Source organism: Pangasianodon hypophthalmus, chromosome 4, assembly GCF_027358585.1.
Source record: "Pangasianodon hypophthalmus isolate fPanHyp1 chromosome 4, fPanHyp1.pri, whole genome shotgun sequence".
Lineage (NCBI taxonomy): Eukaryota > Metazoa > Chordata > Actinopteri > Siluriformes > Pangasiidae > Pangasianodon > Pangasianodon hypophthalmus.
The window spans coordinates 11244428-11804345 of NC_069713.1; the positions used below are offsets into that span (position 1 = coordinate 11244428).

At 38.5% G+C, this 559918-nt stretch overlaps 26 protein-coding genes and 2 long non-coding RNA genes across 55 annotated transcripts in view; 19 read left to right on the forward strand and 9 right to left on the reverse strand.

Annotated features, from left to right (window-relative positions):
- Positions 1 to 5119, forward strand: part of rgp1 (GP1 homolog, RAB6A GEF complex partner 1) — a 7249-nt gene extending 2130 nt beyond the window's left edge. For all 3 annotated transcript variants that reach the window (XM_026936783.3, XM_034303266.2, XM_034303267.2), the window contains exons 3-9: positions 655 to 788; positions 2150 to 2233; positions 2419 to 2568; positions 2971 to 3117; positions 3219 to 3346; positions 3578 to 3755; positions 4499 to 5119. In XM_026936783.3, the coding sequence (XP_026792584.1) occupies positions 655 to 788; positions 2150 to 2233; positions 2419 to 2568; positions 2971 to 3117; positions 3219 to 3346; positions 3578 to 3755; positions 4499 to 4722 (1045 nt within the window). In that variant the 3' untranslated portion in view covers positions 4723 to 5119. The remainder of the gene's footprint in view (positions 1 to 654; positions 789 to 2149; positions 2234 to 2418; positions 2569 to 2970; positions 3118 to 3218; positions 3347 to 3577; positions 3756 to 4498) is intronic.
- Positions 5120 to 5186: 67 nt separating this feature from the next.
- msmp1 (microseminoprotein, prostate associated 1) lies at positions 5187 to 12021 on the reverse strand. Its single transcript, XM_053233390.1, has 4 exons — positions 11587 to 12021; positions 6503 to 6809; positions 6039 to 6147; positions 5187 to 5913 (listed from the first exon to the last, which is right to left on the reverse strand). The coding sequence occupies exons 2-4, from the start codon at positions 6591 to 6593 to the stop codon at positions 5745 to 5747; spliced, it is 369 nt and encodes a 122-aa protein (XP_053089365.1). The 5' UTR covers positions 6594 to 6809; positions 11587 to 12021; the 3' UTR covers positions 5187 to 5744.
- Positions 10560 to 30696, forward strand: pik3c3 (phosphatidylinositol 3-kinase, catalytic subunit type 3). 2 transcript variants are annotated; one of them, XM_053233389.1, is made up of 26 exons: positions 10560 to 11043; positions 13403 to 13591; positions 14063 to 14206; positions 14327 to 14456; positions 14654 to 14680; positions 16524 to 16610; positions 17660 to 17755; positions 17925 to 17996; positions 18768 to 18872; positions 18965 to 19057; positions 19514 to 19699; positions 19940 to 20079; positions 20444 to 20522; positions 20616 to 20683; positions 21848 to 21953; positions 23357 to 23473; positions 23615 to 23746; positions 23874 to 24002; positions 25062 to 25131; positions 25225 to 25289; positions 26105 to 26189; positions 26356 to 26430; positions 26568 to 26736; positions 28526 to 28616; positions 28712 to 28837; positions 29431 to 30696. In XM_053233389.1, the coding sequence occupies exons 1-26, from the start codon at positions 10979 to 10981 to the stop codon at positions 29443 to 29445; spliced, it is 2661 nt and encodes an 886-aa protein (XP_053089364.1). In that variant the 5' UTR covers positions 10560 to 10978; the 3' UTR covers positions 29446 to 30696. The 2 variants fall into 2 exon arrangements, with proteins under 2 accessions (XP_053089364.1, XP_026792546.1); XM_026936745.3 differs by lacking the exon at positions 14654 to 14680.
- A 156-nt stretch (positions 30697 to 30852) lies between these two features.
- si:dkeyp-75h12.7 (uncharacterized) lies at positions 30853 to 37262 on the reverse strand. Its single transcript, XM_026936780.3, has 8 exons — positions 37153 to 37262; positions 36921 to 37047; positions 36651 to 36771; positions 34733 to 34902; positions 34127 to 34347; positions 33119 to 33257; positions 32650 to 32777; positions 30853 to 32550 (listed from the first exon to the last, which is right to left on the reverse strand). Exons 2-8 carry the CDS (start codon positions 36970 to 36972, stop codon positions 32095 to 32097), a joined length of 1287 nt encoding a protein of 428 aa, XP_026792581.2. The 5' UTR covers positions 36973 to 37047; positions 37153 to 37262; the 3' UTR covers positions 30853 to 32094.
- Positions 37263 to 37402: 140 nt separating this feature from the next.
- On the reverse strand, positions 37403 to 66592 carry tesk1b (testis associated actin remodelling kinase 1b). 2 transcript variants are annotated; one of them, XM_053233644.1, is made up of 11 exons: positions 66366 to 66592; positions 65348 to 65941; positions 49444 to 49565; positions 47919 to 47967; positions 46560 to 46706; positions 46374 to 46456; positions 43170 to 43260; positions 42928 to 43011; positions 40917 to 41003; positions 39876 to 39972; positions 37403 to 38947 (listed from the first exon to the last, which is right to left on the reverse strand). In XM_053233644.1, exons 2-11 carry the CDS (start codon positions 65516 to 65518, stop codon positions 37893 to 37895), a joined length of 1986 nt encoding a protein of 661 aa, XP_053089619.1. In that variant the 5' UTR covers positions 65519 to 65941; positions 66366 to 66592; the 3' UTR covers positions 37403 to 37892. The 2 variants fall into 2 exon arrangements, with proteins under 2 accessions (XP_053089619.1, XP_034159113.1); XM_034303222.2 differs by having other exon boundaries at positions 37403 to 38950; positions 66366 to 66589.
- Positions 66593 to 71276: 4684 nt separating this feature from the next.
- faah2b (fatty acid amide hydrolase 2b) lies at positions 71277 to 79647 on the forward strand. 2 transcript variants are annotated; one of them, XM_034303242.2, is made up of 12 exons: positions 71277 to 71557; positions 73196 to 73278; positions 74305 to 74441; positions 74688 to 74897; positions 75292 to 75411; positions 75750 to 75885; positions 77687 to 77815; positions 78334 to 78451; positions 78541 to 78660; positions 78814 to 78925; positions 79054 to 79230; positions 79324 to 79647. In XM_034303242.2, exons 1-12 carry the CDS (start codon positions 71378 to 71380, stop codon positions 79497 to 79499), a joined length of 1698 nt encoding a protein of 565 aa, XP_034159133.2. In that variant the 5' UTR covers positions 71277 to 71377; the 3' UTR covers positions 79500 to 79647. The 2 variants fall into 2 exon arrangements, with proteins under 2 accessions (XP_034159133.2, XP_026792574.3); XM_026936773.3 differs by lacking the exon at positions 77687 to 77815.
- A 68-nt stretch (positions 79648 to 79715) lies between these two features.
- Positions 79716 to 93014, reverse strand: nelfa (negative elongation factor complex member A). Of its 4 annotated transcripts, XM_026936769.3 has the most exons (12): positions 92939 to 93014; positions 92206 to 92415; positions 88738 to 88909; positions 87230 to 87391; positions 86979 to 87068; positions 86684 to 86808; positions 86423 to 86492; positions 86240 to 86328; positions 85933 to 86044; positions 85037 to 85332; positions 84845 to 84944; positions 79716 to 82282 (listed from the first exon to the last, which is right to left on the reverse strand). In XM_026936769.3, the coding sequence occupies exons 2-12, from the start codon at positions 92413 to 92415 to the stop codon at positions 82098 to 82100; spliced, it is 1611 nt and encodes a 536-aa protein (XP_026792570.1). In that variant the 5' UTR covers positions 92939 to 93014; the 3' UTR covers positions 79716 to 82097. The 4 variants fall into 4 exon arrangements, with proteins under 4 accessions (XP_026792570.1, XP_026792569.1, XP_034159137.1 ...); XM_026936768.3 differs by lacking the exon at positions 92939 to 93014 and having other exon boundaries at positions 92206 to 92439; XM_034303246.2 differs by lacking the exons at positions 92206 to 92415; positions 92939 to 93014 and adding an exon at positions 90607 to 92197.
- Positions 92668 to 98272, forward strand: c4h4orf48 (chromosome 4 C4orf48 homolog). Of its 3 annotated transcripts, none has more exons than XM_026936819.3 (5): positions 92668 to 93035; positions 93251 to 93463; positions 93766 to 93887; positions 95821 to 95909; positions 97319 to 98272. In XM_026936819.3, exons 3-5 carry the CDS (start codon positions 93788 to 93790, stop codon positions 97388 to 97390), a joined length of 261 nt encoding a protein of 86 aa, XP_026792620.1. In that variant the 5' UTR covers positions 92668 to 93035; positions 93251 to 93463; positions 93766 to 93787; the 3' UTR covers positions 97391 to 98272. The 3 variants fall into 3 exon arrangements, with proteins under 3 accessions (XP_026792620.1, XP_026792619.1, XP_053089535.1); XM_026936818.3 differs by having other exon boundaries at positions 92672 to 93035; positions 93251 to 93467; XM_053233560.1 differs by lacking the exons at positions 92668 to 93035; positions 93251 to 93463 and adding an exon at positions 93529 to 93550.
- An 18071-nt stretch (positions 98273 to 116343) lies between these two features.
- On the forward strand, positions 116344 to 130100 carry nat8l (N-acetyltransferase 8-like). The gene is made up of 3 exons (XM_026936800.3): positions 116344 to 116834; positions 118475 to 118639; positions 124374 to 130100. Exons 1-3 carry the CDS (start codon positions 116528 to 116530, stop codon positions 124739 to 124741), a joined length of 840 nt encoding a protein of 279 aa, XP_026792601.3. The 5' UTR covers positions 116344 to 116527; the 3' UTR covers positions 124742 to 130100.
- A 147-nt stretch (positions 130101 to 130247) lies between these two features.
- Positions 130248 to 184207, reverse strand: poln (polymerase (DNA directed) nu). Its single transcript, XM_053233432.1, has 27 exons — positions 184093 to 184207; positions 183492 to 183579; positions 183277 to 183369; positions 182163 to 183127; positions 179980 to 180101; positions 177694 to 178263; positions 176727 to 176893; positions 176483 to 176595; positions 174863 to 175011; positions 172513 to 172581; positions 172353 to 172413; positions 171985 to 172049; positions 171522 to 171605; positions 171298 to 171393; positions 170208 to 170264; positions 170030 to 170083; positions 168691 to 168756; positions 151937 to 151994; positions 150205 to 150282; positions 144630 to 144741; positions 143021 to 143103; positions 136835 to 136966; positions 134480 to 134590; positions 133906 to 133984; positions 133189 to 133256; positions 133026 to 133087; positions 130248 to 131462 (listed from the first exon to the last, which is right to left on the reverse strand). Exons 1-27 carry the CDS (start codon positions 184205 to 184207, stop codon positions 131367 to 131369), a joined length of 3813 nt encoding a protein of 1270 aa, XP_053089407.1. The 3' UTR covers positions 130248 to 131366.
- Positions 184208 to 184586: 379 nt separating this feature from the next.
- haus3 (HAUS augmin-like complex, subunit 3) lies at positions 184587 to 191449 on the reverse strand. 3 transcript variants are annotated; one of them, XM_034303224.2, is made up of 5 exons: positions 191300 to 191449; positions 187755 to 189019; positions 186630 to 187084; positions 186194 to 186428; positions 184587 to 185086 (listed from the first exon to the last, which is right to left on the reverse strand). In XM_034303224.2, exons 2-5 carry the CDS (start codon positions 188712 to 188714, stop codon positions 184874 to 184876), a joined length of 1863 nt encoding a protein of 620 aa, XP_034159115.2. In that variant the 5' UTR covers positions 188715 to 189019; positions 191300 to 191449; the 3' UTR covers positions 184587 to 184873. The 3 variants fall into 3 exon arrangements, with proteins under 3 accessions (XP_034159115.2, XP_026792560.3, XP_026792559.3); XM_026936759.3 differs by having other exon boundaries at positions 186146 to 186428; positions 191300 to 191448; XM_026936758.3 differs by having other exon boundaries at positions 186146 to 186428; positions 187755 to 188758; positions 191300 to 191447.
- A 296-nt stretch (positions 191450 to 191745) lies between these two features.
- Positions 191746 to 196932, forward strand: ptgr1.1 (prostaglandin reductase 1, tandem duplicate 1). Of its 4 annotated transcripts, none has more exons than XM_026936790.3 (9): positions 191746 to 191819; positions 192725 to 192849; positions 192931 to 192976; positions 193396 to 193455; positions 193607 to 193774; positions 194397 to 194670; positions 194775 to 194880; positions 196475 to 196593; positions 196742 to 196932. In XM_026936790.3, exons 2-9 carry the CDS (start codon positions 192744 to 192746, stop codon positions 196850 to 196852), a joined length of 990 nt encoding a protein of 329 aa, XP_026792591.1. In that variant the 5' UTR covers positions 191746 to 191819; positions 192725 to 192743; the 3' UTR covers positions 196853 to 196932. The 4 variants fall into 4 exon arrangements, with proteins under 4 accessions (XP_026792591.1, XP_053089776.1, XP_026792592.1 ...); XM_026936791.3 differs by having other exon boundaries at positions 191754 to 191866; XM_053233801.1 differs by having other exon boundaries at positions 192725 to 192976.
- Positions 196933 to 197082: 150 nt separating this feature from the next.
- On the forward strand, positions 197083 to 207996 carry ptgr1.2 (prostaglandin reductase 1, tandem duplicate 2). 2 transcript variants are annotated; one of them, XM_026936788.3, is made up of 8 exons: positions 197083 to 203329; positions 203430 to 203475; positions 204224 to 204283; positions 204507 to 204689; positions 204803 to 205076; positions 205892 to 205997; positions 206237 to 206355; positions 207094 to 207996. In XM_026936788.3, exons 1-8 carry the CDS (start codon positions 203224 to 203226, stop codon positions 207202 to 207204), a joined length of 1005 nt encoding a protein of 334 aa, XP_026792589.1. In that variant the 5' UTR covers positions 197083 to 203223; the 3' UTR covers positions 207205 to 207996. The 2 variants fall into 2 exon arrangements, with proteins under 2 accessions (XP_026792589.1, XP_034159160.1); XM_034303269.2 differs by having other exon boundaries at positions 206237 to 206413; positions 207094 to 207173.
- Positions 207997 to 208525: 529 nt separating this feature from the next.
- txn (thioredoxin) lies at positions 208526 to 212330 on the forward strand. Its single transcript, XM_026936814.3, has 5 exons — positions 208526 to 208679; positions 209535 to 209639; positions 210021 to 210086; positions 211855 to 211920; positions 212069 to 212330. The coding sequence occupies exons 1-5, from the start codon at positions 208656 to 208658 to the stop codon at positions 212129 to 212131; spliced, it is 324 nt and encodes a 107-aa protein (XP_026792615.1). The 5' UTR covers positions 208526 to 208655; the 3' UTR covers positions 212132 to 212330.
- A 15-nt stretch (positions 212331 to 212345) lies between these two features.
- On the reverse strand, positions 212346 to 300400 carry svep1 (sushi, von Willebrand factor type A, EGF and pentraxin domain containing 1). Of its 5 annotated transcripts, none has more exons than XM_026936738.3 (48): positions 299301 to 300400; positions 281582 to 281837; positions 279151 to 279327; positions 262669 to 262827; positions 262362 to 262541; positions 258724 to 258903; positions 256124 to 256318; positions 254985 to 255103; positions 252809 to 252938; positions 252475 to 252582; positions 249420 to 249551; positions 247119 to 247310; positions 246825 to 246946; positions 246601 to 246706; positions 245494 to 245685; positions 245114 to 245347; positions 243889 to 244050; positions 243488 to 243649; positions 243118 to 243279; positions 242460 to 242548; positions 241893 to 241989; positions 241000 to 241113; positions 240553 to 240666; positions 239945 to 240146; positions 238584 to 238741; positions 237985 to 238186; positions 237550 to 237725; positions 237256 to 237380; positions 235895 to 236018; positions 235167 to 235337; positions 234703 to 234876; positions 234445 to 234564; positions 233010 to 233094; positions 232660 to 232851; positions 232392 to 232559; positions 231594 to 232266; positions 228735 to 231457; positions 228391 to 228619; positions 228101 to 228256; positions 226078 to 226141; positions 225120 to 225290; positions 224863 to 225039; positions 223473 to 223661; positions 219057 to 219227; positions 218306 to 218401; positions 216966 to 217061; positions 213855 to 213948; positions 212346 to 212669 (listed from the first exon to the last, which is right to left on the reverse strand). In XM_026936738.3, exons 1-48 carry the CDS (start codon positions 299775 to 299777, stop codon positions 212639 to 212641), a joined length of 10626 nt encoding a protein of 3541 aa, XP_026792539.3. In that variant the 5' UTR covers positions 299778 to 300400; the 3' UTR covers positions 212346 to 212638. The 5 variants fall into 5 exon arrangements, with proteins under 5 accessions (XP_026792539.3, XP_026792538.3, XP_026792540.3 ...); XM_026936737.3 differs by having other exon boundaries at positions 225120 to 225293; positions 299301 to 300399; XM_026936739.3 differs by lacking the exon at positions 219057 to 219227 and having other exon boundaries at positions 225120 to 225293; positions 299301 to 300398.
- Positions 252935 to 253737, forward strand: LOC117596985 (uncharacterized). Its single transcript, XR_004577939.2, has 2 exons — positions 252935 to 253022; positions 253196 to 253737. It is a non-coding gene; the product is annotated as an uncharacterized LOC117596985 (long non-coding RNA).
- Positions 300401 to 321405: 21005 nt separating the features above from the next.
- On the forward strand, positions 321406 to 341621 carry slc7a8a (solute carrier family 7 member 8a). The gene is made up of 11 exons (XM_026936772.3): positions 321406 to 322300; positions 329010 to 329214; positions 330180 to 330331; positions 335126 to 335251; positions 335764 to 335917; positions 336829 to 336952; positions 337334 to 337437; positions 337786 to 337882; positions 338051 to 338200; positions 338884 to 339061; positions 339182 to 341621. The coding sequence occupies exons 1-11, from the start codon at positions 322159 to 322161 to the stop codon at positions 339340 to 339342; spliced, it is 1593 nt and encodes a 530-aa protein (XP_026792573.1). The 5' UTR covers positions 321406 to 322158; the 3' UTR covers positions 339343 to 341621.
- A 1978-nt stretch (positions 341622 to 343599) lies between these two features.
- nedd8 (NEDD8 ubiquitin like modifier) lies at positions 343600 to 346818 on the reverse strand. Its single transcript, XM_026936817.3, has 4 exons — positions 346459 to 346818; positions 346113 to 346160; positions 345601 to 345683; positions 343600 to 344049 (listed from the first exon to the last, which is right to left on the reverse strand). The coding sequence occupies exons 1-4, from the start codon at positions 346474 to 346476 to the stop codon at positions 343929 to 343931; spliced, it is 270 nt and encodes an 89-aa protein (XP_026792618.1). The 5' UTR covers positions 346477 to 346818; the 3' UTR covers positions 343600 to 343928.
- Positions 346819 to 347545: 727 nt separating this feature from the next.
- LOC113540353 (GMP reductase 2) lies at positions 347546 to 354135 on the forward strand. Of its 2 annotated transcripts, none has more exons than XM_053233503.1 (11): positions 347546 to 347751; positions 348243 to 348296; positions 348800 to 349002; positions 349180 to 349299; positions 349467 to 349550; positions 350177 to 350350; positions 350479 to 350560; positions 350769 to 350875; positions 350985 to 351027; positions 352546 to 352705; positions 353281 to 354135. In XM_053233503.1, exons 3-11 carry the CDS (start codon positions 348916 to 348918, stop codon positions 353468 to 353470), a joined length of 1047 nt encoding a protein of 348 aa, XP_053089478.1. In that variant the 5' UTR covers positions 347546 to 347751; positions 348243 to 348296; positions 348800 to 348915; the 3' UTR covers positions 353471 to 354135. The 2 variants fall into 2 exon arrangements, with proteins under 2 accessions (XP_053089478.1, XP_034159159.2); XM_034303268.2 differs by having other exon boundaries at positions 348262 to 348296.
- Positions 354136 to 354258: 123 nt separating this feature from the next.
- LOC113539892 (butyrophilin subfamily 1 member A1) lies at positions 354259 to 375233 on the forward strand. Its single transcript, XM_053233501.1, has 9 exons — positions 354259 to 355194; positions 356207 to 356263; positions 360424 to 360774; positions 363498 to 363776; positions 364035 to 364136; positions 366734 to 366766; positions 368428 to 368454; positions 369914 to 369940; positions 374458 to 375233. The coding sequence occupies exons 1-9, from the start codon at positions 355191 to 355193 to the stop codon at positions 375003 to 375005; spliced, it is 1428 nt and encodes a 475-aa protein (XP_053089476.1). The 5' UTR covers positions 354259 to 355190; the 3' UTR covers positions 375006 to 375233.
- A 4214-nt stretch (positions 375234 to 379447) lies between these two features.
- Positions 379448 to 398179, forward strand: LOC117596975 (butyrophilin subfamily 1 member A1-like). The gene is made up of 10 exons (XM_034303248.2): positions 379448 to 380240; positions 380340 to 380399; positions 385807 to 386157; positions 389049 to 389327; positions 389533 to 389634; positions 390388 to 390414; positions 390550 to 390576; positions 394682 to 394708; positions 395035 to 395061; positions 397326 to 398179. The coding sequence occupies exons 1-10, from the start codon at positions 380237 to 380239 to the stop codon at positions 397865 to 397867; spliced, it is 1446 nt and encodes a 481-aa protein (XP_034159139.2). The 5' UTR covers positions 379448 to 380236; the 3' UTR covers positions 397868 to 398179.
- Positions 398180 to 399672: 1493 nt separating this feature from the next.
- LOC117596976 (butyrophilin subfamily 1 member A1-like) lies at positions 399673 to 427013 on the forward strand. Of its 2 annotated transcripts, XM_034303252.2 has the most exons (10): positions 399673 to 399760; positions 399872 to 399931; positions 407160 to 407510; positions 413765 to 414043; positions 415094 to 415195; positions 418106 to 418132; positions 418726 to 418752; positions 423951 to 423977; positions 424470 to 424496; positions 426196 to 427013. In XM_034303252.2, exons 2-10 carry the CDS (start codon positions 399877 to 399879, stop codon positions 426741 to 426743), a joined length of 1443 nt encoding a protein of 480 aa, XP_034159143.2. In that variant the 5' UTR covers positions 399673 to 399760; positions 399872 to 399876; the 3' UTR covers positions 426744 to 427013. The 2 variants fall into 2 exon arrangements, with proteins under 2 accessions (XP_034159143.2, XP_053089475.1); XM_053233500.1 differs by lacking the exon at positions 413765 to 414043.
- Positions 427014 to 430922: 3909 nt separating this feature from the next.
- LOC113540335 (butyrophilin subfamily 2 member A2) lies at positions 430923 to 453697 on the forward strand. 3 transcript variants are annotated; one of them, XM_053233498.1, is made up of 9 exons: positions 430923 to 431927; positions 432045 to 432104; positions 437315 to 437371; positions 445333 to 445683; positions 448325 to 448603; positions 448856 to 448957; positions 450271 to 450303; positions 450967 to 450993; positions 451891 to 453697. In XM_053233498.1, the coding sequence occupies exons 1-9, from the start codon at positions 431924 to 431926 to the stop codon at positions 452430 to 452432; spliced, it is 1455 nt and encodes a 484-aa protein (XP_053089473.1). In that variant the 5' UTR covers positions 430923 to 431923; the 3' UTR covers positions 452433 to 453697. The 3 variants fall into 3 exon arrangements, with proteins under 3 accessions (XP_053089473.1, XP_053089474.1, XP_026792575.3); XM_053233499.1 differs by lacking the exon at positions 448856 to 448957; XM_026936774.3 differs by lacking the exons at positions 430923 to 431927; positions 432045 to 432104 and adding an exon at positions 434302 to 437195 and having other exon boundaries at positions 451891 to 453696.
- A 4086-nt stretch (positions 453698 to 457783) lies between these two features.
- LOC113540371 (uncharacterized) lies at positions 457784 to 460454 on the forward strand. Of its 4 annotated transcripts, none has more exons than XR_008301637.1 (6): positions 457784 to 457876; positions 457964 to 459640; positions 459743 to 459801; positions 459882 to 459929; positions 460104 to 460160; positions 460240 to 460453. It is a non-coding gene; the product is annotated as an uncharacterized LOC113540371 (long non-coding RNA). The 4 variants fall into 4 exon arrangements; XR_008301636.1 differs by having other exon boundaries at positions 457784 to 458344; positions 459463 to 459640; positions 460240 to 460435; XR_008301638.1 differs by having other exon boundaries at positions 457790 to 457876; positions 458033 to 459640; positions 460240 to 460454.
- A 67-nt stretch (positions 460455 to 460521) lies between these two features.
- LOC113540343 (putative nuclease HARBI1) lies at positions 460522 to 462361 on the reverse strand. The gene is made up of 2 exons (XM_034303278.2): positions 460998 to 462361; positions 460522 to 460895 (listed from the first exon to the last, which is right to left on the reverse strand). Exons 1-2 carry the CDS (start codon positions 461035 to 461037, stop codon positions 460522 to 460524), a joined length of 414 nt encoding a protein of 137 aa, XP_034159169.2. The 5' UTR covers positions 461038 to 462361.
- An 11791-nt stretch (positions 462362 to 474152) lies between these two features.
- LOC128317040 (butyrophilin subfamily 1 member A1-like) lies at positions 474153 to 495293 on the forward strand. Its single transcript, XM_053233538.1, has 9 exons — positions 474153 to 474156; positions 475909 to 476259; positions 478685 to 478963; positions 479059 to 479160; positions 483590 to 483616; positions 483849 to 483875; positions 485855 to 485881; positions 486186 to 486212; positions 493851 to 495293. The coding sequence occupies exons 1-9, from the start codon at positions 474153 to 474155 to the stop codon at positions 494393 to 494395; spliced, it is 1389 nt and encodes a 462-aa protein (XP_053089513.1). The 3' UTR covers positions 494396 to 495293.
- A 13315-nt stretch (positions 495294 to 508608) lies between these two features.
- LOC128318141 (GMP reductase 2-like) lies at positions 508609 to 509778 on the forward strand. The gene is made up of 2 exons (XM_053233504.1): positions 508609 to 508749; positions 509336 to 509778. Exons 1-2 carry the CDS (start codon positions 508610 to 508612, stop codon positions 509523 to 509525), a joined length of 330 nt encoding a protein of 109 aa, XP_053089479.1. The 5' UTR covers position 508609; the 3' UTR covers positions 509526 to 509778.
- Positions 509779 to 510314: 536 nt separating this feature from the next.
- On the forward strand, positions 510315 to 548043 carry LOC128318140 (butyrophilin subfamily 3 member A3-like). Its single transcript, XM_053233502.1, has 7 exons — positions 510315 to 510418; positions 510537 to 510596; positions 521382 to 521732; positions 525741 to 526019; positions 528524 to 528556; positions 544617 to 544643; positions 547095 to 548043. The coding sequence occupies exons 2-7, from the start codon at positions 510542 to 510544 to the stop codon at positions 547640 to 547642; spliced, it is 1293 nt and encodes a 430-aa protein (XP_053089477.1). The 5' UTR covers positions 510315 to 510418; positions 510537 to 510541; the 3' UTR covers positions 547643 to 548043.
- The last annotated feature ends 11875 nt before the right edge of the window (positions 548044 to 559918 follow it).

Sequence of the window (559918 nt, forward strand, 5' to 3'; positions counted from 1 at the left end):
TTAGATTCTAATATTGTCTTAGTGTTTTTTTGAAGCAGCATGTTTAATAGCCAGGATGTTATCTTTCATCTTACACTGAATCTCTCATTCTGTCTACTTCACACCAAAAATGCTTGGTATTATACCCAGTATAATCTCTCTCTCTTGGATGCGTCAGCAGAGATAGACTAGATGTAAGTTTAACACTGTTCTGTGTCTGTCCGGTGGCCGGCAGAGTATTGCAAACCATATTTTCCATACAGTGACATGTTGCTGATCTTTGCTCCAATGGAATCTCCAATGGAATCTCCACATCAAGATTTACATTTACCTCATCTGGCTTTGGCATTTTGCTCAGTGCTTAAGTCATTGGGCTGATCAGAAGCTATAAAACTGTGATTTAGAAGGATTTTCATGCAGAAATAAATTAATCTGAAAATAACTAAGAAAATTCTGTATAGTGGACTATTGGGAAAGTGATCTTTATTTATTTACCACATTCTTTAAAAAATTAAAGCTCTGTATTAATGCAGTGATTTGGATATGAAAATCAAAAGAACTCTGACAAATTTTATTCTTGAACCCCAGTGTGAACATTCAGTGTTTTATTGGTCATTATTACTATATTTTGCACTGCACTATATATAATATCTTCTTTATCGTCTTTATCTTTAGTGAGATGCTTGCATGGGCCAGTGCTCAGATCCACTGCCAGTTCCACGCCAGTGAGAGCCGTGTGGCTCTGCCCACACAGGGCACCAAGCAAGATGTGCAGGCAGAGAATGACACTGTGCTCATCCCCAGCAGAGGTGAAAGCCACACCAAGCTCAAAGCACTTTTACTCCCAGTTCTTCAGGGCTAAAGTTAAGACAAGATAATGCACTGTAACACACCGAGCAACACTTACGGGGAGGTGTTTGTGTAGGCCTACAGCAGCTGCTACAGTATATATGGGAGTAAGATGTCAGATCTGAGAAACTGCTTTATTTAGATTCAAAGCTTTATTTGTCACATGTAGCTGGTACAAAGGTGCAGTGAAATGAAATTCCACAACTCTGAAGATGTGCATGACAAACAATAAATAGACTACACAGACAGTGTACAATAAGTATAAGGTAAGGGGGAGTACAAGACAGCACACACAAGAGCATACCAAAAATACACATCTGAAAAGGAATGTATGTATCTTTTTTAAGTCTAATAATAAATAATCTAAGCCTAATAATAAATGGCTTCAAAAAGTGTGTTGTTATTTAACAAGGAAACACATGTAACTGTTGATATTGTGAAGTTATATTTATTTAATATTTGGTCCCTAGAGGACTAGTGGTTAGGCCACAGCACTCTTACTGCTGCAGCCCGGGTTCGATTCCCGGCCAGGGAACCATCCCCAGCCACTGGGGTTGCGTGCAACATTGTGCTCTCAGTGCCGGTCCCAAGCCCAGATAAATTTGGGGATGGTTGTGTCAGGAAGTGCATCCGGCATAAAAACTGTGCCAAATCAAATACGCAGACCAATGATCTGCTGTGGCAACCCATAACAGGAGCAGCCGAAAGAGGACCAACGGCAATATATTTATTCAATATTTATGGAAGGAGTCTCCAGTGTCAGCATATCAATATGTTTTCCACCATGGAAAAGTCATCAGGCATAGTATTTTGTGGTTTCTTGGTAACATGAGAAGCTGCTTTTTTGTCTTATTAACAAAAAGAGGAGTAAAAAGGAAAAAAGAGGAGTAAGTTATGGAAGCTAGTTCAGACTACCCACCTATAAATAATCATTGCAGGATTGAGGTGGAAATAATAAGTGGCTGAAATAATTTGTCTACTTGTGTAGTGTTTAATTACCCATGCTTAAAGGTCTTTATTTCTTGCAAGGATTCATGTGATGAGGATTGGATTTGATTTAACTCCAGCATATTTTCCTGTCTGGTGTAAAAACAATCTTCCTTTTGTTTCATAGAAGCGTTCCCAGACATTTTAGATTTACTTTAATAATGAAGCTGTATAATTTCTCTGATTTTTCTGATCCCACCATAATGGGATCAGAAAAATCAGAGAAATTATACAGCTTGTGACTGCAATCAGCTTTGGATATTTTCTACTTTGTTTTACAATCCTTTGGTTGTTTTAGCTATTGAGCTATAATGTTTTTTCTCTGCTTCACTAGGGGAGCGAGGCCAGTGCATGCTGGACACTCCGCCCAAGATCCTGTTCTGTGACCTGCGGCTAGACCCTGGAGAGAGCAAAACCTGTAGGCAGCTGATTTAATCGTCTTTATGATGTAGTCAAATATTTACTAGTCAAATCTGTATAGGAAACATTTCAACATATGTTACAATAGCACATAATCAAGTATACTATTCTGTCCTTTCTTTTCTCTTTCTTTCCCTCTCTCACATCTTTTCACTTGTCTGTTTATGCTCCTCTGGGGTACAGACACTTACAGTGAGCTCGTCCCCATGGACGGTCCTCCTAGTTTCCGTGGTCAGGCGGTGAAATACGTATACAAGCTGACGATTGGCTGTCAGAGGGTCAACTCTCCAATCAAGCTGCTGCGTGTCCCTTTCAGAGTGCTCGTACTGCATGGTAGGCTTCATATTTATAAATATTGTAGCAGAGATCAACAGGAGCATAATTATTGCCTTTCAGCCTTTAATCAATATTCTGTTCTAGTCTGAGATAATAGGGTGTTGTACTCCAAATGTAGTCAAGAAAAACACTTACACTCACACAGAAAAACACAACAGTAAACCCATTTCTCTGTGGCACCATAGCCAAAATCACTTAATATACCTTCACAGTCATTTTGCAGTGCAAAACATGCAATCTACAGTATTATTTATTTATATATAATTATTTATGTTATAAATGAATAAGAATTGCCAAAATAGCTTGTGGTTTAAGATTAGTTTTTAATTCAGACATCAAGATAGTATTCCTTTTAGTGGGTAGTATCTACGATTGGTTTTCTGTGGTTGTGTGTTTTAGGCATGCCTGAGCCCCCTTTCCCACAGGATGAGGAAGTGTCACCCACAAACCCTTTCCTGGAAGAGGAGGAGGGAGGAAGAAGAGACACGAGACCACTGGAGCGAGCGCTAGACATGCTGATGATCACTACCTCACGCCGCTGTCCACGTCAGTAACTAATCTTTCCATGTCGCTGTTATATTCATACTTTTGTGCACATTTTATTTTGGCAAAGCATTTACATTGGCTTTCTTCTCACTCCTCTACAGATCTGTTTAATATCACTAACATGCGAGGGAAGGTGGCCAAATTCTGTATCTTTAAGACTGTATACAGACTAGGAGAGGACATCATTGGCACATTTACCTTTTCAGAGGGAGATATCCCATGTCTACAGGTACAGATCACACAGAAACTGCAAATTCTTGCAGACAAATTGTATGTTTTCCTAAAAACAGATTCTTCAGGCAGAATAAAACCATGCATATAAATCTGTACACTGAGCCATATATCTTAATGTAATTATAATTATCCATACTGATGGGTGAGAGGTCTGTGTATTCTCATGCTCGTGTATATGTATGCGCACAAATCTAGCCCAGCATTGATATGTTGCGTGTGATCTCAGTACTCAGTGAGTCTGCAGAGTGAGGAGGAGGTCCATGAGCAGTACCAGAGGCGACCAGCTCAGGCGGTCAGTGTCACAAGTCATGGCCGGCATCTGGAGTCCTGCCTCCACACGGCCTCCAGCCACTTCTCCCTGCCTGTTCCTCTCAACGTTACACCTGGTTTCAGCACCGACATTGGTTAGATCACCTTCTCGTTCAGTTTATTGGTCATCAAAAGTTTTATGTAATCTGCAAAATATAACGCACAGCAAAATGGAGCGCTATGTCATTTTTGTGACCTGGTTTAAAACAAGTACACAGCTGAAGTATGTTAAACTGAAAAAGAAAAAAAAACCTTTGTCTATATCAGGGGTCATCAGCTGGCAGAACCAGCAAACTATTTCACATGATTCAACCGAGCACTCAAAAAATACTGTACCAGTGCTCATCAACGTATGAAAAAAAATAGCCATACTTCACCACCTCCAGTTAAACATGAACCATAATGGCGTCTGTAGCAAATCCTTTGTTGAGGCTTGAGACTGTCTGGTCTGATTAGTGAAGTGATGACATGGCTCATATAAAATATTTAAAGATGATTGGCTAGAGAAAAAAATGTGTTTATTTTCTGCTTCAATTTCCAAACACGTCTCATCTGTTCAGAATCTCTTCCAGTCATGTTAGTTGTTTATCTGGTCTTTATAAGTAAGAGATTTATGACCTGCACAAATTTTAGGTGAATACCCCTGGTTTATATTTTATAATTTTAGAATATGAAAGAGGATCCAGAATCAGATTTCTCCTGTAATATTGTGATGAATACATGCAAATTATCTATTTCTATATTAGCAAATATTTTAAGCATAAAAATTAAGCTGTTCAATCTTTACTCCTGTTAAATTGCTGTTTCTTGACAAGCCTGTACATTTCCCTCTCTTTAGTAACCCTAAGATGGCGTCTACACTTTGAGTTCGTCACAGCAAGAGAGCCAGTGGAGCTGCCTACTGTTCTTCAGAACCAATCAGAAGTCACCGTATGGACTGGGGCAGAGCAGGTGGACGTGGACACCTTCAGCTGGGACCTGCCAATCAAAGTGCTTCCCACCAATCCGGCACTGGCTTCATATGTTTCTCAGTTCACAGGGACGAATAGTATCAATATCTGAATTGCGTGTGTTTTTGTGCTTCGTGTGTGTGTGTGCGTGTGTGCATGCGTGCATGTTCTGATTTTCCTTTATCTGTATTTCCCGATCAAAAACCAGCATCATGATGTTTCTGGTCTTTTATTTGTTTTTATCTTGTGTGTATGTATGCGGACCTGATTTTAACATTTCAGACATTAACATGGGACCTTTTCCATATTTATTGTATTCCAACTTGGTGAGCTAATGTATATGATTTTACATGAATTCTCCACGGAGGAGTTGCTCTATTTTTTATATACAAACGTTTTTTCTGTTCATTGTTCAATTCTCTACTCGTGACAAGCTGACAGATTCTCTATTACAGTTATTAACAGTGTTTGAACTCTTGGCAAATAAAAAGAGTAGAATCATAGAAAAACTTCTTTTATTTTCCTCACTACCATTAAGAGACAAGGGGTTACTTTAATGTATTTTATTTAGGTAGATATGAAGTGGTACACATGAAATAAAACTGTAATATGTATATCATTGAAGGCGCAAAGCTGGGTATTTACAATAGTGCATTAGGTAATATTAACATATCATGACCATGCTATTTGAGTAGATGTATGAATTAAATCAATGTAATGAAGGATGAGGAAGTACCACTCCAAAACAGCATGTGTCCTTTCCAGGCTATAAGTGCTGATTGAGGATTAGTATTTGTGTTTCAACTTCATAGTGAATACTATAGGTGAATCACCTGTACCTAGACTAGAAGTCTTTTGCAATTATTACCAAATCTGTGCTCTGGAGGGTTCTTTCATCACTGCATAGTCAGGCAAGATATAAAACCAGTACGGTTTATTAAAGCAGGGGACAGAAATGACCCCTGGACAAGAGCAGCACATGACCAACCACTTTGTCTAACTTTCAGGGTGATAAAAAGCAAATATTAGTTACTTGTATCATTATTACAGATCGTACAGATGAAGCACAATGACAGCTTAGGCAGACAGGCATGATGCAGGTTTGGCAGATGGATCAACTGCTTTGTTGTCTTGTTAACCTGCTAGTTTCATGTTCATTTCTCCATGACTGGGGTCCACACTGTTCCCCTCTCCCGGAAGGCAGGGCAGACGTGGGTCAGAGGTCAGCACCAAGCTCACCTTGCAGGTTACAGATTCAACTCGCACCTGGCACCAAGGTGGGAAGTCCACTGGCTGCTCCACACTGAGGATGAAAGAGAGCTGAACTCAAAAGAAGATCAGATGTTATTTCAATAAAAAAAATTGCTGTCACTATACTAGACTTAGTGTTAGATTAGTGTTTCTTTAAGACAGAAAAGGATCACTGACGTTTCACAACAGCCCACCCCAAAAGGGTGCAGACAGGTGCACTGTATGCACCCCTGTTCCATCCAGCTCTGACCCAATGAGTAGTGCCTTCCCTCATACTCACACAGAGCTGCAGGGACAGAGAGAACAGAGGAGAAACAGGCTTTTAGCTTCCAAAAAGATGCATTAAGCAGATAGCAAAGGGCTTTAACCTTTGTCTTTGTGGAAGGTGATATAATTAATGCATAAGACACTGCATTAATTAATCAGCCGATTCTCTCAAGGCTGCAGTGTGTACAGGTATTTATATGTCACATTGCACATGCACCACCTAGGCTGCCTACTTTGTTGAAGAAGACAGCTCATTCGTGCAATCAGGAGTGAATATTGGACCTGTGCATACTGCACACTGCAATCTATTAGGTAGTGAAATTACTTTGTTTCCAGACATGTCTGCATTTGAGTTATAAAAAGATTTAGCTCACCTTGAGAGTTGAAGTGGCATTCGGTTGGAGCTGCCAAGCAGGTCATCCCCAGTGAAACACCAATCAAGATCATCATCCACTGTCCTGCCATCTCTTCTCTTTCTGTCACTTGTTGTCTGAATCACTCTCTGTTTCTGTAACTCCATTTATACCCCCCACACTTATGTGAGCTCGAGGTGCAGCAGAGGTGGGAGGGGGAACCATTGGCGTGTTTTTTGGGGGGGTTGGAGAGGAAAAAGGCTGTGGCTTGGCACCATTCGATCTGTTTCTCCAGCGATTTGCCATTCTCTGCTCCACTGGGCATGACCTTGAAAATCAAAATACTGACATATAAAATGACTAAGAGTGAGAGAAGGAGGGTGAGGTGAGAGCAAGAGGAGAGGTGAGAAAGAAGGAAAGAGAGACGGAGAGAGAGAAAAAAGCGATGGTCACTGACTACCCTGCTTATGTACATCTTATACCATTACATCAACTTTACTGATGTGTTAACACCTAATATACTTGTCACCTGGCTGGCCAAAGCATGGTGATTCAGTATCTATATGGTGCTCCTGAGGGTGGTCAACTCCACATCAACAACATCAGTGGACATTTGCTACTGTTCTCTGAGGACTGAATGCACCCAGTGGTTACTAGGTAGTCCTCAAACACACAAACAGACAGGGCTAACTTCACGGCCGGAGGATGCACTGACCCTCATCTGCTTCCCCAGACTTAGCTCATACTGATGATGTCATGGACGTGTCTCTGTTTTGTAAGCTTACATGGGCCTGGTCCAGTTGAGGCTTCAGTGGTTGTTTGGGAGAAGGAAACCCATAAAGAAAGAATTAGACTTTTATTGCACCTCAGCTGCAGGTGTGTGTCTGCGTGCATGTCTGTATACGTATGTTCAGAGAAATGGTAATGTCTAATTTGTAATGTTTGTAGTATTGCTGTATTTTATTAATGTATGTTATGGTATTAAGTGAGGTTACTATTTTGTTATGTTATATATTGTATGTCGATATGAAGAACTTGTCAAAGATTTTTCCATGTTAAGCTAAAAGTTAAAAGTAACAGATGTGTGTGTTTGTGTCTTCCACAAGAATAAATGTCTGTCTGTGTGTGATGAGAAGGCTTACCTAGGATGCAAGGAAGGTAACGCTCTTTGAGCCAGAACCAAACATTACATACTCGCCCTCATATTAGCTCATCTCTCATCCCCTTTACAGAAATTGCAATAAGAGAAATCAGCTTTTAAAGGGCCCTGGGGCCCCACAACTCTCTGTTTGGAGCATTCATGCCTGTGTTACCCCACAGTAGTTTGAGAGGTGTTGAAAGCTGTGTTGTGTCATGCTTGTGGTGCTGCTACTCAATGGCTGAGACACGCGCCACAGTCCGGACAGAGTGACTCACCACTGCCTATCGGCATCTCTGAGGAGCTCAAAAGCACATAGTACCTTCTTGCCTGCACATTAAAGAGTTGTTTCCTAGGAATATAATAAATCTTCAGACCACTAAGACAAAAGAAGAGACAAAGATATTTACAGAGTTAACTGTAATGTAAAATAAGCATTTCACTGTTGTGCGCTAGTACCATAGAGCTGTGTCGTAATAAGGTTTATGTGGCTTAAAGTGCAGCAACACCATCGCAACTGCACTTTGATCTGCAGAAGCTTCTGGCAAGTCCTCAGTTCTTACTGCTGGAATCAACAGATTCTTCTGTCTACTAATATTCCAAATGGAACAATTAATTTCTGCCCCTGTTACCTTCTAGTAATTATATAGTTTGACTCAGGAAGATACTACACTGTTGTGGAAGACAATTCATGTTGTATCAGTTAACAACTCATTTACCTCAAGGCTCTATGCTTGGCTCTCTCCTGCTCTCATTTCACACCACGTCACTGTGAATAGGTACATATCTCCACTTGTCTCACAGATATCTCAGTCAAGATGAACAAAAAAAACTCTCCAATTCAAATCATCAGAGACAGTGCCTTGGCAAGTGTTTCAATTTAGAGGTGTGCATTGGGACTGGCAAAAATATTGCAGGAATGGCCTGTGGACATATTCGAGCAGGCAGATATGAAGCTTGTGGAACAAAAATGCCACATTCATTAACATGGAAATGTTCTAGTCAAACATCACAACTTTGCTAGATATAATTGTGTATAATAATTGTAATACTATTACAGGCTCCTTCAAGATCATACAAGTTTTGGACTTGTCTGTAGTCTTCCTCAGTAACAAATTACTTTGGATAAAACTGTCTCAAACATAAAGTTTAGGTGTAAATTGTTTAAATTATTTAATATATGCAATATATGCATACAGCTAACATCTTCTCAACCTATTGAAACAAGTAAGTTCAAGCTCTAAGAATTTCCTGCTTTTGTCTTTTGAATGTCTAACCACTGGACACTGATACTTACACACACCTTGGCTTGACCCTGTAGTTTTTGTGTCTTGTCCAGTGGCTGGAAAGCTTGACCACCCACTTCCCCTCAGTATAAAAGCCCAGGAATGTGGGTTTGCGTAAGGGAGAAAGGACATAGCCTCTGCTGTGAGTGTGTGGAGCACACAGTGGGAGAGCAATGGCGCTTGTCCTCTTAAACAGCTCTTTAACACTGAGTGGAGCATGTAATGGACTGAGGTGTTGGGCTGGTATGAAGACTGACTCATTCACCATTTTATGTACATAACTGCTGGCCAAGCCACAGAGAAGAGAAGTTCCACAGTTGTGTTTTGATCACCAGTGAGGCTGAAACCAGGCTTAAATGAAAGGCTTAAACATGACTTAAATGAAAGAACACTGTGGTTCTTTGCTGGTTTTAATGGCTTGGCTTGGTCATTCAATGGAAGGCTAGAAAGCACATAATAATTACAATGATGATGATAATGATGTTGATGATGATGATGATGATGATGACGTTCATTAAAGCGTATTTACACACAGTGTTTGTATTGCCTGTGTAAACAAAACTAAAGCTTTCCACACCAATGCCAGAGAACATTTGTTCTCATTTCCACATTCCAATGTGGTTACAAAATATGAATTCAGCTCTTTATCAGACCAGTGCTTTCAAAAAAGACCAAAAGGGGGTCAAAAAGATTTCATATTTTCATATCATATTTTTTTTTCATGCAGCCTTTAAGAATGCCTTTGACAAAAGAAGAACGTATTGAAATCATTCTCATGGCTGGGTCAGGAAGCTGTCGCAAGGTTGCGAAGAACATGCAATTACATGCATAACACCAGACATGTTAACACGAGTTCATCATGAGTTGGAGAGACGACTCCCTGTGTGTTTACAAAGAAATGGCAATCATGTAGAGGATGTTTTTTTAATAAAATTATATTTTACTAAAAAGTGTTAATTTTCCATATGTATGGAGACTTTTGGGACACCCTGTAGTTAAATTTACCATTAACCAGACCAGGATAAAGTGTTCCTGAAGATAAATGAATGAATGATGGAGAAAGAAAAAATCACTTATGACCAATCTTACCCTCAAAGGGTCAGTGAAATAAATGAATATAAATAGTCAGAAGTATCTACCTCAATCAGAAGTATCTACCTCGAATTAACAAACAAACAAACACACAAGTTACCATCTGTTGAAGTAAAACAAAAAACCGTGAAATTAATCTAACATTATTTATAAAAGTGTTAAAATAATAAAACAGACAAAAACAGATCAGTCCACACATTCTAGTCTAAACTATGACATATTAGAGTGTTTATTAGTTCAAATAAAATTAGTTTCAATTAAATTTAGAAATAGTTATGGGCTGAATATAATATGCACATCATAATCCAACCACTTCTATAATAAGATAAAAGATGTGTAAAATAATATATAAAACAACAACAACAACAGCATAAGGGACTTCTTATAGCAAACTATTGTTTTTATAACTCTATGGTACATATACATACAGAATTATATTACATTACATTACATGACGGATCCTGACCAGGATGAAGTGGTTACTGTACTATTACTGGAAACGCTAGATAAATTTGTCCTACTTTACTTTCCGTCCATGGATCAACCCGGAAGCGACTCAGGCTCTGTAGACAAAAGAAGTGGTTTCCGATCAGCCCGATTGTATGTTTTAAACGCCACTCCGATGGAGCGATTGGTATCGATTGCTTTTGCCTGATATATGATTTTTGTTGTGTTTTCTTCGGAAAACGCACTATGGATATACACATATTGACTCAGACTTTGTCCCTGCAGTGATTAGTTGTTACCAAAGCTGTTGCCACACTGATGTTTTTATAAACAGTGATTTTGTGCAGTGTGGGACTTTATAGAAATAAACCCAGCAGTCATTCTGCTGAGCTGGAAGCCACCCTCAGTGCAGTGCAGTACAGAGGGCTTTCTCTGGCAGGCCTGCTGCTCTGACACCTCTCAACTCTTCATTTACATTCTTTATAGTATTGTTTGTGTTTGTATTTTTTTAAATCGTTGTAGAAGTGGCTGGAGATGGATACGGACAAGTTTAACTATGTTTACAGTTGTGACCTGGACATAAATGTCCAACTGAAAATGTGAGTACTTGTTCTTAGTCATTGTTTTGATAGCAACGCGCTGAGTTGAACCTTAACCTCCATGTTAGTAAAATAAGTAAGCTTCGGTGTGGGTTAAAAACTAGATCTGTCTCTAACAAATAACAAAGTGGCCAGCTGCTATTGCACAATTAGATGCTTTCTTGTAGATAATTATTAGATATTAGTTAGCGCTTTGTGAGTCTTTTACATCTCTTCTGTTTTTAAGTGATGCTTCTTTTGTGATTGTTTTAATGATTAATAGGAATTAAATTAGTTGGGCGGCTCTTCATCTGTGTTATTGCAGTGGTTGGAGCATGACAACACACGTGACTCAGCTGAACAAACTCTGTGACTTGGAGAGATCAATACACGAGAAGAAATAAGCTCTTTATAAACCAAAGTTTCTACATTTTATAAATGACTTTGAATTTTATATATAACCTTTCTGAAACAAACTAAAAACAAAAAAGGACTGAAAACATGTAACGTTTTAATTTTGTCTGACAGCATTAATGTTGTAAATAATGTGACTCTGTTCAATACCTCTTGTTCTTGTGGCATTGAATTTGGGGGAAAAAAAGAAGTCTGGAGAGACACTTCGGCCTTTTCCGTGCACTGACGTCATTCCCGTCCGGACCACCGTCGTGCAGCGATCAGTCCTCGATCAGGATCATAAATTATATCATCATGAATAACGTCACGATTCCGGTAAAGCGGTTAATGAGAACCGATTACGTGTTTTCATTACGTTAGTCGAATCTCGGGGCGCCTGTAAATAATCATGCAAAAGGTATTAATCGCTCATGAGCGGCTATTAAAGCCCAAGATGTTAGAAAGGAAGAGCCGCCCTGTCATTGTCCTCTATAAACATTCTAGAGGTGAAGAGTCAAAGAGTAAAACGGATCTGCCCTGTCCTCTCACAGCCCATCCCACCACAGGGCAGGGGCAGACTCAGGACTAGGCAAAGATAGGCAACCCCAGAAGCCAAGGGCCCCCTAAAAATGTAAAGTATATGTATTTTTAATTATTAATGCTAAATAATGTATGCAGATATTTTAAATATTGATGTTAAAACACTGAAATGAGGGCCCCATTCCTATATTTTGCTTAGGGCACCCAAATCACTAAATCCGCCCCTGCCCCAGGGACCTGAGGACTCATTGTGATAAATATGAGTGTAGTGGTGTTTTTCTTCACTGAATCATTTTGAATATCTGGAGGTCAAGGTGACTGGACTTCACTTCTTCATTTCAACATTTTCAGAACAGTCCTGGATTTTTTAGGGCTCTTTCACATTTCATCTTTCACAGGTTCATCCAGATTAATATACAGTACTGTGCAAAAGTCTTAGGCACATGCAAAGAAATGCTGTAGAGCAAAGATGCCTTCAAAGCTAATGAAACTAAATGTTTCTACATTAAAAAATACTATAAAGAGCAGTAAACAGTAATAAATGAAACAAAGTCAATATTTGGTGTGATGATCCTTTGCTTAAAAAAAAATAGTAGTCTCAGGTACAATGTGTGCAGTTTTATAAGGAAATGAGCTGTAAGTGTTACTGAGCATCTTGCAGAAGCAGCTACATTTCTTCTGGAGACTTTGACTGTCGCACTTACTTCTTATTTTTGCAGCAAAACCCAGCAGCCTTCATTCTGTTTTTTTGTCTGAAACGTGTCTCTTATATAATCTGCTGCTTTCTTTACTGACATACAAACATTTTTATGTATCATTTAATTTTGTGCTGGAAAACTAATGTTTGGAATTCAGTTTTTGTACTGAATCAATAATGTAGAAGTCATAAAATAAACATTTATAACAAAGTTTGTACTAAAAACAAAAGGTGCCTAAGACTTTTGCACGGTACTGTGTGTGTGTATATGTATATATATATATATATATATAGTACAGTGGATTGATGGTGCAATTTTATTTAAGGTTTAAGGTTCTTGGAAAAAAAAATAGGCTTCTCCTGGACCATTGATCAGTGTGAAGAAAAGAAACACTTATTAAATAAATACATATTTATTAAATAATTGTACTTGTAGTCATGTGCATTTTAATGCCTTCTTAGCCTAATTAAGTATCTGAACACCCTCCGTTTCATCTGAATACAACATGGAAATAATGTTCAATCAAACACGTAATTTGATGCAAAGCGCCTTCACATATTGTGCAGACCACATCTGAGTCGACATGAAGAGAACCCCAGACCATTATTATTTTAGGTGGACCAATAGTCCGGTCACCTGAGTTACAGTTTTCAAATACAGTTTTCACACATGAAAAAACTCTCGTCTGGTGAAAAAATGCAAGCGTGAAAACTGCACTAAAAGCTTAAATTTTTTTTTGCCCTTAACAGAGGTAGTTTGGAAGGCAAGCGGGAGCAGAAAAGCTACAAGGCTCTGCTTGAAGACCCGATGCTGCGATTCTCTGGCCTTTACCAGGAGAACTGCTCAGACCTGTATGTTACCTGCCAGGTGTTTGCAGAGGGGAAGCCACTAGCGCTGCCTGTTCGTACGTCCTATAAAGCCTTCAGTACCCGCTGGAAGTGAGTACCTCTCAGTATAATGTTATGCAAGTCCAGTATATCTTCATTCCAGTTTGGGGATTTTCTTGCTCTAACCCACTTAATAAACATTATCTGTTAGATGTTTGAACAGTGAAATCACCAAAAAATCTGACTTTCCTGGAATCGGCTGGAATTGTCCTCTCCTGATTAATAAATCAAGTTTTCACTGTGATATATTGACAGGAAAGTGTTTTAAAGGAGCAGTTTGTTATGTTTACAGCCCTCCAGTGTCTGGGAGATGAATCAACTTGAAATAATAACATTGCAATAATAACAAACCCAAACTGCTGAAACTGTATTTATCTTTTAAAAAGAAAAAGCAGGCAAAAAGATGAAGCTAGCCACTCATTACACTGCAATATTGCATATAAGTTTTCTATGATTATTTATAACACATATTAAAGGTTATAAACTGCAGATTACATGAGAACATGTGTTATTTGTTTGTAGCTGGAACGAGTGGTTGAGATTGCCAGTAAAGTATCCTGACCTGCCACAAAATGCTCAGGTAGCTCTGACTGTGTGGGACGTTTATGGGCCAGGACGTGCCACTCCTGTAGGGGGCACCACAGTCACCCTTTTTGGGAAATACGGGTGAGGGTCTCTTGATTGTCTTTACTAGATCTGTGCAATAGTTTTTACCATTGTGTATGCTCATTTTTGATTTTTTGTTCACTTTGTTTCTGTTTCTGTCTGTGTTTTCCCTTTTTACAGAATGTTCCGGCAGGGCATGCATGATCTGAAGGTGTGGCCGGGGGTGGAGGGTGATGGTGGGGAGTCCACATCGACACCGGGCAGGACCAGCAGCACTCTGTCTGAGGATCAGATGGGCAGGCTGGCTAAGGTGAGAAGAGGGATGTACATCAATAAAAATTGACAGTGAGAGAGGAAGAAAAAGTCTGTATGTTTTTGTGTATAAACGGACAAATTGAGTGTATCTCTGTGGAAGGAGGCAGTGAAAGAGGGAGAAAGGGTGTGTGTGTGTGTGTGTGTGTGTGTGTGTGATGTAAAAGGACACATTTTAACTGCTGTCTGTTCCAGGGTCCTGACCTGGAGCTACTTAGTGATGTGAGTATAAAAGGGCAAGAATGCTGAATGTCCATGAATATTTGTAAGTCTGTGTGTGTTTGAAAGAATGTGAATGTTTGCAGAGTGTGTGAGTAGGGTGGTGTGTTTGATGGCATATCGTCATACTTTTTTCTCTCTCCTAACTTCTCACATGGGGAGAGACTGGCAAATACAATCACCCTTTCAGACTTTGCCAGTTAATCAGCAGAATTTAACACCTGCTCTTAGACTTGTATTATATGTTAGTTTGGAGAAAACAGGTTGTTTTCTTTCAGTGCAGGGAAATTCTTGACTGTGGCATTTATACATATGTTACACATGTGGCAGATAGAGATTAGTATGAAAAATGCTGGGTTTTTTTCCCTTTACACTGATTTGCAAATTCCCACCCACAAGCTAGCTTTTCCCTATCACAGCTACCAACTGGTGAGGGATGAAGACTAGCATTTGCTTTCTCTGGTAAATATTAGGGTTTTTTTAGGTCTTAGTTTCCTTCAATGTATTGTGCTTAGTGACTTTTTACTGTAATAATATAATTTTATTGTAATAGCTGGACTTTGACTTTGTCAGCATGTCTTTCTTGACACTTTCTTGGCAGTAATAGCCAAGGAGGCCAAATATGAATTTTTATTTTCAGGAACAGTGGGTGGTCAAATCCATGTATAATGCTGCATGTGTGTAAAATGTTGTGAACACTCACAATGAAAATCGTCTGCAACAGCAGCACATTCCTATAAAGTCCACTCTGACAAATTAGAAGGTTAAAGTTTATAGATAAATTTTGATATTGGCTTGACAGAGCCCGATAAAAATGCTAAAAGGGTTAAATGATATTACAGTATTTAATTCTCACTGATTTCAAAATGTTGAAGGCATGCAAAGTTTTAAGGCTTTAAGGCTCTGTCAGGAAAATATAATTATAATAAGAAGAATATTATGCAGAATATTATACATAATAACACGGTGTAAGCAGAAGGGAGGAGAATTGTTGCACATACAAGAAGATTATATTGCACGACAAATAACTAATAATGAGACACGAAACATAGCCTAAGAAGAATGTTATAAAGAAAAACAGGCTTAAATGAACTCTTATAGAAAAGTGCAACTGAATCTTGCTACTTCCTTAGACTATTGAGTCAGGGTTGCAGTATTAAATTTTGCTAATTTTTCAACCATAAATTCAAAACCTCCTGATCTGTTCATCTGTTCTGTATTGGCAATCATACAAATAATTTAAGTTTTTCTAGTTGCCATGGTAACAAAAAGAAGGCACTGCCTTTTGTGGTGGAAGTGCAGAGGACAGTTTCAGATTAGTCACAAGCGCCAAGGACCAGCGCTTGTTCGGTGGAAATGGGCTACAAGTGCCATTAGTATATAAAAATGTTGCTTGTTAAAGAGTTTTGAACCAACTTTTTAAAAACTGATTTTTTGTTGTATGGTCACATAACAAAAATCTAGTGTCAAACAATGATGTGATTAACCTGCAGTTACTATAAAATGGAGCATAACCTGCTGGCTGCATGCTTTCTACCTGTGACTCTTGGGCACTTTAATAAATGTAAAGTTCACTAACTGCCAAAATGTGAGTGACAGGAATATTCCTAATGTGTGATTACTTTGTACTGACTACCCACTGTGTGATATACTTGGCTATTTGAGTGTGAACATGTACACAAAGCTACCTTTGGCTGACACACTGATGTTTGGCTGAGTGTTAATGCACAGCACAACATGGGTCTCCTACTTTTCTCTCTTATTCATTCAGATTCACATACTCTCTCTCCTTCTTTCTTTCGTCCTGTCCCTCTCTCTCTCTCTCTCTCTCTCTCTCTCTCTCTAGTTGACGAAGGCTCATCGTCAGGGGCACATGGTGAAGGTGGACTGGCTGGACCGGTTGACCTTCAGAGAGATTGAGATGATCAATGAGGTGAGATGGGTGTGGGATAAATGAGTGGGATAGCCGAGTGATTTTCCTGCTTAAAAACACCTGATTCAACTCTTAGGTTTATTAGCAGGTTTGTAGCGCAGGCAGTCACTAAATGTTTTGTCCTCTTGTCTAAATTTGAAAAGAAAATTTAAAAATTAACATACAACAGTCTTCCATTTATCCCAAATCTAATCAGTCAGCCTTGGTGTTTGAAGTTTGTTTCTTTAGCTTTTCCGCTGGAACTACAAGGCAAATGTAACTAACAGGTAATGGAAGTTTCTATGTGTGGCAGTCTGGGAAAACCTGTTGGATATTGCTGTGTCTGATTTTGTTTCTGCCAGTAATATACTAATAATTTACCAAAATGACATGGAAATATTTATTTAGGTTATTTTATAAGCCTGCCTTGTCTGATGATCTATGTGGTATGCTGATAATCAAAGTAATAAGTAATTTCCCATTGTAAATTGTAATTGTAATTTTGATTTGATTTTATTTTATTTATTTATTTTTTTTATTTTTCAGTGAGTCATTTTTCCAGGAGTAGATTAGGTGATAGACGAATCTTTCTCCCTATTCACTTTTGGGGGTAACTAGATTTAAAATTGCAATAACCTGTAGTTGACATACATTAAATATAGAAACAGGTAAATTTGTAGTTTTTAGAGCTATATATAGTAGAAAATTTCAAGATTTCACCATATGAATGGTTTTCTGAGGCTGACACACTTCAGGTTAAACCTAAGTCATCACACATTTGTTTGAAAAGTGAAAACCTAAAGAATCAAATGTCTGACACAGGACATGTTTTGGCTGATCAACTACCTTTCATTTTATTTATTAATTTATTTATTTTTACATAAAGCACTTTGAATGACCTTTGTATGTGAAAATGCCTTGCCTTTGGCATAAGTGGAAATTGTGTGTTTGATTTTTGGGGCAATTGATTCTTTAAGCTTGCAGCGTAAAATCATAGTGCTGTGTGAATATCCAGAACTGTTGTGTGAGGTATTTGTGACCGTTTGTGTAAAAATCTGTCTTCTCTATAGAGTGAGAAACGTAGTTCCAACTTCATGTACCTTATGGTGGAATTCCCTCGAGTCAAGAGTGGAGACAGAGAATACAGCATAGTTTACTATGAAAAGGTATGTAGGCTTCTGCTCAAAGACTCTGTGTGGCTTTGATAGATATTTGACAGAGTTGTGTATGGTCAACAAATTCACTAAAATCTTTTACACTGATAACTAGCTGTTCATTTCATATTGAACAACAATACAGACCTGGTTATCATGTTATTCCCCCTGGTTTGTGCAGGATGGAGATGAAGCGTCCACTCTACTGACCAGTTCAGACATAGTTAAAGTCCCTGATCCTCAAATGTGCATGGTGAGTGATGAATTTTGTAGACCACTATTACAAAATCACACCTAATATCGTCTCTGATATTATAGTTTTCTGTGAACAACAGTATCGACTGATAAACATTCTTGAAGATATTAAATGATGTGTGACACTGCAGAAGCAGTTTTATTTTAAGACAGACTTGTCAAGAGGTTTGTCATTCAGTAGTTTATTACAGTCTCAAATTGCACTGTCACCCGCAGCACAGGTTTAATTTATTTAGCTATTTAAATATTGGGTGCAATATTTTTTTATATTTATTAGTGATATTAGAGATTTTTCTTCCTTAAGAAATTAAACTTTTTTTGTTTTACAAACAACCCAAATCTGTTACACCAGTTAGAAACATGCAGATTAAACATTTTGATAGTGATCATCACATTAATCATGCCTTTAAAGAAATAAGAATAAAATATTGTGGACCTCTGGCTATGTGTCATGGACACAACATGGAGAACAATGGGTTTACCATATAAATTATATAATAAAAATGTCCAGAAATGTCTATTTTTATGGCTTCTGGCCCTTTAAAAAGTGTAACACATGCATCATATTTCAATACACACCATCTGTAATTACCTTCTGATATAACTGTTTTATGTTTGTGAAGTTATTACATAGACCACTGTATCATAGCGTTAATAGTGTATCCTAATTCAGATTTTCTCTTCACACCCCTAGAAAGAACTCGCTTTCAAGGTGGTGTACCAAAACTGAAGCTTATCTGATTAAACCCTGCATTATACTGTGTTTTAGGAGAATCTGGTGGAGAGCAAACACCACAAATTGGCTCGGAGTCTGCGGAGTGGACCATCTGACCATGACCTGAAGCCCAATGCTGCCACCAGAGACCAGCTCAACGTGAGTGAGGCAGAAAGATCTTGGAATAAATGTGTGTGTGGGTGTGAGTAATGAAAGGACCAGGGATTTTACTAGTGTTTGTGTGTCCACAGATCATCGTCAGTTATCCTCCCACCAAGCAGCTGACCTCTGAGGAGCAGGACCTGGTGTGGAAGTTCAGATATTACCTCACCACTCAGGAGAAGGTGTGTTTGTGTGTGCATGCGTGTGTTCTTTGACTGTGTGTTTCAAAGTGATTTCCAACTTATATATATATATATAATATGCTCTCCTGAGATTTTCATACACAGCAGTCTCTAGAGTTTACACGGAATATTGTGAAAAACAGAAAACATACTGTGTGCGGAGGATCTGCAGGCTTGTTGATGATGAGATCAGAGGAGAATGGCCAGACTGGTCTATAGTAACCCAAATAAGCACTCTACATTAACTGAAGCTCTTGACCTGTATCTGCATGTTTTTATCCTTTGTGCTGCTGCCACATGATTGGCTGATTGCTTAAATGAGCAGGTGTTCCTATTAAAGTGTACTGTGTGTGAATTATACATACATTATAATAATAATATATAATTAATAATAATAGTATGTAAAACTGCACTCATAATGTCTCTTGTCTGTGCTTGTTTATGTGGGATTCATAGGCCCTGACTAAGTTCCTGAAGTGTGTGAACTGGGCGTTGCCACAGGAGGCAAAGCAGGCACTGGAGCTGCTGGGGAAGTGGAGACCCATGGATGTGGAGGACTCACTAGAGCTGCTCTCGTCTCAATTCACCAACCCCACAGTCAGACGCTATGCTGTGGCCCGTCTGCAGCAGGCTGATGACGAGGTGAAATTCTAATGATAGGTAGATGACGCATAGGAATCAGTGCTGAGTGTATTCGTGAGCTTCAGTTAACTTAAGAGTATATTACTAAGATATTGTAGAGAATTTCATATTTACATCCTGGAATCAAAGCTGCCCTGTGACACATTATGAGCATCACTTTGAAGAGATATGGTTGGCTGGCTTCATGTATCTTGGAGGAAGCAAGTGATTTTATATATATATATTTTTTTTTCCGTGTAGGATTTGTTGATGTACTTGCTGCAGCTGGTTCAGGCTCTGAAGTATGAGAATTTCAATGATATCCAGGGTGGTCTGGATCCTGGCAGTAAGCGGGACAGCCAGGGCCTGTGCGAGAGCACCACACTGGGTGATTTGGACAGGTGAGTCACAAAGTACAGCATGAAGGAAAATACAGTAAGCTCACCTGTACACACACCCTCTACACTCAGCAGTGGCCAAGTAGTTGTTCCAGGTTCCAGTGTGCAACATGTAATCTTCAGCATATCCAAGTAATATGTCTACATTTTGTGCTCTGTGTGCGTGTGCGTGTGTGTGTGTGTGTGTGTGTGTGTGTGTGTGTGCGCGCAGTAATCTCCTACTATACTGAGTTGTTTGTGATACTTTTCTGCTCTTTCAATCAAAACTAATAGATGAATAGTTTAATGATATGTTTTAGCAATGTGGGAGAGAATTTAAAGCGTCATTTGAACTTGAAGTAGTGTTAACACAACGATGTTTAATCAGCTCCCAGATAACCTCGGCTGCTATAGCAACCACCAGCACACAGAAAGGCAAAGACGGGGCAGATGGAGAAAATCTGGAGGTAAGAGAGTCAGAGTTTAGAAGGAGGAGGAGGAGGATGATGATGGTGGTGGTGTGTAACTGTGTGTGCACATGTTGTGTGTCTATTGTGCAGCAAGACCTGTGTACTTTCCTCATATCGCGTGCCTGCAAGAACTCGACACTAGCCAACTACTTGTACTGGTGAGTATCCGTGCTCATGCAAAATAAGTAAACTGTAGTGCATCCTTGCGCAAATGGTCAGTAAATCGTTTCTGTGTTTGTACTTGAACTAAAGTTTGCATGTCACTAGTCAGCATTTAGCTAGCATTTTGCCACAATACAGTAAATAAAATAAATCAATTATTTAACCTTTATTAAATTATTCTGTTGGAACATACAACAATTCAGTATTTTGTGTATAGGTGTGTGTAATTGCTGTCTCGCTAAATTGGATGCTAAATAAGCACAGGTGTGCTACACTCATTTTGATAACTATAAATGATGTGTTGTCTGGGCAAAACTCTCTCATGTTTTTCTTTGAAGCCATGCTTTCTTTTTCAATTTTTCTCAGTAGTTTCCTCTTTGCTGTCTTTTCGTTTCCTGTGTGTTGTCTGTTCCATCACTATTATTATTTGACTTGAACTTTTCTCTAACAAGCTATGTTAGGAATAAAACATGACACGTGCTGTTATAAGAAACTAATCAACAACTGTTGCCACCTCAAAGTTGATTAATTTTATATTTCAGCAGTGCTTATACCTTATTCTTCTTATACCACAGCAATTTATTATCTAAAAATGACACATTGTAATTTTTGTCCATTTATAGTTAGGTTTAGTGTTATGGAATGTGCATGATAAGTGCACCCTGAAAGTGCAAAGCCCTCCAACCTGAAAACTGTACCGTACCCAAAAACCTAAAAGAAAAGCTCTGACTGTTACATAGCATAACTCTGGAGACTCTAAAATGTCAAATAAGCATCTCCTCAATGAATACTTAAACATATCAATAATTATACATTATAAATCCATTTATGTGGCACATTGACCCAGTTTATGTTGTTAAAAAATGAGCATATTATATAAAGTAATAAACCAGCTTGAACTACCATCAGAACTGCTGTTGTAGAAAATTAATACACAGTCTCACTGATCAGATTTGAGAATTCAACAGAGCTGTGATATAAACTACCATATTTGTGTTCTGCAAAAAGAAATATACAGCCTAAAAACCAACAGCACAAAACAAACAGCATGTTTATCCACTGAAGTGGAGTTAACCACCAGTGCCAGATTTTTCCCCACATTTGGCCAGTTGGTGGATGGTAATGTTGCTAGCAGGACTTGAAATGATCTTTTTCTGCAGGTATGTAATAGTGGAGTGTGAGGACCAGGACACACAGCAGAGAGACCCAAAGACTCACGACATGTATCTGAATGTAATGAGGCGATTCAGCCAAGCTCTGCTCAAGGTAAATACACACACACACACTTCCTTTTTCATTTTTCCCCACTTTCACACTCTGTCCACATCCACACAGTTAAAAGATAATTAAGAAACCATACTATCGTCACCATAGACTTCATGCTGCTTCATGCATGGTTTTTGTCAGATATCATATAACACATTCTACCCAGTGTGTAATTTGTAATATATGAGGTACTGGAACGCCAAGGTAGAGCGGCAGGGAGGGGAAAATGTGCCAGAACATTTAGACGCACCAGTACTCCAAAAATACTTTTGATGCCATAGATGTCGTGGGAGGACTGAAGGAGTCAGCTGCACATTTCCTGTGTGTTAAGCTTCACAGTATGCACTCAGCCTCACAACAAACATTTTACTCAGGGTCTTAATACACAAAACACAAAAAGAACTGAAACTAGGGGGAAAAAATGTTTGGGCATTGGAAAAGAGACGAGTTTTTCTCAGTCTTTGTGTGTGGAATGAGTTCATTTTGGTGCGTGTGCATTTCTGATTTGCAGTATTTGCAAATACGCCTTTTTTTATCCACTCTATAATCCCCTTTTTGCACTCTCAATCTTTGCACTACATCTGTGCTTGTGGACATTTATTAGATTTAATTCCCATTATTTACTTCAAAAAAAGATCTTGTTGGTCACAGAATATTTTTTAAACCAGTTTAAATAAACGGCGGCTATGGACTTGCTTTTTCCACCTGCAACTTTGTTCCAAAACTAGTCTACTCTAGGCACCTCTGAGCAATTGTGACTGATAACACAAGTATGATTACTTGTTACCAATTAGTCATCATGGAAATGAGCCAACTGTATTTTGGGAAAGTGAGTGATACTTCAAGAACGATCATTCATTAAAATTGTATTTCTAATTTTTAAATTATTATTATTATTATTATTAGTAGTAGTAGTAGTAGTAGTAGTTGTAGTATATGATCCAGCATAAATGAAGTACTAATTTTACTGCCTGTTTATCTTCGTACCGGGTGGTTTTAACAGTATGAATGAAACGCTTGTAAAAATTTGTGATGTGCATAACATAATAACATAACATAATATCTGCTGTGATGTAGCACAAGCACCAAGGTGACTGATATTTACTTTAAAGTGTTGCTTGTTGCAAAACTGCTACACTGGACTCGTTTGGGGCACTGAACCTTTGGTAAATTTGTCTTTTTTTTTTTTTTTTTTTTTTTAAAGACAGCATTACTCTTACAGCTTTTCCATGATGTGTATACCATAATATAGTTCAGAATTCTGAAAATATTGTCACATAACACTTTGGTTTTATCACTCACACCAAGTTTCTCATATTGTTTTTTTCCTCCAGATGAAGTTACAGAATCACTGATGATACAGAAACATTGCAGATGTCTCTTTTTCTCTTCCTTTCCCTCAGGGTGATAAGAATGTGAGAGTGATGCGCTCTCTGCTCGCAGCACAGCAGACATTTGTAGACAGACTCGTGCAGCTTATGAAGGCTGTTCAGAGAGAGAGCGGCAATCGCAAGAAAAAGGTACACACTTGTGCACACGTAGCCCTCAGACACCTCACCTGGAGTGATGGAAAAATATAAAAATTCTAAATTTCCATCTATTGTGTGGCACTTCATGTTTGTAAATTACCCTACAGTGTTGTGTTTGTGTGTCTGAGACAGACGGAGAGGCTGCAGGCTCTGTTGGCTGATAATGAGAAGGTGAGTCTGTGTGAGATCGATCCCATCCCTCTCCCTCTGGAGCCCCAGGTGCGCATCAGAGGCATTGTACCAGACACTGCCACGCTATTCAAGGTACACCACTATCACAATCATCCATCCAGCTATTCTTCTTTGGTGTGATTATGAAAAAACCACACATCACCTTCTTTGTGTGTGTGTGTGTGTGTGTGTGTGTGTGTGTGTGTGTTTCTGTATTCAGAGTGCTCTGATGCCAGCTAAGCTGATCTTTAAGACTGAAGATAACGAGCTTTATCCTGTGATCTTTAAACATGGTGATGACCTGCGACAAGATCAACTCATCCTACAGATCATCTCACTGATGGACAAGGTCTGATATGCCTGATACTCCCATGTACACATGTACTTTATTCTGTACTGCTTTTTTAAAATTTGGCAGTAATGAATGTTATGTAAGAAAGGCCTTATAATACACACAGTCAATGGACAACTCTGCACAATGGGTGTCCAGTTCAGGAGTACAACAAATATTCTTAAACATAAACAGTAACCTCAGCCAGCTACAATAAAGAATAACAGATGGAAAATCCATATAAATTTGTAGGGGGTGTTTCATAATAAAGCAACACAAAAAGATTTATATACAAATTGATATGTAGATTTGTTGTACAGTTGATATTATATAAGCATAAAGCAAGCCACGATTAGGCAAAATGATCAAAACAAACCCAGAGATAGCAAAAACATTAGGTGTGGCCAAATCAACTATATGGTACTTTCTTAAAAAGAATGAACACACTGGTGATCTGAATATATTAAGAGAGAAGTGCAGAATTGCCATTCAGAATAAAAGTGTGCATTCTAACATTTCTAACATCATTAAATAGCTACAAACTAATCTCTATGGCATATCTTTAAGAACATTTTAGAAAGATTTGTCCTGTACCCATATTCTTTGTGGACATAACTAATGGCTGTGCAGTCATTAGAATATTTTTTACTGTAATCCCCAAATGCATGTTCTTATGGTTTTAGTAAACTACTTCCAGGTGCCTTGTAGGCCTCTAGAGACAAGTACATGCCAAGACAAGTGCAGCCTGCTACACTCTGCACAGATACATGGCATTAGAGTTTACTCGGTAGTCTTCAATCTGATTTATATAACATTCTCTTACCAACACCTCTTTCTGTTATCTTGCAGTCTTTTACCTCCCTGATTTATTTGGCTGTATTGATATATTTTATATTTATATTGTTGGCATATGTAATTTAATTAATGACAAAAGGCAAAATAAATAATTGCCTTGTAAAATATAATCAAACATGCTAATGACAGATAGAATTGAATACCTGTACCCCCCACACACAAGCATCCTCATTCTCTAGACATTGTTTATAGTATATCTCAAGCCTTTTATTTTCTCCACAGCTGCTAAGGAAAGAAAATTTGGACCTAAAGCTGATGCCATATAAAGTGCTGGCCACCAGCACCAAACATGGTCAGTGCTAACACACATGGAGCTACAGAGCCTGCACCAAAGAGCCCAATGTACACTTGTGCATTCTTACACCCGCTGTGTTTGTGTTCTCAGGTTTTATGCAGTTTGTACAATCAGTTCCTGTGGCAGAAGTTCTGGCAACTGAAGGCAATATTCAGGTTGGACAGTCAGATACACTATGACTCATTCAGTGCAGTTTGTTATTGGACAGTGGCAGTTTTAGGTGTTTTGGCTCTACAGCACATTGGATTTGAAATGAAACAAGGAGCATAAGGTTTTACTTACTGAAGACAAGACTGATGCTAAATTTCCTCCAAAACCATCAGGAACTGAAAATGGGTGCATTGTATAGGAGAATATTATTTAAGATTGTTAATTTGTCCAAGTGTATATACTGAAATACTGACATTATATACTATTTACCCAGTATATGTGTAAATGCCCCTGAAGTAAATATAACACTGTGCACTATAACCTGTTGAGCCCAACAGTAAGGCCTTGAAAGACATTATATCAGCATTGAACCATCTGGATTCTCCTATAAGTAGTGCTTGATGTGGGGATGCCTCCACTGCCAACAAGACTTGTCATTTCAGACAGTTGACCTTGCTGTGACCTGGACAGCAAGGACCTTGACCCTGTTTGGATCAATTCTAAAATCTAATCACTTCATCTGCTGGTTACAATCATAATTCTATATAAACCTGAGATATCTTGAGATATCACACTAACGAGAATCTTGGACAGACAGAAAGGTGCACAGACAGTCCAAAAACATACCACTTAGTGGCAGAGGCATAACAACAACAAATTCCTTATTATATATGGACCACACTGTATGTTGTGATATGAAAAAATCTGATATAAGCAATGTCTTATATGATTAAGAGTTGAGTAGAAGTTTGTGAACTATATAAATGGTAAAGATTTAAGCAGAGGGATTTATCAGCTGACCTCTGACCTGTTCCTGCAGAGTTTCTTTAGGAAACATGCCCCTAGTGAAAAAGGACCTTACGGCATCAGCTCTGAGGTGATGGACACCTACGTGAAGAGCTGTGGTGAGACATGCACCTGTCCGGCTGTGAAAATTCCTAAACGGGTCTTCTTTTGATTATTGAAAATAAAAGCGGCTTAAGAAATAAAAGTAGCTTATCATAATGCTGTACAGCTGTAGAGTGTGTGGTCTGTGAATTTATTTTTGTGCATTATGTGTGCATATCACAGCTGGCTACTGCGTCATCACCTATATCCTCGGAGTTGGGGACAGACACCTGGACAACCTGCTTCTCACCAAGACTGGTACAGTTCTGCATTTTACTTTATTTTATTTCATTTATTAGCTTTAATCTATAATAAAATATAATGCTAAATTCTACTGTATATAGTGGAGTACATACACACTGTGGTCATGGTTGAACCCTTCTTTTCTGCCTTAGGAAAGTTGTTCCATATTGATTTTGGCTACATTCTGGGGCGGGACCCCAAACCACTGCCTCCTCCGATGAAGCTGAGCAAGGAGATGGTAGAGGGCATGGGGGGCATGCAGAGTGAACAGTACCAGGAGCTTAGGAAACATTGTTACACAGCCTTCCTGCACTTGCGCAGGTAACACACACACAGACAAGATGATGGACTCCCCACATGTTCTGCATAAGTTCAGTACGCTACAGAGGTGCCCATATCTACAGCCTAACCACAGCATTTATGTTTTTTTTTTTTTTTTTTTTAAGAAATTCAGATAATTATAACTGTCATTATGTTATCATCATTATTCTATCCCCAAAGCTACAATAGAGGTGAGCATGCAGAGAGAATGGAGAGAGAGAAAAAACGGTACAGCACAGAAAGGAAAAGACAGTAACAGTTTAAAATGAGGAAGAGAAAAAGAAAATGAAAAACAAATGTGCGATGTAACTATTAATAAATGGGGATGATGATAGTTAACAAGCTATATGAATACATATTTTACCTAGAGAAGGTCTATGAAGTGGAATTAGTGTAATGTAAGAAACATGACTAGGTGTCCTAAAATTATTTATTATTATTTTTAGCTTTGCTGTGATTCTTTCCAGGGTAGAGAGGTATACCAAGAGGTTGAGCCAGTGTTTTATAGAAATTTGCATTCTGTGTTTCTAGTTAAATAGTATAATATTTTTAGCACTTGTGAGTGATATTAGCATATAGGGTCTGGGGTCTGATAATGAAGAAATGTCATTAAGTAGGGCTAGAGTGGGGCACAGTGGGATGCCGAGTCCCTGGATCACAGACAGCCTGTCCATGATAGCCAAGCAAAATTTATTCATGTAAGAAAACAACCAGAAGGCATGATAGTAATCATCTGTCAATGCCCATACGGTGCAGTTTATGGGTTGTAATGTGGGTTATTTGTAGCATTTTATATTGTATTAACTGAAGCTTTTAGTTGCTAGTCATAGAGAAAGTGTTATTGCATGTGTTTTGCCAATTAGGCTCCCATGGTTGTTTTATATCTGCAGTCCATTTTTCAACTGGACGTGATATTGGACATCTTTAGATGTTATAAGTTTAATTTTGAGCAGTAATTTTGAGCAGGTGTGGAGAAGGATTATATAAGTTTCTAATTTTAACTGGATTTTTTAAATTCTTACTTTGTATGTATTGAAAGTACCAGTAGTCATTTATTCTGTATTTTCCTTTGATAATGTCAAAGGTCATGAACAAGCCATCAGTATATTGTATGAATATTTATGATTGAGCATGAGCATTTTTGATTTATGACCCCTCATTGTGGTGATACACTTGAAAACTATGCAGTTCTGCTTTTTCAGCCAAAGCAGAGGTCAGTCCAAAACCGAATCAGATTCACCCAGTGGAAGTTGACTGAAGGGACATGAAAGGTGCATTTGGGTATCAGTTCATTTTGCTACATTCTGGGTATATCTAGGTGAACTTTGAAATGTGAATTCACAAGCCTCAGGCTTGTGAGCCAGTAGAAACTAAGAGAGTGGTACTGTGGTCTCTTTGGTCTGTAAAAAAAAAATGGTGACACTGCTTATAATTATGTAGTGGTCAGGCTGGACATTTGATTTGCTGGTGTCTTACTGTCGCTTGGTGCATATCTGAAAAAAAAAAAAAAAAGGCATCATGTCCACCGATAAAGATGCTAGGTTTTTGTGGTAAAATCCTGTTTTTCTCTACCTGCTAGGAATTACTTATTAGCAATGTGGCATCTCTGGCCCTAGTTGTATGCATCCTCAAAAAATAAAAGTTTCTACACAACAGACTGAACCATCTCTGACAACTGAAACGTTACATAGGTCCTCCCATTACATAGGTCATTTTAACATCTAAGCTGTTAATTTGTGTCCTAATGCAAACTAAGTTTTATGGCCTGCACTGTGTGTGTCGTTATCAGATATTCAAACCTCATTTTAAACCTGTTCTCCCTCATGGTGGATGCCAATATTCCTGACATCGCACTTGAACCTGATAAAACAGTTAAAAAGGTGTGTTTACTTGTACTTGGTCCAGTCACTCAATCTTTATTTAACTCTGTTGAAGACTAGAACGTTGACTTTCTCCTTGTCTGTTGTCTTTTTAGGTGCAGGATAAGTTCAGATTGGACCTGTCAGATGAGGAGGCGGTGCACTACATGCAGAGTCTTATAGATGAGAGTGTGGGAGCTCTGTTTGCCGCCGTGGTGGAACAAATACACAAATTTGCCCAGGTATAGAAGTGTGTTTAATACACAGTACTCTACAGCAGGGGTTATTAAAGTTTTTGCACCCAACGACCCCATTAAAAGAATAAATAAAAAAATAAAAAAAATTCACATAGCAGATTTATTTATAAACATGTTTGTGAACATAATCTTTAAACATTAGGCTCATTATTTAATTGTGTAATTTGTTATTCTGGAGCCATAGAGCTTTTTATTCCTAAATCTTCCACTCCCAAAACACATTTTTATTAAAATCAATTATTTAAATTAAGTTGACTGCTTGTTTTTGAGTTATTGAGGTTTGGAATAAACCCATTCAGTTCAACAGGATAAAAGAACTTAGATGTTTCTATAACTTAGCAATAAATATTATAATAATATAATAAATTTGGTAAATTATTTTGGTGTGATTTCCACCACTGTAACTAGATTTAAAAAACTGTGGACAACACTTTGAGAATCATAGCTCTAAAGAACTAATGATTGTACCTTGTTGTCTTTCACCTGAAGTGAAAGTATTACACAAAACACTATGCCTCTTGATCTGCTTAAATGATTAATGCTTTGGGTTGTTTTTGTTTTGTTTTTTTCCCCGACAGTACTGGCGAAGGTGAGGAGACACATTGGTGCCTGAAACGTGTAGCTGGACAGACCCTGCCACAGTAATTAAAGCAAGATAGAACAAATGAAAGTGGAGGAGAGGCAAGACAGAGGGGTGCCAAGAGTGTGTGTGCGGCGTCATCTTGAGATACTTATATAAGGAAATAACTCACAATTGGGTGTGCTGCTATAGGAAAATAATCAGCGACAGAGTGATGAGAAGCTGAGTTAGTATCCCCCCCTTCCCGAAGTTGATTATTTTCCTATAACAGCATGTTCCAAAGTATTTTAGTCCTCTTATACCACAGCAATTTGCCAGTGATGTTTAATAAACATTTGTAGTTAATGTTGTTGTACATCTATGAAACAAGTTAGTTCCTGTTATTACTTACATTATAGCAGCTATAAGCAGTCGTTCCCTAACCAGTCTCTCTTTTTCTCTCTCCTCTAAAGAAACAATAATGCATCAGAACAAGCGCATTCATATAAATCTGTGATTTCATATACGGATGGAACTACTATCAGAGCTGCTGTTAGAAAATTTAACAACACTGTGGTATAACTGCAGTTCATTTAATGCAAATGGAAGGATAGTAAGTTTATAGCTAAGTTATATATGCTTGTTATATATGATTGTTATATATGATTGTTCTGTACAATGAACTAAAACAGTGAACATTTAATATAAAATGATTTGAGTGACATGTCTACAGTTTATGAATAAGAACCATCAAATATTTCACAAAATTGGTAGAGCTGTTGCTGCACTTAAAAAAAATGCTTTATTATAATAAAGATATGGACCTCATATAAGCTACAGAGCAGTTTCTGATCAGCTTATCCTCTTAGTCTCTTCGTCCTCTGCAACATGTTTGAATCAGACGCTGTATGTGTCTTTGAGCTGGCACTGAATCACAGTGAGTCAGTCTACTGGCAGAAAGAATATTCAGAAGCATGTACATATTGTTAAAGGTGAAAAATATATATTTTTTAAAAATTATATAAAATAATGAACATCCAACTGTTCATGATTTTGCTCACACCTGTATCAGATATTTGGCATTCTTGATTTTATTAATGTTTAATATTTTATATATTTCTTATTTAACATTATATTATTATATTATTCAGAGGGTTTTCTCACTCATGTTCACCCTTTTTGCCATCAGTCTCTAGCTCTTACTCGCTTGCTCTTGTTTTTCAGCATGTGTGTTTCAGGGTTGTGGGTTGTGGCTTTATTAAAGCAGCACATATTTTTCCTGTCACGCTCCTTCTTTTCACTTTGGTCAACTTGAAACCTGACATTTAAAACTGCAACAGTGAAACCTGGTGTCTTTATATTTTATTTATGCATTGTATACATTAATGATAGAATAATTCACTACAGGCTTCATCAAACTCATACATGGCACAAAACAATAAAACCCCTACTGTCAAATTACAGCTCAGTGAAAACGCGGTACTTCTTTCCACTGGTCTACCTGGTATAAATCAAACAGACCTCAGCTTAAACGCAAGAAGACTAAAGGGTGAAAGTTTAAAGCTGTACTCAGTAACAGGACTTAAAAGTCAGCACTGCTCCTTAGGGCCTAATTTTGGTTTGCAATACTTACAGAAATATACCAGCATCAGCATAAAGTGCCTGGTAAAGCAGTGCATTGTGTTGGCCATGAAAAACTGAGCCAAGACAGGCAACAATGAGTCAGTGAAGGGGAAAAAAAAAAAAAAAAGCTATAGCAGGCTGTCACTCCTGTCATCCCCTTCCCCCATCACCCCCCCTGCATACTGCCCACCACATCACCACCACCACCACCACCACCACCCCTTCATATTTGAGCAGAAGGGAGTCCACAGGGGGTAAAACCAATAGTTAAGGATTTATGACTGCCTACTGAAATGAGTCACACTGCTGTGTGGGTGTATCCCAAAATCAGCACCAATTCTGGATTGCGTTAACATCATCAACAGATTGACGGCCTTTCCTTCTGATTTATTTATACATAAAATACAGTATAGTACTGAGGTGACATAAAATGATTCCATATGTAACAAACATACGTAGTAAGTTCCATATGTACCTTAAACACTGACAGCATTAATAAGATCAGAGCAGTTTACGCTTTCTGGTTTCTGGGTAAAATGACAAGCTGCATTTTTGTCTGATTAACTTCAAGACAGAAATAAAGAGGTTGTTGCAGAGATGACCTGTGTTGCATACATGAACATTACTACCCCCAACTCTCCATATTTTGCTCTTTTTTAAAAAACTAGTAACAGGTCTTATTCATAGCTTGGTTATGGAAAGAACAAAAGTGGGGACCATCTGAAATTCCTGAGGAATTATTTTGACAGTTTTTACCAAACAAACAGAAAGAAAAACAGAATAGAAAGTTTTTATCAACAGCTAACTGTGAAATCATTCCGTGCCCTGCTTTGGAAGCATAGCAATCAGAGCAACACTAGCCAATCACGAGCATCTGCTAGCTCATGTATACAGAATAGGGCAGTTAGGCTTCAGGGATCTTGGAAGACGCATATCTGGGCAGTCACCTTTCCATACACATCAGAAATTGGAAATGGGTTAAAAAAAAAACAAAGAAAACACACAAATAGATTGGCTGGGCTGAGAAACAGCTTGGATTAAGTCAACAGATATCTGAAGATTAATCCCCATCACTATACAGGATTGGAGAAGACTGATCTGACTCAGTCTTGGCTATCTGTGCTCCAGCTACTCTGACTGAGCTTAAAGGAATCCCTGAGCCCTCTAAAGGAAGAACGTTCCCCAACAAACACACCATCCCTGTTCTGAGAGCAGGAAGTGATGACCAACGTGGCCATTGATAGTAAGCTGGAGATGCAACACCACCAGTTTCAGCATCTCTGGAGTGGTAATCTGTGTCCTCATTTCCATCACAAAACCGGTCTTGCAGAAAGGCTGTGGTATAATATCTGTCCCCAAGACTCTGCAAGTGTGGATAAACCAAGTGAGAGTCAGAAGAAAGCATGTTGTTAAAGGAGATGATGGAGAGATGGACAATAGACTCCTCTTCTTCAAAGGCTGCCTGTCTGGGTTCATCCACAACAGAACCCTCCTGATCCTGACTCTGAAGAGACATCTGCACAAACACAAATGTTTAATATCAGGTTCCAAAAGCTCACGCTTGCTATAGACCCAACTGCTCGATCTGTGAGTGTAGCTATGAAGTATACAATACCAGAGATTTAGGGAGTCTGAGGTCTGTTGAAGCACACCAACACCTCCATCTCTTCAGCACAAACCCCACAACGAGAAGAAGTGCAATGAAGACACCACACAGGGCCAGGACAAAAAGGTGTGGATTTTCTGAAGGGCATGCACAAAGACACACATCCATGTTACTGTAAGTTAAGTAGTCATGATAAGCTCAGAAAATGCATTAAAATAATAAAAAAAATTTTTTTTTGAAATGTTGAAATTGTTAAAAATAAAAACACAATGGTAAAAAATAAGCAGGTGACTATGTTAACTGATCCCTACATGGGCAAAGTGAGAATAGTGTACTTCATCTCAGGAAGATTTTCCTTGCTGCTGTCACCTCTATCATGCTTGTTACAAAACTAAATCTATATCTGCTGCTTTGTGACAATGTCTACTGTTAAAATCACTATAAAAATAAAAAATGAATTGAATTGAGCACTGTTTACCCAGCAGTGGGACGTGGATACACTGTGGGTTAGAGAGGGGAGAGGAGGCAAAGTGGGCCACAACGCAGTACTCCCGACCTGGAACGAGCCCAGCAAACTGCGCCTTCCACGGACTACCATCCACCTTCTCAGTGAGAGTCTATGAGAAGAACAGACCAGTCAGTGAGTGTAATGATAACACAATAAATGCAACTAGAACCCATTATAGAAACATCAACAGAATCACAGAACTGATTTCCAAGTAATTTTAATAAGCATGGAATCCAAATTGGTGCTAGGAACATTTGTGTTCGCAAGATCGCAAGTTTGAATCCTGACAATGTCCTGAACCTTTGGTAGGAGGGATGGCCTTGTTTTCTTGTTAATCACAATGATACTTGCTAAATACAGGCGTCAGGTTGCTCTGTAGCATCAGCAAGGAGGAAGCATGACCAGAAAGCACAGATACAAGAGCACAGCAGTATACCTGGCACTTAGCCATAGAACTGGCTTAATACGGGGAAAAGCTGGCAGTGGTGACAACTCACCATCACATTAACGCTTGCTGTACTGCAGTGTAATGACACGTCAGTATACAGTAGAGCAGTTAGCGCTTTCTTCCAAGCACATTCAGCTGCAGTTTTGATTGTAAACTTGTTAGTGTTTCCCCTCCCAGTTGTCTTACAGTATGGAAGAAATAGCTACTGGGAGAGTATTGTCAATGACTAAACTAGAAAATAATGGGTTAAAATATATTTGATGAAAAGGTTCTGAAGCATAGCTTTGCTACATTTTCAGCAACTTTAAAACATGTTGACATTTAGCATATTATGTCTATGCAATAATAAGACTCACATGCACAGAGCAAACACGAAACCTGCCAATCAATTCATGCATTATTTCATAAGTATAATAAAGTATAATAACAAAGCCTGTGCTACTTCTCTGTAATGCTTTAATATTTCTTCAATATGTCTGTGTGATATATTGCTTTAAGAAAGAAAACAAGAGCATGGCAGAGTTTATCACCTGAATATCATTCATATCATGTTTATTATAAAGAGTCACTGTGGTGTTCAGCAGCAGGAAGTCAGTGAGGGGACAGCAGGTTGGGATATCCTCTTCATCACCCTCCTCATCCTCCTCCTGGTTCATAGCCGTACAGACAGCACATGGAAAGCTCACCTCCACCCAGAGCTGTTGCTCCTTCAGAGAGAGGGACACAGAGGGGGGGCTAAAACTCGCATTTGCTGGGGAAACACAAAATACAACAAAGTCAACATCACACATACCATAAAGAGTATTTACATTAGTACACTATATTATTTTGGGAAACAGAATCGATTTCTTTAGAAAATATTGCAGGCAGGTACAAACAAGAGTGTGAGCAGGATTGGTCAAACTTTCTGAAGGAGTGGGTGGGAGTGGACAAGAGGGCATGCAGGAGCAGATGGGAATGGGATTTCAAAAAAAAAAAAAAAAAAGTCCTGCACACACCTCTACTGACTGTTGAGCTCTCCATTGCAACATTGTATGCATTTAAAAAGCTCTTTATAGTAGTTTTAGTAGAGTAGTAGAGAAGAGTAGAGTAGAGAAGTAGAGAAGCTAATAGCCTAATAAAGCCTTGGTACAAACGGTGATTGACTGGGTCACAAAGCTGTGGTGAGGTCCAGTTAATTTTTCCATGTCCCTGGTTCAGTCCCAGCATGACAAAATTGTAGAGATCAAAGTCCCTGAAGACCTGAGACAGATCACAACTATTGGAGGAGATCTGGACACAGTGAGAGACATTCTGCCACTCTGCCCTGCAAAACATACACACACACAGCAAGTCAACGGATTCCATTGTACAATGTGATAGTATATTATATATTTATGTATATACTGTACGTGTGCCACATAGCTATCCAACAACTTGATTAATTCTGACATTTAGTGTAGTGTGAAGAAATCACATGTAGCCAGCGAGATTTTAGACATCTTTAGGCAGACTAACTGTTTTTACTAACAGTTTACCAGCTGTGTTTGTTAAACTGGCTCCTTATCAAACATGATCTTTGCAGGCATCAAGGCATGATTTTTCCAGGTCAATTTGAATATATTTGTGGTTTCTTAAAGTTGAGGTGCCAAAGTATGTTCTGAGCAGAACAATTTCAATTCCCAGACCACCACATATACATGACAAAAAAGATATCTAACCAAATGAAAAAAAATCTTGAATGTGGGCAAATTGATGCAATATTTCTAATTTTGATTATTGTAAATCAACTATAAGATCATTCAATCAGTTTTTAGATCGAACAAGCCTTTATTCATTTCAAGCTTTAAATTGTAATTTTCTGTTGGCAGAAGAAAAAGTTTATATCTTGAAATAAATGCTTAAAATTAGAAAATTATCTGCCAATAGAACAAGCTTTTTTGAACCTTAAAATGGGTAAAATGTCTAGAAATAGGTTTAGTAATCATATATTTGGTTTACTGTAATCTTATAATAAGAAATACTAGATAAATCAGACTATATTCAGGATAGTTTCACTTGCTAAGATGTTTTGCAGTGTATTTAGGGTTTTTTATATTTGTATATATAAGAAGAGTATGATTGTTACAGGACTGCTATCGATCATCAGCAGCAGCTTTTCAGAAAATCTTCAAAAGACAATTTATCCTAAATCCTATGAATTTAATAGCTACTGTATATTACACTATTGTACTACATAATAATGATCAATTAACTTATTTGAGATAATCCCAATACATAACATTCCCAAGACATAATCCTGGGGTGAAAAAAAAAAGAGAGAGAGAGAGAGAGATTATTCTCACCTAATGCACCTTTAAATACATAGAATATTTGGAATACAATTGCAATTTTACAATCTGGAGTCTCTGTCCTATGACCGTTTTTATTTTGTTACAGGCTTTTACAGAATATTGTGTTTGTCTTGTAATGTAATTTTACTGTACTGTAAAGCCCAGAGGAAATATTAGGTTGATTAAACAGACACGCATTTGCCGATGTGACAATTTAGTTCAAATGTGTTAATGTTAATGTCAAAGTTTATAACACATCATCATGATGTTGAATCTGACTGATATACTCCATTTCCTCAAAAAACCTCATTTGACTCGTCTCCGCTCTTCACGCAGGCATGGCCGAGTCAGAGGAAACTAAAACAAAGGGTTTTTTTTTCGTTTCTGAGACAATGAGACAAGATATGCGCAGGGATGGTGCCTCTGCTGTGGTGTCGAGTTAAACCACATGTAAGTTTCACATCAGGTCCCATGCATACTGTGTTCCAGCTGTTGCTTTATCGCTCACACTCTCTTTTCCACCATCCAGCATGTGTGCTTCTCACACACACACTCTCATGGCAGTCACCTTTAGAGTGCACTCAGGCTTCTTAGTGAGGTACACTCAGTGAGGTATTTAGTGGCTTTATCCACTGTTTGACAGATGTGACTGTATCTATCATCAGTTCAACATGCCTGCAGTAATCTGTGTAAAACTGAAACTGTGGCTAACGACTTGTGCTTGTGTTTAAAACCCACCCACCCTTGAATCTTTGTCTGGACAGTGAAAGACGTGGTGGCGGTGACATCAGAACAGCTCCAGTGCATGTGGCAGCCTAAATCCTGAACACTCACACTGGTAGTGCAAGAAGAGAACGAGGGCCCTAACACCCCCCCACACACACAACATTAAACACACAGTTAAACATCGACAATCAAATCCATGTGTAAGCAGCATTTTCAAGCTTACCTAATGCCATTTTTATAACTTGAGATATAACATGAATTTAGAGAACTAAATAAATCCACTCACCTACATTTAGCACTAAAGAAATCACCAACAAGATTAGAGGAACAGCCGACATCACAATAACTGCAGCGTGAAACCAGCGGAAAAACTGATCCAAATATCATTCTGCCATTCGGTAGATTACTCAAACCTAACCAAAGCCATAATACACATCTCAGCTGCCATCCGTTAAAAATGTTTTACTGAAAGAATTTATCACTGGCAGGTTTTAGATTTCTCCCTTATCAGTACTTACCAGCAGAAGAGTAGAGCGTTTTAATAAGCTCACCTTAACTAGGATGAGTGACAACGTGAAAACAAAACCACACATTAAGTGCTCAAAATAGAGCTACAGAACTGTCATCATACCAGAGAGAGAGAGAGAGAGAGAGAGAGAGAGAGAGAGCGAGAGAGAGAGAGAGAGAGAGAGAGAGAGAGAGAGCAAGAGCGCAAGAGAGAGAGAGAAACAGCTCTCTCTGGTGGAATTAAACAACTTTATACACAGATCATCTTTTATATTTTAATGCAATTTAATTTCCTTAATAAAATAACATTTAACCTTTACATCCCCATTTTTTTCAAAACAATAACAATGACATTCATCTATAGACTTCTCAGGTGCTGTTACAGAAAAGCAAGGCAATAAAGACCATACAGAAAATAAAATAATTTACAACTCATCAGATTTGTCTCTTTCTTTAAATATACACACAGGCATAGTTAGGTATACAATGTGCAGCACCTCCTAATTTTATAGTTGTTATTAACAGCTCAGCTGTGTAATCAAAATAATTTTTACAATATTCTCAGTTTTCTTGAGAAAGTTTCCATTAAACCCATTGAAGGGCATAATTATGTTAAACAAAGGGGCGTTTTAACTGGACAAAATAAGCCCCAGCGCAATTCCTCAACACTTTTTCTCTGAGCAATGTGCAACAGCAGCAGGTTTTAAGGCATAGGATAAATGTGCAGTGTCCTCTCTCATGCAGTTCATCATTAAGTGTGTGTGCTGTGTGCAGGAGGTGAAGGTGGCTGCACTCTGCACAGCAGCTCCCTCGTTGCAGAATCACCGTTTAAGTTCTTATATGGGTTGTGGCGTGTCCCACGGATGCACAAAGAGGGAAAACTGAATCCTGCCAGGCAGCAGCCTGAACACGCTACAACCTCATCCTGTTCTGGAGGGGTCACAGGGGTTGTAGCACCATGGATACCATTGACTGGCAGATTCAAAGGTTGTACAGGACTGTTGTTGTTGTCCAAATCGGGTAAAGGAGGTAAAAATGGGGGTCTGTTTGATACAGGTGGGCTCCAGCCATTGGTGAAGGGTTTGGGTGAATCACATGGTGTATTGGGGGAGCTGATGCAGTCCATGGCTTCCTCTACACTCACCTCTGTCAGGTGATCTATGGACATTAACTCAAGATCTATGGGAACACCAGAGTCGTCTGCTAGACGAGCATAGTCCTTTAGCTTCTCCATGCAATCCTCCTCTTCCAGTTCTTCATGAATTGAGTCTTTTATGATCCTGCGCTCATTCTCTCGTTCCTCCATTGAACTCAGACCATCTGTGTGAGCGCTGAACACATGATCATGTTCAACCTCTGTGTAAATGTTCACCATACTATCACTGTCCATGTTGGGAAGATTAACAACGCAAGCCGTCGTCTCATTAGCATCTGCAGGTGTTATGCTTGGGTGAGCGTCACCATCTGGGTTACTCCTTAATGACTGGATGTCCTCTGGTGTGCAGGGCAGAGACTGGCAGCGTCTATGGGATCGGGGTGGGGCTTTCCCACAGTGGGTGGGGCTGCATGGTTCAGGGGGTGGAGGAAGGGTAAAGGTGAGGGAGATGACCGATTTGCTGGGTGTGTCAAAAAGTTTAATACGGCCACCATTGAGGTCATGCCTCTGGGAGAAGGGGTTGACGCGTACTGGTGTGCTCTGGACAGGAGATAACACATCTGATTTACTCAGGGACAACCGATCTTCCACCATGGCATCCAAAGACGATCTCCTCACGCTCAGGGACCTAGAACTAGATGTAATTGGTTCTGCTAAAAATGGAAAAGAAAAAACAAAAATCTCATATCAGAACAGAGGTCAGGCACCTCAATGTGAAATCTTTGTGCAGTCATCATGTAGACATCATGTGCTGGAGATTAGAGTATTCTGGATGAATATTTACCTCCATACTGAAACCACATACTTGTACGCTACACAGCCAAAAGTTTTTGGACACCTGACCATCAGACCCATATGTGGATCTTCCCCAAACTGTTGCCAGAAAGTTGAAAGTACACAATTGTATAGGATATCTTTGTATGCTATAGCATTAATATTTCCCTTCACTGGAACTAAGGGGTCCAAACATTTCCAGCATGACAATGTGGAACTTTGTGCACAAAGTGAAATCCATGAAGACATGTTTTGCCAATGTTGATGTGGAAGAACTCGAGTTTCCTGCATAGAGCCCGGACCTTAACCCCACTGAACACTTTTGGAATGAACTGGAATGCAGACTGCTCTCCAGGCCTCCTCACGCGATATCAGTGCCTGAACTCGCTAATCTTCTTGTGGCTGAATGAGCACAAATCCCCACAGCCACACTCCAAAATCTAGTGGAAAGCCTTCCCAGAACAGTGGAGGTTATTATAACAGCAAAGGGATTAAATCTGGAATGGGATGTCCACAAACTTTTGGCCATATAGTATAGATACAAATAGTTCTTAGTTTAAAACCCTTGACTGAGAACAGCGTTTAAAATATGACAGCATAGCAATTTGATTAGGAATTGCAAATACAGTGAAAATACATACACAGTCTCTCAACCATCAGTTAAACCATGGAATCCTTTATAATGACTCAGTAGAAAGACACACATGTGGGCACGGGTGTGCGCACACACACCTCCCATACAATGTTTTTCCTTGAGAAAGTACATATTTAAAAGGCAGAGGATAGATATTTTTCCAGACCCACCCTCTACAGGCCCTGTCTGCTCCGCCTGCTGCCCAGCACTGATTCTCTCCAACTCAGACACTATCTCAGAGAACGGAGGGCGACTCTGTGGCTTCATCTAAAAGGAAAAAAAGACACAAGGCTTTAAAGTAGACATTATGGCTGTCAGAACAAATGTTATTTAAACTTCACATATTCAAACAAAACACACCACCCAAAGGTTTTAGCCCCCTAACCCGAGTCAGTTGGAACTGGCATTTCTTAAACTTTCTGGCCAAAGTCACCTGAGATAAGAAAAGAGGTATACTTCATTTTCACGTTACAAACTCAATTAGTAATTAAATATAAAACAACTATAAAATATTAACAAAGTATGTGTTCCTCCACAAGATTTTATTTGCTTAAGAAATCAACAATTTTCACATCATGTGTTCTAAATAATATTCAAAAGCATATTTACAAAAATTAAATTAAGCTTCAGGAGAATGACAAATCAAAGGGAAAAAATGGGTCTGTTATGCTATAGGGGGCACTTATTTGTTTTTGCTGTCATGGTTTGGGTCCATTTTGTCCCTTAAGGAGAAGGGGTCACTACAGTTCAAGACAAAGTTCTTCTGACTGATCACCTTTATCCCATACTGAAACATTTCTATCATGATGGGAGTGGTCTCTTTCAGGATAACTCCACCCTCATCCACTCAGCACAAGGGCTAACTAAATAGTTTGCTGAGGATGAAATGATGTAAATCATATGCTGTGACGTTCACACATACCAGATCTCAACTCCGCTAAACACCTATGGGGGATTTTGGAACTCTGTGTTAGACAGCACTCTCCACCACCACCATAAAAACACCAACTGAGGGAATATCTTTTGAAAGAATGGTGTACATCATTGTTCCAATAGACTTGTAGAATTGATGTCAAGATGTATTGAAGCTGTTCTGGAGGCTTGTGGTGGACACCTTACTAATCTGTCACCAATCTGTAGCAGTGTTTCTGCAGGTGAGTACTGAGTTGGAAATCTGTGTGCATGTGTCTAAGGATGAAAGACAGACTTACACAACAGCAGGTGACTGCTAGGCTGAGGAAAGCAGGAGGACATTCTCCTGCCATAGGCTGAAATGCATCCACATCTAGACCAAAATCCTGCACACAGATACAGACACAAACAGATAATCACAGAGGAGTTCTTCTAATCCCAGACAAAAAAAGCTCAATTTATTCACACTTTCACTTTTGATAGATTAGTAGTAGCAGTAGTAGTAGTAGTAGTAGTAGTAGTAGTAGAATAAGTCACCATCAGGGGGCACTGCACACACCCAGAAGCTACAGCCACATCCACTAGGGGAGCAGACAGTCCACAATTAGGTACTAAATGCACTGGCTCAGTGCCCTTTCCTTATTTGAGGTTCTCATTTGACACTGCAGTGCCTTTATAATTAATGCTAAATAACTGTGGGGGAAAAAGACAACACCTTTAATAATAAGGTGACTTTCAGAATGCTTTTGTGTGCACACGCATGCATGAATAACACTAAGTTTGCATATCCAAACACACTCTACACAGGTGTTCTGAGTTCTAATGAAGAAAACTAAAGCCAGATTACACACACACAGTTCACACACACATTGAATTTTGTTTCTCATCACTGATTAAAAGATCAGGTCAACAATAAACTGTGTCCTGGATTCTAAACTAAGCAAGTTTGGACAAATGTGATTGGCTTTCCACTGTACCCAGCAAAAGTCAGACGTCAATCAGATAGCAAGTCAATAAAGTGCTTTATCACATTGCCTGCATTACATAATACTACTCAGTGCAAGACAGTCCAATATTTAGATGTGTGCAAAAGTGCATCATTTAAACACAAAACATGCACTAACTTTTTTTTATTAATGAAAAAGTATTTTGCATTTTTTATTCATTTATAGTTACATGTTGCCTAACTAATGCTGTTGTGAAACATCCACGAAGCACGTTAATTCCTGTTATTACTTATATTACAGCAGCTATAAACAGTCATTCCCTCACCAGACTCTATTTTTCCCCTCAGTGCCAGTCTGCATCTTTTTTTAATAAAAAATTTGCAGCTTGCCATGTTACCAAGAAACCTAAAAGTCGTTCTGAAGACTCTCATGTTGGAAAAAATCAAACAAACAGTTTTACAGCTGACATTTATAAATTGCTGGAGAGGCCTTCCAAAAATGCTAAATAACCACTGCCTTACAGAAGACGTTTAACAATTACACATGTTTTTAAATCCATTTATGCAGAGTGCCCACCATGTAATTCCCTATGTAAGATGTTACTATAGAAATAATAATGTATTAGAACAAGGACATTAATATAAAACATTGCAGTCAGCCTTTTTGTCAGAGCTGTGGTGTAAGACGATATTGTAACAACAAACCTATATATTGTGATGTGCTAACAAACCTATATATTGTGATGCATATCATGTATCACAGAAAAATGCCTTCATTCATTGTGGTTGATAATTCTGTTATACTGCCCACCCATACTAACTACTGACTGATATTACTGATTGATATTACCTCTGCATTCTGTTAGGCCAAATAGTTATATAATGCAGCTTTAAAGCATAAGTTTATGCACAATGGTATTTCACTAGTAAACGTTCCACATTAGCACCAGTGTATCACTGTTGGGTCCAGCTGACTGAATTGGATTCTGTTGTTTTGGATAAAATAATCTGATGAAGTATGCAATCCTGGGTTCTGATAACAACTACAGCTGAAGGCTGAGAAGGAGCAGCACTGGTTGATCAAACAATACGCCATCAATATCGCATTTATAAAACGCCATACTTAACTTTTAGGTTAAACAAGGTCAGGTTTTGACCCAAATTTAATCACATAAAGCTGCACAGTAGAACAGGTCAAACAGCAACAGGAAAACTTGTTTTTATACAAAATTTTATATATGTTTATATTGTTTTATAAGGTTTTATATACAGCTGATGTTCTCAAGAACTTCCCACTGATGCCACTGGGACCAGTTGGAGGCTGAGCTCTGAATAGGAGAAACATATATTGAGGTTTGACTTGCCTCTGTGCGGGGCAGGAAGTCTGGATCTGCCTGAATCCGACCAATGATCTCACAGAGGATAATGCCATAGGCAAAAACATCCACCTAGACACAGACACACAACAATAGTAATACGCTTACTAAAATGAATAAAAGCATGTGTTGTGACAAGTTGCAGTTTTTAACCTTCAGTGATAAGAATTGCATTTTTAGAAGGTTTACTGAATGTAATATAGCTTTTTTCACATCGTAACTCATCCCACCTTTTCATCATACTGCTCTCCTCTGAGCACTTCAGGAGCCATCCAGTATGGAGAGCCCACGATGCTCAGAGGCTGCTTCTGTGTGCCATCACTATAAATTGAGGAAGAAAGCAAAAAAAGTTTAAAAGAAAGGAAAACCAAGAGGTCTAATTTTATTGTTTAAAGTCATCCCATGTACCTACAGCCTACTCTGATGATTTTTAGGCTGCATTAAAGAGGGCTTTTGGTACAGGTCAAATACATGACAACTGTTTCAGCGCAATGTATTGCATGTTATGTCCCGATTAAAAAGTTCACAATAGCTGAATTTCTAATAATCAGCCAATCAAAAACAATCTGGGGCAGAGCATCCCTGTTTTAAATAGTCTTCCTCCTCACATGAAAAGGAATCACATGACCAAAAAAAAAAAAAAAAAAAAAAAGAGTCCAGCACATTTTGTGACCAGCTAGGAGTTTTTCTATTATTTTTTAATGAATTTTCACCCACTCTTCCTTGTAGAGTGACTTCCTTGTCTCTGCAGATGACGTTCAGGTCAGGACTGTGAGTACCATTCCAAAAGCTTCAGCTTGCATTTCTTGTAGTAGTTCATACAGGATTTTGAGGTACGTTTTGGATCATTGTTCTGTTATAGAAGCCAATCTCTTTGCAGCCTCCATTTTCTGACTAGCAGGGTCCTACCAGAATTTGCTAATATTTACTGAAACCCACTCTTCCATCTACCTGTGCAATGTTTCCTGTGCCACTGACTGCCAAACAATACAGTGGAAATTCTGAGCTAGGAGCGCTTTGATATCTTATACCCTTCCCCTGCATTGTAGACATCTATTACCTTCATTTTCAGATCCTCAGTTAGCTGTTAGCACAAGGTTTGAAGAGTCAGAGAATTCATTACACTTTGGAATTGTTATTCTTGATGACAATACTTGACCTGCCTAACAAGTTCTAATGAGTGAACTAAGGCCTAATAAGTCCTATTTTTTAAGTTCATCCAATATAAATTAACTGTGCAATAACATCTGCACTGAAAAAATTAAAAATACTTTGCTTCAGCACTTGTTTTTATGTCTTTTCATTTCAAAAAACATTAAAATAGGTAATTTGGCCAGGGATTCTAAACTTTTGCTTAAAACTGTATCATCATCAATCTACTCCACTGTTACTCAGATGAAACGACCTAAATAACATCACAAATTTCCACCTTGTTCCTTTTTTATATTGTATTTTTGTAATATCCTTGAAAAATAATTGATTTCTTTCTTTTGGCTAAGGTTAAAGCCAGAAGGTGCACAATGAATTAGAACATCATGATGCATACTGTACTTCATCAAAATGCATCAATGTCATTAACATACAAAACATCTTTAAATACTAAGATGCAATGTTTTTTGCAGTATCGCCCACACCAATCTGACAGATATCAAAATATATTTGTGAATTCAGCATTTTGCTCTTAATGTGTTTTGTAAGCATCTGTCACAATGTTTGTGTGGAAAGGGAAGCAAAACTGTCGCCATAGCAGTCACCACAATCACCATAACTGGCAACCGGAATCTGCTGAAAGGTTCTTCCTCAGAGATATTTTGGACTGGTTCAATAACACACTATAAATAAATCCAGCAACATCAATCATGAGAGAGAAGTAGGAAAAGAAGAAGTAAAAGAGGAGAGAGCAGGCAAAAGAGGAAGGCAGATTCATAGATAGACTGACATCGACATCGAGAGAGAGAGAGAGAGAGAGAGAGAGAGGGGTGAAAAGTGTTTTCAGAGCAAGAAAGCTGCAGAGTAAACAGTGTTTGGGGAAGTGCTGGTGGAGGCACAGTGCCAGTCTGCAGCCTCATGCTGGAATAGTTTGACCTTATTAGGAAAGCGTTCCAAAAAGTTTTGCATCTAACCCCCCTAATGTGTTCACACACAAACAAACACACACACTTCAGAATAGAGTATATGTTATTTGAGACACCTCTAAATTACACATACAGCCAAAGGCCTGTGAACAAATATTAAAGAAAAAAGGCCAAGATTCAGTACATTTTCTAGTAGAATAAGCACTGCTACATACCCAAGTATACACACACACACACATAATACACACTTATGAAAATATTAGGAAGTTATACACAAACGCAAAACGGAAATGGAACACGAGTGACACTCAAAATACACACAGCTGCCTGTGCAACAACAGTATTATATAATTGTGGAGGCTGCTGAATGTGTGCATGCGTCTAAGTGAACATAATGGTAAAGTCTGAAGATGAAGAGCGAGTACAGTCACTACAAGTAAATGTCAAGGCCATAAATTAACACTGTTAAACATTCACTGAGCAACAATCAGAATACTGAGCCTGCATCAGAGACACACATCATCTGTGCAAAGAGCAATTCACTTTGACTAATCATCCCATGTAACCAAACACACAGCAGTTACAAACACTCAAAAAGCATGCATTCTCTCAGTCCTGTTCCCAAATGCTACCGTTCCCTCTCTCCCTGCTCTGAAACAGATCAGGATGTCAAAATTCTAACTTTTAAGCAAGTTTATTCCAGTCTTTAACACAGCATAACAATCTAAAAGAGTCATCTCTGTGAATTTCTTTTATTCATTTTATCACTAACTAGTAGTTGTAATTTTGACTCCACAATCAAACTATTTAATTTTTTTCCAATACCAGGGAGCAAGTCACACCAAAACATGTTAAGTGCAAAAGCAGTGTTTGCTTGGTTTAGGCCGTACAACAATAATATTTCAATTGGTGCAGTATCAGGTTTGTTTATAATTATTGTGACTTTTTTTTTCTTTTCTTTTTTTTTTTTTTAAAGGCAAACAGAGACCACAAAATGGGTGCCCACTGCCTAATCCAGGTTGCCAGGGGCAACCGAACAAATGTTAATATTGTGCCCTGAATGTGAAAAACTTCATTTCACGTTTATTCTCTCTCTCTCTCCCTCCCTATTGTCCTCTTCTCATGGTACTCAGGAAATTCAGATGATTCATCTTCCTGTTGAGCATGTGGAATATTCCAAGTGTTTTATAAGGGTGAATGTGTCCAGGTAAAAGGTTGAGTGAATGTTTTTCTACACAGCTAAAATGCAGATTTTTCATAACCTAGAATGCATGAATCCTGGATAAAGATGTCTGAAGCATGAGATGTTAAATGGAGACACACATTACACTGATGGAGTTCAGAGAGGAACTGACTGACCTATAGTCTGGAATTTTCTCTGCCAGGCCAAAGTCTCCAACCACAGCAGTGCAAACGCCATTCTCCCAACGCACCAGACAATTCTATACACACACAAATAAATATACATTAACATCTGGATGAGAACACAGCCATATGTTTTGTTTGTGTGTGTGTGTGTGTGTGTGTGTGTGTGTGTGTGCGCACCTTTGAGGTGAGGTCTCTGTGGAATATACCCTTGCTGTGGAGGTACTGCAGTCCTCGTGCGATGTCCAGACCAAGGCAAATCTTCACCGCCCAGGAGAGAAACACATCACTGTCCAACAGCTGCTCCAGGTTTCCACCATTAATGTACTACACACAGATAAGATACACACAGATGTTTAGAAAAATAGCAAGTCAGCTCAGTGGCTCAGCTCTGCCCCTTTACCAATTAATAACTCCTCATAATGCATATGTAATTTTGACAGAGAAGATAGACTGGTTAAGGTTATGGGGTGCTACTAATTTCTTTAATTGTGCTTTCTGTTTTCCTTTTCTTGCTTTCCACCCTCATGTCTTGGGTGGTCCCTCTGAAAATATGAAGTAAGGAGACAAGGACAGAGGAATTAACTTATTTTCCAAATACTCACAGAAGCACCACTTTAAAGCAACTTGATTTGGTTAGTTGTAAGTCATGGGACTGGACATATCTTCCTGCAAAGAATCTTCCTAAAGATGTCTAAAACCTAGCTAAGTGTGATTTCCTCACTCAGTGAATGCCACACTTAGATCAAGGTGTTGGATAGCTGCATGCCATAGTGAAACAAACTTAATCCTAGATTCAAGATTCAAAGTACTTTATTAATCCCAGGGGGAAATTGCTTAATGAATAAATTCCTAATGAATTAAGCTTGTAATCAGATACCAGCTGTCAAATGTGTCTGTGACACTCCTGCACTGCAGGTGGAATGAAATCTTGAAATGTAATTTAAAACGCCAGAACTTTACTTGTGGTTGAGATACATGCAAAAGAGAAACAGTTTGGCAAAGTCTGTAGTTTTCAAAACTATATATAGTAGAAAATGTCAAAATGTGAATGCTCGTGCCAGGCCACCACACATGTTAATTCTTTAACATATCCAAGATTCTTAAGCAAATATGATGATGATTCTTGATCGATGATGATTATTACAAGATTTTTATATATTTTTTTAACTTTTTGAGAGGTGACAAAAAGGCATGTAGGAAGCACCCGAGTACCCTCCCATTGCCTTGTTCCTTGAAAAAAAAAAAAAAAACTGTTAGGTCAGTAAAGGTGGATGTAACATGCTGAAAACTGTAGGCTCAGGAGACTCCAGCCAGTTACAGGGAAGCAGCCAATATTCCATTAGTTATTGCAGAGAGCTGGTGCAGCAGAGTGATCTTAAAACGACAAACTAAGGCACATCACGTTATAATCTTCTTCAAGCTGACAGTCTTTTAAAATGTCTTGTGTGAAACATAATACACTACTGCTTTGGTTTTCCACTCTGTACTGATTTAGTGTGCAAATGTGTGTGGTGAATTTAAAATATCAAACAGTACCTCTGTGAGAGCATGGAGGTGTCCCTCATGTACACACACTCCCACAAACCTGAGGAAACACACACACACACACACACACACACACACACACACAAAGAAAGAGAAATGTTCATAAGAACACAAGAATACCTACAACATGTTCTTGCAGGAAGAACCACAAAGATAATGTGGGCGTGTAAACAAAACAGCACAAGCTGTAGCAGGTTATGGGAACCAAACATCTCCAACCAGGAGTCAAATGTTATATTATGGGAGATCCATTAGTACAGATATTAGCTGCTGTACCTACTCACTAATCCAACACTACACTTCGCTACACTAGGCGACATTGCTGAACCACAGCCCTGGCAGGATTCCAACTCTTAATGCACAACACAATGAGTGAAGAATGTGTCATTACATGTCATCCTCACCAGTACATACAGGAGATAAATACTTAAAGAGATGGCTGGTTGTTATAGAGAAAATCAGTAGCAAATGGCAATTGTTTAAATAATAAATAAATAAACATACCACTTTCTGATCTATAGAACGAGTTATTTTGTTTTCCATAGGCAGCAATCTAGTGAATAATGTGGAGCATTGTACATATTATTATTTTTGCATTAGTCTAATTGTTGTCACAAAAGAAGTTGTCACAACAATTTTAGTGTACATTGTAGCACTGTGCTACTCCAGCAGTTACAGGGAGATTATGGGAAAGTAGAGCTAACACAAAATGGAAAAACCCACTGCCACACCAGTGAAAATTTGCATAACAGTGTGAGAGATCAGACAAATAAATACCATTATTGGGTTTCAGCATCAAACATATTATATAACCAGTTTGTAAAGATAGACTACTAGTGGAAATGTGCATAGTGCAAGAGATCAGACAAATAAATGACCTTACAGAGTTTCAGCATCAAACGTATTAAATAACCACTTAATAAAGATGAACTTCCCCCTTTCACGTGTGTCACGTCTGGCTTGGTTCCTGACTAGATTTTAACCACGTACATTTATACTTCTAGTCAAATGCACCTGAAATCTGATTACTGACCATGTGTAATATGCAAATCAGCAAATCACACTTGACAACCAACTTCCAGTGGTGTTTCTTGTTTCTAGTTGTTTAGGCAAAACATAATTGTTGCATGGAACATTATCATTTTTGAATGACATACGAATTCTCTTTCGTAAGAACAAGGCAAATTTCCTAAGAACAAGGCAAACAGTCGGAAAAAGTTAAATGGCACCAGTGTTATTGCGTGACTTTCTTTTCCGTAGCCTAATGGCAACGTGAATGAAATGGCCTAATTCTGTTAAAGTAGGCTGTTCTTGTCCACATTTAATGATGAAAAGGACTGAACTTTCTAGTGATAGCTAGAAACCTGGGTTATCGTCCATAAAATACTTGATTTACCTAATTATATCTTTATATGAGTAAAGTCCATCTTGATGTGATTAGATGTAGATGTTAAATATTAGCATTTCCATTTAACATTTCTAGATGAAGATGCAGGACAGTGTGTGGTGGATGAACCTGAGGATGTTGGGGTGGCTGAGACGGTTCATGAGCTGCACCTCTTTCAACATGTTGGCCCTGTTACTGGCCAGAGTGTTCATCTTCAGTGCCATTACCTGCCCGGTCATTCTATGTTTCACCTAGAAAGAGAAAGAGAGAAAGAAACTGAACTGAAGTTTCCTGTCACAGACAGACACTTTAAAGTGTCCATTGATGTCTACTGCAGCTGGGCACATGCACACACACACGCATATACATGTACACGTACACGCAGATGCCTTTCATTCCCAACATCCAAGAGAGGCAGTCCTCAGACAGACCATCTGGGGAAAAGCACTATAGTTTGACTGAAACACAGAAATTAACCAAGCATCCAAAAAAATAAGTAATAATACATAAAAAAAAAATAGAAAACAAAAAAATAAATAAATAAATAAACAATGGCAGTACTTGTACAATGTATGGAAGATGTTCTTTAGTGCCAGGTCTGTCTTCTGGCGTTCATTTTGCATCTCATCAGTACGGATGCTCTCATCCCAAAAAAAAAAAAAAAAAAAGGCCACTTACAACCAATAATGCACAGCATGTTTGTTTCACCCTCCGCAGCTGGGCCAAAACCAGTTCTTGATTTGGTCCGCACAAGCGAAACTGATGTGTCCAAAAAAATTAAAATAAAAAATAAGGATACAAATAAAGAGATAAAAGCACCAGGTTTTGACTTGAGCACTGTGGATATTTTGACATCCAGTTTCTGAATAAAAACTGAATTGATTAGGATTTGTTTCTGTAGAGCACATAGCATTCTCAGAACTTGATCAGAGGGCAGCATTCACTGTGTGAGGAAATCACACTCAGCTAGCAAGGTTTTAGACATCTTTAGGCAGATTGACTGTTTTTACCACTGTGTTTATTAAACTTATTTTTTACCTTATAAAAACATTTTCAAATAATCATAGTGAAATATATTCATGGTTTCATAAGTTGAGATCTCAAAGTATGTTACAGGCAGAAAAAAACAAGTTTTAGCTAAAGCCTTCTTCTTAATGGGGAAGAGTTTTCATCATGGTTCTCTTCTCCTGAGAGTAAATATACTTATTTAAACGTTCTGGTCATCAGGGTGACAGTGCTTTGTGTGTGTGTGTGTGTGTGTGTGTGTGTGTGTGTGTGTGTCTATAACTTACACATGTGACTCAAAGTCAACATCCTCTTTTTCCCCGTCTTGTTCTAATGTGACTGTGCAAGATTGTGTAGCAGCATTTCTGCTCCGAGAGAACACTCAACACACCACCACGTGCACATGCTCACGGACACACACAACAGCAGCATTAAGAGAGAACGGCAGAAGTGTCTCTCACATCCCCTCTTCAATGGCCCAGAAATCTACAGCAAAAGCAGGTTATAAATGTCCTCAGGACCTTCTGGATACCAGAGACAGGTGTGTTAGGTCGCTGGAGCAAAACTCAGCAGGATGCCATAGATCTCCAGGGACACACACACTCACCTTTAGGACAGCAGTTGCAGTGCAATCTATGAAGACATCAGCTGTTACATAGCTCTCATGATTAAATATACTGCCATTTCATGCAACATTTCCGTATCTTCTATCCTATCTTGGGCACACTGGGTGCAAGGCAGGAATACACTCCGGATGGGATGCCAGTCCATCACAGGGCATAAACCATATAATGACAAGTACTATATATCTGAGCCTAAATAAAGTGTTTATGTACAAAGGCATCTGGACATTCTCCTCACTTACTGAACAATTAGTTCCACTTCATTTCTCTCTGACATTACATCTGCAAACTACCGAGCACCTATGAAATCTATCCTAGTGTTTCTACAACAGATATGAACATGTGACACAGGATGTGACAATTTATTATTACCTATATCACAATGTTTGTTAGTTAACTGAGGTGGGCACTACAGATAAACAGTAACTTTCATAACCTCTAGATTAGTGTCAGAACAGGAATGAATGACTATTTTAAGGAGAGGGTATAGCCTATGCATCTGTTTGCTTGCTTAAATCAGTGACTCGAATCTACAGATGGTCAGCTTTGTTTAGTCCAAATTTTTCATACAAAAAGAGACACAATGGGCCTCATTTACCAAGCTGGATATGAATTAATTTGTTTGAAGGAGCATTTATACAAGAAATGTGGCATTAATGAAAACTCAAGTAGTTCAGAAAACGTTTGTATCCTAGCAGAGCTGCTGATTAGCAGTTTGGTTATTTCAGTGGGTCGCCAGCTTCATGCAGTTATTGCAAGCAAGGGATATGCAACCAAATAAGAGTTATTTACTTTAATTTTACTTTAAGACTCAGTTCTCATACTTTTTCTCACCTAAAAATTGAGTGGTCTGCCACAAAAGGTGCCATGTTCTAAGCTGTTTAACACATCATAAATATCAGAAAACGAAAGATGAAATTCTGATCCATCATTTCACATTCATCTTTTGATCTCATACTCAAACGTCTGCAGCGTAGTTAAAAAAACCCCAAAAGAATTGGCCTTGTAGTTCCAATACTTTCAGATGGGACTGTACATACGTACGTACACACACACACACAAAAGAGATGAAAAATTAATTTTACAGATTAAGTAATAAATTAACAGCACATCAGCTGCTTCCAGTCAGTTTATTAAAAAAGTAAGTAAAAAAAAAACAAACAAACTAATAAAAAGATATCACAATATTTCCTTAATGCGTATTGTGAAATACTCACTGAGCACTTTATTAGGAAGACCTATACATCTACACTTTCATGTAATTATCTAATCTGCCAATCATGTGGCAGCAGTACAATGCATAGAATCAGGCAGACATAGGCCAGCAGCTTCAGGAAATGTTCACATCAACCATCAGAATGGGGAAACAATGTGCTCTCAGCGATTTTGACCGTGGCATGATTGTTGGTGCCAGAGGAGCTGGTCTGAGTATTTCATTAACAGCTGAGGCACACAGATGGTAGGGTCAGAATTTGGCGCCAACAGCATGAATCCATGGACCCAACCTGCCTTGTGTCAACAGTCCAGGCAGGTGGTGGTGATGTAATGATGTGGGGAATGTTTTCTTGGCACACTTTGGGCCTGTTATTACCAATCAATCATCGCTTGAATACCACAGCTTATTTGAGTATTGTTATTGACCATGTGCATCCTTTCATGGCCACAATTTACCTTCTATCTACCATCTTCTAGTGGTTAATTCCAGCATGATAATGCACCATGTCATCTCAAACTGGTTTTATGAACATGATAATGAGTTCAGTGCTCTTCAGTGGCCTTCCCAGTCAACAGATCTGAATCGAATAGAACACCTATGGGATGTGGTTAAACGGAAGATTCACAGCATGAAAGTGAACCAGAAAAGTCTGCAGGTGTGTGATGCCATCATCATGTCCTGCCGTCTGGCAAACGGTACTGAAGCATTCAGGCCCTCATGGCCAGACTGTGTACCAGTTTCTTCCCCAAGCCATCAGACTCCTCATTACTCAGAGACTACACTGACAAAACACACACACACAATCAACTGAACACCATGCCACTCCCTTTGCAATTTTTGCACATTTCTGTATTTAATACCTACATTTTTTTGCTGCTACCATATATATAAAATATTGTATATAATTTCTTGTCATTACAATAGTCTCTACCTGGCTGCTACCTCAATAACTGCTATGTTCATATATAGTATAAGCTTATCTGCCGAATACTATGTCATAGTAAGATATGTTAACATTCACAGCAATTTATTATATTGTTATTCTTTTGGACTACTGTTATACCTGACACTTTCATACTAGGACTGTGTACTGGTCAGCACTGCACTCTCTCTTACTGTGCCTATTGTTCTGTTTTAGTAGTTATTGTACTGTCTTAGTTATTTTACTGTTTTAGAATGTTTCCAACATCTTGTGGAATCCATGCCATGAAGAACTGAGGCTGTTTTAAAAGATAAGGGATTCCCTACCAAGTATTAGTACATTATAGTTTTCCTAATAAAGTGCTCAGTGAGTGTAATTCATCATGATATCAACATTATATGGTCATATCACCCAGCTCTAGACTGATTTAACCTGATCATCTCCAAACATCATGAAAACATCCACCAATCCACTGAAGTCCGATAGCCTGCCTGCCTCGCTCCATCTCTCTCTCTCTCTCTCTCTCTCTCTCTCTCTCTCTCTCTCTCTCACACACACACACGCGCGCGCGCATGCACACACACGCACGCGCATACACACACGTCATAAATTCCAGGCTGAAGTGAGAAAAGGTCACATCTGTGCAATAAATTTGTGGCGAAAGAGAAAGAAGAACATGATGTATGTATCTTGTGTGCGGGTGGCCAATGGGACAAAGTGTTATCAATATCGCAATATCATGTCAAGATAACTTTTATAACAGTGACGAAAAGCATTATTACTCACATGAACAAGCCACTGGCTGACAACTGTTTATAGGTGATAATGTAAGTGATAACAGAAACTAACCTGTCTCGTGGACATTCCACAACATTTTTAGTTTAATGTTATTTAATAAATTATCACTATAACTGCTGAAAAATTGCTGGAATATTAAAGGAATGAATCAAGGGCAGCTGTGGCTCAACAGTTAAGGCTCTGGGTTACTGATCAGAAGGTCGGCAGCCAGCACCGCCAAGCTGCCACTGTTGGGCCCTTGAGCAAGGCCCTTAATCCTCTCTGCTCCGGGGGTGCCGTATCACGGCTGCCCCGCGCTCTGACCCCAGCTTCCTAACTAGCTGGGATATGCGAGTAAAAGAATTTCACTGTGCTGTCATGTATATGTGACAAATAAAGGCTTCTTCTTCTTCAAATCACTTCAGGATGGTGGTAATAGTAACTCCATTTTGTGTCGAGTTGCACCACCCCAATATTGATGATTTTCCAATTACAGCATTACCAATCATGTTTTATTCCTTACATACTGCCCATCTATTATTCCCATTTCTAGCATGTACTCAATCTTGTGTGTCTAGAAAGTCCTAAGTTGCCTAAAAACATTCATAAACTCATAACTTTATAAAACTCATAAAAACACTTTAACGTTAGACGAGAACACGACTGCCTCCTTCTTCTAGGTTAAAGCACCCTGTAACAGATGATACTATTACTAGGGTTAGACACACCCTTGGACAGAGTTTTAAACACACACACACACACACACACACACACACACACACACACACCATCTGTGTATGTCCAAACACTAAAAGTGTACAAGTAGATTACACATAGCTCCATCAGGACTGTTCTCATATTGCTACTCCAGGCTGTTTAGTCTAATCCTGAGAGAGTGCATCACACCCACACACAGTCACTGTAATCATACGGCATTTACAGCAGTATTTGTGTGTGTGTTCTTTAAGCTAAGAGTGGAGTGTTGCAAACATCTACAGTAAATCATACACACTCCTGTTCAAACCCCGCTTTCTGGCCCTACTCCTGCTGATCAGCCACACTACACAGTTAATCTCCTGCTCTGATAGAACACACCAGACTCTAACGTACCTTTACAGAGACCTCCGTTAGATGCAGGGCTCCATTTGGCTCATTTAGTATATAACGTCACTACCACAGGTTTAGCATACCTGTCTACGGAATTGTTTTTCCTATGTAACATGAAATTAAATTATAGTTTACAAAGTTTAAAGTCTCACCTTGCTTGGAAAGCACCAGACCAGGAATATGGTCAACGAGTGCTGTGATGATTTATGACGATCAACAAAAAAGCTGATATCTAAGATGATAACACTTTACATTAAGGCTCCCTTAAATGACATTTAACACATTAGTTAACTTATAACTGTGGTTTCATGTTAGCCTATCATATACGACCTATTATTAAACGTGTACAGTGATATTACAAAGACAAATAAAGCTTGGAAGGAAGTAGCAGAGATTGCTGTTGCCTCTGGCTAGTTCAGTTAGCATGCTTTGCTAATCTGCCAACAAAGCTGGTACGAAGCCTAGCACATGTAAATCAAACAACCAGTTTTTCACAATGATTAGTGTATTATTTAATTTGCGTTTAACTAGTTAGTTTTAGAAGCATTTACATTTCAGCTACTACTGCTTCTCAGAAAAAAAAATCAAATAAACAAACAAACAAAAACACTGCAAGTGGTCTCTACATGCCAACAAGAGACAAACGACAACAAGAGCGACTTTACATTTGCTAATCTGAATGCAGGGTCACACAGTAACTAACTTTTGTAATAATAATAATAATAATAATAATAATAATAATAATAATACAAAATCAACACTTGAATTAACCAAAGTTCATCTAATCAATGAAAAAATTAAATCCACCTACCAGTTTTGTAGGTGACATAAATTTCATTTATTGAGTGAGCCAAACATTTACAATCACATGTAAAATATTATTAATTGTACAGCCCTAGCTAGATGTGCTAGCTGAGGACTCCAAAAGCAGATCTGGCCTTAAGGCAACTTGTAGCCTGTGACATGAACATATGGCCCATTATCTGCAATCATTTGATCATTTGCAATCGTCAGTTAAAAAAACAGGTAGAACCCGCAACACAAGGATGTGTTCTTTGTCACAAAAAATATTTCTGTGTAAATTCAATCAGATGTTTAGAAAAAAAATGCTTTAAGTTGCCTATGGGAGTCTAGCTTTAAAGTCAACGTACTGCAGATAGAAAATAAAGAGAAGGTTTTACTAATGAAACATGCAAACACACTAAAAATCTCTGAAGCATCAGTGATAAGGGAAAGAATTTGCATCGACATGCTTCTGAGAATGCACTTTGTCTGCAATGTGCTGCTTCAAGCTCCGTTTCCATGCACATCTGATAGACCTGAATGTGGTTTCTTATCATCGCTGTGCACTCACACTTTAGAACTGGACATGGATTCCATCATGTATCCCAATGATGCAAGTGCTACATTAACTCATAATAATCGCTGATTAAAGCACAGATAATGCAGTGATTAGGGTATGCAGCTTGTCAGACTTGTTTCTGGCCACAGCCATAGCCCAGTTGAACCACTTACCACTACATTAAAGTGTTCCTAGTGTGACACACTCCCACACACCAAGCGCACAACATGCAGACACAAGTCAAACACAAAGCATGGAAACACTACACTGAAATTGTAACACACACACACACACACCTCTTCTGCACCACTGGCAGTGCAAGCCCAGACGAGAGAGAAAGAGACCAACAGATAGTGACAATGAAAAGGGGAAAGAGAGAGAGAGAGAAAAAAAAAAACACAACTCTGCAACTCGTGTCAAAACTAGCCCACAAATATTTTTAAAACCTAAAAACTCTGCGCCAATCTCCAATCAAAACACATCTTCAGGCAGTGGAATTGACCAGGCTCCTGCCACAGACACGTGACTGATGGGATTGCGATATTTTCCTCTACAAGCAAAATTCCCTGCTACACACTGCTGGATCTATATTTAACGAAAGGCGAGTCAAGCAAGCTGGAGCAGGAAGCTGACCGCTTGCTTGTGTGGAACAGCTGAGGAACTCGTCTTCCGCAAACTTGTCGTCACTTTTCTGAACTGGCAAAGCCCCAACACACACCACTGACCCACTTCAACCCAGAATAAACACTTTACTGAGGCGCTGCAAGAATGTTTGTTTGAAATTTAGACTTTTTTTTAAAGTGTGGGTTTATTAGTGTTTATTTTTTATTTAGTTTGTAGTTTTCTATAGTTTAAACACTGTTTTGAAAGTTCCTCCCTCATTACATCAGTTCCTACTTGCTGTTTAATGCAGAAAATGCAATAAAAACTTTGTACTGTAGTGTCATCTTATCCTGGTGTGTGTATATATATATATATATATATTTTTTTTTTATTATTATTATTATATATATAAATAAATATTACATATATATATATATAGACATTAAGAAAAAAAAAAGTAATGCTTGGGATAAAGTAGCAGAGATCGTTAGTGAGTGTATGTAACCTGTACAGCTAGCTTGCTTTGCTATTCTACCAACAACGCTAGTATGAAACCAAGCACGTAACATGTGAATAAAACAAGCCAATCATTTAATCATATGGCAGCAGCACAATACATAAAATCATGCAGATACAAATCAAGAGCTTCAGTACATGTTCATATCAAACATCAGAATGGGGAAAAAAGTGATCTCAGTGACTAACTGTGGCATGCTTAAAAAGAAAAACAAAAAACATCCTGTGTACGGACGGTCTCCTGGCTGAAACACCTTGTTGATGAGAGAGAGATCAGAGGAAAATGACCATGCTGGTTTGAGCTGACAGGAAGTCTATAGTAACTCTTTACAACCATGTTGACCAGAAAAGCATCTCAGAACACACAACACAACACTCCCCTCCGAAACTACCGGAACGGCAGGGCCAGTTCATTTGTTTTTGCTGTAGACTGAAGACATCTGTGTTTGAGATCAAAAGATAAATATAAGAGAGTTTAGAATTTCAGCTTTTATTTTCTGGGATTTATATATAGATGTGTTAAACGACATACAACATAGCACATTTTGTATCAGACCACCCGATCTGTAGGCGAGGAAAAGTATTGGAACATGTGACTGACAGGTGTTTCTTACACCCCAGGTGTGTCCTGTTAGACTGATTGCTTAAACAATAAATAGGTCCGAACATCTACTCTTGGATTTTGCCGTCAGTTTCACCTGTGAAGACTGCATTTGTTGTTAAAAAGGATAAGCCAACATGAAGACCAGAGAGCTGTCTACAGGAGAAAAGCAAGCCATTCTGAAGCTGAGAAAAGAGGGAAAATCAATCAGAGGCATTGCACAAACATTGGGCATAGTCAATACAACAGTTTGGAATGTCGTGAAAAAGAAAGATACCACTGGTGTACGGAGCAACAGACAACGAATGGGCCAGCCAAAGAAAATAACAGCTGATGACAGAAACATTGTGAAAGCTGTGAAATAAAACCCAAAAACTACAGTCAGTGACAGCACCAACAACCTCCACAGGGCAGGGCTGAAGGTATCACAATCCACCGTTCAAAGAAGACTTTGAGAGCATAAATACAGAGGCCATACCACAGATGAAAACCACTCATCAGCAGGAAAAATCGGAAAGCCAGATTGGAATTTACAAATAAATACAGATGACCCACAGAAGTTCTGGAACCAAGATTAACATATACCAAAGTGTGGAGAAAGAAAGGATCTGCTCATGATCCAAAATATACAAGCTCATCTATGAAACATGGTGGAGGTAATGTCATGGCTTGGGCTTGCATGGCTGCTTCTGGAACAGGCTCACTAATCTTTATCGATGATGTAACTCATGATAGTAGCAGCAACCAAGATGTGATTGAAGTATAGACTTTCAGCTTTACTTCAAGAGGTTTAACAAAAATATTGCATTAATCATTTTAGCCATTTCTCAATTTTCACAGGCTCAAAAGTAATTGGACAAACTAAATTATAAATATTATAAAAAATTATTTTAAAAAATCCCTTGCAGTCAATGACTGCCTGAAGTCTGGAACCCATGGACATCAAATGCTGAGTTCCTTTGAGAAGCTTTGCCAGGCCTTTACTGTAGCTGTCTTCAGTTGCTGCTTGTTTGTGGGTCTTTCTGCCTTCAGTTTTGTCTTCGGTAGCTGAAAAGCATGCTCTATTAGGTTGAGGTCAGGTGACTGAGTCAGCCATTTAAGAACATTCTATTTCTTTGCCTTAAACTCACGGGTTGCTTTAGTGGTACGCTTTGGGTCATTATCTATCTGTATCTATCCTATCAGTTTTGCAGCATTTGACTAAATCTGAGCATAAAGTATAAGCTCTATACACTTCAGACATCATCCTGCTAATTCTATCAGCAGTCACATCATCAGTAAACACCAGTGACCCAGTTCCATTGGCAGCCAGACATGTCCATGCCATAACACTGCCTCCCCATGTTTGACAGAAGCTGTGGTATGCTTTGGACCATGAGCCTTTTCTTTCCTTCTCCATACTCTTCTCTTCCCATCATTCTGGTACAAGTTAATCTTGCATCAGAACTGGTCAGGATTTATTTATTTATTTATTTATTTTAAAGCAAAGTCTAGTCTGTCCTTTCTTTTGAGCGTTACCAGTGGTTTGCATCTTGAGGTAAACTGTCTATATTTACATTCATGAAGGTGTCTCTTGATTGTAGACTTTGACAATGATATGCCTACCTCATCAAGAGTGTTCTTGACTTGGCTAGATGTTGTGAAGGGGTTTTTCTTCACTGAGGAAAGAATTCTGCAATCATCCACTTTAGTTGTCTTCCATGGTCTTCCAGGCCTTTTAGTGTTGCTGAGTTCACCAGTGCATTCCTTCTTTTTAAGAATGTACCAAATTATTGATTTGGCCACTCCTAAAGCTCCCGCTATCTCTGATATGTCTATTTCATTTTTCAACCTAACGATGGCCTCCTTCACTTGCATCGACATCTCTTTGGACCACGTATTGAGAGTTCCCATGAACAGCTACCAAACGCAAATTCAACGCTTGGAATCAACTGTAGACCTTTTATCTCCTTAATTTGTCATGAAATAACGAGGAAACGGGCCATATCTGGCCATGAAACTGCTCATCAGTCAATTGTTTTGAGCCTGTGAAAATGAAGGGACTATGTAAAAAAATGGCTGTAATCCCTTAACAGTTAATGCAATATTTTTGTTAAACCCCTTGAATTAAAGCTGAAAGTGTGTGTGTGTGTGCTGGACAGTGCACACCCACAAGTATCAAGAGTAGAGACAAACTACAAGCGACTTGTTGAAAACATAGGGTCACACACAAACTACTACCCAAATCCACTTGCAGCTCCAGTATGTGGCTGGATGAAGGCTACTCCTACATGAGTCAACATATTCAAATACAGAATTATCACCAAATATGTTGACAATCCTCACAGCCATTCGGCATCTCATTACAGGAACTTAACGTCAGAGTGTGAGCTGAATTACAGACAGCTTGTTTAGGTCAGAACCTGATTCTTTCCACAGAGAGGGCACATCTTAACTGCTTGTGCATGCTGGAGCTGTATTCCGTTACTTCTTCTTCCATAGAAATCTGAGCTGTCTGAAAACCCAGAGAACTATGTAACGATTAGCCAAAAGTAACAAAGAAATGTTTTCACATTAAGCTTTCACGCATCAATTATCTACTTAACTAAACCATTCAGATATATTAATCCTGAATTCATTTAATCTAACTACAAATCTCACAGAATACAGCCAGACATTTGTGTAACCAGGATTCAATCACTATCCTGGTATTTACAGGATGTAATCATCCACCCATTCTTCCAGGTCTACAGTGTTATCATATTGCTTTAAACAATGATGTTTACATGTGTCCATCTGGCCTAATTGCTTCTCAGCGTAACTCTTTAAATTTAGCTCATGTATCAAGAAGCTCTACACTAGCTAAATACTCCAAGCCGGCTGGTCCATGTACGGTACATTCATTTTCATTTCAAAATTAATATTGCAAAACTAAGAAACAGCTTTTTATTTCTGTTTTTCTTGATAGGAACAAAAAAATTTTCATTAAAATGATTGTTTAGAATAAAATATTAATTTATTTTTAATTGTTCTACTTGGTTCACAACATAATGTTTAGAAATCTAAAAACAAACAAAACCCCACTGCAGTACATTTCAGCGAGAACAGAGTCGATCTAGAAGTACAAGTTAGCAATTCTACAAGTTCTTTTCAAGATGTGTACTCTTAAAACTTATTCCGTTTTCATAAAAGATATAATTTAAAAAAAGGATCAACATATGGAAAAATACATTTTGGTTGATTCAAATATTCTTAAAATCACATCATATGGAAAAACCTACTGATCATTTCAGCCATCATGTTGTCCTGCTTTAACATTGTCCTCTTGCTGTTTTTAAAAAGCATGTAGTGATCCATATTAGCAGTGTATCAGGCACTAACACAGTCTTTATCTACCCACTAACTACAGCTGTTTGCTTTCGGTTGAAACTCAGACTTTTTTCATTTTATTTGAAGTGTATTTTATTTTTAAGTGTAGATTTGCTTGTTTTATTGCTAGTGATTTTGTTTTCTATAAACAGATTAAAAGAAGCTATTTTTTGTGCCAATATGTACACAAAATGTTACTCGAACCAAACTTGTGCTTTTTGGGGTGAGAGTTGTATTCAGACTATTTCTACACAGTGTTCAAATCTCCGACGGCTGTTTTTCTTTCATTTCAGTACATTATTTCACATCAGGTTTTTTAATTTTGCATTTTTTTCCCCCTTATATTTTGCTGTTATACAAATTGGGTTTAACAATGTAAATAAGTGACCAAAAAACAGTAACGTGTATCGAATATCACAATATATTATCAGCAATTATCAGCACACTAATTGTCACACATATCTTTAAGCCACAATTTTAACCTTAACACTCGTTTAATCTGCAAGCTTTCCTGATTGCTCCAAATCTTAGACAGATCATGAATCTTGCACTTCATGGGGAAAATATGTTTTGTTTTGTGGCTGGTTGGCACTCATTAAAGCAATTCACTTCCAGTAAAGAGGAAAACTGGAGCCAGAGGAACTGTATGGGGGAGGCAGCATGCAGTATGTTGGAGGAGACTGCAAAACAAACAGTACCTGAAGTATGTGTCATGACAGGCACAAGCGCCTCGACGGTACTCAATCTCTCCATGGCACAAATTCATCAATCCCACAAAAGATCAAAACCTGATTATGTTGCAATAATTCAAAACAAAGTACATTTAAATCTTTTGTATTGTCAGTCGAACTGGACTGCCGAGGCTATGCAGAATAAAAGACGAGGTATTATGAAGGTATCTGTTATCACCAGCCTGACAGGAGAGAAACACCAGCATGTTTGCATGCATACTGAACTCATCAATGGTGGTGATCTACAATGTGGAGTGTTTTTTTTTTTTTTTGACAGGAAGGTGTTATATCATCTGATATTCTAGATCAGCAAACTGAAGGTGAATGAAAATGCCTTGTCATATATCTCTCACTCTTTCATAAACATCCAAATACCAACCCGCCCACACGCACACACACACGCACACACACACACAAATTCGGTGTCCAGTGCACCTGCATAGCTTGTCATCAGGTATCTCTTTTCACCTTTTACACCTACATTATCATTCACACTTCTCACACTTCACACACCCTGGGCCAACAGAAAGTGTTATAATGTAAGAGTTCATAGGTGTCCATTTCTTGATAGAATGTAATACAAAAGCAAAGGCGTTGGGGCAGCAGCAGTACTGATGCTCCTGCATCTCATAGAGCAGTGCACAAAACTGTTTTCAGACCCAACACTGTTAAGACAGTTTTAAAGACCACAAAAAAAAAAAAGACCAACTGATATCACTTGCAACATATGGGTTTCCTGCTTAAATAACAAGAAACCGGACAGAGCTGTCACACTGAATGCAGAAAAAAAGGTTTAATGTTGTTTACTGCAGAGTTCATGTGAACTTCTAACACAAATTCGAAACCCGTAAAAGCATGACCGAAAGAAAACATGACACACCATCATGGAATAAATCACATATTGCAAACACAATTTTGAATGATAGAGGCAACAACAGAGGACTAAAAAAAATACTTAAAACACTGATAGTTCCACTCAAAAAAGTAAAAGAATGAAACAATGCAGTATATCCAAATAGCAGAATATTGCTAGCACCTGAAACTTTCTGTTGGATGTTAGAATGTCTAGTAATTTCATAGTTTTGCCTGTGAAAATGCCTTTGCCTCCAGAAAAGTTTTGCCTGTGAAAATGAATGACAAGGCAACATCTGTGTGACTTAGTCTAGTTGTTTTTGTATAAAACAAACTCTTTATCAAAGTCCTTATTAAGCAGTTTAAATTGGTTATTGTTATTGGGAACAGGGGGAAAAATCATTAGATCAGCCCTAGAGGAGAAAGTAAGTAGGGTAAAGATATGTCAAACATTGTTCCTGAGAGCTGCTTTACATTATATTATTGAAAAAAAATTGCCGGATATCTGTTACCGTCCTTCCCCTTTATAGTTAAGCTGATTAAGCCATTACTTAATTAATTCACTTAATTAAGTCTTAGTCAATTAATTCACATGAATAATCGCCTATTAAAATATTTATTTTTGCAGTCTCTAGTGTCAAATTAAACATGAAAAGCATTCATATGATCTCAGAACTGCATCAGAGGTCTGAGCATCAGCCCATACACAATGTCTGTCCAACACTGGTATCAACTTTCACAGAAAGTCAACTTTCTGCAAGATTCTGTTGCCAAATTATGTGAAAAATCAGAAGCATGATGGCAGCATTCTCTAAGACACCAATTCCCAACCCTGGTGCTGGAGAAACCCCTGTCCTGCACATTTCAGTGTTTTAGCTGCTCTAACACACTCCCTTCAACACAGGAAGGGCTCTTAATCAGCTGAGTAGTTGAATCAGGTGTTAGAGCAGGACAAAACACTCAACAGGGGAGGACATGGGGTATTCCAGGACATGGGGTATTCCAGGACATGGGGTATTCCAGGACATGGGGTATTCCAGGACATGGGGTATTCCAGGACATGGGGTATTCCAGGACCAGGGATAGGAACCTGTGCCTTAAGACAATTTGTGTCTTATGTTTGTGTCTTATGTTCATGTGTAAGATCTGTGTTGTGTTAGTGAAATCAAGCACCCAAAAAAATAAAATCAATGAATCAAATCAGGAAATGTGTCAAATCTGACCTGATAGCAGATACCAGGCCAGTAACTGCCTACAGATAAACAGTATCAGATCGGTGCATGTATTCAGGCCTATGCATGGGTTGTAATGTATTGGATATGTTAATATTTCCTCTATTGTTTAAAAAGGTTTGGTCTGCTGTGTTTTGATAGCAAGAGCTTCAAAAAACACTTTTTAAACTTGTGTCTAATTACAGACATTTTCTCTTTAGGGAATCCCTGCCTATTAGGTACTTTTACTCATGCTAGTGTGCCAAGATGTTGCATAACACAGGAGCACATAAAAGAAAAACAAGAAGGGAAGTACTGGTTAACTCAATGGAGCATATGACAAAGTTAAAGCAATATTGAATATCACATTAGAAGGACTCTGATTGGGAGTTACAGCTGTTTACATTTGAGGGGTGTGTATAAATGTGTGTTTTTTGGGGACCAGTTTTTTGGTCCCGGAGCAGGCTATATGCATGACGGGTCTGTGCATCACCTACAGAGCTTTTTTCTTCAGGCAAAAAGAAAAATCATACACTATGGGCTCAATATATAGTGATGCTCTTCTCTTACACAGTGAATTAATGATGCATATCAAAATGATTGAAGTCCCTCATGTTTCATGCATGTGACACTGTGTGGCCATTGATGCTGTGTGTTTGAACCACTTCATAAAAATCAGTTTGGAGATGAGTCAGGCAAAATATAGATGGAGATGATGAGGGCAAAAGCATAATACCAAATAGTACAAAACCCCATACTGCAGTACACACTCATAAATAAAGGTGCCAGACTGCACTCTTCCTTGTTGCTAGGGTGTTATCACCAAGGGTGCATGCTTTGTACCTTTAATTTCTCTTTCGACTGGAAATGTGAATATTGTATAGCTTTACAATGAATGTAAGGACATAATTAGACCTTCGATATTTGAGAAGCTTTACTTTAAAAGTTCATTAAGGTAGACCATTAAAGGTACAACTTTTAGCTGGGAAAGTGCACATCGGCTTAATTAGCTTTGAGAGTCCTTAAGGTCCAATTATGTACCTAAAATGAAAGGTTTCCTGGTTTAAAGGCACAAACACTGACAGCACCACCACAGGGACAAGCAAAGTACAGTTTGGTAGCTTTATTTCAGAGAGTGTACGGTAACCGGATGCAATGCGGTTGTGGACGTGATGTTACCTTAAACACTTCAGAGAAGAAGCCTGAGCCGATCTTCTCGCAGACGAAGTCGTCGATGCGCGCTAGGCTGGACACGGCGCTGCGCAGAGCGCGGTATGAGGAGGGCCGAAGCCTCTGCGGCCCGTGCGTTCCTTCCGCTTCCGGCTCCGCGCGCTCCATCCCGCCGCTCATCTCCCTCACTCCCTCACTCAGTCCGCGACACACAGCCAGTGTTTACATTTCCCGCTGCTCGCCCAGCTCACTCCGCAGACAGTCGGGCCCTCGCACAAATGCAGGCTATGGACATGCAGGGATGCAGGAAGGCATTAATCCCGGTTAGAGGCGTCTCTCTGGTTGAGGACAGCACAGGAGAGGACGGGCACACAGAGTGCGCGCGCGGCAGGCAGGCGCGTTAATCCGGCGCCGTTTGTTCGATTGATTGATCGACTCGCAGGATGTTTACAGATTCTCACAGCTCCTGCAAACATTCACAAACGCCGTGCAAAGCTTCAGGCCAACCTTCTGAGCTGCTGCACACTCCGCACCGTGGTTACATTTGATTTACTCCTCACTGCGCTGCTATCCTGCAGCCGGGCGGGGAGACAGCATACACCACTGCAAAACAGAAGTTCACTGCAGATTTTTAATCAGCCAGCACGCGCGCGCACACACACACACACACACGCACGCACGCACGCACGCATGTCCTTCTTTAGACTCGTGCACGCTCGCCTGCAGTTTGTAATCGGTTTGTTCAGTGAGGTTAATTTCAGAAAACATGAGGCAACTGCACGAGTCTGTCTTTAATGAAGTTGACTTTTGCAGCTCGTAGTGTGTGGCAGTAAACATAGCACAGAGACGCCGCTACAGCATGACCGCACGCGCACTAAAAAATGAATAATACATGAGGCTTAGTGAACGGCGCGCGAGCTGCTCCAGTGACTCCGAGCCCGGCTACAAATAACATCCCACTACATAATAAATTACACTGGTGTGGCTTACAGTGTAAAGACCGCAGGAGATAAACGCGTGATTTTACCTTTCCGCAGTCTGCACGGCTGTGGCCTTCCTGTGAGCGGGGCAAATCTGCAGCAAAAATTCTTGCAGGTTACCGCGGCGTTTTGCTTTTTACCTCGCTGTAGGTGCTCCAGAAGCGTTCAGACACACCGCCCGCTCGCGCCCTGTGTCAGTAACAGCAGGAAATGAGTGTAAAGTGGCGGTGAGATCTGATTGGCCGCGAGTGCAGCCGAGTGGGCGTGTCCAAGCACGCAGCAAAACTTTACCTGCAGGAAAAGCGCGGTAAAAGGTAGAAGGCGTGACCTAGCCTACTGTGAAGTACGGTAGTATATACTTTATTCACTACTTTATACAGTGCACCATTTAGTAAAGTAAAATATCTAGCCTAGTTCACTCCTGAAATCCCACAATGCACTGCACTGCAAACTATACAGGCTAGTAAATGTGATACACTCATAATACACATTATTGTAGAGAATAGGGAGTACAGTGCCATTCCGGACACTGGACATGGTGTCATCTAAGCGTTGTATAAAATAAATGCTGATTAAAGGATATCAGTATGAATCAATGAAACATATGATGACTTTTTGTTGATAAAAATGAATTCATTCATCTTCATACTTTATACTGGTCAGGGTTGTGGCAGATCCCAGGAACACACCCTGGACCGGACATCAGTTCACTGCAGAGCACCACACACATACACACTCAATTTAGAATAACCAATCTACCTACCAGCATGCTTTTTGGGCATGGGAGGAAACCAGAGAACCTGGAGGAAACCCACACAAGATAGGCGGAAAGCCTCCCTGGAGCTGTGAGGTGGCAGCGCCACCATGCTGCCTGCTGATAAAAAATAAAAGTGATAAATGATGATGCATGCATTTGCTGAACAAAAAGTTCTACCTGACGTTTCAGGAAAACCTACCTTACATCAGCTATACCTATTATACATTCTTTTTTATCAGCTATATCTATTATCATTTATCAGCTATACATATTATATAGGTTACTTTATAGGTATAGTGTGATAACTCGCTTGTTATATTTTTATATACCAGTACCACCCTGAGGGATCACAACTGAGCAGATATTATTTGGGTAGTGGATCATTCTCAGCACAGCAGTGACACTGACATGATAGTGTATGTGGTATGGGTGTATCAGAGGTGAGGTTCATAAACTGTTCACCAACCAAAAATATCCAGTCAGCAGCAGTGCTGTGGTCAGAAGGCAACAATCAGGAGGGGATGATTAACATGAAAAACATGAACTGTACACCTATAAGGTGGACCAACAAAAGAGATGTGTTTAATAAATTAGTCATTTAGTGTATGCTATTGTGCCTGATACACACATAGCAGTGTCACACACCCATTACAATGTCAGTGTCAATGCTGTGCTGAAAATAATCCACCACACAAATAATATCTGGTCAGCGGTGGTCCCTGTAGTGGAGGTGGGGGTGGGGGCTAACATATTGTGCATATTAACACATAGGATAAACGCACTAATTGTAGCCTAAGTTACAAAGTGACCAATTAGTGTAGATTAGACTGAATTCAAGTACACTTACAAGACACTTTCTGATTTTTTTTTTCTTTCATGATCTGTTGTTAGAAATAGCTGTCAGCATCATATCATAGTATACATTTCTAAAATTATTATGGAGTTTTATATATAATTATGTATTATATTATTATATAGCCTATTATCATAGAAATAAAAGGGGAAAAACATCCATATAAAATAACAAATGTAGACCAAGTTTCACAAGCTCTTCATTTTAGTATTTAGATACCAACATTGTTGTTGTCATCCTACACAAGATGGATGATGTGCCTGTGAACCTTCTTCAGGCCCAAATGGACCCTTTTACTCAGCTTGTGACTTAAAATCCTGCTGTATGCCAGCAAATCTGAGAGAGGAGAGTGCACTGATGGATTAGTTAATAGCGTACTGCTATATATCACCTCGTATCCACATTCCTGAGATTATAACACAGCATTGCAATACTTTGGCCCTGGTATATTGCTCAAGGTCATCATTCAAAGTGCACACGGATAAGCAGTATCTCCCTGTAACGTGCCATGAACACAATATATTATTAATCGTCTGCTTTGTTGGCCTGCTTATTCATGGCTTGGTAGCTTATAAAAGCAACGTGAGAAACGTAATGCCAGGGTGACACCATTGTGTGGACTAAGCAATCAAGTATAAATTATTAAAGAATACTGTTCACTTATTTACCAGCTGTAAAATAGTTTCTATTTTGGAGACATGTCAGAATGGAGATGGGCTCCGAATGCATATCTGTTATCCTTCAGATAAAGATAATTAGTTTGACTTTTTCATATCGCTGCAGTGTTTTGACCAAAATAGTCAGAATGCTGACAACAAAAGAATAATAAAAAAAAAAATCTGTCTCAAAGTTAGATGACTTACTTCTGCAATATCAGGAGTGCAAGAGAATATTGTGAAAGCGATTAGCAAACCATGTATTGTGCAGTGCTAAAACTGTTGACTCACATATAACATTTTGGCATTGTACAAAACAATTTAGAGTCTACAGAGAGGAAGTTAGGATGCCAAACCACAACTAACTGCCGAATGGAGATGCCATGTGTTAAATGAAGTATGTGTTTGCTATCCTATTATAAAGAGACAGATGCGAATGCTCAGAGCTCATTAAAATCCTCCTCTAGGTGTTACAAACTGCAGGTTTCACTTTGGCTCACTGGAAATGTTTATGCATGTATGTTAGTTGATGTATTCACCACTTAGATGATATATATGCATCTAAGTGGTGAATACAAGTATATATCGAATGAATATACTATGTGAGTTTGTAAATGGAAGTGAAAATTGTGTGTATGCAGGTGTAAGTGTTTTCTCTTGGTCCTAATGATCCCCAGCTGTCTGAGACACTTGAGGCTCCCACTGGGATTGTGGGAGTGAAGATGAGCACCTGCAGACTGCTGGTCCCAGCTGGACGTGTTTTTTTTTTTTTTTTACCCTGGAACAAAGTGTGTGTGTGCTGAGAAACAGGCTTCACTGAGGATAATAATGTACAGTAAGTTAATGGCTTAAAGAGACACATGTACAGCCATCTATCGCTAAAACATTTTTTCACTTTTCATTCACATATATATGTCTTCTACAGTTATTCCTTAGTAACATACATATTTTTCACTTACACTGACACGAACACACAAACACACATTTGTCTTACCATCCTTGTGTCTAAGCCAAGTATCTATGATGTATAACGTGTATTATAGTACTAACGCTAAACTAATGTGCCATACCTTTTTCAACTCAGGGTGAGTTACAGACGTTGGTTGCAGAAACAGCCTGGCAAACACAATCCAATACATATGTGTTTTTTGTAGTTGTTCTTTTAATGTCTTTGTTATTTTAGTATCAGAACTATCCTTCTTTTTGCAGTAGTTAATGGTTAGGTTTTAAAATATATGAGCATTTTGTAAAGCACAGTTTGGTGGCTCTCAAATCCTATGACTGAACTGTTTAGCTAATTACCAAGCCTGAACTGGGTTGAAAGAAGGGAGACATTAAATTGTACAGCACGAGGTTATTCCAGGACCAGGATTGAGAAATACTGGTGTAGGGACTGCTTGTGGAAGGAGAACGGGGAAAGATATCTAGCCTGGCCCATCATTGCAGAACATTTATCTACATGATCAATATAAACTATTTCTGATGGAGTGCATACTGATAATATGAGCTGCAACGTTTACTTCGAAACAGAGGTTAAAGGTATATACTGATTACAGGAAAACAATTACCACCATGAACCACCAGAACCACTTTACTGTGCCTTGGCATTGAATTGACAAGTCTCTAGAACTGTACAGGATGGATGAACACCGTTCTTACAAAATATAATCCTTCATATGTTGTTTTGACGATGGTGGGAGAGAGCTGTCTAACAAATTGCTCCAAAATCTCCCATACATGTTCAGTTGGGTTGGATTCTGGTAAGTGTGTTTATTATTTTTTTTTTCAAATTCTCATCAAACCACTCAGTGAACCCTTACAGATGGGAATGTGTGCATCCTAGAAGAGATCACGCCCATCAAGATAGAAATGCTTCATCATTGGATAAAGGCGATCAGCCAGAATAACATTGTACTGATTTGTAGTGACATTTCTCTCTAAGGACGCAAGTGTAGCCAACCCATGACAGCACAAATAAACGTCCCCACAGGTCCTTTGTCACATGTCCATACATGGGTTTAAAATATAAGCAGGCATTATTAGGTCTAAAAGGCAGTATTTTCACCAAACCTTAGGAAAAAGTAAAGAAAGTCAGACAGAGTAAATCTCATTTTTAATTCACTGGCCTGAATAACTGAATTTGACCACTGACCCAGAAACACGCTTATAGCACACAGAAGAGGTGAAGCCATGTTGCCACCTGCTGTTTATAATCAGTATTGCAGTTTTCATCATATATATATATATATATATATATATATATATATATATATATATATATATATATATATATATATATATACAATCCTCTCTCTCTCTCTCTCTCTCTCTATATATATATATATATATATATATAGAGAGAGAGAGAGAGAGAGAGAGATGAAACGGCACGGTTGAAAGAGGTCTAGCTGATTTTATGGCCATATTCACTACAATTAAACACAATTCCTGGTTCTAGGAGTCCTGTCTAAGGACCACAGTCTTGCTCTTTGTGCTGTATGCCCTTCACACAGCCTCCTGTGCGTAACAGCAGAATAAACTCGACTGCAGTATGGCCAGTTACATAACGAGTATAAACCACAAACCACGGCGCTCAATAACGCGCATGAGATTAACATGAGGTTAATCAACAACCCCATATTCAGCATTTATGCCCTGCTATCAGTGTAAAGTTTTCTGCACTGCTCATGCTGTCATGCCTTTGCGCATGAAACCTGTCCTTCCCGTGTTGCACACCGTGACTTCTCTGGCTTCGCACTAAGTACACACGTATATATAGTATATATATTTACTATGGGTTTAACAGCAGGAGAGAGGATTGTGCAGTGGCTCTTCCGTGCAGTCTCCAGCTTTTTCTGCGCGCTTTTTGTTTTGGTGTCGCCGCGACGCAAAGCAGGAAAAGTGGCGCCGGTCACCGAGTCGCTGCTCCTCATCCCCGCCGTGCAGCTGGCCGAGAAAATCCGCCGCAAACAGGTCTGTACTTCCGCTCACACTCCTCTCATCACACCGCAAACACAGCAGAGAACCAAACGAACTTGTGAAACTCAGTCCAGCCGGGTAGCGCACTGCTGGTGATGTGACTGGGTCACAGAAGTACAGCTGAAGACCTGGAAGTGTAGTTTTCATAGTGGACAAAAGGAAACGCCCCAGATAGTGAAAATCTGCTGTGTACTAAGACACAATCCGCTGCAACTAAGGTTATCCAGATGTAAAGATATAATAGTTGAAATGGCTCCTGATCTGCCATATCCAATTTCAAAATAATGTCAGGTACATAACTGGACCTTAAATGGCAAATCCAACCTGAACGACTTGCATCTTCCAATATTTATTTTGTAATGAAATTCTGAATAAATATTTTGTAGTTTCAACTTCTGTCATCAACAGATTGGTCTATTTTGACGGTGACTAATTGTTTCCTACATTATATATGAAGTGACTGATGCAGCAGCGCTTTAGTCCTTTAGTCTTCCCAGCTCCCTCGCTTCCTCGTCTATACACGCTGTCCAAGCAGATCAGGTTCTAAAGACTTCAGCTTTGATGCTAATACCACTGTCCACACTATCACGCTTGTCATCTTGCCGAGCCGAGCCTGGGCTGTAACCCACAGCAGCTGTGTCGTATAGCTGCTTTGCATTCTGGAACTTTTGTTCTCTCCACTCCTTCTACACTGGATTTCTCATTCATATGACATTGAACATTGCAGGAAAGTAGTGAATGAGAAAAGAAACTTGTGAAATCTGACTTATCATTTACAATTGCAGTTGCTGAAAATTTTTTATCTATTAAATGCCATTGTAGCTGCACTGGCAATGTCCCCCAGTGATATCAGAACTTCTTTCTAAAATTATGAAAATACATTACCCACCAACAAATTAGCACCAGAATCAGTAAACACAACACAAATATTTCAATAACGTAAGTGTTCCACGGTGGAGTTTTCCTTTAAAACACTTGTTCCAGGGTCTCATCTATTGTTAAATTATTCAAGCCCCCTGGGATATCTTTGAGAGGTTGACCTCTTGCTTTCTGTAGCCCTGTGTACTGAGCTGCTGTTGTATTGCATGTTCTATCGTATTCTTGAAGGTACAATGTATCACACTGTGGGTGGGACGGCAAAAGTGTTGAATGTGCAGATATTCACTACAGAGAATGATCCCTTGTCTGCAAGTAGGACTGGGCAGTATGACGATATGATATCAACATTGTGATATAATAACATCATGATACACTTTTCTAAATATCTTCATTATCAGATGTCAGTGCTTTTATTTCATAACATCTTCATTAATCTGTTTATTTGTCCTCCTTTTCTTCATTGGATGCTTTAAATTTTACTTTTAATTGCTGGACAAAAATCGGTGAAATGCAAAATGATGTACCATTATACATATTGTTTATTGTGTATGTCTGAGGATGGTGTACATGATATATTTGCCATTTCACTCGCCCTTCCCTGCAAGAACACTGCTTTGGAGTGACTAAGAATGATAGCACAGTTTTACTGTTTCTCTGCAGTGAAACCAGACACTGATATTCACACAATTCACACTGAGACTGTTAGCATGGTTATTTTACACACACACATGCACCTGTTTGTCCTGAACGCAGGTCTCGTGTGTAGAGGTGGTTCAGGCCTACATAGACAGGATCCAGCAGGTGAACCCGCTCCTGAATGCTATGGTTAAGGACAGGTGAGTCCTCACCTTTACAGCCTTAGTGTCTGTTTACACACAACCACAATATTCATACATTATCTGAGCTTCACATGACATAATACACACACCCCTGATGTGACTTCACTGTAAAGTCAAAGCTAACCAAGCAGCACATTGTTGTGTCATGTGTTTATTAAAAGCTTGACCTAACTACCCTCACATTTGCATCGACGCTTTATTTACATTCATTTAAATGAAGTTCACTGCCATGATTACAAACTGCATCTGGTGAAAAGCTCTGAGCTACATTTGAATGTTTCTTCTTTTTTTTCCACCATCTGATCTTGTCTATGATACCTATGCATACTATGACATACATATGTTTTAGGTGTACATATCAGGTTTTTTAAAAAAATACAGTCAGGTCCATAAGTATTTTGCCTCTGTACACCACCACAGTGGAGTTGTGTGGTGGAGTTTCGATACTTATGGACCTGACATACATACACCAATCAGCCATAACATTAAAACCACCTACCTAATATTGTGTAAGTCCCCCTTGTGCCACCAAAACAGCTCTGACCTGTCGAGGAATGGACTCCACAAGACCTCTGAACATGTGCTGTGGTATCTGGCACATAGATGTTCGCAGAAGATCCTTTAGGTCCTGTAAGTTGTGAGGTGGGGCCCCCATGGATCGGACTTGTTTGTCTCGAAGTTGATGTGTTGGAAGCAGGAAAAATGGGTAAGTGTAAGGATATGAGCAACTTTAACAAGGGATAAATTGTGATGGCTTGGCCTCCAAATTCCCCAAATCTCAATCCGATTGAGCATCTGTGGGATGTGCTGGACAAATACGTCCGATCCATGGAGTCCCCACTTAGAAGGACTTAAAGGATCTGCTGCTAACGTCTTGGTTCCAGATACCACAACACACCTTCAGCGGTCTTGTGGAGTCCATGCCTCAATGGGTCAGATGCAGATTATGGTTGATTATGGCTGATCAGTGTGTATATACATATATATAAAATCTTTACCTTCACCTCTTCTAATGTCTCTCAGATTTTCAGCAGCTTTGGCAGAAGCAGCTCAGGTGGACAGGCTGATAGAGGAGGAGACCGGGGGGGAGGAGGCTCTTGCAGACCGACTTCCTCTGCTGGGGGTCCCTTTTTCTGTCAAAGAGTCTTTTTTCTTACAGGGTAAAACACTTTACAGTGTTGATACAGTGTCATTGTAGACCAGCGGTGTTCAACTAAAGTTTGTGAAGGTCAAGCTATATAAAACTGCATTTACCTTTTAATACTCATCATTAATGATCAGTTTATGGCTATAAATAACAACCACTTCAAATAGTCTTTTGTGTTTCTTGTGATCAGATTTATTTGTGGTCAATTCAGTGAGTGGGTAGCTGTACATTCTTCTTCCTTCTCATGTGCATGTTTCAGGTATGCCCTGCTCCACAGGCCTGGTCTCTCGGGCTGGTTTTGTTGCCAGTAAAGACGCCCCTGCCGTGGCCCTGCTGAAGAGAGCTGGAGCCATTCCTCTAGGAGTGACCAACACCAGTGAGCTGTGCATGTGGCTGGAGTCTAGCAATCACCTGTATGGCATCACCAATAACCCCTACGACACGACCAGGATATGTGGAGGAAGCTCAGGTGGGCCAGCAATTCTTAAGGCACAGATGTGTAAATATGGAGAAATAGACAAGTTTGTAGTTTGTACTGCTGTCGCCAGTTCGGAGAGACTCATGTAAAACAATCATGTACTGATAATATGAATGTATTAACCCTCTGAACAAAATGCATAAGGATCAAAGGTCAGAAGATTAAGGCATCTTCAGAATATACACAGAAAGCTTCACAGAGAAACATAAATAGATAGATGAATGGATGGATAGATATACAGATAATTATGTACTATAATGTTATAAATCTATAATGTTATAATATCTATAAAGTCTGTGTGATAGTCTGAAAGTGTGAAAAGTGTGTGAAAGTCTATATGATAAAGCTGTGTGTGTGTGTTTCTCCTCCTTTCTTCCCCCTGTAGGTGGAGAGGGCAGTATTCTGGCCAGCGGGGGCTCTGTGATCGGGATTGGTTCGGATATTGGAGGCAGCATTCGCATGCCCTGTTTCTTTAATGGCATATTTGGACACAAAGCGACTCCAGGTGTGTGCGTACACATGGCAGACAGCGGTTAAGATTGTGTGCATGTATGTGTTTGTGAGGCACATGTTTGAACTGTGTGTTATATACTAAGAATACATTTATTTGCTGGCTAAGAATTGGCTGGGAAGTAGTAAGCATGAGGTTTAGTAAGAAGTATGAGTATGAGGAGTATACTGTGTGTGTCATATTAATCCATGGCTTATAAGAGTGCTGAGGTAACTGCAGCCCCCTGATGCCCAACATCAACAGCTTGCTCTGACACATTTTGTACATTATTTTACAGCTCTAGAACTCGACCTTATGATAGGTAGGCTTGAAGGACTGTGTGTGTGTTGCAGGAATCATCTGTAATGAAGGCCAGCTCCCTCCTAGCTCTGGGCTTCAGGAGGACCTTCTGAGTACAGGTCCAATGTGTCGCTATGCTGAAGACCTGCTGCCAATGCTGAAGATAATGGCTGGAACAAATGCAGACAAGTAAACACAATATGTAAAAAAATATGTTAGAACTATATAAATGGGGTGGCCAAAGCCACTTTTGGGGTCCAAACTACAGGAGCACAAATGTGTGTAACTGCCAATCAGATGTAAGGGAGAGACTATGCCACCCTAGACCCTCTCTCTCATCAATCAGCTCAAAGTAATACTGAACTTAAACGATAAACTCTTCTCAGATGTCTGATTCAGATTATATAGAGTAGTGTCAAATTTAACACTTCAAAAGTGATTCAACAGTCACAATTTTGTAATCATTTATATTTCTGAGGGTTACATATGAGCTCAGTTTGTGTCACTATATAAGCTCTACATTTTGGACCAATCATTTCTGACATTAGAGGAAGAAGTTGAAGATAATTAACTAACTAGTGACTTAATGTTTGTAATGAACAAAATCTTAGGTGTTGTAGTATTTGACACGTTTGTCATTTGGTGATGTGACAAATCTCAGATACTGAAATACCATGTGAGTCTCCCAGTGGAAATCCTACTATTTTTAATGAGGATAGAAGTATAGATATATTTCTATCCCATTTATGGTAGTTTAGTGAATATTATTCAATGGTTTAAGGGTGTTTTCACACTGATCTCAGATTGATGACTCAACATTTTTTTGTGCGTACTATATGAACACAACAAATGAGCTGAGACCTCTCTATGAACCATACTCGGACGTCTTCTAGAAATAGTCTCAGATTTGTTTGTGGTTCTTTTTGTAGTCCAATTTATTCATGTCTAGTGAAAACAAAGTGATCCAGGTCCGCTTCACATTTCCTTTATGGCTAAAGTACTTGTAGCTTGCTGTCCATACATATGCAGTACAGTGGCGTGCGGTGGTGTTTTAAAATGAGGAGGCAGTATATATATATATATTTTGTTTTACTTTATAAAAACGAGTGACTTTTATACTTTTAATGTCATTTTTAGTAATATTTGCGTCGTTTTATTTTTGCAATATCGATTATTTTCTCATCCAGTTTTTTGAGGAGACACTGCCTCCCTTGCCTCCTCAGAGGAAACGCCCCTGATGCAGTAGCTGCAGTTTTCTCTCAACTCACAAATAAAACCCAGGTTGTGAGGTCCAACAACAAAGTAGGCAATGTTAGGACAGACTGATACAGGCAGATGTAATCTTAGTGACGTTGACAGTGGCATGGTTGTTGGTGCCAGAAGAGCTAGTCTGAGTATTTCAGAATCAGCTGATCTCCTGGGATTTTCACACATCACGCTGTCTAAAGCTTAAACAGAATGGTGTGAAAAACAGAAAAACAGAGTGAGTGGCAGTTCTGTAGGCAGAAATGCCTTGATGGGATTGTTGGAGAATTTTCTCTATTCCCCAAATAAAACCAGAAGACAATCTTATAGGTCAAAAGGAGAGAAAGTTATTCTTCCTCTGCAGAGGGAGCCCACCTCAGCAATACAGCAGCAGCAAGTTAACACTTCACCTATACCACAGAAGCGAGCCCAGGCGTAGCTCTTTTATAGTGAGGCGTAAACAATAGAATAATTTCTCATAGGTTACAAAATAATGAATATTCATAACTGTATAGAAAGGGTATATACAAGTTTCTCGTTAGTAGGCTTCAGAGGTTGGTTCCTTATAACCACCGTATAACCATAGCTAATCTGCACAGGAACAAAAATAAAATCATCATATATATAAAAAGTGATTAAAGGGAACACAGAGCAAAATTCTCCAACAGAGAGGTCAGAGGAGAATGGCCAGACTGGTTCAAACTGACAGGAAGGCTACGGTAACTCAAATAACCACTCTTTACAGCTGTGGTGAGCAGGATAGCATCTCAGAAAATACAACACGTTTGAATCTTGAGGCAGATGGGCTACAACAGCAGAAGACCACATCAGATTCCACTCCTATCCTTGCCAACCCCCTACATGAGAGTCACAAGTAGGTCTACGGCATGAAGCATGAGCTGATGGTTCTGCAACAAAATTCTGGTATTTCAATTAAATTCTGTTTCTATTTTTCATCCACAGCCAAACGACATGATGTAAAGTAACCATTTTGATATTATCCATAATTCAGTGTTACACAGCTGGGCTCTGAGTTCTAAAGAAGTTGTGGTGTGAACAAGTGGTCTGAGAGCTCATCACTGGTAAAAATGTCCAGAAAGAGTACTGATCACTCTTTTGAATCCACTTGTACTGTGAACAGCAAAAGTACTGAGTTCATTTCCAGATAGTTCCTTTTGAGGTCCACTTTCAGAGGACCGAGTATGGTTCATTTAAAAGAACCATCTGTGAAAACACCCTGAAGTGTCATAAGACATGAAACATGTATTGACTTATCAAAGGGAAAATTATGTACATTTTATTTTTGGCAGAACTGTATTTCTTTAATTAGTGGCTTTTAAAAATATTTCTTTACACTGCATGCTAAAATCTTGCCCTCATGTGTCTTCACAGACTATTGCTGTCCTCAGAGGTGGACCTGAAGAAGCTGCGTTTCTTCACAGTAGTAGATGATGGTGGCTCTCCGTGGACATCCCCTGTGGACAAACAGCTGGTTGAAGCACAGAGAAAGGTGTGACAGTGGGCAGTTTCTAATAATTCTGTAACAATTACATTGAATAAACAAATGCCAAAGCCCTAGTGTGCTTTTGTTGTTTGCAGGTGATTCAGCACCTAGAGGCAGATTTGGGAGTCAAAGTTAAGGAAATGAGCTTTCCACAGCTGAAGTACTCCTACCAGATCTGGGACACATGCATGGCTCTGCCAGATAAAGATGGCAAGGTTTGTTTCTGAATGCTCTAATACAGTTATAATTATTTTAAACATACTTATACACCAAATGCATTATAGATTATATCAACAATTACTGAGGGAAGGATGATTGAGGGGCAGTTTTACCAAATTCTCTCGTGTGTGTGTGTGTGTGTGCTCCAGCCACCACAGCCTTTTGTGGAGCTGATGGCAGATGGAGGCTCGACCGTGTGGCCTGTGTGGGAACTGATCAAGTGGATTTTTGGCAAATCTAACCACACAATACCTTCCATTGGTAACATGCCAAATTAAATCACAAGCCTGTATACTACAAGACAACACAACCCCACACACCAGCACTATATAGAAAAGGTTTGAAGAACTGCCCTTGTAATAATCCACTCCTCCATATGGACTGTTCAGGTCTGGCTCTAATGAACAGCAAACCATCACCGTTCTACCTCAAGGAGAAGGAAGCATTGCAGCATGACATGGACAAGGTGTTGGGGACAGACGGTGTGCTGCTGTACCCCTCTCATCCTCTCCTGGCCCCTAAACACCATCATCCATTATTCACAATATATAACTTCTCTTACACAGGTGACACCGCGTGAGGCATACACATGAATAAGGAATCATATTCATTATTCAGTCATATTCATGATTCAAGCATTGTCCCTTACCTTTTTGCAGGGATCTTCAATGCGCTGGGCCTACCTGTTACCCAGTGTCCTTTGGGGCTGAGTGAGGAGGGTTTGCCCCTTGGCGTGCAGGTGGTGGGAGGGAAGCTGCAGGACCATCTAACGCTAGCTGTGGCTCTGTATCTGGAGAAAACTTTTGGAGGCTGGAGAGACCCAGGAACCACTTGAGAAACTGGACAATGTGGAGCTGGTGGACCCATGCTACTTTCATTAGAAATTATTAAATATATTAAACATATAATTTTCCTTGTGTTTACTGAACATTTAATAAATCAGTTTGAGTTTTTACAAAACTAGGGTCACTGGAGAGTTTCTAATGGATTCTTGAATGTTTCGATTCTATCAGAAGCACAGTTTTCAAAAGGAGATAAATGAAACAAAACATAACATCTTTTGTTTATTTGCTTAACAGCCTCATTAATGGCATTATCGAATGGCTTACCAATTTTACATCAGCTTGGGATCAGTAAAACTGATCTATTCAAATCAGTTTGCCATTAGCTGAAAAGAAACACACCACCTGTCACAAACAGGAACTAGAGCTTTTCATTTCATATTGTACCTTTTTGTCTGCCATTTATGTTAAGAGCTCCATCATGTAAATGCTGTTAAATTATTAGCCTATCATTTATCATCTAAGGTGTAAAATAAGCACCATCCTAAAAAAACAGAAAGTGCAGTAATGTATAAGGCATGAGGAAGAAAGGGCTGTTGCAGGGCAGTGATATTAATTGCCAGTACTGCATCATAAGTCATTTTGTGACTTTGCTGAAGGTTATGGCATGCATTCACATGCAAACTCTAAGGACTCCAGGTGACTCTTACTGGTCCTGGCACTTAGGAAGGGTGAATAGTTTAATTAGAACTGTTTAATATTTTGACTTAAAGATCCAATTAATAAAATATATTTGCCATTTATATTAATTAAAGTTGGACAGATGAGCGATATAGATCAGACCTTCATGTATGGTCCATGTGAGTCTACTGAAAAGTTTTTTTTTTTCATTAGTACACTGTTCACAGAAAAAAGAGCTACTGGGAAAAAGCTGACAAGTAATTTTACTAATAATTGCCTTTTAACAACCCCCAAACCACCCAGAAAATGAGCTGCCAGGCAGTGGAAAAGAAAACAGCTTGCTGGTCTTAATAAAGGTGGATTTACACCATATGACCAAAAGTATGTGTACACCTGACGATTACACCCATATGTGGATCTTTTCCAAAATATTGCCACAAAGTTGGAAGCAAACAAATGTACAGGCTGCTTTTGTATGCTGTAATATTACACATTCCCTTCACTGGAACTAAGGGGCCCAACCCCACGGAACACCTTTGGGATGACTGTGCACCAGACCTCCTCACCAGACATCTGTGGCTGAATGAGCACAAATCCTCACAGCCATGCTCCAAACTCTAGTGGAAAGCCTTTCCAGAAGAGAGGAGGTTATTATAACAGCAAAGGTGGCATTAAATCTGAAATGTGATGTTCAAGCACATATGGCTGTGATGGTCAGGTGTCCACAAACTTTTGGCCACATAGTGTATTTCATACCCTGAAATTCTACAAAGAAGCTAACTCATCAAGTGAGAGATACAGTTTGCAAAGTTTGAAACTGTTCCCCAAATATTTAATAATCATATAAATGAAACTACAGCCTCCAAACTGTATTGTCAGGGTTATAAATTTAACAACTTAATTTGTCTGTATGCTGATTGTTCTAAAGCAACTAAGACAGCATATACAGCGTACCTCATTTAAAGGTAAGAAGTGCTACTTTAATTATTGCTGATGCTGTGAGCAGCCATGTTGACTTGGCGTCACATGCTGAACTCAGGGTTGAGGAGACCGTCCCAAGTTTACAATTAGGAATTTCGTGTTAAGGGAGCTTTTTCTTTGGACTTTCCTATTTGGAGGTTGGAAATTCAGAGCTATGTATATTGCAACATATCTATATTGAAGAAATTTGGGTAAGAGTTTGTCAGTGTATTCACTGCAACCACAGCTCACCTTGCATCAGCAGAAGGCACCTCAAATTACAGAATGCTCCTTTAAACCTTCACTAAACTACAACAATAGTTCAGGTACATATGTTAAAATCAGGGAACACTCATTCTTGTCCGGACATGGATCAATTTATTTCTTTCGTTCTTCTGGATGACTGAAACACACATCCTCCAGAACATTCAAAAAAAAAAAAAAAAAAAAAAAAAAAAAAAAAAAAAAAAAAAATCTAACCAGCAAACAACCTACATTTTATATTTTTTTGCAAATGTAAATATTTTCTTACATTCTCACATTGAAACAGATGGACATGTTTTTGTGTTTTGGAACATGTACTGGCGTGCAAGGCCAAACATACAGGTGTCAATCAATGAAGCTAAAAGCATCCTAGAGCAACAACCTCACCTCTATTCCAACCCATCTTCAACAACCGGGCAATGATAATTAAAGAACATATTACAAACCACAAAACAAAAACAAAAATATAGAAAGTAGGTCCCTGACTTTTGGCAATACAGGAACACGGACAGGAAGTGAGCTTAACAAAACAAGAAGTCCACCTCGCTCCTCTTAAACACCCCTTTACCATCAAGACAGTTGCTTAATCTGTCATTTTGGCCCAGATAGAGTGAGTGAGTGTGTGTGTGTGTGTGTGTGTGTGTGTTTGTCTGTCAGAGCAAGGGTAAGATTTGTCTGTGTGTTGCCTTCTTCAAAAGACAATGTGATGGATTTGTATGTATGTATATGTGTGTGTTTCCAGTTCCTCAGGATGCATTGGTGATGGGTTTGTATTTTTTGAGGCGGGTCCACTGGCCTGTGGAGTAGTTCATCTCAAACACTGTGTCCACCAGCATGGTGGTGCTGCCTGTACCGTCCGCTTTAGGAAGAACCTCTGTGTGCTCACTCAGCTTGATCTGGATGATGTCACCCTGCTCCGGGCATGGGTTCTCTGTAAGAGTGAGAAAGAGACAAGTTTGGAAGTCTGCACGACAAGCTGACAGGACAGACACCACTCCTACACTGTGTATCAAATCACATATCGTGACCTAACGCATAAAAATATTACATATTTACTAGAATCATTTTTTATTAATCTTAATATATAATGGATCTGTACAAGAGAGATTGATTGATTTTCTATAATTGTTAATATTTTGAGGTTGTCTATGAGGAGATGATTCTTTAACATTCTTGGAAGGAGTCTCCAGCGTCAACACTTTGCAACGGTCAGAGATAAAGCTTCCTGAAAGGTTTCTGAGCAAAGCGTTCAGGACAGAAGTCTTTGTGCTTTACAGTTTCTTGGTAACACAAGCTGCATTTTTTCACCTTATTAGCTTCAAAACGCTCTTGCGGGAATGACTTTGTACAGCTGTTATATAACGTAGGTGACATTCCACAACATTAAATGTAACTATAAACAGCTACATAAAACCCGTTTGGAGAACTGACTTCCGGGCCAGGATGCTTGTTTTTCTGGGGACGGAGCTTCATGAACATGGGCAGGAATCATTTGAATGTCAAACCCACCTAACTGTTAGAGACCTAATCTAACCTGACAAAAGCAACAAATTTCATTCATTATAAATAGCAAGTATTAATAATTAACTAGACTATGTTATTCGCCAGTTTATTAAGAATTAAAGAACCTATTTATTAAGAACGCATCAGTGTATTAGCTTGTCTTTTTTGCAGTAGACAGTGAGAGCTTAGGTTCAACTGGTGTTACCAGCAGCCTGCAAAAACGTTTAAAACCAGACAAAGCTAGCACAGGAGCAGTCGTGGCCTAACAGATAGAGTCTCGGACTTGCAAACCAGGGGAACCTGAAGGTTGTGGGTTTGAGTCTCGGGTCCGGCAGGGATTGGGATTGGGGGTGGGGGGAGTGAATGATCAGCGCTCTCTCCCACCCTCAATACCACGACTGAGGTGAGACCCTTGAGCAAGGCACCGAACCCCCAAACTGCTCCCTGGGTGCCGCAGCAAAAAAGGCTGCCCACTGCTCTGGGTGTGTGTTCAAGGTGTGTGTGTTCACTACTGTGTGTGTGTTCACTACTGTGTGTGTGTTCACTACTGTGTGTGTGTTCACTACTGTGTGTGTTCACTACTGTGTGTGTGTGCACTTGGATGGGTTAAATGCAGAGCACAAATTCCGAGTATGGGTCACCATACTTGGCCACAAGTCACTTCACTAAAAACCCACACCGGAAGATAAAAAGACACAGCTCAAGTGAATACAGAGCTTTTCCATTTATGATCATATCATGAGTTCTCTAGCTCAACTACTCAACTGGGTAACAACTCCAGAATGATGATAAATCAACTTTCATCCATCATTCACTAGCCTCACACCAAATTAGAGAACAAAATGCCTTACTAGACCAGTAAGAAAAAGCTAAACATCCATTAGTCTTGAATCCATTTCTTCTTACAGTATAAGGACTCTCACTCTTACACTCTCATGTTATCTATCTTGATGAGCTGCTGGCACCTGTCTGTCACTGCACAGTCAGGCTTCTTTTGTGCCTAAAGTTGGGGCATGATGACATTTGATGTGTCTGAGCTGGTGTAATAGCATATGAGTAGTGTGCAAAGTTCCCTGCTTCACATACAGAAAGTTTCCCCATTTATCAAGCATGCACATACTATTAATTTGTAAGCTACAATGCATGTATCTGCCGTTAATATTTTATAGTTTGGGATTAAGCTGTTGTGCACACTGTGGATTTCTTCCTGGACTTTGTTTGGTCAAATTTGTGCATTGCTGACCAACCAAGTGATCTACGTACAGTGTATAATGGCTGAATGTACTCAGGTTCTAGCCAATAAATAACAGTGTTCATTTTATATCAACCAGTCACCAATGCTACATGGATTTAAAGGCATGTTTGTAATTCTAATTTCAGTACACAAAATTATTATAGAATTATACAGATATAGAACTGTACAATGGTAGTATTTTTTGATAATCCACAGATTATGACAGGAAAACGTGTGGCTATATTTGAATTATATAAATATGACAGTTAGCCATGATTATCTGCATAGTTAAAAAAGCAAAGGTAACTTCACAGTGAGCGCATATTGTCAGCATCATTTATGGGGCTATACTGCCACCTAATGGCTGTTTACACATGCAGCATTCCTTATACTTTATATTGAGTCTGAAATGTAGCAAAGTATGCCATATGTTAATTCTGTTCATTATTTATTATTGTGATGTTATATTTGTATTGTTTATAGAAAACCATCAGCGCCTACAATGTGTGTGCAACACTATATTATTCATCCAACAGTGAATTGAAATTTTCAAAAGTTCATCTCTCAAGTTAACTGAGGATCAATTTATTAACTGATCTATTTTACCTTTAGGCGTTAATTTTTTTATTAGTGAAGCTAAGTTATTGTAGCTGAATGTGCATATATGCATATATATTAGCATGAATTTTATTACAACTGAGAGTGTAAAAGGTGATAAAGGAATAAATATGCAATGCGTGTTCCTGGTCACAGTACCTCTTGATCCTGCCATGAAGCCCAGGATAAGAGCTTTCTCAGGTCGGGTGACTTTGTTTGCAGTCTTAAACATTTCCTGCGCGGCGTACATCTGTTCTCTCTGTAGTGATTAAAAAACAAAACAAAGTAAAGACAAATGAAGAGAAGCTAAAACTCTGAGAGTGAGAGATCAGTGCAATATGCAGTACTCACCGTGAGTGACAGATTCTTTTTGGGCTGTGGCTGCTGGGGGGCAGGCGTGGGCGTGGCTTGAGCTGCGGTGGTGGATGGAGGCGTGGCCGTGTCCGGTTGTGTTGCAGTGGCAGCAGTGGGAGGGGCATTGTTGTGGGGTGTGCTGGTGGGCGTGGTGGGAGAGGTGGGGGCTGTGGGACTGGCAGTGCTGGCGTTGTACATGGGCGCTCTCTGTTTAAACTGACCCGGAAGTGTGGAGGCTGCGGCGCCACTCGCCGTCGATTCCTCTGGCTGCCGGTTTGTAGCACCTGTGCTGGCTAAAAGAAAGCAGGAACAAAAAAAAAAAAAGGGGGGGGGGGGGGGGGGGGGGGGGTAATAATGATTGTTCATCTGTTATAATGATGCAAGTTAAATAAAGTTACAAAACTGAATAACAGTGATTTTATTATTTTTCCCCATCTCATTTTCTGTTATTTTTATGACAATAAATAAAAACTTGGCAGAAATCAATTACATGTTGATTTTTTTCATTTTTTTAAATTTTAAAAAGTGGCAGTCCTAATACAGTGTGCTAGGCAAACTGAATATTGTGTATCATGAAATGTCTTTGTAACATGTGATATATTTACCATATTTTTTTACCATGTTTTTTTTTTTTTTTTGCAATAAAATGACAAATTCTTTCATTTCAAATAACATCTAAAAAATGCGTAATGCAAGTTCATTGTGTTTGTCTTCACTGGACCCAATACATTTGTTTACTGTAGTGGTGATGTTCTGTATTCTGTATTACACAGATATCAATATAATAACAGCTGTAGTAGAAATTAAATCTACTTTGCAGTAACATCTTTTGTGCAAAGCGCTATAAAAGAAAAACAGAAAGGCATTGAAGAGGTGAAGGTGCTGCGTCTCACCCTGCTGCGTCTCGGAGCTGGGAATGTAAGAGGAGGAGGGCACCATGCTGGGCGTGGCTGGGAGGTAGCTGGTCGATGGTAGTGCACTCTCGTTGTTTAGTGCCCCCAGTTTCTGACAGACAAATCAGTTGATTTAATTATTTATACTAATCACAGCACAAATCTATATTACAACAAACTTAGTTTGGCTAAATATGGGGAATATGATTTGAAAAGCAGACTGATAGCATGGCTTGCATGTACAGCAGACACTGTATCATACTTGACATTTACAAACATGTTTCTTTTTAGCTCATTTATTACATACCTGTGCGGATACCAGGCCGGCAGCATAGTCGGGGGTTGCGTTCTCCACCACTGCCTCCTCTTTGGCCGCCTTCTCTCCTGCTTCTGTGTCTGAGAGAGGAAGAGGAAGTGGTTGTCAAAAAAAAACTACAAAACCAACAGTTACTCACAATAAAGTGCTTTAAGTACTAAAACTCTGCAGTACCCAGTGTCTTTCTTCTCCTCTTAGCTTCTCTGCCTGCTCCGACCATGTCCAACTCCGAAATGTCTAATAACTAAAAGAAGGAAATTGAAGAAGACAGCTTATAATAACACAATAAGAAGAGGAATTTTTATCTTCTACATGATGTATTCCTCTTGACGTAAACTTTAACATGCGGTTGAACGAATGCCAAACACAAAACGTGTAGAACACCAAATGTGCAAACAGATGTTGGATAAATGCCGTGTGTGTGTGGTGCGTTACCTTGACCCCTCTCTCTTTGCGCAGCGGCGTGCGAGCCGGGGTGATGGGCGTCCTGTTACTGGAAGGGAACATGCTCGGCGCAGTGGGGCTGCGGAACGGAGCTTTGGGGATCCCCTTCAGTGGTGCTAATGTGGAAGTCAAAGAGCAGAATTATTGTAGTTTACTGTGTGTGTGTGTGTGTGTGTGTGTGTGTGTATAGGGGTGTGGCTTTATGTAATGGAAATTTATGTCATGTAAAGTGCACAAATGAAAGAGTAAAACAGCAGAAAGGGCAACATTGTGTTATCTATCTCACTTGTAGTGTCAATCTTCTTGACGAGACCTCGTCCTTTAGCGTGGAAAGGCACTCCTGCTGTTTTCTTTAGCTGCTGCGCAGTTTCTGTAGCTGCAAGATGAATATACAAACACTCACACATACAGATCCTAAATTAGGTTATTAACACATACTAGACTGAATGAAGCCATTACTTTGATGTGAGCACACGCACGCACGCACAAACAAACACACACACACACACACACACACACACACACAACAGCACTTACACTTCTGGAGAAGCTCAGCTCTCAGTGTAGCACTTTTGGGTTTTCTCTTGAGCTGGAAGTGTTTGATAGGAGGTGTGAGGGGACCCACCAGCGTGGTCAGAGCACTCTTATTCAGATACTGACACTCAAGAGGCAACATGGCCGACGCCTCACACTCACTCACTGAAAGGTGAAAATGAACACAGGCTCAACACAGCTGCACAAATGATAAGTCTACAAGCTAGAAAACCGGTTCAGCTAAAGATGAAATTTACACAGTTTCTTCTGTCACTCAACCAGGTGATACGCTTGCTGTTTGCTTCTTTAGTTCCGCACTGAATAATAAGCAAGGGAATCCTGTGGCCACTGTGCAAACGTCAAAACTAATTCATCAAACACTCGCCTCAAACTGTGTGGAGCTCAAACAGACTTTCTGATGTGATTTCTAACAGTGTATGATCACCTGTAATCTATAAAAATATGGCTAGAAAGACATTGCAGAGCTATAAACAGTACTAACAGCCATCTTGAAATTAAAATCTTTTTTCCTCAGCACAAAGTTTCATGTCACTTCTTGTGAACATCAGACTCTGGTGGAATTAGTTTAATCTATACATAGATTAAGTATGGAACAAGGAATAAAACACCACAGAGCATGCTGTTATAGGAAGATAATCAGAGACAGGATGGTGTGATGTGGCTTGACATTAAGCAGAGTTACTGTTACTACCCTGAGGTTGAGTGTCTTCCAATTACAACAAGACATCAATGAAAATAATAATAAAAATAAATAAATAAATAAAATAATTATTAAAACATACTTTTTCCATTTATAGTTATTTTTGATGTTGTGGAATGCCTGTGAAACAAATTAGTTCCTGTTATCACTTAGCAGCTATAAACCCTTGTTCCCTCACCCACTTCTCTCTTTTTTTCTCCTTTTTGATGTGAATTAGACACAGAATGTAGCTTGACATTTTACTCAGAAACCACGAAAGGCAAGCTGCTCTGTCCTGAAGACTCTCCCATAGTGGAAAATTTAAAGGAACAGCTTTACTTCTGACAGTTACAAAGTGCTGACACTGGAGACTCCTTCCAAAAATGTTAAATAAATTCCCCTCACAGAGAACACTGCTATATCAACTATCATACACGTACTAGTTGAGGAGAAATTAGGGCATTAATATAATATAAACCTGTGGTTTGAATTACAGCCGACACTACAATCAGAACTGTTGTTATAGAAAATTAATCAACATGTTCTGACCAATTAGATTCGAGGACTCTATAGTGCTGTTGTACAATGTTCTTTAAGAGAGACTTATCCTTCTATTTTATGAAACTGTCTATGTGCTGATAGTGCTACTGAGCCAAACTGTGTCTCCTGAGGTAAGCGTTTATACAATGCTAAATTGAACAATATCAGTAAGGTTTATGTTCTGAGATGCATCAGTGAAATAAAAGAACAGTTGATGGACATCATGTTAAGACCTTTCATTTCATGAAAGTGAACAGGACCATGCGCTGACCTTTTTCTCTCAGCTCTCCCAGGATGTCCTGCACATTGGGGTTCTGCTCCTCCAGGTCCAGGTTGAGAGAACCCGTCTCAGGGAATGACTTCAGGATATCGGCCACCATCAGCACCCAGGGCTCCGTGTCCACTGTGGCCAACTGAATGATTTCTGACAGAGCATCCTTCATCTGAGAAGTTGTTTCAAGGGACAAAAATCAGAAAAGATTAGACATCAGGATTGCTTTACTGCTTCAAGGTTACATTTTTTAATGAATTATAACCTCACAACAAACAGTAATCTGCCTCAGGAGAGTTCATACTGTATCAGATAATAAATTAACATGGGGTAGGCTGTACACATGACTCCCAGCTATTTTTCTTAATCTAGTTTGCATTACAGTTTATAAAACCCAGGATACACCTCAGTAATAGCATACTCACATATACTGCTCCTCAGATGGCCCTATTTTCCACTTGCAAAGCCTTCTGCTCAACATTAGCTAGCCTGATGTTGCTATGTTTGTAACGTTTTCCTCTTCTTAACATGTACAGATATTACAGATATAGGAAACTACTAAAAGGGTGTACTTAGAGGAATAAAGAATTATCTACCACTGTCCTTTCCATTTTTGTATTATAAAGGTAAAATTCAGTGACCAATCCGAAGCGCTGTTATTAAAATTATGCAACATTCCATTCATGTGCTACTGGAATTAGTCTAAATGCAAGCTGTCGACCTAAAAGTTGCACGACTGTCATTTCATGTAGTAAACATTTTTAAAAACCAAGTTTGTGTCACTTTACTGCTCTTCATATTTTTCATATTTTTTTAAGGTAGAGGAATGGATAATTTCTGTGTTCATGCCTTCATTTAAAACACAACCTACTTTTAGTCAAGTCAATAAATACACAGTACAAGGAATAATTCCTGTGCACGACAATGCATGTTCAGTAAACAGGAAAACTGGACACAATTGGACAGTACAGCTACCATCTCTCGACTGCAGTCTCTAAACTATCGTGCAGTTTAAGCTGAAACACTGTCTCAATAGCAGTGATGCAACAGGAAAACTGTAGTCACTCATTAATCCACAGACACTGGTCTACATCTGTAACCAACGATTGCATTATGTAATTTTTTACAATAAAGAGACATGTTACAATGCTATCATGATACAATGATTAAAGGTAGCTGGCTAGTGGATTTTAACATTTTACGATGCATTTTACAACTATATCTTCACACGTGGGAAACAGGACCTCTGAGGAGCATGTGAAGGCAGCATCGCTTTACAGATGCTCTAATTTGACTGGACTGAAACGGATTGGATTTGACATATCAATCAAACAATCCAATCCCCTGATGTATATTCTGCAGTGAATTTTTTTTTTTTTTTCCTTACTGACACAACACAGATTGTGCACATGAAGAGAGGACACAACTTAAAGCACAGTGCCTTCACACTGCTTAAATTCTTTATATGTCCCTTATAAACAGAGGTCAGTTTCAGATCACTACTGGATTGATATCCTGTATCAGCCAATCTGAAAACAGTATGGGACAGTGACAGATGGTGGTTCTAATCTAAGTTATCATCAGCAGCTTAACAATGAAACTATTAGAGTTGGGCAATATATATCACATCACAAGATCACATTGATGCCATAATAAGAATGATGTGGGGCAAACTACTACTACTACCACCACCCCACACACACACACACACACACAGAAGCAGACAGGCATTTGTGATTTCTAAATTGGTTTTAAGTCTTTCAAGTATGTAATGCTCTTTCACAGTGGTATTTCCTTTGAATAGCAAACACGGTAAACAGAAGTTATAAACCGAACCCTTCCATTCAAACCAAAAAACATTAAACTTACAGCTCTGTGTTCTGCCCTTTTGTGTAATTTGTAGTTTGCATGGACACTTTCTGCTTAGTCTATCTACTTTTACTTTCTCCACAAAAGACATTTGGAGGAAAAAAAAAAAAAAAACAGTATGTGAGAGTAATCCATCTCTTTTGCTTTCATTACACTGATGACATGTGCCTTCTCAATCACTGATTCCAGTGAAATGGAATGAAAATATCAGCCCAAATGGTAATCAAATCTAGGGAGTGTGTGTCTGTCAGTGGCTACGTTTACATGCACATCAATATTCCGATATTAATCAGAATTTGGCAATATTCGAATTAGTACTGAGGCGTGTAAACGCCGCAATCTGATTGCCCGATTGAGATTAAGACAATATTCTGATTCCCCAAATTCCAATTCCCACCCCTGGAACATGCCTGTTTTAATCGGAAATTTTCATCAGTCCGCAAGGAACTGTGGGTGCTAACAGATGCTTAGCTGTAGGCTAGGTATTTAGGAATGGCAACTCAGGCATACTTACAACAACCATGTATATGGGAATATTCTGATGTGCATTCAAATGTAGGCAGTGACAGGCTGCATGAATCTACAGTCTGGGCTAGAAAAAAATCAGTCTCAGCCTCGTTTCTTAACAGTTTTGCTGCTGCTGTTCTCATTTCCACAAAACTCCCAAATAATCTGTATTTATTCACAGCAAATAATCTGATGTAGAGTACAAAACTGAAACCTTATATTGATTTTTTTAAAATCTCTGAATGGCAGGGAGTTGTCTAAATATTGTTAATAAAGCTTCGCAGTTGGAATTCCACATTTAAGTGAGGTTTGTGTGCAATTTGCAGGTTGGGAAATTAAATCAACACAATTCAGGCAGCACATGAAGGCAACTTAATAAAGGGGGCGTGGCCAATGAACCCATTAACCACGACAATAAAGTCAATACTTCACATGATTGCAGTAAAAAATTCATTCATTAATATTATGATGGCAGTGAAAAAGTAACAGAAGATCATTTCCAGGTGCAGTGTTGAAAGTGTAGTGGAAAACTCCGCCCATCTCCATCAGCCTCACTGAAGCGCCAAGTTTCGGCTGTTAGTAACTAACTGAAAGCATCACTTTCATTTCATCACTAACTGTTCACAATGTCGACAACTTGCTAAAAAACTGAGCAGGAAATCATTTCCACATCACAAACAGCACTGGTGCCTTTATACGCTCCAAAAACCAAATGCCCCTCTGACTAGTTTAGCTGCCTTAGCCTGTTAGCCTCGGCTGCTCGACTGAAACTTCACCTTTTCAATTCTTTTGCACTGCGTTAATAAATGCATAAAGATTTATTACTGTTTACTGAACTGCACTGATCCTCACAGCACCCTAAATAACGATTCTATATCATCCATTTTTTGTTGCAAACTACATAGCAACTCTCGCACCTGGCTAATCCTGCTATCGCTTCTAAATCCCTCACCCAATCCCAAACGCATCGCTATTCCCTGTGCACGTGCACTACGCAGGTATTACGTAATGTCTCGTACACCCTAGGTAGTGCACTACAATGTTACACGGTGAGGCGTTTGGGATTGAGCCGCAGTATAACCTCAGCCCCACCTCGTCCACAGTCCTGCGCGGGAGATGCAGCATGCCGAGCAGCAGTTTAAGCTTCACCGGAGGAGATAAATTGGAGAAACACAGTCGGATGTTGTCGATAACCGACACTGTAAGCAGAGAGCCGATGCTCGAAGGCGTCCACAACTCGTCCGTCGAGCCTAGTTTGTTGTGAAGCCACAGGCCGGTGTCGCTGTCCCTCATCGACGCCATCTTGGAAAAAGACGAATAATTAGTTCCGGCATTTTAACAGACTACCTAAAAACACACACACACACACACACACACACACACACACACACACACACAGAGCCAGGACCCCGGACAAACACACACACATTACACAACACAACTTTATTTCATATATATATATATATATATGTGTGTGTGTGTGTGTATACAATGATATATACAATGTCCACTGTTTTGTATTGTATATATTGTAAATAATCATATAATCATTCATCATATCTTTGTGTATCAACATAACATGTACCTCTGCAGAAACCTGACTCTAACTCAGACTTCTGATTTAGTTTAGGTTATACAGTAGAGTGCAAAACTTTGCACACCCTTACACCACAATGGAAAAAGAAAAGTGTACTTAACATCAAGACAAACAAAGTGAGTGAGGTTTCAGCTGTTCCTTCATTATAATTATTACAGCAGTGGTCAAATATGTTGTGCTGAGGGTTTAAATTTTCTGGCAAGAAAAAAAAAAAAAGGAGCATGTTACCAAGAAACAGCAAAACGTCCTTCATCCTGAAGACTGCCCCAGTGTGAAAAACTTAATGGTACATCTTTACCTCCGGCTGTTAAAAATAAATAACGAAGTAAGTAAAGAGCTAAGTAAGTAAGTAAGTAAGGCTGGCACTAGAGGCTCCTATAAATGTTAAATAAACGTCTCCTTACAGAGAAAACCTCACCATATCAACGAATATACATTTTCTTTGTTAAATAACGCGTTTCTTAATCTGTTTATTATTAATTTTAGATTATGTGGATCATCCACAACAAGTCCCCCTGATTTATAACCTTATTATTACAGCTCGACATAACACACAGGCTGGAACAGGCTCAGCACCAGGATGGGGGTTACTGTCGCTGCCAGCCACGTGACCACAGCGGACGAATCAGAGCGCAGGACGCGGCCAGTCTGTTGAATAAAACATTGGGCTCCATGTTGTCCTGTAGGTTTGCAGAAGAGAAACTGGAGCATCTTTCTGTACAGCCAGCTGAAGTGCAGCATCAATTCCGTAGGGTTGGTTGGTATCTCTGGTCTCTTTTATTTAAAAAAAAAAAGAAGAAGAAAGAAATTAACGCCAGTATGTGTAGAGTTTATAATTACGTAGGGTTCGTGTTTTACACACTGAATTGTGTTGTCGTATCTGTCGCATACATTTATTTGTTGATGTCCGAGACAGACACGGACAGGTTTGTGTTATAGCTGCCCAGCATCTGGTCCGCATGAGATGGATGCTGTCATTCAGTTGGAGGATGAATAGCGCGTGGAAGTGCGTGGTTTTGCGTGTTGCCAGGCTGAGGGACTGTGCTGTTTTGTAGGCCGCTGGTGAGAGACAGGAGGATGAGGTCGAGCTGCGCTTTGGCTCCGGTGCTGCTGCTGCTGCTGGCGGTTCAGCTCATCACCGCACAGCCAGACTCGGGCACTGTTATTCCTGCTGAGAGTAAGATATTCATGAGCAGATTCTCTTTTTCTCACTGACTGCCATTATGCATGTGTTCATGATAAGAGAAATACTTAGAAATATTTATTATATGTGGGCAATTTCATACAACGACCTCAGCTTAATGTTGCACAGCATTATATTGCACAGAACAGCTGCACACATCTGCACTTTATCAGACTGTTGCTGCCACCATCTTTAAATCCTCATTCTATATTTTTATACTTTTTCTTTTAATACTTTCCCATTTTTAACTCTATGTAAATTCTATTTTATGTCATAGACAGTCATAAAAAGCACTTCACTACATGTTGTGCGGTGTATGGTTGTGTGTGTGTGACAAATAAAATTTGAATTTGGATAGACCCAGTAGGGTCTGCAATTCTTGCATTACCACATAACATAGAGATGGAAAATATACTTATGCTTCCTTTATCTTGTATACCAGTTAAAATCAGTGTGGACCATCCTTGCCCAACAACAATTACTTCCTAATTTTAAACGATTTACACACACTCTCAGAACTGGTCTAATATAAACTGGACATTTCCTTGCCATGATGTACCTTTATGATGTATCATTTACCTAGAAAGGTGCATGTATTGTACCATTAAAGCTTTACTCTAAAATGACGTACAGTCCATTTATGTAGCTTTTAAGTCATTTAAAAAGGACTTGTATGTCATTTTTAAAGGTACACTATAACCACATTTCCAAGTTACAGATACTACAGTGTGGTTGAATGCTTGAATCTGATTGGTCAGGAGGTGTGCATTATTTTGTATAACAGCATGCCTTGAACAGTAGTTCTGGCTCAAACATGAAAGAAAGGTTTATATTAATGCTCTTGTTCTAATACATTATTGTTTCTATGGTAACAGCTCATACACAAAGACTTATACGGCTTCATGTCATGCCACGTCATATAACTGCATGGTCTGTCATGTTATTACTTACATATTAAAGGTACAAAAGATATAGCCTTGAAGGTACCACCCCAGCAACAAGGAAAGTTGCATTTTAGTATTATTATTTCAGCAAGTGTACTTGGGGTTCCTGAGGGACTAGTGGTTAGGCCATGGCACTCCCACTGTTGTGGCCCGGGTTTGATTCCTGGCTGGGGAGCCAACCCTAGCCACTGGTGTTGCGCACAACCATACAATCCCAGTGCCAGTCTGGGTGGATAAAACTGGGGACGGTTGCATCTGGAAGGGAATCTGACATAAAAACTGTGCCAAATCAAATATGTGGCCCAATGATCTGTTGTGATGATCTCTAATCAGAGCAGCCGGAAGAAGAAGAACAACAACATTTCGGCAAGTGTACTTAAAGGATAAACCCACACTGAATGACTTGCAGATTAATCTTTGTAATTAACATGTGGTTTTCAATGGAATCCAAGCTTTATTTCGTAATGAAATTGACTTACTTTTTAGTTTTTTTTCATCATGTTGGTCTGTTTTTGGTTAATGGTTTTCTACATTACCCACAATGCTGTTCAACTACCTTCTGATAGTGGTGCCATTTGAATTAGAGACGGCACTACTGTCAGAGCTGCTACTATGGAAAAATAGCCAAGACATTCTGAGAAAGCAGATTTTGCAATTCAGCACTGCTGTGGTTTAGTCACAATTATCCTACTGTTATAGCTGTACACAGATGTAATATCCAAATTTGAATCCTGATTGGACATGTAGTGCACTACCTAGGGTGTTAAACTCATTTACTGTACTTAAAGGAAAAATAGTGAGTCATTTTAGGGAGTACCAATTAGAGCACCATGGTTGGGTCGTTTGGATATTGCTCCAGTGACCCATAAAGTCTGGTCCATTGGTAAAAAGAGACTGTTATATTTCTACATATACATTGGGAAATATTAGAACAGTTGTATGACAAACCTGGTTGAGTTGATGAACCTTTGCTCCTCTGTCAGGTCGGCCATGTGTGGACTGCCATGCGTTTGAATTCATGCAGCGAGCACTGCAGGATCTGAAGAAGACGGCCTTCAACCTCGACTCACGGGTAAGTCAGCAATAAAACAGTGGTGGTAATTTTTTAGGTTTACCTTACACTTGGAAAAAAGGATTTGTTTAAAAAAATCTGTTAAATATACTATATAAAAATGCTCTGTTTTGGATAAGATGGTTACTGTAGCATTTCATGGTTGATGGTGATAGTGAAAATCAGGCTTCATACCAGGCATGTATTTCTGATGATCTGTTTGTAATAAAAAAAAATTTCTTGGGGGATGGAGGGTTCAAATGACTAGGGGTCCACAAGTCATAATATTTAACCTAACTACATGTGAAAAACCCACATAAAACAGTTATTCATTTATTAATCGGTTATACATATCCAGCTTTCTAATGTAATAGCCTAATTATTGTAAAGAAATCCCTCTACAGTTTCTCGAATAAGTTTTCCTTTCCCTTGAACTTGCTCCCCATTTTGTAATGTTACAACCTAGAGTTGAAATTGACTTCATTGGGATTTTTTACCATTTGCTTTGCACAATATGTCTAGCATTTAAAGGTGCAAAATATTTTTTAGCATGACACAAAGGTTAATTAAACAAAAAAAGCCGACATTTGTGGTTGCAGGAGTATTCATTTCCCTGGGTCAGTACTTGGTCAGTAGAAGTCTTCTTGGATATGTCTCTCAGTTTTGCCCATTCTTCTTGGCAAAATTGCTCAAGTTCTGTCAGATTGTATAGAGACTGTTGGTGAACAACTATTTTCAAGTCTTGCCACAGATTCTTAATCAGATTGAGGTCTGGGCTTTGACAGGGCTGTTGTATCTCTTTCAGGTTGTTGGATTTGATCCACTCCATTGGGATAGAGTCATTTGGGTCTATCCATCTTGACCCACCAATTTCCCGTTCCCTGATAATAAAAAGCATCCCCACAACATCCACCACCTTGCTTCACTGTTGGTTTGGTGGGCTTAGGGTTATGAGCACTGTTGGGTTTTGGACAAACCCAAGGCCAAAATGTTCAGTTTTGGTTTCATCAGACCAGAGAACCTTTTTCCAAATTTCCAAATAAACCTTTTGGAAAACTCCAGACAGGATTTCATATGGCTTTTTTTCAACAATGGCTAATAACATTTCTTAATAATTCTTCTAATCACCATAAAGCCCCAGCTTCTGCCAATTGGGCTGTGGTTTTCTTCAACTTCTTCTGAGTTACCCTTGTCCTCTTGGGTGCTTCACTAAAATCTCCCTTGTATTACCAATAAGAAGCATGCATTTCTACATAACCACTTCCTTGGTTGGTGCACATTTGCTTTATCTTGATTGCAACTTCTTGGTTTGGCTATCGGTTCCATGTTTATTAGCAACTAGAAAGTGAAAATGATTTCTAGAGCACTAGATCAGGACTTTACCTGAAAGTAATTACTAACCTGTTCGCTGTGTGTGCTTTATTCATCAGACTGAGAATCTGGTGCTGAGAGCTGAGAGGAGGGCGCTGTGTGACTGCATGCCCATCAGCACCTTAAACTGAACACTGAGCCTCTGATCACCGTCACAGCGTCGCTGTAGAGCTTTCAGCCCATCACGCCATCTTATTGTGTACTTATTCATATAAAAACATGAACACTAGTCAAATGCAATTTTCTTTTTCTCTGTGGTCTAAACAACCTGTTTTGCAAACTTCTAACAGAACACAAGACTGGCATGTTAAAGTTACAGATTTGTATGAGCCAATACTATTCTGATCAGTATATAACGCTTTATCATACATTTCTATGTTTCTATAATAAATGTTGTGGTTATATATGTAATGTTTATGCTTGATTTCTTCATTTTTAGATTATAGTTCACACTTAAACGTGTAAAATATTATTTGCACAATATTTAGAATTACTGCTATTCTATGTCACACTATTAAGGCTTCTAGTATTACATTTTTAATAAATAACAATACATACAACTGAATAATATTAGAAATGCAGCAGATAGATGCATTTTCATGTAGAAATCTGTAGAGAAGAAATACGTTTTAAGAAATTTTATAATACAAATGTATAAATGTGTGTAGGAAGGGTAGTGTTCTGAGTATCTACACTTATTGGTAAGAAAAGGCATGATAAATGTAGTACACATTAGTTTAGCTGTTTTATATCGTCACTGGGCCAATCAAATCCCTGATTGTCATGTTGGTGTGTAGCTGGGTTTAATACAGATTATACTGTGTTGCAGAGCTGGGAGAGTCAATAAGCAGTGGCTCACTGAATGTAGCTGCAACGGTTATCAATTTAGAATATTAATAACTGCAATGTCCTGATGCTACTTTTTTGTCATTTGTAAACAGTTTTCATTTGAAGTTTCATTTCAAGTTAAATGTATCTAAAACAAAATTAAACAGCATTGAACACAAACATGAGAGCTGTCAGTGTCTTATTTATCCATGCATGTTAATGAGAAGAATGTTGACTCATGAAGTACAGTATTGACATATGACAGTGTGTGCTTTTCCTGGAATAGTTCTGTTGTTACAGCACACACTTTTCATCTGCGGCTCACCTTTTGAGTAACCCCAAATCCAAATCATAGCATGTACAAGTTCATTTTTATTGTTACATAGAGAAAGTAAGAAATCACAAAAGTGACAGACAGACACCTTAAAATTTAAACTGTCACTTTCATCAATCAAATTGCAGAGGGTGGGATCTACAGCATTCTGTGTGTTGATTGGTGCATCAACTTGATTAGCTTGTTCATGCATAATGGGTCCTTTTCCCAAAACAGAAGTATGTAGACACAGGGTAAAGAAGTTTCTGGTAAGCCTTACAGCTGACATTTTATCACCTAAGCTCTCAATGGAAATATTTTTCACTTCATCTTTCATCAACACCCCCGAGACTAAACTTCAAAAGCGTGTCCAGAATCGTTGGAGAATGCTCATCAATGAATGATTCCAAGAGGATTTAAATGATATAACCTCTTTGTGGAAGAATTCATTCACAGCTATCAGGGTAAGGTAAGACTAATTGATGTTAGCACTGATGATGAGTGGCTAGATATGTAGATATTATGCATGCATTATTTCATATTTAACACATTTCAATTAATTTCCATTAATGGCTTTACAAAATCATAAAATTGTGGAAAAGTGAAAAAGCTAGTAAAACTTTTATCACTGATAACATCGTTTCGCTAACATTAGCTAGCTGTATTTCTAGTTAATTGAGAGTTAACACTTGTAATGTGATAAGTGTTTCTGTTTGTTCACTGTCAATAGCCAAATGTCAGATGCAGTCAGCAGCAAGGTGGTAGTCAGAGCTAGATGAAGAGGAATGAACAGCCACACAAACCTGGGGTGAAACTTCGTTATTTGCCCTCTAAACTACTTAGGTGGATATTTCAGGATGTTTTCAACTGTGCAGTTCACAGTTTTTCTACAACACTTCTCATAAATGGTTTTCAACTTGGCCATTTTTGTTTTTGTAGTGGAAATAAAGTTATCCTGCACAAAAGCTACTTCTAGAACCCAGAAGTGTATAAAGGACCCATTCAACATGACTTCTCTCAGGGTCAAAGTATGCAATGAAGTTTTGCAAGAATTGATGCTAAAATACTTAATACTGCAGATGGATGGGATGCTGCTGAAGATATTACAGTATACAGAGAAGAAATTAAAGACTTTTTGGAATAAATAAATATGTACTTTCACACTAGCTGTTTTTTTTCCACCTCAAGTCTAGTTTTGCAGCAATTCTGTCACCAGTTTGCCATTTAAAATACACTATATGGCCAAAGGTTTGTGGACATCTTACCACCTTATCAGACTCACATGTGCTTGTTAAATATCCCATTGCAGATTTAGTTCCCCTTTGCTGTTATATTAACCTCCACTCTTCTGGGAAGTCTTTGGAGCATGGCGGTGGGGATTTGTGATCATTCAGTCACAAAAGCATTAGTGAGGTCAGGCAAAGATGACAGACGAGGAGGTCTTGGGTGCAGTAGGCATTCCAATTCACCCCAAAGGTGTTCAGTGGGGTTGAGGTTAGGGCTCTGTGCAGGACAAATGACATCCACTCCAACTTTGGCAAACCATGTCTTCATGGAGCTCACTTTGTGCACACGGACATTGTCATGCTGAAACAGGTTTGAGCCCCTTAGTTCCATACATCCATTTTCTGTACCGCTTATCCTACACAAGGTCGCGGGGAGCCTGGAGCCTATCTCAGGGGACTCGGGGAATAAGGCGGGGGACACCATGGACGGGGTGTCAACCCATACACATTCACACACCAATTCAGTCACTATGGACAATTTAAAGATGCCAATCAGCCAACAACACGTCTTTGGACTAGGGGAGGAAACTGGAGTGCCCAGACGAGGCCCCCAAAGCAGAGGGAAAACGTGCAAACTCCACGCTCCGCCTGTCTGGGGTGAAAAGCTCCAAATTTGGCAACACATGATGCGAGCGCTCCTCTCTGAGTGGGCTCGCGGGGGCGCGCGCACATCACGGCTCGGCTCCGGTGTCGCAGCGCTGCAGCATTTACAGCCGAGCAAGCAGCTTTCCAGCAAATACATCCACGCAGCAGCAGCAGCAGCCACTAAAGAGAACAGCGATACCCACAAAGCGCCATCGGCTTTCCTTTAAAACTGCAGTGTCCCGCATGCATTAGCCTGCCAAAAACTGGCCAGTATGTCGCAGTGAGAGGGGGGAAAGAAAAACACACTGTGTACCGGAGATATCTTGTTTTGGCCTATTTTCCTGCCCATAATTAGGCGCCTTATTCCAGATATTACAGTATAGTACAGAGTTTAGTTGAGGTATGAGACCATGATATTGGTGACATTAAATGAATCAGATTAAATGAATCAATCAGAAAGACTAGCACTTAATGTTTTGAGCACTTGACAATAATTACTTAATAAAGTTCACAGATGCCTCAGGTAAGCAGATTTACTGTTTGACAGGAGTTTGGATTAAAGTGTGTGATATGTTGCTGCATGAGACCCACAAGAACATGACATAGATAGATAGACAGATAGATAGATAGATAGATAGATGGATAAAGAGCTGAGCTATAATAGCCTCTGTGTAAGCAGCTGATTCAGAGCTCACTGATGCCTGCATGCTGGTGATGTGTCGTTCAAGAACGAGTCAACTTTTTGTGTTGATTCCCATTTCTGAAAAGTGGTAATAAATCCTTTTAGCATTTTTGTGTGGAAAAAAAAACAAAGAAAGAAAAGAAAAGAAAAAAAGCAGTGTTCTGTTTTGTTAATGCTGACAATCATGTACAATGCTTCCATGACGGAAATTCACAGATCAGCCACGACATTAAAACCACTGACAGGTTAAATGAATAACATTGATTGTCTCATAACAATGGCACCTGCCAAGGGGTGGGATATATTAGGCAGCAAGTGAACAGTCAGGTCTCGAAGTTGATGTATTGGAAGCAGGAAAAATGGGTAAGCGTAATTGTGATGGCTAGACGATGGCAGCTTAATGAAGATATTAAATAAAGAAATATGTTCATTTTGTTAATCACAAAGATAGACTGTGACTTTACTTACCAAACAATTTGAGCAATAGATAAAAGCAATGATCAACAACTTTGATCGGCTTTGGAAAAAAATCGACAAAAGAGTCAAAAAAGTCATCTCTTAATGCTGAGGTGAACTGACTTACTTAATATCTCACTGGTAAAATGACCAGGAAGTGAGTTGAGAAATGCTGATGACAAACCAGGACTGACCATTACCATACCAAATGTTATGGATTACCTCAATAGTAAGACAGTATTACACAGAGGTGTATAGTTAGATTGTATGCTCATGTTCTATAATCAAGAATGTTCAATTTAATTTCATTTCTGCAGTGCTTTTTGCAATAGGTATTATGAAAAAGCAGCTGGATGTACATTCAGATCCCTAATGAGCAAGCCAGAGGTGAGAGTGGCAAGGAAAAACTCCCTGAGAAGACATCTGGGTGACACCTGATAGTGTGAATATAAAGCATTACTGTATAAAAGTGTAGAAGAGTGAAGGCAAACAAGGCGAGTCCATGCAGCAGTTCTTAGGTACAAATCGACAGTATGCAGATGAGATTATCCACTGAAGCAAGAGTGAGAATTGGGCATAAACTGTTTTTTGGAGGTGCAAATCTTTAAGGTATCCAGAGCAGCAGAAAATTAATCACAATTTTCAGCTTCCGGTTTGTCAAATCAAAACCAGTAACATATACTGATGGTTGATTACTTTTGTTTCTGTATGTCTAGGTTGTAACAAGACCACATAAATATTCGACAGCCAAAAGAGATCCCTAACCAAAACTGAGCAGGAGAACCAAAATTTGACCTAGTGCATTAACCTACCACGAGTCAAAATTCATACTAGTGTCTCTCAATATATATTACTAACTATAGTAAACATCATCTGTCCAAGCTAGAGGAAACAGTTACACAAGTGGTGATACTGGTGAAAGCAGTGCTGCAGTTTCCCTCATAACTCTGAGACAACTGGTGAAATTAAAGTAGAGATGAGGTCTAAAACTCAGATTCCAGCTACCACTGCCACAGTCATACCAGCATACATGGCCCTTTGACACAAATACAGGAGCAGAGATGAATTGTCCAAACCAGAATTCAGCTTCGGTTCATATGGGTACAGGATGTTTGACCTTCAGTTATTTTTAATCCACAACAAAATCAAATGGTGAAAAATTTATGCCAAGGCAGAGAATGTAGAAGAAAATCTTTTTTTTTTCTTTCTGTTCTTGTATATGTTTTGGGGTTATGTCAATTTTGAGTAAAAGTCAGCTTTGTGTAACTTTAAATGTCTATTTTTACTGTTATAGATTTCCTCAAAGAATTTTGTTACTTACTACAATGTCAGGACTGATTTTGTTTTGAAAACCTGCAAAGGTAGGTGACAAAAGAATCTTCACATTGATATAACTGGTTTACAAATCTGGTGAGATTTTTTTTTCCAATAAACAATCAATTTTTGGCTGTTTCTTTCTGACAGAAGGGAAGGGAATAGTTATTTGTATGATTTCGATTTGGAAAACATATTGTTTGATTGTTACAAATGATCAACAGTTTAGCAGAGCTACAATGTTAGTTTGTCAGCTTTAGGCAGCTTTAGGAGGATCCTATCACCATTTCACTGTTTTTATACCCAGATGCTGTTGATAGTTAATCCAAGATTAATCCAATATGTCTGTGTGCATAAGTGCGCCATAAGTGCACTGTAACCAGCAGCGGCTTGTCCTCAAAGTTTATGCCAGCCACTGAACAAATGTTGTGTTATGTTATGTGATCTTCATAAAATCCTCAACTCCAATCATTTTAAATTCAGTTAAAATACGAATTACCTCTTTTGGGTGACCAACATTTTTAACAAAAAAAAAACAAAACAAAAGTTGCTATTTGACATGTAAGACATATTATTAGTAGAGGCCCACTGGGGCAGGAATCATGCAGAATTAAGTCTAATAAAGAACACAGTGCATTTATGATATACAGATATGATGTACAGAAACATTTCTACTGTAAAATATATTGCAAAGAATTTTGCAAAGGTTTTGAGATGTAGTAGGGCTGGAAATTTTGCTGAAACCTGGCAACCTGGCTAATGCTATTAGCTGTAGAATATCTAAAATTTTCACTACATTTTGTATAGCGATTATCTGATACTGCAATGTTGTCACTTTCCCATAACATACTGCACAAAGATTTTGGAGAATGCTATTTTGATCTACTGTATAGTATGTGTATATATCTAGAATAACAGTAATGGTCTTTTCTAAATTAGTTAAGTACGTACTTTAACCAGATACTTTAAAAACTGTTATTTTATAAACTGTCATGGCTTACAGCAGTAATAAGAAAGTTATATTTATTTATACTCAAATATACCTATTGGGTTCATTTTATAACACTGCCATCTTGAGGAGGCCCTCATGAATAATTAATACAGCTGATAATGCATTAATTATGCATCCATATTTTCCTGTGGTCTTGAGATGAATTCACCATTAGCAACCTGATCTATAAATAGTCCTGGGCTTAAGCATCTCTGATAATAAAATATTCACTTCACCCTGTGAGGTGGGAGTTTGTTGGCAGAGGGTTTGGAGAGGGCAGAAGAAATGGCGTAGTTAGTTAGGAGTGCATTAGGTATGAAAGAGAGCAGCCCTTTTATCAGGTCACTGTTTCATATTGCACAAACTCTAGATCTAATTTCTGTAAATACAGGCTGCAATATCTCTTATGAAAAAGGTGTTTATTTTCAAGAGCAGTCTCCATCCTGTTTTTTCTACCCTGTTCTACCCTCCTCCTCCTCATCCTCCTCCATCAGCACCCCTCAGCTCTGCCTGTCTGTCTGTCTGGCTCTCTCAGGTCACAGAATCCGGTTCCAGCCTGTTCTCTCTCTCTCTCTTTCTCTCTCCCTCCCTCTCTTGTTAGGTTGGACATAGTCAACCCCCTCACCCTCCCTACTCCTGTTCAGGGGTGTGCACTAGTGATGCCAGGCTGGTTGATGCCCATGGCACTGGTTCCAAAGCAGACACCGGGCATCCCAGGACACACACAAACATACATAGACACAGACACAAAAACACACACACACACAGACACACGGATAAAAAAAAATTCAGCTTATTTTTAGTGTGCAAACCAGGCTGTCGGAGAGCATTATGCTGGTACACACTGACACCAAAAAGCCCTAAATTCAATTAAATTTTATTTGTATAGCTCTTTTAACAATGGACATTGTCACAAAGCAGCTTTACAGAAATAAATAGATTCACAAAAAATATATTGTAAATATGTGACTATTTAAACAAGAGTAGCTAGGTGTTTTTCTCATTATGCAGGGTCAGCACTTATTACAGACCCTGACTAACCCTTTACAACATCTTAGAACATCTGGGTAATATACATGCAATGTCATGAACACATTTTAATGAGACATCATGTATATTACAGTATTTGGGTTTGCTCACATAGTCATTGAAAAAAAAAAAAAAAACAAAAAACAATGATATATTGATTCATTTCCAATAGCTACTTGTTACCATGAGTACTAAAGATGGTTAATATTAAAGATGTGTTGACAATATTTATTTTTATCAGCAAATTATTATATAGTTTTGCTGCCTGACTTAACTAACAACTGTACAAGTTTAACTGAGCCAGAGAAATGAGAGAAGCAGTGCAGCGTCACACTGTGGTGTTCTGACCTCAAATGACACGTGCAGTTCTAAATGAATGTGGATGCTACTAGTGTGTGTGTGATAAAGTGTACAAATCATACTGCTGTAAGTGTACATGCTCATACTTACATAGGAATAACATTCATGAAATGTATCAGTCAGGATTTAGGCCTCATCATAGCACAGAGACAGCGCTGGTAAAAGTTGTAAATGACTTACTACTGGCCTCTGATCAGGGTTGTGTCTCCTTGCTGGTGCTGCTTGACCTTAGTGCAGCTTTTGATACCATTGATCATGCTATTCTCCTCAATAGACTAGAAAATGTAGTAGGCATTAAGGGAACAGCCCTTTCCTGGCTCAGGTCTTATTTGACTGATCGTTATCAGTTTGTAAATGTAAATGGTGACTTCTCTTCTCATGCTAAGGTAAAGTTTGGTGTTCCGCAAGGCTCTGTTTTAGGCCCACTGCTCTTTTCTTTATATATGCTACCTCTGGGCAAAATTATTCGTAAGCATGGTATTAGCTTCCACTGTTACGCTGATGACACACAGTTGTATGTTTCAGCAAAGCCAGATGACAGACACCAGCTTAATAAAGTTGAGGAATGTGTAAAAGACATTAGAAACTGGATGCTTATTAACTTTCTCTTACTTAATTCTGACAAGACAGAAGTACTTGTACTAGGACCACATGCAGCTAGAAGTAAGCTTTCTGATTACATAATAACTCTGGATGACCTTTCTGTTTCATCATGTGCAGCAGTAAAAGACCTTGGTGTGATTATCGACTCTAGTCTTTCTTTTGAAGCTCATGTAGATAATATAACTAGGATTGCTTTCTTTCATCTCAGAAATATTGCTAAAATAAGAAATATATTGTCACTACACGATGCAGAAAAATTAGTTCATGCTTTTGTTACCTCTAGGTTGGATTATTGTAATGCCTTACTGTCTGGATGTTCCAGTAGATGCATAAACAAGCTCCAGTTAGTCCAGAATGCAGCAGCGAGAGTCCTTACTAGAACCAGAAGATATGACCACATCACCCCTATCTTATCCACACTGCATTGGCTCCCAATCAAATTTCGTATTGATTATAAAATACTACTATTGACCTATAAAGCACTAAATGGTCTCGCGCCACAGTACCTGAGCGAACTTTTGGTCTTTTATGATCCGTCACGCCTACTCAGATCAAAAGATGCAGGCTATTTGTTGGTACCTCGAATAATGCGGGCTACAGCTGGGGGTAGAGCTTTCTCATACAAAGCCCCACAGTTATGGAACAGCTTTCCACTTAGTGTTCGGGGCTCAGACACAGTCTCAGTGTTTAAGTCTAGGCTGAAAACATATTTGTTTAGTCAAGCCTTTTGTGAATAGTTTTCTTAGGTACAGGGGCAGGTCTGGAGGGTTTCACAGGCATAGAGTGTTGTGGTGAAATGGGATGTTTGGATGCTGTCGCCCCCCCACTCTCACACGTTCACTCAGGTTTGTCGACGGTGGAGTGGCTGGCTGCCTTATGTCCCAGGGTGCCCTCATGTCTGTGTTAGCTTCTGGCTCTCCCTTTCAGTTATGCTGTCATAGCTAGTCTTGCCGGAGTCCCTGCTTGCACTCTGCATGCAAAGTACATCGTGCTTAACCATTAGAGGACAAAAGCTCACCTAACAATCTCTTCCTTTCTCTCCATCTCTCTCTCTCCCTCACTCTCTGTCGAGCTACACATGCTACTTCTGAGATGCCAGTGATGCCAGTGATCCTGACCCCTTCTGCTCCTCCTCGCTGCCTGACTCATCCTGATGCCCTACTTCTGGTTGGAGTTCTCATCGGTTGAGTTCGCTCGCTGCTGCTGGGGGTGGCCCCATATGGACTGCCTGAAGAACTGTTTGGATTGCTGGGGATGGTGCCACCTGGGGGCTGTGGAGATGGCTTGGGGATCACATATGGGGAGCTGTACTGTAATGGCTTGGGACTGCGATTGCTGTAGTGGCTTTGGGGCTGCAGTTGCCACGAGCAGCTTCGTACTCAGGACTCCATCAGTGGACAGTGGATAGATTTTAACCAGCCGGACCTCTTGCAAATACTGTGATGAATTTATTGGTTGCACAATTGCACTATTTGTCCATATAGTACACAATAGAAGGGATTTATTTATAATTGCACTATCCGTTGCACCCAGATGAGGATGGGTTCCCTTTTGAGCCTGGTTCCTCTCAAGGTTTCTTCCTCATATCATCTCGGGGAGTTTTTCCTTGCCACCGTCGCCACTGGCTTGCTCATTAGGGATAAATTCACAGTGATAAATTTAAATATTTACAATATATTTTTGTGAATCCATTTATTTCTGTAAAGCTGCTTTGTGACAGTGTCCATTGTTAAAAGCGCTATACAAATAAAATTGAATTGAATTGAATTGAAATCAGATTGGGGTGACACAGGGACCCATTGAGCTCCATTATCAGATATTCCACACCACCGCACTGCTGGTTTTCCGCCAAACCTCACTACCCACTCCTCCCCCAACGTCTGTATGTCGCTGCTTTTAGATCAGTTTCAGCTGTACTAAACCAGACTGACTCCAGATTGCTGCCTACCCCCCAAGCTAACCACTTTTTTTCTTGTTTTTCTTGTTTGAGTTTATTGTTTTGGTCAAAACTTGTGGTAATCAATATTATGAGGTGACAGTTATTGTATATAAACTATGCTCCCTAACCTTCAGCCATTCTGTGTGTTTCCACTGTTGCCTCGACCTGCACAGAAGACTTAGTTTCAGTACTGAAGTGCTGTTGATCTGAAACCAATAACTGGTTACACTGGGGACTTGGCAGTGTGTTCCCAAGCAAGACAAGTTAAAATATAACAGCAGTTAAAATAAACATAAACAGTGTGGAAGCTTAAAGATTATTGTTGAAAAAAATTACACATATTAAATATTGCACCAGGAATTAGTAGTCTGAGAAGGAATCAACCAATTTATTGACAACTACAATGAACTAAACAGGAGCTACATAGTTAATGCTAAGTTCTAACTTCCTTTTAGCAGCTTCCCTGTCAGAATATATAGCTATATAGCTGTATATAGCTATAGCTGTGTTGATACTAATACGGGCATTGGGTATGAGGCCAACACTGTGCCTATTTACCCGTACTTGTATTCATACAAGAAATGCTCCGATACTAATATACAAGACTACATGATATTATGTAACATAGGCATTGTGTACATTGCCTAGGTAATGAACAGTCGACAGGACATGACAGCAATCTGGCCATATTTCATTAATTTCATTAATGATTAAATGAAAGCAGACTGCAAACTGTGCTCTGTGAGAATATCAAGAACAGGGACTCCAGGCATCATTCTGCAATACAAGTAACTTGATTAAACATCTTACAGAGTTTAAACAGTATGTTCAATAGAGAGCAAGAGGACGGCTGTCCTGACCGCGCCGAGCAGGATTAGTGAGTGTGGTCTCTAAAAATGAGCACAAGGTGCTATGAATTGTGTGCACACTATGGTATTCACAAGTGTGGAGAAGTGACATGACTGAAACTGTCGAACATGAGAGACAGAAGTGTGCGTAGTGTGAGCACTAAGACAGGCACATTTCTTTTCTCCAGGACTTGTATGTCAAGGTGTAATTCATGCCAAAACTGGATGATCTTAAACATAAAACCCAGAGAGGAGTTCATTGCTAGCAGCAAACAAAACTGCAGTAAATGCCTGCTAGGTGAGAAAAATGTCTATAGACGATGCTAGGTGAGTTAAAATAACAGCTCTTACCCAGTCTGTTCTTTTGACAATCAGCCACAATCAGTAACTTGCAACGAGGGATTCCGAGGCACATTTCCAAAATGGAACAGAACCTGCCTGCCACGGAAGCCCTACTTTATTCAAGCTACTTAACAATATAGCTAGCTGACAATATAAAGAACGAGTCTAGTAGGCTAACTGCATGAGCATGCACGAGCATGTACCTGGTCTGAAAAAAATGATACAGATGCATCCCTAACTATTACTGTCTAAGTCAATATTTCAGAACTGTGGAGAGATACAGAAGGATTAAGATTAGGTAGTAAAAGTGTTCTCAAAATCAAAACACTACATGCATTAGGAAACAGCTATATCTGATTATTTACTGGTTCAGCCCTCAGACTAGTGAAAATGTAGGACGATTACAGCACCAGAACTGGCACGTTGTCTGTGGGAAAGCGGTACATGCTTTGATATCCTGGGATATCAATGGTAAAAGTGTTGGAATGTTAACGACACCCAGAGAGAGCATAATTGGTCATGTTCTGTGAGTGGGAAGAATGGAGTTACTCTCCTGTCAATCAGAGCAGCACTAGCCAATCATGGGTGTCTGGTAACTCATGTACACCAAAGAGGGCAGTTAAAGTGTTTCTCTAGGCATCAGATTCCATATGATGTTGCATGAGCACCAGAATATGGAGGCTCTGTGTTAGATGTGTTAGCATCATCGTTATATACAAAATCCCATGTTAGTGAGTGGAAAATGGAAGGACATAGGGTAAAAATTCACGAAACAAAAGGAGACACGTAAATCATGGCTCAATAAGTTCTCTGATACAATTGTAGCTGGTGGTTGGGATGTAAAGCCTGAAGGGACACTGTGAGGGGTCAACTATAACCCTCTTACCTTTGACCTCTGCATAGTTGAAAGAAAACACACATAAAACAGTATCATGGAACGCATGATGTCACTCAGAAACTAAGAAACTGACCCCCAGGCAACAAACTAGTCAACTGCTGGAGTATACCAGAAACTTCTAGTCTCTTTCAGAGAGAGTATAACCCATTAGTTTTCAGCAGGGTATAAAAAGTAGTAGTATTTTTTTCATCTAAACATATATAAAGTATCTAAAAGTATATTGCTTGAACATATTAGCTTGAACCCATGAAGTGAACAGTTTATTGCCAAGTCTGGCAGTGAATAGTCTCATCTGGACACTGTAGATTCGGTACATAAAACCGCTGATCTGCACCTGGACTTCTGTAAAGCTGCAGTGGTACAATGTCTGTTGTTAAAAGCACTATTCAAACAACACTGAATTAAATTTTGTTGACCTGATGATTGAGTTGAACACCTACTACTCCAGCCAAGCTAATGTGTGTCTCCGTTATGATCATATAATTATAATTTAGTAGTAGATTATCCATAAGCATGTAGCAAATTAGCTTTGTATGTCTTCCTATTGTGTCTTTTCTTCTCACCAACTTCCCCTCCAAAAGTCGAGCTCACAGATTTGAGAAGTTTCCTCCAGATTTAAACTGAAACAAGCCTTTGAACTTTTCTCTCCCACGCCTTTGATCTTTCCCTCTCTACCAGATGTGCTGCCACCGACAGCCTTCATAGGTAACAGAAGCCAGTGACCTTCAGCTGCTTGATACAACCTAGCACACATTAAAACAAAACAAAATCCACCCTGAACCACATGCAATATTTATAATCTATATATGATTTTCAAATGTGAAAATGATTTATCTCATGATTCAGTTCTGACATTACCCACAATGCTGTTCAACTGCCCACTGATAGTGGTGCCAGTGGGATTAATGCTGCATTCGTGGTGCCTTGTACATAATTTGCAAGTTGTAGTAACATAATTTTCACGTATGGGCACTTTTCCTTGAATGCAACATAAGCCTTTGGTAATCTCTACCTAAAGAGAATGATGCAGCAGCACTTTAGTCTGTCCAGCTCTCTCACCTCCTCATCTGTACACTCTGCTCAAACAGCTTCCAAAACTTTCATGCTAATACCACTGTCAACACCATTGTGCTTATCATCTCATAGATTGCTAACTAGTAGAGTAAGATCTCTGCTGTAACTCAATGCAACTGCGTCATGCAGATGCATTATATTCTGGAACTGTGAGTCCAGTGTTTGCACTGATTACGCTACTATGGAAAAGAAGTTCTTGCTCTTTTTTTCCAGTAGCAAACAGCAAAATCTGACCCTTATGTTTGAGATTGTTAAGCACCATTGTAACTGTGCTAGCAGAGTCCTGCTGTGACCACAGAGCAGCTAACTGCTCACAGGAATAATTATTATTATGCTAAAATTATTAGCAGAATCACTAAACATATCACAAATATTTCAAAATAAACATATTTAATGTGTTTCAGGGAGGAGTTTTCCCTCAAGTTGGCATTATCCTAATTTCTCATTATTAAACTGAAATCATAAAGCTCACAGTCACAGAACTGTGATGAATCATGATGTGAAGAGTCACTCAGGTTAAAGGTCAGAAATAACTTGTCTGTATTCTTACTCAAACGTGACCAATGAAACTCAGGGGAAGGGTCATACAAAGCCTGACCACTCTTATGGAATGATTTTGAATAACAATTTTGGGGTTTGAGTTTGAATGTCAAACTCATAAAGCCATACACAAAGTGCTGATGGAGTTTAATAGACACACCTACATATAATATATCTTTATTTAGGGGCGACTGTCATGCTTTTTAAGTTTTTAGATGGAAATCACCAGCCCATCATCAACCACTTTTGGTCCTCTCAAGACTCTTGGTGTGATCAGTGATGACTCTAGAGGAGAGATTAGCCCATGCTCCCTTTAACAGCTTCCTTAAGGTGGAAAAAAGAAAGTGCATATTTTAAAGAATGATAAATATATGCAAGTAAGTAAAATGATTTTGGACACTTTGGGTCTCTATGTTTTATTGCAGTTTAGCAGTTGATCTATCAAATAGCTAAATCTTTGTATTTAAGCATGTTTAAAACAACTCGCATCAGCCAAAGTGTTGTACATTGAATAAATTGATACAAGAAGTACAACAGCATAAGAAATTTTAAAAAATCAAACAATAAAATAACACATTGAATAGCCAGACAAACAAATAGCAATGCAAAATAAAAACTATGTATCAGATGTAACAACAACAAATGTATCACTGTATCACAAATGTATTGACTGTACTCAAATGCCTGAGTGTTTAAAGTAGGTTTAAAGATGTGATTTGAATTCTGAAATGGAGGGAGGCTTGTCTAAATGCTGTTGGTAAACAGTTCCAGACTCTAGTGGTGTAGATGACAAATGTCCAGTCTCCGGTGAGTTTTAATTGTGACTTTGGAACAGCCAAGATATTTTGTGATCGATCAAAGGCGATAGTAATGTCAACAATATAAAGAGGAGAAAGACTATTAAGTGCTTTAAAAACAAATAAGAGCACTTAACTCTACTAAACTGAACTCTAAATTGAACTGGGAGCCAATAATGTGATGGGATGACTGGTACTGTATAATGTGCTTATTTTAGTGTTATTTGTGCTTGTGAACAACCTGGCAGCAGCATTCTGCACTACAGTACAACACAAACTATATGACCCCAATGTATAGTGAGTTCAGTAATTAATACAATGCAGACATGAATAATTTTCTGTAAAACGAGAAAAAAGTTTTTAGCTTTGCAGTCATTCTTATGCAGTAAAAACTGGCTTTGGATATGATTTGTGTGTCGGATCTGGACTATGAATCAAATATGACACCAAGGTTTTTCTGTAAGCCTAGATATGACTTACAATTGATATTAGACTGTTAGTATCAACTATAAAATTAATATATGCTGTGTGCTACAAGATATCTAATGAGAGTGATCCGGCCTTTTAGATTACTTTTCCCCAATAAAATAAAGTCACAAAGTTCACTTATACCTTTGTCATACTTAGATCTTCTAATTCTAGAACCAACTGAACCGATTTCCTGAAGTTTAATCTCATATGTTAAAAAGGTGTTCGAAAACTGCTTTTGAAACAATGAAAGACTTATAAACATAGAAATGGTTTTGCTCCAAACAATAAGTGGTCATAGCAAACTAGCTGAAATCATTAATGAATGTTATAAAATAATGAAGATGAAATGAAGCTTTCCAAAAGTCCCTCTGCAAACCATTAACAATTCTTGTTAAAATATTACTAACACAGAACAAACGAATTGGCCATTAAATGAGCTTTCATATGCTCTGGGTCTCTAAATGGTTGGCGAGTTGTAGATCAGAGATGCTGGTCATTTTGTGCTCACACATTACTTAATCTTTGGTGAAAAAGCTAAATGCAGGAAACCAATCAAACTCAGTTTTCACATACACTCCGATCTGACTGTGATGAGAATAAGATAAGATTATATTTAATTAAATATCACCAAACACACTATTAATGGGTTTCAATGTTGATCATGGTTGAATCGTTGATAAATTAAAAACAATTTTCAGCATATTCAATCATAAACAAATTATACTGAATTTTGGTCACATCAAGAAAATGGTTTGATGTTATTTGTTAATCTGCAATGTCAGTTGTGTCTTTCAGATATCAGAGTGATCTTGACCAATAAAATAAATCTAAAGGTTGCCTCTAAAGTGCAGGCTAAATCTAACATCAGCCTCAGTGTTTATGACTAAAATCATCAGATGAAGCCAAACAGAACAAATCCATAGCAGGAACCCACCTCAGATCCCTATATCCTACCTGCATTGAATAGGATTGTCTTATTTAAGCATGATATATCTTACTAATAGATACTCATAAAGAAACTTTTGTTCTTGAACCCGACTTAGCAAGTGAATTCGCTTCTCAGTAACACCACATGCAGCAATATCCATTGAGGTGTCAGGCGTTTGGCTATGAAATTTGCATTAAAATGCAAAGATGTTAAACTTGCACTAAAAGCCAGAACATTTTTTTTTTATCTTACTTTTGGTCATGGTGTTGTCCATAACCTTTCTTAGTAACATGCAACAGTAGAAATCTGTTTCATTTGAAAGCAGCACTGATAATGTTGCTTTTAAAACTTTCTCAGACACTTCCTTCTTAAGCCAGAAGAGAGAGAGAGACAGTTCTATAAACCTAGTTATTCTGTGTGTGTGTGTGTGTGTGTGTGTGTGTGTGTGTTTAGTGTGGCCTCATGCTGAGCTTGGCTCAATACACCCACAGGGCATGTATGCATGGTGCATACACATGTGCTCTTTCTCTCACCCACAGGCATTCATTCACAGGAGGCCCACATTCTTTCAGCAAGTTAATTTGCATCAGTCCACCTCAATCTCTCAAGTTTAACCCAGAGACCTCAAGGTCTTACACATGACAGCAGCTATTCAGTGATCTCCAGACTCAGTGAAGGGCACTCAAGGAATCATGGATTTGTGTTGAGAGAGAGAACATAAACGCTTTATATGTGTAACTTTATATTAAAGTTTTTTTTTTTTCTTGAAAACCTCTGTATGTATTGTAAATGCATTGACAGGGTTTCAATAAAAGTGAACCCACATGATTAATAGATTTCCAGACATCTTTCTGAAGGTTTTGTCTGGTTCCTTTAAGTGTGTCTCCAATCTCTTTAGGCTTTAGCCACTCAGAAATTTAGCCAAACTTCCTCTGATCTATAACCACTTTTTGTACTTTCTCAGTTGTGGATAGTGCAGCTGTTTTTAAATCAAAAAGCCTGTTCTACCGACAACTTGCGGTCAATGTCAATCTGGAATGCAGTTTGTGGAATTTTGATCACTCTGTGTGGCCTTTTGGGTCACGGCTTCCTTCCACTACGCAAGACAGAGGTCAAAGGTGAAGTGAGGAAACAAGAAGGACAATGAAATGCAAAAAAAGAGAGAGGCAAATATATTATGCTTTTATGGCTATAAGCTTTCTAAAGTATCAATCAATAATTATTTGTTCATTTGTCTAATTAGCAGACTTTATATCTGCCTTTAACTTGTAAAAAGGTGCATTTAATTTGTTAGCACATAAATATTACCAGAAATCTCTCATAAAACTTTAGGCAATAATCCTATGCATAACTAACCCCAAACAGATTCATAAGTGTACACTTGCTATATGTACAGCACGAGCACATTTTCATATAAATTATAAGGATCAGCAGTTCTGAGTGTCCAGGTTTATCAGCCTGACTCATCTTGGTGCTGTATGCGCATGCGCGCTGGCCCACCCGTTGCTCGCCGCAGGTGCTGATGCTGAGAAAGGGGAACAGAAATTCTCTTCCTCTTCTTTAGTGCACAAATATGTTCATTTGCTATATAAACGGCAGTGTATGAGACATGCGCGGGATTCCTTAACGTCAACCATATCACACGAGAAGCTCTCTCTCTCTTTCGGAGTGTTGATGAGGGGGAGGGAAGCATGAGGGAAAAGGAGGGAACGATCCAGTTTAAACTAGTTCCGTACAATGCGCTCGGAATGCGCCCTTATTCAAGCTAAAGCTCTTCTGAGGCTGATGGTCAGTTAATGGGCGCTAATGCATCACTGATATAACACATGTTCGTTTTATGCAATTATTTATTAGTTTTATTATTTATTTATTAGTTTTGTGAACAATGTAATGTAGAAATAACTCCCATATGTGCGCCTTTGGATATGCCATGTGGCGCATCAGACAGTTTACCCCCCTGCATGCTTTTAACATTGTGCTATTGTGTTCATGGCTCTATTCTAACAGTATAGAAGTGCGCTAGTGTGCACGTCTGCTTAATGCTTAATGTGCAGAAGCCGTCCACGAGGAGAGACGGGAACCCCGTGCTCGAGTCTTCACGAGGAGAAAAGGGCGGGTTTGGGTGGTGAACAAAAAAAATGGGAGGCACTGCAGTGCAGCAAAACCAAGCCGTCACACACACACACACACACACACTCGCTCTCTCTCTCTCTCACACACACACTCTCTCTCGCTCGCTCTCTCACACACGCACACACACTCGCTCTCTCTCTCTCTCTCTCACACACACACACTCTCTCGCTCGCTCTCACACACACACACACACACACGCTACACACAAGCGCGCGCCGGCGAGAAGCAATGAGTCACATCAAAGCATGCACTGGATTTAAAACCCACTCAGTTCATTACAGAGAGCACGCATCACCAACAAACCTTCCCGAATGATCTCCATTCCCAGCCGAACACTTTAAACAGCACCCAGTGTGCACTGCAAACACATCGCCCAGTGACGCAACCAAAACTCTGGAAACGTTTGTATATGATAACTTTGAAGAACAGGACGCATCCTGCGTTTACCCTCCCCCTAAACACACACACACACACACACACACACACACGTGTGGAATTTCGCTCGCATGCTCTGGCAGAAATTAGATTTTTTTTTTTTGGCAAACCCATCAGGACATAGCTCTTTTGAATGCGTTCCTCCTATAGGCGCCATGTGGCGGTGAGTTTGCGCCCAATCAGCGGCGGGAGGAGGCCACGCCCACCCCGGAACCTGAATGCGCCGGCACATCCCGCTATAAAGAACGCGTGAGCTACGCCGGCATCTCTTTGGTCGTGAGAGAGCTCAGGGTTTGCTACACCGCATTTGTCTTTTTTTTTATTTTCTTCCACATAAAAAAGCGCACCCATCATCCATTATTATTTCGTTTTTTTTTAAATTTCTCCCCGATTTCAGTTTATCCGAGGCCACTTGCATGCATTGTTCGTCTCCTAAAATGGTTTGCGAGACTAAAATAGTTGCTGACGACCCCGACGCCATAGCTGGGAACAAAAAAGATTCTCTGATCGTTTCCTCTTCGCAGATGTGGACGTCGGCTTCCGACGCGTTTGAGCGGAAAGACGCGAAACGGGAGCAGGTTTTAATCCGCGACTTCGAGCGCGGTGATAACGCAGAGGTGCGCCGCATCTTCAATGAAGGCATCATGGAGCGGATACCCAACACGGCCTTCCGCGGTCTTAAACACCAACCACACACTCAGTTTATTTACGCTGTGCTCACAGGTAAGAGGAGTAATGTAGACAGCCGGAGGAGTTATTCAATCACACACATAAATTAGTATTATTATTTTTTACAAAAATCAGAAATGTGTATAAATGCGGTTGAGTGTGAGCGACGTCTGTATCACCACACAAAGAAGCCGGTAGAGGAGCAGCGTGGGGAGAGAGAGAGAGACAGAGAGACAGAGAGAGAGCGAATGAATGAATGATTGTCGCTGCTGCACCGGAAGAGTATATAGTTACTGCGTGGGCGAACCATTCTCCTCGTTGTCGTTAACATTTATTATTTATCTCATAATTCGCTTAACAGTTTTTTTTTTCACTGAATCCGATATTGCTGAAATCTGAGAAATCCTGGAGCAATCAAATCAAGCATGGCTCCAAATTAGCCTACATGCCTTATTTATATAGGGCAAACTGTGTTTGTTAGATACCTCCTCTCCATCCCACACACACACACACACACACACACACTCTCTCAGAAAAGAAAGTGTTCCCCAAGCTTTCTAAATGGGCTCTTCGTGGAACCTGCTTTAGGGTTCTACATACACTCTCTGTCAGTGGCGTGGTAGATCTATTGTACCCTTAGTGTGTATCTTTTGCTTGGAAAGGTGCATGTACACTCTCAGGAAAAAAAGGTGCTAAACTGCACCATTCCTTGTCACGGGAGTGGTATCCTCAAGCATACACCTTTTGTATCTTTAGTATGTACCTTTTAATGCTAAAGGTAAGTACAGGAATAAGGAAAGGTGCCCTTTTATCTTAAATGATTTTAAAACATAAAGTACTTTTACATTACCAGGTAATACATACTAAAGTTAAAAAAGATGTACCCTTATGGATATCACCCCAGTGACAAGGAAAGTTAAGTTTAGTACTTTTTTTCTGAGACTGTAGAACCTATCAGGGTCTCTCCACAGAGACAGCCCAACGTGTGCTAGATGGAAACATAACACACACAAAAAAAACCCAAACAGCCTATACTTGGGCTAAAGTTTGAAGATGAACTGGTCAGATCTGCTCTCCTCAAGAACTGCAGGTATATGAAGAACATTCCACATTCAGTGTGTGTTTGCAATGCAATGTGGGTTTTTATTTTTTTGGTGAGTAGTTGAGAGTTGGGATGGTGGGAGTTGCATCAGTGTCTGTGTTGACAGTAAGCAGTGCAATGGAGTGAACCAGTATCACAACATAAAAACACAACCATGACCTGCGTCTCAAACCGCATGCTGCTCTACTAAAGACATGTCCACACAGCTCAGCTCAGTGTAGTATCCTCTATGGTTGTGTTGTCTCTGCTGAGTAAGGCAGCATGTGGTTTGGGTTGTAGCTGTATAGTATGGTGCACTATGTGTGCTCCTGAGGGCGCCCTCGTGTGTTCAAACCACACAAATAATGCTGCACCAACACAAGTTCAGATGTTCCACCCATGGAAAAGCCACATTAGTACTGCTGGCATAGCATTAAGCCCCCCACTGTTTCATCTCTGCAGTCAGGACAACTGTTTTAATACTGATAAAAATGTGGACTCCATGTGCTTTCCTGTTGTGTGTTTTTGTGTGTCTCTCTCCTCTTCCAAAAATCAAACTTTGTGGTTCTCTTTTCTGACAGGTGACGTTTATTTTTCTTCCATTTCTCCATAGTAATGTGCTTTGTTATGACCAAGTCCGTCATGCTGACATGCTGCACACCTTTCATTCTAATGGGAGCACGCTATTACTATAGCAGAAAAGTCATCCTCAGCTACTTGGACTGCGCACTCCACACAGATATGGCTGATATAGAGGCATACTACATGAAGCCCACAGGTAAGGGGAACGCTCAGTCATGAAAACAAGTAATTGTGTATGGAACTCGCTGAGTGCCTAACAGAATAATTACACTAATAATGCCATGCAGCACTGACTTTCAAACAAATCAGAATTACTCCAGCAAAAAAGGGCACTCCAAAATCAAATAAAATCCAAAGTAGCCGAGCATTGTAAAAACTAAAGGTTTTGCAATTACCACAGACCTATCTGTGCCTGTTTACTGCTCCAAATAATAATATCTGTATCTGTATTTAAAGTGGGTGTGGCCTAAACCTAAAAGACATTTTCTTTTCAAAATAGTGAAACATGAGCAGGACTGTTTTTATTCCATGATTATTTTTGTTTGTACTTGCCTGTGACATTTTCTAATGAATTTAGTTAGTTCTAGTGCCCAAAATATAAACTAATAACCTAATTTAAACCACCACAACCTTGACAAGGCAGTTTCTAAGTGTGAATGAATGAATGCTATAATTTCATCATTCACTTTCCCGAATATTTGACTGCTTTCTCGCACTCATAAGCTTCATATCTGACTGCTGGCCTGCATGAAAGCAAAAACCCTCCACCACATAACATTTTTGTTGCATCCTGCAGGATCCCAGTCCTGATGCACACCCCTAATCTTAACCACATCCCATTTGACACTTTACACCTGTAGAACTGGGTCTGTCTTGTTTAAATCCGCACCATCATTTTCCAGTATGGCTGAGCATAAATTATACACAAGCAGTTACGCTAGTACATCTCGGCTCTAGTCCTTGTCTTTTGCCACATTGTGCAGTTTTTCAGAGCTGTAACAAAGTGCACAAACTAAGAAATTCATAAGGCCTCAACTTACAAAAATATCAGCAGAGATGTGACACACAAATTATTCTCTTTAGTAGTTCTGTATGGGTTAATTGTCTGAAGTGCTGCTTTAATGCAATGGTTGTATTAAATATGCAGTAGCTTGGACCTGGCTCACTGCTCATGCCTCTATTGATCGTGGGAGGGGAAAAAAATTGCTGAAGCACTCTTTACTGCCGCATAGCGCCAAGCATGACAGGACTGGTTCCTGCTACATGTGTCTGAAAGATTACCAGACACCCATTTAGCTGTGTTTAATGTCAGTATTTAAAATTTGTGACTATGGTTCCTTGTTTTAGACCAGAGCAAAATTTTCGAGAGTAAATGTCCTGATCAAGGAAAGGCTTCATCCTTTAATCCATATGATTGCATGGGTAAGATGTGTCCTGTTAACATAATTGATTATAAAATGGCAGCGGTAATGATGCTAGCCTATTCTGACTGGCTGGATCAGAAATGGGGGGAGTTTACCATCATTATTTCTGTACAGATCTTTGCAAGTTCATCAGTGATTGCCTGTTCATTTCCTGTTGATGTGTCACTCTCCTGTGCAAGTCATCAGGTAGATGAAATGCTGTTGAGCATCTTCCCTTGTGTTACAGTGATAATTACTAATACAGGGAAAGTACACACTATGGCTCAGAAACAGCTTGGTGTTTATAGCAATGTGTGTGTCAGCATACGCAGTGAATCACTGGAGGCTTAGTCAGGTTGAGTAGCCCATGACATGCATCATCCAGTCCTTGCACAATCTATCCAATCAATACTCTAATTTTATCAGCATCATTAGTGTGTGGATAAAGGAAATAACCTATTTTTTCCTAAAGGCTAAGTGTCTATATGTTCATAACAAAAGAAAGTGTGGTGGGTGTATGGGGGCTGATTATGCATATCAGCAGGGCTTCTTTAAAGAAGTCATTTTTTGTTCTTGAATCCTTTCTATTTCAGTATGTCTACCAGTGGGAGAGTGATCACTCAAACAATGCATCCCCTGCTGGGGAAATCAGCATTCACAGCTGCAGCTCCAGTCTCACACATGGCACATCAGTAGACTTACTGCAGATGTCAACAGTGAAGTCTATAATGTCCAGCCTTTTGTTCTCAGTGGTCTCTGTTGACTTGTACTTGGAGTCAGTACACCTAAATTGTAAAATCCAAAGCATTGATGAGATTTAGATAATCTCCTAATTCTGACTGGTATCAAAGAAAAGCAGCAAAGCTGAGGCTGTTGAGGCTGTTGTATTTGTCTCCTTAACTATATCACCTGATCATTCTCCTCAGAATATCAGCTTGGTACAGGTTTCCTAATTTAGCACAGATAGAAGGAGGAAGGGATTTGAGTGTTGGGTCAGGAGATGGGGGAAGGAATAGAGTAGAAGCTGTGAAATGGTTTTGCATACTGGCAGCATTCAGACAAAGAGATCTCCCAGGGGAACCTCTCCCTCTCTGACTGTCTCCATCTCTTTGTTAATGTGGAAGCCTCAGTCTCTCCATCTCTTTTCTAAGCTGTGGCTGTGGCACAGGACTAACTGAATTATCCGTCAAGCTCAGAGCGAGTGAGCGAGAGAGAGTGTGGTTCCTTTAATGTTGCAGCCTTCCATTTCTTTTCAGTTCCCTTTGATTAGCTTTACAGAGAGCTAATCTGTTGGTTCATGGGGCAGGAAGAATAATGCAGTCCAGATAATGGAAGCATAATGGAAGAGCGTTTAAGAACAGAGAGTGTTAGTCTATTAAAAGTAATAGAGCAATATCTATAGAAATGTAAATGAAAACTGAGTTCAAGTCAGAAGAATAATGATAGATTATAATCAAATACACCAACCACATCTCCCTTGATGGATTTTTAAAATGTTTGGTTAATCCATACCCCAACAAACAGTGAGGCCATTCTCATATCTAACAGAAGCTGCAATTATTTGTGGCAAAAAAGATCACATTGGAGTTTTCCCAAGAGTCTTCAAAGATCTGGTTAACAAACTATAGGACTGTGCAGAATGGACTGCTTAAATCGACCCCTCAGGCAAGACAAGAAAGCACCAAAGCTGGCTACAGCTATGGAATGTAGCTGAACCTGTCATTAGCGTTAAAGCCTGAAGAAATCAGTAGGCTGATTTATATTCATCCAGCCCGTTTTGTGTTTTTAGCTTAAAGCTAAAAAAAAAAAAAAAAAAAAAAAAAAAAAAAAAGTAGTGAAAGAATAACAAGCCTAGTAAAATGTTTCAAAGCTCTTATTACTGTGCAGTAATAGGGTAATAAGCTAATACGGCTGTATGCTTTAATATATCTTTGACAGGTCGTGACCTATAGAGTAGGTGGAGTAGGCTCTTGAATTTGGGGATTGCCAGCCCTCAAGGCTACTGTCACACACACACATCCAAGAGAAAATAATGTTTGAAAGATTGGGGTTAATTTCAGGCACACACAAAAACAAAGTACCACCAGGGAATATACAAGAAGGTGTGAGACAGTACTCCAATTTATAACAGTACTGAAATTTAAAAAACCAAACAAAACAAAAAAAAAAAACAATGGTGGTCATAGTGGACAGATCAGCATGACAAATAAATAAAGCTATGTAGGAAATCTGTGGTGGTGTGTGCTCAACAGGAAAAAAATGAGCGCAATAAGAGCTACAGTGCACAGATATAAATAATTTCATAGTTTGTTATTGGACACATCACTTACACACCTACTTACACTGGAAGTGTGTGTATGAGTGTCCAGGTGGGTGTGTGCCATGAGATGGAGATGCAGAGGGATAGCTCATGAGGGAGGATCAGATTATGTGTGTAATAGCATGGGCAAACATAAGCCATTGCCGTTATGGTTTTATGTATAAGTTAAGGTATATCTGTCGGAGTTTGTGCTAATAACACTGATGTAGAATGGTATATAGTTACTTAAACCGTATGACACACTGCTGTATGTATTAGGCAATATGTACATGTGGGTTTTTGGTTTGACAGCATGAAAGCGCTGACTTGGCCCTGCTGGAGCGAACATGACAGGCTGATCCATACTAACACACACTCTGCTCCCTGGGGCCTACCCACATGGAGGGAGGGGCCTGAAAGACTGCAGAGATGCAGCATGATGCAGTATGCAGGGTGTACATTATAACACATGAATAGCAATTAGTAACAATATTATGAATGCAGTTTCAGGTCAGCAGTAATGTAATTATTGATAAAATTTTTCAAGATTTTTCAGTCCCCCCCCCACACTAATATCTATCTATCTATCTATCTATCTATCTATCTATCTATCTATCTGTCTATCTATATATATATAATGTGTCTGTGTATTCAGAAAACCCATTTCACAATTATGTAAAAATTTTTTACCACCAGTATGTCTCATTGTTCTTACACCCTTGTTTTACCACATGTCTAATAAGCTCTACACACACACACACACACCGGATGCATGGTATCAGTTTCACACTAACACTCTTCACTTGAGTTCCAGTAAGATCTTTACTTCATTAGTGACATTCCAATCCATCTTTACTGCATCTAGTCTGCATGTCTTTCAACTACAATATCTGCTTTCAACACCAGCATGCCCTCAGTAAATGCATGCATGGTAGCAGCTCCATATAAAAACTCCATGCGTAGATATGATTTTCCTGGCATGGATTCGTTCAAAGCAGATGGCGGGCACTGCTTCAAACCTGACCCATGGGCCCAAACTCTGCACAGTCTCCTTTATCACTGAGGTGACAGGCATGTTCAGAACCTCCTGTCTGCTTTAATCCCTGGGCTCTGAGATCTGTTGCTGGACACAGACATAATAGAAACAGCTGGGTCTCAGTGCATCTGCACATGTAGCCTCCACTAATTTAGTCCCCTGGGACAGAGGTTCTCTCATTACACACAGAATGTAGCATGATCTCATTTAAAAAGACAGATTACTGACAGCTTTATTTGACTTTTTCCAATAATTCTGGATTTGAATTTCATGCATCAGGTGTGCCACTAGCCATCTACCAGATTATCATAATGATGTTTTCAAAGTTGTTGATAGCTTGATGCTGCTGGTGAAGACTTTGTCTTTACATACTCCATGCGCCTATTATTATATCAGAGAGGTAATGTAAGAGATTTCTTTTTAGGTTATTAATTTTAATACAGAAACCATAACAACTGAAACATTACTTGGTCCACAGCTGAGCAAGCCTAAGAGGGGTTTAACCCTTTCGCACCAGAATCCTGTTATCATAGCACGAGTGTGACTGTTAAATGTGTGAGTGAAGGACTGTGAAGGACACAGGTTTCAGTTTCATTAGCAACTGGGAAAAGTTGTTTTGCTCTTTTGAAAGCAAACATTAACTGAGTCTAAAATGCAGAACAATAAATTATAGACAATGTTTAAAATGACTTGTCAGAGAAGCCATGCCTTTGGGGGTTTTAGGTAAATTATTTCTTAGCACAGGTAAAGGCCACATACATGTTAGTCATGTGATTTACTAATGATCCACCTGGATTGCCACAAGCCATACAAGTGCTTATAATAAAGGTCAAAACAATCAATTTGTATTAAAATGAGCTGTATGTAGTACACATGGGATTTTTAGTGTAAAGATACTCCTAGGTCTGTGGTTTATACAGAAATTGCTTATAAATCGATCATAATTATTGCAGACATTTTCCATTTACATTAAGTACCAGACATACACTATGTCTGGAAATCTTATCCTGTTTGAGTAATACTTATGATATTTACATTTCCTCATAGACAAGTTCATAATACAGTCCCTTACATCTGAACGGGTTATTGAATTTCTTTATAGTGTAACAGCATTGTGCTCTTTCATATATAGAAATAGGTCTCTACTGCTTTGTCTAGCACATGTTGAGTTTTTGCGGTTTTGTTTCTGCAGGTTCCTGTTTCTGGGTGGCAGTGCTAAACGGTCAGGTGGTGGGCATTGTCGCAGCACAGGGACGAGAAGAAGACAACACAGTAGAACTGCGGCGCATGTCTGTGGACTCTCGTTTCCGTGGGAAGGGCATTGCCAAGGCGCTGGGACGACGGGTCCTAGAGTTTGCTATGCTTAACAACTACTCAGCCGTGGTTCTGGGGACGACAGCAGTCAAGATGGCCGCCCACAAGCTCTACGAATCATTGGGTTTTCAAAAGGTGGGCGAGACTGAGAACTACACTCTGCCCGGAATGAGCCGCTCACTGATGGAAAGGCTCTTCTTCCAGATCCGCTACAGCCGCTACCGGCTACAGCTCCACGAAGAGTGAGAGTGTGTGAGAGTGAACGAAAGCATGAGAGAACGAGTGGACGTAAGAAAGCGTGTGAGAGTATGAACACCGACCACAATCCTTAAATCACCTAAACCCAATCCACCTCTTAAACCTTATTATTATTTTTTTAAAATCACAGATGTTATTTCTACCACTATTTCTATTAATTCCTTACCTGTTATGTTTTTTTCTTCTTTAACATTTTACTTTAATCATTTCTTTCATTATTTTTTTAAAAACTGAATCTCCCAATTAGTTTATTTATACTAATATATATAAAAAGTAATGATAAAACCCGTGTTAACAAGAGTAAAATGCCACACAACAAACCAAGGCAATAGGTCGGTCTTAGATTCTCTTTTTAAATCTGTTGTAAGGGCTGATCTGATAGCTAGCACTGACTTTTCTCAAAGATGGCAGAATGATTAGAGGGGTGTACAGAGGAAAGGAGAATGGATACAGTTAAGATTCTCTTTCCAATGTCACACTACTCTGTTAAGTGTACACAAATGCAGGTCTTGAACTTCATAAAATGGAAAGGCTGGTGACTCTAGCAGTCAAGCAAACAATATTGACTAAAGCACAGCAAGTTTTTCTATGTCTTAAGAACAAGAAGAGAAATAAACAGTGAAGTTAGCACTAAGTGAAGTAACTCCTAGTTAATCCTGCACAGTTTAACCCTGAGTTAACTCAAAAGTGGTGATTTTACTGTAAGGGAGGAGTCCTACTCTACATATATATAGTAACTGAAATTTTGCCTCTAACTCTTCCTGTCCCCCCCAATTACAGGCCAGTCTCTCAATCTTTCCTTTTGTGTTGCTGGAACAGATCAGATATTGCACAGATTGTATTGCTGTATAAGATCTTTATTGTGTTATGTCTTAATATTACTAAAATACCTACTTATATAAATTGGAATTAATTGGACCTAGATTAACAAGATATTAATTTGCAGTCAGTGAAATTTGATTTGACATTAACACAAAAAAAGAACTCATTACAAATTCATAATTTTCATTAAAACATTACCAAGTTTAAACAATGCAAATTAATACTAATGCAGTATTAATAAATGTGATGCACATCTATTATCGCTGCATTGGATGAAGCTTGGTTGGTCAGACATAAATCTGAGCACAAATTTGGCTTTGACAAATTGACTGCGCAATTATTCAATATATAAACCTTTATATTTTACATAAATATGGAATATGTAAATGTGAAACATTTGAATACATATCTGACAGATATAACTGAAAATCTCTCACCATATCCATTCTCCTATGAAAGTACCAGCAATGGGAGAGATACAAGCCACAACGAGCCTCATTTGTGAAATATTCTTGTATAAAGTTAAGAAACTAAATGTGATTAAAACTAAGTAATGTAGCGCAAAAAGAAAAAAAAAAAAAAACTTGATCCTTGCCAATTTTCCTTGACTTGACTTTTACCCATCCATGAAACTGACTGCAGCCCTGGGCCAGACCCTTCCACACCCTAACCCCACTCATTCAGCCCCGACCCCATCTCTGCATGCGCCACTGAGCCTTGTTGCGCTGCTTCTATCTCCATTTGAGCTTGTACGACTCCTAAAAACTCCTCTGTGATGTTATAGTAGCAGCGCAAAACATTTGGTCAATTAACTCAAAGATGATGGACTGATAACGAAAAAGTTGTGTATGACATAAGAGATGTACCTACCGACTCGCTGCTTCGATGACATCACAGCTGCCAAAAGTAGAATGCAAAAGCAATGCAAATATGTGGCATGCCTCTGTACCTGGTTCGTACGTACGGTGCCTGCCCTGGAAATGATGTAACTCTGTTTAAAAAAATATGTAGAACAAGCTTCTTTTTTAGCTGAACATATAACAATGTGTGTCTTTGTTAAAAGAAACTACTGTTTTGCATGAAACATGACTTTGAATGAAAAGTGTTTAAGAAAACATGATCTATCAAATTGATGTCTTAACAGTGGAGTTCTATTTTAATTTTTTTTTTTTTGGTTAATGTTATTTGTTTAACGTAAACATTTTAAATTTGTTTTTACCTTTTACTACTGGGGTGATGAATATCCTGTTTACTGTAAGAAGCCCAAAACCACCCAGCTAAATGCAGCATTACATATATTACAAGACATTAAAAGAACTTCTCACTGTAAACACCAGGACAACTCACTTGATGAAATCAGGTGAGCTTAAATATATAAATCACCAAATGAATGGCAGAGCTGTCTGACTCATTAACACTAAACTATTTAAACTCACTCATTAAAACGGGACAGTATACATACCAGATGCATTAAACATGGACTGTTAGCACCATACTGAATTGTTTTTAGACTCAGACACAGACAACCTAAAAAAAGAAAAAGAAAACTAGTGTGCGATACACGGATGGAACTTTTGCTGATAAATTTAGATTACAAAATCCACATAAAGGAGATACATGTAAAATTAAGCAAGTAATGAGGACAAGTAATGTTGATACAAACTAAAATGAGAGAATGCTTGCATGAATATATTTTGAACTATATTTGTTCAGTGTCACCCAATTTGGCATTAATGCAAGTCTGCTTATTGAACTATTAAAAATCAATTTAGAAATATGTGATAGACAGCTAACTTCACTTAAACTGGGTTTAGTAGTGACATATGATGGTAATGAAAATTAAATGAAACTTGCACGTAGCTCCTTTACTAGAACTTACTGAAAATATCGGTATGTAATTTCTATATAAAACTGGCTTTAACCAAATCCCACACTCACCTACACAGACAATGCAGATGTTGAGCCAAGTGCATATTTGCTGCACACACATCAGTTTGTGAGTTAACAGTGTTTTTTGTTCAGTACATTTGTTCAGTCTAAAGTGATGTTGGCAGATGTGGATGATTGAATGTAAAAGGCAAACTGTAATGTATAAGCTTCTGGACAGATCCAACACTAAATACTGCTTTACCGCTGGTCAGATTTGTCAGCCATATGATAGCAAATGTTAAAAGTGCAAAAAAATCCAACAACATAGCTACTGACCGCTTCATGTATAACATGGTGAAAAGTCCTTGGATGTGTTACTGGGCTTTGCACAAGCAAAAGGTTAAAATAACTCAACTTGAAGTGTATTGAATGAGAACGTACGCATGCTGCTAAGATTCAAGGATTATGACACAATGACAGCTGTAATAGTTAAAAGTTGAGAGGATGGATGGATGGATGGATGAAAGTTCTCAGCTGTGGAAAGATTTTGAAAAGAAAGCTTGGGGAACTCCTAGAGTTTATTATCAGTTATAATAAGAATCACAGATGTTCATTTTAAAAGAAGAAAAAAAGGAATTCCTACTAATTGATTCAATGAAACTTTTATGAGCAACTAAAATCCCCCTACCCCCAGCATTCAAGCGTGTCTTTTGTACATAAATATCCAGTGTCTGGAAATGACTGATAATGCAAAGCATTCAGAAGACCTGTGACCTGCATGAGAAGATGGCTGCTACAGGAATGTTCCACTTTTAAGAGGATGGGGGGATTTACAGTGGAAGAAAGCCTTGAGTGTCCTGCTTCCACAGTATGGATCCCTGGAGGGAATTTTGGTAGAAGCTAAGGCTGGATCCCCCTCCTACCTCCCTATTTACTCTTCTGGTTAAAAGCACTCTCTTGATTGTGGCTGGAGGTGCCAAGAATGGAGAAGCACTTGTAACAAATTGTATTTTTATTTTTCTGAATTTATTTTGAGGTTATATTTACTGCTTTTTTGCTAATAGCAAGTATGTACCATATGCAAATGTATGATAAATCAAAAGTGTATTCATGAGAAACCTTTTTTCATAAGGCTGAATTTGCCAAAGGTGGTTTTTGCTGCATTTGATTTTGTTTTTCAGTGTTCTTAACACTTGGAAATCATTTGGAGATCAAGCCCTTGTGCCATCTAACCAAGCAATAAAATGCACACATGAGAAAGTAAAAAGCAAGGAATTCAAAAGTAAAGATGCTGCATTCATTTTCTAGCCCTAATGCTGTATTGATGGTGAGCATTACCACTGGCAGGTTGAGAGATTATGGGGCATGACTCTAAACTGATTTTTTTTCCCTTTCTATTGTGATTAATGTTTTTATAAATGTGAAGATGAATGATGATAAACTAGTGCATATAATGTGTACAGTTTGGCAGCCCATGGAAAGACGTGACCACTCAAGCCCACTGTACAGAGTGATGCTACATGCCCTCTGAAAGCTGTTCCAGGTTCTAATCTCTGTTTGGTCAGCATCAAATCTCGACAAAGTCTCTTTCAGCACTGAAAACTACAGAGGAGTGAACTTTTCAAGATCTTGAATGTTGAACAGTAGCAACATGTTAACCAAATGATGCACAGTTTAACATCGGAGAAGAATGATTTTTCTTAAGAACAAGGAATTTATGTTTTTTTTGTTTTTTTTAAAGCATTTTGTTAAGTGTAAAGTTGTAAAGTGTAATTTACTGTAAATAGGGATATTTTGTGATCCTTTTATAACAGAAATGATATCTTTGGATGTTTACAAAAACAATGACCTGCAAACTGAGACACAATTGTATTCCACAACCAACAGCACACATTGATGTGAGAACAGCTTTCAGAGAGAGGGGGACATCTCCTCAGTACAACATATTCAGGCCTTTGATGTTTGCAGTAAACTGTTACTGCTGTAGCAAACTGAAGATAAATTCCAGTATTTTAAAAGAAAATTCATTTACAGTTTACTGAAAATTTCCAGTCTGAAGAAAATTCATTTTCTGTTTCCTGTGGTTTGAGTGGTGCTTTAAACAGTTTCTTGTACCTGTACTGGCTGGCAGGGAACGCTAGAAAATCCTCTTTATACATCAGCGATGGTAACCCCTGGATTTCTGTCTTTTGGTCCAGTTCCTGGGCTGACTGTCACTATGGAAACAAGCCCACTGAAAGCACAGCAGATAAAATTATATGCAACCACTCAAGGGAGCGGGTCACCTGGAACATGGGGTCAGGTTTGTGTGCTTGGCAAGTGTTTTAAATATGCCAATAAGGAGGCCAAGTAAGGGGTAAAAAGGGGGAGGGGTAGAATAGATGGCTCTAGTGTATGACAGGCAAAGGCCTTGCTAAAAACCTCTGTGTGGCTGCAGTGATCACCTGGATCCTTCAGGGTCTGTCATTATAAAAATGCCTCAGTTCCTTTAGATGTTATTTGTTTTTCATGTGTTCTTTTTTTCACCTGCTGTAACTATTTTTTTCTTTTTCTTTTGCTTAACAAATAGGAGCATTGTAAAGATGTAAAGAAAGGAGATCCTGCATTACAAAAGAAATGGCTGTACATATTGTATTAATTAAAGCAATTAAGCTTGCTTTATTTGCTTCTATAGTTTTTTTTATTCACTACATTAAGCATAATATCAACAAAACTCTTTTTATAGCTTTAATGATATCCAGATTGAATCATCCTGAATAATCATGTAAGAATTTCTTAATGTATTTATAATCATGTTAATGTGATTCATAAGCACATTATTATCTGTTGTGATAGACATTTTATAAAACCCCCAGAGTAATCATAGCATTTTGAAATGAGGAAACTACTATGAGTGGTTATAAACCCCAAAAAGCACAGGGTACAATGGAGGTTGTTACTGAAGGACACTTATTAGAAGGATTATTGAAATGCTTCTGCTGAAATGGTCTGCTGAAGAGGACTTTAGGGACACAGCACCTTTGCAAGACTGGGAAACTGGGACAGAGTGCTTGGCATTGAATTGTGTGTGTGTGTGTGTGTATAAGGACAGTGTATATTGTAATTCTAAAAATTATACAGAAGAAAAGGTACTGGTTTCATGTCTTAGTCAGGTATTGTGAAAGCAGCTGAGATGAAGAAATTTTATTCAATGTAATAGTAGCTAATGCACCAGGTCCCTTGCCATCACACTGCTAATCTGTGCCTTCATCTTCCACTATGGTAATAACATCACTACTGCAATTATCAAGAAGCTGCTGTAACAGAAGGCAAACGTAACAGGGATTTAAGATAAAATTAGCACTGTGACATTTTCACCTCAAGTTACATTTGGTTGAAATTGGAATATGTATTGTTAAAATATGACCAATAATAGATTTAATAACTGCAAAAATCGTTAAGAAAACAGTTAAATTGGTGACAAGTACAAAAGCTTGATGAACATGTTATCGCTTCATAAAACAAATTTATGATAAGAAAGTGGGACTGGACAAGAGATGGATAGAAACCAGGGCGCAGAACAAAAATGTAGACTAGTAGTGGTGAAAGGAGACAAATGCCTGAAGGAAGAGAAAGACACAAACTGGTGCAATCCAGTCTAGGCTCCTACGGTTGCCCCCGGATACAGCAAGCGAGGAACAAGAACCAGGAGCTGCGGCAGTCCAGTTACCATGGCGATGGGTTTCAGCTCAGAGAAAGACCTAGGGAAGGAGAGGAGAAATGAGAGGGGCAGGAAAATGAAAAAAAGAGAGACCAAAAAAGACAGAAATGAGCCCCTGAAAATGAGAAACACAATGAGGCAGTGAACGATCCAGGAAAAGAACAAGAGGCAGAGAGCTGGGCAGAGAATCACACAGTGGCACTGAGAAACCTCAAAGCGGGCTCAAACAGAGGTGTGTGTGGTAGCAGCATAGGGGAGATTTACTTCACACATGGAGCCCCATGATCGTCCTGTGGACACAGAGACCTTCAGAGGAACCTGCATACACAGCCATACAGACATCCATATCAGATCAACAGAACAGTGTTTACTAATCACTGTTTCCTGCAGCCTGCATTGATCTATCAGCACACACACAGAGACACATGCACCTCTACAGTTAATGAGGCAATAAATTGTTGGACCATTGACTGATTAATGAAACAGTTGCTGTGAGCAATTATTTGTGTACATTAGTGTGTTAATGAGCTCAATCATCAGCCAGTGCATTCCAAGACATTTAGTTGTAGAATTTAAAAATAGTAAAAGTGGTGTACACTGCAAGTCAAAGGGTTTTGAGCATGTGGAGGTTACAGTTTACCCATACAGAAGTCTTTATACTGAAGGAGGTCATCATCCATTCACACCACACACGCACTTGTGTGGTGATGCAGTTACTGTAAGTCTGGATTTGTCTTACAGTTGATACTGAACAGTGATAGTATTAACTGTAAGACAAACATGTCTTACAACATGTGCTACAATGTGCCCAGAGTGATCCAGATCAACATTTTTCCAGTTGTCTACTTTTTCCCAAAAAAAAAAAAAAAAAAAAAACTCAGGTCACTTATCCTTAGCTTACTCAGCCTTTCTAATTCTAGAAGATTTACCTTGAACAAATTTCGTGAAGTTTAACCAAAGCCATCAGAAATGTTTTTAATTACTCAGGTTATTGATTGCGTACTAATCAAACACCTGGATTTAATCATGGTTTAATCTTAGAGATGTCACAATGAATGAAGCCTCTCAGATAAAACCTTCAGTCGGGATGACCTTCTAGGGCTACAGAAACACTGTAGTGCTAAATTGTAGTCAGGAATGGGGCAGTATAAATATCATTTGTAATTTGTATGTGGTAAACGTAGAAACATTAATCTGTATGAAAATAGTTTTTGTGTATGCATGGGGACATTGTTTATACTGACAGCCATGCAGCTCTCTTGATTTTAAAGCAGGCCCTTTCACCAGAGCTGCTCTCTGTCTAGAACTTTCTTTGCAGCCCAAAAGACATGCAAAGACACCTTCTGTGTGTAAACAGTTCAGGGACAGTGCAACATGTTTTTAAATGACTCGATCATCAGGGAGGAAAAAGAGAGAAATCAAAGTGTCATTTCCATGTGTCTGGTTTCTTGATGTGAAGATTTTACATAACTGGTAATACTAATGATTTGTGTCAAGTCAGTTAAATAAATGTCAAGTTAGTTACAGCTAGTTATGTCAAATATAACAGCAGGTTAATGCTTTAAAAAATGCTATAAAAAATATAACAGCAGGTTAATGCTATAACTGATTCACTCTTCAGAATTTATTGCAGACCATCAGTGTGATTTCCAAAGAATGCCTAGCATTAGCCATCATATATAAGAATGCTAACATTATTCTTAGCATCTGAAGTGACATACTAATCTCATGCCCCACTACAAAATGAATTTCTTTGTTTGCAGAATACGAAATTTTATTTTTATTTTTTAGTTGCAACTTTTAAATTGTGCTTGTTTCGCGTTATGTTTGCAGTTTTGATATACTTTCGATTGTAATGAGATGGCTATTTTGGCTACTCACTGTAAGACTGACTCCGAGACAACCGATATGCTGAAGGGACTCCATTGTTTTCTTCACCAACACTGTTTCAAAGTACGGATACATTCTTATGAACATAAATGATTCCAGCAAGGCTCGCTAGATCCAAACTGAATGATCAGTAAGGAGTGTGTCTTGTGTTAACCTGCAAAGTCTTCCACCTGTGAGTCCTCCACCTCAAAGAGTAGTTCATCATGGATCTGAGCCAGCAGCCTGAGCACATATAATCACACAGCAAATATTAAATGTACACTTCAATTCAATTCAAATGCCTTGTGCTGCAGAAAGGTCTTAAATAGAAAAATATCTATTCCAAAAGTTTTATATCTTAAAGGGGACTTTTTTTCCACATGCTACTTAGTGCACCTTCAAAACGACTGAATGATAAAATGAAATAAAAAAAAAAAACGAATTAAAACATACTTTCAGTCTAAGACAGTTATCCAGAAAGTGGTTTGTAACCACTGTCTACAATCTACAGTAGACTGCAACCATAAGTATTATTAGATCAGTGGTCAGAGTCCATTTCTAAGAGAACATCTCTTTGGGTCACTGCTTTTTAATTTAATGACATTTTTAATCCATCTTATCTGAGGGTGGTAAAGAACAGGCATCCTAATGGGGAAAAGATGTTATGTAGAGTTGGACATAAAGATACAGAATGAAATGTAAAAGGCCACTTAACACATGCAGGCAGGACTGAGAAGTTAACCCTCTGGTAAAGCATATGTAGAAAGATAAATTAGAGACTGATGTTAGTGATGGGATTGTAAGGTCAGTTAAATGGGAAGATGAACAAAAGGGCAGATATAAAGAAGAGCAGACTGACTGACTGTTGGAGTGGATGCATGGATGGACATACCTGGCTGTGAGAGTGGTGGAAGAGGCCACGAGTGAGCTGATGTGTATCATGGCCATTTTACAGAGGTCTGCAGCAGAACCTGATTATTATACACAACACACACACACACACACACACAAAGACATACTATACAATTGTGTGCTTCCAAATTTATAGGGATAGCTTACTTTCTTTTATAGGGTAGAGTATGTGGTTATGTTACTAACATATTCAGTGAATTGCCCCAGTTTCAACCTGATTACATATATACATCACAAAACCTTTTTACTGCCTTGTTCCAGTGTTTGAAACTTAGACAAAACTATAAAAGACCAACTTTGATTAGACTTTCTCTCATGCCTGTCTCATCCCAACACCTTTACTGTTGACAGCAGAGTGTAACAGTTGTAAATCTTTGTTATATAGTCACACTGAATGTCTATTAACTGAGTTTATTAGAGATTAAGCTGAAAAATGTGGAGTATTCATTTATGACATAAGGATCAATTCAGACAGGACCCACATGTCACAGCTCTTTACATTTTAAAATGCATCTCTGTGTTTTCTGAGAACCACATGCACAATGCCATACTACCTTGCACTACAAAGTTGACGGCTTGTCTTTCTGCCTGGTTCCGGATGCCCCAGTCTGTTGAATGGATATGAGGGAGGGAGCGGCGCCGACCCATTATGGACTTTACGTAACCTTTGTGCACACGTAACACACACACCCACAAACACACCCACACACACACACCCCCACACATACCCACACACACCCACACACATATATACACAGACACAGTCTTACATAACTTTTGTCTCATGGGTTGTCATTTGCAAACACAGTCAGACCCATGCACACACATTGGCATTGTGTAACCCCCTCATGGTGCATTCCAACAGGACAAAGGCCTGGCTTTACTGTTAAAGCCTCCTCTAAAATGAGTCAGAGCTCTGCACTTGGACAAATCTCTTTCCCAGAAGCACAGTGATGCCCTGGAGCTACAGGTCACAATGGGACACTGATGCTGTGTGAGGAATGCACATGGCCTAGATGCGTGTGTGTAAGATGGCAACAATAGACAGATGAGCAATAACATACACGCAGGAATGTGTCTGTTTGTTTTGGTGAAAGCTGTCACAAATGACCTATTATGATGGTACATGTGTGTATTTTTTTAAATACTGCGTGTGAATCATTTACGGTTTTAGCACCTTCTAAAGTTTGATGTTTTAAACTTTGTTTTAACACAATGCCATTTCTAAACAGACAGACAGTCTTTAGCTGTCATCCTGCTTTGTGTTCTCACACAGTGCCCTGTAAAGCTATGTATGATGAGCTTGTGAGTTGTAAGCAGGAAGCAGGACTTGCACATCATCACTTTACTTCTGCACTACTGCCATTTCAATATAACAGAGATTGTGTCTGATGGGATACTTCTAAGTTACATGAAAATGACAGAAAAGCTGTGAAATGATATTGCGTTGACATTGTTGAATATGGAATGGAACAAGGCCCAAGCCCCCAATTTAAATCTTAAGTCACTGCAATTAATAAATTATGCTCAATAAGTTTCCTGTGTATTTCATAATGCCTCAGATATAATCATAAGTGAGGGAGAAGGTCACTGGCATGCAGGCAAACAGACATGCCATGTGCCAAAGTTGCCAGATGCTCTGGAGTAAAGCCACTCTGCCGTGTCCTGACTTTAGATTAGGTTTCAGCAGGCTGGCAGGACTGATTGCCATCCAAGATCTGGTGGCCATCCCCTGACCTTAAACCCTATGCACCTGGATCATAACACCAGGAGACAATGGAACCCTCTGCATTTCAAAGATAGCAACTTTGTTATCACCTTCTGATGGAATGGGAGATGATCACAGAAGATGCATATTCAGTGGCTCCCAGGCTTTCACAGGAGTCAAACAGATACATAGATCAATGATCACTGACATTAATTCTTCATGTCTCTGGAACTGTACTGGAGGAATGAAGCACCATTCTTCAAAAATATATTTGTTCAGTTGTTGTTTGGATGATGTTGTTGAGGAGTACATTGTCTAAACCATTGCTCCAAAATCTACTATATGTGTTCAATTGTGCTGTTGACTGTGAAGGCCACAGCACATGATTTATGCATCTATGATTTTTCGTCCTCATCAAAACATTCAGTAGGGCCAGGCTACTCCCATCTAATAGACATGTTTCATCAAAGGTAAAGGTGATCAGTCAAAAGAACTTTTTGTTTGCTTGGTTGACAGGGGGGTTAGTAGATATACAGACAGAGAAGGCACCTCTTATTGCTTTATTTCTGCCTTGGGAAAGCCTACTTCAGAACAAAATCTCCAAATTTTTGGCTCTCACTCTCTGGTCCTGGCATGAATCCCACTGAAAGACTGGATGCATAAGGTATATGCAGTTGATTGCCGCAGGTGCAGTGACAGTTTGCTGATCGTGTCATGAAGAAATTCTGTTTTTGGGGTCACAAAGGGATTAACTGGGGCCCAAGTTCAAACTTGATTACTAGAATTTTGGATTTAGTGATTTTTTTTTTTCTAACACCCTCAACATTCCTTCTAGTGTAAATGTGTGCATATTTTTATATCTACGTGTGTAACCTGTGCCAGTGATTGATAGTCTGTGTTCCTTACAGTTGTGTGTTTAACTATAAGCACTATAAGTTGTGTATGCATCTGCTGTGAGCATTGAGGATATTGATTTATGCACAGTCTCTTCTGCATTACTGTACACTTAGCTATGCTGGCATTTTAGCAAACGTATTGAGTGGCCACTTTCAGAAGGTATTGAATGTCTGTGGTTTGCCTTAATCCTTCCATGCACATTTTTCTCTCCACTTTACATCCTCCATCTGCAGGGCATACCATCCACCCTGCCCTGATACTCATATGCAATTATATAGTAACAAAATGACACACAGACACGCACCGTATTTGTGGCAGTGCTGTACAGTGCACTGGATAAAGGCCTGCACCTCTTTGTACTTCTGGAGGAAACTGTCCTGAAAATGACTGGCCTCTTCAGCACTCACACCCAGTATACCAGACAGCCGCTCCTTTCCTGCAGAGGGAAGACACAAAGATAGAGACAGAAAGAACAACCGTGTTGGCAATACTATATGAAAAGCATTTCAAGTGTTTTGGATGAGAAGGAGAAAATAAAGCAAACACAGGTGTTATTCTTTTTTAGCAAATGATTTTCAAGAACCATGACTAATGTACAAGACGGCTTTTCACATAAAAGGTAATTATAGAATGACTCACATCAGGCATAGTTAATAACTTACAGGTACATCTGTACAAAACTCTACATTTCTTTTTGAGTTGGAAATTAATGTCACACAGCTGGACCCAATATGGCTTGCTCATACAAGCAACTGATCAGTAACACATCCAACTTGCCTATGTGTGAGACAAAGTTTTTTATAAAGCATCATAAGGTGTTAATTATTTTTTTTGTAAGAGCAGCTCTGTCCTTAGTGCTGACCGTCATTCAATATTAATTATTCATTCTAATGTGTTATTATTTCTATAATAACACATTCTCCACATAAACAGATTTAACAGTAAGGACTCTTCAGTGTCAGCATTTTATAACAGAGGTAAAGCTGTTCCTTTAAATTTTCTGACACTGGAGGAGTTTGCACTTTGTGGTTTCCAAGGAACACTTTTTTGTCATATTAAGAAAGAGGAAAAAAGAGATTCTGATGAGGGAATGACTAACAGGAATGAATAACAGGGACTTGTTTCACAGATGTCCCACAGAATTACAAAGGATATAAAAAGTCTACGCACCCCTATTAAAATGGCATGTTCTTGTGAAGTAAAAGAATGACACTAAGATAAATCACGTCAGATCTTTTCTCACCTTTAATGTGCAATTGCAAAGTATACAAATAAAGTGAAAACCAATCAAAAAAAAAGAAAAATAAAAAACTTACAATAATCTAGCTGCATAAGCATGCACACCCCTAAACTAATACTTCGTTGAAGCACCTTTAAACTTTATTACACCACTTAGCCTTTTTGAATAAGAGACTATCAGCACGGCACATCTTGACTTAGCAATATTTTCCCACTCTTTCTTGCCAAAAACATTCTATATCCGTCAAATTGTGAGGGCATCTCCTTTGCACAGCCCACTTCAGGTCACCCCACAGATTTTTAGTTGGATTCAGGTCTGGGTCCTTTTTCAGTTGAGCCATTCCTTTGTTGATTTGTATGTATGCATTGGGTTATTGTCATGCTGAAAGGTGAAATCTCTTTTCATCTATAGCTTAATAGCAGACACCTGAATGTTTTGCACTAAATTTGAATGGTATTTGTAGCTATTCGTGATTCCCTCCAAATTAATAAAAGCCCCAGTACTGGCTGAAGAAAACCAGCCCTGAAGCATGATGCTGCCACCACCATGCTTCACAGTGGGTATGGTGGTCTTTTGTTGATGTGCTTTTTTTTGGTGCCAAACATACCTTTTGGAATTTTGGAATTAATATACCTTTTGGAATTGGTCTCATCAGACCATAACACATTTTGGCACATGGTCTGGTGTGATTTAGTAGGGCTTGGATGTTTTTTTGGGAGAAAGGGCTTCCATCTATCCAGCCTAACCCACAGCCCAGACATGGGAAGAATAAGGGAGATTGTTGTCAAATGCATAGAGTAATCAGTACTTGTCAGATATTCTTGCAGCTCCTTAAATGTTGCCGTAGGTCTCTTGGCAGCCTCCCTGGTAAGTATTTTTCATGTCCTTTTGTAAATTTTGGAGGGATGTCCTGTTCTTGGTGATGTCACTGTGGTGCTCCATTTTCTCCACTTGTTGATGATGGCCTTTACGGTGTACCACGGTACATCTAATGTTTTTGAAAAAAAATTTTCATACCCGTCTCCTGATTGATTCCTTTTGACAGTGAGACACTGTACAGGCTTTGTCAGTGCTTTGCAGGCCATGGCTTCAGCAGTCTGATGAAACCAAGATGATGTCAAGAAAATCCTACAGAAACAGCTGGTCTTTATTTGGGGTTAATCAAAATAATTTCACTGACAGCTGTATGATAATTACTTTTGAACATGAGATTGAATGTTTCATTCTGAACACATCCACATCCCCAATTATCAAAGGGTGTGCACGCTTATGCAACCAGGTTATTGTAACTTTTTTTATTTTTCCTATTTTTCGCTAAAATGTTTCTGATTGTTTTTCACTTAATTTTTAAACATTGTAATTTCACATGGAGGGTGGAAAAAGTTCTAACATGATTTATTATAGTTTAATTTTTTTCATTAGAAAAACTTGTCAGGTGTGTGTAGACTTTTTTTCCCCACTGTAGATGTATCTATATATGGAAAATGTCCACTCTGCTTTGCATTGGTCTGCATCACATCACCCCATCATTGATTATTTTCCTATAACAGTACAGTTATTTTTTTCCTTACATGACAAATATTGGTATTATAAATTAGACTTGCTCCTCCATTTGTAAAGTTACATGTTGCAAGAAGATGGTGTGTGATCATGCCATTTTTCTACCAGGTGCCCCTAAACTGTTTATCTGTCACTGTGACACTAAAGCAGAGCAAACTGCAACAGTTAGCCCTAAGAATAAATACTAGTGCATTTCCTTGTTTACACATATTTCCTTCTCAGATTTTATTGCATATAAATTTTAATAAGATTTAATTCATTTTCTCTTTTTTCCATCACAGGAACACTAGTCTATATACATCCAAGTTTACCAAGAGGTGGGGATCCTGCAAATATTGATACTGAATTGTGAGAATGGTGCAAGAGTGAGAATTTTGGTCTCCTTGTGTTGCTATGGCTACAACAACTACTACAGCTAATACGCTGTATCTTTGTGGCAAAATTACAGCGCTATTATTTCTATTCCCATCTCACAGTTCAGGGCTTAAAGCAGCTGTACTCTGTCACCACATTGTGGCATATCAGAGGTGCTCCACTGTTACCCAGCCAACAGGTCTACAGATGCAGGACTGGGTTTTTAACCCCAAGTGATCTAAAGCTCATCTCCCCTTCTGTGCTCAGCATTAGTGTGAAAAAATGAGATCGAATGAAAGGGAGACAGCCTGTGAGATGAGGGAGAGAAAGAAAAACAAATTTGGGGAAAAAAAAACCAGGTGAAAACTGCAGTAAATATGCACACTGCCTGAGGGCATGAGGAAGAAATCCCTGTAAGTAGCTCAGATTTATGTGCGTTCAAGATTAGTGTATTTACATGCATACTAGTAATCTGATAATTCAGTGTAATAGGCTGTTTTCATGATCATCATATTCAAGTGTTCATGTAAACTGCATACTACATTATAGTACACTGGATAACAGATCTCATCAGATTTCAAAATCTCTGATAAAGATAGATATATCAATAATCTGGCATCTTTCGTCTTTAGAAGAGGAAAACAGAGGAGAAATCTTAGCTAGTTTAGTTTTGGCTAGTCCATGTGTAATGTATTTAGAAAGACATGATTACTGATGATAACCCATTTTACATTTTACACTGATACATTTGATATCTAGGGACCTGTAAGCTTTCAAATGAATGCAAGTCTCTGTGTGTGTGTGTGTGTGTGTGTGTGTTCGTGTGCATGTTACAACAACACACGAACATTTTTATTAGGTGAAGTCACAGTCTCCTCTGAGACACCCTTTCAGCAGATTATTCATACCTCTCCTCTTCTCGCATGAACACTGAACAGTTCTTTATCTTCCGACCTGTGTGAGTGAGTGCGTGTGCATGAGCTCATTCCTCCCCTTCCTTTAAATGTGTGTGTGTGTGTCTTGTATGGCTTCTTTTTAGTAGTCTGTTACCATGGTTATGTACAGATCTCTGAACAACTATGTACTCTTGTTTTCATGACAGTCCTTCTACTTCTTCCAGGATCTCATCATACATGTTACAGTGACTTTTACTCGGTTCCCACAGGAAGCACAACAGTGAAGAATGCATTTGGAGGTCAAAGTGCTATAAAACCTTGTTGATAGACACAGCAAGACATGTTCACTGATATAAGCTCAAAATTAATAACAGAGGCAACCTAGTTAACCCCGATAAACAAAACAGAACAGTCATAATATCATTCCCCCCCCACACACACATGGCATAAACACAGTTTTTGCCTTCTGGTTAAAAGTTGTAGGATCCACATTCTGTAGTGTTCTCGATTAACACCTATTTAGTAAAAATAAATCTAAATAAAAGTAATAAACATAATTAAACACACCATAGTCTCTCATACCAGTCCTCAGGGCCCCCAAGATGGTCTACATTTATTCTCTAAATGTATTGTGTTGCATGATTTGGAATAGAGCAAAAAATGTGGGCTGTCTGGGATTGAACTGAGACTCACTGCCCTAAAATAACAAACCATCACAATTATACAGTACAGACTCAGAAAACTAAAACTATAAAGGTCAAAATAAGTACTTTATGCATCTGAATTAAAACTCAGTAGAGCTTACCTTCCATAGCACTATATGAGAAAAAGGACCTTCCATTGACTGAGCTGGAAGTGATCCTAGGGATTAGCCTCATCTAAGCTGAATGCTCTGAATTGGCTATAAAGCTTCACAGCTTCGGCAAGATATGCCAGAATCAGCCCATTAAAGCTTTAAATGTCAAGAACAAGACTTTATGGTCAATGTGAAACTTAATTGTAAGTCACTATAAATGGAGTATGACTGCAGTAATACATTCTAAATTCTTTCCACCGTAAAGGCTCTGCATTCTGAATTACTCTTATACTCTTTTTTAAAAAAAGAGATTTGGCTCCAGAGGGATGCAACAGATAATCGTCAGGAAATCACGAGTTTGAATCCACGATGCCACAGACATCCATGGCCGGGAGTCTAGAGAGCAAAATTGGTCATGCTTTCTGGGTGGGAGGGATGGCATTTTCTCTGTCAATCACAGTGACACTAGCCAATCGTGGGCGTCTGTGAGCTTGTGTATGCGGAAGAGGACAGATAGCACTTTCCTCTGAGTGTGTTAAGCTGCCCTATGTTGCAGCATGAACAGCAATTTGAATCTGTCTAAATAAACTCAGAAATTGGACAGAAATTACAGAGTACAGAGGGATAAACACGTAAACTAGAGCATAATGACAATTATATTTAATAAGGATCTACCATATCACTGATGATAACCCCAAAATTAACCTAAACAGTATTAAGCATTAAAGTGCTATAGAGCTTATTATACCCAATGAGGTAGTGATATATTACACGTGAACGGACCACTCTCGTCATATCCACAGCTTCAAAAAGTTGAAATTTCCTAATAGTTCTGCGTCTACAATTTGTTAACATGTTTCAATATGCTGAAACCTATGAAACTTTGGTCAGTGCTGAGTGTAATTAGAGTGTGATTTTAGTTTTACTCAGTGATTTATCAGCACACCTGAAGAAAAAGCAATATTCTTTATGGTTTGGTAGGGTTTCCATTTTCACTGTGACACTGTCTTTATGAAACTACTATGTGCTAGCTCAATCTTATTCTTATCATCATTCAAGTACCAGCCTGTCTCAGCCTGTTTATACTTCAGTATGTGTGTTCTTTAGTGTCACACTGTGAGTATGACACTAAAGACTGTTAAACAGTTTCTGAGTTATTTTAGTACCCCATTATTTCTTATTAAAATGAGTGTGATTCACTATTAAAAAATGTATCATAGGTTTAATAATAGGCATAGTTTCACATCAACTTTTGGTCCAACACTGATTCCTCTTGGGATTCCTGGGTGTTTCAGTGTAATTCAAAAACTGCAGGTGTCCATATATTTTGGTTGCATTTCAGCAGTGCTCTGAGACCTCAATAAGACCTGCCTAACCTCACTAATGCTCTTGTGGCTGAGTGGGCAAATCCCCACAGTCACACTCTAAAATCTAGTGGAAAGCCTTCTAAGAAGAGTAGAGACTATTATAACAGCAAAGGGGAGACTAAATATGGAATGGGATGTTCAACAAGCATATATGTGTTATGGTCAGGTTTCCACAAACTTTTGGCCATATAGCGTACCCCCGAGATTTTTCTGTACTTAGACATCTGTCTCTGTCTCCTGTGAGTTTGAGAATATGGATGTGCTTAAGAGAACTCACCAGCTCCATAGACCACAGAATAGACAATGCGTTTGGCGTGCTCTCTGTCCTCTGCACTTACACTGTCCTCACTTACACCCTTCCTATGGAGAGAGAGAGAGAGAGAGAGAGAGAGAGAGAGAGAGAGAGTTATATAAGAAAGTCCTAGACAGCAGTGTCGGTAGTGAGGGCACATCCAGGGAGTGACAGCGAGTCTGACTTTGATGTGGAAAAATCAGCAGCAAGTGGCTAATGTCAGGTCAACTTTCAGACTGAATTATGTCAAACTCAAAGGGTCACAGAGTGAACAATACACACACAACTCTTGTTATGCACATAGCACTATGTTTTTATGTGAAGATTTTCATCAGTCTGAATGAGTTCTTTATGCATGCTGATTGTACTAGGCAGGGGTTCAGAATGGTCATGTTTTTGATAAGTCTAAAATGATATCTGTCTCAGCAATACATCCTCCAGATGTCCTCATTAAACTGACAGCTAGAAGAAGCATTTGTGCACTGCATCATTGTGTGTCTTGACACGAAAGCACCTGTGAGATTGTACGCATATTTTAATTGCAAAAGTAATTAAATTTATCAGATTCAGGGGTTTACATAATGATTTTAATTTCCATTTAATGGATTATTAAAATTATTACCCACCACATTTTACTATTCAGAAATTTCATTTGCATGGGGCTCAATCAGTTTATTATGATTTAAGTGTATACATGAAGAGTTTATTTTTTTATCCCATTTATTTGATTATTAACAACTTACACCAGAGTATCGATCAATTTTCTAAAATAGTGTCTCTGACAGGAGTGGCTGTAATTCTAATCACAGGTTTATATTAATGGACTCATTCTAATACATTAGCACTTCTGTAGTAACAGCTCATTCACAGATAACATATAATACTTGTTATGGTGAAGAATTCAGAATGAGTTTATACAGCTGCCATAACATTAGTGATAAATTTCATTGGCATCATTGGCAAATTGCTGTGGGATAAGAGGAATAAAACACTTATGTGCCCCCAAATGCTTTATTCCTTACACTAATAACTGAAAACAGAGATCCAAATACATGGTAAAAAATAGTAAAAAGGGAAGGACTAAATAGTGTGTGCTCTTTATTTTACACAATGAAAATGCAAGCAGCTCATGTGCACGGGGCTCACATGACTTCACCATGTCAGATATTAAAGGCTCCGTCAGTGCCACCTGTTGGATAGAGTGGTTTATAAAATGCTTTTCCAACTTAGACTTTGCACATGTGAAGGATGGAAGCGATTTTTTAACCATCAGGTACACTACCTGTTTCTTTGGATTCTCGTTCATAATCAAGTGCCATAAAAGCAGACGAGTTAGTGTTTAGTGTGTCCAGGACAGACAGCGAGCCAAAACAAAACACTTGTGAGGCCTCCAGTGGGTCGTCATGGCAACAGCACTGACAGTGTGTGAAGGGATGCTAAGATCTGTTGCTCCACCCACATTACAGCGCATGCCCAGAACATGCCCGCAGAGGAATTGAGTATGTGTTTGTGTTTCTCCTTCATGTGCTGGTGAGTGGCTGGATCTGTGTTTGGCATATAAGCTTTTCAGGTATTGAGGTGAATGTGTACCCACCACTGAGAGGCGAGCATGTTAAAAACGTCTGCTTCAGGGTTCTGGAAGATTCTCAAGAGCTCGGGGTCAGACGACAGATGAGCCAACAGACGCAACTCCACCTGACAGAAATCTACATGTGAGAGAGAGAGAGGGAGAGAGAGAGAGAGAGAGAGAGAATGTGACATTATTTGCCAAGTGAGCTGTACTGTAACTAAGTAGTGGTGCCCTTCTTACCAGAGTGCTAGGGTTAGGGTACAACCTTTCTAGAATGACAGATAAACAACCACAAGCATCACAGTGTAGATGGTTCTGTATTAAGATTAGTGACCATACCATGGTGCACCACACTGTCTAGATGAAAACACTCTAAATCAGCACTTATAATTTTTGGTAAAGAAAGGAAAATGAGAGTAGAGAGCAAGAAACAGAAGGTACAAGTGTGGAAGTGTCTATATAAATTCTGTGTGTGCGTGTGTATGTGTTGGCATAGGCCTCTCTCTGTGAGCAGGCACAGTAATCCTCCCAGCAGCCTCTCTGTCTGATAAAAGAGAATGTTTGGGGTTGAGCTCACACTGCAATGCTAAGGGTGCTAAAGAATCTCTCTCTCTCTCTCTCACACACACACAAATTCAATCCATGGTTTGCCCCTCAAATATCCCATGTATTGTCAAGACAGAAAGAAAAAAAAAATTTAGCAAAGGTTTGCCCTCACAAATGCATGTTTGGTGTAGCTGTCCTTGTGTTTTGTTTGTGTAGCATTGTGTGGTGAGTGACACGGTAGAGAGACAGACGAACACACACAAAGAGAGAGAGAGAGAGAAAGCAAGAGAGACAGAAAGAAAAAATGAGAAAGAATGTGAGACAGAGAGAGAGAGAGAGAGAGAAAGAGAGACAGGGGATTTTCTGTAACAGGATCATGGGTTATTGAGTTCTTGTCTGACTGCACCGATCAGGGAGTCAGAGCCATCAGTGATTATAATGTCTGACCTAAACTGCTCATTATGAGAATGTCAGTACAGACAAAAATGCAAACAGCTGAGGACATGGACAGGATAGGCATAAGTGATGTCCTTCTTAAAGAAGTAGATTTTAGTCACAAGTTTCCAGAATTTTACATGGAATCACTTATTAATTACTTGAAATGTCTTGGATTTAAGCCTGAGACTTAAACTAAGGCTTTCTATAAGCCTCTATATGTGTGAACTTTGCACTTTGGACTTGACTTGGGTATGAGGTGATGGGAGACTCGTCCACAACAGTTAAAATAAAAAATAACATATAACACAACTTTACAATAAATTAACACATTGCTTGATATCAAGTTATGCTGGTTTCTGAAGTTTGAGTCTTTAGTTGTGCAATAATGTTATGTGTATAATGTAGCTAACAAGACGTGCATGTCAAAATCATCACACACTTGCCTCAAAAAAAGGATACTGGTTAGTTCAGTATGACCATTTGTATATAAGGAGTTTGCTAAAATAGCAAAATTAGTCTGCATTAAAAAATGTAATATACAATTCATATCAGAGCTATATTGTCATCTGGACCAGCGTGCACCGTCCTGTGTATTTACTGTATTTATTGTAAATTTTGCACTTGTCCTAGATCAGTGCACCATGCTGATTTATTGGTACGAGTTGCACCACAGTACACAAAGAAATGACATTTCATTATAATGTATAATAGCTATATGGAGGAATGACATCCTGTTACAGTGTGTCAGTGCCAGAAACCACATCAGTCTGTTTAAAATGAAAAAAATTGACATGGTTTGAGGACAGTGTGTGATGATTTACAGCTTTTTGTGATGTTAGTAACATGATGCTAACATTGAGTCTATAAGCGTCCCTTATTTATTAATTACATTAGCTTTAAAGCTGTAGAGCAACCCTAAAAAAGCAAACTTCTGACCCCAAACATGTCTCAGCTGATTTTCTACATTTGGAGTAAAAGGGAAACCTGTGAAAATGAACAGCACATATGGCTACCCTAGTTACTTTACAAATTGTGCTACACAACATTGCTTCTCTATTCCTATGTGTGAGTAAATATATATACTAAATACTAAATGCCTCTATTTTTGATGAAAGCATGAATTTATTCCTGTAAGTGTTTCTAGGCTCTGACAGGATGGCCACAATCACTCAAAACAAATGCTTGTCAGTGATGAGATCAGCCATTTTTGATAAAAATTTCATGCATATTCCTGAAACCATCAGGGTGTACATGCATATAAAATGGTACATGAGATAATAAGATTTCAGTACTGACTCTTAAGCACTGAATTGGATGGGATTTACTGAGGCATTTTGATCAAATCTCAAGATATTAAGGGTTTGCTGTAGGACCCTCTGCTTCAAGATGGTCTTTATGCTGGTCAAAAACAGCTTAGTATTGATCCAAATATCAAAAGGAACTCTAAAGATGAATGAGCATGTATCGATGTTCTCTGAGGCAGGGGCGAGATACGTGAGCTCTGAGGTCACTAAATCTGGTTTTTCTATCATTTCCCCCACCCTCTCAGGCACATAGATAAATTAATATTTGTACAGAGGTTCCATACACGTATTTGGATGTAGAAAAACACATTTACACAGGTTTCTAGAAAAGTCTAGCAAAATCTAGGTCTGTGCACTTGATTTCTATTGGCTCACAAAGCAGAGACTTGTAAATTCACAGTTCAAAGTTTTTTTTTTCCCTTTCAGTGAATTCCACTGGGCAAATTTAATCTCGTTTGATCTGTTTGTATAGTGTAAAAAAAAAAAGTGTAGTTTTCAAGTGGCTACAGTTAAATGGTAGATGTTGGCACCTCTGCATCCCTTTTGCTTTAGAAAAGCATTTTACAGGATACACAAAAACACACAACTTGTATACATGACAGCTATTGCTCCCAGAAGGTCATCATGAATAAAGCACATCTGCTGACATCTTAACAATCCCGTAATGACTAATACACACTTTTGTGTTATAAAATTATTTGATCAGGAGTTTTACTGAATTAGAAGAGAAATATAGGAGCTGACTCACAGTTAGTGATCAGTGGGTGATTAATAATAATTTTAATAATATATATTGATTTTATATTCTATCTTCAACATCTGTTGCTATGTCAGCCCTAATTAATGAAAATAGGGATCACCATTAGACTACTGATAGTATTTAGGTTGTACATCAATTCTCAGCACAACAGTGATAATGTAGAGTGTGTGTGTGTGTGTGTGTGTGTGTGTGTGTGTGTGTGTGTGCCCGCGCGTGCGTAGTGCCGGCAGGGTTTCTCACAGAGAATGATACTACTAATGAATATGTAATCTTTGGAGCTTAATTGCTCAATTTTTTCCAGAACCTCACTAATTTTATCCAACTTCTCAATTCCCATGTGCCTGGAACTTGTCTAAAAATGTACACGATTTCCAGAACATGTGAGAATCCTGTTTAAATTTCCATGACCTTTTTATATATCGATTTATTCACCCATGTAACTACCATTATGAGAATGCACACACTTCTTTTTGCAATAGTGAGATGCAGCATGTGTGTGGTACTGATACTGAAGTCTGCCCTGTGATCATGTGACTAGAACTGCGACAGAACTGCGATCAGAACTGCTGAAATGAGAAAGCTTCCATGATAACCACAGCTAAGTGTCTCTGAATGCTATCCACTTCCAGTAAAAGTGGCTTAGCAGCTGACTGTAAGTCACTACTCTCTCCTGCTAACTCCCACTGACCAGGGTGACACTATTAAAGCATTTTCTGTCCACAAAAACTTTCCACTATGTCATCAGGGACATTGTGAAAAGCTTTAAAGTAACCATCTTTATAGACCACCAAAAAATTATGTTCAGATAAACATGTCCATATGCTTTGCCTCGCGAGAGCAATAGGTAAAAGAACAGGACTTAAAATTATTGTCTTCATATATAGATATCAGCACTTTATAGATTTGCTTGATTAATTGGTATTGTGGTATGGTAGTTCTGAAGCTACAATAATAACAACATTGGGAAAACAGCTAGTATTACTTAATTTAGCATTATTAAAATTTGACTATTTACAATATATAATACTCTGCTTACTATATGCTGTTTCTTTACAAAGACTCTTCACAATAGCAGCTATTAGAATTGATAGTGAGCTATCACTGTGTCACAAGCCACCAAAAAAAATCCTCTTCTCCTGTTTGCATCCTATAATCAGATGTGTCAAGACCACTACAGGCCTCACATCTCTCTCACTCACACACACAAAGTAAACATGCCCAAAGCATACAAACACAGATCCTTTAGAGTGGACACACACTGAGCTGGTGTCCTTGATGCATGTTGGTAATGACAACAAATAGACCAGCCCTATTTTAATGATTCAACCATCCTTCTCTTTCTGTATCTTTTCCTCCTCTTTTTCTCTCCTTTTCTATCTCGTTCTGTGACACAGTTTTGAGACGGGCGTCAGGGTGTCTGTACTTAGCTGGGTCAGAACACTTAGAACATTCTTTTCCCATGGTGCCTGAGAACAGCAGGTTCACCACACACACACACACACACACACACACGTTTCACTCCTCTGTCTACTTCTCTCTCAGTTATAAAACATCCACATCCACACACAAACCCCCTCAGCACCAGGAAGAGACACAACAAGAAATGACAAGTGACATAGTTAGAGCCAGTGACAGGTTCGATGTGAAGACATTGCGCATGAGGCTCACTGGTCATTCTACACACTCTTTCTTGTGTGTCTTGTGTGATGTGTTTCATCCAGACCAGTTTCTGAGGTAAACCTACCTTGTATCTAATTTCACTGGCCCTTTTATCATATAAAACTACCATATAACTGCAAGTTGTATGTATATAATTACTAACTGTAGACCATGGAAGAGAATCACTGCTGGCCAGATATTATTTGGGTGATGGATCATTTTCAGCAGCAGACATGATAGTGGTGTGTGTGCTGCTGTTACAATTGTATCATGTACAATAGTGCTGCTAGAGCTCAAACAGCTCAATGTCACTGCTGGGTTGAGAAACAGTCCACTACCCAAAAATATCGAGCCAACAGTAACCTGTGGTCAAACTGTACTGCTGAAGGGTAGAGGATGAATAACACAAATTGCACATGTAAAATGATGAACTAGAATCTTGACCAACAAGGGAGGTGAGTTTCATAAAGAGGCTAGTTACTGCCTGATGCATTTGTGGCAGTCAGTATGCTCAGAATGATATACCACCCAAATCAAAGCTGCTCAGCAGTGGTACTATGGTGGTTCCTAAGGGGTAGTCAGTAACTGTATACAAAGTGGTATGTATAGCTGATAAAATAAGTACGTGTAGCTTTTCCACCAGTGTGTGGTACTAATCTATCCTATCTTGAAATTTTCAGGGGTTTCATATGAAGATACATAAAATAGCTGTGTGAACTAATTTGGGTTTTCCATTGCAAAGATAAAGTGAAGATTGCTGTGCTCTATGTGTCCTTATAAAAGCAATTGCAACCAATGTTTTTATAAAATGGCAGTTGTCTTTATATAGACAGAGTTGTGATGATTATGTGGTGCCTGTTTCAGTCACCGCAAACTAGTTGCCACTTCCCACCTGCAGAAAGGAAAGTCCAGCCCTCTTGTGGTATGAACATGGTACGTGGGTGAACAGTTACCAGCTCTGCCTCCTTCCCTGTAACAGCCAATCACAGGAAACACACTTTTATTTCTACAGTATGAGCGATTTCTGTAAAAATCACTGCATCAAAACTCTACAAAACAAAAACCTTTTCCTGCATAAACACATAGCACTTAACCTTTAACAGATTTTTAATTTGGACCAGCTTAGAGGACAGCAAAGAGCACAAAATTATTTAGAGAGAACAAGTGAGGTGAAGGCACTGCAGGAGCAGATTGATGGGTTTGAGTGTGTGTATTTGTGTGTGTACGGATGGAGTCTAACACACTGTTCTAAAAAATCAATGCCTCTGAGGCAATGATGTAGAGCTGCTGTAAAACACAGGAAACACAAACGCCTAGAAAAGGCACAGAGAGGAGGAACAAAAGAATACAAAAAAGAGCAGACAAACATGAGAGTCAAAAAAAGAGATAAGACCGTAAGAGAGGGAGACAAAGCAAAGAGACAGACAGAACGAACGTGGAGAGAGATAGACAGAGAGAGAGAGAGAGAGAGAAAGAGAGAGAGGAGCTAACTGAAGGAGGCTCTGGGGGCATATGAAAGTGCAGAGGTATGCACCCACTGCTGCATGCAGCTTCTGCACATCATTCAGACAGAGAGTAGTGTGCTGTATTACAATCTAAATCTTTATCTGCCAAGAGGCTGAGGACCGTGTTTACTTCATTAAGGCTTGATTTACATGCTGCAGATTTATTGTGCCATTTTTACACCTTTTATTAGACCATGGCAAAGTTATTATATATATATATATATATATATATATATATATATATATATATATATATAATGATGTATCTGACTACCAGATACATCATAATATATAATGCATAACATATCTTTGTCCCTCTTAAATGATCTTTCAGCTATCACATTAATTTATCAAAAGTTTATATTAATATTAATAATTCAAAATAATAACTGCATTAAAAATGCATTGTTATTTAACAAAGAAAAATACGGTGGACTTTTCCATGGGGAGACAGTGACTTACATTTTTTTTTACTTACATAGAAGTAGTCTTTTTGTTTTTCCAAAATGGGAAAGTCTTCAAGACAGGCAACAAAGTGTTTCACAGGTTCTCAGTAACATGCAGCATTTATCATCTTATTAATTTCAAGAAAAAGTGAGGGAATGACTGTTTATAGCTGTTTATAGCTGGTCTAAACTACCAAATACCGTAATAAGGGAAATGTAACAAGGGAAACGGCAAAAGAAGGAAAAAACAATTTAAAATACAAAGAAAGAAAATGTTAATAAAAGAAAGACAAAAAGCTTAACTGACTGCTTTAGTTCAGAGTAAACACTAACATACAACTCTCCTTCAGCTGGGTTGTATGATGATGAGGGTGATAACGCAGGAATGTATCTAACAGTTATTTCACTGAGACAGGAAATTTAAAAATTAATTAAAAAAAAAATCTTTAAACACGTTCTGAAAGACACAGGTGGGTAGTGAATGGATTTAAAGGCAGGAGTGAACTGATCTCTCTGGATGCTCGCAGTCGCATTACAAAGTCTCTGTGAGTTAGTTGTCGCAACATTTCTTGCTGTCAGCACTGTAGAGAACGTCCCTGACCTTATAGATATTACACAGATGATAGTATGCTGTCTGCAGACAAAATGTCTCTTACACTTGTAGCATATTTACCTCTGGCACACTGCTTCTTTGAGATCTGTACTGGCTGCCTGGGCAGAGCCTGAAAATTCTGCAAAATATATCAAGACAGAAAGAGTCACATTTATCCCCCTGATTCAGAAATATTGAGTGAACCTGGTCTTGCACACAATACTGAACAAGGTCCTTAAATTTAGCCTTGCTTCAGCAAACTAGGAAACTCAGTTAGGTTTTTAAAAACTACTAAACTGTACAGCCAACTCAGGGTTAAAGGACTGGACCATGAATGACTTCAAGAATGATGGAAGTGCTGAGAGGTTCTAAAGAAAAAGTCATAGCCTGCTATATGAGAAATGTTTCAAGCTTTTTTATATATATATATTTCTGATAGCTTATTATTGATCAGGTTTGAAAGAGCAGACAGTTAAGGTTACTTAGAAAGTCTAAAATAATCAGTACAAATATGTAACATGGCATGAGAATGAAACCTATTATATTTTATGTATTTATATATATATTTATGAGAGCTTGCAGAAATGTGTGGAAAAGAAAGGGGAGAATAAAAAGCTGTGTGTGTGTGTGTGTGTGTGTGTGTGTGTGTGTGTATAAAGAGGATGTGTAGTCTCAGTGAAGGTCACCTCTGCACTCCTCCTAGCACTTCATTAAAGCATTAAACCTGCATGCTGAGAGAGAAATGATAGTCCGCTTAGAGGCTGAACTTTCTCTCTCTCTCTCTCTCTCTCACACACACACACACACACACTTTTACCTTTTTTCTAATCTAGTATATTGTAACCCTACAATATAACAATTTGTATTTAGTGTGAATGCTCTTTGTACTCCAGTACATTATACATTACAGTGCTACGCAGTTTATTCAGGCTGGTTTAAGGTTTGAATGGGCCGCAGCTGTTACTGGATTGTGTTTAATGTGTTTTCTGGTCTGTGACAGGAACAGCAGTGGGACACAGTGTGAATGTGGATGGCAGGCTGAAAGTGTCTCGGATCAGTGAGTGTGGTGATGCTGTACACTGCGGCATGGTGCTGAGACATTACTGTCTGGGACAATATGTTATTGCTAAGATGCACAGGGGAAATTCGTGGGTAAGTAATGATTGTGACATTATTTGTTTACAGAGCAAGAGAGTCATGTTAGTGTACGTCAAGCTGATTATGCCCTCAGACACACTTAATGTTAGCTAGCTAGGGAACCAACGTATTAAAATAGTAAAAGAGAAGAATGACACACATGGTGTGAGGGAGTGAATGGAGCTCAGCAATCATTCTTGGGATTAATTACCCATCACTTAATGCTAAAGTCAGCACACGTTGTGAGAACAAGTGTCTAGCTCCCAACATTGATAAACACAATTATGATTATGATAATTATGATACTGCTGATGTCTTTTTTTCTCACAGTATATCATACAAAATTATTAAAAACCCATAAAGTGATGAGTAAAATTGTTTAAATATGGTTAAAGAAGCAAAAACAGACCCCTGCTTTTGCTGGAGTGCTGTTTTGCTCCATTACAAATGCTAAAATGTATTTCTTTAAACACAGTAGGAAAAGATATGCTGCTGTTTGATTGGCTGATAACTGTCAATTATCAGACTCTAGATAGAAAAGTGTCTAAATAGTGTTTAAAAAAAAACATAAGATGTCAGAAGAAAATGTGCTATCTATCTATCTACACTGTATTACCAAAAGTATTCGGTCACCCATCCAAATGATCAGAATCAGGTGTCCTAATCACTTGGCCTGGCCACAGGTGTATAAAATCAAGCACTTAGGCATGCAGACTGTTTTTACAAACATTTGTGAAAGAATGGGCCGCTCTCAGGAGCTCAGTGAATTCCAGCGTGGAACTGTCATAGGATGCCACCTGTGCAACAAATCCAGTCGTGAAATTTCCTCGCTCCTAAATATTCCACAGTCAACTGTCAGCTTTATCATAACAAAATGGAAGAGTCTGGGAACAACAGCAACTCAGCCACGAAGTGGTAGGCCACGTAAACTGACGGAGAGGGGTCAGCAGATGCTGAAGCGCATAGTGCAAAGAGGTCGTCGACTTTCTTCACAGTCAATTGCTACAGAGCTCCAAACTTCATGTGACCTTCAGATTAGCCCAAGTACAGTACGCAGAGAGCTTCATGGAATGGGTTTCCATGGCCGAGCAGCTGCATCCAAGCCACACATCACCAAGTGCAATGCAAAGCGTCGGATGCAGTGGTGTAAAGCACGCCGCCACTGGACTCTAGAGCAGTGGAGACGCGTTCTCTGGAGTGATGAATCACGCTTTTCCATCTGGCAATCTGATGGACGAGTCTGGGTTTGGAGGTTGCCAGGAGAACGGTACATTTCGGACTGCATTGTGCCGAGTGTGAAATTTGGTGGAGGAGGAATTATGGTGTGGGGTTGTTTTTCAGGAGTTGGGCTTGGCCCCTTAGTTCCAGTGAAAGGAACTTTGAATGCTTCAGGATACCAAAACATTTTGGACAATTCCATGCTCCCAACCTGGAAGAATGGTCAAAAATTCCTATAAACACACTCCTCAACCTTGTGGACAGCCTTCCCAGAAGAGTTGAAGCTGTAATAGCTGCAAAAGGTGGACCGACATCATATTGAACCCTATGGGTTAGGAATGGGATGGCACTTCATATGTGAGTCAAGGCAGGTGACCGAATACTTTTGGTAATATAGTGTATCTATCTATCTATAACTTTACTATACACACACATATGTATATATATATATATATATATATATATATATATATATATATATATATATATATATAGAGTCAGGTCTGGAAATATTTGGACAATGACGGAGTTCTGGTGATTTTGTCTTTATACACCACCACAATGGATTTGAAATCAAGATGTGATCAATAGACTTTCAGCTTTATTTTAAGAGGTTCCACAAAAATATGGCATTTACCATTTAGGAATTACAGCCATTTTAAGGAAAGTATTTCCATTTTCAGGGGCTCAAAGGTATTTGGACAACTGACTTACAAGAAGTTAATTGACCAGGTGCGGTCTATTCCCTCGTTACTCCAAGACAAATGAAGCAGATAAAAGATCTGGAGTTGATATCAGGTATTGAGTTGGCATTTCGCAGCTGTTCAACTGGAGCTACCAGTTCAAGGAGATCTCAATGCAAGTGAAGGAGGCCATCATTAGGCTGAAAAAACAACATAAATCTATAAGAGAGATAGCAAAAACCTTATATGTGGCCAAATCAACAGTAGGGTACACTCTTAAAAAGAAAGAAAGCACTGGTGAGCTCAACAACATCGAAAGGCCTGGAGGACCACGGAAGACAAATAAAGTGAATGATCGCAGAATCCTTTCATTGGTGAAGAAAAACCCCTTCACAACATCAACAGAACTCAAGAATACTCTGGAGAAGGTAGGTGTATCATTGTCAAAATCTACAATCAAGAGACGCCTTAAAGAATGTAAATACAGAGGGTTTACAACAAGGTGCAAACCACTGGTAACATTCAAGAACAGGAAAGCCAGATTAGACTTTGCCAGAAAACATCTAAAAAAAAAAGCCTCCCATGTTCTGGAATATGATTCTTTGGACTGATGAAACCAAGATTAACCATTAACTGTACCAGAGTGATGGGAAGAGAAAAGTATAGTGAAAGAAAGGAACAGCTCATGATTCAAAGTATACCACATCACGTGTCAAACATGGGCATTTATGGCTGCCAATGGAACGGGCTCACTGGTGTTTATTGATGATGCGACTGCTGACAGAAGTAGCAAGATGAACTCTGAGGTGTATAGGGCTGTACTCTCTGCTCACATTCAGCCAAATGCTACAAAACTGATGGGACGCCGCTTCACAGTGCAGGTAGATAATGACCCTAAACATACTGCGAAAGCAACTCAAGACTTTTTGAAGGCAAAGAAATGGAATATTCTTCAATGGCCAAGTCAGTCGCCTGATCTCAACCCAATAGAGTGTGCTTTTCACTTACTGAAGACAAGACTGAAGGCAGAAAGACCCACAAACAAGTAGCAACTGAAGGTGGCTTCAGTGAAGGGCTGGGAAAGGGAGGAAACTCGGAATTTGAGTTTTGAGAACATGAGCTTCAGACTTCAGGCAGTCATTGACTGCAAAGGATTTTTGTCCAAGTATTAAAATAATGGTTATATTTACAATTATGTCACTTTGTCCAAATACCTTTGAGCCCCTGAAAATGGAGGTACTTTGTTGAAAATGGCTGTAATTCCTAAATGGTAAATGCTATATTTTTGTGGAACCTCTTAAAATAAAGCTGAAAGTCTACACTTCGATCACATCTTGGGTTTTATCTTGTTTTATTTCAAATCCATTGTGGTGGTGTATAAAGGCAAAATCACAAAAACTCTGTTATTGTCCAAATACTTCCGAACCTGACTGTGTGTGTATATATATATATATATATATATATATATATATATATATATATATATATATATATATATATATGTATGTATAAAATTAATTTCCACGTCATTCTAGGAAAAAGATATTGCGCTGCCAGGGTGTGATCGAGTCACAAGTCTCAGCAGCTTTCTGCTTCTCTGAGTGGCCGCATCGATCTACAGCAATACAACACTCCCTCTCTGAGAGGAAGAGAGCAGAGATGGAGATAAAACTATGGATGATACTGCTGTGTGTGTGACTCAGCATTGTTCTCTGCTCTCTTTCTAATCCAGCTTAGAAGTACACCAAATGCAGGTTCTCACCAATGGACAGACTGACACTTGTTCTCACACCCACAGGGGACTAAAGTCAAAACCACTGTACATAATGAAGCAGTTTTCAAAACCTGTCTCTAAACATGCACTGGCACTTAAAGCAGTTTTGATATCTTAAATATACATTTGGGAACACATACAGGCACCGACAGTAAGCCATTTTATGAAGATGTATAGCCTGCATTTTCCTCAGAGTATCTGGATCATGCACACATGCACTCACTTTGAGTACAGTACAGTACAGTACGTTCACTACTAAACTGTTTAATTATTCAGTAGCAAGAAAGAGAAAGAGGAAAAGAGAGAGTCATCACCTTCAATCACACACTTTGTCTCAAAAAATTCAAATCACCATGATGACGTGAAAGTGTGATTGACTTTTCCATAAAATCTCTTACATTGTCAGCATTTGTCATGTTGTTGTTATAAGCTTAAAGAAAGAGGCTGTGACTAAAGGTTGCTCACTGAGCCAAAAAAATTTTGTTTAAGGGCAGCGAGGCAGAGTGGTGCAGTGGGTACCATTGCTGCATCACAGCTCCAGGGTACCTGGATTAATCCTGAACTTGGGCTACTGTCTGTGTGGAGTTTCTGTGCATGTTTTCCCTGTGTTCACATAGGTTTCCTCCAGATTCTCTGGTTCTCAAAAAAAAAACAACAAAAAAAAAAACATGCCAGTAGGTGGATTGGCTAAAATTGCCCCTAGGTGTATATGAGTGTGTTTGTATAGTGACCTGAGATGGACTGGCATCTCATACAAGTTGTAATCTTGCCTCACGGGTAGTGTTTCCAGGATAGGCTCTGGAACCACCATGACCTTGACTTGGACAAAGCGGTTACTGAACGTGAGAGTCTTTTGTTTAGTTCTGGTCAGCAATGGCATTTTCTTCTGTACATTTGATTGCCATCATGTAACATGCTTGGATTAGCAGCAGACGTAAAAATGTAATGTGTTTACTGCAGCAGCGGATTACACAGCCAAAGGGTTTACAGTGCAGAAATGTAGTGTGATTAAGAGGAGTCCAGAGGGAGGAGGTTGCAAAATCCAACCTACATTTCTGGGGAGTTGCAGCCGTAATAAGAACAACTAGAATAAAGAACTTGATTGGGTGGGAAAAAAAAAAGATGGTAATTGACAGGTATATTTTGGAAAAAAAAATTTAAAAAAAAGTCAAAAATCAATTCTAAGTTAGCCATCAGATAATACACCGTGTCTAACCGTGAAACCGTTAGACACGGTGTAAGTGTCATAGTAAAAGTTCTGACACCAGAGAGCAATAAGGGCTAACTGCCGAGTCTAAGCAATAGCGCGCAAACAAACACACACAACACACACACTACTGTGCTGCACATGGTGGGGCGGGCGAAGGGGGGAATGTTGCCAGGGTGACAGAAGGATGGACTCCACCCTGCAGGCTTCTCCTCCTAAGCATATGCTACACTAGAAACAATATCAGTGTGTACATAAGTACACACACACACACACACACACACCCAAGTGTATCCATATGGATGAAATTCGAGATCAATGAACTTTAGTTTTATGCAGCACTGTGATTTTGGTTTGTACATGTTGTGTGGTTTATATAGTTAATATAGCCAGAACTTCACTGTTGAAATTTTCATAATATTTTCACATTTAAGAGAAACAAAATGTTCTACTTGTAGTTTCCTAACTCCATCGAAAGATGTGCTTCTTAAAACTTTTGTTACTTAAGGAAACTAAATGCATGTGATTTATGAAATTGTTTATTTTTAAATATTTTCTAAAGCATGGATCAATTTTCTAATATAACATAAAAAACTAACACCATATGTGTCCTATTTTTGTGTTACACCATGTGGAAGCTCTCTCTCTCATTAGCAGTGAATAATGAGGCTGTCATTCTCCAGTAAAAACACTAATGTTCTGGGCTACATACGTGTGTGTTTCTGTGAGAGTGTAAAAGTGTAAGTGAGTGTGGTGACAGTTTGGCTCAGAGTGATGCCGTCTGCCTCACTGTGGTAACACAAACAGATGACTGGGGCAGAAATGAAGAAGCTTGGGTCAGCTCTCTGTGTAACTGCTGACACACACACACACACGAAATCAAAAGACATCAGTCACACACTGTTTCTGCAGGGGGTTTAGACCGGAGCTCCTTGACACATTTAGAAGCATTAATATGTCTATGTCTCTGCTAGTTAATCGAACTGCAGTGTGGCTCATATTAAATTATACCACAGTGCTCATGAATTCTCAAATCTGATTGGTCAGCAGGTGTTGATTAATTTTCTCTAAGAGCAGCTCTGACAATAGTGCCAGCTGTAAATTAAATCACAGGTTTATATTATTGCAGTCACGCTAATATGTTTCTATAGTAACAGCTCATTCACATTAAACTGGTTCCTTTAAGAAGAAAGTCTTGAGGACTGATTAGTTTGCGTTTTGTGGTTTCTCAGTTACGTGACAGACTGCATTTTTGGTGTTACTAACTTCAAGAGAAATAAGAGAGGCTGGTGAGGGAACAACCATTTACAGCTGCTACAACATACTTGTTATAACAACTTGTTTCATGGACATATCGCAACATTAAATGCAGCTAGAAATGGATAAAAAGTGCAGTGTGTCTTTCTTTAATGAACAAAAAACTGAAAGTAACTGATGGCATGTCGCTGTGTTACAGGAATGAAAGCTTCAATCAGCTTGTTGCTGATTATTCTCCTATAACAGCACACTATGTCGGGTTTTATTGCAAGTACTCTTACATAGTTAGTATCCTGATCCAGTATTTGGCAAATCTATAAAGATTTATAATGTGAAAAACTAGAGATTAATACTGCTTTGTACGAATGCTACAGTGACCTGGTCAGTAACTGAAAAGGACAAATTTAAGTGTGGACATAAATAAGTGCATAAAGTGGCAGGAAGTGTGAAGAAGTTTTGTCTGAAAAGGTAGGTCTGTACATGTTTGTATAAAGAATGGAGATACTGGAACTGTGGTGCTGCAGCGAAATCTCATCCTACTAGCTTAAATCTTCCTGCTAAGAGCTTTGCTAACACACACTCAAGTATTCTGGTGGCACACTGTTCATTGACACTACGCTATCAGAGTGAGAGTATGTGGCTCTCCACACAGGCAGTCCTTCATGTGCAGGAAACGATGCATTGTTTATGCCAATCACTGCTCATGCTGCCACCTGCTGGATATGTTTGGTCACTGCAAGATACAAAAGGTAGACTCACACTCGCCCACTCAGCTTCCTGGACTGGGTCCAGATCATTATCTCTCTCTCACAGACACACACAGGCCTTGGTAATAGAGCTGATGAGGGAGCTGTCTGTGCATATGAACCAGTGAGTGTCTGTGTGGGTTTATATGTGTACTGAAATGGAAATTGAGACATAAGAGGTAATTGGATTTAAAGGAAATACTCCAGGATGTCCATGTATGTGTGATTACCAAACAAGAATTTCAACATGAGAAGAATCCCCATCTTGCCACCTCTAGTGCAATACAGTAAAAAGTAACTCCAGTTATTGATTTTTTGTTTTAGTTTCTGTCAGGGAGAACCTGAGGCACTTCTGTGTTTACTTTGAGCTACTCTGCCTACACTCATAACCACAAATATTACCCTGAGAAAAATAATCCCATCTCTCAAAACACAAGTTATACACATTTAGCACTTAAATCACAAATACCACAGGCGAAATAATTAATTTAAAATTCTACAAAATGTTCTGCATAAACATTTATTGACAGACTTCAACACCTGCCCTTCAACTTCCATTAGAAGTGAGTAAACAGGTTTTCTGTTCTTTGCTCCGTACAGGGAAAGGTGTTGAAATTCTTGCCCATGGTAATCACACATGCTATAAATGCACTTGAAGATTAGGCTGAAAAATGCTGGTTACTCCTTGAATGATTAAAGAGATTCCCATGGAAGTGGAGTATTATAGCCACACAGCCAAGCATCCTGAGTCATCCTAACAAGCTTTTGGAGATTTAGGGGATAAGTATTCCAAAGCAAACTCAAAGCTGACAGATTTTAGATGGTCGACTGGAGCAGACAGCAGTTCACATGCACTAAAACTGGGTTTATTATGGGTAAAATAATTCTTTGGTCATGAGTTGACATTGGCAATCTTAGAACACATAATGCGCTCACCTTTGGCCATCACAACACATATGCTGGATTTAGTACCACTGCAATCAAAAGCAATCAAAATCAAAGTCAGAAATTTTTTATTTAAAATCATAGAGTATGAGTGCTGTTAGGCTATGTGTAGTATGTCAGAACTCACAGGACAGCTATAAATACTGTATTGGCAATGGCAAACCATAAAACAGAAAAAAATTCCTTATTATGTCAAGCCCATGTTGAATGTTTCTGTTTATGTGAGCCCATTTTTTGCATAAGCCTGGATCACACTGAATATTGACATAAGCAGTATATAGTAATTTTCTTTCATCAGCGGTCTAACATTAGAGGATGTTTATTGTATAATCTGACATTGAGAACATGTTATTGCACAGTCAGTCATAGAATTCTGCCAAGATTATTGGGATCATCTCATACAGTGTGACAACTGGCTTTAATAAACTGAGTTACTCCATCATAGCAGCAAAGAAAACTGGACCAATGTTACTTGCAAACTTCAAGACATAGACACAGAAAGCGTTAGAAGAGAAGGTGTGATCTAATTAGATAGCAAAATATGATCTACAGAAGTCATCTATCTCAGTACTTCTAAGCCCTACAGAGCCTCAATCTGAGTTCAATCATCCAAATGCAAATCCAGCCTTAAGCACATAAAGAGACAGTGAAAACAAAGTGGTGCCATGCCACAGACCTGCCTCTGTCTCAGAGACAAAAGAGTGTATTTCCATCCCTGCTGCTATCTTTGATCAAAATAACACCTTCCTTTTCCCGACACATTTCAAACCTAATTACCCACTCGCTGCACTCACTCGCTATCTAAGCTGTCGCTATGGCAACAGCACCCCTCAATCGTTCTGGCGATGGGCAAGTTCTACTGCCATCCCATAATGATACCCAGTTGGCATGACAACAGTGAAACATGCTGCATGTGCTTTTTATGTGGGTGAATTAGAGGCGGGAGAATTCAACACACACACACGCACACATACACACACACATACACACACACAAATTATCAAACAATTCAGCTTAAACCAACGGTCATGGGTTTAATTTAGAATAAAAATTGGGAGGGGGCAGGGGTTGCATGGTGGCTTAGCATGTTTGCCTCTTAGCATACTTACCTTTCCCAGTCTATTTAATTTACTCACTCACTCATTAGCATGCTGTTGCCATTTCTGTCTCCTCCTGCAATTATTGCTCATCTGCTGTTGTTTGCACTGCTTAACAAAGCACAAAGCACAGCATCACACCAGAAAACCCAATTAAACACTGGTGACTGTTGTTTTATAACTAATCAAATCCAGCACAGAGAATAAAACGTGACTGACTGGCTCACACTGACTGACACACACACACACACACACACACAGTAAAAGACCTGCAGTTACAAGCACAGAAGCACCTCACTGACTTTGAATAGAAGCCTGATATAGAGTGTGCTGTCCTGCTTTCTCTCTATTGTCTTATGCTCTAAAGGTAATATGGCAGCAAACCTGGTTCTGTGGTTTATTAATACTCTAACAGCTTTGCTCTGCCAGTCACTGAGTCTGAGCTGGTCTAAAATCTCTCTGCCCTGTAACAACAAACTAAACTTATTGAATACTGAGCACTAGTAGTTTCAGTGACTATAGCATTACTAATGTGAAATTGGCAGAAGGGGCGGGGCTTCCAGGGGTGTCAGTTAATATCGGAGAGTTAAAAACTGTCCGATAATACTGGTAATTGTGAATCATTCTACATTCATTCATATGTTGATTGGCTCTTGTGCCATTTTTATTTTAATAAAGACTATTATGTACTTTTTTGAGTGACAACTCATAACAGTGTACTCTGATGTTAAACTGTGGAGCTCCTATATGCAAAATGCATAAACCTTGGCAGATCTTGAAAAAAAACAAATATTACAAAAAGTTTTCTGACCTAAAATCACTGACCCCGACTTTAAATGGTGGGTGTACAAATACTTTTTGAAATAATGAAATACAGTTAAAAATGCAGTTGAAAGATTAAAAGATTTATTTTGTAGATATAATTAAGAAATTGCTTTCTGACTGTGAGCCAAATTTTCTTCAAGAAGCTGAAGATTTGTGTTGGGGGAAGCAGCTATACAAATTCTAGTACTGTTAGAGAAACAACTCTTAACAAAATCAATCAAGAACAAAAGTACAAACATTTACCAGAATGTTACAAAGGTTGTGGAATATACACTCACATATTCTTACTCTGTAGATTCCCCCCCTGCTATTCAGATAACAGAGAGACCTCACTGTGTGTAGCTGACTGCAGCGAGTTCACTATTAAGGTGAGTGCTGATGATATAGACAGCGTTTCAGAGACTTCTACCTAATACATTATACAACCAGTCAGGAGCTGACAGCGGAAAAGGACTGTGCTGACTTTACAGCTACACAACAGCAGAGTAAAGGGCTTTCATAAGAATTCTGGAGTCTGCATGTGTGAGTAAGAGAAAAGATTTTTGTAACTGTGAGTGAGTGAGTGTGTGAGGATGTAATGAGATGGGAGTGGGAGTGTATAATCCTGAAGGAAAGCTTACAGATGCATGTTAACTGACTTCATTAAACTGAACAGAGTCAATGATGCGTCACCAGAACGCAAACACACATCTAAAGAAACACACACAACTTATGAATAAGGACTGTTTTCTTTTTCTTTTTTTAAATCTGATTTTTCTGGAATAAACTGACATATGTATGTAGTAAGTGACTGCAGAAATCTACAGATAACATTTTATAAGAAAGAAATAAAACACCATTTTTCCACAGACAAACTGTTGGTGATGGTTCAGCAAACCAACAAACTTTCTTACAAACGGTTTCTAAAAATCTGAGAGCGAAACCATTATTTAAAATTAAGTGTGAGAATTTCTTTTTGCATAATAATAACAATAATAATAAAAATGATTAAAAACACAGGGAATTTTAAAAGCTATAATTCAGGCTTTAAAAGGAGAAGCAGAAAGATATCACCATAGACAATGCAGCTTAATTCTGAGTGTGTAGCTCTTAGGAAGTATTGAGAATGACTCACACTACAGAATAACTAGCACAGATAAACACTACATAGAGCTTTGCTTCAAGCCACATAATTAAATTAGACTGACAAAGCCAACCCCCAGCTCAACTTAAACCTAATTATTATCATTTTTACACCCCATTTCTGAATTCAGGATGCGGCATGACGTGCCAGCAGAGTGCATGATTTTCATTTTATATTTTCATATTTGCATTATTTTCACACCACGGTCTGGAGTGTGTCATTCCCCTTATACCACCATGATTTGCCAATTATTACAATGTTTAATTTATTCATGAAAGACACACCATGCATTTTAATGGTTTAAGTTACTAAGGTTTTCTTATAACCAAGACTCCTTCCATAAATGTTAAATAAATGTCTCCTAATAAAAACTTCACTACATCAACATTTATAAGAATTACTTTGTTAAACAACATATTTTTTACTCCATTTATTATTATTCTTAGATTATTTGGCATGTCCGCCATACAAGTTCCTGTGTATGAGTTGTTACTGTAGAAACAATAACATAGTAGAGCAAGCACATTAATATTAACCTATTGTTCATGTTACAGCCAGAACTACCTGTGCTGTTATAGGAAAATAATCCACACATTCTGACCAATCAGATTTGAGCATTCAACCACGCTGTGGTATACACCTATAACAGGATGCCTCTAAGTTTTATTCCTTACTAGATACATGTTTATATTCTATTTTCAGTAGAAAAAAACTGCATACAAATCAAGGGTTTTAAATAATGATGTATTTTCTAGTTAGATGTTATGGTTATAAAAGTTATTTCAGATAATTATGCACATATGTATGCTGTAATGGCACAATAAATGTCCTGAGTAACATCCTCCTCTGTTCTCTTTTTTACTGATCTGTTTTCAAAGTGAATACAAATATACTTTACAAATAATATATCAGCTATGCCTTTTTCAAGGTTATTCATATTTTAAACCCTTTATACAGTTTTCTTTCACCCTTCTCTTGGCTTAATGTTGGTACTTTATGGATTTTGCAAAGTTAGAATGACTGTCAAAACCTAGTTTAGTCATTCTTTGCTGCTTTTGTTCAGACAGATGATTCATTCTTTTAACCTATTATTTTATTTCTTATTATCTACAAATGGGCAAGAGCCATTTTTCAAAACAGTTCCCACTCTCACAAAGTTAAAGTTCAATCCATAAGTTTACACTTACTTTTCTTTCTATAGTCTATGCAGCCTTCTTTTTCAGTCCCTTATATTTTAATTAAAACTATTTAAGAAACCTACAATTGTTTTAAATATATCCCTAATTCGTACAGTAGTTTTCATTATTTCTGCATTGTTCATTAAGTTGGTTATCACTAGGCTGAGCTGCACAACTTGTTACATGACTTTAAAACTTGTACACACTAAAATAATTAAATTGCAGTCTGGTACTTTTGGTCTAAACGCAGCTAGAAATAACTCATTTGGTTTGGGTGTGAAGTTGCTTTGTGGTCACAGAAATCGAAACATGATTTATAGCTGTGTTTTCATCTGTGTATGTAAGTGACATGTTCATTATGACTGTGGGAAAGTTTCTTCCCTCCTAACTGACAAATGGCTGGTATGGCTGGCGACACAGAAGAACATCAGTCCCTTAGCTTTCTTAGTTTTGGTGCCATGTCTGAAGGCTGTGTTGCTGAATTTTGCACATATGTTGCTTTAAATAAACCTACATGAAAACAGTCTGAACTACAATGAGCCCCACTTTCACCTCATTTGTGTGTATGCAAGTTTCCTCTGTGTGCGTTGTGTGTGGGGGCAGAAGCAGTGATAATAAAGTCAACCTAAATAACAAAAGGGAGAAACAGAGTAAAGGTCCTGCTCATCAGGAGGTGGGAGAAGAAATCCTAACCTATGCTATACTATTACATTAAAAGCTGTGTTTTCCTGTTTGTGTTTTTTGCTGGAGACAAGCAGGTGGAGATGAAGCAAAATGTCCCCTAATGTCCACACTGTCCCATCATAATGGAGACATTTTTTCCCCACAAAGACACAAAAACTGACAAGCTTTTTGGTATAACTACATAAGGATTTTAGAATCCAGTGTGTACAGTTTACAATTTCCATCAAACAACAGACATTACACTATGGTATAAGTAAAAATTATTGAAGTGAATGGCTAGAGAGACTACAGCAGTATGTATGAATCTTCCCAGGCTTTTTATTTTTCTTAGTAATTATCTTCTAACTGGTAATTAGGTTATTAGTTCATAAGTTTTGGCTTTGGTCACACCTTGCTGTGTCGATAACTGATTTTACTGATCCTTTTTTCCCCAATTACGACAAAACCAGGTCTTATTGGATAGTTTGTAATTCAGTAGAAAAATTCTCTTATGTTATACAGAATGTAGAGTAGCATTGATTAAACTCCAGCATGAATATGAAGACAAATGCACTGTAGAGACATCAACACCACACTGCAGAGTGAAACGCAAATAATGGATTCATTTGTCTGATTAAAAAAGCAGTGCTTTTTGAGGATATCTGACTCCTGCTCTGTGTGTGTGTGTGTGTGAGAGAGAGTGAGAGAGAGAGAGAGAGAGAGAGAGAGAGATAGGAGAGTCAGTCTCAGCCTGCCAATTGTACAACGACCGAGAGATGAGCTATCGATCCACTCACATCAAACACACACACACACACGCACACACACACACACGAAGGAGAGGAGAACATTGTACAAGACACATATTATACTCTGACAATCTCTCCCACATCAGAGCAGAAGCACAGACATTTTTGCAGACATTTTTGCTGAAGCCTTTCCTCACTCCCTCGTCAGAGGAAAGAATTTGTAGTGAATGTAAGTTGGACAAAACGCCATATGAACAGTTTTGGTAAGACATTTTCTAAAGTCTGTCTCATTTTCATACCTTCATTGTTTGAGTGTAATGGTTGTTCTGAATTTGGGTTACTTAGATATATAGCATATTTTGTAACATTTATTGATGAATACAAGTGAACAGTTTTTCTGTTCTTTTCTTGGTACAGGGAAACATCTAAATTGTTGTCACACATACAGTATACACTAGAGTGGTGCATAGGAAGTAGGATAAAAATGCTGGGGTTTTTAATCACATTTTCATCACTGTTGTTCAGGAGTGGAAAAAGGAAAGAATGACAAAACTACTGTAGATCACAATCACACGAGGCTTTGGAGCACAAATTGAGGCCATAAATCAAGCCCTGAAGTTATGCGTACATTGAAAGAGTGAGGGAGTTCATAAAAGCTGAGTGATCAGAGAGGTCATAAAAGTGCAGACATGAGAGGCAGAAAAACAGTGAGCAATATAGTACAGGCTTCAGACCGACTAATACACACCACATAAATGCCACTCAATGTCAAAGCACATTAAGCGTGTGTATGTGTGTGTGTGTGTAACCCAGAGACTCAGAGAATGAGTTACCCCGTCTAGTGCTTAGCTGCTGTTCTGTGAAAATGATTGTGCTATAAAGAAAAGGCTATGCTGGCTAAACTACCTCTCTCTCTCTCTCTCTCTCTCTCTCTCTCTCGCTACTTCTCTCTCTCTCTTTCACACACACACACCAATTGTGATTGAATCTCGTCTCGCTTTTGTCTCCTCTGCACAAAGTGTGTGCTGGTTAATAAATATTTCAGTAGAACTATCTCTCTGTTTCCACACCATGACTAAAGCACTAAAGCCCTAACAACACGCAGTTGCTATATTTGTGGGCTGTTTCCATAGACTTGTGTAGTTCTGTAATGTTATGCCTACACTGTAATCTAATCTTTACCTTACAGCAATATTTTTTCTCCAACCTCAGCTCTATTTATATACAGTATATGGCCAAAAGTATGTGGACACCAAACCATCACACCTATACGTACTTTTTGAAAATCCCATTCCAGACTTAGTCCCCCTTTACTGTTATAATAACCTCCACTGTTCTGGGAAGGCTTTTCGCTAGATTTTGGAGTGTGGCTGTGGGGATTTGTGATCATTCAGCCACAAGAACATTAGTGAGATCATGCACTGATGTTGGGTGAGGAGGCCTGGGGTGCAGTCTGCGTTCCACTCTGGGTTGTGATTGGGTTCTGTGCAGTCTACTCAAGTTCTTCCTCACCAACCTTGACAAACCATGTCTTCATGGAGCTCACTTTGTGCACAGGGGCATTGTCATTCTGGAACAGGTTTGGGCCACTTAGTTCCAGTGAAGGGAAATTGTAATGCTACAGCATACAAAAACATCCTATACATTTGTGCGCTTCCAACTTTGTGACAACAGTTTGGAGAAGGACCACATATAGGTGTGATGGTCAGGTGTCCACAAACCATTTAGTGTATGTTCTTTTGTAGAGCATTAATGAGTCAATGAGTCACTAAACCTGTATAATTTGTCCGTTCTGAGATTAAACCTTTTCAGAGAAAATTTGTAGTTATGTATACCAGTAGCTGTCTTATTGTTCATGGAAACCACAAAATATTAGGGAAAGTGTTCTCCAGTGCTGGAAAACTGAAAAGAAAAAAAAAAAAAGAAGACAGAAAATGGTTGCATATATTAAACTTGTATTAAACTTGTATTGTAAGTTGCATCTATTATTTATTTATTACTATTAATGTTATTCATTTATGTTTTTTTAGTTAACAGGCTTTTTTTTCTCATTACAGGACAACGCAAAGACAGTCTGGGACATTTGTTCCCCACAAAGAGACAAAAAGCTAAAAAACCAAAGGAAAAGAAATGGCCATGGAAAAGAAAGAGAGGGTAAGCAGAAAAAGGTATCAAGAATGAGGGATGAGGAAAGAGAAATGATAAGAGTGAAAGAGGAATGGAGGACACTCACTGGATGTTTGGCAGACAGTCGACCACTCACAGTACTCGTCTGATTCCATGTGGAGGAGATGAACGTCTGAGCAACAAAAAGAGAGAAAGGCGGACAGAGAAGAAGAAAGAGCAAATTAAATACTATAAATTTTAATAGTAGAATGAAAATATTATTAGCGTCATTTAGGACTCTTTTGATCAATAGGGCACCCTGAGTTTGATATTTTTAATTATCTGACTGTTGCCATGCAGCGCCATCTGGTGTTGCTCGTTTGTGTGTACCAAAATGAAAATGAAATGAAAATTCTCCAAACAGCACTCCAAACAGCATCATGTCTTTACTCTTTCAACAAAGGTCTAAATAACTTCACACCTTATTTTCTTTACACTTACCTAGCACTGATTGCCATTTGTAGTATGTCTTGGCTTTTAATTTTTTTCTATTACAATTTATACACTTAGATCTGAAATCATCTTTTTCTTTAGTGCCTTATGTATTGTTAATGCACTTCGGCTTTAAATCGTCTTTTAGTCACCACATAGCCCACACCAACACTCTAACTAGCATTAGTCTCTTGTCCTTCAGGGTACACATTCTTGAAGGTTCACTATGTACTTTGTATTGCTATGCTTTAAACTGTCTGCAGGTTTTATAAATCTCTCTGGATAAGAGCATCTGCTAAATAACTATATATACATGTAAGTGTGAAAGGGAAAGGGACAGCCTTGACATATCTTGGCAGATATAATCATTAGCTAAGGTTGAAGGAGTGCTATTTTAATACACTCAAAGCATAATGCTCAAGAAAGTCACAAAATCTATTTAAATGTGTTGATTCACAGCTTACTGATTATGATCACACTAGATGAATATGCAGATAATACACTACAATATGCAATGTCTGTGTCTCAACAGCACAGGACAAAATTCATTAATATTTCCAGAATGTTTAATTGATTTTCTAGGGATTTTCCATGGCTGGAAAACTAGGTCTACATAATTAATAGGTTTTCCAAGATGTTTGGGAAAAACCCTTAAGATGTAATAAATAAATACAGTACTAAAAAGCAACTGAGTCAACTATCTCAAAAGGGGATATTACACTTAATAGGTACATTATTGTATATTTATAGCACACACACACACACACACACACACACACACGTGAAATTGGCTTGTTAAAGCTAGAAGAAAGTTTTCTGTGGGTGCAGTCAGTACAGTGTTACTGAAGACAGTTATGTCTGTTCTTTAGTGAAGATGTTTTAGTGCTTAGACAGCATGAGAGGGGTTTTTCTCTGAAGGCTACCGATTCAATCAATATGCAACTGGAAAGATTATACACTATCAGTTGGACTACCTTTGTCATACAAGATAGAATTCCATCCAGAAATGTAGACTTGATCTTGTGAACCTATGAAGGAACACAAAAAAAGGTTACACACATATAGACTGGAGGTGGGTAAGGGACACACAGAGAATAAAAGCACTCAAACAGAGCTGCAGGCCAATACAAACACACGCAATGTTACACACACCTGCCTGAACTCCAGAACGATTTTGGGAAGGGGGTGCAGGTCCTGGAGCTGTAAGAGCTGTAAGAGGCAAAGAAATGCAGCAAAATATAGGTTTTGTTTGTCTAGTATTGGTATGTTTACCTAACGAACAAAGCAGGCTTTCAGGGGTGAGTGGAAAGTTTGACATGACAACTGAATAATCTCCTCTACCACATCCTGAACATGAAGCTGAAACTTAAAGCCCTTAACAAGCAGCAGCTAAACATGCAGTTTAGTCTATGGGAAGATACAGTATATTTTGAGATTACAGGATTAGGATCAGACTGTATTTAAGGCACTTAAAAAAAATTGTGAGCATAAAACATGATACAACTTCCAACATGTTCATTTGAAGTGAGTCTTTCAAATTAAACATACCAAAGCACAAAAGCCATAATCACAAAAACTGCTATAGTCCAAATACATCTGAGCACAGAACATGGGCATAGTCAGACCAAATTTATTCTGCATGATGAGGCAGGATAATCAAATCTTTTTATTTTAGACATCTCTGATTTTTCAAGCAGATATTGCCTTTTGCATTGGAAAATACTTTTTTGCTCACTGCAATATTTAGCTTTATGTGAACATCCCCGGAATTTTTCAAATAATTCCAGCAATCACAAAACAGTGCTTTGGAAGAGCCTCTCAAACATTTAGTTGCTATGTGTTGCATCACGTTATCTCCCAGTCTTCACTGGGAGCACAAAAAAATTGTGTACAATTTCACAGGCTGATTAAATGGGTCCTTAGAATGACATATAACCTGTGCAAAGTCTCCCTTTATATTTGCATGAGAATATCATGACTGTGCTGTTTTATAAATAAATTCACGATCAAAAATGATATAGGTAGAATCATCAAACGACTGTGTGTAGTGCAACCATCCAGGTTTGTAGCTAAAAACTCTCTCACAAACAGTTATGATATAGGAGATATGCAAATATTTTATTGTAGACATCACCCAAAGAAACAAACAAAATCGTAATAGGGTGTGTGTGTGTGTGTGTGTTTCAGGGGTGTTAAAGTAGATTGCAGTTTGTAAATTGCATCTGTGTGGATGCGTGTGTACCACAGCCTCTGAGGTAGACTGCTGCTGTTTGAGCATTGTTTTGGGTAGCTTCTTATTCTCACAGCGTTCATGCAGGCGGAGCTTCTCAAACAGAATCTGACAACAAGAGCTAGATATTACTGTGTGTATATACAGACATCATTCTGCATAGCTAGCATTCTCTATACATACGGTGAACATTTGAATACTGCTTATCTCGTTTTCATACAAATGCGAACCCTGACCAGTCGAAGCTGAGAACTGCTGGACAACAGGAACTTCTGACCAGCAGTCTGGTGAGCCTTCTGCTCCAACTGCTTCATCTTAGTCTGAGATAGATACATAGACAGACAGATAGATTGAGAGAGAGAGAGAGAGAGAGAGAAAGTCTGATAGAGTTTAAAAGGAGGTGGATAATTTTAGAGGCAGAAAGAGGGAGGCAGGTCACACTGTACTCTGTGAACAGGTAAGTGCCAGAAGTAGCAGGTCCTGGCATCAATATTAAATCTACAGCATAACTCTCTGGGGCAGAGTGTTCCTCTGAGAGCTTTCTTCATCACAATTGCCCTCTCTCCGTCTCCGGTGTACATGTGTACACTATGTGCTAGATATTAGCACTTGGCTGGCATTGCAAAGATGTTATAGTGTGAATAGGCACTGACAGACACTGTCTCTTTCTTACATAAACACACACACAGACTTTATTACCCCCAGCATCTCTGATGTCTTCTTTAAGGCATCTCTGTCCACATGGATCCTGTGGCTCTCCATAGCTGAGAGAAATAGATACATAGAGAGCACTTAGGTAAACTAGACTGGAGTTTCCATCTACTCAGAGTAATTAAATGTGCAGTATATCTCCTATTATAAATGGCTTCCTTACATGATACTGTATTAATGAAGATAAATGCATCAGACCGTACTTGTGACTACTCATATGCACTCTAATATTCCCTTTGCCCAGATCTAAAAGTAGAACTGAACTGAAGTAGCAGACACCTCATTGAGTGCATAGAGTGTATCTTTAAGCACATTTAAAAAATATATTTTAAGTTTCCTGTCCTTTAACAGTGTACCTGCTAAAACTGGAATCATTTTCTGTTCCATGCAGAAGTAGAGCTCCCATAAGCCCTGTGTCTACCGAGGGAGAGGAGCAATGGTGAAACTGGTGAAAAGTGCAGTTTTTTTTTTGTTTTTTTTTAAATAAAGGTTATATTTTAGGTCAAAGGAATGTACCTCCAGCTTATTCCGAAGCTCCACCATTACCCTGTGTAGGTGAGACAGACTGGAGATCACATGGGTTACCTGAATTAAATTTGGAATAGAGGGAATAGGGTTAAGTGAATTAAATAATTTAAAAAATATACTTTTAAACTATTACTTGAATTAAACATTCACACTGTACCAAGACACAAACGTGATCTATTTTTCCAGCTCTATATAAAAGTGTGTTTAAATTCTGATCTTATTGACTTTGAGTTCATTCTGTGAAGGTAAGGGTGTGTGAGACTCAGGGTGCTTTCACATGCAGTGTTTAGTCTGTTTGACTCAAACCCTGGTGCACTTACCTCCTTGGTTCATTTAAGCAGGTAAAAACACAGCCTATGTGAAGTGGTCTTGGCCCAAATTTAACCAAGCCCTACAGCGGTTTGACTGCATTGAAAACATTATTTAAACCCTGAATCAGCTCAACCGCAGACATTAAACAAAACAAGCTCTGTATTATGAGTTGTAGAAGGCATTGTTTTTAAATGTAAGCTGTCAGACAGACATAACAGGCACAAACTGAGGCTAAGGACAGAGCTGTGGCACTGCAGAAATACGACATGTTCTGGATATCTGACCCCCTGAAAAACACAATGGAAACAGTTTACAGAATGCTTAATACTAGTTATTTATATAAGTATTTGCTCCTTTGCTTTAAGCTGAGCAGGAAAACTGCGCATACTAGTTACTATCAGTGATGCTGGGATTTTTAAAAAGACCTGAAGCAGATGTCAGTGTGCTAGCAGTCAAAAAATGATGATGAGGTAAAAAATGTGAACAAAAATACACCATTAATGTTAAGCTACGCACATTTTTAAAGTAAACTACTCTGGTTCATTAGTTCAGTATGTTTTGAGTGACACAGTGGCTAGATTACATAGCTAAGTTAGTTAACTGTCAGTTAACTTATCTGGTGATGGAAAGTGCTCTTTCAAGTTTTCTGCCAGGTATGTCTTCCATGAGTAGGCTAGTAACACTTATTCATATCATTATTTGCTTATTAATCTGTATGACAGACTTTGAAGGCATAATGTTTATATTAATGAATTGGTATCGACTATTGCCTGATCAAATCCCGATGCAGTTATACAAGGTTAGAAATCTAGGCTTGAGCTCTCCAGCTCACATCACAACTGCTGATGATATACGAGTTGAGAGAGAAGGTTCCCTCAACTCGCCATCAGTATGTAAATGCCTGACAGTGTTGTGGTTGCAACCAATCATTCCACTATATTCCAACAACCAATCACGGATCAACACTGCCCCACTAACGTCACCTTGTGACTTTTTTCGAGCGTGCTTTAGCTATTTTTCTTCTGAAAAGAGTTGCCAACAGTGGTGTGGCTTTTGTGTTCCAAGAGTGTTCCAAGCGTGTTCCAAGCAAAGAGAAAGGAGCAGACTATTTTGTACTTTAGAGCAATCTGAAACAGAAAGTAGTGTATTCAATACTCCATAAAACTGTTGTTTAAAAAAAAAAAATCAGTTGTGAGTGTGTGCGTCAAACCATACACAAGCTAAAGGGGAGTGCTTTTACTGTAGCATTTTAAAGTAGTCTGCAGCATACTTTGTTTTTTATTCATTTGTCTACTCCCTTGTGTATAATTGCATTGTGTGCTCAGAAAATAAATTTTATATAATATGTTGTACTTATTGCTGTCTTTGTAATTGTTAAGTTCTTACCAATGCTCATGCTTATTTAGTCATAATTATGTGAATATATTCAAGATAATCCAAAAGCACCTGACAGCTTAAGTCATTATAGAAGTAGACGAGATTAAACCAAGAAATAAATCTAACTCTATTGTTAAAAAATAAATAAATAAATAAATAAATAAATAAATAAATAATGATGATGTTGATGATAAACAAACAAACAAACAAATAAATAATATTAGGGAAGGTCAATTTTCAGTTTGGGATGGTTGATGATTCTTGTACGGTTCTTAAAAAGATTAGTCTGAGCCCTGATTTATTTGGTGCTGGCTTTGTGCTCAATTGATGCACTTGCCAAAGGTTCACCCTTATTCATTGCTGTATTACTGAACAATGAGAAAGAGTTTTGAGTATGTTTTCAGCCCGTTAGCTTTCCACAATGCACTTTAGATGTTTTGTGCTTTTTGATTCATTTAATTATGTACCATGTGAAAGTGAAAGTGAAAGTATCACTTTCAGACTGACTAATGATTGAGAAGGCCTTACTCGTCCAAACTGTCAGTGCACAATATGGAAAAGTGCCTCTATGTATGTGTGTATATGTCTGTGTTCTGGCTATATGAGTCGAGATGTACGTTGTGGTAGAATGTAATTTGTGTGTTCTGACCTTCCTGTGTCTGAGCTCTGCCTGTGCAGGGGTGTGTGTGGTGGTCCGAGTACAGTACTTGTTGAAAAGGTCCTGAAAGCAGGAAGCAGAATCAGCAGGATCTAGTAACCAGGCAGCAATCTGAGGATCCAACACCTGACAACCTGCCACTGACAAAAAATGTACACAAACCAACATGTATTCAATGACCAGTCGCAGTATCTAGTTGCAGTAAACACTGTTCATACTGTACATACAATACAGTACATCACAGTATCTTTGACATTCCATAAATATTAATGATCCAAGGAAAATTCAGTTATGCTGTTTCAGTCAGTGTATTCTACCCTTTAGCCATTAGCAAAAAACTGAGGTAATTTTTTTGTGATGTAGGTTTATTAAATTGTATTATACATTTAGCAGGTGAATAATGTGTAAATACTGATACTTCTTTTTATTATACCTTCCTAATGCTCAGTCACTACAAAAAAAAAAAAAAAAACATGGAATAAAGGTACAATATTGAACAATACTGAAAGAAAACGAACAACAACAATGACACAGATATTGTGGAATGGAGACGACAAAGTTCTGATTTTATAAACCATGAGTAGTGCATTACCAGAGAAACTGAGTTTGTTAGCTGAAGTGTGAGTATGGGGAATCTCTGTGAGATACGGAGTGGATACAAAGTGCTTTATATGTAAGAAGTAGTGCTTCATTCAGGAAGAGACAGACAGACAGCCAGTGTATGGTAACTGTTCAAGTAGAGAGGTAACTTCTACGTGTGTGGATCCTGGCAACTAAACTGTAAACACACTACAGCCTATTTAGATGTTTACTGGATATGTAAATGAAGAAAGAATTGCATTTGCCTAGGCACGAGTTTATAAAAGCATAAACCAGGGTTTCTGACTCTTTCAAATTAAGTTATCTTCGAAGTAAAGAAATGTTATGATGCTACAGAAAAGCTTTCAGCAAACTTTCACTTTCAATTTAACAGTTCATTCATAATTTTTCATAAATCTTGAACACATGCTGTTAAAGATGTGGGTGGTAGAGGTATGATGGATCTTAGACACATCGCAGATCTCAGTGTCCTGTGCAAAACAGTGTAAGCTAAGACTGTGCTGCCAAATTATCTGACAGAGGGGGAGAATGGGAGGGGGGGAGACGAAGAACTGATCCCTGAGGCACGCCTTTCGTGACAGGAACAGGAAAAGGAGCTACCTGAGTTTTAAGAATTGATGAGTTCAATAAGGAGATTAAAAATGAGGTGATTAAAGAAGAAGAGCATATTGACAGGATTGGAGAGTTAAGTAATGTCAGTAAAAGGAGGAAACCTTTCATGTGATTTTTAACAGTAGTTTACAATTTTTCTTTTACAGATCCTTGCTTAAAAGTTTGCAATTTAAATTTTTTATTTGCATGTACTCTACATATTTGCAAATAGTTATTCACAGCTACCAATCATATTTACAGTTTAAAAAATTACTTGCAAATAGTAATATACAATTACAGATCAAAGGCTGAAAATAAATGAAGCAGAATGATATTTGTACCATCTATAGTCTACACCGCGGCTAGGGAGCTCCTGCTGTACAACAGCTATGGTGTGTGTGACATATGTTGGTGTCTTGCCTTGTTTCCAGCTCAGTTCCTTGTTGAAATGCCTGAGTGCTGTTCGGAGGAAATCTTTAGATTTATAACACACTAAAGTTTGAGTTCCACACACCATCTTCAACAGTATCTCTCTATAACAAACACAAACAACAACCATCTGTGAATGAAATACTAAAAAAAAAGCATTAACAAGTTCCATGGACTCCCGTCTAGTAATGCTGTGGGAGTCCTCTCTCACACGCTGACAAACACACACACACACCTGGTGAATAGATCCTGGTTGTGTGGGTCTTGCTGAGCCCAGACAGGTCTCTGTTCCAGTCTCAGAAACAGCAACTTCTCCTCAACATCTCCAGTCTCCTCCAGAACAAGTGAATCTAGACTCTTCTTCAGCAGTACCAAAACTCCACACACAGCAAGGGGACATTTCTGCATGATAAAGGTCAAAACACACCTCAGTGAAATTGATTAGGCAGGGAAATTTATTAAAAATGAATTCCACTGTGGATTACTTTAAATATTTTTACTTGATTGTATGATTGAATTGGTGTGTTAAAGAGCCTCTAATTTTATACTGTAATTTCGTTTGTAGCACATAAAACAATGCAAATGAAAATTGTGTACTTTTTTAAGAAAATAAATTATGAGAATGTAAATGTAAATGAGAAGGCTTCTTCAGCACACAGTTCCTATTCACTGTATACTCTCACTACACAGGGCATAACATAATGCCATTGTGAAACCTACACAGTGTACTACATGTCCAATGGAGCACTGTTTGAGATTCAGTGCCTAAGTCATTTTTGAAACTTGGCTTACACTGTTCATTTTTATAATTAAATGTATACTTAATCTGAAAAAAAAAAAAAATGATAATGAGAACCCTTTTTATACAAGAGTAATTTGAGGGAAAAAAATTAGGAAACACTTTCTTTTGCCCTTTGACAATCATGTATTTTTAATAGAGTTTGTTGTGAAAGCCATAATAGACACATGGAGACACAGTTTCCATTCACTGTCTGGCAAAACATGTTTTATGTCTTGACAAAACGATAAAATCATGTAAAATCAGTAGAATGAAAAATGACATTGAATATTGAGAGCAGTTAGCTGGGAGAGTCATTAGACAAATGCCTACAAACAGCAGTTTAAAAGAGGAAAACACGAAATGTTTGAAGAGCCGATGTTAAAAGGCTGTATGCCAGAGTAAAGCTGGTTTCTCAGCCCACCTGCTCAGGGTCCAGTTGTGTGGTTCCATCCTGATATACCATCGTAACCACCAGCGCCCTTGCTCTTGCAGCCTCCTCCAACACATACATCCTCTCTTTCTGTGAGAGACAGCTGGCATCACACACTCGGGGGTCAGAGGTTAGGGCTAGAGTACGTTTGGTAGTCTCTAAGGTCTTGTCCCCATCCCTGTCTCTCTCCGGGTGTATCTGCTCATTCACCTCTGAAGCAGAGCACCTCTGTTGGGCAGCTTTAGGGATGTCAGAGATGATTTCCACTTTTTCTTGTTTCTTACATTCTCTCAAAGGGACAGTTGTCTGTACTGGCATCTCCTCCTGATTACTTTTCAGTGGATATAGGAATTGCCTTCTACCTTTGCTCTGCTGTAACTGGTGAATAGGTTGCACTTTAGTGTATCCACTGATGTTTGAGGTTTGATTAGCGCATGGCTCCTGCGACAGTGTGATTTGAGAAGTCCCTTTTGACGATCGAGGAGGCTCCCACTTTCCATGCTGCTTGGCTGGAAGGGTGACGTTCTGCACACACTCTACTCCAGAACTCCTCTGACCTACCTATGAATGAATGGCAAGAAATGAGTGAGTGAATAAACAAATTAGTATATGAGAATGTAGTTGTACTGAATTGAATTAAAACCGTAAAAAAAAAAAAATAATAAAATAAAAATTAGAAGTTAGATATTAAACATTGAAAATTTGTTTTAAAATAGCAACAAAAAATTTTCAAAGTCATCAAAAGTCATCAGCGTGACTTTACTCTAAAATCTATACTGTGTATTAGAACCATATCTGCTTATAACTTTCTCTTTACCCTCTAAAAAACTACACATTATTGTCCCTACAAGATCATTGACAAAATGTGTCTTTATGATACACATGGTGTCCAACTTATAAATCTTCTCCTAGATGAACTTGGTGCAAAAGTAACAGCTTTGAAAAGCAAATCAATTTTTATTTTTATTTTTTTTAATTAAAAATTTTATTTAGGTGGATTTTATTGGTGTCTGGTCTGACCAATGCATTTCTCATAGTTTCCGATATAAATTCATTAATTACTGAACTATCAATGTAATGAACTTACAGAATTTTCTATTTTTTAATGTTCTTCTTTTCTTTTTTCTTTTTTTTTTTGTGAGAGCCTGAAAAACTGTTTACTGATGGTTATACCATTTAACATGACCAGGGAGTATTGACTCCAAGATTCTGTTGAAAATTAAAGTATTTAAGAACACATGAAACCAACGTGAAGATGGTTGAGATTACATTAAACAGAACTTTTTTCTTCCCATTTTGTCACAGACCCATAAACAGTCAATTCAGTTTTAGTCAGTTAAGCGCTTTGCCATTATTCATCAGGTTCAGTTTCACCTTGAGGTAATGCCCCATAAATGCATATACAAAGCACTAGAGATCCTGTTAAGTTTTTCTTTACAAACAGCCATAGGTGATGAATAGCAAGCATGTCTTTGCTTGCACACTGTATGTGCTTTTTATGGATCCATATGGAGGTCTAACAAACTAATATCACTATCTGAGTAAGACTGGATGTGTTTAAATATTTTATGCTGAAAAATTTTAAAATCTTGATTTTAGCACTTATTCCCCAACGTAGAGAAATGCTATAATGCTGCACTCAGGGTAGGATTGTCTTTTTTTTTTTTTTATGTATATACTGAAGCAGCATTGGTTATGAATATGCATCCTTCTAGTCAGCATGATATATTCACGCCCATAATGTACTGCAGTGCTGAGGACTGCAGTGTAGCCAGCTCTGCATGAAAAGAATGCAAAGGTCAATAACTTTAACTGCTCCTGAATGTACCACTACTCCCTGGGCAGCATGTGTGAATAACTCTAAAGCTCCTCATATTATTAAAACCCCACATACGCATGCACGCACACAAACACAGACACTCTGATGATGTTGTCAGCAAATTCTAGCGGTGTTACAAAGCAGATTAGAGAGGTCAGGAAGATCAAACGAGTCAGCTGCTTCTGTTCAAAGAGGTGCAAACTGTATAAATAAGATTCAAGGTAAATCTCAGAGGTGAAATTTATAGCAATACAATTCAAAGGATTTGTTAGTATGTCTAAATGTAAGTGAGAATTCTGCTGATTTATTAACATATCCAAGACACAGCTGACCTTCACATAAGCAAAGTGAATCAACTGCATAAACATTTAGTATTAGACTGATTTAATATGTATACACATCATTGTCTGCAAGGTTTGATGTCATACAAGGTGTCAGCTCCCATCCCGTCTATATACCTGTGAAAAGGTCTGCTGGCTGTGATGCGTTTCTGTGACTTTAGGAGCTGCAATGTGCTCTATGCTACGCTCCCGGGTTTCCATCTGATTATCTTTCATATCGGACTGATGCACGTACAGGCCTGCAGAAGATACAAGATTGTGTGTCAGTGTACAGATACACACCTAACACAGCTACTGCGCAAAAAGTAGCCCGGTAAAAAAACTCTAAAATTATGTTACAATTTAAAAGAAAAATATAAGAAAAGAAAAATGAAATGCCACACCCTGTGTAGCATCTCACCTGTTAACATCACAGTCTGACATATTTTAAAGGAAAACATTGTGAAAATTAAATAAACTATCAGGAGTGTACTTCAAAGAAGTGCTATCCTTATTGTTTATGTTATTGTCATTTTTAAAATCATATCCTGGATCCCAGTTACTGTCAGTGTGGAGTTTTGCATGTTCTTTCCCCCCATCTGTGTGAGTTTCCTAGGGGTTCTCCGGTTTTCTCTCACCTCCCAAAAACGTTAAATTGCTACTAAATGCAGATGAATGTGTGAATGTTCGTGTACATGGCGGCCTGCAACAGACTCGTGCTACCTCACAGGGTGGCTGAATGCACTTGGAAGAAAGAGATAACTGCCTTCTTTCATATGATTGAGCTCACCATTAGGTAGTGTTACTCTGAATGACAGGGAGAAAATAATGGCAGGGACAATTTTGCTCTCTTGCACCTCCAGCCACGTATAGCTGTAACATCTCTGGGTTTTGAACCCACAGTCTCCCAACAATAATGAATTGTAACATAATTACACAGTTAATTCTAGCTACATTCAGTTTAGCAATGTAACTATTGCTGTAAATTAGATGGCTCAGTGTGACATTAGTTAATGGAGAGGAAAGCTAATAGTATTTGATCTTTTCAGTCATTCAAGACATGCTTGCACTGGTTACATGTTCCCTCATTTTGCAAAATCATTAATACTGTATTACACTGAATTGAACAGAATTTGAGTTCAGTATAATTACCTCATTTAGGGTTGCTAACTAAGGCATATTAACTAAACTGAGAGTTTCTTTCTGCTCTGGCTCAGAGTCTTACTTATGAGAGTCTGAAATTAAGCCAGTCTATGTACACTAAATAGTCAAAAGTATGTGGACACCTGACCATCACAACCATATGTGGGTCTTTCTCAAACTGTTGCCACAGAGTTCAAAGCACACAATTGTACAGAATGTCTTTGTATGCTGTAGCATTAACATTTCCCTTCACTGGAACTAAGAGGCCTAAATCTACTCCAGAATGACAATGCCCCTGTGCATAAAGGTCCAAGAGGCCTGCACAGAGCCCAGCCCTTAACACCACTGAACACTTTGGAGATAAATTGGAACACTGAGTGTATTCCAGGCCTCCTCATCCTAGATCAGTGCCTGACCTCGCTAATGCTCGAGATAGTGGAAAGCTTTCCCAGAATAGTGTATTATAACAGCAAAGGGGGGCTACATCTGGAATGGGATGTTCAAAATACACATATGGATGTGATGGTCAGGTGTCCACATACTTTTGGCCATGTAGTGTATTCATAATTTTACAATATATAGACAAGATCAGACAAGAAGCACACCTGAGCTGCAGAGGGCACTGATTAAACGAGTTAACCTTGGCCTAATGTTGAGAGCCAGAGACTTAAATCTATACAAGTGGGTACAAACTGTACAGGAACAATTTAGAAGCATTTGTTTGAGCAGTAATTAGGAGACAGTCAGTGGTGCAGCTGGAACAACCTATATCTCCCACTGCACATGACCTGCTGCACACTGATTAAAAGAAACAAAACTGAGTTGCCAGGAACACAGGCCTAAGTTCACTCTAGCAAGAGCCACCTTAGAACATGTAATGCAATACACCTATCTCAGCCTTATTGTTACTGCTGCGAGTTTCAGCATTGCACTCATGTCTCTACTTGTAATCTCTTAATTTCCTCATGAAGTGCTTTGAGCTGAATTTTATGTATCAAAAGGTGCTTTACAAATAAAGATTATTATTCTGGACTGATCTTTAGTACTAGTTGAGAGGGAACATTCCTGGGAGCTGGGAGTGTTTAACTGTAGTGCCATTACTCTACCACTGAGACTGAGAATCTCATGGACACAAAGTGTTTTGAGCTCCTGGACACTGTAAGTATTATTCCACTTACCAGCATTGTGACAGACATGTTCCACTTTGGCTGGTTCTGTCTCCACCACTGATGCTTTTTCTTTGTCCTCTGTGTACTGATCAAAGTCACTTGTTCTGAGTGAAACCAAAGTGTGATGAACTGGCAGATGGCTTCCATTAGTTAGTATTTTATTCGTAGCTGAATCATGACAAGAATCGGCCAAGATGGAACTAATTTTCTGACTTTCTCTCCTGGATGTTGGCGTCTCTTTCAAATAACTCTGGTACTCCAGTGATCTTGAGTATTCTTCTATTTCATTCTGTCCATTTTCACATACCTTGTCACAACTGCTTTCTTTAACAACACCCCCAAACAAAACTGAATTAAATTCAAACTTCTCTGTTATTTCTCCATCTGAATTCTGATCAAATACCGTTTCTTCAGTTATTTCTGTTTTCTCTTCAAAGCTCCAAAACTGCATCTTATCAAGGTTTTCATTTGTTTTCCCAACTTCACTCTTCTGCCCACAATCATCTTCCTTAAACTGTTTTGAACAGGTGATTATGGGTAATTGCAGATTACCAAACCTCCATCTCTTCACAGGAGGGGTGTGAGTTATTGCCTCTGCTTTACAATCCTCTTCACTACAAGCCAGTAGCTGGATTTCTTCCTTACTACTGAAGGTCTGGCTACGGGTCTCTGGTAATCCCATGACAGTCTGTGGATTTCCCCTATTAACAAAGCCATTCCTGGGGAAAAGCTCTTCTCCCTGTGGATCTGGCTCTGGAGGGGTTCTGCTGGGACCTGGGATATTATTACCAGAATTAAATCCTGACAGACTGCCATCATCTCCATAATCCCTTGGCCTCCAATCACATTGTTTATCTGCTCCCCATTGATTAAATGTGTTATCTCTACTATGCAACTGCCGGAGGTCAGGCTGGCTGGGGAGCTTCATCTCTGGGGAGTGTCTGAATAATTGCCTCTCTCTCCCCTCATGAAGTCTGGGGAGAGCAAGACAGATGATGAATCATCATTTTTGCATCTACATAAAGAATCTTTAAGGACACTGCCACATTTGGATCGGTGAAAGAAATTGAGAAAAGGATGACACACAGAACCGAGAAAAAAAAGACTGGGAAACTACACTCACTGTGGCTTGGTGTTATAGCTGTGCTTCTCTACCTGGTCAGGATGAGGAGAATTTACTATGCTTTCCCTATGATAGCTGGAGCTCACATAAAGCCTATGTCATGGACACAACAGGCAGCCTTTTAACTTTATTACAAAGTATCTGGAAAATGACATTACATAGCCTTAAAATATCACAAGTGATTTTTTTTTTAAGTAGCTTGTTCAAGATCTTACATTTTAGTATGTATGTGTGGTTCCGGAGTTTTGTTGATGGTGCCCTGATTTTGGGACAGCCTGGAGGCTCTGCCAAATGAGTCTGCTACTGAACAAACAATAAAATGCAATATTCCTTTCATACAACATCAAGAACTCACAATATTTGAACATTAAAACACAATCTTCAAGACTTTGGGGATATTTCCAAACCCATTAGTGGGAAGCCAATGATCCATTAGATATCTTTACCTTATGTTGTATAAGACAGCTTTGAATTTTCTTTAGTGACAAAGGCATCATCAATTAAGTAAACACAATTAACAGCAGTGTTGGTGAATTTATGCTGAGATGGGTGTCTGGGTAATTTTAGATATTTTATTGTCTTGTGCATTATCACTATTTATCTCTTTATATACAAACATTTTCAGTTCCAAAAATAAATTTCTTTCTCAAACACAATTCCGATCTTTGCAATTTGTTACAGGATCCAATACATTTTCTCCTATATCCAACCCACTATTGCTGCTGTATGATACAGGGTATTGGATTAGTGCCATCTCTAATACTGATTATACAGAATAACCATACACAGAATTATTCCTCACTAAACCTGACTCACTGTGTGGTCTCCTGTTTATTCTGCCTGCGTACTGAGCTCTCAGTGCAGCCATGACCCTCTGGGCAGCTGCAGACAAAGGGCCTGCAGTCAGCATGCTAGAGGGGTGGCACTCCATCTCACCTACTCTTCTGTCCTTCCTCACTAACTGTCCTAAAACAAACACAGAGAAGAGAGTACTGCTCAGTTAGCGTAGGCCTTCAGACTGTATGCTTTAAGCGAAGCCGATCAGGTTTTCACTGACATACTTTTATTTTTATTTGATATAAAATAAGTAATTTGTACTGGACAAATATATAACATGCACAAAATTTTGTTTAAAACAAACACTGCCAGAATTATGTACTTTAATGCACAATGTGCATTTAAGCACATAAGAGCAAATTTCCATCTAAGATAAACTTTTTTTTTTTTTAAAACAGAATATACAGTTTAATGAAGGCTAACGGGTAACTTGAAGTTTGGCCGTCATATCAAACACACACAATTAGAAACTATGAAGTACACATACATTTTATTAACAAAGTTCCTTATTAAAGTGTCTACTTTTCCAAAATTAGATGTACAAAGAAAAACAAAGTTACTTTCTACAGACAAATGTCATTGACATTTTGTGTAGCACTGCAGTCAAAGATGTCAAAGGCAGTCCAGAATTCAGAAAAGGCACAAGATGTAGTTTTCACACAATTTGTGCTCTGAGTCAAAACTGCACCACATCACCCGTGACTTCAGCTTCAGAGCTCCTTTCCTGTAGGGTCAGAGGTACAAACTCATCCTCATCCTACTAAACACCAGCCCTGGCCTCCATCTCACGCACGATCTTGCTGAGCAGTGTGGGGTCCAGGTGAAAGTAGACATACAGTTCTCTCTCTCGTCTGAGGGTAGCACTCTGCTCTAGTCGAGCCCTTTTGGTTCTCAAGTCTCCTACAATGTCCTGCAAAAGCTTGTACAGATTCTTCTGCTTCTCTTCCAGCTCACTCAGAACAACAGACACCTCCTATATATAAAAAGGATTGAAAGAACAGATTTCTTTTAATACTGAACAATCTGCACAATATAGCTATGACACAGTGAGACACTCTTGTCAGCCCAACGGCCCATTAAGTTGCAGCACTTAGCTTCAAGAGGGTTTGGCATTTAGAGATCTTTTATTTTAGGTGAAGGTGAAGTGACTTGTGGCCAAGTATGGTGACCCATACTCGGAATTTGTGCTCTGCATTTAACCCATCCAAGTGCACACACACAGTAGTGAACACACACCCGGAGCAGTGGGCAGCCTTTTTTTTTTTTTTGCTGCGGCGCCCGGGGAGCAGTTGGGGGTTCGGTGCCTTGCTCAAGGGTCTCACCTCAGTCGTGGTATTGAGGGTGGGAGAGAGCGCTGGTCATTCACTCTCCCCACCTACAATCCCTGCCGGACCCGAGACTCGAACCCACGACCTTCAGGTTCACCTTCGGGTTGCAAGTTCGACTCTCTATCCATTAGGCCACGCCTGCCCCCAAGCGCAGAAGTGATCTTTGCGCCCCTCCCCTGTTCAGATCTGTTAATGATTGATGGTTGGGGCATCACTCAGCAGTTACATTTTGTGAATTTTTGTGAAAAACTTTTGACTAAACCAACCCAATAACTCTGATTTAGAATTTAAATGTTTAGCTTTCCAGGATGATTCTCAGCTTAGGAGCACCATGTTTTAGAATTTTTTTTTCTCTACAGACTCAAAGTAATTATAATTCCTTAGTTAAATACATTACATATACACTGCAACTATAATTAAACATTTGTAGGCAAAAACCATTTATTTCAACATCACAGACGGGAAAACGGGTGCAGGGACTGAAGTAAAACAAACAAAATATTACACCAAAAGAATTTAGTGAGAGAGGCAAATCCTAAAAAGTACACTCCTGACCCCAGAATGTAAAAGCACCACCCTACAAAAGCCATGCAATACCACCACCAGATATGCAAGCGTATAATAATCAAAATCATCTCACGCTATGAGCTCTCAGAATAAACGGCGGTGAAGATGAGGAATAGAAAGGTGTGAAGAAATCATACCTGTGCATTAGGGCAGAGCTCCTGAGCAGGTGTGGCTGTAGCACATACCTGCGGCCTCAGGAGCGGCTGCACAATATCTGAATAGGCCGAGCGCTCCAGAGCGTCGCGGTCATGCTCTAAACGCACACCACTGTAGCCCTGATCTTGAGCTGCCCTTTCCAGAGCATTGTGAACAGACACAAGCTCTTTCTGCAAGCTAGCTGCTTCAGCTTCCAACCTCCCGTATGTCGGGAGGGGATCCTTACACTCAGAGAGCTTGCCCAGCTCCAGCATCTGCAGCAGCCTGAGATACACACACAGACAACAGAGCAAAATATATGCAAAGTAATTAAATAAATCATTGAAATGATACATGTTTAAGGAAAGAGAAGTAGAGAATGAAATAAAGTTAACGTTAGATGATGTACAGTCCAAAAGGAATATGTTTAATCAACAGAACGACATTGAGCAAAGTCAGTTTCTACATTAATTTATTCATCCTCACCTGCTAAAGGCTACATCTTTAGAGCAGATGACCTGCAGTCTTGCATTAGGCCCCAGGCAGGGTGTTTGGGTCAGTTCAGGCTGGGTCAGTATGTTCCCTCTCTGAGCTGCACTCTGAGATGCCCCTTCCAGCCTGCTAATGACCTTGTCCAGCTGAGTCACAGTCCTTCTCCCCCTCCTGAGCTCAGTGTCCTGCGCCAGCCGGAGCACCTCAAACGATGCCTTCTGGCGGAGGAGCTGGTCCCTGACCTCGGTCTGCCTGGCTGTGTAATAGTTCTGCCTGGCAATCTGAAGCGCCAGGTCACCACGCACCACAGGCACGTTCAGCAGGCGAGCACTGTCACGCAGAGCAGAACGGACAGGCTCTCGCATTAGCGCATCGAGGTCAGACTGAACAGAGAGAAGTTCCGAGTGCAGAGCAGGCTCACGCCAGGAGGCCTGCAGAGAGCCCAGTGGCTAGAAAGGGGAGAGAAAGAGAGAAAGGTTAAAGATAAGACATGGAAATATATCACAGTGCAGGAAACAATAATTCTGTACTAAACATGTTTGTATACATATTTGATTTGATAGCAGTTGTGTTTATGTTAAATTCCTTTAAAAATTTAATACTCAATCAAAAAATGTATTTTATGCATTACAGTATTAACTATCGCATCAACCACAGAAGCTGAAAGGTATAAAAGCAAAGAGTAGGTTATCTTATTTTATGAAAAAAAAATTAATGTGTATGAAAGTAATAATTTCTTGTGTTATATTTAGCTACATTTCTTACACAACCAAGGTTCATGTAAAAGTCCATTCAAACCCCCTCCAACTTGTCATGTAGGAATATTTTTTATTCATCAAGCTATTCACCATGTGTGCTCACTACATAGGGTATAAAAGAAACTTCATAGTCAGGATTCAGCCACAGATGCAGTCGACTCTGATACGTGCCTTTGCAAAACTGTTATCTATTACAATACCACTTTTGGGTCACACACTTTTTTTAAATGTGTAATTAGACACTTGATATGACATTTGGCGCAAATGTTTAGGAAACTGTTTTGAGATGGTTCTACAAGTAAACCACGAAGAATCAAACATCCAAATGTATTTTTTTTTTAAACCCTGTACTTGTATATACCTGTGTTTGGCAGCTAAGCTGCTCGGTGAGCCAGTTTTTCAGTGCTTGGTCTCCACGCTCCTCTGCTTGCTCCTTCAGCAACTGGTGCTGCGCTACAATGTGAGCCCACTGCAGCTGAGCCATCTCCTTCCTCCTGCTCTCCACAAGCTTCGCATCATCCTCTTCCTCACTCGCACTGCAGCAGCTCAGCTCTGTCAGCTGGAAGCGTTTGGAGGTTGAGGTCTCTACCATGTCTGAGATGCCCTGGAAGAACTGACGCTGGGTGTAGGTGGCCAAGGCTTTAGTGTTTTGCTCCTCCTGGTGGAGGTAGGGTTCCAGAGGAAGCTGGGACAGCAGCGCTGATTGAGGAGTAGGAGGTGCAGTGATTTCATTATTTTTTTTCATTATCAAGTCCTCAGTATGGAAGAAACCAGCAAACTTCTGGGTCTCCTTCACGAGAACTTCTAAGGCAGCATTTGCGGCTGCATTTTCAACTGCAAGAGCAGAACTGGCATCTTTCATTGCGCTGCTACCTTCCTGGAGTAGTCCAAGAGCTGCAGAAGAGTCAGCACCCCGGCTGGCAGCCAACACCTGCAGCTTTTTAAGTCTTCGCAACTTCAGCTGTTTCTCTTTCCGTAGGGCCTGAAGTTCAGCCTCTAAATCTTCTACTGCAACATCCTCTTCCCCACAAAGTGAGGACAGCGACCCACCCACATCAGTTGGTCCGCATGTTTTTAACAGATCCCCGAGTGTCGCTTCATCTAAGATGGGCTTCCCAGACTCACGTAGCACCTGAAACGCCTGCACTTCTTCTGGCGTGAGGGCATTGTTGCGGTTCAGACGGTGGCAGAAGACGCGCAAAAGATGCAGGTTGTCTGGAGCAGTGTCAAACAACCAATCAAATTCTGAACTTTTGAGTGCAGATACATTTGGATAACCCAACCGTGACAGTGCCTCAATGAACCTCTCCCCATCAAGCATGATTGTTTGAAAGTGGAGTCCCCAAACAAGCTTAAACTTTTTTCCTGCAGTAAATTATGAGATGAAAATCAGATGTCTTTAAGCTACTAACCAAAGAAAATACTAAGTACTAGAGAGAGATGCATTACATAAAGGATTTACAAAACCAGCCGTAAGTAGACATTAAAATGCACATGAAAATTTACAGAGCATGAAATAAATGCAATAGGATGGGTGGGTTGTATGGAAACATCCATCTGGTGTTAATTGGCCTTTGATATAATGGTTGACTCCAAATATTGAAATGTTTCGTCCACTGTCACGACCTACAAAAATGTTGAAAAACATTAATGGAGAGCAAAAGATAAGTAGAAGAGTGAGGTCATGCATGTTAGGGAAAAAAAAAGTTACAGAAAAATGTATTTACTGCTACAGTAAAAAATGCTGTGGAATGACAAACACAATTTTCATCATTATTATTACACAAAAACAGCCATTTTGGGCATAATAAGATTAGAAAATATTCACATGCATATGTTAATAACATACTGTATTTCTTAATCATTCAAGAGCTCACATGCTTGTGCTTGTGCGGCTGAAATTGAGCTGAACATCCCTGATTTAAAGGGAACAGAGTAAGTGAGGTGTGAATGTACATGTAGAGATCACTGTTGTGTACACCGATCAACTATAACATTAAAACCATCTGCCTAATATCGTGTAGGTCCCCCTTGTGCCACCAAAACAGCTCTGACCCGTTGAGGCATGGACTCCACAAGACCTCTGAAGGTGTGCTGTGGTATCTGGCACCAAGATGTTAGCAGCTGATCCTTTAACTCCTGTAAGTTGCGAGGTGGAACCTCCATGGATCGGACTTGTTTGTCCAGCACACCCCACAGATGCTCAACTGGATTGAGATCTGGAGAATTTGGAGGCCAAGCCAACACCTTGAACTCTTCATCATGTTCCTCAAACCATTCCTGAACAATTTTTTCAGTGTGGCAGGGCGCATTATCCTGCTGGAAGAGGCCAGTGTGATTAGGGAATAGGGAATGAAGGGGTCTTTAGATTCAAGATTCAATTCAAAGATTCAAGATTCAAAGAACTTTATTAATCCCAGGGGGAAATTGCTTATGTAAGTGGTGTGTGTCAAAGTAACATTCACATCACACTGCCTCTGCCGGCTTTCCTTCTTCCCGTAGTGCATCCCGGTGCCGTCTCTTCCCCAGGTAAGCGATGCACGCACCCGGCCATCTTCATGATGTAAAGGAAAACATGGTTCATCAGACCAGACCACCTTCTTCCATTGCTCCCTGGTCCAGTTCTGATGCTCACGTGCCCATTGTATGCACTTTTGCCAGTGGACAGGGGGTCAGCATGGGCACTCTGACAGGTCTGCAGCTATGCAGCCCCACATGCAGCAAGCTGTGATGCACTGTGTGTTCTGACACCTTTATATCACAGCCAGCATTAACTTTTTCAGCAATTTGTGCAACAATAGCTCTTCTGTGGGATCGGACCAGACAGGCTAGCCTTCACTCCCCAAGTGCATCCATGAGCCCCGTCGCCAGTTCACCGGTTGTCCTTCCTTGGATCACTTTTGGTAGGTACTAACCACTGCATATTGGGAACACCCCACAAGACCTGCCGTTTTGGAGATGCTCTGACCCAGTCATGTAGCCATCACAATCTGGACCCGTCAGTGCTTTTAATGTTATGGCTGATCGGTGTATGTAGATAATTGAGTAGTGAGTTTATTTGGTGTATATAGAAATCTATACCACTATAATGGTCTAGTGACCTTTTTTTCTGTCGACATCAGGCTTCAGAAGACGTCCACAACTCACAATACATGGTATTGTTATAACTGTTATCTCCTATTCCCAATAATCTCTTGTCAGAAAAAGACCGGTACGAATAAAAGGGACTCAGATGGGTTAAGGTGCCTTCCAAGTCCTCTGTCCTGAAATGTTTCTCGTGGTGCAAAACGTCAGCGCTGATGCCAGAGACTCCTCCCATAAATGTCACATAAACGTCTCCTTACAGAAAACTTCACCAGAGCAACGTTTATACGTTTTTGTTGTTAAATAACTACAAATCTGTTTATTGTTAGCCTTACATTATGTGATGCATCCGGCATACATGTCCCTATTAATTAACTATTACTATAGAAACACAACATATTAGAAGCAGCGCACTAATTTAAAACAAAACAAACAAACAAAAAAAACTGTGATTTGGATTACAGCAAACTACTGTTAGAGCTGCTGTTATAGAATATTAATCAACACTTTATGGTACTTTGCGGTATAATAACCAATAACTCAAATTAATTTTATATAAGTCGGCTAAGTTAGACGTTAACTACAGACTGAACGCTTGTTATCTCTGTCAGCAGAGAGCGTCGGATGCTGAGTGAAAAAAGCGACAGTTGAAACTGAAGAGAGATGGCGTTAGCTTGCTAATCAGCGACAACACTGGGAACATTATTTATAAAGCTAGGAAACAGTTAGCTCGAGCTAGCTAACTAGTTAGCGCATTAAAGTCAAGAAAGCAGTGAACTAATTAACACTAGCTGGCTAAAATATATATTTTTTAATTCTTACCTGTTAATAAAGCACTAATTCTGGTTCGCTTGTTCTCGTTTGTTCGTCTCGCGAACAGTTAGCTGTGTGGCTAATCTCTCAGAGAGGAGTGTCCGCGTCTCGCGAAGCCCCATTCAAAACTACAGAAAGGGCGCGCGCGTGTCTACGTCATTTCTTGTGGGTGGGGTGAGCTGTCCTCGTTAATTAATATTAAATATCAAATAAATATTAAATCATACCGAAAATTTTCTGTTTAATCTTTGCGGAATTAAAACACCCAAATAGGCGTTTTAAGTGGTATTGCCACTTTAAAAATGTTTTAATTCATTATTTTAAGTTTTTTAGATTCATTTTTTTTTTACATGGTTACGTTGCTAAGTCAGATATGATTGGTTGGCACCTTTCTGTCAGCCAATCAGAATCCAAGTAATGTAACGTAAGCCTAGGGGGGGGAAAAAAAGGATAAAGCCAAGAGCCCGCTCCCTCAAACACAGAGCAGGGCTGTTTCACTGGCGAGGAGCTGCACGAACAGCTATAGCAGGTACACTGCAAGTAAACGAGACAACGTACCTAACCAGCGTATGAGTAGTAGGTGCACTTTTTAAGCAGCGTTTTTTCAAGCAGATACGATTGGTATAAAGAATGCTGGCATGGAAATAGCTTTAACTTTCGTTGGCTTATGTTTGGGTTATATAACTGTATTGTTAGCTTGCTGTTCGATTCCAGACATTTTGGAGTCGACTCCGACTCTGAATCACATGAACTCTCTGGAGTCGATTCCAGGAAATAAATGTCTTGATTCTCCAAAGAATACTGCCAGACCATGCCATGCACGAATCGAAAATTAAAATCTGAAGTAAGAAAAGAGCTAAAAAAAAAAATAATATTTTGCTCTTTAATAACATTGAGCCTAACACTGAGATTTGCTGCACCTTTCAGGATTAAACCTTACCACATTATTGGCTTTTGAAGTGAAATGAAGTGACTTGTGGCCAAGTATGGTGACCCATACTCAGAATTTGTGCTCTGCATTTAACCCATCCAAGTACACACAAACACACACAGCAGCAGACAGCCTTTTTTTGCTGCGGCGCCCGGGGAGCAGTTTGTGGGTTCGGTGCCTTGCTCAGGGGTCTCACCTCAGTCGTGGTATTGAGGGTGGGAGAGAGCGCTGGTCATTCACTCCCCCCACCTACAATCCCTGCTGGACTCGAGACTCAAACCCACAACCTTCAGGTTCACCTTTGGGTTGCAAGTCCAACTCTCTATCCATTAGGCCACGACTGTCCCCAGGGGACATCAAAGGTGCAATTATGAAAATGTGCAAATAGCTCAGATTCCTATCAATATACACGCAGTAAATTTTTTTTCTGTCTGCATTCTGCATTGCCAGAGGCTTAGCTAGGTATGCAGTAGTAGGTATGCACTGTTCATTATCTACCCCAGTTGCCTCAAGCAAAGGGCCATGGTCAAAGCCAAGACGTGGATCCTCAAGCAGCACTTTGAGGGTTTTCCTAAAGACCATGACTTTGAGCTGAAGCTGGAGCAGCTGCCTGAGCCCAAAGATGGAGGTCAGTGCATGAAAACTACATTTCACTTTCTGTCTGCTGGATGTATATCTTCTTTTCATTCATTGTGGATAATTGTTGCAGAAGTACTTGTGGAAGCAGTGTTCCTAAGCGTGGATCCCTATATGCGGTAAGCATCCATCTGTCTGTTCTTAGGACTGATTTGAGGTCAGTGTAAAGTGTGGCTTTCATTAACGTGGGGACATTTTGAGGTAAATAAACATGTATGTAAATACTATGCATTGTCTTTCATAGTTTATGCTTTTCAAACTGAGTTTTGAAATCTAGTAGTTATATTTCTGATTAAATTCTGTTCTTTGTTTGAGGCCTGCAACTAGACTCTGGATGATATTGACACATTTGTTTATATCTATTCATGTTCCCGTGAGCTACTTTTCTTTTTTTTTTTTTTTTTTTTTTTTTTTTTACTGTTTTAGTGATGGTGCATTATTGCTAGTTATACCACTGAAAACACATATCCCTTATTCTGTTAGAGATATTAATATTTTCTTAAGAAAGCTGTTGTATTGATTGTCATTTTATTTTCAGGCCATTTAGTTGTGTACGAATGCACCCAGGAGATGTGATGATCGGAACTCAGGTGGCCAAGTAAGAAAGGCAAACTCTGTCCTTCAGTATACATTACGGAATCAGTTTCTGTCTTTACTGCAGAGTTTTGCTACTGTTCTTAAGTTACCTTACTGTTATGTAAATTCAGACATTTATGCTCATTCCTTGACTTTACATGATTTCTCCTCAGAGTAATTCGGAGTAAAAACCCAGCTTTTCCTGAGGGCAGTCATGTGGTTGGTCGATGTGGATGGAGGACACACACGGTATCCGATGGAACCGGTTTCATCCGGATCCTGAGTGACTGGCCTCAGGATGTTCCTCTTTCTCTTGCACTTGGAGGCATCGGCATGCCAGGGTACAAATTCATAACCTGATCCTTGATAATCAACTGGAAGATAAAATAGTGCTAAATAACAAAGGATAAAGGCAGAAGCATAAACTTAGAAGAAATTACTTGCATGCATTAAAATGTTTGCATCTGTTTTAATGCCATCAGCTGTGCCTGTGATGGCCTAAATTCGATTTGAGATACTCTCTTCCAGTTGAGACAGATGTGTGCTGTGAGTTTTCAATCATGTCTCATTTTTGGAAAACAAATGTTTTATATTATGATGCTGGCTTCTTTAATAAAAACAATTAAAAAAAAAAAGCTGAAAGTCTTTGGATGATGGGCAGCTTTGCGGGTTGCTGTGAAACACAGGATCAACATGGAAAAACAGCCAATTAAAAGTATGCTTAAGAATCATCATGAATGCAATTGAATGGTTTCCAGGGAAGCTTGTATGCATTTTAGCCAAGCCCGTGGATGTTTTTGTACTCCCTGATGCTGCTCTTTCTGGTTTGCTGGGCTTGCTGCATTTAGCATGGCATGTATTTAATTTCACATTTAAAAAGCTCACTACAATCCATTGGTCTTTTAACTATTTTGTAATGTTAATAAATAAGATCACTTGAACCCTTGTTTTTTCTTGCCACAGCCTGACTGCTCTATATGGTTTAGAAGAGGTGTTGGCCATCAAACCGGGAGAGACGCTCCTGGTGAACGCGGCGGCTGGGGCTGTGGGGAGCGTCGTGGGTCAGATCGCTAAACTGAAAGGCTGTAAGGTGGTGGGTTCAGCTGGGAGTGATGCTAAAGTGGCCTATCTGAAAGAGCTGGGTTTCGACTATGCCTTCAACTACAAAACTGTGCCATCTCTGGAGGAAGCTCTAAAACAGGCCTCACCAGAGGGATATGAGTGCTACTTTGAGAATGTAAGGAAATGGTTTTAGTTCTTTCAGAAGCAATCTGGTGCAGTTTTCCGATTTCCACTTGGTTTGTTGATACCCTAAAGGACAATTTAAATGTTTTTTAACAGGTTGGTGGACATTTCTCCAGTGTTGCTCTCTCACAGATGAAGCAGTTTGGGAGGATTGCTGTTTGTGGAGGAATTTCCCTTTACAACGATAAAGAACCTCAAACAGGTGTGTCTACATTACATGCCAAACCTCGATCTGATCTACCTATTTAAATATTTGAGTTCAGGTATAATGTAAATTTATACAATTGGAAGTTGTTTACAGAAAAAAAAGTACATCTTTAAAAAAACAAAAAAAGGCCTAGCTCATGATATGGTAATTAGGCAATTGTAAGACACAACGTATTTGTCTTACTCTAAAATGTATGCTACCACGTCCTCAGTCTTTTATCCACTGGCATGTCTCATGGCACGATATAGGGTGCAGCCATTTCGTATTGTTGTCTGAATTCTCAGTGGACAAATTACATTCCCAGGATAGTGCAGTATTATTACCTATAGTGCACCTTAATCCCAGTGTGCAACTGATGTACACTGCTTGTGCTTCTTATTGTATATTTATGGTTTTGTGTTGATAGGTTATTTGTAACATTCAGATTGTTTATCTAACATGAAGCCACAAAGTCTTTCTGGAGTAGTTGTAGAAGAGCATTGTCTGAATTCAGTTTTCTGTCTCCTTCACCCCAGTATAGTGTTCTATATAGAACAGTAAATAGTGAACAAGCGAGGGAGTGATTTCAGACACAGTGTGAGTCTCGGTACTCATTATTAGGATTTAAGAGTGGCCAATCAATTTTTGAATGCAAAAATGCAGTTATTTTCTTTATTAAATTGCTAAACATTTTATGTCTATGGTAAATGTCTGAGTATGTTGTTGTTCTTTCAGCTGCTCCCGTTAGGGGTCGCTACAGCAGATCATTGGTCTGCATGTTTGATTTGGCACAGTTTTTACGCCGGATGCCCTTCCTGATGCAACCCTGTACCAATTATTATTATTATTTTTTTTTTGGGACCACATATGGCAAAAGTATGTGGACACCTGGGCTTGGGACCGACACTGGGATTGCACTGTCGTGTGCAACCCCAGTGCCTGGGGTCAGTTCCCTGGCCAGGAAACGAACCCGAGTCGTGGGGGTGAGAGCACCGTGGCCTAACCACTAGCCCTCCAGGGACCACATACACTATATGGCAAAAGTATGTGGACACCTGACCATCACACTGACCATATATGCCCATTCCAAAACCATGGGCAGAAAACAGAGTTGGTCCCCCTTTGTGGATATAACAGCCTCCACTCTTCTGGGATGGATTTCCACTATATTTTGGTCCAGGATTTGTGCCCATTCAGCCAGAAGAGCATTAGTCAAGCACTCACTGAATTGAGGTGAAGTGAGGAGGACTGGGATGTAGTTGGCATTCCAGTTTACGCCAAAGGTGTTCAGTAGGGTTGAGGTCAGGGTTCTGTGTAGGCCACTTGAGTTCTTCCACTCCAACCTTGGCACACCATGTCCTAGAACAGGTTTGGTCCTCTTAGTTCCAGTGAAGGGTGTAATGCTGCAGCACACAATTGTGTGCTTCCAGGTTTTTGGCAACAATTTGGGGAAGAACCACAAATGGGTGTGATGGTCAGGTGTACACTTACACTATGGCACATATGGCAAAAGTATGATAATGGTGAAGTAAGTGTGTGTGTGTGTGTGTGTGTGTGTGTGTGTGTGTGTGTGTGTGTGTGTGTGTGTGTGTGTGTGTGTGTGTGACAGGTCCTTATCCACACCTGCCTATGATCTTTAAGGAGTTGCGGATGGAGGGCTTCCTGGTGGGGAGATGGGAGCATAAGAATGAGGAGTCTCTGAGAAGGCTGTTGACTTGGCTACAGGAGGCAAGTAGTAGCTTCTTCTAAATCTCTTAAGTTGTGTCATTGAAAGCATCCTGGTTAGCTAATATAAAGTCTTGGAATTCAACTTTAATTGGATTATTCACATGTTTTGTGGACTGGCTGTTTTTGGTTTTTTTTTTTTCTTCTGCAGGGAAAGCTGAAGTGTAGAGAGCATGTGACTGTTGGTTTTGAGAACATGCCAGCTGCCTTCATGGGGATGCTGCAGGGAGAAAACATCGGGAAAGCCATCGTTAAAGTCTGAAGGTTTTTCTTCCAGCTCAGTATTGCCAAACTGTCAAACAGTCCCCTGCAACACATTTAATAAAGCCTTTTTGTAGAGGACTTTTCTTTTGGTTTATAGTAGAGAATGTGATGCTGCTACAGTTTCTTGGAAAGCACATTTTAAAGGTATAGGCAAAGATTTTGGCAGAATTTGGTTAGCTTAGCTCAAAATCCAAACAAACACAGCCACCTGTTCTGTGTTCATGCCACAGCACACACATACATGACTGAATGTTAGTTCAGCACCTCTTTGTCTTGATTGGATGCTGAAGGTCCACATCATTTGGATATTTTAGAGCCTGGGCACCAAAGAGAGCAGCCTTTCTGAGCAGATATTTTATTGGAACTCCTGCAGTGTAATGCAAATTGTTCTCTTCTGATTTTGAAAAATAAGAGTCTTTAAAAAAAAAAAAAAAAAAATTAAGCCTTGCTGCACAGAACACTTTTTTTTTTTTTAAATATAAAACTTTTATTTTCTTTCTGTAAAAGACTCTTGTGAGAAAGCAGATTTTTCAGGTCCAAGTGAATTAATTAGTGGTTCAAATTCTAGATCTTTTTAGGCTTTAAATAATTACACTTTTGCGTAAGTTTTGTGGGAAAGACAAATTTGTCAGACTTATAAATGAGCTGAAGTCACTTCTGACCTGCAAAAATACAATGCCATCTACTTATGCACTGGTTTGTGTTTTGTAGCCATGCAGAAAGCTTTAGAAAGTTTTCACTGCAGCAGGAATACTGTCAAAGCTAAGGTCTGGACACTTTTTAAGCATTTTGTTGGCCTTCCAGGAGAGCAAATTTAAGCTTTAAGAGGAGACACTACCTGGGCTTCAAAATGGAGGAATCTATTCCTTTCATATAAAACGGCTGTGGTGGTCTGTTTCCTGGAGTTGCGTGCATAGCATAAAATATTACTTAGATACGAGTGGCATGGGTTCATGACTAGCAGGTTCCACTTCAGGTTTTATTTCTCTGTGGTAATGATAGGGGAGTTTTTATTACAGCTCAAAATGGTTGATACCCACTAGATGGTGCTGTGCTGTACAATAGGGTAAAGTGGACTAATGTTTCCATTAGACTGAAACAAGTTTCTGGAAATACTCATGAATGTTATTGATGAATGCATTATGCAGTGCTATCTGTGTTTTATCCAACTGCACTGCACATTCTTTTCTCCACATGACTATGAGTTAACCAAGAGCATTCAGAGTGTATTCCCACCTCACGCCCAGCGTGGAATACAATCTGGATTCACAGCAACTCTGACCAGGATAAACTGCTTAGAAATTAATGAAATTAACATTTATCTATAATAATATAATAGAATAAAAAATGTCAAGGCGTAAGTGGATAAAAAAGTTAAGGAAACTTTAAGTGTTAAGGAAAAAAGTGTACACACCCCTGTTAAAATTGCAGTTTTTAGTTGTTGTTCCTCTTTCGGCTGCTCCCGTTAGGGGTCACCACAGCAGATCATTGGTCCGCCTGTTTTATTTGGCACAGTTTTTACGCCGTATGCCCTTCCTGACACAGCCCTCCCCAGTTTTATCCGGGCTTGGGATCGGCACTGAGAGCGCACTGTTGCCAGTGGCTGGGATTGGTTCCCTGGCTGGGAATTGAACCTGGGCTGCAGCAGTGAGAGTACTGTGGCCTAACTACTAGTCCTCCAGCGACCCAAAATTGCAGTTTTTAGTGAAGTGAGAAAATGAAGCCAAGATAAATCATGTCAGATGTTTTTCCACCTTTCATGTCATATAGCAACAAAATTAGCTAAATTAAACAGCCAGTGTGCTGGTGGGACAAAATTTCTGCTGTCTTTAGAGCATTGCTGTGTCCAGGGATGTAAAGTAACAAACTACTGTATGTGTACTCTTGTTACAGTACTTGACTTCATGGTTCACTGTAATGGCACTTTTTTAAATTAAATAATAGTACTTGAGTGTTTCATAAATATTCAACTTTGCTGTGCTGTTACAGGCTAAAAAATATTCATTTAAACCCAGAGGACTGTAAGTCAATTAAAAAACAGTATGCACAAACTTTAAATAATTTAATTTCAAGACCCAATCAAAGCAAAGCAGTTTCCTTCTGAAAGTCTACTCTTAAGGCATAGGGTTGCCCCCCACCCCATCAAGAATCAGCACCCCATCAAGAATCAGCACCCCATCAAGAATCAGCACCCCTGCTTTGAAACATGAAATAATAGCCAGGTAATATTATGTTTAGTTATATACTGTTGACAAATGAGGTGGTGCCATTTTAGCTTTAGCATAGCTCACATGGTTAGCTAACATAATTGTTCAAAAATGCATTTCTCAGATATATAACATTTTGCAATTAGTTATCTCAGCTGGGGAGATATGAAAAAGAAATTTACTCAAGTAGTTTTTCACCAGACAACATATTTAGCAGGGGTACTGTTAATAGCCCAAAGGTTATTATTTTTCAATATCAGAATATTCCTACGTGATTTTTTTTGTACCACAGCAACGTTTTAAATTCTTTATTAATCAATGAATGACATGTTGTACTTTTTATCCATTTATAGTGCCTGTTATCACTTGCATCACAACATTGCATCTCACCTGCATTGCTTTTTTCTCTTTCCTGAAGTTCATAAGACAAAAAAATTCAGCTTGTAATGTTACCATGAAAATTCAAAGCCCTCTGTTCTGAAGACTTTCCCATGTTGAAAAAAAATTAACCCTCATCTGCTCAGTTGTATCCTGTCTCAGTTGTAAATTGCTTTGAATAAAAATGCTCTGGGCAATATTCTGCTGGTCCTTGTGTAGGATCTTGGGTCCTGGCATTCATGTGGATGTTACTTTGACATGAAAATCAAGTACACCGCTTCATGGTAATGGTATTCCCTAATCGGACTGGCCTCTTTCAGCAGGATAGTGTGCCCTGCCACACTGCAAAAATTGATCAGGAATGGTTGGAGGAACATGACAAAGAGATCAAGGTGTTGATTTAGCCGATTGAGCATCTGAGGGATATTCTGGACAAACAAGCCCAATCCATGGAGGCCCAACCTCGCAATTTACAGAACTTAAAGGATCTGCTGCTAACGTCTTGGTGTTGTTTGATCTCAAGTTGTTTGATCAGCCTTAGTGTGAAATCATATCCTGTTTACAAGTTGAGGAATTATGCAGGCCCAACCAAAATGCACCCGTCTCCACCCACACCTGTGTAAAGGTTTTACACACTGTACAGGTTTATGTAGTGTATATAGCAACAGCATTATGCTTAATACTGTTTTGAAATCTGAATCTGAAAAAAATACAGCTTTAATTTACAAAATTTTGTGCGAGTTTTGAAGGGAGTTATGGCTGGATACACGTCAAAACCAGACACCCACCTTCTACATCCACCATAGTATGCTGAAGCTCCAGTTTTGTCTGTGTTGAGTGACATATTAAAAATGAATCAGAGAAGGCGGTGCGTGGTAAAGAATTTTGCAGTTTGTGCAACTGTAGGTGAAATAATGTAATTGAAATCTACAGTATACTTACTCAACTCAACTCAACTTTTATTTATAAAGCACTTTCAAAACCATTAAAATGGACCAAAGTGCTGTCCATAGATAATAAAAATACTAAAATACATGAAAACATAAAATAACAAGAAGACATAACATCAGGAAAAGCATACAGCCAATCCTTCACAATTCTCCGACCTAATCAAACGCCAAAAGCTTGATAAAATAAGTAGGTCTTCAAGTCCTTTTTAAAAATGTCCATGCTTGACGAGGATTTTATAGATAACGGTAACACATTCCAGAGTGCAGGAGCTGCAACAGAAAAAGCGCGGTCTCCACTACGCCTCAACCGAGACCGTGGGACAGTTAGGAGCATAGTTTGAGAGGAACGCAGATGACGTTGAGATTGGTAAGAGATTAACATGTCCTTTATATACTCAGGAGCCTGATTGTACAATGCTTTATAGACAAACATTAACACCTTGTATTGTATCCTGTATTTTACAGGTAACCAATGATCTCGTTTTCTGGTGTTTGTCAGAATTCTTGCAGCAGCATTTTGGACGTACTGAAGACAAGCAACCAGGGATTCACTTATGCCTAGATAAAGTGCATTACAATAAACCAACTGTGTGGCAATAAAGGCATGCAAAACAGTCTCCAAGTCCTTGTTTGAAAGGATAGGTTTCAGTTTAGACAATTTTCTTAACTGAAAAAAAGATGTTTTCACAACGCTGTTAACTTGACGATCAAAGCGGATTTCAAAATCGAAAATTACTCCAAGATTCTTCACATAACTATTATTGGACAACCGTCCATAACTTTCAATCAGGTCATTTCCGGGTAGTGTGTTCCCAAACATAATAAACTCAGTCTTATCCTCATTTAGTTGTAAAAAAAAATTATTTGCTAGCCATCCCTTTACCTCAGTCAAACACTCATAAAAATTAGCAAAAGATGTACAGCCATCTCATTCCAAAGGAAAATACAGTTGTAGATCATCAGCATACAAGTGATAATTAATATTGTATTGCCTAAAAATTGACCCCAAGGGTAACATATATAATGAAAATAAAGTCGAACTGAGAATTGATCCCTGAGGAACCCCCCAAGTGATAGTCGCAGATGACGAAACATAATTTCCAATTTTAACTGAGCATGTCCTGTCCTGCAGATAGGAGGAAAACCACTTAAGGGCTACACCCTTAATCCCAACATAATCTCTAAGGCGTTCTATTAAAATCACATGATCTAAAGTATCGAAGGCTGCACTTAAATCTAACATCATTTAGGCAACACTTTTCCCAGAGTCAATACTTAAAAAATATCATTTGTAACCTTTAATAATGTTGATTCTGTGCTGTGTTTGGTCCTAAATCCAGACTGAAAAATATCCATTATGTTGTTTCCAATCAAAAATTCAACAAGTTGATTATGGACAACTTTCTCTAAAATCTTATTCATAAAAGGCAATTTGGTAATAGGCCTAAAATTTTTAAAATCCTGTGAATCTAAGTTCATTTTCTTTAAGACTGGTTCAATAACAGCATACTCTGGATTTAAATAATTATGTAGCTGTCAAAATTATTTATTCTATTCTGACGTTCTTTGGGATCTACTCACTGCAGTGCTGAACACAGCTGTAATAAGCTAAGGGATAGGTTGAGCAGCGATTGTTTCTTCTGGAGGATCTTAACACTGTGTGGTTTAGTGTTGTGCCCATTCCTGCTCTTGAAGATTCACATTCCAGCAGAGATTCAAATCTAACAGAACTGAGTCTGACATTCCTCCTTCAAACTGGATTACAGTTAGAGCTACACTTTGCAGTAGTGTTGTTACAATACAGTATATGAATGGGTGATTATCTAACCATTAACTTTTGCAAAAATGCAGAGTAAAATGGGTATCCATCTTTCCTTTTTTTTTTTCAACTCATTTTGTTAAAGCACACTGCCTTTCCTCACAACCACTCTCTCTTTTAGCTTATAATGACCATGTGATAAATACCCACAATGTAAGAGATTTTTTTTGGAAGAGTCATTTTCAAAAATATCTTTTCATTTGGATTGAGCTATTTTTAAATTGAACAATTTTCTGTTCTACAAAATCATAAATTTTTAATTCATCTTCAGTAAATGTTTTATCCATGTCAGGGTTATGGTGGATCCTAAGACTATCCTGGAAGCATTGGATGTAAGGAAAGAATACACCCTGGACAGAATACACACATACATTCCCCCACTTGTTCACACATATGGACAAATTAGAGTCACCAGTCCATCAACTGGCATGCTATTGGGAGGTGTTAGGAAACCAGAGAGCCTGGACACTATTAGTTCTTTAGTAGTTTTTCACGTCCAAGTGAATTAAAAGTTTGAAATTTTAGGGATTCAAAATCCAGATCATTTTACAACATGTGAACTCTTGACACACTGGGTACGACTAATAATCTGCTGAATCACTGTGACCAAGGCTATAAATACACCTTTGTGTAAGTTTTGTGGGAAAGACAAATCTATCAAACTGATAAATGAGCTGAAGTCACTCCTGACTAGCAACATACAATGCCATGTATGTATGCAATGGTTTGTGTTTTGCAGCCATGCAGCTCAACCCTGATCTGATCTTTTAATAAATAAATGCTGTAAGTCAAGCCATCAGAATGTATTGCATGGGCAGATATTATTTTTCTTCACTAAGCCACTGTTTATATACATATTACATATATTACATACAGCATGCCTTATTTTTCCAACCCCCAGTGCTTGGCGTAAAAATCTGCTGTTGATGGGTGGAGTGCTCGGATATAAAGCATGGTGTTGCAGTGTTTATACAGCAGAGCACTTTAGAAGGAAAGTTTTCACTGCAGCAGAAACATGGTTAAAGCTAAGGTCTGGACACTTCGGAAGCATTTTGTTGGCTTTCCAAAGGAGAGTGACTTTGAGCTTAAAGAGGAGACATTACCTGAGCTTCAAAATGGAGGTAACAATTAATTTCATATAAAACGTTTATGGTGGCCTGTTTCCTGGCAGTGGTGCATGGCAAATTTCACTGGCGCTAACTTGTGTTTGAACTGTTTCAGAGGTCCAACTGGAGGCCATCTTCCTCAGCCTTGATCCATATATGAGGTACATTAGTTGCAATTTATACTTTTTTTTTTTATTGTCAAGTAGCAGCTCTGTAGTGACAATGATGTACTGAAGGGAGTGTGCTATTGCAAAAAGCATTATCTGGATAAATTAATTATTAATCCTGGCAAGAATGCAAGCAGCAGTGGATAGCACAGTGGAGTGTAGCACATTTCAAACTGATACAGTAAGCAAACAGCTCGAGTGATATTGCAGAATATGTCACATCATTTACACACCCAATTCTAAAATGTAAAAGTTGCTAAGAAAGTTAGTAAATATGCCTAGACATTTCCCCCTGTAATATTGGACAGGGTCAACACACTACCATTTTCACATCTCAGCATGAAAAATCACAAAAAATTATACTTGAATGAAAATATGGGGATCGTGCCAAAATTTCTTGTCCGAATTTATACTTGAGTGAAAGTTACGAATCTCCACTCTGAAATGTACTCAAGTTTTTCAAAGTACATAATTTTAACTGAAATCAGAAGTGAAGACATTATCAACTTTTAAGTAGCTGCTTGTTTTATGCAACATTGCATATTGCTTATTGATTAACAAAGGCTGATAAGTGTGTAAAGCATTCATGTCATGGAAAATATTGTGTAATAGTCTGATATGAAGATTGATTTAAACCATTTTCACTCTATTTTTACAGATAAACTCCTTGGTAATCAAACTATTTGCATTATGTTTTATTGTTTTGCATGCCATGTTTGAGTATGTTTCTCTGTTACTGCAGAGCTGTGAGTTCAACTTTAATGAAAGAAGGTGATGTACAGATTGGAGCTCAGGTTGCAAAGTAAGACAAACAAACACATCGACAATCAGATATTTCTGTTATATTATGTCATGGTGTAAAATATAAAGAATATTACATCAATGCATTTTATTTTATGTATTTTATTATTTTGGTGTCATCTTTACAGTGGATATATTAGAAAAATGTTTATTCATTAAATCACCAAAGACTGAGTCATGAATTATAAACCACAGCATCTCCAAAACTGTTGTTTGCTTGCCAGGGTACTTCAAAGCCGGAACCCAGCATTTCCTGTGGGCTGTTATGTGGTTGCTCCATGTGGATGGAGGACACACAGTGTGACCAATGGCAAAGCAATTTTTAGCCTTGAAATGACTCGAGTTCTTCCTGATTGGCCCCAAGACGTTCCTCTTTCCTTGGCTGTTGGTGCACTAGGGATGCCTGGGTAATGAAGTTTTATTATCAGTAAGAAAAATCAGTTTATTGCAATTATCTCTGAAGAAAATACCTGTTAAACCATATGAATATTGCTTTATTTGTTAATGCTGTATGGGTCAGTTTGACTGCCCTGTACGGCCTAGAGGAGATTCTGCAGGTGAAGCCAGGTGAAACTGTTCTGGTGAGTGCAGCAGCTGGTGCTGTGGGTACCATGGTGGGACAGATTTGTAAGATTAAAGGCTGTAAAGTGGTGGGTTCTGCTGGGAGTGAGGAAAAAGTGGCCTACCTGAAGGAGCTGGGCTTTGACTACGTTTTCAACTACAAGACCGTAACATCTCTGGATGAGGCACTGAAGCAAGCTTCACCTGAAGGCTATGACTGCTATTTTGAGAATGTAAGTTTTAGATGCTGAGATTAATATAGTGTGTTTTTATGATTTACAATTTGTACATCTTATGATTTACACATTAGTTTCTAACATGGTAGTGACACATACACTAAGAAAAAGAGGAAATAAAGTAACCCAGTAAGAGAGTAATAATAATAATAATAATAATAATAATAATAATAATAATAATAATAGACACAATTAAATATCCAAAAATGTTATCTCATGCAGCTTTACAGAAATCTTGACATAGGTTTAGATGCCTAATGAAAAAGCCAGTGGCAAGGAAAAACTCCCCAAGAAAACATGAGAAAGAAACCTTGAGTGGAACCAGACTCGAAAGGAAACCCAACCTCTTCTGAGTGTCCCTGATAGTGGGATTATAAATCATTACTCTTCTACATCGGTATAATAGAACGTTAAACATACAGAGTGCGTTGAAAGGATGTTTAGTGTGAGCATAATGTGAACATGTGTCTTGGGGACAGTCTTTATGCTTACAGCAACAAGTGTAAGTAACAAACTACAGTATCTGGATGAGATTATCCAATGAAGCAAAGGGCTGAAAGTACTTCCTCACAATTTTGATTTGAGTCACTAGACAGCAGATCTGTTTTTTTTTTTTTTGCTGAATTGAGCTGTAATTTTCTGCCCACTAGCCCTTCGTCTGAGTTTGAGATTTGGTAGCACTTGGTATAGTATCTAAAATGGTCATGTTCACCACACTGGATATACACTAAGGATAATTCCAACAGTATGGCCCTTATATTCCTGGTCCTGAAATGTGTTATTTTTGGTTTTGCATTTTGCGCTCTGTCCAGGTTGGAGGTGCTTTCTTTACTGCAGCACTTAGTCAGATGAGGCCTCGAGGACGCATTGCTGTGTGTGGTGCAATATCGCTGTACAACGCCACCACACCTCAGATGTGTAAGTGCTGGGTAATGTGATCTCTATACCAATTGATATTACTTATGTAGATATGAGTGGCATGGATTAATGATTTGCAGGTTCCACTCTGGCTTTCCTTCTCTTTGGTATTGATCGTAGAGTTGTTATTACATCTTATATGGTTACCACTAGGTGGTGCTGTGATTCAATGTTGTAAAGTGGCCTAAAGTTTCCATAGGACTGAAATATGACTAAAAATATCTCCCACTGCACTTCAGGTCCTTTTCCCCACATGACCATGCTGGCCAAGAGCATTAGGATGGAGGGATTCCAAGTCAGTCAGTGGCCAGAGAAAGATGTGGCATCTGTCAGAAGACTGCTTAAGTGGCTGAAGGAGGCAAGTTAAAACTGAGTGGGCCAAACTGACTGTAGTGCATTAACATAAGCGCTATGAGGTGAGAGCTCTAGTCATGACAGATTTCACTGATCTAGATGAGAGGCACTGGTACCCTTCAGTTCTAAGGTTTTTGGAGTTTACACTACTCCAGCATGTCTAAGTCACCATAAGAGCTGCAGGGTAATTATCTGATAAGTTTAAATGAGTGTATCAATTTGTGAAAAAAAATCAGCAGAGCTGTGGCTATCAGGACCTGTAGACCTCTGATCTATAGAAACATTTATTGTGATTAATTACTTCAGGGGCAGCTAAATGCTAACAAAAATAGAACTCTAGAAATCTTAGTGATTTAATCAGAGGTTTATTCCCTGTATTTGGTGGCCACAGCAGCATTTATTTAGTCAGGAATAAAACACTGACCAGGTGGTGTGTTGTGCAGTGGAGTCACTGACCTCCCTTTTTCCTCTCTGTTAAAGTTAATATGACAAAAAAAAAAAAAGCAGCTTGTCATGTTATCAAGAAAGCACAAAGTCCTCAGCCCTGAAGACTTCCTTGTGGTGGAGAACTTAAAGTTAGGGTTAGGCTTAAAGTTACAGCTTTATCTCTGACTGTTACAAAGGACCATCACTGGAGACTGCATCTAAAAATGTTAAATATATGTCTCCTTACAGAAAAGTACACCATATCATAACATTGGTTAAAAGTTGAGTTTTTGTGCTTTGCATGTCTCCATTGCAGGGGAAACTTAAGGCCAAAGAAAATGTCACAGTGGGCTTTGAGAAGATGCCTGCTGCCTTCATCCAGATGCTGAGAGGGACAGAACTGGGAAAAGCTGTTGTTAAAGTGTAATGACTTTGCTTTTTGTAATGTCACGTATAGAAAATTCAGTGCATATTTGCTGTTTTGGACAATTCAACAATTTTGAATACAAGTAAACAATACAAGTTTTATGAAATTTGACTATTTTTCTGGTGTCTTACTCCCAAGGAATAATTTTCATAAGTATAAATATACATGTATACTAGTAATATATGTATATGTATACAAATATTTTACTATGTTGCAAGGTACAGCAGGTAGCATGGTCCCTGGCTGGTTCAATCCTGAGCTCAGGTTACTGTCTGTGTGGAGTTTCACATATTCTCCATGTGTCTGTGTGGGTTTCCTCTAGGCTCTGTGGTTTCCTCCTATCTCCTAAAAACATACTAATAGGAGCATTGGCTATTCTAAATTGTCCCTAGTTGTGTACGAGAGTGCAAATGTATGTGCATTGTGTCCAGCAATGGACAGGCTTCCCATCCCACTGTACTCCCACCTCGCACCCAGTGTTCCAGGCTCTGGATCCAACACCACCACCCTGACAAGGATAAAACACTTACTGAAGATGAATGAATTAAATACTTTTATCTTTGTAATATATTTTGGCAAAAAGTAGTTCATTCTCACAGTTATTTTTTTGGTTGTAGTTAGTTTATATCATCATCATCATTATTAACTGAGAAATATTTGTTGTTATTTTGTACTATTTCCTTCTGTCACCAAAGTTTAGTTTTCAGTACAAGTAATTACTTACATATAGAAAAGAATATATATAAAATTATATTTAGAACTTTTATTTGGCCTTCCTTTTGGGAAGTAAGAACATGTTCCAGATCATGACAAAAAAAAAAAAAAAAAAAAAAAAAAAACGTATTATTTTAGAAAAATGGGATTAAAATGGACACAGAAACTGAGTGGCCAATCAGAGAATACCAGGCTGTGACGTCACTGACTGTAACGCCATCCTGGAATTTTTAGAGAAGTGTCAAGTCATGGTGACTGGAAACAATGGAGAGTTTCTATTTTTCACTTTTAATCGCCTCTAACCACAAATTACTGCTCCTGATCATGTTTAATTACGCACTGTAAATCTTGCTGATGTCAGTAGGGCTTGTTAATAAACTACCTGTTGCATATTATGCACATTAAACGTGGACATATTCACATATTCTTCTCCTCCAAACACACTGGCTAAGTTCCAATCCGTATACACTACTACCACATCACCTAATCTTACGTGGACATACGAGTTACTGAGCGCAGCGAGTACTTCATTTTCTTATTCTATTGCCATAAAATGGTGCTTGTTGAAGTGGGCGGGACTATGTCGCCATTACGGCTCTATTGCAGCTTCTGATTGGTTTGCTGGCGTCAGGGGGCGGGGCGAGAGGCATGCTTATAACTGGGGTGACACGGCAGTAACGTACATCATGTTTGGTTATATGTGTGTGTGTACCTAGGCAAGTGTAGAAAGGTTCACCATGGTTGTACTTATCGAGAGTTTGGTAAGTTTTTATTTACTTGTATATTCTTTTCAGATACTTTTAAGCGGTTCTGATATCAGTAGAATGCATGTTTACTGTATGTAGGCTTAATATTTAGAAATTCCTGTTTTATGGTGGAAGCAACATTATGAAGAGATTTAATAATTTCATCAATATGCTCTGTGTGAATCTGTATAGTCTTTATGTCACTAAGGGGTTTAAAAAGCTTAAACCCCTGGTCAAAAGCTAAACAGCATATATTCTATATGCACTAAATTTGACAGCCTGTGTTTTTTTTTCTTCAGACCCTCAGAAGTTTTACTTTCTTTTTGCCGAAAGATTAAATACTAAGAGCTAAACAACACTATGATTTACAGCTAGACTGCTTCTTTCTTGCCGTTTTTCTTTCTTTTTTTATTATAATGTCATATGCAATTTGTTTAATGGCCAGAGAGATAGCCTGTGAAACTAGTACACACTATTTTGCATAGTAGTAATTTGGAACACAGCCTCAGGGCCCTGACGTCCTTGTATATCAGCCAAACAGCTGGTGTAGATGCTTCATTCCTAGCAGTAAAGTTTGTATTATTCTTGAATTCATGGTGGCATTTGAATGTGTAGGCAGACTTTGTAGCCATCTTAATGTTGCGTAATTTAACTGATTGCATCACACACTGCTATAACCTGATGACTCTGAACATGATTTTGAGGAAACACTTTCAGACAACTCTCAGTGCAGTTTAAACTTTATGTTGAACAGGTTGATTTATGGACTAAAGCTTTTCAGTTGTTTTGCCTCTACTTGGTTCTGTCTCCTATTTGTACTTGTTTTACCCATTACTCACAATCACCTTTTGTCTCTTTTATTCTCCTCAGGATGAGTTCATGGCAGCCCTGAAAAATGCAGGGGACAAATTAGTGGTAGTGGACTTCACAGCCTCCTGGTGCGGCCCCTGCCAAAAGATTGGCCCCATCTTTAAAGTGAGTACTTCTGTTGAGGTCTCTCTTCAACATCTGCAGTTGTCAGAGTGTAATGAGGATTGCTCAGTGACTTTCTTATTCACTGGGAGAGGCTGTGTGTTTATGTTTTGTTGTTGTGGCAACCAGAGAGTAGGCTGAGCAGTTCTTGAGAGAGAGAGAGAGAGAGAGAGAGAGAGAGAGATAGACAGAGATAGACAGAGACAGACAGAGAGACAGACAGAGAGACAGACAAGGAGACCTATATATATTCTTCATCTATAAACAAAAGTAAACTGCAATATTGTGTAGTGTATACACTATTTATAATCTTCTAAACTGGCCCTAAGCCACAATCAGACCTTAAGCTATTTACCCTCTTCTATTTCCTCTTTCTTTCTTCAGACTCTGTCAGAAAACCCAGAGTATAAGGATGTGGTTTTTCTGAAGGTAGATGTGGACGAAGCACAGGTAAGTCACCCAGTGTGTGTACAATTACCATCTTATGCAGACTGTTTTAAAGATCTTTGTTTTGTGGCTTTTTTATTGTCCCTAATACTTAACCAAATCACACAGCCAGTGTGTGTGCCAGATGAAACTCCTGTTGTCTTTAGAGCATTGTGAGAGCATATATATTGCTGTTTGCTGTGTCAGTGAGAGATACCTGTTTATCAATGTGGACATTTTCATAGTGTCATCAAACTGCTGTTTAAGTGTGTAGAAAAAACAAATAGTTTTCCCTGCTGTCTCCAGCATTGCACTAGCAATTTGTAAGAAGATCATTTTTCATCCACCATCTTTGTCAGTGTTACAGAGTGATGATTGGCTTATATACAGTATTGTGTATATTGATAGGATACACCACAGCCAGTGTGTTAAGTAAGAAATAAAATATAACAAAACTGACACTGGAGACCTCTTCCAAAAAGTTTTTTTAATCTGGCATACACATTGCTGTGTAAGTTACTATATAAATGATAATGTGTTAGAATGAGTGCATTAATAAAAACCTTACAGCCAACACTATTGTCAGAGCTGCTGTTATTGAAGATTAATCAACACTTTCATTAAGCATTCAGCAGTGCTGTGGTATAAAGTGGTTTGAAAACCACAGGTCTATTTTATTAGCCCTGGTCTTGGCAGTGCAGCGAATCAGAGTGTCTTCTGAATGAGAATGTTGATGTAATCTGTCTTTCAAAGCCACAAGGTTTAAAGTTGGGTTCAAGGGGGTAATGTCTAGCAATTATTCCTGATGTAATCTGTCTTCGATGTTAATCTTGGCTTTAGCTTACTTCTGTAACTAAAACACATTACAAGAATCTTCCTTAGGCTTACTCAGTGCTAAGTCAGGAAAATATGGCTGCTGCAACCCAGACACTACTCACATGATCTCCACTGTGTAATCTGTTGGATTTCCAACACATTTGCATGCAGTTTAATAAAGCTTTATTAAAATGGCTGGATAATGCCATTGTTTTATATATATATACATAAACAATGGCATTATCCAGCCATTTTAAGTCTTTGACTGCAAAGGATTTGCATCCAAGTATTAAAAATAATCCTAATATTTATGATTATGTTAGTTTATCCAATTACTTTCGAGCCTGTGAAAATTTCTGAACAGTTAATGCAATATTTTTATTAAACCCGTTGAATTAAAGCTGACAGTCTACACTTCAATCACATCTTGATTGCTTCATTTCAAATCCATTGTGGTGGTGAAAAAATACTTATAGACCTGACTGTATATATACATATACATATACATACACACACACACACACACTGATCAGCCATACCATTAAAACCACTGACAGGTGATGTGAATAACTTTGATTATTTGTTACAATGGCACCTGTCAAATAGAATCCCAAGTATATCCACAAGTATGTCCCATTATTAATGATGTCTCTCTATGCAATATTTGATATTGCTTCATTGTCCACTATATTTCTGCATTTGATAGAAGTTAGAAGCAAGGTTATGAGAAGTTATTCACACATTGTGTAGCGACATTTCCTGTGCTACACAAAAGGAAATGTTTCTAGTTTGCATAAATCTTCTGGGCGTTGAAATGGCACATAGAGAGAGCCATGTTGTCTCATCTTGCAGAATGCACTCGAAGCTGTGTGTCTGACTGAAATGAAAGGATGATATTACAGATTGCTATCTGCTAGTCCAGTGGTGAAGAAGCATATTCGGCTAATTTAATAAAACTTTAATCTGTCTCCACCAGGATGTAGCCAGTCACTGTGCTATCAGCTGCATGCCAACTTTCCACTTCTACAAGAAAGAGCAAAAGGTGAGTTCTTAGACTGTGTGACGTTCTCTAATAACTAACGTCTAGGTTAAAAGTCCTGTGTTTTATAGTAGCATAGCATTATTGTGTAAGAAGTCAATTGATGCATTACATTTGTCAGCCTCAGTGTGATCTCATATCCTGTTTACAGATTCATTCCTTTTCTGGGGCCAGCCAAGAAACACTGGAACAGAAGCTCAATGAACTTAAATGAACACATACAAACACACCATGCATATTAGGTTTTAACTCTCCCTTATAGGAGGCTCTACTGCAAGCTTATCATTCTATATATCTTGTACAAAATTATGGACGTTTTTTACTGGTTACCAAAAGGGGCTTATGTTATTTACTTGTTTTAATATGATGAATTCTAAATAAATAAATAAATAAATGTCTTAAACTGCGTAACACACCTGCTTCCCATGTAGTTGTATTTTCTGCTTTAATAAAAATGTGAAAAGAATAGTTTATACACATATACACTGAACAATCACATTAAAGTTTTTACACATCGTACAGGTTCATGTATATAGCAGCAGAATTATGCTTAATACTGTTTTTATTTTCTATATGAAAAAATACAGCTTTAATTTACAAAACACTTGGTATTTGGAGTTTTGGAGGGAGAAATGGCTGTTTACAGGTCAGAACTGTCTGAAGACTTCTACATCCACCATGGTGTGCTGATGCTCCAGCTTTGTCTGTGTTGAGTGGCTTATTAAAAATGAAAATATCCTGGTTTTCTTTTCCTAGGAGAAGGAGAATAAAAAAAGGTCTCAGTACGTGCTACTATAGATGAAACATAATTTACAACCCTAAACCCCTTAATCAGATTAATTTCATTGAAATCTATAGTGAAATTACTCTGAATTTAAATGGTGATGTAGATGTCAAGATCATTTGTCCTATTTGGTTGCATATTTTAATAGCTGACAGAGGAGCTTTGGTATCTACTCCCTGCAGCACTTAAACTAAAATTTGTGAAGGTCCAGTTACATAAAATTTCTTCAGTTACATAAAATGTCTGGATAAGCAGCTAATATGAATGAATGTTGACAACAGTTACCTTTTAATGCTTGACCATTAATGATTGAATAGTTCATGACTGTATTCAAAGTGATTATGTTTTGTTTGATTGTGGCGCTTCATGTTATCAATTTTAACTAGTGCCCTAGACTCTGAACAGAGGAGATACTGTTTTGAACTTAGAATAAACACATATTGTTCTGTTCAATCATTTTTAAACATTCTGTTTTTGTAGTCAATCTTTTTCTAAATAAACAATGTAGTTATTTCACTAATCAGCCCAGACACAGTAAACTAAGTAAAAACTATTTCCTTTCTCAGTGAGCTACCTTCGGCTAAGTAACTGCCATAAATGCAAGTAATTGGCCACAAGATCTGGCACAGAAGCTGCTACAAATCATGTTCAAAAAACTGATGCTGAACAGGCAGTTTTATTTCTTATTTTGATCAGTTGCTACAGTATTTATCAAGTGCCCGGTTCATTCTGCTGCAATTCTTTGCTGGGTCCATATCCAGGCTGTGGTCTATCAGTTAATAAATGCTGAGCTATGGGATAGGCTGAGCAGCAGTGATTAGTTCTCTTGGTGAAACATAATGCTGTGTGGTTTAGAAGTCAGGCTATATTACAGTTTGCAGGAATATCCATCTCCAGGAGCAGCTTTGGCCACTGATGGTTTAGTGCTCATAACTATTAATCAGCATCTTTATTTAATTAAGCAGATGCTGTGGCCTTTCAGTGAAATCTACTGTCAGTGATGGGTATGAAACTGCCAAATCTATAGATATAAGTAAAATATTATAGTTTTTAGATTAAAACAGGTGAACAGATATTTATTTGTACAAAACAGACCCGTATTATCAGTCCTTAGCTGATTTGTGTTAATGTGTAACTGTGTGTATACACTCACCTGGAGCAATCAGGGCCACCCCAGCCTTGACTGCAGCGGCACCTGTTAGGCCTGATACACCTGCCTCCATTCTGACAGGGCGATGAACACACCGCTGAGGACACATCACACACACACTCTTATTAACATCCAATACATCTATACTTAAATACTAAAACACTCATATGTATGATTTATCAGAAACCTTACATGTGATTCATGTGATTTTTGTGGAAAATTGTGATTCTGAGGTCTACAGTTTAGTCACTGTTTATTTAATAAAGGAGTAGTTTGTAATGTTAAGCTCTCTACTGCATATAAGGCAAATCACAATTTCAGTAAAAACAATGAAGGATCTTTCCCTTCCCTCCAACCACCTCCCCAGCTGATCGTGCATAAGGATCATGAAAACGAATTTAAACAACTAGTGTCATACGTGTAGAACAAAAAACTGACAAAAATGTCAAAAGTCACTGAGTTTTTAAATTAGTCATTTAGTAGATATAACCTAAGCCGTGTGTTGTTGCTGACATATATATATATATATATATATATATATGCATCTGAATCAGCATAAAGTTTTCTGCTTAGCTAAACAGCATATGCTCTCTAAAGCTTATGACATCCAGAAGTCAACATATTAGCTAAATTCACAACATAAGGAAAACTTGCACAAGAAGATAACCTCATGAGTCATAGATGGTAGTGTGTGCTTTTTAGCTGTTTTTGTGCTTCCTGTTGCGTTGTACAGCCTGAAACAAAGATCCAGGGTTTCATGCACAAAGATCCATGCACAAAAAATCCAGTGCATGGTAATATTGCATATTTACCACAACTTACTGTATATAACTTATTATACCACAACTTATATCGCAACTTATATAATGGCATATAAAAAGATAGTAGTAGTTCCTGTAAACTGCATTACATCAAGCATGCATGAACTCTCCAACTAATAAAATTTAACAACAGGTATGCAAGAATCTAACCAACATACTAGACCAACGTGTGTCTAGATCTATGGAACATCTAAGGGACATCACATTATCTGTAACATTCCCAAATTTCCTCTCTGCTTCAAAGACCTTTGTCCCCTCACAGTGAGGCACACAAACACACCTGCCATGAGTCAACGAAAAGACTAAGCGTGACAAAACACAAAACGATTTTCCTTAGCAGGAGCTAAATAACCAGTTAATGACTAGTATTGTGTCCATAGAAATGTGTGTGTGTGTGTGTGTATACTGTCTCTGTTAGGTTCAGATATGATCCCTTAGGCAGAATGACTTGGCATATGTTTTACATGATCATATATTTTACACTTTCTTTCTAGCATGATCCTGTATTGTTATGTGTTGTAGCACAGTCATTTTGTTCCGCTCCAGACATGTACATGGACGGGGTGACAATAAACTTAGGAAATACCAACAGACTGTGAGTGATAAAAGATTCAAGGAAGTTCAAGCCAAGATTTTTCTGTTCTTAACAGTCAGCCACAAAGTTCAAATAAAGGCCTTCCTTTATTTTATTTCCTTGTGACTATTGGAGGGTTCATCTTATTTATTCCGATAAATTGTGAAACCTCCAGGACATTGGGTTGGGGTAAAGTGCACTTTATTTCACTACCAGATTTGAAAATGAAATCAGCACCTACAAGGAAATATCAGCTATAAGTAAAAGGTTATAAAGCCCTTTTAAATTCCTTTATACATTCCATGTATATATTAATTATTTGTTTTTTTATTAATTATATAAAATGAAATGTTATTTAATGTATATTTAATATAAATTATATAAAATATATAAAACTACTCATACTAATCAATGAGTCAACTGTAGTTCAGGCTGGAAAAAAGTATGTGAACCCTTTAATAACTGGTAATTTATAGAACCAGCAAACATTTCTTGTTGATGCAGGTCAGATTTAGAGAAAATGTTTTTATTCTCAATTTTTTTTTTAAGAAAAGCCCTCTTTATGTCATACCACATGCCATCTCAGCTGAGTTAAAGCACTGAATTCTCGAATGACCAAATACAAAGCATCTACATTTTAAATTAATCTTTTTTCAAATCAGTTTTTTTCCACACTTGTGAAAATGTGTTTTGGGTCACTGTCTTGTTGCCTGTACTATAAAGCTTCAGGTGACTGACCACTACCCTGACACTCTACTGTAACATTTATAAATACAACTTTTAATGAATTATTTTCCTAATGGCTGCTATTCAGACACTGAGACAGCAAAGCAGCTGCAAACCATGACACTCCCAACACCATGCTTCACAGAGCATTGTCCCAGAAGCACTGTGTGATCTATAGGCACTGCCAGATAAACATGGCTAGGAAGTCATTTTCCACATCAATATAATTAAACCAAGGGGTGGGTGATATGACAAAAAAAATCATACCATGATGCACAAAATTTTCACAAAATGTATAATGAGATTTAGATTTGCTGACAAAGTACCAGAAAAAAACACGCCACATGGTTTCAATTATAATCTTATTATATTTGTGAGTTTGTTTTGGAATCGAGGGTTTGTCTGATTAGTGATCATCAACATGAAGATCTGTTACAGTGCTTGTTGCTGTAGTAACTGCCACAGTGTGACACAATGTGACCCCAGGAGATTGTCTTATCTCACTCTCTTTCTCCCTTTTATCCCTTGAGGAGATCACTCTCGTTAATTATTCCTTAACTTACCACTCTTGTACTCATGCGGTTGATCAAGTTAGTCTAACATGCTCACATATGTCCAAGAAACATAAGGAGTTCTTTCATTTAGATTTTAAGGACAACGTTTAACTACAGATGGTGTAAATGTGCAGATATATTTTGCAAACATATTTAGTATTTGCAATACATGTGAACATAAAAGACAATTGCAAAAGTATATATATATTTTTTGCATTTACTTCTGGTCCATTCAATCACACATACAACCACCCACAGCTATATACTGTATGTATACACACATACACACACACACACTTCTTTTTCTTACTTTCCGTGAGAGGACTTTTCATTGACATAATGTAAAGCCAAATGTTCTACGAGGACAAAAGTGTCAGATATTCCTATCCGTGTAGGGACATTTGGTCTCTACCAAGATATAACACACACACACACTTACCAGCGTGGCATCGCGTGCCAGTCCACCCTCTTGGACACTCGCACTGGTATGGAGCAACACAGCGTCCGCCATTTAGACATGGCAGGATGCAGATTGCTGCAACATATGCACACACACACGCACACACACACACACAAAATACAGTTGTAATGTACAAAGAGCGTTTCAAAATCCACCATGCATGTTTTTTTAAATGTGTGCAGGGATTCTGAAAATTAAGAGAGCAACTTGTCAAGTAATTAATTAAAGATTCATCTTTCCTTCCCTCTCATCCCCTTGTTTCCTTCATTTTCTTCTCTACTCTTCATTTTCACATTTTCATTTTCATGTCACAATCAGCTTGTCTCCTGACATACACCTTTTTATTCTCTCTCTCTCTCTCTCTCTCTCTCTCTCTCTCTAGCTGTAAGATGCACCTGCAAGCGAGGCTTGGGAAACAATGTCAGCCCTATTTTCATTCTCATTTCATTCAATTTTCATTTTCTATCATTCCTGCTATCTAGACTACATTCACATTACAGTGTGGAAGTGGCACATGAAATGACAGAATTTTTGTGAAACTCAGTCGTTTCAGATTAATGACTTGAAAGAAAGCAATCCAAGGCATATCCATAAACTGAGACAAATAAGACTAGTCATTAAATTCAGACAGGAAATGGCACCCTGTAAAAAGAGGTATAAAAAGAGTTTGTGTGTGTCTACAGCAGCCAGTGTTCTCATTTAGTCATTTTCAGTTGACTTTTCATTTTCTCTTTCTCCAATGTTTCAGTATATTCACTATGAACATATTATTTACCCAATTTTACTCTGTGTGCTCAGTGTTGGAGGAGGTTAGCTGAGGTCTGGCATATATAAATTGATAAGAGTTGATATTTTGTGAGTGACACTGCAGTTTCCAAGTAGATTGAAAAAGGTTTCTATCATTAGGCTGGTTTTTGTATTGGCCCTGGTGAATATGAATCATCTTTTTTTAAAAAAAATGCAGAGCTGAAATCAAGTAACAGAGTAACCTGAGACAGAGGAAGTGGTGTGGTATGAGTATGGTGGTTATTTGTAAGATGTGTGGTGTCTGTACAGACAGTTCAAAGGATATTTAACTGGAAATTTAGGTATGTGTGTGTGCAGAAAAGCCTTTACTGTGCATCTTAGTGTGTACTGATTACAGATATTCTTTCCAGAATCAGATACATGGAACTAGCTCTTGTGTTGGCCAGTTAGCTTTCCAGGCAACAAAACATGAGACTGTACAGTACACTGGTGGTTTTGCGTGACCCTTAACTAATGAATTTTTGATTTGTCCTCCCCTGGTGTGTCTGTTATGCATTGTGTGTAAAACCTACGTTCCTCACAGAGGCGACCCATCCAGCCCTCTGGACAGGAGCATATATTTGGCCTCTGGCACACACCTCCATTCTGACACTGTAGCCAACACACAGCTGAAGAAAACACATACACACACACACACACACACACACACACACACATGTCAGTTAAAATAGTTCCTAAATGCAGATTTAATGGTACACTGATACTTCACTGAACAGTGATACCCCAAAATCATGGCACCAAAAATGTGTTTGAAACAGGAGTGAGGCAGAAGCATAGTTTACTAGTGGCTCTGGAGCATTGTGTGAAAATAATATTCTTTAGTCACTATAATAATATTTTCAGAATGGATTAAGTAGATGCAAAGTCCTCAGTGTTTGACACTTATGCTCACTGCATAGCCATACAGAAGAAATTCACAAACAATAAAATCTACTTGCTAATATGGGTGTGTAGAGAAGAGGTAAACAAACAGCTTGTGCAAACATGCATGTTAAATGAGTAAAATACAGATACTTAGCACACAAGGTGAAGTACATTACCGTGATGTGAACGAGGAGGTGCAGTGATGAATGCATGCATACAGGTTGAACCTTTAGCCAAACCATCCATTACTGCTGGAGGCATTAAGGAAGACCCCTTATAGGAGCTCAGGACACTGATGTATAAAATTGTAGTTGTGTATAAACTCAAGACAATTCAGAGGTGTTTCTAGAAGGAAAGGTCTTTTAAGGGCAGGCTGACACGGGCAAGTCCTTGTGCTACCTCTACAGGAAGGGGGTGGAGTCCATGTGCCATTCTCCAAGCACATACTCCTGCCAGTGCCTTCCATGATGTAGCCCACGAAGCACGAGTACACTGCCACATCACCAAGCTGGAACACGGCCCCACGGACCACTCCATTAGCCATGTGGAGAGGAGGGCCGCAGGACACCCCTGTGTAGGGCGGTTCCCAGAAAAGGGTCAGTAGGTGACAGCTGGCCTTAAGAGGGATTCATGGACTGCTGGGTTTGTCAGACCACACCACTGCAGGTTTAATAACCTCACTTGCCTCAGTGAATTAGCTAATTATAAAGGCCTTTGTGAATTAAATTGCATTGTGCTGAAGCAGAGTAACCACTAAACCACAGAACTGTGGTCCTCTGTGACTTGAATTTGATACCCTGCTTTACTAATTAGAATTGGGTCGTTCTTTGTAAGCAGTGCTTTTCTGTCCCTGAAAAGATCCATCTTATATTTGTTTAGTTGTTATATATAAAAAAACAAATCAACAAATGTTTATCCTTTGCCTTTTTTGCTAGGGTAAATGTGATTCCCCTGTGTCCCCAGGTGATGTTTGCCACATTCTTAACTGAAACTCATAAAAACATACAAAGTTTAAAAAATATATTTCAAACTCCTATTTATTTTTCATTAATATTTATTATTATTTTTTTAGCTATATTTCATGGTTTTTCATCTGTCCCCACACTGTAATTTTTTCATTGGTATAATAGTGAGAATATGTTTTACAGTTCAATGCAGCACACTGCATGGTACTCTTGGAAAACATTTACACCTGCTGTGGCTTCGTTGCAATAATACAGTGAAACATAGAGAATCATTAATTTTACTCAAACTAGGCTCAAATGCATTTTCCTGAAGAAGAAATTGAAACTCATATGGCTAAATTTTTCATTTTCTCCATTATTTATTATTTTAGGTTTTGTTTAAAAACATAGCAGGGTAAGTGCAAAAACTTGAAGTCATAGTAAATGTTAGCTAAGCCAGAAAGCTAACCTTCGGTAGCTAGCTTTCTAGCTTTTCACTCTTTTTTTGCTGTGATTGTCAGGACTGTGACCCATTCAAATTCAGCTTGGTCTAACAAGCTACCAGATGCCAAAAAACAGGCCGAGCTGGTAAAACTGGCAGACAACCTTTGCCAGTCAGCTTCCTTACTACTGACTAAACTGATCAATAAAGGTTTGAGTTGAGATTTTCTAGTTGCTTTACATTTGTGTTGTGTCTTAAAGTAACTTTCTATGATAGCTATTAGTAGCAGTAAGTCAAAAACTGTACTTAAAAGTACAAAACTATACTGTACTGAAAACTGTACCAATACTTACCCGCTGGAAAAACCCGCTGGTAAAGATGGTCTTCCGGTTTGACCAGCCTGTTTTTTGGTGGCTGGTTAGAATAAGATGTGATTCTGTAATTGTTCATCTCGTTGTTCATTTTCGCATGCTTTTATTGTGTAATTTGATATTTTATATTTACTCTTAGGTCTCTAATGCTTAGATGCTTAGATTAATAAACTTTTTTTTATCAAATTCTTTTGTTAGGATTTTTGAAAATTTGTAAATATGTATGTTTAGCAACAAAAGACCTACCACAACAATATGACATAAAACTGCAGTAGTGTTTTTTTACAGCAATGTACTGTATATCTGTAATATATAAAATACAGTACAACATGCCATTACTGTAATATTAATTACAGTAACAACCTGGCAGATCGGTTGTTACTAGAAGGTACTATAAATTCACAATGTAAATATTTACTATGCAAGCTTACATTTCACACTATACAAATATCTCGTAGTATTTTTGTTTATTAAATTATTATTATTATTAAATTATATGTTAAACTAGTTAAGTCTTTTTCTAAGATTTTGGATGTTTTATATGACAATCTCCATGTTCCACTCATACACAAGGCACCCTGCTAAGCAGAATTACACAGCAGAAATCAGTCAGACTTTTTCATTTTAAAATTTTAAAATTCTTTCCATCCTGTTCCACTATTTTCATATATAATATATGTTATTTGATTAGGTTAAGTGCTTCTTGCACCATGGAGATATTTAACATATTAACTCAAAAGGCACGACATACAAAGAATAACCCAATTACTAGCTGTTTGCGTAACAGTGCTTAAGAAGGAAGGCTGAAAAAAAGGAAGCATGAAAAGAAATGTTAGATTTCAGACTGTTGTGGCAACAGTTTGACTGAGGGCCCTATTTCTGTGATTATAACAGAAGTAGTAAAAGTGGCAGAAGTCTATGATGTAGGCATGTGTGAGTGTGCCAGACACATTAGTGTTTCATGATCATCAGCGCAGGGCAGTGTAGCTTTAAATAGCGGTGGAGTTACTGTATAATGAATACAACAGCAAGAGCTGTGGTTTGATCAAGTCAACAGTGTGACATTTCTTTAATGATACATAATTAGAGTTCACCTATAGATTTAATGTTGACAAAAAATATGTGAAATACACTTTATGTCTTCTTGTTCATGTTTGTGGGTGTTCACTCACGTGTGAGTGTTCTGGCCATAAATTTGGTCTGGTGTTTAATTTTTTTTTATTATTATTACAAAAATTATATCAGGTACTTGGTGCCATAATGCAATAATTGCTCAGTATTTAATAGATAATAATGCAGTGCTTGTAATATTTGGTACAGACTTGTCAAGTTGAATATATAAATACTAAGTGACTAATGTGCTTTACAAATGGCAATTTGCTTCCTTCTTTGTACTTGTTTGTAAAAAAAACTATTAACAGCATATCTAGTACTTTGCTAGTGAAATTATTTTAACTGTCCCTCAGCAGTTGCATTCAACATGTATTACATTTATTCACTTGTTGATTTTTTACTTTCTTGCGTTAGGTATTCTTCTAATCTATTTAGATGCTCAGCTAGTTTATGCTCTATTTCTATTTTAAACACTGTTGTAACAAAATTTTGGAGGTGAATCAGGCATGCAAAAATACTTTGATGACAGCCCACATTCACACCACCATGCGTGTATTTGCACATGCTATGCAAATTAAATATCTTACTACATCATACATCACAGCAACTGTGAAAAAAGCACAAAATATTTTTACTGAGTGAAAGAATAGAAAGTCTGTCTGAACAGGACATGCAAAGGAAAAGGAAGAGTTTACACCCAAAGCAATAACCACATTTCCTTTGTTAATGGTTTAGGGCAAAATTCCAGTATTTTACTACACAGTTTTCAAAAGAGGAAACATTTCATTTTTTTAGGATAAAATAAAAAATATACCCTAGACTGGCTTTACATTTCACATTCATTTTCAAAAACAATGCTTCAGAAAGTTAATGAAATAAAAAAGCAACATTTTCAAGTGTGTATGCAGCACTATATCCAATAAGGCTTCTTGGTTGCTTCTCTGACTAATGTCCTCTTTACCCGGTCACTGACATTTAGTGGACGGCCTCTTCTAGGCAGAATCATGGTTGTGCCATATTCTTTCCATTGTTTTTTTTAATGGATTTAATGCTGTTCCGTGCGATGTTTATCTGCATGAACAGGATTAGGTTTAGTTTATCTGTAGGCCAAATGCTGTGTTGTAATGCTGTGACACAAATATCAATATAATGGCTGCCATGAGCCTGTAATCAGTAGAGATTGTGTAAGTGTAAGTACTCAATAAGAGCAAAGATGGATAATGAAAACAAAAGGTGAGATAGCACATGATGATATAGGCAGAGACTGAGATGTTGCACATCTTAGTGAGATTGCACATGATGATAGAGACAGAAACTGAGATGTTGGCTTACAACTGAAACTAACAACTCAAACTAAGTTTCAGTTGTAAGCCATCATCTGTTTTGGACACCCACATATCGACCCAACACTACTGTGCTCTTTTCTAAAGCTGCATCAGACACTTTATGGAACGCTAAATGTATTGCTGCTACACTACCAAATAGTTTACAGTTTGCAGCCCATGTTCTGTAATTTTAGTGTCCTGTGTATTTATTGTTCTGTGTATTTACTGTCCTATGTGAAACTGCCCAACTTCTACAGAAGTGCAATTATGTGGAAAATTCCCCTGATACTATCTGGAAAAAATATGAGAAAAAAGAAGAACAGAAATAAAACTTTATTAAGTTTTGTTCATGTCAAAATGGCAATGCTTTATTTAAATTTTAAAGAGAATTACAATATTGTAACAAAGATATAGTCTGAAAAGTATAGCGACTTACATTTAAAGAGCCAGAAATGCTGATACTGATTCAGTTTAACAAGATTAGAGATAAGGAGAAGAGACTTGTGATTATTTTGGGATAAGCCTTTCACTTTTGTTCTTATATTATGGTAAATGAGTAAAAAGGTAACAGTTTAGTAGGTGTAGGGTAGTAATAGTGCTGAGAGATGATGTTTACTTACTCTCACAAACTGCCCTGATTGGAGTCCAGGTCTGGTCACTCCTGCAGGTTATGATGGCAGTGCCTTGGCCGTGACGCCCTTTGACCTGCTGACCTTTGGGACAGTTGACTGGCACTGTCTGACCCACCAGGAATAATGTGGTGTTGACGTTGTTCCCTGTTAATCCAGGAGGCGGAGGGCATGACTGGGCTGAAGAGGAAGGAAAGTACTTCATTGATGTCTGTTGAATTTCACTCAGTGTTGTAAATTAGTTGCAGGAAAATGCTCTCCTAACCACACGGTGATAAAAAAAATTCTGAGTGAACTGTTGTGGGCAACATTAAGGGAACATTAGAAACAGTAAGAGACCTCACACTTATGTATAAACAAGAAGGAATTGGACCAGACTGCATCTCATTCTATGTGCTTCTAAAATTGCATTAATATTTAAAATAAAGCAAATAAGCCATAAGAGGGTATGTGTTACAGTGAATTTATCACATGCAGGGGTGCTCTTAGGCACAAAACGAAACCTCAAACCCTCTTACGCATGATAAAGTCACTGTAGCACACACCCTTGAATGACTTGCTTTTATAAAGCAGTGAAACACAATATAATAAAATTCAACCCAATTTATTATTAACAACATTCACAATAAGCAATTTTTCCCATGCTATGTAGTCTGTTAACAGTAAGCTTTGGTTGCTAAGCAAAATAACTGGCAAAGGTAAAGGCATTCTGTGGACAGTACAATACCTTAATTGTAATGGTTTTATTGGTTTAAAATCTGGTGCATTAAAACAGAATACAATTATTGTGATGTGGTCACAGGTGTGCAGATATCGAGTATTTTACAATGGCTTCAAATGTGACGCCGATCAGGTTTTAGAATCAAAACTATCCGTTTTGTAAGAAAGAAAATTATAAGAAAAAAAATCCTATAAAGTCTGCTTTGTCATCAGTGAGTACAAATGTGCAGCAGCCTGGGAAATCCAGGCTATATATAGTTATGAAAACTACAGTCTTTCCTGAACTGAAATATGCTTCTCTTTTGAATATATTTCAGATCTCTGTATCTCTAGCATTTTTAAAACTGTTAACCCCCAAAAATCCATTCTGACTGTGGCACATCACTGATTACAAACTGAACTGATTTGGTATATGTCCATTTCACTGCAACACAAGCTGTGTGTATTGTGCATACATTTGATTATTTATTTTTATTTTTTGGTGCATCAATTCTAAATTGCCACTAGGCTCTGAATCCACTTTGATCATGTCCAGGCTAAAGCATTTACTGATGAATGAATAATTTTTCTTCTGAACTGTACCATTTAGATCTCATTAAGAGTAGGTGATTTGCAGGTGATGTGATGTAGCATGTGGAATGATTGTAACGGGTAGCCTTACGTGTACATATGGGAAAAGGTGAGCTCCAAGACCCATTTCCCATGCAGACAACAAGGGACTCCCCCTGTAAACTGTAGCCCTTATTGCAGAAAAACTCAAGAGCTTTCCAGCTGACCAGGCTCTGTTCCTGAATCTTCCCATTTAATAATCCTTCAGGCCTTTCACAGCCTTTGGAGGCTGAAACAAAGATATTCAATGAACTGCAGTTTCAGTCATTTGCTAAACACAAACACCCATAATTAAAGCAGCTTTCTTACCCTCACATGTTGGTGCAGGTGAGCTCCATGTTCCATCAGCCTGACATGTGAGGTTCTGTGGGCCAATCAGGTTCATCCCAGCATTACAAATATAGGTTACATTACTCTGGTATGACTCCCCGGTTGGCACAGAAATGGCATTCTCGACAATGGGTGGAGGACCACATGAAGCTGCTGAAAATCAAGTTTAAAGCAAAAAAAGTTATTCCATGTAAATCTTATATACCCAAGGAACTGAGCTAAAATGCATAACTATTATCCATTACAGTGACTTTTGGTAGATGGTGTATTACATACTGTACATCAAATTTCTTAGCCCCAAATAAGAAAGAACCAATTACTGTATATATGAATGGACAACATGGCACCATTTACTCCCATTGTGTGATTTTGAAGCCTTTATCGGTTGAAATGCGAGTTGCCATTTTGCGAAAACTGGAGCCAGATTCTGCACAGTAGAGACCTTGGAGACAAAGCATGCACCGGTCAGACAGTGGCTCTGCCTGTCACATGCCCATACTGGTGATGAACCTTGTTTGTGCATGCTGAATATTAATTGAAGATAGCGAATTGGCTAACTTAAAGTAACAAGTACAGCATTATTAATGAATAAATAAAAATAAATATATAAATAATAAATAAAATGCTACATTGTAGTCATATAATTTTCACAAGTATATTGATTTTACTATTGCCAGCAAAGGATTTTAGAGCTTTGAGTGACTGACTGAGCTACAATTTGCTAGCTAGCTGACATGATCCATCATTTTAATCAAAGTAATATAAGTAGCTGATATAAGGTACCAACTGAAAAGGACTTTTTGGCTTCACTTTTGAATCCCTGTTACAAGTCCAGTCATATATACAGTCATTGGAAAGAACTGCATGACACAATAACAACTCAGACATGTGGAGAGATATTGTGAGTCTATGATGAAGAAACACAACATAGGCTCACCAACACACTCAGGTGGACTGCCACTCCAGGTTCTGTCTCCCTGACAGATCTGAACATCATGACCCTAAGATGAATTGATGAAACACAATAAAGACTTTAAAAAGGAGGCAGGACTGATATATAAAGCTTGTTCGGAATAGTCACTCTCGAGTGTAATGCACAATCCTGCATTTTATTTTACAAAATATTTGTATTGCCTCTCTTAAATAAGCCTTTGCTATAGTGCCATAATTGCCTCTGTCAGGCCTGAAAATAATTTTACTTTGTAAATGCATCCTTTCAAAATAAGTTATTATATGCCAGTTTAATGATTTTTTCCCCACAATTCTAATGTTGATCCTGTTAAAAATGTAATCTCAGTCATAAATCATAAATCATAAATCTGATGTTCTGTAACCTTGTAGGATTAGAATCATGACAACAATCATAAATAATGGTTCAGCCTATGCTGGTTTCAAGAATTACTTATTTATAGGCTACAGTGAATGGGAAAGTTTTAATTAAAAGTGATAAGAACATGCCCTCTGAGGCATAATCATAACAACAATCATATAATGGTACCCCATTGATAAGTGGGTTGAGAGACTACAGTAATCTAAACAAAATGGCACTGGGTTTGCTATTCTCATATACAGTAATCCTGTTATGAATAAGAAATATATTTTATACTGAGCTTCTTTATTTAAATGCAGTTATATATCCATGGTATAAGCAAGATAATACCCTCTACAGTTTATACTGTACACAGGGGACATGTCAGTGTGCAACATTATCTAATTATTGTCCAGATGTTAGAAAGTAATGGACGATGCTGAAAACCACCGCAGTGTTATATTACTAGCCTCCACCATGTCTGTTATTCTCTGACATCAAGGGCCTCATTTATAAAGAGTGCGTACACACAGAAATGGGTCTGACATGTCCGTATGCAACCTCCAACGCAGAATCCAGGATTTATAAAGAAAGACTTGGCCGGAAGTTGAGCGTATATTTACAGAAGCTTTGACCGATGCGTTGAGCCAGCTACAACATTTTAGAAACAGTGACACCCTGTGGATATGCAGAGAATTACAGCTAAATGTGCAAATCACACTTTACTGTACAGTTCATATCAAATTATGCAGCTCCATAGTAACTGCATAAAGACTACTTAGACATGAGAAGCATTAAAACATTTTATTTATTTATTTATTTATTTGGACTGATTAATTAGTGTGTTTCTATGTACTGATATGTATTGCTCCAATTAACTATTTGCAGTCTACTGTTTGTTTAATCCCCTATCTAAACAAAATAGTAAATTGTTATGTGTTGGTATTAATTGTGGGTAATTACAGGCTGTAATTACAGGCTGTAAACAGCTGTGAAGTAATTTCACATATTCACAGATCTATTAACAGGATGCAGAATGATACAAATAGGCTAGCGAATGCATAGGCTATGGCACAGTGGTGTTTTTGGTATTGTTGGAAGACCACGCTAACCGAACAAGGTGAGAACATGTTTTTTAGACACCACAGAGATTTCCTTCCCATGATGACTGGCTAATGAGCCGATTTAAATTTCCAAGAACCATTCTCTTGGAGCTATTAGCTGAGTTGTTCTCAGGAGACGAACGTGCATCTCTGTCCACTTACAGGTCTTAATGACCCTTTGATCGGTTGGGGATATCCCAGCCATCATTAAGCTACAACATGTGAGCTGTGTTGGTTGGCTTAATTGAACTGACAAGTCAGTACAAACTAGCATGTCAATTTATATCCAGTATCTCATATGCTATATAAAATACAGCACCTGCAAGTGGATACAAATGAATGTATCTTACAGTAGGAAAAACATGCTGTTTTTTAGCGAAACGCCACCATGGGGCTGAGAGTGTTGAACTACCATTATTGATAGCTTTATTTAGTTGGTTTACTGATAGAATTAGCTAGTAGAAAGTAAACAAAACTGTGCACTCTATTTCAGACAGATCTAACTATATTGAAAAGCACATTTTCATTATATAAAATATAAATCTTACCTGTAGTTCAAACCCTGGCAAACAGGTGTACACAATCATGTCCCCATAATTGTAGTTGTCCCCTTTAATATTACCATGGAGAATGGGGAGGGGCTTTTCACAGATGACAGGCACACATGAATTGGAGGAGAATGATGGAGACCATCTGCCAAAAAGCTACATCAAATAATAATCAATGAAACTGTTTTACTTCTTATACCGAAACTGTTTTACTTCTTATAGATTTTTTTTTTAAGTCAAGCACAATGTTTAACTGAAAATTAAAGTTAAATGCAAAAATCAAGGCATACCTCACATTCTGATAGTGCTGCCCCCTCAAGATAAAATCCTGGCATGCAGGATATTGTAACAATGCCTCCTACGGGTGTGAGCTGGCTACCTGTGACCACAACATGGGTTAGGTTGGTGGGAAGGCTGCATGGTATTGGCTTACACCTCACACTATGTTTGGACCAAGTGCCATCACTTTGACAGTTGACTGTGTCTGTTTGTGTAACCAGCTTGTACCCCTCTTTACACCTTAAACAAAGACAATCATTAGAAACACAACTTGTAAAAATACATATAACATTAACTGGGAGATTATCATTACTTTTTACATGTGCAAGTTATACATTTTCATAAGTTATATTACCTGTACTTAGCCTTGTTGCCATAGGTAAACTCAGATCCCACAATCTCTGCATTTGGAACTGGAGGGGGCTCTCCACAAGACACAGGATCACAGTGTAGACTAGGCACTTCCCACCTACCCAACCTTCCACAGGAGAGATATGGGTTGCCACGTAAACGGTATCCTTGTCTGCATCCATAGGTGACTCCATCAGGTACAACTGTACCACCCAGCACAACAGCATTGGGTACTGCAGGAGGAGGCGTAGGACATCTGCCCCTGCTACAAATGGGTACCCCTGGACTCCATAATCCACCCTTGTCACACACAGACTCAGTGGGCCCAAGAATTGTATAGCCCTCATCACAACGGAACCACACACTGGCCCCACAGGTGTGATCCCGACCAAGCACGGCACCAAACTTCAGTACTGGTGGGTTGCATATACAGGGCCGACATTCTGGCACTTTCCCAAGCCAGGTGCCATCTGCTGCACAACACAGAATTGGACTGCCAACTGTCTCATAACCAGGGAAACAAACATATTCCACCACATCCTCAAAATTAAAACTTGAGCCATTTAGAAAGCCATGACTAATGTCCTCAGGTGGGTCACACGTGACTATATCACATCTTGGTGGAGGGTCATCCCATAATCCATCACCTCCACAAACGAGTGTGGGGTTTCCTACCAATGTATAACCCACATTACACTCATATCTCACTTTGCCATTATAACCATAATTTGTTCCTGTGACATGGCCATTCTGAATGATAGGGGGTTGACCACAGTTAGCTGGGAAGCACTTAGGGGCATTTTCACTCCAAGTACCATTAGGAAGGCAAACACTAGTGTGTGTCCCGTGCAGTATAAACCCACTGTGGCAGCTAAAGAGTACACGCTTGCCAAATGTATAATCATCTCCTTTAATTAACACATCACTTGAGACCACAGGACGTCCACAAGACACAGCTTTACACCATGGTGCTTTGCCATCCCATTTACCATCCATTTGGCAAGTCCTAGTTTCTAAACCTTGTAGGACAAATCCAGCATGGCACTCATATTGTATCACTCCTTTGAAGTGAAAATAACTTCCTATCACTTCACCATTAGCAATGCCCCCTGGGTCACCACAGTTGACAGGAACACACTGGGGTGGTTCATTACTCCACTGATGTCCAGAGATACACTGTTGTACTGTTGGGCCATCCAGCTCATACCCTTCATCACAGCTGTACTCCACTAATCTTCCCAGTACAGTATCTGTTACTGTTGCTGATCCATGTTCAGGATCAGGGGGTGTATCACACTTAGCAGGTACACACTTAGGAGCTGTCCCATTCCATATGCCATCCTCTTGGCACAACAAAGCAACTCTACCACTCATTTCATAGCCTGCATGGCAGCGATACTCTACCATGGTTCCATGCAAGAAGCTAGTGTCTGCTGGTGAAGGGGTGTCTGCTGGTTTGTCACCAGTCAACTCAGCAGATGGATCTTGAATTTTAAAATAATCACCAAAGTCAATGTGTGGAGGAAGGCCACAGTCTGCTGGAGAGCAAGTGGGGACTGAACTTGACCAACCATGTTCCTCACAGGTAAGGTGGCTCTGCCCCACAAGCAAGAAGCCTGGGAAGCAGCTATAGAAGATAGTCACACCAAACTTATGATCCCGACCTTCAACAAAGCCATTGTCAATTGGTTTGGGAGGCAAGCAGTAGATTTGTTGGCAAGATGGAACCTCCTTGTCCCATTTACCATTTTCCAGGCAGGTAAGAGTCTCTGGACCTTCTAGCCTATATCCTCGCTGACAGGTGTAAGTAACAGACCTGCTAAACAGAAGTTGTGAGAACTTGGCAAAGCCATTCGGGATGTCTTTGGGCGGAGGACATTCAACGGGATGACAAGCAGGTACTCCTCCAATCCAGAGGCCATTCTGACCACATATCACAGTTGAATTGCCCACTAGGTCATATCCAGGCTTGCAGCTGTACAGTGCAGTGCTAAGATACATAAGTCCCTGCACATCTACTATACCATTTGATATTTCCTCAGGATGTGGGCACTCCACAGGAATGCATTCTGGATGTGGGGTGCTCCAGTGTCCATCTGCCTGACAACTAACAGAAGCTTCTTTTCGAAGGGTAAAACCAGCCATGCAGGAGTAGGTAACTACACTGCCAAAATAGGTGGATGCTGATGATGGATCACCAAAGGAAACCTCTGGTGGTGGACCACAAGACACCTGCTTGCAGACAGGAAAAGAATCATTCCATTCTTGTGATGGGGTACATCGAAGAATTTTTGCTCCATGAAGTACATAACCATCCTCACAGGAAAGCTCCACAGTTCCTGAGTTTGAATCCAAGCTTCGTAATACTAGATGGTTCTCCTCTAAAGGTGGCTCCACACATTGAACTGGAGAGCAATGAGGAGTTTTGGTCTTGTCCCACTTCCCATATTTTAAACAGGTCCATACTGCATCTCCATTGAGTTCATAACCCTCATCACAGACATATTCCACTTTACTTCCCACTTCAAATATGGAGCCACGGTAGTGCCCATGCAAGATATCTGGAGGTTGTGGACAGGTTAAAAGCTTACAAATGGGGGGATCAAGGTTGGACCATTGCTTGTTGGCCATGCATATACGGTCAGCCTTCCCTATGAGGCGATAACCTGCATTGCAAGTATATGTCACCTTACTATTGTATACATAGTTGGCTTTCCTTGTGGAGTCCTGGAAAGGATAAACAAAATAGACCAATTATCAGCAAGTTATGGAATGGCAACCAAACAGACAGTAAACACAAACTATGATCTACTATTAATATGTATTTCAACGTGAATAACTGTACAACAATTTTATCCATCACCTGAATGTAGCCATTAATCAGATGAGGTGGGCTAGAGCAACTAATAGGTTGGCAAGTTGGTAAGACTCCACCCCACTCTCCATTAGCCATACAAGTCCTTCTTTTCTCCCCTCGGATGTAGTAGCCCTTATCACAGCTATATGCAATCACAGCTCCAAAATTGTAGTTGGTCCCACTGACATAACCCCTCTCAATATTCTCTGGCTTGGAGCATCTGATGGGCACACAGCCAATATCTGTAGGTGAAGGTAACCACTCTCCTCCCATTAAGCATTTCACAGTTGCTGTGGTATTGAGCATAAAGCCTTCCTCACATTTGTAGCTGACCTCTGTGTTACTAGAATATTTGGGCTTATAAATGGAGTCTAGAATAGCATGAGGTAGATTAGGTGGGCGTTGGCAGAAGGTGGCAATGCAGTACGGGATACTGTGTCCGTCAGGTGGTGCCCAAATGCCCTCTGCATTGCAGAACAACTTGGTGTTGTTGCCAGCGGTGTAGCCATCATCACAAAAGTAGATAGCAGTGTCGCCAAACAGTTTGTGTCCAGTGTCAGGATGTGCATGGTCAACAGGTGGTGGTGGTCCACATGAACGGGGCACACACTGGGAAAATTCGCGGCTCCATTCACCACTTGGTAGGCACTCCTGGGATTCAGTACCAAGTAGTGTGTATCTGGATGTGATTAAATATAGTTGTTTTTACTACAGAGTTGGTAAGATCATATATAGGATCATAAATAAATACATACCATTCATATTTTTCAAACTATGTGTAAGAAAGAACTGTGGTATAGTTACCCTTCTTTGCAGATGTAGTGCACCTGACTGCCCAGAGTGAAATTGTCTCCTTTGACAACTGCATCCTTTAAGGGAGGTGGTTCCCCACAGTTCACTCTGGCACAGGCAGGAGCAGGGGAGGTCCATTTTCCAGAAGCTTCACACTGCAGCTCCCCTTGGCCCTGCAATCTTTACAGCAGATAGTTATTAACACATTATTGCCATAAAAGGTATACTTACTATTCATTCATAAATATTGATATTGTAAGTCTCGCTTCCCTCATTTTACCTGTATCCTTTAATGCAGGTGTATGTCACAGTTGACAAGTAAACTTTTTCGTTGAGACTGAAGTCTGCGTAGTCCACAGCAGGAGGCTCGCTGCAGGTCACAGGTTGACAGCTAGGTGGAACTCTATTCCACTTCAGGTCAGATTGACACTGTATCTCTGTTGGCCCTTGGAGGATATAACCTTTCTCACAGCTGTTTTAGGAAAATAAAATGGAAATTTTTTATTTATTATTTATTTTATTCTATATAAATGACAGTATTTGATTATATGAAAATGGAGAAAATAGTTTCCTGAGAATAACTAAGATGCTTCTCATAATTAACTCTTCTTCTAGCACTAAAAGTGATACCTGAAAGTCACCTTGCTTCTGTATGTGAAGTTTGTTCCCTCCAAGAGTCCATACTTTGGAACTGTAGGTGGACTACATGACAGTGCTGAAAGAATCAAAAAAACATTCATTTAAAACAGTCTAAAACCTTAACCCTAACCCTAACAGTAAAATTTTTTTCCATCTTGTATTGCTCAAATTGCCTATTTCATCTTGTTTATTTTACAGGGCATAGACAGGAGCAGCAGATGCTTCACAAGAAGCATATGGCTTATCTGCATTTTTCCAGTATGGGCCAGTCTCTCAGTGTGCCAACAGTGCAAGGAGCCTATCCAAACTCTTCCAGCAATTAACACACAAAGCTTCATCAGATCATGTGAATCTATCTATTAAGATCAAAAACATATTGTTGAGCTCTGGTTATCCAACTGCTATTATGATTGTGTGTTTGATTAAAGAATGATTTGAATAGCAGATAATGCTGGATGATAGTGCCCTAAAACATGAGGACAAATTGGATGCATTTTAAAAATAGACTATCTAATCTATGTTTGTTTTTTGCTGTCTTCATGCAGAAAGAGGAAATTGGAGAAAGAGGAACTATCAGATTGAGTAGATTGTCACACTTTTTTGTTGATTCATTCATTTCAAACTGCTTACATCAGTTCCTAGCCTGATCTTAACTGTATGACGGTGCATAATAATAAAAAATAATAATTCATTAAAAGAAACTGAAGAACTGCAGTGTGTCCTGAAGTAATTAAGCCAACATGCAAGATTTCCTAGTGCATAAGATTTCAGTCTAGTTGGCCCGTTTTAGGAACACTCTATCCTGCAGGGTTTTAACTTCCACACCATATGGAAATATTTAAGTGTAAAAGTACTAATTCCAAGCATTGTTGTGACCTTTCCTGGGCGTTGTGGATGGTTGATTAAATGGGTGGTCGACTAAGAACATGCATGCAAATGAACGCAAGTACATGTCACCTAATTAACATAAGACTGGCACAAAATGAAACCCTGATTGCACATTGGCTTAATTACTTATGAGTTGCCTATTTTTCATTGAGCACATTGTGCTTATTTTGGAATTAAGTGTGAGCTCAGAACTAGAGATGCATGAGAGGGGGCTGACTGTGACGTTCCAGAAACTGAGGGCAGAAAGAGATTTGGCAATAAAGGCACTGCATAACTTTTGTTTGGAGCTCCAAATTGTTTTGTATTTCTCCCAATAAATCCCATAAAAGTGTGACTTGGTTATTGTCAGCCTCAGACATTTGGTCCAGAGACCACCAAGCACACTATGTTACCTTAGGGTTCTATCTGCCTCCATGTTTTAGTTGATCAGCTACATTTATGGTAAGTGAAAAACTGTAAATTTGGTTTCTGGATTAACTATTAATTTAACAAAGCAGAACATTTATTTGTATTATGTAATATTAAGTCCTGTAGCTACCTGTGCAGCTCCTCCCATCCCCGGTGAAGGGGTAAATGCAGGTACAGATGTATGAGCCATCAGTGTTCAGGCAGCTGGCATTCTCATCACAGTCAGAGCCCAAGGCACACTCATCCATATCTGCAATATATACAGGCATACACATGGAGACACATAGGTGTTACAAAAATGTATTATATTCTTACAGGATGTAAGTGTGAAAGGAACTGAAAGTGCCAAAACACATTTCCAGTTTCAGATTGGCTTAGTCTCTCTTACCCAGACATGCAGGCAGGTTTCCGGACCATTTACCGTTGTTGCCGCACTGCATTTTGCTCTCACCGAGCAGGTAGAAGCCAGGCTTGCACTGGTACAGCACTGAACTCCCAGCAGTGAAATCCTCCCCATGATACTGACCATGCAGCAGAGCAGGAGGTGTGCCACAGTTCACGCCTGCACAGAAACGTGTCATACATTTGGGATATGGATAAAGGGACAGAAGCAATAATCCAATTTTACTGAATCAAATTACTACATTGCAAAGATCCAATGATTGTATGTTTTTGGGTAATAATTCTTCTGTCATTGTATTGATAGAATATCTACAGAACATAATAATAAATCACAAAACATTTTTTCTTTCTGCTGAAAATGCCTTGTACTACTGTGAAATCCTGTGTGTCTGTGTCAGTGTGTCTGTTCTGCCTTTTATCAATAACTGAATTTTATGCTTACACACTCACGTTCACAGCGAGGCTGTGCATGGCTCCATGCTCCTTTGTTCAGACACTTTTGTACTGGCTCCCCCACCAGGTAATATCCAGGATTGCAGGAGAATTTCACTTGAGAGCCTGGCTTCACAGCTGGACTGGAGGAGCGCAAGTTGGGTACAGTATCTTGCAGCAGGGGGCAATCTAACACAGTAGAATAATATCTTTTTTTTTTTTTAAACAGTCCTGGTTACTATTTAGTCACCCAAAATTTGTTTAAAAGACCATTAAAGTTTTTATATAATACATTGCTTGATGTGACAGTTCCACAAAAACATCATAAGATATGCCATTTATCCTAATAAAGAAATTCAGGTTCAGTGTAATTGGAAAAAGTCCCCCAACCCTCTACACACGCCCTGGTGTAACCTGGTATAAGAAGACAAGCAGTTTTTTTTTCATGGTCTGCATTTGAATAACAGTACAGGATAGACTCTTGCACTTTAAGACACAATAACACTTGTCTACTACTAATTCAAAAATTTTCACCTCCACCTGTTATTTAAATAAATGCAACAAAACTGCTGATAAGTTTTTGCATTTTGACCATCCTGTGCACTCAAATAGATTGCTTTCCCCAAAGGATTCATTATTAACAAATTATGAAGTTTAATGTGCCTGTAAAAAGACAAATATTTGCTGAATTAATGCAAATTCACAGTAAAATCATGATAAACAGTGTTTTACACAGATTTGCTCACCAGCACAGAACATGCTCTTAGGGCTGGTTTTGACTCGACCTGTGATACCATGTAGGAAGTCAGGCCAGGCAAACACGTTCCCTCTCTGTAGGTCACTAGGACAAGTGCTGGCCAGAGACCTAATCTGAGGAAGAGTAAGAGGAAACCAGGCATGTGAGCTTTAAGTTTGGAAAACACTGACCCAACACTCCAAAACATAAATCCTGGATTGCTGTTCCATACTCAGGCCCATAACCAGGATCCAAAGTTTTGTGAGGTCCACATTGCAGAAACATGACCCACTTCATATTTATTATACACAATGGGAAATGCACAGTACACCAATTGCTCATTTTTAATCTCTGTTATGTTATGTACTTCCATTTTTTCATAAACTTCTCTGACTCCAGTTAGACATATTTATTTTATTGAGTTAAATATTTGAGTTTACAGTTATCTCTTTCTCTGTGTGAGTGCTTGTCTTCCTTTTCTTTCTTGTGTCTCTTCAGCAATTGTTAAAAATGCATACATTAAATGCCATGTATCTGAAGGTAATGCAGGGTACATCAGCTGATGTCACTGCAAATGGCTAGCTGATTTGGCTAGTAATGTTACGAGTAGGTTGACAATCACGCTCATGAACATTCACATTTTTATCGGACAGTCTCATGTAAACTTTTACATTTATATCATATCTATGTCAGATGTTAGCCTGTAATTTAAGGCAAACCTATAGTGTCCTCTTTAGCTGTTCTGAGGTCAGTTGAGAACCTATCATTACTGCTGACTGGGTCTTGGAATGTAGGTTTTTCTGTATACTGACTTTGAATTGGAGATGCTATGCAGAAGGTAAAGAAAAAACCTTCGGATACTATCGATCTCCAGACCCCTGTGTCCACATAGCTAATCGCGGCTTCAGAATGGTTTCCTTTGAACAAATGCTTTCTTTTGAGAATATTGTAAAATGTCCAAATCTAACATCCACCATTAGAAATTTTATCATTAAAAGCTACTAAGAAAAGAACGAAACTGAGGGAAGGATGGTGCTCAGCCACAACTGATTTAGAGGCACTTCAGAAGAGAAGTAGAGCACTGATCTCATTCATTAATCACATGAGATCATACATTCCTATTTTGGGATCTCATCTAGGAACAAAGAGTGGAGAACAAAAACCCTTGTGAATTACCCGGCGCAATCAGCGGTGCCACTAGATATTTTTATGACTTATTCGTGATTAATTGAAGCCTTTATTTAAAGCTCCACTGAGGCTGAAGCCATATGTGAATTGAAGGCCTTGTTATTAAATATATTATATATATATTGCAGATAAAAGCCAGATAAATATGAAATGGAACAAATGGCTTATTTAGCACAGAGGTACCTGCTGTGGTGAGAGGACATAATCCCAGATATTGAGCTGGCTGAGAGAACCAACAAAGGACTCAACTGGATTGAAGCCCTCGCCTCTCTGATCCTGATCCTGTCCCAGCACCAGAGCACCACCTCCTACACAGATTACAGAGACCAAATAAGGATTAGTCATGATGTAGCTATAATCCACTGCAGCTTAAAGATGAAAAACTGTAGTATAAGAGGTACAAATAAGAAACACATTTTTGTATTGACACATTTTCCTCATTTACACATATTAAAGGTCTGGGTGGTATTGCTGTACCTGGTATGGTGCTACCCATGGACAGACCCTTCCCACCATCAGAAGGGCTTCCATCGATATAAATCCTCCAGTCACCATCTGTACTCCTCCATGTCACACCAATGTGGTGCCACCGGCCGTCATTCACCGCTGGACAGTCTGTGATCCTTTCTTTCCCGTTCACATACAGCACCCAACTAAATGACCCCAGGAGAAAGGTTGAGGCTTACATAAATATTATTTATTTACATATAAGCCTCAAAATCCAGTGCTAAAATATCTGTCAAATAATATTAATGTTATGTTTGTGATAATGATAAACACTGTGCTACACACAAGCACATACTTACTATTATTTTAAAATGTGCCAATTCTGTTGGCACATTTTAATGTATTCTGTTTCCAATACAAAGGTTTGATCAGTATAATGAAATGAAAAAAAAAAAGACTTCTCACCCGTTGTAATCTATGAGGAGAAAGGCGTTGTCACTGCCCCCATCCACGGCATATGAGACTGGAGTTCCGTAGTTGACTGTGTCCGATGATCTCATCCAGAATGTGCAGGTGATCTGAGTGAGCGCTGGCATCATCCCATCCATCATCACATAACCATGAATACCAGACACCTCAAACTCCAGGTTGAAGGAGGAAGACATTTCTGGAAATAGAAAAAAACAGGAAAAAATATTATAGGACAACAAACATCAGGGAAACAGGCAAACCCTGTGTGAAGAGGTAAGTGTGTCCATTTTTCATAAACACTATCTGATTAACTACAGTGCCTTGAATAAGTATTAATTGAGTGGTGTAAATGATTAATGAACATGAACTCGGTAAATTTTCCACTGTGAGTGGAAACATTTTGTTTGAACAAACCACAAAACATGCATTTCACTTATGGTTACTCCCTGTTTACTACATGTAGCTATTTTTTGATTTGAAAATACTTCCTACTGTTCTGAAAAACCACTGATCCAGCCTTTTAGAATTCTTACTGTCTTACACCCTCTCCTTACTGTCTTTCTGTATCTGTTTCTCAGCCATGGTGTTTATACCTGTCTCACACCTGGTTCCGTTGAACCCAGGAGGGCATCGGCAGTTGTAGCTCCCAACGTCATCCTTGCAAGTGGCACCATTCAAACATGGGTTAGACTCACACTCATCCACATCAAGCTGGCACAGTTTCCCACTGAACCCACTCACACAATCACACCTGAGAAAGAACACAAGTGAGAAAGCATTTGTGGCTGATATAAACATGGTAGATCAAAATATGTCAAATTCATTATCTCTTACACCAGGCCAGGTATACTGTACATGGTATCTAACCCCATATTTCTGTACAGGTTGGCTGAACTTGGCAAGGACCTTAACCCAATATTATATATATTATATCTCTATGCCATGACTAAGAGCAAACAGACAGAGTTAAGAGCAACAATGTTACAGAGCAGTAGTACTGTAGCAAATTCGTATAATTTTGACAACGTTTTCAACTAAATTTATTACCTTACTCTATTCTATATTGTATCCTGAGGTCAGTGCCTCAATGGTACTTTTTCTATATCTGTGAGAGATTCTGGTTATTGAGCTATAAGAAGGGCTCTGTTGAATGACATGAACTTCCACGCTGCACGCTCTCAGTTCCAGAAGCAACTATTTCAGCAGAGCCGCCAGTTCATCCACACTAGTCCTCTTTAAAATTTGGTATGTCCTTAAATAGTGTAATATAATTCACAGATTTATTATTTTGTACTTTTATTGCACTGATTGACTTCAATTGTTAACAGTGTAGCTTAAAGAAGCAGTGAAGCTGGAAAGGTAATTTGTAGCCTGTGTATGGTGGTGTATTTTTCATGAAATCTTTGCTGTTGCATTTATCAGCATCAGATCAGCATTTATCTGCTGCACTAATAAAACAGCCTAACAAATTATGTCTTTAGTCAGTTTTTGCTTTAACTTTAGTCTTGAAAAGACTAGTCAAATACTGTTTTGAATTAATGGTTAACTAGTAAAAATTAATTGTCATGAAACTCACTCATGAAACTACCAGAAGAAGAAAATGGATGGTAGGAATTGAGGAATGGAGGACTAGAGCACAAGAACAAAACCAAGCTGGATGTAATGACAAAGAGACAGTTAAGAGAAATATGGTATAAAGCTGTAGCATCACAGCACATCTGAATATTTTTGCAGTTAAAATTTTTACTTTGCTCTGTGCTATATTGTAACCTGATGCCAGTGCCATCAAAGTAATTTTTCATCTTTTATATAAAACAATAAAAACAATCAAAAATCACAACAAAATCTTTTGGTTGATCCAACATCTTGTTAAATCAAATGTCAATCAATCTGTAATATTACAGAAGTGAAAACTAAACAATCATATGATTAACATTTCCATTTTTTCATTTACCTGAAGTCATTGACAGCATCCACACATGTTCCTCCATTCAGACAGGGGGCGGTGTAGCACTCGTCAATATTTACTTCACAGCTCTCTCCAGTGAAACCCTGACTGCATGAGCAGGAATATCCAGCTTCCAGGTCCTTACACACTCCTCCATTTTGGCAAGGCCTGGACTCGCACTCATCTATCTCCAGTTCACAACGAGGTCCTACAAGTAGAATATTAGGCTGCTCATGATTCTCAGAATGAAGTCCTCATACTGAATGTACTAGGATTGCAGGGATAAAATGGCACAAATGATTTAAAATGCAGTGGCAGGTCAACTATATCAGTACAGTTTTAAGAAATCCTCTAGGAAAACTCAAAGAAGACAAAAACAAAAATCCAAGCTTTCCCCTGACAGCTGAGCCAAAATAAGTAAAAAAAAAACAAAAAACACTTCTGTTCAGCACATTGAGTAAGCTTTGTATTTATATAATACATTCCACTGAGTATGTTTTGGAGATTCGACATTTCAAATAATTGCTAATCAGATATATTAATTTTTTTATGACTTCATGTTGTCTGAAAAGTGTCAGAGTCTTAATTCCATATGTTGAAGTTAAGCTGTTCACCTGTGAATCCATCTGCGCAGCTGCAGCTGAACCGATTCACCTCGTCCACACACACTCCCTCATTCAGACACGGAGAAGAGCTGCACTCATTTACGTCAACTTCACACAGTGATCCTTCCCACACACACACACACACACACACACACACACACACACATACACACACATGAACACACATGAACAAAAACACTCTTCAAGGCCAGGGCAGCCATGTGCTTAATCATGTCCAGGTCTCAGGAACGAGGTCAGCGACTGAATGGAAAAAAGCTGTAAGACAAAGCATGTGTCCTACAGAGCCAATAAATCCACACTCACTAGTCACTTTTCCTTTGAGACTTCTCAAACAGCTGTGCCAGCTCAGAGTTGTTAAGCAAATGAAATTGGCCAAGCAGCAACACTCTGTGGCTATTTGCTCCTGTAAATCTGTGTTGGCAGTGAGGTCCTTACCCACAAAGCCAGGCTTGCACTGGCACTGGAAACCTCCCACTCTGTCTCTGCACAGACCGCCGTTCTGACACGGAGCAGAGTCGCACTCGTTAATGTCACTCTCACATTTTGCTCCTAAGTAAGTAAAGAAGATATACTGAATATACTGAACATACTATATGCACAATCAAAAAAACAAAAAACGAAACTGGACATGGAACCAGCAAAGTATTAAAAGGGATCGAGCTGAGCACATGAAAAATACTGTAGCAAAATCAATCAACTTTGGAAAACATTTTCTGCAGTTCAGCAGCTACAGTTTTTAATTGCGGCTTCTGTAGCAGAATCTCCGTTGCAGCCAATCACATGCATTTATGTACATTATTTAGCTGAAGGCAGCTGATTAAAAAAAGAGTTCTCAGACTTTCATAGATTTGTCAAAATGTTATTTTCTCTCTCTTGTATGATTATTGAACCAGCGATATGGCTTGTTAAAAAAAATCGACAATGAATACAGAATGTTTAAAGATGGTTAGAGCATGTATTTATTCTCTGCTTCAAGTTCAAAAGAAGTCTCTGGTAGTAGTCAAAAAGTAGTAATGTGAAGCACCGCTACAGAATAAAACATAACAACATAAAACTGATGTGTCTTATTTATAGCCATAAACTAATCATTAAGTTATGCATTAAAAGGTAACAGTTATCTCCATTCAGTCATGACTTTCACAAATTTTAGTCACCCTTTGCTCTAGATTCTCTAATTGTACAAAACACTCCATTGATGGTACCCAAAAAATTGAGAAGCATTTAGTATCTGTAGTAGAAAAAGCTCTAAACACACTCATCGTCAGGAAATGTCCTTTTTATTATAATAAACATAACAAAATAAATCTTTGTAGTATAAGGTGTCTTACCTGTGAACCCTGGGAGACATGTGCACACATAACCCACTCCCACCTCTTCACACGTGCCCTGGTTCTGACATGGGTTGAGGAAGCACTCATGGAACATCTAAAATGCAAAGTAGAGCAGGTCAGATTGTTAATTTGTCTATTCATGTTGACTGAGATTGTTATTAAGTGTAGGACATGAGTAGAGAGAGGACTTGTCATGAATCAGCTAAAAAGATTAATAATTCATTAATTAAAGAAAATGTATCTTTTATAAAATGTATTCAACAGTTTAGCTGCTGCTTCTCGAGACAATGTCTGACAGTAAAAGTATGACATGTGGTAGTTACTAAATGCAGAACTTACAATACGTCAAGAATTTAAACCTTTTATAGTTACACGATGTGGATGTCCACAAAACAATTTTGTTCCCAAGTTAGCTGAAGAAAAACTTAAACAACAAAGCAGGCTGTTACCATTGTTGATTATTTTCTTATAACAGCACACCCCAAGAATTTTATTTCTTATATAAAACCTGACTGTGATGCTTTCCAAAACATAAAATAGCTGTAAATCAGACAGCACACTTGCCTGACTGCTGGCCTGATAGTCTCTTATCACAGGACGTTCTGGAGCGGTAGTTACACTTTCCTCCTTAGGCAAGAAACTAGAGCCAAATGCTGGGATGCAGAGGTATACGGATAAAAAAAAGAAAAAAAACAACAGATGAAAGAAAATGAAAATAAGACACAGCCAGCAACTGAGAGAAATGTCTGCCATCAGAACTGGAATAGATTATCCTGAGGCATTCATCAACCTCATCATCTTTTCCAGCCTGCAGCTAATTTTCCTTTTGTGTTAGAAGAATCTTCCTCACGAGTCTATCAGTGTTATCAAACAAGCAGACTTCCTTCCAGTTAAAAATGTTGACATTTATAGCAATCATATAATATTAAAGACACCTTAGGAAAACTGTGATTTGGAATATAGTCAATAATACATGCAATATCTGGCCTGGACATTAGCTCCACCTCCAGCTGCAAACAAAGGAGTAGGGCCAGTTTTGGGGGAAGGGGAAGCCTTGTCAATGTTTTTAATATAGAATGAAGGATGAATCTTTGACTTGCTGGAGTAAAAACTGAGGTATTACTTAAACCACAGCAGACTCAAATTATCCACTCTGGTAAATCTCTTTTATTCAATTGGACATCATTGTTTACTATGGCTATAAATAATAGAGCTGGAATACTGGAGCACTGTTGGATGGTTCTGGCTCCTGTGACGGTGGTGGTGCCATAGAAGGGGCAGGAGAGGCAGTAGGATCGTCCTTCCTCAGGCTGATAGTAGTCACGAGGACAGGGGTAACATGGGACCAGTCCGGTACGGGAGAAATGACCTGCAGAGCATGGAACTAGATGGAACAGAGAAAGAAAGAGAGACAGTGAGGAGATGAGATCCGGAAATAAAAGGAGAGAGAGAAGTAGGAGGTGAGGCGAATATACTGAGGGATGAGGTGAGATTAGGGAACAGGAATGTGCCTTTTGCTGCACTGTTCTATTACTGCAGATCAGGAATAGTGCTGAGCTGGATAATGACTGTGTAGCAGAGATGAAGCTCACCTCCGCACTCGCTCTGGTCCACGGCTCCTCGGATGACGGTGGAGGTTTTCGGAGGGCAGGACACACATGAACGTGAGCCAAAACCAGGCTGGTACTGACCCAGTGGGCACGACTCACATGTCTCCAGCCCGCTGAATGATGAGCTGCCAGGCTTACATTGTGCTGGAGATGCATACACACACAAACCAAAACCATGCACAAATAATAACCATTAATATAGAACATTTCGTGAAGTTAAACACTGACGTTGCAATGCACACAAGTGCTTCAACTCAAAGATTAAAAGGAAAAAAGTTTCCAAATGGATGGAGGTCATGACTCAAATAATGGGGTAAAAATAATAAAGATTTAATTAATTGCATTGCTTGATTGCGTAATTCTGGCTTTGCTCAAGCGCCTACCTCTGCACTCGGACAGGCTGCGGGAGTGAAGGTAAGGGGTGGAGAATCCATCTGGACACAGTTTACACTCTGTCTGGCCTTCTTCGTCCTGATACGAACCTCTCCTGCAGCTCTCACACTCAGCATAGTCCACCGAGAAATACGTCCCCACTGGACACTGCACTACAAGACACACAGGACAGAGGCTTCAGTTCACCCTCTCACCATTACAGCTGGGTGTTATTCTGTTTAGCACAGAGAGAAATTTAAAGTTTTATTCCCTAAGTGATCTGTCAATATACCTGACACTGCAATACACACAAGTGCATATTAATCCTATAGTTATCATTTTTAAGGGATAATTATAACAGGAATGCATTTATATGAGCACAAAATGCCAGTTAAAGTACTTTTACAAAAAACAGGTCATTTAAAATGAAAATTTGAATGAACTGTCTATAAAATATAAATATAAAATAAACTAAATCAACTAAAATATAGAAATAAAGCACAATGAGACATGCAGTTAGAGGAAAATAATCAACAGCAGTGTGATATGTCATGCATTATTTTACTGCATTTCTTGAAGTGTTTTGTTCCTCTTATTCTACGGACATTTTTGTAGTGATTATATTTTTTATTAACTAAGAACAACACATTGCATGTTTTGTCCATTTATAGTTACATTTAATATTAGTTACATTATAATAGCTATAAGTCATTCCCTGACCAGTCTCTCTCTCTCTCTCTCTCTCTATCTCTCTCACAGTAAATAAGACAAAAAATGCATCTTGTCTGATTACTGTCTGAGTTGCTGTTATAGAAAATTGACCAACACCTTCTGACTAATCAGATTCACAAATTCAGTGCTATAAGCAGAAATAAGACTATAACAAATTCTTCTATAGCACACTGTTTCTATCGGACAGCAGAAAAATTATAAATCCCCTATGTCCTATTCATATTATTAAAACTAATCAAATACTTTGAAGCAAGTGTAAGAATAGCCCACTGAGGTGCAGGAGTCATTATCATGCATCATATAGAGATGCACATGGTGTGATCAAGAGAAAAGACAGATTTTATTGTTTAGTACAGTTGAAGTTGATTAGCCATGTCCCTAAAAAGATAGATATGTTTGAAAAGTTTACAACAACAAGCATAAAGGAAATACAACTGTAAAACGTGTATTATTAAAAATTGGTGTGTGATGACTTTTTGTGCAGCAGGGAGCTCAGTAACTCACCGCACATGCGACCCTTCAGCACAGATCCTGGGCGGCAGTACAGAGAGGCCTTCTTACTTTCCAGAGACTTAGGGTCAGCAACGATCATCTCAGATGATACATGAAAAGTACTCAGTGGCTGTTTGCTCAGAGTCCTCTTCAGCCGATTAGTCAATAACTCCAGTGTCCGCAAGAGTCGCTTTTGATTGGCTACTTCCACTGAGTCATTCCTTGACAGGGGCAGTGGGATGCTTGCTGGGAGAAAGGAGAGATGTTGGGAGAACAGCACCAAGTCTTGGCATTAAAATGTTTAGATCAGTGCCTGAGTACCTGAGATATTGTAGGGGCTAAGAAAGTGTTTTTTCCCTACAGATTTATTTTAAAAGATTAGTATATTTTACCTGTGATATTAAAGTATATCTGGATCTTCTGGTCACGTGTGGGCCCTCTGATCTCACGATGACGTTTACCCCTCAAGTGGGAAGTATGGTGGAACACACCATCCTGCTGGAGGGGGCTGTGCTGATGATCTGGAGAAAAACCACTATCAAAGTAAGCGTAGTCCTGACCGTTACTGCTCCACCCTCCTGGACCTGAGGAAGAGAGAGAGAGAGAGAGAGAGAGAGACAGAGAGAGATTTATGAATGTGTGAATATAGATGTGTGAATATAAATCAGATAGCATCAATTTAAGTAACCATATATTTTAACCATTCTTTCAGTTAACACTTCAAGGTATATTCGTTTGTGATTGTATGGCAGTACTTGTAAAAATAATAGAGCTGGCTAAAATTTACAACTGGACATGTTGATTTTGACTTTGTTTAAAGTCTAAATTTGTAACTAGGTTTTTAGGCTGTTGCTATTAACTAACAACATTTTGCAAAACAATGTGTAAGGTATAAGTTTCTTGAAAACAAGCAGACTTAGAACTGTATAAGGAATAATTTTAACAGAAAACTCGACTAATAGCCCAATAATAGATAATAATAATAGACATTTTAAAAAGTGGTCAGACTTTTTTAAGTGCTTTAAAATCATTTATTTAATTGTTTATTTATTATTTTTGGCATTTAAGACTTCAAAACATTTATTATTTATTTATTTTTTATTTTGTCATTTTAGCATTTCAGCATATTAGACTAGGTGTTCTCAAACTCATTACAATTAGGGACTCCTTGAACTGTAGAAAGAAAAAATCATGGACTCCTTAATTTATTTTACAGACATTTCTTTCTTTCTTTCTTTTTAAAATTTATTTCTGGTGTTTTGTGGTTTCCACTACTGTAATAAAATTAGAAAATTACGGACCCCTTGGCTAAGCTTCCTTGTCCCACTTTAAGAACCATGGTGTTAGACACTTATTGTAGTATAAAGTATAATTTACATTAGGGTTCTGGCAGCTAAATCCTTTGTTATTCTGCTTTAAACTGAATATTTTAAAATACTGAAAGTGTCAACAGTATTTATGGTAACACTTTTGACTCTGTGCAGGCAGTGGGTTCTCACCAATGGCAAATCCATTTGGATAATCATAGTTGTACTCCAGACACTGTCCCTGCATCATCACTTCCAGTTTACAGTTGATTTCATCTCCACTGCAGATTTTAGGAACCTGTAGGATTTTAGTTGTTACAGAAAAACAACAGATGATGAGGGTCCACAGCAAACCATGTCTGTGTTGTTCATGCTATTAATGTTTTGTGTGTGTGTATGTGTTTGTGAAGTCTCACTATATCTCCTAGAATATTAGTGAAATCTCCAGTGAAGGACTTTAGCAGGTCTGGATCATCACAGCGTGATGCTTTGAATAGCATCTCAAATGGCTTGAAGCCATTATTGGCTATTCTGTTCTCTAAAAAACAGAAAACTCTGAAGTAAACAATCTTTACAGACCGTCAGTTTGTCTACAGTAGTATGTGGAATAAATAATGAAATGTGACAGATAAAATGAATTCCTACAGCCCAGTGGGATCAGCAACATGAGGCAGAAAAATTAAGTGAGTTATCAGAGGGAGAATACTCACGGGAGCAGTCTGGTCTGTCTGGAGCTCGTGATGGTTCCCATCGGCCATTATTGGGGCAGAAATAGCTGTGCACTGCATTCTGGGTAAGACTGTAACCCTCTTTGCAAACCAGAGTGCAATTCACTCCCTTCTCTTCCTTAGAGCAGGAGAAATTTGCATTGACAGGCACATACGGCTGCTCACATGTGGAACCTGTGGATAGATACATCAGGAACATTAGGAATCTATACAGAGAAGAGTAGCTTTACAGAAATCCTAATGAGTAGGCTGAGGGTAACGATGTCAAGAAAAAAAGTGTAACTGGTAACAAAACACTGAAAAACTAAACGTGTGGGTCTGGAAAACTCATTGGATGTCGCTGCGGCTGAATTCTGGCAAATGGCCAAAAAAAGATAGAAATAAGTTTTTGGCCAAACAGATTTCTGTTTATAACATCCTTTAACATTTTTAAGAAACCATGAATATATCTCACCAAAATGGAAATATATTCATGAATATATTTCACCAAAAATGTGGAAATGTTTGTTCGTTTATTTATTTACATTGGTTATCTTCCTGCAAAGACCGTGTTGTATAAGGAGCCATTTTATCAAATACGGTGGTAGAAACATCCAGTCTGCATAAAGATGTCTAAATCCTTGATAGCTAAGTGTGATTTCCCCACATGTATGTCGGGCTTTGATCAAGTTGCTGGAAAACTACGTCATAGCACAATGGACTAATCAATTCAGTCTAATTAATTCAGACTTATGTCCATTGTGCTATGACATATAGAATCTTGTAATCGGATGCTGGCTGTAAAAATGTCTGAGATGCAACTGCGCCACAGTCAGAATGAAATCTTGCTATTTGCTCCCTTTTCACTTTTAGAGGTAAACAGATTGTAAAATGCTAGGACTTGTGTTTGAGACACAGGCAAAAGGGAAGCATATTTCAGTTCAGGAAAGTCTGTTGTTTTCAGAACAATATATAGTAGAACATGTCAAAATGGTTTACCGAGGCCACCACACAAATAATTTCGCTTGTACCAACACTTACTGACCGTTTTATCAGGTAAACCTACAGTACTGTGCAAAAGTCTTAGACACATGCAAAGAAAAGCTGCAGAGCAAAGATGCCTTCAAAAATAATGAAGCTAAATGTTTCTACATAAAAAAATACTATAAAGAGCAGTAAACAGTAATAAATGAAACAAAGTCAATATTTGGTGTGACGATCCTTCGCTTAAAAAAAAAATAGTAGTCTCAGGTACAGTGTGTGCAGTTTTATAAGGAAATGAGCTGTAAGTGTTACTGAGCATCTTGCAGAAGCAGCTACAGTTCTTCTGGAGACTTTGACTGTTGCACTTGCTTCTTATTTTTGCAGCAAAACCCAGCAGCCTTCATTATGTTTTTTTGTCTGAAAAGTGTCTCTTATGTAATATGCTGCTTTCTTTACTGACATACAAACATTTTTCTGTAACATTTAATTTTGTGCTGGAAAACTAATGTTTGGAATTCTAAAATGTTTTTGTACTGAATCAATAATGTAGAAATCATAAAATAAACATCTATAACAAAGTTTGTACTAAACAAAAATAGGGTGCTTAAGACTTTTGCACAGTACTGTATAATATACAATACAGTATATGGACTTTATATGTATGTAATTACTGACTGTTATCTCCTCTCTCTTACTAGGCATTGTGTGTTAGACGGCCTCTATTCTGTCCACCAGTGGAAAAGGCACCACCATATGACCATTGGTGAGCTCATATTATTTGGGTAATGAACCATTTCTAGTAAAAGCTGTGACACTGACATGTTATTGTGTCTGGCACTGATGTGAAAGTATAAAGATGCAGCAATATTTATGAGACTCCTAAGTATTGCGTATATTCACTGGCCACTTCAGTACAATACCATGTTGGTCCACCTTTTGGGTGTACACTTAGAGACTAAGCTCATCTTGACATGCATAGTGTGAGTTAATTATTCTTGACTCTTCGTCAGTGTCAGGTTGTGACCACAGCATTGCTGTTGGCTGGATATCTTTTAGTTGATGGACTATTTCTCAATCAAGCAGTGTGTTTAAAGAGTTTAAGAACCCCAGCATTGCTGCTGTACCTGATAAACTCCTACCAGTACCACACACACAACCATGTCACTGTCACATCTGTGCTGAGAATGAACTATGCATAGCAACATATGGGCCACTAATCAGTAATTAGTTCAGTTTTTTCAATTTCAGTAAATGTATACCTTATCATACTAAAAAAGCGAAAAGAGCAAAATGTAAACATGAGTCTGTAACATTACTTACCTTGCACTGTGATGATGAGCTCACAAGTGCGGTTGTTGCCAGATGGGTCTGTGGCGGTGTAATACACTGCAGTCTCTCCAACAGGAAATGTATCACCAGAAGAGTGGGTGCTGGAGATGTTCAGCTGAGCACCTGGAACAGTGTAGAAACTACATTTATAAAAATTTATTACTATAATAGAAAAAATACATTTCATTATCCATATGAGTTGTATTAAAACACTAACATTATGCACATGGCTTGGAATAAATTAATTTACTGTGGCCTGCCATTTTCCAAATTTACTAACTGGTCTACATTTTGGTCACATTGGCTCCGTCTGTAAACACAAAGTCCATTTCAGAATCATCCACTAATTAACAAACTCCATGTCTTACCACTTGATCTGTCACATGACCACTTACTTCACTCTCCTCTCAAACAACTAGTCACACAAACACACACACTGGTACACACTCACGATTTCACTATATACAGCACAAACCTCAGTTCATTGCAAAGTATCACTCCTGGCTAATCACTAGTGATCCTTTCCTTTAAAAGCCTGAGTGCACTCTATTCTGATTTTGAACTGGTTTGTTAAGTTTATTTAGTTTCTTCTTTGTTGATTGCCTGAACCATCACCATTTGCCCTTTGGATTTGTCTGCTTTGCTATTTGCATAATAATAATATAACTGTATACGTTTTAAATTAAAAAAATAAAAAATAATTTATTGACTAGCCATGTATTATTCTCTGTTGTTGGAATAAACATTCATTCATTACGGAAATAATTTGCTGCTTTTCTTCACACTTCTTCTGTTGATTCTTGGGTGCTATCTGATCTTTTACTATATGATCGTTTTATTATGCCAATAAGCCTACATTTCACCATATTATGCTTCGCTTAACTTTTGCAGGTTAAAAATGGAGCCCCTTTTGAAATCACAAGCTGTGTGACATGTAATAAAAAATATTACAAATATTGACTCTATAACACAGTTTTTGAGGAGCAGCACCATAAGGCTATCCACTAGTGCCAAATTTAGTGTGCCAAGTATTTGGTGAGTAAATAGGGGTAAGGTTTACAGAACTGCTTCAAATTCAATGTGAGATCTTACATTTTAATACGATTCATAATCAGAAATGTATTCAAGTTTGTTATGTAAGGAATAAAATGACAGTGACAGACTGGGCTGTTATATGAAAATCATCAGCGACGGGGTGTTGTGATGCGATGTTTTTTAATTCTTCTTATACCACAGTAAATTTCCTATTAATCTCCTATTAATTACATTTTTAATTTATTAATTAACAACACACCATACTTTTAACAATTTTTGTTACATTTAATGTTGTGGAATATCCAAGAAACAAGTTTGTTCCTGTTTTCACTTATAACAGCTACAAACAGTCATTCCTTCACCAACCACTTCACCAATCTCACCACTAATCCTTTTTTATTAACTTTAAGTTTAAAAGACAAAAAAAATGCAGCTTGTCATTTTACTCAGAAACTGTAAAGTGTAAAATCCTCTGTCCTGAAGCCTTGCCTGTGGTGGAACACTTACTGACATTTACAAAGTGCTGACAGTGGTGACTCCTTCCATAAACGTTAAATAAACAGCTCTTTAGAGAAAACTTCACCCTATAAACTATTATATGTTTCTCTTTATTAAGTAACAATGTGTTTTATTCTGTTTATTATTAGGCTTAGATTATGTAGGTTATTAGTGTAGATTGTTACTATGGACACACATATCATAGAATGAGTGAATAAATATAAAACTGTCATTTTCATCACAGCTGGCAATACTGTCAGAGCTGCAGTTATAGGAAATTAATCAGATTTGAGAATTCAACAGCACCGTGCTATATGCTAATATAAGAAAGGTGAATCTTTCAGAAAGGTTCCAGTGATGTTTTAGGAACCTTTGAATTACAAACAAAATTCTGTGATGGGTTAAAAGCGTAAAATAACTCCTCAGAACGTTCATCCCAGACAAAACTAAGATTACACTATAAACCTTCGACAGGCCCCTCACACACCTGTTTAAACGACTTACACCGGCTGTGCCTAAAGCCTTAATAAACAGGGCCACGTTGATCCGTGAATGCAGTCAGTGTGCTGTCTGAGGATCAACAAGCTCCAGTCCTAGAGCAGAATCACTGTTAGAGCTGTGGGTGGTAATAAAATTCCTAATTTTGAGCAGTTAAAAGGTTATTTCAGTTATTTCAGAGTGATGCAGACAAAACACAAACACATGATCATGCATGTGCATGACTCACATATGCACACACACTGTTTTCCACAGTGCACAGTGAAGCTCCAGAGCCATTCCAAACCGTCTGACAAACGTCTGGGAGCAGCGGCTGCTGGATGGTGCCGCTTGCCGCCACTCTTTCCTAAATATAGCCCAGCATCAGGGTGTGGACTCGGAAAACCACAGCACGCTATCGTCAGTCTAACGTTGATGTGACGTCGACAGAGTGCCTCAGAGTAGCCACAGTTGGCCAGTTGCACGTCTGTGCGTGTGTGTGTGCTGGCATGATTAAGAATCATTACCATGTTTCATTTAGTCTGAAGGTTTTATTTTAATGCTGTAAATGCCTGCTTTAGTACAGAGAAATGCATTATGGTGATCCTCCTTCGCTATTTTCCACTCCTGTATCCAACAAAGTAATACACAGTGACCCCGCCTTATCACTGCCTTGAAATTTCATCCAATAAATTCTCTATGTAGGAAATCATTTCCTGAATGGAGTCTCTAAAATGCCTGTGAATCAGCTGAATCCATGAATGCAGTAAAACTCTGTAGTGATGGGTCTAGCACACGCTCGCAAGGGATTTTGGGAGCTGTCTGATTCAAATACATGGCACATGGAAACCTGGTTTCCATAGATTCAGTTCTCACGGCACCGCAGTCGGAATCCTGGCCTTTTCCACTGTGGGCTACATTTTTCCTGGACACTTTGTGTAGATATCTTGCCCTTATTCATTAACTCCATCTCAGTTCCTTAATTTCCATCAATCTCACTCACTCCCTCTCACGCTCCATTTCTGTGGGTGTGTACCTGAATTGTCTGAAAACTGTGGCTCGTCCCAGTAGACCGGCGTCTCCATGTCTGTGGCCTGGACGGTGGGTGGAGACCGGCACCTGTCAATCAACGGAGGCTCCATATCTAAGGAAATAGAAACATTGTTAGGATTCCAAGCTGATTACGGCAACGTCCTCTAAAAACTGAGGACCAAATAAAGGCAGCACTGGGTTCCTTGCACTTGTGGCTAAGATAAAAAAAAAAAAAGCGAATTTCACTGAGAAGGTAAAACAATACATTTTTAAAAGGACAGTGACCTCTGGACATGCACCTACAGTGCATTATAAATGAGTCAGAAAGCAGGACACACCGATAACAGTGACAGTGAAGGAGCAGTTGGCCTTGTTCCCAGCAGGATCAGTAGCTGTGTACGTGATGACTTCTGTGCCAATCGGGAAAGGCTGGGCAGGGTTAAGAATGGGTGTAACCTGGACAACAACCTGAAAAATGAACCAGAGTACATATTTATTATACTTTGTACCAGAGCACTGCCTAAAATCTGAAGGAGTTTGAAGTCTGAAAGCGTAGGTTAATTTTTTTTTTTACAACAGCAGCGTTGAGAGTAGTAATCCAAATCACAGATTTAAATTAATGCACTCGCTCTAATATGTTATTGTTTTGGTTCTATAGTAACATGTAATATGTTATTGTTTTGGCTCTATAGTAACATGTAATATGTTATTGTTTTGTTCTATAGTAACACCTTTTTGACTAGGACATATGGTGGGCAATGAACATAGCCATCCATCCATTCTCTGTGCCGCTTATCCTACACAGGAGGATAATGAGGGAGTCACAGGGGAGCCTGGAGCCTATCCCAGTGGACTCGGGGCACAAGGTAGGGAATATTCTGGATGGGATGCCAGCTCATCACAGGGTGCAATCACACACACACCATGGATAATTTTGGAATGCCAAACAGCCTACGACACGTCTTTGGATTGGAGGAGGAAACCCCTGAAGCACAAGCAGAACATGCAGCCCCTGAAGTGTGAGGCAACAGTGCTGACCACTAAGCCACCAGGTCCCCCAAACTCCATAATCAGTCAGAGTTTTCCTTTAGGGTTTTTTCGACCTGAGAATGCATTTAAGATGGAAGATTTGTGCTTTGTGGATTCCCTGTAACAAGCTACATTTTTTTCCATAAGGGATTGAATGTTTATATCTGCTAAAGCAAAAGTGATAATAGGAATTAACTTAATTCCCAGATGTTTCACAACAATAAATGGTTAAAAAATATGACGTGTTATTTTTTTTTAATAAATAAAAAATTTTAATCATTGGCAAATTACTGTGGTATAAGAAGATTAATAAAACACTACTGGACATGCTTTTGGTGCAAAATAATCAACTCCGGTGTGGTAACAGTAACTCTCAAAATTATTCATCAAAGGTTTTGCTTTAGGGGTCAAGTTTGGGAATCAGCTCTCAAGATGTTGTGAAATATCTTGGAGGTCAGGTTGCTTCCATTTATGGCCAATTATTTGACAGGCCATTGTCCTTATGGTGAAACTGGGGTTGGAGTGTCAGGATTTGAACTCTCCACCTTCTGAGCCATGACCGCTGAGCAGAAACTGCAGAACTTATTTAATATAAATTGTTTTTCAGTATTGCTGTGAGTTTGTCTAAGTTTGAGTGATCTGTTAACAGTTTAAGGTGAAGCTTTATAGCTATTTTGGTTTTGTCTTTCTGGTTGAGTAATATTATATTTTTGCTAATGGATAGTGACATTCTTATGAAGGTTTTAAGACTTTTCAGTGTTGGTAACATAAACATGTCACTGAGTAACACTATAATGCTGCATGTGGGATGCTGAGGTCAAGGAACTCTGATAGCTTGCCCATGGGCTCCAACTAAAAAACTCTGGATGTAAGAGCAAAGCCAGAAAGCTTGACAGTAATCATCTATTAAGGCTAGTCATTCAGGATTGTTCAGTTTGTCTCTGTAAAGGGCTTCACTTTTTGTAGAGCAATAAATAACCATTACAGTATGGTTCAAACTGACACAACTGGATTTACTGAACCCCAAAGTGGACAGTTTTACGTCATGTCTTGAGCTCAATTAGAGAGCACACGAAAGAGCAGCAGGAGTAGACCGTGCAGATTACTGACATTTTAGTGAGGGAATCTGAGTCAGTGCCATAGACCAGGTCACATGTACTTCTCCAAAAATGGTCTCCATGATAATTCAGACTATAAAATAAAACAAAACGAAAAAACCCTGAGGAACCTTTCAGCAGTGGTTAACAGGATCCATTCAGACATTTCCAGCCATAGCCAATTAGGAAGGCTTATTTTTTAAATTTTGTAGGGGTTTGCAATGCAAGAGTGTGTATTATATTAACATGGGATAAAAGCTGGTTCTACTACACCATCTAAGCTCTAAGTGAAGGCTTGGATCGCTCTTATTTCTTGTTATCTGTGTATCGGAGGATAAACAAAAGTTCAAAAAACAAAATGAGGTGAGAAAAGTAAAATAAAACTTACCTCATCTCCGGAATTATCTCTTAGTACTGGTGCACTCAGAGTGACGTTAGAGGAGCCCTGATGCTTGTTGGTTTGTGTGACAATGTTCTCAGGACACTGAATCCACGGAGGCTCTGCATCTATGAGAATGATAACAAAACCCAAATAAAACAATAAGAATACTAAAATAAACCTTGGAGGAGATAGAAGTAACTGGGGGCTAAAAATTACCATCAACTCAAAACTGAGGCAATGATTACATTTAATATATTGGTAATGATTAATCACAAATCCTTCCATCTGAAAAGTAGTTCTACAGTGACTCAGGAAGTATGCATTATACAGAATTAAAGCTAAATTTACAAACACATCTGACTGAAGAATTCATGAAGAAGCTCCACAAAAACATGATAAAATGAATACTGATGTTCCAACAACTCCTTTATGACAAATTAGAAGTGAGTTTTGAGTAAAGAGGCTTTCTATTCTTTTCTTAGTACAGAGAATTATATCAAAAATCTGTGATAAACACACATATGCTACACACGTGGTAGAATAGATAACAGATTAAATATTCCTTTAAAGTCCAAACAAATATTTTGGGTTACAGCAATACACTATCATAATAGCATCCGTTTGGGTGTCAACCATAATCATGGAAAACACACATAAACATGTGCACTGACACACACAGGGATATAGATACACATGCGTGCATGCACGCATACACACACACACACACACACATGCATTTACAGTGGTGCGCATAACCTTTTTCTTCCCCTTGTCCACCTGAATAAATGTGCAGATGGAGAGGGCATCATAGTGATAGAAAGCAGAAGCCATCAATTCTATTCAGATTCTGCCTGGGCTCAGTCAGACAGTGTCAAGCCCTGCACGCTGGACCATGCTGGAATTCTTTAGTTTTTGCACGCATGGTGTTTGAGGAGTTTCCACTAAGCCTGCTGGGCATTACATGGAAAGTTCAGCTGGGTGTCATAGCAGTAAAAACAGACCACCTGCTGAACCAGACATCCCATCTGCACGCCTGTGATTCTACATTTGCCTGCCTTACAGACAACTACCAGTCTACACACACACACACACACACACACACACACACACACAAACACACACACACACACACAGAGTTCTGGTACCTGCACAGGTGACTTTATGTATATTGTTACTCCAGTCTCCAGTTAGCAGGCAGCGCACCTCTGGATTACCCAGGAGACGATAACCACGGCGACAGGAAAATCTGCACACGGCTCCACTCCTCATTGCTCTTTTTCCACAGGCAGGAGGTGATAGACGGACCTGCTCCAGCGTTACAATGGGGGAACAACGCACCTCTGAAAGGGGACAACATAAAGAGGGAGAAATTGAGAGTTGGGGTGAGGACAGACACCCCATCAGAGTAACAGATCAGGGATCAATTAATTTTATTTCTGAGAGTGTATCACATACTTAATCAAAGTTATTACTCAGTGCATTGATATAATGTTACCACGTTGGTTTTTACCCATGACAGTGATCATACATAATGGTTTAGGCTAGGCTCCACTAAATGTAGAAAAATAAATGACACAGCTTTTAAAATTCTTTTTAATTTGTCTGGGGACCACAAAACACAGGAGGAATGTGAGGCAGCAGAGTTATAGGAACAGAAAGGAATTATTTATTTTTTGATTAAAAGAATATGCTCTTTGAGATGTAATCATAACAAGAGTAATGGTAGCCTTTAGAAGGCTGGCGAAATATAACTAAATGTTAGTAGATAAAGATGTAATAATATTATTTTAATTAATGAACTGTTTAACCATTTTATGTATGAAGACAACTGGCATAACATTTGTAACACCATCACTGAAAAAGCTTTATAAAACATTATAAAACATGTAATATTTAGGGTATGATATTGCTTTTAAAAAGTTAGAGACATAGTTTCCATAACATTAGTTTAAGCGAGAGAGAGAGAGGGGGAGAGAGAGAGAGAGAGTTTCCCCACATCACTATTACAGAAACATGGGGTTTCTGCATTCTTGGACACAGTGGTAGAAAAGCCACACACGCACAGCCAGGAAGAAGCCTTCACCCCGAACAACATCTCTCTTTGGAGCCTGCTGTACAGGCTTGGCTATGGTTTTAGCAGACATACTGGGGGACTGGACGCAATATGACTGACAGCACAAACACAAACACAAGTGAGCAGTGAAATGCTCTCGAGCTCCTCATGCCCTTTGGTTACACTGAACATGAGCCTATATAGAAGAGCAAACAGCATCAACCACAAAGTAGCCACTAGTGTGACATGAATGTCTGCTACAGGACCAGTCTGATGGAGAGAAATGGAGAGAGATGGAGAAATGGAAAGCGATAAACAGCAGCTAGTGAGGTTTGGCTGGCTGGCTCAGCAGATGTCTGGAGCTTAAACGGAGCGCAGTGAGTCATGAGAGGCAGAGTACAGAGAGCTCAGTACTATGTAGGGTTTGTCTTGTGGTTGGGGCTAATCTACAGCACATGCTAAAGCACACAGCTGAGGTGAGATTCCTGAATGTGAGGGAGAAACAGAGACAGCATCAAGGCTAGGTGCCTAGTTCACTAACAGTATTTTTCCACATTCAAAAACAAGAACTGTCCCAAACTGAAACCAGTGGAGTTTGGGGTTTTAGTTTGTTTCCCATAAAATTGAGAGATGACAGCAAAAACAATGTAACTGTCAACATTGGGGAAGATAAATATTATATCCTTGTCTTGTTAATAAGTTGATATTATTAGCTGCATCAAAGTAAAAATAATCCACATTTTCTCCATGCGGACTTCTGTGTCTAACAAGGCCTAGTTCTATTTCTCTTGGTGAAATGATATATCACTGTTATGCAGCTGACACCCAAATCTTCCTCTCCTTATGATCATCAGAGACTCAGCCCGATACTTGGATCTCAGCATGTCTCTCATCATACTCAACAGCAACTAAATCCTAAAGTCTACACTAACCCAGCAACACTAACCTGCTATATATTGCTGGAAATGCCTGCCCCTTGATCTTCTGAATAAGCACTAAAGTTTGGTGTGGTGTTGGATAGCCAGGCATTGTTGCAGTTGCAGTTATCACTGAATGATGCAGGTCAACAATTTCTCTTCAAGGAGGATGGCCACTCAGCTGCTTGTTCACCCTCTTGAGATTTGGCTACTGAAACACACTCCTGGTTGCTCTTCCTGCATCCGCCTTTAGGTCGCTGAAAGCAACAGCCTGACTTGTCTTCAGTGGCCCTGAGTTCACCCATGTCACCCTTCCTGTACCAGCTACATTAGTTTTAAAACCATGATCCTTGCCTACAAAACCAAAAATGGACCAGTACATCCAGCCATGATCCCCTATTCAGCTCTCCAGGCCCAGCTCAACCCACCCCCCATCAAGATGCAAGAAGGCTAAGCATCAAGACCCTTTTCTGTACTGGTATCCAGGTTGTGGATCTAGCTTCTCCTGGCTGACCATGCATATTTTTACTAAGCACTTGAATGAACACAAATTACATGCTTTAAAAAAATCTCTTGGCCTCTTTAGACTCTTACCAATTTGTACAATATAAGAATTTGTTTTCCAAGTAAAAAACGAAGCATTTCTGTGCTTTGAATTCGCATGATAGTCTGCCAAATACCATAGACCTAAATGTCAAACTAACACTCTGCTCCACTGATACAAATGTGACACACACACACACACAAACACAAACACATGGTCTTGTTAGCTTACCCACACACCGAGGGGGAGGGCTGCTCCACTGTGAGTTTGGCAGGCAGGAGAGTTTGGCTTTGCCCTCCAGTCTGTAGCCTTTCTGACAGCGCACTGCACACTCGAGCCGAGAGGAAGAGTCACCATCACTGCAGTTCAGCTGTCCATGCTGTGGAGCGGACAGACCCGGACAGGAACGCACTGCATAGAACACACACATCAATAACTTGCGATGTATTATTGTGATAATGTTGAAATGTATCAAGATCCTCAGCACGTACTCCAATGCGTGTGGATAGTTTCTGTTCTGTCTGTTTCTCAGATGTCTTGCCATTGTATTTCTAGGTTATTGGTAGATAATTCGTTCAAATTGCTATCAGCTTCTTAACAGCTTCATGCTTGGATTTCATTTTATCTCACTTACAAGTCATTTGGGTTAAAACTGTCAGTCAAATGAATGAATGTATATGTAAACTTACATGCAGCATAACAGAGATTAACATAAAAATAAATATACAGAGCAGATGATGAGAGAAGCAGGAATGAGTCACAAGCCAGAACAGAAGAACATTAGAGTGAAGACAGGAAGTGAGTAAGTGCGAGCAATAAAGTTAGTAAGAGTCTGTGGCTGTGGCTTAGAGACCTGTAATTTCTGTTTATACTGAGAATAGTGGTGTACCAGAGACTGAGGTTTTGAAAAATTAAAGCAAAATTGTTCTACACACACATGCACTGTTCTGAGATACACTATATAGCCAAAAGTATGTGGACACCTGACCATTGCACCCATATGCTTGTTGAAAATCCCATTCCAGATTTAGTCCCCCTTTGTTGTTATAATAACCTCCACTCCTCTGGGAAGGTTTTCCATGAGATTTTGGAGCATGGCTGTGGGGATATATGCTCATTCAGCTACAAGAGCATTAGTGAGGTCAAGCACTGATGTTGGGCAAGGAGGCTGGAGTGCAGTCTGTGTTCCAATTCATCCCAAAGATGTTCAGTCAGGACTCCGTGCAAGCCACTTAGGTTCTTCCACATCCAACCTTAGCCAACCATGTCTTCATGGAGCTTACTTTGTGCACAGGGGCATTGTCATGCTGGAAGAGGTTTGGGGCCCTTAGTTCCAGTGAAGGGAAATTGTAATGATACAGCATATAAAAACACTTACATTTATGTGTGCTTCCAACTTCCTACTTTTGGCCATATAGTATATGTCCATTTGTTTATAATAACACACCAAACATGCAACATATACTAAACAACACATTCGTAATATCTCAATGCGATTCAATTAAATTTTATTTGTATTGTGCTTTTAACATTGGACATTGTCACAAAGCAGCTTTACAGAAATATATAAATTCAGGATATAAATTTTAAATTTATCCCTAATGAGCAAGCCAGCGGCGACAGTGGCAAGGAAAAACTCCTGGAGACGATATGAGGAAGAAACCTTGAGAGGAACCAGACTCAAAAGGGAACCCATCTTCATCTGGGTGACAATGGATAGTGCGAATATAAATAAGTCCCATCTCAACTGCAATCCTAAAGCTATCATAGCAATTGTAGTCCTAGGCCACTGTAGCAAAATTGTTCATATCAACTGCAGTCCAAAGCCATCCTCATGGTTTTTAAGTGGTACCATCCATAGTAATCTCATGTATCTTTAAGTTGTCCATGTGGGGCCATCCTCAGCAGCAGCAAGTGATTTCCAAGTGATGAGAACTCCAACCATCACATTGTAATGCTCTATATAGACATGATCTACTACTCATCTCTTTTGTGCATTTTTTTTCTCTCTAAACCTTGTCCCCTATTTTTTTTATTTTGTTTTTGTTGATGTTCATATATAATTATTTACAGTATAAATATTGGCTACTTTTAGTGTTGCCACCTCACACCTTTGGGATTCCCGGTTCAATCCCGAGCTGATGGGACTGTCTGTGTGGAGTTTTTACATGGTTTCTCTGTGTCTGCATGGGTTCCCTCCCAGTTCTCTGGTTTACTCCAACCTTCCAAAAACATGCTGGTATGTGGACTGGCTAGTCTGTATTGCCCCACTGGTTTGCTTGACTGTATGAATGTTTGTATCGTGCCATGTGAAGAACTGGTGTCCCATCCAGGGTGTATTCCTGCCTCAAGCCCCGTGTTCCCAGGATAGGCTCCAGATCCACCATGACCCTGACCAGGATGAAGAGGTTACTGAAAATGAACGAATGAATGGTCTGCTTTCTTTCCTTTTTTGTTTCCTTCCTTTCCTTGGAGTGGATTTAATGCTGCACAAAAATGTAACTTTATCTATTACTAACAAAGACTTTATGGTACTCAGAAGATGGTGTGTGTGTGTGTGTGTGTGAATCAGTATAACAGTTGGTAGTTTATGAGTAAATAAAAAGCAGACTATGGAGGTTCTATAGACACAAACATAGAGTGAGAGAGAGAGAGTCTGTTGGTCAAGGAGTGCTATGGGAGCTACAGGGCCTTTGAGCTTCCAGTTTTACAAGAATAAAACATAAAAAACAATATGTTCTCCTTCTTAGACTAAAAATAATAAGAGAGAGATAAAAGGCAAAAAGGGGTGAAATATATTAGGCAGCAAATGAACAGTCAGTTCTCGATGTTGATGTGCTGGAAGCAGGAAAAATGGGCAAGCATAAGGATCTGAGTGACTTTGACAAGGGCCAAATTGTGATGGCTAGATGACTGGGTCAGAGCATCTCCAAAACGACAGGTCTTGTGGGGTGTTCACAGTATGCAGGGAATAGTACCTACCAAAAGTGGTGAACCGGTGACAGGGTCATGGGTGCCCAAGGCTCATCAAGGCTAGCCTGTCTGGTCTGATCCCACAGAAGAGCTACTGTAGCACAAATTGCTGAAAATGTTAATGCTAGCTAAGAACAGACAGTGCATTGCAGCTTGCTGCATATGGGGCTGCGTAGCCGCAGACTGGTCAGAGTGCCCATGCTGACTATTGCACTGCCGAAAGTGCTTGCAATGAGCACATGAGTATCAGAACTGGACCATGGAACAATGAAAGAAGGTGGTCTGGGCTGATGAATCACATTTACTTTTACAAAAAAAAAGGACAGCCAGATACATGTGTGTCGCTTACCTGGGGAAGAAATGGCACCAGTATGCTCTATGGGAAGAAGGCAAACTGGTGGAGGAAGTGTAATGCTCTGGGCAATGCTCTGCTGGGAAACCTTGTGTTCTGGCATTCATGTGGATGTTTCTTTGACATGTACCACCTACCTAACCATTGCTGCAGACCAACTACACCCCTTCATGGTAACTGTATACAATGGCAGTGGCCTATTTCAGCAGGATAATGCCTTGCTCAAGCATCCAGCAGTGGCAGCTTCACGGTGCTGGGATTTGAACACCCAACCTTCTGATCAGTAGTGCAACATCTTAACCACTGAGCTACCACTGCCCATTACACACATTACAGTATCAATATAGAAGTATCATGTAGAAGTAAATAACCATATATCTTTGTCTTAATATTAGAATCTAATTTCTAGACAATATTTAGTCAAAAATCCCAAAGAAAATATGAGCAAGGGAATATATTGGGAATATGTCTGGTTATATCTGGGGCCTATCCAGTCAGTGGATGTACTAATCAAACATGTAAGTGTTTCAGTCTTCAGCCTCACCTGTGCAGGTGGGTGGAGCTCCAGACCAGGTGCCGTCTGCTTGGCACAATCTGATGCTGCTCCCTTGCAGCTCATAGCCTGGTAGACAACGCACACCACACGCTGCGTTATACTGGTTATTACACATGTTCTGGATGAAGAAGCCATTCTCTGGAGGAGAGAGAACTGTACACACCACCGCTACAGAGAGACAAAGAGAAAGACATGAACAGTCATGTGCCACATACAACCACTAATCATATGCCTGTGGGTCAAAAATAAAGGGCTTTAAAATGAAATTGGGTCATTATCATCATCCGCTGCATACCTTGGCAGGTGTGATTGTGCAGTGTGTATCCCTCATTACACACACAGTCAGACACAGAAGTGCTGCCAGGCCTGGAGGTGTGCTGAGGGTCCAGACATGGCAAGCATGTTCCAACTCCTCCTGGTACTGCCTCAGGCTTGTAAGTCCCTGGTGGGCACGCTGAACAGAGAAAGAGAGAGAGAGAGAGAGAGAGAGAGAGAGAGAGAGAGAATAGGTCAGGAGTCATCATCATTTTGAAACATTTGTCAAAATGCAATGCTTTTCATTGGGCATACCAAACCTGAAGTGGTCAATAAACAGTGCCTTTTGGGAGTTATGACATTAATGCATATTTGTGTGTTACAGTTAAACATCATTGCCAAATATGGGAGACAACAGTATTTTTTCACATACTGTGAGGTCAGTCACTCATGTCAGGTGATAGGGCTGACATGTTTTCTTGTACAGCGAATTAACAAAAGCATTAATTTATTAATTCAAATTCATTATTTAATCAACTAAAAAAAGCAAACTAGAAGTATGATAAAATAATCTGCTTCCCAAACTCACATGATAATTTCATGACCTCAGTATAAAAAAATCGGATGTGCTGGATCAAGTGCTATTTTATAAGCTGATGAATAATTAGTATGGAGGCCATGTTATTAAAGTAAACCACAATTGAAGTGATTAATGTGATGATTACATTTAGGGTTAGGGCTATCCATGCAGCAATATACTGGCAAAATACTAGACTCATTTATTTAAATGCTTGCCATGTTCTCATTCTTATATCACTGTATTAGTGGGTTTTTTTTATTTCAATTTCAAATTACATTTATCAAGTGTATTACATTTGACACCAAAGGGGAAAAAAGATGTCTGCTTCTTCAGTCTTCATTCTCTATCCCTGATGTGTTCGGGCTTTTTTCAGGTGGTGGTCTACATACTATTGAAAAAAAACCTTCTCAGGCATTTCTACAAAAAATCTGGCAACCTCAGTGGTGCAAACTGCATACAGGTTTTTTTTAATAATCTAAAAGCTGTGCCAAGAAAATGAACTTAAGGATATGCATAAGGCCAACATGAATAAATGTACAACTTTCAGTGTATAAATATTAATATAACTTTTGCACCTAATTTGCCGACAACATGAATCTCTGGTTCTATGAAACAACATGTGGTAACAGAATTTGTGAGCGCTGGAACAGATTTTCTTCAATAGTTGAAATTCTGGTGACCACAGCTAAATTACCAAAAGTCTTCAGATTGCCTGAGGTTTTGCAGATCACTGCATTGACTGGATCTTTGTTTATTTACTGGAAAGCAGTGGATAAATGACCAAGAATTTGGTGTCTCTTTGTAAAACTGTTCACATCTGTTAACACAAAACACAATCAGAGGCATGTTTTGTAAGTACAAATGGAAATAACTAGACTTTGTGTCATAGTTAAACTGCAGGAAGCTTTGATTGGTCCAGTTAGTGTAAAAATGAAACAAAGCCCCCACATGAGTTTTGTGCTACAATTCAAAATTTCAGTTTCACTGAAATTTCAACTTTTCTATTTAATACTGTTTCTACATCAAATATCAGACATAGCTGGGGAGTCACATGTCCATGTCAATATGCACATCCTGTCCATCTAAACATGATGAAGATTCATGGTGTTTAGTAGTTCAAAAACTAATATCACACTAATCTCCATCTTTTCTGAATCTATTTGGATCTCACACATCTAACTGGTTCTGTTTTCTTGTTTTGGTCTATAATATATAATATATAAAGGAGGAAACAGAGGAAATTGTGTATTGGGTTGAGTTTTAACAGCTGGAAGGTTTAAAGGCTAGTGGTGAGCAGTGGATACACACCGAGGCCCAGACAGTGTTTACACGTGGACAGAGAGAAACAAAAAACTCAGAGACAGAGAGACAAATGGACAGGGGAAGACAGAAAGAGACAAAAAGAGACACAGATGGTTGAATAGGACACTAATAGAGTAATTGTGTGTTCTACAAGGAAAAAGAGGGAGACAGATGGGAGAAAAGTGTGTGATGGACAGAGAGACAGAGAGACAGACAGATATACCACCAAAGCAAAAGATAGATAATGAAAAAAGTGTGTGCATGCAAGTAAAAAAGAGACAGATGGAGACAGGGTGGGATGGGAAAGACAGAGATATGAAAGAATGAAAAGCAGGAAGGAGGATGATAGATTACCATATAAAAAAAGCAACAGAAAAGTACAACTCAGGAAGAAAATGAAACAAGAATATATGTCTCCTTATAACAACTTAACTGATGTGCTGTGGAAAGAGTGTGAGACTGAGCAAAGTTTAGTGTGCAAAGATTTACTCCATACATCCACACCAATTACAGTTGTAAATTCCAGACAGCCCAGTAAGGGAAAACAGTATTATTTTTTGCAGGAATAACACTTGTGTTGAATATTCAACAGCTCTGACTTTCTGTATACGGATAGTAGCACGAGAATATTTCCAGTACCCAGTGACAGAAATACATCCGAAAGCCATTTTTTATTGCTAACTCCATATTTCCTCCTCTTTCATCCTTTAGGCTTGCTTAAATCGAGGCAGGAACTCCTGGCCAGACTTATCTGCAGTAATGACACAGGAACCAGGTCCCAGATGAGTCTTTAAGAATAGCTCTGGTGCTAATTACAATCTGAATCACTGCACAGCAGCTGTGTGTCACATAACTCTGTGGTAATGAGCTTCAATCCCTGTTTTCCTCCCGGAAACCCATAACTGGTAAAGAAACAGAGACCAGAATGGTGACCGGTGGCAATGCATTCCCCACTTACAAAAAGTAAATTGTGTTAATAGGCCCTTAGTGTGTCAAACGCTTGAGCAAGTGTGCACTTCCTTGGTTGTAAATGCTGAACTCTACTTGAAGGCTATGCAGTACTTCCCAAAAGGGGCTACGCTTCATCTGGTCCATCTCCTCATGGGAATCCTCTGTTTGGCATATCTTCATGGATCCACATGCATCCCAGACCACAATGATGTGCTCTTCTCTTTTTTTCCATACAGTCAGGAATAATTCTCTCTGCCTCTGCTCACAGACAGCCATGCTGACCAGACAGGGCTAATCACAAGAGACCCTGGACTTCTGCAAATGCAGCCGAAACCCACAGTGAGAGGAGTTGAAAGTGAAGGAAGCAAGCAAATTGGATCCAGAAACGCAGCTTCACACATCTACCCCAGTGAGCACGCAGTCAGGCAAGCGAGCCCTGCTGCTGACACCGGCAAAATCACACTCCTGTCTCTTATCCTTTTGCCATCCTGTTATTCTACTACTATCACACTTTCAGTGTTACTTAAAATAAAGTTGCCATTCAAACAGCAGTGAGTGAAACAGTATAATACAATCAGTGAGAAAGGCCACTTATATCTCATTTCCTGTACATTGCGCTCCATAGTGCTTTGAAAATAAACTATATTACTAATGACAACTAGCAAAGTATACGTTCTTGTGAAATCAGTGTAATTACACTGTGCTACAGACCAGGAACTATCCAAAAATATTGGATTAAAGGTGTGGTCAATAATTTTTAAACTCAAAATCTAAACAACCTTTAAAAACAATCCCTCCAAAATTATGACTCCAAAACACATTCCCATGTATTATTGCTAGAGCGAATGAATGCTAGTTTTAAAAGAGGAGCTTTCTGAATGTCCTGATTAGTTGGATTTTTGTGGTTGATGTTTGTGTTTGATTCAGATTACACAGTCTGGGAAACAACAGGCCAGATTTTCTCCTCTGAGTATACATTTTGGTTTTGAAGAATATCTGATGAATGAGAGAAGAACTTACCAAATATTACCAAATAAATAAATATTTTTATTTAAAAAAAATTTGATAACCTACCCTTTAAACCATTTCTGGTAGGGATATAAGGTTGCTTTAACTCCTATTAGTAGAAATCACAAATGATACATTATTAGATAATTATTTAAATAAGTATTTAAAAATATGTTGTGTGTTACATCCAGTGTTTATTTTGTCTGTTTGTTTGTCAATCAACATATTCAGAACACATTGCATTTCTGCAGCTGTGTCCTCTGGCTCAGTTTGCATCTCCCAATTTAGCAGCTTGCATCTAGAAAAATGCAGTTGGATCAATTCAAAGTCAAATAATCTTTTCACTGCAATCAAACTGCACCAGAGTGTGTTTGGAACTGGACCGAGATCAACTCACTCAGTCTGTCCAAGTCGCTGCTGTGTTCTCACCGGTCCAAGCAAATCCCTCCGAATAACATCAGGGTTCTATTCAAATACAATAAATATGCATATATGAAAGAACCCTAATAGATTATTTAGAGATCCACTGGATTTGACCAACATTTATCTGCCAAATGTGACTGGCACTCTCAGCTGCCTGTGCATCCGTCAACCCTCTGATATTCCACACTTTCGAAGTTCCACACAAATGAAGTATAATGACTTTTTAATGGCTTCCAGTGCCATCATCAAGAATGATTATTTTAAAAAAAAAGTTTTTCCATCTTGTCATGCCACTTGCAGACGTTTTGCAATAGTTCATTTTCTCAAATGCGATGCTGACATGTTGTTGAAAAGCGTGTACTTGTGGACGTCCGAAAAACCATCTGGAGTGTGGAGAATGAAATGAGACTTAAACTAGACTGAGAGCATCAGACTGTGGATGAAGGCTAAATAGAGAGTTTAACCACAGCACTTGGCCACTCTGAAATTCTCCGCACTCCTCCAGATCCTTTCTTTTATGCTGGAAGAAGGAATAAACATCACGCTATGTCACACTTCTTGCAAAGGGGGTTAGCAGACGTACACACAGTGCAGTTTCGCACAACGCACGCTGGTAATAAAAGTAAGCAGAACAAAAGCAGTGGCCACATAAATTTATCATGAAATTACCAGTCTAAATCAAACAAAAAAAACTTGTTATGAGATGTGTAGTGTCCCAATCAAAGAGAGCTCTACATTGGTGTTGGGTTGAAAAAGGCTGCAATACTGTGTGCTTTAAGACTAATTTCTAAGACTAAGATGGAAACTACATGGCAAGTGACACATTAATCCATCAAATAAAAATGAGAATTGTTCTTCCATTACAGTGACAATGGAGAAGTCAGTGCAATAAAGCCACGGCGCTGCTGTGTCTCTCCACATTCATGCAACTGTAGTTAAAGTGCTTCATTACATCCTCCATGTGCCTTTGTATGATCTAAATTGTCTTCTCTCATCTTTATAAAATTTTGATGCCCATACAGTACACAAACACAAAATGAGAGAGACAAAACACAAGCCTTAAATAAGGGTATAAAAGAGAGGACAGGAAAAAGTAAACCCCTTTTCGGTGAAAGACAAAAGCCAGCAGGTCTTGCTATGTAACCATAAGGACTATAGAGACTGTAAAACAGTGAGTGTGTCTGGAGTGTGTTTAACACATGACCGGGGCACAGTTCGAGTGTGTGTTTATTTGAATAGAAAGCACTTGAGACATCCATCAATGTAAATGAATGAGTGTTAACAATCTGCGAATGTAAAGCAGGAACCAGAGAATCTAAATGTTCAGGATAGAAACGGAGCAGCTATACAGCAAAAGATATCATTTAAAGGAATAATTCAGAGGGTTTTCTTTCTTCACTACATGTGTGATTACCACAAATAAGAATTTTGACATGTTTCCCTGTGCTGAAAGAACACTAAACATTTATTTAAGGATCTATAATGCTTTTACTTTACTTTATAATGGTCTTTAAACAGCTGTTAAATTTCTTCAGTAAACATCTGAATACAAAACACTCATACAAAACTAAGACATGGAAAGTCTTACCAAAGCTGTTCTTAAGTCGTATCTAATATATTTTAGTTACTCATGCATTTTAAAGATTCTTTTGGTAACAGCTACATTGGTAACACAGAACTATAAATCCTTCTCTCTGAAATATTGTCCCATGTCCCATGAAATGATGAATTGCACAGATTTAGAGCTTCATTAACAAATACATCTTTATACACATGCTATATATATATATATATATATATATATATATATATATATATATATATATATATATATATATATATATATATATATATTTATATATATATGTGGTAGATAGAGAGATTAAGTACGTGTGTGTGTGTGTGTCTGAGAGAGAGAGAGGGAGGAAGGGAGGGAGTAATGGCAGCAGGTTTAAGGTTCAGCAGATGTGACCCCGATTTGTGAATGATAGAAGTCTTTGACACAGAGTTGAGTGAGGTGGGGAGTTGAGGGTTAGAGGATCTCAAAACAGTCACTGATAGACAGGGGAAGAGAGCAGCCTCTCACTCCATCACCACTGACTGACACATTAAAGGACTTAAAAGAGACAGAGAGAGAGACAGATAGAGTGAGAGAGACAGAGACAGAGAGCGAGAGAGAGAGAGAGAGAGAGAGAGAGAGAGATCAATATATCACCTACTAATATACTGGCCAGTATTTCTATCATTTCAACATGTTTTTTTTTTTTTGTCAAAATAAATAATGCAATATATTCTCAATATACTGTACATTATTGCCTCTTTTCATATAATCATACTGACCAGGTGTATGCTTTCTATCAGTGAATTTAATTTAAAAAATATATGTGTAATATTCTGTATAAACCATTTACCACAGTGTATATGGGCAAACATGATTTTGTCTTACAGTTGATAGATAGTGTTAGTGTAAACTGTAAATATATGCTGTGTACCTCAAGTGTTTAAGCAGAGTGATCTAGATCAGCCTTTTCCAGTTAGAGCTAGATTTTTCCAATAAAATTAAAGGCACAACCATTTCTCAGTTAACATTACATATTTCTTACTCAGATTTTCATATTTGAGATCATTTTATATATTGCATATCTCAGTATGTCTTTTTCATAAGGGAAAGAGAGTGACAGACAGAGAAAGACAGAGACAGTGAGAGAGAGAAAGAGAGAAAGAGCAAAATGTAAAGTGCAAAAAATAGTAGAGACTCTTTAAGAGTATGCTATAAAATAGCAAAGCAAAGGCTATAAACTTAAAAGGCACATTTAGTGTAATAAAGCCTGTGAAGGATTTGAGTGAAAGTGCAGTGAGGAACAAAAGCAGAGACAAGAAAAAAAAGTTTTGAGAAAGGCGATTGTGTACTGCTACTGTGCTCTCGTGCCCTTGTCCACCGTGACCCTTGGGTCATCCCCAGGAAAGGAATTAGAGCATGTTTAACAAGAGCCTGTGGAAAAACTGCCTTACATGGCACACATACAGTAAATCTCCTCTTTACGACACTGAAACTCAATTCAAGAGGCTGCCGTGAGGCTGCAAAAGAAAAGGGGAGATGAGAAAAGAGAAATAATAATAATAATAATAATGATAATAATAATAATAATAATATTTAATAATACTTTTATGTATATAGCGCCTTTCTCAAACCCAAGGTAAAGTTACATCAGGGTGATAATAAGCAATTTTTGTAACACGTACAAAATTTAGAGAATTAGAAAAATCACAGGACAATTAACAGAATGGGGTGAAGAATTAAGTGATAGAAAGTATTATGTGTAAGTGATTGGTGCTATAGAGAGAAAACAGAGAGAAAGAGAAAGTGTAAATGAGGTTTTGAAGCACTGTTTAACAAGATCTCATTTGTCTAACCCACCTGCTGATCTCCACACACATGCTGCAGATTAAGAGTTATAGTGATACAAACATATATACACACTGAGCCACTGAATGTGACAGTTTATAGTGACACACACACACACACACACATACAGAGTATATGCATTTTGTAAGCACTGTTCAAGCTATTTATGACCCAAAGTAACAGTCACTTTACAAGATTACACAGTTTCAAACTCTTGCTCCTCTATTCTGCAGCCATTAATTAACACACTTTACAACTCTGTGGCAAGCTGTGGAATTCACAGTGCATGTGTCTCAGAGAAAACTAAGTAAAACAGTCATGCAGAGGAGGCCTTGCCTGTGATCTAATCTGGGCTCGGCTTCCAAGGTCCACAATTATTACAATATAGTGCTAAAATAGATCCAAAACTTGGGATCGACATTAAACAACAACGTGTGCCAAACACCCTCAGGAGGCCCCATTACAGAACTCCATCTGGCGCTCCTCCTGTGCAAACAACACCGAAAAGACTGTTAAATCTTCAGTTAGATCCACTCCGATTAAAATGTGAATTGAAGCCTTCTGTCTGGTCACAGAAACTCACGTATGAGGGCAGCCATACAGGACTCTTAGCAAAGGAAAAAGGAAAAATGTTTTAGTGTAAAGAAGTAGTGCTTAATAGTCATTCCTCTCAACAGCCTGAAGGTATGTATGATTCACAAGAAAAACACATTTGGTGCTGTTTGTGCAATTAATTGCCTTTGGTGTTCATCACAGATTACATGCATAAGCAACAACGTCACATCAGTGCAAACCGAGTCTCTTGGAAAATTCATCTTTTATAGTGTGGAAAAAAAATTAATGTTGTCTTAATAAACCTATAATCTATCAGAAAGCTAATAAACACATGAGATCCTGAAGTCAAGAAGGATTTATGACTCATTTGCCCATATGGTATGCATGCGTAAAAAACTTTCATTAAATCCGGGAAAAAAAAAAAAAAAAAAAAAACCCAAGCTGATTTGCAAAGTAAAAGTCTACAGAGGACTGAATCTTTCACATGATCCATTTTGTGTGTTAACTTTATGAAAACATAAAAATTACATTTTTATTTAAACATATAAAATAGAGGATGTCTACAGTGTGATTTAATGCAGCCTAAAAGTCATTTTGGAGACAGCAAAGGGGTATGCAATTTAATATGACCAAAGGACAGGTATTAAATTTGTGGAATCCTGTTTAAACCGTTATTTTTTTTAAACTTTCTCAAAATTATGTCTCGGTGTTTAACTATAATGTTTTTTTTTTAAATAATGGCTTAATATTGCTAAATTTGGTTTCATATTAGATATTCACATCATATTTGCACTTTAATCAGTGCTATACTTTGTTGTACTGTAAGTAATGCTAGCAAATTAACTACTAGTGAACTAGCTTACATTTGTCACGCATAGACACAGGTGGGATTTCAGTGTGGAAATCTTGGTCTGCATTGTAATATTCTCAAAGATTAATATAACAGAAGCCAATCCTGTCAAAATATACCAAAACAACCAGGTTCTGTGGCTAAAAGATCATTTTTACCAATTCATCCTTCATGAAGTGATTGGTTTAAAGACATGGAGCTTATTTTGTGAACTCGCAAACTGAGCTCAGATATAAGGGTATCATGTTATTTTACCTTGGAAACGTGAATTTAAGATTGTACTAACAAATTTGACCAAAAAACAAAATCCTACATGAGTTATAATTTGAAAACCAGATTTTTGAGAGCAGGATGACTTTCAGATAAATTCATTAATTTTATACTTTGTTGACTATGTAGTGTTTGGGAGGATAAAGTTCTCAAATAAATGCTATTCCAGATTGTTCTCCAGATCCGGAGGTCTAAGCTGGATCCTCTCAGGCTTTTATATCCGTGCCAAAATCATGGTACACGTCCTCACTGGAATATATATGAGATCATGGCTACAAGTGAGCTGCAGGAGCAATGACCAATCAGCTTGTAGTGTTTTACTGAATAAGACAGAAGAAAAAGAGAGATAGCAGATTGTGTAGCAAAATGAGGGACAGTGACCCAGTAGTTGAAAGTGGGGGGAAAAAGAGAATGATGATTAATAAAAAATATATATCAGGAAAGTTAAGTGAGTTGGGGAAGGAAGGAAAGAAATTTTGGGTTTCCCTAAAATTCCAGTATGGAAAGACCTTCACTGTGTTCTTTTATTTGACACATGAGAGATAAAGAGAAACTCCTTAATACTGGGAAGATGATTTAACCGGGTATTACACATTATGTAAAGCCTCAGAGATGGGATCAACACTGGAGGTAACCCTCCTGCTGTACCGATTACTGGCAATATTCAATGTGTAAGACAGAAAAGCTTTAGCAGCTTGGTTTATCAAAACACTCAAGAGATGAAGAGCTCAGTGTTTACTAGGCTGTCAGATTTACACTGTACCAAAACACTGCTGTATTCAGTAGCAAGTGTGACTGAGGTGCTCTTTAAGGAACTAAAGAGTCTCATAACTATCCTGACCAAGAGCTACCTCGTTTCAGAACAGTTTCCTTCTTTGCCTTTCCACCATGTTGTAAGAACCATAACCAGTATTTAAAGATTGATAGGTGTTTGGCAAATATTCAAGTCAATTAAATTCTATTTTATTTGTATAGCTTTTTTTTTTTTGCTATATGCATTGTTACAAAGCAGCTTTACAGAAATCTGGATGTAGATTTAGATTTGTAATGAAAAACCCAGAGGCCATAGTAGCAAGGAAAAACTCCCTGAGATGACATGAGGAAGAAACCTCGAGAGGAACCAGACTCAAAATGGAACCCATTTTCTTCTGGATGACACCAGATTTGTCTTTATAAGAGTGATTACAGTGTTATAAGTTATTACAGTGCACAGGTGTCAAAGAAGAAAGACAAACAGTATTAAGTGTGTTATAAGGATGTTCAGTATGAGCATATTAAGATTAGGATTCCTGGGATGAGCACAGCAGAGTCTATATAAGTACATCGGCGGCTCTTAGGTAAAAATGTTCAGTATCCATGTAGGATTATCTACTGAAGCAAGGGCTGGGACATGGGCATAAACTGTTTTTAGTAAGAGCTAGTTTACGGGGTGTCCACATGGGCTCCAGCAGCAGAAAAGAATGCAGAAAGATCCAAGCAGAAGTCTATCCTGGCTGTTATGAGTGGCTCACCAATAGAAGCATGCTCAGAACAAACTCCTGCCACAGTTCTGACTCGTCAGTTGTACAAAAGCAAAAGCATAAAGGACGAATTATGCTTTGCTGGTCATTTTGTGGCTTTGATATGATACAAGCTTTAGCAATCACTTATGTGCCTTCTGTGTAAAAGGGTTGGTAAATCTATGAAGGTAATGTCTGACCAAACAATGATGTTCAGTACAGCATGATCTACCCGAATAGATCCTGGTTTGTAGAGATGTACCTGATCTGGAGCAGGAGCTGAATTTGGACCAGGCAAGGAACAAAAAAGTTCTGAAGGTTTCTGAAAGGTTCCTGTGGTATATAGTTCCTGTGATGTGTATAAAGGAGCTGTGGTTTAGTTTCCCCTGTACATGAGTAAGTGAATAATGAAGGTGGGGATACGGTGAGGAGAGCAGGAAGGTTGGCAGTGATGCAGGAGACACAACTTGTTTGCAACATTTCTGTCTCTGCTAAACATTCCCCAAATTCCTCCCCATTTCTCCTCTCTGTCCTTCCTGTGCTCTGGTTGGATTTATGGGTGTCTGTGGTCGTTTGGGTGAGAGTAAATATTTACAGGCTATCCTTTGAGGAAATGAAGCAGCAGCTTCTCTCTGACCTCTGACTGCAAAACAGTAACCTGCCGATCATATGACAGATGCCACGTGTCACACTGGCTATACGCATAAGAGGTGTTGATCTACTAGTCAGTAGATAAAGCATGAATGTTGTTCAGGTTAAACACATCTCTTCCAGCTGATTACTGAATGACTGACATGAACTCACTGCCAATGAGATAACAGTCCTTTTCTTCAGCCCCTTTTTAAACACCTCTTTCCCTTTTCCATTAACCTTATCATAAAAGCAAGCAGAAAGAGAGTGACAGAATTAGAGGAAGAATGAGGAACAGACCCCAGTGAGGCTTGCTTTCCTTGTTGTCTGATAGCCAGCAGTTATTATTGCAGCAGGATGTCAGGGATCTGGTGTCAAGATTTGCTATGACTGTCACAATATAAAGCAAGAGTAAATATGCACATGTGCACAGAAAACAAACTCTGGAGGTTTCACAATCCTCTACATGCTGTCCATGTCCACTCTCATGAAACAGTAGCCCCATTCTCATCTTTTCCAAAATAGTAGGCAGGATGGACAAATCATTGCATTATCTACATCACGAAAGTAAAAGCTCCAATGTGCAGTTCTATGGAAAGTTGCCCAGGAACCTAACTGACTAGGCTAAAAAGTGGAAGCTAACATAATGCTATAACGTATGGCGAGCCTGTTAGCTAGATAAGTGCATTAATACAGACTAAGGGATATTTATTAAGTCCCAGGATGATGTCTGTGTAGCTGATAAAGGGTTTCATGTAGCACATCACATTTGTGCCACTAAAAATAGTCAAGTCATTGTCCATTTGTTTCAGCTATGAGCTGTCATCTTCTTGCATCACAATATAAGTGAAAAAATTGCATTTGGCTAGTGTGTTTATTTACTCTCAATACATTTAACTCAATTCCTCCTCTCAACATGCAGTGTGCTTCAGAGCTTGATTTTGTTTGTTGTGCCTTTGTGTTGGTTTTGGTCTTGTCTCCACCCCTATCATGTCATTAGTCTGTTACCAACTGTGTTCGTCTGGTTGCTATTAGTGCTTAATTAGTTTATCTATTTATATTATGCTGTTTCTGTGTTTCATTGCATTCCTCGCCCGTTCTCTTCGTATTTACAAATATCTGCCTAAAAACCATATCTGGTCAAATCCACTCTACTCATGGCACCTTGGCCGATGTTTGCAGTTTAGCAGGCAGTACAATTCAGAACGAGTAGCTTGGTTGTTGAATATACTTGTATATCGAGCAAGTACAAATAAAAAACTAATAGCCCAGACATACAATCTGCTTGTTCAGGGAGCCTGGGTTACTGAATCCTCCACCCCTGAGAGAGTGAATTAAATGCATTTTAAACTAGCAGTGGAAATGATCAGTGCTCATGAAACACTTTTTTTCTCCCAGTTTTAGTTGAATCTACTTCCCGTGTTACACAATGTTACACAATAGCTGCCAAGCCATTAAATACAGGGAGGAGAAAAAACACGTATGGGAAGCTGCTTTCATTATTTAAGCACATTTCAGGTCAACAGCCTGTGTGGTACATCCTGAAAGTATACAACATTCTGAAGACCTTTCCTTGTTTGGAGAATCACCTTCAATAAAACAATGATTGTGGCTCAACTCTGTTTTTTATTGTGACTATAACTTTTCACTCCCCTGGGTGAAACACACACTCTGTAGCACTAATCATAATGACCAGCACACAACACAGGAAGGTATAAAACTCAGATCATGCTCTCAGTCATGGTGGTTATTTTCCTTGGATCAGGTTTTACAGCCCACCAAAGATTGATCTAGATCTATGCCTAGTTCCTTTATAGTGTCGTGAAAATCCAACCCAGAACCAGCTATTTAAATCTTTACTTATGAAGGAAGATACTTTACTTATGAAGATACTTACTGTGGAAGATAAGACAGTGTACAATTCTCAGAAAAGCTGCTAAATAAACAAATCAGATACATAACCTGGTTAAGTGTGTCAAACATTACAGGAAACTCTCATCTCCATTGCACTTTTCCAGTGTCCACCATACCAAAGGCTCACTCCATCTCTCTGTCTGTAATACATCACCATTCAAACCTTCTATCATAAATTAAACAGTTAGACTGCCTTGTTATGGGGTGTGTCTTTGCCTTGACGCCATCTAATCACACTTTAATACCATGACTGTTTATGGTAACTTTGTTTGATGCCAAAACCGGCACACGGGTGGTAAAAGCACTAGCTGACCACACTTACCACTAATTTGAAAATAATATAGCTGTAATGTGGTTATCACCTAAATATCTTGTTTGTTTTCTCTGGTAGCAGCCAACATTCTCCAAAGCCACCACAAGCTCAGACACTGGATCACGTTTCTTATGTATTTGAGAGAGGTTATGGTGGGATAGTGGGTCAGTCCGTATTTATTACAGAGATATGTAGCAAAATCTCACAGTTGGCTTAAAAAATAAACACTTTAGGTGTCAACATGACATGGGATACATACATATATATATATATATATATATATATATATATATATATATATATATATATATATATATATACACATACACCAAAGCTAAAATATCACTGCTATGGCAAAGTCTTTATATATATATATACATGAGAGAGAGTGAGAGAGTTACACTTTGTCATAGCAGTGCTGGTTTAAGAGCAAAGAGGCCCATTGTTCCCATTGTTTGCTTTAGACAGAAAGGGAAAATCACCATAATGAAAGGGAGTTAATACAGTGTTGGTATGTTTCTGCAATTATGAAAAAACACACTTTTATGGAAGACATGTGAACAAAAACAGTGAAATAAGTTAGCATTACGCTTGATTCATTGCGAACAGTGTGTATCTGCTTAATATAACAAACAGAGTGACTCATAACAGACTGTTAACACGTTAGTGCCTCCATTTCAGCTTTCAGTGATAGAGCAGCACAAAAATCAAAGAAAGAATGAGAGAGGAGCCAAAGTAGAGTGAAAGAAGATATCTCATTGAGGACACATTAAAAACAAACCACCATCTACAAGCCTCAGTTCATTCTGTATGCAGTAAAGCTGAGCTCTCGGCCTCTGCTCTATTCCTGTGTGCATTTACAGAATGCAGCCTTTTCATTTGACTACACTGTATTCATTTCCTGATTCGTTTTCAGTGTCACAGTATGAGCTTCTTTGTGTCTTTTGTGTTTTCCTCTCATTTGGCTATGTGATTGCCAAAACTGGGGTGAAACAGAATGACTGCAACATATTAGAAAAAAAAGTATAATCCATGACCTTTCCAAAAAAATATATTCATTTTTTATTATTACAGATACTTATTGTACATTTGTACATTGATGTTTAGGAAAAATTATAAGAGAAAAACTAAAATGTTGACTGTTACATTGACTCTGAAGTAGACTGAATGTAGACTTTAGTTGGACTCACACTACTAATGTGCCAGAGGTGGAAAGTGTTAAAGGAACTGTACTTTGTTATTATAGTTAATTATTGTTGTTTTTACTCAACCTGAGCATATCTAAATATTAATATTTGTGCTCAATAAAAAATACTATATTATAATTATACTGTACATTAGAAGAATAATATTTTGTTCTTCCAAGTACTCATTATGCAGTTTAAACATTTCCATTTCTTTTGCCTGGCTACCAATACAATACACATGTTCTTGTGCATTTTAATTTAATAACTACTTTTAAAACAGGAAATCAAATCCATACAAATCATTTTTGCACAAAGAATGTCTGTTAGTCTCACTTGCTTTTTATACATTAAAGTTACTTTAATGAAAAGAAAACAAGCTCAAAAGTATTGTACAGATCTAAAGAAACACGTTATTGCATTTAGTTTAATATTATACAAATGAAAGTGTAAGAAAACGTTCATATGAAGTGAGTCATTTGAGAAAAAGACTTATAATTTCTGTAAAAGTCATTTACTTGCTACTTTTAAATACTGATATAAAAAGTGTACACAACCCTGTTAAAATTGCAGGTTTTTGTGATGTGAGATCATTTCCCACCTTTAATGTGATAGAGTATGCGGTATCACATTCAAACTCATGTTCAAAAGTAATAATGATCAGCTTTTTTTGTATAATTTTCTTGACATCTTCTTGGCTTCACCTGACTGCTGAAGCCATGGTCTGCAAAGATCTTACAAACCATGCATGGGATCTCACTGTCGAAATGTATCAATCAGGAGAGGGGCACAAAAGAATTTCCAGAACATTGGATGTACCATGGAACACCATGAAGGCCATCATCAACAAGCGGATACAATGGGGCACCACAGTGACATTACCTAGTGCAGGATGACTGTCCAAAATTGACAAAAGAACAAAAATGAAAACTTATCAGGGAGGCTGCCAAGGGACCAACGGCAACATTAAAGGAGCTGCAGGAATATCTGGCAAGTAATGATCACTCTCTGCATATGAGAACAATCTCTAGTATTCTTCATTTCTGTGCTATAGATTAAATTGTGTTATGGTCTGATGAGACCAAGGTAGAACCTTTTGGGCATAATACTAAAAGATATGTTTGGTGAAAAAAAAAAAAAAAAAACAGACAGCTTATCACCCAAAGAACACCATTCATATGGTGAAGCATGGTGATGGCAGCATCATTTTATGGGGCAGCTTCTCTTCAGCTGGGACTGGGGCTCTAGGCAAGGTAGTTCCAAATACCACAAAACCTGCTTCTGCTAGACAGCTGAAATTAAAGAAAAAATTACACCTTCCATTACAATAATAACCCAAAGCACAAGTCCAACTCAGCAAAGGAGTGGTTTCAGAGGAAGGAGATCAATGTTTTGGAATGGCCAAGTCAGAGTCCAGATCTAAATCCTATCAAAAACCTCTCGAATGACTTGAAGAGGGCTGTGCACAGGAAATCCACTCTCAATTTGATAGAAGCTAATTGCTACTTCCACTTTTAATTCAACAAGATTTTAAAACATACTTTCACTTACGTATCACATCTCGTTCTCGTTTCCCACCCTTGCAGTCTGGCAGCCCACATTGTGTGAACATTGAATGTGTTTTGGTGTGGACCTACCTGTGCATTCGAGCTGCAGGCCCTTGCCATAGTGTCCTTTCTCACAGACACAGTCATACTGGCCAGTGTGTGTGCCACACTTACAGCTGGCCATCAGGTCACAGCAGTCCCTCCCCTCCACACACAGAGAGGAGCAATAGGACATGTCATCCTGAATGTAACCACCTGAGGGCAAGTCTGAGAGAGAGAGAGAGAGAGAGAGGCAAATGGTGAAGAAATGAAGGGTAAGGACAGTGTGAAGATGAGAACACTTAATTTTGTACTGGCAGAAGACAAGATAGTTGTGGCTTTGAGAACTCTCAGAACTCAGATTGTGTGTGTGTGTGTGTGTGTGTGTGAACAACAATGAAATCCAAAGTGTTGGCAGAAGCATCTTTGTCTCTTTATATGCAGAGCAAACAAAAGTGGATTGGACTCCAGATGTTAGCACACACTCTGGAGCCAAGCTGCTGGCAGCGGCTGCACGTTGCTGAAGACAGAATATCACAGCGGGAGAATAACTCGTCATGCCACAGACTGGCCTCTTATCTTCCCTCATGAAGATCACTTATTCACACAGATTCTTAGTGGCTCTTTATGATCTCTCCTGCATTGCTGGCTGTAGTTAGATGATGGATTTAATGCTTTTGTAGGGAGAACGTGTTTACTTGGCTATTGGGCCTCATAGATTAAACTAGGGAAGGTTCTCCACATGCAGAAACACTAACATTATGATTCATTCCAGCAGGTTTTGTATTATATTGGGGTTACTATTAGAAACAAGAACTGGGATTTTGGGGGGGAAACAAAATCATTTGTTCCAGAGCAAAATGAGGAGGAGAAATCAACAGCGAAGCAGACATGGATGACACCATTTTATAGGAATGTAATTTTGTTCCCTGCACCTTATCCAAGCAAAGTTTTAGGTAAATATTGTGGATTGGCACATTTACAGCTATGTTCAGGTATGCACTAAAATCTGCTTATTTATTCAGAACTTAACTGCGACACTCAGTAATACATTTGTGGACAATAAGAAATGTGAATCCAGCTGGAACTGGATGCATAAACCACCATCTTATCACATGATGAGAGATGGCACGATACTACTAAGTTTTACTGCTACGCTTTTAAAGCACTGTTTTAAAAAACTATTTTAAAGCACTTAAATTTGTGCTGGATCAGGAATGTTTAGAAAAAGCAATGCTTAAAAACAATGTTTAGAAAAAGTCATGCCGACTCTTGTACAAACAGTTCCTCAAGCATGGGATTCCTAAACTGACCTTACTGCCAAACTCTCTGTTGTAGGGTTTACACCTTAACAATCCTTGATTTTTTTTGGTAATGCTTTACATTAAAGGTTCCCTTAGCTAACATATTTTCTGTATTAATTAACGTTAACAAAGTAATTAGGTAAGTTAATACACACATTAATTGACATAAATTTTTACCATTGATTAATGTTTATTCAATCCATGACTCCATATAAATGAGCAAAAATTAAATTATAGCATGCTGCATGTTAGTTGGTAACTTACTGAACTCTTCAGGTGTAAATATTGAAACAAGCTTCAGGCTCAGTTTTGAATTTTGACAGTTAGTAAGTGCAGACATGTTAATGAAGGTGTTGTCTCATATCATTGTGGGCTTAATTTTACTCATTAACGGTATGAACTTTAGTTAATGAAGTTGTTGATTCTTCATGCTAACGAAAATAATGTCAGTGTGTGTAGCAAGGTTTTAGCCTTATAGTATTCTTAACCCATAGACTATATATACTAGCATGAAGATATATTTCTGGACATAGACTTCAACATACTTCCGTAATTGACTCTGCTAGAGGTAAACAGTATGTTTGTACACCTGACAGATAACTTCAATCTCTAGCCACTTCTTTAACTTTTCTACAAGTTAGCTAGCCTGTCATGATAACTTGTGGTAAATACTGAGCCTATGCATTTCTTTTGGATAGGCTGTATAATTTATATTTGGTTGTTAATTTATTATAATTTTCATAAGAAGACATTTTGTATTATTAATAGTTCATGATGTATTATTGTGCCCTGGTTATTGTTTAAGTACATAATTTACAAAAAAGTGAACAAATGGAAAAGTCTTTCCAAAAAACAAGCCATGTATGTGGAACTGGTATTCACTGCCAGGTTTATTATTATTAATGTTTATTAAAATATTTCATCTGAACTTATTACCAAATCTTTAATAATCTGAATTAGTGAACTCTCCTTCTGTGCATTTAAACCCTGTCATTTTATTTTCCTTTCCTTACACCTTTACAATGATTGATATTATTTTTCACTTATTTAGTACCTGTGGATCAAAATGTGGTGGGAAATAAATTTTGTTTGCAAGAAATCGTCAATGCTATGAAGCTTACTGAAAAAAAACCCTCCAAATATTGTGAATTGCATCATCAGCTAATTTCATGTCTCACCTTCATGAAGAGCACGACGTGCGAGAGCTTCGAATTCGGCAAAGTTGTGCACAAAGTAGCAGTGTTGATCTTTGGGGTGTGACGCCATGTCATGAAGTTCACGGATATTTCCCTGCCAGATGCCCAGGGTGAAGATCTCTACACCACTCCTGCGAAGCACTGCTGCTACTGGCCGAGGATCCCCGCCATTCGAGTAGCCGTCTGTGATGAGGAAGATGACTTTTGTGGCATTCTCACGTGAGTTCCGCAGAATTTGCTGCAGAAATGTGCATAGGTTAATACCAGTGTACAAACTAAAAACAAAACAAAAACACAACACTTTGCTCATTTTTATGTACCAATATTAAGGCAATGATCTCAGTATAGGCTACTGTTTCACTTGTTTCCTGTGTAGTTTTCTCTGTTATTGTAGGCTAAAGAGTGTTACAGACTAATGAGTTCAGATGTTTCCACTTTGTAAAGCCAAACCAACTCCTGTCTGGAAATAAGTCATCACTCTGTCGCCTCATAAAGTTGTAAATCTCAAGAAAACAAAAAAAAAAAACTTACAAAGAGATTATACATTTCTTTCAAAGAACACCCAGTGACCATCACAAAACCACCAGAACATTAACACACACACACACACACACACATATGTGTCTTATGTCTCCGTCTCTCAGTGAAGCACAAAATTTTCCTGCTGCATTGCTTTAGTCTAAGACTGATTGCTTAATTATAAGTGTAAAGTCATTTCATCTGTAATGAAAGAAAGACTAACAAGAAAAGTCCAAAAGTTTGCTCTTGATAGAAAGGAAATAATTGGATACTTGACTGTGAGCCCTCCAAGATACAAAAGATAAAAGAGGAATGGGGAAGAAAAGGACAGCAGACGAGAAATGAAAAAGCGGAAAGGAGGAGGTAATAAGAGAGTGGCTGAGACAACACTTAAAATGTGAAACAGTGGGAGAAAGAGAAAAGGAGAAGGAGAAAGCCACTATGGCCTTTACTCTATAACTGGATTCACTTCAAGGACAGTAAGCCCAGGACCTGGGCATATCCACACACACACACAATCTGTCAGATCCACCAAGTCAATCCAAGAGGCACCCTACAACTACATCCTTATTATTCCAACACACACACACACACACACACACAGACGTACACTTTCACCGCAGTGATGTCAGTGCGGCTGGGCCCCATGGGAGTGGGCCTGTGGCCTAAAAGAGGGTGCGATTGTGGCCATTTATGAGACGGTAGCTCAAAGACACAGACAGCACCCAGTATATATGGTTCTAGTGCTGAGGTTTACAGTTTGGAAGTGAGTCAATAGCTGGCAATGGGAACAAGCGGGAATAAAGACAGTCAGTGTGATGAGACAGAGATTGCGGCTGAGAGAAATTACAAAAAATGCATTAAAAAAACATGTATATAGACAAAACAAGTGACTCAAAGGTGATGTGCTATGTAGTCATATGCATTATTATCTGAAGAATTCATCATCCATCTGAAGCAATCATCTGAATTATCTTGGAAAATTAAAAATAAGGATCATTCAATCTAAAACTTTTTAATCAAAAAATTTTTTTTGCAAGTTTTTTGTTTTTGCAAACAAATTGCTTATAGGCTGTATACAGGATTGCGATTATTGCTTCAAGGCCACAGTGTAGAGGTATAAGTCCAAATTTGGAGAAAATGTAAACCCAGATATTAACATAGAGTGAAGTAAAATTATGGGATGGAGGTGGGACGCTGGAAGAGTTGCCAGAATGGGGAAGCTCCCAATTAAATACTTGTGGCAGAGCAGTCAGCACAAACAGGGTAATTATTTGCACATACTTCTGCCAAGCTTTCATTACAGATTTTCTGTATTGACAAGGGAATCCTATTGAAAGGATGGTAAAGAACACATTTTGGTTCTGTGTGTGTGTGTGTGTGTTTTTTTTCTTTTTAACCAAAGCTTTCCAAATTGTGTCATATCCCAATCCCACCCAGTAGCTGGGTTTCCCCATTTCAGGATAATCAATTTGGTGTTTTGGACAAGCACATGATTTCTCTCAGACACACAAAGCCTATAACTGCTGCTTATGAAACGTAATAGCAGAGCTAAACACACTTGGAGGAGAACTCTAACTGCTGTCTTCAGTATACATGAGCTACATGATATGCCGGTCTCTTTTGGGCTTCTAGCGATGTAACTGGGCAAATACTTAGAACATTGCACACACTGTGGTTTGCTTTTTTAATCATGCATTTTTATATTTACAGTGTGTTTGCATGCAACTCAACTTACTGTGTAATACTGTACATGTTATTTTAATTAATAAAACCAAGTATACACTAACTAACTAATTACATTACACACAAACATCTTTCCCATCATACCTTCCAAACATTAACTCTTAAAATCAGCCAAGGAGTCCAACAATCCCACACACACACACACATACACACACACACTTAGGCTTTTGTAATTATGGGGTGGCACAGCTGTGCTGTGAACCACTGTTCCTGAACTAGTCCTTTCTTTGCCCACATAGTGGTCGAACAAAAACACACAACACACACAAACTTTTTTCCCCCCAAAATGTATTTGTGACTGTGGTTCCCTCATACTGTGATCCATTTTAAACTTTTCCTTATCTAATGCACCTGGTCCAAAATAGTGCTTCATTTCCAAATCCTTCATGAGCTGAACCAGATGAGTTAGAACAGTGTTTCTTAACTGTGGTCCTGGACTACCACCACCGTGCAAACAGGTCTAAGTGCCAAGACAGCCGTAACATAAGTCTAGAATCTAGTCTATAATCTAGTTACAGTGGGTTTTACACAGTTGAAGGGTGCTGTGATCAAGGGGGACCTGAAACCAAGAGTTTTTCTTCTTCTCTATGGCAGTCAAGGACAGATGAAGAGCTGGTGAGACTGGGTCTTCAGTTAATCTATTTAGTGGTGTGAATGGGGCTTTATTTTGAGCCATGATTAACATCTTGTAGCATATTATGTTAGGGTTGCATAAACAGGCTGGGAGATACTCAGCAAGTGGGTTAATAACTTGGGTTCAGGCACAGCAGCATCAGGCACAGCAGCTTTTTGACTCTTTCATTTTTGTCACTGGCTAGAGAATGCATTTCTTTTTTGCTCAGCATTGCCAGCATAATCTAGAAATGTGCCATGTCATTGATTTTGTTTTGGTCCTGTCTCTGTCCCTGTTCTGTCATTGGTTTGTTGTCCTGTTGTGTTCACCTGTTCTGTGTTTTGTCTTTGATTAGTTTGCCTATTTATACCATTTTCTGTCATGGTGGCTTTCCAAAATTTTATCATGCATTTGTTAAAAGTCTGAACTATGAAAAGAGTCTGAACTATGATTACTTGTTCTAATTTCACTTCATTTTGGCCCATACCAGTGGTTTCACCCCAATACTGACACCATTTATGATTCCAGGATTGAGTTTACACACTTGTGTCCTTCCTTTCTCGGTAACATTAGGGCTGGAAACTGGCCATGCCTTTATGACAGCTTGGAATCCCTGTTACAAGCGCTGTAGCTCTCTGTGATTAGTCAGATGTTTCTCAAACCTTATAGTCTGTGAAGTCTTGCTTCTCATGAAAAAGATGAAGTCAAGTTTTTATGTGAAAGATACAGGGCAGCCTTTCCATCAGATCTAAAAGCAGTGCCGTGGCCTCAGCAGTCCATGAGCCTTGCTATTCATCTAGCGTAGGAACACTAGCTCTATCATCCCTCCCTGTCTGGAGGATTCCATTTTGGCTAAGCGGTCTCTGGTCCAGTGAAATTCAATATTTGGCCAACAGACACTTTGGTCATGTTCAGCATGATGAATTTGCATTTAAGTTGGAATTAAAGACTCTGTGGATCACATAACAATCACCAGATAAACCTGGAGAGGCTTCAGTAAATGCTTCCTCTCTCTCTCTCTCTCTCTCTCTCTCTCTCTCTTACACACACACACACACACCTAATTCCTATCATCTGCACAGTGGAAATCTTTGTCAATATTGTACTGCCAACATGACAGAATCTCAGGACCAGCAATCATTAGCTACATGTCTGGGATTTGTTCTGATTATTTTACTGCACAGCTTCCTTCAGAGCCATGCTGTGTCTTTGATCTTGGAGCCTTCACACCTGCTAACATGGAGGTAATCCTTTATCCAATCATCTACTTCCTGCCTGCCACCATAGGGCATACTAAGTGAAGCATCACCACACCAGATTGTCCTGATTCATGACAACATACAACAATTGCACAGGTTTGTCCTGATTTACTTATTAAAAACCTACAAAGAAACTGCTGAACTGGTCTCAGATCAGTGTAAAGAGTTAAATGTCTTTAGTCATTAGTTTAGTTGTTCTGAATGATGAATCCTCTGAGATTTCACCTGTGCATTAATCACCAAGGTAAGTAGATGAGAAAAAGATGGAATGGAAAGATATATATATATTATATATATATATATATATTTTTTTTTACACAGGATCAGTTCTTGGCTTTGGTGCTTTAAACTAACAACATCAACATAAAAACACAGGTCAAAAACATCCTCAGCTGGATAAAATGAACTGCTTCCAATCTTGTGCTATTGTGCAACATCAGATCTTAAAGTAATCCTAAAATGGTCATGGGAACATTTCTAAAATAATATGTGGAGTAAATGTGGAACAAATGTTCTTCAAGCACAAATCTCTGAACTAAAACGAAGACCAACATGATAAATAAATGTTTTTAAACCACAGTGCTGTTGAATTTTCGACTCTGATTGGTGTTGATTAATTTTCTATCTCACTGTGTACTGCACACTATATATGGCTGTGATGATAATAAAGATCTACTTGACCTGATAACAGCAGCTCTCACAGTAGTGTCGACTGTAATTCAAAGCTTATCTTATCGATAATAACAGCACATTCACAGGAACTTGTATGGTGATATGGTGAAGATTTATGTAAGGAGATGCTTATTTCTCATGTATGGAAGGAGTCTCCAGTGTCAACACCTTCAGAGAGTGAGAAGTCAAGCTGTAACTTGAAGTTTTCAGACATGGCAAAGTCTTAAAGACACAGGACTTTGTGGTTTCTATGTAACATGACTAATTGCAATTCTTTTTAAATCTAAATTAACTTTGTCTATTTATATCTGTTATAGTGATAACAGGAGCTAATTTGACTTGGAGATATTCCACATCCATAACTATAAATGGATAAAACATGTCATTCTTTATGTGTCATTCAATGTGTCATTCTTTAATAAATAACCAAAAAGTGTAATTTGTTTAATTCACCAGTGCATGTAAAAGCTAATCTTTATATTAGAAATGTACTAGTCACCCCCACCTTAATGCTTACATTAAAAAAAAAATTCAAAGGTATAGCGAAACGAACATATATGCTAAATATGGCACATTCACCATGGCTATTTTTTTTTTTTTACCCCACTCATAACTAGAACCTTAAATGACAGACAATAAACCACGGTTGACCATGGTTAGCTTAATCCCCCAAACTGTCAGAAACACTCTTTAACCCTGTAATGTTTATCGACATGGGTTCTAATGTAGGTATACAAACCAATTTTCCACTGACTCTCTCTATCACTCTTACCCACTTGTGTGTGAACTGTGTAATAATGTGACTGTGGGTGTGTACATCATTCAAGTAATTGACAAGGTGGGACATGGGCCAAATACTTTGCAGGGCATGGTTAACTGATTCCTGTCAAACAACATTTATCTAACCACTAGTTGTGAAGAAATGTGTTCGTCGTAATGACATAGAGAGAGAGAGAGAGTGAGAGAGAGAGCAATATCAAATAAAGATTCTACTGGTAGTGCAATCTGATCTTGTATATGCAGTCAATCATACATGCACTATATTTAAATCAAGAAAGATTCCTTAAACAGTTGGCAAACTTGCCTGTAATTGAAAAGAAACATAATTGATAGGAGGGAGATGGATTTGAAACCGAGAGAACCTCATCAGTGCATCATCAAATGTTGGCGAGAAAAACGAAGAGAGGAGAATGCTGGGATAAAAAAACCCAACAAGCCCACAAGATACTAGATATATTTCAGAAAGTAACAGAGGGAAATGCAGGGTAAATTAAAGGGAAAAGGACCAGGGAACTGCTCTTGTGCTCCTGGTGGATTTGAATTAGGTTTCCGTCGCCTTTTCAATCAGTTAGTCATAGACTGGTTACACTCTTACTAAGAGCTGAGTTCTGGCATTTGAGGACACATGATTCTATCCTCTTTCTCCCTCAGGACAAATGCCCCTGTCACTCTTAGGGTGCTTTCATATGTAATGTTTACTACTTTTTAATCAATTCTGGACCAAATAATCCAGTCTGAGACCATTTAAGACTCTGAAGCAACCTAAGTGCTGGAAGTGTGTATTTTGGTTCAGGTGGCATTTTTTTGTAGATATGAACTGCTAAACTGAGCTGTAAGGCATGAACTTAACCACATGGCAGAGCTGTAGCAGAAATGTGATGTTTTCTGAATATTTGGATGAATGAACAAAAAGAGGAAATTAAACCTGGATGAAATACACAAATTAATTATGTGCAGTGTAAAACCAAACCAAAGCAAATAGTAAACCAACAGTATATATTTCGCTCTGATTCTGATGCGGCAAAAAGATAAATATATATCTTTAGTATACTGTAAAAAATATGTCTATAGTATACTGTAAGCATACTATAGACATGTAGTATACTGTAACTGTACGAACACCTGACTATCATGCCCATTGCTTTTTGAACATCCCACTCCAAAGTTAGTGAGGTCAGGCACTGATGTCAAGCGAGGGTCCATAATTTCAATAAAGGGAAATCTTAAACTTACATCATACAAAGACATTCTAGACAATTGTATACTTTCAAATTTGTGGCAACAGTTTGGGGAAGACCCACACATGGGTCCACATATTGGCCATATAGTGTAGGTGTGAAAGTGCCCTTAGATTCTAGTTACTTAGAATACCAGGCTACAAACTCCCAACCATTCACTCTTCCCCTCAGTTCCCCATGGGCTTATGCTTCTCCAGACTCATCTCAGAGTTCTTTACCTTTTAAGCACCCACATTTTTCAGCTCAAGTGTCAGCTAGAGGACCCCACTACTCTGCTTCCTCTAGCCTAAGCCTCCAGGGCTCAAGCTGTTTGCCCTGAGGTTAAGTTGAACCTCCCTCCAGTGGCTTAACTCTGATCTCTCTAGCCCATTTCAGATCCTATATATACTTTTTTGAGTTGGTGAGAAGAATCTGTTCAGGGGGACTACAAATACCACCATGGCTTGTGACTTCCCATCTGGACCTGATTGAGAGCACCTGGCACAAGGGTAACACTATGGCATTGATCTTGGCAAAATGGATTCAGGAGACAAGAGATAGACACACAGAGAAACACACAGGGAAAGAAGAGTAACCTGATTAGGCTTCCCAATGTAGTGTGATTATAAGATTTTTAAAATTACAGGGCTGCAAAGTTTACTGGATTTACAAAACCCACAAAGCCTATAATCTACATATAAAACAGTAATTAGTGGACATTAGCTTGACAAAGAGAAGTTGGACTATTGATGAGTTATAGTACTCCATTTTCTAGTGTTGTAAAAAGATACACATGTAGTTATCCATCTGGTCAACACAAACATAATCATTTTCAGCAAACAAGAAGCTAAAACATGTGTTGGCTCAGTAGTATATAATATCTCTTGCATCTTTCCGCGGAATTTTTGTCATACTGAATTCCAAATCTTCCAAATAGAGTTCTATTGTGATGATGTGTGGTATTGGAAGACTGTCTTTTTTTAGAAATGCCCCCAACACCACAGGCTCCACCCCATGCCAACTTTTTCATGGTTTGCATTTGCATATTGGAATATAGAAATATTGTACATATACTGTAATACTTATAGAATATTATATGTACATATACTATTTGTAGAATACAAAAAAAACCATTACATGGACACTTTTTGTACTTTTGCACTCAGTCTGCACACTGCAAAAGGATTTAATCATAGTTAACCAAGGTTTAAAAGGTGTAGTGTGACTTGCACTCCCGTCTGCAAGAACTGCGACAGTTAAGCAGGCCAGTAATGTGAACACTCTTATAAAGTGTTACTCCAATTTGGTATGACCGTTCACTTTCTTATCAGTCACCACTCACACACAGACACACACAGTGGTGTCAGTAGCACCTTCTGTATCTCATTCAAAGTGTTAACTCATGCTAAACTTTAATGAGTGCTGGGATGTAAGCTATTTAAAGTAAGAGCTCTCTCAGCCGTGCTGTGGAGCTTCCAAAACACACACTTGGTAAAATATATATGTAATAAAACTCCATGGAGCATAGGAAAATTAACAATAATGGGGTGGTGTTCCCACCCCCAAGGCTGATTATTTTCCAAAAACAGCACATCAAACAGCACATAAGTGTTTTATTCCTCTTATACCACAGCAATTTGGCAAATATAAAAAAAATGTATGTTATCCATTTTCAGTTATGTTCTGAAACATCTGTGATGTTACTTCAGCTATTTATATCAAACTCTGTATTATTTGCACTATTGTCACTTGGCCACTTTCAAACAGAACTGCGTACTGGTTGGCGTTGTAGTTATTGTACTGTCTTGTTGTGTCTTGTGCGTCCGCACGTTTGCACTTGTGCACTTTTGTTTAATTTATGTAGTCCCCGTAGTTCTGTGTTGTTCTGTGTTGTCTTATGTAGCACCTTGGTCCTGGAGAAACGTTGTTTCGTTTCACTATGTACTTGTACCTGTTAGCAATTACGTTATAGAAGCTATAAACAGTCGTTCCCTCTCCAGCCTATTTTTTTTCTATCTCTTTAATTTAATTACACACAAAAAAAACAGCTTGTCATGTTATCAAACTTTCCAGTAGGGGAAATCTTACTGACTCCTTACATAAATGTCAAATAAACATCTCCTCATCTCCTCACACAACATTTCAACATATCAGTGATTATACAAGTTTGTTAAATAACATGTGTTTAAATCCTTTTATTATTAAGCATAGATTATGTGGCAAACAAATCCATACAAATCCCTGTGAATGAACTGTTACCATAAATACAGTAATGTATTAGAATAAGCACATTAATATAAGGCTCTGATATGAATTAGAGCCAGCACTACTGTCAGAGCTTCTTCTAAACGGATGACCAATCTGGAGAATTCAACAGCACTGTGGTATAAAAAATATAATGGTTTATATTTGCAGAGCTTGTGTAGCGATGGTTATGTTTCACTGCTTCTAGAATGTTAAGTGTTATAGAATTTTGCCTGTTTGAGAATTTTACTGTCTCAAACCAACAGCCAAAAGGAAAATTATCACACAATGTTAAACACAATGTGAGGCACTGCCAGGTTCTGGATAGAGTTACACTGTAGGTTCCTGTATTGCAGTCTGGGGCTTTCATGCTTGGCTGCACTCTAAACTTCATACATTTGCATCAGCAAGATTGCTTTCCATCTTCATATCCTGAGCTCATTTGAAACAGGTCATTTTCACAGAGGAAAAAATTCAGCAAGCGTTTAAAAATGCTCCTCTGGAAATAAAGTAGCCCCAAAAAAGTGTTCTTTCAGAAACAGTTAGGAAATATTTTTGTGAAGGAATGAGGAAATGTTTTGAACACACACACACACACACACACATTTCCGTTTGTGTGTGATAAGTAAGACACATTGAGCGTGGGGTTGAAGGATGAAGCTCTGAGCTTGCAAAAGTGTAAACAACAGCTTTGTTTATTTCTTACAAAAGCCAATGACACCATAACTGTTTCCAGTGCCAAATGCAATCGCTGCTGTTCAAATTAAGCTGGAAAAACTGAAATCTGCTCCTCTGAGTTCTGTCCATAGCAGTACAGATTATGGTGGCACAGAGGGTAATGCTGCCACCTCACATCTCCAGGGTCCCAGGTTTGATCCTGTGCTTGGGTTACTGCATGGTGCCCTGCGATGGGCTGGGGCCCCATCCAGGCTGTATTTTCACATCACACCCAGTGTTCCTGGGATAGGCTCAAGATCCACCTTGACTCTGACCAGCATTAAGCGGTTACTGAAGATGAATTAATGAATGAATTCTTAATAATATTGAAGCAAAGCAAATGGACTTGCAAAATATTGCACTTTAAAAGCAGTGGTTTTCATACCACTCCACAGGGCCCCCTAGATGGCTCTATCCCTGTACAGCAAAAATGTGGACCATCTGAGGGTCCTGAGGAATGATTTGAGAACCACTGGCCTAAAGGTTTCTTTAGTTTGTCTCTTTGTGGTTCTTTATAGAACCCATTACCATCTGTTAGATGCTAGAACACAACTATTTGAGGAATTTGAGGAACACTTGAGGATTCCTTTTTATAAGATTGTAGTATAATTCTAAAGTTATTTAACCACTTATCCAAAAGATCTTGTTTTTTTTAGGAATTGTCCACTGATGAGGCCTCTCAGTCACCAAACTTCCAGAAAGTCCATTTGCTTTGACTAAATGATTAATCCAATCCAATAATTAAAGGGCTGGTGTGGCTTCAGATTTTTACTTGTTTAATTAAATTTTCTTGAACTTCAATTAGAGGTTTTACCACAGTCCCACCTGTGTGCAGGACAGCCCAACGTACCCCAAATTCCTAACAAGCTGGGATACGCGAAGAAATAAGTAATGTAATCCACAGCCAGAATAAAGCATTTACTGGAGAGGAATGAATAAACATGGTAAATGTGTTGGCACGTATCATGTAAGCAACCCATTGCATCCAATAAACTCCCGTGTTAATGAACGTGGCTTAACTGGAATGAAAACCTGCAGCGAAGATGTGACACCTTTGTACTAAACAATTAAGATTAACATGAATATTAACCTTCACAGTCATATAATCACTGAGTCTGATTTACTGGTATGTTCCAAAATGTGAAATAACTGGAAGTAATAGATTTTATCTTTTCAGTCTCTATCCCTTGGTCAGTTCTTCTCTCTCTGCTCGTTGTCATCCTCTAACCCTCTGTTCCTTCCTGTGTGCTCTATCTCTCCATATTTTCTCTTCTGCCCCTCACAGAAACATTTATAAATGGTTAAACCAATTACATTGATATTTTGTCTGACACATTCTTGTACCCTGCTCAGTTTTTGTACCCCAGCTCTCGAAACAGTACTCTAAGCTCAGCTTTCATCAACCTCAGCACCACTCTCTCCACATTCTCTCACTCGCTATACTGAAACCTTATTTGCCTTGTTGAATTTTCCATCACACGCCTCACAGGGTTGGCAAAAACCAGGCGCTGAACTGTTAAAATGGTGATGACAGTTGCAATTATAAAGAAAGAAAGAATTGATGAATGGGACAAACTTGCAGCATGGTGTTCGAAATCATAGAAATGATTTTCGATTGATGTACAGCCTGCAGCGTTCATTTACTCAGAGATGTTCATTGAAGTTGAAAAGTTCAAAGACCTATACTTAAAAAAAGTGAAGTTAGATAGGAGACACAGAATGGCAAGAAAACGCTGTTTCTTCACCTTTGATCCTCTTATTTGCTCCGTTCATAACAGCTGAAGGAAAACAGAGACCACAAGGGGGTGAGAAGACAGAAAACAGCTTCTATAGGACCAAATGATTTGACTTAATCTTTCAAAACTCTGTTACCTTATCAGGTATTCTACATAGTTCTGCATAGTATGTTTAAGGGTTTACTCAGAGCAATACTTTTTTTTTTGCTTTACCATTTTTAAAGCTAGTCATTTCTTTTAAGAGACTTTTTATGTATTTATTATTGCACCTTGTAGAAAAATCTAATGTTCAGTGAGATATTAGCTGCCTAAACACATAGGCGTTTAACTGATTTGAACACCACTGAAGATTCCACAGTGTAATTCGTCTCCACATATCTGAATGCTGTTTTGTTCTGTTCATTTTCAAGTTTTAATTTGCTTACTAAGAGTCTTTTTCAACTGTGCAGAGTACTTTTTGGCACCAGAAAACTGGAGCTGTGCCTTTTCAGCTTTCAAAGATAACAGTTGTGTAGTTTTTTTTTTCCCTTTGGATACTGTAGATTGGTTCCAAAGAGCTGCTGCTGTAATCATATAGACTGGCTTGTGCTCATTTACAGTATATACATACTGAACATCCTTTCAACACACTTAGTACTGTTTGCCTTTATTCTAAACCTGCACACTGTAATGATTTACAATCCCACTATCCGGTATCACCCGGAGAGGATGTGCTCCCTTTTGAGTCTGGTTCCTGCTGTCTCAAGGATTTGTTTCTACATATGGATTTCTGTAAAGCTGCTTTGTGACAGTGTCTATATACCCAAACCAAATTGAACTATTGACCCTTGGACCTGAGGTTAGCATTGATTCTTTCTGATCAATTACACATACCATGAATATAATATTCAATTCCACATACACAGACAAGCCTCCATTTTTAAAACAACATTTCAGAAACCTGTGACTGTTTAGTCTAAGCAGTTCTTCAATCTTGAACTTAACAATGGTGTAGACACACAGTGTGCTATCACATCACTGCATGCCTAAATGATGCTCTGCATGTGTGTAATGCCATCACTATGACTGTTCCAGTTGGCCCAACCTAGAACCCCAAGTTCTCATCTTGTTTTTGAATACGCATTGAAAACCCAAATTTTATTGATGATAGGAGCCGGGTGCAGATCAGACCCAAAATTCACTTAGATGCATTACACACAATGCTCCCTACTGCAACTCATTTGTTACTACAAAACCACAGCCAATTCTGTTCAACATAGCCATGTCAGACGACTCATTCATCCTCTGTACATGATATACTGTAGTCTACTGGGGGTTGACAGAGGCCTCTGGGTCTTATCTCTCTCTGTCTCCAGGCATATCTCAGGCTTTCAGGGTGCTTTAAAGAAATTCCTGGCTGCCTTATCTGGCTGTGGGGGAGAGAGGCCCGCTTCTCGTATTGATCTCGCTCATCAATCCCTATTAGCAGCACAAACACGTGTGCAGGAAGCAGCAAGGTTTCGCTGTAGAAACACAATCCTCCCTTATCATCCCAGCAGGGATGGAGGGAATACCAGAGCTGTTTGCTGCTTCTCATTTGTCTTCCTTTCCTAATTCTCTGACCTTCTGTCTTTCCTTTTCATCTCACTTCTTTTTATTTGTTCTGTAATTAACTTGTTAGGTTCGTGCTGCTCTGCTTTGCCTTAACGATGCAACAAAATCTCTTGCCTTTTTATCTTTTAAACATCTCTACTAAACCTACTGCTTTTTTCCATTCATTTGCACCTACACTTGTAGATCAGAGCAGAAGATTGTCAGCACATTTATATATTGTGTTTGCATGTATGTGTAAACATCACTAGATTATAAAAAAAATCTTTGATCTGCCAGTACACATCACTCATTTGTGCTTTTATGCTTCTTTGTTCAGTAAAATAGACACATGCTCATGGGTTGTGTAAAAACCCATGCAAAACTGTGTTTGCCTTATTAAATATGCAATTTGGGCCATTTCTATGGGAACAGCGATTGCACGCACAAATGAATTCATCTAGAGACCATGTATTAAATTTGCAGAGGTCCATTTCCAACAGAAGAACATTGACTAGATTTTAATGAGAAAGCATATTAAGTATGCCTCAGTATCGTAAAACGATCAAAAAGTTTCATGCAAAAACTTCATTTACATATTGTTTTCTATGCCTACTTTGCAAGTGACATCACTGAAGCACTTATTCTTAGCAACACACCCACTTTTGCATGTGCAGTTTAACCCCTTGCAGATGCAAATTAGCGTTCATTATTTTGGATCTCAGTAAATCAGGGCCTCGATGTAGAAAGAGACTTACTGACAGATGGTTTTGCATATCTAGTGAAATTAGGACTAGCTGATCTGTTTACATCCAGCGACAATCTTTCTCCCACAGGCCTGGGTTCAAAAACCACGTTGGAAGGGTCAATGGCACTCAAAACACCTCTCTCTGGAATTTCTGCTGGGAAAGGAGGTTTTCAAGAGGAAGACAGTATTATTATGCAAGAATCCTTTTCACCCCTCCTCCACAAAACTTGTACTGCCCGCACGGAATGAAAAAAAATTGACAAGGCTGTCCATTGCTTACGATTTGAGAAGACTCAGCTGCTCTCATTTGTGTGTATGTATGTGAAACCCCCGAACGCTAAAGACCCCAGAATGCTAAAGTCTAAATCCATTCAACCTCACCCTATTATACATCCTTTGTGACGTTAATCAGAAAAGCGGCCAGGTGAAAAGTCTGGAGAACATAGGAAAGAATTCAGACACACACCCAGACACACACCCAGACACACACAAACAGAGGGGGGAGCATGAAGTTGTTTTGGCTCTGGTGTTCTCTGGGGGAAAGACTAGAGAATCTGGCAGTGAATGGTAATCTGTAGAAAGCTGGCAAATCATACAAAGAGCAAATCATCAGAGAGGAAAGAACCTGACTGCTTTAAAGGAATAAAGTTCCACATTTATACAGTTTAGGAAATAGTACACAAGGCCTTAAAGAGCTGACCGTGTGGAATTTTGTAATCGCTGGGACTTTCATTCCATCATCCAATCCACTGACTTTAACCTTTATCCCACCATCACAGAGAACCGTGGAGCTACATTTTAATCGGCTGAGTGCTTATACAAACCACAGAATATCAGATTAAAAAAAGTTTAGAAAGGTTAAAATTTGAGATGCTTACTGTTAAAAAAAAAAATCTGCGTATACACTTCCTCAAGGTTCCTCAAGGGTTCTTTGGATAGTTAAGGGTCCTTAGCTTCCTACAAGGGTCCTATATGGAACCATCTCCAATAGAGAAACACTTTTGTAGGGTTCTAGTTCAGAAGGAATGAAGAACCCATTAACCATATCATTTTTAATAATATGTGCATAGCAGGGGTTCTCAACCTTTCTGCATCCAGGGACCCTTTTATTTATAAACTGTGAAAAACTCAGTGGACCTCCTCAACATTCAACAGTTCAACATTTGATTCATTATTTAAATGTGTACAATAATTTATTTCCTATTAATGTCCAGTGTTCCTGGGATAGGCTCCGAATCCACTGTGACCCTAACCAGGATAAAGAGCTTACTAAAAGTGAGTGAGAGTGAGGGTTGGTTTAAACCATTCAATTCTAGTAACTATAAGAACTTATACTAATAAATATACTAATGTTGGTAATGGTAGGTTGTGATTTACCCTATCTAATGCTTTATAGACCACTTCGAAAGCCATTGGTATATAGAGTAATTCCTCAAATATAATAAAGCTTACCTAACAAATCTTTTACAAATCTGGTGGTTATGGTGAACACTGTCAATCAAAATCAATCTGTGTTAAGATCAGGGTAAAGTCCAAGTACCTGCGCTGTTCAGAGTGTATACACACACATATATATACATACATATATGTATACAGTACTGTGCAAAACACATGCAAAGAAATGCTGTAGAGCAAAGATGCCTTCAAAAATAATGAAACTAAATGTTTCTACATTAAAAAAATACTATAACGAGCTGTAAACAGTAATAAATGAAACAAAGTCAATATTTGGTGTGACGATCCAAATATAAATAAAAATAGTAGTCTCAGGTACAATGTGTGCAGTTTTATAAGGAAATGAGCTGTAAGTGTTACTGAGCATCTTGCAGAACCAGCCACAGTTCTTCTGGAGACTTTGACTGTCACACTTGCCTCTTATTTTTGCAGCAAAACCCAGCAGCCTTCATTCTGTTTTTTGTCTGAAAAGTGTCTCTTATGTAATCTGCTGCTTTCTTTACTGACATACAAACATTTTTCTGTAACATTTTATTTTTGACGTGGAAAAGTAATGTTTGGAATTCTAAAATTTTTTTGTACTGAATCAATAATGTAGAAGTCATAAAATAAACATCTATAACAAAGTTTGTACTAAACAAAAATAGGGTGCTTAAGACTTTTGCACAGTGCTGTATATATGTATATATGTACTGTATATATACTGTATATATATGTGTGTGTGTGTGTGTGTGTGTGCAAAATATTAAAAAATGCCACTCCAAAAGTGGATTCAAGTGTGGCAAAGTATGAAAAGAGAGCGAGAGAAAGAGAGAGCAATTTGGTTTCAAACCTCTTATTCAACCCAGACGCACTAAGTCATATATATGTGTCAGAGAAAAGGAAAAAAGGTCATTTATTAGAAACAGGAAACTGTTTATGTTATCTCGCTCTCTTGTCTGAATCCAAGAATTGACTTAAAATGAATCACAGGTTTATGCCTAAAAAGCACAAACGGATATGACTCTAGTCATTTCCGTAAAAGGCCTCACAGCTGGGGTAAGAGGGCCAGAACGGAGTCAGCTTTCGGAAGCTTTCATCATGGAGACGAAGGCAATAAAGTCATTTTAGGAACATGATCATTAAAGGAAGATCATTAACTGTCTTACTAACAACTGTTTGGATTAAAGGTCCAGTTTGTCCAGAGTGTGTGAGTGTCTATGGCCAGAGCATCTATGGCTATAACAAAAATATGATTTCAATATAATAATAATGTGGAGTATGGCCATGCAATAGTCTTGCCGGTTTCTTCAGTTCAAGGCTTATGTTTACTTTTTCTTGCCCAAAACTCAGCTCCCCCCTGGTAAAGTAGTAGGCTTTATAGACAAACCTGCTTGGAACCTTTAACAGTTCTCCTAGAGGGCATGGAGTCAGTGGAAGAGAAAGGCAATTTTTTTTTGTAATTGTACTTCCATTAGCAGGCAGCAGAGGGCTCTAGACATTACAAACTGCCCCTTTAATCAGTACAAAATTACTCTAAATGATATAATGATTGACTTGATTGACAAGGTTTTGACCATTAATGTGTTTTCACCATTACAATGGTCTGTCTTTTTCAAAACTTTTAGTTCAGTTGCTTTGTATCAGTTGTAAGTGTGTATCTCACTGACCTCACAGTAGCTCCAACATAAGGCAACACAGTATACGAAATACAACATAATTCAATATGAAAAGACATGACACGATGTAGCTGGAGGTGGAACTGAGCATACGGGAAGTCAGCGTGTCTCCTGTGGCCTCGCTTCACTCTGGACTCATGCAGCCTCTCCAGTTAGGTGTATATTATATTCTGCAATCACTCTATCCATGAACCATATTAGCATTACACAACTTTGCACTTTCACCTTATGCATTAGAGGAATGAATCACTTTCACACTCCATATCCTCTTCATCTCTGTTTAATGGCTTAGGTGATAGCTCATTTTTCTTATGTGTAATACGTTGAGGCCGTTCAGGGACAGTGACCTGATTTGTTATTTAGCACATGGATGTGAGAATGGGAAAAAGATAAGATATTATAAAGCTGGTTTGTTCATTATTACATCTGTGAACTGCATTAAAGATAATAAGTCATTCTAACCCACACTGCGGCATTTCTGTGTTTTTCCTTATGCACAGAAACAACCCTTTTTCCATTCTGGTTTCATCTCTCTTTCTCGCTTTACATTTCCATCTTTTCCTGACTTCCTTTTGAACCCATTGACCATGCATAACAGTCAGACAGTAAATCAGTGATGGAAAGCTTAGCTCATATGTTCATGCTGTAAAGCTGGTGTAGTGTCTTCATGGGAAAAGGACGGTTATCTCTTTCTTTATCTCTCTCTCTCTCTCTCTCTCTCTCATGCATACACCTATAAACACACTTTGAACAGGTCTACACACTTACCGCTGCTCGCTGAAAGGCTCCCCTGGTATACGTGCCTCCTCCTCGATACGTGATGGCAGGAATCTCCTTATTGAAAAGTGAGCACTTGTGCTGGTGAGCTTTGGGTGCTGAGATGTAATCCACCCTGGTCAGCACGTGGTTCTTTGAGCTGAAGGTGATGAGAGCGACACGCGTGGCTTCAGGTGCCACCGGGAAATCTGAGAGCATCTTCCGCACGAAGTGCAGCTCGCTCCTGAAGTTGGTTGCTCCCACACTGGAGGACTCATCCACAAGGAAGACAAGTTCGAGGCGGCCGCCACGCTCACGCAGCAGGCGCACGTTATGCCTGAAGGTCTGGCCCAGACGTTCTACTTTGCTCTCTGCACTCTCTGAGATGTTGCGGCGGGTCTGAGATGGAACGCTGGATACACTTGTCCTCAGCAGGCTCCAGATCACCAGCGAGAACCACACAGTGACTGAAAACCGCAGAGCAGCCATGACGTCCACGCTGCAGGAAGGTGAAAGTGCCAGTAGTGACTTCCAGGGAAGGAGAATTAGTTATATCAGTCTGCTGCACACCTCCTCTCCCTGTGGCCCCTTGTTTTCTCTTTCTCTTGCAATAATTTAGTTGAGTGGTCAGTGTGCGGCAGGGCAAATCCTCTCCTCTCACCGCTCTAGTCTCAGGCGTCTGGGGAGTTTCTGCATCTCAGCAAGCCTTCAAATACTTCCCTCCCTCTCAGAATCATTTCAAATGAGAGAGGAAGAGAGAGAGTGGGGTGAAAAAAGTTCCGTGAGAGACAGAGTGTGTGCGTGTCCGTCCTGGGGTGAAAGAGAGAGGGAATGAGAAGAGTAGAGTGAGAGTAAGAGTGAGAGAGAGAGAGAGAGAGAGAGGGAGAAAGCAACCTCAGCAAGAGAAGAAAAAAGGGGCAGTCACAATAAATGTCTTTCTTTTTTTTCCTTTCTCCTTTTTTGTCTTCTTCTTTTCTCTTCTCCTCTGCTCACTCTCTTCTGGTTGTTCAGCAGAGCCCAAGTGAGATTTTGTGTCACTGGATCGCACTAGTTTGTCTGTCAGTCTGTCAGCATTCCCAAAGAAAACATCAGCACCCAGCCTGCTGATCAACTCCATATGTCTGGCACTCGCCACCTCTCCCTCACACACACACACACACACACACACACATACAGACCACAACACACTGTGCCTCCCAGCAGATACCAAAAGAGCCATCGCTAATGAGAAACACTGTGAGAGAAAGAGAGAGGGGAGACAGACAGACACAGGGAGAGAAATAGACAGACTAAGAAGGTGCCAGACAAGTATGAAGCTGGTACAAAAACACCCAAGGGAATAAAAATAGTTTAGTTAAACCCTTAAACAGACAAATTTCACTTAAAATCCGAATCAAAAATTAAGTTCCAAGCCTGGCTCAAATCCACTAAACAAAATTACTGGTTTAGTGCTCAAAATGCAAAACACTCGATTTTTTAAAAAGTCTTTACTTAAATAACACCTCCAGTCATCCAAGGATTTGTAGCTTTGTGTTTTTAATTCCATGACTCCATTCAACCTGGTAAGAACATACTTTTGAATAGATTTGCTTTTAACGTAACTTGAATTTGGAGAATGCTATTCAGCTAAATCTTAACTCATAACTCTGTACAGGAGCTTCAAAGCACAGATAACACAGAGGAATGAATTCTATAGGAAACTTTGCCTACTTTGTTCTGTGGAAGTGTTTTGAAAGATCACCATTCCATGTAGACGTTATCACTTCCTCCTTCTTCCCCTGGGTGCCTTAGGAGGAGAAAATTCTGCAGAAAGACAACAGACCCCCAAGATCTCCCCACATCCCACACACACACACATACACACACTTTTTCATTTGTGATTTTATCTGTAACCAAAACAAAGTCCTGTATATATCACAGGGTGTTAGGGGTGCAGACACACGGTTTAGCTGTAGATCCAGTTTCCGTCCCAAAACTGTAAAAAAAATTTTTTTGGACTTACAGACAGGAGGGAAAACTGACAGGAGGGAAAACTGAGCACGTATTATTAACATCAGCTACTGACTTTCGGCTGAGGGTTCAGCTCAGGCAGCATGCAAAGTGTCAAAAACCTGTCTGGAAAAAATGAGGGTCTGGAGATGGACTGTGAGGAGAACAGAGGAGAGGAGCTCAGATAGACAGAAGTGAGTGATGGAGAGATACAGGAGGCCATGGCTGGGTCAGAACACACAAGGTATTTGAATATGATTTTCATATATTTGAATTATTAATGTCACATTAAATAAAATTATTTTTTTCCTGTGGTGTTTGTAATAAATAAAGGTTTTTGTCAGCATTTTTCTTTGTTTTGAACATGCTAGATGTAAGATTGGTCTTGAAACTACTGGTTATGCTTTTGAGATAGAAAAAAGAACTCTAAATAAAAAACTCAAAAATACAAATGTTATGTAAATTAGGCCAAAGGCAAAGCATCAGGCAAAAGTAGACTCTTTCAGAGTGATCAAACTAATAAAAAAATGTTTTATTTTAATAGCTAGTTTTACAGTGATGTTAAACACTCAATGTTCAGTATATATCCAGCCTAATTATTTAGGCACCATTCTAGCTAGTTACACCACTGCTGTGTGTGAAAATCCCAGGAGATCAGCAGTTTCTGAAATACTCAAACCAGCCCATCTGGCACCAACAACCATGCCACAGTTAAAGTCACTGAGATTGCATTTTTTTTACTCGTTCTGATGTTTGATATGAACATTAACTGAAGCTCTTGACCTGTATCTGAATGATTTCATGCATTGAGCTGCTGCCACATGATTAACTGATTGGTTAACTGCATAAATGAGCAGGTGTACAGGTGTTCCTAATAAAGTGGACGGTGTGTGTGTATATATAGGAATTTAGCTATTTCAGTAGAACATAAATACCTTAAAAGTACTTATGGTTGACTCCATTTTACTCCAAGTCTCTTCATTTCCTTCATGAAAACGAGTGAAGATACACGATTGGCTAAATGCTGAGTTCCACCTCTCTGAAAGTGTTTACTTTTCTCTTGGAATCCCTGATGCTTCACCTTTGGCCAAATTCACGTAAAATCTGTATTTTTTCAGATTTGACTTTTTTGATACTTGTATTTATAATTTATAACAAGAAACCCACACACACTCACACACCCACACCCATATGTATGGAGAGGGCAAAACATTTTGGGGTTCTGCTCTACAACCTCATCTTGTGCCAAACACTGTTTGAAAAATGCCTAAGGAATAAAACAGCTGGCAGATGAACAGTGTGAAACAGTGAGTATTAACTAGTGTTTGAGTCTGTTATATATCAAAACATGTCAGATATTCAGACTTTCCAGTAATGTCTAGTAGTCATAATAAAGCTGAAGTAGACTATAAGAATTTCTGTATTTTCTAAAATAAAACACTGTTTAACCCAGTATGATGCTTTAAATGTGTTTTATAGTTCGATACTGTAGCCTGTTTGATATTGTGTGAAAATATTTAGAGTAATGGCAGATAATATAATATTAGAGGACCTTACTGTATAGCTACTCCACTGTAACATTGCTGTGACTTTATTGTAATAATACAGTAAAACATACCTTATCAGTAACTTTACTGTAAAACTAGGAACCAAAAGCACTGAAGCAGCAAAGGAACCTCATCTGGCAATTTTTTCCCCATTTCCCATTTCCATAATGTTGTTATCCAAAATTTTGATTTAAAAAAGCATAGCTTCAATTATTTTATTGAAGCAGGGTAAAAGCAGCAAGTTTCAACTGGCGATGAAGCTAAGCAATGCTAAGTAATGATAGCCTGGCTAGGTAGCTAATGTTTGCTTAGCTAGCGTAACTTGATATTTTAATAAATAACGTAAATAGTTTACTTTTTTCTTGTTTTTTTTTTTTTTGTTCTGTGGTTTTCACGTCTATGACCCACATATAATGGAACTGTTCTCACCAGTAATTTTAGCAGTTTCTTTTTGTGTAATCTTGCATTTTTTCAGTTTATTACTAACGGCTCAATTTTGCAACTGAGCAAGTTCTTGCGTAATTTCATATCTTCTTATGTGAACTAAATTGAGAACTTTGCTTTAATAAACACATTTTTATCAGTTCCTTTTGTTAGGATTTTTCTCAGATGCCCTAATTTTTTTCATAAAAATTCATATACATTACATACATTATGACTTCTGCATTAATAAGTCAGTACCAAACAACCAAACATTACTTTTCCAACAACAAAAAGATTGTTATAAAATATATCATAATACACCACTTTTCAGACAAAAAAAAAAAACAAAACAAAAAAAAAAAAACATTATGAAGACTGTTGGGTTTGGCTGCAAAAACAGAAGCAAATGTGATTGTCAAAGTCTCCAGAAGTGTGGCACATTCTTCAAGGTGCTCAGTAAAACTTAATCCTCAGGTTCCTTATAAAACTGCACAATCTGTACCTGAGACTACTGTTTGTTTTTGTTTTTTTTAAATTAACTTGTTTAATGTCATTATTTTTGAGGGCATGCAGCATTTCTTTGCATATGCCAAAGTCTTTTGCACAGTACTGTTTGTATATTTAGCAATTGTTTGGCAGCATAGTTTTCTTTTTTACATGATTCATGATTACACTGTATATTGCCATTTCTGTAGAGACAATAGAATATAAATGCTGTAAATATTAAATACTGTAACTGCCTGGCAGATCTTCTGTCTACATATATGTTACTCCTTCTGTAACAAAACACATCAAATTATTCACACACACACACACACACACACACACACGCACATGTATGTATATATATATATATATATATATATATATATATATATATATATATATATATATATATATATATATATATTCAGAAAATTAAAAATAAGTGAAGTTCTGCAGAACAACACAACAGCTATTTGGCACCTATTGACAGGTTGATGTTCTTCCCCTTTATAACTTGTGAAACAGTGCACCCTTCAGGCCAAATGTCTCCACTCACATTTAATCATCATGTAGATAAAAATTAATTAGGTTCTACAGAATCATATTTATCCTAATATCATTACACTGTACTCATTTTGCAATGTAAAGACAGCTGCTGTTTAAATGGTGATCAATTGAATACATGTTTCATGCTAAAAGATATAATGAAGGGACCGTGTCAGATAAAGCAATAAACACAAAACAAATGAAGAATAAAAACACAAAACAGGCAGAATTTTAGGCCACCAAGCAACAAGGTGTGTTACAAACAAACTCTCAGGGCTTCATCACTTGATAGTTGTTATCCTGCTTATTCAATAAGCTTTATCTGATGCTACATGGTATGTGATTTCAGTAAGCATTACTGAAATGGTAAATTGATGTTTAAGAAAAATTGACCTAATTTTTATTTTAAGAGACAAAACCAGTTACAGATTTGGAGTCTGTTTCACATGACTAGAAAAAGCAACACAGACTGAGTTAACAATGTCTTTAGACACTACAGCACACATCAGTATTTCGAGATGTACTCCATATTTTAAAGATATCCCAGGGAACATTACATTATACATGTATATAGTATACTATATAGTATATATATAATATACATTCAATCTTCACATGTTTATAAAATCATTTGTATTTTCCGCCACAGGCGAGTCTTCAGGACAGACGACTTTCCGGTCTCCCAATAACGTGACAAGCTGCAATTTTTTTTTTTTTTTTTTTGTCTTATGAACTTTAAGAGATAGAAAAAGGGAGGAAAATAATCTTCCAGGTGGTAACAGTAACTCTGCTTCTAGTCAGAATGCATCACACCACCCTGTCTTTGATTATTTTCTATATATGTATATTTCCATAACAGAATGTTTTATTCCTCTCTTAGTCTACAAATTGAAGGAAAAGCAGTGCAGTGTACATACAGTGGGGTCCAAAAATTTGAGAGCACTAGTGAAAATGCTTCTATTTTGCATTCTTTTCTAAATTAATAAAACAATCTTCATTACAAATTATATTATTAACAACAACTTCAGTGAAAAGTAGAATCTTTGAAATATTTACATGAGTTTCAGAGAATTTGGTTTGTTCCCCTTTCTTCCTTTTTGAGAGTGTGCACTCGAGCTGGCATGGACACCACAAGTTTGTGCAAAACCTTATGATCCAATTTAGATTGGTCAGTGGAATTTATTTTAGAGTTAAAGGCATCCCTGGCTACAAAGAGGTTGAAAAGTGTTGATTTATATGAGGGCTGTCATCATCACCAGGTTCTCTTTAGATGACTAGCTGCCTTTTTGGTGTCCAAAAAGGTTACTAAATCTGTAAAGGATAAGAAGTCCATCACTGTTTTTAAGAAAGTATATTTTATCCCTTGGGATGGTCTTTAGTTCTTTTAAGCATCTTTAGACTCATGCACAACTATTTCCTGACAGTGTAAAGCACATCCCATTTTAAAGGAATACAGCATGAATCCATTTATTCAAAAGCTCCATGTGGCAAACTAGCATCACTTCCTCAGAGACACTGACTGAGATGACTGTACAGTTTACTGAGGAATGCAAACATTTTTCTTTTCCCTTTTTAGACATTTGTAGAGGTCTAGTAATAGACCTCTTCTTAGAGTTAAGCTCATGGGGTCAATTATCTTTGTTTGATGAGGCAGCTTTTTTTTTTTTTTGCAATTAATTGGCCATTCTCCTCCAGAGAGATACACTGCAAAATAATGCAGCACATTCATGGGTGAAGTCCATGTTCATCCAATTTGGTGTTAATTACATCAACCTCTTCCAATTTATTCAGGCAAGATCCAACACTGTTATTCATTCAGCTCGCAGTCATTCATATTGCAGGTATACGTTCATCATTAAGAAAGTCCGTCAGTCCTTAATCATCAATGCTGTTGTCAGCTCTTCATTTGATTTGCCTTCCACCACAACACCCTGGGAGGAAGTAGCTGAAGCGGTTGTTGTTGGAACACAAGTTTACACAGTCAGCATTTTTTCGGCTCACACACAACTCAGGGAACTCAGTGGCTACATTAGTCCTCATTAGATCCTGATGTTTTTGTCAAGTTTATCCAGCTCATCCATAATCCACTAGAAATGTTGTACTGAAGCAGTGCTTATAAAACTAGCCTTTAAGCTGTCGCGACAAGTTTAATCAGTGATTTCTACCACACAGCCATGGACAGAGCATGATCTTCACCTGCCTTTAACAGTCATTATAGCCATAATCTCCTTTATTTCTGTTCATATAATCAAGGGCAAAGGTTTGCTTAGCCTTTAGAGAAAACAAAGATAGATATAGAAGATAACGATATAAAAATCTAATTATTAGCAACAGTATAAACAGTTTCACAAGTTACCATTTACTATCTAAATGTGATATAAATAATTTGTAATCTTGCATACCCACCTACTTCATAACTGCGTCCAAAATCTTGGAAAATAAAGTTGCAATCCTCTCTGACAGAGTTCAGAGACCTGGCTGTAGTTTTAATTAAACCTTCACAGGAAAAACTGATGATTCATTCATTCACTCACTGTTTAATCCTAGGGGGCTGCAGTGGATCTGGAGTCTATCCCAGAAACACTGGATGTGAGGCAGGAATAGCACCACAATCAGGAGTGGAAAATATTTGAGTAATTAACTTCAATAGTATACTTACATTTTATTTTGGTGCATTTATGCTTTACCTGAGTATTATTGAAGTTGAATGCTTGTACTTTTACTTAATTACATTTCCAAGAAAAAAATGTTTTAATGCCTTACATTTTTATTTAGACCTTCAAAAACATACAAAATATCTTGCAGTTGAAGTTTAATAATTTATGCCTTGTTAATTGTACTGCATGTGTTCTAGCCCTTTTTCATAATCCTTCTTTAAATGGTTTGCAGAGTAATTAAACAAATCATAGGAATAAGCTCATCTCCCATGAATTGTTTACTCAGCAGCCATTCAGCAAAGCCCACAAAAAAAATTTATGATTTGATAAAAGATCCACAGTTCACTAATTACTCAGGCAACTTAGCGTATTTATACAACCCTCTGTAATTTATGCTTAAGTAAGTTGATTTATACAACCTTTATATGGTCATAAAAATGGAATTTCAATGGGTTATAAAGAGTTGAAATTACAGCATGGTGAGTCACCTTTGCTCTTTTACTACACCTTGTTTCATGGAGACGTTATTATTTTCATAACCAGTCTTTTTCTGATGCAGGTTACATCGCCTCTGTCCTCTGTGCAACATGATGATAATACCTGAAATATCAGCTAGACCAATCAACTAATCTAGCTGATATTTCAGATATTATCATCAAGTTTACATATGTACAGATAATATATTAAAAAACCCACAACTTTATGAATGTTAATGCACAAAACGTTTTCCATACACATTGCTGACGACTGTGATATTCACTTTATTGGGTTTATTTCAAAAAGTAATCAACTTATTAAACATCCTAATAGATTAGATAAAGTAGATTAAATTTTTATTTTTATTCACACAAATTTTGTGAGATGAAATTTCATTTGCATACTGCAATTGTTCAAACAGTCTGTATTCTTTTTTTTCCCTTTTTTTTGAAAAGCACCACGTTTACAGGGATTTACTGAGAATATAGAGAATTGCAGAGAAATTTGCTCTATTGTCTAGGTCTATGTTTAAGCTTGTATAATAGTGTAATATTTGCATTTCACTGGCGCCATCTGCTGGATGTCTCAAACACTCTCAACTCATCTGAACACACAGGACCTTACAGTTAAGTGAGTAACACTTACAACACTTATAGCACTGACATAACTATGCCATCGAAGTGTCATGGCAGATATAATAAGCTGTGAGTAGTTGCCATTATGGTTTATGTCCAGTTGTATAGCTGTCATGTTACTATCGCTGGTAACTCTTAGTAAGAGCTGTTATATTTAATGTCATGACAGTGTACACTCATTCATTCATTCATTCATTCATCATCAGGAATTGCTTTATCCTAGTCAGGGTCATGGTGAATCCAGATCTTATTCCAGGGGGGACACCAGTCCATCACAGGGCACCGTGAACATACACATTCACACTCATTCACAGTCAAGCTAATCTGGCATATTTGTGCAGAATAAAAAATGGAGTAAGCTCACACTGACAGTAAGCCAAGCTCAGGATTGAACCGTGGCGATGTATAGCAGCAACACTACCCATTACACTACCATGCCACCCACATGCCACTTGATGAAATACACCATATGGACAAAAGTATGTGGAGACCTGACCATCACAGCTATACGAGGGTCTTACCCAAACTGTTGCCACAAAGGAGGAAGCACACAATTGTATAGGATGTCTCTGCATGCTGTAGCATTCAAACTTCCCTTCACTGGAACTACAGGGTCCAAACCTGTTCCAGCATGACAGCACCCCTGTGCACAAAGCAAGCTCCATAAAGACATGGTGTGCCAAGGCTGGATTCGAAGAACTAAAGTGGCCTGCACAGAACCCTGACCTCAACCCCACTGAACACCTTTGTGTTGAATTGAAATGCCAACTGCACCCCAGGCCTCCTCACTCGACATCAGTGCCTGACCACCCTAATGCTCTTGTGGCTGAATGATCACAAATCCCCACAGCCGTGCTCCAAAATCTAGTGGAAAGCATTCCCAGAAGAGTGCAGGTTACTATGTATAACAGCAAAGAGGGGATTCAATCTGGAATGGGATGTTCAACAACCACATATGGTTGTGATGGTCAGGTATCCACAAACGTATAGCCATATAGTGTAAGTGTTACATCCATTTTGACCCCATAAAAAATATCACTTAACAGACATAATTTACATGCATATTTGTGCATGGTGTATTCTGGTCTTGTGGCCTGTGTTCCTGAGATATGCTCCAGATCCATCAATAGCCTGACCAGGATATGATGTTTACTACAGTTAGATGAATGCATAAAAGGTTTATGAGGTCTTTCACGACATGTCCTTGTTTTATCTGTGGCAAAATTATTAATGCCTTGTCATGACATTTGAGCTAACAAGCCCCATTAGTGCCTTTTAAACATGTAATATTTAAAAAAAAAGAACTGACAGAGAAAGAAAAAAGTAACAAGCTAGGCATAAACACCCAAGCTATGTTCTGCTATGAAATGAAAATTGTCATGGCAACTCATGACAGCGTATGATATTTTCGATGAAATGTTTATGACATGGTTTTGGAAAATAGGGCCTTTTGAAATAGGGCTCATGTAAAGCATTTTTCCTGGACTGAGTAGTGTAAGATTAGTCTTCTTTTAGAAGTATTGGGATTTATAGTTCAGTTACTGAGCTTGGAATTAAAACTGGAAGGAAACACACACACAGCCATCACACACATTATGCAAGCCATACAAAAATTCACACTGTTACAGTACTTCCACTAATACAGCACTTATTAGTGGACATATCTGCATGTGTGTTTTCATTTGCGGGAGCTCAGTGTGTTTGCATAATGTATGTAGGTATCTTCTGTTGATAATTTTGGAATGCTAGAGGTAGTTCAGAGCAGTGTGACGTGTGTGTATGAATATTTCATTAGCTCTGCGGATGGATGAAGGTCCACGCCCACACTCTGATGCTGTAACATGGCACTGACCAAAGACAGAACGCATCAGCAAGGGGATAAATATTCTTACACGGCGTTCCCGGGATAGGCTCCAGATTCGCCTTGACCCTGACCTTCATAAAGGCGTTACTGAAAGTGAGTAGATGAGAGATGTTGGTGTGATTAAATATATCCACAGACACATTTTAGCATGCACACACACAAACACACACACACACGCACACACATAGGAACCCAGTCCTTTACAAAACTACACTTGTGCAAGTAAAAGACTATATAAAAACCCTGTGTGTTAAAATGCTTCACCACAGATACACTGTGAAACATTCCACATAAAAATGACATAAATAATCTTCACACACACACACAACCTTGCATATAGACAAAATAAGGTCAGACTCATACACTAACTTCTGAGGTTTGTCAGTTTGCTGACTACAGAATTATCACACATTCAGCCAGACAGTCAGACAGACAGGAGAGTCATGGGTGGAGGGGTTGTGGCATGCCTGAGGAAAGGGAAGAAGCAGAGGGAACTGGAATGAGCCAGTCACCAAAAGAGCATGCAGTGAAAGGTGAAAACATAGAGAGATAGTAAGTACACCATGTTCAAAAGCATATGAGGGCAAAATACAACATGACCTATTGAGGGTAACAGCTGGATTAGGAGATTCACGCTGACTACAGCTGCAGATATACGGTACAGTTTAATATGCATGCACACAAAATCACACCTACACACACAATCCAGTTCACATGCAACATATTAATCCTCCTAATTCAGAAATATAAACTGCTCCAATGAAAGCAACAAGAAAGCATAAAAAAAATAAAATCATAAATCAAGCTGCACTGGACCAAAACACTTGTACATGCAAAAATTAAAAAGGTGACAAGGACACTGACACAAAAAAACAGCAAAACAAAACAAAAAACAGACACATGGTTGCTAAATTTAAATAAAAATAAACAGAAATTATAATGCAATTATAATATAATAATATTATATGAGCATATGTGAAGTGTCTTTTTAACAGAATATTAATTTCACAGAGAATTGTGAATGTGTAATGTAAATATCACACAGTACCATTCAGCTCTCTGCTGTCTCATAAGGTTTTTAGGAAAAATGTACAGAAGTAAATATCTAAAGTGCAAAGTTGTCATTCAGAATAAAGAGCTGCATTACAATTCTAACATCTAATATCAACATCAATCAAAAAAAGAAGCAAGAAGTCACAAAAAATATAAACAAAAGCTGTTGGATAGCAATAATAATTAGTTTAGTTTAGTTTAGTTTAGTTTAGTTTAGTTTAGTTTAGTGTAGTTCATTCACTCATCTTCAGTAACCGTTTAATCCACAGTCAGAGTTGGAAAATAGTTAAGCACCTGAACTTCAATAGTATACTTCAATTTTATTTTGGTGCATTTGGTGCTTTGCCTGAATATTATTGAAGTTGAATACTTGTACTCTTACTTAATTACATTTCCAAGAAAAAATGTTTTCACGCCTTACATTTTTATTTAGACCTTCAAAGTACAAAGTTACAAATCTGGAAGGTCTTGTTATCTCTCGTCTAGTCAATGACTGTATGCTACACGTCAGTCGAATGGGCTCAGTTTAGCATTCACTTATGTCTGTTTAGCATCCAATCATGTTCATGAAATGAAGAAAAACTAATGGCCAATATATAATCTGTATATAGCATCCAATCATGTTCATGAAATGAAGAAAAACTAATGGCCAATATATAATCTGTGGTGACCTTGTCATGCTACAAACTGTAGCTAGCACTATAGCTATCTTTGTGCAATTGAAGATGGATAAACCGTTAAACCGATAAACTGCAGTGTGGACTAGCGCCCCTGGCGTAACCTCAGTGAAATGTTTCAGCTGGATTTCTTAACTAGGACAGTCTCTGGCTATACAGGCCAAACAAACTGCCATTATTCAAAACATACAAATATCTTGCGGTTTAAATTTACTGATTTGTGCCTTATTAATTATACTGCATGTATTGTAGTTGTTTTTAATAATCCATTTTTGAATGGTTTGCTGAATAATTAAACAAATCATCAGAATAACCTCATCTTCCATGATTTGTTTATTCAGCAACCATTCAGCAAAGCCTACAGAGAAATTTTTTCTTGACTTATGAAAACATTATTATTTTATTTTATTAAAACAGTAATAGTTGCTATATTTAATATAATTCTTAAAGTATAAATTTCACTTAGAATCATCAATATGCCTGCCCTAAATGTTGCATATCTTTTATCTCTTAATTCTCTCTTGTCTCATAAATGTTTTTTTTTTAGGATTGTATATATTATGCTAGAAACAAAGATGTACAATGCAAAATTGTCATTCAGAATAATGATCTGATTTATATTTCTAACATCAATTTTAAAAAAGAAGTCACAAAAAAGTATAAACAATCCCTGTGTTGTAACAAAAATAGTACTTATTTTAGTTTAGTTTAACTAAAATAAAACAGTAATAGTTGGGTAGGAATATAGAATAGAATAGAATAGAATAGAATAGAATAGAATAGAATTTTATTGTCATTGTTTTGAACAACTAAAGACTGTTTAGCAGCTCACAAGGGGAATGATTTGGAATGATAGACAAATACAAATAAAAAAATTAATAAAATAGACAAGAAGAGAGGTATTCCAAAAGGTAATATATACAATGGTTAGTGCAAAATATTGTAGTATATATGGAATATATGAGTCAAAGATGACAATCATTTTTACACAGCTTGATTAAACTAATTAAGCTATCTAATTAAGCTGTTTTACAAAAATCATTCCAACCCATATCCAACTATTGCAGACTGAATACAATACTGACAGTAACATTACATGTGTGGGGGGATTACACATTCATGAGTCTGGTATTTTTTGTGTGTGTGTGTGTGTGTGTGTGTGTGTGTGTGTGTGTGTGTGTGCACTTCAATTTAAAGCATCTGCTAGAGGGAAAGAGTTCAAATATGTGGTGTCCAGGATGCAAGGGGTCAGCAATGATTTTTTCCACCTGCTTCTTAGCTATGGAGATTAACTGTGAAGAATAGACTGCTTCTTTTTATTAAAATCACTGATGAGCTGACAGTGCTTATGTTTGGCAGAGCCGAATCAGACTCAGTGGTGGTTTTGTAGATCTGCTCCTGAGGCACATTCAGCTGTCTCAGCTCGGCCTTTTTCACAATGAAGTCAATATTAGCTTCCATCCATATCAAATATGTGAAGGAGGTGAGCCACTCCTACTGAAGACCGCAGGAAAAATATTTTGACAAATGTATTAAAGCCTTTACCAGGTTTTACTGTTAGGCCTTATCATTGTCTGGGTTGTTGTATGTTACATTTGGGGTCATAAGTTTACATATGGCTTGCAGAATCTGAAAAATTTTAATAATTTTAAGAAAATAAGAGAGGGATCATAAAAATTGCATTTAGTTTTTTTATATAGTACTGCCCTAAATAAGATATTTCACATAACAGATGTTTACATATAGTCCACAAGACACAATAATAACTGAATTTACACAAATGAACCAGTTCAAAAGTTTACATACTCTTGATTCTTAATTCTGTGTGTTGTTACCTGGATGATCAGCGACTGTGACAGGGACTTGCACAACTATTAAACAGGATGATCAGTGTAAATTGTTATTATTTTGTCTTCTGGGAAATATGTAAATATCTTATGTAGCTTCTGAAGGGCAGTACTAAATGAAAAAAAAAATCTTTAAACAAAATTTTAACAATTTATACCAATCATCCTGTTCAAAATTTTACACCCCCTGACTCTTAATGTATTGTGTTGCCTTTTTGAGCATCAGTGAATGTTTACACCTTTTGTAATAGCTGTGTACGAGTCCCTCAGTTGTCCTCAGTGTGAAAAGATGGATTCGAACATCATATAGCCACTGTAGGAAAGGGGTCAAATATGCAGAAGATGCTGGAAAAGCAAATAATGTGCAGTACCTGGAGGATTTTTCTAAAGGAACAATGAGCAGTTTAACTGCTCAGGACAAACAAGGGCCTCATGAACAACTAACGCAAAACATAAAAACAGTCATTGATCAAAATGTCTTTAAAAAATGTGATTTTTATGATCTCTCTCTTTTTTTTAATTATTAACATTTTCGCAGATTCTACAAGGCATATGTAAACTTATGACCCCAATTGTATGTGTATGTGCTCCAGATTATTTGAGAGAAATTCTGGAATTGAGTTTGACCTCAGTGTTTTGTAGCTAACTCCACAGTCTTGAGTTTTTTCAGCTCCAGATTGTTGTAGCTGCACCAGAGCTGCTAAACTTCCCATAAGCATGCCTGTCAGTATTTCTGATGAAACTGATTTAGATGAAAATCTAAAATACTCAAATAAAAATGTATCAAACTAATCAACAGAATATTGCAACTGAGAATATATCAAAGCAAAATACATTATTTTAACATTACCTCATAGCAATCCATTGGTTGAAATCTAACGCTAATGCTAGGTTTCCTTCAGAAACCACATTGGTGATCTGTATAATATCATCATGAGTCAATTAGTTGTACAGTCTTTTGATTTCTAAAGTATTATTGTTCCACAAATGTTAGCATGCACTTCTAGTTTTCTCTTATGAGCAGGAGTTTAGTAGCTGCAATGATGATCATGATGACCAGCTAGCACAAAGTATAGCAAATAACAAAAGAAATTATAATTTGCCATGTTGTTTCATTTCCATTTCCTCACTGAAGACTCCAGATATTAGAAAATGCTTTTACATTGTTCCTGAACTGTTCTCAAACAGGAGTCACTAGTTTCTGGTAAGATTTTAGCGCTGCACTTGGTGCTACAGTTTTGGAAAGACTGTTTGTAGCTGCTGTAACATAAATGATAACAGGAACTAACTTGTTTCATTTTACATTAAATATAACTAGAGACCGATAAATAGTTGATATGTTGTTCTTTTTATTTAATAGAAAAGCAAATTGTTGGCAGATAGCTGTGGTATAACAGGAATAAAATACTTCTGGACAGGCTTGGAAAATATCCACTTTGTGGCCACATCACACCACCCAAAACTGATTACTTTTCTGCAAGACATATCACAGTTATGATGTATCCTGTATACTGTATAATTTATCATATGGTGTTATGGTCCATATGATTGAGCCCCAACACAACCCTCCCACCCCCAAAAATCCCATTTACACTCTGCAATCAATCGAAACCATTAAGCTATCATATCACCATCATCCTAATGAAAATAAACAAAGGGCAAATCAATCATTTCCAATTGGCTGTTGTGTTGAAGACATCTTACACATTGAGTGTGTGATGAAAGCATTCACACCCATTCACAGGGCCATCACTGACCTGCAGTGATCAATCTGAGAAACAGTGAAACAGCAGTCTGTGGTCACATTAAAGGAAAGCAGCACAGTTGGACTGCACAATAATGACTAGGAAACAATGTAAGGAGCTATTCTTAGATTAAAACAACTCTGAGACACATTGTTCTGATCTAAGAGTGTACAAATTTAGCCAAAAAAAGAAGCTAGGTAAACACAGAGACAGAAGGAGGTGTGGACAAACAAGGCCAAGGGCTTTGACACAATAATTATAGTCTGTGTGAATGGCCATCAAAGGCTTAGTCATACAAATGCTTACAAATAAACACACATATTCACCTTAATCAGAGATTATTTCCCATCAACATAATAGTCAATGCTGGGATTAATGGCATAGCAACTCTTTGGTGGACCTCAGGCATGCAAACACACATACACACAAACAGAAAGCCACACTACATCATCCTCCAACTCATAAACAAAATCACTCACACACACAAGCTAAAGAGGAACAGGAGTGCGGCGGATGGATCCAGATCTAGACGGCTGCAACAGAACATATTACTTACTAATAATATAACATATCAGAATCGTCCAGCAGACAAATACACACACTAACACAAATATAGAAACAGGGAAGTACATGTGTCGTCAATATTGCCTTTGGCCAGACGTGCATCGTAGGATTAAGCTAAATACAAACTCGCTGGGGAGAGAAGTCTTCCTGGAAACATTGTTCCTAGAGCACGTGTCTCTGTGCATGGTAAACATACTTCTCAAATTACACTCCCTGCAAAACACTCACGCCCCCTTTCAACCTCCTTCTCTGCTTCTCACTTTGGCCCTCCTTTCTCTTAACTCATCTTGCAATTTCGTCCCCGTTTCTTTTTGTAAATATACACATTCCTCTTTCCCATGCTGAGGTCACAAAATGCACTCCATAACAATGTCTTCTTCTCTTACACACAGACAAGCACCCCTTTAGTTGTCACGTCACATTTCATATTTTCCCTCATTTCCTCATTCCCTTCTTCCTCTCCATCCATCTGTGTCTGCTTAGCAATTCTGGGTATGTTGCGCAACTCACTGAGAAGTCAGTCCTCTCTTTTTGCTCTAAATGAGGTACCCAAGTGAGAGCCAGTCACGTCATCCTGTACTCCTGTACCTGGTCAACAGCACTCTCTCTCTCTCTCTCTCTCTCTCTCTGGTCATATCATAGAAAGTTTGACTGATATTCTGATACAAATTGTGCCCTACTTAAAGGTCCTACCCTACTGAGAAGTGTTTGTACATGTTTGTTACTGCAGTTGGAGTTTATACTGCCTAGACTGTAGTGTATGTCTGGAAACTAAGCCTCTTCCTAGCAGTGGTGTTTGATTCAAGGAAAATGAAACGTTCTCCATCAGAACATGCAAAGCAAGAAAAGCTGCACTTGGTAGTTTCTCAACCAGGATGCCAACAGATTTGCCTAAAACATGGATAAACTATGCTAACAAACTAAGCTTCTCCATCCTTGCACCCCAAGTTCTCTGGCAGCAGACTACATGCAGTACCCCACCAGGCTTGCCTCAATTTCCAAATGTCCCATAAATTGTCCTGCCCCAATCTCTCTGTGACTTCTACTGGTTCATTCAGATCTTAAAACCTTTCACTCCACTCAATATTCTTTTTAGTTGCCACTTCTTAAAGTTTGTTTTTTTAAATGTATGTTACTTTGTGTTACACACCCCAATCTCTTGTACAGCAACCTTGGGTGTTATAAGGGCATTAGTTAAATAAGTCACTAAATAAATATGCAAACCATTCCAAACTTCTGTCGTCAGAAAGACTGCTGATATTCTTTCAGAAGGTGTCTAAAATTCAATCTGCTTTTAGGTGGTTATTGGCACCTATTTTCCAGCCACTGGGCAGCAAATGGGCTTAAAAGCTTTAGTTATTTATTAACCCCATATCTCTTCTGCAAATCTCTGCACCTTTCACTGCCCTGTTATTACCAAGAAAGCACAGCAGAGAGAGAGAGAGAGAGAGAGAGAGAGAGAGACAGAGAGAGAGAGAGAGTATAGACTAGAGTCATAATCAGTCTGAGTAACTCACTTATCTACACCTCTAAGAGTTGCTGATCAGTGACAATGTGTTGGAGTTTAAACCCAAGGTAGGGCAGCATGTCTGACTTCAACACTCATGACTCTTAACAATCTGCCCTACAAAACTCCTCCAATTTGTCGGATTTGTGCCTATCAGTCTTTCTTATGTTTCCGTCATGCTAACGTCTTACTTTTGTAATTCAGATGTGGCAATTCCAGATCTGGCAGAAGAATGGCACTGGATTGTGTAGTGCTTTCTTTGCTCTAACATGCCTGATCCATGTACCTGAAGAGCTGGATTAGCTGAATAAGAGCAAAGCAATTATACCACACTCACTGAAATCACACATCTTTTTAAACAAATCTTCATTTCCATATTCCTCTTTCATTCTCTTTAACCCTGCTTTTCTAAGTCATTTTTCCCCTAAGCTTTTTTTAGATTGATTTGCAGTACAGACATTATCTCCTTCTTCATGACATAGGTCAAGAAGATAACACTTTACAGGAAAGCAGGCATCAGGGTTTGAAGCTTCTTCCTGTCCATTTTAGCATGATTTTGATTACTGGCCAGAGAGCTGCATTTTATTGATCTTTTTTACCCTTTTTGTTACACTAAGATTATTATAGACAAGATTAGAATGGACACACTTGTGCACACACCTTGAAGATTTAGGGCAATTTATCTAACGTCAAGATATACATATGTAAAGCAGTAGTGTTACAGAAGTGGCATCATTTCTACACACCATTCTCAATCCCAGATTAAATATTTACGTGGTATGGTACAATGAAACTGTCTGTTTGAGCGATGGCTCTGAATGTGCCATGGCTAACTGCTGCTTGCTGAGCTGGCACTTATCTTGTTTATCTTTGACCTAATGACCTTATGGAAGGAAGTCATGAGTGCAGCATGTGCATGGTTTTAAAAACGAGTTATAATAGGATATATATAATAGGATATATATATATATATATATATATATATATATATATATATATATATACACACACACACATAATCAAGCAATAATGTGACAGCAGTGCAATGCAGGAAATCATGCAAATACAGGTCAAGAGCTTCAGTTAATGTTCACATCAAACATCAGAATGGGGAAAAAAAACATGATCTCAATGACTTTGATGGTGGCATGGTTCTTGGTGCCAGATGTATTTTTGTATTTCAGAAACTACTGAACTCCTAGGATTTTCTTGCACAACTGTATCAAGAGTTTACACAGGATGGTGCAAAAGACAACAAAAAACACATCTCATGAGTGGTGGTTCTGCAAATGGAAATGCCTTGCTGATGAGAGAGGTCAGAAAACAATGGCCAGACTGGTTCAAGGAGACAAGGCTACAGTAACACAAATAAATACTCTTTACAACTGTAGTGAGCAGAAAAGCATCTCAGAACACACAATCCATCAAACCTTGAGGCAGATTCTGTCATCCAAGAATAGGAATCAGAGTCTACAGTTGGCACAGGCTCACTGAGCAGCTGAAGATCCAGGTGACAGGTTTCCAGTGTTCAAGTGTTCATGCCCAGGGTTCCTGGGTTTTGCTCTGGATTCACTGTGACCTTGACTAGGATGAAGTGGTAACTGAAGAGGAACAAATGAATAATGGGATAGATTGTGTCTCACCTGCCTAGCACTTATACTCATGTACAAGTATGTGACTGGGTAAAATATTATTCTATCGTTTGTCACCATATCATGGGCAGGACACAGCTATTCTAATACAGACCTCTGTAAATGAGCTATAATGCTGATTTATTGCATCTCTAGTCAATAGTATGATGCAGGTAAAAGATAAGACCCGAACATGTCCAGTTGTGTGTATGCGAATATGTGAAGGTGATGAGGATAAGAATGGGAAGATTTAGGCTATGTGTATGGGACTGCAAAGTAAAGAACTTTCTTTGATGGTTTCATTTCTTGGGCTATTCATTCTTTTCTCTTTTATCAATGAGGAAATCTAGTGTGCATATCATATCAGTCAATGTCCTCTCCCTCCCTCTCTCTCATTGTCTCTATCACTGAAAAAATGGCCTTTGATCAACAAAGTTACACTTAGCGTGATATACTATGTTTTTCCTCTTATCAACACCGCATCAGCATTGTTAAGGGAACCAAAAATGATATTTACACAATTTTCCATTTACCCAGAAATTTCCTTTAGTTGCTCAGAAATGTTTGTCATCTGAGGTTTTGTTAGTTTTGCACAGGAGGTGTGAGGTTAATGTAGTTAACAAATAAGTAAGCCTAGTTTAGCCATATGAATATTGAATGATCACACACCCACCTTAAAAGATGGTGGTCAAATATTTGGCTCAGTAATCTCATTCACACATAAACAGATTCATCAACCAGCCAGTTAAATTTTAAACTAATTTTATCGTCTTAAATAACAACTCAGTCTGATTGTGATGCTTGTGTGGTGTCATACCAGTCTTTCATTGTAAGTGATTCTGGTTTCAAGATGGCTGTTTTTAAAATGTCCTTTCGTCAATTTTTACATTTACATTTACAGCATTTAGCAAAAACTCTTATTCACAGCAACTTACAGAAATGCATGGAAAAACATACAAGATATGGCCAGAAGTATGTGGACACCTGAGTATTGAACATCCCATTCCAAACCATGGGCATTTATGTTGAGTTGCCCCCTTTTGCTGCTATAACAGCCTCCACTCTTCTGGGAAGGCTTTCCACCAGATTTTGGAACGTGGCTGTGGGGATTCTGCCCATTTAGCCACAAAAGTGCAAGAGGTTGAGTACAGATGCCGGGTGAGAAGGCCTGGTGCACAGCCGTCAACCCAATTCATCCCAAAGGTGTTCAGTGGGGTTGAGGTCAGGGCACTGTGCAGGACACTCGGGTTCTTCCACTCCAACCTTGGCAAACCATGTTTTCATGGATCTGACCAGGGGCATTGTCATACTGGAAAAGGTTTGGGCCTCTTAGTTCCAGGGAAAGAAAAAGTTAATGCTACAGCATACTGTAATGTCTTCTCCACAGAGACACAGAAGTGAGTTTCTTGCATAAGGTTTATTGAACCAGGGATGTAGCCACACCAAATTAGAACAAAACAAAAAACCAGAACAAAAAAGGACCCACTCCTCTACTTCCAACCTGAAACCTCTGCCTTCTTTCCACCCCCCAGCAACTCCGCCACAGAACTGCAATTCTAACTTTTTATATCGTGACCCCTCCCCCCCAGCAATCTTGCCCAGCACCCACTTTGCCATCAGCCATCAGTAGCTGGTGTGTATAGAACACATGCATTCTGATTGCTGGTGTAGTAACCCCCACCCATGTCCCTGTAGGTCGCTATGATGTAAAGACATTCTAGACAAATGTGTGTTTCCAACATTGTGGCAACAGTTTGGGGAAGGACCTCAGATGGCTGTGAGGATCAGGGTCCACATACTTTTGGCCACATAGTATTAGTGCAAATAGGCTATGGCCTAAGAATACCATAAGGCTAAATTCCTGTTATATATGAGTTACTGCATTTTTCTTTTTATTTTGTTTTACCAGATAGCAGTGTGCCACACCATCAGTGTCTATTTTAAAGACTGAGTGATTTGATATAAGGAAGCTATAAGCTTCCTTTATTTCTAATTTACATTTGTCTTGTAGCTCTTGTGCAAAACCAAAGAAGCAAACTTCAGCCAGCAAACGTGTGTTGACTGATTCACTACATCTGGGAAAACTATTGCTTTAAAAGCACACAAAAATTCAACTTCAAGATACCTAATATCACAGAATCATTGTATTGCAGACATTTCACTGGGGGAAAATGGCACATATAGCCATGTCCATTGCATGCATACACATGCACTTGAGCCACACCAAGGGTATGCAAATTTCATAACATCTCTGCAGTTCACTGCAGAATACAGTGGAGCTTAATTAGGACCTTATTTGTAACGTAAAGCATAAATGAGTCACTGTGGCCAGAAAAACAGGATTTGCGTATGTGTGTGTGTGTGTGTGTGTGTGTTGGGGAGGGGGGTGTTAGGCTTAAAGGGGAGGGGCCACTGTAGACAGTGTTTAGTTTCAGGTTGGCTAGTCGTTAAGACGTCACTGCTGTAAGGGTTTTAAAGGCCGACTAAGCTCTCACACACGCTTACACACACACATCCTCATCATCTTCATCATCAGTGCTATTGCATCAGGGTGCTGTGAGAGAATTCCCTGCGCCCGGAGGATGCGCTTTGGATACCGCACCTGAAAACAGGGAAGCCTTGTAGCACATGGGCTCAGTGAGGACATTCAGTTCAGGTCTACATGAAGCGCTGGAGGAGGCTGTAAATCTTTTTTAGTATTTTTTTGTTGTTGTTGTTGCAATTTTGGTGGAGTCTCAGGGTAAGGCGGAAACCTAGATTACAAATATTGTTAGACTGGAAGTGATAAATACCGCTGAGCCGCTCCACTGAACTGCTATTTTCATTCCTATTGGGATATGAATGCTCTTAGTTTATTATAAAACTCTGCAGTCACATTGACTAGTTTGATTAAAATAATCGAAATTGAAAGCTGGACTTTCACATTTCACATTTCCATCGCCTGTGCTATCTGTATTTGTTATAATAATCTCCACGTATCTGGGTGAAAGACGCAGGGGATGCTGTTCATCTCTGTAGCTCTGCTGCTCCACACTGAGTAAAACCCTGTGCCGGTTATTTAAGCCCTCTTAAACAGAGACAAATCTGCTGTCGTCCCTCCCCGCCGACAGTACTGCTCTCGCTTGCCTTTCTCGCCAAGGCTGCAAATCACAGTGCGCTCGAAACCCAGACTTCACCAACACAGTCTTCTCCAAGCCCTTTCTCCACCTACACTGAGTGGACATGACGGACGGACCGAGACACCGAGGGAGCGCGGCTGCTGCCGCCGGGGAAGAAGCGACACAAGCCGGGAAAGCAGAAGGACAATCATCCGTGGCTCTGAAGAAGGAGATCGGGCTTGTGAGCGCCTGCGGGATTATTGTCGGTTAGTAAGAAAGCATTCCTTTCTGTAATCAAGCGTTAAGAGAGATGTATGATGCACTTAAGTGCATAAGCACATCTGAAAGGTGCTGTGAGGAAGGCATCTATGCAATCTGCACAGATATGAGCCACACTACTCAAATCACTGAGAGTGTATTTCCATTTGTTCCCCTGGCACACACTTTCGTCTAAAATTGGGTTGATCAGTTGAGGGTTTTTTTGCTCAAAGGTTCTTACTTTGGTTCTGTGACAGTCCTGGGTTTTGAATTAATCTTTTTCAGAGCTGACACATGTCAATTTCTAAGGCAGAATTTAAAAAAACCACACATTTATTAGTCATACTACTCAAGTGACGAATAAGAGTCCATTCCTTAACAGATATCGGTTGTAGTATCTAAGTCTAAGGTCCATTTTAAGACAGAAGTTTAAAGGTCCTTTTCCGATTGTTTCCTTCATAGATAGTACCTGCACACGACTGTTAAGCCCTCCAGTGTTAAAACAACCAGGTTGCTAAACCTTGTTTGACATTGAAAAACACAGAACACAGAAGCAAATACATGTCAACAAACCACTTGTTCTTTCCTACTGATCTGGAAGCAGCTTTGTATATGACATAATGTCTCAGGTTCATATTTGGGCCAAGAACACTGCTCTCATATTATAAGATTGTCTGTTCTTCTGCTGGGATTCAGCGAGCCAGGTGAGAGAGCGGAGGAGGAGCTGTGACCTTGAACAGGAGCATGGCCATAAGGTTTCTATGGAAACAGAATAGTCTGGGCCTGTTCGATGACTCTCTAGACAGAGAAGCACAACACTAGTCACACAAGCAGTGTTAGTGGAAGCAGACTTTTCAATGCTCTGATCTCTAATAATGTATACGTTTAGATCTTGTGTGGGGAAAATCAGTCACTAGATCAGATTCTGCTTAGTGCACAAAGAAGAGACAAACAGGAAGTAAACAGGAAGTAAACCTGATTTGTATTCTAAATGAACCAAAAATATTCTCAGAGTCCAGAGGTTGCCTTCCAGTTACAGCTTTGACAGCAGTATTAGCTTTATTACTTGACCCTGTAAATAAGAGTGTATCTCTGTCACATAGTTTTAGAAATATAAGTCTAATTAACAGTGGGTTAAAGGAAAAATCCACCCTAAATGACTTGCACATTAATCTTATATTATTTACATGTGATCTTCAATGGCATCCAATATACACACATACAGTATATATAGAAATTCTGGGCTGACTTGTCTGCTTAAACTTCTGTCACTGACATGTTGGTCTATTTTCTCTTTGGCTAATGGTTTCCTACATTACTTCAATACTATTCGCCTACATGTGAACAGTGGTGCCAGTGAGAATTAACCCTTCATCTCTACCTAAAGAAAGCAGTGCAGCAGTGCTTTAGTCCTTTACTCTGTCCAGCACATCTGCACACTCTGCACAGGTTCAGATCAGATTTCAAAGCTTCAAATTTCATGCTAATACCACTGTCAACACCATCACGCTCATCATCTTATAGATCGCTAACTGGCTTTCCCAAGTCTCTGTTGTAACTCAGCAGCACTACATAAGTTGCTCTTTCCACTACTTCTAAGCTGAATTTCTCATTAATATGACATTGAAAGTCTCTGGAAAATCATGAGTGAAAAAATAAGCTCTTGCTTTTTTTTTTTTTGCTGTTATGTTTTATGTTTTAGATCATTTATTCCCCTTCTCACACCAGCTAACAAATTAACACCAGAAACCCTAAACACATCACACATATAATCAACAAAAACTTAGTTAAAGTGTTTCAGGGTGGATTTTTCCTTGAAGTAGCTCTTTGGCCTTGGTATTGCCGCTTATCCACATGCTAATCACGTGAATATTATTAAAAGCTAACTATCATATCGGATCTCCTGCATGCCTACCAGTCGCCCTTTGTTCTGTGCTCGCTTCACTAAATTTCTCAGAAAGTATCAGAAACACCACTTCAATCCAATTCATTTAATCCAATTCATTTAATCCACATAATAATTCTATATTAGCAACTCCAGCTGGGTTATATATTATAGTTTCAGGTAGAAACGACAGGGTTCATAAACAGTACAAGGTGAAGGTTGTTTGTAGTTCAAGGTTGAGGTGGTTGTTCAAATCCTAGTGCTCTTGCTCTTTTGAATCCTATAAAAGGGAAGGTGTGAGGTGGTTAATCAACATGATGCAGTCAAGCTGACTGAAGGATTGGAAGTCTTTAATGTTACACATTCTTCAGTTATACTTGGAGATGGTTAGACTCAAACGCAGGTTAGGGGCGCTGATGGATTTACTGCTGGCCTAGTTGGAGTGCGTCCAAGCACGAAGCGTCTATGTCCAGTAGCTGTCTGCAGGGTATGTGGGACTGGGGTTGTGGAGGTTACTTTCTGGCTAATGTTTGGTGCCAGAGCAGTAGTTTAATCATGACTCTATTGAGTGTGGTGCTGACTGTAATTCAAAAAAGCATTAGAAAAGCAAGTAAAGATAAAAATGCTAGTTGATGGCATCACTGTTCTTGAAATTTGAAATGCAATCATGGCTGCTTTCATAGTTCTGCACAGTCGTGTGTGGTTTGCAAGCAGAAGTAAAATCTGCTTGTTTGAGAAACTGAAAAAGCATGATTCTGGTTTCATTTCACTGAAGAGATACTTTTTTAAGTCGTTTGTTGTAGGAGACAAGCTTAGTATCTATTGTTAGTGCATAATGTTAACATGATTACAATAGTTGTAAACAGGATATTTAATGTTTGTGTACAAAATTCCTTCCACAGAATGTTCAAAGAGCTGTACATGTGAACCACAGCAGGCTCAGGACTATAGGAAGTCCTAGTCCAACTCCCAGTTATTTTTAAATCACTAAACTCCTAAAAATCAGACTACTAGAAAAAAAACTCACAGGCCTAATTATACAGTATTGTTAACAGTATTAGTAAAAAACACAATCACAGTGTAGTGAACATGAACATTTGTGTCAATATGTTCATATAGTAAGTGTTATGAAAGTATTTAAGCTGTTTTTCTAGTTTTCTCTTTTGCGTTTGTTATTGAGACAGGCTTTTTATGTATTTTGCACTTTTTTTCATGTCACATTGCACTTGTGTAATTAATTTAAATTAAGTTAAACGACATCTACCATACATAGTTACCATACAAGTGTTTTGTTTTTTTTTTGGAAACTTTGGAAACTTTTAATTTAAGAAAAAAAAGCTGTCTTGCTGCTGAACTGTCGCCATGCACTATTTTTTTCTCTCAGAGACATGGCAAATGTTTAAAGTTGTGTTGAATAACTGGGTACTGCAAGTACAAGTATAAGCTTTAGTTTCTCCTCCATGTCTCTAAGTTGGCTTCGTGCCGCGTTCATCTCACTGGCTGTGCTCTTAAAAGCTCAGCGACAGACAAGTGCAAGGTCGATTTTGAATGGCTAGAATTCAAATGTGTGATGCTCAAGCTAGCATCTAAGTAAAGCAGCACAGCTTGATCCATTGGAAAATAAGGGCAGCTCATGTTCTGTAGGCATCCTGAGAATATTAATATTTATTTACTGTTTCTAGTGATGCAGAGCAATGATGTGGAGGCCCTGGACAATATAGGGGCCCTAGTTAACTTCCTGTTCCACATGATGCAGTGTGGCCTCAGTCTTGTACTGGTGCTGTACCACGCAGAAAAACACACACTGACGATCACACTAAAATAATCCTCTCAATGTGCACTCTTGCTAAATGGGTGTCCTTCAGAGCTGGTGATTAAACAGACTGACAGATAAACCGCCCCAGTGCTGGAGATTACTCTCTGTCTTGCTTGTTCTCTTTCGCTCTCAGTGGTTCCCGCAAGCAGGACACAGAAATACAGCCAGTTCAATAGAGCAACAGAGGAGGATCAATACAGGGGGTTGGAGGAGATTAGTGGCAGCTCGCCTGTTTGGGTGATTTATAAACAGCAGTGCTTGATAACATCATTGGGATGGTGATAGTGCACTAAAATGTAGGTTTTAAAGCACCTGGAGTTTATTTTGTTATGAGAGCTTATACTACAAAGCTGTGTTCTCAATTCTGATTGGTTAGAAGATTTTTATATAATTCTGATACAGGCTAATGTTGTTGTTGTTGTTCTTTTTCTTCTTCTTCTTTCAACTGCTCCCTTTAGGGGTTGCCACAGCAGATCATTGGTCAGCATATTTGATTTGACACAGTTTTTATGCCGGGTACCCTTCCTGACGCAATCCTCCCCAATTTTATCCGGGCTTGGGACCGGCACATACAGGCTAATGATAAATGTATAAAAAGTGTTTTTATTTAACAAACAAAAATGTATAATCTTTGACATGCTGAGGTTTTCTGTAAGGAAGGAGTCTCCACTGTCAGTGCTTTTTAACGGTCAGTAAGTTTTCCGCCATCTTCAGGACAGCAATTTGCACTTCCAGTTTCTCTGTACCATCAGAAGCCTCTATTTTTTTCTTATTAAATTCAAAAGAGAGAGAAAAAAGAGAGGCTCATGAGGGACTGTTTATAGCTGCTAGGACATAAGTGTGTACAGGAAGTAATGTGTTTTGTGGATGTTAAACAGTTACAGAGCAGTTCAAAATCATTGTAGTATAAGAAGAATAAATCATGCTGTTCTAGTTAAATAATTCATCCCATTGTGTTCATTGGGCTCATTAACTGTCCACTTCCAGATCCTCTAAATAAAAGCTTATATTTGCACTTGGAGGGTAAACAAGTTATAATTATGAGATTATAGTCCAAAGCTAGCGCTAGTGTAAATTATAAGACATGTGTTCTCTGCTTATAATACCTAGTTAGAGTGATCAAGGTCCAGGCCTCAATAAAATAATCTGACCACAGATTAAAAACAGTTTAGACTGATCGATTTAAATCCAGCTTTTAAAAGAACCTCACCATTTGGTTGTATTGAAATCATGAATAAGCCTGTAATATTACTAATATCTGACAATGTGAGATGCTTGTGAGCACTCAGGTAGGATTGGTAGGTCATATGACTGACTCTGCTTTAGCAAACTCATACACACACCGAAAGAGGAAGTGAGGGGAAGTAGTACGTGCACAGGAAGCTCTTGTGCTTGGCTATTCCACTGGAGTCAGCACTGCACGAAGGACCCATTTGTGCTGCAGCTGCACGTGAGCCGCATAACACTCAGCTGCACGTGAGCCACAGAGAGAAACTGGTTCTAACCAGTCCTTGGGTCAGGTGTGCTTAAGTCAATTAATACCAGACTGCTGTGTTTCTGAAGTTGCAATGTGAGCTAGCTGGAACCAGATTACTGAAGACGCTGCCCAGGTCTTGCACAAACAAGATGGCATGTGATGCCAGAGATCATATAAAGTTGTGTAATCTGCAGTTGGCTGGCATTAAGCATGCTAAAATTTGAAATGCATATGCAAACTACAAAACAGGAATTGAATATGGTCAGTGATCAGTGGTTACCTTATGATTCTCTGTTCTGTGCACCTGTGCATATGGACCAGTCAGAGCTTTATGTACTGATACTACATCAAAAAGGGTTATTAATGATCAGGTAATAACTTCTCTCATATTTATCCTCATCAGGCATGAATAATTAGCTTTAGCTTATGTGTGAACTTTGGCCTACTTATCCAAAGTACTATTCTGGAGCTTTTACCCAGCTGGCTCTTGTTTGTCATATCTGACCATATGAAAGTATTAATTATTTGCTGTGTCATGGTTTTTCTTGTCAGACTTGAAAGTAGGAGACAGGTTAGAGACGCTGATCATCGAAAGGACTGTAAAGATGTCTTAACATAAGGTCACATTGCTCTTTTCGAAGGTCACACAGGGAATTTGATGTGGACTACATGGTTATTTTCTTTCCCTTTTGTTCCTGGAGAGTCTTCTGAGTAAGCATGAACAGTCCACTGGGAACGGAGCACTGTTTGGTTTAAAACACACACGTGTGCATGCATGCATGTAGCAACTCGCTCACACGTTCACGAGCTGTTGGAGTCACTCAGATCACCCAGAATCAGACATGTCTTATATAAAACACAAACATACACACACAGATAGACTTGGACAAGCTGCACCCAGTAACCCCAGTCTGTGTCTCCTTGGTACTGACTCAGCAAACTACTCTCTCTGTCCGCTGGCCTTGTGTTTTTTCTCCCTCTATCCTGACATCCTCATTTTCCTTTGACTCACACAGCTGGGTCGATGCATTTTTCTGCTTTGCTGGTTTCTTTATAACATCCCATTTTTCTCAGCCACGCCAACTGACATTAATCTCTCCTCTCTATGTGATATGTTTCCATTGGTCCTGCTTCTATTTCAGAGTATCTTTATTTCCAGTTTCTCTGTCTGTTTGTCCGTCTGTCTTCATTTTAGCCTCTTCTGCCTTGTTTGTCTCTTCAGGATGGTTATATTTGCTGAGGGTGCATTGTCACTTTGTGACCTTTGGCTGCTACGTGTTACACCCTTATCTGAAACTGAAATGCTTTCCTGTCAGCCATACAGGGCCCAAGCCTACAAAGCTTTGCACAAAAACATCCACAATCATGATCAATGATTGGCTCTTGTAAATAACTACAACTAATATTTTCTGTCTTTAGTGCGATGAAGCATTTATATCTGCAGTAATCCAGTAAGCCAGTAAATCACACATCACACCTATCTGTATAACTGCCTATTTTACATCATAACTATTCCATTCAATGGTCTGTGTGTCTCAGGTAACATCATTGGCTCGGGGATCTTCGTCAGTCCTAAGGGTGTGCTGGAGAATGCTAGCTCCGTGGGGCTAGCACTTATCGTCTGGATCATTACAGGTGTCATCACTGCTATCGGCGCTCTCTGCTATGCTGAACTGGGGGTCACCATCCCTAAGTCTGGTGGTGACTACTCTTATGTCAAGGACATCTTCGGTGGACTGGCAGGGTGAGAATGACTTTACATGAGACAATTCAGACAAAGCTCACTCAGGTGCTTCAGTACCGATGGTGCTTCTTAACACTAGACTGGCTTTTAAGTTGGTTTTTATGGTGGCTCTCTGGCTTGGGAACATCACTCCACAATATTTTGGTTGACTGCTCTTATCTGTCATCTTTTAAGACCAGTTAGAAACCAAACCAGTTAAGGCCCTCCTGAATGGGAGAAAGGTGCTATATAAATAAAAGGGACATATTATTATTATCATTATTATTATTATTATTATTAGTAGTAGTAGTATTACATGATAATATCTTCACTGATAAAGAATAGAACAATTAGAATGATTCTTAGTCTTAATGGCAGTCAATAAAGTGTATTTGTTCTGTTAAATATTCTCTGAGCTTTCACTAATGCCTTTTGAATTGATTTTGTTATACTGAATTTCATGGCTTAATGAATTGCAGGCATTAACCTAACAAGGTTATCAAAGCAGAAACTGTATGAGCTCCTCTTATAGCAGATGAAATTTGGAAAACAAATAGAAAGCCCTGGTGTTTCCATTCCTTCCACATGGATAAATCTCATCCCAACTGACCTCCTATTGGCCTTTTCTTAAACTAGCAAACGTCCTTGTGAACCATTAGATTTTTATCACCAGTTTTCCAAATACATTTTGACCTTCACCTTAATTAAGGTGATTGAGTACAAAAAGTGGTCATTTCCCAATGCTAATACAGAGCTTATAATAGGCTTATGCATTATTCACATACCAGTGAGTATAATCAATGCTTTTGAGTCCCACACTCACATTGTGTCACCTTGTGTGAGAATGGGTTTCAAATTTACAAATGTGTTGGTAATGATAACCAATGGCTTCTACAGAAAGTGTGATTTAGAAATACATGAGGCTAATTACAGACTATGTGACTGTGTGATCATGTTTGTGTGTTCCATGTTCTTGTGTGTTACAGGTTCCTGAGATTATGGATTGCTGTCTTGGTGATCTACCCCACCAACCAAGCAGTCATTGCTCTCACTTTCTCCAACTATGTTCTGCAACCTCTCTTCCCCACCTGCTTCCCACCAGAGAACGGCCTTCGCCTACTCGCAGCCCTCTGTCTCTGTAAGTCCCGCAGTACAAAATGGGGGAGGGGAGAGAGACAAAAAGAAAGTGAGAGGGAGACAGACAGGAAATAAATGATAGAGAGAGGAAGAAAGAGAGAAACACTGTGGTAGGAGGCCACAAACAAAACCATATGCACACGTCTACTGCACATTACAAATTTTACATTATGCCAAGCTCAGGGCACTCTCTTAAATTAAAAATGGTTCTTCAGAGCATTTCTGGTTTCCTAAAAAAACCTTTCAGTGCAGATCCTTTCACCATATTTAGTCATAGACATAATGAACTGGATTTTATTTCTCACTACAAAGAATGTAAACATTTATGGTGGGAAATGATTCTTCAGTTATTTATAGTTATTTATGCTAAGAACCTTTTCTTTTATCGTTTATCTTTAAAAGTGATGTTAAAGCTCTGAACATCTATTGCAGCATTTCCTGTTGACCTCCACCAACCCATTGCAAAACAACAGCTTATGTAAATGTATTGCTTTCTCATCTGTTTGTGATTTTCTTGCTGCTTTATGCCTCTTATTCATACCAGAATGTATTCAGTCATGGTGCGTACGCAGCCTTCTCTCATAAAGAGGTTGCCATAACAACTTGCCTCGTCATGACGACAATCACGGGGGCTGTAGTAACACAATATCGGCACTATAGAGCTGATCTAGGAACAGATCTGATTTTTAGTGCAGTGGCGTGCCAGAAAGAAAACCGACACCAGATTAGAACTGCTACTGGATCAAGGCTGTGCTCATGAGAGGCTCACGGAGGATGAGTGATGATTCATGATGCAGTTCTTATAATCAGATTGCCAATTGTACCAGAGACAAACAGTCTCTGAGAATTGCACAGACATGTTTATTTCCTATTTAACTGCATTCACACTGCAAGTAAAACTGGACCAAATACATTTTCATCTTATTTGTTTGTCCATGACAGTGTGAGTAGCAAATTGGCATTGAGCCTGATATATGTAATTCCTATTTGGACCATTTTTCTATGTGGTATTGTGATTCAATACATATTGGAAATGTGCCAATGAACAGTCAGTTCATGCAATATTTACATCAGTCCAACTAAACTTGTTTGCCTTGAAAATCTTGTGGAAAATCACAGAAAGTGGTAATTAAAAGTTGCCCTTGAAATCCAGAAATTCTGGATGAATTCTGTGTCTGCGTAGGCACCCATGATAGTGGGAATTCTACCACTACTTGCTCCAGTCTTGTATCCAGACATTTCTGTGGTGATCTGTGAAAACATGCTGCTGTAGCTGAATTCTGGAAAACAACCAAAAAATTTGAGTTTTGACCAAAATTGGGGTTTTCTCTGTATAGCATACTTGCTAATCTTGCCTAGGCTATCTTCATGCAAAGCCAGTTTAGCAGCCTCGATGGTTAATGCAGTCAGTCTGCCTGAAGATGTCTAAAATCTCGCTAGCTTAGTGTGATTTCCTCCCACAGTGAATGTCACGCTTTTATTCAGGTTGTTGGATAGCTACATGCCGTTAAATACTTACGCCTAAACGATTCAGCTTGTAATCAGATACAGAATGTTAAAATCTCTGTGATGCTCTGACACCACAGTCTCCCTTCTCAATTTTGGGCTTAACTAGGCTTTAAAATGCAAAATACTTGTGGATGAGATTCATGCTAAAGAGAAACACATTTCAGTTCAGGAAAGCCTGTGCCTTTCAGAAATATATATAGTAGAAAATCAAAAATTCACTCTGAAGGGTTTTCCCAGGTGATAGTTTAAAGCTCCAACACTGATTAAAAAATCAAATGAGGGGATTATCAGTGAGGTGGAGATAGATAGATAGATAGATAGATAGATAGATGTGTAAAGTATGAAGGGATAGAGGACAGATGGAGTGTGGGGCGAAAAAAGAGAAGTGTTGAAGAAAGATGGATGTATGAGCAGTGCTGGAGCCATTTGACAAACCTCACACTCACATCACAAATACTACAGGATGTGTGGAGATCACAGAGCCAGGAAAAATAGAGATACAGAGAAACAGAATGTTATACATATACATATAAATTTTTAAACAGTATCAGATCAGGTTACAGAACTATATCGGTAAAAAAAAACATTTTGTGTTTTTGAAGAACAACTTGATCCCATTTTAGGCGCTGTATTCATGGGTGTCGTCTGTATGGAGAAGAGGCACTGACCTGGATTTACCTGTTTAGCAAGAGCTCCTGTAAGAGGATCTACAGGAGGGAAGAGGGCTGTCCCAGAACCTCTGTTTTTGTCTTGTGTTTCTCAGAATGGTGTCATCAGATAGAAAGAAGGAATGCCCTCGGGACTCTGTGCTAGATTTAATGGTTGATTAGAAAAGAAAAGTTGAAGGCAAGGCTTTTCTTCGTTTTTGCGTACTAATGGTTTTTTTGTTTTGGTCCAGTAAGGATAAAGGAAGGAAAAGTTACAAAGAACACACTGTTTCAGGAGACTGCTAGCCTTGTGCTCTTCTACTTTATCCTACTTACATGACACACTAACATTATAAAGAAGGCATTTTGGCTCTGGGCAAAATGAGCTTTTCTTATTAGTGCAAAGAATTCTGAGAGTTCCTATGGCTTTGTATCTATTTCTGCATCTTGTCCATAAAAGTAGTTATGATTGGGATGCAGTTAGAATTCATATATTTTGCACTCATTTTTATGCTTTTATCTGAAAATATGACTTCAGGAGATATTTGATATTTACTGGTTTTCTCCATACATGGAGTCAACCCCTGGATTAATCTCATATTTATTTAACAGAATGCCGAGTGTATTTACCTGCACTTGCAAATGCATTAATAATCTGTTTGATGTGACATGAAATATCACGTCTGTAATATATCATGTCTGTGTATAACATACTTTGACATTTCTACTTTAAGAAACCATATTATAGTTTATTTTTTAATTTATATTTTACCAAAATGACATAAAAATGTTTTTTTTATAAAGTGGTGATTACACAGCATGAAGATCATGTTGTGTAAAGAGTCAGTTTAACAAACATGGTGGTAAAAACAGTCAGTCTACCTAAAGATGTCTAAAACCTTGCTAAATGTAATTTCCTCACACAGTGAGTGTCACGCTTTGATCAAGTTGTTGAATAGTTACATGATATACATAAAGTGATTTAAGCCTAATCAATTCAGATTGTAATCAGATACGAGCTGATAAAATGTTCGTGATGCTCCTACATCGAGTCAGAATTAAATCTATAAATGAAAATTTTGAGTGTAACCATATTTTAAATTACTTTACTTGTGGTTGAGATACATGCAAAAGAAAAACACATTTCAATTCAGGAAAGTCTGTAGTTTTCAAAACTATACATAGTAGAAAATGTCTGCACTTGTTTGGTTGATGTTCAGACATGTAGTGTCACGGAGTGCAACTTCTTTTTTTAGCTGTTTACTCGTTTGAACTGGTGTAGATGCCAGCTATCATGAAAAGCTGTTTATACCGAGGTAGTCAATAAAAAGATAAAGCCACCGCTTCTGCTTACATGGAACTGAATACCCTTCACATTTTCACCACCTAATGTCACATAACCCAGTGGAGGTATCACTTTGCTGTTTATGTTTCCAGACCCTGAGAACAGGGCTGGATGATGTGATAAATTACGATGATTAAGTCACAATGTTCTTTTCTGAGAGCACCATGAGAGAATTTTATGTTTGATTGTAGTTATCAGGGTGTTTAGGGCTCCGGTTATCTTTCCTCAGATGATCAGCTTAACGGACTTCGTCAACACTGGCTCATTGTTGACTGATTTGGAACATTGTATTCCTAAACCCAATGCTATTAGCGCCATAGTGAGAACTGAGGCACCTTGTGCAAGCTCTATCTAAAAACACAGAACTGATATGGTAAAAGCAAAGACATTTCTGGTATCCTCACTGAGCACTTCATGCATGTGAGAGGTGGGATTTAGGTTTTTCTATATTGTATGTCCACATGTTTGACTGAAACTGTAAGCATTCAGCATAATCACGAAGTCCAGGGGTTAAAGTTCACTGAGGCTTCTATAAGTAAGCTGGAAAGAAAGAGTGCCACAACCTTTCAGTTTATTACCTAAAAGTGTACTTTAGTCACTGCAGGAGTTAAGTCATATGTGTATGAATGTGTGTGTGTGTGAGAGACCCTTGCATGTCTTCTTTCATCTGACTCACATAAAATATGACACAAGCAGAAACATGCAACTAAAACTTGATTCAGAACCTGAATCCTGAATCACAGATGAGCATGTATTCCTGTTTTTCAGTTTTAAATTCAAATGGCCTGATAAAATCAAGGCATAAGTTTTTCATCTCAGTGTTTATAAAGCCTTAGTTATATTACTACTGCGTATTACACAATATGATTATATCCACTGGGCACCGTCTGATCCAGGATCAGCACTGTTAGTTTGAATAGTTTCATAAATACAAGTCCTGGAGAAGAACATTGTTTATTTAAAGACTCTGTCAATAGTTACATTTAATGTTGTATAACATCCATGAAACAAGGTAGTTCCTGTTATCATTTATACTAACTATAACCAGACATTCCCTCACTAGCCTCCGTTATTTCTTTCTTGAAGTTAATAATACAAAAATGCAGCTAGTCACAAAACACAAAGTCCTCTGTCCTGAAGACTCATGTTCTTAATGTTCATTATTATAACATGCTCCTTTTTTATTCAGTATTGTTCCAGGTTTTACTATGGGAGAAATAGCAAATAGCATGAATTTGCTTTAAGTATGTGTTCAGTATACTGATGTCTCCCTTCTGATCTCTGCCTGTTTTAGTGCTGCTGACTTGGGTGAACTGTGCGAGCGTGCGCTGGGCCACACGTGTACAGGACGTGTTCACGGCTGGGAAACTGCTGGCCCTCATCCTTATCATCATCATGGGCATTGTACAGATCTGCAAGGGTAAGAGCTATCTGCCTAAATGTGTCTCTGCGTAGTTGTGTGTGACAGGTTGTCCATGTGCGAGTGTGTGATTTTATTTTATTTATTTTTTTTTTTATTGCTACTTCTTCCCGTTGTTGTCTGAAGAGAAGTCATTGAGTTCAAAAGCACTATGAAAGCAAAGCTGTCTTCTCAGCCAAAGCATTTTTCGAGGATTAGACGGGATTGCAGTACAGAGGGGAGTGTTATAAAAGGGTTTATTCCACAGACTGTTCTGATATGACTGCAGTGACAGCTGTTATCAACCTCTGAATACAGAAAGCAAACAGGAATGTTATGTGTTTGTAACAGATCTTTAACACTGCCACTGTGAGTGTATGGCTTTCTTGTTGCTCACTCATGTGTCAGGATGGATTCAATCTGCGCAGAAGAACTTAGAGGTCATGGCTCAGACCTTTGAGCCCATTATTGCATTAAGACAGGAAGTTTAGGTTTCTGATTATTCTTTGATCTTTTTCTGTCTTTCTGTACAGGTGACTATTACTGGCTGGAGCCAGTCAATGCCTTTGAGCCGTTTCAGGACTATGATGTCGGTCTGATAGCTCTAGCATTTCTTCAAGGCTCTTTTGCTTATGGAGGTTGGAATTTCCTTAACTATGTGACAGAGGAGCTGGTCGATCCCTATGTGTAAGTCTCCAATCATAGACACAGATTGATGCTAACTAACCAAATGTTATGTCTGGAATATCCGAAAATCCGTTATAGGGTGTAACGGGAAAAACTAATTGTCCAGCTTCTACACATTTTGTAGTGCCCTCATTACCCAGTCATTACCCAGTCACTGATTTTTGGTGGATGGACTCCTCTAGACAGAGGTGCATTTGTGCCATGTTCTTTAAAAGTTTGGGATTTTTTTTATAACCAAACCCTGATTGCAGAGATTTGTCCCAGACTTGTTTTGATAGCTCCTTGGTCTTCATGATGCTGTTTGTTTGGGTATGTTCTCTAACAAACTCTTGGGTCTTCCAGGACCCAGCGTATTTATATTGAGATCACATGACAGATAGGCTCCATTCAACTATTTATGTCACTTCTGATGATAACCGCTTGCATAAGAACTAATTTATGGGTTTCACAGCAATGGGGGCGAATACTTTTGCAATCACTTTTTTTTGTAAATACTTTTTCACGCTATATTGTTTTCTTGTCCCCCACCTTAATATTATTGTCTATTTTGTGTAGATTCATGACATATAATCCCAAGTAAGACCTTTGCAGTTCCAGGTTGTAACACTACAAAATGTGGAAAAGTTCAAGGGGGTGAATACTTATGCAATGTTCTGTAGTAGTTTCTAAAAGTTGACAACATAAAGCCTTAAGAGCCATTAGTAGTCCTTTGGTTTTGGGTTTGGTTTACTAGCACTACTCATCAATACTTTTTTGATAAACAGTACAAACTATTTAATAGAACTAGAAATAATATACTAATGGCAGTTCAATTCAACACACTGACAAGGAAACAGTGACATGGAAGGCAGAAGAAACCTCTTCTGCTTCTTTCTCTTCATCTATCTCATTTTTCATCTCTCTCTGTACAGGAACCTGCCTCGTGCAATCTTCATCTCCATCCCTCTGGTGACTTTTGTTTATGTGTTTGCTAACATTGCCTACGTCACTGCCATGAGCCCTCAGGAGCTGCTGGCCTCCAATGCTGTTGCTGTGGTGAGTATTCTGTCTCCTAATTGACTTGGCTTGAACCATTCACCAGTTTACAGCTCAACACATAGCAGAGCTGAGCTTAAAATAGCATTGATTTATACAAATATTTTAGATTGTATCTAACTGATATCTATCATGTTGATGAATTGTGTTTTGCTTAGTATTTTATGACATATCTAAGTATCAATTGTTCTCCCAACTTCTCCCAATTGATACTTATGCCATACTCCAATATGAAAAACACCATAATTTGTAAATTCAGGCTGACAAACCATACCACTTGGATTGTTCAATTTTTTCAACTTTCCAGGCCCTTCTCCTCCACTATTTCTCTGTTTCTCTCTTGCTCGAGCTCTCATTCACCACTCTTTTGCTCTCTCCCAGACGTTTGGTGAGAAGCTGTTGGGAGTGATGTCATGGATCATGCCCATCTCGGTGGCTCTGTCCACCTTTGGGGGGGTCAACGGCTCCCTCTTCACCTCCTCTCGGTCAGTCTCACCATCCATTTATCCATCCATCTTATCCATTCATGCTTTGTGAATACATGTAAACACAGTCTTTCACCTTGGGCTCATTGTCCTTCTTGTCTCGTGTTATGTTCTTCCATATGTTGACATTCTACACAGAGTCAGTGCCTATGTCTCCCAAACAATGACCTTTCAGTGCAGATATGTCCTCTGGCTCATAAATATGTCATGTTGTGCAGAATGGTCTCTGTTCCTTTCTCCTGTTCTCTGTCTGTCGTCTTCGGTTGTCATTCTCTCTTTTCACTCAGTGTCTGATGTCTGCTATTGAATTGAATGTCCTAAATTGCTGCATGCACCTTTTTCTATCAGGTTGTTCTTTGCTGGTGCCAGAGAGGGCCATCTCCCCAGCCTGCTAGCTATGATCCATGTGAAGCGCTGCACACCTATTCCTGCTCTACTCTTTACTGTGAGTCACATACACACTCCTTTTTGCTTCCACTCTCATCTTCACTGGTTTACTAAATATAATTCTTAGGGGTCTACCAGTATCTGACGAATAACTCCTGCCAATCATTGAACTCTGCTAAATGTAGTCGTTTCTTATTCTCTTTGTGTTCTGTTTTTTCTTTCTCAGTGTATCTCGACCCTTCTGATGCTGTGCACTAGTGACATGTACACACTTATCAACTATGTGGGCTTCATCAACTACCTCTTCTATGGTGTGACAGTCGCCGGGCAGATTGTCCTGCGCATCAAACAGCCTGACATGCCACGACCAATCAAAGTGAGTGTGTTTTGAAAAATTAAAAAAAAAAAATCTCATTAGTATATAGGGAAGAATGCAAATAATTTTGTTCTTTTTTTTTCTTTAATTAGTCAGATATTGTTTTGATTAAATTAGTTGGCTAGTTATTAAAGTTACCCAAAATCATAATTTTTTTATAATGAATAATATACTGCTTAAAGTTCCATAATGTCAAATGTCCTTCGAAAAAGAAAAAAGATCCTGTCCTTTTCCTTTCATCCAGAAATACATGTTCTCTTGTTATGTAAATTACAAATAGCCCTTGGCTCCACACACCCCTCCCCGGGAAACCGGTGTGGCACAGCCTACATTTCCATATTGAGACATAATAGGTTCTATTATGTCATGGTGCAACACTGTTTAATACTAACTCTATTTTTTTTGCTGATGAAATATTCAGCCATGTTGCAGGTATTCTGAATCCAGAATGTGACATCAATTTCTGGGTTTGGACCAGTCTGTGTTTTTATAAAGTTTAGGGTGACATTAAACCCACTCAAAGATAGACTATGTAGTTTTTTTTTTGCACTTTCAAACATTGAGCTGATTCGTGAGCCACACTGATTTAAATATGAGAACTGAGCTCCCTATTTACTAAAAACATTACAGCTAATTGGGTTTTCTCAGGAATATCTAATAACACACTTGCACTTTGATCTCAGGTCAGCCTAGTGTGGCCAGTGATCTATCTGCTGTTCTGGGCCTTCCTGCTGGTCTTCTCTCTGTACTCTGAACCTGTGGTTTGTGGCATTGGCTTGGCCATTATGCTCACTGGTGTGCCCGTCTACTTCCTGGGCGTCTACTGGGACAACAAGCCCCAGTGCTTCAACACATTTGTGGGTAAGTAGAATAGACTTGGCTGATGTCTTTATTTGATCCCTGTCCTAATTAAATTGTAGACAATTAGTAATTTATATAATATAAGACAATATTTACAGTATGCTTTACATTTTCCCACAGATAAGATGACGTACCTGGGCCAGAAGTTCTGTGTGGTGGTCTATCCAGCAGAGGACGAGAAACCTGAAGACGGCTGCGGGGAAGAGGGGATAGAGATGAAGGAGGAGTCTGCTCCTCTGTCTGCAGCAGACAGTGCAACACCAAACTCAGCCAGTTGCTGAACACAAGAATGCAGACACACACACAGTGCCCGACTGATACAGATCCACACTGGTAAAATGGGTGTGAACTCGTAAAGCACACACTAGTAAGCCTTTTTCGATTGCTGCATCTGCCTTTGCACATCTGCAGGGTTGTCATTTTCTAACGGAGTGAGGTACACTGAGGTAGAGGTTAGAGGTGAGAGATGTAAAAGTGAGCTTCTGTAAAATAAGGCAAAATAAGATCATAAACCATCAAAACTAAAAATTGTACATAAGACACTGCTATTTTGGTAATGTCTGATTTGTAATACAGAATTAAATCCACACTCGTTGTTGATGTATAAATCCAACTAAAATTATTTTAATATCCACAGTCTAGCATTGTACCTCTCATCCTCTGACCTCAAGTACTCCTCCACCTTTTTTTTTTACTACAGATGTAGTCAATGTAAATGTACTACAGCTCTTCATCCACACACACAAACACACACACACACACACACACACACACACACACACAAATACACACACACATACAAAACACACACTATAAATATATATTTATATATGCCACATCCAGCTCCACAGAGTGTCCGCTTAGTGCAGTATTAGTCTTTCACATTCTACAAAATCATCTTTAGTGTTGTATGAACATGCCAGAGTATTTTGATTCCAATATTTCATATTAGATTCAGCTGCACAATACACTAAGAACCGTTTTTTGATTTTAGATTTTTTTGTTTTAATTCCAAAATGTTTTTTATCCATAATTATGATGTTTTGTTATTATTGTTATTATTACTTTGTGTCATTTTCAGTCAATGCTTTTATTTTGTTTTTTATCCAATTGATAACTCTGGGATTTTCTTTTCAAGCTTGAGATAGTATCTATAAAATATATATATTTAAGAACCACATTTTGTGGCTTAGAGTAGTTTTCTACCAGAGTCTTTGTCTGGTGTGAGTACAATTCTATCGCTTTTAATGGCCTTAATTATAATACTTGGATAATATGCCTGTATTTTGGCATTCATGTTATCACTTTTTTTTTTTTTTTATCACCACTGAACAATAATTTTTTTGAAGATTTTTTTGAAGATAAAACAGTTTACAAAAAACAAAAAAAGGCTCTGAAATTCTATGCTGACTGCTGACTTGCTTAATAGAATTAACCGAATTAACAGCATACATAATTTTACTGCTGATTTTCTTTTATATTCACACACCCTGAAGTATAAGTCACAATCTAAACACTCATATGCATGTGTTCGATTGTAAATTAAATGAACTAAATATGTTTTAAGTAATTTCATGTGAGTAAAAAGGATGTATTTTCATGTGAAGTAGTTTATCTTTAGTTTATTTTTCGAAAAAGGAAAATGACAAAGAGTAAGGGAGTGCTATATTTTTGTTCTTGACATGATTGTGGAAAAGACACGAATATATAAAAACAAAATAGAGGACTGTATAAATGAGTACTTGAGTACTAAACATGTATTCAGAGTCAGATAAATCATAATATTCATATTACTCTAAAATAATACAGATGTATTATAGGTGTTAATGTAGGTGCAATAACTTGACTAACTTTAACTGACCAAGCTAGCCCTTCTCTTCACCTTCTATGTCACATTATATCTGTGCTGCCACTGTAAATAAAAAATGAAGGTATACGCAGTTGACTGTGCTTATATTGTCCATATTTGCTATTGTGAGATGCCATTTGTTTAACAGGGTTTCATGTAGGATTATATTCTCCCATGTCCAAAATCCTACATAATATATACATTTTGCTACCCAAAACTCTGTTCAGTCTTACTGTAGCCCGATACTTTTAGTCTTTACAAAGATTTGAATACATCATAGATGTATTCGAGTGATTGAGATAACATGAGACACACTTTTTCATGATTTCACAGATTTTTTACTTTTTTTAAAAAAAAATAAAATAATATGACAGAGGTGCAATCATTCAGATGTACTTCCTAACAATAGCAAAAGTGGACAGAAAGGTTCAAAGTCTGCTGTTGTGTGTAAAAATGTCATGATGTTCGTGGTCACAGGGTCTTTGTCTATGTGCCTACGTAGTGATGTCACAATTTTACCTAATTAATACTCTTGAAAAATGATCACCACTAAAATGAGTGCCAGTTGTTCCCCTTATGTATAAATATAGTAAATGTGTGTAAGTGCTGTATAAACAAGCAATAGAATGTTTAGTGACTTTCAGGACACATCTTAAGTCTCACAGTAAAAGAAAGAAACACCATTAAAACAACTTTATCCATGCTTATAAATGTGTTTGATTTATAAGTATATTTATAATTCTATGCACATCATTTTGCAAGAGCTTTAGACCTCACTAGATCGTTCATATTTTACGTGATAAACAATAGGAAATCTTAAAATTTTCCGCTGCAGTGCACATCTCATTCACTACAGACACTCGCTGCATATACAGGCTGTTAATTCCCACAGACTTTTGAAGATAGGTCACTGAAAACCATGCAAAATGTTGGTGTAACCCATGACTGAGCTCTTTAGATGTGTCCGTAGAATATGACTGTACCCACCATCAGCAAGACGTGATTGATGTTTGTGATATTTTAAATGTCTTTGTCATGTTGTTTCAGTTTTTCTTTATGGTTTTGCTTAGATGTTTTTGACATTAAAAGTTTGATAAATTCAGTAAAAATCTAGTCATCCAACAATTACTTCCAGATGATGTTTCTATTGAGCTCGTTTCTTATAGATTTTGTATGTGTTTCAGCTGTGTATTGAAGTCAAATAAATCTGTACACCCAAATAAATAAATAATGGAGTGGTTTGTTTCATGGGGCATGGCTAAAACATCTTGTTGTAAAATGGCACCACCTACAGGGATAAATGGGTGATGTAACATGATCTTTGCCATCACCTACGGATTCATAACTAATTTAAGGACATTTATTTATTCATGCATCAGTAACTGTTTTTATTCTGGTCGGGGTTGTGGTAGATCTGGAGGCCATCCTGGGAACAGTGACACAGGACTCAAAGTGCCAGGATGCACCCTGACCAGGACACCATGCACACACATGTTCACACACTCATCCACACCTGGAAGCAATTTGGAGTGGCTAGTTCACCTAGCAGCATGTTTTTGGGAGATGGGAGGAAGCTGGAGACCCACAAGGAAACTCACTGGACACCGCCAAAAACATGTGAAACTGCACAGACAGTAACCTGAGCTCAGGATCGAACTTGTAGGTGTTAGGCAGCAACACTACCCACTGCGTCACTGAGCCATTTTTCCAATTTAATTTTACACTCAGCAAACACTTTATGTGGAATTCAATGCAAATACTGGGTAGAGCCTCCCTTTGCTCTCAAAACAGCCTCAATTCTTCATGGCATGGATTCCACAAAGTTGTTCGAAACATTCCTTTGAGATTCTGGTCCATGTTGACATGAACGCATCATGCAATTCAGGTGCACTTTCAGGCTGTGAATCTCCCGAAACATCCCAAAGCTGTTCTATTGGATTCAGATCCGGTGACCGGGAAGGCCACTGAAGAACACTGATCTCATTCTCTTGTTCATGAAACCAGTTTGAGACAGTTAGTATAAAGTACCCAATCATTATACAAGTAAAAAATACTTTATTGCAAAATGGTTCAAGGAAAATTGAACCCTTTCCCAATAACACCCTCCTTACCGAGGCACTGACTGTTAGTGGACGGCTTCCTCTAGGCAGTCACGCTTGTGCCATATTGTTCCCATTTTCAAATAACAGATTTAACAGTCCTCTGCAGGATGTTCAAAGTTTTTGATTAATTTTATAACCAAACCCTGATTGATACCTTTCCAGAAACCTCCAGGAACAGGTGCATTTATACTGAGATCACATGACACATTAATTGCACAAAGGTGAACTCCATTCAACTAATTATGTGATTTCTGATGGCAACTGGTTTCACTAGTACTAATTTCAGGGTTTCAGAGCTTCATAATGTTTTTTTTTTAATTTGTAGATAACTTTGTAAATTATATTGACTTTTTTCCCCACCACCAAAATGTTGTGGGCTATTTTGTGTAGAGTCATTACAAACGATCCCAGTTAAATTCATTTCAAGATGTATTTCCATAAAATGTGGAAAAGTTAAAGAGGGTGAACTCTTATGCAACAGACTTTAAATATTGATATGCAAGTCATTCAAAGTGGATTTTTCCTGTAATAATAGCAACCAAGTAATTCTACTGTATATCCTCTGTAATAACGACAGACACGAAAACTCAGGGAGAAAAAATGTCAATACTGTGTTTTATTGACAAATGATTCTATTGCATCAGTTTCACTTTAACAATGATTTTTCAGCATCACTCATTGTAAACTTCACAAATCAAGCGTGACAGTTCTCTAAGAAGGATAAATTAGGGGAAGAGGGATGTGGACAGGAAGATGCTGTAGTTTGCTACAGAACATAGAGACTTTGTTACACAATAGCCAGCAGAGTCGCCACCGTGGAGTTTGGGTCAGATGGTCGTTTAGGGAAGAGTGGTGTGTGTGTGTGTGTGTGTTGAGGCTGCCAGGTCACCTGTGGTGCTGAAGGCAGGTCTGGTGTTTATAAGGCCTGCAGGAGGTTGTTGGGGTGTTGGTGCACTCGCCCTCCTCTTAGCGCAAGGACCAGATGCAATACAGAGCCACCCTGGATTTTATAGTCTGCTGCTGTTTTCTCATCGTTCCTGAAAACAAGCAGAGGAATATTTATAACTGGAATGTTATAATGTTGAAATAGGGAATATGTATTTGTGACTGAAAAAAGGGTGAGAGAGCGATATTCATGGAGATCAAGTGAGAGCAATGCTGGTTTTCCAGTAGCATTGAAAATCAGAACATACAAAGACAAATATGACAATTATTTTAATAATTACATTAAAATGGTTTGATAACTCCCAATAAGAGGAATTAAATTTTTAACAGTAGATAATGTAGCGGCTATATATGCTGTCAAAACTTTGGATTTTCAGAATTACATGTTTTATGGTGAGGCTGATCTTCAGGTAAAGCCTGCATCACTGCACAGCATAGACAATTACTGATGCACTGCTGGAAAGTGTGTTTTCCCTGTGTAGCGAAGGGGCAGAGCCATCACAGGATGCTGAGGTTTAAACATTTCAAACACTGTTATTATGCAAGCAAGAGCACCAGTGCACTATGTAAAAGTAAACTGGGTCTCTTTAATGTGTAAAGCATATAGTTTATGATGTACAAGGTGAATTTTATAATTTGGTGATCAGCAGTGTTGTAGTGATTGGGGAGGTTGGGACTTTACTGTAACTAGTTAAACTAGGTAAACTAAGCAAATTGTGTATCATGTCTCCAAGTTGGCGCACAATTTTAAAAAATATTCTCTATTACTTGTTATTAGGGTTGTTATGGCGTCACATTTCCATGGATAGTCACACTGAATGATCAGACAATTATCTTACCATTGACTTTGACATCTTGGCTGTGATTCCCCCCAAAAATTGTAACCATTCCATTCTCACCAATTGGGGACACAGACATCCCTGACAATTTCCCTTTGGCTGTGTAATCTGCTACTGTTGTAAAGATGCTGCATTGCCATCTATACACTCATAACTTGATCATACATAACGGTTATCGAACGCACAAAAAAAACATGGCGTTACTGACCAGAACTAAACAGACATTCATTTTTGGCTAAGAAGTGCTGCATACTGCTGCGTTAGTTAAATGTTTTTTTTTTCCTCTCTTGTTTTGGCTCAGCATGCCTCCCTTCCTCACACCCATTCTCTTTCCCCGCTCAAAACGAGGGGACACTGTAGGATTTTGTAGAACATTTGCTCCCAGAGATAACATATTAAGAAAGAACAACAATTAGAGGATTTGATGGCTCTGTTTCCTCTTGGTTTTTGTAATTTATACAAGAATGTACAAAGATTTCCTAACAAAATTTTCCTTTCAAATAATACCTTGAAGCCATGATATCTATAGACTTTAAAGCAGAAGTTATCATACTGTGAAACTTTCTAACCCCAGCACCCCTTACTCATGAATAGGGCGACATAATATGGAAAATATAAGTGGGCATATAAATATGAGATGTATGAATAACCTCATCATTAGAGGTCACAATACATAAACAGCTTGGTTTAAAAAAATACCAAAAATCAATTATATTATTTCACACGTACACATAGGATCAACTGCATCACTAATTTTAAGCATTATTCCCTACAAAAGCCTGTGTGTGTCTGGACTTCTCTTACATCTGTTTTCCACTGTAGATGAGTCTCTGTTGCTGGGGTGGAATTCCCTCTTTTTCCTCCACTCTTTCTTTTATTCTTTCCACCTAAACACACACAAAAATCAGAGCATGCAAACACAGCACACATCATCCTAATTATATCAAAAGCACAAATCTGCCCTGCTGAAGAACGAACTCTGCTTTATATTACATAAATATAATATACATTTAAGGCATTTTGCAGATGCCCTTATCCAGAGCGACTTACATTTATCTCATTTATACAACTGAGCAGTTGAAGGTTAAGAGCCTTGCTCAAGCACCCAGCATTGGCAGTGCTGGGATGTGAACTCACAACCTTCTGATCAGTAGTCTAACATCTTAACCACTGAGCTACCACTGTCCAAGCAGCAGCTTAAATATAGGACACTATTTATGAAATATAATATAGAAATATAGGCACATATTAAGCACCACGCAAATAATAATAAAACTGGCTATCTGTATGATTTAATATGACAGAAGGAAACATACCTTGTCTGTGGGCTCGATGTCGATTTCTATTTCTTTACCAGTCAGGGTCTAGATGAGGTAAGAACAGTGCACAGCGGCTGATTAGCTACCTTAACATCCAGCTTAGCTCGAGTTCTCTCATAATCAAAAAATAACTGTATGATTAAACCACACACTTTAATTCATATAGTTATAACGCGCAGAATATACAAAAATCTACTCGGCTTGTTTTTAAAAAGCTGCCATGTCCACAGAGGCAGAAATTAAAATGAACTGAAGTAACGTTACAGCATGCTAAAGTGCTCGGCTAACTTCGCTAGCTAACCGGCAGCGTGAATGAAATGGCGACATATTTCCGATTTCTTACCTTAACTTTAATCAGCATTGTGGCTTTTGTGTTGCTTAAACACACGCGGTGAATAAACGCAAAAAGTAAAACCAATAAGGCAAGAAAAAAGACAGAATATTCCTCTATCAATAATTCCTTGGATTTATCTTTTGCATTCAATTGAAGTTCCTGAGTAGCTCACAAATAATTCCTACCATCCACTAGTCTGAATTAAGAGTTCCGACAGAAACTACGAGAATAAATTAATTTTCTTGGAAATAAATGAGTTACAACGACAAATAAATACGCCAATATAATTAATAAGTAATTATTTTCATATGTAATTCAACAAATACGTAAACAGTCTGTGTTTAACTTTGGGACGGAACTAAAAGCAAAATAGCGGGTTAACAAGGGTTGCCAGTTCCGTGTGACAAAATCAACCCAACACAAAAACTACAAATCCGGCCTCTAAAACCCTTTTCGAAACTTTAGCACTAATAAAGCTCCAGTAAAGAAAGCAGTGTTGCAGACAAAGAAGTACTTCGTCGATGTTACAGATAAAGAAACAATACTCCAGTTATCATTTGCACAGTATGCCAAGACATGTACATTGTACCTGATGACGAGGATCAAGTAAATTGCTCACGCATCAGAAAATATGCACCAAAGAGTTATAACTACAGATATATACTCCACATTACACCTAATCCAAAATTTAGTGGGACAGGAAGACAAAAAAGTAATCATAGTAGACCCATCACTTTAATGTGTTAATTTATCTGCATTTGTCTGAAAGGCATGTTATAAAACAGATGAACACACTTAAATTCGTTCTCAAACCCCCTCAAATTTTCCAAACTGGAATGCTACACATGACACATACACAGTGCTCTAACTTTATTGTTACTGTTACAAGTTACAAAATGGAAATTAAAGTCTAATTTTGTACCACTTCATTTCATTTTCTTGTAATATGGCTCCACTGTTTTGTTAGCAAAACCTCAGGAAAGTGCATGCAAAACAAACAAACAAACAAACAAAAAAACTCTTAATTCAGACAGACATTTGTTAAGCAGAGGGTGAAAACAGCGAACCTGGCAACACTGAGAGAACCCGCGACGCTTTGTCATTCAACATGTCCTCGCTTTGTAGTCCGTGTAGAGAGACCTCCCAACGAGTTAGAGGACATTTTGGGTTATAAAACTACACTGCTCACATCACTGTAAATGTTCAAGGCACAAATACCGCCTTTTTCATGTCGCTTCCTGAAAAAAAGGTGGCTTTTTTATTCTTCATCACCTTCTCCAGTGAAACTGACAGCAGCACAAGGTAACGCATTACTCCTGCACACACTGCTTATATATGTATGTACATATATGTTACACATACTATCTTTTAAAGTGAACTGTGTGTTTCATACCGGGACATGCCCTTCAGCTGCTGGTATAACAGAGAGCAGAGCTATAGCTATTACACCAGTTCTACTTACAGGAACACATGGGCCACTAATATTATTCTGCAATGATGTGTGTCTTAACATCAGCAATTCCCAGTGCTCCATCAGTACCTACAGGGTCAGTGTTTTAATGCAAGTCCAGCCATAGCTTCATTATTATAGGAAACTTCTAAGAATTGGTTTTTGCATTAATCAAAAGGTTTATCTTTGGTATCTGACATAACGCCTGACATGAAGTATGGAGGTTTAATTCACTAAATGCCACAGGGATTATCAGGGATCTAAATCTACATCTGGATTTCTGTAAAGCTGTTTTGCGACTGCTGTAAAAATGCTATACATGTAAACTTGAATTTATTCCCAGCTCTCTTTCTTTCCCCCAGCTGAAGTGTGAGACAGTTTTTGAAGAACGTGTAAGGTACAAAACACACTCCTACACACACACACACACACACACACACACACACACACACACACAGCTTTTGTAGTGAGGATTTTATGTTTACACTAAATTTGATGCTATGTGACCCCAGACACCACAACCTAGTTATTACATGATGATACTATATTGATATAGAAGTTTATTATCATAATGAGGCACATCTCTGAGTAATGCTGGTATGAAGTGGGAGTGCTCTTCTAACTTTATTGTTACTGACTGTTACAAGTTACAAAGAGGAAAGTGTAATTTTGTGCCAGTTGTTTCATTTTCTTGTAATATGGCTCCACTGTTTTGTTAGCAAAATCTCAGGAAAGCTCAATTTCATAATACATATAGTATATTGTGAGGATATTTTTATGCATTCCAATATGAAGTATTACATACATTTCAAAGAATTTATTTTTGAATGGACAGTAAGCTTTAGTCTTTTTGCTTATTGACGTGCGAAACATGATACATTTCCACTTCTCATTCTGCAGGAGTGTGAGACAGTTTTCCTATCTGGTTAAACAAATAGAAGGTACAAAGAACACACTGCTACACAGAGCAGAGATACCGTTTTCACACACACAGAGATACAGTAACAGTCCCAGCCATGCCTCGCATCGAGAACGACATCAAACTCGACTTCAAGGATGTGCTGCTCCGTCCCAAACGCAGCACGCTCAAGTCCCGTAGTGAGGTACAAAGATGTCTGTTTAATTATTGTAAATCTGAAATAGCATATTGCCTTGATAGTTTAAATTATAAATGCATTTAAAATGGCTAATTGTCAAAACATTAATTTTTCATCATACGTTAAGCCTTTTCCCTTCTCTCACATCCTATATCTTCTTTCTTTTATGATCTTGGTTGTAAGGTGGATCTGATGCGCAGCTTTACTTTCCGGAACTCAAAAGGCAGTTACAGAGGTATTCCCATCATCGCTGCTAACATGGACACGGTTGGAACCTTTGAGATGGCCATGGCACTGCATTCGGTATGAGTGTTGTCACACTTCCTGTGTGCAACTTACAATGTTTGAATTCAACGCTATACAATAAGATCATTGTTATTACAGAAAGTAATTTACTTGTTCTGGGTTAAAACACACTTAATCTCATGAACTTCAATAAGAAGGTTAACTAATCCACTGTTTTCCTCCAGTTCTCACTTTTCACTGCCATCCACAAACATTACTGCATAGATGACTGGAAAGAGTTTGCAGCGAAGCACCCAGAATGCCTAGAGGTAAAAAAATAGAAATCATGTTTGGCTTCTTTGCCCAGAACACTGTAGTTTATTTCTATATTATACCACTGTCAAATTCTCAAGTATGATTTGTCAGATTGTCATTTCTATAGTAACAGCTCATTCATGGGGACTTGTATGGTGGACGCTAGATGTAATTTAAGTCTAATAATAAATAAATGAAAAAGATGTTATTTAACATAGAAAAACCTATAATTGTTTATATCCTGAAGCTTTCTGTAAGAAGACATTTATGCAGCATTTATGGAAGGAGTCCCCAGTGTCAGTACTTTGTAACAGTTGGAGATAAAACTCACTGTAAGTTTTCCATGGTAAAGGACAGAGGATGTTGCATCTTACCGATTGTTGATAAGAAGCTTATTTTAATGATTTTTTTTTTGTCTTTTTCAAGAGAAAGTGAGGGAACTGTTTGGGAACTGTCTGTCTGTTATAACATGAGTGATAACAGTAATTAACTTGTTTCGTGGACATGCAACAACATTATATGTAACTATAAATGTATAAAAAGTATGACATATTGTTTGTTTAAAAAAAAAAACACTATAATGCTGCTCTGCAGGTCTCATTCCCTCTTTCTGTCTGTGTCTCTCTCTGTCTGTCTTCAGAGCGTGGCCGTCAGCACTGGAACAGGCGAGACTGATTTTGAGAGACTCGCTGCTATTTTGGCAGCTGTGCCACAGATACAGTACATTTGTGTCGACGTAGCGAATGGATATTCAGAACACTTTGTGCATTTTGTCAAGGACGTGCGGCAGAAGTTCCCTTCACACACCATCATGGTCAGTGGTTCACCCTGTCTGGCAAACACAGCACATTGTTTATACAGACAGATAGTGAGGTAGAGTGTATGTGTATGGTTGATAAGACAGTGGGATTGTTGTAAACATAGTTGTAAACTTCTGTCAAGGCTGGTAATGTGGTCACGGGAGAGATGGTGGAGGAGCTGATTCTCGCTGGTGCCGACATCATTAAAGTGGGCATCGGTCCAGGTGATAACACAAAATCATGCCACTCAATTCTTATGAAGAACAAGTGGTTTTGGGTTAAACAGCTTTGGTTAATGTCATATAAACATCATCCACTGGTATCTGTGTGTTGTCATTTATCATGTATGTGTCTTAATTTACCTGACATATATCATTTATGACATATAAAATTTATCTGACGTACATCATATATGCTGGTTTTTCTGTGTAGGCTCAGTGTGTACAACCCGTAAGAAGACAGGTGTGGGCTACCCTCAGCTGAGTGCTGTAATTGAGTGTGCTGATGCTGCTCATGGCCTGGGTGGACACATCATCTCTGTGAGCTACGGTTGTCTGCTTAGTCCACATTAGTGAATCAAGGCATTTATGTGGGAGAACAGATGTTTTTGCTAGATTTTAATCGTTTTCTTTATGGTTTCTCACCCAGGATGGAGGATGTACCTGTCCTGGTGATGTCTCTAAGGCGTTTGGTATGTTTCACTGTTCTGGAATATGACACAATCTGTTTATTACACAGTAGTAGCATTTTGCTTCCAGTTGTTAAAATAATTTTATCTCAAAATGCTACTATTAAAAATATTACTGTAAACGGGATAGATTTTGTGTTCTACGATATGCATCCTAATGCTTCAGAAAGATAAGAGAACACTATCTTTAGATTTGCCTTTATACTTGTCTTGGTAGGTTGTCTGTAAAAGTCCACTACACCATTATGTTTGATTGCTGTTTTGCTTTCCATGAAGAAAAAAGTAAGGGCTTATTCTGCTGCGATACAGCCAAGGGTTGAGGAACTAGCATTGTGCATGGGACAATGGTTCCACAGTGTAATCACGCTCCACCATATTTATTGATAGAAAATGTGATGATATCTTTGTGTCACTGGTGGATACTGGGCCACTGGGCTTGGCTCCAATTCCTCTAATGGAGACACGAGTACCATTGCTTGGGATGAAACACTACATGGTGATCTGCACAGCACACAGATGTTCACTGGCATGAGACTGTACTGACATGTCAGAGCATGTGTGATTATGGCTGCAACTGAGGAATATCAAGTGGGCAGGTTGCCATGCACAGGCATTGTATGTCTAGGTAAGATCTTGGTGCTAGCAACTCCTGCTTTTCAGCCATGACACAAAGGCATGTGTTAGAAATGGTGACAAGACCATGTGCTCACAACTCGAGGTTTTATTAGCAGAGGTTTCCTCTTATGGGGCATGACTTTGGGTGTCCTGTTTGCATAAAGGGCAATTGTTACAAGAAACGCCTCCCAGCAGGTCTAGGAGGGTATATGTAAGGGCTTTAGATCGAAGAAAGTGTGGTAAAGTAAGCTGCGAACTTCAATAGCGTATCAGCATTCTTGAAATTAAAGCTATGTGGCAAGCTCTACATCCAGAAACCCCCAAAGATATCACGAGTTAGCATTTATTGTGACCCAACAATATCACAATAGTGTCTTACATCTGTTACCAAAGTGGGGAAAAGGTCTTGGAAAATGCTGAGGTGGGCATGCAAACAGTAGAACTGGATGGATCCCCATCTTCTGTTTCTAGGCTGTTGCAACTGGATAAAGGGGTTTATAAACTCAGAATTGCCCTAGAGCTGGGGATTGGTGCATTACCAACTTGTGGTAGACTGTAGTTAAGGAACAGGGAGGGGGCAGGTGCTCTGGACCAGTACGAATGTGGCGCACAACTGACCTCTCAAATGCCAAACATAATAAGAATATAAAATGGGAGGTTACAAAGGTAACAGATTCTCCAGCTAAGTGGAGGACCAGCAATGCATTTGATAACAAACGAGATATCATAGTGGACTTGTAGGTTATCCGATGTGAGATTACGATCACTAGGTGACAACTTTGCAAAACTACCAAAGCCAAGAACAAGTACCATGTACATCTACCTGCCTATTCTCATGTTTTTTGTGCTCCATATGTGTAATATACTCTGCACTATATTTGATTGGCTGTGTTGCGTGATGGACAGGTGCGGGAGCGGACTTCGTGATGCTGGGTGGAATGTTGGCGGGTCACTCTGAGAGCGGGGGTGAGACCATTGAGAAAAACGGCAAAAAGTACAAACTGTTCTACGGCATGAGCTCTGATACGGCCATGAAGAAGCACGCAGGAGGAGTAGCAGAGTACAGGTGAGAGAAAGACTGACAGCATACTGAGTACAGGAGAGGAAAATCAGAATGTAAAGTCATTACACCATGTTTTAATGTGTGTAATGTTATCAGACAGGATATCAGGCAGCATGCAGTAAAGATATATTCTATAATTCTATAATTCCTGCTGTCTTGGACATCAGTCCCTGTGAATGATTTTCAGAGAGAGCAGCTGTTTTTATTAGATAGTGTAGAAAACAAAACTCACACAACTCTGGTCTGTCTCTTAAATTCCAAGCATATGTTATCCATGCTCATTTCACACTCATATAGTGAACTCATATAATGAACTCTTTTTCACTCTCTCTTTCACTTTTTTCTTTTTCACTGTTGTTGCACAAGCCAATAATACCATACACTAATATGTTAGGTGGTAAACCTGCTGTGATGCCCAGTGTGATACCTGTGATTTTAAAAGTGGTTATAAAACAGCACAGTTTGCAATAATCAGTTCACTATTTACCTGTCCAGGTGTGTGTTGAGCCTTGTTGAGGGTAAGACAAGTCTGTCTCTCTCTCTCTCTCTCTCTCTCTCTCTCTCTTGTGTGGATGCAGGGCGTCTGAGGGGAAGACAGTGGAGGTGCCCTATAAAGGGCCAGTGGAGGTCACTGTGAAGGACGTACTGGGTGGAGTTCGCTCCACCTGCACCTATGTAGGAGCTGCTAAGCTGAAGGAGCTGAGTCGTCGTACCACCTTCATTAGAGTGACTCAGCAACTAAACACTGTGTTTGGAAACAACGACTAAGACATCGCTAATGCTCATGAGTGCCAATCTGCTCTGACAGATTTACTGCATTAGTTAAAGAGCTAAACTATGTCAGATTCATGCAAAGGTTTAGAATTTTGTCTTTTGTCTGACATTCACAAATAAAATGCACACAGCACCACACAGTGATAAACCTCACAGCTTTTCCTGCAGCAGTGTTATGGTTGTGGCTAACATGGCTAAGAGAAATTCACTTGCTTAGCCTTCATATAAAGACTTAACTGTACAGTTTGGCTTGAAAATGTCTTGAAAATTTGAAAAATTATATCTTTAGTAGTAGTGTTTCTTCAGTTTAATTCTCCAGGAAATATTTAAGATGGAAAGTCTCTCTCTCTCTCTCTCTCTCTCTCTCTCTTCATATCCCAGGCTTCACTGCCCTTAATTCATTGACACTGTGTCTTAACAACAAGCCAAATCCTGTTAAAGAGCCTTTTATTTTACTAACTACTTTACTAATGTACGGCTTTGTAGGTTTTTTCATGTTTTTGAATAAATTATCTGCATGAACAGTTTTCCCCAAACTGGACCAAAACTATTACTACAGCAATTATTGCCATTCCACGTCATTTAGTATAATTAATGTCTTAGAAATGACCTCTATGCACTGATGAATAAAGGAGATGACTGTCCTCTTGGTACTGAAATGATCTTGTTGCTGGTTTATTTAACTGTTATGGTTGTATGAAGTGTGTTTTTTTATAATTCAGATCATTCCATGATCAACAAATATTTCATTTTAAGGGCCCCAGTTTAATGGCTTAAAATAAGTGCTAGGAAATGATAGGAACAGTTGGGCACATTGGTTTAGTTGAGATCATTTATTGCATTTCACGTAATAGTATCATGAGTGTGAAGCCCATTTTACACTGAAAGCAACATGGCTTACATGTGTCAGGGCATGAAGCATTCATTCCTGTGCTTTTCTTGCACTGGTTTACTAAACATAATGTGCAAATGTTCTTAAATACTATAGACACGCATTACTACTCTATATGATTACATAAAGTTCATTAATGCAATGAGATTTTCACTTCTACGCTCTGTGGCAGTTTAAAAGTTTTTCCTGATGCCAGAGCACTCACTGTTACAGTAGTCTGTAGACTGAAATATCACCCATGTGCTGTTTAGATTATGGGCATACTCTGCAAAACATAGCATGAATATAGCATGAATATTTTAATTTGTATTTTTTCTACATAGAAATCACTACCATGCCAAAAATATCCTAATTTAATTTTAAATATCTGCTGTGCTCTGCTGTCGTAAAGGGCACTTTGATTAACATGAGTGTGCACTGAACACAGCGTTACAGCAGTCTGGTGTAAACGGGGATTAAGAGGAGCTCTGTTTGAGATTTATGTACAGATGAGGAGATGAGAAAGCTGGACAGACTGAAGGACTAAAGCTCTGCTGCATCACTCTCTTTAGGAAGACATGAAGCAAAAATCTCACTGACATCGAATGGCATTGTGGGTAAACCAAAGTTAAAATCACCAACATGTACATTAAAGAAGTCTAAATTAAAAGAGTCAACATGCAATGTCATTACAAAATTAATCTTCAGCGCCACTGAAGAAAAGGATGTGGCTCACACACGAACGAAAACGAAAGTAAGATACAACCAACTGAAAGTGTGAGCCGTGAGACGAAGGGCCTTTATTTTCAGCATATTCTTATTGAGAAAATATAAACATTAAAAATGAGTAAGTGCTCTAAGTTTTTAATATGAGATATTATTAACAATATGAGATGAATTGTGTAATTAGTGTAATTAGTACAATGTTATTTATCTTGTGAAACAGACGGAAGCAATAAGGAGGCACAAGCTAAAACGCTTAACGTGGTTTAATAATGGACTAAAACAGCGACCAGGGAAAACCATTTTTCTCTCACATTTCTCTTGTCATAAACACTATCTACTGCTAAGACAACAGCACCGCAATCCAAGTGGACAGACAATGTTTTTACATGAAGCGTTTTCCTCCCATAGAAAACCGTTATAAAGAAAACGCTTAAAGTGGCTTCATGCATTAAGACAGTGATATTAAAAGACCAAATTCAGTATTTATCTTATTAATAAAATATACTCTGTACAGGCAAGCAGATGAACCCAGAATCTGAAGTTTTTTTCCCATAGAAAATGCATGAAGCCACGTTTAAGCGTTTTCTTTATAACGGTTTTCTATGGGAGGAAAACGACTGCGGTTAAACCAGCCGCACTTCCTGAAATAACGGTTAATCTAATTTAATTATAACTAGACATAATTCAGTAATAACTAGACATAATTCATAATAGTTCTTTATTGTGAACATAGAGTAGTAAATATAATATGTATACTCATAAATACTGTGAACTGTTGTGTGTTGGTTTTGTTATTTATTTAAATTTCAGTTTGTAGGAAGTTAAGTTGCTTTGGTTGTGTAGGAGCTTTTCCGCGTTCGGTGTGATTACCGCTAAGTGTCTAAAAGCCGCGCCCCTGATTTGCACGAGCGGCTAAATTAACCGTTATTTCAGAAGCTGGCTTAACTGCAGTGGGAAACGCTTCATGTAAAAACATTGTCTTTCCACTTGGATTGCGGTGCTGTTGTCTTAGCAGTAGATAGTGTTTATGAGAAATGTGAGAGAAAAATGGTTTTCCCTGGTCGCTGTTTTAGTACATTATTAAACCACTTTAAGCGTTTTAGATTGTCCTTTAATAAAAAACTGTCTTTCAGGGATGTTTTTATTTGTGACTCTCCTGATCCTCTACAGCTTTATGGAATCTCAGTCAGGTATGTAAACACCTACTGTGTGTGTGTGTGTGTGTGTGTGTGTGTGTTATAGTGAATTCTAAAGCTATGAGAGAGGTTCTGTGTGTTTGGTGGAGTGTAAAGGCTGTTAATTGAAAACAGTGCTCTGTGACTTGCTTTAAGTGAAACCTGGTGTGTGGAAGCCCCGAATGTTTTAAACCTAGACCTGAATACATTTAGCTTTATTTTATTTTTTTCAGGAAGAGAAGTAATGGTCTGGAAGTACACTGTTTAAACTACAGTATGTCCAAATCCACAACACAGTTAGGCTAACGTTATGTGTTAAAGAAGAGTGAATGCACCATTACTGGTAATTGTTATTAGCACAGCTAGCTAGTCTAACTGCAGAGAGCTAATTAAAATCAGTCTCAGTATGTACAATGCAACTTAAAATACACACTTCCGCACCGAATTTACTTATTAACTAATACAAAGTCGATAACTAAAAAAATCAGTAAATACTAAAGAGTTAATGCTTGATCTAATCCCGATGGTAGAGCTGTAATTAGGAGGCGGACTCTTCTGGTGATGTTAATCAATAGTATACTAACCATATAAAGTATATCCACTCACCGTCCACTTTATTAGGAACACCTGTACACCTGCTCATTTATGCAGTTATCTAACTAGCCAAAAATGTGCCATACAGAATTTTTTTTTAAATTGTTTAAAAATTTAAGATGGGGAAAAAAAACATTTGCACAAACATTCATATGCTTTGCTTTGACACTTGAAATACAAATAATTAACAAATATTAAGAACATTCAGTAAGTGACATCATGTTCAGGAGAAAATAAACACAAAACAGTATCCTAAACTGTAAACTTACTTCATTAACAGCTATATACCTGCCATACAATCCCTGCTAAAGCACACACACACACAATGTCAGAGCCTCACCTACGCCAATCAGCCATAACATTAAAACCATTGACAGGTGATGTGAATAACATTGATTATCTCAATACAATGGCACAGTCAAGGGGTGGGATATATTAGGCAGCAAGTGAACAGTCAGTTCTCAAAGTTGATGTGTTGGAAGCAGGAAAATGGGCAAGTGTAAGGATCTGAGCGACTTTGACAAGGGCCAAATTGTGATGGTTAGATGACTGGGTCAGAGCATCTCCAAAACGACAGATCGTGTGGGGTGTTCACAGTATCCAGTGGTTAGTACCTACCAAAAGTGGTCCAAGGAAGGACAACTGGTGAACCAGTGACAGGGTCATGGATGACTCACTGATGCGCGCAGGGAGTGACGGCTAGCCCGTCTGTTCCAATCCCACAGAAGATCTACTGCAGCACAAATTGTGGAAAAAGTTAATGCTGGATATGATAGAAAGTTGTCAGAACACACAGTGCATCACAGCTTGCTGCATATGGGGCTGCATAGCCGCAGAATGGTCAGAGTGCCTATGCTGACATGTGAGAAACGTGAGCATCAGTACTGGACCATGGAGCAGTGGAAGAAGGTGGCCTGGTCTGATGAAGCATGTTTTCCTTTACATCATGTGGATGGCCGGGTGCGTGTGCGTTGCTTACCTGGGGAAGAGATGGCACCAAGATTCACTATGGGAAGAAGGCAAGCCGGCGGAGGCAGTGTGATGCTCTGCAATGTTCTGCTGGAAAACCTTGGATCTTGGCATTCATGCAGATGTTACTTTGACATGTACCACCTACCTAAACATTGCTGCAGACCAAGTACACCCTTTCTTAGAAAGGGTATTCCCTTATTGCAGTGGCCTCTTTCAGCAGGATAATGTGTCCTGCCACACTGCAAAAATTGTTCAAAAATGGTTTCAGGAACACGTCAAAGAATTCACTTGGCCTCCAAATTCTCCAGATCTCAATCCAATCGAGCATCTGTGGGATTTGCTGGACAAACAAGTCTGATCCATGGAGGCACCACTTTGCAACTTACAGGACTTATAGCTGATGAATCACAGATTTTAAGTTAGCTCTCTGGTCTAGGATCAGAACAGACAGGCTAGCCTTCACTTCCCACGTGCATCAATGAGCCCATGACCCTTATGCCGGTTTACCAGTTGTCCTTTCTTGGACTTTTGGTAGGTACTAACCACTGCATACCGGGAACACCCCAAAAGACCTGTCGTTTTGGAGATATTCTCTGACCCATTTGTCCAGCCATCACAATTTGGCCCTTGTCAAAGTCACTCATTGCCCAAAGTCACTGCTTGCCCATTTTTCCTGCTCCCAACACATCAACTTTAAGAACTGCTGTTCACTTGCTGCCTAATATATCCCACCCCTTGACAGGTGCCATAGTAATGAGATAATCAATGTTATTCACTTCACCTGTCAATGGTTTTAATGTTATGGCTGATGGGTTTATATACACCTCTGACTCCTTTAATTTAAACCTTAATTTGACCTTTAATTTAAAGTTCATGATTATTTGAGTTTCGCAATAGCTGCATAACATGAATATGTGCATGTTGTATCCAAATACTCCAAAAGTTACTGCTCCAGATACTGATCATCTGTGCATTTTCTGAATCTCAAATGTTGTAGCTACTACACTATGAATGAAGGCTCAGCAAAAACGTTACTGTGGGTAAACAATGAAAATGAACATGAAACAGATTGCTCTTTCAAGGTATGAGGTCGCTTCTTAAATTCCCCAGAAAAATTACTTTTAAAAACATTCACTATACTATGGAGATTTTTGTCAGATGCAGGTGATTTAAGCCAGACACATTAATAAGGACATTATGTGACATTGGATAAAACGCTGCACTATTTTTGCTTGACTCACATAGTAGCTGGGCTAGAAGAATAACAGTAACTAAATTTAGCACGGATGCAGATGGATGGTGGTGTAGATAACAGTAAAATGCTGGTGCACGGGTAATTTGCCTCGTCTGTTGAAGCCCTTTTAGCTTGGCATATCTTGCTAGTAAGGTACCCAATAGGTAGCTTCCAAGAACGACACTTTTGGGGCTGCGACCTTCAGGACTAACATTACAAGTGCACAGTTTATTACAAGACAATTAGATGCTCAATCACAGTGCAGAGGTTTCACAATTTATTACTGTAAAATGCACATATACCCCTGCTTGTAATTTTGCTAATTCATTGTTGTGAAAAATGCTGTTAACTACTGTAGTTGCTTTGTAGACTGATGATGCATTGCCAAGTACAATAACAGATTGTAAAACAATAAAACAGTACATTATTGTGTACTGTTGTGTAAACAGTACAATATAGTGTATAATTTTACACTTTTTGCTAATGCTAACTTTAGTCAGACTTTGCTAGAATTGCTGGCACAGTAGATCCAGGGGGCGGAGCTTTGTGTACATGTACTACACAATATTGCATAAAGCATGTACTAGACAATACTGTGTAGTTGCATGTACATAAAGTCTGCCCCAGGATCTAATGTCCCAGCAATTCTAGCAAGGTCTGTCTAGAGTTAGCATTAGCAAGGAGTGTAATGAGATCACCACTATACAACCAACTGTTGAAGTAGGCAGTATAGTTATTAATAACTTTGCCTTATTTCATTATTTGGATTTAGTGAAGATTACTTGGCAAGTAGATAAATACATAGCCAGCATTATGCTAACTGTACTTGATAGGAATCTCAAATAAATAAAAATTCTGGTGCATGTGGCAATTGCTCTTTCGTAGGTAAAACAAAAATTTCATGTTCTACAGATTTTTCCAGGATATGTGTACAAGAAAAATAAGAAATAAAAATATATCAACTGTTACACCTTTGGGCAGCTACCTACAGCTTATTGCTACCTGCATTACTAGGCCTGTAAAAGGTCTTTAAAATTGCACTTAAATTTGAATTTGTATTTTGATGAGTGTTAAACTGCCTGTTATGCTGCCTCAGACAGAGCAAACAGCAGCAGTAGAGCTACACCATGCAAGAATATCATGAGAGGTCAAAAAAAAAAAATAAATAACTTTAAATATATACATTTGTTCTGACAGCCTTTTTCTTAATGTGTTTAACATTATTGTTAGTAGTTAAGGCAACAAACTAAATAAAAAAATAACCCACATCTGAAAATAAGGTATATAATTCAAAGTAAAATGAAATAAGCTCTGTCTTGATATTGATATACAGTATTTGTTTCTGTTTGGGGAAAAAAAAAAAAAAAAAAAACAGAGCGTTTACAGGTGGTTGGTCCAGAAGCTCCTCTTGTTGCTGTAGCTGGTGAAGATCTGGTTCTGCCCTGTTTTATCAAACCCAGCACCAGCGCTGTGGACATGACAGTGGAGTGGATGAGACTAGATGAAGTGGCTTCATTAGTGCATCTCTATGAGGATCATGAAGACAGAAATGTAAATCAGGCTCAGCCCTACAAAGGAAGAACATCACTGTTTAAAGAGGAGCTACAGAAAGGCAACGCTTCACTCAAACTCTCAGCTCTGCGAGTCTCTGATGAAGGAAAATATAAGTGTCTCGTTGAGGACAAGTCCTGGTATGATGACACCACTGTTCACGTCACTGTTGAGGGTAAGATCCATTTCTGCACTGAAGTTTAATACAGTGAATGTTATGCTACGATAAACTTTAACAAAACATCAATGGTTTGTACATAAATAATGCACATCCAAAATCTGTATTTTTCACTGTATTTATTTATTTATTTATTTGAGAGGGTTTTAGAATGGGAATTCTCTCACTGACTGACTAAATCACAGGTTTCTATCCCTGGTCCTGGAGAACACCCTGACCTACACAGGGTTAGTGTTTTCCTGCTCTAACACACCTGATTTAACTCAGGAAGGGCTGTTAATTAGCTGATTAGAAGAATCAGGTGTGTTGGGAGAAGGAGAAACACTAAAACATGCAGGACAGAGTATTTCAGGACCAGGGTTGAGAACCTGTGGATTAAATGATCTCCAGTACAGGAGTCACTCAGACATACACTCACTAGGTGGCGGTGTGCATCTACAATGTGGCTCGGCTAATCAATAAGTAAAAAGAAAAAAAAATGATTAATGTGAGATTAAATTTATGCTTCAATTATTTATTTTTTTTAATAACATCCACTGCAGTGAACAGTAGATATTCATGCAGTGTATGATTTGGTTAGTTTGTGCATCACTGCCATATTTTCATACGCAGATGTGGAACAAAGGCAATAAATAATCTGCTACAGTTATCTTCATCAGTTTCCCTATGCTTGTCCATTTTATTGTCTCTCAATAATACTGAGTTCAGCATTTTCCTGTTTCATTTTGGAACAGAAAACATGCCCATTTTTTCTTATTCTTCACACAGCTGCAATTATACAAAGATTCAGCAGCTGTGGTTTCATGCATGTGAAGCTTTTTCCCCACTTAGTCTGTATTTTTTCAGGCAGTTTGTCACCTAGCCTTCTTGTCATTGAAAATAATGTAAACATATTTGCAGAATAAAATATTCTGTAATAATTTATAAGCTAATAGTATTTCTGAACTATAAATTCATTTTGTATAAAAACTTTGAGTTATTTGTAGTCTGAATAATTATTCAGTAGTTTTAAAATAATGATTCTTGTTTGCTTTACCCAGTTTGAGACAGTATTATCTTTACAACACCTATATGTTTCAAAATTGGTGCTGCAGCACAGTATCAGTGTCTGTGGGGACGGTTATGTATTAACTTTACTAAACCACGACAAAGGAGCTAAATGTGCACCACAACATCTTGCCCAGTTTGAACACTGTTTGTTTATATTTCCTGATGAGTGATGGGAAAATAGATAGATATGTGGATGATGTGAGAGGGTGTAGATGCTAAGAGTGTTTCTTTGATTGATTTATTTATTGTCTCCTGATGTGCAGGATCTTAACAATTCAGGATCTTAACAAACTACAAGCCAGCAAGAAGGATTAGGGAAATCATTTGTTTGTTTGCCTGAAAATGTAGTTACCTAATACAAGTTAGTTACTGCTACACATTACAATATACAGTTGGGGTCATAAGTTTACATATGCCTTGCAGAATCTGCAAAGTGTTAATAGTTTAAAAAAAAAAAAGTAAGAGAGATTATAAAAATTGCATTTTGTTTTTATTTAGTACTGCTCTGAATAAGCTGTTTCACATAGCAGATATTTACATATAGTCCACAAGACACAATAATAACTGAATTTACACAAATGAACTACTTCAAAAGTTTACATAAGGTCAATTCTCAATATTGTGTGTTGTTACCTGGATGATCAACAACTGTTTTCATGTTTTGTGATAGTTGTTCATGAGTTCATGAGTTGAACATTCACTGATGATCAAGAAGGCAACACACTACATTAAGAGCCGGGGGGTGTAAAATTTTGAACAGGATGATCGGTGTAAATAGTTATTATTTTGTTTAAAGATTTTTTTTCATTAAGTACTGAATCTACATAAGATATATGTTTCCCAGAAGACAAAATGATAACAATTTACACCGATCATCCTGTTCAAAAGTTTACATCCCCCTGGCTCTCAGTGTATCGTGTTGCCTTCTTGAGAATCAATAAATGTTTGCACCTTTTGTAATAGCTGTGTATGAGTCCCTCAGTTGTCCTCAGTGTGAAAAGATGGATTCGAACATCATATAGCCACGGTAGGAAAGGGGTCAAATATGCAGAAGATACTGGAAAACCAACTAAGGTGCAGGACCTGGAGAATTTTTCTGAAGAACAGTGAGCAGTTTAACTGCTCAGGACAAACAAGGGCCTCATGAACAACTATCGCAAAACATAAAAACAGTCGTTAATCATCCAAGTAACAACATACAGTATTAAGAATTAAGCGTATGTAAACTTTTGAACTGGTTCATTTGTGTAAATTCAGTTATTATTGTGTCTTGTGGACTATATGTATACATCTGTTACGTGAAATAGCTTATTCAGGGCAGTACTAAATAAAAAACAAAATGCAATTTTTATGATCTCTCTTTTTATTATTATTATTATTATTATTATTATTATTATTATTATTATTATTAACATTTTGCAGATTCTGCAAGGCTGTATAAACTTATGACCCCAACTGTAAGTAGATTTATAATGTAAAATTAATTATGGTTACTGTTACTAACATAGTGATGTGTATTAAAATGGTAATAGATGCTCATTTAAACTGACAATTAAAAGGAAATAATCTCCATTGGGAAGTTTACATGACTTTTTTTTATTATTTTGAGGTTAAAATCTTTATATGATTTCACTATATTTAAAACAGTATTTTTTGTTTAATGATTATAGCTCAGGGAAGCCACCCAGTGATCACGATGGAGAGTTATGGTAACTCAGGAGGGATTAATCTAGTGTGTGAGTCCAGAGGCTGGAAACCTGAACCTGATGTTCTGTGGATGGACAGAGAAGGAGCCGCTCTGCCTGCTGAAGATACACAGACACACAGAGACACTGAGGGCTTCAGTGTGAAACGCCGCATCACTGTTTATGATTATAGCGACTCCAACAGGTTTTACTGCAGACTCCAACAAAAACATCACATGATGGAGGCAGAGGTCATCATTAATAGTGAGTGTCTATGATGAAAAACTCTTAGATATAGACTTTAACATTCTACTATAATCATTACAGATGAGGTTTAAAGATGAAACATGAGCATGATGAACACACTTTTTTTTGCATTAGAGCATACGCATTATTTTTATTATATCTATTAGTGATTTTGCTACAGTTCTGTCTATAAGAGTGTGTTTTGCAGTTATCAATAATTCTTGCACAGTTTCTTAAAAAATGATCTGTAACTCTGTAAACTTGGTTTCATTTTAGGTAAAGTCTTTGGTGTTTGGAAGTGGGTTGTCGGCATTTCAGTTTCAGCATGTCTTACTGCTGTCGGTTTGATAGTAACTGCGGTTATCTGTTACAACAAAGGTAATATTTCAATCATTTTCCTTCCTAACATCTCTAGCTTAAATTATAGTGCAGTTTATACCATAACTTTAGTCCACAGATTCCCAACTCTGGTCCTGGAGAATCTTCTGTCCTGCACATTTTAGGGTTTTTCCTGCTCTAACACACTCTCTTTAACTCAGGAAGGGCTGTAAATGAGCTGATTATCTGGATCAGGTGTGTTAGAGCACATAAAACATTAATATGTGTAGGACAGGGGGATCTCCAGGACCACGGTAAAGAACCTGTGCTTTAGTCAGTAGTACACAGGAGTCCAGTTTGCCGTGTTCTCTGTGAAGAGGATGATTTAATTCAGTCCTAATTCAGTCTCAAACTCTCACCTCTGTCTTTTCATTTATTCACTTCCATTACCACAAGACTTTTTCAGAAAAGTGAAATGATATTAATGAAAGATTTGGGAAAGTACAGAGTCTCACCTACACATCAGAATGTTATTACAGTGAATTCACACGGAGGATAATTAATTAATTAATTAGTCATGACATCAACATTGTTTAAGTTTAACACATCATTCCAAACTGTCAAAATAACATTAACATTGACTTTAGTTCCAGCTTTGGCTTAAGTCTGGAACATTATGCATATCAGCATATTAATATTTATGGCTCAGCAAATGTAAGCCTTTTAGACCAATCTGATGAATAGATGGTGATTTGTGTAAAACAAAAAAAAAATATTTACGACAAATAGACTTTGTCATAAATAGTTTATGCTTATATTATGTGAGGTGTAATAATCATAAAAATATATACACAAACTCATAATCAAATCAAACCACTTTATCTCCAATCAGCAGAGGCTACAGGAAATTAAAAAACAGGCTTCTCCTAAGCTCACTGTTTTTTCCATGAGCTAATATACTAGTGCACTAGTGTACTAGAGCCTCCATTCAGCAGCAATCAGGAGCTGGAAGAACTGTGAGTAGAGAGCATGTTGTTGTGTCTGTCAGCACTGCATGCTGTATTGCTGCTAATCCTCCACATAGCCGTGCCAGTACCAAAGTGTGCAGCTCTGATGTTTCTCAGCACAGCAATCACAGTGTTGCTGCCCAGTGGTGCTGTGGCTGAGTGGATTGTAGCTGTAGTACTGCAGATTTATTAAAGAGCTCCAGACAGAGAAATCCAGAAAACAAAATTCAAATATCTGAAGGCTAAACACAAAACAATAGAACAGTCCAAAATGGATTTCCTCCATTTTCTCCATAAAATGATAGACTGTGCTTTGTGTGTGTGTGTGTGAGTGAGAGAGAGAGAGAGAGAGAGAGAGAGAGAGACTGATGAAAGAATGACTATAATGTTGCGACCTTTCCTTCATTAATAAATTAAATATTGCAGTTGTTAGCACATTGCTGTGCTATAAGTGGAATAACACACTCTTATTAATTTCGCATAACAGCACGGCCTGTTGTATGTTCTTTCTTAGCTAACATTTTATGACATAATTTGTACATAAAATTACATGAAACTAGAAATCTACTTGAAGTGTTGCTCAGTATTTCAAGATATCACTGTGCAATACTATTTCATATTTAACAGGTAACTGTGCAGGAACTAAGCAGGGGTGGATGAATAGTGCTACATTAGCAGCTACATAAGTACATACATTAGTTCCAGTCCACTAATTTGATTGGACAAGCGGTGTTCCAGGAGAGCTGATATGTTGTTTAACAGCACTGGGACATTTCACTGTTTGTATCACTCCGCTTGTCTGTGTTTGCTACATCAAATTACAATTCTAGCAATAGTTTGTTAGAGTGAAAACGTTGCTGCACTTACTACGGTCTGTCAGTCAGTCTGTGTGTTACCATGGCAACACACACTGCTCCAATCAGCATAACTTTACCACTCAGACACTTCATTATCATAGAGATAAATAAAAGTCCACACCTCAGGTATTGCTGATCATGACCAATGGCCACCAATTCAAAGAATGGCGCAGGGGCACCAAGAGCCATCACAGACAAAAGGGGATAGCCTCAGTTACCATGCTTGTTCGACTCAAAATAAAGAGAACAGGAACTGGCAGGAACCTCCTACTAGAAACTCTGCTCAATATAATCATTCAGCTCATGCTGTACACATATAGGAAAACAGTGACTCTTAAATTTGTATTCCTACACGCATCAGTCACAATACATTATATTACTTACATTGAAAATTATTTAAGGGCAGAAATTACAGCTCCGTTTCATGTTTATTTAAATGAATGCTACCAAATTATGGGCAGCTCAGGTCATGTATCCAGATTTGGACAACAGGAGGTAAACAGGAAGGAGGCTTATGGAGTGAAATCAAAGTTAGAAGAACCCTGCTGACTCTGATTTCACTCCATAGAGGGTTCTGTAAGAAGAGTAGAGATACAAACACATCACTCACAATACATTAAATTACTTGTTTTAACATCAACACATATATAACATCAGACACTTACATTTCATAACTGCAATCTGATTTGTGTTGTCCATTTACCTTATCACTATATTACACTGCTTAATCTATTTATACTTTTATTTATAGAGAACTTACACAAAATACTCAAAACAATTTTATTTGTTTTAGCCTCAGAGCTTCAGAAGGAGAAGAGATATGCAGGTGAGAAAGAACTTTTTTGTGCTTTTAAAATCATACTGATAATTTAATTGGAAGAAACTTAACATACAATATCACCCTGTTAAAATGTAAGATAATAAATCACTGTACAAGATCTAGACATAAAAAGACATGCAATGTGTCTTTGTCTGTGTGTGTGTGTGTATGTGTGTGTGGTCTGAAAGGAGTTACAATAAATACACATTTAGAAATTACTGATAATGTACAGTACATGGCCAAAAGTATGTGGACACCCTTCCTAATTACTGAGTTCAGGTGTTTTCAGGCACACTCATTACTAACACATGCATAAAATCAAGCACATAGCCATGCAATTTCCATTGTCAAACACTGGCAGTAGAAACACCGGGTCGTACTAAAGAGCTGAGTGACTTTAAACATGGCACTGTCACAGGATGCCGCCTTTGCACCAAGCCCTGCTAGATCTGCCTTGGTCAACTGTAAAGATACGTTCACACTAGCGAGCGCTAAAGCAACAGGCAGCCATTCATGTTCTATGTACAAATGTGACAAGTAGCTGCAATTTCAGTGACAGTGAGACAAGCAACATGTCAGTTGAGATTTTCTCCTTTATGCAAATTAGATATGATGTGGGAATTTCGAACAACTGGCTCAAACGATTCCTCGGACTAATCATATGGTGCACATGGAACAATATTTTTTCATTCCTTCCTCACAACTTTAGTTGTTCCTATGTTCCTATGTACTGCTTAAGTAAAAAAAAAACGGAATAAAATTCTTAACAGTAGTTTCATTTTATCTTGTCATATGACTTCTCATTAAACCTGTATAGAGATGTTACAAAGAAATATAGCTAGTACAGTTAGCTTGTGCTGCTAATAGCTAATACATATATGCATGTTACATAATATTCATCAAACAACTGATTTTTCACATTTTTTCACTTTAATAAAATGTTACAATTCAAAGTACACTTTATAGAGAAATAAATTATATACTGTAGTAAATGGTGTGCTGTAGGCTACATTTTGGCCATGACGACAGCAGTAGTGCTCGCTCCACGCCCACAAGAGACAAACTGCAGAGCAACTTGTCGTGTACTAGTGTGAACAACGGGTAAGTGCTTTTATTGTGAAATGAAAGCATCTAGGAGCATCAACAGCTCAGCCATGAACGATAGACCACACAAACTTACAGAGCAGGGCCGCTGAGTGCTGAAGCGTATGGTGCATAAAAATCACCTATCCTGTGTTGCATCACTCGCTATAGAGATCCAAACTGCCTCTGGAAGCAACATCAGCACAAAAACTGTGTGAAATAGGTTTCTGTGGCCAAGCAGCTGCACACAAGCCTAAGATCATCATGTACAATGCCAACTGCATATTAATGTCCATGGTTTTGGAATGGGATGTCCAACAATCTCATATATGTGTGATGGTCATGTGTCCACATACTTTTGTCCATGTAGTGTATATAATATTATACATATGAACTCATGCATGTGTTAAACACCACATTTCTACTGTGTGTAAAAATGTATAGTAGAGAAGTAGAAATATAAAGATAAAGTGAACTCACTGGTTTTACTCAACACACACAACACACAATGGAAAATAATAGTGTATTAAACATTATCCTACAAGTATGTCTAGTCTATAATATGAACTTTGTTCTCTTTTTAGAGCTGCAGAGACAGAGAGTGGAAGATGGTAATTACATCTGAGTTTGTGAAACTTTTAGGACTTTTTTTTTTTTTCCTCAAATTTCTGAAGAACTGTGAGTAGAGAAATTAGATACATAATGTTTGAGACAAAGCATATATTTTTTTTTTTATTTGCCTCTGTACTGCATAATCATTATCAGTGAAGATGAGTGAGGCAGCCATACAGGCCCATGTTTTACAGATGAGGTGGTATGCTTTGGATTTTTCATTTACGGCACTTGGCAGATGCCTTTATCCAGAGCAACTTACATTTATACAACTGAGCAGTTGAGGGTCAAGGGCCCAGCAGTGGCAGCTTGGCAGCACTGGAATTTGAACTCACACCCTTCACGATGAGTAGTTCAACATTTTAATCACTGAGCTACCTGAGATCCCCTGAGATCACTGAGATCATGGGCAGTCCCTTTTCACTGCCACACACTACTCTTGCCATCACTCTATTACAAGTTAATCTTGGTCTTATCTGAACACAAGAGCTTTTTCCAGAACTCTGCAGGCTCCTTTAAGTACTTTATAGTAAACTATCCTGGCCATCCTGTTTTTGTAGAGAACTAGTGGTTTGCAGTAGAGCCTCTGTATTTCTGTTCATGAAGTCTTCTGCAGACAGTATTCACTGACAAATCCACACCTGCCTCCTGAAGTGTGTTTCTGATCTGTTGGACAGGTGTATGGGGATTTTTCAGCTGTGGAGGTCTTCCATGACCTACCAGACCCTTTATGGTTACTAAGCTCACCCGTTCTCTCTTTCTTCTTAATAATGTTCCAAACAGCTGATTTTTTTTTTAAGCCTAAAGTTTTATTCTTGTCTCTCAGCCTTATAATGTGTCTTTGACTTTCACTGGCACAACTCTGCTCCTCATTCTGACAAACAGCAAAAGAAGACTCTAAAGGTGACCAAAAGCCTGGAATAAAGACTAGATGCTGAGATCTCTTACACCTGCACTAATGAAGCAATTAAACACACCTGAATAATCACTAACACCTGTGAAGTCCTACGACCCAAATATTATGGTGCCTTGAAATGAGGGTCTATGTATAAAAAGTGCTGTAATTTCTACATGGTCAAACTAAAATGTATAAAAATACACTTTATTAAAATCTGAGGATGTGCACTGTAACAACATGTGAATTGTATTAGTACAAATTTAAAACTGTGGAGTACAGAGGGAAAAATTAAATACACCTTCGCCTCAAACATTACGGAGGGACCTGTATATATTTAGTAAGAGGAAAAGATTATTAGATTTATATTTCTCTTATTTCTTTACATTTCTCTTTTTTAGGAGAAAAAATCTACTGATGGCAATAAACTTGTTTCTGGTGTTTTAAATATTGATATATATATTGATAAATATATAAATAATTTTTTCTAATTATTTTATTGTTTTGTTGAATCTAATTGTATTTGGTTAAATTAATATAAAATATTGCTTCATGTTTCACAGAGTTTATAAAGAAGAAGATGTTTGCAGGTAAAAACAATTTGATCTTTTTATCTTCAGTACAGTTAACTTACAGTGTCTACTGTAGTTACTATTTTCTGTGTGTGTGTGTGTGTGTGTGTGTGTGAGAGAGAGACAGTGAGAGAGTGTATGTCTAACCTCAGGAACTAAAAAGAAATCTTTGTCTCTTACAGTTTTTCATATAAAAGCTGCAGTACACACACACACACAGACACTTACTCACAAACACACACACAGAGAGAGAAAGAGAGAGAGAGAGAAAGAGAGAGAGAGACTCTTCAATCTCTTGTCATAGTGAAAACATTCAGACAAAGAAATGCAAAGGCAGTAATTTCTAACCCATATCAAAATAAAAGTATCCAACACAGAAAAATACCCCCATTAATTACCATCCTTAAAATTCTGAGGAAATGATAGATTGTAATGATAGATTAATATATATATATATATATATATATATATATATATATATAGAGAGAGAGAGAGAGAGAGATAGATAGATAGATAGATAGATAGATAGATGTAATGATCTAATGTAATACAGCAATTGCAATTTTCAGTATAAACTGCAGTATATTTCCGGCAACAACTTGAGTGAAAAGTAGAATCTTTTAAATATTTACATGAATTTTAGAGTTTCTTAGTATTTGGTATGTCTCCCTTTTGCTTTAATGACAGTGTGCACTCGAGCTGGCATGGACTCCACAAATTTGTTCAAAACCTTATGATCCATTTTAGATCAGATCCATTGGAGTGTTGTCTGATGTAAAGAGATTAGGCATGAGGAAAATCTGACCGTTTGTACAAAGCAGTTAACATGGTCAGTATCATACATTCGCTTACATTTAAACAGGGACCTAGAAATAGTGCAGAATGTCCAGTCAAGTCAAGAGGCTTTTATTGTCATTTCAACTATATATAGCTGACGCAGTACACAGTGAAATGAGACAACGTTTCTCCAGAACCTTGGTGCTACATAAAACAACATCGTCACCTCACACAACATAGAGATACAAACACAGAGCTGAGGACTAGACTAAGTTGTCCTAGCCACATAAAGTGCATCGTGTGCAGCCTAGTGCAACAGTGCAAAACAAAACAGTGCAGAACAGACAACACGAGACAGTGCAGGACAAGTACACAAACACAAAATAGCAGCAACCCGTAACCTGCTGTATATATATCTATATACAGTGCAATGTGCAAATTTACAACTATTAAAGTGGCAGTGCCATGTTGTATGTTAAATAATTTTTTAATATAAATTATAAATATGCCTACAATGAATTGTAAAATGTAACACTTCACAAATAATGTTGAAGGTGATTTTAACTGGAGAGATTAACTAAAGAGATATTAAACGCTGTTTGCTTGCTCTTCTGCACTGCGGTCACACCATCTGCTCTTCTGAATATTTGTGCTCCTGCGCATTTACAGTCGCCCGATAATATTCCATCCATTCTCAGAGATATTAGACTGAAGATCACAATTATTAGGTAGATTTATTTTATAATTAACATGATGTACATTCTATGAATACATCTATTTACAGTTTTAAAAGTCTAAATAAATAACAATATCAGTCTGTCCTATATATTTTAGTTCATAAATGATATATTTAAAGTTTTTTTTTTTTTTTTTTACTTAATGTTCACTAACATCACCTTCCATCGTTCTGCTGTATTATAAGACATTATATTATGAGGTGGGGGTGTGGGGGTACTGTTGAGGGGGGTGTGCGAGTTTGAATTAAAAAGAATTTGAATACCTCTGGTCTATAAGAATGTATTTCTTCTTTGAATTTCAGGCCAGTTTGTACAGGAACATGGTAGAAATATGGTTTGATTTTGGAGATCAGTAAGGCAGTGTTCAGGTCGTGGAGCAAACTGATGAAAAACTAGTGCTGGGCAATAAAACAATATTGATTAGTATAGTGATAAAGTTTTCCTTGATAATGATGATAAGCTCAGGGATTCAAATTTGCTAGATTTTCATTACTTTTAACATTTTTGGCCACAACCCAAAATCTGTATCATGTTAATGAACTTGGCTCGAGGCGCATTGCTTGAAAGTAAAAACCTCCTGAAATCTTTCTGAAAGAATCAGTAAGCTTATTTATATCAGTTTATAACACATTATCTGTCCTGTCTGAATGTACTCGTATTCAGTTACATCACTAAGAGGTAGAAAGAGCAGCACTGACAGCATGGAGTGGGAAATCTGCCTCTGACATTTCCACTTCAGTTCATAATCACTCTCAACTAGAGGTGTGTGTGGGGTTTTAATCCTTCTTATGCTGTCATTATTTTTATTTTTACCTGCTTGTTGATGTCTTTGGGGTAATTCACCCTTACCTGTTCACCACTAGAGGGCGCTCCAATCTGAGACGTTTTTGAGTTGCCAAGAATAAAGGAAAGGAAACACTGTGTTGTGGCAGCCATCCTGGTGTCGTGTTTGTGTTCCTGAAACGGAGAATAGACATAAATCAGAGTGATAAAAAGGACACAATATCCAGATAATAATCATTAGCATATTGATGCAAAAATAACACAAATTGGTGACGAGTGCAAAGTTCCCGCTGCTGTTATCAAGCTGTCAATCAAGATTACACAATGGCTTCTATCATCGGGCATGTCGAGGCATTGGACGAAGCGAGGGAGCAATGGTCGAATGGTCTGAGCATTTTGTCGAGGCTAACGACATCAGTGCTGATAAACGAGTAGCAGTGTTTCTCAGTGTCATAGGGGCATCAATGTACGGACTCTTACGCAGTCTTATTGCACTAGTTAAGCCCAGGGCCATGAATTATGACGAGATTGTGGACACATTACAAGCACATTTTAGCCCCAGGCCCATTGTAATTGCAGAGAGATTCCGATTTCACGAACGAAATCAAGCACAAGGTGAAAGTGTCGCTCAATACGGAGCTGTGTCAAAGAAAAGAGCAGAACACTGTGAGTTAGCATATTGATGTAAACAAAACACCTGTGACAAGGAATTTAGTTGGCTCTACAACTGTGTGTGTGTGTGTGGAGAACTAAAATAATAATAAAAAAAGATTTCTTTTTTAGTTATTGTGCTAACAGTAAAGTATAATATATACACAAAACTCTCTCTCTCTCTCTCTCTTTCGTCAAAACGAAAACATTCAGACAAGGAAATGCAAAAGCAGTCGTTTCTAACCGAATTTCAAAATAAAGGTTTCCAACCCAGAAAAAAAACAAAAACAAAACCATCAGTTACCATGAGGAAAAACACAGGTAGTAAGTAGACTTATAACACTGGATAAGAGGTAATGACTTCAGTCTATTAGCTAGTGTATGAACATATTCATGTTTTTCTCTCTTCTCTTTTATAGCCATAGTGAGTAAATGGGGAAACAGCTTTGCTGCCAAGAGCTCACACACAGCCGTTATCTCTTTTTTCAGTGTTCAGAGATTCATATTTAAAAATTCAGGTTTTCAAAAAAAATCAAGTATCTATATTCAAATATATTTTTTTCAGTGTTCACAAATTCAGATTGAATAATTCAGTTTTCAGATATTCAGAAATCTGTATTCAGGTTGCTAATTTCAGAGCTCAAATTCAACCAATCAAATTCAGGCTGCAAAATTCAACACGGAAAAAACCTCAAGTTTAACATCCGGGTTACTCAGGGCTAGGCAAAGGCAATCGAGCCTGGAGCGTGTTGTACCGTTTTGCATCTCCTGTCATTAAATGCTTCCCCCTCTCGGGAGCGCGCGCCTGCATCACTATAGCAACAGAACAGTGAGAAGGCAATCATGGATTTGAATCAGATTAATAAAGAAATGTGTCTTATGAGTAAACCTTTGAGTAAATCACTGTTCTTTACTCTTCACTGTTCAGCTTTATGATCTGATTGAATTCAGCTTCACTTGTAAAAATGAAAGATTATAAATGTTAGTAAAACATCGTGTGGAAATAATGTATTATTCTGAAAGAATGATTTGTTCCACCATGTATGTGGAAAAGTGATGAGTATAAAACTCTTTACCTCTCAGAGGTGAATGTTGTTGTTGTGCTGGACAAAGAAGTCTAAGACATTTATAATCATGCAGTTAGAAAAGAATTGAAAAATGCAGTTTGTCTCCATCATGGACTTTAGAGTCTCGTGTTCTCTTCCAAAAGCTAAAACTTACCAGATATTTATCACTAGAGACACTCGCTCAACTGATTTTGTCCATCAGGATCAAGTTTTTCCTCAAATGTTTTTCTCTCATGTTCTGTGACTCTTTCTCTGTTTTTCCTGAAGAACAAAAATTACAAACACAAATAAATCACTAAAGTAAAGTTTCAGAAGGAAAACATTTTATATTTCTCATCTTTGACAGACTCCTACCATAAACTGTACAAGTTTTCTCTTTTTACAAGAGATCATTTAAAAATGTTTCATTATTTAATCTTCTACAAATCCTCTTATAAATCCTAATGAATATGATCCACTGGATGATGATTTAATCTTTTTTACCTGCGTACTCATATCACACACTGTGTGTTTCTCTCAGTGGATGTGACTCTGGATCCTGATACAGCAAATCCATATCTCATCCTGTCTGCTGATGGAAAACAAGTGAAAGACGGAGACACACGACAGGATCTCCCTGATACACCACAGAGGTTTTATCCAGGTGTTAATGTTCTGGGAAAGCAGAGTTTCTCCTCAGGGAGATTTTATTATGAGGTGCAGGTCAGAGGGAAAACTGAGTGGGATCTCGGCGTCGTGAGAGAGAACATTAACAGGAAGGGGAAGATTACACTAACTCCTCAGAATGGATTCTGGACTGTGATTCTGAGGAATGAGAATCAGTATGAGGCTTGTGCTGGTCCCTCTGTCCCCCTCACACTGAGAGAGAAGGTGGAGAAGGTGGGGGTGTTTGTGGATTATGAGGAGGGTCTGGTCTCCTTTTATGATGTGAAGTCCAGCTCTCATATCTACTCTTTCACTGCTCAGTCTTTCACTGAGAAACTCTATCCATTCTTCAGTCCTTGTTTAAATGATGGAGGTAAAAATTCAGCACCGCTGATCATCTCTCCTGTATTTAACACTGAATGAATTTTCACCTCACAGATTTAATCATCTATTAAATGCTGAGAATAAAAAGAAATATTTTACTTTTTCTGGTGAATTTTAGAAATACATATTCCCTTTTAAAGTGCTGTACAGTTTATTTTAATACCTGGGGTTTGTTTTTAATTTTAATCCTACAGTCTGTTTTTACACATTATGATTGTGGAACTTTGTCATTACAAATCAAATATTAATAAAGATCGTTTACAGTTCACACTGAGTTTTACTGCAGAATTGAATCTGATCAATAAAATGGATTAAGTTCAGCTGCTGATGTCTGTGTAGATACAACCGAACAAAACTGTTTCTCCTTCAACCTCCATCAAACACAAATACAATCAAATTCAGCTTTTATTTAGAAATAAAAATGTCAGGGTTATTCTGTTCTTTTAAAAAATAAAAATAATAAATAAATAAATAAGTGAATCCTCTACGTATGCTAAATTCTGCCATGTGCTGGTGCAGTTTTCCATCAGTAAATGTTCTTATCCGAACTGAAAACAAATTACTTAAACGTAGGATGGCAGAGGGAGCCTCATTAATATTCATGAGGAAGCGCTACCTGATTGGTCAGTGACACGTTTCGGCTCTGACGTTTCATGTTGCTGCACGCGACCGTTTTGTGGCTGCTGTGAAAAGTCATGGTGAGGAGATTACACTGACTAGTGCAAGAACCAGGATTAACCACCCGGAAATACACCTTTTATTTTAGTTTCTGTTTGAAAAGCCAGCTAGCTCTGCAGTAAAGTGACATATTCCTTCTGCTTTCCTCAATATTTCAGTCCCGCTGTGGTTTTATGGAGTAGGTTTGCCACACTGAAATGAAAAGGAGAATGTCATTATGTGATAAAGGGGTAAATGCTGAGTGGGACAGTAAGTCCCTGCCACTTTCATCTGTTTTGTAGTGAAGTGATATCGAGCTCAGCAACACATCAGGAAAGAAAACCGTCCTTTCAGACTAAACACACAATGTGACCAGATTTAGTCCATGATTGCAATAAATATTTGTTGTTATAATGTTTAAGGACACAATAACGCCAAGAATAAACAGCACAATGATGCAGATATGTGTAATAAATAAATCCAACCTAATTATATAAAGCAAACCTTAAAGAAGTGAAATATAAACACAGAGAGAGAGAGAGAGAGAGAGAGAGAGAGAGAGGGAGAGTCAGTGCCTTCTCAGCAGAGCATGTGAGAGAAGCGGAGCGGTGTGACGGTGTGACGCTCCGCTACGTTTTCCGCTCTATGCACGTGCGCTCCGTTAATATTCCGTTAATATTCCGTTAATAAACCAAATCCCGCTCAGATCCCGCTCCAACATAAAAATTCTCTAGGAGGCCTAATTGTTTTCTGTTTGTACTGAAATTCTTGGATAAACAAGAGAACCAATTCTTAATTCGTGGCCATAATGTAGGACTAGCATAAAAGAGAACTATTCTAAATTCATGGCCGTGATTTTGTCTGCATGTCATGATCGGGGCTCCGTACAGCAGAATAGAACCTTAGCCTACCTGTTTATCTGTTCATTTATTATGGTATGTAACTAGCTCACCTTTTGCTGCACTACCATGTTTGCGTAGCACATCCTCGTGCTTTCTGGCAGTGTGCTGCTTCAGATTCCAGTATGAATCTTTGCTAACTCTCACAGTCTCCCTGCACTCCCTCTCACTCTCTTCTCCCTGCTCATTCTTAACTTTGATTTTTACTTTACATTTATGTATAAGGCTTGCAACTTCGTTTAAACACTATCTGAACTCCATAACTTACTGCTCTACTGCTGCTGCCTATTTCACAGATTCTCTTAAGGTAACATTACCTCCCCGCTCACCTGCTCTGCTTCTCACTGTTCTGTTGCTATAGTGATGCAGGCGCGCGCTCCCGAGAGGGGGAAGCATTTAATGACAGGAGATGCAAAACGGTACAACGCTCTCCAGGCTCGATTGCCTTTGCCTAGCCCTGAGTAACCCGGATGTTAAACTTGAGATTTTTTTTCCGTGTTGAATTTTGCAGCCTGAATGTGATTGGTTGAATTTGAGCTCTGAAATTAGCAACCTGAATACAGATTTCTGAATATCTGAAAACTGAATTATTCAGTCTGAATTTGTGAACACTGAAAAAATATACTTAAATATAGATAATTAATTTTTTTTAAAAATCTGGAATCTCCATTGTTGCCAACTTAGCGACATTTTTTTCTCCTAAAAATGCATCTAGCGACAAATCTAGCGACTTTTTGGACAAACCTTTAGCTACTTTCCATAGAAGAGACGGAGGCTGTGCGCTGTGTGAGAGAAAAAAAAACAGAAAAAGCCATTGTGTCGCTTCTAACTTTCTCTCTGAGTGATCATTTTACATGTAAATATAACTGAAATCACAGCATAACCGTCGTCTTTCTCTTGTGTGTACACTGATTTTGTCAGATGATGATGCTGCGTCACAGTTCTCAGTGGGCTCAGTTTACCACTCCACAGCATCCACAGAGTCAACAACTGGTTTAGTCCCAAGAATTTTGTCCAGCTCGTTGAACCAGGCCAACTTTAATTTACTCTCTCTGACACTCGCTGGAGGCGGTCGCATTTTTTCCTCTCTCTGCTGTGTCTGTGTGCCTCTCCCGTCTCGTCTCTATTTTTCCTTCTGCTGGTGAAGCTTCTCGAATCCTAAATTATGGAATTGATAAGCTGGTCCCTCAACGCAATTGATACGATCCTTTCACGAAGGAATGCTGGTTCGGGAGAGCCGACATGTCCGGACGGGACTTTTGCTGCTGGATACAAGATGGACTCTTGGAACAAGTGGAACATCGTCTGTCTGGCACCTCTGTCCCTAGAAGACGTCGAAGATGTCTACATATTTGGATTTTTGATAGCGGGTGTCCTGATGATTGGCCTGGGGATGTTCCTGATCTATCGACAAATTGGAAAGCAGGCAGCCAATAAAGAATCCCCCAAGCTGTCAGCTGTCATCACACACCATTGTGGAGCCGTTGCTGACCAGGTGAGGGCATTACATCAGAAGGTGACACGGATTGAGGAACTGTACCATCTACAATCCGTGGACATCCCCCGACGCTTGGATACCATCACGAATATGTTTTCGGAACTGTTTAAATCCAGTCCGCAATCATGGTCACGCGCCAGGAGGAGATGACTAGGGGTCTCACGGCCCTGCAAGGGGACATAAAGTTGGGGGCCATGCAGAACCAGGTGCCCGAGTAAATTGTACGATCTCCTGAGTTCTTAGATTTGCTTGATTATATTTGTGCATTTTCCTCCCAGGCTAATTTTTCTTTCTCCCAGAGGACCTTCATCGCAGAATATGCTTTGTTTTGACTCTGATCTGCAGCGGACACTCCAAAGACACACAGCTGTGATAACAACAGCTCCCCAAAGCACACCATATCAAATTCGGCTAGTACACACTGTTTTCGTAAATACTCTGCCCTAGTCAAGGACTGCCTCAGTGTCACATTTTCCTCTTTTTTCTAATCTCTTGCCCCCCCCCCCCCCCAAACTCCTGTACTGTAACCAACAAAAAAGACCCCTCACATAACTGCTCCATTGTATGATGTCGTATGTGTTTGTGACTTTGTTTATTGCTTTGACTGTTCTGTTAATGTTCTTCTATCGCGGGAGAGAGAGGACGTTAGCGCCTCGCATGGCTGCTTTAAGGACCTCTTCTCTCCTTATGGGGGAAGATGTGACCCGTCATTCCATTCATCTCGTTGTAGAAATACAATGACAATAAATGCTATCTATCTATCTATCTATCTATCTATCTATCTATCTACCTATCTATCTATCTAATGTAGTGTTGATGGAGTTTTAGCCATTATGCGACACTGTTCCACGAAGCGATTAAAGCCCATCTCCTTGAGACGCTCGCTAAACACCTTGTAAACCTCAGTGTTTAGAAAGTTGTTCAGAAATATGTGCGTCAGACCAAATTTCAGTGAGGCACTTCACCTCGTCTTTGGTCCAAGTTAAACCACAATCCATGGTGCGAGCCATTAGCAAAACAAACCCGGGTTTTACGTGACACAGTTCCCATCATGCATTGCTATACAGGTTGGTACTTTGGTTCGTTGGGTCAGATTGCTTTCTCACCACAAGCGAACCGCTCCAGGGTTCGTTTACAGTCGGGCCGAGATCACCTCAGACGAGTCTCAGACGATTGTTTTGGTGCAGATCCGAGCGCTATTACCGTGTTCACACACGTCTAAATAAACTGAATTAAGGGAGAAATCGCACCAGGTTCTGAAACAAATGCTCCAAACGAGCCAGGTGTGAAAACGCCCTATAAGAACACAGAATGATACGGAAGCCCTAAGAGGCCATGCGTTATTATTATTTATTTTTTTTCTTCCTTGTTTTCTCGTGATCTCGACACAACAACATGTTTTATTTATTGTTGTGGAGGCAGCAAAAGCTTAGCGCAATCCCTCAGCATCATGGATGAACAAATTCACTTTTACTTTAATCAGGGACTCACACAAGCTGAAACAGCTGTATGTCTGTCAGTGATGGACAACTTCCACATTAGTGTCTGACACTTGAGAAGGAGGCTGTCAGGTCCACACCCCTCTCTCTTAATGTGGAGATAAAGTCCATCTCTACAGCGGGCAATTATTAAATTTATGATGGCGATGGCGAAGGCGAAGACGCCAACATGCATGCAACACCAGTCCCATTCACAAGGCGCAAGATTTTGTCGCGATAAAATGATGTCGTGACAAAATACAGCTTTTTGTTATGTCGAGATCAAGAGAAAATGAAGTCTGTACCAAAAGGTACACAGCCCTTGGGGAGTGTCTACAAAATGATTGACAGGAGGCCAAACACAAACAAGCACTCCGGACCGTAACGCAATTATTATCAGCCCCATAAAACACTTGTGCTGAGGCCGTGGCTTAAACCATCATTTTTATCATATTCTACATATTTTCCAGGTTATTTATACAAGTAAGAAATAAAAGTTCAACTATTGCGCCTTCCAAATTCTGGTCATTGGAATGTGCAGCTACATGAATCACTTCAAAAACACCACCTCATGTCTCAGCATGTTTCATCAGAAAAAAAAGGTGTGTTTAGTCTCGCATTTAAGAAACAGGTTACACAAACGAAAGCACACCAAGAATGAAATCGTAGACTTTGGGACAAAGAGGTTTTATTTTTTAGCGTCTTCTTAAAGAGAAAATATAAACTTTAACAATAATAATGAGTAAGTATTCAGAGTTTTTAATAGAACTGATGTGTAATTAGTTAAATGTTATTTATCTTGTGAAACAGACTGAAGCAATAATAATAAACTGTCTTTCAGGGATTATGTTACTGTGTGTGACTCTCCTGATTCTCTACAGCTTTATGGAATCTCAATCAGGTATGAAAACATGTTCTCTCTCTCTCTCTCTCTCTCTCTCTCTCTCTGTGTGTGTGTGTGTGTGTGATATATACAGTGAATTCTAAGCTCGCTTTCCAGCTTGAGAGTTTTTGCCCTCAGAGTGCTGTAAGTTTAGCTGAGTTATAATAGCTGTTTTTGGGAGAACTGATCTCTGGTCCTCTTGTAAACGATGGTCTGTGACAGTCTTTAATCAAACCCTGGTGTGTGAAGATCTCTCTCAGCGCTAAGTAACTTGACAACACTTGTCAACAACTGGGGAAGGTGTTGTTATGATCAGTGGAGGAGACAGAAAGACTTTTTGATATATGGAGCAAAGAAGAAACTTATGAAAACTCATAATTTGTTATATGTATACGAGCATCTTTAGTCCAAAGCTTCACAGCTGATCAGTGTTGAGATAAAATATTCATATGTGATTAATTATCTCACCATTGTGGGGTGAGTGCCTGCACTGAGAACAGAGTGAAAAAGACACGTCTTATGCTGACCTGCATGGCTAAAAATCTCTACAAGAGCTGCAGATATTCCTTCACGATGACTTGCCAGTCGCCATACATCTAAATAGCAATATTCTTCTCAGATTGTGTGTTTATATCAAAAGAAAATGGTAATAATTAAAAATATCAATAAATAGATGAACTTAGTGCCACTATTTTGCAAACCTGTGCAGAAAAGTGATGCGTGGAATTGCACAATCGATCTACTATTATGAGGAAATTCTTCTATGTGAAAACAAATCTGAGATTATGAGCCTCTCCCTGAAACAAGCCTGAAATTGTCCTGGAGAAGGACTCAAGTATTCAGGTCAAGTGTGAAAATGCCCTTAAAAGTTGTCAGACATGTTCAGTTTTTCCTCGTAGTATTTGATGCCAACTTACTCTTAAGAAATGACTCTTAAATTATTTTTTCCCTTCATAAATCTACAAATCTAACCTAAAAATCTAAAAATGTGACATAGCAAAAAAGCATAGACAGGTTTATATATATTTTTATGAAAATGTATTCAAAAATGAAAAGGAGAAAAATAATAGATAATACAAACAAACAAATAAGCATAATAAGCACAAGCAATCATATCCTTTGCTATGCCTTTAAAATAAGCCCATGTGCATCCTGTTTCCACATTCCATCATCCTTCAGATGTTCCTACAACTTTATTAAAATTCATATGTTGTGCATTCAATTGAATGCGCATGATTTACGAAGCCATACGTCTGTCTGTATAAAGCCCTATAGATGACAGTGCAGATCAGAGCAAAAAAATGAGCAATAAGCCCAAAGCACTGATCTGAGAAAGGACAGCAAAATACACTCACCATCCACTTTATTAGGAACACCTGTACACCTGCACATTCATGCAATTATCCAATCATCCAATCATGTGGCAGTAAAACCATGCTTCAGTTAATGTTCACACCAAACATCAGAATGGGAAGAATGTGATCTCTGTGACTGTAGCTGTGGCATGGTTGTTGGTGCCAGACGGACTGGTTTGAGTATTTTAGAAACTGAAGCTCTCCTGAGATTTTCACACACAGCAGTCTCTAGTGTTTACACTGAATGGTATAGGGAGAAAAAATCCAGTGAGCGACAGTTCTGCTGCTGAAAACTCCTTGTTGATGAGAGCAGTCAGAGGAAAGGCCAGAATGCATGAATGTTCAGGTGTTTCTAATAAAGTGGACGGTGAGTGTATATCCAATAGAGCACAATTTGAGATTCAGTCCACAGAGCAGCATGACTCCAGTTAGTGCCTGATTGAAACTATGTGCATGTTTTCACCTTTAGGGCGTTTTTATTTAACAAGAAAATGAATGTATTGTTTAAAAAAAAGTGAAAATAAAGGTTGCAATAAAAGACCTGCATTCCTTTTCTAACTGGTTCCCTTTGGCCAAATAGTTTAAGAATCCCATGTCCCAAGTAGTACATGGGACATTCAGAATCCAGGTGGGGAAAAAACCCTTCCTACTTTCACAATCAGTAAGAGAGTAATTAGCAGCCAGGTGTTAGTAATGAAATGCACAAGATTAGTTAATAATCAAGAAGTGTAATATAAATACCTCTATAAAAGCAGAACTTTTGGCAGTTTGGTGTTCTGGAGCACTCAGGTGTGTCTACATCATGCCAAGAAGAAAGGACATGGCCTCAGAGAAGCAACTGTTGCTGCTCATCAATCTGGGAATGGTTATAAGACCATCTCCAAACATTTTGAAATTCACCATTCTACAGTGAGAAGGACTGTTTACAAATGGAAAGCCTTTACGGCAGTTGCCAGTCTTCCCAGGAGTGGGCGTCCCAGCAAATTCAGGCCAAGGATGGTTAGGAAAGCCCTTCTCTCCAAAACAAATATGGCAGCATGACTTAGGTTTGCAAAATTGCATCTAAACAAACCACAAAAGTGCTGGAACAATATCCTTTGGACTGCTGAGACCAAGATGGAGATGTTTGGTTACAATGCACAGTGCCATGTTTGGTGAAAACCAAACACAGTATATCACCAAAAACACCTTATACCAACTGTTAAGTATGGTGGTAGAGGAGTGATGATTTAGGCTTCTTTGCAGCCACAGAACCTGGGAAACTTGCAGTCATTGAGACAACGATGAACTCCACTTTATACCTTTCTTTCACATTTCTTAAGACAAATGTGCGGCCATCTGTGCAGCATCTTAAGCTGGACCGAAATTGGGCCATGCAACAGGACAAGCACACCAGCAAATCGACATCTAAATGGCTAAAGAAGAAAAAAATAAAGGTGTTGGAATGGCCAAGTCAAAGTCCAGAATTCAACCTCATTGAGATGCTGTGGTGGGATCTTAAGAGCTGTGCATAAACAAATGCCCTCAAGTTCAAGTTCAAGTGGAGTTTATTGTCATTTCAGCCATATACAAGTACATAGTGAAACGAAACAACGTTTCTCCAGGACCAAGGTGCTACATAAGACGACACAGAACAACACAGAACTACAAGGGACTACATAAATTATACATAAAGTGCACAAGTGCAAACATGTGCAGACAGCACAAGACAGTACAAGACAGTACAATGACTACTGGGACAGACAATTGGCATAGTAAGTCCCCGTGCAGCGCCGACCAGTACACAGTTCTGTTTAAAAGTGAACCTAATGACAATATTGCAAAGAGTACAAGAGTACAATACAGGTAGCTGAAATAGTGTAAACATAAGTGTAAACATAAGAGTAGCAGCCTATGTACAGTAATAAGTATTTGTAGCAGCATAAACATGTGCAAAAACTTGCAAAAAGATTTCAGAGAGGATGGAGGATGCTCAGTTGTGTGTGTATATATATGTGTGTGTGTGTTCCTTCAGTCCAGTTACTGAGTACTGAGGAGTCTGATGGCATGGGGGAAGAAACTATTGCACAGTCTGGTCGTGAGGGCCCGAATGCTTCGGTACCGTTTACCAGACGGCAGGAGGGTGAAGAGTGTGTGAGAGGGGTGTGTGGGGTCATCCACAATGCTGGTGGCTTTGCGGATGCAGCGTGAGGTGTAAATGTCCATGATGGAGGGAAGAGAGACCCCGATGATCTTCTCAGCTGTCCTCACTATCCGCTGAAGGGTCTTGCGATCCGAGACAGTGCAATTCCCAAACCAGGCAGTGATGCAGCTGCACAGGATGCTCTCGATAGTCCCTCTGTAGAACATGGAGAGGATGGGGGGTGGGAGATGTGCTTTCCTCAGTCTTCTCAGAAAGTACAGGCGCTGCTGGGCTTTCTTTGCTATGTAGCTGCTGTTGAGCGACCAGGTGAGGTTCTCCGCCAGGTGAACGCCAAGAAACTTGGTGCTCTTGATCTCCACGGAGGAGCCGCCGATGTTCAGCGGAGAGTGGTCTCTCTGTGCTCTTCTGAAGTCAACAACCATCTCTTTAGTTTTGTCCACGTTCAGAGACAGGTTGTTGGCTCTGCATCAGTCCGTTAGCTGCTGCACCTCCTCTCTGTATGCTGACTCGTCGTTCTTGCTGATGAGACCCACCACGGTCGTGTCATTGGCGAACATGATGATGTGATTTCAGCTGTGCATTGCTACATAGTCGTGAGTCAGCAGAGTGAACAGGGCCCCTGGGGGGCCCCAGTGCTCAGTGTGGTGGTGTTGGAGATGCTGTTCCCGATCCGGACTGACTGAGGTCTCCCAGTCAGGAAGTCCAGGATCCAGTTGCAGAGGGAGGTGTTCAGGCCCAGCAGGTTCAGCTTATCAATCAGGTGCTGAAGAATGATTGTGTTGAATGCTGAACTGAAGTCTATGAACAGCATCAATGAACTGAAGCAATGCCTTAAAGACAAGTGGGTCAAAATTTCTCCAAAACAATGGGAGAGACAGAAACTCCTACAGAAAACATTTACTTCAAGTTATTGTTGCTAAAGGTGGTTCTACATGTTATTGATTTAGAGGGTGTACTATTTTTTCCTACCTAGTTTTTAAATCTTGGTTTACTTTTTGGAGAAAAAAATTATTACATTTCGAAACCAGTTTTTTTTTTGTCACCACAGGTTAAATGTTTGTTGATAAAAATTGGTAAGTGACACACTGGAATCAAACCCAGGCCCCAGTATATGAGAGAGCTGGGCAAACTGTGTGAGCCACAACCAATATTCCAGAGGTATAACCTGAGTGCAGAGCAGATAAGAAGGATGAACAGAAACCTCCAGAAAGGGAAATAAATAATAAGCTCAGGCCAACACACTCTGCATTGATTAGGGAGAAAAGTAACAAACTAAAAAAGCACTCTCCTAAAATACACAAATTATGGATCACCCAGAATGAGTTTCAAACACACAACCACTAGGTTAGAAAGCAAGCACATTGCCATTGCACCATGAGGAAGACTGAAGGCAAATGGGGAGCTAGGCTTAAGAGGTATGAGGCCTGACACTCGCCCTACAGCAAACCAAAACAGAGAAACCCAAATGAGCTAGTGAGAACAAGAACAAAGGAGAAACTAAAGGCATAAACTTAGGACCACCAGGGGAGAAACCTCTGACTGCTTGCTACAGAGAGCTAACCAGGAAATAAAACTTTTTTTTTCCCAAACCCAAACACTCAAGTGAGCAGCTAGATTTGCAAGGTGATCAAGACTGAGCGTTTGAGTAACCTGTAAACAGCCCTTAAACAGGCCAGTCACAGGAGGAGCCGGTTGCCACTAATTATCGACTGGCATCTCTCTGTCTCCATCTGGCATCTCTCTGTCTCCCTTATGATAAAAAAAACAAAAACAAAAACATAAAATTGAAGGAGCATGTACTTTCTTTTTCCCATAATTGTAGAACAAAGTACAATGAAATAAGGTCTATCATGTTTTATATACACAAAATATAGTGATGGACAGTATTTGTTAATTTTTTCCTTTCCTTTTTCCCACAACAATACAGAGAGTTTAAAGGTGGTTGGTCCAGATGCTCCTCTTGTTGCTGTAGCTGGTGAAGATCTGGTTCTGCCCTGTTTTATCAAACCCAGCACCAGCGCTGTGGACCTGAGGGTGGAGTGGTTTAAACTAGATGTAGTGGACTCATTAGTGCATCTCTATGAGGATCGTGAAGACAGAAATGAAAAGCAGGCTCAGTCCTACAGAAGAAGAACATCGCTGTTCAAAGAGGAGCTGCAGAAAGGCAACGCTTCACTCAGACTCTCAGCTCTCCGAGTCTCTGATGAAGGAGAATATAAGTGTTTCATTGAGGACAAGTCCTGGTTTGATGACATCACTGTTCGTATCGTTGTCGAGGGTAAGATTTATTTCTTCACTGAAGAGAAAGTTATACTACTATAAATGTTCTTTTCTCTTAATATATTGGTTTGTACATAAACCACTTTAAAAGTCTGTAGTCTTTCATTGTATTGAGAGGGTTTAGAGTGGGTGTTCACTCACTCACTGACAAAATGATCCCATGCACAGGAGGCACTCAGACATACACTCACTGGGTTGCAGTGTACTTCTAATACATGGCCCAGCAAAGCAATATTTAAAAGAATGAAATAAAATTAATTATGGTGTCAGAAACTACTATGGAACAAATGAAACAAATCTGAATTAGCTAAAGCTGTTAGAGGTTTATTTGGTGTTTATTTCATATAATGCAGGATTTTGAACAATTTTCTAATGTATTCCCAGCTAACACATTATGTACCAGTTCTGCAGTCGTCTACTTGCACTCATTGCTGTGATGCATTTCTGTTTTGAAATTGTGCAGGTCTCGCATTTCCAGTAGCATTGTTTACATTTATCAGTACTGGTTTGTTGTGATCAAAATGAGTGTCTGCAATAATGCATTTATATATTTTCAACAATGACTAAAAAAAATATAATGAGCACTGCTGTGTTCCTCTCTGCACAGCATCTTCCAGATTTAACAGCTTTAAGCTTCCACAGCTTCCCAGCTCCAAGTGACCTCAGGAGACGATGGTTAGAAAATGTACATCTTCAATATTTCTATCTATACAAAGGCCTGTAGGAAACAATTCACACCATATCAGATAGTTAAATCAAAACCAGGAAGGGTCGGGGAAGAACAGCAAAAAGCATAGTGGCATTGCTCTTTAAATGGAACAGCTACATTGCTGCATTAACAATATTTACCTTTATAGCGTATGAGTTATGGTAAAAAAAAAAAAAAAAAAAAAAAAAGAGAAATTGTCAAAGAAAATCACATGTAACAGTTTAATGTATGTGTCTACAAACTAATATCATGAAAGGTATCCAGTTTTAATTGAAGACACCTCCTTAGGAACAGTACAAGCTACTTTGCAATGAACTATGTGGGCTAACATTAGCTTAGGTGTTCATTTCTGCTATTTTCCTGCCGTCCTAGTTGTGAAGGTAAGAATTTATTATAAAGCGTACAGTTTGAAGCCTACTAGAAGGGGGTTTGCAAGTATTCATGCATATCTGACGAACATCATTGACATTCGGGAACTCCTGCAGACACAGACTGTATTTACGACTGTAGTGAAAGAACTGGAAATGCAGTAACTGTGGTAAATATAATGCAGAAATATTTGTGCAAGTAGCTCATTTATTCATCCTTATTGGTGAGTCCAGGACTTACCAGCTGGTGACGTAGCAACTACGCTCCAGTCTGATAATTTCATTACCATTTTTTCCCCTCATTTCTAACATACTGATTCACAATGTTGTGGAGTTACGTTGACACACATAACTAGTACCAATGCACAATGCTGCTGAGTAACATTGCTACTACCTGTCTAGGACTTTCACTTTTCTAGCTGTCACAACATAAGTTGTTATGTTGTTATGACAAAACTTTGGTAATCAGTAAATGTTGTGGTTATGTGATGACAATATAATTTGGTTATATGAGTCTCATCACAATACCTAGTCAGGGTCCATTGTTAAAGTGTGCATCATTAAATACGTATTTCAGGGATTTTTTTAACATCCATTCTATGAATAGAAGATATTCATGCACTGTATGATTTGATTTAACTGTGGTTCACTTTCCCATTTTCGAGTTTATTACACTCCTTGGCAGATGTGGAACAAAGCCAGTAAATAATCTTTCCTAATAATCTTCTACAGTTTGTATATAATTGTCTATTTTATTGTCTCTGTTGTGTGCTTCAGTCAGCACCAATAACAGTCTTATTTTTCACACAACCACAACAACATGTACCAAGATTTGGCATGTTATCACACATGTGAAGCATTTTTCCCTCTGGAAATCTGTTCCACTCATTGTCCTGTTTAAAACAGGCAAAGCAAAGCAGCAATCTCTATGAAGGCAAACTGTTTGTTTATGATCTCCTGATGAGTTGTTAGGAAACAGATGAATATATGTGGATGATGTGAGACGCTGTAGATACTATGAGTGTTACTTTGATTGATCTGTTTATTGTCTCCTGATGTGCACAAATCATCACAAAGTCAGCCCAAAGATGCAGAAATCATAACCAAAAAAATGTCCAGCATCACGTAAAAATCATCAATGATCACTTTGCGTTAGGAAGGAAGCCCACCACCTCCCACCCCCAACTGACTGGGCTGCATCTCATCAGCATCTATATGTTTGTTTAAATGAAATGGTGTTGTCAGTGGTAATGTCAGTGGTGGTATTGTCAAAATGAAGAGTACTTCTCATCAGGAGGTCAAAATTCAAGCAACTGTAGTCCAAAAAAAAATAATTAATAATTTGGCTTTCTTGGTAAAATCTGATGTAGCTGATGTGTGTTTAGGAGCTTAATAACCTACAGGCCAACAGGAAATATTAATAAAATAATTTGTTTGTTTTCCTGAAAAAGCAACTGCTTACCAAAAGTGTTACTGTTACTTAAATTATAAGTATATTTATGCCATAAAACAAATATTTTTACTGTTACTACCATAACGATTTTTAACATAATGTTGAAGGATGCTGGTCTGTAAAATAACCCTGACACTATATCCAGCAAAAGAGATTTATTAGAATAGGGGTAGGAAAAAATTACCTATTTCAGATAGCAACAACTAATCTTGCCTTGTCTTGTTTCTTAATATTTAGCATCAGCTTAACTGTGTATTTTTGACCATGAAAAGACAGAACAGACTACATCATTAAATTGAAAACGAGCTTTTAGGTTAAAAGCTTACATTTAAACAGTAATTTTTGTTTAATGACTATAGTGCAGGGAAGCCACCCGGTGATCTTGATGGAGACATATGGTAACTCAGGAGGGATTAATCTAGTGTGTGAGTCCAGAGGCTGGAACCCTGAACCTGAGGTTCTGTGGCTGGACAGAGAAGGAGCCACTCTGCCTGCTGAAGATACACAGATACACAGAGACACTGAGGGCTTCAGTGTGAAACGCCGCATCACTGTTTATGATTATAGCGACTCCAACAGGTTTTACTGCAGATTTCAACAAATTCATCATATGATGGAGGCAGAGGTTATCATTAATAGTAAGTGTAAATAATTAAAAAAAAACAACTCTTACATGTAAACTGTAACATTCTACTGTAATCATTACAGATAAGGTAAATAATAATGACATAAGAACATGATAAACACACACTATTTTTGTAGTTATCAGTTAATTCTAGAATAGTGAATAGTGATTCAATTAATTAAAATATCTGTAATGTGGAAAATGTGGTTTCATTTTAGGTAAAGTCTTTGAAGCTTGGAAGTGGGTTGTCGGCATTTCAGTTTCAGCATGTCTTATTGCTGTTGGATGGATAGTAACTGCAGTTATTTTTCGCAAGAAAGGTAATATTTAAATCATTTTCCCTAATAACACCACAAGCTTAAATTGTACTGCAGTTTATAACCATAGTTTTAATCCACAGGTTCCCAAATCTGGTGCTGCAGAACCCCCTGTTCTGCACAATGTTTTCCCTGCTCTAACACACTCATGTCAGCTCAAGAAGGGCTGTAAATTAGCTGAATAGTTGGACCACACATTGGGAGCAGTGAAAACACTAATACAGTTCTGTGCAAAGATCTTAGGCACCCTAATTTTTTAAATACATTTTTTTTTGTTTTAGATGTTTATTTTATGACTTCTGCATTATTGAGACAGGAAAAACATTTACATTCCCAAACATTGGATTATTAGATTATAATAAACATAAAGCACTAAGTAAGTAAATAAAAATAAAAAAAGATAAATAGGCCTAGTGAAAGAATAAGTAAAGTGATTGTACTGCAGGTGATCATAAAGTCAGTGGAATGAGTCATATGGTCAGTGGAATGTGTGATGTTCCATATGAAATTAATAAATACAGTGCAGAGGAATGTCAAAGTGTCATGTTATTGCAAAGTTAACACAGGGTGGATTAAGAGTGGGAACGAAAGGCCTCCTGTACCACTCTTTATGTGTCCAGTACAGTTTGCTGTCTCTGTGTACCCTGAAGTGCACACTCAAATATTTTTCAGAAGCTGGTTTATATAGAAAAAAAAAAACTTTTAAAAAGTATCCTACAAGCATCTCTAATACTAACCCTTTCTCTCTCTTTTCAGTGCTGCGGAGACAGAGGATGGAACACGGTAATTAGTTTGTAAAACTTTTAGCACTTTTTTCCCCCAAAAAAGTCAGATTATAAGATTTACAAAATTTATTTAAACTAATTAAAATTTAAGGTAAAACTAATAAAAAATATTGCTTAATTCCATGTTTCACAGAGTTAGCAGAGATGAAGACGTTTGAAGGTAAGAGCGATTTTACAAACATTGCAGATTTTTATTAGTGATTGTGCATTGCAGAGCAAAGCAATGCAAAACACCATTGCTATCTGATTTTTATTACATTTTATAATTATATTATTAGAAGCTCTGGCTTTCTAATTTCTGTACGTTTAAGTATTTGTCCATTGAGATAAATTAAATATAATTAAAAGTGGAATGACCCACCTACCTACACCTAGGCAACCACCTGGAATACCACAGCAACCAGCCATCAACACCCTAAAAAACACCTGAGATACCATAGCAACTACTTAGCAACATCCTAGCAACCACCTTGGATGCCCTAGCAACACCCTAGTAACACCCTAGCAACCATCTGGGATTTACTAACAACCACCTAGCAACAACACAGCAACCAAATGGAATTCCAAACCAACCACCTAGCAACACCCTAGCAAGCACCTGGAATACCACAGCAATCACTAGCAACACATTAGCAACAGTATTACTCTGCATAAACTGCACAATCATTCTGCATTTTCTTCAGGAAATGCACTCTTCTAGTTTTAGCCATCAGCTTCTGATGTTGCCATTACAAATACTACAATACCCAGAATCCTTGTCTTCTTCCAGCCACTCAGAAATTCAGGTATGCTTGAAACACGGAAGGTGCTGAGGTGCCAGAGGTTTTCAGGAGGGTCTCTGGAGTCATCAGAATACTGCACTGCCACATTACTACAAGAGTGTAACATATTAAAAGCTGCATAAAAGCTACACTGTTGGAAGCAGGAAAAATGGGCAAGCATAAGGATCTGAGTGACTTTGACAAGGGCCAAATGGTTGTGATGGCTAGACGACTGGGTCAGAGCATCTCCAAAACAGCAGGTCTTGTGGGGTGTTCCCGGTATGCAGTGGTTAGGTACCTATCAAAAGTGGTCCAAGGAAAAAAAAACTGAACTGGTGACAGGGTCATGGGCGCCCAAGTCTCACTGATGCACATGGGGAGCGAAGGCTACCTGTCTGGTCCGATCCCACAGAAGCAATACTGTACCACAAACTGCTGAAAAAGTTAATGCTGGCTATGATAGAAAGGTGTCAGAACACACAGTGCATTGTAGTTTGCTGTGTATGGGGCTGCGTAGCTGCAGACCGGTCAGAGTGTCCATGCTGACCCCTGTCCATTGTCAAAAGTGCTTCCAAATTCCCCTGATCTCAATCCAATCTAGCATCTGTGGGATGTGCTGGACAAACAAGTCCAATCCATGGAGGCCTTACCTCGCAACTTACAGAACTTAAAGGATCTGCTGCTAAGGTCTTGGTACCAGATACCACAGCACACTTTCAGAGGTCATGTGGAGTCCATGCCTTGACGGGTCAGAGCTGTTTTGGCAGCACAAGGGGGACCTACACAATATTAGGCAGGTGGTTTTAATGTTATGGCTGATCAGTATATATAAAACTACAATAGATAGATAGCTATCTATACCCTAAAATGGAACACACCGACTTGCACACACATGATGGTTTCAAAGGGCCAAGCCCACTTGTTGCTCCGCCAATATTGCTTTGCCTGAAAGCCCATCCCTGGGTCACGAGTTTGTGTCTTGTGTGAAAGGTCCTTTACCCTTTGAATGGACATATTTACCACAAATGTTTTTGAGAGCACATTTTTTATAGTCTACTATGTAACACCCATGGTTTGCTTATAGAGCCTTAATAATGCCAAATAGGTTCATATGTCAACAAACTTACAATGTTAATTTTCAATGATACAGGGTCTTAATACACTTCTAGTCATCTGCTCTTTTTATTCCTTGAATAAAAGGAATTTGAATAAAATGAAAAGGAATTAATTTTATATGGCAACATAAACATGATGCAAATGTATTCTATATATACCAAAATACAATATGATAGCATGTACTAACATACTCTCACCAAGCACATTATTAGGAACACTACACTGCATGCACAATTATTAGACAAATGGTATTTCTCAGCTTAATTTTATTGGTGAACAAATAAAATGGTCTCAATTGATCCTAAATGTTTATTTCACATGCAAATGAATGATTAACAAAGAAAAAATGAGATTTGTCTTTCTCAGGGGAAAATATTATCATGCACAGTTACTAGGAAGATTTTAGTGTGCACAATTATTAGGCAACTGAATATCAAATCATTTTTTTCACTTACTTGTTTATTCTTCAGTCTTAAAGTATTATTTAACAAATGACTAATATAAAATAACATACAGCAATGATGAATATGGCCACCCTTCTTTTCAATAACTGCCATGAGCCTTCCAGCCATTGAATCAGTCAGTTTCTTGATCTGTTCATGATAAATTTTAGCTGAGGCAGCCACCACAGCCTCCCAATTGCTCTTCAAAGAGGTGAATTGTCTTCCCTCACTGTAAAGCTCATGCTTGATTGGCCCGAACTTCTCAATAGGATTTAAGTCAGATGAGAAAGGGGGCCAAGTCATGATTCTGTCATCTTTGATGCCTTTGCTGGCTAACCAGGCAGTGGTGTACCTTGAACGTATGTGATGGAGCATTGTCCTGCATTAATATCATGCCCTTCTTGAATGTTGCTGACTTCTTCCTGTACCACTGCTTGATGAAAGTGTCTTCTAGAAACTGGCAATAGGCTTGGGAGTTGATTTTTAGTCCATCTTCAACCTGAAAATCAGCTCATCATTAATGATACTAGCCCACAGCGGTACCCCTCCTCCACACTGCTGGTGCTTCGCTTGAACTGGTACTCTGTGCCCATTAGTGGACCACCCACTTTTCCAGCTAGATTCACTCTTATTTCCTCTGTCCATAAAACCTTTGAGAAATCGGTCTTCAGGCATTTCTTCGCCCAGTCATGATGCTTCATCTTGTGAATCTTATTCAGTGGTGGTTGTGTTTCAGCCTTCCTCACCTTAGCCATGTCTCTGAGCACTTGATACCTTGTACTTCTGGACACTCCTGGAAGGTTGCAGTTCGGAAATATGGTGGCACGGGAGGCTAATGAGTTCCTGGTAACCTCACATCTTCTTAAGTGTTTTGCAGTCAACTTGCACCTTTTCCTCTCCACACGTTTTTGTGAACCTGTTGTGTATTCATAACAAAGTGTTTGATTGTCCAGTGGTCACGCATCAATATTTTTGCAATCTGCAGTGTGCTGCATCACTCTCATAGGTATTTTACAATTTTTGACTTTTCAGTGTCAGTTAAATCTCTTTTTTGGCCCATTTTCCTGAGGTAGAGAAGCTTCCTAATAATTATGCGCACCTTATATAGGGTGTTAATCACTTTAAGCCACATTAAACAATTAAACTTCACCTGAAAATAATTATACCCTGTTAGCATTCAGGTTTATATGGTTAAGAGTTGGATAATATGCATAGAAATAATGATCAGATCATTATACTGACTTATCTAATAGTTGTGCATGCAGTGTATACTAATACTGGGTAGGGCCTCCCTTTGCTTTCAAAACAATTCTTTGTTTCATGGATTCCTCGAGATGTTGGAAACATTCCTTTGAGATTCTGGTCCAAATTTTTCAGTTGCACCACATCCCAAAGCTTTTCTATTGGATTCAGAACCGGTGACTAGGAAGGCTACTGAAGAACATTGAACTCATTGCCATGTTCATGAAACCAGTTTGAGATGACTTTTGCTTTGTGACATGGTGCATTATCATGCTGGAAGTAGCCATTAGAAGATGGGTAAATTGGGACCATGAAGGGATGCCAAGTGTGCAAAGTGTGCCAAGATAAAAAGGGGTAAAATCTTTGATGAACCTTTATTTCTTGTATTATTCCCAGACAATGTCCTCTGGGAATGGTCTTTTATTAAAATGTGTATGAATTATGGCTGTGACCATGCTGTACCCTGGGCTGTCAGGCAGTCTGTAAGTTGCATGGAAACACTCAACAATTTATCCAGTTATGCTTTCTATCTGAACTATTTTTGGGATTATCTGCGGCCTCGTGCCTATGGCTGAATCACAGCCCTGCTGATATTACACTACAATTATACTACAACATGAATGTTGCTTGTGCGATATTGTTTAAGCAGTATCCTACAAGTATCTAAGTACGGTTTCTAAAATGAACTTTTTTCTCTTCTCAGAGCCGCAGACAAAGAGGGTAGAAGACGGTAATTATACCTGAGTTTTTAAAACTTCTTGATTTTTTTTTAAAAACAAAATGAGATTTACAGTATATTTAGAAAGAGGAGAAAATTGTAAGATTTTACTTTGTCAAAGCTTATAATTTCACTCAAAAATCACTGTAAAAGAAAATCTATTGATTTAATTTATTTGTTTGTACTTGTATTTGTACTTTTGGTCTATAAGGTAAATATTATTTAAATATTTGTTATTTTATTGTTATATTTTGTTGACTCTGTATTTTATATTAGGATTTTGGTAAATTTATATTTGGAGAAACTAATTTTGCTTAAAATTTTGCTTAATTTCACAGAGTTAGCAAGAAAGAAACAGTATGCAAGTAAGAATAATTTTTTTTTAATCTTCATTACAGTTAAATCAGAGTCTCTACTTGATTTAGTATATTCTGTTTGTGTGTGTGTGTGTGTGAATGAGTGTGTCAGTGAACATGTGTGTGTGTTTGTGTGTGTGTGAATGAGTGTAGCTGTGTGTAGCCATGTTGCTCTGACGTTACTCCTTGAATGGGGAAGGAACTCGTAGTTGAGAAGACAACCCCAAGTTTCCAAGTAGGAGTTTCAAGTTGAGGGGGCGTTTTCTTTGTTTTTTTCTGGTTGGAGATTGGGAATTACAAGTACCACTAGTTGAACTCAGCACAAGTACTGTAAAAGTGGTTTTTGTTTTGTTTTCTTTTTTTTTCCCTCAAATTTCAGCTGGTTTCTTGCAGACCCGAGAATGATTGCAGACTAAACATGACTACTACATGATGGATATCAATGTCCTGTCACAAGCAACCAGTGCATAACCATATGCAGTATATCGATAATGGCCACACTGATGGACCAGAAAAAAAACCTTTACACCAGACTATGAGGCTTTAATGGTCTAATCTAGATTTAATGCAGGATGGCACGCTCCTGTTAACTGTTCTGTTCTTAGAGTCAGAAGGATCAGGAATGTTTTCAGAATGTGCTTCAGTCAATTTGCTTTGAAGAATCACTGCTATGGGCAATATTTAAATAAATATAGACAGAAAAATAAAAATTGCTGAAATCTCCCAGTTCTTTGGCTTCCTGAACACATGGCCCTGTACTGGAGGAGTTTTTGTGGTACTTGTGTTATGGGACGGTTCAGTGTGGACCCAAGGTTTATATATTGGTGAAATAAAGGTTAAGGGAAGGGTTTGGGTGTAATTGGTGCACCTTGAAAAATTCCCATTTTGATATTTTATTTGATCTGGTTCAGTAAAAAGATTTGTTTGTATGAGTATGCCATTTTAGCGTCTCCTTTGTCATGCCCACACCCTTCACTTTATATATGTGTACACCCTTCACTTTATATATATATACATATATATATATATATATATATATATATATATATATAATACAATGTACACACACTGTACACTCACTGAACACTTTATTAGGAACACTATACTAACACTGGGTAGGGCCTCTCTTTGCTTTCAAAACAGCCTCAATTCTTTCATTTCTTTCATGGATTCCACAATATGTTGGAAACATTCCTTTGAGATTCTGGTCCAGATTTTTCAGGTGCATCACATCCCAAAGCTATTCCACTGGATTCAGTACCAGTGATTGGGAAGGCCACTGAAGAACATTGAACTCATTGTCATGTTCATGAAATCAGTTTGAGATGACTTTTGCTTTGTGACATGGTGCATTATCATGCTGGAAGTAGCCATTAGAAGATGGGTAAATTGGGACCATGAAGGGATGCACATGGTCAGCAACAACATCCAATTAGGCTGTGGCATTCAAGTGATGATTGATTGGTATTTACAAGCCCAACGTGTGCCAAGAAAACATTCCCAAACCATTACACCACTTCCACCAGCTTCAACTGTTGACACAAGGCAGGTTATGTCCATGGATTCATGCTGTTGGCACCAAATTCTGACCCTACTATCTGTGTGCCTCAGCAGAAATAGAGATTCGTAAGACCAGGCTATGTTTTTCTAGCCTTCAACTATCTAGTTTTGGATAGTTATTATCCAATTATCCAATTATCCAGAACCTGACATGGTTTTCTGCTGTTGTATCCCATCTGTCTCAAGATTCAACATGTTGTGCATTCTGAGAAGCTTTTCTGCTCACCACAATTGTACATAGTGGTCCTTTCTGATGAAACATCTCTAGACACTTATGTAAATAATTTACAAAAATGCATGTGATTTGGATAAACTACAACAGAGAATCTGCTTCAGAATCTTCTGAGATAGTTCATGTTTAAAAATCTGGATTCACTGAACTATGGACAGTTTTTTTTTTTGTTGTTGTTGTTGTTGCTGCTGTTGTTTTTTTTTTTTTTTTTTTTTGGCTAAAGTATTTTTGAAGTATGCAGTTTGGTCTCATCCAGGCCATAGTCTGCCCACTGACAACCTCTGCTATAGACTCTATAGATATACACTTTATAGACATGCAGATAAACACACAGACACAATTTACACACTAACACTGGCTCTATACAAACACATACACACTTTACAGTGTTCATTAAAATGTTTCACTAATTCTCTTTCATAGTTTGTTTGAATGATGAATTGGTTTTGTTGTGTGAAAAGTGTCTCTGTGTTTCTCTCAGTGGATGTGACTCTGGACCCTGATACAGCTCATCCCAATCTCAGAGTGTCTGATGATGGAAAACAAGTGATATGTGGAGACATACGGCAGGATCTCCCTGATACACTGCAGTGGTTTGATTATGATCCATTTGTTCTGGGAAAGCAGAGTTTCTCCTCAAGGACATTTTACTATGAGGTGCAGGTCAGTGGGAAAACTGAGTGGACATTAGGAGTCACGAGAAAGAACATTAACAGGAAGGGGAAGATTACACTGAAACCACAGACTGGATTCTGGACTGTGGCTCTGAGGAATGAGAATGAGTACTGGGCTAATGCTGATCCTGATGTCCTCCTCACACTAATAGAGAAGGCAGAGAAGGTGGGGGTGTTTGTGGATTATAAGAAGGGTTTGGTCTCCTTTTATGATGTGAAGTCCAGATCTCATATCTACTCTTTCACTGCTCAGTATTTTACTGAGAAACTCTATCCATTCTTCAGTCCTGGTTTAAATGAAGGAGGTAAAAATTCAGCACCACTGATCATCACTGCTGTTAATGAATAAATATCTGTTTTATATTCTATCTCATTTTATTTTAACAAAAAAAAATCAGCTATATCAATTTAGAAATTAAACAATTTGTATAAAATTGATGAATGATAATGAATTGTGTTTACATAAACAGTAATAATATGATCATTATCTGATTTCATCAGTTAAAAAAAGTTAAAATTAAAGCTGTTGTAAGATTTCTAGAAATTCTATAAAGACACATGGATGTTAGTTTAGTTGTTGGATTATTCAGTGTTTGTGTGCTGTAAATCTGATTTCTCTAATAAACTATGAAAGCATAAACATCACAAACTAGAAAAGGGTTTGAAAAGGGCGGTGCTTTGTGTGATTTCTAATCATAAAACACAGTAAAGTGACTCCATTTGGGGGGTTCAGAAAGTGTGAAAATTAAGAGCTGTCCTTCTTCATCAATGGTTTGTGTTTAAGTTATGTTCCAGCAAGCTTCGGCACAATCGTCTGTTCAGCACACTTTCCTTCTTAGCCATCGTCCACAAAGCACTCTAAATGTGGTCAGTTGTGACGTCACTTCCAAATACAAACACGCCCCTTAGTATACTCCCACCCCTAAAACTGATTGACAGGTTTCTGTGCAAGGCATCGGAAATGCAAATGCAAAGGGAATTGTGATTGCATTTGATTTTTTGCAAGCTACATACACAATGCCGTGGAAGTGAAACAGCAAAAAGGGTAATTGCTATTGGTACTTCAATATGACAAGGTCATAACTTGTAAGACTTGGGAAATCCAATTGCAAATGGACTTTGCTTTTCCTTTTGTAATTTGGCAGACATCGTACATTCGTATAAACGAAAATGCAAAGGGTAATACTCGATTTGCATTTTCATTTGAATTATGTCACAATTTATGCATCCACAAATAGAAACGCAATTGCAAATGCAATTTACTATTACTTTTGAAATTATTCCGGAAAATACTTCCAGAAAAAGACAACTAACGTTAAAATAAATTTTCCTATTTATACAGGTTATGGTGAAAATCATCAGTTCTGACTCAACGTTTAATATATGGTTTTGTTTAATAAACAAAAAGAAACACTTTTGTGGGCTCAGAGTAGGCTACCTAGCCAGTGTGCTGGAAGAGATGAAGCAGGGCAGGGACACGAGAAGGTCTTTTGCATTTGGGCTGCTGGAATTTTAAGTAGCATACATGTGACATGCCATATGTTATTATGACATCACACCCAAATGATAATGAAAAAGTGAAAAAAAAAAAACAATGCAATGAGTATGCACCACTACTAAACTGTAGAGCTATAAACAAAGCCACACATCTTGCAGAAAGATATAGTAAGTGGCCTATACAAACAAGAGAACACAATGCACAGTGTCAGCAATTTAACATAAAATAAAAATATCTTCTCTCATATACAAACTCAAAAACTACTCACAATATTCTAAAATACTGCATTTTAAAGGTTGTTTCTTTCTTTCTTTCTTTTTGTCTATCACTTGTTTATCCCACAGACAGCACTATCAGCAAGCAGTCGAATGGCATTGTAGGTAATGTAGAAAACCATTAACCAAAATGAAAATCACCAATATCTCAATGAAAGAACAAAAAGTCAACTCAGAATTTAATAACAAAATCAATCATTTGTTTTATATACAATTACAAAGATTAATTTCCAGGGTGTTCAGGGTGAATATTTCTTTTAAAAAGGAGTGAGAATTTTAAGTTCAGTATTTTAAACCTCAAGTCTTAGCATGCTTTGATGCTATCAAAAAAAAAGAAGGTGTGTTTAGTCTTACATTTTAAAAAACAGGTTACACAGGTAACACAAACGAAAGTGCACCAAACTAATACTGACTTCGTGACAAAAGGGCTTTACTTTAGTGTCTTCTTACTGGGAAGGTGTAAACTTGAGTAAGTATTTTGAGTTTTTGATAGAACTAATGGGTTAAATTGTGCACCTAGTGTAATTCGTTAAATGTTATTTAGATTGTGAAACAGACTGAAGCAATGTTGTACTTTCAGGGATTATGTTATTTTGTGTGACTCTCCTGATTCTCTACAGCTTCATGGAATCTCAGTCAGGTATGTAAACTATTACTCTGTGCATGTATTGTAAGTACATACAGTGAACTAAGCTTCTTTTCACACATCAGGGTTTTTCCCTGAGAGTTCCCTGTTCCTGTTCTTGTAAACAGTGGTGTGTGTCTCACTAACTGAACCCTGGTGTGTGGAGGATCTCTGTTCTCAGCTCAGAGTAACGTGATAGGCTCAACAACAGGGGAAAGTGTTATTATATCAACAGAGGAGATGAAATGTTTGGCAAGCAGTTTTATCAAGTCATAATTTTTAAAAATTATACATTTTTACTAGTAAAAAGTCAAAAAATTATTCTGATTAGTTACAACTTACACATATCGAATATGAATTCTGACTAGAAAAAATACATTTTTACTAGTAAAAAAATAAATGATGACTTGTTACACTTCTATGATTAAAAGCTAAATGTCTTGCTATGTTATGCAGTTTGCACTATTATTATTTCACTATAATGAAAATTATTTTTGACTAGCCACATTTATATTACTAATAAAAATTTCAATTCTAGATATCTGCAATGTAATTCTAAAAAAAAAAAAATACAAATTATTAAACTACTGCAAAATGCATAATAGAGATCCATAAGGTGCTACTAGTAGAAAAATAAAAGATATCCTTTCAGACATCTTTAATTCAAATTCTGACTAGGAATAATTAAATAATGACTTGTTACTCTTTTACTCTTTTAAAGATAAAATAGCTTGCTATATGAGTGAGAATTTCTACTTGTAAAAATTGAATTGCAGATATCTATAATTACAGTTTTACTAGTAAAAATAACATTAGGACAATAAATTATAATAAAGAGATCTAGTATAAAAATTATAACTGGTCATCATAACATTACAGATATCTTTTAAAAAGTCATTGACAGTTCAAATATAATTGAAGAGATCTACATTCTGATCTACATTCTTACTAGTAAGAATAGCATTTAAGAACTCTATCTTTCATATTGTATTTACAACTCATGCATATTAATATGTTTTTTGTTAAGAAAACCAACATGTGGAAAAAGATAAGTGTAAGAAATCTGAGGCAGGATATGTGGCAATGTAAGTGCAGACAGTCTTTATTAAACACTAACAAATAAAACTATAACAAAGGACTGACCAGGGCAAGGCAAGGCAAGAAAACATAAATATAAGCTACTCATGGTCGTACCATAAACACAACAATAACAATAAACACAGTGCTCAGCAACCAGGGAGACAAATGGCAGAACTTATATAAGGGAACTAATTAGGGGGAACACAAAACCGGAAGTGATACAGACAACAGAAGGAGACATTAAAAAATGTGAGTGATGGGGCCTTTTGCCGGTCTGGGGGGAATTGTCCAGGATGAAAGTGACAGTAAGCTGGAAAAGACAACCCTGGGCTCTGAGGCAGGACTGCCATTTTATGCATTGTACCATGTATAGATGCTCTATAAGGTTTAGGGCTCTGGAAAGTTTTATTTCAAAAGTCAGCTGGTATGCTTTGGATTATCCTGCTAAAAAATCCACTTCTGTCACCTGAAAAACTTCTTTGGTGATTTCTGCAAGTTTGCATCCAAAATACTTCTGTACACGTCTGAGTTGATGATGCCATCAATGAACACGAGCACACCAACACTTCTGTGCTTTACTGTGTAGTACCCTTAAGGCAGTTTGGTTTGAATTCTTCTCCTAGCTTTCTCCTCACAAACACTCTATGATCAGATCCAACCAGGTTAAATTAGGATTCATGTGAAAATAAGACAATTCTTCAGAAGCTGCTTGTTCTATGCATGTTCTACTGCAAATTTCACCCTTGCTTTCTTGTTCTTGAGGCTGATGAATGGTTTCTACTGCATTACTTTCCCTCTCTACCCATTCTCATTCATCCTGTTTTAAATAGTTTGTGCTCTAAATGTATCTGGTCATTCTTATTGATGTCTGAAGCAATCCTTGCTGCTGTTTCTTGCCTGTTTTTCCTGATTTTACTCACAGTTATCCTGCCCAGCCTACTGGTGGTCTTTCTTGGTCTGCCTGTATAGTGTCTGTTTTCATTCCCAAGCCCTTCATCTTTGCACTTTTTTTTAAACAAGTTTTGCTGATCTGGGGAATAGAGTTGCCTCCTTTGTGCAAACAGATGGTGCTAGAACCTATGTCAAACCTTACTTCCCTCTTCTTAGTCATTTTTGCAATTACATTTAAAACAGCTGGTCCCAAGGTTATTTATAGTGGATGTATCCATCCAGTGCCTTTAGGTCTGATGACAAAGAGTAGCGGTCAAACTGTAGATTTAATACAGCATACATTTTATTTGTCTTTAAAATGCATTTAAATATTTTTAATTAAATAAATAAATTTGAAAATTAGTTGCTTGATGCATGTTACATTCCAGGCTTTGTATTAGCATTGTTAGCAGTGCAAACTAAGTGTACTAGCTTCTTACACTTACCAGAGACCATATACTATGTACAGTGGACCCCACTGCTGGGCAAACAATTCAAACAATAAAATCAGTAAGTAGATGAACCTAGTGCCACCATTCTGCAAACGTGTTTCAACAAATGTGACGTATGGCATTGCGCAACTGAGCCACAATTCTGAAGAATTTCTATGTGAAAGTAAATCTGTGATTACAAGCCCCTGTCTGAAACAAGCCTCAATCTGTCCTGGAGGCAGCCTCAAGTATTCAGGCCAAGTGTGAAAATGCCCTTAAATGTTGTTAGACCTGTTCACTTTTTCCTCATTGTGTTGTGCTACAGCCTTACTCTAATTTTTTTTCATACATCTACAGAAAAAAATGCCATGATAAAAAAGCATAGCCAGGTTTTATATAGATAAAGCATAGACAAGTTTCACTAATGCTCTTAGTTTTAGACAAGTTTTATATAACACGGAATTAAACTCAAGTGCAACCTATTTCTGTTAATCATCCTTCAGATGTTTCTACAAATTTATTAAAGTATATTTGTGGTAAATTCAGTTATGTATATAAAGTCCCATAGCTGACAGTGCAGGTCAGAGCAAAACATGAGCCAATAAGGTTAATACACCTCTGAGACAGGATTGTATCAAGGCATGGATTGGAGGAAGGGCATAAAATACTTTACAGAGTTAAAAGTCCTGAAGAACATAGTGACCTTCATCATTTTTAAATGAAAGAACTTCACTTCTTCTTCGTGCTGAAGCCCAGCTGAAATGATTAAAACGGAGAGAAGAGCTTTAGTCAGGGAGTTTATCAGGGACTGTCGTGGCAAATACTTCTGCAAATCAGAATAAGAAAAATGAGTTACAAAGACAAGGGGTTCTGGATACCAAAAATCTATAGACTTTATTGAATCAAACAACAAAGCCGAGATGGTCTGCAGAGCATCTGATTTACATTATCGTGGCGCATGCTTTTATACAATTCTAAAACAATGATCTCATCGGATGGAGTTTTCTCTTCTTTCTCTTAATCACACACCTGCCTCTCACCCCATTTATTTCACTATCCCCTTATCTTAGTTTTAGTTTTAACCGTGGCGAGAGTTCAGTCAGTTTATGTTTTCAAAAACAACATTAGCCTTCACCTTAAAAACACCACCTACAAGGTCACACCAGTCCGTTCTCACAGAAACATCCCTATAAAAATGAAGCTCTGAAAGTTAATACATGAGGTGATTTAAGGTCACTTTTCAATACTGTTGCATAGATACTGATTGATATAATACTGATTAATTGATTAAATAATATTGATATAGATAACAGGAAATTCCTCCATAGGACCCAAAAGTCCTAACTTAAACCTATTTTCTGGAGAGACCGAAAAATAACAGTACAGAGACACACCCCATGCAGTGGAGGAAGAGGCAATTAATTGAAAACTGTAACGTCTGCAGTATGACACATTGTCCTTGATAATGTACATAAATGCAACAAGAGACAAGGTGTGTGAACTCACTTCATCGCCAATCACTGTGCATGCATTAGTCAACAAATCTAAATAATAGAACAAAGATGCCTGCTTTACTGATATACAAAAAATAAACAGGATTCGGGATGTGAAAATATGGAGAAGATTCTCTGTCAGATAGAAAAGGCAATCACACTTGAGGGAAATGTGGTACTGTTTTTCATTAGTCGCTCAAGGCCACACTGACATTGCATTGCTCTTACATCACTTGATCTCTTCAGCAGGATTGCTTTTTAAGAATTAAAATGCTGAATGAGTGTCAGAGGTGAATATTATCCACCACTAAAAGCAATCCACACTGCATTGTGTTTAACTGTGCAATTCTGTTTTATGTGAAATACAGTACAACCTGTGGTATTGCTTTTCATTAGTCACATACTGTACAGGACATATTGCACAAAGAAAAGCAAAACCAAAAAGCAATGCATCTTACAATGCTTTATCTCTTCAGTGAAAAAGAGTGAGCAGGGGATTTCCTTTTTAAGAATTATACACTGATTTATGTCATAAGTTAATGTAATTTCCCTGTGAATTCATATCACTTACTGCTGTGTGCAGTACTAGTGTCCCCTTGTATTACAATCACTATTCAGTCATAGCCTTCAGACACACTCGGGGGTGGCTTCAATCAGAGAAGGGAAAGAAGGACCTGAAAGCGGTGTTTTCCAACAACTGCTGCCACCTGTGGTTACCTGATCCATGTCCACTCCAATTTGCAAATTGGGCAGAAGACACGTAGTGATAATTCTGCCCGATCTGTACCATGTATGCATTAACAGTTTACAACGATCAATCCACCATGCATGTGCAAAAATGTCACATATTATAAACCTTTAGTGCCATGGATATAATGTACAAAACCTAGAAAACAATAAGGCAATAAAACTTGGGAGGTTTGCTCTAAGTTTTGTGTAATTCCCCTTTTTAAATTTGTTTTGTTTTCCCATTGTTTGTATATTAACTATTGTTTGCTTTGAATTGAATGATGGCATTGAATGATGAAGTGGAGAAAAAACAAACAAATGCAAACCCTGCAATAAAATATCACAACATAAAAGGCATAGTGTTAAAAAGTCTATTACTATGAAAAATATTGAGTATGGTGGTCTAAACTTCCTCCATTTTGCTTTCCTGAAAAATACATTTCAGATTAATGGATTAAAACAATTTTCATCTACCCCTTACTTCATATGGAATATTATTTCTAATTTTATTTTCAAAGAAGGTGGTCTCCAGGATTTTACAATATATAATTACAATGTATTAAAATTACCTTTAAAATGAGCTTTTTTTATTCATATTTTAAAAATCAATAAAGTATTCCAGTTACTAATATACTTTTACTATATATAATATATAGTTAATATACTTTTAAATATAATGTACTAATTATTTCCAAATGTCACAAAATATGCTGTAATATCATGAAATGACATACGTATGGTACCGAACAAGAAGCATTGTAAAGAAGTAATTCCAAACTTCCAAGACAAAACAAAACAAAAGTTAGACACAAGACACAAAGGCATAACAACTCTAGGGAAAAGACAGACACTGGTATCCCTATTCTGATTAGTCAAACACAAACAAGCACACCACGCATTTGGTTGTGTTGTGGCTTCCTTTTTAGAAAACCCAAACCCTTTTGCCACAAAGCTGGAAGCATAATTGTATAGGATGTCTATATATACTGTAGCATTACAGTTTCCCTTCACTGGAACTAAGGGGCCTAGTTCAAACATGTTCCAGCATTGCAATTCCCCCTTGCCAATGTTGGAGTGGAAGAACTCGAGTGTCTTGCACAAAGCCCTAACTCAACTCCAAAGAACACCTTTGAGATGTACTGGAACGTTGACTGCACCCCAGGCCTCCTCACCCAGCATCAGTGCCTGACCTCACTAATGCTCTTGTAGCTGAATGAGCACTAATCCCCATAGCCACACTCCAAAATCTAGTGGAAAGCCTTCCCAGAAGAGTGGAGGTCATTATAACAGCAAAGGGGGACTAAATCTGGAATGGGATGTACAACAAGCACATATGTGTGTGATGGTCAGGTGTCCACAAATATCTGGCCATATTACAAGAGTTAGCCATAACATTAAAACCACTGACAGGTGAAGTGAATAATTTTGATTTTCTCATTACAGTAGCACCTGTCAAGGGGTGGGATATGTTAGGCATCAAGTGAACAGTCAGTTCTCGTAGTTGATTTTTTGGAAGCAGGAAAAATGGGCAAGTGTAAGGATCTGAGCAACAATTTGACAAGGGCCAAATTGTGATGGCTAGATGACTGGGTCAGAGCATCTCCTCTGAGGTCTTGTGGGGTGTTCCCGGTAAGCAGTGGTCACTACCTACCAAAAGTGGTGAAGGAAAGAAAGGAAGTCAGTGAACTGTCATGGGCACCCATGACAAAGGCTACCTGTCTGGTCCAATCTCACAGAAGAGCTAATAGAAGTTAATGCTGGCTGTGATAAAAAGGTGACAGAACACACAGTGCATCACAGCTTGCTGCATATGGGGCTGCGTAGCCACAAACCAATTAGAGTGCCCATGCTGACCCCTGTCCACCACTGAAAGCACCTACAATGGGCACTTGAGCATCAGAACTGGACCATGGAGCAATGGAAGAAGGTGGCCTGGTCTGATGAATCACTTTTTCTTTTACATTATGTGGACGTCCGAGCGCATGTGTGTTGCTTACTTGGGGAAGAGATGGCACCAGGATGCACTATGGGAAGAAGGCAAGCCGGCGGAGGCAGTGTGATACTCTGGGCAATGTTCTGCTTGGAAAACTTTGGGTCCTGGCATTCATGTGGATGTTACTGTTACTTTGACACGTACCACCTACCTAAACATTGTTGCAGACCAAGTACACGCCTTCATGGTAACGGTATTCCCTAATGGCAGTGGCCTCTTTCAGCAGGATAATGCGCTCTGCTACACTGTAAAAAGTATTCAGGAATGGTTTGAGGAACATGACAAAGAGTTCAAGGTGTTGACTTGGCTTCCAAATTCAAATGGAATCTTGCATGTTTTTGTCCTTTAAATACATAAATGTTGTGGAAATTTGTTCTGACAGCTCTAATTATTATTGCCTTGATCATTGTAGTTACCATTAGTTAAGGCATCAATCAAATGAAATATAAAATACGAAGTATGACAGTTACTTCCACATTCTAAAATAAGGTGTAGAAGCCAAAGTGCAAAAAAAAACAGTAGGTGCCTTGTTACACACTGAAAATGCATAGTGAGTTACAGCATTTGTGTTTTTCTCCACAATACAGAGCGTTTAAGGGTGTTTGGTCCAGATGCTCCTCTTGCTGCTGTAGCTGGTAAAGATCTGGTTCTGCCCTGTTTTATCAAACCCAGCACCAGCGCTGTGGACATGACAGTGCAATGGTTCAGACTAGATGTAGAAGACTCATTAGTGCATCTCTATGAAGATCATGAAGACAGAAATGAAGATCAGGCTCAGACCTACAGAAGACGAACATCACTGTTCAAAGAGGAGCTACAGAAAGGCAACGCTTCTCTCAAACTCTCAGCTCTCCGAGTCTCTGATGAAGGAGAATATAAATGTCTCGTTGAGGACAAATCCTGGTCTGATGGCATCATTATTTATGTTACTGTTGAGGGTAAGATCCAAAACATACCACTTTCCCACTTCTTTTGTGTGCTTCAATCTGCAAAAATGTGAGGGCATGTAGATGCTAAGAGTGTTTAATTGATCTATTTATTGTCTCCTAATGCACCCAAATCATCACTCCAGCAACTTTTCACACACAGCAGTCTCCAAAGTATATTCAGAATGGTGCAAAAAACACACACACACAAAAAAAACATTCTGTGAGCAAAGGGTCTGCAGGCTGAAACACACTGTTGATGAAAGAGATCAGAGGAGAATGACCAGACTGGTCTGAGCTGACAGGAAGCCTATAGTAACTCAAATAAGCACTCTTTACAACGGTGATGAGCAGAAAAGCATCTCAGAACGCACAACACATCAAACCTTGAGGTGGACAGCCTGCAACAGCAGAAGACCAGGTTCTACTCCTGCCAGCCAAGAACAAGAATCTGAGGCTATCATGAAACCGGACAGGTGAAGACTGGAAAACTTTTTTTTTTTTTTTCAAACTATTTTTTTTTTAATTTTCAACTATGCAGTTTGGGTGAGTCTGTGCCCATGACAGCCTCAAATTCCTGTTTTTAGCTGACAAGAGTGGAACCCAATGTGGTCTTCTGCTGTTGTAGCCCATCCAACTTAAGGTTCAATGTTTTGTGCATGCTGAGATGCTTTTCTGCTCACCACAGTTGTAAATTATACAAAAATGATTATATGTTTTGCTATATCCTTCCTGGCAGCTTGAAGCAATCTGTCAATTTTCCTCTGAACTCTGTTATCAGTAAAACATTTCCATCCACAGAACTGTGACTCACTCAATGTTTTGTTTTTTTTTTCACACTATTCTGTGTAAACTCTAGAGACTGTTGTGTGTGAAATTCCTAGGAGATCAGTAGTTCCTGAAATACTCAAACCAGCCCATCTGGCACCAACAACCATGTCCCAATCAAAGTCACAGAGATCACACTTTTTCCCCATTCTGATGTACGATTTGAACATTAACTGAAGCTCTTGACCTGTATCTGCATGATTTTTTGCATCGCATTGCCGCCACATGATTGGCTGATTTGCAGGTGTACAGTTGTTCTTAATAAAGTGGACGGCTAGTGTATATGCAATTGTATATAATAGGCTATTGTTTATTAATTAGCTCATTATCATTTACATTGTAAGAAAACCTGTTCCTAAAAATACATGATTTTTATGAGAGTATTTTTGTTGCATAATGTGCAAATAAATAACACAAGTTCCACAAAAAGAAAGCAAGATCCACAAATAAACAGAAACTAATTTACAAATATAAAATTAGATTCACAAATAAAATGAAATGCGCAAATATATCTGTAATTCACATATAAATATTTGGTTCACAGATATTTTTTTAAATGCACAACTTCCCTTCCCCTGTAGATTCGGGTGCATTTTTTTAATAGATTGCATTTTGTGCATTTGCTCATCACACTGCATTTGCGGCCTGCATTTTGCTGAATTCGATGAAAGGTTTTTTACAGTATAACAGATTGAACAGAAACTGGTGTAACAGAACCCTCAGGTTAAAAAAAAATACAGTTTAGGACACTCTGACTAGACTATGAACACTGTGCTAGTTCAGGAGAGGCTAGATCACTACAGGGCGTCTAGTCAGAGACAATAAAAGATTCAATAAGTGAAGGTCAGCCACCACACTGGTATCTACTCGAAGTCCCTTTATTACTGGTATAATTGTGTGTGTGTGTGTGTGTGTGTGTTTCTGTAAACAACAAGAAACAGACCAAATGAAATATGAAAAATAATTAAAGATTATAAATCACCATAACAGATAACACATGTAGGTCAAATAATAAATACAATACTAGATCTGACAAACTACTCCTCAACTACCAATTCCGGTTGTGTGCTGAGTCTTCTGAACTACCAGTTCCTTCACAGCAAAAACAGCATACAGAAAACAACTCCATCAGTGGTAATTTCAATACATTAAAAGTGTCTATATGGGTCCACTCCCCATAGCGTTATTTTAACAGCTTAACAGTGTTGACAGTTTAACACTGTAATGGAGTTCATTTCGATTCTGTGGAGAGTTGAAGTTTAACACTACGCAACACTAAATCAACACAATTTTTAACTCTGTAGGATATACTGTATACTCCAGCTACTGTATTAACAATAGGGTGTAAATATAAAAGTATACAATTGACTCTAAAATTATACCACTTTAAAAGAAATCAAGATACATTTATTAAGCAGTTTTCAAAATGTAACAATATGGCACTATGTAAGCTCTGTTATCATTCTCATTAAAGCATTGCTTATCAAAGGGTCTGAAACAAGTCTATGCAGAGAATATAATGTATTATCTCGCTCCGTAATACAGTACGCATTAAAGTGTTCATCAAAGTACAGTCTGTCTACATTGCAGGTTATTAGTTAAGCACATTCTTCATGTATTATGATATTGTAGATTTTCTTGAACACAGGGAGGGTGTGGAATAGCCCACATCATGTAAAGAAATTAACCTTGTAATCAGTACCATAATTTCTGACCCAGTTAGTACCGGAAACACCTTAAAATTCCTCCACCTGTAATGTCTCACTAAGTATTTCCCCACCTTGCCGGTTACAGACTGGGCTTATTCTAGTAGAACCAAATTCAAATCGCTTGAAACAATAGTTCTCATAATGAAATGTCAATTGATGCTGATACTGCTTTAAGTTTTTCACAGACTTTTGAAAATGTGTTGAGCCTCAAACAACATAGACCACATATGAATAAGTGAGACATTTTGTGAATGCATCTTGGATAGTGTATCATCAAGTGGTCCTTGGGAATCAACTTCCTATCATGAAAGAATGATTTTAAAAGATTATGGTGATCAGAGATCAAGTGTTTCAAGTAGCATATCATTCCATCACTTACAGCTGGAGAGAACACTATGTTGACTATCTGTATCAAAAGGAGGAGAAGGTTCCAGTGATTGACATCAGCAAATGTAAGACGGGTGTTGGGCAGAACACACCATGACTGAACAGCATTTAAACCTAGGTGTTTGTTTTTATCATACATTTGTAACTCACTTGGTTTGAGTTTACGTTCTGTGTAACCGTAATTATAGCTCTGTATTCTGCCTGAAAGTGTGTTCATGGAGACATAGCCATTTTTAAAAAGATATTGAAATAAGTACATACTGCACAACACCCTCCAGCAAATCATGCATTATGTCAACAGCATAATTGTCAGTGCTATGGAAATACTGTAATGCATTTAACAAACAAGACTTTTTAACAGCAAATATTGAAGGTGGAGAAGGATTTTCATTTAGTATCTTACAGTGTTCAGTGTCGAGCTCCTTTGAATGCAAAACTAACAGTGGATGATCCTCCCTAAACACTGATTGTAATTCTTCCTTACTGGTCAAACAAAACCTATAGAAGGTTTTGTGTGTTCCACTGAAGGATTCCACAAAACCTAAAAGGCCGTTTAAAGTAAGATTATCTCCTGTTACTTGAATTGCTGAGACAAACAAAAGGTATTCTTTTGTTTCTAAAATGTTCAAATCATCAGTAGGATTATTTGATCAAAACCATATGTCTTCAAATCTTCAGAGTAGAAAAGAGCTGCAAGGTGTACATTCATTAACCCAGAGTTACAGTTAGGTTTTTTTAAAATAAAACAGACACAACCAAGTTTATGGACTCCCTGCTTAGAAGATCTGTAGAGCATGTACTGTATTTGTTGTGAGAAAAGAGGATGGTTTTGGAAATATGAGCCATCACTGATGTCTCTGTAAATCCCATTTTCGCTTCTTCTGTCCTGCAAGAAGTTCTCCCTTACTTCAATGTTTTTGAAAATGGATTTTAGAGTAAAATGGGTACACATATTTGTACATCTGTAATAGGAAACTGGCTGTATATATTTCTATCTTTACATACATCCATTCTCACCCCAAGGATGTGTTCTTCAGGTCCAACTATTTCCCATTTTTCTTTGTAATATTTATGCCTCTTTGCCTATGTGTATCAAGTTGCCTGAAACAGTGCTCAATTTTCTTGTAAAGATCTGAATTCCTAGTTTCAGGAAGAAAGGTCTGGAGTACTGCCTCTCATGCTTGGCTTTGAAGATCATTAACAGCTTCTTCCATTGAAAACCATTGTTTGGACAGTTCTTTCTGAGAGACCTGATGCTTGCAAGTGTGCAGCAATTGAACCACACATAGATGACAGCTGACACATCAAAGTTGTGTAAAGTAACAGAAGGAACAGTGGAACCGGAAGTTGTACATAATGGTTGAACACTTGAAAATTCTATTTCACTTTGGCTTTGTGTGGCAACATCTAGTGTCATTGCTGATCCACAGAGCCATAGCATCTATGGACAATGTTGAGGTGCTTTCTGAAGCCACTGTAGATTAAAAAAAGCTAAAGGATGTCCTTTCTCTCCACATTTTAAAGCAAGTTTTTGCCAGGATATAAACCATGGAAAAATTTTAAATGCTGACAAATAAGTGAGAAACTGTTGTGGTGCACTTTACAAACAAAACAGGTGAGCATAGTCAGTTTCTCCTTTTTAAACAAACTCCACCAACAGAACAAACAGAGCATAAAGAGCACTTCTCTGTTAAGATGGGTAAATTAGTCATAACTTAGAGCGACAAATTTTTTTCTCAAAAAACAGGCTAGGTTGAGTGTAAAGTTTGACTGCTGTTCACCAGCGTATTGGTACCTTACATTTGCTACTTATACTTACATTACTTTGATAAAAATTATAGATAATGTCCATTAACTAGTATCTACGTCAGATGATTAAAAGCTCAAAAAAAAATTTCCTGACAAAGCTAAAAAAAAATATACCTGTGAAATTTGTATGACTACAATTGAGCATTTTCGTAATAATTAATAATGTTGTACTTGCCATTTTGAGTTAGCTGATGCACCATCTTAAATTGCACTTCAGGTAATATCAGCGTACATGCTCACGTACAGTGTCCATCACCAATATGGGCAGGCAAGAAGTGGATCCTCTGTCCAACTGGCCATAAACTGTGCGTGCTCTGGCTCCAAGGTCCCTACTGCACAGACTCTGACTCTAATTTTTTTTTGCAAGATGGCCATTAAGACCAAAAAGGCTTCAAAATCACACAATGGGATTATAAATGGCACCATGTTGTCCACTCATACATACAGTCATTTAGTTCAATCCACAAATATGTGTTTTTTCACTGGGTTCTTCTCTAGCTAATCAGATAGTGAGGCAACTCAGCCAGGATTGGCTTCGGATCCTCCATGACCCTAAACAGAAAAAAAAGCAGTTGCTGAAGGTCAATGAATAAATGAATGAATTAAAATTACTCACTACGTTAAGGTCATGTTAACTTTTCACAACACTCCCATGACTCCCATCACCCAAGATTCACAAGCATGAAAACTTATCTGAGACTTTAGCTTGACACTTCTCCAAGCTGCAGAAGTCCTTACCTGGCACTTGTTAAGTGGTTGAGCATTTATCTGTTGTGTTTGATTGGGGTAACTTAGGCATTAGCATGAAGTCATCTCTCTATCTGATTGGCTAGAGCAGACCCACTGAAAAAACACACCCATTTGGGGATTGAACAGCACAAGTCGACGTGCAAAATGTTTCAGAAATCCATGAATAAATGCAGCCCACAAATACCATGTGATGAGCAAATGCACATGGAGAGATCTACAAATAAATGCAGCTGATTCCACAAATAAACTACAGGGTGAGTGAGGTTGTGAATTATTAAAAATATTTATGAACCAAATATTTATTTGTGAATTACAAAAAAAAATTGTGCATTTCTTTTTATTTATTTGTGGCTCTCAGTTTATGTTTGTGACTCATTTATTGTTTATCTGTGGATCTTGTTTCCTTTTTGTGGGGCTTATGTTATTTATTTGCAAATTATGCAACAAAAATACCTTCATAGTTTTGCATCTGACTGCAGCTATTTTAGCAACTCCTTCACTAGGAGCTTTCTTTGAAATCTCCTGAATTTGAGCACTATTAGAGCAAGTTATTAAGAATCTTAATAGTTTACTCATATATGTAAGAAATGCACCAATGCCTCTGTCTCTCTGAATTTTTGAGCAGTCCTTTCTGATTTACTACACTGAGAAGTTGGATGAGTATGGACCCAGATTGTGGAAGGTGGATCTACAGGACAGGGAAGGCAATTAATTGCGTGGGGCCCTGAGCATTGAGGGATCAACAACTCACTTTAAAACAATAATTTTTTTTATTGATTGCAGCTCAAGGAAGCCACCCAGTGATCTTGATGGAGAAATATGATAGTTCAGGAGGGATTAATCTAGTATGTGAGTCCAGAGGCTGGAAACATGAACCTGAGGTTCTGTGGCTGGACAGAGAAGGAGCCACTCTGCCTGCTGAAGATACACAGATACACAGAGACACGGAGGGCTTCAGTGTGAAACGCCGCATCACTGTTTATGATTATAGCGACTCCAACAGATTTTACTGCAGACTTCAACAAATTCATCACATGATGGAAGCAGAGGTTATCATTAATAGTAAGTGTCTATGATTAAAAACTTTTACACTTACTGTCCACTTTAATAGGAACACCTGTACACCTGTTCATTTATGCAGTTAGCCAATCATGTGAAAGCAGCACAATGCATAAAATCATGCAGATACAGGTCAAGAGCTTCAGTTAATGGGGAAAAATGTGATACTGTGACTAACTGTGGCATAATTGTTGGTGCCAGATGGGCTGGTTTGAGTATTTCAGAAACTGCTGATCTCCTGGGATTTTCACACACAACAGTCTCTGGAGTTTACACAGAGTGGGGTGAAAAAAAAAACATTGAGTGAGCAACAGTTCTGCGGGTGGAAACGTCTTGTTGATAAGAGAGGTCAGAGGAAAATGGCCAGATTTTTTTGAGCTGCCAGGAAGGATATAGTAACTCATATAATCACTCTTTACAACCTTGGAGAGCTGAAAAGCATCTCAGCATGCACAAAACATAGAACCTTGAGGTGGATGGGCTACAACAACAGAAGACCACATCAGGTTCCACTTCTGTCAGCCAAGAACAAGAATCTGAGGCTATTGTCTTTCTGTGTAAACTCTAGAGACTGCTGTGTGTGAAAATCCCAGGAGATCAGCACTTTCTGAAATACTCAAACCAGCCCATCTAGCACCAACAACCATGCCACAATTAAAATCACTGAGATCACACTTTTTCCCATTCTGATGTTTCGCGTGAATATTAACTGAAGCTCTTGACTTGTATCTGAATGATTTTATGTATTGTGCTGCTGCCACATGAATTGCTGATTGGATAACTGCATAAATGAGCAGATTTACAGGTGTTGCTATTAAAGTGGATGGTGAGTGTAGATTTAGACTGTAACATTCTATTGTAATCATTACAGGTGAAGTCATTAATAATGAAAAATAAGCATGATGAACAGACACTATTTTTGCACCAGACCTATTATTCTATCTATTGGCAATACTACCACAGTTAATGATTACCACAGTTAATGATATAACAGTTAATTATTGTACAGTTTCTTAAAATATCTGTAATGTGGTAAATGTGGTTTAATTTTAGGTAAAGTCTTTGATACTTGGAAGTGGGGTGTCACCATTTCAGTTTCAGCATGTCTTATTGCTTTCGGATGGATAGTAACTGCGGTTATCTTACACAAGACAGGTAATATTCAAATAATTTTTCCTAATAACATAACAAGCTTAAATTATAATGCAGTTTATACCATTGCTTTAGTCCACAGGTTAGCTGAGTAACTGGATCAGGTGTGTTAGGAGCAGAGGAAAACTAATATGTGTAGGACAGTTGTTTGTAACATTGAAATGTTACAAATGGCCCAAAAATCATAATGTCCATTGGAGTCTTTGCCCAAAAGGTTTGGAAACCCTGCTATGCTGACTAATAACCCACAGTTTTTAGTTAACACTGTGCAATACTGCTTCATAGTTAATAGGTAACTGTGCAATTACTAAGCAAGGGTGAATAAATAGTGCTACATTAAAAGTTATGTCACTATTATTAACTACTGATAAGTTGCTAGTTTAATATTAAATTACTGATAAGTTGATAGTTTAATATTAAACTAATGATTTTGGTAGTTCACTATTAACACTGTTAAGATAACTCTGCTTAGTCCCTAGTAATCTAATGAACAGGACTGAATCTCCTAAAAGCATCTCAAAGTTAACATCATCTTAACTGTGATACATGCTCTACCATTTAACAATGATCTCTGTGCTGCAATGCTTTCGGTAAACTCAACCCAGGTCAATTTAACACACTGAAACTAAAACAGAGGTCTAACTCTACCGCTACTTAAAATGTGACACCAGATGATGTGCTAGAGCAGGGTTCTCCAACCGTTTTTGCACCATGGTCCTGTTTTAAATTGACAAAATGCTACTTGGCTACCAGCAGTGGACCCTGATGTTGTCTTCTGCTGTTGTATGCTGCTCAGTTCTCTCTCTTTCTCTCTCTCTCTCTCTCTCTCGGCTCTCGTCTCTCCCCTCATTATCCGTGCCACCACTCACTGAAACACAGAACACTCGTTAGTCAAATTCCCCACAGGTGTGTAATCCTTACCACTCACCTTCTCCAGCTCTGCCTCCCATTCACAAACCGGTGCTCAACCAAACCCCCCAGCGGAGTTTATCCAGATCATGTCAGACCAGGCTAAGCAGATCCAGGAGAACCAATGGCAGCTTGGCTGGATCAGGATAATCCTGGACCAGCTCCAACCCAGGCTATAACCTGTGCATCGTCCGAGCCTAGTCAGCTGAACACAGGCAGCAGGGCGACAGCAGGGCTCATACTAGAGGTCGAGGAAGTGGCCTCTCCAGTGCAGCTTACGCTAGAGGTCAAGGGGGTGCCCTTGACGAACCAGCTAATGACTGAGGCCAATAGGACGGCCTTCCAGAGTGGCCTCACCAGCTCAGCCAATGCCAGAGGCTGACAGGGCAGCCACTATAGACGAGTTCATGCCAGAGGCTGATGGGGCAGCCTCACTAGCTCAGCCAATGCCAGAGGCAGACAGGGTGGCCTCTACAGACGAGGTCATGCCAGAGGCCGACGGGGAGGCTTCACCAGCTCAGCCAATACCAGAGGCCGATGGGGCAGCCCCGACAGTTCAGCCAACACCAGAAGCCAACAGGGCAGCCTCACCAGCTCAGCCAATGCCAGAGGCTGACAGGGCGGCTTCTACAGACGAGTTAATGCCAGAGGCCGACCGTGTGGCCTCCTAAGGAATGTTCATGCCAGAGGACGACTGGGCTGCCTCCCAAGAGACACCCAAGCCAGGGGATGATGAAGTGGCCCCTCAAGCCAGGCCCGAGGCCGACATGGCCTCGCACATTGAGTCCACTCTGCCTCGTTACTCTGGACATCAAGTTTTGCCTCAAGCTACTCATCACAGTTGTAAAGAGTGATTATCTGAAGTATTGTATACATCCTCTCAGCTCCACTCTGGCCATTCTCCTCAGACCTCAACATGCAGTTTTCACCCAGATACCTGCCACTCACTGAGAGTGTTTTTGTTTTTCTCGCAGTTCTGTGTAAAATCTAGAAACTTGCGCCTGAAAATCCAAGGAGATCAGCGATATCTGAATTACTCAAATCAGCCCATCTGGGCACAGTCACATTTTCCCCCATCTCAAGTTTGATGTGAACACTAACTGAACTTCTTAACCTGTATCTGCATGATATTATACATTGCGCTGCTGCCACATGATTGGATAATTGCATGAGCAGGTGTATTTACCCCCTCTTGATTTCCTCTTTATTTGCACATTTGTCACACTACATGGTTTTAGATCCTCATACAAAATGTAATATAACATACAACAAGGAGAATATAAGGGAAACACAAAACATCATTTTTAAACGATCATTTCATTTAATGAAGGAAAAAGGTTATGCAATGCCTATATCACCCATGTGAAAAAGTAATTGCCCTCTAAACTTAATAACTGGTTGTGCCAACTTGTTGAGACCTTTTAGCCTACTACACATTGCTGAAAGGTTCAATTTAAGTGATGTTTAGATACAACAACAGGGCTGTCACTGATCAGGCCTGGGTGTGTCTAGTCTAATTAAACCCAGTTATCAATTACATTTGGTTAATTGTTTGATTGAATAACTATATACTCAATCAAAAAATTACTTTTTCACACAAGGCCAGTTCAAGTTGGATAACCTTTTTTTTCAATAAATGAAATGATCTTTTAAAAACTGTTTTTTGTGTTTACCCAAGGTGCCCCTGTCTTATATCATATTTTAATTGAAGATCTGAAACAACTGAGTGTGACAAATCTGCAAAATGGAAGAAATCAAGAAGGTGCAAATACTTTTCATGACACTATATTTAAAATATAATATTACATTATATGACCTCATGCAGCTAAATTTCTACTGTCCATACAAATACCGTATAGTAGAAATATAAAGTTAAGTTATAAAAGTGGTATTGTTTTATTGAACAACCCAACTCTTGAATAGAAAATAATAACAATGTATCAAACAATATCCTACAAGCGTCTAAGTACAGTCTCTAATATTAACCTTTTTTTCTGTTTTTAGAGCCACAGAGACAGAAGGTGGAACATGGTAATTACCCCTGAGTTTGTAAAACTTGTAGGACTTCCTTCCCCCAAAATCTGTTTAGAAATCTGGGTAGGCAAATGAGATTTATATTTAGAAAGAGAAAGAGATTACAGTATTTACTTTTCCCACAGCATATAATTTTACTCACATTAATATTCCACCAGCAAAAGAAATGTATAATATATATTACAGTATACTGTATATACACCACAGGCCAAACAATTAGAAACAATACTAACTTTGTAAAAACAAGCACAATTAAATGTTTTTAATGCAGGACAGACAGCATTATGTTTATTAAAGTAGTTTATTAAGGGATTTGTCTAAATATCTGCAGTAACATTTTGTTTATTTCTTCTTTTTCTTTGTAAAACTGGTCAGGTAAAAGAAAATATTAGCATAAGAATTAGGTATTTTAGACCAAATTCTATTGATGGCAATAAACCTATTTTTGTATTTTACAAATTGATTCATTTGGTTTGTATTTTTAGATCTATAGTTTAAATAATATTTGAAATTATTTTTAAATATTATTTATTAGCTAACTGTATTTTGATAAACTCACATAAAATATTGCTTAATTACATGTTGCACAGAGTTAACAGAAAAGAAGATCTTTGCAGGTAAGAATCATTTTTACCTTTTTATCTTCATTAGAGTTACATAAATCAGGTGACTTTCACTCTGAACAGAAAAACAGTAACTGAAATTTAACAACTGAGTCTTTCCTGTATTTATTATATATTGTAGATAATTGATGATTTATTGTGCAGCCAATAGCGACATACTGTGGGCGAGTCAGTTGGGGTCAAGTTTGTTTGCTATTTTTTGAACTTCCTGTTAGACATGTGGTTACATACGTTTGTGCAGTTCCTCTGTGGGACGAATCGAAGGGGCCAGGTCACACACGGGGCCCAGCAGAACCCCATACTTTCCCATATTATTTTGTTATTTAAATGGCATCTTCGCACAAGTAAGCTATTAAGAAGCACACCATAATGACTGCCCTCAGAGTGCACCAAGTGCGTGTGTGTCCTCTTAAGATGTTTGCAGTTTATTCCAAAACCCATCACTTCACAGTTGTGACTTGTTACATGCATCAGGTAGATGGCAAGAGATGGCGCAGCCAAAATTGTTATACCAAAAGAGGAAAGAAAAACAGATAAAAGAGGAGAGAGCAAGAGGGGGAAGACAGCTAGTCACCCAGTTTTTTTTAAAGGTGATTTGTGTTCCCTATTTTGTGCTATGATTCTGAAGCTAGCCTGCATGAAGCTGTCAGAATAAACCTGAGGTGTATTGTTTGTTATAATTAACATAAAACAAAAATCTATCATTTACTCACCATGATGTTTATCCTTGGAAGTTGGAACATGCAATCGAGCGTAATGGTAATTGCACTATGAGCTTCAAAAAGACGGGAAAGCACCATTAAAAAGACAATAAAACTAGTCCAGTCATCTCTTGTGTATATATATATTCATGCTATCTGAAGCCTTGCAACAGCTGTCTGTGAGGAATCAATTAAAATTAACATTGTAATCATATAAATCCGCTTTAATTATCCCGAATGAGTTCATGAGAAAAATGTTGTAATGATGTCTGATTTGTGAGTGAATCGTTTGTTTGAGTCTGTTTATTTCAATGTATTGGAGAATCCTTTTGATAAAACCAGTCTGAATGATTCATTCATGAATAGAACTGATTTGGTTCTTGAATTCAACTCACTGATTCAGTGAATCAAGATCTAATCAAAGATTTTGCTGTCAGAAAAACACAGTGCTTGGCACTTGGGGAATTGGGAAATACAAGTCAACTGCCTATAAAGACATCCAGGCAGAGTTTCTGTAGTGTCTGTGTGTGAGAGAGAGTACAGTGGTGTTCATTAGTTGTACTGTATATACACCAATCAGCCATAACATTAAAACCACCTGCCTAATATTGTGTAGGTCCCCCTTGAGCTGTTTTGGGGTGGTACTGTATCTGGCACCAAGATGTTAGAAGCAGATCCTGTAAGTCCTGTAAGTTGCGAGGTGAGGCCTCCATGGATCAGACTTGTTTGTCCAGCACATCCCACAGTTGTTGGATCAGATTGAGATCTGCGAAATTTGGACGCCAAGTCAACACCTTGAACTCTTGGTCATGTTCCTCTAACCATTCCTGAACAATTCCTGCAGTGTGGCAGGGTGCATTATCCTGCTGAAAGAGGCCACTGCCAAGATTCAAGATTCAAGATTTTATTTGTCACATACACAGTTACATACAGTATATAACTTGCAGTGAAATGAAAACCTGACCTACTTCCCTTTTGACTGCATTTAAATAACTAAATTAACAACCAGAAATGGATTAAAAAAAATAAGAAATAAGAAGAAATAAGAAATATATATGCAGGAATGTGCAAAATATGGAGTATGTGTAGTAACAATACAAAGTGCAAAGTGCAGTGTGCAGAGTTTCAGTGGAGTGTAGACTGAAGAGTCTTTATGAAGTCTTACGGAATCTGAGTGGTGAACATATCCCTATTGAGGATTCTGATGGCCTGAGGGAAGAAGCTCCTCCTGAGACTCTCAGTTTTAGCCATCAGACAAAGGAAACACTTGCCTGATTGCAGCAGGCTGAACAGACAGTTAGCGGGGTGGGTGGATTCCTTGATGATTTTAGCAGGTCATGTACTGCATGATCTGGTGTAGATGTCATGCAGAGAGGGGAAAGCAGACCTGGAGATGCACTCAGCTAAGCACACCACTCTCTGCAGGGTTTTGCGGTCCTGGGTTGAACAGTTTCTGTACCATGCTAAGATGAACTGAGACAGAAAGTTTCTATAGCCCCAGTGTAGAATGTTTTCAGGATTGCTGGGGAGACCCTGAATTTCCTCAGCAGTCTCAGATGGTAAAACCATTGTCTGGCTTTGTTCACCTGAGCTTGGATGTGATGTGTCCAGGTCAGGTCCTCAGAGATGTGTACTCCAAGGTACCTGAAGCTTCTCACTCTCTCCACAGGGGTCCCACCAATCTCGAGTGGGGTGTAGTTCTGCTTCTGCCTCTTCCTTAAGTCCACAACCAGCTCCTTGGTTTTGCTGACATTCAGAGAGAGACAGTTAGCCAGGCAGCAAGCTACTAGTTTCTCCACCTTATCAAGGTAGACAGCCTCTTCGTTGTTGGAGATAAGGCCCATAACCACTGTCGTCAGCAAACTTGACAACAGAAGTGGAGCTGTGAGAGGACAGACAATCATGTGTGTAGGGAGAGTAGAGCAGAGGGCTCAGGAAACAACCTTGTAGGTCTCCAGTGCTCAGGGTGATGGTGTTGGAGGTAAACTTGCCCACTCTCACTACCTGGGGTCTGCCTGTGAGGAAGTCCAGGGCCCAGTCACAGAGGGGGGCATTATGTCCAAGGTCCCTGAGCTTGGAGGCCATCCTGTGTGGGACTATGGTATTGAAGGCTGAGCTGTAGTCAATAAACAGCAGCCTTATATAGTTCCCCTTGTTGCTGTTGGTGTGGGTGAGAGTGGTGTGGAGGATGTGAGATATGGCATCCTCAGTAGACCTACGGTGTAGGGGTGGTAGGTGAACTGGAGTGGGTCGATAGTGTCAGGAATGGAGGAGCAGATGGAGTTTTTGATAAGCCTCTCAAAAACCTTCATGACAAGTGATGTAAGGACTACAGGACTATCATCATTAAGGCAAAAGGGCTCATTGTTCTTTGGCACAGGGATAACAACAGATTTTTTAAAACAGGTCGGGACCACACACTTAGCTAGGGACTCGTTGAAGATGGAAGTGAAAAAACCAGCAAGATGACCAGCGCAAGATCTCAGTACATGGCCAGAAATGCCATCAGGGCCGGCCGCTTTCCTGATGTTCACATGCTTCAGAAGCCTCCGAACCTCGTCCTCAGAGAGGTTGATCACACGCTCATCGCTAACAGAGCTGCTTCCTTCTGCAGTGATAGTCAGCAGGCTAGTGTTAGTGCAGCTAGCCTCAAAATGTGCAATCCCTGCCACATGCGTCAGGAGTCATTAAGCTGGAAATGAGACTCCACCTGCTCCCTGTACCGGAGTTTAGCAGCTCTCACCTAGTGTCGGAGAGCGTAGCACGCCACTTTGTACTCGCTCATAATACCCAACATGAGCCCTGCGTTGTACACAACCGTGCACATTCACCGCAACTTGGATGGTTTTGTCACCATTTGTGGTTAACCATGAAACAAACCCCTCCACATCTGGATTTACCGGCCTCTGTAGTTCTGTCCATCCACAAAACGGAGAAGTTATCAGATGGTGTTACAGCTGGGTCTGGTACCAAGGGGGTCAGCCATGTTTCAGACAGACAGAGTATGTTACAGTCCCTGAAGTCCCGCTGGAATCTTATCTTGGCTCTGAGATTGTCCATCTTGTTCTCAAGAGACTGGACATTGGCGAGGAGCATACTGGGCAGGGGAGGACTGCGTACTCTCATCCTGTTGTGAACCCCAGCGCATTCCCCTCGGTGTTTCCTTTCTCGTAGTTTCAAGGGAGCTCTTGCGTGGCCACTGGTCCCCTCCATGCCGCGGAGTATCTCAGATGGCCACGTTGGGTCGGTGGATAAAACATCTCGAAATAGGTGAATATAGTGGTTGCTGATGTTCAAAACTGTTCTGGTGTCATGATCAGTGCAGATGCCGTGTGTGAGTAGGGCACTCTGATAGTAGGGCACTCTGACCGGTCTGCGGCTACGCAGCAAGCTGCGATGCACTGTGTGTTCTGACACCTTTCTATCATAGCCAGCATTAATTTTTCAGAAGTTTGTGCTACATTAGTTCTTCTGTTGGATCGGACCAGACAGGCTAGCCCTGACCCTGTTGCCGGTTCACCGGATGTCCTTCCTTGGACCACTTTTGGTCAGTACTAACCACTGCATACTGGGAACACCCCACAAAACCTGCCATTTTGGAGATGCTCTGACCCAGTTGTCTACCGATCACAATTTGGCCCTTGTCAAAGTCACTCAGATCCTTACACTTGCCCATTTTTCCTGCTTCCAACACATCAACTTCGAGAAATAACTGTTCTCTTGACAGGTGCCATTGTAATGAGATAATCAATGTTATTCACTTCACCTGTCAGTGGTTTTAATGTTATGGCTGATTGGTGTATAGTTATTTGTATATAGTTATAAATGCTTAGTTTAATTATTTAATGCTTAGTTAAATAAATTTTAGTTAATTTAATGTTCAAAATTAGTTCCTTATTGTCTCTTATTAAATAGGCAATAATTATTATGCTTAATAATAATAATAATAATAATAATAATAATGTGCATAGAATTATAGTTAAATGTAGCAATAAGATAAGATAATTGGGGAGTGCTGGCTAGGGCCCGGAGTAGAAAGTTGTCAGGCCCAAAAATTTTAGGGGGACCCCTGACTGGAGGGCACAAAGTGCAAGTATGATACTCCAGTGTTACGGTAAGCAATGCACAAATAAATGATGCATCACTAAACTGAACAGACAAAATAATCAAATGATGTCAGGCTTCATACTAACAACATTAAACAATACAGTCATGTCACATATGCAAATTGGAGGATTAATTATTTAATTTGTATAATAATATTACTGTCCTCATGCAGATACACAAAATGTGCTAACCACCAGATTTCTACTGTCTAAATAAATGTATAGTAGAAAAGTAGAAATATAAAGTTTCTTTTTAAAGTGAACTTATGATTTTATTCAACACACACTCTTGCATTGAAAAGAATAACAATATATTAAACAGTACTCTAGAAGTGTCCAAGTACAGTCTCTAATATTAACTTTTTTTTTTTTTTGTCTTTTTCAGAGCTGCAGAGACAGAGGATGAAACACGGTAATTACACCTGAGTTTATAAAACTTTGAGGATTTTTTTTTTTTCAAATCTGTGAAGAACTGTTAGTAGAGAAATTAGATATATACGTTGAAAGAGGAACAGACTATAAGATTTGCATGTGATTGACAGGGGAGTATACTACCCCTCTCACCCATTTTTCTCTCTTCCACTCGTGGCCACGAATGGCTGTGGCATCGTCATCATTTAAACTCGCAATCTCCAGACGATAGGGCGAACACTTATCTGTTGCACCAGATTTGCATTTCTCATAGCTTATAATTTTACTCATATTAATATTCCACCAACAAAACAAAGTGAATGAGGTCTTTTAGACAAAAAAAATCTGTTGATTCCATTTATTTTGTTTGTACTTTTGGTCTATTGTGTAAATATTATTTAAATATCAGTTATTTTATTGTTAGGTTTTTGTTTAATCTAGCAGTATTTTGATAAAACTAATAAAAAATATTGCTTAATTACATGTTTCACAGTGTTAGCAGAGAAGAAGAAGTTTGCAGGTAAGAACGATTTTACCTTGTTATCATCATTACAGTTAAATCAGACAACTTTCACTCTGAACAGAAAATCAGCAGCTGGATTTAACAGGAACAGAGTCTCTTCTCTATTTTCTATATTCTGTGTCTGTTTACGTGTGTGTGTGTGTGTGTGTGAGAGAGAGAGAGAGAGAGAGAGAGAGAATATTTGTGAGAATTGTTTATAGTTGACAGCAATGGCCACCTAATAATATTTTATTAGATTTACTTGAGGTTTTGGGTGTGTTACATTCCAGAAAAATCAGTAAATTCAAGAGCGTGGTAATTTAATCCGTGATTTCATCTGCTCTTGCACAGATATATTTTCCTCTTATACAAATTTATTTTGCTCACGCACGGATTTGCCTACCTCGCGCAACTGTGTGCGTGCTCAAAATCACGCTGCGCACGTGCGAATTGGCTCTTGCTATGGAAAGCCGAACAACCCCAAAGCTGGTCCAAACTGAGCTACTCAGAAGAACCACGCAGCAAATACCTGAGTGAGCTACTGACATGCGCACCTCAGTGTGAAGTGGACGGGTTTTAACCACGCTGCGCAAACCACTTTAGACCTCCCAGCTCGAGCCACAAGATCTGTGTGACCCAAAGAGCAGCAAAGCGCAAATTCATTTAATTTCTACCCATAATTCTACTCTTTCAGTGTTCACAAGTTCAGATTGAATAATTCAGTTCTCAGATATTCAGAAATCTGTATTCAGGTTGCTAATTTCAGAGCTCAAATTCAACCAATCAAATTCAGGCTGCAAAATTCAACACGGAAAAAAAATCTCAAGTTTAACATCCGGGTTACTCAGGGCTAGGCAAAGGCAATCGAGCCTGGAACGTGTTGTACCGTTTTGCATCTCCTGTCATTAAATGCTTCCCCCTCTCGGGAGCGAGCGCCTGCATCACTATAGCAACAGAACAGTGAGAAGACAATCATGGATTTGAATCAGATTAATAAAGAAATGTGTCTTATGAGTAAACCTTTGAGTAAATCACTGTTCTTTACTCTTCACTGTGCAGCTTTATGATCTGATTGAATTCAGCTTCACTTGTAAAAATGAAAGATTATAAATGTTAGTAAAACATTGTGTGGAAATAATGTATTATTCTGAAAGAATGATTTGTTCCACCATGTATGTGGAAAAGTGATGAGTATAAAACTCTTTGCCTCTCAGAGGTGAATGTTGTTGTTGTGCTGGACAAAGAAGTCTAAGAGATTTATAATCATGCAGTTAGAAAAGAATTGAAAAATGCAGTTTGTCTCCATCATGGACTTTAGAGTCTCGTGTTCTCTTCCAAAAGCTAAAACTTACCAGATATTTATCACTAGAGACACTCGCTCAACTGATTTTGTCCATCGGATCAAGTTTTTCCTCAAATGTTTTTCTCTCCTGTTCTGTGACTCTTTCTCTGTTTTTCCTGAAGAACAAAAATTACAAACACAAATAAATCACTAAAGTAAAGTTTCAGAAGGAAAACATTTTATATTTCTCATCTTTGACAGACTCCTACCATAAACTGTACAAGTTTTCTCTTTTTACAAGAGATCATTTAAAAATGTTTCATTATTTAATCTTCTACAAATCCTCTTATAAATCCTAATGAATATGATCCACTGGATGATGATTTAATCTTTTTTACCTGCGTACTCATATCACACACTGTGTGTTTCTCTCAGTGGATGTGACTCTGGATCCTGATACAGCTCATCCCAAACTCATCCTGTCTGCTGATGGAAAACAAGTGAAAGACGGAGACATACGACAGGATCTCCCTGATACACCACAGAGGTTTGATTATTATCCCTTTGTTGTGGGAAAGCAGAGTTTCTCCTCAGGGAGATTTTATTATGAGGTGCAGGTCAGAGGGAAAACTAAATGGATATTAGGAGTCATGAGAGAGGACAGTAACAGGAAGGGGAGCATTACACTGACTCCTCAGAATGGATTCTGGACTGTGAGACTGTGGAATGAGAATCAGTACTGGGCTAATGCTGGTCCTGATGTCCCCCTCACACTGAGAGAGAAGGTGGAGAAGGTGGGGGTGTTTGTGGATTATGAGGAGGGTCTGGTCTCCTTTTATGATGTGAAGTCCAGCTCTCATATCTACTCTTTCACTGCTCAGTCTTTCACTGAGAAACTCTATCCATTCTTCAGTCCTTGTTTAAATGAAGGAGGTAAAAATTCAGCACCACTGATCATCTCTCCTGTATTTAACACTGAATGAATTTTCACCTCACACATTTAATCATCTATTAAATGGTGAGAATAAAAAGAAATATTTTACTTTTTTGGTGAATTTTAGAAATACATATTCCCTTTTAAAGTGCTGTACAGTTTATTTTAATACCTGGGGTTTGTTTTTAATTTTAATCCTACAGTCTGTTTTTTACACATTATGATTGTGGAACTTTGTCATTACAAATCAAATATTAATAAAGATCATTTACAGTTCACACTGAGTTTTACTGCAGAATTGAATCTGATCAATAAAAAAGATTAAGTTCAGCTGCTGATGTCTGTTTAGATACAACCGAACAAAACTGTTTCTCCTTCAAACTCCATCAAACACAAATACAATCAAATTCAGCTTTTATTTAGAAATAAAAATGTCAGGGTTATACTGTTCTTTAAAAAAAATAAAATAAAAATAAATAAATAAATAAAAAGTGAAGCCTCTACGTGTGCTAAATTCTGCCATCTGCTGGTACAGTTTTCCATCAGTAAATATTCTTATCTGAACTGAAAACAATTTTTTTAAACGTAGGATGGCAGAGGGAGCCTCATTAATATTCATGAGGAAGCGCTACCTGATTGGTCAGTGACACGTTTCCGCTCTGACGTTTCATGTTGCTGCACGCGACCGTTTTGTGGCTGCTGTGAAAAGTCATGGTGAGGAGATTACACTGACTAGTGCAAGAACCAGGATTAACCACCCGGAAATACACCTTTTATTTTATTTTCTGTTTGAAAAGCCAGCTAGCTCTGCAGTAAAGTGACATTTTCCTTCTGCTTTCCTCAATATTTCAGTCCCGCTGTGGTTTTATGGAGTAGGTTTGCCACACTGAAATGAAAAGGAGAATGTCATTATGTGATAAAGGGGTAAATGCTGAGTGGGACAGTAAGTCCCTGCCACTTTAATCTGTTTTGTAGTGAAGTGATATCGAGCTCAGCAACACATCAGGAAAGAAAACCGTCCTTTCAGACTAAACACACAATGTGACCAGATTTAGTCCATGATTGCAATAAATATTTGTTGTTATAATGTATAAGGACACAATAACGCCAAGAATAAACAGCACAATGATGCAGATATGTGTAATAAATAAATCCAACCTAATTATATAAAGCAAACCTTAAAGAAGTCAAATATAAACACACACAGAGAGAGAGAGAGAGAGAGAGAGAGAGAGAGGGAGAGTCAGTGCCTTCTCAGCAGAGCATGTGAGAGAAGCGGAGCGGTGTGACGGTGTGACGCTCCGCTACGTTTTCCGCTCTATGCACGTGCGCTCCGTTAATATTCCGTTAATATTCCGTTAATAAACCAAATCCCGCTCAGATCCCGCTCCAACATAAAATTTCTCTAGGAGGCCTAATTGTTTGTACTGAAATTCTTGGATAAACAAGAGAACCAATACTTAATTCGTGGCCATAATGTAGGACTAGCATAAAAGAGAACTATTCTAAATTCATGGCCGTGATTTTGTCTGCATGTCATGATCGGGGCTCCGTACAGCAGAATAGAACCTTAGCCTACCTGTTTATCTGTTCATTTATTATGGTATGTAACTAGCTCACCTTTTGCTGCACTACCATGTTTGCGTAGCACATCCTCGTGCTTTCTGGCAGTGTGCTGCTTCAGATTCCAGTATGAATCTTTGCTAACTCTCACAGTCTCCCTGCACTCCCTCTCACTCTCTTCTCCCTGCTCATTCTTAACTTTGATTTTTACTTTACATTTATGTATAAGGCTTGCAACTTCGTTTAAACACTATCTGAACTCCATAACTTACTGCTCTACTGCTGCTGCCTATTTCACAGATTCTCTTAAGGTAACATTACCTCCCCGCTCACCTGCTCTGCTTCTCACTGTTCTGTTGCTATAGTGATGCAGGCGCGCGCTCCCGAGAGGGGGAAGCATTTAATGACAGGAGATGCAAAACGGTACAACGCGCTTCAGGCTCGATTGCCTTTGCCTAGCCCTGAGTAACCCGGATGTTAAACTTGAGATTTTTTTTCCGTGTTGAATTTTGCAGCCTGAATGTGATTGGTTGAATTTGAGCTCTGAAATTGAGCAACCTGAATACAGATTTCTGAATATCTGAAAACTGAATTATTCAGTCTGAATTTGTGAACACTGAAAAAATATACTTAAATATAGATAATTAATTTTTTTTTAAAATCTGGAATCTCCATTGTTGCCAACTTAGCGACATTTTTTTCTCCTAAAAATGCATCTAGCGACAAATCTAGCGACTTTTTGGACAAACCTTTAGCTACTTTCCATAGAAAAGACGGAGGCTGTGCGCTGTGTGAGAGAAAAAAAATCAGAAAGCCATTGTGTCACTTCTAACTTTCTCTCTGAGTGATCATTTTACGTGTAAATGTAACTGAAATCACAGCATAACCGTCGTCTTTCTCTTGTGTGTACACTGATTTTGTCAGATGATGATGCTGCGTCACAGTTCTCAGTGGGCTCAGTTTACCACTCCACAGCATCCACAGAGTCAACAACTGGTTTAGTCCCAAGAATTTTGTCCAGCTCGTTGAACCAGGCCAACTTTAATTTACTCTCTCTGACACTCGCTGGAGGCGGTCGCATTTTTTCCTCTCTCTGCTGTGTCTGTGTGCCTCTCCCGTCTCGTCTCTATTTTTCCTTCTGCTGGTGGAGCTTCTCGAATCCTAAATTATGGAATTGATAAGCTGGTCCCTCAACGCAATTGATACGATCCTTTCACGAAGGAATGCTGGTTCGGGAGAGCCGACATGTCCGGACGGGACTTTTGCTGCTGGATACACGATGGACTCTTGGAACAAGTGGAACATCGTCTGTCTGGCACCTCTGTCCCTAGAAGACGTCGAAGATGTCTACATATTTGGATTTTTGATAGCAGGTGTCCTGATGATTGGCCTGGGGATGTTCCTGATCTATCGACAAATTGGAAAGCAGGCAGCCAATAAAGAATCCCCCAAGCTGTCAGCTGTCATCACACACCATTGTGGAGCCGTTGCTGACCAGGTGAGGGCATTACATCAGAAGGTGACACGGATTGAGGAACTGTACCATCTACAATCCGTGGACATCCCCCGACGCTTGGATACCATCACGAATATGTTTTCGGAACTGTTTAAATCCAACGTGACCCAGTCCGCAATCATGGTCACGCGCCAGGAGGAGATGACTAGGGGTCTCACGGCCCTGCAAGGGGACATAAAGTTGGGGGCCATGCAGAACCAGGTGCCCGAGTAAATTGTACGATCTCCTGAGTTCTTAGATTTGCTTGATTATATTTGTGCATTTTCCTCCCAGGCTAATTTTTCTTTCTCCCAGAGGACCTTCATCGCAGAATATGCTTTGTTTTGATCTGATCTGATCTGCAGCGGACACTCCAAAGACACACAGCTGTGATAACAACAGCTCCCCAAAGCACACCATATCAAATTCGGCTAGTACACACTGTTTTCGTAAATACTCTGCCCTAGTCAAGGACTGCCTCAGTGTCACATTTTCCTCTTTTTTCTAATCTCTTGCCCCCCCCCCCCCCCCAAACTCCTGTACTGTAACCAACAAAAAAGACCCCTCACATAACTGCTCCATTGTATGATGTCGTATGTGTTTGTGACTTTGTTTATTGCTTTGACTGTTCTGTTAATGTTCTTCTATCGCGGGAGAGAGAGGACGTTAGCGCCTCGCATGGCTGCTTTAAGGACCTCTTCTCTCCTTATGGGGGAAGATGTGACCCGTCATTCCATTCATCTCATTGTAGAAATACAATGACAATAAATGCTATCTATCTATCTATCTATCTATCTATCTATCTATCTAATGTAGTGTTGATGGAGTTTTAGCCATTATGCGACACTGTTCCACGAAGCGATTAAAGCCCATCTCCTTGAGACGCTCGCTAAACACCTTGTAAACCTCAGTGTTTAGAAAGTTGTTCAGAAAATATGTGCGTCAGACCAAATTTCAGTGAGGCATTTCACCTCGTCTTTGGTCCAAGTTAAACCACAATCCATGGTGCGAGCCATTAGCAAAACAAACCCGGGTTTTACGTGACACAGTTCCCATCATGCATTGCTATACAGGTTGGTACTTTGGTTCGTTGGGTCAGATTGCTTTCTCACCACAAGCGAACCGCTCCAGGGTTCGTTTACAGTCGGGCCGAGACCACCTCAGACGAGTCTCAGACGATTGTTTTGGTGCAGATCCGAGCGCTATTACTGTGTTCACACATGTCTAAATAAACTGAATTGAGGGAGAAATCGCACCAGGTTCTGAAACAAATGCTCCAAACGAGCCAGGTGTGAAAACGCCCTATAAGAACACAGAATGATACGGAAGCCCTAAGAGGCCATGCGCTATTATTATTTTTTTTTTTTCTTCCTTGTTTTCTCATGATCTCGACACAGCAACATGTTTTATTTATTGTTGTGGAGGCAGCAAAAGCTTAGCGCAATCCCTCAGCATCATGGATGAACAAATTCACTTTTACTTTAATCAGGGACTCACACAAGCTGAAACAGCTGTATGTCTGTCAGTGATGGACAACTTCCACATTAGTGTCTGACACTTGAGAAGGAGGCTGTCAGGTCCACACCCCTCTCTCTTAATGTGGAGATGAAGTCCATCTCTACAGCGGGTAATTATTAAATTTATGATGGCGATGGCGAAGACGCCAACATGCATGCAACACCAGTCCCATTCACAAGGCGCAAAATTTTGTTGCAATAAAATGACATCGTGTGAAAACAGCTTTTTGTTATGTCGAGATCAAGAGAAAATTAAGTCTGTACCAAAAGGTACACAGCCCTTGGGGAGTGTCTCCAAAATGATTGACAGGAGGCCAAACACAAACAAGCACTCCGGACCGTAATGCAATTTTTATCAGCCCCATAAAACACTTGTGCTGAGGCTGTGGCTTAAACCATCATTTTTATCATATTCTACATATTTTAAGTAAGAAATATAAGTTGCACCTTCCAAATTCTGGTCATTGGAATGTGCAGCTACATGAATCACCTCAAAAACACCACCTCATGTCTTAGCATGTTTCATCAGAAAAAAGGTGTGTTTAGTCTCGCAGGTTACACAAACGAAAGCACACCAAGAATGAAATCGTAGACTTTGGGACAAAGAGGTTTTATTTTTAGCGTCTTCTTAAAGAGAAAATATAAACTCTAATAATGAGTAAGTATTCAGAGTTTTTAGAACTGATATGGGTTAAATTGTGCACCTAGTGTAATTTGTTAAATGTTATTTAGCTTGTGAAACAGACTGAAGCAATAATAATAAACTATCTTTCAGGGATTATGTTATTGTGTGTGACTCTCCTGATTCTCTACAGCTTTATGGAATCTCAATCAGGTAAGAAAACATGTACTTATGCGCTCTCTCTCTCTCTCTCTCTCTCTCTGCGCGTGCGCAGTGGAAGAGTGAGTGTGGTGTATAGAGCGGATGAGAGCGGTTGGCGTCTTGCCAACTTTTTTTCCGTGTAACATCTCAGATTAATTACAGTTGTTGTGTGAGCGAGTGTGTAAGCGAGTAGTTTGGGTGTGTGTGAGAGAGAGTAGTGCATTAGGGGAGCATGGCGGCTCCGAGCGCGCGGTTGAGTGAGAGTTTGACTCGCTGGCACGGGGGGTGTGTGTGTGTGTGTGTGTGTGTGTGTGTGTGTGTGCGGGTGGTGTGCGGGGCGAGTGTACAGGAGTGCTGTTTAGCGGTTGGAGATGTGGTGGGAAATGAGAACATTGTCTCTGCCACCCGCATGAACAGTGCAGCTGTAGTTTTCTTGAATGATGTGAATAGGGAAAGCAAGCTAGTTCAGCACGGTATCGTGATTGATAATGAGCTTATAATGGTTTCTCCCTTCAGTTCCCCATCAAAAAGATTATGCTGTCTAATGTCTCTCCTTTTATATCGGGTGAAATAATCTCCAAAGAACTATCTAGATACGGGCGGCTGGTCTCCCCATAAAGAAAATCCCCCTTGGCTGTAAGTCCCCACTGGTTAAACACCTAGTGTCTTTTAGGAGAATGGTTTTCGGCTGAACCAGCCCCGGAGAGGCCCTGCTCAGCTGAACCGCCCCCCTAGAGGCCTTGCTCGGCTGAGCCAAACCAGGAGAGGCCCTGCTCGGCTGAGCCAAACCAGGAGAGGCCCTGCTCGGCTGAACAAGACACAGTGAATTCTGGCGCAGTGCAGTTTTATACCGTGCTGAAGACATTAAAGAATTTTTAAGAATCACCAAATGTCAGAAAAATGTTGCAGTAGAGGAGTATTTCCCAGACCTTAAGCAGTTTGTTCACAATGTCAAACATTTTAGAAGAGAAGGAGCTTTTATTGATGTAGAAATCTTTCGACTGAAGAAACTGATTACCAAAGTAAATTGAGAAGCTTCTGATGATGACCTGTAGAGTGTTTGATGTGTTTTATGTTGGAGTAGTTTTTATCATCTCTTTGTTTTATCTACACTATTTTTTTAATGAATGGGATTCATGTTACGAGTTTGAACATTACTGGGGCAAGAGAATATGAAAAGCGAGTAAAGCTATATGAACTACTGAAGCAGAAGTACTATGTTACAGGAGACTCATAGTGATGTCAGCAACGCTGCTGATTGGGTGAAGGAGTGCGACAGGCTGGCAATTTTAAGTCATAATACATCACTTAGTGGTGGGGTTGCCTTGCTGTTTGCTCACAAGTTTATTCCTAGTTCTTACACAGTAGAAGAGTTTTTATATGGGAGGCTTTTAAAAGTGAAAGCTTTTTATGAGAATGAGACTCTGGTTTTTATCTGTGTGTATACTCCCACTGGTGCAGTGGAGAGAATGTTTTTTTTTTTTTTTTTTTTAAGATAAGCTGAATAATGTAATTGCTAGCTGCAGCAAATTTTAATTTTGGGTGGGCATTTTAATTGGAACCATGCAGAACCTCATGTAGCCTCCTTTAAGCGCCTGTAGGAGATGATGGAGGCCCATGGATTAAGTGACATATGGAGAACTTTAAATAAAAAACATCACATGGGTCCACTCTATAGACAACACCCTCTCCCTAGCAAGATTAGATTGGTTTTATGCTTTTAAACATCAACTGACGTTTTTTACAAAATGTTTTATTGTCCCAGTAAGCATCTCTGATCACAGTATGGTACAGTGTATTATCAGTAAAAAAATAAATAAATAAATAAATAAAACCTAGGAGTGCTTACCGGCACTTTAACGCTGCACTTTTAGAAGATACTAATTTTAGAGAATCTTTTATTTATTTTTGGAATGCTTTTAAATCAGAGAAGGTGGCAGAACAGTGGTGGGATGTGGCTAAAATACAAATTAAAATATTTTGTCAACAGTACACTCTTAATGTCACAAGAGACATTGCCAGATCTCTGCAAGCTCTGGAGATTGGATTAGCAGAAGTCTGGTCTTTGGAGACCACAGGAGATCAAGGGCAATTGAAGCCCTCAAAAGTAAAAAAGCCATGATGAATGACCTGTTACGCATTACGGGCTGGTCCGCTCACGCTTTAAAAGCGTGACTGAGACGGATGCTCCTTCTAAGTTCTTCTTTGGTTTAGAGCAAAGAAATGGACAGAAAAGATTCATACATGCTGGGCGAACAGAATCAGGGGATCTCTTATCAGAGCTCACTGAAATTCGCAAGCAGACAGCCAGCTTCTACTCGAAGCTGTACAACAAGGAGCAGTCAGGGGCACAGATGGTGGAGGAGAGCTTTCTGAAGAACCTTCCAAGACTCTCAGAGCAAGCTGCCAGAGATACAGACAGGGAGCTGACACTGGGAGAGCTCTACGAGGCTCTCCAGGGTATGGAGAATGGATGGGCGCCAGGCATAGATGGTCTCCCTGTAGAGTTCTACAAAACCTTCTGGGCAGTAATAGGGCAGGATGTGTTAGAAGTCTTACAGGACAGTGTGAGGAGGGGTAAGCTCCCGTTGAGCTGCAGGAGGGCCGTCCTGACCCTACTGCCAAAAAAGGGAGACCTGACATACCTGAAGAACTGGCGCCCGGAATCACTGCTGTGCACTGACTGCAAGTTGCTCTCTCAAGACTGAAGAAGGTAATGGAGCAGATTATTCATAGGCTATTAGGCTTAAGCACTGGTCTTATTTTTCCAGATCAGGAAAAGGCTTTTGACCAGGTTGAATACAAATACTTGTGGAAGGTGCTGGAAACATTTGGGTTCAAACCAGGTTTTATAGCCATGATCAAGACTTTGTACAGTGAAATTGACAGTGTACTGAAGGTTAATGGTGGTTTAGGTGCCCCTTTTAGAGTGTACAGAGGCATCAGACAAGGCTGTTCTCTGTCAGGCATGGTGTATACTCTAGCAATCGAATCTCTTTTATGTAAACTTAGAAACCAACTCTCTGGTTTTAATATACGTCACTCCAATGCTCCTCTCTGTCTTTCAGCATATGCAGATGATCTGGTCATAATGGTAGGAGCACAGACAGATGTAAATATTTTAATTGATATTTTAAAAGACTTTGAGATTTTATCTTCTGCTAAGGTCAACTGGGGCAAAAGTGAAGCTGTTTTAGTTGGGGAGTGGGGTAGTGGACAGCCTACACTACCAGAAGGCTTGGTGTGGAAAAAGGGAGGTTTTAAATACTTATGAGTTTATCTGGGCAGCACTGAGTTCTTAAATAAAACTGGAAGGGCGTTGTTGAACATGTAAAGGGCAGACTGAGCAGGTGGAAGTGGCAAGTCCCAAAGATGTCCTACAGGGGGCAAACGCTGATCATCAACAACTTAGTGGCATCATCGCTGTGGCACAAGCTGACGTGTGGATCCGCCACCAAATCTGCTAGCAAACATCCAGGCCCTGCTAGTGGACTTCTTCTGGGATGGTCTACACTGGGTTCCTCAGAGTGTTCTCCATCTGCCCAAGGAGGATCTCCATCTGCCCAGGGTTCTGATCTCCTCAGGGATAGTGACACTCAGGCAGCTGGTGACCATTACAGGGGCAGACCTATCACAGGCAGAGGAAATGGCAGCTCATATGGGACTGCGATCCCAGCGTGTGGTCAACAAGCTCTTACATCGCATCAGAGGAGCGTGTTCAGCTGATGGACTGTAAAACCAGCGAGACCAGTCCTGCAGAGGAGGAACCTTTTCCACAGCTGAGCATCGCTCCGGACCTGGACGGATGTGCAGGTCCCCTCCTGGAGTGCAGGGGGGAGGGGGAAATGAACATCGAAACAGTGTCGGGTAAACTGCAGTACAGGGCTTGTGTGAAAGTTTTAAACAAGAAAAAAACTGAATGGGAGGGTGGACACCCCATGGCGAAGTGTACTTGGTTTTAATGATGATATTAAACCAGAGTGGGGGGCACTTTACAAACCACCATTAACCAAAAAAGTTGCTGACCTCCAGTGGAGGATTTTACATGGTATTGTTTCTGTAAATTCTTTTGTCTTCATTTTAAACCCTGAGATCACACAGTCACACAGAATGTCCATTTTGTGAGGGAAACCATTTTTCATGCTTTTATACATTGCTCCAGGTTGCAGTCATGCTTTGTGTTTTTACAAAGCATCTTAAGGTCATTTTAGGTGGCTTTTACGTTTCAGATTTTTATTCTTGGTTTTAAATTTGTCAGCTGATTAATTTTATCTTTGGTCAGGCCAAAATGGTGATATGCCTGAGCAGGAAAAACAAAATGGTACAAAACATAGACTGTGATATGATAAGAATTCTCTCCAGTCTAATTAAATCAAGAATTTTGATTGATTTTAATTTTTAAAAGAGTATGGGGGATTTGGAAAGCAAGGTGGTGTTGTGAGGAGGCTCTGTAGTGGAGGAAGAACTTTGTTTTGCATGAGCATTAGACTGATAAAAACATCACAACTACATACTCAAACTGTTCACCTGTTTAGCCTAATTTATTTAAATGCCTTTTTAAAAATATTGCTTGATTGATTGATTGAGTCACCCTGATCTTATTGTGTAAAAAGTGACTTGTGCAAAATAAAGGATTGTAAAAAACTATATGATTACATAAAGTTCATTAATGGAATGAGATTTTCACTTCTATGCTCTGTGGCAGTTTTAAAAGTTTTTCCTGATGCCAGAGCACTCACTGTTACAGTAGTCTGTAGACTGAAATATCACCCATGTGCTGTTTAGATTATGCACATACTCTGCAAAACACAGCATGAATATAGCATGAATATTTTAATTTGTAGTGTTTATACATAGAAATCACTACCATGCCAAAAAATATCCTAATTTAATTTTAAATATCTGCTCTGTACTCTGTCAGTGTCTGGCGTACAGCAGTCAGGTGTAACATGGGCTTAGTAAAAAGATGCTTAGGTGTAAAAAGGGCGTGGCTCACAAACAAACGAAAACGAAAGTAGGAAACACCTGAAAATGTGAGCTGCGCGAAGAGGGGCCTTTATTTTCCACCTATTCTTATTGAGAAAATAAAAACTTTTAAAATGAGTAAGTATGTGAGTTTTTGATAGAAGCGATATAAGATCAATTGTGCACCAAGTGTAATTAGTATAATGTTATTTATCTTGTGATACAGACTGAAGCAATAATAATAAACTGTCTTTCAGGGATGATTTTGTGTCTGACTCTCCTGATTCTCTACAGCTTTATGGAATCTCAATCAGGTAAGAAAACACCTTCTCTCTCTGTGTGTGTGTGTGTGTGTGTGTGTGTGAGAGAGAGAGAGAGAGAGAGAGAGAGAGAGAGAATTTTAAGGCCGTGATGTTTTTCATTGCGGTTAAGCAGCTGCTCTTCCTGCTCTTCCTGAAAGCAATGTTAATCTATCCGCACGTGAATTTATGGGCGCGGCTTTTAGACACTTGGCGGTAATAGCGCCGAAAGCGGAAAGTGAGCGTCCCCAAGCTCCTACACAACCAAAGCAACTTACCTTTCTACAGAATGCTACTTTTAAATAAATAAGTAACAAAACGAACACACAACAGTTCACAGTATTTATGAGTATACAGACTAAACGTTTATATTTAGGCTTTTACATTTGAAAAAAGGCAAAAATCGATCAAGTTTAAAGAGACGCTATAAAGCATTAAGCCAAATAAAAATAAATAAACTAAAATACCTTTTAAAAACTGTATTATTATTATTATTATTATAAATCAAACCATAAATATATTTTAAAATGTATAGATAGTTCATTTCACAGAGGAAAGCACTCAAGAGGGTAATAAATTTAAATTTAAACTAAAATACAGTTAAAAAACATGCCTGCTATTAAAGGCTTTCAGCACCAAAATGGGTGCTTCTGAGCTATTGTTTTCTAGATGTTAACAAGTAATCATAGTAATAAGTACAACATAAAGTCATTTATAAGTTGCAATACCTTGTATGTGGTTTACAGACTTGAATGTCCATGTGGTTGTTTTTATATAGGAGAACAAAGCGCAAACTGAAGGCAAGGTTGGCCGAACATAAATATGCTATAAGAATTGGCAACCCCCAATACCCCTTGGCTTTACATTACAAGGAGGCTGATGGCAGTTTCAATACATTAAAAATATCTGTTATAGACCATATAGCAAACTCAATAAGAGGTGGAGACAGATTAAAAAGGCTCTTACAAAGAGAATCTTTTTGGATATATACACTGAAAGAAACAGGAGTCACTGGAGGACTAGTGGTTAGGTCACCGCACTCTCACGGTTGCAGCCTGCGTTTGATTCCCAGCCAGGGAGCCAACTCCAGGCACTGGGGTTACATATAACAGTGCACTCTCAGTGCCAGTCCCAAGCCCGTATAAAATTGGGGAGGGTTGCGTCAGGAAGGGCATCCACTGTAAAAACTTTGCCAAATCAAATACGTGGACCAATGATCCACTGTGGTGACCACTAACCCGGGCAGTTGTGGCCTAATGGTGAGATTCTTGGACTTGTAACCTGAAGGTTGTGGGTTCGAGTCTCAGGTCAAAAAAGGCTGCCTGTGTGTGTGGGCGCGTGTGCACGCACTTGGATGGGTTAAATGCAGAGCCCAGTTTCTGAGTATGGGTCACCATACTTGGCTACACTTCACTTCACTAACAGGAGCAGCCAAAAGAGGAACAACAACATTGAAAGAAACACAATACCCAGGTTTATAAGGCAAACTGGTCATACTGATAACTTGTTAACATCTAGAAAAAAAATAGCTCAGAAGCACCCACTTTGACTTATGAAGGCCTTAATGGCTGAAATGCATAGGCATTTTTTATACTGTATTTTAGCTGTAATTAAGATTGAATAGTCAAGAGATATTAAAGGCTTTTTAAATTTATTAGCTTCTTGACTGCCTCAGATTTCTTCAACAATATTATAAAAAAAAATAAAAATAATAAGTAAATGAAAATATTATGAAAATACATAGAGAGACATATACCACTGAAACTGACACATACCAACAGCAGCAATGACTGGCAAACAGCAGGCACAAGCACTGTTACAGACATAATGGATTGAAAGATTAGTGGGCCAAGAAGGCCTGAGAATAAAAATGTTATATAGACCTTTAAGTCTTGAACCTAGACTTAAAAACAGAAATGGAAGGAGCACTTTAATGTCAAGTGGCAAATGGTTCCACAAGCGTGGAGCATCGACTGCCATGGCTTATCACCTTTTAGTTTGAGACGTGATTGTGGGATATGTAAGAGAACTTTGTTGACAGATCTAAGAGACCTAGGAGCTGAATGAAATGGTTAAGGTCTGTGATGTAAGATGGGGCCTGCCCATTAAGAGCCTTAAAAACAATCAGCATGATCTTAAATTAATTCTAAAATGGACAGGGAGCCAGTGAAGCCCAGAACTGGGGTAATAAACTGCTTTTTACCACTAGTCAACAGTCTTGCAGCTGCATTCTGGACCATCTGCAAGCATGTTAGTAAGGACTGAGGACGACCAGGGCATTCAAATAGTTCAGTAGTGATGTAATAAAGGTGTGGATGAAATTTTCCAGATCACAGAAAGACAGAAATGATTTGAGTTTGAAAATAATTCTTAACTGGTACTAGCTATTTTTAACAACAGAACTGATTTGTTTGTCAAGGCAGAGCATAGAATCAAGGATAACACCCAGGTGTTTTGTATGTGACTTTACATATGGGGTGAGTTGGCCTAACTTGCTGGTGAGACAGCTTCTAGACTTGGAAGGACCAAAAATTACTTTACTTTACTTTAAATTAAATGTACCCTTTATGCCAACCCACTGTTCGAAGCATGTCAAAAGGATGTTATGATCCACAGTATCGAAAGCAGCACTAAGGTCCAATAAAATCAAAACTGCTTTATCACCAGAGTCTACCACAAGAAACCTATCGTTTATCACCTTTTACAAAGCTGTTTCAGTGCTGTGAAGGGCTTTGATACCTGATTGAAAGGGTTCAAATATCTCAGTCGAATTCAGGAAGGGTAGCAATTGTGACAGGACAATTTTCTTCATTATTTTCGAAACAAATGGCAATTTAGAAATGGGACAGTAGTTATTTATAGACACCTCACATCAGGGTTATGTTTTTGAGCAAAGGCTGGACAACTGCATGCTTAAAACATGCAGAGACAGTGCCGGAGACTAAGCAAGAATTAATAATAACTTGAATGCTAGGGCCAATTGTATCGAAAGTATCCTTTATGATGTGGACAACATCATGGAGGGAAGTTGTGGGTTTCATATGCATAACTGTGTTCCTCAATTCAGAAAAACAAGCCTGTTGATATTGGTTAAAGGTGGCTGAGCAGTCAGGCAGAGTGTCGGGGTGGGGGTGCGGGAGGGGGAGGGCAGTTGAAATAGAGTTTGCAGTGGTATTTCTCTAATAACTTTCAGCAAACTGATTTGCAGTGAAAGAGTTAATATAACAGGAGTAGTAACCTACGTAGTAGTAAGGAGTAGTGTGGCGATACACAGAGGACTAGATAAAGTGACACAATGGGCTTATGATCAGAAAAAACATGTATACTCAATATTTATATTATCAATAGAAATTCCTTAAGACATAATAAGGTCAAGAGTGTGTCCAAGTACAAGAGTAGCCTTATTTATATGCTGAAGGAGACCAAAGGAATCCAGGACATGACTAAACCCACTGACCATGGCTTTACCTGGACAACAGACATAAATATTAAAATCACCGAAGATCAACAGACGGAACATGAACAGTTGGTTTCTGTGATTGTCTGATGAACTCCAATGGGTGAATGTTTAGGAAATTCACCCCTCTGCTTCAGGTTGCACAGTCTTGCTGGAGCAGAGCAGTTAGGCACCAGGGTCCGGTCAGGAACGATGGAGAGATGACAGGAGTATCTCTGGTCCCACAATTGCAGAGTCAGATAGAGACGTCTCTGTATTGTGTGTGGAAGACCAGGTCCAAGTCACTCACTTCTCTCTTGATCCTCACCCAGATGCAAACAGAACACCAGTAGGACCGGAAGAAGCTGATGGGGCTGACGGCAGGCCGACAAACACACTGCCACCATCTTGTCCCCCATCAATGACAAGTTTCTAATGGATTAAAAAGTGCATGCTGGCTCAATTATATTGACAGATCCAGTGATTTTGAAGTGCAATTACTTTAAAATTCTACAGTAAAATGAATTCATTTCTGTTGTGAGCATACAGTAGGTCACTCTGAACTGATATAAGTGGGTTTGATCGTCTACCAATGTGAAATTTCCCTTTTATAATGAAACAAAATAGCCCCCTGGTTCAATTATATTGACAGATCCACTGATTTTGAAGAGCAATTACTTTAAGATTCTACAGTAAAATTAATTGATCTTTATTGTGAGCATAGAGTAGGTCACTGTGAACTGATGTGAGTGGCTTTGAGATCTGAAAATATCCATTTCATTTCAGCAGTTAGATGAAGAAAAATATTTAAATTTTGTCAGAGACTTCCTCTATATATTTATCATTAGCTATAAATAAAAACATATTTATGGTTAGATTAATAATAATAATAATAATAATAATAATAATACATCTGAATAAAAGATATTTTAGTTTATGTATTTTTATTTGGCTTAAATATTTATAGCGTCTCTTTAAACTTGATCGATTTTGCCTTTTTTTTTAATGTAAAGGATTAAAAAGCCTGTAAACTTGTAAATACTGTGAATTGTTGTGTGTTCGTTTTGTTACTTATTTATTTAAAAGTATCATTTTGTGCAAAGTTAAGTTGTTTTGGTTGTGTAGCAGATCGCGGATGGTCGCTTTGGTCCGCTTTCGGCGCTATTACCGCTAAGTGTCTAAAAGCCGCGCCACAAAAATTTACCTGCGGCTAGATTAACCGTGGTTTCAGGAAGAGCGGCTGCTTAACCGGTTGTTTGTGCCACGAGGGAGTTTCTGTATGTTTGGTGGAGTGTAAAGGCTGTTAACTGAAAACGGTGGTCTGTGACTCGACTTTAACGAAACCTGGTGTGTGGAAGCCCTGAACGTTTTGAGCCCAGTGCCGAATAAATGTAGCTGTGGTATGTGCAATTGGTAAATTAATGATAATTATTTATTTATCATACTTTTTCTTAAAATAACAAACCGCCGTTATCTTATGTTTTAGTCCATATGCATATGCTGTCTTAAACAATTTTTTTCATGAAAGTAGGCTTTGTATAGAGTTCATCTCTAGGCAGATATATATATATATATAAATATATACATATATATATATATATATATAAACAAGTATATAACAGTTAGGCTATAATGTAAAGGTTTCACTGATAACAAACAAGCCTGCTGGAAGCCTAAATGACACATACCTTTCTACAAAAAATAAATAAACAAACAAAAAATATGTATGTATATGAAATATGTACTTTCCATATGTACCATCTTTTTTAATCATCACTGATATGACTAATAATTCGGTTTATTTCTGTTTTTAAGATGTAATGAAACATTGACATATAGCTATCATGCAACTTTCAAAAATATGGGAGTAAGCCATCTACAGGCCTTTTGTTACACCGCAAATTGCCTCATAGATTAGACAATGTATGGAAATATATATTGTGTGATGAACGCTATATAAAGCGTACTTTCAATTTCTGCTTATTAATTTAAGTTTAGACAATGCTTCCATTTTGCTAGCTGTGTGAAAAATAGATCATTGAACGGCTATGGTGAACAGAGGAGCATTCAGACATACTGCACCTTGTACCAACTGTGTGATGCGCATTCACGTGCAGGGGAGTGTGATTTGTCTGGGGAGTCAGATTTCAGTACAACAACGTTTCAGACTAAAGTCTGAAAAATGATGTAATAGCTGTCTGGGGGTGTAAATTAAGAGTCTAGATGAGCTTCTCCTCTTCCTCCACGTTGCCAAAAAGAAAATTAAAGTCTCAGAATGGCCCTCCCAGAGCCCTGACCTAAACTCTATCGCGCATCTATGGGATGCAGTGGATGATTGTCGATGCTCTAGTGTGGATGACCTGAAAATTTTGTTGGTTGAAAGATGGAGAAAACCCCCACAACTGTTACAGGAACTGGTTGATTCCATGCCCAGATGATGTCAAGAAGTTGATAATGAAGCCACTATTGAGTGTCCAAATAATGTGTCTAATTAGGAACAGTGTATATATATATTATTTTTTATATTTTTAAACATAACAATCGATTTTTTCAAAATGCTTTACTTGAAAAGTGTGGTTGTGTTGTTTTTCTTTAAAATAAATGCCACACGCTTTTACATTTTCTATTAAAGTGAAATTCATATATTTATAAGTGTGGCTTAACTGTCCATATATGTTTTGGGACCTACTGTATATTTTTATATATGAAAGCAAAGCAGTGATTATGAGCCTCTCCCTAAAACAAGAAGCAAAGCAGTTAGACATGTTCACTTTTCCTCATTTTGCTTTGCTGCAGCATTAATGTAAAATTGATTACATTCTTTTTTCTTCAAAAATCTGCAGAAAAAATGTAAAAATTTATTTGTATGCTTTGTTGTAACACTTAAAATTAAGTTCAGGTACATCCAATTTCAACTTGATTGAACTTCAACTTCATAAACATTCACATGTGGCAAGTTCAGTTATTTTTCATGATTTAGAAAGTCACACATCTGTCTGTATAAAGCCCCATAGCTGACGGTAAGCCAATTAGGCAGACTTGATAACCAGTTATTTACAACTGCAGATTGGCTTACAATAAATTTCTCATTCCAGCATGCTGGCTGATGGTGTTAGCATTTTAGCCTGATGTGCTTTTGCCTTTTGCCTGCTTTTGATGTGCTTTTGATGTGCTTTTGATGTGCTCGGCCATTCAGCTGCATGAAAGCCAAATTCTAAAATTATATGCACATGAAATTCCATGTATGAGAATGGTCAAGAGTGCTTTCTCTGGTGTTAGGTATTTATTAATGCATTGCCTTACCTGTCTCTCTAAGTAATAAAGATATATCTACTTGATTAGTTATGTAAAGCTGCCATTCAGATAATTCAAAGCTTTATACAGAATGTGTTTACATACCTGTCCATGAGCCTGTCCAGCTCCATCCCTTTCTCCAGTAGTAAATTACTCCAAATTGGAAAAGAGCTGCCAGTGTTTAATCTGGTTTTTACTGTTTTTTTTATTAGGTTTTTTTGAAGCACAGTGTGGTGTTTTGCTCACAGGACAATTATCTGGCTGTGCTGAGCACTTACTGATTTCAGCCACATTTTTTTCTTTCTAAGCAGACTGAGATGGATGGATTGAAGAGTGTTGAGGAATGTTTGTATTTATATATGACTGACAAGAGGCTCATTTAAACAACAAAAACAAAAAACACTCTGGGTGGATTAATGCACTTATGTTGATGCCATGGCTCAAATCCTCTTTTTTAAATCAAGTTATATACATTTTCCAGGTTATTCGTACTAGTAAAAAAAATATTTATTGCTACCTACATTACTAGGCCTGTAAAATTTCTTTTAAATTGCACTTAAAATTTAATTGCTTTAAAAATTAGTATTATTGATGAGTTAAACTCAGTTTGCCTCTTATGCTGTCTCAGACAGTGCAAACAGCAGCAATAGAGTGGTGGGGGCATTTTAGCTCAGTTGTTAGTATGTTCACCTTACAACTCCAGGGTTCGGGATTCAAATCCCGCTTCCGCCCTGTGCTTGTGGAGTTAGCATGTTCTCCCTGTGCTTTGGGGGTTTCCTCCCCCAGTCCAAAGATGTGTTGTAGGCTGATTGGCATTTCCAAATTGTCTGGTTTATGTCTGGTTTTTTTGTCAATGTTTATCTTGATTGTACATCTTAATGTAAAAATCCATTTGGCCAAATGGTTTAGGAAAGATGTTTTGATGTACATAAATTAAGTGAATAAGTAGTACTTTAAGTATTTTAAGGAAAAAAATCTTTAAATAAATGGTTGTTCTGACAGCTTTATTCTTATTGTCTTGACCACTGCAGCTACCATTAGTTAAGGGAACAAATTAAATTAAATGAAAAAAGGATGTATGGCCTCGCTTCCACATCTGAAAAAGGTGTATAGGTCAAAATACAATTAAATAAGCTCTGTTTTTTTATACTGAGAAAAGAAAAAAAAATTATCTATCTATCTATCTATCTTTCTATCTATCTATCTATCTATCTATTTAGTACTTGTTTCTTTTCTGACAACACAGAGAAATTACAGGTGGTTGGTCCAGATTCTCCTCTTGTTGCTCTAGCTGGTGAAGATCTGGTTCTGCCCTGTTTTATCAAACCCAACACCAGCGCTGTAGACGTGACAGTGGAGTGGATGAGACTTGATGAAGTGGCTTCATTAGTGCATCTCTATAAGGATCATGAAGACAGAAATGAAAATCAGGCTCAGCCCTACAGAGGAAGAACATCACTGTTTAAAGAGGAGCTACAGAAAGGCAACGCTTCACTCAAACTCTCAGCTCTCCAAGTCTCTGATGAAGGAGAATATAAGTGTCTTGTTGAAGACAAATCCTGGTATGATGACATCACTGTTCACGTCACTGTTGAGGGTAAGATCTATTCCTGCACTGAAACATTATATAGTGAATGTTATACTACAACAAACTTTTTTTCTCCAAACATCATTAATGGTTTGTGCGTACATAAACAAATATTAAAATCTGTAGCAACATCTATATTTTCATTGTCTTTATTTATTTGAGAGGGTTTTAGAATGGGAGTTCACTCACTGACTGACTAAATCACAGGTTTCTATCCCTGCTCTTGGAGAACCCCCTGCCTAAACACAGGGCTGGTGTTTTTCCTGCTCTAACACACCTGATTTAACTCAGGAAGAGCTGTTAATTAGCTGATTAGTTGAATCAGGTGTGTCGGGAGAAGGAGAAACACTAAAACATGCAGGACAGAGTACTTCAGGACCAGGGTTGGGAACCTGTGGATTAAATGATCTCCAGTACAGGAGTCACTCAGACATACACTCACTAGGTGGCGGTGTGCATCTACAATGTGGCTCGGCAAATCAATACATTAAAAGAAAGATTAAATATACGATTAATATAAGATTAAACTTATGTTTCAGTGATTTTAAAAATAACATCCACTGCAGTGAACAGCAGATATTCATGCAGAGTATGATTTGGTTAGTTTGTGCTTCACTGTCATGTTTTCATACGCAGATGTGGAACAAAGGCAGTAAATAATCTGCTACAGTTATCTTCATGAATTCTCCTATGGTTGTCTATTTTATCGTCCCTCTATAATATTGGGTTCAGCATTTGTTCGTTTCACTTTGCACACAGAAAACATGCCCATTTTCCACTTCTGTTGTACACATCAGCAGTAATAATAATCAGTTTTATTTTTCACACAGCTGCAATTATACAAAGATTCAGCAGCTGTGGTCTCATGTATGTGAAGCTTTTTCCCCACTTAGTCTGTATTTTTCCAGGCAGTTTGTCACCTAGACTTCTTGTCATTGAAAATAATGTAAACATATTTGCAAAATAAAATATTCTGTAATAATTTATAAGGTAATAGTATTTCTGAACTACGTTTTCATTTTATATAAAAATTTTGAGTTATTTGTAGTCTGAATAATTATTCAGTAATTTTTATATAATGATTTATTTTTGCTTTATCGAATGTGAGATAATATGTTTACAACATATGTATGTTTCAAACTTGGTACTGCAGCATGGTATCAGGGTCTGTGAGGACGGCTATGTGTTAAATTTAATCTAACTTTACTAACATATGTCAAAGGAGCTAAATGTGCACCACAGCATCACACCCAGTTTGAACACTGTTTGTTTATATTCCCTGATGAGTGATGGGGAAATAGATAAATATGTGGATGATGTGAGGGGTGTAGATGCTAAGAGTGTTTCTTTGATCGATCTGTTTATTGCATCCTGATGTGACTAAATCATAACTTTGTCAATGCTGCTTCTTCCCTGTTTCTAAGATGAAGAAATCAGTTCCATAACAAAAATTAGGCAATTTTCAGTTAACTAACTCTATCATTTAGGCTGTTTTAAACTTTTCCTAAAAATGCATGCTCTGTGTCTGACTACAGCTGTTTTATCAACTTCTAACACATTAAGACTTTTCTTGAACTCTCTTTAATTTGAGCACTCTCAGGAATTAAGAATTTCAATAACTTTTGTATTTTTTTTTTTTTTAATAATTGAACCAAAGTATACTTTATCTCTCTCAGAGTTTTTGAGCAGTTCTGACTGATTTCATACCCAGAGGTTTTAATACAGGCCCAGATTGTTGCAGGTGTATCTATAGGTCAGGAAAAGCAGCTAATTGTGCGGGGCTCTGAGCACTCAAAGACTGCTAATTTAAGTCCATGAAAATGTCAAGATGTTTGAGCCTCCTGTAAAAATCCCCAGTGATCAATTTACGTGTCAGGAAGCTCCTTCATTGTGTAAACGGGCCACACCTCATCAGTAGGTGCAAGTTTATTTAAATGAATGTGAGTGTGGTACTGTCTAAATGAGAGTGCTTCTCTCTCAGCAGGTCACAAGTCAAAATTTTTCACAATTAAGAAGAATTGTTAATTGTTAAAAATGTTAATAATTTGACATGTTGTTTAGGAGCCTAACAACCTACAGGCCAGCAGGAAATTAGGGATTAGGGAAATGATTTGTTTGTTTGCCTGAAATTGCAGTCACCCGAGACAAATTCTTCTTAATTACATTATAAGTAGATATATAATGTAAAATTAATTAAACATTGTTACCATTACCAACATACTGATTTGTACCAAAATAGTAATAGATGCTCATGCTCCCAAGTGGGGCAACAGAAAAGTGCTCACCCTCTCATACAGAGATTCAAATCTTGAGTGCCACAACCATCTGTGGCTAGAAGTTAAGAGAGCAAAATTGAGAAATAGTAAAGGATGTTGGTCTGCTCCCTCTGTCCAGCAAAAGAGATTAGTTTGAATACATAGACTGTCTCTGATGCTGCTTTTTTTTCCAGATTGCAGTTGCCCAAAACTAATCTTGCCCAGTCTTGTATTATTTTTTATATTTAGTGTCACACTTCATATTGTAATGTTTGACCATGTCAAGAACAGACTTTAAACTGAAAATGAGCTGAAAATAATAACATCTATTGGGGTTAACGTTTTAACATGATTTCACTATATTTAAAACAATACTTTTTGTTTAATGACTATAGTTCTGGGAAGCCACTCAGTGATCACGATGGAGAGTTATGATAACTCAGGAGGGATTAATCTAGTGTGTGAGTCCAGAGGCTGGAACCCTGAACCTGATGTTCTGTGGCTGGACAGAGAAGGAGCCACTCTGCCTGCTGAAGATACACAGACACATAGAGACACTGAGGGCTTCAGTGTGAAACGCCACATCACTGTTTATGATTATAGCGACTCCAACAAGTTTTACTGCAGAATTCTACAAAAACATCACATGATGGAGACAGAGGTTATCATTAATAGTAAGTGTCTATGATGAAAAACTCTTAGATATAGACTTTAACATTCTGCTGTAATCATTACAGATTTAAAGATGAAACATGAGCATGATGAACACACTTTTTTTGCATTAGAGCATACGCATTATTTTTATTATATCTATTAGTAATTTTGCTACAGTTCTGTCTGTAAGAGTGTGTTTTGCAGTTATCAATAATTCTTGCAAAGTTTCTTAAAAGATTATCTGTAACTCAGTAAACGTGGTTTCACTTTAGGTAAAGTCTTTGGTGTTTGGAATTGGCTTGTCGGCATTTCAGTTTCAGCATGTCTTACTGCTGTCGGTTTGATAGTAACTGCAGTTATCTGTTACAAGAAAGGTAATATTTCAATCATTTTCCTTCCTAACATCTCTAGCTTAAATTATAGTGCAGTTTATACCATAGCTTTACTCCACAGATTCCCAACTCTGGTCCTGGAGAATCTTCTGTCCTATACATTTTAGTGTTTTTCCTGCACTAACACACTCACTTTAATGCAGGAAGGGCTGTAAATGAGCTGATTATCTGGATCAGGTGTGTTAAAGCACAGAAAACATTAATATGTGTAGGACAGGGGGTTCTCCAGGACCAGGGTAAAGAACCTGTGCTTTAGTCAGTAGTACACAGGAGTCCAGTTGGCCGTGTTCTCTGTGAAGAGGATGATTTAATTCAGTCCTGTCTCAAACTCTCATCTCTATCTCTTCATCTATTCACTTCCATTACCACAAGCCCTTTCTGACAAAGTGAAAGGATATTTTATTAATAAAGATTTGGGAGAGTATTGAGTCTCACCCTGCAGATCAGAGTGTTGTAATATGAAGCATTATTATCAATTTTGATATAAAATTGAATAATATTGCACTGGCTGCAGTTTTAAACACAATGTTATGATATAGCCCTTGAGAGCTGTCAGCACAGAATGGTGAAAGGTTGTTAGGAGGAGGGAGAGCAATGTTTTGCACAGTTCAGTTCAGTGATGGCCGTAGGGAAAAACAGTTAGTTCCAGTCCACTAATCTGATTGGACAAGCAGCTTTCCAGGAGAGCTGATATTTAGTTTAACAGCACTGGGATATATTGGTAAATAAATCTCTGGTAAATAGATTATAAATATTTACTTTTAGTGTGTACGCACTAGGTATGCTATTAGGTATTAGGTACTTGGAACAATGTCTAAATTCATATTTTTGATAATAATCTGTCATATTGTACAGTATTACTGTGTGATATTAAATGTGGTAGTGGACTTTGCTGAGCTAACACTAACACTGTCTCAGTAATGTTTATCAAACTGCCCCCCAAGCAAATAATGCCAAATTATACACACATCAGGTTTATACAGATTTGTACGTTCATCAGAAAGTAAAAAAGAAGGATGGTTCTGTAAGAAGAGTAGACATATAAACACATAACTGAAAATACATTAAATTACTTGTTTTCTATATGAGTGATACCTGACCTGTAACATCATGTTCCTCAACATCATGTGCTCATTTAACAAATCTATAACATCAGAAGACACTTACATTTCTTAACTGCAATCTGATTTGTGTTGTCCATTTACCTTATCACTATATTACACTGCTTAATCTATTTATATTTTTATTTATAGAGAATTTACACAAAATACTCAAAACAATTTTATCTGTTTCAGCCTCAGAACTTCAAAAGGAGAAGCAATGTGCAGGTGAGAATGAACTTTTTGTGCTTTAAAATCATACTAATTATTTAACTGGAGGAAATTTAACAGACAATGTCACCCTGATCAAATGTAATCACAAAGGTAACTGGGAGGTTGTTAGACTGTTTGGGCCTCTTTAACTTTCACAATTTAACATGATGAAGGTTCACAATAAGGTGCAATTCGGATAGAGGGCAGAAATTACAGCTCCTTCTCATGTTTATTTAAATTAATGCCACAAAATAATGGGCATCTCAGGTCATGTATCCAGATTTATAAACAGGGAGGAGGCATTTGGAGTGAAATCAGAGTCAGCAGAACCTGAACCTGAATTTGTAATGCTTGAAAAAATAACACGTGTAAGTATGATGTTATTGAAAATTTTCAGCGTGAATCTTTCAAAAATTGGGTAATAAAAAAAATTCATATTAGAAAATTCAAGGTATCAAAAATTATGGGTTAAAACAATTCAAGCAATTCCGAAAGAGGATCAGGTTATAAGATTCATATATTTCCTTTCTTTACATTTCTCTATTTTTAGGGAAAAATTACTTATGGCAATAAACTTGTTCTTGGTATTTTAAATATAGTTTTATTTTATTTGGTTTGTACTTTTGGTCTGTAGTGGACATATTTAAATATTAATTATTTTACTGTTATGCTTATAAGAGTTTAAAAAGAAGAAGAAGTTTGCAGGTAAGAACAATTTTACCTTCATTTAATCTTTTAAACTTCAGTACAGTTAAATCAGAGTCTCTACTGTATTTACTATATCACGTGTGTGTGTGTGTGTGTGTGTGTGTGTGTGTGTACTGTATGTGTGTGCATGAGTGTGTAGGTGTTTGAACATGTGTATATGAGTTTCTGTGCTAGTGTAACTGCATGTGTGTGTGTGTGCACATGTTGGAGCATGTGTGTATGAGTGTGCACATGTTGGAGCATGTGTGTATGAGTGTGACTATGTATGTGTGTGCACGTGTTTGAGTGTGTGGAAAGAGTGTGTGTGTGTGTGTATGAGAGAGAGAGAGAGAGAGAGAGAGAGACTCAGCAACTAAACAGAAATGTTTGTCTTTATATGAGGTGCCGTTCAGGAAATAATTCAGATTTACTATATGTATATAACTTGGTTTATTGAGAAACTAATGGGCTTAGCTGCAGATACACTGATTTTGAACTATCCTTTTTGCTAGAACATATAATGGATTTGGTCCATGCATAATGCCTTTAAACATATTTATTGGATTTTGATTGTACATATTGTTTTTGCTCATTGATTTTTTTTTCCATACTGACTGTGAGAAACATTAGATTTGTGTCTTAAATATTGGTCTTCTGACAAACATCCTGGTTTGCTTACATATGTAGCGGCTTACACATTCATGTATTGGTTATTTGGCCTATGTGCTATTTTCCAAATATTGAATTGTCAGTATACACTTTGAATATTTGGCATATATAAAGAAATAAAAATAAAGTCATAAAAGCTGCAGCAAACACACACACACACACACACATACACAAACACACTGTTTTGAATGAATGATTTTTTTGAATGGTTTTGTTGTGTGAAAAGTGTCTGTGTGTTTCTTTCAGTGGATGTGACTCTGGATCCTGATATAGCTCATCCTGCACTCATCCTGTCTGCTGATGGAAAACAAGTGACACTTGGAGACACACAACAGAATCTCCCTGATACACCACTGAGGTTTCATTTTGCCAGTGTTGTGGGAAAGCAGAGTTTCTCCTCAGGGAGATTTTATTATGAGGTGCAGGTCCGAGGGAAAACTGAGTGGACATTAGGAGTCGTGAGAGAGGACATTAACAGGAAGAGGTGGATTCCACGGAGTCCTCAGAATGGATTCTGGACTGTGGGCCTGAGGAATGAGAATCAGTACTGGGCTTATGATGATGCTGCTGTCTCTCTGACACTGATAGAGAAGGTGGAGAAGGTGGGGGTGTTTGTGGATTATGAGGAGGGTCTAGTCTCCTTTTATGATGTGGAGTCCAGCTCTCATATCTACTCTTTCACTGATCAGTCTTTCACTAAGAAGAAACTCTATCCATACTTCAGTCCTCGGCACAGTGAAAGAGGTGAAAATTCAGCACCACTGATCATCACTGCTGTTACTGAATAAATATCTGTTTTATATTCTATAACAATTAAACTTTTTTTTTTTTCAATTGGCTAAAATAATCACTTTTAAGTTAATTTTATATAAAATAAACATAATAAACTCTGTAAACAGTTTAAACATGTAGACTGTAAAATGAATTGTGGTTACATGAACACTAATAATACCAACATTATCTGATTTCAGCAGTTAAAATCAGATTAAAGCCATTATTAGATTTCTAGAAATTCTATAAAGACACTTTGTCATGGTTATGCCAAAATCGGTGCTGAACTACATTACCCATCAGCCCTAGCGTGTCACATGACCATGTCCCACTGATCACCCACACCTGTTTTGTGTTAATCCTATTAAGCACCCCTACATAAGTTCTGGTTTCTGTTTGTTTCATTGCCAAGCTTTTGTCATTGTTGTGTGTATATGTTGTTGTGTGCTCCACAGCCTTGATCATAGTCTGCCTGTTTTTGCCTTGTAGCCATTGTTAATGTTTATAGTTCTCATTTTCACTGTTTTGGTTGTTTGTGTTGCACCTTCTACAATAAAATCTACACTTGCATCCGCTGCATCTACAAAATCTGTTACGCACATGGATGTTAGTCCAGTTACTGCATTATTCAGTGTTTGCGTGCTGTTAATCTGATTTCTCTTAGAAACTCTGAAAGAATGTAGATGCCTCATGAAGCTGAGAAAGCGCAACTTTCCTGCTCTTTCACTTGAGTTGAATTTCAGTTAACTAACATTTTCTCCACCACTAAGAATCACCCCTTATTATAGGTGAAGCCCTGACATTTTGTGTGTGTGTGTTTTAGGAGGGATTGTATGGCAGGATTGTTTAGGATACTGTTTTGTGTTTGTTTTTTCCTGAACATGATGTCAGTTCTTACTGAATGTTCTTAATATTTGGTAAATGTTCAGTAAGGTTTGTATTGTGATTGGATGTGTAGATGAATTTGAATTATTTTTTGTATTTTTTACATAATCATACATGAAATTGAATTATTAGGCTATTATTATAGTTATTTTTAATATGTGTTATAATCACTCAAAAACAACATCTTGTCAGTTTATAATCATTTCAGTCCAACTGAACAAAGCTTCAGTGATGAAATTTCCAGGATTTTAACTCAATCAAAATATTAACAGTGCATGTATCTGTGTGTTTGCATTACCTGTGATCTGCAGAAACTGATGATGGCTACAACACAGAAAATTTTGATTTTTATCAGGTTAGATCTTCATCTCTCCAGTGACCTGCAATTTTAATCTCAGCTCTCAATATGGAGGATGCACTGACATATAGTAGTAGTTAGCAACTGTGACTAATGTGATATTTACTGTTTTGTTCTATTTATGGATGTCTCATATGAAGAAGGTACATAATTATTTTTAATAAAGGTTCCATGTCCTATTTGAAAATGATGAATATGGTGGACTTCAGCAAAGTGAGTAATTTAATGTCTCGGGATCCACCATGACCCTGACCAGGATAAAGCGCTTAATGAAGATGAATGAATGAAACAACTCTCGTTCTCTGTAAACGCTCTCATTCCTCCCACCAGCTGAGAGAGAAAATTAATCACTGAGTATTGCTGAGGATCAGTACTGCCCCACTGTCAAAAGCGTTTGGCAGAAATGCCATTCGGAAATACATTAATCTTAAATGCAAACAAACAAGCAAGAAAGAAAAACTTACTATTTTGAAAGACAGAATTTTAATGTAAAATATAATTTAAAATGTAAAAGTTGTCTCGCTATCTGATTGGCTAGAGCAGGCCAAGTGAAAAATACACACATTAGTGGATTGAACTGCACAAGTAAGGGGGTGAAATGTTTCAGAAATCCACGAATAAATGCAGGCCGCTCCACAAATGCCATCTGATGTACAAATACAGTTTTTCTCAATCCATATGCCACTTTTCTGCAAACTAAAGTAAATTTCTCGAAACCATCAATACAGTGGTCCAAACACTTTTTTTTTTTTTTTGACTTTTTCAGTGCTGTCACAGAAATTACAAATTACATACACCATTTTCTCTAAACACAACTTGCATACACAAGTTTCCAGACCAAATGTTCATGTTGTCAAAACAGTTACACAGCCACCTAAAGCCATGATACAGAAATCCAAATGTTAACTTTCATTCTGATTCTGTTTACGCAAATCACAAACGTGTCTGTGCCTTTTCTCCAAACATAACATACACAACTTGTTCAGGAAGGTTCAAATTCACTTCAATTTGCAGTCTTTTCGGATTTACATAACATTCACATTTACAATCAAACAGGTGTACACTGGGTTATGAACTCTGAAGCCGGCATATGTTACTGTAAATTATGGAGATGCTTAGAGAAAGTGGAAGAAGACAAGTAAGAGAGGAGTTGGGAGAGGAAGAAGAGTAGAGAAAGTGTGAGGAAGAGATAGAAAGAGATAGAGGACAGGCAGTAGGAAGAGAAGAGAGAGGGGAGAAGAGGAGAAAGAAGAGTATACAGAGGAAGACTGCACAGAAGAAGGATATTAAATGAGATGAGAGCTGCCCCAACTGACTATGTTCTCAATTACAGTCTCTCCCTGAGAGAAGCTGGACAGAGCTCAACAAACCCACTATTGCGTTAATCATTTGCACATTCCGGTGAGAAAACAGATAAGTGCGATGTGCATAATGCATTTCTGTAAAGCTCTGATTATCTCTGATTATCTGTATATTTCTCTGATTATGAAGTAGGATGTACTGATGGTCCAATCCAGTCTGTCATTCAATTGCACCCCCAGCTGCTTGTATGTGCTCACTACCTCCACATCCTCTCCATCAGTGGTGACGGGTGATAGGTGGGGTCTGGACTAACTATGGCCCACCTTGGACCACTCCTGGACAACACAGGAAAATACTGAGATTGGCACACACACAGTGGAATTGGGTGGATGCTCAGCTTCTGTCTCCAGGGATGCGGGAAGGTGTTTTACACTGTGGGAGCTGACATTTCAAGCAGCATATATGTGGTGTGAGCTGTGACGTCACACCTGAAAAATAACAGAGATTGTGTGTTGATTACAATAATTATACCTCAACAGGGTGGAATTCTTAAATCATCAGGTGTTGATTAACTTTCTAAAACAACATGAATCTGAATATTTCAGTAATAATCACTGATATGGTGAAGTTTTCTGTTAGGACATGTTTCTATAACATTTATAGAAGGAGTGTCAGCTCTTTGTAACAGTAACAGTCAGTAAGTTTCCCAACACAGGAGTTAGTTCCTGTTATCACTTACATTATAGCAGCTATATACAGTCCTTCCCTCACCAGTCTCTCTTTTTTCTTTCTGTTTAAGTTATGGAGGCAAAATAGTATAGAGAAATCTGATTCGTGGCACCATTTGACTGTAAGTCACAGTCATGGGAGGAATACTGGAAGAGAAAGATATTGGGTCAATCCCTTTCAGATTACGACAAGATATGAGCATATTTTGTTTTGATTTTTATAGGGGAATAGTGACACTGAAGTCAATGAGCTTGTGGTCAGAAATGCCAGGCTGTGAGTCAGTAATTAAAACATTGTTTAGCCCAGATGAACAGATCAGATCAAGTGTGTGACCACGAGAATGGGTGGGGAAAGCTGACATGTTTAAGGTTAAAGCATTCCAGTACTGACATAAGTTCCTTGGTTTTAACAGAATCAGTGTCCACATGGATGTTGAAGTCACCAAGTAGTATTACAGGTGAAGATGTTGTGCAAGCATGAGTTCACTAAGTTCTGAGAAAAAGTCTGATTCCATTTTGGAGGTGGATAGATTAGTATTATAAGGAGTGGTGTTGAACCAACCACCTTAAATTCCAAATACTCAAAAGATGTTATATCATGGTAGTCATCGCTAACTATTTTGATTTTTTTGCAGTAAACAACAGCAAGCCCACCACCCCTACCATGAACTGTAACCACACCGAATAACCAAATTGAGGTGTAAATAATCATTGGGTTTTCGCCAAGTTTCTGTAAATAGAGGCATATCCAGACTTTTGTCAGTAACTAAATCATTTAGCAGCGAAGCTGGACCAGCAATTTAATAGAGCCAGCTTACTGCTATGGCAATCAGATGTTGTGAGAATATCACAGTACTGCTTGTCTTTAGCTAAATATCTCAGTGAACCAAAGTTTATCGTGCATACAGCATGTCTAAATCCAGGCTATTTGTACAGATCGAGGGGATTGCAGTTGGAGTCGAGTGATGCACAAACAAAAACCGTTTTGGGGAGCAATGAATATACCTCAGGTGGTGTAGAATCTAAGCGTGGATGCGGGTTTAACACTTTGAGTTGTGATGGCAGGTATCTTATGGTCATGGTGGAACTATTGCTGGCAAGTATACAAAGAGCAAGGACAACCAAAAGTCTCGAGAACTGTAGTGGTGAGCTAATCGTGTTCACCATATGATAAAGCCAGACGGAGATGAAAACAATTAAGCGAGACAGTGGAGAAACCACACCAGTCACAGCAGTACCACATTAGCCAAAACCCAGTAAGGTCAACAACAGCTAGCCTTTAAAAACGAAAGTTACCCAACCTGTCAAGGATACAGATGGACAAAGCTGAATGAGCAGATGACAAAACACTCACCAACACCGGGAAGAGTGCTCGTGGTACACTGAAGCAGTGTAGTGTAGCTCCTCTCCAGTATCCAGCAGTGAGCTCCTTTCCAGTATCCAGACATTGAGCAGACAGGAAGAGGGCTCGTGGTACGCTGAAGCGGTGTAGCGTAGCTTCTCTCCAGCGTTAACATTTTAGCCTGACCTGCTTTCTCCAATTCGGCCATTCAGCTGCTTGAAAGCCATGTTATAACATTATGAACAGGCAAAATTCTATGTATGAGAATGGTTAAAAGTGCCATCTATTTAGCCAGATGGTTTAGGAAACATGTTTTGATGGACACAAATTAAGTAAATTAGTAGTACATGGGACCTTACATATATATTTATACCTATATATATATATATATATATATATTTACTTTAAATAAATAAATTTGTTCTGACAGCCTTACTCTTATATTCTTGACAATTGTAGCTATTGGTTGAGGCAACAAACCAAATTAAAAAAGCATGTATATTATGACCTTTCTTCCACATCTGAAAATAATGTGTATAGATCAAAGTACAATTAAATAAGGTCTGTCCTGATACACACTACACATTATATATCTATATATATCTATATCTATCTACATATGTATGTTGTAACTGCCCATAGTGCTGTTACTATAGGTCTACAGTAGGTTGCTCTACTACAGCCCTCTAGGGGCACTAAGCTGCTCTTCTCCTCTAACTTAAATACAGGTGTAATAGTAGAGGGAGAGAATTGTTTGGTTAGGAGGAAGCATGGCCTTCCTTTTATGCTACCTGCAATGCTGAAGAGTCCAGATTGAGAAATGTGTGTGTTTCAGGCTCAATCAGTGTAAGTGTTTAAAGTTTGGTTTGTTCTTGGGTTTTTTTGAGTTGACTTTATATATGATTTGTAATTTGTTTCTCATGTTTGCTTCAGGTTGAATGCATTTTTTAACATGCTACCCCTAGAAGGACTCTTTTATAACATTTTTAACATGTATTCTAGAAGGACTCTTTTATACTAGTAGTTTTACTACTGGTATGCTCATTGTGTGAATATGGGAAGCATTGTGTGAATGCTAAGATTGCTACTTCACACCCTATTGTGGACTCCTTGGGATTATACACTCAAGTCAGGAACGTTTGCCTGGAAGCACGTGGTGGATGGTGGTTGATGGTGGTTCGTTTGGACAACATGTGTATCTTCATCATCATCATCATCTTCGTCATCATCTTCAACAGCATCGTCGTCAATCAACGACAAGTACAATAATCATCCATCAAAAGACATCCGGGTCTCACATTGGACACCGTGCAGGTTTACTTTTCATCCATAATTCACACCTTCTGCTCCAAATGGGTCTGTTTATACAAGTTTTTGGGCCTGCTGATTTCTTTTGTTTGTTTGTTTTTTTACTTGCCCTTATTGTTCATGCCATTTTCTAATTTCCAATAATAATTTTGTAAACCCCATCTGTGTGGTTATTATTGAAGGTACCTATAGTGGTTGGTGGTCCCCTCCCTCAAAATATTTTGTAGCGGCCCCTTCTTTGAAAGAGAGGGGGAACGGTTGCAATGTATTGATATACAGTATTTTGGGGATTTTTTTTTTTTTTTTTTTTTTTCTTTTCTGAAAAAAAAAAAAATACAATAAAACAGGAATTAAAGCTGATTGGTCCAGAAGCTCCTCTTGTTGCTGTAGCTGGTGAAGATCAGGGGCCCATTTCAGTAAGGAAGTTCAACCAACTCTGAGTTTAAACTTGAACTCTGAGTTGACTTACTCTGAGAAACTGAGTTTTCAGTTACAGAACAGCTGAAATGAGTTAGTTCAGTCAACTCTAAGTAGGTTGACTCTGAGTTAAGCGCATGCACCACGACTATAAAAAGCCATGATCAATAGAGTGCAGATATTATGAGTCACCATGGCAACAGCACCCTGAAAAAGTAACTTGTGATGCAATTACATTAAATACAGAATTTTTTTACGAATTAAAAGTACAGTTTTGTGTCTATCCTTGTATTGTGGTTGAGGTTGATATGGGATTTATAAAGCAATTAGTAATAAATAATCCAGTACTTTTTAGGGAGAGTAATTATCACATTAATCTACTTTTTTTTAGAGTAACTTACCCAACACTGCTGTAATATCATAAGTGAAACTAGAAGAACAGTACATTATTGAACCTAATTTTTCATGTAGGTGCAATCCTGTAGGCATAAAAAGAACATGGCAGCAACTAAATATGAAATCTAAAAACATAATTCAATCAGGTAAGGCTTGAGCATATCATTGGTGTAGGCTACCCGAATTTACAGACATTTGACATTAAATAACTAAATAGCATCCAGTGTCTTGCAGTGCAGCAGCATTTTTGACATGGGTGTAATGCTGTTTTCACACGATTAAATGTTCATTCTTATTTGACTTCTACTTAGCCAACAGAAAGAAGGCAGAGGCTCGCAAAACTGGAGGGGGGACCTGCACCACCCCCACTCACAAATACAGAGGAAATGGCCTTGAGCCTGAACACTGGAAGGCCAGTGGCAGAGGGAATTCCAGGAGGGAGTTCATCAGAGCCAGTCACTCCCCAGGATACAAGTGCCTTCATAAAATGTAAGAGGCCTACCTATATATTTTATTTTTTTTTTATATATAGGCTATTTTTCATATGCATTTATTTCACTTTGGGTTGGGTTTTTTTGTTGGTCCCAACAGATTCTGATGGTAATATCTGCCTTTTGGAGCCTCCTGTCATAACAGAACCCTAGGCAGTTGTAAGTAGCCTACTAAATAAACCATTAATTATGACAAGTAGTATTATAAAGTGTACTCAACCAAATGCTAATCTTCACAGGAAGATGAGGATGATGAAACCACTTCTGCCACAGAGAGGCCTACAGAGGTAATATTAATATGGTGTCTACACATCAAACAATCTACACATTCACACTTCTTCACATTTTTGTGTGGAGTAGCCTATAGAATCAAAGTTTATATTTAAGTTATTTAAGATAATATTATTATATATTTATATATTTAAGTTATTTAAGATATTATCTCTCCTCAACCCCCACAGAGTGTGGAAGAACAGCATGAGGAGGGTCCACCAAATTCTGCTGCACAGATGAACACAGTTCAGTAAATGCCAGAGTTTAATTCTGTACAATTCATAAAGAACTACATAATATAATTCTAATCTACTGTATTTTCAGTTACCAGTTAAGGAGTTATATAGACTTCATCTTATTCAAAAAATCGAAAAAAACAGCAAAGAAATTATACTTGGACCGCCAGATCCAAAAAGGCAGCTCTGGAAATCGACATCCTGAAAGAAAAGCTAAAGGTGAGAGTATGGTCACAGGTGAATTGTATGAATTATTGGAAAAATTTGAAAATCTAACAGTTGCTTTTGTATTTGAAGGAAATAAAGAAGACCAAATAAATTATTGTGATTTGTATTTATTCATTTTGTTTCTTTTGTGGGTGCTTGTTGATTAATCTGAGAAGAAATTGCGGCATATAACATCTCTGACTACCCTTCCATCCTGGAAATCTGCAGGGTGGATGGGGTCTTCCTCGGGGTCTTGTATTTGTAGGGCAGGGTGTTGCTCTCCTCTAATTATGGCAATATTATGGAGAACAACACATGCCGCAATAATGTCGCAGGCCCTCTCAGGGGTTACCCTGAGGTGACGTAGGCACTGAAAACGTGCTTTCAACAGGCCTATGGTCATCTCCACCCGGGCTCTCGTCCTGCAGTGTGCCACATTGAAGTGCTGCTGGGGGCCTAGTTCAGGTTCTGGGTAAGGGGTTATTATTGGTTGGCATGGGTAACCCCTATCTCCCAGAAGAAAGCCATCAATCTCTTCTGTAAGAAAGTTCACATTGCTTTAGTGCTGCAGAAGTGCTCCTGTAAGTGTGTAGTGCGTATGTGCATTGAAATAAGTGTATAGGGCATACATGTACTTACCACATTCCAGCCTGTTGCTCAGGGTCGACTCACGATACATTTGTGAGTCATGAACAGAGCCGGGCCACTTGGCCTCCACATTTGTGATGATATGTGCAGCATCACATGTGATGATTACAGCATGTGATGTTATCTTTGACCATTAGAAACAGTAGGTTAGTCAGTGTACCTGCACATTAATACTGTGGACAGACTTCCTGTTGACATAGTCAGCTTCATTTTCGGAGGGTGCAGTGATGGGAATGTGTGTGCCATCAATGCATCCAACCACATGTGGAAATCCTGAAGGGAATTCTAATTATTAGGTTACTTCCAGAAGTCGCAGCAACATGTTATTAACTGATCATCATTTTCAGAGTAGCCTCATTTAAAATGATTTCTACACCACTAACCTGCAATCCTGTGAAACTCCTCTTTGATGACTCTCAGGGGTTTGTGCCCAGGAAACATTACAAAAATCCGCAGAAAGCGTTTGAGAGCGAGGCACACTTTCCTTACTGTTCTGCATACAGTGGCCTTACTAATGTGCTCTGCATCCCCCATGTTATACAGAAAACTACCATTTGCAAAGAAACGTAAAGCAACACAAAGCATCTGCTCGGATGTAAGAGCACAGCCACGATGGCTGATGTTTCTGATGTAAGGATGGATGAGATTATGGATATATTCAATTGACTGTCTAGAAAAACGGTACCACTCAAATAAAAATGCATGAGGATATGACAAAAAATCCACTCGGGGCCTCAAAATCCTCTCCCGACGTAAATGTAACTCCCTGCGAAATAATGCAGCCTCCTCATCTACAGGATCCTCTGTAAAAAGACATGCCATTCTCACTTTTTAGACAGTCTGCAAGACAGAAATATGTGCAATGAATGAGGTATTTAAACACCGCTTCCACTTTGAAAAAGGGGAGGAGACCGAAAGAACTGCACAGAGTAATTTACCACGGTAACTGACTCAGAGTATAGGTTACCTCTCCTCATACCTGTCAACCCTCCCGTTTTTCCCGTTTTTCTCCCGTATTTTACCATTCTATCCCGCTATCATCCCGTTTAAATATTTTCCCGTATTTTTAATCTTTCTATAAAAAAAAATCCCACTGGGTGTAATTGATATGTTTGTTACATTCACCTCCGGTAAAGCAGGTGACAGTATACAGAACATTAGCTGTAACATCTACAGAACTCACTCAAACGGCACCCGCCAATAAAACAAGTAGAAGAAGAAGAACAGCATGGAGCAACGTGAGAGAGATGGCGCTGGAGTACCTGCAAAAAAGGCGAAAACTTTGTGCAAGTATGTTGGCGTGTGTGGACCCTCCAACTGAGTCAAAACGAAAAGGAAACATATTTTATTTTTTATTATTAGTATTTTTCTATTTATGTATTGTCATTTAGTTTTAGTTCATTTAATTTTTTTTATGTTTAACTTGTTAATACTCTAAATCCCTCACAACAGGTTGTTTGTACTGTCACTGTCAATATTAAAAAAATAAATAAATAAAAAAATCGTGTTTGTGTGTGTGTGTGTGTGTGTGTGTGTGTGTGTTCACTTATTTTCAAATCCCAATGTTGACAGGTATGCCTCTCTTTCAGAACCTGGCTTGACTTACCCTGCTTTCTCGGGTTTGAGATACCTCCGTTTCTGAAACGGAAAACCCAGAGTTTCCCACATTTCAGGGTTAACATACTCAGAGTTTTCACTTTACCTCCTTTCTGAAACGGGCCCCTGGTTCTGCCCTGTTTTATCAAACCCAGCACCAGCGCTGAAGTCTGTTTCTGTAACTAAACAGGCAAGTCTGCATCATAGACATATAAATACATTTAATTAAGTACATTTATTTATATGTCTATAAGTTTGCGTTTAGTTTGAGTAAACTCTGGTTTCCGGTCTCGACAAGGTGGTTAGTTTTCAGCGGGTTTCATCGCCATGGTAACTTACACTACACGGCTGACCTGCTCCGGAGCAGCTTTTACTCTGGCTAAGAGAACTCAAACCCAGATTGGACCAATCAGCTGGGAGCAAAGTGATAAATCTGACGCGGGAAAGTTAACCCTGTAGTGCTTGTAGCGATGGCTTCAGTGTTCGTGGAGAATCCTCTGGAGCTCGGAGCGCAAATAATAAGAAGGGAAAGAATTTTTAGGGACAGACACAATCCCCTGGATCTTCCCGATGACCATCTGTGCGAATGATACTGCTATTCAGCAGATGGTGTAGTTTATCATGCGGGTTTCTTGAGCCGCACATTAAAACTGTGACACGCAGAAGCCGCGCGCGCACTGACCCGCAAACTGTATGTGCTGCTTTGCGGTTTTCTGCGAGTGGTACATATTTTTATCCGGTGGCATTATTCCTGTCCTAAAATATTTCAAAACTCTCAGCTCTCCCAGTCTCTGATGAAGGAGAATACAAGTGTCTCATTGAGGACAAATCCTGGTATGATGAAGTCACTGTTGAGGCTAGGATCTATTTCTGCACGTAATGGTTATACAGTCAATGTTATACTACAATAAACTTTCTTTTCTCTAACATCATTAATGGTTTGTGCATAAATAAACCAATTTTAAAATCTGTATCTTTGATTTTATTGATCAATTGATTGATTTGAGAGGGTTTTAGAATGGGAGTTCACTCACTGACTGACTATATCACAGGTTTCTATCCCTGCTCTTGGAGAACCCCCTGCCTAAACACAGGGCTGGTGTTTTTCCTGCTCTAACACACCTGATTTAACTCAAGAAGGGCTGTTAATTAGCTGATTAGAAGAATCAGGTGTGCTGGGAGAAAGAGAAACACTAAAACATGCAGGACAGAGTACTTCAGGAACATGGTTGGGAACCTGTAGACTACAGTGCAGTGCAAAAGTATTTAGACCCCTGAAATTCTCTCATATTACTGAATTACAAATAGTATGATGAAATTTTATTTTGTGTGATATTTTAAAACACTAAAAATCAAAGTCAATTATTGTGAGGTGACATTGGATTTATTTTGGGAAATGTTTTAAGAAAAATAAAAAACTGAAATATCTTGCGTGCGTAAGTATTCAACCCCTGTGCTGTGGAAGCTTCCAGTTTACACCAATGAAAGAAATTACCTTAATGAGGATACAATTACCTTATCATTGGCATCCAACTGTGAATCATTAATTTTTCTGTCACATTTTCTGGATTAAAAACACCATTGTTGAAGGCTCATTGTCAGGCTGTGAATCTGAAGGAAAATAAAGACCAAAGAGCATGCTAAAGAAGTTAGAGTAAAAGTAATACAAATGCATAGATTAGGGAAAGGGTACAAAGTAATATCTAAGTGTCCCAGGGAGTACAGTTGGATTAATAATCAGGAAGTGGAAGCTGCATCACACCACCCAGGCACTGCCAAGAAAAGGCTGCCTCTCAAAACTCAGTGCCCAAACAAGAAGGAGACTTGTGAGAGAAGTTACAGAGAGGCCAACAATCACTTTGACAGAGCTACAGAGTTCAGTGGCTGGGAGTGGAATAATGGTGCACCAGTCAACCATGTCAAGAGCACTAGAAAGAAACCGTTACTCAAAAACTACCATCTCAACGCATGAGTGTGACCCAGCTCTGATATGGGAAAAGGTTTTGTGGTCAGATGAGACCAAGATAGAGTTTTTTGGCCAAAACTCAAAGTGCCGTATGTGGCACAAACCTAAAACTTCCCATGCCACAAGACACACCATCCCTACAGTGAAATACGGTGGTGACAGCATCATGCTGTGGGGATGCTTCTCATCAGCAGGGACTGGGCAACTTGTTAGAATTGAAGGAAGAATGGATGGAGCAAAATATAGAGAAATACTGCAAGAGAATCTGCTTCAGTCTGCTAAAAAACTGAAGCCTGTGAGGAAATTCACCTTTCAGCAGGACAGTGATCCCAAGCATAAGGCCAAAGCAACATTGGAGTGGCTCAAGAACAATAAGGTAAATATCCTACAGTGTTCCAGTCAAAGTCCTGATCTCAATCCCATTGAGAATCTGTGGCACTATTTGAAAATTGCAGTCCACAAGTGTCACCCAACCAACCCAAACAACCGGGAGCAAACCTGCCAAGAAAAATGGGCCAAAATCACTCCAACACTGTGTGCAAAGCTCGTGTGTATCCCAAAAGACTTAAAGCTGTTATTGTAATGAAAGGTGGCTCTTGAATACTTACACAAGCCAGTTATTTCAGTTTTTTATTTGTCATAAAATATTTCCCAACATAAATGCAATGTTAACTTAATAACTGATTCTGAGTTTCAGTGTTTTAAAATAAAATATCATACAGAATGAAATTTCAGTGTACCATTTGTAATTCAGTAATATCAGAGAATTATCAGGGGTCTGAATACATTTGCAACGCACTGTAAATGATCCCCAGTACAGGAGTCACTCAGACATACACTCACTAGGTGGCGGTGTGCCTCTACAACATGGTTTGGCAACTCAATAAGTAAAAAGAAAGATTAAATATACAGTTAACATGAGATTTCACTGCCATGTTTTCATAGGCAGATGTGGAATAAAAAGAGCAAATACAGTGATCTTCATTAATTTCCCTATTGTTGTCCATTTTATTGTCTGTCTATAATATTGGTTTCAGCATTTACTCATGCATGTGAAACATTTTCCCACTTTGTCTGCATTTTTAAGGCTGCACAAGTGGTTTGTCACCTAGCTTTCATGCCATTAGAAATAATCTAAACATATTTGCAGAATGAACCATTCTATAATAATATATACTTAGATAATAGTATTTCTGAACTATGTTTTCATTTTGTATAAAAGTTTTGAGCTAATCGTTATTACTATATGCTAGATAATGTAGCTCCACTTCAACATAAAATAGAGAGAAAAAAAATAGCACCCTGGTATAATGATCACACAAGCACCTTAAAACAGACCACTCGAAAATTAAAATGTCAGTGGCATCAAACTAAATTGGTAGGATTTCAAACAGCATGAAAGGAGAGCCTCCTGAGCTATAGTAAAGCTCTTAATGCTGCTAGATCAACATATCTCTCCACCCTAATCGAAGATAAAAAAATAATCCTGGATTCTTATTTAACACTTTAGCAAAATTAACTAGGAATAAGATCACCACAGAAACAGCACATCATCAATATGTAGCAGCAATGACTTCATGAATTTTTTCAGTGACAAAATTGAAAATATCAGGCACAAAATACAGTCTAGAAATTTAAAACCAGCAATTTGATCCTGTAGACAATATTATAATCATAAGCGATTAGAATGTTTTGCTCCCCTTCGAGAGCCCAAACTAAATTTCACTAATTTCCTCATCAAAATCATCAACTTGTATACTAGATCCCTTACCTAAATGTTTCTACAAACAGATAATTACAGAAGCAATCAAATCGAGCAACCTCTTCTAAAAATAATAAATTCTTCCCTTAACACTGGCTATGTACCTAAATCTTTTAAACTAGCAGTTATCAAACCCCTGATTAAAAAAACCCTCCACCCCTGTCAGTTGTCCAACTATAGGCCCATATCAAACCTCCCCTTTATCTCCAAGATCACAGAAAAGGTTGTAGCACAGCAGTTGTGCTCATACATATGTAGGAGCAACATTCATGAAATGTATCAGCCAGGACTTAGGCCTCATCATAGCATAGAGACAGCACTGTCTCTAGTGAATGAACTACTACTGGCCTCTACTGGCCTCTGATCAGGGTTGTGTCTCCTTGCTTGTGTTTCTTAAACTTAGTGCAGCTTTTGATACCATTGCGCATGCTATTCTCCTTGATAGACTAGAAAATATTATTGGTGTTAAGGGAACGGCCCTCTCCTGGCTCAGATCTTATTTGTCTGATCAGTTTGTAGATGTAAATGGTGACTTCTCTATGCATACTAAGGTAAAGTTTGGTGTTCTGCAAGGTTCTGTTTTAGGCCCACTGCTTTATTTATATATATATATATATATATATATATATATATATATATATATATATGCTACCTCTGGGTAAAATTATTAATAAACATGGTATTAGCTTCCATTGATATGCTGATGACACATAGTTGTATGTTTCAGCAAAGCCAGACGAGAGACACCAGCTTAATAAGGAAATTTGATTGAGGAATGTGTAAAGGACATTAAACCCTGGATGTACTAGGATCACATGCAGCTAGAAGTAAGCTTTCTGATTACATATTATCACTGGATGGCCTTTCTATTTCATCATGTACAGCAGTAAAAGACCTTGGTGTGATTATTGACTCCAGTCTTTCATTTGAAGCGCATGTAGATAATGTTAGGAGGATAGCCTTCTTTCATTTCAGAAATATTGCTAAGATAAGAGATATAATGTCACCACATGATGCAGAACTAGTTCATGCTTTTGTTACCTCTAGGTTGGATTATTGTAATGCCTTACTGTCTGGATGTTCCAGTAAGTGCATAAACAAGCTCCAGTTAGTCCAGAATGCAGCAACCATAGTTCTAACTAGAATCAGAAGATATGACCACATCACCCCTATCTTATCCACCCTGCATTGGCTCCCAATCAGATTTCGCATTGATTATAAAATACTACTACTGACCTATAAAGCACTGAATGGTCTCGCACCACAGCACCTGAGCGAACTTTTGGTCTTTTATGATCCACCACGCCTACTTCAATCAAAAGGTGCAGGCTACTTGTTGGTACCTTTCTCTTACAAAGCCGCACAGTTATGGAACAGCCTTCCAATTGGTGTTCTAGATTCAGACACAGTCTCAGTGTTTAAGTCTAGGCTGAAAAGATATTTGTTTAGTCAAGCCTTTTGTGAATAGTTTTTTCTTAGGTAAAGGAGCAGATCTGGAGGGTTCACGGGCATAGACCCAAATCTCACAAGGTTTGTTGGGTGGCTGGTCGCATTATGTCCCAGGGTGCCCTCATATCTGTGTCACCTTCTGGTTCTCCCTTTTAGGTTTGCTGTCATAGCTAATCTTGCCAGACAATTAGCATATCTAACAATCCTTCTCTCAAAAGAGAGAGAGAGAGAGCTACGCATGCTACTCCTGAGGTGCCAGTGATCCTGACCCCTCCTGCTCTCCAGATCTGCCTGATCCATCCTGATGCCTTACTTCTCATTGGATTTCTCATCACTTGGAAACCACTCTCAGCTGCTGAAGATCACCCCACACAGACAGCCTAAAGTTACATGAGATTACTTTTTACTACAATTTTTTTTATCTCTCTCAGAATTTTTGAGCAGTTCTGACTGATTTCATACCCAGAGGATTTAATACAGGCCCAGATTGTGGAAGGTATATCTACAGGACAGGAAAACAGATAATTGTGTGGGGCTCTGAGCACTCAAACACTGCTAATTTAAGCCCATGAAAATGTCAAGACGTTTGAGCCTCCTGTAAAAATCTTCAGTGATCAATTTGCATGTCAGGAAGCCACCTCACCATCTAAATGGGCCACATCTCATCAGGACATGTGTTTAAATGAATGTGAGGGTGGTACAGTCTAAATGAAGAGTACTTCTCTACCAGCAGGTCAAAGGCAAAATTTTTCACAATTAAGCAGCTGGAAGAAATGTTAATTGTTTAAAAAAAAAGTTAGTAATTAGATATGTTGTTCAGGAGCTTAACAACCTGCAGGCCAGCAGGAAGGATTAGGGAAGTCATTTGTTTGCCTGAAAATGCAGTTACCTAACACAAGTTAGTTACTGTTATACATTACAATATACAGCCGGGGTCATGCAGTAAGTTTACATATGCCTTGCAGAAAATGTTAAAAAATGAAAGATCATAAAAATTGCATTTTTTTTATTTAATACTGCTCTGAATAAGCTATTTCACATAGCAGATGTTTACTTATTGTCCACAAGACACAATAATAACTGAATTTACACAAATGAACCAGTTCAAAAGTTTACATACTCTTGTTTCTTAATTCTTTGTGTTGTTACCTGGATGATCAACGACTGTTTTTATGTTTTGTGATAGTTGTTCATGAGTATCTTGTTTGTCCTGAGCAGTTAAACTGCCTACTCATTTCAAGAAAAATCCTCCAGGTACTGCACATTATTTGGTTTTCCAGCACCTTCTGCATATTTGACCCCTTTCCACCAGTGGCTATATGATTTTGAGATACATCTTTTCTCACTTAGGACAACTGAGGGACTCGTACACAACTATTACAAAAGGTGCAAACATTCACTGATGCTCAAGAAAGCAACACACTACATTAAGAGCCAGGGGATGTAAACTTTTGAACAGTATGATCTGTGTAAATTGCTATTATTTTGTTTAAAGATATTTTTTTAATTTAGTACTGCCCTTCAGAAGCTACATAAGATGTTTACATGTTTCCCAGGAGACAAAATAATAACAATTTACACCGATCTTACTGTTGCCTACCAAATGCACATGTGCAGAAGTTGCTCAAGACGTCTGCTCCCTAGGTGGTGTTGTATATCTAAATCATGGACCAACAATCCATCAAAAAACTCAGAGAAAAACAGTATTTTTTCCACTTCCTGGGCTAGAATTGGCTGATAATTCTCACATGCAGTCAGATGACTGGACATTTGAGATAAACATAATTGAACTTCCAGAAAATGGGGGAAAATAATGCGCCTCTAATGCTTCCCAGATTCCATGGATAAGGCATTTAAATAGTATCTTTGTGCACAAAAAGGTAAACAATTTTTTTTAACTGTACTGTCCTATACCATTTGGAGGAAACTGATCATAACAAACTGTGAAATAGAAAATGTGTCTTTTTTATATTTGATTTACTTGTTTAACTGTAGCAGCAGGGAGGGGCATGGTTGAACGTCAGCTGTGGATGGAACCAACAGGTAATGTGTGATGATTCACATCCGTGTCTTACTACCCCCAATTTACTTGTGTGTGTTTCTTTGTGCATTCTGTGACAGACATAACGTGAGTGAGTGATCGATCGAACTTGCAGAGTGTGCAACACACACAGACACACACACCGCAGATCATGAACTTGAACGGGGCGAAAGCCGCAAACTAGTGTCAGCTCCTTTTCATAAGTTTTTGAAAACGTGCTGAAAAAGCACCATGCAAATATAATGCAAACATGGAGCTCTGCTAAAATTCAGTGTTCCCTCATGTAAGTGGAAAGTCCGATCCCAATTCCTGACATGCCTCTGGCCTCCCCTGATCAAGTAAGAACGTACCACATACTGGTGAGTATACAAGGGAGTACACATCAGGCCTTGGTGGACTTGGACCTCAGTGCCTGATTCAATGCCAGGCATTGGGAAAAGCACGTTTGGTGTAGGAGGTGTGTGCATGGGGATATTTACGAATATCTGCTGGTGCCCATATTAATACATTTCCAGGGCCAAACGCATAGCGTGGAGGTGGCAGTTAGTCCCAGCCTCACCCATCCAGCTATTTTGGGGACAAATTGGCCAGGGTTTAAGAAAATGTCAAAAATTATGATGGTGGGTGGGTCCTACTGCAGTGTAGCAAGAATGTGTGCAGCTTTGGCTGGGGAGGCAATGATGGGGCCATCAACATCTGTGCCACATAATGATGATACATATGTACATACATATATACATATGACGTATACAGTCAGGTCCGGAAGTATTTGGACAATGACAGAGTTTTTGTGATTTTGTCTTTATACACTACCAGAGTGGATTTGAAATAAAACAATCAAGATGTGATCGAAGTGTAGACTTTCAGCATTATTTTAAGAGGTTCCACAAAAATATGGCATTTACCATTTAGGAATTACAGCCATTTTAAGCAAAGTACCTCCATTTTCAGGGGCTCAAAGGTATTTGGACAAAGTAAATATAACCATAATTTTTATACTTGGATGAAAATCCTTTGCAGTCAATGACTGCCTGAAGTCTGGAGCCCATTATATATATATATATATATATATATATATATATATATATATATATATATATATATATATATATATAACTATATACATATAGCTTTAATTTCTGTTATTGATAAGAACACAGAATGACCAAAAGGTACACAGACCTTGGGGAGTATCTACAAAATGACTGACAAGAGGCCAAACATAAACAAGCATTCTGGACTGTAACAAAGTTTTCCAAACAGGTATATTCAACTCCATAAAACACTTGTGCTGAGGCCATGGCTTAAACAATCATTTTTGTCATGTTCTACGTATTTTCTAAGTTATTTGTACAAGTAAGAAATACAAGTTGCACCTTCAAATTCTGGTCATTGGAATGTGCAGCTACATGAATCACCTCAAAATCACCACCTCATGTCTTAGCATGTTTCGTTAGAAAAAAGGCGTGTTTAGTCTCGCATTTAAGAAACAGGTTCCACAGGTTACACAAACGAAAGCACACCAAAAATGAAATCGTAGACTTTGGGACAAAGAGGTTTTATTTTTAGCGTCATCTTATTGAGAAAATATAAACTCTAATAATGAGTAAGTATTCAGAGTTTTCAGAACTGATGTGGGTTAAATTGTGCACCTAGTGTAATTTGTTAAATGTTATTTAGCTTGTGAAACAGACTGAAGCAATAATAATAAACTATCTTTCAGGGATTATGTTATTGCGTGTGACTCTCCTGATTCTCTACAGCTTTATGGAATCTCAATCAGGCAAGAAAACATGTACTTATGCTCTCTCTCGCTCTCTCTCTTTGTGTGTGTTGTATCTACATACAGTGAATTCTAGACTCGCGTTCCAGCTTGAGAGTTTTTACCCTCAGAGTTCTCTAAGTTTGTAAAAGCTGTTTTTGAGAGAACTGATCTCTGGTGGTGTGTGACTCTCTGAACCCTGGTGTGTTTAGGTCTCCTCTCTCAGCACTGAATAATTTGATTGGCTCGACAACTGAGAAAAGTGTTGTTATGATCAGTGGAGGAGCCAGAAAGTCTTAGTGATATATGGAGTGAAGAAGAAAGTTATGAAATACTTTTTACATGCATGCAATCAGATTTAGTCCAAAGCTTCACTCACAGTTGATCGCTGTTGAGATAAAATAATTATATGTGATTAATTACACTACCTATGTGGTGTGAGTGCCTGCACTGAGAACAGTGCAAACAGCTGACATGCATGGCAAATCTCTACAAGAACTGCAGGTGTTTCTGCATGATGACTTGCCATTCGCCATACATCTTCCCCCCACCCCCTTCAGCTGCTCCCATCAGGGTGTCACCACAGTGGATCACCAGTCTGCATATTTTGAATGGCACAGGTTTTTCTCCAGATGCCCTTCCAGACTCACCCTTCCCATTTTTCTGGGCTTGGGACTGGCACTGAGAGTCTACGGGCTCATACGACCCTCCAGTGGCTGGGGGTGATTCCCTGACTCAAACCCCGGCCACAGCGGTGAGAGCGCTGCATACTAGCCACTAATCCACTAGGGAACCCAGTCTAAACCGCATCTAAATAAATCTACATAGTGTTAGTCTTCTCAGATTGTGTGTTGGTGTCAAAAGAAAATAATATTTAAAAATATAAATAAATGGATGAACCTAGTGCCACCATTTTGCAAACCTGTGCACAAAAGTGATGTACAGAATTGTGCAATTGACCCACGCATTTGTGGAAATTCTTCTTTGTAAAAACAAATGTGAGATTATGAGACTCTCCCTGAAACAAGCCTGAATCTGTCCTGGAGGTGGACTCAAGTATTCAGGTCAAGCGTGAAAATGCACTTGAAAGCAGTTAGACATGTTCACTTTTTCCTCACTGGGTTTTGCTACAGCCTTACTCTAAAATGGGGTAATTCTTTTTTCCTCGTAAATCCACAGAAAAACATGTCATACTGAAAAGTGGGTGCCATGTTCTGGGTTGTTTAACACATCTAGATGTAAATATCAGGAAATGAAAACTGGATTTCTGATCTGTCATCTCATACTCATTTTTTGATCTCAAACCCAAATGTCTTCAGTTTATAGCAAAAAAAGAATTGGCCTTGCCATTCCAATACTTTCCGAGGGGACTGTATCTGAGTAAGGGCACTGAAATACACTCACCATCCACTTTATTAGGAAGTCATTCATGCAATTATCCAATAAATCATTATCCTCTCTGAGGTCTATGTTAAAATTATTGCTTCATGGCTTCCTAAATAATGTGTAATCCACTAAATGCACTACATATTAACAGGACACACCATGAGCTTAATTCCAAGTCAGAGGGTAGGAATACCTGTGCAAATGTGATTTATTTCTTTACTGTTTTCATTTTGACTAGATTTTTAAACAATTTTTATAAACATGTGTATGCTTTTTAATATGGCACATTTTTCTGAAGATTTATGAGGGGCAAAAGAATTTAATCCATTTGAGGCGAAAGTGAACAGCTCTGAGTACTTTGAACAGGTCTGGCCAATAATGTTAGGAGCAAAAACAGTGAGGATAAAAAACTGGTATAAACAGGCATGAGATTACTGATTATTCATGAATGTCAGTGAAATTTCACTGATCCTTTACACACCACACAGAACCCATTACCCTGGATATTTTGCAATATAAATAATCTAATACTGATTTTCTTGACAGCAGTCATGGAAATCCATTTCCCTGCACAGTTTCCAGGTTTTATAACTTCCAACACACCTCATCTAACAGACTAGCTAATTATTAAGCCCTTCATAGTGGGAAGTAAAGGAAAAAAAAAACAGGTCTCTGGATTACTCCCACCTCCCAAAAACATGCTGGTAGGTGGATTGGCTATGCTAAACATAATAGACAATGAATTTTGCATAAATGCATAGATTCATCTATAAATCTGTACAGATTGCAGAGAGTGTAAAACTTAACACATAGCCTATATTTTCTGCACCAGGGACTGAACTACAGATACACATGTAAGGTGTACATGTTCTGTTCACATGCTGGTTATTAGTTTCCTAATACACATTAAATAAAATGAAACTGAAGATGATTCAGTATGCTAATTCCATCAGCTTTATTCACTCTGATTCCAGACTCTTTCATAGTATTGCTTTTAAGACTAACTCGACTACAGTAATATGTAAATATTAAGTGTGTCAGATTTATGTCTTTAAAATTTGTTTTTTTGTTTTAAAGGCATAAACTGTAAATGGTTGTTTTGAACATGTTCAGAAATCTTTTTAAAACACCAGATCTACTGGTGACTGTAGTCTTGTCATCACTGAAATTTGTTCATCAGGGTAATGGGTATGTAAATGTTTTAAAGGATTTTTGTAACTCCAGTCAGATAGATGGATAGATAGATAAATAAACGGTTAAAGGTTAGTACTGTCCTTAGTCAAGAGACTCAAAGCATAGCTTTGCATTCATGCATTTGTAAGTATGGCGTAATTGTCCAAATACTTTTTTGGGGCCACTGTAATAAAAGCAATATTGCACATTCAAGAGTATGGTTATACTGAATATCGGCACAACTGTGATTTGATGTGGGTAATCACGGACACACCAATATTCAGTATAACTGCACAATTGCGAGTGTGATACTGCTTTTATACAACAGTTCTATAAACAAGAAATTAATATTGTAATATAGTAAGTGACATTAATATAGTAAGTGACATTTCGGACACAATATGGCCAAATGTTCTGTTTATTTGTGCTCCGCTAGTGGAAATAGATCCTGAAAAAGCCACACTCACTTTATAGCATATCAGCTAACTGGTTAGCTAGCTCACATTGATTTGTACATTCCCATTAAAGGTGCTTCCAGGAAAATTGTCGTCCGTCCTTCCTTTTCATCTTCATCTGACAAGCTTTCATATTTTAAGCCAAAAGTTATATTAATGAAAAATGTATCATTTGCCATGTCCACCAATGATGTCGCTAACTCTACTGCAAGTAACTGTTTCAAACTAAGAAGTGGAATTTTATGTGGCTAACAGACGAACAGAGTGTTACAGCGAACCATCCCAGTGTGGTTATACTGAATAAAGGCACTCTTGGAATGCCACTCAACCAATCAAATTAGTGGACTGACACTAACTATTGTATAATTATATAAATATATGATTATATAAATGATAAACTTTAGCCTTTTAGATTCAACTTATCTATTTAGTTACAAAAGCTTTCTATTTTTCTCATGATTGTACATATTTACATGAGCATCCACCATCTAAAACCATTCACTTCTTATTAAGTTAATGCAGTGCTGTTCTTGACACTATTTAGTGCACTTTCTATCCATTAGAACATCATTTGTGATTCAGCCAGTGAAACAGTGTGACTCCAATAAGTGCTTGTTAAAAGCTATTTACATCTTTCAACATTTAGTACATTTTTTATATCTAATAAGAAAAGGAAAACATCATTTAATACAGCCTTAGGTAAGATTGGTCATTTTTTCCCCCAAAGATTAAGTCTCTGAGTGTGTTCAACGTTTTATTCTTTTAGTTCCTTGAGCCTACCCCATTTCCCGCCCATGTTCACGAAGCTCCGCACCCAGGACCTACGGTGGCCTGTAGAGTACAGTTCAGCTACAGTTACCAAGTTCAGCTATCACAAGGATTAGCATTACCATTAGCATCACATCACTTTCAAATAAATGTTCTTTATAAATGTGATAATAAATATTTACTTTTCTAATGGGGGCTTTTTGGCCAAATGGTTTAGAAAACACATTTTGATAGATAGACATGTTTTGATAAAGTAGTACATGGGACCTTAAACTTTGTGTTTAATTTAAATACATAATTATTATTTACATTCATTCTGACAGCCCTAATTATGTCTTGATCAGTGTTACTACCATTAATTAATAAAATCATTAATAAAGGCAGAAATCAAATGAAACAAAAAAGAAACGTAAGACCTTGTTTCCACAATGCGAACATGAGGTGTATGGTACCTTATGTACAATAAAATATGTCTTACATACGCAAAATATAGCAATATACAGTATATTTTTAATTTTTTTCCTTTTTTCCCCCTGCAACACAGAGCAAGTAAAATTAGTTGGCCCAGAAGCTCCTCTTGTTGCTGTAGCTGGTGAAGATCTGGTTCTGCCCTGTTTTATCAAACCCAGCACCAGCGCTGTGGACATGAGAGTGGAGTGGTTTAAACTAAACGTAGATGACTCATTAGTGCATCTCTATGAAGATCATGAAGACAGAAATGAAAATCAGGTTCAGTCCTACAGAGGAAGAACATCACTGTTTAAAGAGGAGCTACAGAAAGGCAACGCTTCACTCAAACTCTCAGCTCTCCGAGTCTCTGATGAAGGAGAATATAAGTGTTTTATTGAGGATGAATCCTGGTTTGATGACATCACTGTCCATGTCACTATTGAGGGTAAGACCTATTTCTTCATTGAAGTGAAAGTTATACTAATATAAATTTTCTTTTCTCTTAACATCATTAATAGTTCGTGAATACATAAACCACTTTAAAATTTTTTAGTAAAATCTGTATTTATTATTGTATTTAATTATATTTATAAATCTGAGTTGGTTTTAGAATGAAAGTTCTATTTTCCGGACAAATTCAAAAGTAATTGCAAATTGCATTTGCAATTGTGTTTCCTATTTGTGGATGCATAAATTGTGACATAATTCCAATGAAATGCAAATCCTGTATTATAGTTTGCATTTTCTTGTACACGAACATACAATGTCTGCCAAATTTCAAATGGAAAAGCAAAGTCCATTTGCAATTGCATTTCCCATATCTTGCGAGTTATGACCCTGTCATATCGAAATATGACCTGTCATAACCTGTCATATCTTTTTGCTGTTTCCTGAGCATCACATGTGGAGCCTGCCAAAATTCAAATACAATCACAATTCCCTTTGCGTTTGCATTTCCGATGCCTTGCACAGAAACCTGCCAATCAGTGTTGGGTGTGGGAGTATACTATGGGGAGTGTTTGTATTTGGAAATGACGTCAGTAACAATATTTCACACCAGATTAGTGAAGTGACTTGTGGCCAAGTATGGTGACCCATACTTGGAATTTGTGCTCTGCATTTAACCCATCAAAGTGAGGCACGCACTTTGTAATGGGCAGCCTTTTTTGCTGTGGCGCCCAGGGAGCAGTCAGGGGTTCGATGCCTTGCTCAAGGGTCTCACCTCAGTCATGGTATTGAGGGTGGGAGAGAACGCTGGTCATTCACCCCCCACCTACAATCCCTGCCGGACCCGGGACTCGAACCCACAACCTTCAGGTTCACCTTTGGGTTGTAAGTCCGACTCTCTATCCATTAGGCCACGACTGCCCGACTCCCCCAGTCAGCCAGTCAGCCAGTCAGCCAGTCAGCCAGTCAGCCAGCCAGTCAGCCAGCCAGTCAGCCAGTCAGCCAGCCAGCCAGCCAGTCAGCCACTGTAGCAGTCAGTTCAGCTACAGTAGTTGAACCAAAACCACAAAAGTTCAGAAAAAACAGAGTGCCATTGCTCTCCAAAAGGAACAGCTGCACTATTCAAACACCACAGACATGTATTATTATTATTATTATTATTATTATTATTATTATTATTATTATTATTATTATTATTATTATTTCATTACTAAACATACTTTATAGTGTATGAGTTATAAAAAAAGACAGACTAACATGATAAGAATATATGTTTCTACAAACTAATATCATGAGCGTTGTCCAGTTTTATTTGAAGGCACTCCATTAGCAACAGCACAAGTTACTTTGCAGTGAACTGTGGGGACTAACAGTAGATTAGGTGTTTGTTTTTTGGTATCTTCTTACCTTTATAATTGTATATTTATGAAAAAGCATACAGTCTAAAGCCTTTCTCCAGCATGCTAGAAGGGGCTTTGCAAGTATTTTTCAAGCATAAATGATGTTCATCTTCGGGAACTCTCGCAGACACAGACTGTAAAATACCACAAATATGAGTGCAGTGAAAGAACTGGAAATGCAGTAACCATGGTAAACACAATTTTTTCCTTAAAAAATCTTTGTGTTTAGTGTGAATGTTGACTGCTGTTTACCAGTATATTTTCAGTTGGTAGATTATATTCGCTACTTTTACTTGCATTACCTTTATTAAAATAATGTATAATGTCAGCTAGCTTGCATTTGGTAGCTCACCGCTGATTGGCCGTATCTACTGCACATGCACTGGCTCCAAATTGTCTACTGTGCAGACTCTGGCTCCAATTTTGCATGATGGCAACTCCCATTTTAACTCAAAAAAGGCTTCAAAAACACACAATGAGAGTGATTAGTGCCATGTTGTCCACTCATATATACAGTCACTGACTATGACAAATAAGGAATATGTTCACCCCAACGTCATGTCCAATTTGAAAACTGCAAAAATCTGTTCTGCTGATTGTGTTGTCTAAAACAGGCTACTCTGTTAAACCCTGGCAAAGTGTCAATCTAAATGAAGGCAGTCTGTTTGTTTATTATTGCCTGAGAGTGGTTGTGAAATAAATAAATATATGGATGATTTGAAAGGTTGTAGATGCTAAGAATGTTACTTTGTCTTTTTTTGTCACCTGATGTGCACTGATGCATCTTCCCTGGTGTAAAGAATATTTTCACAGATTTCTAATAAAAATATTTAAAGAAAGAATTTTTTATAACCAAGAAGCTAGAAGAATTGACAGTAAATGTTAATTTGACTTTTGAATCTGCTGTGGCTTGTTAGCTTGTTTAGGAGATTATTAACCTTCTCAGTTGGAAGGTTATGGGGTTTTTTTGGGGTTTTTTTTTGAGGTTAAACGCTTATAGTGCTTTCTGTTTATTGTTTATAGCACAGGGAAGCCACCTGGTGATCATGATGGATACATATGATAACTCAGGAGGGATTAATCTAGTGTGTGAGTCTAGAGGCTGGAACCCTGAGCCTGAGGTTCTGTGGCTGGACAGAGAAGGAGCCACTCTGCCTGCTGAAGATACACAGATACACAGAGACACTGAGGGCTTCAATGTGAAACGCCGCATCACTGTTTATGATTATAGCGACTCCAACAGGTTTTACTGCAGATTTCAACAACAACATCACATGAAGGAAGCAGAGGTCATCATTAATAGTAAGTGTCTATGTTATCAACAACTATGTTATTAGTTAATTCCTGTACAGTTTCTTAAATATATCTATAATGTGGTAAATGTGGTTTCATTTTAGGTAAAGTCTTTGATACTTGGAAGGTTGCTGTCGGCATTTCAGTTTCAACATGTCTTTTTACTGTTGGATGGATTGTAATTGCAGTTATTTGGTACAAGAAAGGTAATATTTGAATAATTTTCCTTATTAACATCACAGTTAAAAATCAGTTTATACAATAGCTTTAGTCCACAGGTTTCCAAACCTGCCCCTGGAGAACTCCCTGTTCTGCACATTTAGTGTTTACCCTGCTCTATCATTGCTATTTCAGATAAAAAAGGCTGTTAATTATTAATTAATCTTATCAGGTGTATTAGAGCAGGGAAAACACTGCAAGACAGGAGGTTCTGCAAGACCAGGGTAAGGAACCTTTTTTAGTCAGTAGTCCACAGGAGCCTAATTGACCATGCTGTTTGTTAAGAGGATGATTTAATTCAGTCCTGTCTCAAGCTCCATCCTCGGCACTGTCTTCATCCATTCACTTTCATTACCACAAACCTTTTCTGAAAAAGTGAAAGGGTGTTACATTATTGCAAGAATAAGGAGAGTATCCAGCCTCACCCTGCACATCAAAACACTATTACAGGAAACAGGAATGAATTTGCGCTCAAGTTCATAGCTCATTTCACAAATAGCACACCTTAGAGTAGTTATACCTTAAAATACACTTTTTAGTTAAAAAAAAGTTCATTAATTTGAATTAAAAAAAAGATAAATTACATCCGGACGTGGCAATAAGCAGGCAAGCCGGCAGAGCGGGGTGTGGACCTGGAGCACAGGGAAAAACTGGGCTACTCACAGAGCAATTGGTTAGCATCAAAGTATTAAACAAAACACGAGAAAAGGCCTTGCCATATAGCGCACTGGTAGCTGGAACCATCTGACCATAAGTGATTGGAGACCTGAGGTTTTTATGCGCTGCTGACTCATGAGGAGATGAAGAGAAGGTGCGTTCGCTGAAGCAATCAGGGAGAGGCGCGAAGTGGAGCACTACACCCAGGAACATACAGAAACACTCACAAATGGGGAGCAATGGAGAAATAAACTCCGGGAATGCAAGGAAGGGGAAAAACAGAGGAACACAAGGGAATGGAGAAACAAACAGGAGCCTAACCTGGACCATGACAGATTTGGTACAAATTCTAATCTAATGAATTGCTTAGGAATTTCTTTAATACCACATGGGAAGCCTGGCATCCCTTACACGTTTATTAAAATGCATCAAATATTTTAATAATATTAATAATAAATATTAATAATCACTCAGTGAAACTCATTATTGATTAGATGCACCACTGATAGAACTCTATTGACACACAGTTTCACTTGGATCCTGTCGCAGATTCAAGGAGCAAAAATTAACGTTGAACGTTTGAGTCCCAACCAGACGCACGGCTTCACTGGAAGTCAGTGAGTGAATAGGCAGTGGGATTCACATAAAAAAGGGATCTCACTGTTTATTGAACAGTGCACAATTTCTTGTCCTGCACACACACACAGCTTCTCGCTATGGTGATAGAGAAATCTCTAGAAGACCCTGATCCTTGTAACAAACTGCCAGTCACTGAAACAGTACTGGACATGACTGACTGATCTCAAACTTAAACATATCAGCACCAGTCAGATACACAGTGTGCTCCAAGCTGCAATACAGGGTGTCCCAACATAAGTCTCTATGTATAGGGGACTATGTTTGCCAGCACCACGTCGGTTGTGTCTTTGTCAGTGGATTTTCATGGACGTCCACTTCTCAGTTGATCCGTAACACTTCCAGGCTTTTTGAATTTGTTAATAAGTTTGGCAACAGTGTCATGTGTGATATGCTTGCCATGTTTCCTGTTAAAGTCCATCACAACCTTGCGACAGCTTACCGATCCAGCCATGAGAATGATTTCAATATGTTCTTCCTTTGTCAAAGGCATTCTTAAAGGCTATCTGAAAAAATATATATAAAGTAAGTATGAAAGATTTTGGAAGACAAGTGTTAATTTCCCTTATGTATGGAGACTTTTGGGACACCCCGGTTAGTTGGTTAGTACCATAATAGTTTGCTCCAGCTAGTATACTTTATTTTATTTTTGTAGTTGGTAAATATTGTAAATAAATTACTGTATAAATATATATAAAGTTAGGTTTGATTGTGTGGATTTGTTTCAGAAATATTTTGTCTGTTTATAGGTCTAGCTAGTTAACTGCCATTACCTTCTTTACTAAAATTTAGCTAGCATTTCTTTTAAAAAAAAAAAAAAAAAAAATACACATCCCACTCAGATCTAGCCAGACTTTTTTTGGTAGCAAATAGCCTAACTGACCACATCATGACACTTGATATCACTGAGTTGCTTGCATCAACAGTGTAGTTCTGGCAGGAGTGATTTACTCGAGTGAAGTCAAGTAGGGCTGCAATTATTAATCAAGATAACTGATCAGATCCATTATGAAAAAATATCTATGTGTATTTTTACACTCAATGTATTCCTTAACCAAAATCAGAAACATGTTATAACATAAGAGTACATAGGCACCTATTTCTGGGTAGAATGTAATACAATAGTGAAGGTGTTGGGGCAGCAGCAGCACTGATACTCCTCCACCACATAGTGCTGTGCACACAACTGTTTACAGGCCCAACACTGTTAAGTCAGTTTTAAAGAACACAAAAACAGACTGAATGGTTTCACTTGTAGTATATAGGCTTCTTCTATAGATAACAAGAAGCAGAACAGAGCCATCACACTAAACATGGATAAAAGGTTAACGTCATTTTGCGCTGAGTTTGTGTGAACTTTAATGCAAATTCGCCACTCTTAACAGCATGACTGACAGAAAACACAAGTTTAAGCCATGCTTGCTTCTTTCCATACACACCTGCCACACTACAGAAGAAATCACATATCACAGACTGAACTTCACAGATGATGGCAGCAATGAAAGAGGAATCAAAAGAGGAAAAACTAAAAACACTGATAGTTTCACTCAAAAAAGTAAAAGCACAAATACACAGTGGTACAAATGCAAATAGCAGCACATTAATGATGCACAAACATTAAAAAAGAAAGTCCCCAAAAACTCATGCTTGGTAAGTAAAATGTACTGAATAGTAGATGTTATAACATCATATTACATTTCATGGAAGGGACTGTGTATTTCTTATGCAAAATATACACTCATCATCCACTTTATTAGGAAAATAAAAATTCAAACTAAATAAAGTACATAATTTTCAAGTAAAGATATTTTATACACCTCCTTTTATAAAATATTGCATGTCTCTTTAAATGAATACAGACAATTTGCTGAAGGAAAAAAAGTTGCTGTTTAAATGTAGCAGTTTAATTTTGCTGCCACTGGGGGTTTATAATTACCTGCTGCTAGCCTCTAACTCATATAGCCACTGCTGTGGAATCGCTGTTTTCTAGCAAATCAGAGCTACAGAGGCCATGTTAAAAAAAAATGAGACCGGAATTAAAACAGGATTCATGTACTTTGCTAAATGGTTCCCAATTCTCTTTAATATCCATTTTTATATGAGAAAATTGGACAGCTAGCATAGCAAGGTCCGTGGAGGACTAGCGGTTTGTGGTTAGGAAGGACATCCGGCATAAAAACTGTGCCAAATCAAATATGCAGCCCAATGATCTGAAAGAAGAACAACAAAAACAGACAGATACCATAGTGCCCATCTTAGCTAAATAATGCTAATGCCGACAAATAGTCACTGTTCAATCACATGGTTGAACAGACACTGGCAAAAAAAAAAATCAACTCTCAAAAGTTTCTTGCTAAAAGCAGGCGATTCTGATCAGCCTAATCGAGGCAGTGAGGAGCATGTTGAGGTCATGGAGACATATGATCCTGCAAAGAAGCCGAAATGTTATACATTTGAGAATATGCATTGCAGGTTATGTTTGGGTGCTGCTTTAAATACATTTCAATCTAATTAAAACAGATTGGGCAGTGGTATTTCAGTGGTCAAACTGTTGGACTACTGATCGGAAGGTCATGAGTTCAATCCCCAGCACCATTAAGCTGCCCCTGAGCAAGGCCCTCAACTGCTCAGTTGTATAAATGAAATAAATGTAAGTTTCTCTGGATAAGGGCATCTGCCAAATACCGTAAATGTAAAACAAAGATAAATAAAATGTTATTATGGCAGCTGTGTCATAAAGTAATATTTTTTCATTATCGGAAAGTTTTCTTGTTCTCAGCTGTTGGTTGCATTCAAGGCCTGTTGACTATTTTATTTGTTTATTTAAATGTTAACTGCATGCAAAAAGTGTTAATTAAATGTTAATTTTACTTTATGGTGTCATTCTTGTATAGCCCAAAATTTCAGTGTTTTCTTGTGGCAGTAGTAATTAACATATGACCTGAAGTACCCTCATTTGTCCAGTAAACTGCATTGATCCCGGACACTGTGACCAGCACCAAAAATTCCTAGCGGAAACTCTGTGTGTTGAATCTCTTGAATCTAAAATAATAACAGTGTATTACACAGTATCCTACAAGCGTCTAAGTACAATCTCTAATATTAACTTTTTTCTCTTTTCAGTGCTGCAGAGACGGATGATGAAACGCGGTAATTACACCTGAGTTTGTAAATTTTAGGATTTTTTAAATAAGTTTAGAGCTATGAGTGAAAAAATGAGACTTATATTCAGAAAGAGGATTAGATTTTAGAATTATTGTAGATTACAGATTATAAAATGTATATTTCTTGTAAATATTGGTTATTTTATTGTTATCTTTTGTTTAACTGTATTTGGATGAATATAATAATTTAAAATATTTCTTTATTACATGTTTCACAGTTTTAGCAGAGATCAAGGAGTTTGCAGGTAAGGAGGATTTTACATTTTTATCAGGGCTAGAACAACTTACTGACAAAAATCAGTAAAAATCAGTAACAATTATTGTTGGCTATGAATGTAATTATCGATTAGTGGGACTGTGTTATGAAGCATGCTGTTGCATGTGCTACTTCATGACACTTCATAATCACTTAATAAAAGCATATTTAATTTAAATGCCAGAGCACATAGAAAACCGTATAAACTTCTCTACAGTACAGAAACACTTTACACTGCACTGCTGACCTCATAACTTGTGTTTTAATGTGAGAAATATTATTATGCGTTTTGGGGAATGTGAGAAACATAAGAGGCCACTTCTGTTGAATTTGTCTGTTCATATGGTGTGTGTGTGTGTGTGTGGTCTGAATTATTGATATGAATTATGATCCACTAGAGGAAACAGTGGATCATAATTCAAAAGATATACTGTAATACTCCAGTGTAATAGTAGTGAATGCACAAATAAATGCTGCATCACTACTAAACTGAAGAGAGAAATCTATGTGGAAAAGATTATGTTACAATGTATAATAACATAATTAAACTTAATGTCACATACACCGATCAGTCATAACATTAAAACATTGACAGGTGAAGTGAATAACATTGATTATCTCCTTACAGTGGCATCTGTCAAGGGGTGGGATATATTAGGCAGCAAGTGAACAGTCAGTTCTAGAAGTTGATGTGTTGGAATCAGGAAAAATGGACAATTGTAAGGATCTGAGCGACTTTGACAAGGGCCAAATTGTGATGGCTACATGACTGGGTCTGATCATCTCCAAAACAGCAGGTCTTGTGGGGTGTTTACAGTATCCAGTGGTTAGTACCTACCAAAAGTGGTCCAAGGAAGGACAACCGGTGAACAGGTGACAGGGTCATGAGCGCCCAAGGCTCACTGATGCACATGGGGAGCAAAGGCTAGCCTGTCTGTCCGATCCCACAGAAAAGGTACTGTACCACAGACTGCTGAAAAAGTTAATGCTGGCTCTGATAGAAAGGAGTCAGAACACACAGTGCAGCGCAGCTTGCTGCGTATGGGGCTGCGTAGCTGCAGACCTGTCAGAGGGCCCGTGCTGACCCCTGTCCACCACCGAAAGCACCTACAATGGGCATGAGAGCATCAGAACTGGACCATGGAGCAATGGAAGAAGGTGGCCTGGTCTGATGAATCACGTTTTCTTTTACATCATGTGGACAGCAGGGTGTGTGTGTCGCTTACCTGGGGAAGAACCTATGGGAAGAACGCAAGCCAGCAGAGGCAGTGTGATGCTCTGGGCAATGTTCTGCTGGGAAACCTTGGGTTCTGGCATTCATATGGATGTTACTTTGACACGTACCACCTACCTAAACACTCTTGCAGACCAAGTACACGCTTTCATGGCAACGGTATTCCCTAACGGCAGTGGCCTCTTTCAGCAGGATAATGCGTCCTGCCACACTGCAGAAATTGTTCAGGAATGGTTTCAGGAACGTGACAAAGAGTTCAAGGTGTTGGCTTGGCCTCCAAATTCCACAGATCTCAATCTGATCAAGCATCTGTGGGATGTGCTGGACAAACAAGTCCGATCCAACTTACAAGACTGCTGCTAACCTCTTGATGCCAGATACCACAGCACACCCTCAGAGGTCTTGTGGAGTCCATGCCTCGACGGCTCAGAGCTGTTTTACTGGCATAAGGAGAACTACACAATATTAGGCAGGTGGTTTTAATGTTATGGCTGATCGGTGTATGCAAGTTGTGAAAAAACTAAATATGGTAAACACCACATTTCTACTGTCTATAAAATGTAGAGTAGAAAAGTAGAAATATAAAGTTGATTTTAAAAAAGTGAACTTATATGGATTTATTCAACAAACACACAACTCTTAAATGGAAAATAATAACAATTATTACAGCATCCTAATAACAGCATCCTAGTGTCTAAGTCCAGTTTCTAATACTAACTTTCTTCTCTTTTTAGAGCCACAGAAACAAAGGATGAAACACGGTAATTACACCTGAGTAAAATCCAATTAGAACTGTGAGATGAGAAATAAGATTTGTATTTAGAAAGAGGAGCATTACATTTACATTTCTCACAGCTTATAATTTTACTCACATTAATATTCCACCAGAAAAATCACTACAAAGAATGAGGTCTTTTAGAAAAAATATTTAATTTATTTAGTGTGTACATTTGGTTCATCCTATAAACATTTATGTTATGTTATAGTTTTGATTCTATGTTTTGTTTAATCTAACTGTATTTGGAAAAACTAATATAAAATATCGCTTAATTACATGTTTCACAGTGTTAGCAGATAAGAAGAAGTCTGCAGGTAATAATGATTTTGTTGTTATCTTCATTATATCTAAATTAGAGTGTCTGCTGTGTTTAGTATATCTGTGTGTGTGAGAGAGAGAGAGAGAGAGAGAAGTGTGAGTGAGTGAAGGAGAATATGAGAGTGTGGTTGGAATGTGTGTGTGTGTCTGTGTGTGTCTGTGTGTGTCGGGGGGGACACTTGCACATATTCACATACTGCTTGAGCATATATATGAAATTCTTGGACGGACACACACACATATACACACACCACACTAGAACATACACACACTTTCTCATACAAACTTGTGCAAACTGAGCATTTGTGTGTGAGAGAGCGCAAGACAAATTTTAGTGCACATAGAAATCCTTTCATTGCAACAGGGAGAGTGTTAATGTACCGTACATGCTCATCAGTATATACAACATTTGCCAGAACATCTTCAAGGAGCTTCTTTAAGTATTTATGGATGAACAAACAATTGTTCCTTTCAATTTTAATTAGATTTTGATTTTAATTTAAATTTTCTCCTTTGACCAGTCATTGTGTAGGTCTTCTGGGTTCACTGAAATTTGCCTTGCTCTCACACTGATACATACACATACAAGCATTGTGTGTACACAGGCAGTAAGTGTGTGTGCAATAGAATGTATGAGCAAATGCATGAATGTGCAAGCATAATCTGTCATATGAGAACAGTGTTGTGAAAAGGTATTTGCCCCCTTGAGTTCAAAACCTGGAACGGTGGTGAATCTTCCCAGAAGTGGTCGGTTTTCCAAATTTCCTAAACAGGTTTGGGGCCCCTTAATTCCAGTGAAGCAAAATGTTAATGCTATGGCATATAAAGACATTCTAGATAATTGGGTCTTCCAACTTTGTGGCAACAGTTTGGGGAAGGGATTGCTAACTGCACAATTGAGGAGCTCCAGCTTTTTTTTGAGTTTTGATAGTGTGTGAAATAGAGTATGATAATGTGTGTGTGTGAGAGAGAGTATGACCGTGTGAGAGAGGTTCAATGGTGCATGTAAGCGATTTGATTGTTTGTGTGTGTGAGTATGATGGTGTGTGTGAGAGTTTTGACAGTGTGTGAGAGAGGTTTGACAGTGTGTGAGAGAGTATGATAGTGTGTGAGAGGTTTGATAGTGTGTGCGTGTGAAAGAGAGATGTTTGATAGTGTGTGGGAAAGAGTATGATAATGTGTGGGAGAGAGGTTTGACAGTGTCTGTGAGAGACGATGATAGTGTGTGTGAGAGGCTTGATTGTGTGAGAGAGAAAGGTTAGATATTGTGTCTGCAAGAGTATGATAGTGTGTGAGAGAGGTTATATAGTGTGTGAGAGTTTTGATAGTGTGAGTGAGAGAGTGAGGTTTGATAGTGTGTGTGTGTGAAAGAGAGATGTTTGATAGTGTGTGGGAAAGAGTATGATAATGTGTGGGAGAGAGGTTTGACAGTGTCTGCAAGAGTATGATAGTGTGTGAGAGAGGTTATATAGTGTGTGAGAGTTTTGATAGTGGGAGTGAGAGAGTGAGGTTTGATAGTGGGTGTGAGAGAGGCTTGATAGTTTGTATGTGTGAGAGGTTTGATAGTATGTGTATGAGAGTATGATGGTGAGGTTCATACCTCAGTAGTGAGGTAAGTGATTAACATGACTGAAATGCAACAACTTTTACCTTAATTCTTTTCTTCTTTTTTGGCATTTGTGCAAAAAAAATAAATAAGGCCAGGCATAAGGCCAAGTAAAAGGAAATGCTATATAAAGCTTTAAGTATAAACACACAGAGATAGGCTTGGTTTTAAACTTTTACAAATAATTACTTCAAAAGTGTTTTTTCCCTTTTTTCACATTGCTATACTATCTAGTGAATTTTTCGAGTAACCCTGTAATAGGCAGTTTAGAGTCTACAACATAGTCATCCAGCATATAGTCTAGAAATATAATTAAACAGGGTTGACTGGTTTCAGCAAAATGTTCAGCTAAAATACAGCCTAGAAACCATACAAAACACCTGAAAGTAGCCCAAAAATGTGGGCATTGGAAATTTTTTTTCTGCCTTTGAGTGGGAAACAAGTATTTAACACATTTCTGAAGAATGATTATTATACACTCAATAATTCTCCTTTCTTTCTCTCAATCTTTGCAATATATTTTACAAAAGAAGTGGTTCAGTACATTATAGACACACTGGGCCTCATTTATTGATCATTTAGTGCAGTTGGTTATAAATGTTTGCATAATTTTGTGCCAAATGTTTTAAATAAAATAAAATCCACAAACAAAATATTATCAAAATGTTCAAAATATATTTCAAATGCAAGTAATGATAATTAATCTTTCAAGATTACTACTCATTTATACTCTCATTATGCCAGTCTTTGCCTTTTCTATTTGCATTTTCTTTCTTCTGGAATCACTCTTCTAGCAAAATGAGTGTGACTGATTAGTAATTTTTTTTTTTTAAAAAAAAGAAAAATTGATTACTCGTGAATTTATTTCTTGCCAGACATATTTTTATATTTTGATCATTGCCATTTTGCTTGTGGATTTTATTATTTTATTTGAAATATTTGGCACAAAATAAACGCCATACAAACTGAATTAAAACTTTCCAATGGATTAACAAAAGTTTCAGAAATGCTGATTTTCCTCGTACTTGTGTGTATGTTGATGAATGCCAATCACCTGTAAACTACTGGGAATGTGCGTGACACAGCTGATTTGCATTTAATGATGTCCAGAAAACTTCATAAAAGACAAAGCTCACACAGCTGAAATTGACTTTCTCTGAGGTAGAAGTGAGTTATTTTGACTCATATCTATGCCAATAAATAATATAATAATTAACAGTACTTTAAAGGCCAGACCTAGATTTATGTTGGCTTGCTTTCTTTATTTTTTCATATTTAACATTTCTTTCATTAAAGCCATTAATATGAAACAACTGGGTTTCACAAAAGTTTAATTCAATACACACACAATTTAAACTTAGCAGCCTAATCCATATAGGCTTATAGGCTAAAAGTGCAGTAACTCATTGGGATTTAAAGGATTTGAAGCCAATCAATCAAGGTTTACACTCTGTAGCAAGAGTAGCATACTACCTTTTTTTCAGAAATTACAGGAATACCAAACAAGCCTTCATCTTCACACTCTTGGGCTGTAAGAGAATGGACTAGCACTCTCATGGACCTTTCATATTGAACTTTGAGTTGGTTTATTTTGTTCTCATTTTGTGAGTAGGTTAATTTGAAGTGGTTATGTTTAGTTCTGTAGTTGTACTTTACATTAGCACTTTCAACTAATGCCACAGACTCTGAACAGATGAAGCAGAGTAAGACTAAATACTTCTGTCAGTACATCTTTTCTGTCCACTCATGATAAAAAAAAAAATCAATCTACGAAACTTTAACAGTAGTCCTTTCTGATAGAACTCTAGCTTCCTTTGTAAATAATTTACATAAATGTACATGATTGGATAACCTGCAACAGAGAATCTGCTAGAGAAGCCAAGATAGTTCATATTTACAGAACTAGAGTCACTGAACTATGGGCAGTTCCTTTTTTGTACATATACTCCGCTATAGTATTTTAGTACTCTTGTTCGTTCCAGTGAAATACATTGTCGGTTCTGTTAATTGACAACCCCTGCTATAGACACATACTGTATACACACACACGTGTAATTATATTACACAATTTTCTGTACATCTGCATAACTTTGACCTGAAATGTGATCAGATCTTCATCTAAGTCCTAAAACTAGATAAAGAGAACCCAATTAAATAAATACACAAAAACATTATGGTTTTTTACATTTATTTATTGAACAAAATTATCCAACATTAAATATCAGAAAAAGTATGTGAACCTCTAGGACTATGAGTTCATTTAAAGGGGTAATTGAAGTCAGGTGTTTTGATCAAGGGAACAGCAATAAGGCATGAGTTTAGCAGGTCCTCCCATGTTTCAAGAACATAAACCTGGGTCTTCACTATCAAAGTCTGATCTTCACCACACAGGTTTTTGGAAGTGTGCCATGCCTCAATCAAATGGAGATTCCTGAGGACCACAGAAAGAGAGTTATCAATGCTCACCAGGCTGGAAAAGGTTACAAAACCATTTCTAAAGAGTTTGACCTCCTCCTATCCACTGGGAGGCAGATGAGATACAAAACAGAGGAAATTCAGCACCACTCCCAAGAAGTGGTCATCCATCAAAATCCACTCCAAAGGCACAGTGAATAATATTGCAGGGAGTTACAAAGAGCCCCAGGGGTCTACAGGACCTAAAATATAAGGACCTAAGGCTATGCTTGCATTAAGTAAATGTCAATGTTCATGAGTCCACCATCAGGCAAACACTGAATAAGAATGGTGTGCATGGCAGGCTAGCAAAGAGGAAGCCACTACTCCAAAAAGAGCACTGCTGTCTGAAGTTTGCTCAAGACCACATGGATAAGCCAGAAGCTTACTAGAAGAATGTTCTGTGGACAGATGAATCCAAATTAGAACTTTAAAAAAAAAAGTGTTATGCTTGGTAAAACCCAAACAGTGCATTCCAACATAAGAATATCATTCCAAGCATGGGGGTGGAAGTATCATAGTTTGGGGCTGCTTTGCTGGGTCTAGGATGGCTTGCCATTATTGATGGACCTATGAATTCTAGATTGTACCAGCAAATTCTACATGAGAATGTCAGGATATCTGTCCGTGAACTGAAGCTTAACCATAAGTGGGTCATGCAGCAAGAAAATGACCATAAGCATACATAAGTCTACAAAGAAATGCTTAAAGCAGAAGAAATTTAACATTTTGGAATGGCCAAGTCAAAGTCCAGACCTTAACCCAATAGAAACATTGTGGAAGAACCTAAAAAGATCAGCTCATGCAAGGAAGCCTACCAACATCACGAAGTTGAAGCAGTTTTTTAAGGAGGAATGGGCTAAAGTTCCTCCAACCCATTGTGTAAGATTGATCACTAAGTTACCAGAAACATTTGGTTGAAGTTATTGCTGCTCAAGGAGGTCACACCAGTTACTGAAAGAAAATGTTCACATACTATTTCCAACAAAGATTTTTAATGTTGAATAATTTTGTTCAATAAATAAATGTAAACTATATTTTGCATCTTTTGTTTACTTCGGTTCTGTTTATCTAGTTTTAGGACTTAGATGAAGATCTGATCACATTTCAGGTCAAATTTATGTAGAAATACAGAAAATTGTAAAGGGTTCACAAACTTTCTAGCAGCACTGTGTGTATGTGTGTTACATATATATTTAATATTTAATATCTGTTACTCAGTAAAAACTCTGCATGACCAGCAAATTGGAACAAATCCAGGGAGGTAGATGCAGGTGCAGGCTTTCTTTAATTTTTTTAACTAAATTTAAACTGAACAAAAACCAAACACAGTCAAAGGAAGGTTCGAAAGGCTAGAAAAACACAAACAGGTACAAACCAAGAATCTAACTGGGAGACCACAACAGCAGATAACTACACACATAACCACAATATAAAATAAATGCCCAGCAACCAAGATGGCAAAACACAGATCTTACATAAGGGAGCTAATCAAGGGAATCACAAGACAGGTGCGCACAGGAAATCAGTGGAATAACCAAAAAGAAATTGTGTGTGAGGTTCCCCTCTGGTGGTCTGTAAGGGAATTGTCCATGGTGGACATGATATAGCACCCCGCTTAAGGTGCGGCTCCTGAAGAGCCCAAAATTTAAGAGGGCCTGGACCCCTGGGTGGAGCGACCTCCCTGCCGGCTGGGGTAGTGGGGTGGTTGGTTTGGCTTAGGCGACGACCTCTGTGAAGCAAGGAGGTGGAGTGACGTCCCAGGCAGGGTATCAGCTGTCATCAGCAGGGTAGGGAAAAGGAGTGCCATCCCCAGTGGGGTAGGGTGGGGGTGTGATGTCCTCAGCGGGGTAGGGATGGGGGGGTGAAGAAGAAATCACTGACCTGGGCTGGAGCCATATCCGTGAAAAAACTTTCTTGGTTAAAGCCGTGCAGCAAGCTGACTCCACATGGTGCTCATCATCTTAAACTGCTGCTGCTCCAAGAAAAGGAGGTTCAGGGCTGTTCATTCTCATTAAGCCTGCTGCATCCATGTTAAGGCTTGGCATTCTGTAACAAATCCAGGGAGGTGAAAGCAGGTGCAGGCAAACTATGTGCAAGGTTGCCCTCTGGTGGTCTGGAGGGGAATTTTCCCTGGTGGACATGACCAATTCGGGCCCTGCTGAACACAGTGTCCAGTAAACATATTCACTTAAAGAACATATAAATTTCAAGGTAAATAAAGTGAGTAAAGATATTTCTGCACCTCCTTATAATTCAGTAATGTATGTCTTTTTAAATGAATATAGATGATTTGCTGAGGAAAACAATCGCTGTTTAAATGTAGCTGTTTTAGCTCGCTGCCGCTGGGGGTTTATCACTACCTACTGCTAGCCTCTAATTCATATAGCCACTGCTACCAACTGGCACTGGGGGTTTATCACTACCTACTGCTAGCCTCTAATTCATATAGCCACTGCTACCAACTGGCACTGGGGGTTTATCACTACCTACTGCTAGCCTCTAATTCATACAGCCACTAACACATATAGCCACTGCTACCAACTACCACTGGGGGTTTATCACTACCTACTACTGTGGAATCTCTGTTTTCTAGTAAATCAGTGGTCAAGTTCAAAAAACGAGACAGGAATTAAAATGGGATTCAATTGTCTTTATTATCCATTTTATATGAGAAAATTAGACAGCTAGCATAGTACACATCTTAGTTAAATAATGCTAACACCACTGGTCACTGGAATTTGTTTGATGGACGGACTCTCTGGGTGGTCTTATAGGCGCAAGTTTCTCCTGACATGCACAGAAAATCCAGATACGTTATTCAATTACAGAGTTAAAAATTCCTGTCACATAGTCATACACACTTTATTCAAGTCAGGAAATAAAATATCCTCTTACCCAGTCAGATATTACTTTGTTCAGTTCCAAAGTTCAAATTTCCTCTTCCTTCCAGGCGGCTGAAACCAAGACCTACTGGAAAATAGTCACTGTACAATTGCGTGGTTAAACATTTTCTGTCCAAAATGCACACACTCTCATTCCATTCACTCCCAGTGAATCTCTGCATGCGAGTGGGTAAATCATAAATATGATAAAAATGTTTCATTTTTTTTTAAATGATAAAAGCCTGTTGTCCAGTGAGCAGTACTGTTCTGTGAAATTAAAACACAGTGTACTTGAATCTGCAATAAACACACAGAGATGCATCGGTTTCACTGAGTGTCTGTTAGCTCTGTGTCGGGGGCTTTGAAGGAGATTTTCACACAGGCTGGACTGTCCACTGAAAACGGTTTGATTTGCTAAAATATTGAATTCCACCAAGATTGATGAATAATAGAGACACTTTGGTAAACATTTCATTGCCACATTTTATTGAAATTTTTGGGGAAGCCAGGCTTCCCACACATATAAACACAAATTACACACACTCACTCACTGATTCACTTTTACTCTAGACACACACATACCCACTTTACAGTGTTTTGTAAATGTTTCATAAATTGTCTTTCACTGTTTCTCTGAATGATTAATTGATTTTGTTGCATGAAATAGTGTCTCTGTTTGTATCTCTCAGTGGCTGTGACACTGGATCCTGATACAGCTCATCCTAAACTCAGAGTATCTGATGATGGAAAACAAGTGACATGTGGAGACACACAGCAGGATCTCCTTGATACACCACAGAGGTTTGATGAATGTATTAATGTTGTGGGAAAGCTGAGTTACTCCTCAAAGAAATTTTATTATGAGGTGCAGGTCAGTGGGAAAACTGCATGGATATTAGGAGTCATGAGAGAGGACATTAACAGGAAGGGGGACATTACTCTGACTCCTCAGAATGGATTCTGGACTGTGGGACTGAGGAATGAGAATCAGTATAAGGCTCATGCTGGTCCTGATGTCCTCCTCACACTGAGAGAGAAGGTGGAGAAGGTGGGGGTGTTTGTTAATTATGAAGAGGGTCAGGTCTCCTTTTATGATGTGGAGTCCAGCTCTCATATCTATTCTTTCACTGCTCAGTCTTTCACTAAGAAGAAACTCTATCCATTCTTCAGTCCTCAGTACAATGGAAGGGGTAAAAATTCAGCACCACTGATCATCACTGCTGTTAATGAATGAATCTGTTTTATCTATTACATGTTTAACTGTTTTTAATTTTTATCACAGCTGGCTATAATCATCAATTACATAATAAAACAAAATAATTTGTGTAAAATATGATTTAAGACAAATGTTATTTTGTATAAAATAGAATTAATAAACTCTGTTAACAGTGTGTTTACATGAACACTAATAATAAGATCATTATCCACGTTCAGCAGTTAAAATCAGATTGAAGCTGTTATTAGATGGAATTCTATAAAGACTCTGTGATGTTAGTCTAGTTACTGGACTATTCAGTGTTTGTGTGCTGTTAATCTGATTTCTCTTTCTCTGGAACTCAGAAAGTAGAAAGTTAACAGCTCAGAAAAGGACAGAGGTTTGTGTGATTTCTAACTGTAAAACACAGAAAAGTGACTCCATTTGTGGGTAAAAGTGTCAGAAAGTGTAAACTTTAAAAACCGTCCTTCTTCTTCAGTGGTATGTGTTTAGATCTGTGATGGTGTTTGGTTTAATCAGCAGTGTGTTAGTGCTTCACACGCCACATGAAATTAATAAAGGTCCAAAAATGCAGTTTACTACTAGTTTATCAAGTTTAGTATTAAGAGATTTATTACTAAAGTGGAAAATGATGGAACACAATTTAGTATGTACAGTTACACAGAGCTGAGATGAGACAATGCTCTAATTGTGCTCTAAATATATAAATATTTTTTTTATTTAAATGTTTTGTACTCAGTGGTGTTCATGCTGTTTTGAAGCTTGAATTCTTTATTATTAGTCTTGATCTATTGTTAAAGTTTTTACAACTTCACAGTAAACCCAGTCTAACAACACATTTTGTGGTTTGTGTCACTCTATTCGTTTGTGTTTCTTTGTGATTTTCCCTGTGACTGATTATTAATGTATTCTTGGGTCCAGCAGGATATCAGTGTGATTTTCACTCATAAACATATTGACAGATTTTCACTGAAATTAACAGGAATGAAGGGGACGAAGATGATTCTTTCACCACCATAAATAATAAACTCTTCAAACTTTATCCAAATTCAGCACTGATTTTTTGTGTGTTTTACCAAGATCCCCAAGCTGGGCTGGTGCCTCCGTTCCCCGACCACTTTCTCAGGGACAACAGTGCAGTGATTTTCCTTCAGCATGCGAGTGAGTTTCTCAGACTGTTGCTGCATGAGGCAAAGGCACTGCACTGCCACCTCCAGCATCGAATTAAATCAAACCAATTTCTACAAACATATGCTATGGCAAAGGGAAAATTTAAATGCAGACAGTGTAGACCTATCTACAATGTACAGAAACATTTCCATGTTGCCATGTTTTCTAAGTGAAGTGCATGCCAAGAAGGCGGGGTCAATTAGCATATGAACGAAACATTTCTACTTCTAAAAGTTCTACATTTATATTTATATTTGTATATTTAAGATTCACATAATTTCCTTTTGTGGATCAATAAAGAACATCTAAAATCAATAAAATATGTTTAAGATTTAGATTTAGAGTTACATTTACATTTATTTTTAACATCTATATTTATTCTTTTCTATTTATGGGACTTTTTGCTCTGATCAGTTGATATTGATTTTGTTTGCTTTGTTTTGTTTTGTTTTTTTTTGGATATTTGTACCTAAAGCACATCTTTCTGTCCAAAATGAATAACAGCACCGGAGACATACCTGGCCAATCCACACCTATTTCAGTTGGCAGAGGTAGAAGAGTGCTAGGAATTTCAATTCCCTTTTCGACAGATAGCCCAAATGTTTGTGGTAATAATGGTAGACCAGGTATTGCAAGAGGGGCCTGTTTAGTAAGGGGTTTTGTGAGTCAGATACAACAAACATCCAACCAGATATCACACATAGGCCTCGAGTGATTATCTCATCTACTTCAAATACTGAACATGGCATGTCTGACATGTTAGGCCAAATGAGCTTGATTGTCCATCAGATTGGTCAACAGTTGCCAGACAGTACTTTGTCTCATCTCAGCCCACAAGGTTTGGACTCGGATGCACCCAAGAGTCCAAGAATTCAAGAGGAGATGGTTTGGACACAACTGACATTGCAGAATGGGAAGATCTGATGAGAACATTTGTTTAAAAAGGGAAACTTGAGTATAGAAGAACATGTGGAAGAGATCCTTGTACATCTGTGATGTAAAGCAAAAGGTGTAGTCAAATTTTGGATCAGAAACAGTGACTCTGACACCACAGTCTGTCCATGTTCTATCTATAGCTTACTGCGTAAACATTTTAGTTGTAATCAGTACTCACCAGTCCCTCTTGCAGTCTTTTACACTTCCTTGCCTGAGGGAGATGAACATCCGTACAATTACTGACTGAGGCTCAACAGGGCAGCAGATGTGGCCTCTGAGTGTCTGCAAGAGCTGCGTAAAACACTGGACATCCCCGGTGTGGAAATTGTCCAAGCAAACATCTGGCTATGACGTTCCGATCCAAACCCATTGACAAGTGGTCAGCACATGAAATGCAGGCAGTTTTTAATGACTATCAGTCTGAACTGAGCTTCAAAGCTGTCAGCAAGTGCAGATGTGAGAAAGTCTTTGTCAATAAGGATGTTGTTAATGCAGCTCCGTTCCCTGTTACCAATGTGTGTGAGTTACAGCAGAATAGAGGTACAGATTATTCTGCTCCTGAGAAAGTCATCGACATGTTAGAGAAAGTCCTACTGAACAATGCTAACAGACCGCAGTCTCATCCTAGATGTCAGATTAATGTCAAACATCCCAAGAGCCACATATCTACACATACATACCACAGACCACATACCTGAGAAAGTGAGTACTGTTAAGCTTAAGCGCAGTGTGACACTCCAATCTTACAGTAAACACCTTGTCTTGTAAGCACAGTAATGTACCAATGCATAGTATAATGTTCCTTGCTCTATTACAGTATATATGTCCATCTCAGATGTTACCCCAGTCTTACAAATATGTTGGTTAGTAAAGGCTCTCTCCATGACCAGTTATTCCTCTCTCTCTTTCTCAGTGCATTGTGCTGTGTGGCCTGTGGGCCAGTGTGCAGTAGCGCAGGCCGTCTGGGCCACACACACCGTCCTGCTCCTCATGCTCGTCTCTCTCTCTCACACACCTCTACATCTTTGTCTCCTTACAAGAAAAACACCTCTTCTCTTTATGTCTGTTACTTCAACTCATTACATGACCATATTTAAAGTGGTTTGTACCATTTTACATAATAAGGAAATGTCCAAGACCATCTTCCCATATTGCAAAGTGTTTACTGGCTGCTAAATCATCACAGGGAACCCCCCTGCTCCTTCTAGAAGTCTCTGTCCATGTAGCAAAATCCATGTGCATGTCCTTCTTTTTTACCTTAGAAACCGGTCATGATCTTTCTTTGTCTCAAGGTCAGACCACCGACAACTGCACTGAATCATTATGATAATGGAAAGAGGAATAGACCATGGTCTAGTCCAACAAAGACCTTTTTCTTGATCACAACATGTCTCTGTGTTCTGAAAACTGGAGGCAAAGCAACCTGCACATCTGCATCAGTGACATGACGACGTATAGCCTAGATGTATAGTATAGAGTGGCATCAGTGGAGTTTACCTTTCTTGGCCAGAATCCACAACAGTCTGAAATCACATACTTACGTACTATTCTAGACTGTTATTGAATATGATTACTAACCAGTTTTCTTGTTACAGTCTGAATTTTAAAAACCTCTTGTGACCTTCAACCCTACCAAAAGGTCTGTATTGCATACCAGCCTTCTGTATTTTCTGGATTATTAATTAATTGGAATGTAAGGTCATGTAAGGAGTTTTTGATTTGAGATAGTTAGGGGGAGTTCATTTCACCACCTGGGTGCCAGGACAGAAAACATTTTTGATGCATTTCTTAGATGTACATTGAGAGATGGTGGATCTAGTTGAGCCATGATAGAGGCTCAAAGGAAGCTATGTACAGAGTGGAGTTTGGTAAGTGCTCTAAGATAAGTGGGCACTGGTCAATTTTTTTTTACTTTAAACGCATCAGTGTTTTAAATCTGATTCGAGCTACAGGAAACCAGTGGAGAGAACATAGCAAAATTTTACTTATAGTTTATTTTCCCTCTTATTAACAATTATTCTGTATCCGTATTATGTTTTTACATTTGACTTTTCTTTTGACATCTGTTTGTACTTGTTGATCGTCTGCACACATATTTACCAATTTTTTGAGGTTGTAGTGACGCGATATTTTTATTTTTTCACATCCTCATCCTCATTTCACATACCTGTGATTTTAAGTCAGTCTGTTGCTCTTGTATCAGATTCACTGAGAATATACTCTCTATCTTTTCTATGGCATAATAAACACCTTTTTGACTGAGCTTCTGGCCTCAGCATTGTTCTTTCTGCTCTTCTTCAGTGGAATTTTCTCCACTAGGAGGTGTGGGAGAAATTGAAGAGATGAAAACAAGTCTTGCACCTCCATTCTGGATTAGTTGCAGGTTCAAATAGTGTGTGGAGGCAGATCTGCCAGGAGTGAGTTGTATATAGACTATGTATATAAATCAGTTCTATATGTTCATAGAATTACATTATAATTAATGGGTAGTAAAAATCTCCTCCAACCCCATCTGCATTGCAGGTGACCCCATTTGGGGTCAAGGCCTCAAGGCTGAGAACCTATGGTTAAAATGAACAAAGAGGTGCATGGATGGGACAAACAATGGTGATCAGTGATTAGTCAGTGATAAATTTGCTGAAGGGATCTAAAAGTTGCCAAATTTAGTGACAAATCACTAAGTTGGCAACACTCCACATCTCGCTCAACACTTGTCACCACTAAAAAAAAAATGAACTACACTTCCCAGAATCCTCTGCAACTGAACTACTCATATGACCACTCACATGATCAGTACCCACTTTCACAGTCTCCAGACTTCTGATTGCCCTCACCTGTTTTCAATTTCAACTGAGGCTTCGGAAGCTGATCTGTTTGAGCAGAGTGTACAGATGAGGAAATAAAAGAGCTGAACAGACTAAAGGACTAAAGTGCTTTGCTCTTTATGGCTACGTTCACTACAATCTTCTTGGAACAGTTAAGATTATTTGCTCTGGTCGAATCTGTCCAGTTGACAGATACATCTTCATATCCACAAGTGACCTACAGTGGCCCTAAAAAGTGTCTGGACACTTATGACACATTTGTATGAATATATGAAATGTATGAATTTCACTGCATTAGAAAACAACATCAAACCAAGTGTCATTTATTTTAAAGAAAGCTACTACAAACACACTTTTCAAGCAAAATATCTCCCAAAAAAAATTATTAAATTTAAATATTTGAAAATAATAGATATAATGGTCATAATTAGAAAAAAAAAGTGTTTGGATTATTCTGGTTGTGATAAACTGCACCATGTGGTTACTCTACTAGAGGCACCTGTATTAAATTGAAGGTAATTGACTATATACATTAGCTATAAATTACCTTGGGTCCAGCTGGTTAAATGTAATTCGAAAAATGACTAAGAGAAAGAAGGAAGATTTGAGAAAAGGTCTAGCATCATCTGTTTGCACAAAGAAATCCACTCTATTCACCAGATCAGCAAAACTTGGAAAAAAAAAAGTTTAGGATAAAGAACTTCTGAATGAAAACAGACGACATACAGGCAGACCCAGAAAGACCACCAGCAGACTGGGCAGGATAATTGTGAGTAAGATCAAGAAAAACAGATGAGAAACAACAGCAAGTATTGCTTCAGACATCAACAGGAATGACCAGATACAACTAGAGCACAAAATGTTCAAAACAGGGTCAATGGGAATGGGTACAGAGGGAGAGTAATGCAGTGGAAACCATGCAGCAGCTTCAAGAATAAGAAAGCAAGGGTGAAATTTGCAAAAGAATATGCACAGAAAGACAGCAGCTTCTGGAGAACTGACTTACTTTCAGATGAATCCAAATTTAACTTGTATGGATCTGATGGTAGAGTGTTAGTGTGGAGAAAGTAAAGAGAAGAATTCAAACCAACCTGCACTAAGGGTATTATAAAGCATGGAGGTGACTGGAGCTGTTTTTTCTACGGTGGTGTTGGTGAGCTTGTGTTCATTGATGGCATCATGAACTCAGAAGTTTACAGAGGTATTTTGGATGCAAACTTGCAGAAATTAGCAAAGAAATTCTTCAAGCAACAGAAGTGAATTTTTCTGCAGGATAATGATCCAAAGTATACCAGCCACCTTTTAAAAGGAAACTTTCCAGACCCCTGACCTAAACCCTATAGATCATCTATGAGATGCAATGGAGAAGAAATTAGCAGATTGTCAGTGCTCTAGTGTGGATGATCTGAAGGTTTTGTTGGTTGAAACATGGAGAAATCTTCCACCACAACTGCAGAAATATAAAAAATAAAACAAAATAAAAATACTATGTCCATCATACAAACTCAAAAACTACTCGAATACTTAATTTTAAAGTTTGTTTATTCTTTATTATTTATTATTTATTTCTCTATTCTTTTTATCACTTATTATTATTATCATTATTATTAGGGGGCCAAGCACCAAATCCTATTATTATTCTACCTTTTCTTATCCTTCTTCTTCTGATTCTTCTTCTTCTGGTTAGGGTGTCTATGGCAGCCCATGGAACAGTACAGTAAAAAGTTGTGAAATTTGGCACACTGACTGGGGAAGGTCTAAGGAACATTCTGACCAAATTTGGGCAAAGTGCTGCCAATGATCTAGGGCCACCAGCGGGTCAAATTTGGGCCTAATTTGGAAGTACTTTTATGGTCACAACTTTTGAAAAAAATTTGTGAAAAAATGTTTTTTCGCTACTCTTCCTACAAATTTTGTCTAATCTTCACCAAATTTGGCAGACGTCATCTTCAGAGTAAGCCTCACAAAATTTATCAAAAGAATTCTGAATACTCCAAAATGTATGCAAGAAATTTCGTGCCAGAGCAATGTACCAGTCAGAAGTTACAATAACATATTAAACATGCTTACATCTAACTACCATTTTTGCTACTCCTCCTCCAAGTTTTGTCCAGTCTTCACCAAATTTGGCTCAGATTGTGAGACCTGTCTGAACAAATCTATCAAAGGAATTTTGGTATTCAAAACCATTCTCCTGTAATGCACCTGCAAAAGCAGAAAAAAAACAGGATGTGAGGGTGCATCTCAGCAATGCATCTTTATATCATCATGAAACTTGGCAAGTATCTTCAGAACCAAGCCCTAAATATACCCAAGAATTTTTGTGACTGTGCCATCTTGTGGTCAAGTACTGTAACAACTTAACTTTTTCCCCTCATATCATTTGACAAATTTGTGCTAAATTCACAAATAGTTTTTTTAAATAGTTATTATTAGCTAAATAGTTATTTTTTTCTTATAATTCCCTGGAGAATGCTGAAGTGAATGCACACCAACATCTGAGGAGTAGTAGAAATACATCCTACAACACTTCAGGGTTTTTTGCCATGAGATTTCTGTAAGTGGAGTGGAGTGGAGGCATTGTACATTGTAGTGGAGTTTACACTGGGGGAGTTTACATTACAATCCAAGTGACATGCACTATGATGTCACACCCAAATGACAGAGAATGTTTGTTGATTACAATTATATATTTCGATCTTACAACTTAAAAGAAAAAAAGTGCTATGAATATGCAGTGCCTCTAAACTTTAGTGCTATAAATAAATCCACACCTCTTTCAGAAAGAACCAAGAGTTAGGTAACTTCATGTTATTTACAGCTGCACATACCTTCATTTTATAGTGCATTACAACAGAGAAGACTAAAGACAGTTCTTACCTTCCTGACTTGTTTAAGAAGCCCTGTTATTTTTGCTCACACTTCACCATAAATACTGGAGTCTTGCTGGAGTGTATCTAGTATTTCCAAAAGTGGGCCATATTCATGGAATATTCTTAATATCGCTGCTGTAATCACACACCACCTTCTTCGACACAGCATGAGTGTATTGCATGTCTTGATTACCCAAAAAAGACCTGTATATGTTTTTACACTTTGCTGATTCCTTGATGAGAGTTGCAATGGTTTGAACAAAGTTCAGCTACCAGACACACCTCCAGTTTTACTTCTTTTACTTCAAGTTGTCATTACCAGAACACTTGGGAGAGTGCTGCATGATTGCCACGCTCTGCCTCATAGGAATCAGTTTTGATGCTGCAGTCATTGTCACCCTGGCATGAACTGGTGGAACCTGAATCACTGCATGTCTTCTTTATCTTGCTTCAATTGGTCTCTCTCTCTCGAAAAAAAAATCTTTTTGCATCATTATGAATGCAATTTGCTTAGACAATTACCTGATAATGTAATTACTTGTAATTACTTTAACATAGCGTCATTGCTCCTGGTATGTGAATCCTTGAAGGCATACCGAATTAATTGAGTACCTTACCATACCGAATTATTTTGGATACACATTTCAGAACTGAAGCTACAAAAATGGCAAAGCACTTCCTCATTTGGATAATCTCCCACACAGTTCCCCTAGAGGTCAACAGCACAGAACAGTCACCAGATGTACGAATATGCATGTAATAAGCCACGTGCAGAATTGTGTAGATTTATACCAATGACTGTATATATGGGTAGATGTCATAACAGGGGTTTAAAAGTGAAACCAAAATGTCTCTGAGGCCCTCCAGTGGCTGGCTGCAGTACAATTTTTAACCCCACCTATTCCCATAATATAATTTATAATTATAATTTGTAAATCTGTAAATCTTTGGCAATAGTGTTCTGCAAATTTTTACAAGTTCAGTTATTTGATAATAATTAAAAGGTTGTGGTTGAGGTGAATGACAGTTTTAGGGTGGCTGAAATAGCAGTCTAGCCCCATGAACACACACTTTCTAATTCTGTAGGAAAGTCATGTCTTGTAAACTGTTCTAGCAGACCCTCTGGGAATTTCTTGCAGTTTTTCCTGGTATGTGGCTCATTTTGATGCCTGAGTTAGTTCATTAACTAGCTAGCTAGCTACTGAAACACCTTAAAGGGAAGAAAAATATAGGTTTAGTCTAAACATTGACTGCTGTTTACTGGTACATTTACAGTTGGTATATTACATTTGATACTAATATTTACATTAATATGATGGATTAGCTAATGTCAGCTACCTAGCAAATGGTAGCTCAATCAGCCATGGATCAAAACTCAATTTTTTTTCCTGACAACAGTAAAATTAATATATTTGTGCAAATTATATGACTACGGTTTAGCAACATATGTGCTTACCACTTTGTGCACCAGTATGGAGGAATTTCCTGTTATCTATATCAATATCATTTGTTAATCAGTATTATATCAATCAGTATCTATGCAACAGTATTGAAAAGTGACCTTAAATCACCTCATGTATTAACTTTCAGAGCCTTATTTATGTACTACACTGTACCATTTCTGGTGCATTGGAAGGGTGACTTTGGGCCTGTGATCCTGCAGGGATGTTTCTGTGAGAACGGACTGGTGTGACCTTGTAGATGGTGTTTTTTAAGGTGAAGGCTAATGCTGTTTTTGAAAACATAAACTGACAGAACTCTCGCCATGGTTACAACTGAGATAAGGGGAAAGTGAAATAACTGGGGAGAGATGCCGGTGTGTGATTAAAAGAAAGAAGAGAAAACTCCATCCGATGAGATCATTGTTTTAGAATAGTATAAACGCGTATAAACCTACTGCACAAATTCAGTCAAAATATCAACTTTAAATTCAATCAAATTTTGGCATCAAACCTGCACAGTCCCATGTGTTCTATTCATATATAGACTCATTGATTTATACGTATGGATAGGAGCTTTGTGTGTGTGAATTTTTTATTTTTGTTTCATTTTTTGCATGATTGCTATTAGCTAACTGCTGTTATTGCTGTTACTTCTATCTACATTACTAGGCCTGTAAAATCTTTAAATTTGCACAATTGCAGTTGAATTTTAACTACTTTAAAAATTTACTATTTGGACGTATATGAACAGGCTCAGTTAACATCTTATGCTGCCATAGACAGACAGCAGCATAGAGTTAAACTATGGAACATTATTATGAGGAGTCAAAATGATAATTTTATAGCAAACTTTACTGTCTTAGATTCAAACTATATATTTACCCAGTTTTTAGTCAATTCTATCTTAATTGTACATCATTACATATTCACTTCATGTGTTTATGGAGTGATTTGGTTGACACTATATAGTGTGGTGTATATCCAACAGAACATCATTTCAGATTCAGCCAGTGGAACAGAGTGACTCCAATAAGTACCTGATGGAAACTATCTTCATGTTTTCACCTTTAGGACATTTTTTTTTTACTCAACCAGAAATTTAATACATTATCCACAATATAGGTGAAAATAAAGTTTTCCAAAAATAGGATCTTAAACTTTTTTTTTTTTTTACTTTACGTACATAAATCATAAATGTTAAATGAAAATTTCTTCTGACAACTAATTGTTGTTGTCTTGATCAGTGTAGCTATCGTTAGTTAAACAGCAAAAAAAAAAAAAAGTAAAAGTAAATGTACTTTCACATGGTGTTTGCTGTAAAGTACATGATATAAATAACAAAATGAGTAAACACAGTGACAAATATTTAAATAAGTCTTTATATTGTGAAATAATTCAATAAATAAATAATACTATATTCATTAATAAAAAGAATTCATCATACCCATTTTCACAATAACACTGTCACCAGATAAAATGTCAGCATTGCAGTTCATTTTTATTTCATAATAACAAGCTCTATTTCAAAATATCTTTTTTTCAAAAGACTACTTTTACTTTATAATGCTTTCTTCATTTCATAATCAGACTTTTATTTCATAATGAGACTTTTATCATATTGTGTTGTAATCTGTCAGTCAACACCAGTAGGGCTAAACTTTTGCAATCAATAATTTTTGCCTGAGGTGGGCAATACATTTCTAGCATGTTTCTTGTATGGCAAAGTTTGTCATCTACATCAGATTACCGGTCTTTATAAAAATACACAGAATGTTATAAAGCCTCCGTCATTACCATCAGCAGCTGTTACAGACTCTTCACTCTTCAAGACTCTGTCTTGAACATGAACAAATGGATTGTTTTTACTTTATCATCCTTTTCCCCCAAAATGAATTTGGAGGAGAAACTAAAAGTTGTTAGACTGAGCACATATTATTCAATCAAAGTAAGAAGTAACAAAAGGTCAGATGACAAAACTTAAAACTTTTAGTGTGTGTGTGTGTGTGTGTGTGTCTATAATTGTAAATATAACCATAATTTTAATACTTGGATGAAATTTTTTTTATTTAAATGAATGTGAGTGTGTTACTGTCTAAATGAGTTTGCTTAATTAAGAATTAATTAAGAATTAAATTAATCACAATTAATTTTTCACAAATAAGCAGCTGGAAGAATTGTTAATTGTTAAAAATGTTAATAATTTGACATGTTGTTTAGTTGCTTAACAACATACAGGCCAGCAGAAAATTAGGGATTAGGGAAATCATTTGTTGGTTTGCCTGAAATGCAGTTACCTAACACAAGTTAAGATATAACATATATAATGTAAAATTAATTAAACATTGTTACCATTACTAACATACTGATTTGTACCAAAATAGTAATAGATGTTCATGCTCCCAAAACTAATCTGCAGAATGTGCAGAAAATAATAAACTCTACTGGGGTTAACAGTTTAACATGATTTTTTATATTTAAAACAATACTTTTTGTTTATTGCCTATAGTTCTGGGAAGCCATCCGGTGATCACGTTGGAGAGTTATGATAACTCAGGAGGGATTAATCTAGTGTGTGAGTCCAGAGGCTGGAAACCTGAACCTGATGTTCTGTGGCTGGACAGAGAAGGAGCCACTCTGCCTGCTGAAGATACACAAACACACAGAGACACTGAGGGCTTCAGTGTGAAACGCCGCATCACTGTTTATGATTATAGCGACTCCAACAGGTTTTACTGCAGACTTCTACAAAAACATCACATGATGGAGACAGAGGTTATCATTAATAGTAAGTGGCTATGATTTAAAATGCTTAGATATAGACTTTAACATTCTACTGTAATCATTACAGATGAGGTGATTAAAAATGAAACATGAGCATGATGAACACACACTATTTTTTCACCAGAACTTATGCATTATTATTATTATATCTATTGGTAATTTTGCTACAGTTCTGTCTATAAGAGTGTGTTTTGTAGTTATCAATAATTCTTGTACAGTTTCCTTAAAATATCTGTAACTCTGTAATCTTGGTTTCATTTTAGGTAAAGTCTTTGGTGTTTGGAGGTGGGCTTTGGGCGTTTCAGTTTCAGCAGTTCTTACTGCTGTTGGAGTGATGGTAATTGCATTTATCTATTACAAGAAATGTAATCTTTAAATCATTTTGCTTCATAACATCTCTAGTTTAAATTATATTGCATTTTATACCATTTAGTCCACAGGTTCCCAGCTCTGGTCCTGGAGAATCTTCCGTCCTGCACATTTTAGGGTTTTTCCTGCTCTAACACACTCACTTTAACTCAGTGTTACGTCCCGTGACGTAAATTATATTGTGTATACTGGTGATTGTGTCTCCCCCTTTTTTTTTCCTCTCTCTCTCTCTCTCTCTATCTCTCTCTCTCTCTCTCTTCACACAGCGCTCCAAACTATCAGCAGGATTATGAGGAGGGTCTGGTCTCTTTTTATGATGTGGAGTCCAGCTCTCATATCTACTCTTTCACTGCTCAGTCTTTCACAAAGAAGAAACTCTATCCATACTTCAGTCCTCAGTACAATGAACATGCTAAAAATTCAGCACCACTGATCATCACTGCTGCTACTGAATAAATATCTGTTTTTTATAACACTTGAAACTTTTTTACAGAAGGATATAATCACTTACTTTTAAGTTAGTTATTTAAAATAAACAAACTCTGTAAACAGTTTAAACATGTAGACTGTAAAATGGAGTGTGTTTACTTTCTTTTTTTATTATTAATAATAAAAACTATCTCCTGAACATTTGGGAAAAGTAGTTGATTTGATCAGGTTAGAGCTGCATCTCTCCACAGATCTAATATGGAGGATACACTGACATATGGCAGTAGTGAGCAGCTGTGATTAATGTGATTTACTGTTTTATTTATTTGCTGTTTTCTATTTACTGATTTTTTTTTATTAAAGGTTCCCTGTCCTTATGGGGATATTTTTGTTGCATAATTTAATATGTAATTTAATGTCTCCAGATCCATGGTGACTCTGACCAGGATAAAGTGCTTACTGAAGATGAATGAATGAATGAAATGAGTGAGAGTGAGAGAAAATAAATCACTGAGAATTGCTGAGGATCAGTACTGCCCCACTGTCACTGACTGGCACAAAGCTCCTCATTCTGAAAAGTGTTTGGGAGAAACACCATTCAGAAATACATCACACTTACGGAACAAAGAAAGAAAAAAACTGTAAAATCAAATAAAATATTTTGAAAGACAATTTTAATATAAAATATAATTTGAAAATGTAGAACTCTACTGGTATTTTACAATAAGGTTATATATTTTATTCAATTATATTAAAACTATTTTATTTTAATTTAATTTAATTTAGTGTTAGATATGAGACAACTTTTGCTGAGTGGCTAGAGCAGATCCAGTGAAAAATACACAGACATTAGTGGATTAAACTGCACAAGTTGGCGTGTGAACTGTTTCAGAAATCAACAAATAAATGCAGGCCGCTCCACATAACGCATAAATGCACACTGAGAGATATACAAACACAGTTTTTCTTAATCCATATGCCACTTTACTGCAAACTAAGGTCAATGTTCTCAAAATAATTGTCTAAACACAGTGGTCTAAACACTTTTTTTTTTTTTTTTACAATTTTTTTTCAGTGGTTTCAAAGAAATTACAAATTTCATGTGCCATTTTCTCTAAACATGAGCATGATGATGTGATGTTCACTGATAAGTTAAAAATTGTAATCATTGGCAAATCACAGTGGTATAAGAGACATAGAAACTCAAAAACTATTCAAAATACTCCATTTTAAAATTTATTTAGCCTATTTCTTTATTTGTTTATCTACATATTATTCATGCATGCATTTTCAGGTAAAGGAATCCTGAAAGTAAACTCATATTTTTGCATTCTCAGTGTTTGATCTTCTTTGTATTATATTTGACTGGCTGTGATGTGATGGATGGGTGCAGGGACAGACTTCATGATGCTGGGTGGAATGTTGGCAGGTCACTCTGAGAGCGGGGGTGAGACCATCGAGAAAAAGGCCAAAAAGTACAAACTGTTCTACGGCATGAGCTCTGATACGGCCATGAAGAAGCAGGCAGGAGGAGTAGCAGAGTACAGGTGAGAGAAAGACTGACAGCATACTGAGTACAGGAGAAAAAAATCAGAATGTAAAGTCATTACACCGTGTTTTAACGTGTGTAATGTTATCAGACAGGATATCAGGCAGCATGCAGTAAAGATATATTCTATAATTCCTGTTGTTCCTGTTGTACCAGTCCCTGGAAATGAGTTTCAGTCCTGACTGAGAGCAGCTCTTGTTTTAATAGAAAACAAAACTCACACCTATTGTGTAATTTTTATCTAGTACAAGTTGTGTTCTACTTTCTGTCTTTTATATAGCTAGCATACCAGGTAGCTCATCACTACAGGCTCCTGTTAGTGAAAATATGCTTATTTATGCTTATTATGCTTATTTTTAGAGTGAACTCATATAATGAACTTTAAGTTTTTTTCTCCACTGTTGTTACACAAGCCAATAATACCATACACTAATATACTACCTTAGGTGGTAAAACTTGCTGTGATGCCCAGTGTAATGCCTGTTATTTTAAAAGTCCAGATTAGTTCACCATTTACCTGTCCAGGTGTGTGTTGCGCATGACTACGGGTAAGACAAGTCTCTCTCTCTCTCATGTGGATGCAGGGCGTCTGAGGGGAAGACAGTGGAGGTGCCCTATAAAGGGCCAGTGCAGGTCACTGTGAAGGATGTACTGGGTGGAGTTCGCTCCACCTGCACCTATGTAGGAGCTGCTAAGCTGAAGGAGCTGAGTCGTCGTACCACCTTCATTAGAGTGACTCAGCAACTAAACACTGTGTTTGGAAACAACGACTAAGACATTGCTATTGCTCACGAGTGCCAATCTGGTCTGCCAGATTTACTGCATTAGTTAAAGAGCTAAACTTTTTGTATCTGTACATGTTTTGTAATCTTTCTGTAGTAATGACCTGACATTCACACACAGAATGCACACAGTGATAAACCTCACAGCTTTTCCTGCAGCAGTGTTATGGTTGTGGCTAACATGGCTAAGAGAAATTCACCTGCTTAGCCTTCATATAAAGACCTAACTGTACAGTCTGGTACAGTCTCTGTCTCTCTCTCTCTCTCTCTCTCTCTCTCTCTCTCTGGCATAAAGGACACTTTGATTAACATGAAAGAGAATTGAACACAACGTTACAGCAGTCTGGTGTAAAAGGGGCTTAAGAGGAGAACTGTTTGAGCAGAGTGTACAGATAAGGAGGTGATAGAGCTGGAATTAATGATTAAGTGCTGCCACATCGCTCTCTTTAGGAAGAGATGAAGCAAAGGGACGCTACTATCAGCAGTAAGTTGAATGGCATTGTGGGTAATATAGAAAACCAAAGTTAAAATCACCAACATGAAAAGTTTACACTAACAAAGTCAAATAACACCAATGAAGCTCACATGCTAAATATAGAGATTAATATGCAAGCTGCTCAGGGTGAATTCTTCCCTGAAATAAATGTAAGCATTTCAGGTTCAGCATTTTAAATTTGGGCCTTTACAACTTCACCTGAAATTAGTCATCTCAAAGACACCACCTCCATTCTTAGCATGCTTCCTTAGAAAAAAAAAAAAAAAAAGGTGTGTTTAGTCTCGCATTTAGAAACAGGTTACGCAGGTCACATAAACGAAAGTACACTAAACTGAAATTGTGAACTTTTTACCGTCTTCTTTTTCAGAAAATATTATCCTTACAAAGGAGTGAGTAGGAAGTTTTTGATAGAAGAGATGTGAATTAAATTGTGCACCTAGAGTAATTCATAAAATGTTATTTACATTGTGAAACAGACTGAGGCAATAATGATAAACTGTCTTCCAGGGATTATGTTTATTTGTGTGACTCTCCTGATTCTCTACAGCTTTATGGAATCTCAATCAGGTAAGGAAAAAAAAAAAACCTACTGTGTGCTGGGTGTGTGTGTGTGTGTGTTATACAGTAAATTCTAAGATTGTGATGTTTTTGTGCCTAGAGTGTTCTGTAAGTTTAGTGGAGTTATAAAAGTTGTTTTTGAGAGAACTGATCTCTGGTGCTCTTGTAAACGGTGGTGGGTGACTATTTAAATTAATGATGGTGTGTGGAAGATCTCCTCTCTCAGAGCTGAATAATGTCTTTGGCTCAACAACTGGGGAAAGTGTGTTATGATCAGCAGAGGAGACAGAAAGCCTTCTCTATACAGCCCCTGGCAAAAATTATGGAATCACCAGTCTTGGAGGATGTTCATTCAGTTGTTTAATTTTGTAGAAAAAAGGCAGGTCACAGACATGACACAAAACTAAAGTCATTTCAAATGTCAACTTTCTGGCTTTAAGAAACACTAAAAGAAATCAAGAAAACAAATGTAGTAGTCAGTAACAGTTACTTTTTTTAGACCAAGCAGAGGAAAAAAAATATGGAATCACTCAATTCCGAGGAAAAAATTATGGAATCACCCTGTCAATTTCCTTTCCAACCTGCATCAGATTAGATCTGCTCATTAATCTGCAGTTAAAAAGGAGTGATCACACCTTGGAGAGCTGTTGCACTACGTGGATTGACATGAATCATGGCTCCAACCCGAGAGATGTCAATTGAAACAAAGGAGAGAATTATCAAACTCCTTAAAGAGGGTAAATCATCACGCAATGTTTCAAAAGATGTTGGTTGTTCACAGTCAGCTGTGTCTAAAATCTGGACCAAGTACAAACAACATGGGAAGGTTGTTAAAGGCAAGTATACTGGTAGACCAAGGAAGACATCAAAGCGTCAAGACAGAAAACTTAAGGCAATATGTCTTGAAAACAGAAAATGCACAACAAAACAAATGAGGAACAAATGGGAGGAAACTGGAGTCAACGTCTGTGACCGAACTGTGAGAAATCGCCTAAAGGAAATGGGATTTACATACAGAAAAGCTAAACGAAAACCATCATTAACACCTAAACAGAAAAAAACAAGGTTACAGTGGGCTAAGGAAAAGCAATCTTGGACTGTGGATGACTGGATGAAAGTCATTTTCAGTGATGAATCACGTATCTGCATTGGGCAAGGTGATGATGCTGGAACTTTTGTTTGGTGCCGTTCCATTGAGATTTATGAAGACAACTGCCTGAAGAAAACATGCAAATTTCCACAGGCATTGATGATATGGGGTTGCATGTCAGGTAAAGGCATTGGGGAGATGGCTGTCATTACATCTTCAATAAATGCACAAGTTTACATTGACATTTTGGACACTTTTATCCCATCAATTGAAAGGATGTTTGGGGATGATATCATTTTTCAAGATGATAATGCATCTTGTCATAGAGCAAAAACTGTGAAAACATTCCTTGAAGAAAGACACATAAGGTCAATGTCATGGCCTGCAAATAGTCCGGATCTTAATCCGATTGAAAATCTGTGGTGGAAGTTGAAGAAAATGGTCCATGACAAGGCTCCAACCTGCAAAACTGATCTGGCAACAGCAATCAGAGAAAGTTGGAGCCAGATTGATGAAGAGTACTGTTTGTCACTCATTAAGTCCATGCCTCAGAGACTGCAAGCTGTTATAAAAGCCAGAGGTGGTGCAACAAAGTACTAGTGGTGTGTTGAAGTGTTCTTTTGTTTGTTTGTTTTTCATGATTCCATAATTTTTTCCTTGGAATTGAGTGATTCCATATTTTTTTCCCTCTGCTTGGTCTAAAAAAGTAACTGTTACTGACTACTACATTTGTTTTCTTGATTTCTTTTAGTGTTTCTTAAAGCCAGAAAGTTGACATTTGAAATGACTTTAGTTTTGTGTCATGTCTGTGACCTGCCTTTTTTCTACAAAATGAACATCCTCCAAGACTGGCGATTCCATAATTTTTGCCAGGGGCTGTATATGAAGCAAAGAAAACATTCAAACGCAAAAGGCCATAACTCATAAAAACTCAGAATTGATGTTATATATTTGTGAGCTGCTTCAACTCAAAATTTTCACTTGCACAGCTGATTGGTGTCGAGATAAAGTAAAAAACAAAAAATCCTCTGTCAGCTTGAAAGTATGTGATTCATTAGCTCCCTTTATGGTGTGAGTGTTTGCACTGAGAACAGTGTGAAACACACCCGTCGTGCCTCCCTGCATGGCGAAAAAACCTGCATGATGACAGGCCATTCATCCAAAAAGTGCGGCTCTTCCTGTATGAGATGATCCCAATAAGATCCATAAAATGATTGTCAATTTTACATGATTTAGAAAGCCATACCTCTGTTTACAATAAAGCCCCTTAGCTGACAATAACACAGAATTGTCTATCAGTAGACCTTAAAGACAGGATTGTGTCAAGACACAGATCTGGGGAAGGGCTACAGCTTTACGGTCCTGGAGATTTATATTATTTAAATATTCAAATAATATAAATATTCAAATAATATTTATATTATTTGAATATTTGAAACCTGATCTGCTCATATGGAAAGGCAGCTCTGAGGCTCAAATTCATACAGCTGGGCAATTAACAGGAAAAGTTCCACTTCACTCTTAGAAAAGAAAAGTTTATTTTTCAGGTTTACCCTTAAAAGCTAAATTTTGGGCACAAGCAAAAGGATCTGATACTGTATCTGATTTATCTGATATATGCGTATACATATATATATATATATATATATATATATATATATATATATATAGGGGTTGCTTATCCTTTGCTTGCAATAACTACATCAAGGGTTAAGGTCTCGTGATTGACTTGGCCAGTCTAAAACCTACCACTTTTTCCCCCGATAAAGTCCTTTGTTGAGTTGGCAGTGTGTTTTGGATCGTTGTCTTGCTGCATGATAAAGTTCCTCCAGATTAATTATGGATGCATTTCTCTGTAAATTGGCAGACAGAAATGTTCCTGTAATCTTCTGAATTCCTTCTGCTGCTACCATCATTTGTTACATTATCATAATAATATTATTGTATTAATATTATTATTAGTGAGCCTGTTCCATGCCATGACACTACCTCCACCATGTTTCACTGATGAGCTTGTATGTTTTGGATCATGAGCAGATCGTTTCTTTCTCCACACTTTGGCCTTTCTGTCTCTTTGGTAGAGGTTAATCTTGGTTCCAGAACTTTTGTGGCTCACTTTTTGTGGTTATGCAAAAACATTAAATGTCCACAAACAACCGTGTACCTCAAGTCAGCAGACATTTTCAGGATTCCGTGAAGTGAACTATTAAGGTTAAAATTCAGCTATTTGTGAGGACTACTGGTTGCCCTGCTGTGTGAGGGCCTTTTATATGTTAATGACTGGCAATTGTACGAGAAAGGCGTTAGATGTCTGCTGTGGTCTTAGAGCACAGGGAGGAAAAAAAGCTGGCTGTATTGTAGGTCACAGCAAACTACATTACTGCAGAGAAATATAAACTAAATTAAACAACCTAACAGTGGTGATATATAATAACTACATATTTAACTAGCTATTTTTGACAACCATTACACAAAATAATTTTGATTTGAACCATTTTTTTTTAAATAAGGAGATTTATCTTACCACATTATTGTTAATATCTAAACTATCATATGCTGACATAATGGCTAAAGTTAAATGATCAGTGGATCATTCAATACAATTACCTAGAAATATCAACCAAACAGCCAACCAAAGATGGCAATTTTAGGCTGTAGTGTCCATCCTGAAGAATGACTGAGCTGTTCACTATGTTCATGAACCGAATATCTGCCCTTGACATTTCCTTTTTATCAGCAGTCCTTTCACTGAACTCATGATTGAACTGATTAAGCATGTCCTCCAGTTTAATGACAGAAATTCTGTTAACAGTAACAGCAGAATGCCCATTTTCATTCTTGTGGTCACTGTTGTCCTCCATAGTCCCACTGACAACCCATTCCAATAGGGTTTTGATGGCGAATGGCCCATTACCATGACTGTTTATTGCTTCATATGGTTCAATCAAATTGGACGCATTATTTCCAATCAGCAGATCAACTTCTGTTTGAATGTATGGTATCTTAACCTTGTCCAGGTAGGACCACTTGCATAACTCCTCTTGAGTAATGATGTCTCCTGAACTAACAGGCATCTTTTGTGTATATACGTCTGGAAGTGGGAAAAAATGATTGCTGTTGATACCACTGATTTCAAGTCCACCAATAACATTACAAGAAACAGACTGTTCTTGGCCCATGGTCCAAAGAAATATATTGACCATTTTTCCCACTCATGTTCAGCTCTTCCATCAAACGTTCTGAACAAAAAGTAGCTGAGCTTCCTGGGTCAAGAAAAGCATATATCTGAATCACCTTGTTACCTTTAACAGCTTTCACTTGAACCGGTATGATTGGCATTAAATTCCTCTCTTTGCCGGCCCCTGTGTGACCACAAGTTTTAGCAGACATTAATTTGCGTTTTTCGTCTGGCTCCTTCACAATAACTTCCTTGTGATATATGTGCAGGATAGTTGGATGTGTGGCACCACAAACTTGACAGATCAAATGACTTTCACATTCTTTGCTCAAATGTCCTACCTTTAAGCAACCAAGACAAATTCCCTTGACTTTCAGAAATTCAAGTTTGTCTCATTGAGTCTTTTTCTTTAAAGCAAAACACCTTTCCAATGGATGTTGATTTGCACAGAATAAACAAGTTCCAGTGGACTTGGACACGGAACGATGTTCTTGCTGTGGCTGCACATCACTAGTTTTCTTAGCTGAAAATGAAGTAGCAACATTGGTGGCAAAACTGCTTCCTCTAACTGTTATCTTGGATATCTCCAAACACAGGATCAGATACCACCTTGACCTGTCTTTCAACAAACTCCACAATATGTGAAAACTTTGCTCTGCCTTTACTAGATTCCATAATTTCGCAAGCCTTTGCTCTCCATTGCTCTCTTAGCTTATAGGGTAACTTTGTTACAATAATTTTCATATTGCTGGGCATGTTGAGTTCTAGCATGTAAGAAAGCACACCCACAGTATTACAAGAGGTATATAAGAACAAAGCATAAGCCTGTAATCCTTGTACATCCTCAGACTTTAAGGCAGGCCAGTTTAACACCTTCTCCAAATAGGCAGTAGATACCTGGAATTCATTACCAAAATGTTCCTTTAAAAATCTTTTGGCCAATGCATAGCCTCTGGCAGGGGGTAAGTGCTGACAACTTTGTACCAAGTCCTTTGGCTGTCCACTCGTAAACTGCTCAAGGAAATACAAACAATCTATTTCATTGGTAGTTTTTTCTTCAATGCCGTGTTCAAATGCTCTGATGAAGGGAATGTATTGCAATGGATCTCCATTAAAGATCGGAATCTCTTGTTTAGGTAAAATACGAGGATGTTCTTGCTGCTGAATGAGATATGTTGTTAATTCCTCCTGTCTTTTCAAAACTTCCAGCAAGGGATCACACTGAGAGGTAACATTGTTTCCTTGGTTCTGATCTGATATAGCATGTGATGCGGCAGCACCAACTACTCCAGCTGTATTTGTCGACACTCAATTCAATGTCACATTCATTTGCAGTAGGATTCAAACCCCTGGGCCACGTAAAATCAACTTCCATTATGTGAACATTTGCTTTGATTGTAGCTTGTAACACAGCAATCTTTGCAGGAGAAGCTGCTATTTCAGCATCCAATTGCAACTGTTCCTTTTTCTGTCTTAATTCCTCCTCCTGAGCTTCAATAGCATGTTTGGCTTTTAATGTAGCAACGCGTGCCATAAGTGCAGCTTTCTCCACCATTGCTTGTACATGCGCTGATGAAACAGATCCACTTCTACCACTGCGTGAGCTATGTTTGTTGCTTTTGGAGGAAGCTAAAGACACATTTGAAATGCTGTCTCCAGGACCTACGTCACTATTTATATCATCCACTTCAGAAATTTTGTGACTTGGCGATGTGTCTGATAACCACTTATTTACACATTCAGTGAACTCACTGATTCGTATCATCTTTGCTTTGAACCATATTTCATGTTTTTCAACTTCCTGGACAGGTAACAAAACCAATAATGACTCATGGGCCTCTTTAGCCTCTGTACACACTACTTTAAAGTCTTCAGAGACCTTGCAAATCTCAGGTTCATATTCCTTGGCATCACACATTAACCTGTTACCAGCCTCTATTAGTTTCTGAGCCTTTTTAAACTTTGCCTTTCTTAAGTTTTGCAAAGTACCAACCTTTTCCAATAAAGCTTTGGGTGTTAACAGTTCTTTTCCCCTTTACAGACTCAGTATCAACATTTGGCAAGCTTTGAATTGACTCAGTAAACCCTTCAGCATTCATACGCTTTTCATCTTCCATTTTGCAAACAATTGTGAACAAACATACAATTCATATACATAAGCAATGTCTATTCAGCAACCAATGCATTGGAATTACGCTTTAAACCCAGTTGTGCGCACATGTACATGGCCATTTTAATGTTGCAACAACAAACATACTTATAATCCAGTCGAGGGACCAGGCCTGATTCAGCAGAGCGCGCAGAATAAATCCAACAACAAATCCTCCAAACGGGAAGAAATATAATGCAAAACGAATCCACCAAGTCAAATAAAGCCATTGATTAAATCCAGAGACGTGTGACAAAATGATGTCCTCACGTGCAGCAACACGTAATCTTTCTCCAAATGTCCATGTCCTTTATCCATCCTTCTGTCCGTCGAAACAAATGCGTTGACTTTTACTCCAACGATGAATCAAGCGATGTCCCAGCAACACACATTTCCACATGGATCCAACAGGAACAATCCACAATTACAGTCACATTTCCACGACGAAGCCTCCATGCTTGCTACTTAGTGAAGCACAGTTTTTGACTTTATGTAGCAGCTTTCCATTAAACTGCTGGTATTGGTAATAGGAGTGAGCAAGTAGTTGATGTGTAAAAAAAAATAGAGTCTATACAAACAGATGTAAGATGCAAATTGTCTCTTTCTTTATTGTGCTTCAGTGAATAAACATTGCTTCAATTAGCTTCCTGTTGTGTCATTTTGTTTGGTTCACAGAAAGTCCACACAAAACTCCATACCTTGTAGATACAGCATACTGTTCAACACGGTCCAACACATAATCCAAAAAGCCTGTTTAACATAATGAAGCACGACCTAAAACGGTCAAAAACTGTGTGCTTCCCCACTACCAATACACACACCTGTTGTCTCATTATCCAATTGCCCTGATATACCATGGGTATTCTATACCAGAGTGCCACCCAATGGACAAATATATAACTACAACAAAAGTAGCAGTAAAACATAAAACTAACTTACCTCAATATGCTTCAAGTTTGATGGCGAACTTTTGAAGGCAGATACACTATATTACCAAAAGTATTCAGTCACCCATCCAAATGATCAGAATCAGGTGTCCTAATCACTTGGCCTGGCCACAGGTGTATAAAATCAAGCACTTAGGCATGCAGACTGTTTTTACAAACATTTGTGAAAGAATGGGCCGCTCTCAGGAGCTCAGTGAATTCCAGCGTGGAACTGTCATAGGATGCCACCTGTGCAACAAATCCAGTCGTGAAATTTCCTCGCTCCTAAATATTCCGCAGTCAACTGTCAGCTTTATCATAACAAAATGGAAGAGTTTGGGAACAACAGCAACTCAGCCACGAAGTGGTAGGCCACGTAAACTGACGGAGAGGGGTCAGCGGATGCTGAAGCGCATAGTGCAAAGAGGTCGTCGACTTTCTTCACAGTCAATTGCTACAGAGCTCCAAACTTCATGTGACCTTCAGATTAGCCCAAGTACAGTACGCAGAGAGCTTCATGGAATGGGTTTCCATGGCCGAGCAGCTGCATCCAAGCCACACATCACCAAGTGCAATGCAAAGCATCGGATGCAGTGGTGTAAAGCACGTCGCCACTGGACTCTAGAGCAGTGGAGACGTGTTCTCTGGAGTGATGAATCACGCTTTTCCATCTGGCAATCTGATGGACGAGTCTGGGTTTGGCGGTTGCCAGGAGAACGGTACATTTTGGACTGCATTGTGCCGAGTGTGAAATTTGGTGGAGGAGGAATTATGGTGTGGGGTTGTTTTTCAGGAGTTGGGCTTGGCCCCTTAGTTCCAGTGAAAGGAACTTTGAATGCTTCAGGATACCAAAACATTTTGGACAATTCCATGCTCCCAACCTTGTGGGAACAGTTTGGAGCGGGCCCCTTCCTCTTCCAACATGACTGTGCACCAGTGCACAAAGCAAGGTCCATAAAGACATGGATGACAGAGTCTGGTGTGGATGAACTTGACTGGCCTGCACAGAGTCCTGACCTGAACCCGATAGAACACCTTTGGGATGAATTAAAGGGGAGACTGAGAGCCAGGCCTTCTCGGCCAACATCAGTGTGTGACCTCACCAATGCGCTTTTGGAAGAATGGTCAAAAATTCCTATAAACACACTTCTCAACCTTGTGGACAGCCTTCCCAGAAGAGTTGAAGCTGTAATAGCTGCAAAATGTGGACCGACATCATATTGAACCCTATGGGTTAGGAATGGGATGGCACTTAAGTTCATATGTGAGTCAAGGCAGGTGACCGAATACTTTTGGTAATATAGTGTATTTCCTTGGTGAGTGGGAGACAAAGAATATATTTCATCTTGTATAAATCCTTACTAATACCACTACAAGAAAGGAATTCTCCACGGGTGCTCTTGATCCTGTGGCTGATTTTGGACTGTATTCGCAGCCGAATCCTGATCCTCCATTTTCTTCCACTGATTGTTATAATTTCTCTCAGGTCCAGCTCAAGGTGCTGTGCATTGCGGTAATTGCTGTGACATGACGTCACTTCCAAAGGACCAATGAACATGTCTGGCCAGTTTCATTGAATGTTAAAACGAATCTCATTGACAGAATAAATAACATTTAAATTAAACTTGTAAGGAGTAAAAAGTACTTTTTTTCTTTAAAAATGTAATTAAGTAAAAGTATGAGTATTCATTTTTAATTATACTCAAGTAAAGTACAAATCCCCAAAAATAATACTTAAGTACAGTAATCAAGTAAACTGTATATGCTGCATAACTGTATATGCTGCAATAAATACAATTTCTTGAAAATATGAATTACATTAACAAACTAAAGGACTTACCCAGCAGAATATCATCCTCCAAGTCCACATTTCTCACCTTAAGTGGCGATGCAACAGGTTCTTCATTACATGGACCATGTTCTAACTCTTTGTCAATTTTGTCTAGTTCATTCTTTTAATAAAGGTATTTAAAGCCCAATTATTGTCTCAGCATTTATATTGTGCACAATATTGATTGAAGGCCTGTAACAAGGTGTATAAGCTAAGGCCTTTATGGGTTTTTTTGGGCTGATTTTTAAGTCCAACCAATAAAATGGAAGCCAATGCATGCAGTGGCCCAATAGCTGTTAAATTTTGGGATGGGCTGAATTAAGTGTCAAGATTTCAGGGTAGGTTAAGTTTAAGGGCAACCAATCGAGTTTGAGATGAATGAGCAATAGGTGAGAAATATTAATTATCACTTGGGTGTGAAAACTTCCCCTGACAGGGGATTATCTACCATGGCAACAAATGGCCATAGCATGGAAAGTTACATCAGTCACTATACACCCGAAATGGTATATAATCAGATGTATATGGATGTGTGCAATTTGACAGTCCCGGCCAGTACATTTCTGAATACATCCAAAATTCAGTGCTCTGAACATCTACTATATATACAGTACTGTGCAAAAGTCTTAGGCACCCTATTTTTTAGTACGAACTTTGTTATAGATTTCTACGTTATTGATTCTACATTATTGATTCATTGTTGATCTTCTACATTATTGATTCAGTACAAAAACATTTTAGATTTCCAAACATTAGTTTTCCAGCGCAAAATTAAATGTTACAGAAAAATGTTTGTATGTCACTAAAGAAAGCAGGATGTTACATAAGAGACCACTTTTCAGACAAAAAAACATAATGAAGGCTGCTGGGTTTTGCTGCAAAAATAAGAGGCAAGTGTGACAGTCAAAGTCTCCAGAAGAACTGTTGCTGCTTCTGCAAGATGCTCAGTAAAGCTTACCGCTCATTTCCTTGTAAAACTGCACACATTGTACCTGAGACTACTATTTTTTTTTTTTTTCAAAAGCGAAGGACCGTCACACCAAATATTGACTTGGTTTCATTTAATACTGTTTACTGCTCTTTATAGTATTTTTTAAATGTAGAAACATTTAATTTCATTATTTTTGAAGGCATCTTTGCTCTACAGGATTTCTTTGCATGTGCCACAGGACTGTGTGTATATATACACATATACACACACACACTATTTTTATACAACAATTTTCATTACAAAATTTATTGACTGCATTATTGTATTATTATTATTGTATTCACTCGAGCTGGCATGGAGTCCACAAATTGTGTAAAATTTATAATCCATTGTAAATCCACTGGAATGTCATCTGAACATGTGCTTCAATAGAAGAGATGAAGCATAAGGAAAATCTGATCTTTTGCAGAAAGCAATCAAACTTGGTCAATTGCTTACATTTAAATAAGGACCTAGAAAGAGTGCAGAGTCATGAATATTAAATATTGATTTTAAATATTTAAACATTCCTCAGATGTTGTACCTGGAATCTGCTGAAGCCACTCTCCCAGTTTGGGGAGTATACAGCATGTTGTATATTTATACTGTATATTGACATACAATATTTTGTTTCTTTTCCAAAAACACAGAGCAATTAAAGGTGGTTGGTCCAGATGTTCCTCTTGTTGCTGTAGCTGGTGAAGACCTGGTTCTGCCCTGTTTTATCAAACCCAGCACCAGTGCTGTGGACATGAGAGTGGAGTGGTTGAGACCAGAGAGAGGGGTTTTATTTGTGCATGTATATGAGAATCATGAAGACAGAAATGAAAAGCAGGCTCAGTCTTACAAAGGAAGAACATCACTGTTCAAAGAGGAGCTGCAGAAAGGCAACGCTTCACTCAAACTCTCAGCTGTCCAAGTCTCTGATGAAGGAGAATATAAGTGTCTTGTTGAGGACAAATCCTGGTATGATGACATCACTGTTCTTGTAACTGTTGAGGGTAAGATCCATTTCTGCATTGAAGGTTTATATAGTGAACTATTAATATATTTGAGTGAGTTTTTATATGGGAGTTCACACACTGACTGATTAATCACAGATTTTAGTGTTTTATCTGTTCTAACACTCCTACTTCAACTCAGAAAAGGGCTGTTTTGTTTCTATAACATATCTCAAGATGCACTTGGATATATCATCATGTAACCTGGAGTCACTGGGTGTTTTGGGTCTTTCAACATCAGCCACTCTCACCCAGGCAACCCAGCTGGGGATGATCAGGCCCTGGCTTGTGTCCAAGTAGTTTATATTCTATGGATTACCCACTCATTCTTCAGCCTTGCCAACATGCCTAATACAACCAGAACCACACAGGCCTCCCCAGTGACTAAGGCTGTAGCAAGCCCCACTGCATTGTTAATGCATGCTCAGTGCTACTGTTTCCATATTGGTTCGTCACATTACACCTAATGCCACTCAGGCATGTCCACCTAACAGAACCAGAGCCATACAGACCTCCCCAGTGACTAAGAAGCCCCACTGGCATCATTAATGCATGCTCACTGTCACTGGTTCCATATGGATTCCTCACATTTACACCTAACACCACTCAGAAATGTTCACCTAACACAACCAGCCAAACCAGCCTACTTAGTGACTAAGGCTGTGACAAGCCCCACTGGCACCATTAGTGCATGCTCAGTGCCACTGGTTCCACATGTATTCCACCCCACAAATATGTCTACCTAATACAACCAGAACCGTCCATACATTGACGCATGACACCAGCACACATCTCACCCCTATCTAGGTAGCATGTGTGCAAGGATCATTCTTTTTGATCCACAGCCATCTAGAGGCCTTCTCTGCTGCCTCTGTGGTGGTTCTGATAGCCTTCCTCTTCTGCATGCTGGTGATGCCCAGGAGGTGGTACACATTACACATAAACTGAGCTGCAAAGCCTCTGCAGCCCACATCTATGTGCTTGCACCATGCTCTCCACTCCTGTCTGTGGCACTCTTCCGCCAAGTCTGCATACTTGGCTCTCTTCCTTTCATTGGCCTCCTCCATTCTCTCCACCCAGGGCACTCTAAACTCCAGGATGACCATCTGCTTTGATGTTTCTGAAAGCAGCACTATGTCTGGTCTCAAGTTGTTTTCTGTATTGTTTTTGGGAAATGGAGCTGCTTCCTCCCTCATTTGCCAGTCATGTGCTGTTCCAAAGAGCCCTGCTGCTGTCTTAAGATTGGGCTGGGGTTTCTCTCCTGCTCTGACAAAGGCAGCTGCCTGCCTTGCTGGTCTGAGGTGCTTGCACTGCTCTCTGGCACTGGTGTCAGCAGTTGCCTTCAGCAATTGGTCATGCAGCCACTGGTAGCAACCTTCACTCGGCACTTTGGCGCATTAGCTGAGAATGCACTCCAGTGTTCCTCAAGAGGAACACTGGAGCCTAGAGAGGGGTGAGATGTGTGCTGGTGTCATGCGTCAGTGCATAGATGGTTCTGGGTGTTTTAGGTAGACATATTTGTGGGGTGGAATACAGTGTTCCTCTTCTGAGGCACAAAGGACATGTTGGTGATTCAACCTTTCCCCAACTGTAGACGTTGGATAGATTTGGTAGCATGGCATAAATAGACTGGATTAGGAAATTGACGAGGAAAGGCTCAGCCTGGCCCAACTCAGACCAGGAGGTCTTTTGATCTAATGCCCGTTCGCATCTTGTCCATGCAACTTGTTGACACATACCCACCATCTCACTAGCATGTAGCTCCCCAACCCCAGCTCCCACCAGCTCTTGGCACCTGTCCATTCCCTGGACTTGGTCGCAGTGGGTTTTTGTAAAGCTACTAAGCCCCACTCGGCTGGATGCCACTGTCCCCACTAGAGGTCTTTGCCATAGCCATAACTCAGCCTGGTCCACTGCATCCTGGCCCTTCTATTTTCTCCCAGTTTGCACTTCATTGCCAGCCTGGGAAACTTTTGGGTATCTCAACCCCTTGTACTGTAGCACCTCTCTTGAACAAATGACCTTGAACACTTCATTCAGACTGCTCTTAGGGAGCCTCAGTTTGTTGTTGTTTCTGAACAAAGCAATACTGCTCAAACTTTGTGGCAGGCCCAGACACTAGTGAAGGTGATGATTGATCCTCCTCTCAAAGCCCTTCACAGTTGATAAAGCAAAATCATTCACCAGGAGTGGCCACAAAATACTGAGAAGGATTCTGTGTTGGTAAATCCAAACCTTAACTTCCCTGGTTGCCCTGACTTCACTGCCACCAACCATGCCTCCAACTACTGATTTGTAGCCATAATGGATGCAGCATCCTTCAGAGTGCTGTCAAAGGTCTTCTGAGGCTCTTAAAAGGCTTCTCAGTGACTGATGGTATCTTGGTGCCTCCCAGAGGTAAATGGAACCGGTCAGTCACCTTCTCCCTCTTCAACACCAATTACCTGCATTTCTCTGGCTTGATGCCCATTCAAGCCCACATGATGAGCCTCTCCAATCCCTGGAGAATCCATCTGCACCCTGGCATTGTTGTTGTTGTTTTGGCTCAGATGGGTTGCTGAATCCAGAATCCAGAGTTGGTCAGAGGGCATCTGCATTCCACCTCGGCTGACTTGACCAGCATGTTCATGGCCAAGGCAAAGAGAGTCACATGAAATAGTACATCCTGTGATGATTTCTTTTTCCACCTGGGGCCACTCTGACATGACTGCCCCATAGGTGACTCTCAGCCTGAAGCTATGGTAATGGTCCATAATGAGGGCACTGGTCTTGCATGGGACATGAAGCCACTCTAGTGCAGTCTCCACCAGCTTGTGTGTTATGGATATCATATGCATTGGTGAGGTCCAGCCACAATAACCTCAGGTTTCTTGTTGTACTTCTCTGATCAGCTGTGTTATGAATCCTGTATGTTCAATGCATTCTGGCACATTTATGATCCCACACTTCTGCACGGAGATGTTGTACTCATTCTTCAGGAGGTACTCAGACAGTTCACAATACTGAAAAATATCTTCCCTTTGACTCTGAGCAGTGAGATTGTCCTGAACTGCTCTATCTTCCTTGAGTTGTCTTCCTTGGGAATCCAAACATGGGAATCTTCTGCAAATCTCCATTTATGAGCTACTTTCCCACTCCTCCAGATAACCCTCAGGAGCTTTCACTGCAGGAGCCTGGGACACCTTATGTACATTTTGTTGGGCACTCTGCTGGGTCCAAGGGCCAAACTCTGGAAGCCTTGATGACTTCCTGGATTTCCCCCTACCTGGGTCTGGCCTACCTTGCTGTTAAAGTTAAAGGTAGGCCAAGGTGTATCTATCAAGTTTCTGCACTTCCCCAGATACTCCTTCCTTGCTGCATCACAGAGATGATGGTCTACCTTTTTTCTGAAACAGATGAGGTGGCCACTGCATTTCTGCCCTAACAGCTGCCTGGCAAAAAAAGGTGCAACAGAAAAAAAAAAAGAAAAAAAAAACGCTGCTTCCAACACATCAACTTAAAGAACTGATTATTCACTCGTTATGGCTCATTGGTTTATAATAGTAATTTTGTACACTCAGATATGTGTTAGTTTAGATAGATAGACATACTTTATTGATCCAATGAGGGAAATTCTTGTTTGAATTTTATGTCAAACATTTTAATCATTATCATGATTAATTATGTATGTGAATTTCCCTGTTTCTAGCTTTTCCCCAAACAGTTTACTGCAGCAAAATTAAATGAGCAAATGGTGGCACAGGAGATCTCAGGAGTACCTTTGTTTAATTCTTGCTCATTTTCTTATCAAAGATTTGTTGCTAAGACCATTAAAAGCTTAATATTTTGCCATTTTGGGCTTGGCCTTATATTTAGCATCAAACTTATTAGCTTTTTTTTTTTTTTTTAAAGAACACACTACATCAATGAACTGAAAATGAGCAGGAAACCGGGAAAGTTACATTATCTACTTTTTTTTTATATGATTTCACTGTATTTAATGTAATAGTTTTTGGTTATTGACTGTAGTTCTGGGAAGCCATCCGGTGATCACGTTGGAGAGTTATGATAACTCAGGTGGGATTAATCTAGTGTGTGAGTCCAGAGGTTGGAACCCTGAGCCTGAGGTTCTGTGGCTGGACAGAGAAGGAGCCACTCTGCCTGCTGAAGATACACAGACACACAGAGACACTGAGGGCTTCAGTGTGAAACGCCGCATCACTGTTTATGATTATAGTGACTCCAACAGATTTTATTGCAGACTTCAGCAAAAACATCACATGATGGAGACAGAGGTTATCATTAATAGTAAGTGTCTATGATTAAAAAAAAAACTCTTCCACTTAGTTTTAGATTGTAACATTCTACCGTAATCATTACACATGATGTAATTAATAATGAAACATGAGCATGATGAACACACAAGTTTTGCATTAGAGCAAAAATGTTATTTTATTGTATCTGTTAGTGATTTTGCTACAAGTTCTGTCTATAAAAGTTTGTTTTGTAGTTATCAATAATTCTTGCACAGTTTCTTAAAATTATCTGTAACACTGTAAACTTGGTTTCATTTTAGGTAAAGTCTTTGGTGTTTGGAAGTGGGTTGTCGGCATTTCAGTTTCAGCATGTCTTACTGCTGTCGGGTTGATAGTAATTGTGATTATCTGTTACAAGAAAGGCAATATTTCAATCATTTTCCTTCATAACATCTCTAGCTTAAATTATACTGCACTTTATACCATAGCTTCAGTCCACAGATTCCCAACTCTGGTCCTGTAGAACCCCCTGTCCTACACATTTTAGTGTTTTTCTTGCTCTAACAGCCTGACTTTAACAGGAAAGGGAATGGCTGTTAATCAGCTGATTATCTGCATCAGGTGTGTTAGAGCACAGAAAACACTAATATGTGTAGAACAGGGGGTTCTCCAGGACCAGGGTAAAGAACCTGTGCTTTAGTCATTAGTACACAGGAGTCCAGTTGGCTGTGCTCTCTGTGAAGAGGATTATTTAATTCAGTCCTGTCTCAAACTCTCATCTCTATCTCTTCACTTCCATTACCACAAGCCCTTTCTGAAAAAAATGAAAGGTTGTTTCATTAATGAAAGTATTGTTAATGTATCAGGCCTCACCCTGCACATCACAACATTATTACAAGACACAGGAATGAATTTGCATTGAAGTTCAGTCATTTCACTTTATAAACATAGTAAAAGTATTAGAGTATTTATAGCTTAACATAAGTTTAGCTATAACAAAAGCCCTTAATTAAATGTCATCAATGTTGTTTAACTTTTACAAATATTTTCAAATTGTCAAAATAACACTGACATTATCTTTAGTTCCCCCTCTGGCTTAAGTTTGCAACATTATGCAAATCAGTTTATTTTAATACACCATCAGACTTTTTTGAACAATTTAGGCCAATCTGATAAATAGATAGTGATTCATGTATAATAAAAAATAAAATATTTATGACAAATTGAGTGCATAATAAAGCAGTCTATTTGTCATAATATACTATTTATATTTCATGATCTTTTATATCAGAATCAGAATCGCTTTATTTTGCCAAGCACACTTGCATGTATAAGGAATTTGTGTTGGTACAAGGTGAGAACATATAGGGACAACAAACAGCATTCAACAATTAATTTATTTATTTATTTATTTGTTTGATTTTTGTGATATTCTTCAGTAGCAAGGCACTAAATATGGCAGTAGATTTTGCTGAGCTAACACTAACTAAGATAAGATAAGATAAATGCAAATGTAGGCTTTTATTTAGACAAAAGACAAATCAAGTGTTATACATAAAGCAAAACAAGAGCTAGGCAAACATGGCACCAACCACAAAACAGGTTATTTACCACAGATATTTAGCAACTAAACAAGGCTGAGAACTTATCTGAGAACTTATCTGAGAACTTACCTGAGAACACTAATCAAGGGGAAACACAAAACAGGTAGGTAAAGTCAAGACCACATGCATGGTCATGTAGTCCAGAAATGCCATATCATATCTGAAACCAGCACTGGTGTGATACTAACACCGACTTAGAGACACAATTTAACATGGTGAAATAAGAAGGTGTAGAACAGGGCAGAAAATACAGCTCCTTCTCATGTTTACTCAAATGAATGCTACCAAATTCTTGTCACCTCTGGTCATGCATCCAGATTCTGTGAAATCTGAAACAGGAATAAAAATGCTTCTTAAATATTCAAGCAATTTAAAATTATAACTGGATTTTGTATGAAGAAAATGTAGCACAAGCAACTTGGTTGATCCTCCTAATGGCACCTTGCATCTTCATAAAATTAATTCTCAAGTGCTTGAATTTTTTTCATCTGAATTTTTTTACATGATTTTTTTAAAACCCCAGTTTTCAACTGCTTGTTTGGTTTTTTTTTTTACCAGCTTGAATTATTATTATTTGAATATCTTAACCCAAATTTTTCCAGACCTGAATTTCAGATTAATTCAGAACCATCATAATAAACTATCTTAAGATTCACATTGAAAATTTTCAATAACCACATTTAGACTTTTTTCAAGCATTCAGATTCAGCTACTGCTGACTATGATTTCACTCACCATTGAGAAAAGTGGAGATATAAACACATATCAGTCATAATACATTAAATTACTTGTTTTCTATATGATTCATAACTGATCTGTAACATCATGTTCCAATTTATGAAGTGTGTTTAATCATTGAACAAATATATAATTTTTTTATATAGTTTTTTTAATTATTTATATAGAATTTACACAAAATACTTTGTGTTTTTAATAATTTTATCTGTTTCAGCCTCAGAGCTTGAAAAGGAGAAGCAACGTGCAGGTGAGAATGAACTTTTTGTGCTTTTAAAATCATACTGATTATTGTACTGATTAATAGGAGGAAACTTAACTGATTATATCACCCTGTTAAAATGTAATCATAAAGGTAACTTTGTTTGGGACTGTACAGGCCACTTTTACTTAGACACACAATTTAACATGTTGAAGGTTCACAAGAAGGTGCAGATCGGGGCAGAGGGCAGAAATTATACAGCTCCTTCTCATGTTCATTTAAATTAATGATCTCAGGTCATGTATCCAGACTTGTAAGCAGGAAGTAAACAGGAAGGAGGCTTATGGGGTGAAATAGCAGTACCCGAGTCAGCAGAACCCGATAGTATACTATAGGATTTTTTTACTACCTGAATTTTTTAAACCAGATTTTGACACCTTGAATTTTTTTAACATGATTTTTTTAAACTAAATTTTCAGTACCTGAATTTTCAGATAATTTTGTTCAGAATCAATACATTCCAATATCCTGAGATTCACATTGCAAAATGTCAATAACTACATTTACACATTTTTAAGCATTAGAAATTCAGACTCTGATTTCACCCCATAGAGGGTTCTGTAAGAAAAGTGGAGATATAAACATATCAGTCACAATACATTAAATTACTTGTTTTCTATATGATTCATAACTGCCCTGTAACATCATGTCCCACTGTGTGAAGTGTGCTTAATCATTTAACAAATATATAACATCAGCTTACACTTACATTTCATAACTGCAATCTGATTTGTGTTGTCCATTTACTTTATCACTACATTACACTGCTTAATCTATGTATACTTTTATTTAAATATAATTTACACAAAATACTCAAAACAATTTTATCTGTTTCAGCCTCAGAGCTTGAAAAGGAGAAGCAAAATGCACTATGGCTCTTTCCTCCGTCTTGTCATGTGTTTGTTTACGTTTCCATGTGTGTTTTATTTTGGTTCATATCCTGTCTCCTTGCATATATTGTCAGTGGTTGTCTTCCTCGTGTTTCCTGATTACTCTCACCTGCTTTCAGTTTGCCCCTTGATTAGTTTGTGCATTTAAACCCTCGTGTTTCTTTGTTCAGTGTGAAGTACAGGGGTTGGACAATGAAACTGAAACACTGGCCAATATAGTGTTGGAGGTTTCATGGCTATATTTGCGCAGCCTGGTGGCCAAACTTCAGTGATTGCACATTCCACCAGTAAGAGCAGTGTGTGAAGGTTGAATTAGCAGAGCAACAGCACAGCTGTACATAAAATATTGCAATGCACACAACATAATGGGAGATATATCAGAGTTCAAAAGAGGACAAATTGTTGGTGCGCGTCTCGCTGGAGCATCTGTGTCCAGGACAGCAAGTCTTTGTGGTGTATCCACGATAGAGAGAGCCACGGTATCCAGGGTAATGTCAGCATACTACCATGAAGGACGAACCACATCCAACAGGAGTAACTGTCGACGCAAGAGGAAGCTGTCTGAAAGGGATGTCCTGGTGCTAACCCGGATTGTATCCAAAAAACATAAAACCACAGCTGCCAAACTCACTGCAGAATTAAATGTGCACCTCAGCTCTCCTGTTTCCACCAAAACTGTTCATCGGGAGCTCCACAGGGTCAATATACATGGCCGGGCTGCTATAGCCAAACCTTTGGTCACTCGTGCCAATGTCAAACGTTGATTTCAATGGTGCCAGCAGCGGAAATCTTGGGCTGTGGACAATGTGAAACATGTATTGTTCTCTGATGAATCCACCTTCACTGTCTTTCCCACATCCGAGAGAGTTATGGTGTGGAGAAGCCCCAAAGAAGCTTACCACCCGGACTGTTGCATGCCCAGAGTGAAGCATGGGGGTGGATCAGTGATGGTTTGGGCGGCAATATCATGGCACTCCCTAGGCCCAATACTCGTACTAGATGGGCGCGTCACTGCCAAGGACTACCGAACCATTCTGGAGGACCATGTGCACTCAGTGGTTCAAACATTGTACCCTGAAGGTGGTGCCGTGTGATAATGCATCAATACACACAGCAAGACTGGTGACAGAGTGGTTTGATGAACATGAAAGTGAAGCTGAACATCTCCCATGGCCTGCACAGTCACCACATCTGAATATTATTGAGCCACTTTGGGGTGTTTTGGAGGAGCGAGTCAGGAAACGTTTTCCTCCACCAGCATCATGTAGTGACCTGGCCACTGTTCTACAAGAGGAATGGCTCAAAATCCCTCTGGCCACTGTGCAGGACTTCAGTATCTATCATTCCTAAGACGAATTGATGCTGTATTGGCCGCAAAAGGAGGCCCTACACCATACTAATAAATTATTGTGGTCTAAAACCAGGTGTTTCAGTTTCATTGTCCAACCCCTGTATATCATTGTTCAGCTTTTACCTGGCTGGTTTCACCAAGCCCTCTGTTTCCGCACACGCTACTCAGAGGCCTTTTGCATGAAGCAAGTTGAACAAACTCAGAGTTGCAGAATAAATTTTGAGTTGACAAAACCAAACAAATCTAACCCAGGTTAATTAAGGTCAACAGGTTTCATGACGCTGGTTATCAACTTTCTCAGTAAACCCAGGTTTTAACCTTCAATCAAAACAGATAATGTCACCCTGATCAAATGTAATCATAAAGGTAACTGGGAACTTGTTAGACAGTACAGATTGCTGTAGTTGAGTTGTATGCATTAACAGTATGGTTCTGGCAGGAATGATTTTGAAAAGAACATATGCAAGATATTTTCAACAGATGTGTATCAAGCAACAGTAAAAAAATTACAAGGCAAATGTCCTGTCTTAACTTTAACCTTAACTTTAATTATTTTCCAAGCAAACAGAGCACAATCCCATGTTCTTGTTTCCTATTGGCTCAGACTGAGGCTTGTGAATTCACAGGTCAAGTCAAGTGGGTTTTTGTCATTCCTCTATATAGCTTTTATACATTGGAATGAAATGTTGTTTCTCCAGAACCATGGTGCAACATATAACAGTATGCATAAAGTGCAAATACACAACAGCGTGTGACGAGTGCAGGACAATCAATACACAGAACGTGCTGTAAACTGTAAACTATAGGTAGCACAGCAGCAATACATTCAATGTTCTATAAATTGTCTGACGCAGCTTTGTAAAATGCAGGTGTGCAGTGGTATTGTGTCATTCTGGGTTAGGTGTTTGACTAGCCCAGTGTTCAAAGGCAACAGGTTGGTGAGTGATCTGAGAGAGGTCCTCTGTCATGTGCACACTAAAGCTTTTGACTCTCTCCACTGTTGTTCCATTGATATGCAGTGGTGAGGCATCCACTCGAGTTCTCCTGAAGTCACCAATCATCTCTTTTTTCCTATCTACATTAAGAGAGACATTGTTGTACACTCTACACCATTCTGTGAGCTGGTTCACCTCCTCCCTGTATGCTGACTCATAATTGTTACTGATGAGGCCCACAGCTGTAAACCTGATGCAAACTGTAAACATCAGCAAACTTTGTGATGTGATTTGAACTGTACTTTGCAGCACTGTCATGTGTCAGCAGTGTGTTCAATGTGGTGGGGGTGGAGGTGGAGTTACCAATCCTGATGGACTGGGGTCTCTTGGTCAAAAAGTCCAGGATCCAGCTGCAGAGGGAGGTGGTCACAAACAGCAGGCTCAGCTTTGTTATCACTTGTTGTGGGATGATTATGTTGAATGCTGAACTAATGTCTATGAACAGCATCCTTACATAGTTGTCCTTTTTGTACAGATGGGTCAGAGAAAGGTGGATGGTAGCAGATATGACATCCTCTGTTGAGCAGTTGGGATGGTAGGCGTACTGATTTGGGTTCAGTGTAAGACTGCTCTTTATGTGTTTCATGACTAGCCGCTCAAAGCACTTCATGATGATTGATGTGTGTGCAATGGGCCTGTAGTCATTCAGGCAGGACACAGGTGATTTCTTTGGCACAGGGATGATGGTGGTCATTTTGAAGCACACAGGGACAACTGCTTGGCTCAGGGAAATGTTGAAGATATCTGTGAGGACATCTGAAAGTTGATCAGCACATATGTGGTCAGGACCTGCAGCTCTCCGTGGGTTAACTTTTGGAGGCTTCACTGCAGACAGACAGAGTATTTGGTTGGTGGGAGTTGGGGTGGTCTTCCCCACTGCCATGTTGTTCTGCGCTTTGAAGTGTACATAGTTTTACAAATTGTTCAGTGCGTCTGGGAGTGAGGCGTCACCATCACAGATAAGTGGCATAGCTTTGTAGTCCATAATGGCCTCAATACCTTGCCACATACACCTTGTGTCCTTGGTGTTTAGGAAATGACTGGATTCTTTCTGCATAGCTACATTTCTCCTTTCTGATAGCCCGGGACCGACTGGCCTTTGCTGTGTGGAGGGCTGCCTTGTGTGTGCTTAATCATTTAACAAATATATAACATCAGAGTACACTTACATTTAATAACTTCAATCTGATTTGTGTTGTCCATTTACCTTATCACTATATTACACTGCTTAATCTGCTTATATGTTTATTTACAGATAATTTACCCAAAATACTCATAATTTTATCTGTTTTAGCCTCAGAGCTTCAAAAGGAGAAGCATTAGAAGCATTTTTGTGCTTTTAAAATCATACTGATTATTTAGTTGGAGGAAACTTAACAGACAGTATCACCCTGATCAAATGTAATCATAAAGGTAACTGGGAGCTTGATTTGCTTTGACCCCAAAAGTAATAAATTTCTTGTAAGAACGCAGATAACTTGTTTACTAATTTTCTAGATTTAATCTAGATTCTAGATTTTCTAGATTAAAAGATAATAAAGCACTGGGCAAGGTAGATGGAAGTATTTCTGAACTATTTTCAAAACTAACTGCAAATTGTATTTGCAGTTGTGTTTTTCTATTTGTGGATGCATAAATTGTGACATAATTCAAATGAAAATGCAAATTGCCTATACCGTTTGCATTTTCGTTTAGATGAACGTGCAGTATCTGCCACATTTGAAATGGAAAAGCAAAGCCCCTCTACCAATGGATTTCCCATGTCTTATGAGTTATGACCCTGTCGTGTCGAAATAGCAATTACCCCGTTTGCTATTTCAATTCCTCAGAGTCTCGTATGGAGCCTGCAAAATTCAAAAGGAATCGCAATTCCCTTTGTTTTTGCAATTCTGATGCCTGGCACAGAAACCTGTCAATCAGTGTGTGTCAGTCAGGGTGGGAGTATACTATGGCTCGTGTTAATATGGAAGTGACATCAGTCACAGGCAACCGCATTTTACAGCGCCTTGCAGTCGACGACCAAGAAAAAGCATCGGCACAATCAGGTTTTTTTTTTGTTTTATTTAAATGCAATACAAAAACAGGCCTTATAGTAATAATACTTCAATAATCAAATAGCTGAGCAGCAGCAAAGGCATGAAATGACAGAATAAAGAAGAAAAGGAAACACATACAAAGAGTTAACATTAAAAGTAAACTTTAAATGATTCAACTAAAAGTAGGGCATTCTTATTACATTTGTGAAACATCAACTCATTTTTGGAGAGAAAGAAATCTGAGAGCAGTTTTGAAGAACCTACCATTATGTATATAGTATTTAGCTAAGATCAGAATGTTATTTACCATAAAATTCAATTCTATAGTTTGCATTATTAATACCGTATTTAATATTTTTGTATCCCCAGTCAGGTATTAAATATTTCGTCTTTACCCGAAGATGGAGGTCATCCCAAAGTTTGGTGCAAACAAAGGTGAATTTATTTTGTTAAGGGTCAGGGGGAAGTGATAGAGTGGTGGTGTAGGTGGTGTGTGCAGTGCTGCTGGGTGGTGGCTCTCAGTGGGTCCCGTGGGCCAGGCGTAGTGGCTTGGGCAGGCAGATGGCAGCATTGAGAGATCGGGGTGCTCATGTGAGTGCTGGGGAAGAGAAATATCGGCGCGGCACAGGAAGTGAACTATGCTGTTTTTGCTGTTGTTGGTCCCTGCAACAGAGTGTTCTATTCCTCCGTCCTGCCCCTCTGCCATGTCCCGGTTCCAAAACAGTGGTGCTGAAATGGCGCTGTCCGGTTAGCACCCTGTCAGCAGTCATGTGAGGAGTGTGTAGTGCCTGGTGCGCGGACTGGAGGCTTGCCGTCACACACAGAACAGTCAAATAGCATCAGTACAATCGTTTGTTCAGCAACTTTTCCTTCTTGGCTGTCGACTGTGACTGATGTCACTTCTGAATAAAACATGCCCCATAGTATGCTCCCACCCCCAACACTGACAGGTTTCTGTGCAAGGCATCGGAAATGCGAAGGGTTCAAGGTTCTGCAAGGTTCAAGGGAATTGTAATTCCATTTGAATTTTGGCATTCTCCGTACACGACACTGAGGAAGTGAAATAGCAAACGGGGTAATTATTTTGGCTTGACAAAACCAACAGACTGTTCTGCTTTATAGGCTTTTTATTATTAGTGGTGCTTGCGTAGCAAAACATCACTATAGTTATCTCACTATTATTATTATTATTATTATTATTCCGGAAAAAACTTTGGCGTGTCCCACACCATTTGTGCTACAGACATGAATAAGGGCTCATATCGATCGGCTTATTGAGGAGATCAGACTTACGATGTTCGAACCACGGACAAAAAAAAAAAACACGTTTTTGGTCCATAGAGAATGAATGGGGAATAAAACACGGGTGTCACAGCTCAGACATTGTTCGGCTGACATGTTTGTATCGCATATCTTCTCGTACATCTTGGGAAGTAGACCTAGCATATACACATCTGTTAGGACTTGGACTATCTTGGCCTCTAGAGGCCGCTATTGCTTCTGTGTTTTGTGTTTTTGTTTTGACAGCCATGTGCTTTTGTTTTTCCATGTGCCTTGTGCCCCGCCTAGTCATTACTTACACCTGTTTTCAGTTTGCCCCCTTGATTTGTTTGTGTATTTATACCCCCTCAGTTTGGCCTCTTGTCATGGAGTCTTTGTGCTGTGATGTTTAAGACTAGTAACCGCTGTTCCGTGTTCCTTACATATGTCTTTGTGTTGTTTTTGGTACTTTGCTTTCTTGTGAACTTTTTGGACTTTGAGTTTGCTGTTGTTGGATCTTCTGAGCGTTTGGATTTTTGCCTCTTCTTTTCTGATTTTTGGTTTCTTGGACTGTGCACTTTTGGATTTTTTTTTTTATTTTTTTCCCTTGTATCTTCTGAGCGTTTGGATTATACTTTTGTTATTTTTTGCCTTGGATCTTAATCAATAAACTGTTTCCTTTACTCTACTCTCGCCTCACTCCTCTGCACTTGAGTCATTCCCCTGGTCGCCTAGTGGGGGTTTGCTGGATTACTACACCGGCGACCCGGGTTCGAGTCCCCGCAAACCCTAACGCACATCGCATTTCGGAATTCTTGTCAGAAATGTCCAGAAAACGGCATTATTCCGGCCCCATAGACGTTAATGGGAAATTTTGGACCCCACCTAACTCCCACTCATTGAGAAATCAGTAGTATGATCCAACAGGCCATACACTGAGTCTAATCACCAAATTACTGCATCCATGTCATACATCAAATCAATCAGCTCAGTGAGATGAATAGCATTATGGATATTCAGTCTGCCAAAAAGCCTGTTATATTAAAAACTTGAGTTAAATACAATCATTACAGATACAGATATGTCAAATTAGTTATGCATACACATATGTAGCTCCCCCTAATGACCGGCATGTGCAGCTGCATGCTGGTGTCAAATTTTGCACGTGCAAACACCACTCATATTTTGCTCAGAAAATGTAAATTCTAGTTAGTGGTGCTTGAGAGGCATCTTTGCGATCTCACATACTCATTATAATTAGGGGGCCAAGCACCGAAGGTGCATAGGCACTCTATTGTTATTCTACCTTTTCTTCTTCTTCTGGCTAGGGTGTCTATGGCAGGCTAGAGGACCATCTGGTAAAAAGGGGGGTGTTGTTGATCTAAGGAACAATTTGAGCACATTTGGGCCAAGTGCTGCCAAAGCTCTAGCACCACCATTGCATCAAATTTGGGCCTATTTTGGAAGTACATTTATGGTCATAACTTTTGAACCATGTGTTCAAATTTAAAAGGCAGGCATCCCTGGATTCCAGGGGTCGAGAAGAGTTCTCATCACATAATCACATAATGTGATTTTTCGCCATCTTGGCTTTTGTCAAAAACTGTTTTTTCGCTACTCCTCCTACAAATTTTGTCCAATCATCACCAAATTTGACAAATGTCATCGGCAGAGTAAGCCTCACAAAAATTTAAAGAAGTTTGAATACTTCAAAAGATTTGTCCGTAATGTCCGTAAAATCTGACAGCAAAGCCACCAAACAGGAACTGAGGCTGTATCTCAGCAAAGTTTTTGCAACACAACACTTGGTAGGCATCTTCAGGACCATGCCAGGAAGGCAATGCAACATATTTCGTGCCAGCACCACCTACTGGTCAAAAGTAACAATAACGTGCTAAAAATGCTTACATTTAACTGCCAGTTTTGCTACTCCTCCTACAAATTTCGTCCAATCTTCACCAAATTTGGCTCACATCATCTTGAGACCTGTCTGAACAAAAATTGTCAAAGGAACTCTGATATTCAAAACCGTTATCCCATAAGGGACTGGCATATGTGTGAAATTACAAATAATTCTTGAATCCATTTGTCTATAGTTATGACTCTGCTTTCCTGTGATTGCTTATGCAACAATTGTTGCACATCTGTGAATGTGCCGTTCACCGAGCCTGGGTGTTTGGCCCCCAGAAATGCTGATTGAGCTTTAATTATTATTATTATTATTATTATTATTATTATTATTATTATTATTATTACTATTATTATTCTGAGACACAAAATTTTAAAACACTACTCCTCCCAGAGTTTTCAAGCTACATACACCAAACTCACCCCAGACCTTCAGCCTGTTCTGACTTAGTGTGCTATGACTGCTATGACTTTTCTAACTGATCAGAATTACAGTTTTCCTGTTACGGAAGCTCAAACTGGCCAAAATTTCCATTGACTTCCATTAAAAATTTCTGACTGTTATAACTCCTTGAGCTTTCAAGCTACTCCCACAAAACTTAGCAGTGTCCTTCAGGCTGTTCAGACTGACTTTTTTTTTTTAATGATTGGACTTATGGTTTTCCCGTAGCGGAAGATCAAACATCCCCAAAACTCCCATACACTTACACTGATGGAATGTTCAGAGCCTGGCTCAGAATTTTCAAGATTTCAAACTCCAACTGTCAAAACTCACACACAGCTATGTGCACATGGCCTGAAGCCCCTCTTCTCTCCGTCTCACTCCGTCAGTGTACCTGTAACAGAGACTTTCACTTCATCTATCTACCTATCAATGCCAAACACACTCTCCATCCGTCTCTCTATCAGTCTACTGGTAGCACACACACACTCTCTCTCTCCATATTTCTTTCTCTCAGTCTACCTTTATCACTCTCCCACTCCTTCTGTCTTTCAAACACTAAAACTCTCTCCATCTATCTACATGTATCAGTCTGCCTCTCCATTTATTTTTCAACCATTCTCTCCATCTATCTATTTACTAGTAACACTCTATCTATCTATGTAATCAACTCAAGTATTGGTAGTTTATCTATCTAATCAACTCTACAAGTATTGCCACCCTATCTATCTGTCTCTCTCTCTCTCTCTCTTAAAACTACATGGCCAAAAGTATGTGGACACCCCTCCTAATTACTGAGTTCAGGTGTTTCGGCCACACTTACTAACAGGTGATTAAAATCAAGCACATAGCTGTACAGTCTCCATAGACAAACACTGGCAGTAGAAACACCGGGTCGTACAAAAGAGCTCAGTGACTCTAAACGTGGCTATGTCATAGATGGATGTGTCATCTTTGCCATAAGTCAGTTTGTGAAATTTCTGCCCTGCTAGATCTGCCTCAGTCAGCTGTAATGATATGTTCACATTAGCGAGTGAAAAGCGAGAGGTAGCCGTTCATGTTCTATGTACACACATGATGCTGAGCTGCAATTTCAGTGATGGCGCAACAAGCGACATGCCAGTTGAGATTTTCTAATTTCCTTTAAGCAAATTAGGTATGAGATGGTAAATCCAAACGACTGGCTCAAATCATTCCTCGGACGAATCATATGGTGTGTGTGGTACAATATTTTTTCATTCCCCCTCACAAGTTTAGTTCCTACCTACAATTAGTTCTTTTGTATTGCTAACTAAAAAAAGGAAGAAAATAAACAAACTGTGGTTTCATTTTATCCTGTCATATATGACTTTAGATTCAACATAGACATAGATTCAACTTTATTGTCATTACACATGTATAAATACAGAGTAACGAAATGCAGTTTAGCATCTAATCAGAAGTGCAAAAAGCAGCAAGTGCAGTATGTACAGTATAAACAGTGTGTATAAACAGTAGTAAATAAACGGAATGTACAGTATAAACAGTATGTATAAACAGTAGTAAATAAACAGAAGGTACAGTTAAGAGCAGTTATGTATGACAAGGGCAGTGAGAGATAAGTGGAATTAAATTAAGATAGTGCAAGAATATACAGATGTAATATGTACAATATAAAGATGTGCTATACTAATACTAATATGCAGATGTAGTATGAACTAATATACATATGTGCTATACTAATCTACAGATGTGCTATACTAATATACAGATGGGCAGTTGAAAGATTTGGTAAGAACAATATGTACAAGTACAGAGATGAGGTATGAACAATATATACAGATATGTATATACAGTTAGATATAGTTATATACAGGGGGGAGGGGGTAGTGAAGTTCAGTGGGGGACAGAGTTCAGTAGGGAGACAGCTGTAGGGAAAAAGCTGTTCCTAAACCTGCTGGTTTTGGTCTTGAGGCTCCTGTAACACCTCCTGGAGGGGAGGAGCTGGAAAAGACTGTGGGCAGGATGGGAGAAGTCCTTAAGAGCGTAGACATCGGCGTAGACAGCGTTTCTTCTGGACCACCTCAATAGCAGGTAGTGGAGTCTTTGTGATGCGTTGGGCGGTTTTCACCACCCTCTGCAGTGCCTTCCGGTCTGCGACAGAGCAATTCCCATACCAGACTGTGATACAGTTGGTAAGGATGTTCTCAATCGCACAGCGGTAAAAGTTGCTCAGGATGTCAGCGGAGAGGCGGTTTTTCTTTAGTGTCCTCAGGAAGAAGAGGCGCTGATGTGCCTTCTTGATCAGGCTGGAGGTGTTGGTTGACCAGGACAGGTTCTCTGAGATGTGGGTCCCTAGGAACTTGAAGCTGGAGACACGTTCAACAGCCATGCCATTGATGTGGATGGGATCATGTGGCACGCTCTTCTCCTTCCTGAAGTCCACAATGAGCTCCTTGGTTTTGCTAGTGTTGAGGAGCAGGTTATTGTCAGCACACCATGCAGCTAAGTGCTCCACCTCTGCCCTGTAGTCAGACTCATCGTTGTCACTGATGAGCCCAATCACCGTGGTGTCATCTGCAAACTTTATGATGGAGTTAGATCCATACACAGGCTTGCAGTCATGAGTGAACAGGGAGTAGAGGAACGGGCTCAGCACACAGCCCTGGGGTGCGCCAGTGTTGACTGTGATGGTGGTGGAGCAGTTGTGGCCTGACCTAACATTCTGAGGTCTGTTGGTCAGGAAGTCCATGATCCAGGTGCAGAGGTGATTAGCTTGGAGGGAATGACTGTATTGAATGCTGAGCTGAAATCAACAAACAGCATCCTTGCATATGTGTTCTTGTTCTCCAGGTGGGAGAGCACACAGTGCAGTGCTGTGGACACAGCATCCTCTGTGCTTCTATTGCTTCGATAGGCAAATTGGTGAGGGTCCACTGTGGGGGGCAGGCAAGTCTTGAGGTGTGCCAGGACCAGTCACTCAAAACACTTCATCACAATGGGTGTGAGTGCTACAGGGTGATAGTCATTTAGGCACGCTGGAGAGGAGTGTTTCGGCAGTGGCACAATGGAGGTGGTCTTGAAGCACGCTGGTACTACTGTCTGGGCAAGGGACAGGTTGAAGATGTCTGTAAAGACGCCTGCCAGCTGCTCAGCGCATGCTCTGAGCACACGTCCAGGTATGCCATCAGGGCCAGCAGCCTTGCGTGCGTTGATTCTGCTCAGTGCATTATGGACTTCAGCGGAGGAGAGTGTGAGGGTGAGGGTGTGACATCGCCGGAGGAAAGTGTGAGGGTCTGGTGGTCATCAGAGGGTTCTGTGTAGGCAGCCTTTTCCTTGTTGCCCTTATCAAAGTGCAACATTACAAAGAATACATTACAAAGAAATACATTACAAAGAAATACATTACAAAGAAAAATAGCTAGTACAGTTATCTAGTGCTGCTAACAGCTAAAAAAATTAGCTTGTGCTGCTAATAGCTAATACGAATACGCATGTTATGTAATGTACATCAAACACGATTTTTGACACTTTTTTCACTTTAATAAAATGTTACAATTTTAAAGACAAATAAATCAAATTGTGTGCTGTAGCCTACATTTTGGCCATGTACATTTGCATCTCATCCGAGCTGAAAGGACAGTACACATCCACACGTGACAGCAGTAGCGCTCACTCCACACCCACAAGAGACAAACTACAAGTGACATGTATGATTTGTTGCGTGCTAGTGTGAACATAGGGTAAGGGAAGTGTCTATGAGCATCAACAGCTCAGACATGAAGTGATAGACCACACAAACAGAGCAGGGCTGCTGAGGGCTGAAGCACATAGTGCATAAAAATCGCCTATCCTTTTTTGCATCACTCACTTTAGAGATCCAAAATGTCTCTGGAAGCAACATCAGCACAAGAACTGTGCATCAGGAGCTTCATGATATGGGTTTCCATGGCCAAGCAGCTGCACACAAGCCTAAGGTCACTATGCACAATGCCAACTGCATATTAATGTCCATGGTTTTGGAATGGGATGTCCAACAATCTCATATAGGTGTGACAGTCAGGTGTCCACATACTTTTGTCCATGTAGTGTATATAATATTATACACATGAACTCATGCATGTGTTAAACACCACATTTCTACTGTCTTTAAAAATATATAGTAGAGAAGTAGAACTATAAAGAAAGAAATATAAATGTGTTATTCAACACACACAACACACAATGGAAAATAATAACAGTGTAATAATAACAATATCCTACAGGTACGTCCATATCACTTTGTTCTCTTTTTAGAGCTGCAGAGACAGAGAGTGGAAGATGGTAATTACATCTGAGTTTGTGAAAATTTTAGGACTTTGTTTTTCAAATTTGTGAAAAATTTGTGAAGAAGAGTAGATAAATTAGATACATAATGTTTGTGACAAAGCATATATTTTTTATTTGCCTGTGTACTCCACAATTTTAAATTTGGACTCAAACAATTTACACGTGGTTAATGTGCACATACTCAGATTTTGATAATGGATATTTTTATACCCCTGAGTTTTACCATGTAGAAATTACAGCACTCAGAATTCATTGTGCTTCTGCCATCAGCAGTTACATTATCAGTGAAGATGAGTGAGCCAGTACCTGAGGCAGCCATACAGGCCCATGTTTTACAGATGAGGTGGTATGCTTTGGATCCTGGCCAGTCCGTTTTCACCTCCACAGGCTGCTCTTGCCATTGCTCTGATATCTGTTAATCTTGGACTTATCTGTCCACAAGAGCTTTTTCCAGAACTCTGCAGGCTCCTTTAAGTACTTTTTAGTAAACTATCCTGGCCATCCTGTTTTTGTGGAGAACTAGTGGTTTGCAGTGTAGCCTCTGTATTTCTGTTCATGAAGTCTTCTGCATGTAGTATTCACTGACAAATCCACACCTGCCTTCATTATGGTGAGAATTCTTCTGTCAGCAGCTGTGGAGGTTTTCCTTCGCCTACCAGACACTATATCATTACTAAGCTCATTCACTCTCTCTTTCTTCTTAATAATGTTCCAAACAGTTGATTTTGGTAAGCCTAAGGTTTGGCCACTGTCTCTTACTATTTTTATTCTTGTCTCTCAGCCTTATAATGATCCTTGATTTTCACTGGCACAACTCTGCTCCTCATTCTGACAAACAGCAAAAGAAGACTCTAAAGGTGTCCAAAAGCCTGGAATAAAGACTAGATGCTGAAATCTCTTATACCTGCATTAATGAAGCAAATAAACACACCTGAATAATAACTAACACCTGTGAAGTCCTGCGACCCAAATATTATGGTGCCTTGAAATGAGGGTGTATGTAGAAAAAGTGCTGTAATTTCTACATGGTCAAACTAAAATGTATAAAAATACACTTTATTAAAATCTGAGGATGTGCACTGTAAGAACATGTGAATTGTTTGAGTACAGATTTAAAACTGTGGAGTGCAGAGGCAAATTTAAAAAATAAACCCTCGTCCCAGGATATGTATATACAGTGAATGTAATTATCCGGGAGGACAATATATATGGTGTGAAAGGAGCCAAGTGCGGAGACGGATCAAAAGACTCCGCCTAAAATGCGGCCACCTAAAGCGGGACACGAACCGGAGAGGTCGTGAACCCCATGCCGTAACATTACCCACTGAGCTAATTCTATTGTATGGGATTTGTGAGTGTTGCAGTGCTTGTGAAAATGGATCGGGAAACTCAGCTCCAACGGCTGAACTCAAAGCGCCGCAGCGCGGCGAAAAAACACAACTCAAAACTGGCCCTCCTTCTGGCCGAACTTAAAGGCACCAAATGCAAGATCAGCTTTGCAGGGTGGAGCCTTAACATGGACCAGTTTTTTTACTTTCCACCATAAATTTTCAATTGGATTGAGATCCGGACTGTTTGCTGACCATGTCATTGAGTTGATATGCCTTTCCTGAAAAAAAGCTTTAAAACTGTTTGCTCTGTGGCAAGATGCATTGTCATCCTAAAAATTATTTCATCATCACCAAACCTATTTTCTATGGATGGAATGAGAAAATGTCCAAAATTTCACTGTACAACTGTGCACTGACTGCTGAGGTAATGACTGCCATCTCCCCTTGTCCTTTACCTGACATGCAACCCAATATCAGAAATGAGTTGGGAAATTTGATTGGTTCAGGCAGTCATCTTTATATGTTTTGTTAGAACGGCACCAGACAAAAGTTCCAGCATCATCTCCTTGGCCAATGCAGATTCATGATTCATCACTGAATTTTAGTGCTTTGAGTTTTCTGTCCTGACGCTTTGACATCTTCCTTAGTCTGCCTGTATATATACCTTTCATAACCTTCCCATTAAGTTTATACTTGCAACAAATTTTAGACACAGCTGACTGAGAGCAACCAACTTCTTTGGCCACACTCCATGTTGAAATTCCTTGTTGAAGGAGTTTTATAATCCTTTCCATTGTTTCAGCTGACAACTCTCATTGGAGCCATGTTTCCTTTCAATTAGCCAAGTCCAACAGCCCATTAAAGTGTGTAAGCACTCCCTTTTAACTGCTGACTTATTAGCATTTTTAGACTTGTCCCAGTATTTGTTTTAGAAATGGAAATTAAAAATTGATTCCATAATTTTTTCCTCAACATCAAGTGATTCCATACTTTTTTCCTTTACTTGATTTGGAAAAAGACATGCCATTAATAAAAAAAAATGACCTTGAATTTTTTTATGTATATTTCACAAACCAGAATGTTAAGCTATTGAACAAAACCTTTTTTGTGTCATATCTGTGATTTGTTTGTTTGCTATAAAGTAAAAAAGCTGGGTGAACATCCTCTAAGTGTGGTGATTCCATAATTTTTGCCAGGGGTTGTATGTCCGCACGCGGGTTGAGGCCCCCAGAGGGCTTATAAAGAGGCGCGGCCAGGTGCTGCACGTTTAAGCTGATTACCTTCCTGAGATCGCCGCGTTATAAAAGCCCATGCAGGTGGCCGCAGATCTGCCTGAGAAGGCACCTGCCGCGTTACAGTTACATTTCTTTATTTTTAGGGAAAATCTACCAATAGCAATAGTGACTTATTTCTCATTTGGTTTGTTCTTTTGATCTGTGGTGTAAATATTATTCAAAAATTGTTATTTTTGTTGAATCTAATTGTATTTGGTTAAATTAATATAAAATGTTGCATCATGTTTCACAGAATTTATAAAGAAGAAGCTGTTTGCAGGTAAGAACAATTTGACCTTTTTATCTTCAGTACAGTTAACTTACAGTGTCTACTGTATTTACTATATTCTGTGTGTGTGAGTGAGAGAGACAGAGACAGAAAGAGAGAGAGAGAGAGAATGTCTAACCTCAGGTGAAACAATCCACATCTGCTGAGATAATCAAACATTTCACTGAATTCATATTTATCATTTTTTTTCTCACAAAACACAGGAACGAGTAATTCTGAGTAAACTGTAGGTAACGTTACAGTAAGTACAGACTGTAAGTAAAGTAAAAAGCTACAGTAAGTACAGACTGTAAGTAAAGTAAGGATCTACAGTAAGTACAGACTGTAAGTAAAATAAAGATTTACAGTAAATACAGCCTGTAAGTAAAGAGCTACAGTAAGTACAGACTGTAAGTAAAGTAAAAAGCTACAGTAAGTACAGACTGTAAGTAAAGTAAAGAGCTACAGTAAGTACAGACTATAAGTAAAGTAAAGAGCTACAGTAAGTACAGACTGTAAGTAAAGAGTTACAGTAAGTACAGACTGTAAGTAAAGTAAAGAGTTACAGTAAGTACAGACTGTAAGTAAAGTAAAAAGCTACAGTAAGTACAGACTGTAAGTAAAGTAAAGAGCTACAGTAAGTACAGACTATAAGTAAAGTAAAGAGCTACAGTAAGTACAGACTGTAAGTAAAGAGTTACAGTAAGTACAGACTGTAAGTAAAGTAAAGAGTTACAGTAAGTACAGACTGTAAGTAAAGAGTTACAGTAAGTACAGACTGTAAGTAAAGTAAAGAGTTACAGTAAGCACAGACTGTAAGTAAAGTAAAGAGCTACAGTAAGTACAGACTGTAAGTAAAGAGTTACAGTAAGCACAGACTGTAAGTAAATTCACCGGCATTCTGCTGATTAAATCTGATGATTTGATGTTAAAAAACACTACAAAGCAAAATGATAAATAGTATGATCGACATAAACATAGAGGAGAAATCATTTTTTTAAGGTGCTGATAAAAGATCGGGTGCAGAGGAGATGTTGCTAAGAGCAAACCGGAAGTAAACATTACACTAGCTACTTTTATTTTGGAGTGAGTTTGAAAACGTCTCCCTTTCTGTTTCCTTATCAAAACTTTCTCATGAAGCGAGAAGTTATGAGTGCCCGTGTTTTGGGGGTACAAAAGTGACATAAAAATTCGAATAAAAAAAAAAAAGAAAAAAGATATGAATTTTAAAAGCCATTGAATTCTTAATTCTAAATCTCTGAAAATTAAAGACCATTACATTCATAATATTGAAATATATAAGGTTAAAAACTACATATCTGTATTTATTCATTTATTTTTAATTAATATCCTTGAAATTCAAGTTATCGCTTTTTTCAGTCTTCAGAGATTCATATTTTTAAAGTCAGATTAAAAAAAATGAAGCATCTATATGCAAATATATATTTTTTTCAGTGTTCACAAATCCAGATTGAATAATTCAGTTTTCAGATATTCAGAAATCTGTATTCAGGTTGCTAATTTCAGAGCTCAAATTCAACCAATCAAATTCAGGCTGCAAAATTCAACATGGAAAAAAGTTTAACATCCGGGTTACTCAGGGCTAGGCAAAGGCAATCGAGCCTGGAGCGTGTTGTACCGTTTTGCATCTCCTGTCATTAAATGCTTCCCCCTCTCGGGAGCGCGCGCCTGCATCACTATAGCAACAGAACAGTGAGAAGACAGTCATGGATTTGAATCAGATTAATAAAGAAATGTGTCTTATGAGTAAACCTTTGAGTAAATCGCCGTTCTTTACTCTTCACTGTTCAGCTTTATGATCTGATTGAATTCAGCTTCACTTGTAAAAATGAAAGATTATAAATGTTAGTAAAACATCGTGTGGAAATAATGTATTATTCTGAAAGAATGATTTGTTCCACCGTGTATGTGGAAAAGTGATGAGTATAAAACTCTTTGCCTCTCAGAGGTGAATGTTGTTGTTGTGCTGGACAAAGAAGTCTAAGAGATTTATAATCATGCAGTTAGAAAAGAATTGAAAAATGCAGTTTGTCTCCATCATGGACTTTAGAGTCTCGTGTTCTCTTCCAAAAGCTAAAACTTACCAGATATTTATCACTAGAGACACTCGCTCAACTGATTTTGTCCATCAGGATCAAGTTTTTCCTCAAATGTTTTTCTCTCATGTTCTGTGACTCTTTCTCTGTTTTTCCTGAAGAACAAAAATTACAAACACAAATAAATCACTAAAGTTTCAGAAGGAAAACATTTTATATTTCTCATCTTTGACAGACTCCTACCATAAACTGTACAAGTTTTCTCTTTTTACAAGAGATTATTTAAAAATGTTTCATTATTTAATCTTCTACAAATTCTCTTATAAATCCTAATGAATATGATCCACTGGATGATTTAATCTTTTTTACCTGCGTACTCATATCACACACTGTGTGTTTCTCTCAGTGGATGTGACTCTGGATCCTGATACAGCAAATCCATATCTCATCCTGTCTGCTGATGGAAAACAAGTGACACACGGAGACACACGACAGGATCTCCCTGATACACCACAGAGGTTTTATCCAGGTGTTAATGTTCTGGGAAAGCAGAGTTTCTCCTCAGGGAGATTTTATTATGAGGTGCAGGTCAGCGGGAAAACTAAATGGACATTAGGAGTTGCCAGAGAGAGCATTAACAGGAAGAAAAGGATTATGCTGACTCCTCAGGATGGATTCTGGACTGTGGCTCTGTGGGATGAGAATGAGTACTGGGCTAATGCTGGTTCCCGTGTCCCCCTCACACTGAGAGAGAAGGTGGAGAAGGTGGGGGTGTTTGTGGGTTATGAGGAGGGTCTGGTCTCCTTTTATGATGTGAAGTCCAGCTCTCATATCTACTCTTTCACTGCTCAGTCTTTCACTGAGAAACTCTATCCATTCTTCAATCCTTGTTTAAATAAAGGAGGTAAAAATTCAGCACCACTGATCATCTCTCCTGTATTTAACACTGAATGAATTTTCACCTCACAGATTTAATCATCTATTAAATGGTGAGAATAAAAAGAAATATTTTACTCTTTTGGTGAATTTTAGAAATACGTATTCCCTTTTAAAGTGCTGTACAGTTTATTTTAATACCTGGGGTTTGTTTTTAATTTTAATCCTACAGTCTGTTTTTACACATTATGATTGTGGAATTTTATCATTACAAATCAAATATTAATAAAGATCATTTACAGTTCACACTGAGTTTTACTGCAGAATTGAATCTGATCAATAAAATGGATTAAGTTCAGCTGCTGATGTTTGTGTAGATACAACCGAACAAAACTGTTTCTCCTTCAGACTCCATCAAACACAAATACAATCAAATTCAGCTTTTATTTAGAAATAAAAATGTCAGGGTTATTCTGTTCTTTAAAAAAAATAAATGAATGAATAAATAAATCCTCTATCTAGAGTCAAGATGCATTGAATATTTTCAATTTTCAATATTTAATAGTGTCATAATGTAACATCCAGCCTGGAAATTTCTCTTCCAGAACAGCAGAGGACACCCTTCCCCGAATTCCGAACCACTCATTCACTTACCCTAAGCACTTCCTGTTTTAACACTATAAAAAGCACGTGGACTTGTCTCTAGTTTTGAAGCTTTGCAGTTTGTCAGTCATTTTTGTAAGTGCTGGGCTGTGTGTATTTGGATTGCTTTTTTTTTTCCCCTGCATGTATGACCTTGCCACACCTTGCTACGCTTTGCCTTGCCACACCTTGCCACTTAACGTTTTTGCCCTTGCTTAGTCCCTTGATTTTGATGCTAACTCTGAAATCTGGTATTTCCACCCTGCCCTGTACTTTGACCTTGTTTTGGATTACATTTTGTATTTGTCTTGTGATTTGAGTGTTTTTGGTATTGACACCAAGTTACATAGTGGCTATATTATGCTTTAAAATACTGTTGTTCATGGCCATCGTTACCTGGAGCTTTCTTGCTGAAGTTCCTTAACACAGATGGCATGGTGTATGTGGCAGGGCATTCAGGCCATGTCTGACTATAAAGCTACATTATATATCTGTGATGATCTGCTCCTGAACATTGCAAGAGACAGCAATGATGAATGCAGTGAACAATGGTACATAAAGAAATTAGCCTTTCAGAGTATTAAACACTGTAATTGGGGGCCTTTTCTGACTTGTCATTGGCTCTGAACATTTTAAGTGCAATGTTCATTGGATTCTATAAGGTAGGAGTGTGTTTTTCTGGTGCTTGAAAATGTACCTTGCTTTTCCATTATTCTCTGAATTGCTAAAAAGAAAATCAGTGATTAATTTTATTAAATGCATTAAGATATGATTAAGATATTTGAAATATCTAAAAAAAAAATGTCACCACATTTCAGTGCTTTATGATTAAGCATATAAAAGAATTTTAAATACTAATATGATGTTTAAATTCTAATTTAATCGGATATCCCACAGCTCTAAAATCTGCAACTCCTACTAAAAGGTAGAGCTCTAGATTCAGATATTCAGAGGAAAAATACTAGAGAATGGTATTTAATTTTATGGTGCATGGAACCAAAAAAGGGTTGCGCTCTCTCTGAGAAAGGTTGCAAGCTAAATGCTAAAGCTACCTTGCAAAGCACTATGGGAGTGCAGCTGAGAAACAGCAAATGCCAACAAACATGGCCGCCATTAGCCACGGAACTAGCATGAGGTCTACAATTATAACGTGATTAAGTTATAATTTTCACTAAATACGCGACTGGATATAGTTATCAGGTAAATATTATTGAAATATGGTAAAAGGACAATGTGTGAATCAGGTGTTACTGTTCCGTACTTGACATTTAAATGCTAGGTTTGTAGTAATGCTATTAGAGTATATGTCTAAAATGCTGAGTGTAAACTTCAGTCATTAAAAGTAATAGCGAGCTCATTTAATCCATTAGGCACTCTGATGTAAACATTTAGCTCCATGGTGTCTTTGTAATTTGTTTCCAAATATGTATTTATAAGCAAACTAGCACAGAAACTGTTCTAAGCGCTAACTTGCTACAACACCTAAGCTAGCTGACGCCACTGAATGTTGGCTAGTGCGAATTAGCCTTTAGCTAATTGTGGTCCTGTTATTGGTACTTATAACTAAAGACTCATGAAGCAGTTTAAAATAGATTTAGTTGTATTTAATATAGCTTATTGTGTGTGCAATAATACTCTGGCTATTTATTGGGGCCATAGAGTTTTTATTCTTGAACTTTCCATTCACAATACATGTTAGGTGCAAGCTGATGTTTTTCATCAGGCTTTTTAATTTGTTGGGGTTTGGAAACCCCCATTCAAGTGAGCTGCTGCAGTTTTTTTACAATCGCTTTTGCACTAATTTCAGAACCTTGATGTTTTTCAAAACTCTAGACACAAAACTCAAAAAGGTCATCACTTGTAACACAGGCTGTCCAGTGTTCAAAACACTGCATCGTGCATTCATATCTTTAAAGAAATCTTACACTTGCTCATTAGGGATAAATTTAAAAATTTAAAATTTATATCTGGAATTTATATATTTCTATAAAGCTGCATTTTGACAATGCCCATTTTTAAAGGCGCTATACAAATAAAATTGAATTGAACTGAATTTTGTATATGTTGTGCATATTTGTGTATGTTGCGGAGAAGCACATGCTGCCTCCACTTAGCTTGTTATTTCACGCAGTGGTTAAAAATCAGAACTGCAACAAGCACTAACAGATCCGTATGGGAACATTTTCAGTAAAGGAGGAAGAGCAGATAGGACAGTTAATGACAGGGTTGCCAGATTATGCTTATTTACAATACTCCACAGCTGCCAAGATCTGATTTATAGCAAAGATCTGCATTAAAAGTGATTTAAAAATTGGGAAACTGGGAACGTGGATAATGTCTGTGCATCAGAAATACATGTGAAATTATTTTGAAAACGTGAAAGCCACACAAAGGCTTTGCTCTTTTTTTTTTTTTTTTTTTTTTTTTTTTGGAAAATGTATTTGAGTTAATTCTGATTATTTGTTTTAATACAAGATATTGAGAGCCACAAAGTACTTTAAACTAGTCCAATCTGGCAACCCTGTCAATAAGGCTAGATGTCAATTGGGAGTAGTTTAAAAAAAATGCTCAAGTGATGTGGGATAGCAAGTGGTGAGAACTTGTTAAACTGGTTTCAACTTTATGCAAATTAGAAGAGGTAGCCATGTGAGATTTTTCTATTTTTCGTAAGCAGTTACATTCTTTTGCATTGTACTAACTACATATAGTTCCATCTGTACAGCATGAACAAAAAATTTCCTTTGATAACTTTTTTAGGCAGGTCCCAAGATGATGTGAGCCAAATTTGTTGAAGATTGGACAAAATCTGGAGGAGGAGTAGCAAAAATGGCACTTAGATGGAAGCATTTTCAGCATGTTATTATTACGGTTATTATATTATTATTAATGTTATTAGCATGTTTATTATTTTATTATTATTTCATGGCGATGTCACAATTTGTTGCGTAGCCTCAGGACATGGTCCTGAAGATGCCTACCAAGATTTGTGTCAGTGTGCAAGGTTGTTGCTGAGATACAGCCTCACATCCTGTTTGGCGGCCTCGCTATCAGATTCGTTGTCCCATTACAGACAAGCCATTTGGATTATTCAAAATTCTTTTGATAACTTTTGACCAGTAGGAAGATGACATGTGCCAGGTTTGGTGATGATGGAACCAAATTTGTAGGAGGAGTGGTGAAAAAACAGGTTTTGACAAAATCCAAGATGGTAGAAAATCAAATTACGAAATTGACGTCATAGGGTGTGTTGAACTCATCTTGGCCCAGGGAATCCAGTGATGCATGGCTTTTAAATATGGATACACGATTCAAAAGTTATGACCATAAACATACTTCCAAATTAGGCCCAAATTTGACCCGATGGTGGCACTAGACTGTTGGCAGCACTTGGCCCAAATTTGGTCAGAATCTTTCTTAGACTCTCCCCAATCAGTGTGCCACTATTTTTTTTTTTTTACCAGATGGTTAAACAGAAGAAGAAGAAGAAGAAGAAGAAGAAAAGGTAGAATAACAATAAGGTGCCTATGCACCTTCGGTGTTTGGCCCCCTGATAATCTTGCCTGTTTCATTGAATAAATCTTGAAACCTGCTTATTTGTGCTAACATATTTTTGTGGTGTAGTTGGCCATGTCCATTGTGGCTTTCACTGTATCATCTCAATTTTAGTATATGTGCTGCTGTGTCTAGCTTTCAGCCATAAGAGCATTAGTGAGATCTGGCACTGATGTCGAGCTCATGAAATGGGATTGAGGTCAGGGCTCTGTGCAGACCACCTGAGTTCTTCCACACCAACCTCGGCAAATGATGTGGGGATGGGAATGGACCTTGTTTTGTGGCCAGGGGCATTGTCATGCTGGAACAGGTTTGGGCTTGACTCCTTAGTCCTAGTCAAGGAAAATCTTAATGCTACAGTATACAAAGACATTCAAGACAATTGTGTGCCTCCAACTTCATGGCAACAGTTTGGGGAAGGCTCATGCATGGGGTGATGGTCAGCTGTTCACAAACTTTTGGCCTTATATACTTTTAATATGCTTTTCATATTTTTCAAAGGAGGCATGCTGCAAGAGGTGTAACATTTTAAGGGAAAATTTAAATGTAGATGTTCGTCAGTCCATTCATTGAACCTTGCCCAAGTTCCAGCAACATACTTAGAAACTATTAGGCAGGTACCAGTGATCAGGGAGCAACATCAGCATTGCCAGGTGTAGCTACACCAGTTGGAAATTCAGGAAGTGGAGGGAATGGCTGGGCTATTTTACAATTCCCCAACAGCCTAGAGCACCCATATTAAAGAGGAGATCTCAGGACAAAGCCCCTGTCCTTTTGAGGTTCATCGGTGTCCTAAAAAGTGACTAAAAAAAACTGTACTGTCCCCCAGCTGTTTGCTCCACTTTCTACAGAGCTACACCTTTTGCTTTAGAGCACACAATCTTTTTGGGAAAGAGTCTTGATTTTGCCATTTTATTCCACTCTCCCTTGCAAAAGTGTTGCAAATCTGTGAAATTGTGGGGGGATCCCCACAGCCCTCTTCATGTCATTGCACTGGTTTTTGATAGGATTTAGATCTGGGCCCTGACATTGATCATCTTCTGAAGTAATTCCTTTGTTGACTTGGATTTGTGCTTTGGGTTGTTATTGTGCTGGAAAGTTAAATTTTTCATCTTCGGCTGTATAACAGAGGCTTGTTTTGTGCCAAAATAGCTTGGTATATGGCGCTATCCTTGATTCCCTTTATGTTTTGGCAAATTTTAGGAAGACTTGAATTTTATTTATTTTTGTGAGAAAGCCCAGACACAGGAAGAATACTGGAGATTGTCACATGCAGAGAGTAATCACTACTTGACAGATATTCCTGCAGCTCCTTCAATGATGCTGCAGGTCTTTTCGCAGCCTCCCTAATAAGTTTCAATCTTGTCCATTCATCAATTGTGGAGGGACATCCTGTACTAGGTAATGTCACTGTGGCGCCCCGTTTTCTCCATTTGTCAGTGATGGCCTTTGTAGGAATCGAGACTATCAAACTAAACTGACTGTCTCTCCAACCACACACAGGACAAAGACATTCATTCACACCCAATGGACCTAAGATGGCTCCGGCCTGTCTAGGCTAAACGACAGGTCGTTAAACATTTAAGGGATGATAACGGTCATCGGAACGCAGAAACCCCCCCAAAAAAAGGGTGTAAATTACCCCTCCGTGGAACTGACCTCGAATTGACCACCCTTAACAGATGCCTTTTGTTTGGATTGGGGAATTGGCTGAGATTTATCACACTCCACACCACACTACATCCTGCTGAGGTTGGAGTGACTTTTTGTTCTCAGCTGAATCAGCAAAAGGACCCCATGCCTAAGACTCCTCCACTTTTTAAGAATGTTCTTTTCTTTCTCTGTATCTGCCTTATTTTATTTCAGTGTAGTCGCTGGGTTTTGTATTGAGTCTGTATGGGGAACATGCATTCACAGAGGCTGTATTAAACAAGAGGGCAAGAGTCTATGGTTAACCTACACCTCAGCCACGGTGACTTGGTGGGAAGTCCGGTGCTACCTCCAAATCACGTATTCAAACCAGCATTATATTACAACCCCACTATTAATGGAATTATATAATATTAAGACTGTTTCATCCTGTAAACGCACCATTTATACCCAGTAGCTAATGGTCACACGTATGTATGTCATGTTTGGTATCTGCATGCTTGTCTTCATGTGCTGAAGCCGTTGATGATTTGCTATTCTCAGTACCTCATATCATACATTTATTATAAGCATTAAAGGTAAATAAGACCACATTACAATGGACATTGAGAAGGGGTTGACCCGGGAGGGGTCACTTGCAAATTAGCTGGAGGGCCAGCCAAGCCACTCTCCAATCACCTCCACTGGTTGAAGACCTCAAGAGGCCGGCTCATCTAAAGTAACAAAAACCGCATGCCCAAACAAGTAAAACACACAAACACAGAACATCTCGACAAAGAAAAGAACAGAGCCAGAGTTGGAGCTGGAGCTGAAGCTGGAACCCAAGCTGAACTAGAACCCGAACAGAGCTGGAACAGGAAGAGAACCTGTCTCAGAAGGTCCCAAGACAGGCATCCTCGAACTTCGCCTGAATCGACCTCTCTCCCAGCCGTCCAGACTCCATCCTCCCTCTCCGGCGACGATCAATAACTCCTCTAACATCCTCCAACTCCAGTCCAACTAGAACCTGCTGACCAACACCAACTCCTTCCACTCACCACCTAGGCAAAGCAAGTATTGATACCTCCCAACTTCATTAAGCTGGTGCGGTAAACCTAAAACCCTTTTTCATCGACTAATGCTGATGTAGAATGATGGCTCACTCAGGTCAGGGTCTAGTAAAAATGTCATGCGTATGTTTCAGAACTCAACTATCTGGTTATCAATGGTTCTTCTCATGTCCTATTCCCACATGTATGAATGTGTATGTCTGTGTGCGTGTTGATTTTGTGTAGTAGTTTAGGATATGTGTGTGTTGGTTGTGTGTAGTAGTCTAGTATGTGTGTAGTAGTTTAGCCTGTGTCTGTAGTAGCTTAGTATAATAAAGTCTCGTCTATGTTCAAGGTGGTGATGTGCTGTGATTTTCTGCTCACCATCTGAGTTCCTAGGGTGCCCGATAAGTAGTACCGTGCTCTATAAAGTTTGTCCTCAAGGGAAGTTATTACTGTCGATGGCCGCGATAGTAACGACTTGCCAGAGTGACTCGCCAAACTTATTTTGATAAAATTCCCCAAGATAATCAACATTACTGTTTGCATTAATGAGCTTTACATCATAATTATAAGACCAAACTAAGTCAACATCTAATGAGCTAAAATTCCCTACACCTTCATGGTGTTCCACATCGAATGTTTTGGAAATTCTTTTGTACCCCTCTCCTGATCAATATCTTTCACCAATAAGATCCTGTAAAAGCTTTGTAAGCTGTTTGCAGACCATGACTTCAGTATTCGGCTGAAACCAAGATGATGACAAGAAAATTTGAGACAAACAGCTGATCTTGTGTTTTTCCTCCTAAAACATTTCTATTTGTTTTCCACTTGAATTTTGCTGAGTGCTATGATATTAAAAGTGGGGGGAAAAAAAACTAGCATAATTTATATTGGTTTCATTTCTTACATTACCAAAACCTGCAATTTTAACAGGGGTGTGTAGACTTTTGCTATCCACTGTATCTAGGGTTTTTCCTCTTTTTTTCTGGGTAGTTCATGTGTTTATCTTCAGGATATCTTTGCACACTAAAATCGTATGTGTTTCTAATTTCACAGCTTACTTCGTTTACTGGGTAGACACCACTATCCGTGCTGAATTACCTCTGTTTCCTACACACAATAAAGCACACTGGTATACCTGTCCAGTATATTTTCCAATGTTTTATTTTATGTATTTGAGCATTTCAAAGATAATGATGAGCACAATATAAATATTAAATGGTATTATATCTGTAAGTATGTAGGTACCATGCATCCACAGATGGGGCACACTTTTATTGAAGTACTTTACAGTAACCATAAGGATGTAACATCAGATATACATCACCCTCCAAACCATCAAAAAAGGATCCACCAGCCTTTGTTCTTTTTCTCTGTTCTATGCAGAAGACAGAAGATAGACTTGCACTGGCATTCACCTACAACAGAATCACCACCAATCAGTCTGCAAACTACACAAGCACAGCTCTTCTAAAGGCTGTGCTAAATTAGAGCACATAAACAAGCTTCAAAAGCTTGAGCTGCATTCCTCTCACACTCACTACAAACTGAGCAACTCCAACTAACATTGTACATCTGGGCAGGAAAAGACAGTGTTTACTATTGTTTCTCTAGAAAATGTAGTGTTGAATAATTTAAGCTGCAAACTAGTTTATCAAAAATCACCCTGCTTATTTTACACTAGAAAGTGTTGCCAGAGTACAGTATGCTCTGCACTGGTAGGTTTTGCTGCGAGTAGTTTCCTTTGTTGCTCCCCTTGCTGTCACCCTGAGGAAATTATACAAGAAAAACGTAGCCTTCCCACATGCCTCAGCATTGGCAGGGTTGAGTCCAATTATGCACTGGTAAATATGCCATTGGGAGCTGAGTATAGGCTACACTCCATACTCAACCTGGCACAACTGAGATGTTCTCTGTGGCATCAGGATTTTCTGCAGGGGGAATGCTTCATTTCCAACAAACACATACGGGAGAGGATGTTTGTGTTCTGCTCCTGGAACCAGACTAGCATCAATGAGAGTTTGCCATCTCTGAGGGCCAGACCAATGGAGGAATTAGCCAAGCTGCCCCCATTGCTTCCGCTGCCCCTGTGAATGAGACACCACTGTTCCAGAGATAATAAATGGAGGTGTTTTTCTGAGTACATTGACTTGGTCATTCACATCTAGCTGTACATGTGAGGCACAGAACTTACAACGATGACAATACAATAGACAAACAGCTAAATAAATATCTTACAAAGGAGATAAACCTTTGTACAGATATCCTAATAACGAGAATTACAGACATAACCCTGACATCTGCTTTTTGTGATGTTGCTTTTCCGAAGGCCACTGTAAAAAGTATGAAATATAAAGCGAATTTTAGTCTCAGATGGTACAAACCTCTAGTTCAAAATTCACTTGACAGATGAAGTGGAGTGTCTTACTTTAGTCTCAAAACAAAGTTTTTGTCAGAAAATGTTCTGGAAAAAAAATATTTTATTCAGTGATCATGGGCACTACATGGGACATAATGAAAAATTACCAGTTGAGCCAGATTTACAGCTATGAAACCATGGACATGGGTTAACATGGAGAGTCTAATGCCTTTTATGTTCACTGACTGCGTATAATTTGAACCTAATTTTAAGTAATGTTTGTCAAGGCATACAGAGATGAAGGATTTTTATGACCTCATGCAAAGGCTAAATATATTTTTCAGTGAAATGATCAGTAGGTGGAGGCTAATGAAAAACCACCTCTTCAAACCAACCCTGACTGTGATGTGATGTGATAAAGGCACTGTATTCTCACTACCAAGAAGTCATGCAGGCCCCTTGTGAAATCTTTTTGTTGTCCAAGAAACCGGAAGTGTGAGGAGGCATCCAGCCTTAAAAAGCCGTAGAGAAATTAGAATTTGTCCTGATGACTGTAGTGCAGGCCTGAAACTTATCATTTTATTACCACTGCAACTGTGCCTGTTTTGATGAGTTACTAGCACATTCTGAGTTAAGAGTTAAGTGGGAATTATCTAGTAAAACCAGGAAAATGTTACACCAGACGTTCACAAACTAGGGGTCACAACTCCATGTGGGGTTGCTTTATTTACAAATGGAGTAAATGGAGTTTACAAGAGGAACTCACAATCTCCTATTTTGTTTAACTCATTTAGTTTTCAGATTAACATTAGAAATATCGAAGATGGATTCTGTGTGCTAATATTTTGAAATCTTGCTGGGAGTCATATTCAGAAAAGCCACAATGTAAATAGTATGGTACATGTTATTTCAGTCTTTTCACTAGCACAGGTTAGCAATAAAAATGGACAAATTTACCCATCCATCCACCTCCCCTAAACAAACTAGCACTGTGTCTCAAATCACATACTTATGTACTTATTCTAGACCATTACTGAGTACTAACACTAACTGAATTTCCTATTACAATTAGTGTTTGAATTTTAAAAACTTCTCATGTAGCCTTCAAAGCTAATGAAAAAAGGGGGGAAAAAATCTTCTGGATTAGTACATACCTTTCAATGTAAGGTCAGAGTTTTCTATTTGAGATGAAGCCCCTGGCAACAATCACAACAGTGGCCGAAAGTTTTAAGAGACGATGTTCATCAGTGTGTTTTACGTCATTGTGCAGGGATGTATTGGCTTTGATGTGCCACTCAATGTTACTTATTCTTATTCAACTCAATGTTGCTTTTCAATCTTCCAGATGTACAGAAGATACACAGTGAAGGTGTACACAATACTGCTTGCCTGCCACTGCTTCTGCATACGCACACATGTACCAAGTACATAGTCATGTACCAAGTTTCCTATAACAATACAACACTTTCCACTAGACTGGTAAGTCAGTGCAAGGAATATTCCTTTGGCTTTTAGTCACATAAATTCCACACACATATGTGACATATCTGACATAATAAAATGTTCAAATGTTACAGTAGTGCTATATTACAAATCTGGAATTTTAAAAAAATGTAGGGTATTCAAGGCGTGGGATCACAGAAACTTCATAATGTCCATTTGGGCTCGTTTGCCCAAAAAGTTTAGGAACCCCTGCTGTAATTGCTCCCAAGGTGCTTCAACAAAATACTGATCTGTACAAAATACTGAGTACTGATCTGTTCACATGCACATTATTAGGTTTCTAGTATGTATCAAATAAAGAAAAAAATGATTATTCACCATCAAATTGATGTGTTTACTGTGTTATGTGTTAGGCAGCAACTGAGCCTATTTAAACCTAATTATCTCTGGCTATTGTCATCCGTACATCCATATTAGCCTTACAAAGTCATCATTATGATTATAGCCTTCTCTTAATGTGAATGGAACCAATGTGAGATGAATTTTAACTGAACTACTTTTTTGCAGCCAGTTTATTTTCACAGATAGTCTCTTTTTCAAGTTAGTTTATTTTAATCTTTCAGTCAGCCATTTCAGTTTAGCTTTCTTTCCGTTTTCATCTCAAAGGCAGTGATGACATCACTTTCAAGGCGATGAGGTAGGTAAAACGGCAACCCAATGACATCACCAAACTTTGCATTCCTCTTTTCCAGGGTTGTACCACAGCTTCTTTCAGGTCTTTGTTTGGAGGAAGGGGGTATGTCCCTTCAGTCTCCTCTTCAGGAGGTGAAATGCATGCTCAATTGAGTCAAGGTCTGGTGATTGACTTGGCCAGTATAAAACCTTCCACTTTTCCTCTGTAGTGTGTTTTGGCAGTGTGTTTTGGGTCATTGTCTTGCTGAATGATGAAGTTCCTCCCAATTAAGTTAGATGTATTTCTTTGTAAACTGGCAGACAGAATGTTTCTATACACTTCTGAATTCACTGACCGATGAGCTCGTATGTAGAGGTCGACTGATATGGGTTTTTTTTAATGGGCGATGCCGATATCTATTAAGCAGTGTCGCTGATTGGCCGACATGAGGCTGATTTAACACAGATTGAATTACACTAAATGAGACATACAGAAAATTGGTAAAACTAAATGAACATTTATTTTGCATAATATTTATGCAATATCTTCCCTGTTGCAGCCCTCATTTTCTTCCTATCACTGCAAATATTGCACTTTTCATTCCCTGGTGTTGGCTGTGTAAAGTACTCCCATAGAGGATTTGTTTTCTGTCCAGCCATCTAATAGAATTAAAAAAAGAATATATATTTTAGTTAAAAACTTATGTATAATTTGATTTTCCAATCACATAAATAAATAGTGCTGCTTTAATACAATAGCAGGTTATAGATGTGTTGAGTCTGGTTCCTCTCAAGGTTTCTTCCTCATATAGTCTCAGCGAGTTTTCCCTTGCCACCTTTGCCTCTGGCTTGCTTGTTAGGCAAAAATTTATAAATTTACAATTTATATCCTGAATTTATTTTTTTTCTTTAAAGCTGCCTTGTGACAATGTCCATTGTTAGATGTGCTATGAAATAAAATTGAATTATAGATAACATTTATAATTAATTTAATGAACAAATCTG

Coding starts and splice junctions, on each gene's coding strand:
- svep1 (XM_026936737.3), bottom strand. CDS start 299,777: ATGGCTGCTCTGCGGTTTTCAGTCACTGTGTGGTTCTCGCTGGTGATC. Junction 258,904..262,361: donor AGCTCCACCCACCTGCACAG/GTGAGGCTGAAG, acceptor TGTTCTATGCAG/TGCGTTCCTGTCCGGGTCTG. Junction 252,583..252,808: donor CTTCACTGTCACTGTTATCG/GTGTGTCCTGCT, acceptor CTATTTCCTTAG/ATATGGAGCCTCCGTTGATT.
- c4h4orf48 (XM_026936819.3), top strand. CDS start 93,788: ATGAGGTCGAGCTGCGCTTTGGCTCCGGTGCTGCTGCTGCTGCTGGCG. Junction 93,888..95,820: donor CACTGTTATTCCTGCTGAGA/GTAAGATATTCA, acceptor CTCCTCTGTCAG/GTCGGCCATGTGTGGACTGC. Junction 95,910..97,318: donor CCTTCAACCTCGACTCACGG/GTAAGTCAGCAA, acceptor TTTATTCATCAG/ACTGAGAATCTGGTGCTGAG.
- LOC113539892 (XM_053233501.1), top strand. Junction 364,137..366,733: donor GGTTATCTGTTACAACAAAG/GTAATATTTCAA, acceptor TATTTGTTTTAG/CCTCAGAGCTTCAGAAGGAG. Junction 368,455..369,913: donor GAGACAGAGAGTGGAAGATG/GTAATTACATCT, acceptor CATGTTTCACAG/AGTTTATAAAGAAGAAGATG.
- si:dkeyp-75h12.7 (XM_026936780.3), bottom strand. CDS start 36,972: ATGTCGGCTGTTCCTCTAATCTTGTTGGTGATTTCTTTAGTGCTAAAT. Junction 33,258..34,126: donor ATGATATGAATGATATTCAG/GTGATAAACTCT, acceptor TTCTTCTCATAG/ACTCTCACTGAGAAGGTGGA. Junction 32,551..32,649: donor TCAGACTCCCTAAATCTCTG/GTATTGTATACT, acceptor GTGTTTGTGCAG/ATGTCTCTTCAGAGTCAGGA.
- msmp1 (XM_053233390.1), bottom strand. CDS start 6,593: ATGGCAGGACAGTGGATGATGATCTTGATTGGTGTTTCACTGGGGATG. Junction 6,148..6,502: donor ATGCCACTTCAACTCTCAAG/GTGAGCTAAATC, acceptor CTGTCCCTGCAG/CTCTGTGTGAGTATGAGGGA. Junction 5,914..6,038: donor GGGGTGGGCTGTTGTGAAAC/GTCAGTGATCCT, acceptor TTTCATCCTCAG/TGTGGAGCAGCCAGTGGACT.
- poln (XM_053233432.1), bottom strand. CDS start 184,207: ATGGAGTGCCACCCCTCTAGCATGCTGACTGCAGGCCCTTTGTCTGCA. Junction 134,591..136,834: donor ACAGCACTGCCACAAATACG/GTGCGTGTCTGT, acceptor GTGTGCACAAAG/GTTACGTAAAGTCCATAATG. Junction 133,985..134,479: donor CGTCAACTTTGTAGTGCAAG/GTAGTATGGCAT, acceptor TATAATAATCAG/GTTCTGCTGCAGACCTCTGT.
- LOC113540353 (XM_053233503.1), top strand. CDS start 348,916: ATGCCTCGCATCGAGAACGACATCAAACTCGACTTCAAGGATGTGCTG. Junction 349,551..350,176: donor AGCACCCAGAATGCCTAGAG/GTAAAAAAATAG, acceptor GTCTGTCTTCAG/AGCGTGGCCGTCAGCACTGG. Junction 350,561..350,768: donor TAAAGTGGGCATCGGTCCAG/GTGATAACACAA, acceptor TTTTCTGTGTAG/GCTCAGTGTGTACAACCCGT.
- LOC113540343 (XM_034303278.2), bottom strand. CDS start 461,037: ATGTATCGTGAGTCGACCCTGAGCAACAGGCTGGAATGTG. Junction 460,896..460,997: donor GAGCAACAGGCTGGAATGTG/GTAAGTACATGT, acceptor ACTTTCTTACAG/AAGAGATTGATGGCTTTCTT.
- ptgr1.1 (XM_053233801.1), top strand. CDS start 192,744: ATGGTCAAAGCCAAGACGTGGATCCTCAAGCAGCACTTTGAGGGTTTT. Junction 193,456..193,606: donor ATCGGAACTCAGGTGGCCAA/GTAAGAAAGGCA, acceptor ATTTCTCCTCAG/AGTAATTCGGAGTAAAAACC. Junction 193,775..194,396: donor GGAGGCATCGGCATGCCAGG/GTACAAATTCAT, acceptor TTCTTGCCACAG/CCTGACTGCTCTATATGGTT.
- faah2b (XM_034303242.2), top strand. CDS start 71,378: ATGGGTTTAACAGCAGGAGAGAGGATTGTGCAGTGGCTCTTCCGTGCA. Junction 71,558..73,195: donor AGAAAATCCGCCGCAAACAG/GTCTGTACTTCC, acceptor TCCTGAACGCAG/GTCTCGTGTGTAGAGGTGGT. Junction 75,886..77,686: donor GCTGGAACAAATGCAGACAA/GTAAACACAATA, acceptor CACTCTTTACAG/CTGTGGTGAGCAGGATAGCA.
- tesk1b (XM_034303222.2), bottom strand. CDS start 65,518: ATGAGCGGCGGGATGGAGCGCGCGGAGCCGGAAGCGGAAGGAACGCAC. Junction 46,457..46,559: donor ACAGAGACCTCACCTCAAAG/GTGCGCACACAC, acceptor GTGTGTGTATAG/AATTGTCTGGTGCGTTGGGA. Junction 39,973..40,916: donor TAGCAGTCACCTGCTGTTGT/GTAAGTCTGTCT, acceptor TTTTCCTTTTAG/ATGAAGCCACAGAGTCGCCC.
- pik3c3 (XM_053233389.1), top strand. CDS start 10,979: ATGGATACGGACAAGTTTAACTATGTTTACAGTTGTGACCTGGACATA. Junction 14,457..14,653: donor AGATGGGCAGGCTGGCTAAG/GTGAGAAGAGGG, acceptor TGTCTGTTCCAG/GGTCCTGACCTGGAGCTACT. Junction 26,431..26,567: donor CCTGCTTCTCACCAAGACTG/GTACAGTTCTGC, acceptor TTTCTGCCTTAG/GAAAGTTGTTCCATATTGAT.
- haus3 (XM_026936759.3), bottom strand. CDS start 188,714: ATGCTTGATGGGGAGAGGTTCATTGAGGCACTGTCACGGTTGGGTTAT. Junction 187,085..187,754: donor AGCTTAGCTGCCAAACACAG/GTATATACAAGT, acceptor TCCCCTTTCTAG/CCACTGGGCTCTCTGCAGGC. Junction 186,429..186,629: donor AAAGATGTAGCCTTTAGCAG/GTGAGGATGAAT, acceptor TGTGTATCTCAG/GCTGCTGCAGATGCTGGAGC.
- nelfa (XM_026936769.3), bottom strand. CDS start 92,415: ATGGCGTCGATGAGGGACAGCGACACCGGCCTGTGGCTTCACAACAAA. Junction 85,333..85,932: donor CAGCTCCGAGACGCAGCAGG/GTGAGACGCAGC, acceptor GCTTTCTTTTAG/CCAGCACAGGTGCTACAAAC. Junction 84,945..85,036: donor AAAAGAATCTGTCACTCACG/GTGAGTACTGCA, acceptor TAATCACTACAG/AGAGAACAGATGTACGCCGC.
- LOC117596976 (XM_034303252.2), top strand. CDS start 399,877: ATGTTATTTTGTGTGACTCTCCTGATTCTCTACAGCTTCATGGAATCT. Junction 418,133..418,725: donor GAGACAGAAGGTGGAACATG/GTAATTACCCCT, acceptor CATGTTGCACAG/AGTTAACAGAAAAGAAGATC. Junction 424,497..426,195: donor AGAGAAGAAGAAGTTTGCAG/GTAAGAACGATT, acceptor TGTTTCTCTCAG/TGGATGTGACTCTGGATCCT.
- ptgr1.2 (XM_026936788.3), top strand. CDS start 203,224: ATGGTTAAAGCTAAGGTCTGGACACTTCGGAAGCATTTTGTTGGCTTT. Junction 205,077..205,891: donor ATGACTGCTATTTTGAGAAT/GTAAGTTTTAGA, acceptor CGCTCTGTCCAG/GTTGGAGGTGCTTTCTTTAC. Junction 206,356..207,093: donor TGCTTAAGTGGCTGAAGGAG/GCAAGTTAAAAC, acceptor TCTCCATTGCAG/GGGAAACTTAAGGCCAAAGA.
- LOC113540335 (XM_053233498.1), top strand. Junction 432,105..437,314: donor CTTTATGGAATCTCAATCAG/GTAAGAAAACAT, acceptor ACTGTCTTTCAG/GGATGATTTTGTGTCTGACT. Junction 445,684..448,324: donor TGTTCACGTCACTGTTGAGG/GTAAGATCTATT, acceptor TAATGACTATAG/TTCTGGGAAGCCACTCAGTG.
- slc7a8a (XM_026936772.3), top strand. CDS start 322,159: ATGACGGACGGACCGAGACACCGAGGGAGCGCGGCTGCTGCCGCCGGG. Junction 329,215..330,179: donor ATCTTCGGTGGACTGGCAGG/GTGAGAATGACT, acceptor TGTGTGTTACAG/GTTCCTGAGATTATGGATTG. Junction 330,332..335,125: donor ACTCGCAGCCCTCTGTCTCT/GTAAGTCCCGCA, acceptor TGCCTGTTTTAG/TGCTGCTGACTTGGGTGAAC.
- LOC128317040 (XM_053233538.1), top strand. Junction 478,964..479,058: donor AGCAGAGGTCATCATTAATA/GTAAGTGTCTAT, acceptor GTTTCATTTTAG/GTAAAGTCTTTGATACTTGG. Junction 485,882..486,185: donor GAAACAAAGGATGAAACACG/GTAATTACACCT, acceptor CATGTTTCACAG/TGTTAGCAGATAAGAAGAAG.
- txn (XM_026936814.3), top strand. CDS start 208,656: ATGGTTGTACTTATCGAGAGTTTG. Junction 208,680..209,534: donor TTGTACTTATCGAGAGTTTG/GTAAGTTTTTAT, acceptor TATTCTCCTCAG/GATGAGTTCATGGCAGCCCT. Junction 210,087..211,854: donor TAGATGTGGACGAAGCACAG/GTAAGTCACCCA, acceptor TGTCTCCACCAG/GATGTAGCCAGTCACTGTGC.
- nedd8 (XM_026936817.3), bottom strand. Junction 345,684..346,112: donor ACATCGAGCCCACAGACAAG/GTATGTTTCCTT, acceptor GTGTGTGTTTAG/GTGGAAAGAATAAAAGAAAG. Junction 344,050..345,600: donor ATCTACAGTGGAAAACAGAT/GTAAGAGAAGTC, acceptor GCTTGTTTTCAG/GAACGATGAGAAAACAGCAG.
- nat8l (XM_026936800.3), top strand. CDS start 116,528: ATGCATTGTTCGTCTCCTAAAATGGTTTGCGAGACTAAAATAGTTGCT. Junction 116,835..118,474: donor TATTTACGCTGTGCTCACAG/GTAAGAGGAGTA, acceptor ATTTCTCCATAG/TAATGTGCTTTGTTATGACC. Junction 118,640..124,373: donor ATACTACATGAAGCCCACAG/GTAAGGGGAACG, acceptor TTGTTTCTGCAG/GTTCCTGTTTCTGGGTGGCA.
- LOC128318140 (XM_053233502.1), top strand. CDS start 510,542: ATGTTTATTTGTGTGACTCTCCTGATTCTCTACAGCTTTATGGAATCT. Junction 510,597..521,381: donor CTTTATGGAATCTCAATCAG/GTAAGGAAAAAA, acceptor CCAAAAACACAG/AGCAATTAAAGGTGGTTGGT. Junction 526,020..528,523: donor GACAGAGGTTATCATTAATA/GTAAGTGTCTAT, acceptor TATCTGTTTCAG/CCTCAGAGCTTGAAAAGGAG.
- LOC117596975 (XM_034303248.2), top strand. Junction 386,158..389,048: donor TGTTCGTATCGTTGTCGAGG/GTAAGATTTATT, acceptor TAATGACTATAG/TGCAGGGAAGCCACCCGGTG. Junction 389,635..390,387: donor AGTTATTTTTCGCAAGAAAG/GTAATATTTAAA, acceptor CTCTCTTTTCAG/TGCTGCGGAGACAGAGGATG.
- LOC128318141 (XM_053233504.1), top strand. CDS start 508,610: ATGCTGGGTGGAATGTTGGCAGGTCACTCTGAGAGCGGGGGTGAGACC. Junction 508,750..509,335: donor GGAGGAGTAGCAGAGTACAG/GTGAGAGAAAGA, acceptor ATGTGGATGCAG/GGCGTCTGAGGGGAAGACAG.